Consider the following 572,514-nt stretch of genomic DNA (forward strand, 5'->3'; position numbering starts at 1 on the left):
AAAGAAAGAAAGCAAATCCAGCTTAGAAATGCACTCTGCCATGTTCCTTTTTTCATTTCTCACTCGTTTCAAAATCATTATCTTTCCTCTTGGCATAGTCGTCGAGTAGTGAACTTCTTGACCAGAATTGCTCGAGCGTTTTATACTTTCTCCATAAGTGACCTGCAGGTATAGCCAGTTTTTTAGTTCACCATCTTCACAGTGAGCAGAATTGAAGAGCAGTTATGATGATTGTTTAGTACCAATAGACCTAGACAATACGTAATGGGATTATCAGGGTAAAGCCCTTTGATGTATATATCTTAAATAATCTTTGGGTTATTCATCTTCTGATCGGGGATGTTTTTTTTTTCTCGAAGCACTAGAGAACCAAGCGAAAGCACAATGTACATGTACATGTAAGACAAAAAAATTAACAACTGCGTTTGATCTGCGCTCGTGTTTTTTTTCGGTTCAAATAAATAAAACTTCTTAACAAATACAAATATTTTATTCATCAAACTTTGAATGAGATACGCATAAAAGATTTCAAATAAGTGTTCTTCAGCCTTTAGAAATCTAGAGGTTGCAGGAGGTGTATTTTTCATCTCGAGTGATTGAACCCGGATATTGAACCAGATGTTTTCCACGCAGCGCAATAACTGTTACAGAAACACGATGTTCTTGCAGATAGTTGATTCGGTCGATTTACATTTGGTCTTTTGTTTACTGTTAGCGTGTTTGTGGTAGAGAGTGTATTTTTTTCTGAGAATTGATATTTCTTCAATTGGCGAGTTGTTTCAAAACATGGTTTAATTGACAAAACATGCCTGAAAGGTTCCCCGCGTGGTGATGACCAAAAAAGGTCAGGTTATTATGTGATTAGTAAAGGCTTGTAGGGGGCGATATTAAGAGGCGATATCAGGCCCTAAATAGAGCGGGCGGGTCCCAAGAGTCACCCAAAACATTGTTCTTCATGCAGATTTTGGCAGATTTTCTGACTGGCGGAGGACAACAGAGATGCTCTAAGTCTAACCCCTTCCGCCCCCAACCCAAAGTCCAGCTACGGGCCTGCAAGAGTTTTTCACCCAAGAGTTGACGTCATCACATGTACCTTAAAAAACATTTCTGCGATCCTGGCTTTTGGTTTAATATAGCGTGTTTCAGTTTGAAGATAAAAACCTGAACTGATCTTGCTCCCCTTGCATTTTATTTGCAGGTTGTTCTATCATCAGACATGGAAACTCCAAAATGAGGTAAAGATACTTTGTCCTTAAAGAACTACCAATTCCCATAACATAGGGTGTATGACCGGCGCAATTTGGCGTAACAAAACATAAAATGGTAAAAACCAACGGTTCAGTGTAGGCTGCTTTGTTTGCATGTCGGAAACCAACTAGTGCTACATGTAGTCACTTCAGAAGGATATTTTATTTTTTCAGTCAGATGTCATACTCGGCTGAAATAGTACGCCAGAGTATACGGTTTACCTTAAGGGTAGGTGATTTGGTGGATACTATTTATGGACGTGAAGGAAAAATAACCGGGGCAGTAATTAATAGCTCTGCACGCTGTCAGTAGGCTGAATCCGATACCGCCGATACACCAGCAACACAATACCCTTGTCTCTCGGAAGCTAGACTCGTACCTAGTGACAACCCATCCCTCGGGCGAGCCTCAGCAACACTGGTGACCATTGAGCCGCTACTCAAGCTCTGGCAAGTGGTCGACAGGCAATGTATATTCATGAGCAGAGGACCTCGTGGTGCCACTGGGGGACCTCGATACACTTGAAAGTACCGGTATATATGTCATGTTTACATGACCCGCCCGCGTTAAGTTACAGTGGCAAGCAAACAACACTAAAAGTTTTGTGTTCAGTATTTCAACGATGCGCAATTTGGTCCATGTGTCGGCCGGGGTAATATATTCTCCTCCCAGTCGTTCCCCTCACGACCTGTACAAGGCTGTCATCTAGTTACATGTTAAGGTTAAAAGGTGAAAATATTCAAAACCCTTTAGGGAATTGTCGATTTCTCGCTATTTCTCACGACGACTGACGGAAACAATCAACAAAACAAATGAAGCTGAAATGTGCGGAAACTTAACTCCGATTGACCCAAATTTATTCATGAATCAACTATCGGAACCCGCCGCCATTTGTATTATATGAAACTTGTGGCAGATTGCCGGGAGGCTGTGAAAGGAATTTTCAATGCCGACCTTATAAAAATGCTATAGGGGGTTTTCGTATAAATTCGATGTATGCACGACAGTCGCGGAACAAAAGACTTTACAAGGGAGACTGCATTATTGCGTGGACATTTGTGTGCAGTTGAAGGGAGGGTGCAAACTTGAACCCGTTTTGGGTGAGCGTACCGGGAGCAGACCGATGTCAGATCAGTTTCTAGTGGTTAGTACGACACTTTGACAGCCTTCCTCAGGTCGGATGAGAAGCAAGACGAATGTTCAATTAAGCCTTGAGGGTTGACCGTAGGCACCACTATTTTAGCTGAAACTTGATATCTTCAATCAAATTAAAACTCTTTCAAAACGAAGTGAATGCCAACTTCAAGGGCGGGAATCTGTTCTTTGTTTTCCAGAAGACAGCTTCCCATGTTTTAAATGGGCATTCAATTCATTTGGAAAATGTTCTAATTGCTTTAGGACTAAGTTCTAGCCAAAATTGTGATGCCGATGGTCAACCCATAAGTATCGCCTTCACTCTCGACTGTGATTATGAATCTAAGAAAGCACTACTTTCTCTGTCATATGCACCTCTAACGACTTAATAATTATGAACGCGTCTACGCAACTGTGTATTCCCGAGTGATTTCAATATCATGACCTTGGAACTCGTGTGTATCAATGTCACCTCGACTAACAAATTACATTCCAATCTTCCGATGTAAAGTGACATATTTCAGATAACATTTAAATCTGTTGGCAAGTTTCTTAACATTTGATTCCGGCCGTGACCTTTTTTTCGAAAACACCGACCTTGTTCTTGTCATCTATAATATTCAGACGATTTTGGGTAAATACGCGATGATTTCGTGATCAGCTTCTGGATAGCAAAACGGCGGACTCAAAGAATATCAGATGCAGTTTTATCACGCTGTATTTGTTCTTTCCTCTGAACGCTAATCAAAATCTCGAATTATCAAAACCCCTCGCCCGAAGATAGATTTCAAGGGTGGTATCGTATGGCAAGATTTGTTTTGAACGAGATTAATCACTTTTTCTTGGCGGGCTTTTCTTGCGGGAGTTGTGCATAGCTGAAGGGTTGAGAGGTTTCCGTGACTTCATCATTTACTAGGCTTTGGCGGTATCAGTGCATCGCTGCATGGCGGGAATATGTCCAATAGCGGTAGGCCTACCTGTATATTATATGTCACGTAATCTGAGAGACGAAAGCCCCGAAAAATAACCAACACTTGTAGATCACGTTGATGAGGAGGAGCACCTAATGGAAACTGAGGTTTACGCTGACTTATGAAAGGATACACTCTTAGAAATAAAGGTTTTTGAGCGTCTAACCGTCAATGGGGTTTATATCGGCAAAAACAAATATGCACGTTTTGGAGGTTTGTTGGTAAAATAAACAAAAACGGTTTTGAGATTGTAAAAAGCCTCTAAGGGATGCATAGTGTGGCAAGGCCAAAAAAACGTCATAGCCTTTATTTCTAAGAGTGTATGTTGCTTCATACAATTAACTTTTGATACATCATGCGAAATCGCTGCATCCTGTCTTCGCATCGGAAAGATCAAAAACATCTGAAACATGTGGAAAGGTTCACTAGGACTGAAATGCTGAAAAAAGAAATACCCTAGACATGCACGCGAACACTGAGAATGTTAATCTCGTTAATCGTTGGAAGACAATCGTCGTGTTTTAGTCAACACTGTTCAAAATTAATGTGTTTGTCATGCAGCCGCACTACTAATCAAGTCTCCCTTTCCTCAAAATTGCCCATGGCATATTTGTCGTGATACACAATTAAAATGATTTAAATCCTACTTTAGACTGCAATAGAAAAGACAAATTTCCAGGCAAGTCAATTCTGAATCTAGTTTTCCGTGGCACTTAACAGTCAGTTTAATGGCCGATTATTAAAAGAGCGCATACCAATATCAGTCGTGCAGGTTATGCAGTGCATTGACATTGGAAATATTTCTCCAAATCAAAGTTGCAAAACTGCCCAAACAAAATAGGTTAATTTTACATTATGGCCATTCTATCGCACACAATATTTAGAATGAACTTTCGTCACATCTTTACGACAAACTCAGTGTACCTACAAAGTTGATTCGGAAACATCAACCGATCTAACTGCTGCCGTTAGAAAAAACATGTCTATATGATTATTTTAATCGCTACACTTCATCACCGTCAACAAACGGAACACGTTTAGAAACAGCTTACGCAATATCTTCACAAGCTCTTGTACCAATAGTAGATTTGGAAAACATCAACTGTAGATCTACCAATGCCACGATTGACAGTAACTGCTCTGAAAGTCATTAAGTTAACTACTACACACTTCATTCTTGTCACCAATCTGATCATATCTGTCTGTAGAGAAATAACTGCCATCTTTCATCGCGGAGCGAGCTTCCATTCAAAGCGTTACTTTCTCCAAACTATCCATTTCCCCGGGTGCGAATTGATGGTATCGCGGCAAATTGGCACATAAAGACAGCCATTAGCGACGTTATTATGTCTGTATGTATTCACTTAACAGGCTAATCGTCTGTCAACTAGGGTTTATCGCCGGGGGAGACGTGATTTTTCTCGCCCTGAATTATTGCGCGAGAAACGAAGGTGATGGTTCGTATAAGGTAAGTTCCATTTTTAGCCCGGTGATAGACTTCTTTCGAAGGGTATAACTGAAGGGTCACACCGATGTAGAAGTAGAAAATGTCCCCATGGCTAAAGTGTTCAGCCCTATTCTGGCGAATTGTGATAATTATGGTTCTAAAGATGTCTTGTCCGTCAATATACCTCAGAGAATAAGCTCATAATGGAATCTTTTGTTACCCGGACATTCTATCATTAGGACATTTCAAACTTCTACACCGGGCAAGCACATAGGGTACTTTACTGAGTTCAGTTCAACGGACGGTTCTTGGATCGATCGAATTGATCTAAAGTACTACTGTGTATAAATGTGATATATCGTTTTAATGGATTATCAAATAGTATAAAATTCATATCGACACACAAATCATCAACGCAGGAAATTGATTATTGTTGTGGAAAACAACTTTTGTCACCAGCGTTAACTTAGCTTGGCGTTATCTCCTTCAGTTAACTCCTTTAGACTTAAAGCCAAGTAAAGTTAATGCCAGCGTTAGTGAAAAAAACTTGCTTTGAATAACTTGGCCCTGAGCCTTTAATCAGCGAAATGCGCCAGCTACAACGGGAGTTTTATCTATTTGCCATTACCCCAATATTGCCCTAGGCCAGTCTCGTATTCTTCTCATTAAATACCACTTAAATTGGAGATAACACTGAAAAATCGTTTAAAGTGATGTAAGCAGGGCTTTGATTTCAAACTGTTTGAAGAGCATTAAAACATTTTTTCCTTTTTGCATCAAAACTCGGGTTTCAAATGTTACTCGGCTCTCAGATCGAGTTGACAAGCACCATTCAGGAAACAGGGCGACAGGTTTCGAGAATAAGGAGGAGAACAAATGGATTTGAAAAATTGAAGAAGCATAGCACTTCATTTCAATATTAACAGCATACAAAATTTGTTGCAAGTTTGATTGACGTCACTCTGCAGTAAAATATGCTGTTTGTGTAAATATTGTTCTTTGAACCTGCTTCAGTTGCATTTTCAACTACATGTATAGGCATACTAATTTACATATTCTATGCTATAATAGCGTTACAGAGTAAGGGTGGAAAGAGACAAGAGAAAATGCTGACCTATGCATGAATTCGTACCAATTATTAAAAGGACCAAGGTAGAATTTCCAGATAAGATTCTTAGAAAAGATTCTTCAAGATTTTTGTAATATTGTCAGTTAAGAACTTAGCTAAGAATCTTACAGGAATCTCATATCGAACATGCGGAACTGAATAAGTCTTTAGTAAAGTATCCTATCGGGATATTGGAGCTGGTTGCGGAGAGAACAAAAGCCGGACGACAAACCAGGGGAGATTTCCCGGATCTGACAACGCTGGAGTGAGCTTAGGACTATACGGGGTTGATTTTCATGACAGGAACCAAAGCGATGGGATGTTGAGACCATGAGTTATTCTTGACAGTAACATGAGAAGGTTAACTATGCCGGACGTCGGAGGAGTACAGTTGCTCTCTGAGGAACGAAAGGAATCAGTTAAGCTAGACATGGACGTTGTTCATGGAGTCAATTATCAGTGTCCGTGTAACATGCCTACATCCCAACCTCCGACGCGACGAACACTAATAGAAAGTGCTTTTTCGACTAATCATCTTCTCTGGAGTGGTATTAATGATGATTGCCTGGGGTGGTTTTGCTAAAATTGATTGAGTTGATGTTTATTAATGGGGTTAAGTCTTCAATTCAAAGCTCAATGGAGAAGCCATTATGCAGATTCGAAACGCTGTCAGTTTATTGTAGAAATATGTCAAATACATCGGTCTTCATCCAACAATTGAATCGAATTCATCACATAAGCTTAACCCTTTCGCTTAACCCGCAGACATGGCAGAGCGACTTGCGAAGCATTTCGAAACGTTGCGACAGTGAAAAACTATCAGGAACTAAATCCATAAGAATCTACATGTACCATAAGATAAAGTGGACCAAACTTCCTTCTCATAGACACCGTGTCCGAATTTCTGACAAATCCCCTTTAGCCTGTGGGTTCAAAGGTATAATTTTCCGGTTTCCACATGATCGACTATATCAAGATCGAGTTGGGCTTCTTTGAAAGCTGTTCGATGTCACAGCGCTAAGGTAAACATGTTTATCCAAACGGCTTAGCTTCAAAGCCACCACAACTTTGAACTTGGGGATATAGATTTGCTCGGTTCGGCTTGGTTTACTGATGAGAAGACCGATGGTCGATAATTTCTCGATTGATATACGCAAAGCAGGTTGTCGGGCTCTCACACGAGGTTACTTGAGCAGTATGAATTGCTGGCCTGGAGAGAGGCCTTCGACGTGAAAACTGGTCAAAATGTCTGTGCTTGAAGCAGTACGCTGATTACCTCTGAATGTTTGAAGTTTTGACCTGGGCTGGGGGAGAGAAACCTTCGACCTGAAATTGTTTGACAAGGGCTGTGCTTTGAAGCAGTAGCTGGTTACCCCTGAATGGTTGAAGTTCTGGCCGGCAGACAATAGGCCTTTGACAAGGAACTGGTCATCGAGAAACAAGCTATGATTATCACTTCTCGAAAAGGGCGGTGCTTTGAAGTTATTATACCTCGTCATCAGAATGTTTGAAGATTTGACCTGAAGAGAGGCCTACCACTTGGCAGTGGCCCCGTAAAGCAAGTTCTCAATTCAATGTTGAAAACCATTTTATTCATTGCTATGAATCATTTCCTCCAACTCAGCGGAGATTTTTATGAATCTTTTGAATGCTGATTGAGCTATTCCTTTGAGGAAAACAATAATTAGTTGTAAATGTGAAAGTGATCAAAGCATCCGTGTCGGGACCAGTGAATATTTATACAAAAATGGCGGCACACATGTCTAAAAGTAGAATATTTCATCACAAAGCACCATTTCCTTTTTTTTAGCTCCGAAACCTAAAACAGTTGAATGTCAACTTAATTAATGTAAATAAGCCCATCACAAAAAGGCTTCTCCAAAAAAGAGAATCTTAGCAGTCTGAAGCTGCCTCTAGCTTTTCGAAAAACAGATCTTTAAAACAAGCACACCTGATGATTTTCTGACGAAAAGCTTTGTTTCGTTTCTTCCATCGTTTCATGCTTGAAAGGTATTTTCTGTTTCACAGAATTATCAGTTTTGCATGTTGATGGAAAGGAAGAAGAAGTCTTTATCAAGTATCTAACATCAAGTATAGTCCATATTTGGTAACAGTTAACAGGTAAGACTGTCTTGGCCTCATAGGAGAACAACTCATTTTTCTGTCTTTGTTAGCTTTTGTAGAGTGTACATATGTACATATAGGTAATGTTGAAGATTAAGATGAGCTGTCTACGGATTACGATTACTTAGCTCGATATACCTACTACACAATTCCCTATGTACCTCAAATTAGAAAAGAAATCACCTCAGTGCTCGTCTTTTGGCGTGTTTAATGGGGCCTTGTTGTTGCTGCTTATGTTCACGTGCCTTTTGTATTATATTCACAGCCCTTCTTGAAAAGGTCGTCAATGAAAAACCAATCAATAGGCAGCTTTAGAGCGGATCTTTCTCAAGCTAATCACTTTTGTCACTGGAATCCTTAAACTGCAATTTACAAGTATTCGTGGCCTTAAAATGTCATCCTGACTAAGATGAATTCGTTCACGCGACATTGAGAGTACTAAGTGCTGTTATTTGAAAATCATTAAAAACTACCTTTTAACAAATTATCGTGAACAGAAATGTCACTCTTCAATCACATGATGTTGAAGTCTACCTTCTTTCAGATCGTCAGTGAAAAGTTCCCTTCGAGACGTCCCAACAACACGCTATTTCCCATCATGGCGTCCCACAGGCACGCTATCATTCGACAGCTTGTCGATACAGGACCATTAACCTGTCCTAAAGTTTACTCAAATTCTTATTGATGATGCATTGTTCGAGTGAACTTTCATTTTGATTGTTATTTCACAAAACCGTTGTTATTGATCAAATACTGGCCTATACTGATCGCGACGAAGATTCACCTGGTCCCGCAGCCTTTCATTGAAAAGCTCCACTTGATTTGCCTATCGCTACATTTTGTACGTATGCACTGATGAGTAGTGAAGTGTCTATTCGACTTTCCTCAACATTACCTTATCTTGCCTCATTCGCGCAATTAAAAGATTTCAGGATGATACACGGTCTATTGTCTTTAAACAACACCCGCGCGCACCTAGGCCTAAATACGCGTTTTTACTGTCTTATCAAAGGGTTATCTGGGCAAGTCTTGATGATATCAACCCCCACGAAACACTTTTCATCGGGGTCTATAAGCGTAAATCGGCAGGGAAAATAAACTTAATCACATTTGGTATGTAAGTACCACGGGATCGGTTCCAATCGATGACCCTAGAATTGTGCTTTAAATTGCAATTTTTTTCATCTGGGCCGGAATAACCGATAAACAACCCGCATTCGACGTGGCTAATCAGCGAAATTGCACGGCATGATTCTTAAAAAAATTGTGGCGTGATTTGCCAGTTTTTCATCTGATCAGTCGCTGGTCATCTCTGATTATCGGTAACATGGGAAATGAAAAGGTGCATTGAACATCGCTGGTCGAAGCAAGGACTGACCTAGAACAGATTAGATCTTGCTGTTGAAGCATGCAGACATATGTGGTTTGTTTGGGCAAAAGCAAAAAAACCATGATAGATTTTCCGATGAGATATATTCGCTGCGATTGTTTCTGTCACTCAAAGCGCTTTATCTCATTGTCCCCAGCCATTGGCCACCACATTCATGACTCCAGCTCCGTTATCTGGGAGAACTGCAGATCCAAGCTGCAGCTACGGACCAATATTCGTATTTTTGCCATCCCTACCAGCTAGACCCCCTTTCATTTACGCCTGAATTGAGAAAATCAAGTCGAATTGAGTGCCTTTCTCAATAAGACAACGACACGGAAACAGCGGTGTTAGCAAAATTGCATGCATGATTACTGAACCACCGCAGTGTGTTTGTTGAACTGCATTTCTATTTTCCTGGACCACCAGTAATTACGAACGGCATACCCCTTTAACAACGCCGTTACGCTGGCTTGAGACAACACATCAATATACCTTACGATTTCGGTGCTATAGTTTATCACGTAGAAATAAATCAAATTCTACACAAACTTGCACATTTCTACTTTTTAGACATGATTAATGCATATTTCATAGCGGGTCAAATAACACCTGATTCAATTTGCGAACCTATGTTGACGTTAACTGAAAGAAGATTAACGAGAGTCAAATTGCCAGATGTTTGAGATGATCATGAATTGTGGACTAAAAGTGGTTCAATATGCATAATGACTGCATCAGGTATATAAGTAAGTTACGGGTGTGTGCGATGGACCTGTTAAGTGCTAATTTTCAAAACGCATCATTAAGTCAACCAGAAGTCACCATGCAACAGAGGTGAAACAAATGACATTTCGTAATACGTATGTACATAACGATACACTGCATTCTGCTAAATTGAATTATATCAATACATAACGTAGAATCCGATTTTAGAAGTCACCAATCCATTTGCATGCGTATTGTCGACCCGATCACCGCTGATCGTTTAGAAATGATGTTAAAGTATATCCCGCCCCTCTTTCACTCATTTGTCATAGTAGACGTACAGTCTTGACTGATAAATCGTTCTTGGTGAAATATATATTTGCTATAAACGTCATATCGGATCAACAAGCTTAGCCTGGCGCCATTGGGTGGGCATAAAACACAGACGGCAGTAAATCAGGAAGATGCACTCGAGCTGACGGTTATGGTTGGTGGTCACGTGATGTTAGTCATTGCGCCATTTGTCTGATTTTCCGTTTTTACACATTAGGGTGGATGAAAAATTGGTCCTCCGCCAATTAACTCTGGTCGGCATGACTGAGTTTCGCCTTTTTTGATCATTTGTATGGTGATCGCAGGCTTTGAACGGGAAAATTGCAATTATGCAGAGGCAGTCGCACTAAAAAGCCAGTAGCCTCGTTTTGTCTGTTTTTTAAATTCATTTTTTGGCACTGAACCGAATTATACACACTCAATGCAATTTTGCGGGACGTCCATTACATGTATATGTTTTTCCTGTCCATATCATTTCCAGTATCATTAGGACATCCATTGTCCAGGCTATACGTGTGGACTCGATGTCCAAATGAGAAACAAATATTCAGGCAGATTAACGTGAAATGGATGTCCCGCTCGGCACTACCAGAATGGTAAAGCATTTAAAGAGTTGACCTTCTCTTTTCACAGAACATTTTCTGTAGTAACTATCCTCGCTTAACCTTCAATCGTTACACTTTCAGCCAATGTATGTACTCATCGACTCGGGCTTGTTTGTTGAAAACAAATTTTGTCGGGCACTCTAAAGTTGACTAATTTGGCAGTATCTCCTTCAGTTAGGCTTTCAGACTTAACGCCGAGTTCCTCATCGTTAGTGTCAAAAGAAGTTTTGAACAACTGAGCGGAGATTTCATTAAGAGGCGATGCAGACGAGTTTTATGTAAGTCAGCTGCACTACAACACAGCAACTCTAGTTTCGGTCTTTAATCCCCGTCAAATCACCAATTATTTGGTGCTAACCTCTTACATGCTGAACAGGCTTTCACAAGTGCTAGAACTTCCAGTACAATTCGATCGTACCTCCGTCAAAACAGGCTTGAACGAGAACGATTTCTATATTGAATAGTAAACGCGATCTCTCGTCTGCCAAAGTAAATGTACTTTGCTAAGATGGGTTGAACGCGTGTTGGTCTACTTTGAACACTAGTCTTGCATGATGTGATGGATACCCCGTCATTGGCTGATTTTTTTTCTTATTATCTCGGAACTTTGTGTACAGTAATGAGAGTCAATAATATAATTTCATTGCTTCAGATTAGAATTCGGGTCAGAAAGTGGAGACAAGACTTATTTACCTATAAGCGTTTTAATACCGAGCCAGTGGTCCTTCGCTGTCTCATCAAAGCCGATCATAGACCGAAAATGCAGACCATAAGCAGAGACGCAAGCCAATGGGATAGGACGTAATCTAACCCAGTGGTCTTAATAAGTCATTCTCAAACACCTTGATGTTTAATGAACAGCAGTTTGAACAGTGTAAAATGCAAATGCAAATGCCTCTTTTTGAATTAAGCGGTTGTGGTTTGACAAATCAGGTTACCCCACTCGGGTGAAGCTGCCATTGGCCCTTAACCTGAAATGTTCTTTTTTTCAACGGTTTTAGCGAATCGCAATCAGAAAGTCAAATCTCGTGATCAACTTAAAGTGGTCACGGAACCGATATTTAAAACATGGCTGACATCTGTTTCAGACATTTGGGAGCAATAGGGATGACAGGTTTCTGGTGTCTGTCAAACAATTGAACAGGATCTGATGACAAGGCATCAATTGGATTCCGGCCTATCATAGACAGTTTTAAGTTTCTATACGAGGTCGGGTTTGCCATGAATACAGCGCAGACGTATAACGTGACTAGGAGTGAAAGTCTGAATCATGTAATTAGATCAATCATTTCAAGAGAAAAATAATTTCAATTTTCTGATCGTTTCTACGAATTTCCAACTTCAAACCCAAGGCTTGCATGATGTCACTGATGGATATACCTCGTACCGTAACAGTGCAGCCATGTTTTGGGGTTGTAAACACCCTCACAAACTACCCCGGGCAAGATCATATGATTGATACATTTAGGCCGTTTAGACTTGTACCCAAAAACCGCAATCAGATTCGATCGGATCCGCCCCGATTCCTAACTGGAGTTGGTCTCAATCTTGTGGGCCCGTTTACACCTCCAACAACGTTTTTTTCTCTCATTGACGGGGATGCGCGGTCGTGGGCATATTTTCCTCTGATCATTTCCACTACGGCACCCACTACACTCGCCGCAGGCCGCTAATGATCAGCAATATCCCTTTTAGATCAAAGCACACGGGGCATTTCTAATCCAATCGACCCAACCCAATCACATTGATCGCGACACCATTGCATGTTTACCTGTGCATTGAAAAAAATTCCTTTCATCATAAAAGAAGAAGCCTTTAATCTTGCTGATTGCGCTGTCAGTTGTTCTTTTCATCCTTAGCGAAATTTTCCTTGTCGTAAGCGGTTACTTGTGTGATATGAAATGCGAACTTGGGTGCAGCGAACGGAAAATTGTTTTGGTCGAAGTAACGATATGTTTATGTTTTTCTCTGTATCCGATATTATATCAAGAACTGTGGCAGTGTTTTCAATTGTTTGACAGACACCAGAAACCTGTCATCCCTGTTGCTCCCAATTGTCTGAAACAGATGTCAGCCATGTTTTAGATATCGGTTCCGTGACCACTTTGAGTTGATCACGAGATTTGACTTTATAATTGCAATTCGCTAAAACCGTTGAAAAAAAGAACATTTCAGGTTAAGGGCCAATGGCAGCTTCACCCGAGTGGGGTAACCTGATTTGCCAAACCACAACCGCTTACAAACCACAACCGCTTATCAAGAAGTTGACACTGCCGACTGTCTCATTATAAGGGTACATTACATTATACATATAACCATGATTATAAAATTGAAATTGGTTTCCCCTCCTCTTGAAATTATATTGTTCTAGCATCATTATTTGGACTTCCATTCCCAGTAGGTCTGCCCTGCATTCGTGGCACTGGCAACTTGGTAAAAACTAAAAAAGTTGTCCGTGATAAAGGCTAAATCCAATTGACTTCTGATCAGACTCTGGTAATTTTGTTGACAGCCGCCGGAGACCTGTGGGTCATGCCTGCTGCTTCCAAAATGTTTGAAACAGATGTCATCCATATTTGACATTGGTCTAGTGACCGCCCATTTTGACCCCAAAGGGTCTTGCATTCACTCTTCTTACGATCGCTTTGCCGATTCGGTCTGTTTTCGGTTCTTCCCGACAAGAGCAGAATCGGTCAACTCACCTGTAACAGAGACAAATAGCAACGAAACGATTGGTAGGTTTCTTTTTATTCGAACACGGATTTCGTGATTGAAATAAATTGCTTTATTTGCTGCGTGCAACAAAAAATAACGTTTCTACCTCCTCTTAATTAATCGCACTTTCCCTTTTTCTAAGGTTTCACTAGGACTGAACTGCGCTGCTGATCGAATTTCAAGGTGATGATGCGATTTTTCTTAACATTCAAAATTGCATTAATTGCGCTGACACCGCACTGAGACATTCGCGCAAAATTGATGTCCTTCTTTAGAGAAACCAATCGACAATACAGAGGCGATAAACAGTGAATTAAATTCAAGCTGTTTGTTTCTCAATTTATTCTGCGACTCTCATTTTTGTTTCTTCTTTATGCCTAAGTTGCAATTTGTATCTAAACAGAATGAATAAAACATCAAACAGTTTGGAATTAAGATATTTCAATTGTTTTATTAACGTTATCTTTACTTGTTTTCTATGTTGTCGATCTAAAGACAAATATGTCTGGTTCCGTTTACTGGGTTACTAGGGTTTTCTATCTTGTCGACCAAGAGACACACATTTCTGGTGCCTTTTACCGACAGTGAAGGCAGCCGTTTTGTATCTTAAATCAAGGTTGTGCCTAGGGTAGGCTTGCTGCTGGTAGCTATCTTGCGAAAGATTGAAGTGGAGTACTTCAGCGTTGGCATACTCCGTCAGTACCTCAAAACAACAACTGCACCGCTACCTAAACCCATTACACCCCCCCCCTCTCTTACCCCTCGGTGAGAATAATTTAGGCCTAGCTCAATACACGGTTTATTTTCTTTTAACAAACCCCGCTGGCACATGGGCCTTAAATTCAATTGTTCGACAGTCTTATCAAAAGGTTATCAGAGCAAATATTGTTAACATCGACCCCCACGAAACATGTTTAATGGTGATCGACAAGCCTAAGCTGACATGGGCAAATAAACGCAAGGTCATTGTCAAATGAAAAGGTCACAGACTCTCACTGCATAAAATCATCAAATTGAGAAATACTTTGTCAAATGTCCATGGTTTATGATATTGCTGAAAATCTAGTGGAATAGCACAATAATTCTGTAAAAATGACTCCTTCAGTAAATCAAATGAATTAGCTTAAAGAGCCTCCGGGCTATTGAAGTCATTATGATGAATGAAGTGTCTGCACCCTGGTTCATAAATCACGCAGATTACCACAGATTCTCGGTACAAGTTGCAATCGGGAATGCCACCCAGCAGTGAAATATTGCAGGATTTTCTCTGTTAAAGAAGTGTTTGTATTCTGCCGGATTTTTCCATTTTGCGTATTATTGTTTATGGCGGAAAGTCGTGAATGATGAGAGCAGTTTCAGTGGCAATTGAATGAGATTCCAGTCGATTAAGTCGTTAATTAAAAATGTAACGCGCAGTGTAATGTCGTGTGCATAATGTTGGCAATGGACATGCGGCATTGAGATAACGAGAGATTTTTATGCAATGTGACAACTACAGCCAGGTTTTAACATACTGACCATCATGAGCAGGGCTGCACAGGGCAAATCAAAGCTTGGTTTAAACGATTGTACAGAAATCATAAAAATGTTTGACAGACGCACAAAATTTACCTCTATTTGTTTTAAAATCAAACAAAGAATGTATGTTGAAGTACCATTCTGGATAAAATAATACAAAATAAATTGTGTACTTGCTGGCCTCTACCACAATGTCACTAACCTCAGATGCACTTCTCCTAATTCTTTGACGCCTAGCGCTCCAGGCCAAAATTAAAAACAATGTCACGCGACAAGGATTCCAAGGAGCTATCACTTTGATATCAAATAAATGTTCTTTCAAGATCAATTTATACCTGTAATTCGGGTTGCATGCACCGTCTCTTTAGGTTTAACTTACACAATTTGGTTGATCTGTTTCCATGGCAATTGCCTTTCCATATCGTCGAACACTTACACCGAAAATTGGATTTTTGCCATTTGTTTTCGTCCGTGGCATTGAGATGATTTTCAGTAACGTCAACTGAGAGAAACATGACCATTTTAATGTTTAAAAAATATCCCCGGGAACCGGGATTGAAACCCTAATCGACCACTAACTTAGTTACTGGCGAGATAGAATCATACACTTTTAGGAAACACCAGTATGAGATATAAGACCCTAAAAATCATATGTCACCGGAAAAGATCATCATATTTCACCTCCGAACCGTCCAATGCTGACTTTGACATCATCTGAACCATCGGTTTCGAATTGGAGAAGACAAAAGTTCCGGCTGCAGCACCGATCCAATGACCGACAAACCACATCCTGACGCCCAGAACATTCCTGAAAGAGGAGTTCTTTGGCTATATCCGGAACCAGCATCAGGGACCAGCTTCAAAGGTAAACAGGCCAAACTGATACAAACGCGAGCATTCGTTACCAGAAAAGGGCTGGCGATTTGAGATTGAGAATGCATAAATGTCACCTTGTTTTGCATTCACCTATCTGGATTAGATAGTCGTTAGCTAATTACTAATACGCTGAAAGAGAAATCAACAACACTTTATAGTGCATCATTTTAGTGCTCATTTGGAACTAATGCTTAATTTTGTACACAGAAAGAGAATCAAAAGTACTTAATGATAGAACGTTAAGTGTTCATTTAGAGCAAATGCCATCTTAATACGGGTCCAAAGGGTGCATATGTCACTCAATTTAATCAAGTAAGCATTGCATTGTCCTAATGCCCGGGATTACATAACCATTAGGATTCTACGAAACTTCTCATAAGATACAAATAACCAAGATTAATACAATATATAACTGGTGTGAAACCAACAGCCATCAATTTTGTTCTTAATCGACTGGCACCCGCTTCCAAACCGACACAATTGTCACTGCAAGAAGGCATATTCCCCATTAATGCAACAAAGTCGCACTAATACGCACTGACACTAATGTTATCCTCAGGTAATTCTTAGTCCATCCAACCTCTTTTGATTAAGTGCTGTGGACAGATAATGTGTGCTGTGCGTTATGTCACTGATGCGGCATGAAAGAAAAGAAATAATGAGCCAATCTCGGGCAATTTTTCACGAAATGGCAAGTGGATATACTCTGGTTTCACTTATCTAAGACCGGTTCGTTATATTCACTTCAAGCTTGTTATATACACATGATTGTTCAATGCCATTCAATTGTTCAGTTTGTAGATGATGGATCTAGCGGAATTTGTGCGGGAATTTATTTTTGGGGATTTCACCAATAACATGGTTCCGCAAAAAAAGAGTGAGAATTCTTTTTTCAAAGATTTAAAAATAAGAATTTTTTTCAGATTTTTTCGCCTATATATCATAAAAAAGCGCAATATTTGGCGGTTTACAATAATGTTTAAACTATGATTATCGTGTTTGAGTTGGGTTTTTTCCGTAATTCAAAGTTGAGCTAAATGCTTATTGTACAAATGAAACGTAAATTTATAAACATCTGCAATTTTGGCCATGCTTTTTTTCCAAAGCTTTTATTTTCCATATTCATCTCGATCCAACGTCCCATTTTCTACCAATTAATTTTTTGTCGCAGGCCACGCGCAAGAGCATCGCCCCGCAATATCGAAAACGGGTCACCAGCCTTTGAAATCTTGCATGAAATAGCCTGGGCAAATTACCCCTCGTCTTTCCACGCACAATCGCCCCCTTTGAGACCTTCTAAGATGAAAGGTCGGCTAATTCTGATATTTATTGGCCCTATCGCCACTACTACACGGTAGAGAAAAGTACAGCTGGTGGGCGAAACTGGGGAGAAAACAGATGATCATGTCTCCTAATTTGACCAAGGGCCTTGAACGGAGATCTGAGTTCATATTTTTGCTTGGGGTAGCGAGTGATCTACGGCAAAACAGGGAGAAAACAACAAATAATTGAGCCTCCTGAGAGGATTTGAACCTTTTACAGTGTTCGGGTTTCATCTGTTGTTTGGGGCTTGTTCTACATATATATCATTTACCACGGTGTCCGATTTAAGACAAAAAATTTTTGTTCGTAGGCGATATCGCTCAGGCATAACTTTCTTCAGTCTTCGTATTCGCTGTTCATTTGGCAAATGGAAGGGGTGACGGTTGTTACCCCTGCTGCCTGCCTGAACAACTGCAGAGGAAATCACCACGAATAGTTATGCATGAGCGAAATCACATATTATACGAATAAAATAATTTTGTCCTTTATTGGAGACCGTGTTTACTGGCTCTGCACCCGTGTCGTTTTCACAGCTGTCCACTCTTTCAAACAGTGGCTGTTAAATGTTTTGATTGGTCAATATTGCCATATACGTAATGCACTTTGATCCTACCTTCGTAATCCAAAAGTACAGTCTTAAAGTATTTGAACCTTCTCATGTGGAAAGTACACTGTTCTTTGTTCATCCCTTTTGTTCCAAGCAACGACAAAATGCGATGATACGAAATAGAAACTTCTCCTATGTAGCTGACGAATTTTTGTAACAGCCCACGGTTGGTAATGAAGGATAGAACATGTACTTGTACACATGTATATCGATGAAGACTTTATTGGTTAAATTTCCAGAAAGCACAGAATTGTACTCGACAGGCAAAAGTTTCCGTCAATGAAGCTGTGCCGAAAATGGATCATCGTAGATTTTACCATCGGTCATCAATGATTCAATGATGGAGACGTACAACGTCTATAGAGTACCGATACCACATTTACTGACCGGACATGTCGATAGGCCAATGCCCTGTGATTTCAAACTGCCCGATATAATATCCAACCATTTTCCTAAAAGTACACGCCTTACGACTAGTATCACAAGGTAATCAATTCGATAAATATCACTTTATGGGTTTCTTACAGATCGATGTGTGTGGCCATTCTCAAGGGGGCGATGTGGCTAACAACATAAAAGCCTTGGAGCTTGGGGACTCGCACATACAGGCTTACTCTAACCAAAGGCATAAACGAGCCGTTACTTTTGTCATAAGGTTTCTGGTCTGGATGCTCTATTGCCTTTTGTGATATGATTCTCATAATGGGGTAGTGGGGGCAGATGATACCGTAGATTCTATTCGCTCCAGATTAAATACACTGTCAACTTCATTTAATTCTTGTTTTCTTTTGCACTTTTACATGTGTTTATTAAGCCTCATACTACCAGGATTACAAGTTGTAATTCATGGCAACTAATATCAAAGCCCAAGGCCGTTCGTTAGAATTCTCGGCAAGCTTGGGAATTGATTGATTCTGCAATGTGACTGATGTTTATCGCCCAAGTGACACATAGAATACTGTCATCGCCTCCGAGATTAGGGGCACCATTCCTGGCCTCATTGTGTTCCCATTCCAAAGAATAAGACAACCTCGAAAAGGTCAGACATTGCCAAAGAGACAAGTTACAATATGTATATGATCTTAATATCGACATCAATGACTATAGGTTTCTGAATCAATCTCTAAGGCAACCTTTGTCTTTGATCATTGATGCAGCCTTGATACGGAAACTGGCAGGTTAAAAGCATATGTATCCAATAGCTCTCCTGAAGGATGAATAACGGTTGACTGTCTCAGCCAGGTTGAGGCAAAGAAACAAAAATGCTTTGTATTCTGAACATCGGCAAGCCCAGTTACAATGCTTTGTCATACAGCCCGACGAGAAAGTTTGTAAACAACGTGAAGAACTACGAGTTAAAAGGAACTCGTGCTCTTAAAGTACACTGCTAATGCTTTCAATCATGTTTTATTTTCAGATTGAACCAACATGGAAAACAGCCAAGTAAGTACACGCATTTTAACATCCAGTTTAATGTTCAGTAAGGTTGTGCATCCTTTACGACTCCACCTCCGACTTCAACTCTGAGAGTGAATGGCAACGTCGAATCAACTGAACTGACGAACGATTTCGCATTAGGGAGTTTTCGCAAGAACGTCCACGCGAACGTCTATCCCATTGTTCGACATCGTTATCGTGAGGTCGAACAATGAGATAGATGTTCGTGTTGGTGTTTCGGAGGCTTTCCGAAAACTCCCTACAGCAACTACGTGTACCAGCACTAAACTATTTCAAATTCCGAATCTGACCTGTGGATGAGGTGGAAATAATGAAGTATTTTTGCAAGTCCTGGTGATGGCTTACGACTTGGACGACGACTTCGTCATATCCATCCTATAGACGGATCCAATTTAGAATGTAAGTATTGTTGTAGATGCAGGTAAAATATCAAATTATAATAGGAAAACGTTGATCAAATAATTTACGATTATATATCACTTTAGATAACTGTCATTCTACCTCGGCGATAAAGTCGGAGTGGGAGTTCGGGGTCAGTGCAACCTCGCTAATCACAGTATTCGGGTGTCTTAATAATCAGCATTAAGATAAGTAACTAGCTCCATAAAAAATGTAGGACATAAGGTTTCATCTCAAGGGATTTCCTGAAGGTTTTCATACTCACCATAATGAGGCCGAAGAACATTACAACTAAAATCTTTCAGTCCCATGGGACTCCGTAGACTAATGCAATGGTTTCATCGAAGTGTAAATTGATGTCACCTAAGTATCGCGTAACGTCACAATTGCTATTTGACATGTTTGATTGTGTCGTATTCTTAGAGGACAGCTTTTGCTTGATTACGGTTTAACGTCAATTTTGGCTTAAAAGTTGTTTGGTGCATCTTATAGAGACATTCTGATAAGTATACCATCATGACCATACGAGGTCATCGACCCAATACTCGTCGAAATTTCTATTCCTTTCAGCAGATTATAACAATCTGACAGTGTTTGTCCTCGATATGCTTGTGGTTCTCAATCTGGAATTTGGATAGGCCTACGACAATCAGGACTGTCTGGCGAGAAATTATCATTTCGACCCATTTCCGCCAACTAGCATTGATTAGCAGCAAAATCTTTAAAAACACTCACTATTGCCAAGGTATAAACAGTATAACGAAGCCAATTGCGGTTTGATATGTCAATATCTTCTGATCGCGTCTCAAGTACAAATCATTTCAGCGAAATGTAAGTATACGACAGCGCTAAGTTGTTTCTGGACATTATTAGAATTGAAGCTGCTTTCACAAATCATGTTAATGGGTATTGAAACACTTCGCCATATGAGCATGTTTTGGTTGATGGAATAACTGTTGTAACTCCTTTTAGTGGTTGGTTCCGTAGACAGCTATGAGTTTCAAAGGAGTAAGCGGATCACTCACTCGGTAAAAAACTCGGGCAAACCTAATAAATCCGTCGCTTTTCAGATTTTCTATGCTACAGTTCGGAATGTGACTGGGCAGCCGACAACTTGACAGTGAAACAGAGGTTGCGCATCATCCACGACTCTCACTCTGACTTTAACTTTGAGAGTTAATTTCTGTGATTGTCTAATGGCAACTTCGACTCAACTAAACTGAGGAATGTTTACTCATCGATAAAGAACGTGTACCATTCAAGTTCCGGATTGGGCCTCTGCATAAAGTGGAAATAATGAAGTCGATTTGAATAACGATTTCGTTATTTCCGTTTGATGCACTGGTCAAATTTGGAATTTCAATTATTATTATTCAGCTGCAGGTGGTATATCAGTATAAAAACATTCACCATTTAAATTCAATATACTATCTCACCAGATAAACTGTTTTTCATATCGTTCTGGCCAAATGTACTTAGTTGAACTCAGGAATGTGACCAGATCGCATTTGCAAAAAGATAGTGGTATTGCACAGCACGTAGATTACTTTAGGGTAGGTCTAACCAATTATGCTCTTTCTCGGTGTCAAATAATCAACAGGCGGTTAGCTATATGTCACCGGCTGCCCAGTGCTGTGGAACATTACTTCTTCTGATCACGCGATCACCGTTTAGTGACAAGAGGTCAGCCAAGGACCCTAGCCAAATCTATCTCAAAAACACTATAATTCTCGGAGACGAAGTCGGGTGGCTGTTGGTGGGTGAATGACCCCAATAATACATTTAACGGCCCGCCTTCACAGTTCAGCGAACTGAGTAGAGGGAACACATTTCCGCCACTGCCTCGTCACTCGGATATCACGTCAATAAATCAAGGCAGTTATTTGAGTTAATTGCAAGTAACCCGGCGTCCTTCCTTCTCGAAAGCGATATATCCGTAACGAACACTTCCTTGTCGAAAGTGATACATCAGTAAAGGTCTTGTTGTGACTTTTATTATAATTCATTCAGCCGTACCACTTCAAAATTCCGGTGCACCTTTGTATTGATATGTCAATGTCCCGGCCCTTGACAACCCCCTAATTTTTGGTATATCATTTAAGGGACACTCTGAATTAATGTGTTTCAAAACGTTATTTTGGTCCAACATTGCAGTTAGAACTCAGGCCTAGCCCATCATACATAGTCTATTTTCTTTAGACAAGGCCTAATTGCACCAGCCTGGACCTAAAATTCTTTTGTTCTAAATTCTTCTTAAAAAGGGTAATCATGGCTTGTTTATGATAAAAAGTTATCAATTATTCATCAATTATCAAAGAATCAACTACCCTCATCCTTGAAAAAGGATATTTACCCGATATTATAATAACCAACTCCTATGCATATTCCGCAGCCGCTTTGTTATCATCCTCAGGCCACGTCATTCATTCCCTAATTGAAACTGACAAAAATTAAAAGGCGATCATAAAACGTCACGAAATGATGTTTTTCGGCACCAAATTAATCTTGGGGGAAAATGAATGTCATATTTCATTGGTGTTGTATTCGTGATGTAACGCTTAGCTTGACATCGCGTTTATTAATATTTAATCGAAATAATTAGATTTCACTCATGAATGTCGACATTTTTACATCAAAGCGTCTGGCGATTATTTATTTGTGGAATTTAATATAGGCGATTAGATTTTTGTCATTTTATGAAATGTTAATAGTGATTCCGCGCAGAATTTACTTCAAAGTGTATTAATCTAGTTTTTCGTATAACCCTCTCGTGTTGATATGAATACGACGTTTCACCTTTGACCGTTTGGGCCTATTGATCATCATAAGGCTGTTTCGTGATGGTCGCTGATATCAAGATTTTGCCAAGAAAACCATTAGCTATATGTTTTTGATTATCAATGGCTAAGGTTTATGCGCCTTGCTTTTGCCTATTGATCCGCATTAAAGTTATTATTATTATTATTAATTTTTATTATTATTAAAACAATTTATATAGCGCCTTTTGTAAAACACTTCAAGGCGCTTTACAAAAAAAAAAAATCAATGCATACAATAATTTTGCTGTAAAACAATAATAGATAAAACTGAGACCATAAGACATAGGTAAGTCAATTAGAGACAAGATGACTATAAAACATTCTAGAGTGCATTGTCACCGAAAAAGTGCTTCCTAAAAAGATATGTTTTTAAGTGTGACTTAAAAGTTTTGATGTTAGCTATGGATTTTAAAACATCTGGTAATTGGTTCCAAAGTTTTGGCCCCGCCACAGATAAGCCTGAAGATCCAATCGCCCTGCGAGTGCGGACCTCCCGGCATAGACTTTTATTATTCACGCAAGATTAGTAAAAAAAGGGTAACCAGTGGGGCCATCAGCGCATTATTCAAACTATTTTCTTACACCATTGTATTTGATCTGCACGTTGACAAAATGGTTTAAAGCAGGTAAGTAAAATAAATAGGTTTTCTGTAGTGTTTGTCCCGTCCATTTGCCTTAATCAAATACTATTCCAACCTTTATCGTCACTTATCGCAGTGTCTATGTATTCAGAGCTGTTGATGCTGATGGAGAGAATTTGATTAATCGAATAAGCTCGGCACATTTTTCATTTTTTGTTGGTTTAGCTGTGTTGATGTTCCACGTTAACTGATGTCCATTGATAAAAAGGCGTAGTCACAATCTATCTTGATTTAAAGAAGGTGAATTAAGAAGGATTATCCATTTCAGCTCTAAGTTACTATAACCACAAGCGATTAGTAGAAATTCTTTGTTGCCTAAGTGATTTTTTATATTAAATTTTTAATTTTACGTATTGGCGATTTGTATCTAAAAAATCACGCGATTCACCGCAATAAAGAGGAAAAAAGCCTTATTTCTGTAAACCATCAATATCGGGCCTTTCCTATTTTTTTACAATCTTTTTATTTGTCTGATTACGAAATTTCTTACACTTTTCCAATCACATTTTTTTTCTGCGATTTTATTTTTGGCGAATTGAGATGATTTGCAAAACGAAACGGCTGCGCAGATTTGGTGGTTCTACAGTATGAGACTTCACATGGTGACGCTATGTCTGTGAGCATAGATCATTTTCATAAATCTCTATTTACCATTTATGCCATCGTTACACTGATGTAAGTAATTACACCATGGAACTACATAAACCTTTTGGAGAAAAAGTAATAAAATGGCCGATAATTACCGCCTAATGGGTCCATTTACGTGTAGCTCGCAATGGACAAGTCTAAATCGGTAATTAAACCATGTCAGGCACATTCTCATCGGAAAGTTGTTTTTTCCTATGTTCAGTAATGGCTACCAACCCACGGTATTCACAGAGAATTTAGGACTTTCGCAGAATTTTCACGAAATTTGCGTGAATATGAACCATAAGTTGTCAACCGGACCTTGTCCAATCAAATCAGTACATGGCGATATGAGAGAATCTCAAAAACAAAATTTGTTTATGCTCAGTACAGGAGCTCGTCAGTGAAAAACTAGCTTTTCGTAATGAATTTTCGAATGGTCACATTTCCTGACGTGCCTGAAGATTACTCATTAACCATATGGAAGTCGACATCAGTGATATGAAATACATGAAGGAATATCACAGAATAACACTAAGTAGCTTTCTCTCAGATTCATTAGTAATCATGGTAATTGTCAGCTGACGAAATATTCTTGTTCACAACAGAGGCTTCCTGGACTTTGCGCAACGAAACGAAACGAGCGAAATGGGGGAGCGACCATTATGTTTTACCCCGGTACTCTAGCCTGAACATTTGTTCGGACCTCGATCGAAGAAGGTACGACAAAAAATTAATTAATCAAACCCTTATGAGGTTCATTCATTTGAAGTAGAGAGGGTAACGTACATTGTATACACAAATCAAACACACACGCAGTGCTTGCATGCATTGCAGAGAACGACTTTTGAGTGATGACCCACACCCACCCAGGCAGCTGAAACACATGTCTTGTTGGACATGCCTACCGATTTTTACTAAATAAAAGCATAACTTCATCACACTTTTCGGGGTTGAAAATGTACTCACGTAAATTACCAAAATTACATGCCAAATTCGCACATGACCTGTTATTTCTCAAAGCTTGGAAGCCCAAATGTCTGAATGTAATGTATGCGCGTAATGTATACTCTCAGCAAGCGAATAGTTGTGATCGTCGGTATTTGATACGAATCGCTTCCTGTATGGCCGTTACAAGCCGTTGTCTGAATATGGTGTGAACCTGTTTACCGTTCAATGCTGCTCCCTGTGACGCTGTACCCGCAAATGTTCAATGAAAAAAATGCTGGATAATGACTTACACGGCTTGTTCGCATCGTAAACATAGTGGTATTCGGGTAAACTGTCTTTGCGTTTGGCCTAATTTTACAACGATTACACCCGATGTTACCACGATCTAGGATGGACAGGCTGTGTATTATGAATAGGAAAAGTCACCTAGGGACCGTTGTGTAGAATACTTTTTTGGCGAAATATTGCGCAAAGTCCAGTAAGCCCACAACCGATGCCGACATTTCTGCCTAGGGACAACTTGGGCAGGAAATATGTTGGTTTTTCATACAAAAATGAATTCTAGCATGACAGTGATTTCTCCAAACAGCATATTTGAGGAATCGTTAAACGGCAATAAACAATGCACTGGAAAAGGAGATTACCATTGGCATGCATGAAAATCACATGCCCTGTCGAAGACTACCTCGCAATAGCATTCCGCGATAATGAGGTCACTGCAGCTGCTGCCCTCTATTTCCCCATCGCTGAATTACAGGCAATGTCGGACAAACATGCGGTTTCGTAATGGATTCAGGCTTTCTAACTAGGGCAGTTAGATTCAATCTGGCACATGTCCGAGTGTTGGAAATACTACATAATTGTTCTGAATATTTCTCTCTCTGACTCTATGGTATCATTCATGCTAAAAAAATGCAGGGTCAAAGATAATTGACTTTGAAATAAGCTCAAATGCGTAGAAATAAGTGTCGATGTCCGACTGTCACGTGACTAAAACGTCATCAATATCTTATTCAAATGACCTTGTGAGCTATAAATAGTAACGTCGCGGAATGCTATACTGGCAAAAATCATTGAGAGGTCAGCTTTAGTTGATACCACAAGCGGCGGCTCATGGTAGCATCCCAGTAACCAGGTAAATCCAATGCCCTATCCCTTTAGGAACAAATTACGACAATGTATATCACAAAGCCCACAGTGCATTTATAACTATTTATCATCCTAACATCCTTAATTGTTAGGCAACGTGTCATAAATCATGCCAGGGATTTAAAAATACTTGCACGGCATCGTCTGTGCTGCATATCGAAGATAGTCCCGTGCTTTGATCAATAATCATATTATGATACCCATCGATATTGTTGCCTTACAAATGACTCCAAAGACTAACTGATTGATATAGAGTGCATTGTGATTGCCAGTCCAGTCGTTCGATAGTAGCACGGTTGGAATCTCATTGTATTCTCGTCAGACATCTGTCACGCTCGATTTTTCTCTGCATATACATTAGGTGACCATACGAGCCGATGTGCATTTCAAACTGAGAGCTAGGTAGGCAAGATAAAGTTACACAAAGTCGCAAATAGAGGTCTCTCCAATCTCAAAATATTCAGCGAATAATCATTTTGGACTCTCGTATGTTGACATATCTGCAACACGAAACAATGGCCTCGCTGCCTATCATGACCTCGTCCGATCCCAGGGATAATGTGCTCACTCTTTAACTGGGGCAGAAGGTCTTTCGGATTTCCCATTTCACTAATCAGTTTTTGAGTTCTCACGTCTGAGGCAGATGTCAGCCAGGATACAGATCATGGCCACGCCCAATTTCCGATGTTAATGATTAATATCATTCCGCGACGTTACTATTTATAGCTCACAAGGTCATTTGCATAAGATATTGATGACGTTTTAGTCACGTGACAGTCGGACATCGACACTTATTTCTACGCATTTGAGCTTATTTCAAAGTCAATTATCTTTGATCCTGCATTGTTTTTAACATGAATGATACCATAGAGTCAGAGAGAGAAATATTCAGAACAATTATGTAGTATTTCGGACATGTGCCAGATTGAATCTTACTGCCCAAGTTAGAAAGCCTGAATCCATTACGAAACCGCATGTTTGTCTGACATTGCCTGTAATTCAGCGATGGGGAAATAGAGGGCAGCAGCTGCAGTGACGTCATCTTCGCGGAATGCTATTGTGTCAAGCCCCTATCAGGGAGACACGGTCACAATGTAAATGTGGCTTCAATGTTATCGCTGGTTCGACTTCCGGTCGAGTCACGGCTTGGTTCCCCTAGTGGTTGAGTTCAATAAGCACATTATGGTTGCCCCTGATTGATTTCAATGGAGTCTAGGGTAAAAATGTTACCCAAAAAGCGCTTTGAGCAGAGAAACCTGGAAAAACCCTCTTGTCAAAATATTAGGACTTAATATTGATACTATTATTAGTATAACTACTGATGGTTGTCTCATTTTTCATGATCAAATATTAAATTATATGACAATCAAAGTGTCCCCAACATCTGTGTGGGCTTGGTGATTGTGATGTGTTCCCTTTTTTGTACACTCGTTTGTCTGGCTTTGATATATGAAAGAAATGTTATTTGTGTTAGTGACACGTCTGAAAAGATAATAGACCCAATATCAATTTATGTACTAGTTTGCTACAGCTGGAATTACGTAGGCTTGAATTGTTTGTTAATTGATGTATCTGGGGCAAAGAATGTCAGAAAAAGTTGTGGATGATGAGATGTATGGTTTGTTTGTAATGTGCATTTGGTTCGATTCCGCAATTATGACACACTCGGCGACTTCCTGACCGTCTTGGGCATAAACAAGCAGTTCTATCATGTCGCACGTATCATCGACTGGTTTTGATGGTAAGTCTCCTCTTTTCCCATTTGTATCTTCAAATGCATACTTTTCTTCGCAGTGTGGTCCAGTTGAAAATAATGTCCAATCAGCTTGTGCTGTACTGATTTGGTTGGGCTGACTAGCTATGTATTTCATGCTGATATTTTGCCACCAGCAGTTGATCAGAGGTAGTATCAAAAATGTATAATAGCGTAGTATTCATGTGTCCCATAACCCGACACATCTGTGTGATCTTACCTGGTTCAAAATAAAAATAGATGCTACCTTGTTATGTAAGCAATGCCCTCCTATTAACTGATTCGGGTGGAAAAAAAGAATGTCTGATCAGGTAGACTTTCTGGTAATAGCAGAAGGTGTGGGGCAGACCAATATTTATTGCTTCTAATTAACTGTTGTGGCCACTAATAGCAACAGTTACGCACTCCTACACTCCGGCGGTCGTTTCTATTTCGAAATGTCTACTCATTGCGTTAGGTCCTGCTTTCCCATTGAAGTGTTGGGCTACGACACATTTAAACAGGCAGGAACGATCAATGGGACAAAGATGCACTTGAAACCAAACTCGAACAGGTGAAAATAGTTGAGGCAAATGATCGTTGAGGCATCCTGATTGTTAATGCCAACATTTACACCAACTAGATCTACATTGTACAAAGTTAGAGTTACTTTAATTATTAGGAGAGAAGAATACTGATTAAGAGAGTGAGAGCCCATGGATTTTTATCGTTCTAAACAAGACGAAACCTGCTGCGGATGTTCTAATACTGAGCCCATTAGCACGAAAATTAATATCAAATTCAAGGAAATATGAATCGCCTGGGTTTTGAAATCTTATAACCCATCCCGAAATTAATCATCGTGCAAATTAGTTACCATTAAGTGTAATTTAACAAATTGGACGTCAGTACACTCGACGTATTAATCAGTTTAATGATTCTGTTAGCTAATTATAGATAGGTTGATGTGGCGTAATTATAACCCCACTACAATTTCGCATTGATTTTTGAAGAAAAAAAATTGGGGGGGGGGCATCGTCCATGGATTTAAAGATCATTAAGTAATGTTACACAAGTAAATGTTTTATTTCCAAAGAAACATGTGATGAATGCAGTACGTGTACTAGTATTTGGTTGAGTTAAAGTTGTTTTGGTGAAGTTTTGTAATGTGGTGCGAGTTCTGTCAAAGTTTGTGCTCAATAGTCACCCTAAACTCTGAAATTTATCAATCATGATTACGAGTTGTATTTTTTTTCGGGAACAAAATGCTGAAGATTAATGAATCATCTATCATAATATTCATTATTTTTAGCACTGTTTTGTTAGAACTCTTTTATCATGTCGAACATTTTCAAGATTTGCTAATTGCATTGATCCGTAATTCCACTTAGTCGGGATTCCACTTTCTTTGCGAGAGTAACAGCGTGATTGATGGGTGGTTTTCAGACATTCAATTACTAACTATACTTAACTAGACCACTTTATGTAATTTCATCGAAAATGTTTGTAATGCAACATATCGAAAAAGTTGAATATAGTATTCAAGATTAATGTTTCGGCTTTATTATTTAAAGACTGCATATACCAATAAGAATAGACTAGAGGTAAGGTAAGGTGATACGAATCATAGCCCCGGTGTAGGGCAGAGACCTGTATTCATCCACGACCGGAAGTCACATAGAGCTTATCAAAATGTCAAGTTGTGGTAAATACATGGCTGGGATGGACCAAAGTGGAATTAATTCTCAATCTGTGGTTGATTCTTAATCTACAGAGTCAGGCCATCACAGAAATATGCTTTTTGATAATATATTTAAGAAAATGTGGTCTCACTGGTCAGTTTAGAACTTGTACTTTGACAGGGCCATATCAATGCGCCAGTGACGTTTTGATGGATATGGTGTACGGAAATCTCTTTTTCTCAGGCAATCGGTATTGGAATTTTTAAAAACTTTATTATGCTATTGGCAAAGGGTTCTTCTTGACACATATAAAATTTTGTGCAGATTGATTGGTCCAATGAGTACTTTTTTTACCAAAACCTATGCACAACAATGTACACGTAATGTACACATGTTTTAATAGAGGACTCTGGCCTAGTACTCATAGTCTCAATGTGCATTGATGGGTACTATCAGTTCTTTCAACACTGTAGGGGCTTTCTTTTTCGCCTTCAAAATCTGATATATAGTTGTCATAAGTAATTGATGTGAAACAACTATAGCTATTTAGGAATAGCTTCATGGACTACACCAATAGTAGATACTTGTCAAACAACGTGCCCAGCCCACGGGTGGTCCCATCATCCATCGGTGACTGCAATGATTTTTAATTGTATTGTCAATGGAATGTACACACATTTCATGCTTGTCAATGCATCTATTTACATGCTTTACTATTTCTCTGAATGCGTGGTATCCACACTACATTGGCTATCACACTTTTGTGTTGGCAAGAGTGACGCACAAAGGGATGGAAAGGCTGTCCGTGAGCGAGTTGGGATAAGTATTTTTGTTTGGAATTGAAATTACTCTAAATGTAGTTTCATCCATCCAAGACCGCTTCTGAATATTCAATTCAAGCTGAATAATAAGCACATTGTCGTCCAATGCCACTCAACATGTTTATTTTGGATAGGGTTGTTGGCGACGCCTAATAGTCCACTGGTCACGCCGTCATGTTCTGTCTATTGACCTTTTCTTTAGATTTTGTGGTAATAAATCAACCGGTCTTCTATCGGTGAAAGGAGCCGAGAATTCAGTCCGAAGAAAAAAATCCCATGACAGACGAACTAGTTCTGGTGTCCTTGTTCCAGGTAAGCGGGTCATTTCCTTCTCACTAAATCTTTTATACGCCCATGTCAATGTTTTTTCATTGTGAACATACTTATTATTTCAGTATATATTCTAGGTATCAAAAAGTTGTCATTCTGCCTGTGATTAGTTGTTTCATTCAAAGGAGGGAGAGCAGATAATTATAGTAAGGTATAGGCTCAACTGTTTAAGCAGTTTGAAAGATATGTAAAAAATCGCCTGAAATTACCTTAAAGGAAAAGAAGTAACCGTTCCTTGTCTTTTTTAGCAGCTAACAGTTTTTGCTAAAATAAACAAACTTCCGAAATAACACGAATATCTGGGCTCGTATTGATATAGGAGAGCGGCAATATATTAAAGAAAAAAACCCAGCTAAATCGCCAAAAGGAACACTTTTTGTGCCAAACACAATCCAGCACACACGCTCCGGTGGTGCTTTTAGGCAGCTGTTTTCGATGGGGGTATCTATCGATCGGCGCACACAGCAGATTGGTGAGTCCCGCCTGAAGCTGACCGAGCTCTTTTTCTGCATTCAAGTTTGGTATTTCCGTTTTCGCGTGCACTTTTGGTATATCATCAAGGGAAGCGACTTGAAGACATTCAAAAAGGTTTCGTATCTGTTGCAATTAGTGGTGGATTTGATAAGAATCTAACTAGATTGAAGCCAAACGTGTAAATGTCGTTCTGAGTAACGCCGAATGGCATTAAAGAAATGTTTTAATTGCAGATATGCAAAGAATATTGTGACGGAACTTGTCAGAACTTTATGATTTGGCTGATACCAGACACTCGTTTGACTTACCACATTTGACCATTTTGAACCTGAATGGACGTTCTGTGTTACCCGTACTCTACACTGCTGTCGTTTGGTATGAACATTGGTTCAAGCCTACCTAGACATTGAAGGGTGAAAGGGAAGGAAGAATTTGCTCGAGTTATTGACAAAATGTCTCACGGCAGACGGAAAGTCTTCAGGCCTTCATACTTGTATGAATAATTTATGAGAAATGTGGAGTAGATCGCTATCTAGTTGAAATAGTGTCAACGCCAGTTGTATGTAAGAGGTATGCACCATATACCGACCAGAGTTGATTAAAAACCTTGTCAGAAAAACTTTTGACCGCACGTTTCTCACTTCGCTTGGCTGGCGTGGTATGGAAATCGGTCACTGAATATCAAACCCAAAAAATCATCCAACAACAATTGACAAAATCAGAGTAGTGATAAGACACCGTGATGATATTGATGATGATGACTATTAACACTAGTAGGAGCTTTTTTCCGACTTATTAACGGTTTCTCAACTGTTCCCTGCTTGAACATGGAGGGGGCCAACCCATATGCATTCATGTGTGAGATGCATTCATGTGTGAGATGCATTCATGTGTGAAATGCATTCATGTGTGAGATGCATTCATGTGTGAAATGCATTCATGTGTGAAATGCATTCATGTGTGAGATGCATTCATGTGTGATATGCATTCATGTGTGAATGCACATGGTCCAAGGAGACGAGCTAATTAGCAATCACGCTTTGGGTCACTCAGAGCATCACACTTCATTAACCCCATTCATCTAAGGCCTTTGTCTTTAGTGGCCTATTTTGGGAAGCCCTAGTACTCTTCACAGGTTTTCGTGAAATCCCACTTTTTGAACAGAGTTGGAGAAAAGTCGGACAATGTCGGATGAATCAGGAAAAAGCTGGAGAAAGCGTTAGTAAGTCGGAAAGAGCCTCCTTCTAGTGTAAGAATGTCACGGGGACAAGTTTATCTGGTGATCTTTTGAGCAATGAAATGACAAGGTACAATTGCTTTCTGATGATTTTTTTTGGTGTCATTGACGATGCTCAACGATATTCTCTATGATATTCAGTTCAGCTTTCATGACCCACGTTACCCTTCTTCTTTTACTTTTGCAGATGAAGCGTAACAGATTCATGTCAAACCAGGGCATCTTGCATAGCCCTTCACACATCAAACGGGCGCTGGCACGCTTTTATTTAGAGAATGTCTACTTTCTATCAACAGAACATGATTTAAACCCATTACTGAGAAATTCCTTCGTAGGTGAAAAGTGTTAACCTTGAGTAACTTTCAACCAGATGTCTACAGGTTCTGCTGGATCGAACAGGTAAACAGGATCTTGTTAGCAAAGCACCATCGGTATCAAGTTCTTGGTCTGATGGAAACGAACAATTAACATGATCAAGTAGGCCTGAAGTTCAAGAGTAATTTAACAGAAGAATACCTTGCTGTAACAGGTCCTGGTAGTTCGAATCGAGTTGCTAATTGTTACTAATTGGCGTTAACTATATGGGTTTACCAAAAAGGCATCACCATTTTGGCTGATCATGAAATGCTAAAGCAATATTCGTTTCGAAGGAGTTTTAAATGTTTTAGGATTTCAAGTTCTTTCCGAAATGGCGGTACCCTATATTCCAGCAAAAGTGCGGTGAAAATAACATAATGAAATATTATGTAACAAATACTATAGAATGTTTAACGCCAACCGGGATCTTAATTGACGGTCTGCTTAGAATTGTTTGATACACAACGTTTTGAATAAAGGGAAATGGTTATGATGTTATTGGAATGATATAAAGTTGAGCACTGTGCCACACTCTGGTGTCTTCGAAACTGCTTAGATCAATGGACGAAAGGTTATAATTCCCACAGTAGGTTTTTACTGGGCCATCCAGAACTCCCCATTTGTATAACTGTTTCGCTGTAGGCTTCCTTTAACTTATAACTTACTTAAATTTGTCCATAAAAAATAACGAAAGGAAGTTTGTTGAAAACAAATAACATGAGATATTGATAACAAACATGAATGAAGTAAGCCAGCGCTCTTCAGCGGTACTATAAGATAATGAAGATACCAAATGTTATAGTTTTAATGGATTTTCGCACTTGTTGCTAAAAGTGTTAAGTGACTTTGGATCTTCTCGTGTTGACTCTCGGTTTTAAACACTTCATGATCACTCAGTCGAACCTACATGCCGATCCTCAAATTTATATGCATTCTTGATGGTTGACGTTATCACATGGGGTTTTATTCAACATATCATTTTAAGGAAAACTGCGGGGTCATTTGCAGTAGTATAGGGTGTTATTTCTACAATGTCGGCCTTGAAATATAGTGACCTTGCTTCCTTGTTGCTTTAAAACTATTGGTTTCGATAGTCATGGAAGCATTTATACTCATGTATGTACTTCAGCGATAAACTGCAAATTTTTTATCTGGGCCCGGTTTGTTCAAAACAAGTTAGTCATTAGCTCGTGTCTAAATGAATTGAGCAGAGGCGTAACTAGCCTTTTGTTTTGGTCGAGGGGATGGAGGACAGAAGGCTCTCGGAAAGGGGAGGACAAAATGACACTTATATAATTTTTGGGACCAAAATCATGGTCAAAATTTCACTTTCGAGGACTTGTTTGATGGATTCTCCCCCGCCCTGCTAACTACGCCCCTGCTGAAGAAGATAACGCCAGGTATGAGTTAACGTCAAGTTGGTGGCTTTTGATTCGGTCTTCCAGGTAAACATAATGACGAATAACGTTGCTACAGCTGAATACAAACCTTGACATGATAGTCTTTAAAATATTCATGAAAATTGCCCACTCCCTGTGCAGGAGGAGTTCGAGTGTTGACCGTGCATATTTCTATAATAATAGTAACAAAATTATTTATATAGCGCCGCTTTAAATCAAATTGTCAGCGCCGTTTTACAATACATACATAGATATAAAACAATTTAACCATAAAACACATTGAATAAAACACTATCTAGTGGAAATATAGGTTAAAAAGGTGCGTCTTAAAAGTTTTTTTAAAAGTTGCCATTGTTTTGGACAATCTAATTTTTTCTGGCAATTTGTGTGACACCAAATTTTTTTTACCAATTAAATTGGTGGGACGATTTGCCACCATCATAATGATTGTCACCGTGGTACCAGAGCATAGTAATGATACTAAGCGTATTTCGATCCCCGAGGCAAAGAATTTCGATCAGACCAGGAACAGTTATTTTGTATAGAACATGCACATTATGCATTGAATCAACTCTTTTCGGCTTACTAGGAACTAATTTTACTCTGATAAAAATAATTTTGGATGATGTTTACGATTGCAGATACACGTGCATGCAATGCAAAAACCTAAAACAATATTTTTCGAAAACCAACCATCCAAAATATGCAAGGTGGATAACCTTCTACAATGTTTAATCACAGACTGTAGCAGTAATCTTCTTTTAACAGTTTGTGGTTTAATGGAAACCAGTGCTTCAATGACTTCACCCGTACCTTGAAACTGAAAGCCACCCGCCAATGAAATTAAAATCGACCTCGGACGCCTTCGGGATAAGGGAACTCACAGTATGAAGACGATTTAAGTTTGACAGATTGCACACGGTACCTGTTTTCTTGTTCAATCGACTGTTTCGAGTTAGGGCAAGCGCGAAAGAAGTATGTGAACTCCTGATGAGAGCATTGTTTGAGGTAGACCATGCTCACGATACTTCTACGTGTGGGTTGAATGTTTTAAGAAAGACTTGGGGATAATTAGAGTGTACCTGGTACATACTCTTTTGGATGGTGTCTTGCGCGCTGATGGTGCACAAAAGTACAGGGAATAGTTATACGTGGCATCAGAATGACGTCGTCATGTAAACAAAGACGTTCACTAATTTACAAAGAAATCTGAAATCTTTATAAAGAAATCTGAATTATGTGTCATTGATAGAACCCTTCTGTAACATGATGTGTTCGCTAGTATTATATTTCAACTATTAGTCATCTTAACGAGTGAAATTTCTTAAAACGCTTTGAATCGATCAAACCGATGATTAAAATCTTCTGGTGGAACGAGCAAACCACAACTAAATAAATCACGAAGTGGCAATTGAAAAGGTTGATTTAAGACTTCGCAAGGCAGTCAATTTGGAGACAAGATGGATGCATTCACCTTAGCCAGGAACTGTTATCGATGGCACACATTTAAGTCGACCGTGGGTACGGAAAACGCGTTTATTCCAAGCAACCAAGCAAAGGCTAATATTCACAATATTTGCGCAGTGAAATGCACATGCATGGACTGGTGCATCAAGCATGCATCACAACATGGTTTGGGGTACTTCAATGTGGAGTTTGTTAACCTTGAAGTTAAGGGCATAATATTTAGTGCGCTAACATGCAGAAACATCTGAGAGAAAATAAAATGATAGCTGACACAGACAGAACGTGAAGTATCGGATATGTTGTATTGTCCCTGGTTTCATTTATTGATATAAGACAACAAATCAATATATTTTCGGTCAGTTGCCGATCTATAAGACGTCATGAATTGAAGTGTTTATTATTCTCCACAAACGGTACGAAATACAGCTTTTTCGAATGGCACTGAGATTCGAAAGCCTTAAAAGAGCCAGGCCCGTCCACCAGTTTAAAACAGTGAACTACCGATATTCTCCAATCGAATTGGGCTTAACTATCAGCAGATTACTTTTGCTAGATCTTGCGCGAGAAACAGGGAAACAATAAATATTTCACCAAATTTTCTAATTGGATGACCGTTTGTGGTTTGGTATGTCAGGTAATTTATGACAGTCTGTGCAGTATTTTACATTAAGCTGTCAGCACCGTGTGTTTTTACATGAAACGGAATGTCGAAATGGAAAACAGCTTCACAAGCACCTTGTATTTTCCGCTGACATGATGCGGCCATAGTTTGTCAAAACCATGCATTTCCCAGCCAAAATAATCATCATGACTGAAACGACCCCGTAACACGCCGTCAAAATAGCACAGGTGCCAGTGACATCTCGCATCACGACAAAGTATGCCTCCGCATTTGCTAAATATCGATAGATTACGAACTATTGGTATTTCTTACTTGACGGATCCAGATATTGTTGGATGTATAATTTGTTCAAACTCCACAGCGTGCGGAGCTTTCAGTAGCCATAGCAATCGCAGCTTGCATTGCAGTTGGTGCAGCGCGCAGCGTCAGATGCTTGTCCGGATCAGACGGAGAACACTGGCTGCTTTGAGCCGCATCGCCGTATCCAATCCCATTCCGTGTTTTTCCCTCGTGGCGGAAAGTTCGATGGAGGATCGTGGTTGGTGTGTTCGATACGGGATGGTGTTAGTATAATTGGTGAAACATTTGTTTGGTATCAGGATATTGTAATTCAAAGTTCGTAATTGGTGAGACTACCCTGTTTGGCATTAGGATATTCTGAATCAAAGTGTTTGGCTACGAATTTCTCTCCCATGGCCGAAGTTAGAATCCGGGATTCGCCGCAACAATACGAGTCTATAGAAACAGTCCAATGTTGACAAGCCAATTGGCCTCGTCAGATGAGATAGAGGGCCAATTAATTCTTTAGAACACCAGTTTGCATTTGTCGGCTGTCAAGTCGTTCATTTTGCGCTCAGGTGGTTGGACGGTACTAAAATACCATCTGCTTATACTCCGCAACATTGAACTTCACGCGTGTCATACGAATCGGAATAGTTTAACCTCTCTCCCCTTTCGAATTTTAACTTGTTGTGGAAGATATTTCTTGCTAATCGTTTCCGCCAGGGGACTGACGCCACTGACATCGCAATAGTTTACTTCAGAAGAGGCATCTGATCTACGGTACAGCGGGAAAGTTTCGAACTGGTAATAGTTATATCACTAATTTGCCCTGTTTGTAACTAGTCTGTAGCATTGGTTCTGGACGGACGAATCATCTTGTTATGTCCTTGTATTTCATGATATGGTGACATGCATATGAATATATTTTGAGATTCTCATGTTTACTTCGATAAAGTCTACTTAAGATTGTTGTGTTTCTATCCGAGGAACTTCCGCGACATACCATATGATAATCGGACACTGGGATATATTACTGATACACTTAAACCTTGGATAATTTTTTATCCTGGATGAATTGGAGTAAATTTTGCTGTTCGGATATTTGTACCATATCAAAGTCGAATGAAAATGTAAGTTGCATTACTTTAAAATTCGGGTTCAAGGATTTTTCTACTGACTGGGGCAAGTATCAATTAAGAAGTGTTAACATCACCTACATGTACATATCTTTTGAAGTAACTCACTGACATTCCCCTAGCTCCCAGTTTCTATATGATATACAGGTACGTAAGACTGTCAGTAATTAACAAAGGTAAAGAGAGAAAAACATGGTGCAGTTTCTTGAAAATATCTTCCCGATCTCTTTCTCGCGTCTGTTTGCACCTTGTGCGCTCTGGGCAGCGTGGCTGTCTAAATCAGAACGAGTCTTGGCCGGCGCCAGCGCATTCTATTTTTCCATTAAAGGATTTCACTTCCCTCACAAATAATTCATTTCTCCTTTCTGCATAATTGGTTTCAAGGTAATTTCTTAAACAAAACCTATACGTCAGTTTTCTTTATCTGGGATACGTTCGTCGATGATTTCACACACTGTGACCAGTCTGCAATTTTTCTGAAATTGAGATAACAGCGCCATCTGAGTTGTACTAGCCATGTCTACTTACATGTACACACCAATTATCATGGTGATATTCAAAGCCAATGTCAATTCTATAACGATTTACCATATTTTTATGCATTTCGTGCCGTTATACTGTTTCATATGTAATGCACAGAGTCATTCTCAAACCATACGGAATTTCCCGAATGAAAAATTTTCTGATTGGTCATTTTATGAAATCATCGACGCGTTATTCGGGATTGGCAAACAATCTAAGAAGAAAGAGCACGATAAATTCAATCACAAAATTTCTGATAAAAGGATTTAACTGTTAAACCGACTCTATTGAATACCAATCTCATTCCTTTTCCTGTTTATCCCAATGGTTTTGCGCCTTTCAAGTTTTTCGCAGTCAGGTTATTTAAAAGTAATCGGTCATGACAACTAATTTATCTGACTTCTTTGAAAATCCAATATAACCTGAAAAACTTTTAGCCGGATAAATATTTATCGACCTTGAGCATCCAGGTGACGAATCAACAACATCATCAAAGCGGTTGGAACGTGTCGCCATTTGTTTACAAACCACGGAAAACAGGTGTCAGCTCTCCTCCGCCTGACGTGTTCATCAAATTATTTGGACTATTGGATTACTTGGACCATTGTCCAGCTGCTAACTGACCGACTTCTCTGAAAACTCTACATAGCCTGTTGAACTTTACGCCAGCACTGATTTCATTTGTCAACCTTGTGAGCCGGCCAGGTGACGTATAAACAACACCACGGTCATAACAGCTGTCGTAGCCAGGGTTTGAAATCAAATCTGCAGGGCAGTGTGGGGATTCGGACAGTGTCAGCAAGGCACTGCACTGTCCACTATGGTTACCACAGCGCTAGCAGACGACAACAACATGCCGGTATTTGAAAACACAGGTAGATTCAGCAGCGAATTGCACTCGACGTGGATTCGCTGATTTGTATTTCTAGATGATAACTTGAACACATCTGAATAGGTTTCTGTAGCTGTCCTGAATAAGTAGAGAAGTCAGTGTTACTCCTCGACATCGTGTCTGCGGGCAAGAATCGCTGTCTATATCCTCTTTCATGAGACAAGACAGGCGTGTAGGACGTGCGCTGCTGTCTGGCCATTAGCCTATCTCAAAACTTTATATGATCAGTACTTAGTGATAACAGCCTGTTGCTTTTTTCTCATCCAAACAGACCGGCATTCAGCCCGGAGATGAAATAAGACCCTTACCCTACCGCTTTTATCATAACATTCACAATAGCAACAAAAAATAAACCTTTTTGCTAGGAGAGTAAGCTAATCTTGTAAGGTGGTAAGGCCGGCGAATGAAGAACAGTTTTTCATGTCGTGCTCTTGTCGAGGCAAACGAATTACACCGAAGACGCCTACTTGATGCGTGGGATGTGTTAGTGGAACTGGGCATTTGTTTCCAAACTTTTCATCCAAAGCCTTTGTTTGGTAGATTTACATTTCTGTCACATGATCGACATGATTATTTTGCCCTCCGAACACATTTTTTTTCAGCTATTATTGAAAACAAAGCAATGTGCTCTCGAGTAATCAGTTCCTTTCTAACATTTTTGATAGTTTTGCAATACGTTTTAACGATGAAATTCGGTGGTGTTATCAAGTCCTGCGGAAATTCATTCACGCGACGCCCCACAAATCGTTATTCTTTGTAGTTGCAGGAGGATTGAAATTGATGGAATTTTCAAAATATCGACAATAAAATTGCACGCATATGCTTCGTACTTCGCCGTTCGAAGATCAATTCCGTAAGGGCTTGCACAACTGCCAAGTGAGCGATGCAGCGGTTTATGGAACCTACCTCAGGTTGGAGTAACTTGAGGCAATATTCCAATTGGGGCCTAATCGTAGTGGCAGGTAAATACGTTCATCCTGCCTTGGAGGAGGAATACTCCCTGGAGAATAACATCTCCAGGTGCAGATCGAGTGCTAAAGAACAGAATAACTTTTAATGATAATTGTTTGAATTTGTCAAGTAGGAGTTGGCAATTAATTACTATTTGATTTCTCCACTTATGTTGTTTGAAATGGCCAGAAGATTCAAATAATTGCTGTTTACCGATACGAATTATTGAACGATGCAGTTTAAACCATATCACACTTACCATATGTATGAAGTATACTGGGAAAAACAAGATAGGTTTTATAGTGGTGATTATTGGAGAGTCGTGTTACCCGGGGCTGATGCAAATATTTGAACATGTGTTCAATGTATTTCTTCCATTTGACCAATGACATTAGAATACTCTAGTTTCACCTATCTAAGGTCATTTCTGAATAATGAAGAAACATGAGGTCTATCTTGATACTAGTATAATGCGCATTTTCAGTCGGACACTGGGTTGGCGTCCAGTTCGATATTTTTTTAGGCATCCCAAGTTACACAAAGTTAACAACTAATCCCAATGATCATCAGTGCAAGATTATGGTTACACCGACCCGCATTAAGGTCCATACATGCCTAAAGGGCAAACAAACGAAATATCGCAAGTAAAATGTATGAGGTTTTTTGGGACACTCGATATATATATGACTAATTCAGACACACCTTTTTCTCGACACGACCTCTGACACCAAATGAGCACACTACTTCAGCACTCCCATGCGAAATTAATGCAGAAACCCGTTACCATATAACTCATTATTGCAAGTCTGCCGAATGATTTCAAATTTTACATAAAAACTTCTTGATTTGTTGAATCATTCCAGCTGTAAGCTGTTGCGAGCTCTCAAATTTCAATGATATTCCAGGCGTTCGATTAATACATTATTCAAATATGTTCTTTCGGTTATTACACTTTCAAGAACTATTGACACAATTTACGAGAATAAATACAGTTGGCGTCGCCTTTCTATCTTCCGATCGATCTATAGGGTGGCCTTGAAACGAATTCTCAAAAGGGGCGATTTTTTATCTGGGAACGAGGTTGAGTGATATCGATTCCCCGTTCAAAATCTGGTTCCCAGGAGAGGACAAGGATGTTTTTGGACCACCCTGTATATTGCACAACGGATTAATGCTGAAATCACTCAATGTTTTTTTTACAAAACAATTACCTTTGTTTTACAAGCGTTCAGTTTACCTTGATTGCGAGAGATAGTAGATATTAGTTGACTACCTGTCCGTGATTTATACCGCTTCTTAAAGGGGTACGTCGTTCGTGTTTACTCGTTGTCCAGGAAAATAGAAATGCCATTATACACAATGCTGTAGTGCAGTTATTATGCATGCAAATTTGCTGAAACTTGTTGTTTCTGGTATTTATATATCTGCCTACACAACGGCTTTTTTAAAATCCATATTCAGGAAGTATTTACATAATTTAGAATTTTCAAATTCAATTACAAACTTCAAATATGTACCGAACGGCGTAGGCGAACTGTAACTCTTTATGGTATAATTAAAGGTCAAGAGTGCAATATCACTCTCCCATCAGCCTAATTGAATGATATATCGATATAGAGCTGACACTCCTCCAACGCACTGCAATAAGGCACAGGTATCGTGAGGTCGACCCAAGTTTGCCGATACCCGATCACGATGGCCCGTTCGTAGTTCCTTCTGCACCCGAGACAATACCACCAATGAATATTCATAGTCGAGGCCTATCAATAAGACGAGTGCATGTTTTTAACTCTCAAGTACATATTTGGAGAGGTATTGAAAAAATATTTGCTGTGGCAAGTCTACAGATATAAAGAAATTATTTGATGAAAAAATTAATTTCGAATTTTGCTAATTTGGTAATAGGGGGCGTGTTTTGAGATTTTTCTGCCAGTTGGCTGAAAAGAGTGGAAATATCAATATATATATATATATGTTTATTCGTACTGAGGAAATCTAGTACAATTTGAAACAGTAAGCAAGTTAAGAAGATACAGAAAAGAACATTACACTGAATACAGACAAAGCAATGTACAATATACTTAATTGGACATTCTACTAATGTCCCTGCATCTTTGAGTAATTAACATGACAGACTTTCTCAGTTGTCTGTCCAATTTGTCGATTATCAAAAAATTTCCGTGGTCAACTACCAGTTTACTTTTCACCATTTACTTGTCCGACTGTCCGGAATATCATATCAAAATTTCAGATTCACAACCCCACGCAGTATTTGATGCGTCGCGGTCAAACATTGTCAATTGAACTGCTAAAAGGCTTAAAAAACCAGTGGTGGTCTTGCCTCACCCTCGCGCAACCAGTGGTTTTCAATATACTCCACCTCGCAATAGGTTGTGTATGAGGTAGGAATGAAAAACCTGAATCTCAGCACGCAATTCCAAATCCATTAGTAGTCTTCCTTAAAAATAAATTACTTGAACAAATTGAAAGAAATTGAAACGAATTAACAAATTAAACTAAACAAATAGAAAACATGTGGAACATGTATCTTCTTTTCGAACACGTCGCTGGGTCTGAAGAGTATCAAAGGTACATGTAATAAATGAGTAGACTGAACGCCAACCGGACTGAATTCATCAGGAATCTCAATGATATATATGATCGAAATGCTGACAGAAAGTCACCAGTTGTGTTGTTGCGGGATAGAGAGGAAAACAGACCTTTGAATGCTGACCTGGGTATTATAACGCAGTCACTCACTATCACGATCGGTAATGTTCCGCTATTTTAAGAACGAAACAACGTAATTGTGGCCCAATTTCTAACTTCTGAGACGGTTCTCCCGCTTCAGAATATGTCAACAGGAAATTAAGAATTCAGCCGTAACTTCTGCAGGAAATACCTCACATTATTCTGAGCATTCTTTGCTCTATCTTTGCAGATTCTGCATGATGGAATAAGCGTGAAAGGAGTACTTTTGGTAAGTTTTGCTGTGTTTGTGCTTAGCGCAGTCGTCATCGAAAGTATAGGTATAGCGGAACAAAGACCATGGGCTCGTGTCATTTGTGGAGTTTCAACTCCGAGAATACAAATCCTAAACTATTCCAAGCAATACGAGGTTTGAAGCATCTCGGTGTTACATCCATATACACTAGTGTAATAGCATTCCGCGAAGTTACTATTTATAGCTCACAAGGTCATTTGCATAAGATATTGATGACGTTTTAGTCACGTGACAGTCGGACATCGACACTTATTTCTACGCATTTGAGCTTATTTCAAAGTCAATTATCTTTGACCCTGCATTGTTTTTAGCATGAATGATACCATAGAGTCAGAGAGAGAAATATTCAGAACAATTATGTGGTATTTCCAACACTCGGACATGTGCCAGATTGAATCTAACTGCCCTAGTTAGAAAGCCTGAATCCATTACGAAACCGCATGTTTGTCCGACATTGCCTGTAATTCAGCGATGAGGAAATAGAGGGCAGCAGCTGCAGTGACGTCATCTTCGCGGAATGCTATTCGAAATCAGTATGAACTATGTGTAATTATTGTGGTGAATAACATTTCTCTACATATGAGAGTACATGAATATTGCACCACGAGCAATGGAAAGTTCAATACTAGAAATTATTGTCAGGTAAAGAAATCTTTGCAAAATCCCCGTGTTATAATATTGTGCGATGGCCATTATGACGTCATGACGGTTGGAATAACGGGTAAATTCTTTCACGAGGCTTTCCCTTGCTTATTTCCAATGTTATATTGTACAATGGCACTTATGACGTCATCGTGGTTGGAATAACCGATTATTTCCTCAGAATTATAGCAGCACAAACTCAAGAAACGCGTGTTTGGCGTTTCCTTAAAAAGGAAGTATGATTACGAGGCAAAGGTCAGTACCTCGTTACGACAGATTCGAATTGAACGAGAAACAAAAAAACTATTAGCCATCAGCCATCAGCCGTCAGCTTAGCAATGGCATCAAAACTGCTCCCATACCTGCCAAAATGTCTCTCTCTCCCTCTTCTTGCATTATTTACCATGCTTGCTCTGCTCAACCCAATTAATAAACTGTCAACACGTGTCTGCAGAGTCAAAAAAGTAGAACGGATTCCGGACTGTGGTTTGTGTTCCATTCCAAACAGCGGACATCGCCTCAGAGAGTAAACATCCAGTCATGTTAGTTTGATTCATCTGCAAAGTTCCCATTCTCGCTGCGCAATACAGTAGAACTTCACATCAAAGACACTCTCGGGACAGACAAGTGCTGTCGAAAATAGAGAGGTGTTCTGATTAGAGAGGTCAAATTTAATGGAAACAACCAATCTGGGGCCTAAACTAGTGTCCTTTATAGAAAAGTTATCCATAACAGGGAGGTGTCCGCTAAGGGAGGTTCCACTGTTATCATACTCGAGATTTTATGGATTCATTAGTAGATTTTGTAAACTCAAGCACGGTGCTTTTGCATGTAGTTTGCAAAATAACGTTAAATGAAGAAAAATCTTTTTTGCAGAAATCTGAGGAAAAAAAATTGATTCGTCATTCTTTGATAAAAAATCTTTCCACTACAACGAATATAGAAATGAAAATCATCTTCAATCCGTAACTTCCTGCATTGATAATCAAATTAGCGATTTATATCAGTGAATGGTAAAGAAACGTAATCTTATTGCTCGGCATTTGAATTATTTGAGAGTGGTTAGTGTTTTACATGATTTCTTCAGATAACGATATGAAAGGACGTAACCATCGCTTTCTTTGATTCGAAATAAAAAGACGATGCTCTCTTGCTTTTTCGCTTTTTCGTTTAATTGGAAAGAAGGATTATTTTATGCAAAGGGCATTGTAGCCCGGGTTGCCTTCACGACTAAATCGCGAAAAGCTGGTTGTGGTTTTGAAAATGATGTGGTCATGGTTTGAGTCTGTGTGGTTTACTGGTTGCCGTAGTCGAGTCACGTGTTTCCGTTTACTACTTCCGTAGACGCAAAACATTATCTTCTGATTGAAGAGGGTATTTTCTCTGACTCGCTGTGCAAGAGCATTCAGAGCCCTCTTTGAAAAAATGCATTAGACAACGGCTTCGGTTGATGGCCATAAAGACATGACGTTAGGTTAAAGGTGCACAATCATGAAGATGAAATTCTTGTTCTGTTTGTATCATGAGCCCGTTTCCCGAGGGCAAGGATTTCTTTCTATGCCTGCATGAGAAAAGATTGACCAATCGAGTAGAGCTTAATGCCCCTCTTTCAATGAATTATCATCAAACCGACATACCTTTACCGGCCAATTCTCGAGAAAAAATGGATACGAAATTAGTCGCTGATGAAAACGTTATTAAATCCGTGATGGCATGGTCAAATATTATCCGCTCGAAAAATGTTGACTTAATTTCCGCATTTTTTCCTTGGTATGCTGCTGAGTTAGCAGGTTCCTTCAAGCCGCTAAAGCACTGATACACTTTGAAGCTTTGTGCATGCTGAAGCAGTTCTACTTGGAATTTATATGGGAATTCCTCGCGCCCAAAATAAAATAAATCACAACTGATATCATGAAATATTAGTTATTAGTCAAAGGCGACTTGGTTTAATTAACACTTAATGTGGATGGCCTGTCGACTATTTTCAAATTTATTTAATATCAATATGAAATTCATAACCTGATGATATAATTTTGGTCCATAACTTATCGGAATGTACTCCCTTCGTGCTCAATATTGACATGGTTGGGGCGAAGTAATTGAAAGTCTTAATCTGCAGGAGGCAAAGTTGGGTCGGTATCCGGCATTTTCAATAACGTCCAGAGAAAAAAAGTTTGAATTCTTAGAAGTTGTTTTTGATATTATTTCACCAAAGAATAATCGTGGATGTTACTGTTCTTGTAGTTATTTATCTATCTTTTCGTCTTTCTCTGCTATAAGCAAACTGGCATCATGAGGAAAAAAGGCCCTTTGGCAAATGAGATCGCCAACATCATTGAACTGATGTAGCCAAAACAGATTATTTGAAGTGAATGTTCGCAAATATCGAAACGAATATTGGTACCTCCAAACATATATTGATCATTGGTATTAGCCGTTAATTCTATGTTGGCTGATTCTTACGTTAAATAGCGCCACTCCAGACCCAGTAATCACTGCACTCAATAACGAAATGGGCGCAGCGGTCGGGCAGCATGACTCGTTTTCCTAAACGTCTCAACTTCGCTATCGTGACAGTTTGATTGCGCTCCAATTCTAATCAGCCTCTATTGTGACATGATGGCCTAATATCTGCTCGTTTGCATTGCTTCTCCTTTTTGCTTGATTACGGTTAACCCGTGCATGAACTGAAAGTCCAAAGGGCCGTTTTTTAACTTTTTGGTCCTGGAGGGGGAGTCAATAGGCTCACAGGGATGATGTCGGGGTGGAGAACACCACCTGCATGAAAAACACATTTTCGGAGACGCCCGGGGCAGTAGCCGGATCAGCCATATCATCAGCGTTATCCCAATCCACATCGTTGCACATTTTTATCCGCAAGACTTTGACATTGCTATAAACCGGGTGTCTATAAACCGAAGACCAAAGACCGAAGACCGAAGATCGAAGATGGAAGACCCCCCCAAAACTATAAAACGAAGATCCCCCCAACTATAAAAGGAAGACCCTGATGTCAACTATAAAACGAAGATCCCCCCAACTATAAAAGGAAGACCCTGATGTCAACTATAAAACGAAGATCCCCCCAACTATAAAAGGAAGACCCTAATGTCAACTATAAAACGAAGATCCCCCCAACTATAAAAGGAAGACCCTGATGTCAACTATAAAACGAAGATCCCCCCCAACTATAAAAGGAAGACCCTAATGTCAACTATAAAACGAAGATCCCCCCATCTATAAAAGGAAGACCCTGGTGGTTTTAGACCCTCAAGTTCAGTTACTGCAGACTTGCACGTCATAACACGTGACTGAGCATCTGTATTTCAACAAGCAAGCTAGCCTGAGTGCGGCGTAGTGACATAGGAGATCAGATCATACACACACATGCACATAGAAACAGCTTCTGGACGAAGCTGAGGGCTGGCTATGATGAGTACAGTGAGAAACTAGGTCATATTGGAGCACGGCTGCATGGTAACAGGTACGGGGCTCCCCGCCTTATGTAAACTGTGCCACTAAGCTGCTAAGGCTAGACACGACTGGTGTAGTACCCGGTACACTTACTTTCTCAAATCATTAATGTAGCATGGACCGAAAATGAAAACAAACTGTGCAGTAACTGAACATGAGAATGAAAACCATCAGGGTCTTCCTTTTATAGATGGGGGGATCTTCGTTTTATAGTTGACATTAGGGTCTTCCTTTTATAGTTGGGGGATCTTCGTTTTATAGTTGACATCAGGGTCTTCCTTTTATAGTTGGGGGGATCTTCGTTTTATAGTTTTGGGGGGTCTTCCATCTTCGATCTTCGGTCTTCGGTCTTTGGTCTTCGGTTTATAGACACCCCTATAAACCTTTAAATTTCCATCCTCGTATAACCAGGAGTTTTCAATACACCCCGACTTCAGATATTCTTTGCATATGACGGAGGAATTTAAAAACCTGAATCACACCGTGCACCTTGGGATTTTAAGACTATTTTTCCTCCCTTCTGATGCTTACCTTCACATCAACGGATAGAATGCCAATGGAACAAAGGATTGTATTATGCGCTTTAATCTCTAAGCTACTGACGGTCATTGGCTCTATTGAACCACATACCATAAGCCGTCGGAATACTATAGGGCCGGACGCTTTTTCCAGGGGACATTTTCTTCTCCTACACCGGCTTATTCAGCTACATAGAATTCGATCTGTAATCACTCTGACGCGTTCATTCTATCTCCTCGTCGCGAATTGTTAAAGTTTTCTTTTGCTCTAAACATCTCCTATAGGGAATACATCCATATAAAGAACCCTAAGTCATCGTTTGATCTTTGACTTTCGATTTTTCCTTACAGCTGAGCTTACAGGTGCATCTTCCTTCCGTATGTCAGTGTGACCTTGTGCAAATAATCGAAGGCAAACATGACATATGTTCTTACCGCTGGCCATGGACCCTTCAAATATCGGTATCTGGCTAATGCGTATTCCAAATAGGTTTCATTGTGACATCCTGGCCCTCGCCTGCTATCTGCCGCAACTTTGCATCTTCTATCGGTTTTTCCCCTCGGCTACGAAATAATTGCTTCCTTCTTCGATATACTGGTGAAAATTTATCACTTTTGCGGTGATATTTCCGCTTGAACACCTGTTGTGCTCGGTGAAGGTGGTACTGCATCGCTTTAGATCATCTCGACAAATGCTACAGGAGCAGCACACAGCAAAAGAAATTGAACAACGTTCATTGTTCAATGTTGTGATTTATAGCGAACATCGAACTCGTTGCTCAACAGGGAGTTTTCCTGCAATCATGTCTAATCAGCGTGTCTCGGTGTCGTATAATATACGCACAGTACCCGTCTCAGCTGCCTGCGATAATAATCGCTATTCTGTGCGACAAAAAGGTTTCCCGTCTGTGAGTAAAATAGGTCAACGCTGGGTTCACCGACTGGCGACGACAAACGCAAACGAGTTGCATTATTGTTGCAAACGTCGATTTAAATCGCAGGAATTTCGCAAAAGAGAAATTTAAAGCGCTGCTGTCTGCTATTCGATTCGCATGCGAAGATAACTGCTCTTTTGCGGTTGTTATCGAAGGTACAAGCAATAACGAATTAAATAGGCAATCAATGCGACTTGCGATCAACAATAAATCCACCGATCGCCGGATTTACCCCACAGTTTAGAGATCATTATCGCTTGTTTGCGCGGCGCTTGAAAAGCACATGTTCTTCCTTTTGAATAAGGGGGGTCTACTCCCTAATGTCTCGGAGAGCAATGTTAATTTTTATTGAAAGTTTGACCTCCAAACAACAAACTGCAGAACTGAACTCGTGACGTAATTAAGTCGTCTGTGACCCATGTAGGCCTATATGTAAGCGACCCGAACTCGGAACGCGCCAAGTCGCATGAGTGCGTTGTGTGTGACCTAAGCGGCCTGAGCTCAAATCGCGCAAAATACCACCTTTGCTTGCAAAACTTCTCGATAATGCTAACAACACAAATTGCATGCCATTAATTATTGCACAATTTATCTCCGTCTGGGTGATTTATTGCTGGTAGTTTATCAACTGACTGAGATTGATGCCATTCCTAGGATGCTAAGTGACGAACATTAGTTATAGCTTCCGACGCGGTTATCGAATATGGCAAATCCGTTTTATAATTTTTTATATATCAATATGACATATGATGCCATCAATAATCAAGATGTATGAGACATGAAAAAAACTGTTCAAAACAGTTTTCGTCAAAAAGTCATCACATGAACCGTTTCACTACCCGGCTGCAGCATTTTTGAAGTGTACTGTACCCTCGCCAGCACCCCGTATAAACCGGACTGCCTAGATCCCAACATGGCCTAGGAAAAGTGAATTCATTTCATGATTGTAGATAAACCAAATCGTAGGGACGTGGTATGAATTGTTTCCATCTGCAGGTGTATAACCAACCAAAGACTTTTAGGGAATGTCACTGAATGATAGAATAGAACTTGGGGAAAATTTAGTAGTACGGATTTACTGCGGGCCAGTTGTGCGCAGTATTCGGACCCGTATATACCGGTTGTGGTAGAAAAAGAGTTAACGACTATTTGACTTGCCGTGTCTTCTCACAATATAGTGGCATTAAGCATGATGAATGCGTTTTGCGCATGTCATTTTATCTATGCGCCGGTTTTCCGACAATATCGAGGTAAATCAAATTATGTCGGGAAAATATTTACTTGGTGTAAATCACCTCAAACCTGAAGAAAAATACCTCCATCTAATGTCGTTGGTCGGTGCAGCCATATACATCTCGTAAAAATGGTAAGTGCAAGATAGCACAGGACCAAAATTATCACCATTCTCGCTGAAGTTGATTTTCCCATTAACGTGCCCCACAAGGAAACAATGACTGACGGACCCCCAAAAATCGCTCTATTTGAGTCACCAAATCGTTAGGTCGCCATTATATTCGATTTGAAGTTCCCTAAATGGTTGGCAGACGGTTGAATTTGATTCGCCAAAGTGGTTGAGTCATCGCTTTGCGAAGTGTCGCAACGATACCCAGATGTGTAACTGCATGATTTGAAAGATTCATTCGGATCTCTCCTTCAAAAAAGAACAAGATTGATGATTCGGCAATTGAAACTAAATTGTATGACAGCTCTCTTGAGGCTCATTCATTTGATATCGCCTAATTAAATTGCGCATTGGTAATTAGTGCGTAATTAGCTTCTTCAAGTTCGCCGTAATTCATATGAAAAAGATCGAACAGATAAAGTATTGAAGATTGGGCTGCGTTAACCATTTGAGACTATTGGAAGAAACGCTTGCGCACGTACATACCTTGAAGTTGAAACCCTATTGCAAACGTTATACGTTCCTGTTAGTGCTGCGAAACCTCTTTATTTCATTTCTCGACGGGGGAATTCTGATCAGTTGATTTCGTGATTCAGTGTTATCGGGTGATCATATCGCGAATAAGATAGAGGCTTTTTCAAAAATGTTTACTCCCAGAACCGCAATACTCCTTGTCGGTTAATTGCGGCATACTTAAGACCACAAACTCGAGACGTTGTTTGTAAATGATTCTGACAGACCCACAGTTACCACGATATAACTATGTGGGTCAAACTTGAGAAACGTATGTTACTAGTGTATAGGGTGGTGGCAACTTTCGATTTTGTCCGCCAATGCGATTCTAGCGGAGAATGGCGAGGCTGTGGCATTTCGCGATCATCATGACTCTTGTGTTTAGACAATTCCTGGGGCGCAGTCTCATATCCGACTCCGAACTGGGCTCCGACTACGGGGAGCGATAACTAGACTTGGAAGTCAAGATGCGTTTTGACCCACTGTATCATGACGTTGCCAAATCAGTGGATGTCGTGTTTTCCACCAGGGCATTGTAAACAGTGCTAGTTGATAATTACACCAGAACATTGGAATAGCTTATCCGTCTGTGTAATTAGACACTCTAGGATAAGTAGGACATTTGCATTAGTTTCATTCTCTTTTGTTTGTCTCTAATTAGAGCAGACACATTTTATAACATACCTACTCTTTGCTGCCAAATGTTGGTTATTTTTGCAACAAGAAACAGTTCGTGAAAGTAACACATTAATGACCCGTTGCTCCTCAAACTTGCCCGCCCCGAGACCAAATGTATCGTATTGTTATTCCATCGCTGTGGCCCCAAACCACTTCCCTATCATATTCTGATTGATCGCCCCACTATTTATAAAGGTTTACTCTCTATCGGTGATAATGCGACCCGTGTTGGTTTCGTAATCGGCATCTCATAACATCCCGTGGCGTGTGATGTGCGCTTTGAATGACTTTCTCGGTGTCCCTATGTGATTTGTCACCCAAGGGAAATCAAACGGTCGAGCACTACTGGCCTACGCATAACAATTGGTATAATATCAGTAGCTCCCGCCACCCGGCGATCACGTTCGCTGGTTGCCCGTCGTGTTTCTTTGATCGCCTTTGGTCTTGTCTGGCGATCCCGTGGGCAAGTGAGGTACCATTTCATTTTACTATCTTGGCCTCATCGAATTGACGAGATGGAATGACCGGGAATTAATGGGATATGATTGAACGGGATATGACAGAATGGACGGGATATGATGGAGTGGGATAAAATCATGCTACCTTAATCATCGCCAAAATTTGAAGATGAGGCGGAAGATAATGCCGGACCGACAAAAATGATATATAGAGGTACTCTTTAGAGGACAGCTCTAGCATACACTTATCATGCGAACAAGAATTTACCAACACTTTGTGCCATTTAGGGATGTCTCTGGCGCCCTCTCCACATGAATACTTTATTATCCCCGCGCTCGTCCTCCCTTGAAGTCGAAAACATCATATTATGCGACAGTTTTAGGTATGATTTTATTATCCATCATATTCCATTCATACCGTCCGTTCCGTCAATTCGATGGGGCCTGCCTATATTGATATCACCATTGGTTTGGATGGCGTACTCCCTTCACCTGCCTCATACTTGTCAAATCTCTCTTTGCGAATCTACTGGTTACACGGTCAGTGTCAGCTTGAATTACCAACCATTCTATCATACGCCAATATCATTAGGATCTTCGCTGATCACGGATTCTCGATGCGTTTAGATGATTAATGTCGCAGGTTCATGATGTCGAAATGGTTTTATCACCTTGCGAGTTCATTTAGACAATCTTTGATTCGGGAAGCAATCTTTTTGACTGCTTATCCATTCCAGCTGTGCAGTTTGTATGGAGACCTGACCAGGGCCCATGCTGATACTGAATCGGCGTTAGAGACAATTGGCAGGGTTAGCTCAAACTATTGCATCAACGAACCGCTATCTCCTTCAGCCAATTTCATTTTCACTTTCTATACTTTTGATAAAAGGGCCTCAAGCGCTCGCTAGATCCATACCCTTTAGAAAAAAACATATTACTTCGTTTTTACCCTCAACCAAAACCTGTTTATAATCAGAATTCCTTTACAATGCATGTTGGTGTATATTGCGGGGATCCTCATCGGAATGAGATAACTTGATAGTGTATTATACTAATGTATACATGTAGTATCCTTCTTTCACGCACGGGCAGCACGCATCCACATTAAAGTCCTGTTGAGTCCTATACAGGCAACTGTGCCTATCTAACGACCATGTCATACTGCAACAGTGTACCGCTGCAAATACAATGTACAGCTCGCTCCTTGAACTTGTATTCACCTCTGGTTTATTTCGTAGATCCCCTAGTTAATTCATCAAACATGTCAGGTGGAGAAACCATTGATGATACACGGGTTGCTACTTAGAACTCTCTCACCATCTATCATCTTAATAAGTGTGATTCACCAGCTGTACGAGTATCAAGCATATCATAGATAAGCTCCTTCTCTGAGACGGGCTTGGCATCTTCTCTGACATATTTTGACAATGGATAACTCATCGTGATGAACTGACTTGATTACTATCAATTACACGTAAAAGTGGTGAAAGTAAGATATGGGGTTGCTCACGTAGTGGTTTTTCAAGACCTATAAACTTGGGCCTCCGTCACGGCCGCCGACTTCTCAGTGCATTCCTACATACATATTTCAGTATGAAATATCGTCTGGTGTTTGATGTTCCTCAGAATCAGTCAAAGCGAGTCAGCATGGGCAATGTTACTTTTACCCGGATAGAATTCAGATTGCTTTCAATCTGAATTCTATCCGGGTTGTCCGAAGAATTTCTTCTTAGTATTGGTAAGGACTTTCCTTAACCCCATGCGATATGGTTTTGTGAGGCAAATTTCACTTTCGAGGAGAATGGATTAGGCCTACTTCCACTCCCTCCGACCTATCCTTCGGCTTTGAGTGTCGTCGAGCGAAAAGCCTCGTGCCGGAAAGCTCATATCGAAAGGAGAAAGGTTCACTTCTGGCCACTCCTACCTAGCGACTTCGGGTGTAATCAACTCCGTAGCCTATCTGTATCATATATCACTGCAATCTTCATGCATAATCCAGTCCTTGACAAATGGAAAAAGTATCTTTAGAGTTGGCTGAATCTTCTTGGCTCTAGAGTGAAAGGGTTCAATGTGAGTTCAACGTCATCGAAGGCGGAATATTCGTCATATTAATTGCTGTCCATTAAATAGATCAGTTGCTGTGGTTAATCATGGTGCTATCAGCGGAAGCTCTAGCTCTATCATCAGATACTCCTCGGCCCTCTCGTATATGATGTAGCGGTATTACATTAGCGAAGGCGATGGAAAGTAATTTTAGGTAGTTGAGGCCAACTTTTCTTTCATTATCAGTGGTCGCCCACGGTATCCTTTACGGCACCAAATCTAATTAGGCAGGTTTCTTATCCTGTGCAAATCAAGTGACACTCGTAAATTATATACTTTTATAGTCTGTTTTTGGAGGAATCGGGCATATTTTCAAGAAAATCGACGATGAAGTACAAACGTAAACCTGCCCTCGTACTTAGTACGTAATGCGTCCGTAAGGTTTACCCACCCATTTTCCATGTCGTAAGCTAAGGCGCTCTTATAATCGTGTGGTTTCGCCGCTTTGCCAGAAGTCAGACACCCTTCATTGGCTCTCTATCAGCCCCCACCCTCCTGTTTGGCTATTTGATCAGATGATACCACCAGACGCAATGATAATTTGGCCAAACTAATCTAAAGCGTAGAAAGAATCGAATTCCCAATAAACCACCTTCCGGAAATCACAAATGTTTGCCGAAGTATGTCTCTGATCCGATCAAATTTGATTTCTGGACTGCTCCAGGAAGTACGCTCCTTCTGTCTCACCTTCGTCAACATGCTCCAGCGCCACGTAATGCGATTTACATTAAGCTAGAGATTTGTATTTGTCTTGTGGTCGGTTTTGAGATCTCTGTCAATACAACTTATCGTTGTCCGTTTGCAAAGTGGTTACTCTTGATTTGTGATGGTAGATCTGAAGGGTTTGCGGGGAGTTTGGCATAATTTCAGAGTCTGCTGGTGTGCTGCCGCTGTCGTTGAGTAATGGTGTGTACTCATTTACCCCCCAAACCCACCAACAACCTGTTCTGTTGGTCAAACACAGTTTGATGCATTAGCGAAACTTCTCAGACGAGCCTGGCTTTGCCGATGGAATTTTGAAGGAGATTTCGAGTGACCAGTTTGTCATTAATCATCAGTAGACTATCCAAGGTAAACAATACTTCAAGCTTTCCCGCCACATTAGGCAGGTTTCGCCTAATTATCTGGCCGAAAGGCAATGGACCAGTACGGTGTACAGGGGCGAAAGTTGTTCAAAATGCCTTAAAGACTTCACCTTGCCATTTCCTGCTTAAGCACCACAGGCAGAAGTTCTCATAGAGCATGTGCACGTCCAGAAAGTTACATGGACGAGTCATCTCGACAAACCCATCGGTTCAGATGCAGTCTTAAAATTTATTAGCAAAAAAGGAATCTTAATTTTGAGTAGTTACTGATATGTATTAATTGTAAGAGCGTACAGGTATTTAATAGATTATAAAAAAGATATCCCTTGATACAGATTGAATGACGTCAGAGAAATGAGAAAATGCAAGGTGGCTGGCCTGAATGACACATCATGATGGCTTGCAACTGATATCGTAACTAGGCCACCGCGACAAACAACAACATATCGTGTTCACCTCATTCCTGCTTCCAGTTGCTGTTCAGGAAACGTACGGGACAGATCTGGTACACGTATGTGGCTAGCCTTTCCTAATTCTTTTGTTTTAACGAAAGGTAGGTGTAGCTTTATCAGAATGCTTCTCTTCTCTCTGTGGTCATTCTGGTCGCGCAGATCAGCGTCGATCGTCACTATGTCTCCGTGATTGACCATATATACATACCGGGTCCTCCATGATTCGGAACTCCAAATTCTGAGGCCTATCCTATCCGTACTCGTACAACACGTGCATTAGGTTACTCGCCATCAGTCACCTTTGATAGCCCGCGATATGACCAATCGCGATCAAGCCATCTCCTTTCATAATCAAGTCATATGCTTTCGCGATCAAGCCATATGCTTTCGAGATCAAGCCATCTCCTTTCGCGATCAAGCCATCTCCTTTCATGATTAAGCCATATGCTTTTCGCGATCAAGCCATATGCTTTCCCGATCAAGCGATATTCTTTCCCGATCAAACCATATGCTTTTTTGCGATCGAACCATATCCTCTCACAATCTAGCCAGAACTGCTTTCGTTATTCAACGAACGATATGCCCCGTCTGCAAAGATATATCCATCTGTTTTCACCGTTTAACCAACATTCTTGCATAACCTTCAGCTTTGAGTCGTCGCCATCTAACTGCATGTATCACCCTTCGCCATATCTGCCGTCACTATCCATCTCCTCTTACCTAACATTTACTTTTGCCATCAGACAATTGCTTTTGCCATGTTTCTCATGACCTTTAACTAAAATTGCTCAAAAAGATATAATTGTAAGTTGCATTTGATTTGATGACTAGTGGGGTTTCGGAGCCAACTCGGGACGTGGCCCAGTAACCGAGTGAACTGTTATAATGACTAAACTTAATTTCCTGCCCGTTGCTTTCAATAGATTTCAAACAAAGCTTACTCGATGTGACTGAGCATTGTATGATAGGTGTAGGGCTTTGGACAATGCCGTGATCTGTGAGTGTTTCTGTTCGTGAGTTTTCCCCCCATATAGACGAGACCTTGAATGGATGTTGTTCGGATAGTAGTACCATTATCCGTGAATAGGAGAAAAATGGGAGAAACACTGAGAGATGTAACACCGCCACTTTCCAGTTGTTGTCAAATCGACGAAAGTTACCGCAAAACCACTCTGGGCAAGTAATGATACGCGGGGAAGGGGAACACATGCGGCGTGATTCCTTTCACTATTTTTCCACTTCTGCTTATCATTAACCCCTTCCATTTCAATGACAATGTGACCGATTTTTTTCCACAAAATATCGCCCTCACACGAATAGTTCTGATCCTCGCACATGTTGAAATGCTGACGTTCGAAAGAGCCAATCAGATTGCGCGGATGAAATTGGGTCATTGGGTTTGCTTCACACATTAAAATGCTTTGACCATGCCTACTGTGGGTAGAGTGTGTGGGACATTGAAGAAAAGCCGCAGGCCTAAATAGAGCGGTGATTTATGCCCGATAAGTTGAAAGGCCAACGCTGACCTAATTAGGAATTTTATGTTACCAGTGCAATTAAACCTGGATAACCAGCGGTCGTGATATGCAAGCGCTATTGATCTTATTGTTCAGCTGTCGCGATTTCAGTGTAGCTGCCAGATAATGTGGTATGTGTCTGACATTCAGAATAACAAATCAAAAAAGGGCAATTAAATCTGACAGACATTAATATTTTGGTGATAAAAAATGGGCCATGTTACTTGCAACGCCACAGGATACAAGGCTTGAATCATGTGAATAGATAATGTGCGTCAACACGACTGACAATATCTAACAATAAGGAATAAAAAGGCCTCGACGAGATTCGAACTCATGATCTCCTGTTTACTAGACAGGCACTTTAACCAACTAAGCCACGAGGCCAGTTGAAGATAACAGCTTTAAGGCCGTTCGAATTTAATGGAGCCTGGACTGGAATTTTTTTCTCCATTTTTGGTATTTGGGTTGATCCTGGATTTGCCAATCTCGTCCCCAGGTTAAGTATTAACCGATGGGAACCGGGTCGGAACAAATGCTACCATGATGATACGCAAATGATTCAATGCAGCCTTGAAAGAAGGCCGTATTATTCGTTCAAAATATCCATGGCGTCATTTTAGGTGATGCTGTACACAGTGTCTTTTTATGCAGCAAATAAATACATACCTAAGGTCTGTCTTGCACAACTCTTTACACAATTATATGTTTATGTGTGAGATTATTTTTTTCACGGAACGAGTAACTAACACAGTTCATAGCGGCTCTAAGGATAGATACCTCTATGGTATGCGAGGCTACAACAATACATTTAGTACTGTTTACAAGGAATACAGGTAAAACATTGTTTGGGTCATTATTCACTGAGCATATCTGTTCATCTGGTACAATTAGAAAACATTGCAATCATGATAGTTTCACCACATGATAACAAAATTCTACAAGATCTTCCAAAATACCTGGATTTAGAAATGAACCGCAATCTCCCGTGTAAATGCTCTACGCGCCAACGAAGCCACGGCTATAAAGGTTAGGCAACAAAAACCGATTGGGATGGTGCAAAATATGGAATTCAAAACGTATTTTAAACCACATCATTCGTCGTTTAACTTGAGATTGTGTTAAAACAGAAATTGATACCTCAATGTCGTCGGTATCGATTGTCTCACCAAAACTGCTCGGGTGAACTGAAATGCTGGCCAAAACCTCAGCTCCGTCTCGGTTTTGGTCCGCATTTTAGCTCCACCCTCGCGGTTTTAGTGAGACAACCAATACCTCCAGTTCGGTAGTCTGGTCACTACCCTCACAAAATACCTGATTTGATCCGACCGTTCCAAACTTGTGACCTGATGACTAATAGCCAAATAGTCGAATCTGCCATTGTCATCCAACCATTCTGAACTGCCACGACCCAGCATCCAAGCCTAATAGCCGGCAAGCGAACAGAGTGGAAAGGCCGTCAGAAATGATATCATTGTCCGAGAACGATGATCTCCTTGGTCAAGCAGGCCGTTCCGTGAGCCAGTAATGGTCATTCGATTGCCATTGTGGTAATGAAATGACCCTTATGCTAACCTATAAGGAGGTTTGAGTTGTGTTACGCGGCAATCCCGTAAGGAAGGGGTCCTGTGAACAAAGACCACGCAATCTGAAAAGACTGCTCGTTGCACTTGCAGGTTATGATTTCGATCAAATCTCGGTTCCTTTGCAAAAAAAATGTTGACAAAGTTCAACCCAGATTATTCTTTTGAGCAAAACACTAAGCAACCTATAAATGTTCTTAAGCCGGCCGGGAATACGCCATAAAACGTAAACTGGCATCAGGAAAAAGAGCTAGCAAGCGTAGTTTCTTTCACGCGTGCCCAGCTGAAGCTTTGAAATGGCTTCATTCGCGTCGTTTATTCACATATCTTTAAAAAGTGGTTTTCCACTTTACTACCATGTTCCTAGTGCGTTGAGTTGAACTGTCTGATAAACAGCCGGTAAACATAGGTTTTTTAGTTCTTTTGCGAGACTGAGGCTCTTTCTAAACTTATCTTATCAAAAATCTCTAGCTTATATTATTGAGGCATCAGGTTTTTACCTTGAACCTGACATCAACCACACATACAGTACGGCACATAACGTACATGTAGGGTATATACAATATAGTTGTTCCGGTGGTAGACCGAAGATTGACTGCATGACCTGGGCAAAGCCCGTAAAGCATTTTCCTATACCGATAGTACTAGATTCATTCTTAAACATCAAAAACGGTCCTCTGTACATGCTTGCATTGGAACTAATTGTTTTCCCCTTCTCCGTCATCAAAGGCATTCAAGTGTGTTGGTCAACCATGACTATCTCCTTTGTCCCTCCACCATAAGGCCTAGTTTCCCCTTATGACATCACTACTTCGGACACTCAGCGCCCCATTTCTGGAAAGGTGTATAAACTTTGCGGTATTTTCAATCATATTTATGGTATTCTCTCGTAATCATCATCTACATGCGTGAAAGGTATTGAATAATGGAGAGAAATCTATAAACCTTTTAAGAACGATACATATATGCAAATCAACTGACCTAGGGTCAGGGGCAATGTAGTCCGCTATTCAACATGGTCGCCACTGTCGCGCTTTTTGTGTACTTTGACAGGGGACCGGTATGGTATGGTTTAGAATTTTTTTCAAGTAATGGAGGTTTCTAGCGCTGTGACAAGGGATGCATTCACTCTCTAAGATGCAATGCATTCGTTTATTAAGCCGCGCCTTTGAGCAGTACGAAATCTAACTTAGTACGTGATCGATCATTTCACTACGCAGCTGCTGGATGAAGTCAGCATAAAATTGCAATCTATCCGCTGCATTATTTTTGTTAAACTACAATCTCTCTGTGTCACCTATCCATGTACACTCATGCAAAAGAGCAAATTTAAGTGAAACGTCCGCAAAATGATTTAATTTCGTAGCGTGAAAACCAATCTAGGCATTTTAAACGGTGGCATAGAGATTGAAAAAAAAATCAATTTGCTTCATCTCTCGAAAAGTGGATTTTATCGAATTTTAAAATGTGTGGGTTTGAACAATGTTGAATGTGACTTCGATATTGTTTTCAGTTCTGTCTTTTATAATGGAGGAAATATCGACTTTGAATACGCTATTAAAGCGTTGGTTAGACTATAATATTTACGTCAGATTGTACTGGGGTATATCGGGTTATTCAGTAAAAAGGCCTACCTGGCTTTAAAGTGGTATACATAGATGCACGAAAATTAGAAGAGAAGTTCAGGTCATCGAGAAAGTGTACAAAATAGAATGTGGACATTTTTCTTGGCTGTATGATCACTATGACATATATCAGAAATAAAATTCTAAGAATATATAGAACCACAACTTACCGTACAATATGTCTATACGTAACGATAATGCTCATTTATATATTCTCTTCTGATTTACGCATTTGGTAATTTTCAAATTTAGTATATGACAGATTTCTATTTAAGAAACGGCGTATGATATTTCAGTAAAATGCTTTGAAAATGGACATGATGCTTTATAGATAGGTTAATCCTTTTGTTTACTTCTATCTCTCAAAGTCTTGATTAAAATAGCCGCGCTGTATCGGAGGAAATGTCTCAACGTTCATCAAAATAGCAATAGCATATGCAGGATACATAAAGTCGACTTGCCTTTTTCGGTTTATAAAACCTGAAGTGATACCCGACGCCTATTAGGAGTGGGAAAATGGATGTAAAATCGATATACATATGGAATTCTATATTTGTTATCGAACTTTTGTACTTCTAACATAGTCTTGCGTCGCGCCCCTTTACCCGATAATCACATTGACATGTGATATCATTGCGCCGAGACAATGTCCATTATATCAGGTCGTTTTATAAGTTTACATGTAGGCCTACCTGCCGACATGGAAAGTGAAGCAGCAAGCTTCAATACCCAATATGAATATGAACTTAGAAGTATCGAATTCTGACTGTCTGTACTGACTGCCTCTACTGAATACCAATTTGACCCGTAGCCCCTCTCTTAAAGTCAAATTTATGTTCAAACTTTCACGAACTTTGGTCAACAAGTTTTGTGGAACCTATTGTTTGACCTTTCTCAAAGTCATGAAACGATAACAACACACTTTTATCGAGGCGTTCTTACTTTAGACGAAAACAGACTTCAAATTCCTTCTCATTGAAAGTAATTTCATACCTATACCACCTGGAGTGCAGAATTACTTCTTCATAATAACCATACTCTCGTAACAAGAAGACTAATGTGTCATTATTAGCTAATTATTAGGGTCTTTATTTCATCCTCTATGTGTAATGAGTATATCTTAAGTTACATTCACATCTTAGATGTCTTCTTGTTTCTGAGGCGCCCTGGTTTCCCGGGGCTAGCATTCACTTTCAACCCTCCATCAAGTGTCATTCAAATGACCATAATTATTGTTCCCCGTTATGAAATAGAAATCCAAATTCCATCCTGTACTGGTTGCAAACAGCGAATGACATGTCATTGCTGACATTAAACATGTTAATGTATATTAATGTAGCGTTAATGCATGAAGGGTTTGAATAGGCAGAATTGGGAACAACATTTCAAGATTTTGCATCCAATTATTACACATGTGCTTTGATAAGTAACCAAGGTTACCAAGCCGTAGCCCTGTCAATTTCACCTCTGCCATTAACGCTTTTTATCTCTTAATACCTCACAGTCAAAAGAATTCAGGCATAGCCCAATACACGGTCTATTGTCTTTAAACGAAGCTAACACGCACCAGGGCCTAAATTCCCATTGTTCTACAGTCTTATAAAGGTTCAAATCTTGATAACATCGACCCCCCTCGAAACAATTTCATGGGAGTCGATGGGACAATTATCAGCAAGGGCAGGTAATATTTTTTTTTGTTTCTCTTCGTTTTGTCTGCCAATGCTCATGACACATTCTTTCTGTATTTTCAGTAAGACGACACAACGATGTTGTTCATGCCGAAAATGTTAGAATCTTAGTCAAATCCTTCATACATATATCGGTGAGTGGAGAGATCCTGGAGTTTTTTGATTTTCATAAAAGATAAACTGAGGTAATGTGTATTTCATTAATGTCTGGGTTCAGAAAATTGTAGGGGGTTCATCAAGGTTGATGATAGTTTTGGCGCAATAAACAGTTATAGATTCGCCATGTCTCCTTCTTTCAAGCATAAGGGGCCTGGGCGTTTTCAAAAACCTTTTTGCGTATTCCTATCAGCAAACACAAATATGCACTCCGTTGCGAAAAATCTCGAAGTGTTTTTCATGACCCTGAAAATCCTCTGCAGGGTGCATTTGTGTTGAATTTTTGAGGTTTTTCAAAAGCTCAAAAACCTTTATTATTTGAAGAGGAACCTTATTGACCTACATTCCTACTTGGAGCGAAAGCTTTGTTGTAACTCGTTGTTTCAAGTCACATTGATAGAGAATGGCGTCTAGATATTCATTGAGCAAACCTCTCATAAAATGGAATATCATCCGCCGATAAAAGAACGTTTCTAATATGGAAGTGTGACAGCTAAATATATTGCAAAAAACTAGGCTTTGAACTTTCCAATAATATCATATATAAAAACCGACTACACGGGGTAATTTGATGCATGCACAGATTGCAAACATTAGTATCTTGAAAATACTCCAGTTCTATTGATCTAAAGACCGTTTCTGTATATCAAAGCCATGCCCAGAAATGAGTTTATGGTCTTTCGATGCCTTCCTTAACATACTAACGTTAGTATTCAATTTGGATAGACAATGGGTTGGAGACTTGACCAGTGGTTATGCAGACCTTCTGTTGAAAGGCGCGCATTTGCGCTTGCGCGCCTTTGCCACGGCCAAATTGTCATTTTGGCCACGCATGGAACTGCTCTTAAAAAAGTTTTAAAATTCGCGCACCTGGATATCCCGACTGCAGCGCCGCCGATAGGCATATTTTTGTAACTACATCACAGACTGTAACAGTGCAAGCCATTGGTCAATATCGGGGGTCACTCGGAAGGCCAACCAATGGAATCGCTCCTAGCATGGGAATCCGTGATCTCATTATTATCAATCATGGCCGCCGGGCACAAGTCGCAAACAGCGACTTTCAAGAATTACGCGCCTAGGCTATGAAAATAAAAGTTAGGCGAGTAAATATTTGCTCACCTAGGTATTTTTCAACAGAAGGTCTGAAGTTATGATCATTACGTCCTGCTTCGGTTTGGCAGTTGTGTCTTAATTTGTTGTGATTGATGAAGTAGTCTTAGATCAATGAAACTAATAAAAATACATCCTTCAAAATAACTCCATTTTGAACGTATCGAATTACAGAGTTTTGATGACAATTCGTTTATCCAATAATCCTCACGTGTATTACAAATGATAAAGAAAAGACGTCACACTTGTGCTTTTATGTAATGCGTCATAGAAGATGCATTCTACCTGAGCAAACGTGCCCCTATTGTTGACGGACGACGGACGGTCGGTTGGACGGACGGACAAGACTTGACGACATAAAGCTCAACCATGTGAGCTAAAAACTCCAATTTGAACGTAACGGATTACAGTTTTGATAACAATTTGTTCATCCAATAATCCTCACGTGTATTACAATGATAAAGAAGTGACGTCACACTTGTGCTTTTATTTAATGCGTCACTGAAGAAGCATTCTACTTGAGCAAACGTGCCTCTATTGTTGACGGACGACGGACGGACGGTTGGACGGACGGACAAGACTTGACGACATTAGCTCAACATGTGAGCTAAAAACTCCATTTTGAACGTAAAGGATTACAGTTTTGACAACAATTTGTTTATCCAATAATCCTCACGTGTATTACAAATGATAAAGAAGTGACGTCACACTTGTGCTTTTATGTAATGCGTCACTGAAGATGCATTCTACCTGAGCAAACGTGCCCCTATTTTGACGGACGACGGACCGACGGACGGACGGACAAGACTTGACGACATAAGCTCAACCATGTGAGCTAAAAACTCCATTTTGAACGTAACGGATCAGTTTTGATAACAATTCGTTTATCCAATAATCCTCACGTGTATTACAAATGATAAAGAAGTGACGTCACACTTGTGCTTTTAGGTAATGCGTCACTGAAGATGCATTCTACCTGAGCAAACGTGCCCCTATTTTGACGGACGACGGACCGACGGACGGACGGACAAGACTTGACGACATAAGCTCAACCATGCGAGCTAAAAACTCCATTTTGAACGTAACGGATCAGTTTTGATAACAATTCGTTTATCCAATAATCCTCACGTGTATTACAAATGATAAAGAAGTGACGTCACACTTGTGCTTTTATGTAATGCGTCACTGAAGATGCATTCTACCTGAGCAATCGTGCCCCTATTGTTGACGGACGACGGACGGACGGTTGGACGGACCGACAAGACTTGACGACATAAGCTCACCATGTGAGCTAAAAACTCCATTTTGAACGTAACGGATCAGTTTTGATAACAATTCGTTCATCCAATAATCCTCACGTGTATTACAAATGATAAAGAACATTTTGAATATGATATCAGAAATGTTTCCTTTATGCAAAAACAGCAACCATCTGCTCGAACACAGACAACAAAAGGCCAAATTTCCGTTTCATTTCTCGATGTTCCTGAGATATATTGCTACAAGGATGCATTCACGGACGATGATACTTCATATTCATATATGCATGCTTCAATCTGCGGGAGAAACATAAAATGGCAGATGGAAAATGTTTTAATTGTTTACTGGTGTCAGTATGCAAACGAGACAAATGCAAGTCTCGGTACATGTATGAAAGGAAAAACTTATTGATATTTGAAGCTTAATAAAATATTTTCATTTATCAGCAATGACCAAAGATATAGTTTGACACGTACATCATGAATATGTACAATGTACACTTTATGTCCGCGCCATGAATACTAACGGATTCCGTCAGTGATTCGAGCGAAAAACAAGAGTACAAGTGACGTCACACTTGTGCTTTTATTAATGCGTCACAGAAGATGCATTCTACTTTGTCTTCTGCATAGGCATTAGGCTCACCGGTTTGTCGATCAGAACTTTCTACATCACGTTAATTTCATTCTACCAGAGTCTCTAAGTTACAGGCGATCGTCCATTCCTGTAGTTTCATTTTAGCTTTTAACCGCAGCCAACCAGTCTACGATTTTTTGTTCGTTTTCCTTGAAGTAGACATACACATGTAGGTTGTTCATTTCTTCTAATCAAATACTGAGACTTTAGGTTGCATTGCAGAGAGTGATCAACGAGCTGAAGTAAACGGATTCCACCTATAATTCAATTTGTTTACAAACTTCAAGGGTAGAATTTCTCTCTGAGAAAGGCCAAGTAAAGCCCATGACATTGTGTTTTCGGCTCACTAACTTTTGATTAAAGTACCTGTATTGGCGTTCGATTCAGCCAAACATAAGGGACTATAAAATATGATGACTGTAATTTACTTACGATGATGAATCCGTCCCATGCTGCCACCTGTTCTTGGCTCCACGAACGTGCTGCAGACCTGACTGTCAAGTTTCCAACTTGTCTGAACAGCCACAGAATCAACACACGGCGAACTAATTTCATGCGGTCCAAATTAATAAAGACATTTATGAACGGCGAAATATTACGTACAATGTACGGTACTCACGTGATGCCCCGGGGCGCAAGGCGATCAAAATCAAGGGGTGCGAACACCATCGAAGACGCACGCGACACGACAATAAAAAGGCACGACACCACGGAATGATCATCTCCGAGTAAAGTCCATACCTTCATAAAATCATATTTCGAATTCCAGCGTCCGATGATACATTTGTCAGTGAACTATAGATAGAATTGCAAGAAGTCGGAAAATCGAAAACTTTCTCGATCGCATCCCATTGTCTGTGTGTCTCTTGACCCAATTCTTTGAGCCGCAGCCTCTGATTGGCTATTTAGACAGTACCCTTGTCAAATGGGCCTATTTTGGAATATGTAGTAGGCCGGTTGGACATCACGAAATGATAGCTGCTATTTGAGGGTCCGGTGCGAACACCATCGAAGACGCACGCGACACGACAATAAAAAGGCACGACACCACGGAATGATCATCTCCGAGTAAAGTCCATACCTTCATAAAATCATATTTCGAATTCCAGCGTCCGATGATACATTTGTCAGTGAACTATAGATAGAATTGCAAGAAGTCGGAAAATCGAAAACTTTCTCGATCGCATCCCATTGTCTGTGTGTCTCTTGACCCAATTCTTTGAGCCGCAGCCTCTGATTGGCTATTTAGACAGTACCCTTGTCAAATGGGCCTATTTTGGAATATGTAGTAGGCCGGTTGGACATCACGAAATGATAGCTGCTATTTGAGGGTCCGGTCAGGGTCAGGTCAAGTAATTACAGGCCAGAGATTAGGTATCGTAACCCTCATTCGATTCAAGGTATCAGGGGAATTGTGACCCTGTTTTTATCTATACTGTATGGGATTGAGGATTCTCAACTGAAACTGTATCTGATGTCAGTCTCTGATACGAGTAGGTTCATCAGTTTGCTGGTTACAAATAGTCCAAACGGGTTCTATTTTCAAAAGCAAAACTCAATGTTCTTAAAGTTTGCGTCGGTAGGCTACATTACGAGACTTCATCCTGCTGAAGCCATTTCCTGACGTACAGACGAGAATTTGAAGAACGTTGTTTTTCGAACTTTGCATGTGATAATAGAAGCTTGGGCCGCCCCTGATAAGCACAACAGCTATTTCTGTTGGCTTCATTCTGTATGTTCAAACATAATCCGTTGATTGATGTTGTTTATGTTTTCAAGAAAACATTTTCCTCATTCGCAGACGATGAGGCGTTTCTGAACTGTTCTGTTTTATTGGCACAGCTGTGCATCAAGTATGAAGGAAGCTCACGATTCCATAACACGAGAAAGTTTAATCTCTTCACGGGATTCGAATTTACTGAAGAACAATCTCCGGTATATTCGCGTGCAGTGATGGGAACAGATTGAATTTTCGAGTGTAAATGATAAATCGCCTGGATGACTTAAAGTGTACATCAGTATACATCTAAAGCATGAATAAAATTATGATTAGAACTGACTAGAAACATTGTGAACCCTTAAGCGCTATATGACTTTGAGAATATCACCGAACGAATCCCTCTGAACGATCGTAAGGGTAATTTTTCTCTCTATTTTTCTTAACTGAATACTTGAAATGTAATCAGCAGTGTGTGCGTGTGCGTGTGTGTGTGTGGGGGGGGGGGGGGGGGGGGCGAAGAATTATTGCGAGACAAAATGTACATGTATAATATTCTCACCGGCTTGATAAAAGCTTAGTGTATAATTGGAGCATGTCGATTCTCTGAACCACCATTTTTTGACAATGGTCATAATATTTTGAGGCCCATTGCCATAGAAGAGGAACACATGGCCACTTCATGTTTACTTCCCCTAAATGTAGCAAAAGTAATGGCTATCAAAAGGCCTCTGTTGATAACAAAGATCTACGGTTCTCAGCTACTTTTCATGTCTAGTCAGCAGGTATAAAATACCTGTTAGCAAGTCATAAATAATAATTGTCTCAATGGGCATTTGGTTTCTAACAGATTGGCCGCCATTTCTTCCGAGACGATAAGTACGCTTCCGTCAAGAGGGCCGGTGTTGTACCACGTGCAGCTGTTTCCCAAATGTTTTCCTAAACATAATAGCTATCAAACACGTGGAAGCATCAGTCATCTCCGAGCAGTCATCGCCCATGGTCAGCTCCTTCAGAAATGTAATTTTTACACGTAAGAAAGAATGCATAGGAAATGTGTTCTGGTGCCGACATCGCCATTTAAGTTTCCGCCGCTCCTGATGATAGGGTAGATAGGATGTCATTATTAGCAGCCCTGTGTGTGCAGTACCACACGCATCATGAGCATGGAGACCTTAGCAACATGATCAGGACTGTACTTTATGTACCTGAATTCGACAGTATGATGATACCTCAGGATTTGATCGAACGCTTGCAGCTGCTGTCCAAGGTCAAATAAGGACTTCTCTTCCTTCGAGGTTTTCGTCGACCCATTTTATATTTCAATCAAACTGTTTTAGGGAATTGTTAGGAGAACGATTTTTCAGATGACATGGACGGTATCCCTTTCTATTTTCTGTATTTTCTGTATTTCTAACACAATTCTACGTGTGTTTCAGATGCAACACAAAAGACATGGTATTGTACGGAGTGGAAAGCAAACTATCGAACTAAAGAAGTGAAGTGTTGGCGTTTAGGATTCTCATGCGAATTACGTGGCTTTTCAGATGGACTGATATATGCGAATATTCGCGTAACGCTTCTACTTCTTTGGACTTCTGTACCCGATGGTCCGTGACTTAGATCACGTGGTACTTAATATATCCAAGATGGCGGACACGGGAGCTGTGTTATACTCTCTAAACGAGATGGAGAACTCCACCATGTTCAAGACGAACAGCACTGGTGGAAACCCCTGTGGAAATATATTAGACACGGGCATCCAAAATACTATTATAGTAGAGGATTTTGTGGTTTACGGTATAATGATAACATTTTTCACACTCGTTGGTGTTCCACTCAACATATTGACAATCCTTGGTTTCTCAAGAGTCAAGAAGCTCTCTTCGCACACTTTCCTTCTGCAAACGTTAGCAGGGGCAGACACTTTCTTCATGCTGATGGTGTTCGTGGAATACTCGCTGCGGACGTGGTACGAAGTGTTCGGCGCGTCGCGCCAGTGGGATGTAATATTCTATCATAATTTTTTTGTGATTAAAAATTTTACGGGGATCGCATCTGATCTTGCAGTCTGGATGGTCGTGCTTGTCTCGGCTGATCGCTACATTGCTGTGTACCATCCGACACGTGCCATCAAATTCTGCCAAATCAAACCAGCCTTTATCGCAGTTGTCACTATGTTTCTATACGTCATGGCCTTCAATTTCCACAACTTCTTTATGTTCAGCATTGAGGTGATAGGCAACGAAACTTGTCACGATCACATAATTATACATAATACTAGTGGTGCGTATGATATGACTTATAATATGGCCGATAGCTTCATAAACGTCGTCTTGCCCATGCTGCTCGTCACGCTGATGGATACCCGGATGATAATCGCACTCAGGAGGTCAAAAAAGCGCATGGGCAAGCGGAAGGACGAAGCTTCGTCCACAGCAACTGTTGTCTTGGTGGTCCTGGCGACCACATTCGTTCTGTGCGAGATTCCCACCGCCGTGGAGATCTTCATGCGAGTTTTCGGGGAGACGTCGTACCATTATGAACTATCGCTCTCTTCAACTGTGTTCTCGGTCTTTAACTCCTTTATCAATTTCTTCATATATATTCTGATAGGAAAGACATTTAGAGACGCCCTAAAAGCAGCGTTATTCGAGTTCTTCTGCTGCGGTCGCAAGAAGAAAAATGCGTACTACAAAACTAATACGGCGACGACAAGTATGGCGTAGTGCTCCGTAGTGAACTTGTATAAGACTATGGCGTACTGACATGTGATTATTGAAAAGTTTCCGCTGGAACGTCTTCAGATTTTGTCTGTGTCAACCTCGATCCAGGGGCTATTTGTGTCCTCTCATCAATATGGATATTGAACGTATAGCCACCGGGAAGAAGCTTGGTTGATATGGAAACGTGGAGTCAGCTGCAAGCTCTTTGACTTCCACTCTTGTGAGTTCCATGAACTTTAGGCCTTCAACTAAGAAGGCTGCTGATGTTTGGAGCTGATGGCTAAATGTAGTGAAGGTACTACGAACCACAAAACTAACAAAATCAAACATGGCATCGAGCAGTCGGGCGAGCGGAATCAATTCCAATTTTTGCGGGACCCATGCTCCGTATCCTTCGTGACTGTTGTTGACAAATGCATGCTCAATATCTAACCACACAACAAGCAACGTTAAGTGCCTAATCAAATGCTTATGACTGATGCACGTACAGATGTACACCGCATGTGAAGAGGGTGCCGGAATCTCTCAGGATAAGTCTAGCTTCACCCCGCATGCGCACTTTGACGATGTTGCTTTTTTAAAAGGTCACTGGTGACTGATTTTTGATTACTTAAACGACACATGTACATGAACTGAGAAAACGTGTCTTCTTTGAAATACCTCAAGGTGGCTCTCTGATATTTGGTAATCGGAGCACAAAAAAGAAAAACGGAAGAACTACATTACGTTAGCTATATGCGCATTGATTTCTATATGGTAGGTGGCACCCAAGTATTTCATAGCTGGCACATTTTCTCTTCCACCACGTCATTTAAAGTGTAATTAGAATACTTAACTGTTATGATCATAATTTCATATAGCTCTTTTTTCTTTGAGACATTGTATATATATATATACATTATTGTACTCCACAATGATTGATTTGTCACATACCGTATACTCCTATATCTAAATGAAACAGATTTCTATGAGCAAAGAAGGCCCATATGTTTGATGGGAACACATATTGCTTGCCCATCTGCGGGCCACAGCCTTTGGTATGGCCACAGACGTATAGAAGTCCGTGGTATAGCTTTTGATTCAGGGTTGACTGTAAGTACCAGCATTTTGGCTAGAACTTAATCATAAAGCAATAAGTATTTCTTCAAAATGAGGTGAATGCCTATTTAAAACCTGGGAGGCTGTCTTCTGGAAAACAACGGACACTCCCGTCCTTGAAATTGGCATTCACTTCGTTTTGAAAGAGTTCTAATTGCTTTAGAATTTCAAGTTTTCGCCAAAATGGTGGTGCCTATTGCCGGTCAACCTTCAGGCCTGGCAGCACGGTCAGAATAGCCATAAGCCATCAATGCCTACCTGGAATACTAACGGTACTTTCGATGGGAATACGGAGTGTTCATGGTGATGAAATGCCCAACGTTGAACAATTTTTACACAGCTGGTGATTAAGCTACGCCATCTTGTCTTAGATCGCAGAAGTTGGGAATGTTAGAAGGTGGCTAAGCTGCTTGATGAGAGCACCCTGGTATTATCTGTTGATCACTTGATTGCAAAGAAAGATAATTTATTCTCCATGTAGCTTGCTGTGAAAGTAACTTTAGGTCCCCTGCTGAAATGTTATCCTACCATTTTTCGGTGATGGATAAATGCACGGCCTGACAGGAGATGCCACGACTTGATATATCCTTGTTGCCTCGACTTTCAACGAGGGGTCTAGCTTCCTTTCACACCGCGAGTCAAAAGCATTCGTGTAAATTGATTGTCAGCCTGATGCCGTTGTCCAGGGAAAATAGTGGACAAATCGAATGGGTGCAACTATGTTTGTTGCCGATTGTGTTGTATTAGGCGTGTAGTAGCGAATTTTACTAAAAATGCACAAGCGTACACAGCTATATTACAGAATGGTTGCGAAACCTTGCTATTATTGAACTGAACATATTTCGTTTGGTCGACATGCACGCTGGACGGAACTTCAATCGAGAGTGGAATGGCCCGCTCCGTAATATAGCCTTGTGCGGGTTTTTTTACAGCTGATGTGGCATTGCGTTTTGTATACCACAGTCATGCGGTAGTAATGTCTTTCTTGTGAGCATATGACTGGTTTCTAATCGTCCGAGATAAAATCAAGAAACCGAAAAGCCTGATAATACAATTGTTAAGGTTTTCTTGATCCGGTTCGATTTCGTTTTAGAGTGTGCATTTATATAATGTATATAGTCTTATCCTCATGAGATATATAACAAACTTTTTTTCAAATGATTTTTTTCTTTTTCTTTTTCCTGGTTCTTTTAATACCACATATTTCTTCTTTTTCTGGTAGTCGTGTTATTATTATCACATTATGTACAAGACACCGTACCTTTCAATCCCCAAACTGAATTAAGTGAATATACTCCTCGCAGTAACAGCAGTAAGTGTGTATCACTGCTTTGATTGGCCGCCACTGAATCTGAATGAGCTGAAATCGATCATTCCAGGAACTTTTGGACATTTTCTGCCTTTTTTATTCCAAAAGTTCAAAAAAGGTTGTCATATTGCATTTCGAGTCGACATTCGAAATATTTCCCCTGAAAATGAAGTGTTTATACGTTTTTTGTGGTTTTATGCGCACTATTTTCGTAGCGTATATGGACAATTGCTGTGTGATCACTGATCGATGAGTGGCAATTTTATGTGCAGACGATGATGTAAAGCGTGGTAATTTTGACCCTCGAGCAGTTTTAATCTGCTCAAAATAGGAGTAAATATTCACATTTTTTAATATCAAACAGGATTTACATTTCACATTACAGTTTACTCGAATATGTATAGTAAGTTGTCACATTTAGGCTGCGTACATTTGTGTATATCAAACGTGCAATACACGTGCAATGTTCGCCAATGTGGCAGAGTTGATATATTGTATTGTGTCGGTGAGGAGAAAGGGGATGAAACTCACTTCCTTACGGATTACAAACAGAAGATTCCCCTTCTGTCAGGAATTTCCATAATTATTCAGTGCTTTTATTGACTTCTAATCAACAAGCTGTTTAGTTAACGCATGGTCACGTGATAGATCTCCATATTGATCAATTTACTCGAGTAATTTGAGACCACTTCCCGAGAATATGAAATCAACATTGACTGATTTTTACAAAACAACGAAACGCGTAAGTGCTCTTAGAGAGCGCTAGGCAGTAAACGTTTTACACGAGTAACACAATACTATTGTTTTTGTAATTAGGTTTGTTGGCCATTTCGTTTTTATCGTTTTTCCGCCACGCACATTTTGAACTCGAGGTATCATTTACTTGATTGCAAATGTTTTAATGCTGTGCCCGATGATATGTGACCAATGGTACCAGCGGTAAAGTCGCGCTTACTTCTCAGTGGGCAGCATAAACATAATTTTAAAAAAATCAATTCTTAGGACTCAACCGGTCGGTTCTAGGCCGGAGAATAAATAGATAAAACTGCAAATCTGTTCAAAGAGCGTTATTTCGAAGTGCATTTATATTAGAAGAACAACATGTCCTCTGTAGGACTGAATTAGATTGAAGGGTATTTCTTAAAGGGGGCTATAGGACGCAGCGAAGTTGGCATTAGATTAATTTACACGAAATCGACCATAGAGGTCTCTCCTATAGCCCTATATTATGTACATTGAAACTAAACGCTTGCACCTGGAACATGTTTATCGCTGAACGAAACTAAACCCATTTCCTGACTCAAGAGAAAGGCGTCCTTTATAAGTGCCAGTGTGTGGGTGCGCGCGCGTGTATGTAGATAGCGGTGTGCGAGTGAGAAAGCAAGGATGGCCGAATTGCAGTTGTGCGTAACACGTGTGCGCGTGGATACATGTATGTCTGTCGGTTTGTTTGTGATGGAAGATGGTTGATTGTTTCTGTGCCGCGCCCACGAATACGGATGGAAACTTTCCCTGGATGTTGCCCATATGGATGGTGTTTTTTTGTAAATTTTCCGAGCAATACCATCAACGCGCGCTTTGGTTTGCTTGTCAGCCTCATCAACCGACTGTTAAACGACCAACGCACGGGACAAAAGACACAAAGCAACAATTATCGAAATTTTACACGAACTCCAGACGTGCGTCATGGTTGAAAGTGTTGATGCTCACCCATCGAATATATGCTGTTAAGAAATTAAAGAAATAAATATTCATAAAGCTTCAATTATTTTTTTAACCATTGGAGAGTTTCAACCCATATTTGGGACATCCGATGGGCGCGGTACAGTCCCCCACCCTCAGCTTGATTGCGAATGTACATTGTATTGGATGTTTGGCTGCTGTGAAGAGGCGACTGTGTCTAGTGTATGATGTATGTGTGATAAAGTAGTCCGGGTGATAGCACGAAAGAATCTGCTATGGTCACTGTAACCACATAGACTTGGTCAGGGCTTGGACAGTTTGACATTCACGAATTGATCTGCTCTTTTCGAGCTCAGCTCTCGCCGATTGTTTGAATTCGTCAATGAACCATCTTTATACAAGAATGTAACTTGAAGCTTCAAGATGGAGTCGCGACGTTTAAGGTGATGGTGAGAAGTCTAGCTATCAAATGGAGACGGCTCATGACGAGTTCAGATTCAGTTGTGACCATGTAGCCTGAAAGAAGATCGAGTGACTGCATGAATTTTGTGGTGTCCCATGAACTGAGTGTTTGCGACATGAGAATGAATCCACTCCACCCATACAGCCAACCCAATCTTTACAATGAAATATATTCTCCAGATTTGATATACCGCCAGCTAAGATTGTTTGAACAACGACTTCCGTTTGTTATGTTTTTAAATTTCAATGTTTTTCTTCACATTAATTATGAAGGCCTAATGCTTTATCAGTTTTGTAACGTTCATTGCCTTTAAATTTCACCTACTTATTGTACAGTCTAATATTGTATATCGTATGTAAAAAGTATATTTCGTTTCAATGAATGATGTCAAGTTGCAATAAATACATTTTGTCAATACCAATAAAGGAATAAAAAGATAATGTACATATCATTACATTACAAATGATATTTAGCTTCGTTATTTCGCTGATGAACATGACCGAGTCCAGAAGGATTCAGTGCAACACGTCATCTGATCATTGAGATGACAGAGCATGTGCCCCAGAACTGTGCGCCAACTCTGGGACACCGAGAGATTGGCCACATGGCGACACGGTGCATCAATGGGGACTAAGCGAGGAACAAGAGACGAGAGCCATGTTTATTTGAGACATAGGCCTGGTTCTGTAGTACAGCCATCACATGCAAATTGAACGCTAAGTGTAAGAAGAATATGCGGTTCCTTCAGCCGCAAGCTATCAGCCGATCATCCGAAGGCCGACCAGGGTACTCCAGGCTACATATCCCCCGACAGCTTGTAACCAACAAACATCCTGTCGAGGCGTCTGCAGGATATCCGTTTTATTCTTGACCGACCACAATCATCCTCACAGCTGGAGGGAAGATCATATCGCTACATATCTCTACTAAGCACATCCTTGCGACTGACAAGTGCTGTCCCTAATAAAGAGGTTTCCTGACTACTGAAGTCAAATCGTATAGAAAAGACCTATCTGGAACCAATAACTTTGTCCTTAACAAAGAGAAGTCGTCGTGCATAATACAGAGGTGTCCGCTATCGGAGGTTCCACTGAATATCTTTATTCACTCATAGTGATCTTCCTCATGATGTCGCCGTAAGTTCCTGTTGACCGGATGTTACAACCCGGGTAACAACCAGAGACCAATGACTAGAATAATGACGGATTTCATTGCGACTATAAAGACCATGGCCACAACCAGAGACAGACACTTAAGCCCCCTATTTGTAGCCAGGTTTGGTACAATGTACCGTACCGGAACCAAAAGAATAACCGGCTTTGTTTTGAGTGTCTTTAAGATTCCATTGAGACTGCTGCTTGGATCTTCAACCATTTCAAAGTTGCCTGGCCAGGGGTAGTATCAGGAGCCTTCCGCCTCTGGTAGAGCTTCTGTAGCACTTTACACTTGAAGAAAGGCCGCATTGCCCTACTGGGCAACTGTAGTTGACCAATTAAAGTAGCTCATGTACCTGAGGGACCTTACCTGGGACAACATCAGTGCCATCCTCTTGTAAACAGGGCCTACAACTCGACTTCTTCTTAATAATGTTTCCGTGGGAGTAAGTATGTATCGAGTGAAATGGCCTGATATTGTCAGAATGCATCAGTGCATGCCCTCAGCCACTGGCAGATAGTCAATTTCATTGAATACCCACTTGAACACAGGCCCAAGTAGCAACCCATGTAGCCTAAGTAGCTCGTGCACCTGAAGCTATGCACCTCCTGTACCCGGGACATCAGGACTTTCTTTCGCTGACGGAGCTGCTGTCTCTCTGCCCACGTAGCCTACTTGCCAACTCAAGCAGCCTGTCTACTTGAAGAAGCTTATAATGTACCCGAGGTAGCTAATTTACCTGAGCATCATCATGCACCTGATACAACATCAGGTTCTTCCGTCGAGAGGTTCCTTTTTAGTGTGTTCTTGGAGACAGGCCCAGGCACCCTACTTGACGACTCAAGCGGCCTTCTTGAAGTAGCTCATGTACCTGAGGTACCCCATGTATACCTGAGACAAACTTCCTATCTCATAGAAGCCTACACTTGAGGGCAGGCCCGAGTACCCGAGTACTTGACAACTGAAGTCTAGTCTTCTTGAAGCAGCTGAATGTGGTAAATCATGCGCCTGGAACAGCATCAGGACCCTTCTGCCACAGGCAGAGCTTCTGTCCACTCGTCGTCTACACTTCGCCAAAGTGCCCTAGTACTTGTCAACCCAAGTAGCGGAATCTGTACATGAACTTCTTGCTGGCCTGCACTTGAAGACAGGCCAGAGTACCCTTGAAAACTCAAGTAGCCTTCTTGAAGCAGCTGAATATACCCATGGAAGCTAAGCTACTTCAAGATAACCAGATATCTAGGCGTCGGGTTGAGAAGGGTAAAGATTGCGGGCTGTCTCTAAAACATCGCGACATGGCACCTCCAGTCTTCGGGGGAGGGGGGTGATGAAAGCATGGATAATAAAGATTAGGTTTTATCTATACATGTATTTCATAAAGGGTATCTTACAGGATCTCCATGCGGCTGCAGGCGGTACTCTGTTGTATGCAAACGGTCAATACGACGCAGTTTCCCCTTGGCGACAACTGGACTGGTGTAGTCATGAGGAGTTGCTCGAGACAGTTCAGGGACATGCTGCGACCAATTAGATCACCACCTGCAGACCATGTACGCAATAGATCGTATGTCAGAATGAAAGAGATCAATGAGGCGGGACAAGGATCTCATAGAGAGACCAAAACCAGTGACCATATAACACTGAGACGAGGCATGACAGTCACATCAAGATAGGTGAAATTGACGGGGTTGCATTGACAGACCATACATGCGATTGTCAGTATGTCACAACCTAAGAGACGAATCAGACGAAACGTCTTCATAGACTACGACCATGGTAAGACCTTCGAATCCATTGACAATGGCATTGAGATGACTGGGTTTCATTAGCAGACCATGCACCTGATTGTCAGTATGTCACAACCTAAGACACTAATCAGAAGAATCGTGTACATATACTAAGACCATGGTAAGACCTCGAATCCATTGACAATGGCATTGAGACAAGACACATCCAGATACAACTCCACAGAGAAGACACATCAACACGCCAGACACATCCAGAGACGACTTCAGTGGCCATATATGCAAGACTATTAGTCTTTATTCATCCTTGATGAAGCGTATCTTAGTAACATTATCTCCCTGTGATCCAGGACGGCTTTAGGTTGTAGCAAACGGTACGAGCTGGCATATGTATCACCAGGTGAGACATAGACTGTTTAGCCACACATTACTCAAGAAAATCGAGGGAATATATTGCGACCAAACACGTCGCACAGCCCATGTAAACAATTGATTGTGTGTCACAACCAAAGGATTCCCATGAGACGAGACGTGTTAATAGATACAACAAATTATATTTGGGTGAGACCTTCGAATCCAGTGACAATCATGACAATGAGGCGCATGAAGACACAATCAAGAGGTGACTTTGAGTTGTTTGCATTGCAGGACCGCGCAACAGCGATAAGTATGTCACATCCTCAGAGACCGACCAGATGAATGTGTCCATATTGACTACAAACTATGTTGTTGAGACGTTTAATCCAGTGGCCATGGCATTGAGACAAGACGCGCCATACACATTCAACTCCAAGTATGTCACAACCTAGGAAACTAATGAGACGGTTAGTGTCCATGGAGAAAACAAACCATGTTATTGATAACTTCCAAGTCCAGTGACAATCATGACATTGGGTGATATGAATAAAGACTAGCAAATGCTTTTATCTAAAACTCCATGTACATTTACACAAGGCCTTTCTGTACAAAATTGAAGTAAAAGCATTTGCTGGTCCTTATTCATATCACCCAATAGACATACCAGGAGACGATTTTAACCTGGTTGGATTGAGAGTCTCACACTGACGAGACGTGTCCATAAAGACTACAAACCAAGTTGTTGAGACCTTTAATCCGGTGAACATTGCATTAAAACAAGCCTCGCCAGACACCCAGCGACGATTTGAAAGACCATACAAGCAAGCCCGAGTATGTCGCAACCTATGCGACCGATGGGACGGTTGGTGAAACCATGGCGACCTCAAAGGCCAGTGACAATCATGATATTGAGGCGCATGGCACACACACCCGAAGACGACTTGACTTTGTCGCATCGATAGACCATACGAGTAATTGCAACTCTAACTTAACTTTAACTTTCGTGAGACTTTTAATTCAGTGACCATGATTGCACTGAGACAATACATGCAAGACACATCCAGAGACGACCTGAGAGACCATACAGACAATCCATGTATGTCACTACATATCAGGACAATGAGACGAGACGTGTGCACAGAGACAACAATCCATATTTTTGCGACCTTCAAGCCTACTAACAATCATGATATTGACGGGCATGATAGACACATCCGGAGACGACCACGCTTTCACAGCCGTAGAGGAGGATGGAACCATATTACCGAGACCTTGCCATCAGCATTTTCCTCTTATTGCAGCGGTTTAAAACAGGATCTGGTAAGCGCCCTACATGTACCTGTCCCACCCTGAACTCCAGCACAACACTACTCGGCACCAGTGACAAAGCTGGTGACGTGTGCGAGAGGAGGAGTATACGACCGATTCTGGTGTTCGAGGATGTTCCTGTTCCCGATTGTAAATTGGTTGTCATGCGACACAACCTGTTAAGAGACAGTCACAACCTTGGAGTTTTCCCTCGTCCTGTTTGGAGACAGTCGTCTCAAACTCAAGGACATGTTGTGCTAGTCACAACACGAGAGGACATATGGTGTATTGCTGGTCACAAGACTGGAGGAGACACCAAAACGTAGGTATTGCATCGGCACAATCAAATGCGACATTGGTCAGCTGGACAGATTCCCAAGTGTTTGGTTGTTTACAAGTGTCTGATGAGACATGTTCCGTTTGGTCGTCAGTACCTGCTTCCAATCTCTACCATCTATGCAACCTGCCTGCCCAATGGCATTTAGAGTTATTTGGGCTAGATGAGACACATCAAGAGAGACAATGTCACAACCAAAGGGACAATCAGGACTATATGCCATGCCATGTTCATAGAGACTATTATTGATACAATTTGCATCGCCATATAATCTCTTAGTATCGATCCACAGGTTACAAGAAAAAGGACAATAAAAGATTATACTACCAAGATTTTCTTTATTTGTACTAAAAAATAATACAAGTAAATTATTTTATTTTTGATATTTTCAGGGCTTCCGACAGGATACTCAACAAATTATACCTTGTCCGAGATTATAAATGCTATCATTTTCTTTCTACCCATATAGATTTTCTTTATTTGTACTAAAAAATGATACATGTAAATCATTTTACTTTTGATATTTTCATAGCTTCTGACAGGATACTCAACAAATTATACCCTGCCTGAGATTATAAATGCTATCATTTTCTTAATACCCATATAGGGCATATTGCCACAAATAAGAACAGAACAATTATAAATAATGATAATATTTACACCACATAAGATATCAGCACAGTTCAGGATTCAGTGATCAGGACACCCTTCTATTAGGGACAGTGATTTTGGCCCCGAATGGATAATTTTTGTACAATTTGACCTCTGTAATCAGGACACCTCTCTATCAAGGAGAGCATTTGCCAGTTCCATTTGTGTCCTTCATAGAAAGGTTCTAGTTTGTGTCCAAACAAGGGCCTTGGTTAGAGGTGGCCTTTAGTGTGAGGCTGGATGTGCTCAGAGAGGTGGCAATGACTCAGAAAGGCAGGAGATTTAAGGAGATTTAAGGAGAGATTGTTCCTGATTAAACAGGCTGTACATACAACTACTGAAGTCATCTACAGTCATTTCATCAAAATTAAACATTGATTAAATTCTAATAATAGTCCCACTCTCATGTTCAATCAATCAAATACTGCAAACTACTACAGGGTGAGTCAAGAATGATCCTGGACGTATCAACCTTTTACCTTAGGATACAATTTATTTTGGCTCACCCTGTATGACACTAGACTCACATGGAATGCTGCAAAAACATTGCTAACAAAATTCTATCGATAAACTTTCACCACAGGCCACTGAATCAAGTGTCAGTATAAGGGGTCAAAACATTGTAAAAGGATTCAGGCAGAGGAAGCGGCAAGAAATCCAAAGAGGTCTCGGAGAGACTGATAGGTAGCAAACTTCCACTTCCAAGTTCACCTCACCTTGAACATTTGTAGTGCATTGATGTACAGGGTGGCGAACTTGTGAGGTGATAAAAATTCTGAAGTTTTTTTTACCTTTCTGTCCCTTTTGATAACTCCGTCTTCTTCTACCAAACCCAACATGGACATTTTACAATCTTTTAACCCCTTACTTACCCTTGATTCATTGGGCTGTGCTTTGATATTATCACATCAGTAGCAGTAGACGCTTAGAATTTTCAACTTTCGCCCTTTCGCTAAATGCCAAAACACCCTATTGTTCACAAAACCCTCCCAAAAGAACTATCACAAGTAGCAATCGACCCTTCCAAGGGCTGACGACATCCCATTGTTCACCAACTCTCCCCAGGACACTATCACAGAAGTAGCGGTTGGCGTTCAGAATTGTCCCTTTTTTTCTCTTCTGCTTCTGCACGGGCTTCAGCCTCTTCTTCTTGGTTTCGTAACTCTAGCCGTCTCATGTGGCGGAACGATAACACGGTGAGCAGCTGAAATATCAAAAGGAATTGTGAGAACTTTGATGGCTTAGCGATACAACCAGATTTGTTCTCTTTCATTGTTTCACCTTTCGAAATCAGTAACGACATCTACGAGTATCTTCCACCTTGCCGAGTCATGGCCAGCCACCTCTACGAGCAAAGTCGGCCTCAGACTCTACACAAGGCCCTTCTATGGACCTTACATACAACTTAAAGCACTGCTACTGCCCTGCTAAGCACTCCTAAGGTCCAGGTTTAATCCCTGTGAGAACCGGCCCAGGAGTCTTGGTTCAAGCTTGATCTGATCCACACTTGTTTTCCACAGTTAAGCTGAAGCGATGTGCTTATGCAGATGAGGAGCCTATATACCCCGCTAAATTGTAGTGATGTCATGACACCAAAGACTTTCAAATAGATGTTGTATCTCGGTTTTTGTGTGTAAGAAAAGACGGAGATACTGCAATATCAGTTTGAAAGTAACAACGTCAATGTCAGTGATGAGGCGCTTTGAGATTTAAAGGGTAACTCGTGTCAAATTTCACCATATAATGTTTTAGATGTTTTTGACAAATGACTACATCACTTTCTCATAAATCGGTAAGGTTTTCGAATCGAAATGCACATTTTCTAGAAATTGATGGTTTCCCTCACCGAAAGGCAGTGCACTGAAAATGACTGCATCACACTGCTTTTGACTGAAACCCCCACTGCATATGACTGTCTTAGGCATATCATTTTTTCTTAATGTTTTAAAACCACTGATTTTGACTGAAAGACCACTGCAAAGCACTGCCACTTGCATATCATTATGAACGACGTATTTCAAAAACACTGCCTATGACTGAAAGACCACTGATTTCCACTTCTCCAACTCTGATCGAAACGCGTGGCATTTTCAACATGACTGAAAACCACTGCTTTATGACTGGTGAGATTAAGACTTGATGGCAGTGTAAAGCAGTGGTAATTGCAGTCAAATTCAGTGTTAAATATCACCCATAATGCAACCTGAGACAGGAAGCTAGTAAGTTTGAATTTGATAGTCAAACATTCAAGAAATCATGGTACCTCTTCATATTTCTCGATATTTACCCGAATTTCAACATGAGAAGAGGGGAGTTTTAGTCAGTTTGAATTGGAACACATAAGGAGCCAAATGAATGCAAAAAGGGTAATCTCGACAGACACTGAAGTTGTATTTTCAGCAAATCAAGAAGGCTGTATAGGCCCTATAGCATATAGGTGTTGTAATGCATGCATACACTGCAAGATATCTGCATGTATCTTCATGCATCTACTGTAGGCCCTATAGGTGTTAATTGTAATGTATGCATACACTGCAAATTATCTGCATGGGAGCTCAATACACATCAATCAGTAGATCATTATTCTACAGGCTGCGTGCAGTTACTTTATTTGGAGGTCAATTTGATCTAGCTTCAATCCCTGACATCACTGACAGTAGCTATGTGCCATGTGTCGTTTCAATTGTCTAGTAACCCCATCTGACCACTGTCATTATGACAAAGTTTACACTGACGTAGGTCAAGGACGTGAATTTGTCATCTTTTTACTGTGTCACGTCATCATACAATGGCGATGTCCTCTATTTGTGCAGATGACGTCATCACTGCCATATTGGACGCAAACACACCGTCTAAAATAGGACAGCAAAAGTAACAGTTCGCTAGAAGTTTTTGCTTTTTCGAACAATTTCTTTGGTTGTCATCAGCACAGGGGGGTCACGTCCCCCAAACCTTTCTCGGCATCCGTGCCTGCATGCCATTAAATAAATTATTCATATTAACACTGAAAATGACTGCTGCCTCCAAGAGGTTTTGGAAATGGCAGTCAAAATCAGTGGTGTTTCAGTGTGGATTCAGTGTGCTGCGAAATATTTAAATTAACACTGAACCCCACTGCCAGCCCTGTGCATGATGCATAGTGGGGAGTCATTTTCAGTGTCAAAAGCAGTGGAAATCAGTCAGCCTAAATATTTAAATGAGCACTGCTTTTGACTGCCTTACCACTGATTTTGACTGTCTTACCACTGCTTATGACTCCCTAACCTCTATTTTTGATTGCTGTATATCTGTATGCTTTGGTATTGCGTGACTGAAAAACACTCCCTATGACTGCTTTCCACTGATTTCAACACTGCCATAAAAATGTGAGGTAACACTGCAACCTGACTGAATCCTGACTGATATCACACTGCTTTTCGGTGAGGGTTAATCCTGCCCGGACGGCTCGCTTCGATGCCGTTTTCGTTGATGACGTCACAACATGAACATTTTCGCCGTCGCGGTGGTTTACATTCAGCGATTTTATAATAAATCTAATCAAAAATGGAAAATTTGAGCTTTACATTAGTGATCAACAATTAAAAACGGACGTATTTCCGCAAAGTTGTAAATCATATCCTAGTATCACTTTAAGGAACAATTCAAAAGTTTTCTTTTCTTACCAATGCAACCACCATGCAACCAAGAGTCCCACCCAAACAGAGGAACAAATTGTTGACAAGGGAACCACACCAAAGTGGCCCGGCTATCGTGGCAAGGCCTGTCACGCTGCGTCGCAAACCGTGGCTGAAACCTGAAGATGGAGAAAGTTAGGAATTCTGGTCAAGGTTTCCAAAGTACAAAATTTCATGGCCAAGTCATAGCTAGTCACTGAAACTTGGTATTTGTAGTCCAACTTTGTCAAGCTAATGCTTTATAATCCTTACCCTGTGTTTCCTTACTCGTGACCTTTGAGTACAGTGATATACTACAAGTGAAGATAAAGGGCAGACCAAAACAATCAAGGAACACACCAACGATAAATGGAGCCAAGTTACTCTGGGAGTCTGAAAATAAGAAAATGGGCAATTTTAAAGTCATGAGGGACAACTTTGCCACGGTTTCTAAATGCGGAAACCTACTACACAAACAGGCATTTGGATTATGGAAACATCTCTCATCCCGCCGAAAATTTCTTATCTAAATGTAAGTTGCTCTGAATGTTTATCAAAACAATGGCTGTAACTGACGAGTACGGTTGGAAGTTTGAGAAATGACCTGTTGTGCTTGCAACACATAAAAATGCACAGGCACTCTTATTTCGCCACGTCCTCAAATAGACATGCATGTCAATGTATTTCAAGTTTCTTAAGGTTTCTAAATTTAGTCACGCAGTCTGAATTCGGACAAAGAAAACTTCAAACAAAGACTTGCGGCACAAAACTGAAATGATGGTAATGATGGTGATGATGATGATGATGATGATGATGATGATGACTTACTCGGTTGAGCGTTCGGCATGAACCATAGCAGCCAGGACACAGCTACGACCTCTACGATAAATCCTCCGAGTATGAGAGTACAGTCCGTCAAACACTTACTCAGCCAGCGCACAATCAGGAACACCAAACACACCTGTAACATCCAAAAGAAGGAGGTCAGGGCCAGGGTGTTCAAAGCGAACTTTGTCACTGACAACGCTGGCGTAAAATAACATGTAACTTGGGACACGTGAAACAACTCTATATTCCCCCAATCGGCATACCTCAGCTCCTGCGATCAGGTACATCATACTATTCTCGAGCTCCTTCCAATTGAGGAATCGCTGTGTCAGTGGAGTCACCAATGCCTCTAAACCCGTCTGATTGAACAAGCTCGCAAACACCGCAAACAGGATCACAACTATTTCTTCTCTCATGTATTCTGAAATTAAAGCGATTCAAATTTAATTTGCATATTTTCCAACACCAAGATTTTTTTATCATTTGAAGGAGTATGACATTCGTAATAACTGGTCAAGGAAAATAGAAATGCAGTTATACAAAGTGCTGTAGTGCAGTTAAGCATGCGAATTTGCTGAAACTTAGTATTTGTACACAAGCAAAAGTGTCTATGCATGACCATTGATGGGCCTATGGGTGGATCTATGATGATTACACTGGGATCCCATCATAGATTCTATGATGGCCAATGGTAGATCCACTGATGGCCTGTGGATGTTCAAGAGATCGGAGTTCCGTCATAGGCCCATTGACAGTGGATCTGATAGAAATGAACGTATGCAGCAAAGTTCAAACCCATTTGAGTAACAGTCTTTAGAATTCTGATGTAAATTTTTTGATGGCCCGTCAATGAATTTATAGAATGGTCAGTAGCCTTACCATTAATATATTGACTGCATCTTCCCAATGGTTTTATAGTTTCCACACTATAAGTAGAGATCGCTGTATGCGAATGGCTATGAGGTCGTGACAATGGACTGTCAGTATTTTGTATAAGACCATTAGCACGGTTCGCGTCGCCTGTCGTGTTGACGGTCATATACCGTTCGGCCGTTTCAATCATGTCGTTCGTTTTTGACGCAGATCTACTAAGGTAGTCAGGATGACCGGAATCGGAATCCTCAAAACCGTCACCCACCACTTTTAATACTGGTGGATCTGTCTGTTGGAAAACTTCCCTGCCAACTTTGCAGTCAATCGTCTGAATAGCCCCCGATGAAACATCCCCTTGTTGCATATAATCCGATCCAATTTGCTGCCTGGTTGGCGAATCTAAAAAAGGCGGCGGTAAATTTCTGTCCCGATTTTGTAAATGAGCACCAGATATTGTTAAATTTGAGCGCGAGGAGTCACTATTTTCTCCAGTCGTTGTGACAGATTGTGATGGCGTGGCGCTTTGCCCTGCGATCGTCGAAAGTGAGGAATAGTCGCTGCCTAGGTTAGCGATTGTTGTATCGCTGTTGCTGTATTTTATATGAGTATTGATCTGTTCCTGCTCTTGTAGTTCTTTCAATTCGAAGTAGAGGCATATTACCATTATCTCGTGCAAGCCCCACAACATCGCCATGAAGAGCTGGAATGGGAAAGAATAGACATACAGTAGAACCTCTCTATTAAGGACGCCCTCGAGACAAGTGCTGACGCCTGACAAGTGCTGTCCTTAATCAAGAGGTGTCCTGATTAGAGAGGTATCCTGATTAGAGAGGTATCCTGATTAGAGAGGTCAAACCTGATGAGAGAGGTCAAACCTGGTTTTACAGACTTGGTTTAACGTCTCTTTCAAAAACGAGGCAAACTTTAGCACCAATGCCAACATGATCATGCACTGTAATTTTACTCACCCCGGGAACTGTATAGGCATCAACCACAAAGGATCCAATTTTAAAATCACAATACCGCAGAAAAAGGTTAAAAGCTGGACCTAAAAAGTACAAGAATCAAAATGAGACAAGTGCTTTACGTTTTACACTGATGAAATGGATGTATTGTAATTTGGGCAAGGACCAATTTTGGATGCCTTTTTTTGTTCCCAACACCCATCTGTTGGGAAGATTTCACCTGCACTCCTTAGATCGCTGCATGAAATAATATGAGGTGTATCTGGTACCAAAAAATGCAGAAGGAGTTGCAGCATAAGTAGACATGAAAAGACATTGTATTTATTGCAATACAAGAAAATAATGAGGCTTTTAAGGAGTGTAATTTTTTTACTCATTCTCATAGACAGAAATATGTGTAACACGTATAGTATTGGTATATCAGTGCCTGGGTGTAGACCTCTCGAGATGGTTTAGCCCTCATTATGAATAACATATTAAACTTACCAAAAAGCAGGCCAACTTGCCTACAAAGCATAAGGATAGATAAGACGCCCGTCCTCTCCTCAGGAGTGGTGGCCAGAGAAACCTGAGCGATTATGCTAGCACCAACACCAGTCCCCACACCTGAAAGTATTACGTATAATTTAAAATTTACAATCCCTGATCGGAAATTATGTCGTTTGATCGATTCAACTATAAATCCATTGAACAATGTCACTAATTTCGTCAATTGATGACCATTTTTTGCCTGATAACTGTGCTAAGGCATCATGCATTATAGCACTTCTACTTTCCTGAATCACCAGTAACACCAAACGGCGGACCTTTTTAAAACTTAAAAAAATTCAAATTCTCACCAGCTATTAGTCGACTACCCAAGATGAACCATTTGTTGAAACCCATCCAATACATGACATTCCCTCCGATCTCCCACAGGTTGGCAAAAAGGATGAGGTATTTAGTTTTTCCAGTCTTGTCCGACATCCTGAAACAAAATTGATTGATTTGTCTACATCCCTATTTTAGAGTGTAAAAACAGTGTATTTTTCCTCCAGGCCTACGCTGTTTGATTACTTTGGTGGTCGTTTCGTTTCAATGAAAATGACACAAGCCACTGCCCTGCCGGCACCAGAGAAAACTTTCCGTCTTTAGCAGACTTGCAATAATTAAAACAATTCACATTCCTTGTAATATTCTCATACGACAAACACAGCAGAGGACAGATAGCCTTAATCCAACATGTAGCGATCGAGAAACTGTTCCCACCATTGAACTTGGCATTCACTTCATTTCCCATGACGTCTTTGCTCAATTGCTTTAAGATTTCAAGTTTCAAGTAGCCAAAATGGTGGTGCCTATGGTAACTCGTGTCAAATTTCACCATATGTTTTAGCTGTTTTTGACAAATGACTACGTCACTTTCTCATAAATCGGTAAGGTTTTCGAATCGAAATGCACATTTTCTAGAAATTGATGGTATAATCCCGCCGGGACGATGCCGTTTTCGTTGATGACATCACAACATGAACATTTTCGTCGTCGCGGTGGTTCACATTCAGCGATTTTATAACAAATCTAATCAAAAATGGAAAATTTGAGCTTTACATTTGTGATCAACAATTAAAAACGGACGTATTTCCGCAAAGTTGTTAATCACATCATATTATAACTTTAAGTAAGTAAGTAACTCCAGCATTGATCCTGAGGAATGCACATTGTATGGAACTTGCCTCCCCATGATTGGTCCACTGAAAAGTCCCATGAAGCTGAATGCAGACATGACAATGCCAAGGAAGTATGGCTGGGCATCGAATCGCTCGCTCAGGTACAGCCAGAGTGTTGGCATGATGATGGCTGAAATCACGAGTTTGAAAATTTTACGTGTTACGTACTCTCAGAGAAGTTGAAAATTAAGAAAAAAAACAGAAGTTGGGGATACGTTTATGTACCCTCCAAAAATCATTAAGATTTTTTTACCATTTTATCAAATCATACCTACAATGTAGAATTGTGTATATACCGTTTCCATTTTATCAAAATCACAGACCTACATGCAGAATTGTGTTTACCATTTACGTCATTTGCACGTATCGATAAAAAAATCTTTAATAATTGTCATTTGTGATGAAAATGAACTGGAAAATGCCCGAGCTGGAAGGCCTATGCTGTTGTACACCCTTTACATCAGTCACTGGGAATACCCAGTGAGGAGCTTGACAGTGTGTAGCACTAGCAGTGCCAGTGTAATGCATACAGTGGGGACCTCTTACGTTCTTTTATAATTAACAGTTAACAGAACCACATGGCTATTCCTGATAAAAATGTACCAGTACTCACAACAGACCTTTAGACTGTCTCTGCAATTTAACCTATCAACCTACCATATTCTATTCCTCCAAGTAGGAAGAAAAAGGCTATTGTGATGTAGGTGGCTTGCTTCTTTCTTTTGGCGTTCATTTTGGCATTACAAATATGTGTCTTCGAATGGACGCGCGTCAGTTGAAAAATCTGAATGACACCAACATCTGTATTGATTATTATTACAGTTTTATGAATCAAGACAGAAGGCTTAAGTAAAAGCTTATGTAAAAGCTGATGATGCTCCAGGTACTTGTTACGATGTAATCAAACTGGCACTATATAAATGAGGTAGGCCTACCTAGTATCTAGCATAAATGTTCTAGTACCATGGAGCAACATTCAATCAATAGACCAAAGAAAATTATTTCATGTAGGACTAAGAGAGCCTTTATCAGAATTACGTCACACAGTAGGCTAATAATCATTCGACCAAAGATTAATCACTGTTAGGTGGTTGTGTCATGATCTGATTGATCAGAGGTGCCAATCAGCCAAGGCAAACAGTTTTTACTAGGCCTAGTATTTTTCTTGTAAAATCTTGTCCTTTGATCAGTACTTACTTGCACCAAAATGCAATATCATGCATTATATTTTTATAATATGATATTTTTTATGCTCCAATATTTTTTAGTCCAAATTGCAAGTTCCACAGAGAGTTGAAACATGTAGCAATTGGGAAAATTGATACACCAATAGCCTAAGCCTGGTGTGTGCATGTCATGTAGCATGCAGTGCAATTTGACCAACTTAACTATTGATGTTGCATGGTGCAAACTGGACCGTCACCTTGCATTTTGTTGAAGGCCTATATACTATATAATATAGGCCTATATAATATAGCATAGAAAGTGAGAAACGCGAAGATTCTTCAACAAAACACCCCTTTCAAACCGTCATGTTCCACATTTCCAACCACTGCCATTCCTCAAAACATCAATTTCTTTACAATCATTGGACCTATTAACTGATTATGGAGAGTTAACGCACCAGAGACGAAATATCAGACGTTTTGAGAGTAAAAAAATGCTTCTGCTATCAAATCGCCATATTGTTTACTTCCGTACAGTTGAATCAATTAAAGATAGGCGGCGCTCTCGTATAAACGCCAAATGAACTAGAGTGAACTCAGCCAAATCAGCCCGCGTGCGAAAAAATAGGTTTGGCCCAAAATCACCAGTGTGAAAATTACCAAAATGGTCGCATACATTTCTAAAACCAGAATTTGTGGAAGATAACGGCTAACATCCACCATAAACCAGATGAATACAGCCTCTAAATAACTGCTGGTATTTACTATATACTAAATGTTTATACAATAAATTATAATTTAATTAGCAATAATACAACAGTTTCGTAATGAACTTTTTCACCTCCTCGAATCGAGATGAAGAAAACAGGTTTTAGGCCTTAATGAGGCCAAGTGAAAGAAAACTCTGGGTTCTCAATGAAAACAGCATATGCGTTGTACGGTAATACATAACATAGATAACCCGGGTGTTTCTATTCAAGTGTGGCAACCCGCAGACAGGTAGCGCTCCATTACTCTCCAATTGTATTGTTCATTTATGCTATTCCTACGATCTGTCCATCATTGTCAATTGAAGAAAGTACCCGAGAGCTGCGCGGACACATTAGACTCCCGGGGCAGTCCATTGCATCATCCTAATTGGCTCTCCTTCTGAGGAACGAGACCGGTCCACTGCGTCTGGAGTGTAATTTTTATTGAATGCAACAGTCCTGGCCAAAACTGTGTGTCTGTTAGCGAAAGGATCAGGGGGCTCGGACTGCTGGTCCGTTAAATTCATAAAGAGCGCTTGCGGCCAGGCAGCGGGCGGAAAATTTCATTTGGCCTGAAAAGATTCTACTTCGCAGCTGCTTTTGATATTGGTAGCAGCAGGCCCAGGATGGACGGGCCGGTGGATTATCGAGACAAAGGTGATGGCCTTCCGAAGGGGCTTGACCAAGACAGTGGCATTGGCAGTGGGTGAGTCCGAGTTTTGTTCAGCATGCCCCGGCTGGGAGATGGACTCCAGCCCCGCGGACTTCGAAAGCTTTGATACTGGGCTTTTGTTGGCTCAGGCACGCAGCACCCGCGGCTGACTGGCGGAAATTGTTGCTGTCAGGCTTTTGTTTGTGATGTGTTGCTGTTGACTTTGTCAAGTTGATGCACAGAGCAACGTAACAATAATCGTTATTTCATCAGGGAATTAGGGCGACAGAAACCTATCGATATGACAGAGTAGACATTCAAGTCGGGCCTATGTAAACACTCCCTGAGGTACAAAGTCTTCAAGTAGCCTTAATGGATTTTAAGTGCCGAGACCAATGCGCATCATTTTGAACTCGGGCCTATGCTGTTTTGAAGTGACCAATTTATACACATCCTTTGAAGTCAAGCCCAAGTAATACTCCCTGAGATACGAAAGATCCATGTGGCTTTCTTGAGCTAATAAAGATTCAGGTCTTAATTGCTCTGAAGTGACTAATGCACATCCTTGGGGCACAGCCGATTTATGTGGTCTTTGAAGTGGTCAATGGTGAATGCACCTCCTTTGGAGCTTGTCCATGTAAACATTTCCGGGGGTAGAAGAGATTGCCTATATAACTACCACTGACACAATCCTTTGAAGTTGGGCCTACGTAAACTCTCTCAAAGTTTAGATGGCCATAATTGCTTGGAGTCAGAAGTGCATGATTGTACAGTATTACTCTTTTGACAAGTAAGGTATGTGTAAGCGAGGATGGAAAAGAAGGACCAATGGTAGTAGTCCCCATGGCCCAACTGGCCTGAGAATGAAATAGGGAGAGCTGTAACCGGGTCACATACAAAGCCTCACGTTAAAAGCTTAGAAAATTTATGTTATTTGTGAAGTTGGACACGATAGATTCCCAAGATCTGAAAAAAATCCACTGATCTCCAATAACCTTAATCTTTAAAGGCGTGTAAGAATGTTGACTGTTGGTGTTTAACAGACCAGGTACCCGAGCTATATCGAGTCTCCAGAGATTTCTCGCAGAGAGATCTCAAGAAGCTTCCCACGTTGTAATATACCTTCAATGCTCTTTTTCCACACTTTAAAACGTGTTATATTTTTTTGGTTTGTAGTCTGAAATGCAGAGCGGTAGAGCTAGCCCATGGTCTGTTGTCTTCAAACAAAGCCCGCTCGCACCTAGGCCCAAATTCCCATTGTTCTGCTGTCTTATCAAAGGGTTATCGGCGCAAACCTTCATAACATCGACCTCCACGAGACAGCTTTCAACGGGGTCGATTGGGCCCAAATCGGCAAACACAAATACATGTCGGTGATCATGCAGTCTCCGTTCGTAGTTGTGTATTGTCGATCACCAATTTCCATGAGAGCAAGAAGAGTTTCATGGAAGTTAATGGTTATGGCCTAATTGGATAGTTACTGGATACCAACATAATAGTATATTCCTCCACTGTATTTGTGGCACAAATAATCATAAATTGGTCGCTCGGTGTACGCAGTTTTGTGTCAGGCGCTATAAATTAACGGTATTTTTGGATTTAATAGGCCCTTTTGATTGCCGCACGGATACAAATTCAATAGAATTAGGCTAATGTGTAGATGGGCAACAATACTGGCAATTCTATAATGCATTAATAAATTGTAGTTGCGCTCATGATGTTGGGTATAATTATCAATTGATGCCTAGTCAAGGTCACTAGCTCATCCCTAATTCAGATGAAAAGCGCAAATTAGTGGTGAATCTGGTTTGCGGTACTTAATGTTTAGGACAAATGACATGGATTAGCATAGTATATATAGGCCTACATACGACACTTAAGGAGATTCCTCTTTTTCTTCTGCAAAGTGACATAAATAGTGTATAGGCTATATTACAAAAGCATTCCGCGACGTTACTATTTATAGCTCACAAGGTCATTTGAATAAGATATTGATGACGTTTTAGTCACGTGACAGTCGGACATCGACACTTATTTCTACGCATTTTAGCTTATTTCAAAGTCAATTATCTTTGACCCTGCATTGTTTTTAGCATGAATGATACCATAGAGTCAGAGAGAGAAATATTCAGAACAATAATGTAGTATTTCCAATACTCGGACATGTGCCAGATTGAATCTAACTGCCCTAGTTAGAAAGCCTGAATCCATTACGAAAGCGCATGTTTGTCCGACATTGCCTGTAATTCAGCGATGGGGAAATAGAGGGCAGCAGCTGCAGTGACCTCATTATCGCGGAATGCTATTCAAACAAATGACTTCTGCGATGCTGTTCGGAACTGCAAACGTAGCAAGGTGTGATCTAAACCTCTCCATTTACTGTCGAAGCCTCTCCATTTATTTTCCCAACGCTTTGTGATACTATATCCCGAGGTGAACGATGGAGGTCGATTCAATGTAAGTCGGCATTCTTAGGAATCATTAGACTATTGATGAACAATTCAAAATGCTCTGAGTGGCTTGTTTACATAGATTGTGTGTGTGATGTTATCTATTCCATAAAGAATTTTAGTTTTTTTCATTGTGCTATCGCATGCTTCTCTTCTTCTGGTAACCTGGTTAATATTTACACGCCAGCCTAGTATTGCGTGGTACCGGCAGTATATTACAGGCAGTATTCATCTGCCTATTTTAATTATTCATTAAAACCTCCCTTTCAGGAGAAAGAATATACATGTACATGCATGTAATAAATTTACCATGTTTACAGGACGGTAAATCAGACAACTGAAATGCTTTAACTAGCGTACCCCTTAAACGTTAGTTCGAACTATAACCAGATTACGCTCCGATTTCAGATACGACAAGGTGAAGAATGAGAAACGTTGTTGGAAACGACGGAGCAGTTTGGAAAAGAAGTTAATCGTATTCATCACATTGGCAGCCTTTCTCATACTCGTACTTATCATTGCAGTTATAGTTATAGGTAAGTTTGTCAGCGGTAAAAGGCACTCAATCACAAAAAATTGACAAATAATGTTTAAATTGCGATCAAATTTCAATAATTTTGGGGATAATGGATAGAAGATTACGTATTGGCCTATATAATGTATAAACACACGCTGCACGAAATTCCACTTGTTTTTTTTTCAATTGTGCTAACTACGTGTACGAATAAATAAATAAAATAAAAATAATGCAATGATATTTTTAGCTACACTTGGTTAGCAATCCAGCAAAGCTGTGAGGCAATCTGATATCATGTGTAACAACTGATTACTGGCAGACGCCACTGATTTTCAAGTCATATCACTGTTCATGGGATGGTCCTCAGCAAATTTTGCGCAAATAGACGGACATTCTTAACGGATTCACAGTGTATGCAATATCTAATTGAAGGACGTTTGAGTCGGTTTGCCAAACAATGTGTTTTGGCAGCTTTCTTGGAGCTGGTGTACTTGGTGACGGCCTTGGCGACGGCCTTGGTGACGCCTTGGCACCCTGCTGACGGCATGCTTATAGCGAGCTCTCCTGGCAAAACAAGACGGACAGCGAGCTTTTTCCGGCTGGTAATGGCCGGGTGGACTTCCTGTTGTAGTGAGTTAGGCGGGATGCCGCTGCTGCACTTCTCTCAAAGATGTCGTTCGCATAATTAGGCTGATCGCAATAAACTTGATGTGAGCAACACTGGTACTTGTGACACACAGATGTCGTGTGTTCCTCATGTATATCTGTCCTAATAACCCTGCATTACTGATAAAACCTTTCTTTTTCCCTCAGCATCAACAACAAACAGGCAAGGTGATATTTGTTATTCAGAGGGGTGTATAAATGCAGGTAGGGAGTGAAGTCTTAAGCTATCGAATTGTTTACAACGTCAGTGGCAAGCTAGCTATCACTCGTGCATTATTTCGGTAAACGGTGTCTCTGGTTCCATATTTATATGACGTCATTGATATCGCCTGCAGACCGATCCCAGGTCCTCCGAATCCACTGTTTCCCTGATTCCCCTGTTTCAATGTGGCCGAGAACGGGGCCTTCTGCACTCTCAGCACAGAAACTGCCACGAAGTCCTCAATATAAAGCAGATTGAAATGTAACTTTAAACTTAAATATTCGGTACATTGGTAAATCACTCATACGAAAGATTACGTATTGACCTATACTGTTGGTTCCAGCGTCAAGAATTATCAACGGTATCGATCGAGATGTATCACCATGCGACAACTTTTTTAAATTCGCGTGCGGCCAGTGGAATCGGAATCACCGAATACCTAGCGAAGATTCCCGAACGACCAGCTTCGGTGTTCTTCGGAAAGAGGTGAGAGCGATTGTTCGAGCGTCGTTGGAGGAACCCGTTTACGCAACAGATCCATTGGCGGTTGCGAAGGCAAAAGATCTTTACAAAGAATGCCTGAATGGAAGTAAGCAAATAAATTCAAGTTTAGAAATAGTTTCAACTGTTTTTGAATATCAAACTTTCTCGCCTCTCGTCTCCTCTGGCCAACACTCATGTATTACACTCGCAAGTTCGAATAGATTCTTGAAGAGACGTCCATCAAGTGCCCAAGCACCCTAAATCGTTTCCCTAGTATAGCCCCTCTAATATGACAATGTCATGCATTACATCATGCACTATATACCTGGAACTCCCCCGTCAGGTTTTATGATTGCAGTGTTTGAGAGATTTGCAAGTGACTTACGTGTATATAGCCCTGCCACACCAAAGATGAAAACTAGCCGTGGGGGAACATATCATGATAACACCCGATATGTAGTTTTCCCTTTGTCATGGCTCGTTGATATGATTGTCCGGCAAAATGATAGATGGGAGATCGAAAAGGTCGCTTGACTCCGGCATTTGATTCGATCAAAATAGAACACCTTTCGGCCGGAGGGGCCGTTTCTAAAACATCTGTTCCGAACATGGTTTTTTTATTTCAGCCCAAACGGAAGCCCGTGGAATAGCACCTCTGATGGATCACCTTTCCTACTTTGGTGGTTGGCCCGTTATCAACAAAACCTGGCGCGAGGAGGATTTTGACTTGGTGGACCTGATGATCAAGTCAAGGACACAAGGCGTTGATACCCTCTTCTGGACGCGGGTCAAACTTGATGAAAAGCAGTCCGACTCTCACATAAACACGGTAGGTGGGTTGGGTCTCGGTGCGGGAAAATCCAGAGAAGTTGCGGTTATTCTTCTGGCACTGACTTCAATTCTAACTTAAGGCTACATCAAAGGGGTTCGACACCTTTTGTATTTAGTGGTGGCTCTGGAAAATAGCAATGAAGTTATTATGCACGAGGCCATTTTTTTGCGTGCCACTACGGTTTATGCGCCATTTGCGTTTATTAGCCTGGTGACTCCGTCTTTGGCCATAGGACTGGTAGAGTCAACTCCAGCTTGTCATGTTGCTCATCTGGTAGCGTCTTTTGCTCGTCATTTGTCTTCTTTTTCGTAAGATAGGGGAGGCTGGCCTTGGCATGCCAAGCCGAGATTACTACCTCAATGGAAGAGACGACGCTTCTTTAAAGTCATATGAGAAGTATGCCACCGCCATGGCAATCTTGCTCGGGGCAGATCCAAGTCAAGCGAATGAGGAGATCGAGAAAATGGTGGACTTGGAGATTGAATTAGCAAAGGTAATTTAAGGAGCTAAGGAGTTAGTAGTGGCTCGGACTCTGAGTCGAGAGATCCCTCGTTCGATCCCCAATATCGGCGTGAGACTCTAGGCAGGTCGGTTTTATCTACAGGCTTTACTCCACCCTTTTGTATAAATCGGTACCGGTCAGAAATGCTCACTACAGATTCTTGCGCTGGTTGAGCTGCTCATTCGGGGTCATCTACTGAAAGGACAGAACGGGGTCAAAGACTGGTGTAAAGTTTGATGATAACCTATAATTATAGTATCGTTACGGTAGTTAATATCTATATATTCAACCTTTTTAAGACGAGCTTTGACTACTAGTTTGAACCATAATCGGACTGATGTGAGGAATACGTACATCGCTACCACAATCGGCCCTGCAAGTGTAACAGTCCTTCAGTTGTGAAAGCAATGGCATGACCTCGACTATATCATTGTTGTAAGTGTCTATCTCTTGTAGATAAACAAGATGCTGAAGTCTCATCAAAAATTTGAAAAGTGTGTTCTTGTGGTCTTATGTTAGCATTCTATATAAAAAAACACTTGTGTTACTTTTGTTTCAAAGATTAAAACCCGACAGGAAGACGAGAGGGACTTGGAGAAAATGTACAATAAAATGACAGTGAAAGAGCTCAGAGAAAAATACTCAGAGGTGCGTATGCTTGAAATCATCAATTGGTGGTGTAACTTTTATCAGGGCTTGTTGATCAATGATTGGTTTTATTTCCCCTAACATACGCATTATTACTTAACGAATTGACACCATACTAGCGTGTCTCTGTACCAAAATCAAAACCGGAGGGGGGGGGGCTAAAACCTGGGCCCAAACCTAAGGCCCTTTGACCTCTGATCTATTCTAGTTCAGAGATGATGTATTCTCAGTTCTGTTTATACATAGAAAATCAACAAATTGTCTGCACAAAGCATACTGAAACCTCTCTTCGGTCGTGGCCGAGTTCCATCAATTCCAACACGGTACGGTACTTTGGCGCGAATTAATGAGGTCCAGTTTACACACAACATTGCAATCAAGGTGTTTTAGAATGCCTCAATACCACATTATGTGTGAGTGCTGAGGGCTATATCGAAACTCGTCGTGTGCATGGATACGAATTATGTCTTGTTTTACTTTCAGTTTGATTGGGGAAGATACATGACGGGAGTATTCGCGTTTGCAAACATCACCTCGAATGACACAGACCTCGTTATAGTTAGGAAACCAGCATATCTCACAGCTATGTTCAAATTGATAAACTATACACCTAAAAGGTACATTGCATAAGTTTTAGGCCGGGTCTATTTGGCAAGCCGCTCGCCGAACAGGCATCTTTTTTTGTCCTGTTTGGAGAGCCGCATGCCAAACAGCACTAAAAAGCCACCCTGTTCGGCCAGCCGGGCTTGCCAAACAGGTAAAAAATCTACCCTGTTTGGCGAGCTGGAGACTTTACTTTAATATTAATGAGTTCGGCTCTCCATTCAGGACAAGAAAAAGTCGCTGTTTGGTAAGCCGGGCTTGCCAAATAGTCACTTCCTAAGTTTTACGGCCAAATTTCCTTTCATTCATCCATTTTCACTCGCGCTGTGCGGTCACTCGGCTCGATGGAAAGAGACCTTCTCATCAAGTTAAAAAATTCTAGATGCCATCATTTTTAGCGAGTCCTGTAATATTCCTCGCCATGACAAATATAACCACCTCTCGCCATAGAATAGGATGGCACCTACAGAGGGCCCTAGTGTTTGCCAGATGTAATTTTGGTAACATCAGAGCTGGTTGGTATGATTCCATATTCCGCCTTCTCCATACACGTTCTTCTTCCATTGCTCAATTGAAAACAATTGATTACCTGAGATGTAATAAAATCCTTTGAAGTTTTGCAGTCTGATCCGTTTCGAATATTTCTTCAACTTATCTCGTTCCTTTCTTGTTGGTTCGGCCTGCCTTTTTGCTAAACTTTCGATTTAGAAATTATCGCCGTGATGGCTCCCTTGGGGCGTTTTTCAAAAGTAGTCATCACCTCAATTTGGCCAAAGCTAATAAGCATTTAAATGCCAAGTTTGAAGAAATTTAACATTATTTTACGATGGTTAATGATAGAAAGCTGAGGTATCTATTCTTAACACCAAATTTATTTATCTGAGGGGGTGGTGGATTGCTCTTTGTGATCGAGAACTATTTTGGAAAGCCCTCGTATTTTTCACAGGTTTTCTAGAAATCTGACCTTTTAGGGAAAAGCGGACAATGTCGGACTCATGTCGGATAAACTAGGAAAAGTAGGAGAAACCATTAAGAAGTCGGAAAAAGCCTCCTACCAGTGTATGGTTATATACATGTAGGTGTTTGAACAAATTATTCACCTTGTTCACTGAAGTGGAAATATAAGTGTCTGAAGCCATTCACTTTTTGAAAATCGCTCCGTGACAGAGTCTGAAGGCACATTATGTCACGTCATATATTGTTTCTCCTTTCCAGAACTGTGGCAAATTACATTGTTTGGAGGCGAGTAAAGGGAAATATGGACCGACTGCCGAAAGAATACAAGAAGCCATTAAGTGCTTACAAGAAGGTAACAGGAGGCAAATATTGCAGTTTTGTAAACTTTCGCACTTGACGCTAGAGGCACTGATTTAGTTTCCTACAACGTGAACACTTCTAGTACTAGTAAGTTGCCACTATATTGAAAAGCATTACCGCGGATATAGAATAGGAAACAATTTTTCGATTTGCAAAGAGGCTATCGCATCACCAACGTGTTATTAAAGCAGGCGAAAATGAATGCTGCCCTACGCGACATTTATAGTTCTCCATAAAATCACCTTAAACACACCATAGAGTGTAAGAATTTATTTACAAAGATCATACTTTGTTAATTTGGTAAAATAAACCGTTTTATTCTAAAAGGCGGCACTTAATAGGCCTGAATAAGACTTACAGTTTGAACTGGTGATGCAGTAAATATGACGTAGGATTATCGAAACCCTGAATCTCAGGATGCCGATATCCAAGATGGCGGCACTAGTGAGTTACTGACTTTTTTTTAATTGCGTCACTTTGCGAGTGTGAAACTTTCAAAATAAACCTGTGCATGTATTTGGCAAAAATCTGTGGAGAAGTACTTTCTTTTTCTTTTAATTCTTTCATTCTTGCTTTTTTTGTTCAAAGGAAATTACTGGTTCTAGCGGAGAAAGGGCACGGTGGGAGGTTTGCGCCGGTTACACCGAAAAGTACCTGGGTGGTGCTGTTGGCCGGATATTCGTCCAGAAGAAATTTGATGAGAAGGCAAAAGGCCTTGTAAGTAACAAAAAATTCTGAAAGTCTCATATTATTTTGTAGGGGAATGCTGATTACAATTTCTTCCTCCTATTTGGTGTTGAATATGAGACGCCAGACACTTTAAAGCGAACGTCGTCGGAGCAATACAATGACCTCACGGGCGCCTCAGTCGGTATCAACGCTGTGGCAATTGGTGCATTATCAATTCATACGCGAGTTTTGTGAATGGAACCCCATTAGGCCCTATTGTCTACAATATGACATGTTCATCAGGCTGGCCGAGTCTAGCTTACTGATCGGCGCCAGACTTTTATACAGGAAATTAGAAGGTTCATTTTCACAGCCCGAGAAAATGTACAAAGTAGGCCGAAACGTTAGTCGTGAGAAATCTTCTTTGAGCCATCGATATATAATTCTTTTGATTATGGATGATAAATCAAGGATTTCCGAAAGCTGGGGAGATACCAGTGCCGATTCATTCAAAAGGGCTAAATTCGGCAGTCACCAGAAATTAACCAATTCTACACAGGACCATATATCTGGGAGACCCAGTTTCAGTCAGTTTTGCCTACGGGAATAGCATTCCGCGACGTTACTATTTATAGCTCACAAGGTCATTTGAATAAGATATTGATGACGTTTTAGTCACGTGACAGTCGGACATCGACACTTATTTCTACGCATTTTAGCTTATTTCAAAGTCAATTATCTTTGACCCTGCATTGTTTTTAGCATGAATGATACCATAGAGTCAGAGAGAGAAATATTCAGAACAATTATGTAGTATTTCCAACACTCGGACATGTGCCAGATTGAATCTAACTGCCCTAGTTAGAAAGCCTGAATCCATTACGAAAGCGCATGTTTGTCCGACATTGCCTGTAATTCAGCGATGGGGAAATAGAGGGCAGCAGCTGCAGTGACGTCATTATCGCGGAATGCTATTGGTGAATAGGATCTTGCAACAACAAACACTCAACATCCTTTCGACAGGCGAAATGAAAGGAAATCGATATCTAGCTCTTCACTGATGATTATGCATTTTTCTGCTCCTGTTTGGTTTTATTAGGCAGAAGAAATGATAGAAAACATCCGAGCGGCATTCAACGAATTTCTTGATGAAAATGATTGGATGGACGACGTCACTAAAAAGGCCGCGAAGGAAAAGGTTTAGTATTTTGACTACTATAGTCATGGGGGGGGGGGGGGGGGGCAGAGGAAATTTTACTCGTATTTATCAACTCGTCGTCGTAATGCAAGAGGGGGTAGAGAAAATAGAGAGGTCTTGCAGTGTTCATAAACGACCAAGTACGACGTATGTAAATGTCGACGACTTTTTTAAAATTCTCTGATTTCCTGTGCAACAGGTATATATATAAGATGAGTGTCGACTATGTGGCATAGCAAATCACTTGATGACACGTCGACATACTTGCCTCGTATTGTGTTTAAAGGAAGATGTATTTTTGTCTTACCTTTATAAATATTGGTGCCGTCAATTCAAAATGAAATTTCAAATTCATGATATTTTTGCATTATTTAATTTCAGGCAGCTGTCCTGTTGCCAAGGGTAGCCTACCCTGATTTCATTATGAATGATACGGCTCTGGATGAAAAATACGAAGATGTAGGTATTTTGCCATGTCGACTTAATACCGTTGGTGAACATCACCCCCGAGTCTCCTCCTTTCACTGCCGACCAAATAGGGCGGGAAATCCGTCAGACGCACATTCATAAACGGGTGACCAATGAAATCGCTCTATAGAAAGTAATTGAATGACGGCCTGAATTGTTATTGCCAACCTTGCTTTATGATCAGGTTACCCTTCTTCTCTACAACACGCACAGTGCATTCGTGTCGAATCAGCATTACATACATGGAAGTCGCAGTGAAAGTGCGGCGCTGTATTTTTTTCGTATCATTCCGCAGAATCGGTCTTTTTCAGATAGTGGTGATCACCAACAAATATTTCGAAACAAATATCGCTATCAAGAGTGTGTATGCAAAGAATAACATAGCAGAGATACAGGAAAAGGTGGACAAATCAGAGTAGGTTCTGAGGTATTTTCTCACCTTCCACTTTTTTGGTAAAAATCAAGGAATTTAATTAATCAAGATAGGTTGAGGCATTCTTAACTCCTTGTTGTAGGAATAAAATGTTGTTAGAGAACTCAATAAGCTATCGATCCTAAGCACGACTTTCTTCGACTTGCTTTTCGTTAAAGTACTTTAACATGTTTGACTCAGATCTTTGACCTCAAATCACTGTTTGTATGGGGAAACTCACACTTGCTATTTCTTCCGTTCGAAAAGATCACTTTAACAAATGTTAATTTGTTTTCTTCAGATGGCCTTTTGTTCATCCATCAGCAGTGAATGCATATTATTTTCCAAACTCAAATCAGATAAGTACGTTGTTGTTATGTTTCAGCAGTCATGCCATGGCCCGTTTTTTTGTTGTGAGGCCCAAATCCATTTTTGTAATCACTTTTGTTACGTTTTAAAAATTGTTTTCGAAGCAATAAAATGTTGATTTCTTTCTTCATTGACTGGTTTTACACAGAGGTAAACTAGTACCATAATTCAACGCCATAAGAAATAACGAACACCCCATTCATCCTTTTCAGTGTTTCCGGCTGGTATCCTCCAGCCACCATATTTTCATCTAGAATATCCCAAGTGAGTGTTCGTTCTACATGTATATTGTGCATATTTACAATGCTGCAGACATATCACGTACTGTACATTGAAGATATTGTGCATATTTACAATGCTGCAGACATATCACGTACTGTACATTGAAGATATTGTGCATATTTACAATGCTGCAGACATATCACGTACTGTACATTGAAGATATTGTGCATATTTACAATGCTGCAGACATATCACGTACTGTACATTGAAGATATTTACCTCTCGATCATTTCGTTTATTCAGGATATTTATCACAATGGAGTATGCAAGTATTTACGGTTAACTTTTGCTTGAGGGCATACTTCGATAAATGAGGAAAGTAGCCTCTTGTTCTAAAATAATTTCGTAAAATCTAAATATAAAGTTAAATCCCGCAAAACATGATTCCGAAACATTATGTTAGAAGCCTACTCTCTATTTCAGATACCTCAACTACGGTGGCGTGGGTTTAATGATGGGACATGAAATAACTCATGGATTTGACGATGAAGGTACGAGCTCGAATTCACGCCTCAGTTTGTACACATCGTCGATGTATTGTCGATTCGTCAAATTAAAATTTGTTCGTCAGTCGGCAGGTTTCGCAATCCGTGTGAACGATGAACTATGACGAAAGTCAAGACAGTCTGTTGTGTTTTCAAGTCCTGTTAGAATTCATTTCCCCGACACTCGTAAGTCATCGAACGAATAAAGGAAATTTCACGTTTTCACATAAAATTGTCGATAAGATATACATCTACATACTTCGTACTTCATCGTTCGTAAATGTGGTGCACCATCACCCGTTTCTCTACAACAGGTCGTCAAACAGATAAAGATGGTAATTTGGTTCCCTGGTGGACACCTTCGGCGGTTGAGAACTTCAAGAAGAAAGCCCAATGCATCATTGATCAGTATTCTAGTTATAAAGTAGAGGAGGTTAATATGACGGTGAGTTGATATTAAGAGTTACTTACTGAATGAATTTTTTTAACGAATGATGCCAAACTTGAGCTTAAGGTCCGTGTGACTCTAATTCCCATTTCTCATTTTAATGTCATTAGTTCCTCCTTTTCTTTCCGTAGCTTAATGGCATCAACACCCAGGGGGAGAATATCGCAGACAATGGCGGTCTAATGGAGGCTTTCAGGGTGAGTGAACGTGAGGGGCGTGTGTCATTTTCACGGAAACAACTACGAAGGTAAACAAACTGCGTAATCCTTTAAAATAATTTCGTCATCTTTCAGGCATACAGAAATTACGTGTCCTCGAGGGGTAGCGAGGAACCAAGATTACCCGGTGTCGACCTCTCAGGGAATCAATTATTTTTCGTCAACTTCGCCCAGGTAAGGTCATGAGCGAAAGCGGGTGGAAAGGAACATCCTGCCCGAAAACAATGGTGTGTACAAGAAAATATTCTTATTGAACACTTACTAAAACGATCGTCCTTGGTCACTTTCGTCCTGTACCTTAATCCATTACCTGAATGTGCCTGTGTAAGAAAAAGTGAAACTGTGGAAGCCTATTGTAACGGGCTACTCCTTGTAGCTCGGCCAATACCTTGTTCTACATATCCTTTTTGAACTCGGCTCCCGCCTGGAAAAGGGTTGTTCCCATCCACAGGTACCCCTGAGTCGTGTCCTAACGCGAATAATGCATATAGATATTGTAATCATGAACTACACACACACTACTAGTACATATTATTTAATTCCAGATAAGATGCAGCAAAGAACGTCCGGAATCCTTCTTGATGGCTATAACAAACTGGCGACATAGTCCTAATAGATACCGGTGAGCTATCAGAACTGATTTCAGCACCCCATCTGCTTTTAATTGCAATAAGGATTTCACCAGACAAAACCCTATGTCGCACATATTTCTCACGTCAAGAAAATTTTTCGGAGAGACCTACTCAAAAGCAGGTTAACTCTTACGTCATGACTAACAACTTAACGTACATGTACGTATGTATGTAGTATGTAGTATGCTATAGTAAAAAAAACACTATCACATTATCAAGTTTTGCAGAGAGTTGTTTTTCATTTTCATCATCAAATAAGCCCAAAATAGAGAACATTTGTATTTCCAGCGTTATTGGTACGGTATCCAACATGCCTGAATTTGCCGCAGCATTTAACTGCCCGGTTGGCTCACCAATGAACCCAGAGAAGAAGTGTCGAGTGTGGTGAGATGAAAACGCCACTTCGAGAAAGAATATTTCAGACTTCGCCAGGCGGTCACCAACCAGCTCAACTCGTACCGTACTGTACGTAATGAACAAGGATGTACTGATACCAACAAGCCCTCGGTACAGACGTTAGAAGATACACGCATTCGCCACTTTCCTCAAGCGGAAATTATGTAGGACTTGCTGTCAGTGACAGGTTTTGACCAATCAAAACCGCGTATGAGATAATGGCCGTGATGTCTGTGCCGAACAAGCATGACAGCTCTCTTTTAATTGGTCTATACCTGTCAAAAAGTCCCACATTGTTGCTTGAGGAAAGCGGCGAATTGGACTTTTATCACTCTAATTTGACTGTGCATCTCGCCAGTTGACAGAAGAGATGTATACGTAGCTAGATTAGCCCATTTCAAAGTCAGTTTTACCAATTACAGTGCCTTCTTCAAGCAGTTGATGGGTGTTTTAATTTTTTAATTTCCATGACAATTTTTTCAACTGTTCATCGAAACGGGACGTTGGTACATGTTATGTACATGTAATATAATGTATAAACAGCACAAAGTGTCCATAGGCTGAGCGTGCATATACAGTACATGTACGACAGTACAATATGCAAAGCATATATCTTTGCCGATCTTTTAAATTTCAATTTGATTCTCAAATAAGAGAGTGATCCCATGCATCGGAAATGATTGAATGGATTAATAATGTTATTGTTAAGACATGATAGACACCACAAAAACAGGACATGTATAGATTAATAATTGAATCATGAGAAAGCTTAAAAGGTTTCTCATTAATAGAATCGTTCAAAGCATTGTCCACACATGGTTTTTTTATATTGGTCAGTATAAGGGATGGCGGGGGTTGTCCGAAATAAACATTAACAAAATAAGGAATCACTCGTTTGTTTTTATTACTGGCTTTCATAAAAAATCTCCCCACCGATCCGAATTACTTGCTTACATCATATCGAGCACGCAATAGCATACATGTATCGATATGTATCAACAATTTATATGAAATTCCGTTTGACAAATTGGCGGGTGATAAGATTAAAGTTGCTTGTGGGTAAAGACGGCGATGCTGATATCAAAAATGTTGCACACCATCCCAATCTCAAACACGGGACCCTTAAAAGAGACAAGACCACAATTGATTTTTTAAGCCTTTTAGCAGTTAAATTGTCAATGTTTGACCGCGACGCATCAAAGAACGCGTCAAGTAGTGAAACTGAAATTCGGATATGATATACGGGTTAGTCTTGCGAGTAACTGGTGCGATGGAAATTGGTGATTGACCACGGAAATTTTTTTATAATCGACAAATTAGACAGACTTTGATATTTCCACTGTTTTCAGCCAACTGGCAGAAAAAACTCAAAACACGCCCCCTATTACCCAATTAGCAAAATTCGAAATTAATTTTTTCATCAAATAATTTCTTTATATCTGTAGACTTGCCACAGCAAATATTTTTTCAATACCTCTCCAAATATGTACTTGAGAGTAAAAAACATGCACTCGTCTAATTGATAGGCCTCGACCCTCCAACCTATGAATATTCATTAGTGGTCTTGTCTCAAAATGCCCGAAGTGGTGGTCAAAAAGTTCATGTGATCAAATCATGTCAACATCGGTAACAAAAATAAGGTCTAGCAGTCTGAGCACTATAGCATGGCATAGTTTTTTGCCCCCTTGACGAACCTCAGTACCATCCAGGGGACTGTCCAAAGGGACAAAACTGGTCATTTTCTGGCAACTTTTCCATGGCCAAAAATGTTCATAACAATATCAGCATCACTGTAATAAAAAAAAAAACAACCTCCAAGTCTTTCGATAATATCGCGGAATCCATTGAACCAAACATAATATTTGATGGATCTATCATCTCATACGCTATTAATTAAACATTGGCAATTAACTGAAATTATCCCAAAGATTAGTGTCGGTAGATAGGAACCACCATAGCTATCGATCAAATCGTGATTAGTCAGTTCGCCATTCCGACGGTCATGCAGCATATGGACTTCGATTGAACTGCTAAAATGGATGTTATTATTTGTGTCATGATTTTTGTATTTTGGATACAGTTTTCAGGTAAGATTTACTAATTCTCCATTGCACAGGACAGAAAGACAATGATCGGCTTCACCATGGCTTGCTACCATATTATACCTAAGCAAATGTCCGTGGCTTCACCCTATCCGCCAAGGCATGTCACCATATACCTAAACATAGGTCCGTGGCTTCACCCTATCCGCCAAGGCATGTCACCATATACATGTACCTAAAAATGGGTCCGTGGCTTCATCCTATCAGCCGATGTAGGCCTATCTCACCATACATGAACATATGTCCGTCGTGGGTTCAGCCTATCAGCCGAGGCATGACACCATACTGAAACATAGGTCCGTGGCTTTACCCTTTCAGCCGAGGTATCTCACCATACATGAACATATGTCCGTCGTGGGTTCAGCCTATCACCCGAGGCATGACACCATACTGAAACATAGGTCCGTGGCTTCACCCTATCCGCCAAGGCATGTCACCATATAACTAAACGTAAGAACGTGGTATCATCCTATCAGCCGAGCCAGGCATTTTTCAAAGGTTTTCATCACCAGCATTGGCTCATTAGACAATTAAATCTGCTATGTACATTCACAACACAACGAATTTGATTCTAATTTTGTTTAGCTTTTTAATGAGACACGTCAGAATTTGATGAGACAAGATACGCGGTCGATCGCGTTTACTGTTTGAATGTCTTTCCGCCCCTGTAAAATCTGGAAAAGGACAAATGTGACCCGCTCTACCAAAACTAGGCGCTTGTCGCATCTGAACTTGACAGGTTGATACGGACTTGTTGTTCATTTCCCTATTGTAGACCTTTTGTGAAATGTGACCAAATCAGTTTGTAATAGATTTCACAAAAGGTCTACAATAGGGAAATGAACAACAAGTCCGTATCAACCTGTCGAGTTCAGATGCGACAAGCGCCTAGTTTTGGTAGAGTGAGTCACAAATAAACTTGGCTTGTGATGACTGTGATCTATAAGCTCGAGTAGATCACTTTAATATCGTATAACTGGAAGTCGGTGAAGTTCGATCGAGCCGGTGTAGAAGTAGGAAATGTCACCTTGAAAAAAGTGTCCGGCCCTATTGTATTCTCACGGATGGTTCTAAATGCCATGACTGTCAATACCTTAGAGATTAAAAGCGCATGATAGAATACTTTGATTGTTCCCCGGATATTCTCTCCTAGAACATCTTGAAGTTCTACACCGGCGCATCGTGCTAAGGCCGCCAGGGAGGGAAGAGATTCGTTGATACTCTTGTTTGCAGATGGCGGTTCTGACGTACCCTTCCAATTCACAACTCGACCAAAGCCAGTAGATTGTTATGAATGCGCCTACGTATCTGTCATCAGGGACAACAAGCCCATCACAGGCCTCCAGATACCCTACATGAAGGTCACAGGCGCAGAGAAACTACCCCGGGTCGATATACCAGCTACGGTAAGGAATACGAAGTTCTGTTACGAACCGTTACGTCCTGAGAGCCAAAATGTGAGGACATGTACGTCACAGGACGGTGCATGCATGGTATGTATAAAGATGACACAACGTTTAGAAAGAGTAATCTCGTTCATTCGACATCCCCACCGAGCGCATGGAAAGTCGGCTTTAGGGGGAAAAGACCTGTCAACGTCTAGAACAATGTTTTTTTGTTCTTTAATCGAGAAGTTTAACATTGAGTAACTCCTCTGAAAATTGATGAGGCGATTAGTTGTCACTATAAGTAATGTAAGGAAAAAGAGGTGGTTTCCCATTGAAAACTGTCTATTACTTATTGAATTTTGCGTGTATTACTTTAGACAATGTAAACATTTAGGCTGGTCAATTTGACCAACGGTGGCGTTTTTTGTCAGGAAATCTTTGAATGAATGATTGATAAAATCGCTTCATATCCGCATGGTTTGTTTCAGAAAATCCTTATCAAGAAATTCGGTCTACAAGTTGCGCAGAGGACATGCGTTCCAGCCAACACGAGATGCCCGACCAACTCAAAAGAGCTGGAATGTCGGATATGTAACTCCCGAAAATGCAACAACGGAAATAACCTATATGGGCATGTGAAAATTATCGCAGTCATGATTGTCATGTTACAATTTTTAATAGGCGTTAATTAACTAGCACTGTATGCGGGAGCACATCTTTATCATAATAAAATCTAAGTCTGGCCTATTTATACATACTGTATATGACTGATATTGCCCAAGTGCAACGAACCCCAAATAATTTTTAAGGCCATCTTAAAGAACCATTGGTAGGCCTATTATTAAGGACAATATTACCCAAATGGGCTCGCGGCGTAAAATCCTCTTAATGCGAGGCAAACGGCAAAATGTGCTTCCCTCTGCTTTTTAGAAAGTGTACGAGTGTTATCTCTCTGTTGTCTATGTCACTTAGCCAATAAAGTACGGTACCACAAAATGATTTAGTTATTAGTTTGCCTGCGTTCAGCATCCAGCGACATCGTAAATTTTTCCGTGCTGATCAACCCATCATTTCAGCAGCATATTACGAATTGATGATGCAATCGGAATGGGCGTAGATTATTTATGATTTATCGTAGGCATTATACAGGACACACTATTGATATTGCTGTGCATGCGATTCCAAAGTAAGCATATGCCTTTATGGTATTGTCAATTGTTGATTTCGAACGTATGATAGTGAAGTGCTCTTGAGGGCACATGGTTGCATTCCGAATTTTAAACTAGTATATGTAATGCATTGTATACGCGAATATTTCTGCACTGCTGTATAGGGCCTTTGGAATTCGGCAATATACATGGCACATATGTGCAATAAATTCAAGTGTTAATTAGCCGGATCTTATGTCTAGTTATTTAGAAGGACGAGAAGAACGAACAAGGCATACCCATTTTCAGGCTATAGAATTATAGGACCAGCAGTTTTGGCATTCCCATGGATTAAAAGTGACTCAGGATTCTGAAGGAGAAAATGAATTTGTTTCGGCCATTTAGTTTAAATTATTTAGCCTAACGGATTCCTTGTAAACGAAAACTGTCGGATATACCCACTTTTGATTTGGGATATTTACCAAATACATGTATACGCAATGGCTCATCAAGGACATTATAAGGACAATCTCCTCATTATGACTTTTATTGCGCTATTTGCATTTATCAAAGGTAAGGAACAGATATGTATTGGAAATATCTAGCTGTATGTATGTATAGTCGCTGTCAGCATTAAATGGCCTCATCATTTTGGGCTTTTGAGCACAAACGACAATCCCGTCCACAATTTTTGATCAATGGCCCAAAGCGATGCGGACATGATGTTCTCAAGCTGACTAATGGTAGCGGCCCATGTCCATGACGCTGTCAAAATTTACCTCTTACAGCGACGGAAATCATGTGTCATGGTACATATAGTCTATACCTGTTGACCTTCGTCTCCTGAGGGCCGTAAATGAAGGGGAAGTGGGAAAATTGACCTTCCTCCAAAAAACAAAACCCTTAAAAAACGTGTTTTTACGTGCAGATGTGGCCGATTCTTGACTCACCAAGGCCAAGAGTTGATTTGCCCATGTGAACAAAATGCCAGCTACGACCGGGGCCTGCTCCTGCATTCGCCAATGGCCACAAGACAAGCATCTTCATAATTTGCTGTTTCAAAAAACAATCGCTATTCTCAGAAGCATTTGCTGTCATCCTTACCGCTTTATCGAACGGGAAACAATCAACCTCTGTTTTTTTCAGCCGAGTTGTCCGTCATTCCTCAATTCAAGTCTTACGAGTGTTATTCATGTAGCTATAACACATTTAGCATGGACGGTGACGTGTTGGAGGTGAATCTGCCGGGGGAAGTCGCCAGCATCAGCGTACAGACACTCTGCGCAGATCCATTCAGACATGAGCGAAAGACGCTGAAGGGTAACTGGGTCAAGTTTGAGGGATATCTACCGGTTGCTAAGTGCCCTACGAGCAAGTGTCAGGTGGGTATAGTTTTTCCCGGGCCTAAGACTCCTCTTGTCCATATCTGTAGTGGTGGAAAGCGGCGACATATGAGCCAAGTACTGGTAAAGCTGGTAAAGCTTGGAGCACAATACCATCACTTGACAGAGAGTCATTTTTTGCAAGTGAGAATAATCGACGAAACGTTAAACGGGTTTTTCACTGCAAAAATATCGCAGGTTTGAAAGCATATTTATACCACAGAGAAAGCTTTTATTCCCTCCCGGGAATTTCGTAAGTCTAATGATGATGTCATGACTGTTAACGTCGTGCATGCTATGTGTCATATTAACGTACAGTTTGAAAGGTCTCATTCCACTGTACTTACAGAAAATCAACGTCCAGACGAACAACAGGGGTGACTTCGTCGTCCGCAGATGTCTCCCGTCAGGTGCCAGCTGTCAGAAGAACAAAGTGTTCAAGGGCACGAACATCACCCAGACCGTCAACTGCTGCGATGGCCACATGTGCAACGGGGTTGACCGGCCTGCAACAGACTTCTGGTGGCTGCTTTCGACTGTTATTTTGTTGTTCGTCAGCCTTACATATTTAACGTAACTTGGTGCGTAGTAGCAATACGTTTAACTGACGGTTAAGGCCTATCGACCACCATGAGAACTGTTTCGTGCGAGTCGATGATATCAAGATTTGCCCTGATGATCCTTTGGTAAGACAATAGAACAGTTGGAATTTAGGCCCAAGAGTACGCGGGCTTAGTTTGAAGAAAAATACCGTACATTAGGTTTGGCTTGAATTCTTTTAACTTCAGGTAAGCAGCAAAATAACGCAATAAGTGTGGACAAATTGTGATGCTGAATGAACGTATCTCTGCATCCATGTAGTAAAACAGTGCAGTCTTTAATTTAATAGCCAACTATCAGGTTGCAGATGTCAAAACAATAAATAATTGATGATCGAGAGATCATTTTGTGCGAAAGCATTTGGCTGAAACTTTGCACCTTGTAACCTTATCATATATTTACTTCTAAGCTGTTTTTTTTTCTCTGTCAACATTTGCCTTTAAAATAATGTTCAATCATAGATACCAGAGTACGTTTAAGTTGTCAAGAAAAGCATTCCTCCAAGAATTAGTCTTAGTTCATGTGCCCCCTTTAATGATGTCTGTGTTAGGTGGATAATAGAGGTTTGAACCGTAGGTAGCCTTTATGCCTACAACTTATTCATTGGCAAACACAGCATTAAATTGACACACACAAAAATGATATCAAGAAGGATATTGGCTGAATGACACCAGATGAGTGTACGTGTAAACAAGATATCGTGCGTGCCTATACTTTGAACAAACAAAGGCGTGAACGCAGCCTTTATGGACGGCCTATAACATTCTCTCACCAAACATGGGCAAGCTCCGTAATTGTACCTGGTCAGATACTGGTTTCCTCGATCCCGGATCGAGGATAGGTAGTCTAAGTTCTCTCTGAAATTAAGATCCACAAAGTAAACGTGTGCAGAGCCTTCTGCACTAAACTGAAACTAGAGGACAATGTGTTCTGTCGCAAATAAATATTTTAAGTTCAAATGAACTGTGCTACAATACGAGAAATTACCAACCAGTGCTTGAACTCCTGTATACATGTATTTGTATTCTGCATGTTCGAATGTTGCATTATGACTAAAACCATCAATAAATCACTTGTTCAATCTTTATTCTCGATGATAGGCAAGTTTCGTTGTACCCTTGCGAACAACGAAGTACTGATACGAAAGGTTGTCATCAAGTCCAGTGCTAGTTCAACCAAGCGTTACTTGTGAATCATAGTCTGTGCGTAGTTGTACGAAGAATGGGGAAAATATACGACTATGAATACACCTACATACTTTGTAGTTCGTAGCCGTAGCTTTTTTAAGGCTTGTGAAACCAGACCCTGGTTGTTCAAGACAAATTTTGTCACTATCGTAGGCATTACCTCACCGTTCTCTCCCTCCGTTAAGCCTCTTCGACTCAAGCGTCAGTGACAAAACTTGTTTGAATAACCGGGCCTATCAATTCAGCCGTATGTCATTCAGTAGCACATTTGCTGAAGCAAATGCAGAAATCCATCCAGGCTTACTTTATTTTGACTGGAATCCTTCATTGCCATCTTCAGAGAAAAAGCGTAACTAGGAGTGATATAAACAGGTAACATCGGTGAGCCAAATTTCGTCATCTTTCAGCAAGGAGATATCAAATGTCGCAAGTTCTTGCATGTTTATGTAAACGTCCATCTATCTGATGATAATAGGCAGGTTTTGCAACCCTACGAACAACGTCAAGTCCTGTGCTATTTCAGTTATGCAACACTGGTAAATCATCTTCTGTACTATAGTTGTACGAAAAAAGCGCGGACATTTTTAGCAAAAGTCCTAGATAAAGTAAATACTGCTACTTCGTTGTGATTAGCGCCGCGTTTGGGTTTCAAATGAAGCAGATGGGATGTGAGAAAAGACTTGCGTTCAAACGCTGACATCGATTTGGCAAGTGTATGAAAAAAATTAGAAATTCATAGAACGGTTTGTTATTGAAAGGGCCGGGCTTGAACGATAATCAAATGAATGCGCACCCTTATTGGATTATGACCCAGCCATGACGATTCCCAACTCAGATCGGCCACAGCAGCCAAATGGTAAATCAGATTTGCAAACGTCTCTAACTTGGACGGGAATGTCGGCATTGACATGGCCCATTGTTGGTATGATATCTCGTTACCATATTTCCCAATGGTAGGAAGCGGCTGCAAGAACCATGCATCAGTTTCAGGACCATTCCAGGAGGCGACGTGATGACACAAGGTCACGTTAATTCAAGCCGTAATGTCAGTGATAACAGGCATGCCTGACGCTATCTTGCCATTGGGGGATACCGTTTGCGGTTCATTCTTTTTCCCTTTGCTTGCATGTTGCGATCAATTATGGAAGACCTCGAGTTCGCCACAAGCCAGTTAGTGATGCATAGAATGGATGAGCCCAGCCGCCCGGATTCGACGCTTGGTTACCTCTCTACCGCCGTATCTTCCTTAGTAGCTTCACACACGCGACTTACTATTCCTTGCCCGCTCGCCCGGAAAATGTCTTTGCAGAGTGAGGCTTCACCAATCTAAGGTGGCCTTTTTGCGCTCTTCGTATAAGCTCGCTCGATCTCAAGTGTATATACTTCCAGTCGGCGACAGGCTTCGGTCGAACATCTCGGAGGGCTTCGCGAGACCTACGACAGCGCTGGTTAAGGATTATCAGATTATTCAGTCGCATCGGAGCTCTATCCAGGCATGACGGTAAGACTTGGAAAGTCGTGAGGCGTGTATGACAACATTTACTGGCTACAAATCTGAATGGATATACACTCTAAAATGGAAATCGGGTAAGCGCACCATATTTTTTTTCTCAGGGATGCTAACATGTTGTTTAACACCCAAAGTTAGCATGTGTTTCTCTTTTTTCCGCAATAATTACATGATAAATCATGCTAATGCAACTGCCTTTGAAAGCAGCATGCTGTAAAATCACGCGTCTTTCGTTCCTTTGTCTTTGTTTCGTAAGCCGGAAAGTAATTTCATTTTGCGACACGCTCAAAGGAGAATAGGAGACCATCAGACCTTCAAGATGTTTGCATACAAATGGTTAGCTTATTCTTTAATTGAGTTACGAAACAAATACATCGAGAGTCGTCAAATATATAGAAAATCTATATCATTTCTTCGAAGCACGCATCGTAAAAGCTGACTGTAATACTGTCGACTGGCTGAAGCAGTTTAGCGATGCCGAAGTAGAATTAAAGCATTTCCGTCAAAGGTGTTCATTCATTAGAAAGGTCAGTGAGCTTTGAAAAACGTAACCCCGTACAGCAAAAGCATGCATCTTCCTCCACACCATAGAATGATAGCCAGGTTTCGCAGCAACAATTTCACGACGACACTACCTTCGCACGTCGTCGTTTGCAAGGGTTGCTAAACCTGCCTATTGCGAAAGAGGGGGTAGAGATACGATAAACAAGGGTAAAGCGATTGCAAGGTCAGCTACATCACAAATCAGATTCCAGCACCTCAAAATATAGCATGTTTTCCAGTGGTCGAAATGTTATCTCAAATTATGACTTGACCAAAACTTTGCATATCTCCTTTTGCTCTATATCAATGAGTATGACAATAAAACTGTCCAAGCTTCAAAGTAGTACACTACGCAGTTATCATCCAGCTCTGCGGCATGTCACAAAGCGTACCAACTAATAGACTTTTAAGTAATAAAATCGATATTATACTTTTAGTAGTCGGAAAATGACGCTGTTATCTTATCCGCTCATGTCCAACTTGTCCAAGGAAATATTACACGATAAAATGGAATGATAAAGTTCCGTAAGTGCGTACGAGCCAAAGGCCACACGCATTCACCTGTTAAATTACTGGTATTGTTGCTGATGAGTACTATCAGAAACAGATGGACTAGGGAAGCAATACCATTTCAACATGTCCTGTTTTTTCACTTATCGGCCATTTGGTTTGTGGGTCTACGTTTACCAACTCTTCATCAGTAAGATTCAGATGCGAAATCCCCTTAAATCAACCTAAGGTATTTTTGAGTAACCGCCCTTTTTTGCCTTTTGCAATAAAAGTGAGGTCTTATTAGTTAAGGTTCAATAGGATTATTATGCCGGTTTGCAATGAAAGGCTAGGTATTCCGATCCGGGGCACGACCGAAGACGGATGGCCTCTGCCCCCAGGCGTCTTATCGGAGACAAACACATTCAACGACATTCATTTACGCTTTTTGCCCTTGCCGGTCTTGCCTATAGATCCCATGTAGGCTGTTTCTTGGGGGTCGATGTTATCAAGACTTGCCCCGATAACCCTGTGATATGAGAGTAGAGTAATGGAAACTTAGGCCTGGGTGCGAACGGGCTTTGTTTTAAGACAACAGACAAGACAGACCGTGTTTTAGACGATGCTTGAGTTCTCTTGGGGGTAAAATAACGTATCGTTCAGCTCGAACTACTCGACAGAAGAAGACCCGGCCGAGTTTACAGTGCGTTTCATTTTACCCCAGTCGTATGTTTTATAGGCGAAATAAAAACGATCTATGGTGACACCAAACACAACTAGCTAATCATCCGACGGCTTCCCTTAGGAATCCGACTACTCGTCGCCTCACTGTCTTCTCATAATTACTGTCGTGAGATTATTGCTGGAAATTCGATCGCATAACATGATCTGTCACTGTGTAGCTGCCGACGAAAAGCTCGTTATAATCTTAGAGAAAAAAACTTTAAAAAGCGGACGCTGATATATCATGTAGTCGTACGGCGGCCCATACATGCTAATCCGGTATTTTTATGTACTTTACATATTTCGAAGAACAGGCGTTCACTTGAGTCTGGAATCAAAATGGTCTGCAGTGGAGTTGGCGACCTGTCTATCGATCTGCCGCCAATTCTTGACTTCGGTGACCGCTCACTGGGGATTTTTTCTGGCGTACAGGCAGTGGCGGCAAATAACTCCTGCGAAAGCCTTAGTTGGCGGTCCGTGGGTGTGTTGCAAACTTTAGAGAAAGAGACCGGCATATCAAATCTTACGCCGACTGTGGGGTTCGAACCAAGGACTTTATTGATAGTCAACGGGTCATGGCCAACCAGGTTTAAGTGTAATTGTTGGGACATTGATACATAAGGCTATTAAACTTATAAGGCTTTTTAAACTCAGATTGCAATCATCTTGTCACAGCACTAAATGTTATATCAGATCGAATAAAGTCGTGATTAACAGGCATGTTGGCACGATCAGGCCATTACGTATATATCGAGAAAATGAACTTTGCCACTAAAGATAAAAAAACGTTCAATGTATATGTATTGCTATTCACCACTTTGATTAAACTTCTAATATGGCACTCCGGCAAGCAGGCATTTTGTTACTGCTGTAGGGATCTAGGAAGAAGGCAGTTTGAAAGAGCATTGAACTTGTTTTGGGCTGCATATAGGGTCTGACCCTTTTAAGATATTGCATTCTTTCATTTCCTTTGTTAGTCGGGGTTATATGGAAATGATATTTTCGGCGTGGAAACGTTTTACGGGTGGACACTTTTCTCAACTGGTGGAAATTGAAGAAAAACGAAAATCTTAAACAAAAAATTAAAACAAAATATGTAAAGTGTGGGAAAATAATGCAAGTCATTCATGTAAGAGCCGCCGTAATACGATCATACATGTAACCAGCGTGTAGTTTAAAAAATGTATTCTCAGCACTGATGGCTACAGCGATTACACAATGTAGATCCCGGCACGTTTTTTTGCCCAGTTCTTGTATTTATATATTGAATATGCAAGATCAGGATATGCCCGAGGCATTGTGTCTCTCTTCGCCTCGGTAAATTGGGCTGATTTGGAGTATCAGATGGACATCATCGGGCTCAATATTGTATTTAACACATGGCCACATAGTGTAGGCAGTGCGTGACAGTTCTTCAGCAAGCACCCCGAACCTCAATGTTCCGGCTCTGTAAGACGAGACTACGGGCGTTGAAGACCTTGACGAAAACTAAGGCCAACACACAATTCCCGCATACATCAGTACAAGGTGGACGTGGATACGTTCGCCCGCTGATATCGCTCACGTTATGTGACGATCTCGGTGAGTGTGAGCATTCCTGTGTCGCTAAAACAACAACATTATTTTACAGTGATAACTTATGCACGGTAGTATCCGACGAAGATTACTAGGCTGATCATGAGTACAAGTAGTTGTTCTGGAATTTAGTAACTCTAGCATTGCTGCGCAAGGGAAAGAGAGGTCCTGATGACGTGATCCGCCGACATGATTTTCATCAATGTTGGGACGATAGCGTATACACATATAGTGGCCACCACGTTCGGCAGGATTAAGAAGAGGTATTTTCGAGTATAGTTGCGAATTCGTCAGTTAAGAATATCAGCGAGTGAAATTCTATTTCAGTAATAGTTTTTGTCTATTATCAGTGTCACGCCTATAAAAGGGCCAACCAGCTTTGGCTTATGAGACAGTCTATACTTCTAACTCCTATCTCTCATGCAAGGTGTTTGACGAGAAGGCAGTTTGTATCCTACATATGTCTAACTGTAGCTGGCGGCTGCATCGGAAAGAGGTTACAAGCGGGTCTCGAACCTTCGGCTTTCCGTTCACGAGGCGGACGCCTCGACAAGGTAACCGGAAAAACGCCGACCGAACGACCGACGGACTGACCGACTGAGCTGCCAACCTACCGTCATACGCAGTATCTCTTTCGCCTCTCTATAGCACATGTATCTGTGTAGTGCCCAGCGCAATGGACGTGATGGAGTCCGACGTGTCTGACAGCAGCATCTCCAGTCAATTATACCGGGAAAACGAGCCCACGCGGTAAGGAACTGATAACGATACTCTAAAGATATGCTTTGTCTACATGGTCGGTGGATATAAAATCATGATTTGGGCCTAATATATGCACTGTAGCCTAGTTTTTCTACTCGAGTGTCTCGACCGATGCAATGCATGAACTGCAACGCGCAACATGCATTTGTTGTCATTTGACCAGCGCACGTGCGCTTGTTTACAATTTCATTTCACATGACCTGCTATCGTGGATTAGATATATCACATTGACTTATGAGTAGGTTGGCGGGTCAGTCGGTCGGTTGGTCGGTCGGTCGGTCGGCGTTTTTCCGGTTACCCCTCGACAACTAGGTCACCGGGATCTGTAAAGTCGTTAAATTCAATGCCAATTGCAGACTGATGCCTGTCAGGTCGGAAACGAATCTGCTCTCGATAGACAATTCAGCTGCATTTGATTTTTGGAGAGTTGCGCCATCATTGAATGTCAACAATGTCGGCAGCAAAACTAAATCAGGTGGGGGCAAAAGGCTACGATTTGGAGGCTACCCAAGTTGCAACGGGAAAATGCGTTCACAGAGCAGTTTACGCGGACGTGTTTTACTTGTACATGTATGCCATAACTCCCGTAGCTTTCATCGGCATCGCCCTGAACATTATCAACCTGATCGTATTACGCATGCGTGACATGCGCAGTTCGTCTACATCTGTGTTCGTCCTGCGTATCATCGCCGGAAATGACATTTTCTTTCTGGTTATATGTGTCGTTTATTTTTTCATACGGCATATGTTGATCTATCTTACAAAACCTGATGTTATATTTGCCATTTGGGACTTCGACATCGGTCCAATGATACAGTATGTGTCGCTGCCATTTTACTTCAGCGCTTTGCAGACCAGAAACTGGTTGGTCGTCTTGATAGCGTTTGAAAGATTTTTGAATATATTGTTCCCTTTCTGGGCAAGGACCCATTGTTCTAAAGAAAACATAAGTAAGCTCGTAGCGGGTATTGTTGTAATTTCTATTTTCTGTTCCGTTCCACGGTATTGGTCGATTTATCTTTCTCCAGAAATCAACCATTGCACGGGATTGATCGAGCCCTTTATTCATCTTGCAGCCTGGTACAAGTCCCATGACATCATTCATTACACCGCCTTCGTAGCAGTCGGGCCTCTTCTTCTAATCTATATACTTAATATAGCATTGATCATCACTTTGAAAAGGGCGAGTCGAAACAGAGCTAAAATGGCGGCGGGGTCAAGCCAATCAAAAACCAAGGGAGCAGACAGCAGCCAATCACAAGCAACAGCCATGGTGCTATCAGTTGCTACATTGTTTACAATATGCGAGACCCCGGCCTGCCTTGACAGGCTGTCAGGAATAGCGGGCGTCCAGCTCTCTGCAGATGATCCCTTTTATAACTATGGCAGAAAAGTTGGTTTGTTGTTAATCGTTGTGGATTCGGCTGCGAATTTTGTTGCGTATTTCGTCTCCAATCGGAAGTTTCGCCGCAGTTTATCTAGGCTGTTTAAAATCTCTAAGTAAGCTCGTGCTTCCTGACACCATTTAGTAGAATTGAGAGGAGCTACTCCGCGCTAGATCATGAGCATTTCCGACCCCTCGCGCTCCGTTCAGGGAGATTCTCAAAGTTTTTGAGCATACACCTCCCTTCATAAATTCCTTCCTTAGAATTGAGAACCCATTGATTTAGAAGATAGTGTTGGTTGTTGATTCGAATTCCTAATACAAGCGGTAAAATACCGGTAGCTTTATATTTGGTTAATTCACGAAAAAGTCAGGTGAATTTAATGGGCCTGAAGCAACGTGTAAATTGGTGGTTGATACAAAGAAAGTACAAGAAATAAATTCTAAGCCACTTTTACTTGACATATATATGTAGGCTAGCATCATTGATTACCAACGTTTTTTCATCCTATCTTATCTTTAAACTTCATTTAAAGGGGTTGTAGACCATGTGGTTCAGGATTGTAGGCTAACGACGCCTTCGACTTTGTTGTATAGCCGTCGACGTTCATAGTCCGAAAGGTTTTATGATGATAAATTGAAAAAGAAGTTCAACAGAGAGGTAACGTTGGTAATCACAAGTACTAAAAAAACCCTAGTCTTTATCATCTTTTGGTAACATGTAAGGTTTGTTTAATATTTTTTATCCACGGGCCAGCCAGATTAGGTATCGCCTTTGTTAAAGAAAGCAGGACTTGATCGGACCTTTTCCAACTTTAGGCCGGTTAGCAACTTAGCATTTGTGTCTAAGCTTGTTGAGAGGGTAGTAGTTGACCAGCTAATGGTCCACAGTGATAACTCTGCCCCACTACCAGCAGTCCAGTCCGCATACCGCAAGAACCACTCGACAGAGACTGCTCTTCTGAAGGTTCAAAGTGACATTCTTATGAAAAGGGACAATCAGGAAGTCTGCTTGCTAGTCTTGCTAGATCTAAGTGCCGCGTTTGATACGGTTGATGTAGACATATTGCTTCAAACCATGGAGACAGATTTTGGCGTCACTGGCCTTTGCCTTGAGTGGCTGAAATCTTATCTCTCTAATAGAGAGCAGTGTGTCGTCATCAATGGTAGCAAATATAAGCATTTTTCACTCCATTGTGGTGTTCCACAGGGCAGTTGCCTTGGACCCATCCTCTTTTTGTTCTATTATGTCAAGGCTTTATCACATCATTTCACGTCACTTGCCAGATGCACATGGCTATTCAGACGACAATCAGCTCTATATGTCTTTCCGTCCTTTGGCATCGACTAACCAGCAGAGAGCTGTGTGCGAAACGGAAGCATGTGTAGCTGATGTCCGTGCGTGGATGATCGAGAACGAGCTCCTCATCAATGATCTTAAGACAGAGTTCATTTTTATCGGTTCTAGACCAATGCTCCAGAAGGTTTGCAATGAAAGGCTAGGTATTCCGATCCGGGGTACGACCGAAGACGAATGGCCTCTGCCCCCAGGCGTCTTATTGGAGACAAACGCATTCAACGACATTCATTTACGTTCATTTGTCCTTGCCGGTCTTGCCTATCGATCCCCATGTAGGCTATTTCTTGGGGGTCGATGTTATCAAGATTTGCCCCGAAAACCCTGTGATATGAGAGTAGAATAATGGAAACTTAGGCCTGGGTGCGAACGGGCTTTGTTTTAAGACAACAGACAATACAGACCGTGTATTGGACTATGCTTGAGTTCTGTTGGGGGTAAAATAACGCATCGTTCAGCTCGAACTACTCGACAGAAGAAGACCCGGCCGAGTTTACAGTGCGCATCATTTTACCCCAGTCGTATGTTTTATAGGCGAAATAAAAAACGGTCTATGGTGACACCAAACACAACTAGCTAATCATCCGATGGATTCCCTTAGGAATCCGACTACTCGTCGCCTCACTGTCTTCTCATAATTACTGTCGGGAGATTATTGCTTGAAATTCGATCGCATAATATGATCTGTCACTGTGTAGCTGCCGACGAAAAGCTCGTTATAATCTTAGAGAAAAAAAAACTTTAAAAAGCTGACGCTGATATATCGTGTACCCGTACGGCGGCCCATACATGCTAATCCGGTATTTTTATGTACTTTACATATTTCGAAGAACAGGCGTTCACTTGAGTCTGGAATCAAAATGGTCTGCAGTGGAGTTGGCGACCTGTCTATCGATCTGCCGCCAATTCTTGACTTCGGTGACCGCTCACTAGGATTTTTTTTGGCGTACAGGCAGTGGCGGCAAATAACTCCTGCGAAAGCCTTAGTTGGCGGTCAGTGGGTGTGTTGCAAACTTTAGAGAAAGAGACCGGCGTATCAAATCTTACGCCGGCTGTGGGGTTCGAACCAAGGACTTTATAGATAGTTAACGGGTCATGGCCAACCAGGTTTACGTGTAATTGTTGGGACATTGATACATAAGGCTATTAAACTTATAAGACTTTTTAAACTCAGATTGCAATCATCTTGTCACAGCACTAAATGTTATATCCTATTGAATAAAGTCGTGATTAACAGGCATGTTGGCATGATCAGGCCATTATGTATATATCGAGAAAATGAACTTTGTCACTAAAGATAAAAAAACGTTCAATGTATTGCTATTCACCACTTTGATTAAACTTCTAATATGGCACTCCGGCAAGCAGGCATTTTGTTACTGCTGTAGGGATCTAGGAAGAAGGCAGTTTGAAAGAGCATTGAACTTGTTTTGGGCTGCATATAGGGTCTGACCCTTTTAAGACATAGCATTCTTTCATTTCCTTTGTTAGTCGGGGTTATATGGAAATGATATTTTCGGCGTGGAAACGTTTTACGGGTGGACACTTTTCTCAACTGGTGGAAATTGAAGAAAAACGAAAATCTTAAACAAAAAATTTAAACAAAATATGTAAAGTGTGGAAAAATAATGCAAGTCATTCATGTAAGAGCCGCCGTAATACGATCATACATGTAACCAGCGTGTAGTTTAAAAAATGTATTCTCAGCACTGATGGCTATAGCGATTACACAATGTAGATCCCGGCACGTTTTTTTTGCCCAGTTCTTGTATTTATATATTGAATATGCAAGATCAGGATATGCCCGAGGCATTGTGTCTCTCTTCGCCTCGGTAAATTGGGCTGATTTGGAGTATCAGATGGACATCATCGGGCTCAATATTGTATTTAACACATGGCCACATAGTGTAGGCAGTGCGTGACAGTTCTTCAGCAAGCACCCCGAACCTCAATGTTCCGGCTCTGTAAGACGAGACTACGGGCGTTGAAGACCTTGACGAAAACTAAGGCCAACACACAATTCCCGCATACATCAGTACAAGGTGGACGTGGATACGTTCGCCCGCTGATATCGCTCACGTTATGTGACGATCTCGGTGAGTGTGAGCATTCCTGTGTCGCTAAAACAACAACATTATTTTACAGTGATAACTTATGCACGGCAGTATCCGACGAAGATTACTAGGCTGATCATGAGTACAAGTAGTTGTTCTGGAATTTAGTAACTCTAGCATTGCTGCGCAAGGGAAAGAGAGGTCCTGATGACGTGATCCGCCGACATGATTTTCATCAATGTTGGGACGATAGCGTATACACATATAGTGGCCACCACGTTCGGCAGGATTAAGAAGAGGTATTTTTCGAGTATGGTTGCGAATTCGTCAGTTAAGAATATCAGCGAGTGGAATTCTATTTCAGTAATAGTTTTTGTCTATTATCAGTGTCACGCCTATAAAAGGGCCAACCAGCTTTGGCTTATGAGACAGTCTATACTTCTAACTCCTATCTCTCATGCAAGGTGTTTGACGAGAAGGCAGTTTGTATCCTACATATGTCTAACTGTAGCTGGCGGCTGCATCGGAAAGAGGTTACAAGCGGGCCTCGAACCTTCGGCTTTCCGTTCACGAGGCGGACGCCTCGACAACTAGGTCACCGGGATCTGTAAAGTCGTTAAATTCAATGCCAATTGCAGACTGATCCCTGTCAGGTCGGAAACGAATCTGCTCTCGATAGACAATTCAGCTGCATTTGATTTTTGGAGAGTTGTGCCATCATTGAATGTCAACAATGTCGGCAGCAAAACTAAATCAGGTGGAGGCAAAAGGCTACAATTTGGAGGCTACCCAAGTTGCAACGGGAAAATGCGTTCACAGAGCAGTTTACGCGGACGTGTTTTACTTGTACATGTATGCCATAACTCCCGTAGCTTTCATCGGCATCGCCCTGAACATCATCAACCTGATCGTATTACGCATGCGTGACATGCGCAGTTCGTCTACATCAGTGTTTGTCCTGCGTATCATCGCCGGAAATGACATTTTCTTTCTGGTTATATGTGTCGTTTATTTTTTCATACGGCATATGTTGATTTATCTTACAAAACCTGATGTTATATTTGCCATTTGGGACTTCGACATCGGTCCAATGATACAGTATGTGTCGCAGCCATTTTACTTCAGCGCTTTGCAGACCAGAAACTGGTTGGTCGTCTTGATAGCGTTTGAAAGATTTTTGAATATATTGTTCCCTTTCTGGGCAAGGACCCATTGTTCTAAAGAAAACATAAGTAAGGTCGTAGCGGGTATTGTTGTAATTTCTATTTTCTGTTCCGTTCCACGGTATTGGTCGATTTATCTTTCTCCAGAAATCAACCATTGCACGGGATTGATCGAGCCCTTTATTCATCTTGCAGCCTGGTACAAGTCCCATGACATCATTCATTACACCGCCTTCGTAGCAGTCGGGCCTCTTCTTCTAATCTATATACTTAATATAGCATTGATCATCACTTTGAAAAGAGCGAGTCGAAACAGAGCTAAAATGGCGATGGGGTCAAGCCAATCAAAATCCAAGGGAGCAGACAGCAGCCAATTCCAAGCAACAGCCATGGTGCTATCAGTTGCTACATTGTTTACAATATGCGAGACCCCGGCCTGCCTTGACAGGCTGTCAGAAATAGCGGGCGTCAAGCTCTCTGCAGATGGTCCCTTTAAAAACTATGGCCGAAAAGTTGGTTTGTTGTTAATCGTTGTGGATTCGGCTGCAAATTTTGTTGCGTATTTCGTCTCCAATCGGAAGTTTTGCCGCAGTTTATCTAGGCTGTTTAAAATCTCTAAGTCAGCTCGTGCTTCCTGATTACCAACGTTTTTGCATCTTATCTTTAAACTTCATTTAAAGGGGGTTGTAGACCATGTGGTTCAGGATTGTAGGCTAACGACGCCTTCGACTTTGTTTTACAGCCGTCGACGTTCATAGTCCGAAAGGTTTTATGATGATAAATTGAAAAAGAAGTTCAACAGAGAGGTAACGTTGGTAATCACAAGTACTAAAAAAACCATAGTCTTTGTCATCTTTTGGTCTTATTTTATATCCACGGGCCAGCCAGATTAGGTCAGTCCAAAAGGTGACCTTGATAGAGAGGTTCTACTTTATTTCGCTATGAACGCGTCGAAGTGGTTCACTCATACCGGTTTGCAACAAGCTTCAGAATTTATAGCACAAAATTCTTCATCGATCTAACTCAACCTTCGTCGGAGTCTTTGCTGACTGTGAAAAAAGTTAATTGGGTAAAATGCTAATCCGTGAGATAAAGAATTCAATAACAGAAATTAGCTTCTTTTGATCACACCATTCCATTGTGACTCCTAGAAACCAATCATCATTTTTCCGTCAGTTACTGAAACTGCGTATCAGAATTCTCGTTTGCGCTTTTGTAAATGTTCGGTGAAGATATGGAAATTACCGAGTAGGGACTGAGGGTTACCCTCGTGAGTTTACCAAATGCTGTGAATAATGTATTGACATCATTGCATCCGACTGCGGCATTCGGCAATACAGCATGATTGCTCATCCGATTATGATCATTGGCTTACTCCAGCCAACTCCCAAGGTGTGACAGATCCTTCTACAAGGCGGCGCTACTCCTATGCAGTGGGCTGCCCACACACATTAGACTTGCGGAGTCAAAGGCAGCTTTTAGAACAATGCTAAAAGCACACCTTTTTCGAGTGTATTTCAAAGGCGCCTGAGAGTTGGTGAAATTTTTCACCAAATTTGGGCGCTTTAGAAATGTCATATTTGATTTGATTTGTGGAGCGATGTCCAAGCCAAAGGTGATACATGCACGTGATTTTTTTAAACTTGCATTGCGTTAATTTGCACTTGCCGGATGAGGCCTATTGAGCCCCGTGAAAGCTGTCTCGTCGGGGTCGATGATTTGCCCTGATAACCCTTTGATAAATAATTGGAATTCGCCCTGATAACCCTTTGAAAAGTCATCCGAAATTCCCATTATAATTTGAATTTAAGCCTAGGTACGAGCGGACTTCGTTTGAAGACAATACACCGTGTCGTATTGGGCTTGGCAAGAATTCTTTGAACTGCGAGGTTAGGGGCAAATAACGAAATGAGTCATAAACGGTTTTGTGCCATATACAAACTTCACCAGAAACCGATGAGGATGGAGCAATGTCAACGCCAAAGGTAGGCCTAAACCAGGATCAATTTGTTTTTTCGCCTCTTGCTCGGCAATCATCACCAACCATAAAATGTATGCCTTCTGCCAACGAAATCTGTTAAGTGTATGATTCACGAACATTGTGCATGTCCGTATCCTGAAACTGATATCATGGACCACACACTGTGTCACCAAATAATTTCGATGGTCCTTCTATTTCGGGCAAATCCCCTCCACTCCCCAGGCAACCGAAAAATGTGTTTTCAACTGATTTTAGCCAAAACAATTCAAAAAGTGTCATCCTCACAGAGGGCCTTCTGCCCCTGGCAAGCGATATATATAATTGAAAGTAGGCCTTGCCTTGACTCGACTGAACAAAAATGTCACTTCGGGTTAAACTTATCACCTGGTATCAGTCTCCTCGACAGGTAGGCCTATTGTCTTATCTTAATCAACATGTTTGGGCTGATAAGTTACCTAACTTTTGAATAATGAAAGTGGTCGATATTCATAACCATGTACACCTTGATAACCTGATCGTGCTCGCAATTATATCGATTGTTCTTTGGTCATATAAGAATAGAATAGGAGAGACGCATTTTATAAAGGTAAGCGCATTGTCTTATAATTTGACTTTAAAAGTATCACTCCCTTGACTTACATCGGGTCATCTTGACAAACAAGACTCCGAGATCATGCCTCTATAAAGAGTTTGCTATTATGGTGTGGATGGGACTTTTTGACATACCTGTAAAGGTGATATCAGGTAAGGATATTCAACCTTCGTTTTCTGGCTTTAGGGCATCGTGAATGTATAAATTACAGAACAAGATTAGATTAGATTGGCCGTTGAGACGTGTTTCAACTTTCGCTTATTCGTTTGGATCGCTTGCTCCTTCCGAATATCACAAAAAAACCACTGTTCATATTGCCATAATGCTGAATGCAGCTAAGTGCAATATCGTGTTGAATATGCATTGTTCTTTCGCCGATAATTTGCGATGGATTTTAAAAACGTAAGCTTAAAAGGAAGACACACATTCGCCAAAGAAATGTTCAAAATCGAGATATACCCGTAGGGCGGGTTCGATTAGGAAAAGCATTTTAAGGATGTGGTGTCACGAGACTTGCTGCGACAAGTGCACTGCTGTTTTTTTTTCCGACTGCCTCCCTTCTGTACTTTAGGCCGAGTGCATTAGAACACAGGAATGACATGCTCTCTCTGTTTCCCCTTTTGAAAACTCATGGTTTTTCTATTCAACCGCAAGAACTTTGAGAAATCTACATCCACTCATATGCGACTTCAGACCAATCCTGAGGATGCATAATAAAAGATGTCAAAGGTCACCGTCACGTCCTCCCCATTCTCTCTCAAACATTGTCTACAGCTTGACTATACCCTTACACTTGAACCGTAATCGCTCTGCGCCGGACTAACTCGGTGTTCATTGGTCATGATTCATTCCCGCCCAAGGACAATAAGACACTTGGGACTACTTTCTTCTCGCTGCCCTTATTTCCTCCTGAGCATCAGGTGCGATTGCTCCTTTATTGACTCAACAATTTGGTTACGAGTGACAGTTTTGAAGGCGAGTCGAAGTGATGGGTTCCAATCGTCTTTAAATGGCTGTCAATGGCCCATCATTATGCCATTAATTTCCTAAATGCTGATGATTCTCGATAGATCCTTGTCCGATATGGTTATTTCTTGACACTATAAAGGTCTGTCTAATATACTTTTTTTGCATACTTCGTACCACGTCGTTCTTCGCTCTTAATCGATCGTAAGGGTCGCGAAACTTGTCAAATAGAAAACGAAGTGCGCCCGAGAGGAGGTGGACGGGTTTAAATGTATCTTGACTTTCTGTCTTTTTCCAGTCCTCGCATGGGCCATTGCCGGCCTACAAATATGCTCTAGGAACACATCTTTTTATGCACATGGTGGTTTGATAACTCAACCAACGATATACGTACACAAACAATCGGACACCTGGATCTCGCCACATGAAGTTGATATACTCATAAAATATTCTCATAGTAGTTCATATCATGCCAGGTCTGGGTTCGATTAGTACAAATGAATGACAATGTGCGATCTCTTATCTATTATTGCCTCTGATTATTAAAAGAAATAAATAGGCGCTTTGGTTATCATCACGGCATTCCCGAACGATGATGTATACTATTTACCCTTTATTCTCAAGTGTTGCATTGTCATCCACTTTGCTAGGCTAAAGGGTCTTAGTCCCCAAATGAAATATTCCGCTGGTAAAAGTGTATTTTCCTTGGCTGTGAAAATGGAACCAACAACTTCCTGTTTCTTCAGCAATACATGTAGAGCTGAGCACAATGACCACTGCTGTGATGGAAAGACATGCCGATTCGTCCTTGTCATCACCGAAGTGGCACCGAAAGAGATTCCATTGTCTTTAATGATAATTTTCATTTGTCCCAAATTGGTCTTTAGAGGAAAAGTCAGAACCAAAAGGCAGGGGTAAGTTCCCTTTAAATGACCTTGGATTTTACCCTGGCAACTATCATGATGATGTCACCGCATGACACCTTAATGTACCTGACGTATTTTCTAATTATGTCAAAACCCCATTTCAGGTTGATCATGACCTAGTCAATAAGTCAACGCATCGATCCAAATACCATTATCTCATACGAGCCAATATAAAACTGTTCATTTGTGCAAGACCGTTGACGAGTTGTACGCTGATCGGCATCGCTGGTCTTGGGGTTGCTTGCGTGCCCTCAAATTGCCCAGAACGCTTAAAGTATCCTTGACTTTCCTGGAAGCGATCACCCCGACCTACCTAACCAGCGACATGGGAAGCGTCCGCGGGCTGTCCTCGTGTCATATGACTTGTCTTACCTGAAGGGCCTATTTTCACATTGTGTTTGAGAGGATTGACTGTAGGAAGTGTTGTTATTAGCAAGGAGTTTTGTGAAAAAAGCTGGATTATTGTACAATAACAGCATCATTTTCCGTATTAAGGATTAGAAACTTCTTTTAACTTGCTCGCGCCCGTTCATCGGTAAGTGTAAGATATCAGACAACCTATGCTTGGCTTACTGCTGTCCCCATCAAGAAAGATATCATCTTCGTTTTCAATCTTTCTTTGTCCGAGAATAGGTATAACGTACTCATTTCAAACTTTAAGCCCCTGCGTGCTTAGTTCACCACAATGCGGAATGACTCAACTATGGGGACAATCACTTATGTTACACTGAAGCCCGTTGCTTCGTGCTGTCGGTGACGGCGAATGAAACTGATGGCTGTACCATGATTCGAAATCCGTTGACATTTACGATGGTCAATTAAGAATTTATCTGTTATGTCTTAACGTAAACATCATATGAAACCGTTCTAACCAGGTTATATCGTATTAGGCGCCACAACATCGAGGAAAGAAATGCTGTCGACCCCATTCAAGAGTTGCAAATGTACGATTAGGCCTACTAGGAACTTTGAGATAATGGGTCGCTTTGATTAAAGCGTAAATTAATCATACCGAATCACATACACGGGTCGTACTTTATTCGGTGCATGGGAATCACATTGTTTTACTATTATACAGTAATCACGAGAACTAATAGTAAATGCAGATTCGGTAGTGCATTAACCTATAATGTATGCTAACCCTCTCCATTCGATGCGGAAGTATATTGATAGAGAGTGATTCCGAAAGGGCGTTTGAGAGGGCATCGGCCTTGAGGGCGGAAGAGCACTCCTGTAGCACCCAGCTGCTCTAACGGGTAATTTGAATTACCAAATACTCGCTGGAGCCAAGTGTAGCTTTGCCACGCATTGACTCTAGCGGGAAACCGATTTAGAGGAATCAGTCCTCATTACCAGACCTACTTGAGTAATACACATTACGTCACATGTATATTGCCCTAATACGTCGCAGTAAGATTTCAAAGTCCGCTCGCACCTACATGTTGGCTTAAAAACCATTGTTTTATTGTCTTATCAGAATGCTATCAGGGCGAATCTTGATAACTTCGACCCCATAAAACAGCTTTCATGGAGGTCGATAAGCCTCAATGGCAGCGGCAAAGAAACGTAATGCAATGAACAGGTTCAGTAGTCTTGCAGTAGAACACTTGGCTACACCTGTACCGCGAGGATAGGCCTTCCGGCGATCGTCACACACTTGGAGTTCTCGCATTCTCTTTGCCCTGTTTCATAACGGCAACAGCGAACACTTGATTAGGAGAGAAATGAGTTACTTGTATCAAAATAATATGACGTCAATCTGACATCTCTGTAGAAGATTGTCAATAATAATCTAGACAATGTCAAGTTGACCATTTTTTAAAATCAGCCTTTGACAATCATGGTTCATTCCAATGATAAGACCAACACATGGTAGGGGGTCGGGTCATACCAGATGACATTTCAGAAGAAGCCGATGCAAAGCTGATTATTATTTTTGAATATACTAATCAGGCCTTCTCGGTGACGCTTCAAATAACTCTCGGAAGGTGTCATCGCGTGATTAATCTAATAAAATGTCAATTGGCACCGATTTTATAAATAAGCCCTGGTCCCCTGCCAACTTCGCCACTGGGCTGTCTCTCAGTTTATCATTGAACCCGACCTCGATACGGTCTGTATAATATTTCCCCGTGCGAGATGATTTGTGGCGCGACGTCAGTTGACGGCTGGGCAATGTGACGCGTCCTTATAGCGATTCACAAGGTTCAAGGAAAGACCAGTCACAATACTGGACTTGCCAAACTCAGAAATGCAGCGCCACTCGCGGACAAAGAAAGAACAACTCGACATTTTTTTCACCGGTTTTCGCTGCGCATGCGTACCAGCCATCCGGAAACTAATAATGGCGGCAATCTGAACTTGTTTTGTGTAAGTTTTTGAGAGTTCAAAAAGTTCTTTAAGGCTCATGATTTAAGATAATTTAGCAATCTGATAACTATTACGTGTTAAGAAACAGACGTACCACAGTTATAACCAGTTTACCTGTGTGAATTTGCTTTCACTGCGTGTAGAACAGTTGTTTTTCTCGTCCGTCGCCGCGAAAGATGACGGCTGGTACGCATGCGCAGCGAAAACCGGTGAAAAAAATGTCGAGTTGTTCTATCTTTGTCCGCGAGTGGCGCTGCATTTCTGAGTTTGGCAAGTCAAGTATTGAAGCCGTTTAGATTAATATAAATTTGCTGGCGTTGTCACATCGCCACACATCCCGTGTTTCAGCAAATTCGAATGCACAATGACTTCACTACAACGTGGTGTATGACTGCGTTTCTATTTTTCTGAAACACCAGTACATGTAATTACGAACTGCCAATCCCTCTTGATATTATATAGATATATGAAAACGTTTTACAGGCATTCTGACAATGGAAAAAAAGCTAAACAAATTGATACATGATTTAAAATCATGGACCGAACATCCGGACGTGTTGCTTTTTTAAAAGTCGGTCCAGCTCATGCATCAGGTGCTAGTGCACTATAGGCCTACCTACTCTAATTGTCTCAATCAAACTAATGCGAAATCAATGTCACGTTCATGACTGAAACCGAATTAATTAATCACCAAGTTCAAGATAAGTTCACAAGTGCTGTTTTGCAAATTGTTGCACACGTACAGTTGACAGATCCAAACACAACTACAGTAGAACCTCACTATTAAGGACACCCTCGGGACTGTAAAGTGAAGTCCTTAATAGAGAGGTGTTCTGGTCAGAGAGGTCAAATTGAATGTAAACAAACCAATTTGGGACCAAAACTAGTGTCCTTTAAATAATAGGGAGGTTGTCCTTGATAGAGAGGTGTCCGCTAAGGGAGGTTCCACTGTAATTCAACGTTTTCCATTTTGTCATGACCTTCTTTAAAGATAGCGGTATCATCTCCCTACGCGTTTTCTATTATATGACGGTATACTTATGTATGCGTTTCACCATTATGGTGACATGAGCATGATGTTGATTTCACCAAATGTGGTTTTGTTGTATGTAAACATACCAGCGCCAGCATCCGAAAATGTCCTTAGAATGTCAAACAATCGTGTTTTGCGGAGGTCTGATACTTGCAAATTTGGTCAATATTTGGTTAACTTTCAAAAATACTTCAATGAAAAATTCAATAAGAGTTGTCTGGGTTTTTTAATCTCGTTTGATTTATTCCCAGGCTCTTGAAAAAAACTAAATACAGGTTAAGTCAATACTCATTTCTGGGAAGATTTCACGAAAAAGAGAAATCATGACGGAGAACCCGTTTTATCAAAAATTTAAACCCCAAGGCGTGTGTATGCGTAATGCCTATGGCATTCACACAGACTTTGTTTACTTGGTAAGGTGATTTAAAAAAAATATGTAAAAAAATATGTCTTGTCTAGCAGGAAATGTGAAACACAATATGTAAGATACATGTATTCAATATGGAAATACTGTCTATTCCAAGTCCATTCTGATCAAAGTTTGCTTGTCTGTTAAATTTGTTTAACACATTAATTTCCAAAACACACTCACGAACTTCATACTCTGCCTCATCAAAAAAATTCAAAAAATGATAAGTGAATTTTCTTGTGCAAGTAATAGAAAACCAATGCTTCCCAATTTTTTTCTCAAAAGTGTCGCGCCAAATGAACGCGAATCTGTTATCTTTCATAACACAACTCAAATTTGAGATCCGCCTGCTGTGATTATCAATTGTTTAAGAAATGTATGATTTATAATCAGTCTTTTGTTGCGGAAAGGAATGATGGGCCAACAGGGATTCCGTAGCAGGTTTCAAATTGTTAGCAATTAGGGATGCGCCTCCGCTTTCAGTAGAAATTAAAAAAACAGCAACAGAACATAAACAAGAATTCGATCTCCAGCGTACTCTGTTAGCTTCTTTTTCTCTTCGATGTAAGTTGTTGTTACGTTCCACTTCGATTGGGCGTCAATTACCTTATGACTACTGCATCAGAAAATATGGAGGACTCCATTGCCATACCTAGGTTAACGATCTCCCTACCATTGTTGAATAATCGTTTTATTCACACTACGTTTTGTTAACATTTGTTAATGAAAATCACGGACCAGATAAAGTTCTTTTAAAAGTCGAGATCTACCCAAATCCAACATTCCGTTCTTGACACTTTCCCAGATACCAGAGATAGCTAGACGGCTCTCAGCAAAAATAGTGACTTTCCCAGGCTAGTTCAAATATTCCGTCATTCTAGAAGACATCGGGGTTTTGATAGGATCGTCACTAATTAACCTAGTGTTTAGAGAGCACTCCAAAATCACGTCTTATTTTCTACCAATCAGTTGTTAAACATCTTTTATAGCATTCCTACTAGGCCAGAGCCGTCTATTAAAACCGGTGTACATTACGTGTAGATTGTTGTGCATAAGTTTTGGTAAAAAAAGTACGCCTTGGACCAATCAATCTGCACAAAATTTTATATGTGTCAAGAAGAACCCTTTGCCAATAGCACAATAAAGTTTAAAAACATTCCAATACCGATTGCCTGAGAAAAAAAGATTTCCGTACACCATATCCATCAAAACGTCACTGGCGCATTGATATGGCCCTGTCAAAATACAAGTTCTAAACTGACCAGTGAGACCACATTTTCTTAAATATATTTTCAAAAAGCATATTTTTGTGATGGCCTGACTCTGTAGATTAAGTATCAACCACAGATTGAGAATTAATTCCACTTTGTTCCATCCCAGCCATGTATTTACCACAACTTGACATTTTGATAAGCTCTATGTGACCAAACTTCCGGTCGTGGATGAATACATGTCTCTGCCCTACTCGTCCGCCTGTCCTTGTTTTACGCTAAGGGAATGAAGGATGTTTAGCGGTCACGAGGTCCCTTGTTCGACGCTCACTATCGGCGTGAGGCTCGCGGCAGGTCTCTTTGCAATTCGCACTTTTTTAAATTACTAAACCAGGTGTACATCAGGTTCAGAAAACAACTGCCGGTTCTTTTAAGTTGGTAGTGGATTCAGTCGCGTGTTCAGGGAAAGCGGTTGCTACTATGTTGATGAAATTCCTCGAATCGAATGCCAGCCATGCTCTGATAAGGCGCAAATCATTTGGCGCCATGTACACAATTAAGCCAATGAGAGGAAACGTCTCAGGAGTTTGTGTGTACGGGGCCGGAGAACCAAACCCCTGATTTCCTCAGGATGGTTGTGCAGTGGCGCACAGCCATGACAGCCAAGCTGACCAGAGCATGCAAAGTGCGAGCAAAACATGACCACTTAGCAATGAGTTTGGACCTGATGGTCTCATTAAGATAATTATCAAACGCTTAGACTAGTGTAGAGGTCTAAGTGGACACCTGCCGCATTCTTCTTTCATACCCCAAACTGAAGTAGTTTAGAAAACATGAAAATTACAAGAAGGAAAGTCTGAATTTCGTTCGGAGCACTTCACATATGCAGCCATTGAATGAAGGCTAATTTTACTCTTATTCTTTTCGTTTTAGGCAAGAACAAATTATATATGGAACTAACCTAAGTACTAAAAGCAGTTTGTAAAACTTGGAAATTATAGAGAAGCGTCCCGTAATGTGAAGTCACATCGTGTGAATAGGTTTCCTTTTCTCGCTTTAACCATTGGACTTTTTGTCCCGCTAAAGGGAAATTGGGTAGAACGAATGGGACATTATGAAAATCTTGAGGCACTTGAAGAAGATTATATCTTAAACGTGATCAAACTGCCATAATTATCAGGTTTTGTTGAGCCTTCGAACATTGACGTTTTAAGACTGACGTACTAAGTGGTCGAGTGGTAAATGAAAAAAAAAACCGGTCTAAATCTTTAGAGTAGCCAATAAAGACTGATGTGTACCAAAGTTGTGAGTAAGGGGTTCTTAACTAAACCAGAGAAGATTTCATTCTCTTACCGCTTAACATGTGCCCTTACAACTGTGGTTTTTTTAACAGTCTCAAGGTCCTTCTCAACAATGAGTAAGCTTACGTTATGGGTGGAGCATTTTGATCGAATATTTTTAGTAAATCCCAAGAGACTGTTTCAATTCGAAGGGTCTCATCATGTTCATTCAAGCTAACGTTATACAACCATTCTGTTTGTAAATAAAAGCCTCGTGGGCATTCTTGAACCCACACAATCCACTGGAGAATGCAATTGAAAGATTTGTGCCAGTTGAATACGGCATGAGAAGATGTTTCTCAATCAGGACTTAAAATTAACATAAAATCTAGGTAGTAAACTGGTTGATATGGATAAATGACAGGTGATTAAGTCAGTGTAAACCCAATTGGGCGTTGAGTGTTTTAAAACACCTGACGGAAGTCAGTAGTGCAGTCAAAGAATCCGGTTGTACTTTAGCAGGGTCGCAGGCCATTTTGAAGGTAAGCCAAATATTCTAACAATTAATGATATCAGGATATGTCAAAGATACATGTTCCTTTTTCGCCTTCTTTACACCACAATCTGTCCCATTCGGTCATTATCAAGTTGTCCCTTCAAACAGTCAGTGTCAACAGCGTTAGAGACACCGCCAGCTTGTCTACCGATTCACTAGGTACATTGTAAAGTGAAGTCAAACATGAACTCATAGAAAGTCAAGTCAAACGTATTATTCTTTTCGATATATTGGCGAGAGGATCAATGGAAGCGCCGCTGTTGCCTGGGCGCAAGGTATTCATATCAAAGGCGTCGGATTAGGACCCAGCGCCCGTGAATGCGATATTGTTAAATCTCTTTAAAATCGCTAGCTGTGTTTTAAATGGATTCATGTCGGATACAGACGGATGTAGTATAATACAAGGTTGTTCTATGAGGCAGGTTTCGAAACCCTTACGAAGATCACGAACGACGAATTACTGTGTAAACGTACATTATTGACGAGGTTTTTTATATCCCGGTTTCTTGCACAACGACATCAGGCCGGAAGCCCACGGAGATTAGTTTAGCACTGTGAGTATAATAGGTTTGCGGCTGGGAATATGCTAGGGAGATGGTGGGACCCACAATCAGCCATTCTTAAGTTCCATCTTATGTACATGTACCAATCCTGGGTGGGGCCACTCAAAGTATACAACGATTCAACCAGGACTGGTACAGAAGATGGAACTTAAGAATGATTGTTTGCGGGTCCCACATCCTCCCCATCATATTCCAAGCTTCAAATCTTTCGTACTCACACTGCTAAAAAATGTCCATTAAATTTTGGCTTCCGGCTCTTGGTTTACATGTAAGTATTGCTAAGTAATTACGAGTGTCACTTAATCAAATTAATTAGCACATGACATGTTGACACGACTTACCTTCGGAATTCGTACGGGTTGCGAAACCAGCGTATTGTGACTAAGACGACGATCGAACGTGACTTCCGAGAGTTCGTTATTTCAATTAGTGAACTTAACGTAGTGTCACAGTTGAAGGACGTCCGACTTGCGATCAGAAGGTGGAGGGTTCAAAGCTCGGTCAATACCACTTGATACTCTCATCTGCCTGTAGAGCGCTAAATGTACATCGCAGTATGTGCATTTCTTGGTTTCTACGAAGCAGTTTCTGGATTAGGCTGGGAATGAATGTAAAGCGCTTCGAGACAGTATATTGTACTGTACAAAGCCCTTTATAAGAACTTACATTTCATTTTCCTTTGATTGATGGAGACCTTTTTACTGCTACATCATTGCAATTACCAGGCAAATGCTGTAACAGGGATGGTCGGAATAACCATTGGGGTTGGGGTATTTACGTTGGTGGTCGTATGTAGTAGATTTAAAATACCACAAGACGGAACTGTATTACAAATGAAATTAGGCTCCAATCAACAATTTCTAAGGTTTATGACCATTTAATGACTTGGGAGAGAAAACTTCTTCTAAATTAGACCCAAAACGATAATGGGTTTTCTGCTTTCCAATTAAACTTTTCAAATCAATTTTTTCCTCTTATAGGATCTGACCTATGTAGACTGGCACACTTTGGTTACAACTAGATGAGCGGACTAAGACTTCGATCAAGATGGAGGGCAAATACAGGACGGAATTCGACAACGACACGAACAGTAGCACTGTAGAGATTGCAGGGTAAGCCGATATTTTGTAAACACTTGAACAAGAAATTTTATATACATAATATGTACATGTATACTGGGCATTTTTTGCAATCCGTACGAAGGTCTGTGGTGTTACCAAGTCATGTGCTAATTTATAAAGGCCACACTCTGATACCATTTTTTATATACAGTAGAATCTGTCTATTAGGGACACCCTCAGAAGTGACAAGCGCTGTCCTTCATAGAGAGGTGCCATGATTAGAGAGGTCAAATTGTCCTTAATAGAGAGGTGTCCGCCAAGGGATGTTCTACTGTACTTAGTCTTTGTAGGAAATAGGGAAATAGAAGTACATACTTCGAACTTTCTCGTTCGCACATAAGTCTTGCAAAACTTGACTTACATTGTAGTACTCTCCGTACAAATGACGAATTAAGAAGGTCATGGTGTCAAGACATGTGAAGCATGTGCCTATCAATTCTGTTATATGCATCATAAATGACTTCTCTGAGTGCCATTCTAGAAAGGAACCGATTCATTTCACCCTGTTTCATCAATATTGTTATACTGAACACTAGTCGCATTGCAAGAAGCACAATTTACGAATTGCAAGAAGCCATTCATCGTGAAAACAATATGTCATTATTGCACTTAGTATTTTGAGGCCAAATATTCGGCGACGATGTTTGTAGAGTATATGCATAACCCTATCATCAATTCTCCCCTACTTAATTCGCCTAAACAATTCCAAACCTACTAACATTGTTATAGCATCGCGTTCAAAAAGGTGAAGGTCATCGTCAAAGGTCAAGGTCAACGCAGGATTATCATGGGTTGTCACAAGGCCACTTACTCTCGAAAAGTTCGTTCGTTCTATCAGTGCCCACCTGCTGCAGAGTGCATGGCATCGCTGTTCCGAAAATTTGAAATATCAAAGTTATCTTTAAGAGCATGTCAACTATTTCCTGTGTGTGACTGCAACGGAAGTTGAACGCTTGTTTCTTGTATAGCCGGTGACCCAAAGTGGAAATTAAATTAAACCTGGGCCGTTCGTTTTGTAGTAATTGCTACGCATTATCCTGTTAATAACCTGATAGGCATTTTGATACTTAAGAGTACTCGCTGGCTATATTGCATCGTGTTGTACATTATAGATTCCTTGCATTGTGTAGGTACTGTATTTTATAATGAAAATGTGGGCGTGAAAGGAAATAAACGAACTACTGTAGTTTGGGGCCTCCCTCACAGAGCAGGAATTTCTCGGTACTAATTAATGGCAAAGTTTCTTTACTTTTAGTCTACCATCTCGGCATTTGTGCTATACATGTACCTTGACGAATTTCTCAGGCATTATCGGTCCGGTTTTACGTCCTATTTTCAGCCTTGACTGAAGAATCGTTCATTTTCACTGATCACCAACTCACCCTTTATCCCCAGCACAAATGCGAGCATAAATACTATGACACCAATTATGGAAAGGTATGTGATATCTTGAGTTGGAGTTTCGCCAATTTCCCGACCATAGCGATAGAGCGGAATCTGCGAAAACTGGGCAGAAACATCCCAAAAATGTATGAGAATAACTTTTTGATTCGCCCCAACATACATGAAAAAATTGCTTGCTGCATTTATCCAGGCTCGAACCATTCCTTGAAAGCGACAAAACGTGGCGAATATTACAAATATTTATAATTATCGATATTCTCATACTGTTTTCGTTCAATTCCCACAGTTTCCGCAGATTCCGCTCAATCGCCATGGCCCAAATTCCCGAATATCTGAACGCACCGACCAACGCACGTGTCAGCACCCTGTATATATGCCATATTTTGTAAATAATCCTCGTTTATTTTTGTTCAGGAAAAAAGGCCATAGGTATCAAGCTATCAGAAGGTGATGAATTGTACTTGGGTATAATTATTGTACCAATTCACCATACTTAACCTGTCACAGCTCTAAAAAGGCGCATCTAAAATGATACATGTTCACTGTGTGTAGTATGCGGACCACGAAAAAAAACTAACTGTTATTTTGTTGCTTACAACCTGAATGATTTCCTGTGTAATTGTTGGTGTAATCACTATCTAATACTATGAAATAATCGGTTTAGAGTAACTTTATTATATCCCGGTATATATAACCTACATAACAACTATCATAACAGACAAACTACAGCTTACTGGAATATATATATCAAACTTTGGGGTTGGTAACTCTTCATTAAAACGAAATAAATCAGATAGCGGAGGATATTTGTTAATGAAATAATGATAATTTCTTATAATAGAGCAGAATTCATTAGTTGATGTTCTGTGTGATGAACATTGCAATATCGTGATCTGCGGACGAGGTTTACTGCTAAGGTTGGTTTGTCCACATGATTGCGATAGTTTGCCCAAACAAGTTCTGCACAGTACACATGTGCATACCGCTGAGCCTGATCACAATGGCGTAGCGATATATTATATGATAGAACCCTCAAAGAGCGCATGAATGGGTATCTTTCGATACGTATAGAATCTCAACCACCCTAAGTCACGGAAACGGCATATTTGTGCGGTTCATGCAGCGATATATGCTTTTGGTTACCTCTGTCACACGGTGCCACTGATTTGAGTTCATTTGAAATTGGTCTGAGCTACATGTATAAGCGCAAAAATAGGCAAGAACTAATGCGCCGCTTTGAGAGTCGACGAGCAAGGCACTGGTATGAGACGAGGTACGATTTTAACTTTTAGACTGTAAACTGGAACACATCAATATCAACCTCTGCAGCACATTCACCAATAACCAAAACGACAGACGACACTGCAGTCTTGCTAAAGCATAATCAGAGTCAAATTCTTGCTTGACACTTTCACCTCCTTGAATAAACCAGTTTGTTGAGAGATGATTGCGCGCTAGTTTACCTTCGAATTATAGAAATCGAATTTACCAATGGCATTTACTCATGTACATGTACATGCTCGAGTGTACGTCAGTATTCCTTGCCCTGATTTTGTTTTGATTAGGGTTATTCAATTTGACATGATGATACCAGCGGAAGATCAGTGGCTATTTTTGGTCAAAAGTTTTCCTCCTTCAAATCAGTTGCGCCTTTCGATTATATCGGGTGAGCAAAAAAACTGTGTCGAACTTAAAGGAGCAATACGTCAAGCCGTCTTCAACTCAATGAATGACATTTTTGCACCGTGTCTGGTATCGATATCATATATTCATGTATGCAGTTTTCAAGAGTCTATCAGCTCTCATACCTTTCGTGGACAAAAGGAGCAAACACTCCAATCGAAAAATGGACTGCCGGAATAAAGGATTTTTTCTAACATCTGCAATAATAAAGATCGGGCAAATAGTGTTAACCCTATGACAAGGGACAGGGGTCATAAATAATGCTAAAGATTTTTGAAATAACCTTGCGATTAGACGCTAGGGTCTATATTCACAAATAGATAATATCAACAACAAATCATGCATTCATCTAATTATGTATGTGATTAATTTTCAAGTCAGCAGGTTTGTGTACTGACCTAATTCTAAAACTTTGATCTGCTTACGAATGCAAATCAAAGCGTGAGGTGATTTTCAATCCGCATGTCATTGTACGACAGTGGCGACGATTTTGAAATTTGTTCAAAAGATCGCATTGTAAGTGAATTTTCGAGGTGAAGGAACCCGCTGAATCGGCTATGTAAACAAGAATCCATTGATGGACGCCAATAAGTTAAAATAACTGTCGCGTTATAAAGTATCACTCACATCGATAGAAGTGTCCTCACGAAGACATCAAAACCTCTAAAACATTCTTGAAGGATCCTTTGAAATTATCACGTCTCGGGTTGTTGGTAGGGACTGAGTTATATCATGTATACAGGTTTTGCCTAAGTCCTGTTTTCGCGCATATCCAAAATGTCGTCCAGTGATAAGATTGAGTTCGCGTTCCCTGGGGATAGTACCTGTACCTTGACGTCGGGGTAAGTCTTTTAAACCTTTTTTTCGGTCCGTGATTGAACATTTTGATTGTTTCTAATGTGTTTTCATCTGTTTTCGGGCAGAATATGTGGTCAAAAGAGTTTGAATAGTACCAAAGTTTCGGGAAATACTAGGTCTTCTTGTGATAGTTGAAGACGAGACACTTGAACCCTCCTGCACATGTGCCGCGCCCATACGGACATGCGCCGATACGGACGAATTATTTCCCAATACGTATCGTGCCTTTATGCATGTTTGAATTTTTCAAGAACTTGGTTATTAGGTCTTGGCGGCACACACGCCTACTATAATTGGCGTTTCTCACAAGGAAACTATTTAAGAGTTCCGAGCAAAACACTCCGACAAGCAACGTGCACGCGGCTAGAGATACTTGCGGTTCCCCATCAGTCGCCAAGCAAGGGCGCGAATTCTGCCGAAGGCGCGACAACTCACCGATTAATAATATTTCCAAGGTGAGAGAACATAGCCGGTCAGAATAAACAACTCAAAATTCATCAGCCAGTCCAAACATTACCGTGCGAAGTATTATAATAAGGATGCGGCGTTCAACCGTGCGCATCACTGGCCACGGCAGTTCTCATATTGCCTCGCCGTTTGTGGCTTGAGATTGGTCTCAAGAGGTTTCCGCCTGGACGCCCCAGCCAGTGGCGATAAAAGGATGAGACGTATCTCTCCGGTGTCACAGGCGTTTATTAATCTATCTAGAAGAGACTTTGTGCGTTGATATCGCTATGTTTGTCCGCTGGTATGGTATCAACAGTATTTATTTTGTAAATGAGATTGTTTCGCTTGCCTTGCTACAGGCAAATTGTACGTGCATGTATACTGTCTTTACGCGCAGGTGTTTACAGGCATTAGAGTGCAGAGGGTTTGCTTACTCCACCGAGACTCTACTTGGTTATGACACATGTTACAGCATTTTGGGTGGTACATCCATAAATAGATCGAAATTTTTGAAGGCCAACCAAACCAAATGAGGAGTACAATTCAGGACCTGCTATATACATGTAAGTGATCGCCAATAAAAAAACAGCGTGCACTGGACAATATTTGCTTGAGTCGATTTTTTTGGTTGAGAAAAAGGACGGATTGGCACTTGGGACTCCAAGATTATTAGATTTGCAAGAGTCGATGATAAATGCAATATTTGCGCACCTTTATTGCCACTCCATATTCTTCATGACCTGGTTCACTGTTATCCTCTGAAAAAATCTGACCAACGTTTGTAGGCGGGGTACTTTTGTGATGTAAGACAAAGGTATGAGCCCTTTCCGCCATCTTCTCTTATTCTTGCATTACACCGCCATCACTGTCCATGACATCTTAACCGCAAAATAAATGAAGACTGCATGCTGAACACGAACTCTCATTATTCATATTAAAGTATGTCACGTAGCGCTGATGTGTCAAATCTATATCTATCATTTGTAACTGCCTTTCACCGAGTTCCTTTCGCCAGCCAAAAAGGATTTCGACGATACTATACTTTTGTGGGTTGTAATCGGTATACGAACATTTGTATTTGTATCACCATCGTGGAGCTGTGAGACCTATAGCCACACCACATACACTCCACGCCTCGCCATTGAAAGTAATTTCTAACTCCGTACAGTCTTCTGCGCCGGCGAGAATGCAGCCAGCATTCAGATCCAGCCTATCACTGACAGATGATCTCGCGAACAATTCATTGTTTTGGAACTGGCACGAGGCTCGTGGGAGTATCGGAATGTGCAGTGTAATTACCCCTGCAGCGAACAATCACTAATTATTATAATCATTCCGACATCAAAGGTTTCTTTGAGGCGAAAAAGCCCTCTTAGAAGATCGGAAATTGTATGCTTGTAATATTGCCAACAACGTAATTCTTTTTTATCTTGTAATGAGAGTTGACAGAAAAATTTTAGTAATCTGGTTTGAAAATAGTAAATATCATCACGTCTAATATTTCTGCTGGCTGACCTAGTTACTAGTTGTCCTAACTATATGATAATAGACCGACGACGTGACAGAAGCCACTTTTCAATATAAACACCACATCGTATTTATCAATCAAACATATCCGCTCCAATTCTATTTCGTCAATAGAATTCATTATAAAACCAGTGTTGATCCAAAAGACGTGGAGTTTGTTTACACAAGCACACGGTTATAGGTTGGCAGTAGGTACCACCATTTTGGCTAGAATCTGAAATCCAAAACCAATTAGAACTCCTTCTAAATAAAGTGAATACCGATTTTAAACCTGGGGGGCTGTTCTCGGAAAAACAAAGAACAGACTCCCACTCATGAAATTGGCATTCACTTCGTTTTGAAGGAATCATAATTGATTTTGGATTTCAGGTTGTAGCCGAAATGGTGGTACCTAGCACCTATCGCCAACCCTTAATGATTTGACGAATGCGCTATAGCGCTTGCTACTATTTGTGTTATTTGGTTATTTGCTCGAACACACCACATTGCTCTTCAGCTATTCTCATATACAATACAGAATACCACTTGATATCTCGAATGGGACTTTTGAATCACTGGACAATATTCGAATCTTTGGTATGATTTTTTTTCGGAAAATGGAAAGATGATTGAAAAATCTCATGTTTCAAGAGATATCCAGGCCTACAGAGTCAATTACCGATGCCCTGGCAGAAAATTGTATATTGTTCCGAGTGGTATGAGATTGAAACGGGCAGATTTATGGGGTTTGTTACTATATAGTATTCTCTAGTCCTGGTTAGTCTCATCCAACACCATTGTATACGTATGAGTCTACCAACATTTGTATGGGGAAATGTGATTGGCTTCATTGTATCGTCAGGTAATGTAGTTCACTTTTAAGGCTTCGATACCGATACTTACAATAATGCATATTGTCGGTCATTATTGAAGAAAAATGGTGATTTTTAAGAAACGTAAACTTTCATTTAGACAATTGGGCGCGAATGGATCATACCGATTTAATTGTCTCTGTTTGCTTTCAGAATTGCCCAGCGCGTACTTACCGTAACGTGTTTTCTTGTAAGACGTAACAGTTTATTTTTTGAAACATGTCGAGTATCTATGAGTTCGCCGGTTCTCAAGTTACGCCAAAACTCCGACACTTATCTCGTACAAACCGAACTCAAAGCGAACTAAATGTACATCTCACCTGGTGCACTTAGATAAAGTGGGTTTTTGCAGAGGCCTTTTTGCTACAGGCACCTTTGTAGCTTTTTCCTTGCTGAGAAAGCATTACCCTACCTCCATACACAAGAGGAGACGACGATAAACATCGTTGTAATTGACAGGCAACAAGTCTTTAAAAATCTGTTTAACTGCTGCCCAGGTCGTAAATCCCAATATAAAGACTAGTAAGATGTACTCAGTTTACTGCACATGCACAACGTTCAAATTCTTTAAAAATATATTTTAGTAGCTTCTTAGTTAAGATCTTAACAAGGAATCTTACACTAATCTTGTGAAAACTGTACACTTACGTAGTTACACGAAACTATGTTGGATCTTAACTAAGAATCTTATCATAATTATAAACTATAGTATATGGCGTTGCGTTAAAAATCAAATGCCCGTAATTTTTCTGGTATAACCACTGTAAAAATAGCACTACTTTACCTTGTATCAATAACTCAACTGGTTAACTACATAAACTACATTAACTACATGACTTTTAGCATTTGAGTCGTTTTAGTGATAATGAATAAGATAAGAGTGTTCGGATTGTTTATGGTCATGTAGTTCGGGTTTCGGTCAAGGGATCAACACTAAAAATAAGATTTAACGTAAAATAGTCAGTGTGGTATAAAGGAATTGCATGTACATGACAGGTCGCGTGTAAAAAATAGCCACATTCGTAATTAAATCATCATGTTTGCTTTGTTTTCGCTTAACACATGTCTAATAAAATTAACATTTTCTCAGACAGGATTTGGGAGCAATTAACCTATAATTAACACATCTTGCGTATTTCAATAAAAGCTGTACTGCAAAACTTCTTTTTCTCGCGGTTCTGTCAATGTGAATAGATGTGGGTACTATAATGTTATCATTCCAACACTATCATACTCGTACAACTTTAAGTAACACACGTACCAAGTACATTTTACACATTATCAATTCACCTCTCTCAATGCAGTTGAACTTGATGAATGGATCTTAGATAGTATATATTATCGTTGATCATGTTGACAAATAAGATTTTTATGTAAGTTTTTGAAATTTTACTGAATCCATTCATGTACATGTATGTCATTCCTGTGTCCTAATGCTAACCCTTAATGTGCTTTCAATCATGATTTCAAATCTTCCTTGTCAGCCAAAACTCACGGAAACGAGGATGGTTCAAGCGGCGGACTGGCCTAGAGCTGGGCTTGTTCGCCCTGTTTTTCTTGATGTTTGTGGTAGCCGTAGCCCTCCTGATTATACTGGTAACTCAAGACAAAGGCGGACAAGGCAAGTCAATTAAAATGACCTAAACAAACGATGACGTACCGCTTGAAAATCGGTGCCGTGAAATTAGGCCACGGACAAGTAATCGAATGATCTTTAACTTCGTTAGCTCATATTTTAGGTCATAGTACAACAATTGTCCATCATGTCTCCTTGGTGTTACATCTTTAACTTTTAAGAAATGTGTTAACACGACGTTAGATTGAGGTTAATATGTAATAGATTGGGATAATGATACAAAGTTGCGTACAGTTACAATGGAATGTCTTACATTCATTTTGGCCACTGAATTCGAAGGGAAAGGGCGCCTGCCGTACATCGCTTTTGGAGTACAAAAACCTGTGGTGCAATGGGCTTCGCATGTGACTTTCTGGTCAAGAAACATCTTTTCATGCTTCTTGTGTTCTCTAATGTAATTGTGTTATCACTTGGAAGTCCAATTCGGTGCATTGATGAAGGTTTGTATTTATATTAAGCCATGCTGTGGTGCTATGATGACGAGCAGTACTAGCATTAGGAAAACGCCGTGCACACGCTAGTACGCTTTGTGGCCTAAGGATCAAACCAGGATGAGTTTGGTGTCAATTTTATTGGCCATCCTTAGCCTCTAGGCCTGTAATCGCTATTTTTGCATGAAGAAGTCAATGGATTCGATCAAGATCAGAATAGAGTGTTTTAACGTGACGACATCACCGGCTATGTTGGAGGGACTGACAAAAGGAAGCAAGCCCAAAAGACCATGACAGCATTTGATTCAGTTAAGTCAGGCATGACATATCATTGTTCTGCCCTCCAACATGGCTGACCGTGAAAACACTCTTGGCGGCTTCCTTGTGTAACTTTGATGTTAACTTGTAATACCACTTACTATCATAAAACGTTGGATGATGCTTTTTAAAGTTTTGCTATTAAGAAATAAAGACTTGATTAAGTAGAACGTATGGTATTTGTCTTAGCAGGTCCCTCAGGAAGCCCCCAGAAGAATGGACAAGTGTGTTATTCTGCTGATTGTGTTGTTGCGTGTAAGTCAAACTAAATTACCATTGCAATCTTTCGGGTTTCAAACAATTTGGCTTCGAGTTGCTTTTATTTAAACTTGATTAGATTTATTTCAACAAATATGCAACACTTCTGGAGTATACACTCGCGCGGTAGTCGTATAACACTCACTGTTGGCAGGAGGACAGGAGGTGATCGTGCACCAAGATGGCGTCTAAAGAATCATGATAAATTTTCATTCCCGTTTGAAGAAAACAGTAGTTTTGGATAACATTACCAGTGGAGGCACTTATACCGTACCACATTGGTTATTTTGACCCCCACCCTAATTTAGGCGCCACCTGATTTGGGCAGACACGCCATCTAACGGTGTGTAACATTTTAAAGTGTAGCCAGAGTAACAGAGAGTATTTTGCTTGCTGAACTGTCAAAATCGTCTAAACTTTCAGCTGCCCGTCTCATGGAAGGGATGAACCGGAAGGCAGACCCCTGTGATGATTTCTACGAGTACGCCTGCGGTAACTGGATTAAGAAGAACATCATTCCCGAGGACCAGTACAGCATCAACACGTTCAGCGTCTTGCGGGACGAGCTGCAGGTTCAGATTAGGGGGCTCTTGGAGAAGCCCGTCAAGCCATCCCATCCCGCGTCGGTGGTCAAATCGAAGCATCTTTACACCTCGTGCGTAAATGAATGTAAGTTCTTCCTTAAAATGCACTATCATGTATTTTTTTAGATAGAAGCCTTTCATTATAACTGCTCTACAGGTTCTCTGCAAATAGTTGTTTTTTCTCTGATAGTTTGGCCCGGTTAGTCACAGTAAAGCAATCGTATGCTGAAACGTTAGGTGAAGTAGAAGTTACAGTATATAGAGCTAAGCGGTATAAAGGCATGTCGACGAACAAAGGTTTCATGGTCATGAGTTCTTGATGAAGCTATTGGATACTTTTGGTAAGTTTCAAATTCACGCCAGTGTTAAGTATCCTTATTGAATATACGTATATTGATAGGTGAAATGAAAATGATACTTCTAATCAAGTTACGTTTGCATGTAAATCATTGTCACTATCAAATATCACGCATGGGCGAGATTTCATGTGCAAGACGTGCAAATACCATACGTAACAGCGGTACGAATACGTGATACCGGCGTCTATTTTGAATTTACCGTATAGCTTTTTGTTACTGCTGCCTAATGCATCATCCACCTGAAACAATAATAAAACTCTGTCCCATTCAGCCTTGATAGACGAACGAGACCTGACTCCAATGTGGCCCTTGCTCAATGAGCTGGGTGGCTGGCCAGTGTTGAACAAGACCTGGGACGACTCCAAGTTCGACTTGGTTCAGATGTTGGTCAAGCTTCGTCTGTACAACAACAGGCTTCTGATTAATCATTTGGTGTCACCAGATGACAAACAGTCGGATAAATATATCAACCAGGTGAGACCACTCATCCATGTCTATCAATCAAATAAGACCATTGAAAAATAATTTCGAAAGTTCGATGCCATAGGCGGTTCAATTTCTGTTACACAATTACACACCTTAAATACTTTTGATCAACTGGTTTAGGGGTGATTATCGATCTCATAAAAAAATGGCATTTTAATGAGGATCAGAAAACTTGAGGTACGCAAGTAACCACTGTAATCATGCCCAAGCACGGCAAGTTAATAAAAGTAAGTTCTAACAGTTTTATAAATTGTTGCTTAAGTAAGCGGATAGTTGTTGGAACTTTGGACGTTTATTACTACATGTAAGAGCGTAGACTATAATATGGCAACATCGACTCCCCAAGAAGCAATATCAAAGAACATTGGTGACTGATAAAAAATACCCGATAACTCTTACTTTTCTCTTTGAAAAAAAATCAATAGTATTGCTAACGCGGACCGAAATACCAATGCCCCTTACGGCTGTTTGGTAGAATCAATAAATAGGTCTAAGTAATGACACCATTAATTATAGGGATAGTTACCCTAAAGAGCATTAGGGTGATGATGGTGAGGGGCTAATCGGGCATTATCCCCCTCACGCCAATCTGCAGAGTCAAGATAGCGATCCCGAGAGCATCGCCAGGAGGTACAGTCTCCTTCATCACTTGGGTGAGCCTGCGTGGTCCGGGCCGAAGGTCATTAACCTTTCAGTTGGATAGCATAGGTGAAAAAACAATTGCATGAGCCTAGACATTTTGCCAGTTGGGCGACTTGATGCGTCGCCAGTTGCATCCTTAAGCGGAAGACAGTACATGTATATCATGATTATAGTGACTGTGTTCCCATTCGTTCCTTTGTATTTCGCGGAAGTATTGACGACATCAGACCACCGAACTTTGTACTTCGTAAGCTTTGCGAAATCTGCCTTACGAAATATTCCGGCGTATCAATTTTGACCCTGGCGTTCATTGACCTTTGACCATTTTTTTGTCTCTCCCCAGAAATTCAGTCCAGGTACACAGGCAAAAGTCTCCGTCGTCCATGGATCTATGATGATCCATGGACGTTCCATCCACGGAGGTCAATGGATGGAACGTTGATGATTATCACAAACCACAATTTACAACTGGTCTTCCATCAGCTATCCACTGATGGGCCATGGTAGATCCATCCACGGAGATCCATCCACGGATAGGTGATGGATTACCTAACAACTTTGATGATCATAGATGCATGCATGGATACTTTGGCCTGTGTACTATTACCCTGAAAATTTGTTGAAAAACCGATACCTTCTTCATCCACAGCTCGACCAGGCATCGCTAGCTATGCCAAATAGGGACTATTACCTGAAAGGTAAAAATGACACGATGTTACAAGCATATCAGACTTTGGCCACAGGAGTGGCCATAGCTTTTGGAGCTGAGAAGGCGTTCGCCGAGCAGGAAATATCAAAGATGATCGACTTCGAAATAGAATTAGCAAATGTAGGTAAAATACTGCATGGTTATTTAGTTTTACAAGTACATGTACATGTACTTTGTACACTCTTAAAAATTAAAGGTTTATGAGCTTTTGAAAAAAACCGTTTGGGTTTTTTTCAGCCAACTCAAATTATGCACCACGTAAGCAGTGGTAATCAAAGTTTTTCATTGAAAAACAATAAAACGGTTTTGAGCTTGTTACAACGGTTTAAAGGGTTTGTCATTACCAATGTTTGTGTTGACTAAAAACCCTAAACGGTTCTCAATAATGCTCAAAAGTAAAGTCCTTTTTGCTCGGTTGTTCTCTATCTTAACTACATACAATGTAGTCACATATTTTTGCTTCCATGCAACAGCGGTCTATCGACATCTTTGTCTATCGGTTACATATATGGTCCTTGTAACACAGTGTATGTACAGTGATTTAATACGTAATCCTGTTCCTTTTCTTATCTTTGAAAACGTTATCCTATTCATTACCAAGTTTTGATACGTAATCCTGCTCATTTCCTATCTTTGAATACGTTGTCCTATTTATTTCCAAGTTTTGATACGTAATCCTGTTCATTTTCTATCTTTGAATACGTTGTCCTATTTATTACCAAGTTTTGATACGTAATCCTGCTCATTTGCTATCTTTGAATACGTTGTCCTATTTATTTCCAAGTTTTGATACGTAATCCTACTCATTTCCCAACTTTCAATACGTTATCTTATTCATTTTCCAACTTTATATACATATCGCTATTCATTTCTAACTCGTTTCAGATCACGATACCGGAAGACCAGCGACGCGATTCGGAGGCTAATTATCACAAGATGACTGTTCGCCAACTCTCACAAAATGTCTCAGGGGTAAGTCTGAGTGTAAACAATTAGAAGCTAGGGAACGCGACGATTCTAGACGAGTTCTTTCTGAGAAATTAAGGTTTTTGAGCTTTTGAAGAACCATGGGATTGGTTTTTCGGCCAACACATACATTCTGTAGAGGGTTTCGGTAAATTCACCCCCTCCTCGGGAGGCGGTAGGCGGTAAATTGTCCTACAAGACGTGTTTTTCGCAACAGAAGCCCAAACTTTACCATACAATTCATTTCCTTCCAGTTTGATTGGTTGCTCTACCTCAATAGCTTTTTCAAAGAGATCAACGTGACGTTGACTGCAGATGATCTACTGGTCGTCCACGCCCCGGCCTATCTGAAAAATCTAGTAGAACTTGTTCAAAAGACAAATAAAAGGTAATGCTCGATTGTGAATTTTATATGTTTATGAGGTCAGATACGTTACAGGCCCAGCACCCCCGTCCCAATATTGGTAAACACCACAGGTCCCGTCTGTTCGAGTATTCGAGAATCTACTTATCCTTATCCAGCGATAGCGCCGCCTTTCCTGAATTCCTCGATCCGCCACTGCTTACTGTCTATTGACTTTTGTTTCAGAACATTAGCAACATATCTTGTATGGAGAATCACCCAGTACAGAGTTAGTAACTTACCGTTGAAGTACAGGGAACTAACAAACCAATATAACAAGGTAAGTCCAAATAAAGTTAGTTTTTGTTAAACATTTGTTTACCAAAAAGGTGGCTCAAGCTCAGTTTTTGCACTGTGGGGTCATTAAAGTATAATAATAGGCTCGTCGGATCATTTCGGAACGGAGTTGGAATTTCACCTCGACTTGCTTGAATAACATCTCTCACACGGTTTACACCACTCTAAACATTTTTATATCAGACTCAAGACTGTGTTCCCTTTTTTCGTCATACCATTCAATCTATTCCTGCGAACAAACTGCGTGTGATCTGAATGTTTGAGGGTCTGCTGAATTTCAGACATTTTTGGACATGTTACAAGTTTGCCAATAGTTTACCTGTGTATCATGATTTTTGAATCTGCCATTCTTCCAAAGTTCCTAAAAGTTCTATTAATCTTCTTAACATATCGTTCTGTGTTCAGGTTATATTCGGTTCAGGGGTTGAGCGGCCACGATGGCGGACGTGCGTGTCCTACGTACAGGATCGACTGGGATGGTCAGTGGGGCGGCTGTTCGTTGAAGAATATTTTGACGACACGGCAAAATCCCATGTAAGCATCAATCAAATTCTCTAAGTAAAATCAAGTACATTTTCTTTCGGTACCAAAACAGCGGGCGTTTTGTGATCGTGATTTAACAAAAAAACACCCTAGTTTACTTGATTTCCTCTTTAACCCTTCAAAGCTCTGATCGGAGCCAACAAAGTTCTGCTTGATTGCTAATTAAATGTACAAAGAAAAAAACAAAAAACTATGTGACGATGTTCAATTTCATGTCAGTGCATCTGTTTAGTTTATTAAAAAAACATTGATATCCTCGACTAAAAAAATACTCTGTTTTACAGGCCGAAGATATGATCCACAACATCAGAAAAGCCTTCAATGACTTTCTCACTGTCAACACCTGGATGGATAACGTCACGAAAAGGGCAGCCAAGGAGAAGGCGGACGCCATTAGCGAGAAGATTGGTTACCCAGAGTTCATTCTGAACAATACAGCACTGGATGAGAAATATGAAGAGGTAAAGCTCCATGCATAAATCCCGATTGCTTGAAAAGTTGAAATCTTGTCTATATTAAGTACATGATGGTTTCTCTTATGGGTGTCTTTCGCGTTTTTCAACTATACGTTTTGCTAACTTGACTTAGCCTTAGCGCCTAAGTAACCCGGGATTTTTCAAAAGTCATACATGTATTTCTTTATTGCCGGCGTAGAAGTGGAAGATGTCCCCTGGAAAAGTGCCCGGCCCTCGAGGACGGATTATGGCACGCCGAATGTCAATACAGCTCGAAGATTATCAAAGTAGAATTCTTCGTTCCCGGTTATTCTATCCACGGACATTTCAAATTTTCAATTTCAATTTTCATTTTGCAGCTCACCTTCTACCCAAATCTCTATTTTGAAAATGTCCTGGAGAATTTAAAAGTTAGTGCCATCAAAAATCTGGAGCTGATAAAGGAAGATGTAGATAAGACTAAGTGGTCGTCATATCCTGCTGTGGTGAACGCATTTTACAGTTCATCTAGGAACCAAATCAGTAAGTTCGAAAATTAGATTCTACCAGATGTTCGTGTACCACCTTTATACCCACTCGAGCGATGTTTAGATATGTTCATCCGATTTGTTATAAAGTTCATGAGATACACAGCACTACCTCAATAGGACACCCGTATCAATGTTGAAGCCCTTAACGTGCAAAGTTACAAATGCCAATATTGATTCATTCATTCATTTGTACATTAGGCCTATATTATAGTCATTTGCACAAATCGACTCTGGCACTGTTTTAGTACAACGGGGTATCTGAAGGAGACCATTGGACATGTTGAACAGTTGGATGCTGCCAGTAGAGAGTATCGTGTAACAAAAGGGAAGTCGTACGCTTCTCGATCAGTTTTACCATAGAAAGCAGCTCGTTGGCGGAGTTTGGGTTAGATTGTACTGGAAAGTTGGTTCGGACAGTGCGAGGCTAAAGTGGGCCAGAGAACAATGCTGATTTGACGGACCATCGTGGACAGGCCGCTGCGGAGAGCGCCTGAAGGGTCTGAGGAGATGATAAGGCCACTCTACTAATGCTGATAGAGAGCAAAACACATATTTTAGGAGGGGTGGGCCCTCTATGCAGCATATATATTCTTAAATCATGTCTGTTTCAGTGTTCCCTGCAGGAATACTGCAGCCCCCATTCTTTAGTCCAACGAACCCAAAGTAAGTGATTTTTTTACCAGGGTCATGTTTTTGTCTTCTATACAGAATTGTTGACACTTGATACAATACAGTAGTTAAGATCTTAACTTTTCATCGGGATTTCGACGTGAATTGTTAATAGACATGTTATCTAGTGTACGTGTAGAAAATGATTTTCGCTGCAGCACATCAAATATTCTAAATTTACTAATTCAGGTTTTCCATGTATGCCATTTGTAACAAGCCATCGGCCCGGAATCAGCATCTTTAGAAGATTAAATGTGAAGTTATTTCATGTGCCACTGCATAAAACCTAAACATGAAAATATCAATTGATATATACTGATTCTTGGTTATTATACTGTGAAACCTAGTAACTTCACTTGCAAAATAAAGATTCCACTGATCAATTCGCATTGACAGTTAAATAATTCTGTAAATGGATAATAAAATTCTCTCGCCTGTTCGTTTCTGTACATCGCTAACATTTTAATGAAAATTATAATAATTGCAAAATAAAAACGGCTGGCAAAATTTTGTTTTTTACAATATGTAACAGCGGTTGTTGCCGTTTAAAACGCTAGAGTACATATAAAAAATGGCTAAGGTTATCGCATTTTGCATGATTTACACAGGTTTTTGAATTACGGTGGAATAGGAGTGGTAGTAGGCCATGAGATTACCCATGGCTTTGATGACGAAGGTTCGTAACGAGAGACTATGGGGAATTTACAAGAAAAACCTGGAGCAAAGTTATCAAGATGCGGACTTAGAAGAGAAATAGTATATTGTAAAAGAAAAAGAATGCCTATAATGAATAAATTTGAAACAATTATAACAGGAATGAACAACGCTTTATGAGCAATAACTGAACGATGGCAATTTGATTGTTTCCTTCAAAAAATAATGTTAATATTTTTTCATAACTAATCGCCGTCGTATACCAGTGTGAGAATTCCACGTGTATCTCTAGGGCAAATAAGATGTCCAAAGAGGACGACCTGGTAACAGAGGTAGGCTTTGCGAAGTACAATTGTATTTGAAAAAAGCTGCGCCTCTTGAAAAAAAAATCGCTATGATAATAGCTTTCGGTCGTCCATTCACAATACTGGGCAAAACGACCAAAAACAGAACTAAGGGATTCATCAATGAAATTGTTATACATTTTTGGACATTTTCATCCAAAGCCAGTAACATGATAAGTAGTTTACTAAACAAATTAATTTACCATAGCCCATGTACATATGTATATAATATTATAAATGATATACAGCACCAGCCAAAAGATCTTTCAAGAACAACGTTTTGACCAAATAGCTCCAACACTGCCAATACTGTCAATAGCCTTTGGCAGAATTGCGCACTCCAAAAAGAATTTGCTCCAGGTTTGATTTGTATGTTCTCAGCAACTTGGCTTATTTATCTATCCCTTTACTCTTGACTGTTAGATTAGAGGTGCACGTCATCTTTTATCCTAGCCGTCACACTCTTTACACTGCGACGACCGCTTGTCGGTTAGTTGTATAGCCACACCAAATATTAGCAGGAAAGCACCAAGAAAGACAATTTCAGCATTTTTCCAAAATATTACACCCAGTAGGTCACCTAGCTAGGGAGGGATTCGCACCTAAATTGAAAATACTTGACGAGCGAAATGAAAACAAACAGCAAAAATCAATTGCATCTGTTTCCTCTGGCTTTCATGAGAACCTTTGGTCTAAATGGTCCTTACTTAAGCGCAAGAAAAACAAATAAAAACATACGCTTGCTTACGTAAGTGCCGACCTTCTCTTGGTCAATATCGGAATCTTTATACATAAAATGTTATAAGAGTCTTCTTCATTTGAGAAAAATACATCTTCCTTGTGAAGACCGACTTCTTCATGCTGAAATCGTCTGCTTTCATTTCTTTTTCACCTTTGATTTTGAGGTACACTCTTAGAAAGAAAGGTGTTTGAGCTTTGGTAAAACCTGTGAAGATTTTTTCAGCCAACACAAATTTACACCCCTTAAAAGAGGCCTGAAGGGCAATGAAAGCCCTGTTTGGGTTTTTCACAAGCATAAAACATCAAGATGTATCTATCACTCTGAAAACCTCTAAGGGGTGCATATATTCTTGTTGGCCGAAAAACCCTAAAAGGAGTGTACAATCGGCCAACGGAACCCAACCTACCCAGCAGTGGCCATCATGACCAGTTGTTCGGAAATTAACGCCTAAAGTCTTTACATTTAGGAGTCTTAACTACGGAGGGATAGGTATGGTAATAGGCCATGAGATTACACATGGCTTCGATGATCAAGGTACATACACTGTCATAGATTTGCACGGCTTTAATCCAAATGTTTGACGTTCGCTTAGGTAAAGTTTCGTGGCAGCGGTGAAAATTCAGACCAATTACCCAATTCATCCGGAGCCCATTACGTTATCTCCCCATCACCTCGCAAGGGTTATCAGCCCAAATCTTGATTACATCTCCCCCCACGAAACTGCTTTCGTGGTGGTCGTTAGGCCTAAACAGATAAGGGCAAATAGACGTAGTCCGCACGGTAGATATCGGCCATGTGACAATATAATTGGCCAGTTGGTCGATACCTTCACCCGCAGAAACACATTGTGGTTATCCACTGATATCCATGTTTCTTTTTCGTTCTATAACAACCTGACAATATGTACTGGCTTATATGTCTACCGCATTTACCTAATTGCGTGGAGATCCGGGTACTTCAATCTGCATGGGTACTTCTCGAAATTATATTGTCGAACAAGGAAAACTGGTGAAAGGCCCTTGAAACCAAACCACGCCCGAATATAGCTGATCGTTTAAAAGGACATTGTTAAATGATGATGAATTCACTGATGCTGCCGATGAAACTTTGCCTAGTGGAGTATCTCGCCAGCTTTGTTCCTGCTAAAATTAACCAAGGGGATCAACGCTTTTCTAGTGTTGAATTATCTGGTCATCTTACATGTACAATGACGTCTTATATGTTGCTAACTTCATGTTCCCAACAGGTCAAAGTATTTAACAACAATTGCATCGTTCATTGTTGAAATCTTATGTCCAGCACACTGATTTTGAACGAGTTGGAAACAACCGAAATGTCGTTTGCATGGCATTGGTGTACCATTTGTTGTTATGCATGGCCCGCTGAGTATATGATAACAGAGCAGGTAGTGTGATAGTGGTATGCATGTTTCGACAAGATGTCTTAGGGTTGACCAGGCAACGTCATTTTGGCTAGAGCTTGAAATCTTCAAGCAATTAGAATTCCTTTATAAAGATGCGAATGCCAATTTCAAGAATGGGAGACTGTTCTCCGGAATAAAATGAAACTGACTCCAACCCTTGAATTCACGTCTTAGCATTCACGTCTTTTTGAGACTTCTGATTGCTCAGGATCTAGCCAAAATGGAGATGCCCATGGCCAACCCTTAAAGATATTCGCTGGCGTAACCTGTCCTTACTGGTCATTTTGCATAACCTTCCAGGACGGAAAAAAACTCTATTTCAGGGACTTTTTTAGTTCCTTGTATAGTCATTGTTATACAAAATTATTGTGAGATTCTGAGGATTCATATAGATTCTGATTTAGGATTTTATCAAAGAATACGATCTTAAGCAAAGAAATTTACAAGAATCTCAGCGGAATTTCGGCCCTGCCTGATGTGCTCTTTGGCAGCTGTAGTAAGAGCATATTAATTAGGGTGACGTGTAACCGATCGAATAGTTTGTAGAAAGTTGTAATAAATCATAGTGGTTGTTGATATTCATATATTTAGTGTCAGTGTGTATGCAATATTCATTTTAATATTGACATCGATTTAACTGCCACACCTGAGTTGTTGAATCGATACACAATGTTGCTGCGTGACAGAACCTTCCCAGCGATTCCTTACCATGCCTTTACCTATGTACATGTTTGATTTAACCTGACCCCCCCCCCCCCCTCCCCCAACACCCCCGCCCCCCTCCAACCAGGGTTTAGGGAACCTTCATTGCATCCCACTTAAACATGTTAGATTTCTATCCTAACGTTTCGAAGTTCTAACTTAACAAGAGGTATGTGCATCTCCGCTTTCATACTCTCGCTGACGGAATTGTTTGTAAGCCTATTACACGCTTGTTACTTTTTCTTCTTTGTCTATTCCAACAACGAGGCAATCGGTACCAAGTCGATTGGTTGTGGCTGATATCAAGATCATTAAGGCAGTGTACTAGCACTTGTTCTTGCAGATGTCGATTTGACTTTAGTTGAAATAGATGCAATGCATCATTTAGACCGAGGTTGATATTTATTAGTAAAGTAACGGCATTGTTATCTCCGATATTTTGGTTAATGTATGTTCTCATTTCACTGGCGTTATTTGCAAGTCATATCACTTCCTTTATGTTCGTTTACAGGGCGCCAGTTCGACAAAGATGGCAACCTTAAGCAGTGGTGGGGGTCAAGTGTCGTAGACGCCTTTAAAAACAAAGCACAGTGTATTATAGACCAGTATGGCAATTATACAGTAGCCGAGGTCAATATGAATGTAAGTTCAAAATGTCAATACTTCATACCCGGTGTAACATCTGTGGTTGTTTCCCATGTGTCAGTGTTTCCAAACAATAGGCAGCTAGAGAGACCACGACTTTTCAATAGGGGGGATACACAGAAATAATCGTCAATCTATTTTTGAGCGTTCCCAAACAATGAGGGGAAACACTCAAAAACAGAAACACTCAAAAACATTACACCGGTACGAAATTTCCACTTCTGTATTGAGCGACTTGGCTTTTGTTCAGAGTTCGGTCCCAGACCGGTGAAACTAGAGCATTTGCAAAATATTTGAAATGATTTGACCAACTCGAGATCAGATGGAGTTGTGTGATTGTTTCAAAGAGAAAGAGCCAGGCATTTCTCTTATGTTTTTGTTTTCTCTTGCAGTTAAATGGCGTTCAAACCCAAGGTGAAAATATAGCGGACAATGGTGGATTAAAGCAAGCCTATAAGGTATCCTAAGACATTTTTTCTATAGTGATTCGGTTAAAATAGACAATAATACCAGGTCTGGTTAAAGTGGAAAAGTGGAAAAAAGATGGTTCAATTTCCCCCACTTTGGGCCACTCAAACTAAACAGTAAGGTAAATGCATTTTTTCGACGATAACATTGAAAGTTTCGCCGATTCCGCGAAATATATGTACATACTGCACACAACTGCTGCAACCAGAATAAGCGGCAGTATGTGCATCTTCTTCCAAAATTGAAATATTTCTTTCCTTTTTTTCAGGCATATCGGGAGTGGGTGGTCTCCCAAGGCCACGAAGAGCCAAAATTACCGGGAATCAATTTAGAAAATAATCAGTTATTTTTCCTAAATTTCGCTCAGGTAAGATCAGTCGATTTTCCTCACATCTCTAGCTTATATGCAGATCATGATGAGCAAATATCAAGGGCGTCCCAGAAACGTTCATTTGAGAGAAAAAAAATGTGTTTTTGGTTAATTTTAAGGAACATGAACTAATTAAAATCTAGCAAATGTTTCTGAAGTAAATATTTATTATCGGCTAAAAAATAACTTACATTGTATAGCAAATTACGACAGAATTTGTTATGGTGATAAAAAATGCCCTTTCGACTTAGTTCAAGAATGATGGCCTGTAATATATATAACATTTTTGCATTGATTTCCTGTCCAGATCTGGTGTGGTGATAGACGTCCGGCCAGCGCAATGAACAAAATATTGACTGGCGTACACAGCATTAACCGATTTAGGTATCACGCCCGGTCACTGTTTCCAAATTTCCATCATTCCCACATTCCCACTTCGCCTCGATCCCTCAATAATGTTTGTGTCCGTGTTTGTCAACTGATTTGATACGGTGATGGGTAAGCCTTGGGTATGAAATAGGTAAATGCTCAAATCGGCCAACGCGTTTCAAACCTTATCATATGCCCTACTGTCAACCCATTCAACCTCTACTACCCTGTGATAACTTTTTGCATTGATTTCCTGTCCAGCTCTCGTGTGGTGATCGACGTCCGGCCAGCGCAATCATCAAAATATTGACTGGCGTCCACAGCATTAACCGATTTAGGTATCACGCCCGGTCACTGTTTCCAAATTTCCATCATATCCACATTCCCACATTCCCTCTTCGCTTCGATCCCTTTATCATGTTTGTGTCCGTGTCTGTCAACTCACTTGATACGGTGATAGTTTAAGCCTTGGGTATAAAATAGGTAAATGCACATTTCCAACCTTTTCAGATGCCTTACTCTCAACCCATTTATCCCCACCCCCCACCTGTACACGCCAACCCTTTTCAGAGAGTCATCGACTTGTAAGACAGTTAGCAAGAAGGAATCCCAGCTTCTCCGGTTCATATTCTATATTGGATTCCAACCCCAACCAACATTGTTAGTACAATCTATTTACACACGTCGTCATTTTTGTAAGGATTTCTGCTCGATTACAAGGCCCAAATCGATGATTGCAATGCTGAAAGGGGATAGGCACAGCCCCAGCATGCAGAGGTACACTATTCAAAAACACTCGGTCAATGTAGGTTAGGTTATAATGTAGCACACGTATACTTTTCTTTTCATTTTACGCTGCGTCTCGTGTTTGCTACAACAGTTTTAGTGTTACACCAATAACCGCTTCGGTTGAACTAAAATCTAGAAGCGGCCAAAAATCTGTTGAAGTCCAATTTCAGTGTTTAGCTGAGGTGTTTTAGAATAGAAATTAATACCTTATCGACCACCGTCGGTATTGGATTTTTCTCGGCAAACAGCGCTCGATCGAATATGCTAATTAGCCCAAAACCTCGGGGAGACTTCTCCATTTTGGCATCCTCTCCACCCGAGTGTCTTCTGAGAGAACCAATACTATTTATAGTTACCGTATGTAGGTATCAATACCTTTAGCAACAGAAGAAAAAAAACGTTTTTGCATAAGCTGCTTAGCGCCGTTACGAAGTGGCTTCTCCGTGTAGTGTCACTGTTAGTGAAATCTTTGCCTTTCCTGCGATCTGAGAAGTCAACCTACCTTTTATGGCGATATGTCTCGTCAAACAGCTATACATGAGTCGCCCACGTCGTTTAACTTCTTACTTTATAGAGCGCAACACTCTGAAGGCTAAAAAGGGAAACCTCATATTTTTTAAATAAAGTTTGATTACCAATTCCTTTTACAGTCATGTGTTTGATTAAATTCCAACTGAAAAGCTGGGAACAATGTGTGGAGAATGTCAAGGCTATACATCTTCCCAGGCAGAAGTCAACCTACCCCCCCCCCCCCCCCCCCCCATCCCGGCATCTCCACCTATACACTTGCACGTGCACGGAGCCACAACATATTCAAACCGTGCTAGCAAACAGTGCATTGCATGCAGACATATACCAGACCATACATCCCCATCCTCTGGCAATCATCTTTTCAGTTTAAAGAGTTTGATTTTTGAGTCATTATTAATAAAACCTTTGTCAACAACTCAATTTCATTTAGGTCTGGTGTGGATCACGACGGAAAGCAAGTTTTATTAATCGAATACGAACGGGCCGGCACAGCCCGGGGATGTTCAGGTATACTCAAGTTTTCGGAACATAAGCTGTGACATGCAAACTAACGTACAAAACATACGGCAACACACTTTTAGCGTATTCGATTACTGGCGCCGTGCTAGGGTAAGCACCGGATCCCGCTCCTCCAAATGCAGCCCCAGTATGAATTGACCCCGGCGAACGCTCTCGTGCGAGGGTCGCACTTGTAATCGAACACGCTATCTGTGGTCTTACTATCGTCATCGATCAATATTTGTTGGTTGAGAGGGGACCCGGGTTCTGCTGAATGCGTTGCATTATCGATATTCAGCGCTTCCTGGTTGTTGGGCCGATACCAAAATCGCGACTGGCGGTCGGCCACTTGGTCAACAATATCGACACGATGATTCTGTATATTTATACATTTTGACAGTTTTTATGCAAAATATGATATCATGCTTAGGTGCGGGATTGCCATTAACACTTAACCTGGCGAGTGTGCCACAACTCTCCAATAAGGATGGTGCCCATATGGATGGTGTGTATCGTCACGAATTTAAGTATTTATTTCCGAGCAATACCATCAAAATGCGCTTTGGTTTACTAGTCTGTCTTTATCAATAACCCAATCATTAGAAGACCAATGGACAAAAGGGACGTACACATGCATGATAGCCGCCACAAGGCACAATTACCGACATTTTGCAAGAACTTTCGACCCATGCAATATGGTTCACAGTGTAAATTCCATCAATGGATTATGCTGTTTTAAAAATGCGTGAAAGGATTTTGATATGACTTCAGTTGTTTTCAATACATTCATGATGATAGCGACTATCCTTATGGGCACCATCCACATGCAAGATTTTCGATCCATATTGCCGTTTATTCGAATGGGCGCGGTGAAAAAGCGAAAGAAGCGTAAAAAATTTATATTCTGTACGAATATACACGTTCAGACAATTTCAAATTCACATTGAATTTTCAAATTTTTCAGCGAACAGAGCATGCCTTTAAAGATGTATATTTCTTTTTCACGCTCATGTTATCATTAACCCTCTATTCACCAGATATGGTGCGGGCATCGTCGTCCGCCGAATTACGTGACCGTTATACGGACGGGCCGGCACAGTGTTGGTCGGTTTAGGTATAGATTAAAGTTGTCGAGGATGTTAAATGTTGTTTCCTACTAAAGCTTTTATTTTTATTTTTATTGTTATCATTTATTTACTATTTATTTATTGTGACGGAGTTGCTCTTCTCTGGCTAACAAACTGACCAAACAATATATAATTTGCATTTCAAGAACGTTAAGTTTAGTTATTCGTGTATGAGCATGACTGTTAGTAATATTTAGTTCAATTTTCACTGTTCCTTTACGTATCAATTGTGCTCACACGTGATTTGTCTGCCTGTAACACTTGAACTGGAAGTAGTTTTTCTAAAATGAGTAGTGAGAATGGAACATGTATGGAAAAGTAATGGTCCGGCGGAAATCGTGACTAGGGAAGGCGGTTCATAGCCTTGAATAATGGATAACACACGCAAAGCCGTTGTCAATCAATTTCATTTTCTGAATGCAGTAGGAAACAACTTAGAAGTTAGATACACTTTCTAAAAACAACAAAATGCCTATAGCTGGATACTGAATATGTAGTGTCTTGGCTCAACATAGAGCATGCAAAGAGTGAACTAGTCATCAGTTTCAACGCAAAATTAAAAATCATCAATAAATTGTTAGTAGCATGGTTGAAGGAACAGATAATCTCTTTACTATCATATTCGTTGTAATTGGTTAGAGTATATGTATAAGAATGATATACATGCACTTCTTTTTGTGAGAAGCCGATCTTGACAAACATAAAATCGCCTTCAGTAGCCTATAGTTAAATTTCCTCGTAACCATTTTATCTCGTTGGTTCTCGACATGCAAAGCCAACTCGTGTGATGCACGGCGAAAACCAACATGCCATTGTATATGTCTATCATCTTTTAGCTTCTCCATCATGCGTGGTTTTGTGTGACTGTGTGCTTTCATGTGCTTAAACGACAAGATCTATGAAAAACTAGAGCCACCTGGAAAAAGAAAGAAGTACAGTCATTATGCTTACAATGTTTCGCCCCCTGGTTTCGGTCATTTCGCTCCCTGGGACTTTGCTTATTTCAACCTCCCAAGTGTTACAAGAAACATATATATCTAGTTCAATATCTGTTTTGTAGGTGGCTTTACTGGTATTCATTGGTCTATTTATTGATCGTGCCCTTTAAGCGCATAGAGCCAGTTTTGATGTTACATTGCATGACTGTATCAAGCATAACTGCATGGGTTTGCTTCGTATCGTATTGGCAAGAATTAATAAAGTCACTTGATTAAATATACACCGGTACTTGAAAAGCAAATAATTCATCAATACATTTGTAAACGTTTTCTACGTCAGTGAGCATATCGTTATGATCGGCACTTTGTCGAAACTTCAATAAATACACAACAATGTGAAATTTCATTAATATTTTTAAAACTGGAATATAAAGAATACAGAAGTATTTTTCTTAAGTCTTTCATTAAAGAGTGTTTCTGTTCTTCCTTTGCTTATGAAATGATTCAACCTTTTTCAGAGTCATCGGCTCCGTTTCTAATTCGCAAGAGTTTGCCGAAGCCTACAAGTGCCCTGTCGGATCCAAGATGAACCCGAATAACAAGTGCGCAGTTTGGTGAGCAAGTTATTCGATGGATGGCTCTCGTTGCCTCACAAAGTGGCGGGACTCGAGTGGATACTGGAACCGTGTTGCTAGTAGAGCTACGAAAAGGAAAAGTGTAAAATGAAACAATTCTTATTTTTATACTGAATGGAATTTGTGGATATTGTGTGTCGCCAATGAAATCTAACAAAATAATGTTTTGTTGGAATTATACTTTTAGCATTGAAATTGATACGGGTAGCACTGGGACTGGCAATTTAATTCTAACGATATGATTTTTATGAAGCTATTCATGAAGCTGAACAGGGGTATTAAAAAAACTGGATCACTGGACTGCTCGATTGTGACTCATGGATCACCACCGCCTGGATTGCAGCTGGCACTTGCTTGCTGTAATTTAGGTTTATGCCTATTGTGCATGTTGCACTACTCAGCCTCATGATGTCATCATCACATCTGTCTAATCGACTGCCCCGATTCAAGTACATAATAATTCACGCAAACGGGAAACGTTAGCAATTTGGGAATTCGCCAATCCATCCAGGCAGTGGTGATCCGTGAATCACAATCCTGTAAATCCAAGAGTCCAGTGATCCAGCTTCTTCGAATACCCCCTATTAAAACAGACTGTCCACGACAGCACTGATGTCAAACAGTCAAATTGTTCGACGCATGGGGGTATTGGCCAACAATATAATGATGGCAAAGCTTGAGTGAGCAAAAAGGGACACTGCAAGGGCAGCCCACAGGAGATGTTTGTGCGCGGCGCTCCGCTTTTTTCGTCGATGATGTTGTTGTGTGGGTTGGTTTGATAGTTTGGTAAACTGCTACAAATGGCTGACATAAAAAAGCGCCCTGCCCCCTATCGTCAGCACCAGAATTGTCAAACATTTGGGAAAATAGTCGAAGTCAGACCAAACAATTAGTTGCAAGGGATCAAGATGATGATTGACCATATCAAAGGGGAGCGATGAAAATATATGTAATACATCCGACCTATATTGGCTTATTTATGTAGTACCGATTGGCTTGGCGTTATATTTAGTACCATTAATCTTGTAGACGTTTTCAATTTCAACGAGCGCTGCCCGCGCTCTTGTTTCAAGCATGGCGTCACATTATATTATATGATGTCGGGAACTTACTCGTTCTGACGTTTCGTGACGTCACTCAGAGTTTTGCAAGCCTTCCGAAAGCAACAAACGTCAAATACGAATTATGGAAATGTACTTTATTCACGATTTTTTAAAAGATGTTCCTGATTCCTCCTACAAACACGTGCACAGGATAATATACGAGTGTCGCATGACTTGGAACAGGACTTCATGACACCACAGACACTAGCACTTCGCAAGTTGTCGAAACTCGCCTTTTGCGAAACCTGCCTATTGTGAGAAATACGTTGGACAAACAGATAATAGATAACCAAGCTAACATAGCAGGAGTTTGACTAATCACCAGAGGGAAAAGCCTGATTCTTTTAGCTTCATTATCTATTTTAAAAAAACTTCATCAGCCAAAAAGTACGTTTTCTACCCGAGTATTGACTTGGCACGTAATTCGTGGCCTACATAATGAAAGAATAGTATAGATGACGTCGCCGTTTGCCTGATTATAACATTCCTGATCTAAAAAATACATGTAGGATATTGTGCTAAAAACGATCATAGATTTGGATTTTGATGTACTTACGCTTAATATATCGACATTTTGATACATTGAAGTATTCTATTGTTGTGTGTTGTCTTGTAAATGTAAACTTATGTAAATAGATATGTATGTTGTTGTACAATGCAGTCTAATAATCATAATGGTAGGACCTAGAAGAAAAGGGGGTGGGGCAAACGCATTGGCCATTTTGATGTTGTACTGGTCGGTCAGCTATAGGCCTACATTCTAGATAAGGGTTGACCACCGGCACAACCATTTTGGCTACACCTGGAAATCCTAAATCAGAACAGAACAGAACTCCTTGAGGTCTCTCATATACCCTCTAAATTTCACTTTGACACTAGTAACCAAGAGCGTGTAAGTAGTTCTTCATACCCTAATTATATCTGTTGACATATAATTATTTACTTTCTTGTAGTAAGAGTATAAGCTAGTTTTTAGCTCATCTGATTTTGGGAGAAAATGTTGAAGCTAATTTTGTAAGATGTCTGACCTAATTACCTTAGGCGTTATTCTTACATTTCAAGGAATAAAGACTGCCGATAAGTTGCGCGGGGGAGCATGCATATTTCAAATATATTGTGAAATTTTGATTTATTTGTAAATTATGTAAATAGGTATTTTGAAAACGGTGTAAAATATGTTTATTCGAAGGGAACATTGCTACCTTATCAAAATATCAATTTCATGTGTACTCATCGTGATTACGTAACATTAAAAGTAGGTGTATTGAATCCCACAGCGTTGTTAATTGTCTTATGTTCTTTCTATAAGACCCAGGAAATCAATTGCCCTGGGGAAAAAACTATTGGCTCCATGATTGAGGAATAAATAACATTTTGACAAACAATTAGTCACGTTAATTAGTAAGACTTTATTTATTTCATAATACAATGTACATTATTTGATAGTAGGGCGCACAGTGTCATATGTACCATGGAGCCTTGTGATACATCTTCTACAAAACAGAAGAACTCATAAGTTATGTAATTACAAGTACAGTCAAAAATGACTGAACCCCAAACTCTCTTCCACGGTCGTGAATCTTACTTCAGTGGTGTATTTCTTTTATAATGAAATGGCCAGGGCCATTGTGCTCACCTCGTGTGAAGGGAAGATGGATGAAGCATTAGCATAGTTTTAAATGTAAGAAAGAAATGACGTAATGTTTTACAATGAAATTACATGTGAGATAAAATAATGCGTAAGTTGAATTTAATTGAGGTGACTACAGGTATGACAAAGCAGAGTAGACAATTTTGTGATCTGACCAGTAATCGTTAAAACAGCAGCAGAACAAAAGCTTGAAGCAGCAAAACATGCAAGGCATGCCTACCAAAAGAACAAATAAGCAATTCCATGCAACAAGTCATCAGCATTAACACACCTTTTTAAAAAAAGTCCTTTGGTTTACAGATGACCCATTATGGAAATGCTTAGGAATAGGATAAGTATGTTGTTTGCTTGTGTCTAGTACAAGAAACAACCATCATCTGAAATTCCTAGGGCTCTGTAGAGGTTAATTAATCCTGCATTTGCCTAGGCTTAGACTATGACATCCCACTTAGCAGCATTTCAAGGCACCCTTAGGGGAGAGTCCACTATTAACATTTGGGGCCCTGCTGGCCAAACTGAGAATCAGAAAAAGACTGCAGTTTAGTCTAAGAGTAATGGGGTACATTCGTACCAAGTTAGGGATCTGTAGCTAAAGCAGTGACAAAACGTGCCGTCATTGTAAAATGGCGGGGCGATAGGAAAATGTTGACCTCTGTGACCTTGAAAAGTAGGTCAAATCAAAAACCCACATTTATGAAATGTATCCTTGCTAGGAGTACCTACCATAAAAATGTTATGAAAATCAGATCACTATTAAACGAGCAATCAAACATTTTAACTTTGGACATTAAATTTGGCCCCGGGTGGCCAAACTAAGAATTTTTCAAGATGCCCGCCTGGCACCCATATTGGCTATCACATTTAATAAAAAAAAAGGATTTAGTAGAGAGTACATAGATATACATCCAGATCAAATTTGGTTGCAATCCGATCATTAGTTTCGGAGTAATAGTACTGTGTTTATTTTTCAAGATGGCTGCCTGGCGGCCATATTTGATGTCCGAACGGCCGAAATTTTAGGGGTGGAATAGAGAATCCCCAGATACATGTCCACACTGGTTTAAAACCTTCTCGCTAAAATAGATAGGAAACATGCGCCGTTCAGTGAATCAGCAAACTTTGACCTCTGTGACCTTGAAAAGGAGGTCAAATCAAAAACCCGGAGGATATATGATGCACCTTTGCTAGAAGTACCTACCACATTTTTTTCAAAATTTCCCGACTACTATTAAGGGAGATATTGCATATTTTCCCTTTTAACGTTTGGCCCGCTGGTGGCCAAACCATGAAACGAATCGGACCGAAACTTGGTCTCCAAGGTGTCATTACATAAGGGTACATGTGTACCAAGTTTCAACTCAATAGCTCTAACAGTTACGAAACGTGCCCTGCTAACGGACGACGGACGACGACGACGGACGACGGACGCCACGGTATGGGATAAGCTCACCTCTGCTAAGAGGTGAGCTAAAAATGGAGTCACTGATGAAGAGTGACATTACTAAATCATGCACACTTTATACGGTACCATATATGTTGCTATTGCAGTGACATGCCGATCCACCGTCGTTGTGCGTATATCGGATATTCACCGCCAATAAGTCGGCACTGTTGCAGCGACGGCCTTTTGTAAGACAACTGCTATTCTTTGTGCTACCAAAATTGTCGAATGTCACTTCGAATTGTCGTGCTGCTACATATTTCTGATCAAGAAAAAATGAAGACCCAGCTACAAGTTCTGAGACGGCTATTGTTTTAGCAACCAAAATTGTCGAATGTCAGCTCGAATTGTCTTGCGACTTTATTTCAGATTAAGGGTCAAACTGATAAAACTGATCGTTGCCCCTTACAGGAAATTTTCCTAATCATCCAATTGTGCAACCTTTTCCTGGAGAACTGCTTATCAGGGCATTGATTCAAAAAGGTCGACTTGATCAAAAGCACCAGGCACCAAAGATCAGGGAGGCGTCGATCCGGGCTCACTTCTCAGATTCGAAACGGTGGTGAAATATCATGTAACAGGTCTCATCAATATATCCCTGACATTTCAGAATTGCATGTTCTATATACATTGTTAGCGTAAGACAGCCTGATCAGTGACGTTCTGGAATGTTTCCGCCTCTGCCTGCAACATTGCATCAACTCTTCAAGATTTTTGCGGAATTTCCTTCCAGAGAAAAAGTACAGGAAGAAATTTATTGAGGAGTTGATACACTGAAGCGCATGCGCGATCAAAAATAGTATGTGCGCAGTCCGCTTGTCCATTTCAATGCTGAACCACGAGTTTAGGATTATATACACTGACAGTATCAACATGGGACTTTCGCAGATTAAATAAGTTGTCGCCACTGCAATGAGGCGCGCAGTAATATCGCTGTGACTGGTGTCATGGAACTTCTTTTCTTTATGAGAATGATGGGAATGATGAGAATGATGGGACGACGTATCACTGAGTTTCTTAGTGTGACTCCGCACTTTCATGAATTGATTGCCGTTAATTGAACGATCTTCCGTCAACCTTGTCGTCAGGTTGATGTTCTCGTCACTGCTATTGCGCGATGTTGATTTATGTTTTATAGAAAACACTCTAGTCTCTTTGCGCCATCTATTGGCAATAATCAAAGAACGCCATATGCGGAAGTTTAAAATGAACACAACTAAAACTGGCGTCAAAGTGTTAAATGCATCCCAAGTCCAGAATATCCATATTATTCGTTTCTTGTTATAGATATCCAGAACAACATATTTACTAATACTATAAATAGTTGCGTAACTCACCACTGCGCATATTTCCAGCAGCACTGTCTTAATCCGGCAAAGCTTGGTTGCCTTTAAGGTGTAATAGATGGCAATGTACCGATCTAGCGTCACAACCCCGACCATCCATATTGCAACGATGCCAGTACTACGTAGAGGAATACGTAGGTATTGTAGATTTTGTGCCAGGAATCTGGTATAGGGACCAAACGTACAATCCTTATTGTTATATACTAAGAGAATGGGTAATGGGTAACGGAAGAAAATCATGATCAAATAAATGCTGTCAGCAATGGCTAGCGCTTGAAGCAGAAACACCGATGTCGTTTTTGTTGGCCTGTCTCGCGCAAAGACAGCAATGCTTACACAGTTTAGTACTATCCCCATGTAGGCAATGAACGTGAGACAAATTCCACACATGTAGTATTGCGTACTCCTGATGTCGTGGTGAGGGAATATCAACGCATCTTTTGTGAACATCGTCAGGGCGGTGTCGTTGAATGAACAGTTATCCATATTGAAGCTGAATTTGTAACTGGTTTTGAGGTTGTTGCATGTGATATTCCATTTAACCTCGCATCCAGTAGATCACTATATCGAGATGTATCCCTTACATGCGAATTGGCTTTATATTTATCCTTCATGAAATGTTGTCACTACTGATAATCCTTCAACACGCGTACCGGTACTTTATGATACTCACTATCCAACATGTGACATTACTCCGGATCAGATCAATCCTACTTGCTAGTGCAGTGCTTCGCGAAAGAAATCATTCTGTCGAACGTCGCTTTCGGACTAATTTGGCTGTGACAGGCGAACGTGATATGCCATTGTGTTTTCGTTTCAATCATAGTGTGTGTCGCACAATCAAGTTTTTAGAGCAGTATCATTGTTTTTCCTCCGTTCAAGAACAAAAAAATGGCAGTAATGTCGAAACAGCTTATAATTTCCTCGTAACTCAACTTAGCCAACACAGGAGATGATTCTTGGAAGTTTCTCATCAACCTGTTCGTTCTCTTGGAAATTGCAAGGCGTCTCTGCAGGCGTTGTCAGCGTTTTGAGTTCTGAAACGAGAAACGAGAGAGCAATGTCACGATTAATGTTCTTGGGTGGCCAGTGTCTACACAATATGATTGATAAACAACCTGTCCTTGGTCCCTGGTGACTCTGAAAATTAACCATTATTTGATGAAAGAAAAGCGACAATTTGACGGCATACCATTCTTATAAGAGTCTTAATTAACCTTATATATGTATTCATATTTATGCCTCAAATTAAAGCCTGACTACCCAACAACACGCATCAACCTTTGCCCTAACGTGACACCTCAGTATCGCCGGAGGCCCCATCCTAGCTCATTAGCTAGAATAAGAGTACTGATCTCAACTAGCACGTGACTAAATTAGCAATGTATTGAGCAAATATAGAAAACACAGCTTGGGGTTAAAGCAAATTACAAGAAATTGACATGACAAAGTGTCAATTTATGCCGCAGTTGTCTTCTGGCTTTTCTTTCATCAGAAGCAAATATATATTAGAAATAGACAAGGGCAATTATATGTATTGTTGTCAGCCTAATTTGGGAATGTCATCAAGGAACTCATTGGCACTGTATATAGGTTGTGGCTTCCCGATCTCCGAATTGTAATGTGACACTGTTTGATGTACATTGTTTATGTTCATATCGGTAAACGGTGGAACAACAACAAGAAAAACAACAACTGATATCGGATTCGGTGGTGACAACGACGACAACAACAACAATCGTAATAAAGTATCAAAAAGCAATACGAAAAAGACGGACACTCGAACATAAACATTGTCAGACAAACCATATCGAATTCACCCAAACCAGAAACAAATTGAATTCCGAGTCCAAAGTTCCATTTTGTTCGAGCAAATAGAATTTGTTGATGAGCTTGTTGCCATTTGTAACCTACTGCTCGGTTTTGAATGAGACTGATTGGAATGCAATTATCTACTCAGGTACGACTTCGGCGATTGAGTCCAATAAGAATCAGCGTTTGCTTCAGTTATCCTTGGCATCCTCTAAGCATGCTAAGTGGGTCACAGTGATCACCAAAGACATTAGCGCAACGAGAAAACCTCATTTCAATCTTCCTATCAACTTGTAACCAAACTTATTTAACTAAAGACGCAATCTCCCAATGAGAGGATACATGTACCCGGCATTTGCTGCGGAGCAAAAGTACGCTAGTAAACGGTGCAAATATCACTGAGCGACCATTACCGATGGCGAGGCCAGGAGATTGAAGACAATTGATATGTACAGTGACATACATTAATGAATGACATCTGAAATTTATACGCTCGTACGTCCAACATGTCCAACGGGATTGTTCGCTGAAATCGATCCCTCCTAACCGCTTCTTGACGAAACAAGCCGATTGCGTTATTTTGCTTCGGTTTACCTCCAGTTAAAAGAATTCAGGCCGAGCCCACTACAAGGTCTGTTGTCTTAAAGAAAAGCTCGCCAAAACCTGAGACCTAATCCCTTTATTCCACAGTCTTATCAAAGGGTTATCAGGGCAGATCATGATGACATCGACCCCCACGAAACAACTCCAGGGTGATCGATAGGCCTTACCGGCAAAGGCAGGTAATTTAAACGTGATGCCCGATACGTGTCTTATTATTTTATATCTGCCCAAAGATGAAATATTTTTTGATGATGTTGAGGTTGGTTCAATGAGCCCTAGCTGACTTGATGGTCTGTTAATCAATACAAATGCAGACATAAAACACTGAACGGCCTTTGCATTAGACAGCTTAACGGCACATAAAGTAAATGTTGTACTTGGGACCGATTACTGATTACGATCGGGTTAAAAACATCAGTCTCAGCTCGTCTCTTGGTAATAAAAATTGTTGATGCCCGTTTTAAAGGCAATTATTTGCATACGGGTGCCAGGAGCTACATACTTAATGAAGGGCTTCTCCTTATTCCGTCTTCTATCAATCATCTTTTTTTAGCAATGTTACATGCAGCCCTTGGGAAACAGCTTTGAAAACTGTTCTCCATAGAAAGTTCTGCGTTGGCAGGAGGAAATACCTAATAGGATCGGGAAACAAGGTACACAATTTAGTTTTGTAATTTTCTGATAACAAAGTGACAAGAGATGACATCCAAAGCTATCACTTTTTCTAAATTTATTAGTCATGGTTAACCAGTAAAAAATACCATTCCTTGATATCTAAGGAGGGAAATATCAACCCATCTTTTTTTCATATTTTGTTTATATTTGTAGACTTGCCACAGCAAACATCTTTTGAATACTGCTTTTAGTTAAGAATATACTCGTCCCTATTCTCCAAACTATGAATTATCAATGGTGGTCTTGTCTCCTAATGCTGATATGCAGTCCTTCGCCATCTGTTCAAGGAAAATTTAAATGCCACAAAAAACCTTGCCATGCATCTATTTGCTGGAAAATTAAGCAAGCTCCCTGAGGATGTCATGTACACACAAGTACCATGTCCAAATATCATGACCTTCATTTTACATAGTGGTGTAATTGATTTGCCTTGTAAAAGTCTCTGGCTTCCCGAGCTTCGGAGGATGAAAACAAACACAGACTGAGTCTAATCGATAGGTATGGTGCTGCTCCCCAATTTCGAGTCATCCCCAATTTCGCGAAAACCCGTTTTTTCCCGTTTTCTCGCGCGTCACTTCGTTTCCAGAGAAGAAATTTTCTGATTTTTGATTTTCATTTCGTTCCGCAAAGAAAGCGCCCAAAATGCATCCTAAACAGGCAAGCAATTCTCTAATTACGTTCAAAACACTGGGTCAATACCTAGGATCATGCACGACACAGAAACACAACAATCAGTCGCGCATGCGCAATACCCGCGAAAATGGGGGAGCCGCTTCGGATTTGTTTTGGTCTGCATCGATCTTTCAGTGAGCGATTTCAAGATTAATTCACGCTTAAAACATCCACGCAGCACCCCAGATATTTCGTTATTGATCTCAAATTTCGTAATAAATAAGCTTTTGCGTGTATGGAATCGCTGGAAGCTAGTAAATCTGCACTTAGTGATAAGACCCGCGAAAACTGGCTCCTACATGATACACGCAGAGCAAATCATAAGTAGTGTATCAAAGATAGAAAGATTGAAATGCCCCCTCCCCATGTGATGCCTTTTCTTCTGTCGGCAATTGCTATCGAGATGCGACCAGGCCAGCTGGAGTGCCTAACCATCCGCAAAAAACACAACAACCTTGCCTCTTAGATCTAAGATAAAAACACTTTTTTGCTAAGATTCAATTCAGCAAGTGAGTCTGATAGTACAAAAAAGCAAATGTATACTAGTATGTGCACATACATGTGCATTTGTACATAGATGAAGTGCTCATGTCGAAAGGATTCATCCCGAAACGGACAGGCGACGACAAACTTTGTCACCTGTTTCCTTCTCGCATCTTTTGATCCGTGCTTGCAAGGATATTCCGTTTTGATCTGATTAATTCATCGATTTACTAATGTACTCAATCACACGTTACACGAGTCCAAGGTCAATCGGCTCCTTATAGCTATCACCGATATGATATTTTACAATATGATCCCGCGTCCATGACACTCGATTGCCAAAAGCGTTGATTACATCTCTCTATGTATTCCTAGAAACAAGCATGGTCGATTCACTAACAAAGAAGTATCACAATAAATAGCCCCTGGCGTGCCTGAGAATAACCTTGGTCCTTACAGCCGCATCAACGCATATTGCATGTTCTCACGGATAGCAAGCCTCTTTCCGTGAGCAGCTCTTTGATTTAAGGAAAGTGCATGAGTGCCGCGCACATCAATAGTCGTCGGCACATTTGGAGAGGTTGGAGATTTCTTTGAGAGTTGGTTTGAGACACTACCACAAAATATTTTTTGTTGGAGAGGAAAAAGACCAAACTAGAACGAATTCGTGTACCTTTAATGCAGTTCTATACTTATCATCGAACCACAATACCATATCTGGTCCGAAAGCTGTTTACTTGTTCCGGAAAACATGATGTCGACTGATATTGTTCTCTTCAGTGTATTTTTGAGATGGAGGCGCTACTTCTTTGGAAATTTACTCTTGCAATTGCTTAATGTTGACCAAGGAATCCCGCGGCGGAGTCACAAAGTTGATTGTAACATCAAAGAGATGGTAAAGCTTGTAAAAAGGCTTTTCATGAAATCACTGTTTTTCGGTCAGGTTTCAGCGACATGGTTTATCAAAAGGAAGACAATATTTACTAAGTGAGACGCCCACCAATCAGTCTGATCCCATCTCGACTTTCCCATTTCTACCAAAACGCAACAAAGAAAGCCGTGGAAATGTCACAAATGGAAAAGACCAAAACTAATTTTAGTTTGAAATGTGAGAAATGTGGTCCAGTCAAACGTAGAAGGTACTAGAGGATTGACCGTGGGTTTGAAGTGTAGTGGGGGCAGAGCCGGCGATGACATTTTGTGTCAGGTTCTTTGAAACGGCGATAGGAGGCGCGATCTATCGTACCCGGTGTATGTTTTTTATGTACTTCCCTTTCCGAGTAATTGCCCATGTTGTTTGAAAACGCTCAAGGATAGAGTGACACGTTTTTCTATGCTCTTTTTTCATGGTAACTCCAGCTGTCTATTGTTGGGAAATACTGAAATATTGGAAACAACCAAACATGTTACACCACTATCATTATTTTTCAGTGAAGTGTATGGTATGGGCCGAGATAACAGTCGGTGATTTTGACTGACTCTTACCCAAACACATCCTGATTCTCGTGGTATATAAATGTACTCCCCTTAAATTTACAGTTTGAATAGCATTCCGCGAAGTTACTATTTATAGCTCACAAGGTCATTTGAATAAGATATTGATGACGTTTTAGTCACGTGACAGTCGGACATCGACACTTATTTCTACGCATTTGAGCTTATTTCAAAGTCAATTATCTTTGACCCTGCATTGTTTTTAGCATGAATGATACCATAGAGTCAGAGAGAGAAATATTCAGAACAATTATGTAGTATTTCCAACACTCGGACATGTGCCAGATTGAATCTAACTGCCCTAGTTAGAAAGCCTGAATCCATTACGAAAGCGCATGTTTGTCCGACATTGTCTGTAATTCAGCGATGGAGAAATAGAGGGCAGCAGCTGCAGTGACCTCATTATCGCGGAATGCTATTGACGAGCGACAAAAACCTACGAGGTCAAGCTCGTCACCAATAAATCGCAAAATCCCTTTTCTGCAGTGCAGCATGTGCATTGTACACCTTTGCATTCTGCACGAGCAAAAATTATGCACCTATATAATTCACCTGAACACAAATCGACACTTCTTATGCACTGCATAATATTGCCTCGACATTTCCTGAAGATGATCAGAACATTCTCCACCACCTCGACAATTCATTGCCAATTTCCGCCCTTTAGCCTACAGCTGATGCCCCCTTGCCTAATTGACAGTTCAGGAAGTTTGAGCTACGCAGGCCAAATACGAAATTTTCTGCTTCTCAACTCTCGTTAGGGTCAAATCCCCAATAATCACCAGAAAATGTGCTCTTTTTCAAATTCTGTTGTACATTAATCGCATCGCTGGGGGTCTACTTATAGGAAGAGAAACTTCGTGGCTGACACTCTAGGCCGGCGTAGTAGCAGATCGAAGCCTATTTTAATGGGCTACATACTGACACACTGGCTAAATTACATATAGCAGTAATGATAGCTTTTAGTGGTTGATATAGAGGTCCACCGTACCACTATCCAAAAAAACTACAATTCGATGTTGTGTACACAGTTATCCATGTTTGTCTGACACGATGTAGTTGGGGCTCTCATTCAGGCGCTGTTGATAAGATCCGTACCTAGGTAGTAAAGGGATTCCCAAACCAACCTTGCATCGATGCCCGGTCTGGTATTTTACGTTGAACAGTTGATTGGAACTTGGCATACCTCTTGGGTTTCTCTGAGAAAGTATCGAATTTTCTTAAAGATAAAAAAAACCCTTCTACTAACGTGTAAAAGGGGAAAGTTGTTTGTATTAAGCGGATTATGTGTGGTAAGCTTGTTCTTCTAAACAGCCATTGCCGTTGTACTTTTCGTGGAACCCACGTGCATTGTACAGGTTACCTGATATTCAAATGTTAAACTCAATTCCCATTTCGCCCAGCCTAGCTCTTACTAGCTGTCTGGTGATCAGGATTTAGCGAGTATTGACTTCCAAAAAGGTCTTTAGCAGGATGATTAGGCTTGATTTCGTTCCTTCTGTTGTCCCAAGCAGGTCTCCTCAAGATTCAACGAGTCCCTAATGTTTATCTCATGCAAACAAGTAACGGGAGCGACTCGGCTGATATAAGCCATTAGGACTATCGAATTCGATACAAGCCGCTCTCAGGAAGCAAATCCCTCTTGAATCATTAGAGACAATTCTGTTGATGTGTGATACAGCCGAGGAAAAGTGAGCCAATTGTCATGATTGAAGAAGAAATATTTCGGGCCGGGTGTATTCGGGATTCACAAAAACGGCGGTCAAAATCCTGAGACTGGATAAAAAAGCTTCCATGATAATAGTGTACAGGAAGCTTCAAGTTCACAACATGAAGTATGCGGGCATAATTGCTAACCGTATCAAGTTTTAGATTTCAGGCAATGAATTTCATGATCGGTTATCACAAAGCATATCATGATTATTGACCACGATCAGATGGCCCAACATGGACTTTTAACGCACTCAATAATTGGATCCCTTCAGATATAAAAATGACACGACAATCTCAATCCAGGATAGCTTTTATTAGCCAAGGGTTTGACTGATACATTTGTATATCAAATAGGTATGTAAGTATATTAAGTAAATGGACATATCCGATTATTGGAAGGTCGATTTCTGAGTATTCGTACCTAAAGTGTTAGATCTGATGCTCGGAAATGATGGGTCGTATAGAAGCTTAGCACTGGTGATAATGTTAACCTTAAATAGTCCCCTTGACGAATAAGTTCTACATCCTTTGTTTAAGGGCGTCTTAGGCTAAAGACCAACAATATCATAAGGCGACCTAGTCCTAATCGGTCGCACCCGGACGTACTAGGCATGTCTCACCCCACGCCGGACCACCTGGCTTTGTCTTCTTTAGCGCTCACACATTCAGTTGTAAGATGGAAAGTACGATACGAGATTGGGCAAGTTTTAGGCCGACCCGGATTACCTCACCAAAGCCTAATATTTATTACCTTACAGTTCTAAGTCACTTTCTTCGAATTTTCGCCCGTAATGTGAAGCCGGATTCGGAGAAAAAGTGGCATGCAGTGATCACTCTAATACCATTGTCTACTGCAACTAAATCTGTCAAGTCAATGACTGCGCAAGTCAGTGAGAAGGTCAGGGGAGTATGGGTATGCCTTTCTTTCCGTCCCGTCTTACTAACTCCATTAATTATTTGCATCATTTTGCACGGCGTCGCCATATTATTGTTAGGTTCACTGACATTTATACCAGTAATAAAAAGGGGGTTCACGACCAGCGATTCAGCGTACTTTTACATTTTCACCGCCCGAAAAAATGTTCCGTTTAAAAGTCCGCACATACCAGTTAGCTCGCCCAAAATAAGGTTTCTATCCTTTGAATAGAACCGAGCAATAACCAAGCAAACTTTTCAATAATATTTTCACATCTCGTAGACATGTCTTCGAGGTTTCCAGAGAAAGAGAGCAAAGTACCTTAAGCATGCAATAAAAACAATTACGGAACAATTCAACTGTTTCTCCTAAATGTCAACCATCTATATCGAGATAAAGCTATATATTACCACATTAGACGATTAGTTGGCTTAGTGACTAATACGGCTTTTGGCTTACTTAACATTTTTATGTATAAATCATCGGCCCAAGTCTAATAGCCTGCAGTGTGACTCTGCAATATGAAAGGGACGATAAATGTCAAAATCGGTTCGATTCATTCAGTGCAACAACCAGGAAATGTCGAAATACCATCTCTCTGACTTCCCTGACAACTCACAAATGACACAGTCACAATATTATTGTCTCATGTCTGAATACGATCTTTTATCGTCCTGTTTACAAACTGAACATCATAAAGTACAACGCAAAGGAAATAGTCTGTTTATCAGTTTGCCAGACCAACTTTTATAACAGTCGCCTACGTGTAAGCATCTTTCAAATACAAAGAGTATAAACATTAAAGAGTTTATAAAGAAGATTGGAACAGCACTGCTTTTTAACTGCAGCTGTACACTCTTAGAAATAAAAGTTGTTGAGCTCTTGAAAAACATTAGAAGGTTTTTCAGTCAACACAAATAAGCACCCCTGCCCGTGGAAGTTTGAAAAGGTTTGTCAGAGTTTGAAAAACCAATAGCTTGTCTAAATTTCACCGAAGAACCTCTACGTGCTGCACATTTCTGTTGATCGAAAAATGAGCCTTCACTGACATCAAAATTGGACGGAAATTCACTTTACCTCGACCCCCTGCGTGTTTGTCGCGATGTGAACGTGTGTGTTTGTGAAGGGGAGGGGGGGGGGATATAAGGTTGACCGCGACGTGACTCTGAAAGCGTCTCTAACACCAATCCAAGAAACGTGCCATGCCCTGAGGCGTGAGACGGTTACAGAAGATCACAGGCATAAGTTAAGCTGGTTATCGACAAAGCAAGTACCCATGAACGACAATCGTCGATAATCTACTTTGAGATGCGGGATAAGGATCTACGTCCGACTGGCTGGACCACTCACGGACGGGTAATCAATATCAGGACCCTTTTGATGAAGACTCGGCTGTCGGATGGCAATCGAACCAGTACAGAGAATAAACCTCGGGCAATGCCCAGTCGTGTTTGTTGATGGCAACATGAAGAAGCGTGCCATCGCGGGGTCAGCTTGTCGAAGAATCCTCGATCATCATCTTCGTTAGTTGACTTTGAAAATGAAGTAAACAATTAAAACATTAAAACATAACTCTGCATCATCAAAGTGAGTTTTCGCAAAGCGCCCGTATCGCCAACACCTATCCCATTGTACAAGCTTCTGATCATGATGTCGAACAGTGGGACTGGCGTTCGCGTTGGCGTTTCGGGGGCTTTGCGAAAACCCACTAAAAATGTGAAAACGCTAGTCAGATCAGTTCATTGAATGTCCTTAAAAAACAGTAATTTACTCCCAAGGTTGAAGTCGGAGTGGGAGTTGTAAATGATGTGTAACCTTTGTAAAAACCAATGAAGGCCCAGCAATCAATCATTTCTGTCATTACGGATCAGCTATAACCACTGCTTGGTATACGGCATCAAAGGTTTGACCAATAATATGACATGATGCGTTGCACTTATTTCTCCTTGAATCTCGCTAAGGAATCCAGAAGAATTCTTCATGTTTTTTTTATTATCCGGAGGCGAAATATCACGTATTATCACAGTCCAGATAGATTGTATCTGTTGATTTAGAAAGAACTTCCGCGAGGATGAGGAAAACAGGCTACTGTCCATTAGAACCAAATATCGCCTTTTCTGTTGAGACAGATAATAATCGAAAACCCAGCAATGCATTTCTGTCATTGCGGGGCTGATCAGTGTCCATATGCATTTCACATTATACCTGATAACATCTACGATTCAAAGTATCTAGAATAAGACATGACGAGTTGCACTCAACTGAATATGGAAAAATCCCTGACTTTCATAAATTACCCCGGAGACGAGATACAATTTGTCATGTTACCCGGTGATAAAGATGGGTGACGTTAACTTCGAGAAGCTTTCTGGTAGCTTCTACGCCCCTTGTGCATGTTGATATATTGACCACCGGGGCTATCAACATTGGACAGACCATATGGTCAATACTAACTACGTTCAAAGGCATTGCTATTCCGCTCGCCGACTCGTTGTTAGATTGCTGATCTATAAAGTCTGGGCTTTGCAGCAGCACAATTAGCTTTATCTTGTGTAACACGCCTGAGAAGGATGGATTGAGAGGGCGGGCAAATAACACTGGATTGTGATCAATGCTAAATAAGTCTTGGAACTTTTCGATGCTACTACGAAAGAGTAACACACACAAATCATTTCCAACTTTTATGATATCATCCCATGCCATTTCTTTGCCGGCTGTGAAAGTGGTATATTCCACTGATATCTTAACCTTGAAGAGAACTTCCATGATGTTGGTTTTTTGTATAAGTTCCTTTCAAATCAGTCATCACAATCAGCAACCCGGGATACAATCACTTTTATCAAAACCACTTGAATGAATTACTGGTTTTCATTGAAGTGATCGTGTGAGGTTACCACTGTTAATATTGTTCGTACAGTCAAAGATGAAACAATTTGATTGATTGATGGCAATTTCAAATCCCTAGGTTTTCCGTTCACGGCGAGTAATATTTCCCTTCGGATTAAAACATCAATTCAACTTGCCAATCAAAACATTGAACCATGAATTTCATTAACACCATCTTATGTTGGACTGATGAAGAATGTTTGCAATATAAGCGCCCGCAAATGGGCAAGTTTTATGGCTGCGACTTGCAACTATTAGATTATGTATGATAAAAGGATTTCTACCCTTGAGAGTTTTCTTTGGTGATTGGAATAATGATTATCCCAACATAAGCTTTAAAAGAAAATGTCTTGATATCACAGAAAAGCGCTCTGAAATTTGAATACGTATTATTTTACTATGATAGCATGGAGTTGTTTTGGCTAGCAGAAGTAGTTGGGCGCAGAATCTTTCAAAGCAGGCGGGAGAGGAACACTTTAAGGCATCGTTTGCCTCGGAGATACAGTGCAAATATTGGCAGGTGTTACCTGCGTGCATCGTGAAAAATAACACTTACGGAATTGGGTTGTTTAGTCGCAAATGGGTCCCCAGCTTCCGTTCATCTGTTCTAAGCCATCAATAAGATCGACTCAACATCAACAGTATCGGCAATCGAATAGTGCTGTATCTGCTAATCCACTGGCTTCCTTCCAAAGCGTCAAGCTATCAATTCGAACAAGGCTCGTCCTCTACAAATCCCCTAAGACCATGCCTTTATTACTTCTGAGTTTACCACATTCTCCAATACGCTGTTCGCCCATTGTCAGTAGGTATGGAAAGGCTGCTGCTGTCATTTGCAAGTGAATGATAGGGTGTCTACAAAACCAAGACCCAAGACCCAAGACCCAAGACCTACAAAACCAAGACCCCCATCTACAAAACCAAGACCTACAAAACCAAGACCCCCACCTACAAAACCAAGATCTACAAAACCAAGAACCATCAACAAACCTACTCCAAACTAGTACCTGGTACCATAGTACCTGCCCAAGAAGTAATTACATTGTTCTTTTTTTTCATTCACCCTAACCCTTTAGAAAGCTAGGCTATATTATCACGAATACCCTCGAGAGGACTATTTAAGGTATTTTAGCTTTTGTATTATATCCTTACCCCGAGATCCTTATTTTCTTGGAAAAGCTTAACCAGTGTTAAATGTTCAGAACAGAATCTGAGTACAAAGCATCAAAGAGCTTGTTTATATAGGAGCTTCTGTTTGATTGATAAATTGCAACTTCCTGCTGAAAAAAGGAGAGATGTAGATGGGGTCTTGGTTTTGTAGGTCTTGGTTTTGTAGATGGGGGTCTTGGTTTTGTAGGTCTTGGTTTTGTAGGTGGGGGTCTTGGTTTTGTAGGTCTTGGTTTTGTAGATGGGGGTCTTGGTTTTGTAGGTCTTGGGTCTTGGGTCTTGGGTCTTGGTTTTGTAGACACCCGTGAATGATATGTGTGCAAGTATTTATATCGAATTCCCACTGTCGACAAGAATCGAGACTTGATACATTGACAGGACAAGAATGTGGAATCAAGATACTACAGCATCTCTAGAACGAGAAGCCAAATTCTGACATGGTTATTCAGCCACCCATTCAATGGTAATGGCTACTATTAGCTGTATGAGACAACCTATTGTTGTCATAACAGCATTTTTGTCAAAATTCGACGGGGGACAGTGATCATGTCTGAGGGTTACCTAATCAAGGTCGACCTGCCTCACCTTCATCGTGTGAAATGATAAGCTTACGTTGGCCTTGTAATCAGATCGTTCTCGCAAGTCAAACAATCGACAGATTATGATCTTCCATCCTGTTTTATCTGCTGATCTAATAGTACTTAGTTACCGATATACTGATCATTACCCTTACGGCACAGCGGAAGGATTATTCCCATGGAGAGGCGATCCCAATCAAGACAACTGATCAAATCATTCTGCCTTGATGAACTATCCCCGCAATCACGACATGTTCATATTATTGGTCACTGGTGCTTACAACTGACGTCATGGATGCAGTATTGTCTCAGAGACCAAGCATATTCTATCATGATGAGATGGTAAAGTTACCACAGGGCCAAAGAAAAATCACAAAAATAAATTATTTCTTAATTCGCCAAAATAAAAGCCCGAAAATGTTAATTTTTAATATCTTAGACTTAGTTTTTTGCGATTTGCAATAATAAAAGTAAGTAATTAGTGGGTTAGGAGAAATCTTGACCTAGATGGTTTCGGGTTCTCATTCTGACGTGTTCCTCTTGAAAAGTGGCCCACATTCTCTGGTCAATCGTAACCCAACTAAATCCTCATATCCCTCGCCCTCGCCTCACCCACTTATTCTAATGTCAACGATATAATTCTGGACTCGTATATCGTCCGCGAATCAGCAATCTTCGGAGCGGTGACGAGTTGAACAATCTAGCAAGACCATCGAGGACAAAAAATTGGGCAATGTCCGTTCATCTGATCAATTACTGATAGGAAAAGGAAATGTGCGGTAGCACACGTACAATCAAGCGTTACTTGCGGTATTAGAAATCGTGCCTCAACTGACAAAACATAGGGCAAAGAAACAAACCATGCTGATTTAATCGGCTTTCTGCGTCAGCTCTTGGTCGAAAGTTGTTTTCTATCTTGGAGGAGATTTTAGGACTGGCGAAAAACGCATACAAATCGGCCTGAACTACTTTTTTATTTGCTCTTGCTGGTTTCGACCTATCAACCACCTTGAAAGCTGATTCGTGGGGTCGCTATTCTCAAGGTTTCCGCTGATAATTCTTTGATTAGACCGTTGAAAAATGGGAATTTAGGACGAGGCGCAAGCGAGCTTTTCGAAAGACACAATGGTTGTGTTTTGGGTTGGACCTGAATTCTTTCAATTGTGAGGAAATGGGGAAAACTCGTAATGTGATACGTTCGCAAATAGACCTCATTGTTATCATCAAGAACCGCACCAGAAATTCGATAGACATGAGTTAATATAATGTTCAAGTCTTACATAGCGCTAACTCAGTCACTGAGCTACTCTAGACACACCTAACGTGTCCAAGAAAATGTAATGTCTTCAAATCTGACACAAAGCTGTTCTTGTCCATGTCTTAAAAATATTCCGGAATCAAATTCCACAGCTTCGGCTGCGGTCCACATAGTTACTGGAATGTTCTACAAGTGAATTAAGACATTCTGCCCAACTTCGCTTCAAGTGTTACACTAGCAGCTGTAGATTAAGTACCGTGCTCTAGCAGCCGTTCGCGCTTAATTAACTTGGCGAAACATACTTTTAAGCAATTGGCTAACTCAAAGTGTACTTACCCGGTGCTATCATATCGGTTTTCTTTGAGGGAATATCTAGTAAAGATGGACCTAAAGTATCTTCAAGCTGATCGAACGTGAAGTAATCTAATTCCTGTGCGTGTGTTAGAAACGGGCAAAATTGCATATACCACTGGCATATCAGTTGCGTGTGATGCTGACTCAAACGAAATATGATGTTCGCAGGATTCATGGAAGTGAAACAAATCGCAAAATTAATACATTTGCATTTAACCACGTCTTCTTCAAGGAAAACACAATATATGACGTTTTTCTTTGTAACTTAACTTGATACAAGCAATATCCACCCTGATAACAGCCTTGAGACGTATCGAATAATTCAATATTCCTCGGAACAAGCGAAGACAATGGCGTAACAGACAATCAGAAACTCGAGCTGGCACCGCTATTTGAACATCCATGACATTATAGGGGAAGCATCCATTTTTAGCTGTGTGTATTTAGTCGGCGTTGTATTTAGAAAATATCCCTGAGATGGAGCACATCAGTCGATCTTTGTCTTGTTTTGCGACATTATTCACGCTATGCTCCATCAATGCGAATCCGCCTAAGCATTGAACGCATACGCATATAATGTGGAAAGCCATACGTGTGCACCACCTACAAGTCCGGTTAAACCCTTCAATGCTTAAAAAGTGAACAACATTCAAGTTATCGCATGGTTTCTCTTCTCCATGGTCAATCCCGCAAGAATGCTAGTTAATGCAAGGCAGTCTTGTCGATCTTTTAACAGTACAAAGCAGGTTTCAGGTTTCACCGCAGATTCCTCGAGTTGCATTTGTTTCACGCAACAAGATTGAACAGCATTCGAGTCATCACATGGCTTCTTCTCGACGCAATTGTTTTGGACCGATGCGTTACGTCAATTGTCAATCTAACAAGAATGCTATTTGATGCAATCTCTAGCACAGAGCACCTTTAAGGCTTCATCGCACAGTCCTCGAATTGCTTTGTCGCGCAAAACAAGAGGCAATAAAATCCGATTCAACTCGTTGATGTTAAAGTCAATCGCTTAGAATTTCCGCTCTATCCTTGAAGGTTTTTTTTACGAGAACGCCGCAACACCGCACTTATCAAAGTCGGCTTTAATCAAAAACGTATTAAAATCACATCATTGTGTGGCATAACAACGGTAATCTCTCGATAGAGAAAACAACTGAATAAACATAATATCATTACGGAACGGTACTTTGAAGGATAACTGAGCGGCGATTCGTCAACAGACCTTAGGCGTCCAATGCGGTGCAAATGTGATGTCTTATATTATACACAGTTATGCATTGTCAATTGCCACTAAGTTTATTTTTTAAGAGGGGGTGCTTTGAAATTCAAAGGCGTGAGTTTTAGAGAGCGATTTTAGATTAGATGGAATTGTTCAAATATTCTAACTTTGATATCACCATTGGGTTTTTGATTAGAATTGTTCAAACAAACTTTGATATCACCGTTGGGTATTGTGTCAGAAGATGTGTTTGCCGAACCTCACATCATCTGGGGTTTTTTGGTGAATGGCAAAAAAGAGAAGTCATCTTGTTTCACGATTTATGTGAAATGTTAACAAGATTGCGTTCGACGTGACACATTGTGTAGTCTGGAAATGGATCGTTCAAACCGTCTGTTCACGTATGAATCGTGAAACGTGATATGACAAATGACTTACATGTACATACCGGGTGATCAAATCAAAAAGAAATGTACGTCATTACCCGACTGTAAAGGAAACTTCGTTTAGGATTTAGAATAATGTTAAACTTAAGCGAGGGTGGTGGGACGAGAACCATGACGTCATCTCTCTGTGGCCTTATTGGATATCTCTTCACTATCGCGACCTTTGAGTCTACCACACGTACAGTCATCGCAACATGTGGTAACCGACTCGTAAATCATTAACTTAATCAACTATCCGTACGCCATACTTCACCTCGAACAAATGCTCTGCCTCTAAATGGAGAGAGTTTGGTAATTTTCCTAATTCGGTGCGTAACACTATTATCATGAGATAGAGTGCTAGGTTGAATTGACAAAATACGACTCGATCCGGAGTGATTCCACTCAGCATTCGCATAGCCTCTCAATAATTAAATCAAAAATACATATATTGGAGTTAAAGGATCGTTCGTATCTACTGGTGGTCCAGGAAAATAAAAATGCAGTTATACACAATGCCGTACATGTAGTGCATTTACTATGCATACGGACTTGCTGAAACTCGGTACATATAATGTATATATGTCAACACAACGGGATTGTCGAAATTTATATTTAGTGTGTATTTAAAATACTCAAATTAAATTACAAATTTATAAATATCTAACGAACAGCGTAGGCCTTTAACGGATATGACGTCGATAAATTATTTCCCTTTGGACTGGTGTCACTTCGATGAAACCAATTATCTGCGAAGAATTTCTAGGAAATGAATCAGAAATTAGTACAATGTAATCACCACTGTAGGGAATTCGAACGCCGGACCAGTTGATGAGGATGAGGATGATACCAGAGAATTTGTTTAAGATCATCACACTGGCGAAAATAAGCGGCATATGTAACATCACGGATCTATTATACAAAAGTACTGTATAAGATTGTACAAAGTCCAAAAATCAATATTTCACTCTTGCTTGGCTTTTCATCTCGGCTATTGAGACAAGAAATGAATTATACACTTCGCTGAGGGACAAGTTCAACCCCACTAGTAATTATCGTGGACACAACACATTATCGCAAGGGCGCCCAACACAACGTCGACGTATCATCAATGGGGCTGCAATCACAATCGGTCGATAAGCTCACTGTCGCGCTATCACAAGGACAAAGGAACAATCTATATGGTGTCCTCGCAATTATTTACTCTCTCCTTAAGTAAGGCAGACACAATATGACGACCGCAAGGACATCATGTAATCGAGATGGAGGCGTCGTATCAAAAGCCATCATTCAATTTGAGATCATGCGCTATAACGACAATAGAACAAGCTATGGCACGTCCTATGGCATGATATATGTTGCAATATTCAATAAAAATATTTTTCATGCAATATTGAGTTTTGTTCATTCATCGTTTCATTTTTGATGCAATGTTACACTTTATGCAATGTTAAAATTTCCATTCAATGTGTGTTTATATTTGATGCAATGTTTACTCGATAATTGTTCATTCAATGTTTCATATTTGATCCAATGTTTCACTTTTTTCATTCAATGTTCAAATTTTCATTTGATAATTGCCCGGATAATTGTTCATTCATCGTTTTATTTTTGATGCAATGTTACTTTTTTCATGTAGCCTAATGTTCAAATTTTCATTCGATAAAAATGCATTCAAAGTTTCATATTTGATGCAATGTTTTCAATTTTCTTCATGCAATTACAATTAAATTTTCATGCAATATTTGGCAATTATTCATTCAATGTTGGCGCAACCTTTTTCTTTCAATAATTTGTGAAAATCTGGCATCACAAAAACGTCATTGCTCTTCAACAAGGGCAGCCGCACCGCGCATCGGTGCCATCAACATTTCGGCTGACCCTTACAAACATCTCTTCCTGTCACGACAATCACAATTGTATGGTTTGGTCTCATTCATACCGCCATTGACAGCATGTACACAACAATGGAGCTTTTGGTACGTCTGTCTTATTCCCCGTCACGAGATTAGCCAATCAGCCTCCGCGTTTCTAATATTACCCACAATGCAGTTTTCGCATAAATATTTTCGCAAAATATTGAATGAAATGGTTTCCGCAAACATTGAATGAATAATTGCCAAATATTACATGATCATTTTATGAAATTTAGAAATCGTTATTGCATAAAAAAGTGAAACATTGAATCGAATACGAAACTTTGAATGATCAATTATCAGGGCAACTATCGAATGACAATTTGAACATTATTGCATGAAAAAAAAGTGAATTATTGCATAAAATACGAAATATTGAATGAACAATTATCGAGTAAACATTGCATAAAGAAATGTAACATTGCATCAAATATAAACACACATGACACATTGAATGGAAATTTCAACATTGCATAAAAAAGTGTAACATTGCATCAAAAATGAAACGATGAATGAACAAAAATCAATATTGCATGAAATATATTTTTATTGAATATTGCAACATATATCATGCCATAACGTCCTTGCAAAGCCCACACGACTTTTTACGCCCAGGTTGATATTTGACCGTGGGATTCGCTTTACTCATCCAGCGCATATGACAGTAAATGCTTGGTGATGTGTTATCCTGTTGTTGTTGGAATCGAATCCAAGCAAACCGATATGTATATAACACGAGTTGTGTCGATGGGTTGTTTCGAGGTAGGAAATTTATTGGCCCCAACAAGTAATTTAGACATAAAACACAGCAAAAGGCGTCAGCCACAATAGCAACGCAACATTGATCTGGGTCTACGCCAATATAACAAAACATCGATAGACAATTCTATAAAGTCCTTGCAAAGCCCCACAGGACCGTTGACGTAAGTGTGGTTTATATTGAATTTATATGAAATGATGACCGCAAATGCCATGGGATTAACTTCAATAAATTAATATAGACATGACCATCATTGCAGAGGAACATTGGAACGGAACACTGGAGTTATACTTAATCGCGAGGCACCCTTGAGAATTATTCTATCAAGGTGGTGCTTAAGCGTCGCGCAAACGAACGATTTTAATCGCTGCGACCGACGATTCTAATCGCTGTTAGTGCCACAAATTGATCGCTCGTTTGTGGGTAAAAGCTGTCCCTAGGTTTGATATTGATTGCCGGTCGCTGCGTCATCACCGATTTTTATCGCAGGTCTTACGATTACCATCACACATATCGATTTGTGTCGCGTGCACAACAACGATCGCAGGTGGCGCAGCGACTTAAACGTTGGTGTGTGGGGTGCATTTGATTAACTATAGTGCTCAAGTGTTGAAGGACGAAGTAGAATGATATTGGAAGAGTGCTTGATGTTTTAAAACAAGGAAAGTACAAAGTTGTGTTTAAGAGTTTTGTGTTTCATTGCCGGAGTCATCAACCAAACTCAACAAGAGATTACTTGATCAGAGTAATCATTAGTCTTGCCGTTTACTTGGGCAGCGGGCTTTGTAAACCGGAGTCGACGAATATAGGCTCGGTCGCCGCAGTTCCGATTTATACCACATGTGCTTTCAAGAGTCCCTGGTCCGAGACGCGGAAGTCTCTTGGCAGTCATCTTGACTCCACTGACTCAACTAAAGAACATTGGAGAGTGTTTGGTGAGCGAAGAGAGTGATGCTGCTATTTTTAGCCGGGGATGGTTACTTGTAGGATAAATATTGGATAAATACAGGAGGCCTAACTGTTCATGTACTGGTCTCATAATGACATTTCAGTAACCTGACCAGCAAAAGTGGTAGCATTTAACCTTTGCAGAATTTCTCAAATGGTATAATAGTACATTGTATCATCTGATGCTGACGACCGATTTCTAATGGCAAAGGTTAATATCCTGCGATGGTGAACCATTCATCCTTATTAGCAGAACCTAATAATTAGCAAATAGCATTCCGCGAAGTTACTATTTATAGCTCACAAGGTCATTTGCATAAGATATTGATGACGTTTTAGTCACGTGACAGTCGGACATCGACATTTATTTCTACGCAGTCATCTTGACTCCACTGACTCCACTAAAGTACATTGGAGAGTGTTTGGTGAGCGAAGAGAGTGATGCTGCTATTTTTAGCCGGGGATGGTTACTTGTAGGATAAATCTTGGATAAATACAAGTGGCCTAACAGGTCATGTACTGGTCTCATAATGACATTTCAGTAACCTGACCAGCAAAAGTGGTAGCATTTAACCTTTGCAGAATTTCTCAAATGGTATAATAGTACATTGTATCATCTGATGCTGACGACCGATTTCTAATGGCAAAGGTTAATATCCTGCGATGGTGAACCATTCATCCTTATTAGCAGAACCTAATAATTAGCAAATAGCATTCCGCGAAGTTACTATTTATAGCTCACAAGGTCATTTGCATAAGATATTGATGACGTTTTAGTCACGTGACAGTCGGACATCGACATTTATTTCTACGCATTTGAGCTTATTTCAAAGTCAATTATCTTTGACCCTGCATTGTTTTAGCATGAATGATACCATAGAGTCAGAGAAAGAAATATTCAGAACAATTATGTAGTATTTCCAACACTCGGACATGTGCCAGATTGAATCTAACTGCCCTAGTTAGAAAGCCTGAATCCATTACGAAACCGCATGTTTGTCCGACATTGCCTGTAATTCAGCGATGGGAAAATAGAGGGCAGCAGCTGCAGTGACGTCATCTTCGCGGAGTGCTATTGAAACAGCAGAACACCAAAGTGGCCGAGTAAAGCAGCAGCACCAGCTGTTTTTTAGTCACAGACAACACCGCGTTTCAATGAAACCAAATAAGCATTATTGATCGCGAAGACAGGGTTATTTAGCTAGTTCTTGCGAACAAATATTACGTATGTTCGGTGTTCGGTATCTTTAAACATGTTCATCACATACATTATCCCCTTTAAAGGGGGTCCATAGGAAAGAGCAGGGGGGGGGGGGGGTAAATTGGCCATCTTAAGGTGACTTATATGCGCAGTAACGGCACCTGGTCATGTTAGATTCGTCTTATTATAAACCGCCAGATGAGAAATCGCGAAATCGCGAGATGAATACTAATTATTTTCTGCCACAAGATTTTCTACTTCCCTGGACAATGACAATCAATCACCATTTCTGATGCTGCTGTCCACTTCTCCACTCAATGATACTAGGGCCTTAAGACAATACAAAGGCTACATGCAACTGCATGTTCATCTTGACCAAGATTTTTGCAATTTATCAAGATATACTGTGAGTATAATACCACAAGGTTCAGAATGCTGCGCGTATCAAGATTATTTTCCCGTTACGCCTGGCGGCACAGGTCACCATACACTTGATTGACCGATATTCTAAAAGGCCTTAGTCACAATATATCATTGTTTCTAATACAAAATACATTACGCCTCGTTTTGATCGGAGCGGTCTTGGTATCGTAACCAATGACCGCCTGGGTAGGTATACTATTTATAGCTCACAAGGTCATTTGCACAAGATATTGATGACGTTTTAGTCACGTGACAGTCGGACATCGACACTTATTTCTACGCATTTGAGTTTATTTCAAAGTCAATTATCTTTGACCCTGCATTGTTTTTAGCATGAATGATACCATAGAGTCAGAGAAAGAAATATTCAGAACAATTATGTAGTATTTCCAACACTCGGACATGTGCCAGATTGAATCTAACTGCCCTAGTTAGAAAGCCTGAATCCATTACGAAACCGCATGTTTGTCCGACATTGCCTGTAATTCAGCGATGGGGAAATAGAGGGCAGCAGCTGCAGTGACGTCATCTTCGCGGAATGCTATTAGGTTAAATTCCACACATCGCACAGCGGAGTCTATTTCAATGGGCCAATCAAAACAAGGATAGCTCCCTACTACATCCTCGGTCTCATGATTGTTCGCCTTTTCAGATTCCATATTTGCAATACATCATGTGGCGCATGGTACTCTCACCGAGGTTGGCATCTGGCGATTTCACATTCCGCATCTCGCGGTTTATAATAAGCCGTTAGTTTCAGCACTAAGTATATTCCTAGTGCAAGCGTGAATAGATTGAGGTCCTGTGAGATGGGAGAGACTCCTATTGGCGACTTGGTGTATCTTTATCTTGCCTTCCTAGCTTCTCCCTATAGCTATCATTCACCTTTCCTTTGAATAGTCGAAACGATACAAATCATCAGTATTACTATGACACTACGATCCTGCATTCAACGACATTACCTTATTATCGACCAACACTTTTCCAACCCTTATCGTTCATCTGAATGAAAGTCGATATTGCTAAATGAATTAATCAAATAAACCAGCTGCATGGTAAACGACTGTTTCATGTTAACATTGTCAATCAACTGATAATATTCGTTCAAATGGCGCGTGTTAAAAGTATATACACCCTGAGAACTGTCATAAATGTTGAGCCAAATTCCCTGTAGGACTGAATTAAGCAAGGTGATGTTCAGACTCAAATCATACTAATTTGCCAAGATACTAAAATATTGAGTCCATTACAAGTTCTAAATAATTCATAGGTGGTGACAGGTTCGTTTAATAGCCGCCAGTACACATTTATCTTCACTGTCACCAAAAGCTGATTGGTCGTACAGCTTGCAGCGATTTCAGTAAAGAGTGTTTTCACGGTCAGTCAAGTTTGAGGGCAGAATGTGAAGGCTTACTGGACTTTGCGCAATATTTCGCCAAAAAAGTATTCGGTCCCTAGGTGACTTTTCCTATTCATTATACACAACCTGTCCATCCTAGATCGTAGTTACACGGGGAGTAATCGTTGTAAAATTAGGCCAAACGCAAAGACAGTTAACCCGGGTACCACTATGTTTACGATGCGAACAAGCCGTGTAAGTCATTATCAGCATTTTTTTCATTGAACATTTGCGGGTACAGCGTCACAGGGAGCAGCATTGAACGGTAAACAGGTTCACATCATATTCAGACAACGGCTTGTAACGGCCATACAGGAAACGATTCGTATCAAAAACCGACGGTCACAACTATTCGCTTGCTGAGAATATACATTACGCGCATAGATTACATTCAGACATTTGAGCTTCCAAGCTTTGAGAAATAACAGTTCATGTGCGAATTTGGCATGTAATTTTGGTAATTTACGTGAGTACATTTTCAACCCCGAAAAGTGTGAAGTGAAGTTATGCTTTTATTTAGTAAAAATCGGTAGGCATGTTCAAGAAGACATGTGTCTCAGCTGCCTGGGTGGGTATGGGTCATCACTCAAAAGTCGTTCTCTGCAATGCATGCAAGCACTGCGTGTGTGTTTGATTTGTGTATACAATGTACGTTACCCTCTCTACTTCAAATGAATGAACCTCATAAGGGTTTGATTAATTAATTGTTTGTCGTACCTTCTTTGATCGAGGTCCGAACCAATTTTCAGGCTAGAGATCACCAACTTATGAAGCACTGCCCGGGGTAAAACATAATGGTCGCTCCCCCATTTCGCTCGTTTCGTTTCGTTGCGCAAAGTCCAGTAAGCCGAATGTGAATGGTATGATGTCATGGTCTTTTGTGATTGCGTTCTTTTTTCTGTTCATCCAGCATGGCTGAACAAAATTTCTTCTACAAGTATATTGCTCTCCTAAAAAGAAACTTCCTGAAAAAATCGACCTAATGAAAAATATGTGAATAAAAAATGACGCAACAATCCATGGCTCTGCAGACCCTACATGTATATATCTCCGTATTATCTTGCAAATAAAGTCTTTATGGAGAAAAAACCGGTCATATCGAAGTCATATTGCTGCGGAAGAACCTCTTGGGGATATCTGATAGCCCAGACTGGCCGCAATAAAGCCGATAGCTGGGCTACTCCGGTCATCGCGCTTTTTGCCACAGGCAGCCTGCATGTTGGTCACTCGGTTTTATACAGATGTCATATATTATTAGCAGCGACTTTTGTGGCCAGATATCAATATCAAATGCGATGAAAGTCAATTCGGTTATTTCTAAATGAGGTTTGTTTTTTATATGGCTGTGCATGGCTGAAGAATAAGGATCAGCATGGTTATCGTGTGGAATGTGGCATCGATAGGGTTTTAACATCGATCAACGCAAGTAATGCGTTTTTACAGAATGAAAAACTCAATGCCAATTAGTGATTGCACAAGCCTGCGCGATGAAATGTGGCATCGGTAGGGTTTTTAACATCCATCAAAAAAGTATACATGTATGTAGAACGTATATTTACAGAACTAGTACGTATTTATGAATATGGTTGAGAAAATTGAATTTCAAATTTCAAATTTTAAATTTCAAAAGGATGAACGTTGTCTTTAAAGCACACTGTCTAATTATCGTCGATTGCCATTAGACCGGAGGCAAATTTCACAAGTGATATGATCGAGAACCATCACAGCGAACGGCGAGTCCAATAATATTTTCACATCAGCCACTGACAATTTCCGCCTTTCACTCGCCTTGGGTTGGTTTTGGATTCGCTCGGGGTTGTTTATTTCACCGGAGAGCGTGAGATTGATAGCTTTCATTATTGAAGGCGGCAGCCTGAAGGTGCGAGTGTGCTGTTAGACTCAGATAGAATTCACAGGGAAACAACAGTAATTTCCTTAATAGCTACTTTGAAATGATTTTTCTCAATATTTTGTGTGATGTGTTTTTATCTTCACTTAAGGCAGGGTTTCGTTTGCGTGTCACTCGTAACGTATCGCTTTCAGAACGACCAGGCAATTTCCAAAGTGTGGCCTACGAAAAATTCACGACGTCATCTCATTTCTCATTTTCCGACCCACTCCACTCTTAAAATTTATAAGTAAAATAAATCTTGTAATTCCTATTGCACCAACTATGTGATGAGTAAAAAAGTTGCGAATTCATATGCCATTAATTAGTTGTTCTAGCTAAAAAAAAGTATTAAAAACCCACTAAAATGGTTAAGAATTACTATTTCGATACTGCAGTTAAAACAACTAATTTCATGGTCGCTGCAATTGGAACTACCAGTACGAGAGTAGTATGAAATTACGACAAAAACGTATCAATTTGAAGAGCGTCGTCCACACAGCGGAAAGTCACAATCCCACGCCGAGGAAGGACATGCATAGCTTTTTTGTCAATCGACTCATTTTCTTATTGCAACAAATCACAGTCAATCGAATAATATGATTACGGCGCTTTCGAAAGCAATATCCGCCTTCCAATTTAGCCGACAGCCGCATGTTGTTGTTTTTCGAAGACCAATCAGATGCAATGGGGGCTTTTTCTGCTCGTGGCCAACAGAGATACCGAGGGATCGTCGTTCTGGCATTTGTTTCGTTTCTTGTGTGTATTTTTTGCTTATGTTATTTGATTTACAGACACTGCCTACACTGCCTACACTTTTTGCCTTTATTGTTGGAATTATTACCTAAAAAGTGGGAATCATGATCCAACAAGCATTGAAGGCAAAGCTAGAACTGTAAGTTCATTTTCGTATCATCATATCACTACCGGCTTTGTCACGGGAACCCTATTGGATTTTTCCGGAGGTATGGAGTCCACAAAAGGCTACTGTCAACTTACTTGCCTTGGCGTAAACACTCGGGTACAAGGGATTACGGCTTCTCGTCCCATCCGACAGACTCTCGAGTATTACGTTGTGAAGAGCCAGGAATTGTAGTTCCTTAAAAGCCACGCCGGGACATCCAGGACTACAATCCTCGGTCTCCTCGGAATCGAACCCGGACCGTATAGCGTGGTAGCCAGCAGTGTTCCTGCAACGAGGATTCTATTCCGAAGTGTTTTGCAGGAGCTGTGTGTTATCCCATTTTACTTCCTCCCGCTACTTCACGTGAACTTTAAGAAATTTGATGCATTAAGTCAGACGCCCATTTAGATGCGCTCGTGAATTATACGCAATAGCTCTTACAATAGTAGATCCCGAAAGTGCCATTCACTCTCTACCCGAAAGTACTAATCGTGCGTTAACATCCAATTTATTAGTGCAATTCAGTTAGTTTTGGCAAAACGCCTTATCCTAGTCCCGGAGCGCTCGTTTCTTTTTGCGAGAATGCCAACGAATGCGGCCATCAGTCATTGTAGGCAACTCACGGCATTTGAGAATAAACACACGTTCACCTTTATATTGTGGCATTAAGGTTTAGGTCAGGAATGCATTCAGCATGGCCAGGGTCATTTCTGTAGCACAGTTGCCGTTTAAGGGGCGAAGTAGTGCGCTTGGTAGCTGGTTTGAAGAATCGCGGTTGAAAGAGTGCGATTTCTCGGGCACGCGATGCGCCAGCCGGCGTGTTCATGTAACCTTCCTGCCCTTAGGGAATCCTTTACCACCAATAATCAATTAATACCAGATTTCATGGAGAAGTCTTGTTTAGCATGTTTAGAGTCAAGTGCAGAATGGTCAGTGGGCGTGGAAATGGCATCCGGCAAAAATGTTGGGGAGATTGCAGTACCTGAATTGTATGTTGAACACATTTGCGTGACGATGTCCATACTATCAACACCGATGACCTCGCCCAAAACAGTCTCATTCAACAATGCTCTGCAAGGGATGAAATTACGTCCTCTTATTGGGGGAACCGCTTTTTTCCAGTACAGTGCCCCTGCGGATTTAAATGTATAGGGGCCAGATTGGACGCTGCGACCCCTATTCCGCATGCTGCACGCAACCTGTATCAAAATCAGCATTCCATCGATAATCGTATGATTAGCCTGGGTGTGTAATTATTGATCTTGTTTGAACAATTATCTCTTATATGTCATCGACGTACATCGTTCAATTTTATCAATAATTTGCATGATTTAACACGTAAGTGGACTATATTGACATAGAATTGGTGAAATATCACCCCATGCTGCATCACTCGTGACAAGAAACATTTTTAGGGGGTGGGTGTAGGGGCCTATATTCGTGTAGGGTGAAAAACCCTGAAAAAATCAGGAGCTGAAAAACCCGTTATTAGTGTAGCGTGCGGGATACAATCCTGAAAACAAAAATCAACGGCCTTTCTCTCAAAAACTACATGTAGCCACATACTGTAATGAATTCATATAAATTTTATCATGACATCTCATGTTTCGTTGGCCACAACCTTACACCAGGGAATTCGCATGGTTCACAATTAATACAATAAGGCCGCCGAGGGTCGGAAGCATTCCCTCGAATCGCGTGCGCTGGCTAACCTTTGAACTGTCGTGTATTATCGATGAAGGACATGCAATCTTAATAACATCACACCCGCATCACAATTGATACAATAATAACCAAGTCTACCAAGGGTCGGAAGCATTCTCTCAGATCGCGTGAGCTTGCTAACTTTGAACTGGCATGTCTTATTGATGAATAACGTGCAATATTAACAGCAACAAGGGTCGCATCACCCTCATCAGTAAGATTATTGTACAGCGTACAGACGACTTCTATCGGCAAAGCTGCGGGAGGAGGGAGCAGAAGTCACCCAAATAAACCTATTTTCGACCAGGCTTTTGGCCGAAAACAGCCATTCTGCCCCCCCCCTCCCACCTCCAAAAAGCTAGCTACACCCCGACATCAAATTATTTGGAGAACGTGGTTTTACGACATGTATGAGTGAGCAAGGCAGACGTACTTACTTAACATCCGCAATAGCATCATCGGCGGAGTCCTGTGTGAAACTGAACATTGACCGAAGCAAGTCGAGCAACTACTGTTCGCTGCATGCTGAAGAGTTTTGAGACAATCGCGTAAGAATTGTTTGTTCAACAAAAACAACACTCCGGAAAGATTGCCGATTTAAAAGAATGATCCAAGATTTACGTCACTTTAAATGGATACAGGACAAGCAGATCGGATCTTTTAAATGCAAGAAATGGGTGAATTGATGCAACTTTCGCATAAAGGTGATAAAAAATCGATGGTAATCGATGTGTTTCGTTGGATTAAAAGGGATCACAGAATGACTAGAATGCCAAATGCAAATGAGAACGAACTGACATGACTGAGCACTCTCGTAAAACATCCAAACGACCTTTTAAGGCTTTGCTCGTTAACAACAGCTAGCATCTATTAGGTGATGATGTTTCCCTACACCTCCGCGATACGTTCATCTGTCGTGCGAAGTCATTCGCCATCTTGGAAGTTCACTCTTAAGAATAAAGGTGTTTGAGCTTTAAAAAAAAGGGTTTTCCGCCAACACTAATACGCACCCCGTGGAGGTTTTTCAGTGAAATGGAAAACCCTTTTCGATTTTTCACATACTCCATGACATTTAGGGATTTGTTTGTGCTCTGAAAGACCTCTGGATAATGCTTTTTTGTGTTGCTTGATGCAAACCCCTAACAGTTTATTCACTCAGCAGCTCAAAAACCTCTTCGCTGACTCCCAATTAGTTACCGTAAGACTATACGTATTTTCAAGTGCATGACTACTTTTGGTATCAGATCGAAAAGATTTGAAACCTCGCATAATATTACCAGTATAAGGCCAAGTGGTCGTTTCCTCGAATGGGACCAGCGCAGGTAATTATTAATTCAAATAATGCCACGACTTCTCCAAGGCATTTAAATCAATAGGCAGAACGTTTGAACGAAATTGTATTCATCATATCATACGAGTATTGCTTATAAGTGTGATGTTTATTGCTATGGCTTTTGCTGTATAATCGACGGGATAGAATCAATCTCAACCACTTGTTATAAACGGTAAAGCTACATATACAACGCTATAAAAATATTATGATATAACGAAATTGATTTTGTAATTTGCAATTTGTAATGTCAATGACCTACATGTACCGGGCCAATACTCCTGACTTTAAAAGAGTGTATAGAAACCATTAAACTCGATATGGATGGCTGGTAAATTGTTATTTCAGCTACACTTTCCTGTCTACCTTTTTACAGCTGAATAATGGATGACATTTGATTGTGCAATGGTTGTGGACCAATCTACTTTATTGTTTTTAATCGTGTAATCGCTTTGGAGTCAATGCGATTTTGATAGAGACAAATGCCAAAATAGATCATGCCATGGTGATATTACGCGTTGCAGACACTCTATAGCGAGTATGTTATCGATGGATTGCTCAGTTTGAAGAAAAAAACAGAAAGGGATATTTCGCTATAGACAGAGTGAGAAAATCATCCAGGGCGATAAAAATTTCAATTCGAAACCTGACCTTTTGGTTAAAAGCTGAAACAGTTCTCGATTTGATACACTTTCCTGTCTCATAGTGAGTTGAAACGCGTTTCCAAACTGTCTCTCAAAATTGTCTTCTCATGCCTAGGCTATTTAAATCAGTCTTTGTGTCACTAAATGAAACAACGCCCGTCTTATAATGAATTCAAATGCATTTTCAAAATTAAGCATCATGCAATTAATCTCATTGTGAGATGATTTTTTTCTCTGTGATGAGACCTGAGGTAAAAATATGAAACGTACACCCAGCCAGCTGTATATTCAACAGGATGGCAGGGGTATAAAATGCACATAAAGATTGTTTCATCAGCCGTCGAGATCGCTTGGTAAAACAATTTATACAAAAGCCCCGAGTCACACGTCATACCTGATCGAATTGATGTTAACGTGGTTTTATCCAGGGTACTTTTAACTTCTGCCGCAGTTCAAATCAATCCGTCGATTACCTCGATTGGAAGTTTAGTCAAAACAGCTGAGAAGCTTTATTTGAATACACGCCATATAAGGGACAGCAGTGGTCGGTCCAATGGGTGTCCTTGATAAGAGACAAGTCAGGTAGCACTCACAACCTGTTCTCAATGTTATGGGATCTTTTCATGAACGAAATTAGAATGGTGTCAGCAGCTAGTAGCGTCGATAAAAATCAAACAGACTAAACATTGTCATTACCAGAAGTTCGGTATAAAATTTTTAGTCGAACTCAAAGTCCTTACATAGAGTTAGTCTCGGTTTATTTAGTTAATTTAGAATTTGAAGACCAAGTTTGGATGTGAAATATTCCTTTAGGCTGTTGAAGAAAGTTGTTTATCGATTTGAAAACGCTCTTCGGTTTAGAGATCAATCGAAGCTCTTGAACATGATGTCTGAGTGGGGTTCCTTAAGGGGTGCAACCTCTCTAATAGAGTCTGCAATTATAATGTCAAAGCTTTATGAGCACCAACGATCTGTTCGACCAACGACGTACCACACGAGACACAGAGGTGTAGATTACGGCTTTAGGAGCACAACTCCTTTGGTGGCGAAACGGTAAGCCTCTAAATTCAGAAGAAAAGGCTGTCTCGTCAATTTTGATTAGAATGAAATATTGTTAAGGCTCTCTGTAGAACGTTCAGTCCCTAAAAAGCGCGATAGAGCATTATTGATGTTGTTCGCTCTGAAACCGTAAACGAATATCGCACGCACGTCGTAGGCGTAGAGACACCGTGGCGTAGTGTACGAAATGGGAGATCAGTTTGTTGTAGAACTGGGGAACTATTTGCGGAACTACACGTACTTAGTCCTAGAGAAAAAAGTCCACTTCCATTTAATAGGAAGAATTATTGCTACAAAAGGCTCGCTCTGGAAAGGTCATTGAGAGCGGTGGTGAACTTCCACGCTCTGTGGAAAATCTCAGAACTGATTTTGGACTTCATTGACGCCAGGTGCTGGAGATTTCTATTGACCAATATTGCCAGGCAAATCATTTTAGTTAATAATGTCCTTTGGGTCCAATCACATGCTTTATGTCAACACGGCCTACTAGAGTATTCATTGCAACACGATATTGTCATGTATATTTGGTGATAAAACATAGAGACGACACCATGTGCAGTTGCATTGAACGATTAGTTCGTGGAAATGAATTTGCCAACCAGTGATCCATGTTGCGGCGGCGTAATCAACTGGTAAAGTTGGTAATGCTTGAATGCAGGGAATCGCGTGGAAAATGGCTCGCGGCCTGGCGACAATGACTGGACCTGAATATCAGGCTGTGCTCGAGCCTCCTTTTACGGCTGGCCCCCAGCCTTAACAAGAAGATTGTACAACACAGAATAAAAAAACGTGTCTGTAAACAATTATCCTCGTTGACAGGGGAGTTCTTTGCCAATGCCTCCAGGCGGCTGCAGATGTTCGTTGCGTTCGCTCCGCACATACATTTTCTTTAGTTCAAAGCGAATCTCGCACAATTTACCAGCATATACAATACCGCTACCGCACTTCAATCAATGCTAATTTCAAGGGCGGGAGTCAGATCTTTGTTTTCTAGAGAACACACTCCCACCCTTGAAGTTGGCATTCAAGTTCAAGTCAAAATAATGGTGCCTATCGTCTACCCTTGATCCGGTCTTTCTTTTTTCCGATTAAAATGCATAATGCGGCCTCCTTCCGCCTCGCGCCGTCAAATAAGGTCTTTGTTTAGACTGGGCTATATGACCTGGCAGACCAAGAGAGACCTGGCGGCGTTCCATGGCAAAGGAACTTCAAGAGAAGGGCCTAACGTGGGAGGCAGCCAGACAGCGAGCAGCCAACAGACTTGAGTGGAGGACCCTGGGGAACGCCCCATGTGCCACCTAGGGCACGAAGGGTCCCAAGAGAGAGAGAGATATAACCTGAACTGAATAATTGATCTCCCCAACAGCAGTATTCCACTAACCTTCAAAATACTACTTTTCCTATTTCACTTTAACCTTAATGGGCCGAATTCCCTAGACCCTAGCATGTCTTACCTAATTTAATAGTTAGCCGTGGCTCTTTATAGTAATATTGGCAGAATATAAAAGCAGCAGTTGCCTTGTAATTCACTTATCTACCATCAGTTTATTTTCTTTGACATCATCTTTATGATGAACAAAAAGGTTTGTATCCATCAGCGGTAATCCAGTTTGCGGGCCAATTTTCGGCTTGCCATTGGTTTTAGGTCAAAACAACCCGATTGTGACACTAAAACCATCCTATTGTAAGGCACTAACAATGGAAATTCGACAGCATGTCATTAACGGCAATATTTTCGTTGTGTATCAAAGTCATTCCATCCTTTCAAAGACACTTTAGTTAAATTTGACATGATATCAACCGCAATACTGTGTTTCTAATTGTCAATCATATATCCCACACAGAGAATGGCTTTCTTGAAGACGGTACACCGGTATTGCTAAACATTTCAAATCAATATGTATCAAACTCATTCCATCCTTTCGAAGGCAACATGGACATTCGACAGGATGTCAACCACGGTGTGAATTACTGCGTATCTTCCCCACGGAATCACTCTTTTGACGACGGTGCATATTTAGTAAATACTTGAGAGCTTTGCCAGACACCTTAAGTCATTGTGTATCAAAGCCATTCTATCCAATTTTGAAAATTTGCGAGATGGCATAGTCAACCACAGTATACTACGTTGAGAAGAGGAAAATGGAAAGCCAATTCAGCCCCAAAGCTGACTTCCCTTCCCATAGAGACATCACACCCTAAAATACGGAAGTCATTACCATAATTGCCGAAGAAGCCCTCACCTTCCACCGACCACACAATGAAAGCATGACATCACGTATCTCTTTCAAACAGCATCAATTCCCCATCAATAGAAATCACGCTTACCATTGAGATGTGCTTTGATCGAAATGATTAGCTCCGTGCCAAAGATAAGCTGAATTAAATCAACATACTAGTACCCCTGGGGCACATGTCCGTCATTGAATGAAATTCGATTGACGCCATTATGTTAATCGGTTTATCGGTGACAGCTACGTGTTGTGCGCAGTCTTTCATGCCGATTTCTTTTATTATTTTGAACTTTCTAATTAGTTGGTGCATGTTCTTTCAAAGTGTGTTTCTGGCTATATTCATCTTTTTATAGCCACTAACATACATGTGGAATACTTCTGATACATCTTATATCCCTCGGACTGAAACGTCATTTTCAATAGATGCACGTATCCACAATCTGTCAGTTTATACGCCATTCGTAAGAGCAATTAGAAAGGATATTGGATTTTAAAAACCCAATAAGTAGTTAATCTATTTTGCAGTCCTGAACACGGGAAATGGAGAAGAAAAATTAAATTATATACCGCACCATGCTTGATTTAACGTGGTTTCGGGAAATGTTTGCGCTATGGGCATTGATTTTGTTTGAGTGTTGTTTCGTGTGTAGTCATTACTGTTTTTCGAGGCGATGAATTATGATAGATCACGATTGACTTGATATTTGTAATTGCACACAGACAAGACGAAGCATCCTACTGGAGCAATGTGGCGGAATGAATATAGATATAAAGAATAGATGAACGATCGTAAATTCAGGATGAAAATAAATGAAAATAATAATCTAGTTTAAGTATGACATGACGGACATATTGACTACTGAAGTAAGTTCATCTTGGGTAAAATTGCACTCGACTTTGAAGCTGCTAAGAAAGTAACTGAAACAGCTCGGGAATTTTACTTAAGGTTTTGTGGTGGCCGTATATTTCCACTTTTATAGATGCCCAACAGGGTTTCAAAACATCACAGCTGTTGTGGGAAATGCCATATATTACGACTGATTTCCATTGAATTTACTCATCTTTCAAAATGCCAACTATATAGCACTTCAAAACAGTTTCCTGACATCCGATGTCATTAATTACTGTCAAACAACACTAACTGCATGCGTCACTGCACTAAACAACACTAATTGCATGCGTCACTGCACTAAACACAAGTGCCACATCGATACCCCCTTTCTCTTATGCAATCTCAATATTCTTTTTGAGTCAAATTAATGCAGTTTGTAAAAACGAATCTGTTGAAACTGCTTGATGACATGAGAAACTAAGTTTTGATCAACAACGCTTTTTTCATTTCTCATTGCTGAAAACATATCTTTGATTTTTTTACTTGTACCAGTGATGGCAGTGTGTTTTTTCCTTCTAATGACGTGAAATCTAAAGATATCGACGAAAAAGGAAAAACTGTAGTGATCGCGTTACATTCCGACTGGAATGAGACTGCACAGAGCAGAACATTTAAGCAATTTGACATCGGTATTCAATCGGATATACCGACGATTGACTGAGCTGAAAGATGGGAGATGGGATAATATTGAAATTAACTTTCAGTGCGGCTATCCGGCGGGGAAACATGGAAATACGATTCTCATGATACCCAGATTCGCTAGATTGCTGTCTGTAGCCAACTGGAACTTTGCCAAAAATGATTGGCACGGAATAGCATTCCGCGAAGATGACGTCACTGCAGCTCCTGCCCTCTATTTCCCCATCGCTGAATTACAGGTAATGTCGGACAAACATGCGCTTTCGTAATGGATTCAGGCTTTCTAACTAGGGCAGTTAGATTCAATCTGGCACATGTCCGAGTGTTGGAAATACTACATAATTGTTCTGAATATTTCTCTCTCTGACTCTATGGTATCATTCATGCTAAAAACAATGCAGGGTCAAAGATAATTGACTTTGAAATAAGCTCAAATGCGTAGAAATAAGTGTCGATGTCCGACTGTCACGTGACTAAAACGTCATCAATATCTTATTCAAATGACCTTGTGTGCTATACATAGTAACTTCGCGGAATGCTATAAGGCCGAAAGTCGTGTTAATGAAACACATTGGATATACCATTTCGTGTGGCACCTTCATTGGTAAAGGAACTAAATGAAACAAGCCAAACAGAACGAGCCAAATAAGCATTTTAAACCTGAAATGATATACAACCATGTCTTGCCCTGTGGCTGTAATCTGATAATCATGACATTAGGGAAAGTCAATTCTTGTCTCCGTTGCAAGACTTCGCCAGTGTCGTCTGCATGGTAAGACGACCTTTGGTAATGAAACCTGAGACCTTACTACCGCCAGTCTAGACGTGGGTGGATTTGGGCGAATTTGTTCAATTAACAAATAATTGGGTTTCTTGTTACCACCCAGTGGACTCAATTTTCTTGGCAAAAGCCGTATGTATATGGTATAAATTTCATGCCTGACAGACATCATTCAATAGATCAGTTGCAAAAATGGCCGTTACAAGCAAGTATCGTCTTTACTGCCTTTTTTACTGAAAAAGGAACGCCGGTGTGAAAGAAATACAAGTCATCCCGGAATCTAAGTCCGGTCCTTTTGTTAAAGTGAATAGAGTCGCCGAGTTCCTTTGTTGAAGATTATGTAGCTAACCCTAACCAAACCATTAACCAAATTCGTTGACAATCCACAGCTATTGTATGGGGTCCTGCATTCCTAGGATGTCTATACCTTTTACACTGGTCCTACATGTACATGTTCATGTAATTACTGGTGGTCAAGGAAAATAAAAATATTGTTACGCAATGTCGTAGTGCAGTTAATACGCATAGGAATTTACGTAAAACTCTGTAATTATGGTATTTGTATTATATACCCATTTCCACAACGGCATTGTCGACATTTATATTCTGTACGTATGCGTAACCGGATACAAAATCAGGAAATGGTTCCGATTTTTTCGCCAACCGTGGTGTTGATTCTAAAGGCCTCTAAAGGAATATAGCGAGATGCCGGAGTACATACGCCGGACACCCACCGTTCAGAAAAACAGCTTGGCGATCAAAGCGCGGAATGAGCAGAGATTTGCGCAATAAGTGACCATAATAGACGGGATGACCACACTGATGAGAGTTTATCTTGTCTTTGTCCATCAATAGTCCTTCAATCTGGCGATAATTTCCGCATCAGAACATGGTTAGGATAGGATAAAGAGATTACTGTCACGGAGGAAGCTACTGCCTGTCATCTGTGTTTTCTCCTCTCGTCGAAATGCATTTGTATGTATGTAGTTCACCTGAACCTACAGTGAATTTGGGTACAGACTGAGAGTTTGTTTACCCCCGTCTAGTAAAGTCTCATGCAAATGTTCGACGTGCAATGCTAAAAAGGCATTGGATTTTTTGTAGAAAGTGACTACTTGGCAAGCACGGCTTACTAAACAGCGACTTTTTCTTGTCCTGAATGGAGAGCCGAACTCATTAATATTAAAGTAAAGTCTCCAGCTTGCCAAACAGGGTAGATTTTTTACCTGTTTGGCAAGCCCGACTGGCCGAACAGGGTGGCTTTTTAGTGCTGTTTGGCAAGCGGCTCTCCAAACAGGACAAAAAAAGATGCGTGTTCGGCGAGCGGCTTGCCAAATAGACCCGGCCTTTTTTGTATTTGTTTGTAAGAAATCGTATGAAGTACAGTGTACAGGTATTGACATTGATATGAGCTAGACTGCGCAAGTACCAGATAGAAAAGAGCTCTCCAAGCAATAGAAACGGGAAAAAGGTTGTTGGTCAGCTAAGCTGTCAGCCGAAAATAATACATTGGGCTCGTTGGTTGGTTAACCAAGCAGACCAAAGGACAACCCAATGGAAGCAGGCGAAACCAATGAGTCGCACTGCCAATACCATGTAAGGCCCAATGACGTGTGATGATATCCTGATCAACGGGGTCCTGTTTGACCAGTAATAGAGGAGTGGTTCAGATTTTGATACGAAAACAAGGACGAGGACGAGGTGATTTCTTTTCTCTCGTTGACGTCAACAAGTTAAGCGTCATTGTTTTATACGTGTATTAAGAAACAATGAAATATGGGAAACCACCACAGGTGTCACACGCACGTGGCTTTCTGGGAAAGAATAAAATTCCTGGCTCTTCATGGTCCTTGGTTCTCCAGACATGTTTTTGGATAGGTTGGAATAAGTTTGCGATTGTAAAGCGCTTTGAGATAGTAGATAATACAGTGAAAAGCACTATAAGAACTCACTATTACCATTATTATTATTATTGTAAGTGCAAAACATGAGAAGCTTGTGTAGAAAAAGAGCCGTTGGTATTCTAGTTCCATCATTTCTATCCGCGATCATGACGAATAGGTAAACATATTCAATAACTTCGCGCTCGATCCATCCTTCGAGCCGTCAAGGGCCGTCAAACTCTCTGTACACAATAACTTGTATATTTCCCCGTGGTGTATTATGAAAGCTCACCCAAGAGGACGGAAAGGCTGATATTACCATCTTGACTAGTTGATTTGCAAACCGTGATATTATTGTCGCTGATTGATGATTCGATCTGCTCATGTATGAAATCAGGCCTCCTGTCCGTATATCACGTTTGATATTGCCATCACTGCTGCTTAATGCCAAATACCGTCTTTTTGATATTTGGATTGCCGAAGATTTCTGAAAAATATTTCACACAATTTTGTATTTTGGCTCATCACGAAATTTCTTTGGTTTCTCCAATCAAAGTATTCTTAGCGATTCTTCACACATATAAAACTGCCGTAAAACTGTTGTGGTTTACGGTCATAAATTGTATTTGTGTCGATCTTTATGGAAACTAATGGTGGAAATTAGGCAACCATCACTAATCTATACTGTTCAAACTAACATGCCCTTTATTCTACTGTCTTATCAACATGGGTTATCAGGGGAAATCTTGATTACGTCGACCTCCACGAGACAGCTTCCATGGGGTTGATACGGCCTTAACCGACAAGACGGAATTAACGTGTTGTGATTGAGTCATACGGCTGAAAAAAGCTCTCTCGAATACAAAGACCGATAAGAAAGCTTTGTTTACTTTTGAATCGGCATAAACAGCAATCATTGCATGTCATATAAAATCATCCCATCAAAATACTAACAGGCCGAATGGGGAATAAATGTGTTATACATCTTCCTTGTAGAATCGAATACAATCATTTAAATTACGGTATATAATTTTTGTCTGCAGTTGGTAACGCTTTTATGAGACTTTAGAGAACATTATTCATTGGGTGTATATAAATACTTGCTCTATCAAGCTTGGTGGATGGCAATATATGGAGATCAGATTAGCCGGAGTGATCAATAAAATTTCATTAAAACGAGATCGTAATTAAAGTTGAAATGACGTCTTCATCATTGCGCAATTAGCCCAGGGTCATTACTGCGCTAAGCTGGCTGTTCGACGCAACATAAATTTCCTATAATGTCGGATGTGTGAAATATTGAAATATTCACGTTGACTTACTTGAATCATATCCTGCTTTGCGTGAGTATCAGGATGTGTGTTTTTTCACCAGCATTAACTCAAACACGTTGCCTTGATGCGATACACAGTCATAGAGTGTGTCTTGAATTATAACGTCTCGTCACATCGTGATTCAAATTTTTATCAGTTCAGGTTTAGTTTGGTAGGTTGTGCAAGCCTTACGAAAAGCTAACGACGACGTACGGAGTTTATCCATTTCTTCCATCGATGACTGGTTTTGAAATTCTACCCGCTACAACTTAAAGATCATTTACGAGTGCCGTGTTATCATCAAAGGAGAGAATTGAATGACACAACAGACCTTCGTACAGTTTGCACTTCGTCGTTCGTGTGGATGCCAAAACCTACCTATCCTGCGGCAGTATAGCAGTCATTTAACTTATCAGCGTGGTGAAACTTTGCAGGGTTTTTTATATCGATGTACACAACAGCGTTGTCGAGGAGTATTCCGTTCGTTTAAATTTCTAGACAACATCTTTAAAGATTTGGAAAAAATGTACCAATTGCACTTTCTTATGTTTATTGTCAACTTTTCAACATAGGCCAATGCGCACCTGTCGTTTCAGCAGACAGAGCGCGTGACCAAATTACACCCCCATGTTTTCAACTGTCATTCAAAGCTACAGTTAGCAATATGGCAAACGGACCAGTGAGCTGCACTACGAGACATCTCGAAGGAATAATTGATATATACCAGATTGGCCATAATGACAGGTCAGGACAGCCATGGGTGGAACAACCTAATCAGACATGCTTCTGAAGACATCGATAAGTCTGTGTTTGGAGAAGTCGCGTAAACAAGCGCTTAAGGTGACGGGCTCATACGATAGTTCGTAGGAGCGAATGAATCACCAAAGGGACGGCAACCGCGCAGCATCGGGTATCTATATGTACCAACCAAATAACCGATGGAACTAATAAAGCGGAGTGTTAGTGCCGCGAGCGCTACCAAGTGGACCAATATTTAACAAATCATTTCCGACGAATGGCCAGTCCCCTTTCAACCCCATAACCAAGTTTTAATGTGAAGCCAGGCAAAATCCAAATTGGAAATACAACAATAATGTTCTGTTTGACTACTTTTGCTCTGCCGAAGACGGACGGATTAACTAGCCAAAGTCTGATCATAGAAAAAATGTCACTGTCCTCTTGGGTTATACTGAGCACAAACTAGTAAGATTACTTCAAAATTTGGTTCTTTCACATCAAACTTTGGGACCCAGCAAAGAAATACCAGTTGGCGTCCATGGTAGCATTGTACGCTCGCAAGAGCAAACGAGAAGGCGTCTAAATGGCCCACTAGAACATGTCACATATTCAGAAGGGGATGACTTTCCATCAGTGAAATTGCAAATACCGCTGAGTAAACGAACAAATAGGTAATTAGTACGTCACGTGATTTTGTCTAGTGTCCACATTGGCCGCGATTTGCTTCGATATCCAGGTCAAATTTCATGTATGGAAAGCGATCCCCTTCCAAATCATTGACGAATTGACCCTGTAGCTTCTGCCAATGCATCAAATATAAATGTAGAATCTACGTCAGATTAGCGATCATTCGGAATATACCGCTTCGTAGTTTATCGTAAGAAACCTTAGACGTCTTATTCATTCAAACAAGTCAAAAGAAAATGGCCGTAATTTCATCAAATCGAGATTGCGACAAATGAAGACCGATTAAGATGAACGATTTACTGGTTTTAGGAGCATCAAACATCATTAATAACAATAATTCGACAATTTGACACTTGTAAGCGTTTCAAATGAGCTCGTGTCAGCCTTAGTATCATACATTAAATAGAGAAGTCATCGTATCAGGTTTGTGCCATGTACGAAAATGATTGATGGTAACCTTCCTTGACTTCAATGAAGGCGTGTCATATTGCAATCAATGCATTAGAGAAGTAGTGTGTATATTTTGTTTCGCCTCGAGGTACTTTGGTATGAGCAGATTATTCTTGAAATGTAATAGGGTTCCGGAAAATTGGCAATATCAAATCGGAATATATATAACAGACCCTTGTGAACATGAAGCAGGTCCCCAGTCCTCGAATTAATCAAGGGTATGATCGCCCTTTATCATCAAGTTCAAGGCAACACCACGGCATGATGCACACGGTCTACTTTCATTAACGTGTCGCTCGATCAGGGGAGTGATGTTAAAGTTCGGATGATCTCATCATTTGGTTAATTTTGGATATCCTCCCTTGAGCTTTCGTCCGTTGGCTTTTGGATGAGCGAGGCACGGTATAGCAATCCCCCCATCAAAAATGGATCTGAATATACCCCACACCCTTAGAAAAAAGGGTTTTGAGGTTTTGAGGGTTTTGAGGTATTGGTAAGTCTAAAAGAATACGTGCTATGGAGTGGAAAGGACGAAACAAGTGGTCAATTCGAATACATGAATATTTGGTCGCCACCCAGATTTTACCTCGAATGCTAAGCCAATATGCCACATCGCCATATCAGTTAAGAAAAACGTGTGTTCCTTTCATCATTTTGTTGACATCAAATTCGAGATGCTTTCACTTTTAACCATTCTTTTCAGAAATACACGTCTCTAATTATCAATGCTTGGATGTGTGGGTGTTTTGAGACTGACTTTTCTTTTGGCAAGGTACATGCATTCTTCTTGTTGTAAACCATGAATAAACTATTATAAAACTAGATATCTAATGATCGTGGTTTTCCTTGAAAAGAACGCCACATATCATATATGATTAAATGGCAAGTAGTTCAAGTTACCGTTACAAGGGAAAAGCCATTATCACTAGATGCTATTTTGTTCGGTTTTTTCCCTTTAAGCAGATTATATAAAGATCGTGAACATGTAGTGGGAAACCTTTAAGCTGAGAAACTTACAGCATTTTTTGTGTTTCTAAGAAGATTAGCAATATGTTGGTTTCATTCATTTGACTATGATAACGGGTTGCAGCTACAAAAATCGTCTCTTTGCGAGGCGCTTTAGTATTCAGGCTATTCCTCGGCCTCTGTCCCGGCCTCTCCCCCCTCCGGCCCCCAAAAGTCGTCAAAGGGCTCCAATGAAAAATCCTTTACTCATTTGCAAATCTCCCACCTGGAAATTGTATTTGGTCCCAAATTAGGATCGAAGAAAAATCTAACTTTGAAGAAATTGACCCAGTAGTTTTTGCGCAGCAGTACCCAAAAAACACTTTTTCTGAACCAATACGCCTTTTTCCAGAAGATTGTGTTAAATAATTACTTCACCGGCCATATTCGCTGCAACATGGTCATTTGGTACATAATATCTTCGCGACCAGCTTTGGCTAATCGCCTTAGCCGATAAAAACCAAGGACACCATACTCGATTGCAAATAAGCCAGCAGAATATCAGGAGATTTTCCACAATCTTTCTCGACCACGGACTGAGGCGAGAGAAACGTTTTTATTGCACACTCTGCTGGTCTCCAACAGATAAATCTAAGGCCTTGGCGATTTAGCGAAATATGCGGAAACTTGGCGAAAATTTGGTGTTATCTCCTCCAGTTAAAACCTTTAGACTTAACGCCAAGTTATATAAGTTAACGCCAGCGTCAGTGACAAGACTTTCTGGAACAACCTGGCGCTGGAGGTAAGAAAGCTTGCGCCATTAAGGAATAAACAGACCGGCGTTAGACACAGGGATCATAAGTTTTTGAGGGAGATATAACATGGCTTTCAGCAAGTCCATGAGGGCTTTTCTTGTGGCTCTTTAAAAAACAACGGATGTAGAGCCGTAGAAAAACGTAATGCAACATTGGCTTATAGACACCCCCATATCACTTCATACCACAGTTCCAACATGATAAAAGGCAAACCTCTCTCATTTCCCCCCCGAGATATAACCACATGGCTACTTGTTGACGAGCTCCTGAATCTCAATAGGCATAATCAGGCACAGCAAACAATCACCAAATACGTTACTTTTTTTGCATTCCGGACAGATGAAGCTACGTAATTACTATTTGCTGGCCCGATACTATATTGGTTACGTGATGTTAAAAATGATTCAGCGGCGAACTCAAGGCGTGTCACACAGGGAAGCAATGCAGATAAAGGGAAAATACTGCATTAAGGGTCCATTTCTAGAACTTGCCTAAAGCAATTAGAGCTCCTTCAAAGCGTAGTTAATGCCAATTTCAAGGGTGGAAGTTTGTTCTCTGTTTTACAGAGAACAACAGGTTTTAAATTGGCACTCACTTCATTTTGAAGGAGTTCTTATTTCTTTAGAATTTGAAGTTCGAGCCAAAGTGATGGTACCTTTGGTAAACCTATAAGTTACAATTTTATATCAGTGCTTGATCGATTCGGGGTGTTGTTGCATTTTCAGGGCAGGCTGTAAGACAATCATGACGAACAAATGAGAAAAAAAAACATAGCCAATTACGAAAAGAAGACCATCGATGAAGCTTCATCTTATACTCATATCTCCCCTGTCAAGTCAACCAAAAACATTTTCAATTACGCTACATCCTTGTTTAAACCCGACGGATTTAGATAATCTGAGTTCTAAACGTGTTAGACACCATGCAAGGGGGATTTCTCGTCCGATTTTGACGGTCACCCCGAGAACAGATTTTTTATTTTTTGTTTCACATTTTGCCACCTGCATTACAATCAGACCCCGTCACGTTTCATTTTGAGAAAACGCCACTCAAAGATTTTGACAGTTCGAATGACTCTTTGCATTACATATGAAAGAGTATAATGACAAGAAATGCTTGAATAGATAGTAATTAAAGAGTTAATGATAATTGGTGTGTAAGTATAGACATGGCTATTAGAACTCAGATGGTGCTATTATCTTAATTTCAGAAAAAATGCAGACTGGTCACTTTGTTAAATCATCGAGACGATGTTTTGCGGTAGAGAGGGATCTGTCAGGGTTACTCGATCAATAGACAATTCAAACTTTTCCAAGAGTGGCTTTAAGTGAGAGTAAGCTGGGAAAAACGCCGAGGTGGCTCTTGATTTAATTGGAAAACGTAAGTGGCACTGGCTTGTCAATCATCCATCAACACAACATAGGGATTACGACGTCATTTCCGATTCGGTACATATCTTCATCTTCGGATTGATAAGGTATTAGCTGGCTTAAGTTTCGATTTTGTAAAACACAATTCGAGACTGAAAATCTCCAACTTTAAGTGGGCTGTTAAACGAATTGAAAACGTGATGACGGATGCGGACCATTAGTCGTTGCGAATCAAAGCCTTGAAGAGAGTAAGCTTACTATAGTTTTACATTAGTATGCTCTACGCTTAGGACTAACAACTTTCAACATTTGATTTTACCCATAAAATGGAGAAAGAAACAGTTTGTATCAAATTTCCGAAGTGAACAGCTCAACATTCTCCGGAACGCCTCGATTCTGCTGTAGTCCTTAACACACGACGTCATTATAACGCAGTCGATGGAGACTGGTGCAGTTTGTAATGCCCAATGATAGAATGTCCGAGAATAGAATATCACGGGAAGAAATGGTTCTGTCATGCACTTTAGTCTCTGAGGTATCGACGTTAATGGCCACTATAGAACCATTTACAAAAATCCGTCGAAAAACAATAGGCGCGGACACTTTGTCCGAGGGGACATTTTCTACTTCGGAATAAAGGTTTTTTGTTAAAGAGTTAACCAGTCCTGCAAAAGGTGTACACGGAATGCGCAAAGTCAATATGAAATTACCTCTCATCAAAGTTCGGATACATCTGTGACAGCCTCGACAATATCAAAAGATCATATAAATGCAAATTGATTATTTGAGCTTCGAGCGGTAAAAGACCCGACAAATTGACAGGTGACATATTTATAATGTGTAAGCTATACAAAATGTACTAACGAGAGTGTACATATACCGCGTGCGATGTTTATCAGGGTATTCATACACTCAGGACGCAGTGAATCGGCCTTGTCCTGTCGCTCATAGATGAAGGATGATCTGGTTGATGAAATGGAATTAATCGGAGTTAAGGTATGCATGACAGAAGGGGGCGATGGCAGGATTGGATGAAACCTGCGTAGGAACCGATAGTAGGATTGGATGAAACCTGCGTAGGAACCGATAGTAGGATTGGATGAAACCTGCGTAGGAACCGATAGTAGGATTGGATGAAACCTGCGTAGGAACCGATAGTAGGATTGGATGAAACCCGCATAGCAGGACCTGACAGTAGGATTGCCGGAAACCTGCGCCGTCGAAAGTGAAATATTCCGAGTACGAATGTTGGTACACCAGAAGGACCAACTCTTGGGCGACTGTTTCTGAGAGCTCTTAGACCATAACATACCTCCCTCAATTCAGGCCAAGCGCTGTTAATGGTGCTACGTAGCTTCGCCCTCGCCTGTTACGCCGCTCCTATCTTGACACCTTGACAGGCTGGATTTGGAAACGACGGACGTCCTCACGCCATAAAAAATGTCGGAGGGAAAAACCGTGCATTCTTTTATCAACGTTCATCTTCCTATCGCATGTAGCCAATCCGCCATCGAAAAATATGATAAGACACATTTTCCTGGGGACACTGATTACTGGTACACCAGCATTTCTTCATTTAACGATGCCAATTATGAAGTTCCTATCGATGGCGGTGTCGATTGTCAAGTTTTTCGGATTTGTCAGGCTCGACGCACTTTTCGTTGGGAAATTTGCCAGACTGTAAAATTCGCCACTGCTTCAAATAGCCCTTGGCTAGATTCCTTAATACAGCACTAAATAATTTATAAACTCTTCGACATATCACGGCGAAGAAACAAAGCCAAGGGGCGAGGAGTAGCTTGCTTAGACTACCAAATGAAGATCTCCATGTTTTATAGAAATGAACTTGGCAAATGTATGATTTTCTTAATCATGGATTTTCTATCATTACTGTACGACTGACTATACAACAGTTACTGTGATATACATTATTCTATATGGCAGTTACAAGATACAACAGCCCAATCAGGCCTAATTCACAGACAGTGATGCTGAGGAGAACAGAGTACATTTGTGATCCGCTCTACCAAAACTAGGCGCTTGTCGCATCTGAACTTGACAGGTTGATACGGACTTGTTGTTCATTTCCTTATTGTAGACCTTTTGTGAAATGTGACCAAATCAGTTTGTAATAGATTTCACAAAAGGTCTACAATAGGGAAATGAACAACAAGTCCGTATCAACCTGTCGAGTTCGCCGAAGGTGTTTTAAAGGCCAACACCGTTCGTTAAATATTTAAAAATTGTAATTGAATTTGAAAGATTCAAATTGTGTAAATACGGGCTGAATATAAATACCAACAACTGCCGTTGTGTAGACGGATATACAAATACTGCCAAGTTTCAGCAAATTCGTATGCATAATAACTGTACAACGGCATTGTAAAAGTGCTTTTTTATTTCCCAGGACCACCAATAAGTACGAAAGGCCTACCCCTAGTCATGGCATCAATGAATCCACGCCAAAATGGCCGATTTCATCAAGAAAGAAACATACATTTTTTTAAGGCAAACCCTTCAGTATTGTTGAAGAAAACTCTTGATATCAGTACATTCGGTTATGAAATATTCGTCTCTTGCTACAAGCCACTAACATTTGACTAACCAACCCGACCATTTATATTATAAATGAAACCTCACTAACGCCATCCAAAGAAAGGATGATGTTGTACGTCGAGGGTATTTTCTTGGCTTATTTCATTATCCCTGTTTGACTACAATACGTTTATAAACCCCTGCGGTCTAGGCCTATCGAACCCCCATGAAAGCTATTTCGCGGGATGGATGTTTTCAAGATTCGCCCTGATAGCCCTTTGACAAGACTGTAGAACAATGGGAATTTAGGCCGAGGTGTGAGCAGGCTTGGTTTTTAGACAATAGACCGTGCATTAGGCTCGGCCGAAATGCCTTTAACTGCGAGGCACAGGGGAAAACGCGTAAGGTATGAAATGTCACACAGAAGATCTAGACTATGAAACGACCATACCCTTAGGGATTTAAAATAATTGCTCTGACGTGAAATGTCAAATGTTGAAGTCGCCACCAGGCGGAAAGTCACAGTGCATTCGACCTGCAGCAAATTTCTTTCTTTTCGCATTTCTTTTAATCCACAGCGTGGTAGTACTGTTTACAAAGGTTGAGGAGGCTGACAGTTTAGCCTTAGTCGCCCTTTTGATCAGGCGTTCCGACGAGACACCAGGTACAGTGGAACTTAGTGACTTACTGCCGCAAAAAACGAGGCACAGTAGGTGCATAGTGCATTACACAGTGTAAAATATGGTCCATTGTAATCGAGATGTTTAAGAATTGAGAATATAAACTCCATTAATTCAACGTTATTAATCGGCATTGAATTATTGCGTTTTTACCACCTAGCCTTTGTCAGTAATTAAAACCTCAATCAACAGTTATGATTTAATTATCCACTTTCAGACATCAAAGAAACAGGCATGCGACGGAAGTAGAGTATTATTTTGATTTGTTTTTGATTGGCAGACTTTTTAATATCATTTCATCAACGCCCCGACAGTTTGAACAGGTCTTGCTATTTCCCTTAAAGACGTACGCCGTTCGACATTACTGCTGGTTCAGAAAAATATAAATACAGTTATATACAATGACGTAATGCAGTTATTATGAATACGGATTTGCTGAAACTTGGTATAACTGTCTACACAGCGCCAGTGTTGAAATTTATACTCAGTACTTATGAATACACAATTTCAAATTTTCAATTTCATCTACAAATTTCAAATACTTATCGAACGGCGTAGGTCTTTGTAGAGCGACACGTAAGCCTCGACGACTAGATTTGTACACTATTTGAAAATGTGATGACAAATACAAAATTGTTGGGAACTTTGAGCAAGCTTTCATATTCAAGTATATGTTATTCCTAGATGTATTACAATGTGCTGGTACCTGTATCAAAATGGAACATAGTGAAGGAAATGATTGCGGTTTTTCTTATTTAATGGGCGAAGCCCGTTTGCGGCAGTTTCCACGTTTCAGATGCCGACCCTCGCATCGCAAATCCCGTATTTGGGTCGGCTAAAGGAATCCCAGCATTTCATTAAATTGAGGCTGCCCTATTAGTAAAAGACAGGATAAAAGAAGGACCTACAACATTGCTTATTGCCATTAACCAAGATCGTTCAGTGTATCTTTCTGATGCCCTGCTCGTATAAAAGTGACCATCATGATGCAATTTGCGCTAATGGGGCTTTAAGGTATTGTGAACTAGGCGCCAGACTAGAGTCATCGATTCTCTCTTCTCCTCCTGATCATTACAACTATTGGTTCGCTCAATAATATATCAAGTCAGCGATAAGATAGTATCAGCTGACAGAAGTTGAACAAATATAAATATATGATACGGGCTTTACTTTATTCAATTGTGAGCTTTATCAAATCATTGCGGAGTGAACTAATACCATATCATGGTGACAATGTCCGTACATTTCACACATCGGTTGCTGGCGAGAAATTTGATCAACCACGGCCAAGAACTTGATAAAACGATTACCAATTCGTGACGGTCGCGATGAGAGATAATCATGCAGGAGATATTGATAAATTGAGGTTAACTTCTCAGTAACGCGGTGGGTAGGAAAACGCCTGCACTAACTTGAACTTTGCTGAACTAAACCATGATGTAGGTTAGCCTCTATCTGCAACGATGGCGCGACATCATCCCTGTAATTTTCCGCAGTACGTTCATTTTTACCAACCATAAATGTGGTCGTTTATCGTATAGGGAAAACATAGGATCCGGGGAACAAAGACAGCCATCCCCAATGTAGATTTGCAATTGCTGACGAAGTTATCAAATACACAAATGTAGAGCTGGCGCGACATAGACTTCCAACAGTCATCCGTCACTCAGTATCAATCTACGAACGATAGATCCCCCGGGACAAGCAACCACTGGCCGGAGAGGAGCCGTGTTTATAGATGTCGTGAGCAAATAAACCAACCAGGAGCGGAAAGTTTGTCGAAACTCCCATGTGATTCTAAGGAGCGCACCAGACGAATTCTAATCGTTTGGCAATATGTGTGCATAATGTAGACACAGGGAACAGGCATGCCTAGATTTTGAAAGAGAATCGATGTAAAAAGTATCACTATGGGGCCATTACCGCTGAACATTCAGGCGTTCTTTGCGATGAGTTGCCTTCCGTCCGAATAAAATATCTTCATTGCATACAAGTCCAGAGCTAGTTAATACCCGAGCGCTAGAGGTGTCGGGAGGGGGTACTTCTTGCACATAAAAAACTACATATTTCGCAAACAATGCTGCAGACAGGCAAGACACCAACCAAACATTTAGTCGGGGATAGATTCAAAACACGGCCAACTAGTCCGCTTCTTGCGCGCAGTCACACCTACCGAAGGTGGCCCGTCTTGGTGGTGTGAACTTGAATAGTTAACTGTTCGAGTCACATTTGGTTGGCAACGCCAAATTTGAAGACCTCTTTCTCTTAAACGAGACAAGATATTTCAAAGTAAAAATCACCGCCCTTATGTAGATCTTTGGGATTGGGCTTGTCGCGATACTTAACAACAGTTAAGTTTTGAGCTGCAGCCGTTTTACCGAATGATGTTCAAATCCAAGTTTTCGTCTATCACTCACTGGCAAATTGCCAGACTCTATAGATTCACTTAGTGACAGCATACACACACGTCTCGTTAAAACCCCTCACCTAAATCAAGTGAATGTATAATCCATTGATCCTTCCTCGTAAAAACTTTCAAAAGGGGTATTTTGCTCCTAAACGTAGATCTATCGTTCTACCATCAAAGGGTTCACGTTGAATTATCATTATTCATTCATGCTTAGTAAAGTACACTTCATAAACGTACTCCGTGTAGCCATATTTCACATCGTGCCCAGGGGCTATGTCTGTTAGAGGAAAAAGGAAGCCCCACGACTTACCCAGGAACTCAAGTTTTTACATTTATTCTTTGAAAACATACACCCCTACCCACGCGCCGTCTGAGAAGGGATATAAGATTATTACCCTACTATCAACCAACAAATAGAAGCCAATTGAAGCCGATGGCAAAGCAGTGGAATCTTTGTCGAATGGTTAGGGAGAATAGCGTCAGACTAAGTTAGAATTCGGATAATTGTCAATTCGGCTGATGCAAGTATGAGTAGAGCAATACATCGATTCCGAATACATTTTACCCCAATATGTCCAAGCCACATATTAAAGAGTCTTTGCTCCATCCCCCTTCACATTTTCCACAAAAGTACATTACGTTGGATGTGAAAATATATAGAACTGCTCCCAGGTACTTCAACAAAGCACTATAGCCATTGTTGTTGTATGGAAAGACATCACAATTAATCCTTATCTTGCCGATTTGCACTGAATGAGATTTGATGGTGCAATCATAACTCCATTTCTCCCAAATCGTTCAGTCTTTTCACCAAACACACATATGAATGCCATTACGTGTACTTGCCCTTGCCAGTTTTGACCTTTATCGACCATCATGAAAGTAGTTTCGAGGGGGTTGATTTTATCAAGATTTGCCCCGATAACCCTGTGATAAGAGATAAGAACAATGCGAATTTTGGCCTAGGTGCAAACGGGCTTTGTTTCAAGACAATAGACCGTGTCTAGGGCTTGGCCTGAATTCTTTTAACTGCAAAAAAATGGGTCCTAGGTGTGTAGCTGGATGGTTTAAGCATACTTAATATCCGATTTATACTTGCTGTCTCCCTTCTTCCAGCGGCACTCAGTTTTGCCCCCAACGAACCAGTGATACCAAGATTTGGATAAAAGACTACACTGGGTTTAGGTAGTTGGATATCTCCCATCCGATAATCGGATACACACATTAGTGATACCGTATACTTAGGGATTACAGCTCTACAACCTATTTTCGGACTGAGAAGCTTCTAAGATTTGCAGATGAGACCTTTGGCTTTAGATCTTTGTATGCCATTATCATAAGACCCTAAGTAATCGTCCAACGTTCTTGGAAGGACAAAGAAATGGGATAGTCGGTACTTCTGCAAACCAACACTGCCACTTACTCCACAAATCCTATACAAGAGTTTCAAGATGCAATTGTTGTCAAGCTAATCTTGGCATGTGCACGGGCGCCAATTTAATTGCATTATTGTTGTCCTTGCCACCTCAACTAGGCAAAAGTGCATTCTCTAATTACAGGCGGATTGCTATCTGCTTCTCAAATGTCTGCCTCCACCAAAGAGTACAATTTGCAAATAAAAGATCCGATAACAGTGGCGTGATGTAAGCAAACAACCGAATTCGCTGGTGTGGTAGACAATATGTGATCGTGTTTCGTTAAAATGGTGGTAGCAAGATCATACTGTCTAATTATATAAAAAACGGTCCACTCTTTACTCTGCAATAACTACAAAGATGCATAGTATCCTTTTCAATTGCTATCAATATCTTGCAGAATTATTGTTCAGACGTATCTCTTCCACCAGGAGTGGTTTCACCTGACGTCATCACCTACGCACCATGCTGGAGGGATAGACAAAGGAAAGGAAGTCCAAATGGCCGTGAAAGCATTTGATACAGCGAAGTCAGCCGTGAAAAATCAGTGTTCTGCCCTCAAACATGGCTGAAAACGATGTTGCGAATGATGGGGGGGGGGGGATTACTAGTAGTTGACATCATTGAAAAGAAGTCTTGTCTTGCATGCAAATTTTAGAGATTTGACCATCACTTTCCCAACCACAAACGAAGATAACATTCTTAGATAAATGCACTTAGCAGCGCCCGAGAGTCTTGCAGATTTCCCGGCGCTGTTAATCGGTCGCTTTAGTCTATCCTCCCAACACGGGAAAGACTTCCTGACAAGCGACCAAGCGCAGGTGCTCTCTCTGCGGCCCCAGTGCATTGCTATCATGAAGGATTCGCACGCCTTGCGAGAAGCGACGAAGAACGAAGTATGTACATAATCCATGTATGCAATGCCAGTGTGTGCACTTGAAGAACATGGCGGTGTAGGTAAGGGAATAGGGCAATCCATCCAGGCGGTGGTGATCCATGAGTCACAGTCCAGTCAATCCAGCAGTCCTGGACCAGTGATCCAGTTTTTTCGAACACTCGTATACGTACTTTATCGACCACTTCTTTCGAAAGTTCCCCCGATTCCTCATTCAACTATAAAGAGTAGAAGAATACTTTCGAGTGTCGTGTTATGAATTAGCACATAGCTGGATGACCTGACAGACCCTGTGTAGTCATCGGTCGTAGGGGTTGCGAAACCCGCCTTTCATCATGATGACACTAACGCATAGTGTCAACGACCCCGGAGCGCCGTAATCATCAGTTATGAAAAATTATAGTGATGAAATCAGCGGAAACGATAAAACAATTTTATTGCAAGACATTATGAACGAAACGTGGGGACGAAAAGGAAATACATGTACAAGGTATTTTTATCGCTGTCGTTAATCATAAATAGACAAATGTTCATTTCTTTTGAATTTTCCAATTTACGTCTGCGGCAAATGCTGGATTTGTTTTCTCAATTGCAGTGTCTACATTTGTGCGGACGGAGCAAACCGCTCTAAAATATTCATGGCACTGTGACGTAACGGCACGCACATCAGTTTATCATCCATGTTGATTTTGATAGCAATTCGCTTTATGAATAACCATAACTATTTTATCTGGCGGAGACACTCGTTATGAATGTTGGAACTTGTCAGATTGATTTATATATAAATGTTGGACCCAAAATTTAGAGTATGCAGTCAAATTGTAGCATTAAATCATGGATCAAAAATGATCTTAGGGCGTCTTTCGATTCGGAAAGCTGACTTGATCTATGCGGTTTACCAAGGATCAGAGCTTCGCTCGCGATGACGGAGTCATGACATCAATCACGGTTGCTTGGTGTCCGTTCAAGGATCGGCGACTGTGAAATGCTAGAGGTGTCTTTATCAAAGGGAGGCTTGTGGAAGAGGCAAGATTAAATTGAGAGTATGGGCCATAGCAGGTTGAGCAAGTTGGCCAATAGGTGGCTTTATGATGATCATATCTCAGCGTTTAGTATTGAAATCCTATTGTCACTCAGTCGAAACAAATCTTTTTCCCTAATTGCAAGTACTGGTCATCTGTAGATCACCAACCTGATGGTCTCCCTTTAAGATGTAAATAATATAAATATGCAATTCCAAGCAACCGTTCACAATAAAACCCTTTCAAAAACCAACAGCATTGCGGCTCATCTCTTCAGTGTAGCCTTGTCACAAACTGTTAATATTTAGCGACATTCTCGTATAGATGTACCAACGTAATTCTGGTAGCAATGCGAAGTAATTGCTTCAGGAGTTCAAGTTCTAGCCAAAACGGCGATGCCTTTGGCTCAGTCCTCAGAATCTGCTGTTTCCGCTTTTGCAACGAGGAGCCATTCGTCAGCTGACGGTTAAACAATAACAGAAGAAGTTGTGATAAACATGTAAGTGCCGAAATCAACAAATACCTTCATACTCTTAACCTGCATGCAATGGTAGAAAATATTGTCCAGACTTACCCTAATCCCACGGAGTTCTAGTTTACCACTTCGATCAAATCATTGTATCCAACCAGCGAGTCAAGAGGTTTTCTGCCAACGGCGAGAGCTATCCAAGAAATCAAATAAATATCCCTGTGATACACTTGTTTTGAGCGAGTGACAGGAGTCTGCCTGCCGATATATCGAGCGTACGTCCACAAATACTGCTTATTGCAATTTGTAAAAGTCTATCGCGGTTATGATCTCAACCAAAATTCTCATAAACTATCTGTAAGATTTTTTTTTCATTTAGCCTGATGCGAAACTTAGGTATCCAATGCGCTAATACTCCACCCACAAGATAACTTAACCAGTTAGTTGATAGGAAGGCCACTTTGCATTAAAAGCGAGCCGACCGACTGCCGTAGGGTGGAGCGACTCTGGTCCCGTCGAACGGAGCAGTCAAGCAGTTTGGCAAGGAATCAATATAGTTTTCCAAGCGAAAATCTTTCTGCGCGCCTCACTAGGACACCTTTTATTATAATGGTTCGCCGTGGCGATAAACTCACCAGGTAATTACCAGTTCTCTCAGCTACCATTAACAGGCTACCGGCTGCCAGAAGAAGTCATCAGTAATGGAAGGAGTCAAACCAATTTCGAGATTTAATTTTTTAACTAAAACGATAGTGGATGTGTCGACTCCGATCCGTCAATCACATAGCCTGTCTGGTACGAGACTCCAATATGTCAATCACTTTGCCTACATGTTACGAGACTCCAATCTGTCAATCACTTAGCCTTTCTGTCCCGAAACTATCCTCAGCGTATCACCAGAAAGTCAACCAGAACAATAAAAAGCTGCTCTCAAAAACCACTGAGAACTCATTAGCAGCACAAAAAGACCAAAGAGGCCCGAAAATGCTATAAACAGAATTATGTCCACTCGTAGCCAGTAAGCAATGGTTGGACTATGATTTTGAATTTAGCAAAATAGTTAGCCTTCAATATGCGAAACTTCACCTGATTATCTCATCCACCTCGAACTAAAATGCAACCGACGATGTTCGGCGTAAAATCCATCAGTCCGTACAAAGTATGATTCCCTCTTTCCTTGCACCTCAAGTTTACATTCCCCCAAAAAAGCTAGTATCAAAAATCTCATGAACGTAACATTTTACCCGATTGCGATATCCAAAGCAATTTCACAGCTATTAATCGCTTCGTCGATATCACCTTTTGCGGCGACGATCTCCAACTGAGCATGGTTGACTCGACGACTCACGCAGCGCTGACTTGAATGGTACGCAGCGGCGTGCGATGGAATCAAAGTTGGCCATTCTTTTTTGCTTTATCTCTCCATATCCTGTACAGTCTAAACGCGCAAATAGGCTTATGGTAAGGATAAGAGAACGTAACTCATTAACACGTAAGAAAATCATTACTTCCAGCATTAGGCAAGAGCATGGTTGCATGTACTAACCTTCTTTTTAAGTTGATTTTTTTATGAGGATTTTTTTTTTATCAGAAACACTGACCTGCTTCGCCTGCCGTAACTGAATATTTGCCATGCAGAAAGTTGCTGTATTGCTGCATTGCAGGTATAACGCCTTCCATCAAGTTACATCACAACTAAAGCAATCACTTCAAAGAGTACGCAAATAGAAGATGTAAAATTGAAACGAATATAAAACCATAAAATGGAATTGCCAGATTTAGAGACGTATTATCATGATGTGTTTCAATAGCGTCAACCAGGGCTGGATTCATCTCCATACTCCGATGACTGCTCCGATCTGCTCGGCGTTAATCCTCGTACGATTTCCCTCGAAGACCAGGAAGTTTTCAAAAATAACCTGCGTATACAAGTATTTATTGTCACAGGCAACAGCTCTTTCTCCTGTAGACCTGACATAAAGGACCCCTATGGTGGAAGTGCTGAAGTAGATTTAACAAACCACACAGTAGTCAATCAAACATCGAACTGAGGTAGCGCGGTAGGTTCACACAAACTGGACTGCAGGTGACCATGGAAGAGATGCGACTTTCAAGCCCAACCACCCTGCCACCAGAGAAACTATCCTCCCTGTTTCAAATCATAAGTCATTTGACAGAGTTTACCAACAAGTACATCATGGGTGTGGTCATCATCCTGGGCCTCGTTGGAAACACTCTGTCAATCGTTATTTTCTGGAGAATTCGCAGAAAGGATCAGGTTACGGTGAGTTATCTCGCCCCTCTGGCAGCCGCGGACTTGTCTACGTTAATCTACGGGACGTACTCATGGGTTGTCAGCGGCATACTCGGCATCAGCACCGGGAACTTCTTCTTCGAATCTCCATTTTCGATCGGAGCGCAAGCCGTGTGCAAGGTCTTCCGCTACCAATACCGCGTCAGCTCATGCACATCGTCTTACCTCATAGTATTGTTCTCCCTAGAAAGATGTCTCGGAGTGTGGTTCCCGCTCAATACACATATTCTCATGACGAAACGGAGACGTCGACTTGCAATTTGCTTGATGATGTTAACAATGCTTGTCGTGAACATCCCCATCTTAGCTTATTTTAAAGTTACCCATTTGTCTGGTACCGAGATCCTCTGGTGTTTCTTCGACATCCCAGAGTTCACAAACGTAGAGAGGTACCTACTGATTCAAGTCAATGAGCACATCGTTCCATTCATGTTTCCTTGCGTAGCGATACTTGTGCTGAACGTTCTAATAATCATAGGGGTGTGGTCTGCCCGTAGAGCATCGGCAAAGGCACTCGTGAATAAGGCTGACGCCAATAGTCTCATCAGCCTTCTTTTCGTGAGCTTACTGTACCTAATTACTACTCTACCTTATATAATCGCCTGGGGCATCGCCGATTATTTCAATTTCCTACTTGGCGTATATATCGGATGGACTTCCGAAGAGGTACAAGTTTTAGTTATGGTAGCATTGTTCTGCACGTCTTTTTCAATGATCAATTACTGTTTCAACTTTCTAATTTACGCAAGTTCGCTGAAGATATTTCGTGATGAATTAAAGCAGTTGCTTGGAGCACTTGTTTGTGCAAATAGGAGTTAAAAGGAGTAGATTCGCGGTTCACATTATAAACCCAAAATCTCGTATTTTTCTCGTACTTTGATCAGACCAATCTAAACCGATCCAGATCGATCCTGATCGCTTTAGATCGGTTGGGTCCCGTGAAAACGGCCCTATAGTCATCTAAATAAAGCCTGGGTCAGCACCATCCTGGGCTCCACATCCCGCCCCAGTATTTTGGATCGGATCCTTCTACCTCCGGGGGATCCATTGCCTCGGTCTCCGTCTCGGCCAACTTTTCATAGAAGGCTATCATCTGGGCCAACACGACTGTGAATTGTTGTGACAAATCGTGGTGTTCCGTTGGGTCATCTGGAAGAAAGTTAACCACAGTCATCATTATCATGAAAAGTATTTGAAACAAATCTCTAATCACTTTTGCCTATCACTATATATCAGATACTCTGGATCGGCAAATACAGTGCAACTGTATGATTACCACAACACTCGGCCGCTAGCTTTTTGGCAACTAGCCTTTTATCAAGTTGACTTGGTGTAACGCTTTAAAGAGTCATTGCATGAGAAAGTCAGGCAGTCAAAATTGTTGAACCCCATGAAATAGGCTAAAAGTTTTAGTGATGGTTGACTGCTGTATAACCCCCAAACCCGGTAATTCAGGATGGTTATCGATGCGTGAAATTGAGACGAAAATCTACACGATGACGTCACGCTGTTGGCGCTTGATTAGCCCGTAACTGCTACTACAATGGAAATGACATTGCGTCTTGATAGCGGGGTAAACTCGAACTCGGCGTGTACGCACGTGGCGGATAAGATTTTTCGCACCAGGAATTAATTGCGAATGCCAAAATTTACGAATGACAGGCTTTTCAACCGCCTAAAAACTAAAAATTTGAAAGACGTTAAAACTTTCAGAAAAAAAGTTTAATGAAACAGAAAAACAAGCATACTGAAGTGAAAACCCGCTCACTCTTTTTAAGTGCCAGATTTTGCCTGAATTTCTCATGTACTGACGCTTATTTTGGTTATTCGTATACATACCTCTGATGTTGTAGAGTTGATACTTTGGTATTTTCTTTGGCCGGGATTCCCTCCGAACACTTGATACTTTCATATGTTCGTCCATCATGTCCGTCATAATCCTGATTTCGTTTTCTTCGTAGGCTTCTCCCTCCGGGTCGAAGGGCTTATGTTCCGTGACTGCAGGTGGCGGGTACCACCCGTTATCGTTAGCGGCAGGCCCTGGGTCACCAACGAGAAGCTTCCAATCACCAACTCTGGAAAAAAAATTTATGATTAAGTGATCATGATTGACTATTTGAGGCGGTGTGAACCAGACTCTACTGTGTATTAAGTGACATGTGAGGCAACTGAGCAAGTATTCCTTTCACTTCTTCTGCATTCCTACTAAAGGATTGTAGTATTTGGTAGAAGACGGCGACTGTTGAAATCGGCAAACGCACTTAGCTCCCTTCTCAAACTCTCCTACACACCATGGCTATTCACACCCACGATAATCCAACTAAAATAGTTGCGTATCATGTTCATGCCGACATACCGGCGGTGAACATCAATCCCAAGTCCTCACAACGACGGTATATCGGCCTGTATCGTGTTATACTATGCATTCGTCTCCACAACGCAAGAAATTAATAGTTCACCAGCAAATCAACTGGTTTCCTTATATCCATCATTATTGCACTGTAGAACGTTTCAAATCAGAAAAATAGGCGTATTTTGTGTTTTTAATAGACAATGGGTTGCCTACACCAAGTTTTGCGACTATCATTTCATGGTTTGTCTTGGGCTTTGTGTCGTCTTCTTAGCAGCTAAGATCGGTGACACTCGAGTATGAACAGCGTGATGATCATACCTTATTCCCGCTTGCGCCTTGTCCCGCCCTTTAACATTCAAATTGTAAACAAATGAATTTCTCGGCGATGACTGGTTGGCATTCAACGCCTGCCATAAACTGGTCCCGTCGATGTCGTAATCGGGAAGCTTTGCCTTAGCTACTTCGACGATTGTTGGATACCAGTCCACTGCATGCATCATCCTAAAATGTATAAGTTGATGAACAATACAATGGCCTCCGTGGACTTTTCGCATTTCTTCAGACCATCAAAACCCCACTCTCTTTAAAAAACTTTGTTTTCCTCTATAATACTGTTGAAGCGACGCTGACTTTGATTTTAGTGACGCCCAACTGAGTGCTTAGATGTGTCTTGTCCAGTCTTTTGGCTGTGACTTTGTCGTCTGAAATTACTACACGGTATGCTTCTGAAGGCAACCCAGTGATCAAAAGAATGATCCGCCTTCCCATAACAGAATTTTTTACAGTTCGCTGACCGAGTCTGTTATTGAAGGACCAGGAGGTAGACCGTACCTTTTTACAACACTCAGGAAAAAATGTACCTTACTTCAAGGATTATATGAGCATAGTTTGTGGAGGGGGGGGGTGAGATTTAATCCCTTTAGGTCCTAACTGGCCGCAAACCTACCGCTGGACTTCGTCGATATATATAACTGGCCGCTAACCGCAAACCAGTGCGTACCTACCCATCACCATCACCATCTTTACTTAAGCAATGAAGCAAATGCCGGTTTTCGGTCGGTAAAGGATCCATTGATTTTTATTATGGATATTTAGTGTCTGGCTTCTACAGGGGTCCTTCTGGGGGTCCTTGTGAGTAAAAAATTATGAAATGGTCCTGTGATATACGGGGAAACACATAAAAATGCTCCAGGATTTAAAGGGAAGGGTTAGCCTACCTTGTACTGCATTTTGCATTCACAGCACACAGAGGTCAGACTGGGAAACACATCACACGGACGTGTCTAAAAAGGATGTGTCTGCAAGGGTGTGTCATTTTGATCACACTAATTATAACAAGAATATGGATAGACCTGGTTGATCAAGATCAATCTGGTTTTTATGACTTTTTCGTGCGTAAACCTACCCCGTATAAGTAAACCTTGATTTCTTCAACAGATTCCCGTAGACGAAAGCAGGGATTCGAGTTCCTCCTTCCCAGAGCGTACCCTTGTTCCCACGAAGAGGGAAGTTGTTGCCACCTCTTCGATACTGCCCTCCATTCTGAAGACAAGATTCACGAAATCTCCATGACTACAAAAATTGTAGATCTATAGCTGGTGAAAGCGAGACTAGGGATTTTAGACGTATAATTATTATGAATGGTAGGAAGTCCGGGATCTCCGGTTTCCGCCTACTTACACATGACTCACATTACAATCGCCCAATATTGTTATTTGTTGATAATTTCCTAGTTGACGCTAAGCTATAAATCACATATATGTTTTTACCAAAGATTAATCAAGCGTACTTTTCCAAGATTTGTATATAATGTTTCTTTAGCCACAAACCTTAATCCGTCCATGAGCCACAGGGCGGATTAATTCTAGGTACGGGAGCTGGGCACTTTCGTACTCTTTAATGATATTTTGCAGGACATCTTTAATATCGTATACCAGTACATGTAGGTGATTAGTAGGTTACTTATTAATCGAACTGGACACTCCTGTCCGAGTGCAGCGGAGTGATACGTTACTAGTACACGCAATTAGAACTAACATCAGAGGTGAAGATGACAAGCGTACTGTCCATCATGCCCCTGTCCTCCAAAGCCGCCATGACATACCCAACGGAGTCATCCATGCTGGTCACCATTCCTGCAGCAGAAGCAAAGGCAAATGAAATAGATGGCGGTGCGAAGCTCTCAATCATATATTACCAGTCTTTCGATAAAGAGTCAGGCAACGTAAAGTTTCAACACTAAAGCCACCGCCCTCTCGTGTCACGCTCTGATTCAGAGTCTTTCAATAAAGAGCCAGGCAACTAGGGAACGTATGGTTTCAACATCAAAGCCACCGCCCGCTTCAAAAGACGCGCATTGGGATGGAGCTCTCTCGGGTCACGCCTTGACTCAGAGTCTTTCAATAAAGTGCCAGGCAACTATGCGGTACGTATGGTTTCAACATCAAAGCCACCGCCCGTTTCGAAAGGCGCCGGTTGGGACAGAGCTCTCTCGGGTCACGCGGTGACCCAAGCCAACCTTCGACTTTTAACCGATATATAACTCACCTGAAAATATTCTTCTGTTGTCGTCTTTGATGTTTGCATACATTTCTTCATATTTCTTCGGAACTTCTAGGGGTTCATGGACACTTTGGTAAGGCAGATAAAGAAACAATGGCTGGCTAGTGTTGTGTTGACGGATGATCCGTTCAACTCTCTCTGTGTAAAGATACTGAAATAAAGAGAACGGACTGAGAAGAGTTAATACTAACGCGCAGTACTGTATGGCCCAGGATCGTGTGTGGCGTTAAATCTAACTAGCACTATCCACTAGCCGCCAACTTTGGTGACAAGAAGAGTTCAGGCGTTCAGGACTCTTGCGGCAAAAAAACGCCTGTGAACGCCGAAGTTGGCGGCTAGTGTGCTGCGGGCTTTAGTGAAAAAGTTTGTTTTGAACAAGCGGGCCTCAGGCCGTATTTCACTTTTTGGCGTCAGTGGAAGGGGGAGCTGTGGGCCACTATATATGTCCCAAAAATCGCCATCTATCTGCAAGAAAACCCCGCACCCCACGATAAAAGTTAAATTGAAAAATTGTTTTGACCTACCGTTGAATAAGATCCATTTTCGTTCTTCACTGGCAATTTGTCGTCTCGAAAGTCGGTACCCACAGTGGTGTGCGGAAGGGCTGAAGAGCGGAAAGATTGCTTGGTGCATTGTGTACATTGGGTACATTTTGTTTGTAGGATGAAACAAACCGGTCATCATTGTATCTTTTCACCTTTCACCTCTCAGTGCAGCGAAGTAATGGCTCCCATCGAGTTCTGACGGACTATACAATGTAGTATGTGACGCTGTGGAGACCATTGCCGTCAGTGATTAAAGAGGGTAAGAGAATCGTTTGTTCCCCGGACATTCTATATTAGGTCACTGCAAACTTCTTCATCGGCAACAAAAACACGTTACTTTAAGGGAAGATGCCGGAAGAGGAACAGGCCAACTTACGTTCCAGTGGGATAGAATGTTGATAGTAGTCCTCCGCCGCATTGTAATATCCATAAAAGGAGTCGAACCCGCGATAGGTGGGAGTGTAGGCCCAGCTACAGAATCCTTGGTGCCACTTTCCAACAATATGTGTTGCGTATCCAGCATCCTTCAGCAGTGAGGGCAAGGTGGTAAGATTCAGTGGAAGACCATACGGCTGTTTCGAATTGATGACACCGTACTGAAATTTGAGAGCAGTATGCGCGTTAGGGGTCCATTTGCTCAATCGGCGTTAGAAACAAACGCTTGCATTAAGCTAACCTAAGCGTTATCTCCATCAGTAAATTTCAATTAGAATAGTACTTCCCACGATGACTGAGCAACCGAACCCCAACTAAAATCCTATTCCGAGGAGATTAACATTTAAATGTTCAGATATGAATAGATGGATTCATTGGAGTTCATGATGTTGATAATTTCGTCAAATAATTTCAAAATAAAACTTAGACCAAACCACGGCAATTTGACGTTCAAGTCGCTCTCGTTCTCGTAAACTCCCTTAAAAGGAGACTTCAGGCAGCAGCCAGGTAGGCAATATAAAGTTACACAAAATCGCCAACAGGGGTGTCTCCTATCTAACAGTATATTGAAAGTAACGGCATCGCTAAATAAACCATAACTCAGTCCCATAACTGCGCATATTAGCCACATAAACACAAACAATTTGACAAGTATAGCTTCTGTCTGTCGTCCCCCCCCCCCCCCCCATTAACCTCCCTATTTTGTGATGTTTCACTAACCTGCATGCCCGTGTGGTACGGAAATCTTCCAGACATAAAACAGCTTCTCGATCTTAAACGTAACAAACATGAGAAATTATCCGTTGTCGAAATCGGCTGGCGTTCATCTTTTTAAAATCCTGTGTACGGTTGACTTTGTATACCGTAATAACCACGGTATATATCGAAGCCAGGCGAGAAGAAAATCTAAGTTGGGTGCTCTGTTGACTGCCATAAAACCTTTCATGACACGATAACGCGTTTGGTATCTCAACATATACGTTCTATCCCAAATGAACTGTTGGTTCTACATGTATACATGTAATAAACAATACATCACTTTTATTACATACTTACGGTGAACACACTGGCATGACATAACTCTGGTTGAGGATGATTCCCGCCCTGGCCATTCTCTCGAGATTCGGCGAGATGATGTCTGGGTTGGTCCAGCTAACATCATTCCAACCTATGAGGGTAAAACTCTATCAAAAAAATCAACAATGAACGGATGCTTATCCATTTTGATAAGTGTATGAATCAATTCCGGCCCTATTGTTCAATAATTGTTGATAGATTTAGCGGCCTACTATATACCAGTATCACCATCACAATTGAGATGTCAGCTGCCTCTGGAATGTTAGATCCCAGGCCAGGCGGTGTCCCTCGGTAAGAATGTATGTCGCACCGGCTCTCGACGTTTCGAAATTCCCTCATGGCGGAAATTCCACAGTGCATTTTGTCATACGGAATTTCTTTCACGGTGGAATTAAACCCTTCTGGAGACATAGGCATGCAATTTTCACAGATGTTTCAATGATTCATCAAACTACATTACGTACGAGGGTATTTTGGGAGCTGAAATCTAAACGCAGTAGAGGGTAGAGTGGTAAATATAGAGGTTACTTACCTAAATCATCAGCAACGATAAAAACGATGTTGGTCTGGGTGTTGTCTGCCCTGGTGAGAGAGACGAAGCTAAGAATGAGGAATGTCGGCAAGAACATTCTTGTCATCATGGCTTTTGTAGCTGTTCCTGGTGTCTAGGATGTCCTTTAAAACTGTGCTGTCCTTATATGTCGCAGGGCCCGCACTGGCGTAAAAGGACAAGTCAAAGTCGTTACCTAGTACCAGTACTTTAGATTGTGTGTGCGTTTGTAAAATGTATGTAAGGCAACATACATGGAATGATAAAGACTGCACTATCTTAATAAATCAAAACAAACTTCAGTATATTATAGCCTTATCTGACCTTCTGAAGTTAATATATACAAAAACCATGATGTGTGTATTCCTCATGCGTAAGAATAATTAGCCATGCGTTGATATATCATCAAGAATTATAGTCTTTATTATTCAACTCTTGATATTATGCAACGTTGATTGATTGCTTTGTAGTTCGAAGATTTCGTTCGTAATTCCAATATTACAGGCAATAAAATAATGGGCGGCCATTCTGTAGTTCAAAGTTGTACTAGCATCTATGTTGATATCTGCTGCCAACGGACAGCCATTCTGTATTCATCCAACTTGAATATTTGAAAGAAACTATGCATAGAACCAAAAATATATATATCGCTCGCCGTACCATATAGATATATGCATGTACTTCTATTTTCAGACACACTGGCATGCTAGCATGCTTGAGGTTTGCCATTCGCACCTATTCATATATTGCTCAAAGCGACAAGCATTCGCGTAAGCAACCTTACAATTGTTTTAATAATTTCAATACACAAATACGTTTCAAATACTCAACAGGTTTCATCGCTAAATGACACAGACTGTTTCATTTGATTTTCCTCAAATGAAACATGTCTCGCATTCAAAAGTCAGAAATATTTTCTCAGGATTAATTTTCAACAGGTCATATTTTGTAAACAGTCTCTGCAAAGGACCCCAATATGTTTTCATGTCAAACTCTTTTGCGAGTTCAGTCGCGTTACAGTCTGGAGCAAAGAACACAACAACAGGCGTCTCCTCAGGAAGAGCCTCTATAAGCTTCTTCAAAGGGGCCATTGCTGCGTTCGGCGAGTCACAATAAAGTAGTGCAATGCGGTAACCATGAATCGAAGGTTGGATGATTCCATAACCAATCACTCGACCGTTGTCCCGAGCAACGTAACACATCGTGCTTGGTTTCTCTAGGCACAACCTGATGAACCTCTCCCGAGATCCTACGGTGTTCAGCGCAGTGTCGTAATCGACAATATCTCGAAAAAAGGTTTCTTCATACGGGATAATGTCAAGTCCCTTGGATAACTATTTTGCCTTTATTTTAGAAGAGTCTATTTTTCCATCGTACACCACAAGCCTCCACTTGCCGATTTCCGTGAGGCCTAGCCTCTTGTATACTTCAACCATTTCCACCGGAGAAGATAATCCCGTGTTCCTGTTCCCCTTAAACGCCCAGCAGCGTTTAAATAGTGCGGAACCTAGGAAAGAAACGACAGATAATACACCAATTTGTTGCACAAGCCATGTCAACTTACACATCTATTATTATCAACGAGAGTATTATCATGGTGATATTCAAAGCCAATGTCAATTCTATAACGATTTACCATCTTTTTATGCATTTCGTGCCATTATATTCTTTCATATGTAATGCACAGAGTCATTCAAACTATACGGAATTTTTGAGTTGAGTTTTCTCAAAATGAAAAGTTTGCTGATTAACCACTTTGTGAAATCATCGACGAATTATGATATGGGTAACTCCAACAAAAATCTCTGTTGTGATGTGCTCAATTTACTCTCAGCGCTGAAAAGAAGAAGTTTTGACTCCATACCTATGCCCTGTCCCCTCAAGTACTTCCTCACCACGAACATCCCCAAAAATGCCTGCGTGTCGCCCCAGTTTACACACATGCAGAAACCTGAAAAGGATGCATTCCATCAAAACGGCGAATAGTCTTTTTATGCTCATGACCTCTAAAAGGATTATGGGGTACTTGTGTCTTGACCCTGGCCATCTATCTGTCAGGTGTCTGGCGACATGCTGAAAATGTGTGGTTCACACTAATTAACAAAATCCTTGAAATTTAAGGGTTATTACAGGCCGATCCAGAAGGGGCATTTTGGGGGTCGTGGGAAGGACCCTCATACCCCCTTTATAAACTTGCGTTTGCATGCATGATTTTAAAATTTCTAGTTATTTTGACCCGGCTCCATCAACTTTCAGTTTGTTCCTACACACCTGCTATATTCATGCATACATCATACTGCTCTGTTGAAATTTAACTGAGAGGTGTTTGTTGGGCAAAAAATTACGAGCGTCAAAAACTGCCAAAATTCCGTTAGTGTTGCTCTCGGTTTAATATGGATTTATTAATTTCGTACAAAAAGAACAGAAATTCGTGTGATACATGTGTTGTGCACTGTGCAGATGAACAACTTCACTGAACTAACCTTGTACAACCTAATTATACATGATATATTCTGCCGGTGTGGCGGGGATAGTAGTCCTAGGGCTGATAGTCCGTGTAACAATAGCCCGCATTGCTAAATGTTTTGGTTAGGGTTAGCGGTACAATAGATCATGCTGCTTAATTGGTCAAATACAATGCTACCGGACTATGACTCCAGGGGGACTATATCCGCTGTCACACCGGTACAATATTTTCACAAAGTTAGTTCTTGCAATCCGACTTATTTCCTCCTTCAACAGTACCTTTTGTCCAGACTCTCTCATAGCTATCTACTCTCTGATCTGTTGCTTCCGTGTTCGCATCCACTCTATTCACAATTAGACTACGAATATTTCAAACGGTTTTCGTCATAATTACAGAAACCGTATTTGCAACATATTCGGACTAGGTTTTTGCTCGGGTCAGACGCACTTCCAACTATTGACAAATTCGTACATGTTGTCAAATAAGTGTTTTTGGATTGGAACATACTTTCAATACGAAGATCCGACAACTGTGACCCTGATGAGAGACATGGCAAAATGTCGAACGGCTGGAGCGGGCAACATAGCGAATACCACACGGTCACGTAACGGGCATCAGCCAATCGTATTCATGGAATCTTACTTGAGGTATGAGACATCTCATTGTCCTTCTTTCTAATTGCATCTTCATGTTGATAATTCAGAGTCAGAATTCTATTTACCAATGTTTTCTCAATTGAGCTCTGCGATAAAGCATCCCTCAGGAGAAATCATGTACTGTGCAAGGACGTCGTGATATCGGATGTACCAGCCCTCTGCATCTCCAGTGTTGATCATATCTGGGACGTCATCTTCGGTCATTTGTCGCACAACAGCACCTGTTGGTAAAGCTGAAGCGAGGAAACGATCTCATAAACTGGGCGAATGGTCTTATTCATAGTGCTGAATGGGCTAAAAGTTACTGCCGTGTTTCAGGATAGACACCCTTGTTTTGCCTGGATTTGGTATGAACTTTAGACTGTTTTTGGATTAGACTAAATCTGCATCCACCGAACTGCTCTCCTCGGCATTCCTCAACTTGAATAACGACGCAGTGCACGTCAACCACAATTCCCTGAGAGTGGATGGAACAGGTCAGTAGGGACAGTGGGTCCGAGGTATATACTGTCTTTACCCAGTAAGACATCCTACAATGCCTCGACTGCACATGGGCAGTAGGCATTTTTTTAACCCGGTAAAAAGCTCAGTCAACAGACACCACTATACCACCTCACACTCAGAAACCACAAACGCCCAACCCTTCCTGCTATACTTCTGGATGGGAATTTCCTTGTCATACACAAACAGCAAATACTGAGAACAAGAGCGATAATTTCATATTCACCAATCATGTACTTCACATGAAACAAGTTATCAAAATTCTGATCGGACAAACGCTTCACTCAAGTCTCAGCCAGTTACATGAATCGGTACTATTGAGTTATCCTGGTACAATTTGCCCGACTCTATTTAAAAGACTCTGGGTACACTTACCTTTTTCTGCTGACATTTTTTTCACAGATAAGTGACTCTTGAGTACATAATAGAGCATAAAATGGTGGTGACTGCCCAAGACACTGTTAGCTGCGGTCCGAAAGACTGGCACCGCTCCCTGCAGTCAGTTAGATGAACAATGTTGTGTAAGATACCAAATGAGTAGTGGAACACACAATGTCAACGAACTCGGATGAGCCGATGCAACCAATCAAAATCAAAAGTTGATTGGTCTGCATGGTGCCGCGCCTACGCTGAGGTGATTGAAAATATACAAGGATGCGGCAGCTTTTGCTAGACGAGTTCCGGTGTTTATCCTGTTTGATATATATATCCATTCACACATCTGGTGGAGAACAGCCATTTTCACTCACTACCAAATTATCCATGAAGCGGGCATCCATGAAGCGGGCACCGGTTGAAATGGGATATATCGTGAATTGCATGGGAATAATGGAGTCTACCTTCCGCAATGGAGGGAAATTTGAATTAAGTTGCAAGAATTCTTTCTGAAAATGAAACGGCCAGGAGCCATCGTGCTTACCGTATAGATATTTGGTGGTAAGGAATTCTTCCTGGTTAAGAAACACTCTACAGGTGTAGTATATAGGTCAAACCAAAGTCGGTATGACATGTGATGTATCGTTGCTTGGAGAACCTACCATAAAAATATCATTGAAAACAAGTCACTAATAAGCGAGATATTGCACTTTTTACCTTTTTTAATGTTTGCCTCCTAATGTCCAAGTCAAGAATCAGATCAGATCGAAATTCGGTGTACGGGGTTACATGACATAGGGAGTCATGTGTACCAAATTTTAAGTTCATAGCTTCAGCGGTTAAGAAACGTGCCACAGTTACACTCAAACGGCCAATTCACACCGTTTGACCTCTGTGACCTTGAATATTAGGTCAAATCAAAAACCTCAGGGATTTTATATCTGTATGATATTTGATGTATCCTTACTAGGAGAACGTACCATAAAAATGTTATCGAAAACGAGTCACTCATAAGAGAGATATCACACTTTTTAGGTTTCCTGGCCCCCTGGTGGCCAAGTCATCAGATCGGACCGAAATTCATTGTCAGATGTCACAGTCCTGACCTGGGGTGTCCTGTGTACAAAGTTTCGAGTTCACAGCTCGGGCGGTTCGGAAACGTGTCACTGTTTTTAAAACAGGATACAGACGACGACGACGACGACGACGACGGACGATGGAGGGCAAAATACGTTTAGACTGACGGACACCCAAAAACCGCATTCGGATTCGATCGGTCCGCCCCGATTCCTAACCGACTGTGGTCTCTATCTCATGTACCCGCTTACACGTCCAACCACGATGGGGTCCAATCGAGTGTGTGCGTTTTTCTTAGTTCCTGCGACAATCCTTTAGATGTCGCGAATTTCAACCCTGATCAAGGCCCTACCTCGGGAAGCTCTTGTGATCATAGGAACGATCATCTCCGGTGGCGTTCAGTTTTAAAGCGATGTCGCTGCAAACAATATTCTTATGGTAGCTGGAATCCAGCTTCTTTTGTATATACTGACATACTGTAGCCGTTGATTTAGTGCCGTTTTTTCTGAAACCATGTTTTTTAGAATAAATGGTAAATAGACATGAATGATAAATGATCTTCATGACATAATTCACTATAATGAGAATTATATATTTTGGCTTAAAAAATGGGAACTCGTTATTACATCTTCCTATTCTGACAACACAACCCGAACAACAATCTCCACAACTTAGGCAATTATAGTAGAAATAAGCGCAAATTGTGCCATTAATTTGACATACATGTAGAACTCCAAAACAACTGATTTATCTATTGTTCAGGACAGCTTTATCATTATAAACCTATTACGTTGTATCAAGATATCTTCTAGAAATACCAACCAGCAAAGTATTTCAAAAGCATTTAAAAACTAAATTATTCGATTTTTAATTTGAAGTGTTGATACAGAACTTGAGGTATTGATTGTCTCACCCAAACCGCTACGCCTCGGTTGGGTATTAATAAACAGAGAAACAGAGAAACGAAGAAATCGAGAACAAACGATAATTATTATTACAGCTTAGATACAAGCTTTTTTGTGTTTCCATTGAGAACCAAAGAAAAAATTCTCAACTGGTTCTCTGTTTCCGCAAAATTCCATATAGGTACAATAATCAAAGAACTGTATACGTAATAACATGGCATGTAACAGCAAATACCCGCGCTCCACACGGAGCTGCGAAGAACTATTGGCCGTACAATTACTAGTCAATGGGCGATATGAATAAAGACTAGCAAATGCTTTTATCCAAGATTCTATGTACATTTACACAAGGCCTTTCTGTTGAAAACTGAAGTAAGAGCATTTGCTAGTCTTTATTCATATCACCCAATGTGTCATGGCCTGTGGTAGTGTGGTAGAATTGAAAATTGCAGTATTTCTTTGAAGACAGCGTTCGGAGTTACGTTTTTTTCCAATCGTTATCCGTGGCTGTTGTTGATGTCTACTTTGACGAAGATGTTAGGAATACTCTGGGTCGGGAAAAGGCAAACTGTACTCGGGTGAAAGACAAGGGATAAACTCATGGATTCAATCATATGACAGATGAAATCAACATACGACATGACCATGAAAGTCATGTACCTTTTGCTTTACTTCACAAATGTACCGACTGTTAGGCAAGGGTTTGTTTACAAAGGGAGTTTGTCATGGTTTTTTTACAATGTTTACCTCGTGTTTTTTCACTCCAGGTTGCCAGTGGGATCAATTAATCTAGGTCAACTAACTGATAATTCGGCTAGAGGCAACAGAATTGGTCCGCAGTGATGTGAAAAGTGCGCAAAATTCTCGTTGAACAACAAACGGGCAGGCCGCAACCGGAAGGTAGGCCTAGAACAGCATTTACACAGAGCCATCTTGAACCTCAAAGTATTAACATTGCTCATCTTTCAGAGAACGTGCGTAATACCGGACTGTTCGAGTTCCATTCCCTATTTCGAAAGCAGGTTGTTTCACACAACAGAACTATCCGGCAATTGACCCAGTTTTGCTGTCAAGTTCATGTTATCACAATATCATTGGATGATCGATATTGATACACTGAATAATGGGGTCATCTGAAGGCATAAAATGGGATTCCCCTGTAATGTATATTTAGAATGAAACTGACGTCATTTTGAAATAGCGATAAAAGGCAGTACCAAATTTGAAGTTTACATTACTCATGCGTTTGCTGACTAACTCAAGACGTATTCATTGTGGAGATTACATGTAGAATATTAACGTGCTATAGAACAATTTGTCAGATAATTTAGGATCTTTCGTGGCTCAACACAAGATTTTTTGAACTCTCGCTTTTTGGCTGCTTAAACGAACTCTTTTCTAAGATGACACAGAGATTGGTCTTCTCAATATTGGTGCTATCGTCCATATCGTTTGTAAGTATAATTTTTACCATTTTAATTCTCGCCCAGGCAGTGGATCGTAATTATGGGGGAGGAGGGGGGCAGTAGGTCCTTTTTCGGTAAGGTCTACCTTACTTTCCTCCTCATTTGGCGGCCACATCATAAAAGTGGATGGTTGGGAGGTTATTTTTAGAGCTTTGTTGTTATTTGCTATTCGTTGGCTGAAAGACTATCACTGATGCCTAGCGTGGGTCAGCCACAGCTTATAAGTGACAACAAACGCAACGACCCCACGGTCTATGAGCGTAATAGAACCTCGGATATGGAAAGAAATCGCCAACATTGGAATCTACCTTTATGTGGTCAATGATAATTATTGTTATTCAGCGACTGTATAAATTGAGCACGGCCCCATTATCTCTCAAATAAAATCGTGTCTCCTTCAGAGATAGCAACTTCGAGAGATTTAACACCTTGGCAATATGAAAGCAATGTTTAGCAACATTGAAAGAGTCATGCGAGAAATTATCACGACATGTATCATAGCCAAATGACCGTCTCGAGATTTCATAATATTGTTTTTTCACTTGACCTCCCCTCGTGATAACAATCATACTATTATTAGCAATTAGTATACAACTCGATATTAGGAGTGCATGAAGTCATTACATTGTATAAGTTCTTGGTAGGCCTAAGTTTTTCTCGTCGCCCATTGGCTACAAAATTGATGGAGCTGATATTTTTATTCTTACTTCCTATTTATCTTGCAATAATGTAAACACGTCATTATTTTGTTTAGATTTGATACTTTATGAAGAGCGTTATCGGTCTTATTACAGCAACTTAATTTCTTTCGCTGCATCAAAGTCTCTGCGGGGTTCCCAAAAATGATATTAGATGAATTATTTATACATTGAAAACAACAAAGAAAATATTGCTTGTATGTAAGTCTGACCAGTCAAGATTTTTTTTAAATATGGTCACCCATAAACGCCAAAAAGAAATGCAGTTATACACGATGCCTCGCTGAATCATTGTTTATATAGTATTTCCACGTCTGTTCTACACAATGGCATTGTTGAGGTGAGGTAGGCCTGCTTCACCAACACTGCACCAACACCAAAACTTGACACTTTCCAAACCCCGAGACTTGACCTGACCTATTGTTAAATTATATTTATAGTCAGTATGCAATTTCACAACTGGAAATTTTCAAATTTTGATTACAAAATTCATTTTTTTACAAACGGATTAGGTCGGCCTTTGATGATTAGTTGAAGAACACTGAATAACAAAACCCTAGATATAAACGTATTCTTGAAAATAACCGTCTATGCTTGGTCAGCATCCTGGATTATAATTGGCTTTATCCATGTACCTAGAATCATACGTTACAGTAACTTAGCGAGAAAGGGGAAATTACTATACGACTCTGACATTCGTTATACCAGGATGTCATCAATGTATCACAATGGCCAATGACCGATTTCGAAATAGGTAAGCCAATTTGGAATTAAAAGAAGTTTGTTTTGGTTTTGAAATCGGGCTAAGCCTTACTTTCAGGTTTTAATTTTTTATCGATTCCGATCAAGAGTTTCAAGACTTGAGAACACCTTCAGTTTCGACTCGCGTAAACTTTCAGTTCCAGATTTGGCAACAAAGAATGGCCTCGATTATAAGTACAAATCAATCATCAGTCAATGCACTCTGGGAAAGGCCAGTCAGAAATTCTCCACACTCAACCATACGACGTACATTTGCTATCTTAGTCGATGATCAAAACTTCAATTAAGGGTTGACCGTAGGAACTACCATTTTGGCGAGAACTTGAAATCCTATAGAAATCAGAGCACCTCCAAAGCGAATGTCCATTTAAAAAATGGGAGGCTCTTCTCTGGAAAACAAAGAACTGACTCCTACCCTTGAAATTGGCACTCATTTTCTTTTGAAAGAGTTTTAATTACTTTAGAGTTTCAAATTCAGGCCAAAATGGTGGGGCCAATGGTCAACCCTTAACCACAGATTTTAAAGAATTTCTATTACAACGAAGAATACGCACACCATATCACTCATTCAGGTCACGGATGTACATCCGTGTTCCGGTATATGCATGTTAATATCATGAACATGTGCTGAACGTCGATACACTATAAACATCATCAAAAAATGTAATTTTCAATATTGGCAACTTTAGTCTCATTGCGTTCAACCTTTCTTATACTTGCAGGCTTTTGCCACGACAGAGCCAAACAAGCCAGCAGACACCACGGAAGATCTCCTCAGCCAATTCGAATTCGACAGAAGACTGGACGAAGAATATGCTGGGCAGACGTACCCCCAGAGGGGCGATGTCGTGGTCGCACCGGACCTTTACGAACTTGGGCCGCAGAAGTTTGATTTCGAAACGACAATTGCCGATCTAGAAAACTCTAATTCCGAACAACACCCGACATTTTCCGAACGGGTTCCACTTGATACGGAGCCTGCTGAGGTTCGGACGTTTGCCGATAGGGTTTCGACTGGTACTGAACCAATTGCTAAGGTTTCTCAGTCGACTGTTGCATCAAAGGTCAAGGCCTCCGATTCTCTGCCGAAGAATCATGAAACTGGTACGAATGACGAACCTGCGCGAGCTGTACATACCGAATCAAAACTTAAGCCAAGCCCTGACGAGGACACCTATCACTTGTACAAGAAAATAAAAACAATATTGCGGCAACCTGACATTGACAGTCGGCTACATAATGATACATCGACGTCCGGAGACAATTTTGTCCCTACAATTGCGTCATTCCCTGGCAGAAACCCAAGCGAAGATGACGCCGGAAATGACATCATCATGACTGCTGTCTTGCCCGCCGCGATCGTCCTTGTCGCATGCCTCGTTATCGCATCACTTGCACTTATCTTGTACTGCACATTCCGAAAGCCGGCGAAGACCATTGGCGGAGAGCGAAGTGGAGCTGGTCGTGTTCAGCTAACTGGTGTCCACAACCGCTGGGAAGCTTTCGAAGATGCCCGTTCAAAGGGCCAGCCCCCAAACCAACGCTTCTGCTCAAAGGGTAACTTTTACGCGCCTAACATCGTCGATCAGATGCCAGAGAATTTGCTCAATGACAAGACTGTATACGTTGATTCAAAGTCGGACAAGCTCGTTGTACGAAGTGACGCTAGTTGTCACTCTCTCTCACCTATGATTCTCCAGAATGTGGAGCATGATGATTTTTACTCGAAACTTCTGGACAACGAAGCAGCACTGAAGACTCCAGCAGGACTTGGCGAGGACGCTGATAGTAAGAGTTTGTATTCCGACTCCAAACTTAGGTTTGTCACAGTACCATTGGAAGACGATGATACAGCGCCAACGCCGACAGGTGGCAAGAGGGTCGGTCACGTGACGCATGTATGCCATATTTGAACTTTAAGTCTTAGCTTCAGTGAAGATACGTGTTATTTTTCAAAGAATAGTGTAAGAACTTTACGCTGTGGTATTTTCAGCTCATAATTTCTCCAAGAAATACCACACGCACATGAAGATCAAACTTCAACCCAACTGTCGCGACAACACTCATGAAATAATCTCATAATACTATAATTTTGTGAGAGCTGTCAGTTCGGCTAGAATCTTGAATGAATGAATGACATTTACATTTATATACCGCAAAATCCAAATTTTGCTCTACTGCGGTGTTTCAAAATATCGTCTGAACAGATGGGTTTTAGCCCGCACCTGAAAATAGCAACATTAGCCTTTTTAATCTCAATGCTGAGCTCATTCCAAAGTCTGGCCGCCTGTACAAGGAAGCTCCTGCCACCGTACGTCTCCAGGCAATACCTGGGGATCCTCAGGAGACATTTGTCTTCGGACCTCAGGGATCGCCCGGAGTCACAGGATGGGAGGAGCTCGGATATGTGAGCAGGGGCAGGTCCGTTTCATCTTCATGTACCTATGGAAACACCCACGAAATGATGAGACTCCGTAGCATAGAGCATGGATCGCGGTATCATAGTTTTAATTAAGTTACTAAAAAGTTGTAATGAATTTTGGTCTCCATCAAAAGACATTCTCATGGACTCATTATTTTATAAAGCGCGAGTGTATTCGCTCTTAAAGCCTTTGTAACGTCATAGGGGGTTTTAGAGAAATAAAAACAAGGTCAATTCATTCTATGACAGCCATGTAACCACACATCTTGCTCGTCTTACACTGAAATGATTTGTTTATATATTTGCAACAAAAAGGAATTAATGACTAGTGTGCCGTTCGTTCCTTTCCTTTTGATTTCGTATTTCGTATTTCGTTTGCTTGTTACATATCGCATTATTATGAACATATACGTTCATAGATAGCACTGCCATTCAAGTACAGTATATATTTCATTCAATGCAAGTATTTCACACTCACTTAAAAATGATAGGTCCCACGATGAACTCAAACATTATTCTTGATATTAAGTAAATGTCATTAGAAAATATTTCTAATAACTCGTTACCACTGGATCGCAGGGACGAAATTACATATGAGCACATAATGTCGCTGCGACATGAAAAATTTCAAATCATGAAATCACATTTTACGCTGCACAACTATGCCACTGACGTAGGCAAAGATGGGGCCTACAATTTTTACAACAAAGTGCACCCTGTTCTAGCTTTAAATGACCATTGCAAGCTGTCGGCTGTCACCTTCAATTCCACACTGTCGCGCCAGTGAAATTTTCGCGCCAGGACTAGTGCCTACTAAAAAAACGAATAACGCATTTTACTGATATCTAAGAGCTGAAACAAAATTAGAATAGCATCAAACACGTTCAAAAATAGTTTACTGGTGAACCAGAAGAAGAATAAATTGCAGTAAAAAGCCGTCCATTTCTTTAACATTTGTCATGCTCGTCACCAGTATTAGTTTAGTATGCCATAAAATGTAAGCTTACCAGTCATTTTGTTCATTGTTAATAAATACAGCTTATTTTGATACCAGTTGTTGCTTGATGTGTTCCTCACTAGCGGTCGCTCGATACTATGCCAAGCAACTGAGAGGAACTATAGAAATGCTGCAAGTATTTTTACAGCCCGAAGGAATCCATAAAAATGAAATCCGACATATCTTATTTGAAAACGTGGTGTTGCCAACCCGAGAATAACAAGGGGCATTCCTCACCCACCCAACCACAACACACGACCACAACCCCAGTACTGATTTCGCGGGAATTATGTACTATAGCCCTGTCCGTGACCATGCGAGCAACATTTACCAGTTCATAAGTTTAAAGAAGAAAAAAATTACATGAATTAAGACTTTCGCCCGCCCCAAAATGTTCCTTTTGGGACGGAATATGTTGTTACAGTTGCTTTGAAGACGAACTATTTATTGGTTATCTTTCTCTCGCTAGATGTCGATACTATGACACCACAGAACAGGCATACTGACCCATTCATCAATCGATCTGCTCAATGAGCACATCAGATTTTGGTGAATGTTAAACCAAGAAGCTTCAAGATGACCAACAGGACGTCCCGCAACTACGATCGTCCTTCTGTTCCTAGCTCTGTATCCTAAGTCAAAGGAATCTGACAAATTTGACTTCATTGCGAGGTATTTCAACCTGAGAAGGACAAAAGACAAGCCCCTCCAATTGTATTCATTTTACACAATCAATATGCTATACGAACATCTGTCGGGGCAGTAAGGTGTGCTTGGAGTCCATAATGTATTTCTCAACCCGTGATTTGGGGATTTTTTCTGAAAATAAAATTTGGAAAATATATACTTAGCAACAGCAGCTTCCTTATATCGGTACCAGTTTCATTTCTATAATGTGGATGCTTGACCTCCCCCTGGTCCACTCACGATTGGAATTTCTGGGAGGGAAATTCGCCCGGGAAACACTTTAGTATTTCCATGAAATGCTAGACAGCGAGATCAATCTTGATGCATTCTAAAAGACCTGCCGACATTGCGTGGGTTTGAAATGGGGATTCCCGTTTCATCACGCACGCCTGGTAGAATGTTGTCTGGCATCGAGATGGTCTCAATGGAGAGTTTGCCAGTACACAAGCAAATCACTAGCGCGTGCATATATCACATTTGTATCAAAATAAATTGGTTTATTTCGCAGAGTGAAAAGTAGAATCAAAAGAGACGGTGATGGGCATAACGAGTTTGCCAAATATTATAGCATGGTTTCAATAGAGGACCGTGGGCACTGATCACATGACTGGTAGTGCATTTATTTTTGGTATATACTTTACAAATTGAATGAAGACAAACACATTGGGACCAAAACTAGTGTCAAGAGAGGCGTGCGCTAGGGAGGTTCCACTCTATCACTGTATAAGAGAAATAGTGTAATCATCTTGTTGCAGCAGCTCATGCAGGTACATAGTGGGGAAAGTCTTGGTGCTTCCGAGCAAAAGCAAAAAAAACGTTTTACATCTGAAAACATTGTACCGGGTTCCCATTGTTGACTTCTTGTCAAAAATGACTTTATATCTGGTATAGTCACAGAGAGTAGGCGAGGTCCGCGCGGCGCGCCTACTGCAGACCGTTCGTCCTGGTCACAGGGCATGATCAGGAAGCAACAAGTTTGGTCCCATAATTATACTCTTTCTGAGAAAGGGGAAGGATGCAATGAACAAAATCCACCGGCATGATTGTGTTATACACCCCTATGACGAAAAAAATCGCCGTAATCAGAAGCAAGTATAATAGACAGGTTTCGCAACCCTTACAAAGTTATTGCCATTAGTGTCATTAAGTCCTTTGCATGTGCATTAACGCGACACGAAGCGGCTTCAATACTTCGTACAAGGAATCTGGGAATACCTGAAAAACCGTAGTCGATTAAATATAAGTAGATATATTACATACTTCGTACTTCACCTGCCGGCCTTCATCCACCCCCCAAAAAAACAACAACAACAACAAACCTTTTGTGTGTTTTCTTTCATTTCATACCTGTTACGGGCCGCAACAAAAGGAGTACCTTTCAACCCACTTTGAAGGCCGTCCACCAAACATTTCGACGTTTCTATCGTGACTTCTTTCGGCGGCTCGTATAACAAATTAGCACCCCCCCCCCCCCCCCCCCCGAAACCGCCTATCATTCATCGGCATCGTGATCAGGAAGTTGAACAATGGGATCGGATAGGCGCTCACGTAGACGTTTCGGGGGCTTTGCGAACTCCCTAACAATTGTAAAACCTGAACATTATGGGTTGTCAGTGTTTCGATATACTCCGTAATCAAGAAACCTTCCTGATAAGGACAGCCTTTGTCAGTCTCAAAGGGTGTCTTCAATCCTGTCAAACGAGATGTTCTACTATTCTACAATTGGCCACTATTCATGATAAACGCAAAAAAGATAATAATTTGGTTTTTGCTATATATTATACAAGTATGATTCAGCAATGTTTACACAGTGCAGCCTGAATAAACTTCCCCGTTGCGGAATGAGAGGTGGCCCACTAACCTCTTAAGTGAGCACACGACGAAATCGAAATGTTGCAGTGTTCACAAAGTACATGTACATATGATGTTATGTGTGCATCGTTTGGGGCTCTGGAGGGCGAACTACTGATCGGATTTCTTTAAATCCTAAATATAATAGTTTCACCCGAAAGGCCGTTTCGGAATAATAAGTTAAAAAATAATAAGTAAAAAAATTGGATAAACGTTCTCGTCGGCTTTGCGAAAACTCCCTTCTGTGAACAGTTTGTATACACACGCCAGTACACAATCAAATTACTGGCGCATGTATACATCACATTTGTATCAAAATAAATTGGTTTATTACGCAGAGTGCAAATAGAATCCAAAGACCAATCGAGACGGTGATGGGCATAACGAGTTTGCCAAATATTATACAACCTTTCCAGAAATGGGGCGCTGAGTGTCCGAAATAGTGATGTCATAAGGGGAAACTAGGCCTTATGGTGGAGGGACAAAGGAGATAGTCATGGTTGACCAACACACCTGAATGCCTGTAATGACGGACAAGGGGGAAAAAGTTAGTTCCAATGCAAGCCACCAATTTCGGGAAGCATGTATAGCATGGTTTCAATAGAGGACCGTGGGCACTGACTCACATGACTGGTAGTGCATTTATTTGTGGTATATACTTTACAACTTTTCGAAGAGGTCTGTGATCATGCGTAGGCCTATGACTTGCATGTAAGAGAAAAATGGCGAAATGGGCAAGCATTTGATGCTGAAGGCAATTTCAAACCCTAAGCTACCGTCTAAATTACCCAAACATAAATTTCATAGAGTAAAGTACTATTTGTTAAGAGTTGAAAAATATGTAATACTGATCACAAAAAAACTGATTATGACTCGACTACATACTCTCGCTTGCACAGAAGGAAATCCTAACTCCATACCTGCTCATAAAGCAATCTGTTGGCCTAAATGTTCCTATCACATTTCATTATAATTCATCACCAAATCAAGCAGCGCGTATTTGGGGGAACCCCACTTTCATAATTGGGGGGTTCTGATTCATCAATTTGCAAGGTGTAGATAAGTACCGTAATGCATGTACATGTGTGCAATTTTGCAAAGGAGATGACGTCGAAGATGAATTTCATTTTTTAATTGTTTGCACACAGCACTCCGTCATTCGGGAAGCAATGTTTAAATATATTTCTACAGTTGATACAAGCTTTGTAAATCTACCCGACATCGACAAATTTAAATATCTCTTAACCTGTATTTCCACCCCTGCCTTTGTTCGCATTGCTGCTTATATTTATGATATGTACCCCTATTAATTTGTATATACCTTTCACTGCTTTGTATCATTGCATGTCTTCTATTCATATATATCTGTAACAGCCCCATGGGCATTAACAAGATGAAATAAATTGAATTGAATAAATTGAATTGTATATCTATAGCCTTTTTAAAACTGACGGCTAGCTACACTGGTTGTGATGCGAACAAGTTCACACAACCTGTTGAAACTTAGGCGTTCTGGGCCTTTCTGTCTCTTCTAAAACAAACTCAATCTTTGTGTGAGTATTGAGTATTCTTTGAAATGACTCTACGGCCCGCTCTGGGAGAATATTGTACTGTAAATTCCACTGGTAAAACTAATCGATATATTCCATCGCCGCAACAGCAGCACGATTTGGAGTTTCCCACTATTATTTCACAATAGGGAACGTTACTGTAGTAAATGTTGGATAGGGAGAGGTGTATTTCCATGTTGCAATATACCGTGCATGATACACTCCAGGTGCAGTGGACCGGCCTCGTCCCTCACCATAAGGAGATTCAATTAGGATGACGCAATGGACTGACCCGGGAGTCTCGGGAAATGGAGAAAAAATATAAATATGATCAATTAAAGGCTTCTATCCTGTCATTAGGCCTCTGTCCGTCAGATTACATTATTTTACATTTTACGTTGTTTATTTACCCAAAACTATTTCGGAAGAGTTACCAATCAGCGCCGCTCTTCGGTCTACAATGACGTCACGAGTGTCAACATCAAGTTTCAATATATAGCTAGAACAGATGGGCTTCCCCAGTCGGCGGATGATCACTGAAGTTTCACGAACGGGAAAGCCCAGCGCTTTAAAACCATGGCGTTCGAGTAGGGTCTCCAATCATATCGCAGATAAGTGTTGAGGGTGGTCGCCATCTAGCCGGTCGTTTCACTTCCAGAAACATTAACTGATCGAAACAAAAGGAGAACCAGGATATTTTATCTGACAAAGACCTAGGGCTGAGCGGATTTTTATCAAAATCATGTCGAGATTGGATTTATTGGTGCTTTTCGTAAGTACATTTTTATCGATTTGATGTGAGGGGTTTTCCAATGATCGATTAAAATCCAGGAAATAATCGACACTTGGGTTTGAAAACCTTCTTGTCAAATAAGACACTGTCTATTGAGTATTTTACTTTCTAATACGTTTTATTTCTTCAGAAGAGTTGCAATGGCCTTTGGGAGTAAATTTGACTTGTGGCATTAGGGATTGACCATTGCCATGACCATTTCGGCTAGAACTGAATCGTAAAGCGCAATTAGAACTTTTTCCAAAATGAAGTGAATGTCAGTTCTTGTTTTCCAGAAAACAGACATCCACCCTTGAAAAAGCTCGAATTGCTGTAGGATTTCAAGTTCTAGCCAAAATGGTGGTGCCTATGGTTTATCCTAAGGGGAACTACAAAAAGATATCTGGGCATTAGGTCATAGATTTTACGTGATCTATAAGTTTACTCCCCGGGATATTCTATTGAAATATATCATTTTGTGATATAGGTCAAACCTGCAAAACGAATTTCTCTGTTAGTTTGCCTATGCATAGCAGACCTAAAGAGCAACAATATTAGGCCTTGTGTGTGGATGTAGGCCTATGCGTGGTATTTTTAGCATGGTGGAAGAGATGGAATTGAGCCAAAAATACCGCGTAAAATATCACAACAACAGCGCAAAACATGACTGTGTGTGTGTGTGATCAGGAGTGAGCTGGGTTCATAAACCCAGCTATAAAAGGACGTTATGTCCGGCAGACTGGGGTTGTCTGAAGACTTAATTGATTAAAACGTTCTAGCTGGAAGCCATGGCGCCTTCGTCATCTGACAAAACAACCATGTATCAATCTGCCACAGCCGGAGGCTCGTTTTGAAAGAGCCTGTCATGTGCTTGGAGGTCAAGGTTACTAGTCTGTTTTATCTGGACCAAATCAATCAAAATATGCTATACAATGTGTAAATTCATTGAAACATTTACATTTTACAATGAATTTACATTGTATGTACACTTTCATCTTTTGGGAGAATTATTCTTTGTGAATGACATCTAAGTGATAAAAAATATATATTCATTTTGCCATTTTTGTGAGTCATATGTGACTACGGCCATAAAACATAATGTCATAAAGAAATATACGTATGGCTCCGCGTAAAAGTTGACGAAATGCTGCTTGAAAATATCTTTAAAACTTCAACGTGACCGTCTATAAAAGTGTCGTACAATGTCTTGGAAGCAGGCTTGGGCTAAATTTTTGTCCTGGTATTTTTAAAATTGACGAGTGCATTCTCTATCATATCGTCTATCTGCTGCCTTATCTCCTAAAAGATGTGAATTGATGTTAGACCTGATAGTATAGCCTATGTAAACCTTTACTCTAAGACATAAATCACTCATCCTGGCTTTTAGGCCAAAGCACACGGGTCACTGGCGGACCTCATCACATATCGATTCTCATATCGTGAGACAAAACCACAATTGATTTTTTAAGCCTTTTAGCAGTTAAATTGTCAATGTTTGACCGCGACGCATAAAAGAACGCGTGGTGTTGTGAATCTGAAATTTAGATTATGTTATTCCGGACAGTCGGGCAAGTAAATGGTGAAAAATAAAATGGTGATTGACCACGGAAATTTTTTGATAATCGACAAATTAGACAGACTTTGATATTTCCACTCTTTTCAGCCAACTGGCAGAAAAAACTCAAAACACGCCCCCTATCACCCAATTAGCAAAATTTGAAATTAATTTTTTCATCAAATAATTTCTTTATATCTGTAGACTTGCCACAACAAATATTTTTTCAATACCTCTCCAAATATGTACTTGAGAGTTAAAAACATGCACTCGTCTAATTGATAGGCCTCGACCCTCCAACCTATGAATATTCATTAGTGGTCTTGTCTCTCGTTGTCATTCCACTGCGGTCGTGGACATCTTGATATCAAAAGGTAAACATGGGGAAGTAGCCATCAGGGTGTTATAACGTTTTAATGGGTTTATGTGTGTTTTCCACAGGAACATGCCTACTACATGCATTTGCAACACGATTTAAGGTTTGAAGCAATCTTTATCAGTCCCCTTTATAGCCTAAATCTCCCTTAGCGAATTCTCACAAATGCACCCTTATTGATATTACCTAACTTTTCACAATTAGATTGAAATTATTTATAGAAAAAAATCATTGTGATTTTCCGTTAAGTTACATCTTAAAATACCCTTTTTGTGATTGTGATCTTTAGAACTGCTCGTGCACATAAGGGAGCATTTCTGAGGTTTAACTTTATCGAACTATCCACTTGATCACGGGATGCACTCAAGCATATTAGGACCGCCTCATCACCACGCTACTATCAATACGCCGGCGTATGCACGGGATGGAGGAAGGTGACTGGTTATAATCTTACTCTGGCGATCTCAGGGGCAGGTTGGTTACAACAACTTACACGCTGAACACGGATTTCGCGAAGAACTGAGATTCGCGAAAAGAAAATCAGAAGAAAAAATGGGTGGTAGGGAAAAACCGAGAATTATCGTGAAAGAACTTTTTTTATCGCCACAATAAAAAGTTGCAAAAAAGCAGTAGGCCCTACAGTATTTGAAGCGTTTATCATATTCATCCCAGTAATTGAAATGATTGATGACCAGAATAGTCGAGGGCATGCTGGTCTTTCGTATACCCTAGACAACACCTGAACTGTTATGTAAAGAAAGTGGGTCCAGGAATGAGACACTTATGTTTATAAAGGTGGCTCGCCTGGGGTAGGAGCTGCGTTTAGAAACCGACCTTCTGACCCTGATAAGTCGATGGACGACTTAAAGGATTTTTCCACGCAATGGGACAGAATTTTTATTCTCTGTTAGATTTTTTGTCTTATTCATAGTGCCATAAACGGCTTTCTTAAAGGAGTTAGTAATTACTGTATGGTTGTCCAGCAAAAAAGTAAAGCAGATATACACAGTGCTGTCGTGCAGTTATCAAGCATGGAAGGGTTTTGATTCGTTATTATGAGTTACTCTCGAGGTGTTTACCGAGCTGAGCTTTGAACTTATACCCGCTATTCCTGTAATGTGATTGAGGCATTTCGATTCAAAATAAGACCAACTGATCATATAAACAAAACATGGTTCTGAATCTAAAATAACCTATCACTAGGTGATGATAAGTTCATTTGTTGTGCTTTCGACATGTGAACTTTAAATCCCCTGCAATGACATACGTAAACAAAATGTTCAATTCAAACTATACAGGCTATTATTCATCTCACCTCAAGTTTAAACAATTAAAAAAGTCATATATTTTCCTTGTCCACTCATATTACGTACTGCAAATATTTAGAGAGTGCAACTTATACAATGTTCCTTCCAAATCGAATCATTTAACCCCATTTATGAAATCCTCCTTTATTTGCATGCTTTGATGATTTTGACTTCTGACCACTGATAAAGTTTAATTTGCACGGCAGTTGTGATCTTATAATAGGACGTTTATTTGCCATTTGGAGTCAGATTAGTATCTGTGGTTTAGGAATTTCGCAGCCAAATAAATATAATTTAGGGCCCCGCTAAATTGTCTCAAATGTGTTCAGATCGGACCGAAATTCATTGTCAGAGGTCAACTGACCTGGGGGGGGGGGGGGGGTGGTGGGGGGGGGGGGTCCTGTGTACAAAGTTTCAAGTTCATAGCTCTAGCGGTTAAGAAACGAGCCACTGTTTTTGAAACAGGATACAGACAACGACGACGACGATGGACGACGACGACGGACGACGGAGACAGCAGTGTTGTATAGACTCCCCTACGCTGAGCCAAAAAGTCACGAGATCAGTTCTTGGAAATATACGCCTCCACTTGAACGTGTCAACTGATAACTCGGCAAGGAATTGGTTCAACAAAACAATTCACGATTCCTTCGAAATGGAAAAAAATGCATTCATATGAACTTTATCTTTCTAGCACTAACATATTCTAGTCGATATTTGACATCCAAATACCGCCGGTGAACATTCAAAGGCGTACGCTGTTCGTAATTACTGTTGCTCCAGGAAAATAGAAATGCAGTTATACAAAATGCCGTAGTGCAGTTGTTATGCATACGAATACGCTGAAACTCTGTATATACTGTATAGTATGTGTACATCTGTCTACACTGCGGCAATCTCGAGATTTAAATTTAATTTGTATATACGAAATTCTTCAAATTCAATTACAAATTTGACGAACGGCGTCAGAATTCGGTCACATTCCTGTGCACGCAGCGAGGACAAAAACACGTAAACTGCAGTAACAGATAGACAAATCTCCATTGAGTATACGACTAATCTTAAATAAACAATTCGAGTTAAATAAAGTCGTCGAGTCTGCTACCTCGAGGCTTAAAAAAGTCTGAGAACCACAAATTATACATGTACTATTATTGAAATATTTGCAAAAGCTTGATCAAAATTCTTGTTGTATAAAATCGATCACGAAATGGATAAGAACTCTCAAAAACAGTGACTGCTAAGTTTTTATGGACTTGGCCGCTTGAAGTGGAATTTATTGCCATAATAAAATGTTATGTTTAGCCACTCAAGCCATTAATACCGTAACACATAAAATGGATGATTATACAAACCGTTAGAATTCAACAATAATTGGCAGGCAAACAGTGGTGAACTTACACAAACCCTGTCTGACTTTTAAAAAACAACATTTTGACAAGATAAAAGGACTACACATTTTTTATACAAGTATTTAAAGGGAAATTGCTATAAGATACATATAGAAGTACTAGGTGTCAAAATAATTATACTACACTTTTAAAATTAATTTGCATCAAAACTATCATTCAGATTCTCATCAAAAGAAGTTTAGTATTATCAATTTTAAACGTGAATCATGTTTTTTACGCCTATAGTTTGTAGCAGTCCTACTTAGTATATTTGACTGGAGTCATGCTATGGATAGCCACGACGGAATATGCTCCTCGAAAATGTTTTTGCAAAAAGAACCTTAAAGCAAATTATGGCATTACGTAATAGACGTCTAATTCTGATTTTGCATGGGGTCAAAAAGGCTATTTCCCTCTTCAAAAAATAATTCAGGGACCCTTAGTCTTTTTCCCTCCTGAAACTACTTATTTAGTTGAGGTCAAGTCTAGGGTTAAGCCCCCTTACCGTCGTGTTTCTACATAGGCCCACCTTTGAGACGGCGGGTTCTATCTGAAATAAGAAGTGATTTGTACTTCATGGTACTTTTTAAACCAAAGTTCAATAACGCTGTGTTATACTTCTCTTAACATTGTACGAAATGCTTTATACTTTATGTTTAAAAATATCTGAATGGCCGTTCGAACCAATGATACTCGAACCAAAGACTTCGAGGTTTTGCATTACAGATGTTGCACTTTCCACACATACTCCCAAATTCCTAGGAAGCACTAATTGTGTGTTTCCGGAAAATGTATTTTCCCAGCTGGATGCCCATTCTTTCTCGATCTCATTGAAGCATGGCTAATGTCCAAACATCTCACGGGCTAATGCAAGCTGGTGTTATTAAACGGAGGATGTGCCAACAACCTCGCCAAACGGACCACGAAACTGGTCTCTCTTGCATTGGATGCTGCATGTAAAGATACGAAATTCAAGGACCTGGAAACGATGTCGAGGTGAACCCTGGGTCACGTTAACAACCAAGGTATCATGAGCAATCACGTTTAAATCTTTCATGCACCTGGTGTCGGGCCTGGGTGGCAGAGGCACAAAAGCTGTTGTTTTGATATTGCCGGAATTTTAAGAGTGAACGCTCGAACCCTTGAACCGCCGTACTACATAGTCTGTTTAAACCGCGTGTCACCAGTCATTATAGTTACAGCTTAAACATACCTGTTATGAAACTAGTCGAAAAGAAGTTAGGCCATGGTAATTTGACTGCTCTGGTAGTTGCCATTGCACCGACTGTGAAATTAGTTGTTCTAACTATCAAATAAGTAATTTTTTATCAATTTGATGGTACTTTAGCCGGAACACCTAATTTATGGTTAGTTTTTAGTAATTTCACAGTTGGTTCAACAGCAATTACCAAATTATATGTAGTCGTTTTTTCTAATGAATTTTTAAGTGTGTGGAAGCAGAACTTGTTGAGGGCATCAGGGAATCAGTATAACCAATCCAATCATATCAACACCCGAGAACGTGTTCGCATCCTGGTGACCTTGGCATTCTTCATGCTAACTGTCAACCCATTAACTGGGAGAGAGATTGAATACAAAGTATTTTTGATGGACCCTCAAAAATCCTCCGTTTGTGATTGATGATTATCTTAGAATCATAATAAATCCCACCCACAAGATGACAGCATGTCACACAGCCAATCCCATCATCTCTGACAAAACCGCCACGAAAGATTAACCATCGTTTGACCAACGCTTCGAGTTTAAAGACACATTATAAATAGATTCTGAACGCTGGAATTAAACCCTTTTCATTATGAACTTGATGGGAAAACGATGTTATCCTGCGGACTCAAAAGTTTTGGGCTTCGCCAGGGTACCGAATCGCCGTCGTAGACATTTCGCACAGTTCGATAGCAAATCTCAGGTTGCTACGAATCTCTATCGTGTTTGCAGAGTTGGCAACAAAAGGCCCCATGAGTAAAATCACAGCGGAGCGTCACAGTGTATGTATCTATAGACGTCAGGTTTCTCCCAGCAAAATTAAAGATATTTGAAAACTGGATATATTCTACAATGCGGTTTTGTCCACTGATCAATTTTGGGATTCCATACCAGCATTGGCTTGTCTGATTGATGCCTGAAGACGTGTTCGTATCTAATTCAGGGTACGAGTGATTACTTCCCCATATACACCAACAAGGCCTTGCAAAATCGCTGCAAATTAGAGAAAACACACGATCTCCCCTGAAAATGAAATTAAGTCATGGCCCATGATATCCTTTGAATGCTGATTTGATATCAGCCAGAGAAATTTAGGTATACATGTATACATGTAAATGTAGACTTCTGGCAGCAGATTGGCACATCACCAAACCTGATAGACCTGGACATTATTTACTAGATAATGGCTTTTTATCCACCGCTATGTATTAAACCTTCACTGTACCAAATCTACACCAGTGTTGATAATAGCTGACGAATATTGATGAATCCAATTGCACATCATATGACTACATTCTATCAAATTATTGGCACAAAATAACTACAACAAAACAAGATACGTTTTCAGACAAAGCACTGCGATATACATGCGACCATAGGCACCACCATTTTGGCTAGAACTTGAAAGTCTAAAGTTATTAGAACTACTTCAAAACGAAGTGAATACTAATTAAAAGGATGGGAGTTAGTTCTTTGTTTTCCAGAGAAGAGACACCCACCCTTGAAATTTGCACTCACATCATTTTGAAGTTCTAGTTGCTTTTAGAGTTCAAGTTCTACCCAAAGTCGTGGTGACTTGTCAACGCTCAAGCTTTCCATTCCGACATATGTAGATATTTCTGATTTCAGCCACATTTTCGTCGAATGTCGTCCAATGAATATGACCTCATTATACTTCATATTTATCAGAAATTCTCTGCATCTTTTCAGATTTTTTCATGTTTAAACTGCCTGCCGTCTTCCCTATCGCAACACGCTGACATCGGTGCCGATAAAGCCGTCAAACCTCCCGCAAACGACACATCAGATTCAAATTATGATTATCCGAGTTCTGAATATTTCGAGGACGATTCGATCTTGATACCTGGCGATGCTAACACGTCCGGCATTGTACCCGGAAACCTGCCGAACAACATCGAAAATAATCCCTCAGTGGATTGTGTCGAGGTAAGTCTGATGTTTTACATAGGCAAATGTAGCTAAGCGTGTTACCTGGAATCGTCAGACATGCTATGGTTACATTTTACGCCTCTTACAATTGAAACTCTCTTTCTTGGTGCAGTCGGCACCGATGTTCAGGCCACCCGAGCCTTTCACGCAGCCATGGCACCCCTATCGCCACGTCATCTCGTGGAATTTGAACAAACTGAACTATTTCCCGTACAACCAAGTATGGATTTTGTACTTCGTACAACCAACAACGTCTTGGCGAGTACACTCCTTTTTCAAACGATTGAAAAAGGAAACACGCATATTCAACCTCGAAACCTAAAATTTCCAAGGCAGCTGCTTCGACCACATGTACGGGCTATCACTATCTACGTACGTCTGCCAGCTGGCTTTCGCGTCTTGCACACATCAGATTACTGGTCAGATACTGCTGCTGGTCATTTACAAACAAACTCTCAAGTGTCTAAATAAATAGATTAGTGGTTGGGTCTTGTTTACATCACGAATACCATCTATTCAATCGGGTTAAATCTGACAGAAATCATATTGAGATGTTACATCAATCTTCCGTCCTCCGATCGGCAGCAAAGTACTTTGACTGAACACTTATAGTCACTTATAAATTTCTCGTAACTCATAACTCGTTTCAAATGCATGTACATGTACAGAAGTGGTTGATAATGAAATATCCACTAAATGCATGTTTCTCATATGAAAATTTCCGCTGATCCTTATCTACACTTCAGACTTTTTCAATATCCTCCATTTTGTTTCCAGGACGAAGTTGCCTCAGCGGAGGGCAAGATCGCCGTGGACAATAATGATGCCATCGCCATCTCTAACGGTGGTGGTGCAAAACTAGACAAAAAGGTAAATACACACACATCTCCAAGCTTCGCCACTGGTAACAGTTGCCAAGACGATCCTAGCATGTTACAAGTCAAATTAAATGGTATTCGAAAAAAGGACGATGTTGTATTGCAATGTCAAACGCCTGTGCTCTCTGCATGGACTCACATTGCGATTCGTTTACAGGCCACAATCTTTGGGAATTAGCCACTACGCTGATGAATGCCGAAGGCAAACTATTTGTAAAGAGTGCATTTGGCTGAAATTAATCCATTGATCAGAAAAATGCATATGTATGGGCCACCGCATCTAGATTCAGCTTCAGCAAGACAAAGGGATGACAAAAGGGCACGAGGAACACTGTTAAATGGCTTGAATTCCAAATATCAGTGGAAATGCAACCCTATACTGGTTCTTCTGCTTGCTTGATAAAGGGAGTGACGAAATTAAGATACTAGCTGTTCGACTGTGTCACGGTAGTGAATGCCGAACTTCTGCGTTTAGCTGTTTTGTGGTCTTTTAAATACTCGGGTCAGAAGTTTTTAGAAACATTTAATGTATGAAACTCAATTTGTTTTCAGAATATCACGAAGGTATTGAAGAACAAGCGTCCCTGCAAGACAAGAAATGGAGCCGATTCTGATAAACAAGCGGGCAACCGAAATGACAGTGGTCAAAATAATGACACGTTACAAAACGACTCGAAGAACAACAGTCCTGGTGGGATAAATACGACAGGAAAAATAGTATTGGCTTCTATTATAATTCTTGTTCTCGTGACAATTGTCGCCGTTGTTGTGGCATGGTACAGATGTAAGATGACTAAAAAAGTGGCCGGTGATGTTGAAAGTGGCAATTGCACGGGGGATATATCAGCAACAAGTCAATCTCCGGATGAGAGCTCAGCGCAATTGCTTTCGAAGGAGATTACTGAGAATGCTAAGAATGATGAGGCGGCGAAGATTGCTGGGCCTGAAAGACAGTTTAGCACCGAATCTGACGAGTTTTTCGAATCGTCTGGACCTCAGAGTTTATTTAGCACCGTTTCTTTCAAGTCCGCTGCTGGACCCCAAAGACAATTTAGCAACGAATCTGACGAGTATTACGAACCGTCTGGACCTCAGAGTTTATTTAGCACCGTATCTTTCAAGTCCACTGCTGGACCACAACGACAATTTAGCAACACATCTTACATGACTGCTTGCGAAGCATCTGGCCCACAAAGCATATTAAGCAACTATTCTTTCAAGTCTACGTTCGAAATGATTCCACTAGATAGTGGTTCACTTGAAAGTTCGAATGACAAGGACGCTTGTGAAAACGAGGAAACAGGCGAAAAGGAAAACTTTACGTTAAGGATAGATGGTGATGCAGTCAGTGAAAAGTGGGAAAAACGTGTATCAGCGCCTCCTGTTGAGGAGGCGACAAACTCAGAAAAAACAGGATTTTTAGGTGTCTTTAAAAAGGTATTTCACTTGAAGTAATGTCACGACTATTTCAGAGTGTCCTCAGTCATATCGTTTCCGTCCTAAAAGTAGAATCTGGACTTGTTGTAGAATTTTGAAATGTACCAGGACAGAATGTCTATGGAACAAAAGGTTCTATCAGGGCTTTCTGAGCTATTGGCGGTCATGGCTATAGAACCATATACCATAATCCGTCAGCATACAATAGAACCAGACACTTTTTCCAGGGTGACATTTTCTACTTCTACACCCGCTGTTCAAACCAAGGTGGGTCAGTAGCTTGGCGTTAGCTGTAACTCGGCATTAAATACAAATTCTAACAGGCTTTACTGAAGAAGATGACTATAATGAATATTCACACTTGGATATGAAATGTCTATCAAATATCTTGAATGTGATAGCACCTATAGTTAAAGTTAACCCAAAGTTTGTGACTTCAAGGTTGACCAAAAGCATCACCATTTTGGCTAGAATTGGAAATCTGCGAGTCATCAGAACTCTTTCACAACACACTTCATGTCAGTTTGAACGATGGAAGCAAAAATGGTGGTGCCTATATGGTCAACTCTTAAGTGGTTTTTAACAAGCGGGTCCTTGCAAGTATTTTAAAAGTACAAAATTTAAGGTATATGTATTGCATTTCCTCTAGTATGTCTGAGAGGTGCTTGTCTGTAGTTCAGATGACAATCAAAAAAAACTTATACTGGATGTGTCAATGTGTACGCTTTTGATACCTCATAGCGCCAACGTTAAGGGTTGACCATTAGGCACCCTTGACCATAGGCACCCTTCCCTTCCCTTTGAAGGAGTTCTGATTGCTATATGATTTCAAGTTCTAGTCTAAGATGGTCTATGGTCAACCCTTAAAGGCACAATTTATGTTGAACTTTATTTAACGAAGTCGATAACGCCAAGATGCTTTACTCCAATTATAATCCTTATAATTAGATTGGAGGGCATTTTTGCATCATCCACCTGTGTATTTAATTGCTCATGGTTGTCGCGGCGGATCCAGTGAGAGGATTTCTTTAAAGTTTAGTTTTATTAATCTCGGGTTCGAAACCGAACACATTTTTTAAAATTTTACTAACCATGGCAACAAAAGATTTTTTTGTATCTATGTGTGCATATTGACGTAGTGCATTGGATATAGACATTTTCAGATTTGTACAAAGCCCCCCCCCCCCCGAACAATCTTATTCTTTGTGAACAATGGATAAGTGTTGGCGGGTGCATTTGGGTTTCGGGGCTTTGCCAACATAATCTTCAGGAACGAGGCATGAGCCACGACATCTACCGGCATATTAACCAGAATAGCTGCTGTTTCTCTTACCAGTTTTGCATTTTAACTCATGAATAACTGTACATAAATACAATATAAAATGTACATAGGCTGTACGTCTATGAACGCAATTATATTGATGATGTTTGTAGCGTACAAAAAAATGTATAAAGCTTTGCTCCACGACATCTATCTATTGTTCAGGTAAACTCACACAATAGATAAACGTCGTCGTAGGGCCTGAACGGGTGGTTGCGAAACCTCACTATTACAGTCGTACGGCTGAAATACGTGTATTTCACATTTATTAAAATTTGTATGATCGATCGCAGCGGATAAAATGTGCTGGACCATCTTTAAAACTCTCTCAAAACAAAGTGAACGCCAATTACAAGGGTGGTAGTCAGTTCGTTGTTTTCCTGAGAACAGCCTCCCATGTTTTAAATGGACATTCTCTTCATTTTAAAAGAGTTCTAAAGTCTAATTGCTTCAGGATTTCAAGTCCAAAATGATGGTGCCTATGGTCAGCCCTTTATCGGTCTGTCACCGGTTTTATATGTTGGTGGATTTCTGATAATGACAATACATGTACTTGATGATGGTACTCTTTGATGGCATTGTCATATTATTACGCACATGTATGTACATAGTGTAAATGTTATAATGCGTCAGTATATTGCTCTGTGCCTATTGAGATTTATTCATTAAACCATTATGTAAAAAAGTCGTTCGTTGTTCCATAACTTCTCTACCATAACAATCTCAGAGATGACGCGCCGAAAAAAACAAGGACGGCCATGGCTGTGAAGATGGATTTGGCTCGATTGGGCTAGTACCTACAGGAGGCTTCGGCTCAGTTTACATCGTTTATACGTCACTGGAATGTACAACTTCGAACAGGTCATTTCCAAAGAGTAGGCTACATAGGATTCACGGTGTCACTTTGCACCCTCTTGTCATGTCATGACATGTTTCAAAGCCTACATAGTCCATAATACATACTCATCCAGCTATACAGGAAGCAACAGGTGACGATCTATCGTCTACCAACAGCGGGCACATACCTTCAAAACAGAATAGGCTTAAGAAAATCCAGACCTGCCCCCTAATCGTGAATACTGGCAAGACCAGCTCTGGGGTTTTGCGGTGGCGAAACTCGAGGACAGCCAACTTCGTTGGCGAAAATGGACTGACTGTATAGCATGCATCAAATACATGTAAACGTGCAGTGCCAAATGTAACGTTAAATGAGGGCATCCCGATCTTCAACCGTAGCAAGTCGGCGCTACTCCACCGCCGAAGCGCCACCTTACGTCCAGATCAGATTGTCATTATCTTCCCAAGCACCATAATTGTATGAGTGAGATAAACCACTCACTCTGATTGTCTATCGAGTGCCATTCAACATGTAATGTTTTCAGCACAACATCTGGTGCCACGGCGCCCCGCGGTGGCACTGTCGTATTTTCTTCCATGGCTATCGCAATATATAGTCACAGTCTGCGCTGAGTTCTGCACTAACGCAAAAAGGTAGTCTGTCACAACGTACATAACAGATCGAGTATGGTCGTCGATTTTCGATCATGTTTTGTTTTTAAATTCAAACTGCAGTGCATAACAACGAACATGCAAATTGGTGTAATCTATAAATGGAACAGACAACTCCGGCAAAAAAAACTATCAGTTAAGACTTTTTCGCGTCGTTTAGAACCTGACATTCAAAACATATTCATTATTATTCTGAGGTGAATGGTACCAGGGCCAAATCTAATACTATAGAGACGCCGAGGATGGGGGGGGGGCAGTCCTTTAGCTATGGGGAATGCTGCAAAATCCACAGTACGGTTATATCAGCATCAGCCCGACGCCAAAACTGAATAATCACATTCATCATCATTCACTCCGAGGTAGACCAATCCCAAGAGAAATTAACCTTTCTATTATTTCTGAGCCGCCAATCCTGCACACACGATTTTTCTTATATGCACAACTTGTGTAGGAGTAGTATGGATTGTTCTTTAGTGCGATTAACGCTGGTGTCCCAGGTGCCGCAACAGATGCCTCTGAATGAAGTAATCCAGTGTAAAGTTGTGACAACCAACAGCCCAGCTACGATAATGCCAAGCTGTCTCTGTTTTAGTGTACATGTATATTATTGGCGGATTGACCACGCATGTTGGATGACAAGATAGCACAGTGGTGACAAACGGTTCTAAAGGAGAAAAAACGCCTGGGACAGAATATACAGTAGGCTGACACTGCACGTTACATGTATTTGATGCATGCTATACAGTCAGTCACTTTTCGGTAACGAAGTTGGCTGTCCTCGAGTTTCGCCACCGCAAAACCCCAGAGCTGGTCTTGCCAGTATTCACGATTAGGGGGCAGGTCTGGACTTTCTTAAGCCTATTCTGTTTTAAAGGTATGTGCCCGCTGTTGGTAGACGATAGATCGTCACCTGTTGCTCCTGTATAGCTGGATGAGTATGTATTATGGACTTAGTAGGAATTTGACGGGATTTTTCGGATAACGGAATTTGACGAAAAATCTCAGACGGTTATGACCGAATTATGGATCCAAATGAAATATGACGGACTTGACCCTGTACATGCTAACCTGGCCTCTCTTCTCAGTAACAAACGGCATTTACTTGTACATGTAAAGACGTTTGCATATGCGAAAGTGTTTGCTTATTCGTGATATTATTAACCCGACTAGACAGTCACGTAATTCTATTAACGGGACGTATACAGTTGTACCCAAATGACAAATGAAGCTTCAACATAATATTTGTTCAGCGCTGTCGATCGATACCATACATCTGAGAATTGAAATAATCAGAGGATGAGCGACTCCGGCGGACAGTTAAAGGATTGTGTCGATATACAGCGAGTCATTTTGGTCTTTTTAGAGGCGCATTTTGGTCTCAATATTTTACAAGCTGCAGTTTTTGACTCTTGGGATTTAATGTTACTGTACATGAATTACGTGTACAACAATAGATTCAGGAGTATTCCAAGTTTTAGGCAATGTACAATGTATGCTGGCTTTGAATCCAAATGGGTTCGTTTCCACCTGTGGCCGTGTCTAACTCTAAATGGTTGGAACTAAACTTGTACGAGTAGTAAGTTACCGAAACTGTTGGATTGTGTGGTTTGCAGTGTCAGTTTGTCATCTGTGTTAACCGAATCATCAAAAGCGATAAGGGCTGTTTCAACCGGACCCACGTGCGGAAAATTTGTCGTTTTCTTTGAGCTGGATGTCGAACTCTACCCAAGCACTTTCGGAGAATAACTCTTGAGAAATATTACAGTAAACAAAACGGATTTACTTTACAGTCACCGACGGATCTGCAGTCATCAGCCGCGTCAAGCAGTTAGTGAGTCAGTCGGGAAATTCCAGCAATCCCGCCCCCGCATGCTGCTTGGTCAAACCAAATAATTTCTTGCACTAGAACCACCAGCTGACGAGCTCAATCATTCATTCACCTACTCTGGCTGACCATTCTGCCCGTATACGGATCTAATTCCGTCAATGCCTGCGGCCCTAAGTTCGATAAAACCTCATACAAGTAATAGCCAATATCTCAAACCGAAATCAGATTTGCGGTCATTTTGATTGGCGCGAAGGCGACCTCCGACTGATAAGAACCACGCATGCGCGGGCCACTTATTTCGGCAATCATGTGTTACTAAATTCGTGTTGATAAGGTTCTGTTCTGATGTGTTGATATGATGGCATGATTATTGTCTGCTAGAATAGAATTACAATGAAACAATAGAGTCACGCTGGTACATATTCACTAAGGACTAAAACATTCTGATATATTGGATACAATACAAAAATGGTAAGTGCCGATGTTGCTGTTGATGCGTGTTGTACATTGGCGTATAGCCAGGAGGGGCGGGGGTGAGGCGACTGTTAGGCCTAGGTTAATAGTATTTGGCTCCGCCTGAATTTCTCTTAGGTGTGAGGTAAGGGGCAAACGAACGCAAATGTCGAGGAGAGAAGGGGGTCGCTCCACGCTATCTCTAACATGCCATCACTCCCGGTATAGCTAAGCCCGTGTGGTTATCTACAAACGGTTCCGGATTGTATGGGCCTGCTAAATACATGTATATACATGTCTAACGAGTGCCACCTTTTGGCGAGATAGTCCCTCATTCCTTATAGATATATGAATTAAATGATCACAGACTCCTTTAGTTTCTACAGTAGGAAAATGACCCTTCAAAATTAAACAACTGTAGCTCATTGTTTTGAGTTTAAAATACACAAGTCTGATAAGTTATTGAATATTGCATTACGAACACCCAAATTGACATCAGGTACATACACTGTATACTCACTACAGGACAAAAGAGGCGAATAGGCGCATTATCCTCCTTGTCACATAAATACCACAACCAATTTCTCCCACTAAATCACAGTGAGCTATATCAATACGATAAGCGAAGTATGCAGACTTGACTCCAAGAGAATCGACTCGAACTTCAGTGCAAATCCGCCATTGCTGACATCGTTGGTGCCACAAACTTTTTGTAAGTTTTCTAATAGCGTCAAGAGTGTGCCGAACTCTCCCATGGCAGCCACTACTATAGGACAGGACAGAAAAAGAGTCCCATCCTCGATCCTCCCTGTCAATCCATAACTGCCCAACAATATCATAATTGATGATTTTATTGATTTGAAAATTATAAGTAAAATTTATTGGCAGAAGTGCTTACAGATTCCTCACCTTTCTAAGCTGGCACAATGTAATTAAAACATAGATTCCATAAAAAAGAGTGAGAACCAACCAAGGCAACGGTTTTTTTTAAACAACTGTAATTTATTGCTGGCAGGTCCTCCATCAAAGTGACAGCCACACAAATTCTCAACGAATTCAACATCATGGCGATCTGAAGCTTGTATGAAATAAAAATGTAACTGAATGTAACTGTATACTTGTACATACACACGATATAGCTGCCCAGAACTTTTGTCATTGTAATCTGATTACACCATTGTAATGGGACAGTTAATAATGTTATGCGTTCACTATCAGAAAATTACTAGTATACTGTGTACTAATGGTCTCGTACGACCCAAATAACTGCATTATTGATCTTTTGACCACGAGCCTCTGTTTTGGACATTAACCGCAGTATCGAGTCCGGTGGTCAGATCATGGGCCCATTATACACTGTCCTCTTGGTCAGTGGCTAATGAAATAAAGCTGTCAGCTCACTTTTGAATGCTCAACTCGCATAATTTGAGCTTTCGCTAGTTATCTATTTGAATTGACCACGGTTGTTGGGGTTTTTTTGTACTTTTTCGTCAGATAAACTCCCCAGCGACAATGCAATACCTACCTTAAAAATCGGAAATAAAAAAAACTTGTAGATTCTTCGGTAAGAATATGTCGTCAGATCTCAAAGGCGACTCACACTGAGTCACTCAGAGTCGTAAAATTCATCTTTACCATGCACTCTTGATCATCGTCCTCTCGAATCCTACCTAGGCATATACTGCGAGTCGCATACTGGGGTCGGATACAATAGCACACTAATGACGTCATCAAGTGGCAATTGCTGGCGAAGAGAATCCCTATGTACGGCCCCCATATCGATTGCAGTGTTAATTTCGTTACATAAATATCACACATTCTTAGATGATATATTCTTAGAAAATATATTGTGAAAGCACTTCCGCGAAGAAACTCAAATCAACACAGTTTACCCGCCGCCACATTCTTAGAAATAAAGGTTTTTGTGCTTCTGAAAAGGTATTCCGGCTTAAAAGGTTGATGACTTTGCTAATATGTACCCCTTAGCGGTTTTTCAGGCAAGTAAAAAGCCCTGAGAGGATTTTTACAATCTGAAAACCATTTGGGGAATTTTTAATTTTACCAAGAAGCCTCTTTGGGGTGCATATTTGAGTTGGCCAAAAAACCGTTAAAGGTTGCTCAACACAGCTCAAAACTCGTGCAGAATAAGAAATGAAAAAAAAACGTTAAGGAATGAAAAGAATAATTTATTCTCTTATCAACTAACCAGGCAATACAGCCCATGAATGCTGCTACGAGAAGAAAACCGCTGGACATCTCAAGGAATCCCAAATGGCCCAAAACAATTCATGAATATATTCACACCAGAACCTTCCCTTGAGTGTTGTTGTCGGACGTCGCTCCGACTCCACGGTCCGCGAGGACCCCTCAACGTGACAAGCGTTGGATATGAAAAAGGCATGTGTATATTGGCGGCATGCCATTGACATTTCCGCGCATCTCGCAGGGCAAGGATGCGACCCAGAAATCAACTTAACCAGACGTCAGCGACGTGATGTGAATGCCGAATAGTTTGGGTTGAATACCGCGGGGTTAAATGAGGCCATTATTGGAAATACTTTTATATATGAGAAGTTGTGGCATTGTGATAAATATGTATACCGCAAATGGAAAATAGATAACTGTAATATATCAATTAGATATCTATTTTCGGACAGATGGCATGGTTATCGGAGAACGAATTCATCAACCTCTAATCTAGTCAACAGATGAGATCTCAGGCAATCCACTTCTTACCTTAGGTTTTATAACAATCTTGACAAAAGTGAAAAAGAATCTCTTTAGAAAACAAAACTAGCATAAAATATAAACAAGCATAAAATACACACTGCAATTACATGTAGTATAAAGTATCAGAGCATATTACAATATGCAAATAAAGCAACTGTTATTGTATGATTATTCAATCTGGATGAAAACAATAATGCAACCACTGTAAGTCCATTGGCGCAGTGGCCATAACCCAAACCGCAGACGCGGACTTAAACCAATGTTTTCTCATCACCGATTACCACTCATAATGTATTTTTTCGTACCAATCATTTAACCAAATCGAAACGAATTCTCATTGATTCTATTGATTTAGCTATTACCGCTCCGGGTGCCAGACCCCTTGAGTCTGGGTTACATCATCTATTGCTCACACGAAGTTTGCTTTGTGCGCATGCTGACACTGGCATTACGTCGATTGAGCAACTGGGCGCAATTGTTATCGAAACAGTTTCTGCCGGGTACTTCTAATGGCCGTTATCTCTCGTGAAGTCCCTTGTTTGCCCTGCTCTGTTCTTCAAAGGGGGTTTAAAACCATAAGAGCTAGATTAGGATAGTGAAACTGAGGGTTTGGGCTGCTGTAAACATACCCTCTCCCCCCCCCCCCCCGTGAACGTACGAAAGACTAAAATCATCTCGTAGAAGAATCTAAGAGAAAGGACTATGCGACTGCCACTTGTTCAACATTGTTTTTTTCACTTCCTGCTCCATTGCAATGCCCATTTCCGACAGGAATTCACCCATCTCTCGGCTGCCCATTCCCTGGACGTGATTATCTCTCCAGTAATTATATTTCTGCGGAACAAATCAATTCTGAAGTAATGACTGTCTCGGTGGTGGTCGCAGAGGATAGCTATAGTTACACGTGTTGAATTGGTCGATGTGAACAATTTGACCGAGGCGTCAAGGTTTTGTGTGGGCTGATCTGGGTTTTTTACTTGGTGCAACTTATGATACCCTGTCATCTTCCTAAGAGTCACGGCTTTTTTACTCCTACGTCCAGCCTGGTCCCAAGTCATTGTGCGCTCCGCTAATTCCTGACGTAAGGTCGGAACCAGAGCGACAATCCAAATATCACAAAACATCTCGGGAAGGCGCGTGGTTTTTTTAAGCAGGCTGTGGGTCATAATACGTCATATACAAAAAATGATTGTACGTTTAAAATATTGAGAGGCGGAGAATATTGAAGAACCCCCATACACGCGGGTACCCTGCCTTATGTATCCCGAGATTGACTTTCACTCCTGAAAATATCGATAGGCGGAGTATGTTGAAAACCACTGGTTACACCAGGGTGTGCCCTATGAGCATATGCAACTGGGTCTTGAATTACCGGATACTGAGATTAACTTAAAGCTTTATTTTGTTGATATCATACCATCAAATTCTATTTTCCTCAGTGAAATAGGTCCAGACTGTGTTTAAGTATTTTGACCTATACTTTTTCAACTCCATCATGGCCGTGACGCACTTCCGCCCTCCGGACCACCTAGCAATGGAGAAGTCGTTGAAGATTATGTTAATGGGCCTGAATGGACGATTGCTTTGAGTTGAACGCATGCGCTGTAGCCGATTCCACCCGCTCAAACTCTCATCGTCGCCCCTCCAATCCGCTCTACACCATTCGAGCGTAATTCCTATATCTCTCGTGAATGGATGAACTTGTCGATCGACTCTCACTGCATTGCATGGCTTCATGAAAACCTTCGCAAATTAAAAAGATCTCGATGTTGTGTACAATGAAACAGACATGTGGTCTCGCTGAAAATCAGCTGACGCTCCATTCACACACTCCTATCGCTGTGTCACTGTTATTAATGTTTATCGAACGCAGAATAGACAATGCTCCTCGAACGTCCCGATGTGTGTCCATTTTGCCGGAACGGTTGTTCTGTTTCCTTGAAGTGTGCTTATTTTGATCAACCTTGGCATGGAGGATAGCGGAACTGCCAATCTCCAAGCAGACATGATATTAATGCATATTATCTCTGCCACTATTAGCTTCCATGTTGTTCAGCCATTGTACCATATAAAATGCGTAATCGTGATTTTAATTGCACGGAAAGTAGCCACGGGCATGTGATTCGTCTTCTGGGCATAAAATTACAATGAAAAATGGCATATTTTAACAAAATTTTGGGCTGTTTTAATCTTGTAGCGAGGAGGAAATAAAGAAATATATGTGTCAAAAGGCCACGCGTGACTAGATGCACCTTGTATTAATAAATACCCGAATGTCCGCCATTTGAAGTAATAGCTTTGCCATTTGAAGCAATAGCTTCGCCACTGGAGGCAATGGCGGCCAACTCAAGCAGGGGCGGGACGACGTCATCAAGGGTTACAGTCATGCGCGAGGAGGATGCGGAATTCCAAAAGTTTGAGGTTCATCAGATTGTGATACATGTATTTCATACAATACTGTGGGCCAGCGACTCCATTTCGATGCGTTATTGAAGAGCCCATTATTTGATAGCCCTTTGCGCCAGCTCTGGGCCTTCATACGTTTATTCGGTAAAGGGACAAGGGGTTCAGAATATCAAACGAACAAAATGGCGAAGATTCTCAGCCCCAGTTCAAAATGTAAACGGGACAAGGACCGAAGCTGTTAGGTAATACATCTTGAACTGTGGCTGAGAATCTTCGCCATATTGTTCGTTTGATATTCTGAACCCCTTGGAGAGACTACACATCTCTGGCCCCTACCGATTCGCAAAATTATTGCCCAGCGCTTGAAGTTGCCTTGACCTCCTACTAAAACCAACCAAATATTTTTTCATCCTGTTTCTTCTTTTTCGCTTCTGCTGATGCATTCGCCTTCGTAGAAACACAGATCATCAACAATTCTAGTCAGAGCAATAAACTGAATAAAAAGTAACTGTATTCAGATTGAAATTTGCTTATCATGGGTCTGCAGAAAAACCGAGTGTAATTTGTGTTCAGTCATGTTCGTCATGCAATGCATAGCTTGAGAAATGATATGTATTATTCTACAGGGTTTGTCAGAAACATATCACTAAATAGCTGCATCATGTTGGGTTCAGAAGGTGCACAACCTCCCTCTATCATTTGCTCTCGAGTGATACTACGTGTTGTGATAAAAGTGAACAGTGATCTTTGCAGACCCAGTGACTAGTGTAAATCTCGTAAAATTCGTTTTCAGGACTTACTTCTTCCCAATGAGAGATAATAGGTATAAAGAAAAGACTTGAACATACTTGAATATACTTGAATATACATGTACTTTTTTATTTACCGATTATCACCTTCGTTTCGTTTCAGACGACTGCCATGTCAGTGGGCCGGAGGCTCCTCTCCGCCCTCGCGCTGCTCCTGGTCTTCGGCGCGGCAGTTGCCATTGGTTTCATGGTCAACTTTATCGTCCTTTCCACGAACACCATGTACTACCAGCACACTGACTTCGGTGCAATGATGGGGAAGCACTACACCATAAAGAAGGACAGGTCCGTGGACATCAAGAGCGCTAATGGAACAACGGTCGGCCACGGCCAACTGGGAATCGGCCTTCCAGTCACGGCAACATCAACGAAATGTCACAGCGGTCAGGATTCACATTGCATGTATTGGCCAAACAAGGCGAGGTTAAAGGTCACAGATTCTGCTGACGGGAACTGTTATACGATGTCGTGGTTAAGTTACGCGCGTGACGTCACGGAAATCCGCGATTGCTATTCGCTGAACGGTAGCCACTGGTATGGCGGGGCACAGATTAGGAAACAGTATTGGCCGATTGAGAAGTGGAATCATAAGTTGGAGATGTTTATAGCGGGAGATTCATTTAAAGATGATTATGGTGGCGTTTTGGAGCGATACTGGCTTTCCTCTGCTGGGTTTGCCATCGCATCTCCGGTGGATGTGCCGTTGTTTGTAAGCATTAACGCGAGCAATGACGGGCAGCTCTGCCTGGCGGGGAGATTCGAAGGATCTTTGTATAGAAACATCAACAACACATACCCATATCTAACTTACTCAATTTGTCACGGTGACGATCTTAAATCTTTGCATTTATATATGATAAACAATTTCTTTAAAAAACCAACCAATATTCCAGATACCCGGATGTTTACACATCCAATATGGTCGACTTGGGCACAGTTCAAAAAGAACATCAACCAATCAATGGTGTTGGAATTCGCCCGGAAAATTCGCGCGAATAATTTTACACACTCACAACTGGAGATCGATGATGATTGGACGCCACATTACGGTGATTGGCGCTTTAACCCGTCCAAATTTCCGGATGCAAAAGGAATGATCACGCAACTTAAATCCATGGGATTCCGAGTGACGGTTTGGGTGCACCCCTTCGCGAACCTCTTATCGGACGCGTTCATCCACGGTGTTGAGGAAGGTTACTGGGTGAAGAACGATTTAGGGGCACCTGGGTTGTCAGTGTGGTGGGACGGGATTGGTGGGCTTCTTGACGTCACGAATAAGAAGGCTGTTGATTGGTTCAGAGAAGATCTGCGTAATCTTACGTCAGATTATGGCGTCAATTCGTTCAAATTTGACGCTGGCGAAAGAAGTTGGTTGCCGTTTGGATTCAAATTTCAGAAGGAATACCTCAACCCAGACATCTATGCCACTTTGTACGCGGAACTCGCATACGACGCTGACCCGTCTGTGAGACACCAGGAAGTCAGGGTCGGCGCGCATTCTCAACATTTGCCAATATTCGTACGCATGATGGATAAAGATTCCAACTGGGGTTACGAAAATGGCTTGAAAACTATCATCCCTGATGCCCTGACCTTCGGCCTTTTAGGTTACCCTTTCGTTCTTCCTGACATGATTGGTGGAAACGCCTATGACTCGGGGTCTCTTTCTGGAAACGTATACCCGGACCGAGAACTGTACATTCGCTGGGTGGAATTGAACGCCTTTTTACCTTCATTGCAATTTTCTATCACGCCTTGGTTATACGATCAAGAGGTTATAAATATTTGTAAAAAGATGGTGGATTTGCATATAAAATATTCACCTACGATAATCTCGCTTGCGCAAGAAGCTACGAGAACTGGTGCACCAATCATTCGACCGCTTTGGTGGGTGGCACCAAACGACCAACTCGCGCAGACGATTGATTCTGAGTTTCTTTTGGGTGACGACATCTTGGTCGCGCCCATTCTCGACCAGGGGGCCACATCACGTGATATTCATCTTCCTAGTGGGTTATGGAGAGATGAACTGTACAGCCGCAATCTTGTCGGTGGAATGAACTACCCAGATTTTCAGGTAAAGTTACACCAACTTGCCTACTTTACGAGAATTAAAGATTAGAAGACTTTGTTTATATTTTACTTGACAATCAAACATATTCCAACTTGTACGCATCAATTGTATACAAGCAATGCACGAGTATGCATGCATGAAGCATGCATTATGATTGACTATTGGCGTCGCCTGGCGTTAGAAATATGAACCAGATTTAGTTGGACCAACAGTAAATATATGTGAACGAACGGCGCACCCCGTGTGATGACTGATATTCTAGAACAACAATAAGTCCGACAAACTACATGTACATGTACACGTACATGCGTACGCCAACATAATAATATGATGAAATTGCTGATTGAGGGGCCACTTTGCCTGTCTTGGCGACTTGCTAAAGAGACATATGGCTAGGAGGGAATTAATGGCCATCATTTGTCTAATCTTCGTATATATTATGACCAGGTTTTCCCAGGGGTGATCATTTTCTAAGAAGCGAAGGGTCGCTTTGGCCGCGTAGAATATTAGGCAGCCCTCACGAAGAGCTACGAACGACGCCTACGTAATGTACTTTTTCGACCACTTTTTGAAAAATGAATCGCATTCCTCGTTAAAAAAAAGATGATTTACGGGAGTCACGAACTGAAATGAATTAGCACATGACTTGGTGACAATACTGAACAGGCCTTCCTAGTTCGTCGTCACGCACCTGTAATAAAGTTTTAAACCGTTTTCAACATAAATCAGTACTACATGTATCTACATGCTTTTTCCGAGACACACCACGGGAAACGCTTTTCACAGCCAGATATACCTATCCTGGCCTGTCACACCCTGAAAAACATTTTCGTTGTACGCTGATAATTTCAGGGTTTGGGGGGTCTGAAGATAGAGGGGGGATTTTTTACGGCTTTTAACCCGCGAATTAGCTTTTTCAGCACGATGGGTAAATTTGAGCCCAAACCACAAGAGTAAGCCTGAAAAAGGACTGAAACGTCAAGGCTGTCTCATGGTTGTCAATGGTTGAGCATGCAGGGCGTGTCCAACTGCAGACCGATCCGGACAGCAGTTCTGACCTCACCGCTATCGCTGCGATTTTTACTGAATCTCGCCTGTGGTTCAGTATGGTGGTTATGTTTGCCACTTTCCTTACACTACCTTTATCTCGTCTTTTATATGTTTTTTTTCAGAATTTTGGCAGACAACAAGCCTGTAAATACAAATACGGGTAATAACAAATCATGTTCCAGTGTTTTACATAGATATAAATTACGGTATTAATATTGTAAATACATGTAATTTACTCAATAATTTTTACGATGCCTGGGACATTTTTAAATCCATTAAAGATACATGCATTGTAATCGCCTAAGTTTGCGTTGTTTTTATGATATTCCTTGCGTGTCAAAATGTAAATGATGACGGAGAAAGAAGAAATAAAAATTGTCAAATAATCTATTCTGAAACACCAGAGCGAGTCATGAAATTCCCACGATAAAGTCTAGCATCGCCATAACCAGTCATTGATGAAAGATTTTTAATTGAAGTACAATGTATGTTGAACAAGAGTCTTTCAATAAATGAAAGACTCTGATCGACCTGAAATCACTTCTATAATGTACGTAAGGTGTAATAGTTTGTGATCTAACTCCTCCGTCAGTTTAGATCGACAACAAAACTTCTCCTGAAAGACGAGATTAATTCAGAGTAGGCCTTTGTCTTTGCGGGCTTTAATTTTGGAATTCTGGAGCGATTATTGAGAAATTGCATTTTTTGTTGCTTCCATATAAGACCACGGTTATCATCATAAGGTAGATTGTCAAAAGTCAACAGGCATTCTCATTAGCATATGGGGGCATTTCATGAGTCAACAGTGCGGAAATATACCGAAATAAAACCAAATTGCGAAACAAATATCAGTGTAAATTGTTCAGGTAGCTACTCATGCTATTTATTCTCCCATTTCATGTTAATTTTAGTTGCTTTATTCATTTTTAACTGAGAGAAACAACGCCTCTGACCAGTTCATGCTTTGCATGTGACCATGTGATCCACCATCTTCACATATGCAAATATTTCTAAACACTTTGCACACAACAAGAGATCTACATGTATTGTGGCTTTGGCGCGAAGCATACATGTATAGCCTATAGACTAATCTATTTTGGGAGAGTCTTGGTACAGCAGATATCAGCGGGGGCCTGATGGGGTGAAAGTGCTCTCTCACAGCTGTAAGGCCCATCAAGGGGCTGCTCGCGCTTCTGAACCTAGTCAATGTACAATATGTAATTTATGAGCGGTCCCTTTGTCGGTCACGGATCAGCCAAATAACACGAGATTTCAATGCCATGCCATTCTACCTTTGCAAAATGAAAGGTTTTGTAACGTCCTGATAATTATTCATCTGGCATTTTGAAAAATAGGTATGAAGTATAGAAGGAGACCTGTTAAAAATATGCTCATCTATCAAGAGTTTCCAAGAGTGTCATTTTGTACAAAAGAACATGACTTGATGCCACGATGAGTTACGAATTTTTGTCTTTGGCGTTTACGTAAGGAATATTCATTGTCAATGAGTACCCAGTCGAATTTAGCGCCAGACTATGGAACACGAATGATAGCCAGCTCACCGAGGCAATGATCGGAAAACAGCTGAATGGACTTCGATACTAATAATTCGTTCCTAAAGTCGGTAGCTGAATGCTAGACCACGCAATTTTTGACAGGGACCAGCACCTATTGCCATCTCGATAATGGGTGATATGAATAAATACTAGCAAATGCTTTAACTTCAATTTTGTACAGAAAGGCCTAGTGTAAATGTACGTGGAGTTTTTGAAAAAAAGTATTCCCAGTCTTTATTTTATATCACCCGTTGAATGACATCTGACGACAATGCCCTTAATATCTGAGAAAAAAAATTCAAACAATTTTTTGACGTTAGAGAAATGACGATGAGATATGAATTCTTGTCCTGGACACGTTTACGAACTGAAAGTTCAATACCCTTTTTGAAAGGCAACCATCTTTTGAAATTTATGAGCAGTAGGCCTATTCGTTGATATCATTGAGACTACCTTTGGAACTCTGGAACGGATTTGGGTTTCGAAGTTTAAAAGAAATCAGATTCAGTGGAGAATGATGATGACTTCCTCAACTTTCCGACTCATTGCTCTTCTCGCGGCTCTGGCTGGCATAGAAGCGGGTAAGTGGTTGTATCCATTTCTGTAGCCGTTTCTTGTCATTTGCATATTTTATAAAAATTTCGATAAATGTTTGTGACTCGATGGAATTACAAAGTTTCCTGTGAAGCTTGGTGTAGTAGTCGAAAATGCCCCCACTGGAAAAGTATCCGGCCCGACTGTATTTTGGCTGATTATGGTACTGTGTATATGAATCTGTAGAGAAAACAACCGTCTATATCTCAGAGATTGAAAGCGCATCAAATCCTTTGTTCCCCGGACATATCCTGGGACATTTCATACATACATATACGCCGGTAACGTAACTGTCGCCTTGTCATTCATAACATTTGCGAGTCCTGTTTTCGCCAAGCCTTCAACAGATACAAAAAATCCACGAACGGCTGGCTTCCGGCCGATAAAGTTAACTTCCTTCAATTGACCCAATTAGTTTCAAATTTATTCAAAGATTCAGCAGCTCTTTCTGTGGTAAGTCACATTCCTTTTTATCGGGCTGCAAAGAGCTAACATGATTTTTGCTATCGTAGCTTACACTTTCCTGGACCACAGTTATCGGCACGGCGTTTACACCATACAAATTTGACTACCGACTGGCTGTGGTCGCCGAAATGACGTTGTCCGATTTTATTTTCAGGTGCATCCACCACACCAACCTTGGCTGCGACCGTACCTGCTGCATTGGCTGGATCGACAAGCAGTCTTCTCTATATACAAATAACAAGCACGGTGTCCTTCAGTTGCACAAATGCACCCGGTGTCGTGTCCATAGGATACAAATGGTTGAAAGACGGAGTCGTTTTGAATACAACCACGGCCAGTGAATTCAACAAGATATTCGCTTGGAGTGATAACGGATCATACACGTGTATAACAACGGAAGTCATGGCGGTAGACAGTATGCCCTCAAATCCTGTGGTCGTAAAAGCTGGGGGCAAGTATCAAAACAAATGTTTGCATTTGGTCCTGACGCCGACGCTAACTGGGTCGCATTGACCACCATATTGTTAAGCCATGTTATGTCATATAGCCACCCTGTTTTCTTGTAGCCCCCCCCCCCCCCGCAGCGCCATGTCATTTTTAGACGGAAAACCCCCATGCCAAGAGATATTTTGAGAATGGAACCCCTCCTCAACCACATGGGTGATATAAATACAAAATGCTCGATCACCTAATTTCCTCAGGGGATTAAATTCTTGATTTTCAAACAAGGATTTTCGAGGTCGGTCATTTGGCCTAACACGACCATCATGGCCGCGCCGGACTTCGCCTTCGCTTTTCTAATTTACGCCCAACATATCTTTTCAGGCCCAGTCCTTGGATCGGAACTCGAGATCAATCCCCTGGACATAACCAGCCGTGGGGCCACTATCACTTGGAAGAAACCCACAGAACCATCAGACAGCTTTGCCATTTACAAAGTCGTCTTAAAGCCAGACACAAAAGGGGCGATCATTATCGTTCCCACGAAGGATGCGACAAACCCATCCTGTGCTTTAACGAACCTTCAATCTCACACGGTGTACACAGTTACAGTATCCACTGAGACCGAAATCGGAAGTGTAAAGGTTGAGGGCTATTCAAAATCTGCGTTGTTTGTTACGCGGGCGGCTGCCATGTTGCACCTCCCCGTAACCATGAACATCTACATCACAAGTGCAGGTATGGTCGCCCTGTTTGCCTCGGTCGTCGCTGGCATTTGAATGGAGAATTTTAAAAGTAGGGCAAGTGGAACTGTAGCTGTGTGACACCTGTGTGTCCCACTCTGAGCACGAACGATTTATCACTGTGGGTAAAGGTATTGGTTTACCTTTGCAACACAATCGAAACAAGGCCCTCCCATTGGCACCCCCTAAAAGCGCTACCCACTGCCCACCCACTACCCGGCCAGTACCTCTCGTTCCGGGCCATATTCCGTGTTTTATTGCTACCCTTCTCGACTGGATGTTGCTGCCCGTCCCACTACTATACACTGTGCAACGGTCTACCCGGGTGTCTACCCGTGCAAACATTACTGATTTTTAGAAATCCACAGCACGATAACAACAAATAATGTAAGCGTAACTCTTTTTTATTGCAAACGTCCACCACCAATGTCCAAACACATAACAAATACATACTACACCAAACTCTGGACTCTGATACAGTCGTGGCGGTCATTGTTCCTTTGTCACGCTTTATCCTGACTGCTTATATCACATAAAAACATGATTGTGTAATTCACACAAAAACGTGATTGGCGAATCACTTAAAAGCAGGATTAATAGTACAATCACGGTTTAGCTTGAATGAACCAAATCACGTCGAAGTCTGATCAAATCACACCAAAACGGGATACTATCGGCATTTGGTTACCGATTTTTCGGGAGCAGAATTATTTCACACTGTAATACTGCAGACCTACCTAAAACCAGTAAACTTCTCATGTTATATTATGTGAATAGTCATCTAGTCATAGGCAGAGATAAGCCTAGAAACCTCTGAGGTAGGCTTAACATTTGGTCCAGCGGCGATTAACTACCGGTAAACAATGGAAGTAAAGGGGGCGAGTACAAGCAATCCCGAGATATGGGCTGCACAGTGATATGGCCCCAAAGGTACTGGGTAGTGGGTGTGTAGTGGGTAGTGCATGGGTAGTGGGTGGTGCTTTTAGGGGGTGCCTAGGGGGTGCCCCTCCCATTACAGTGTTGGAGGGGTACAATCGGATAAACATAATAAATGCGGTCCTTACGCCCCTCAAAATGGCTCGAACTAATCTTTTGTATGTTTCTTTTGTGTCGTCATTTCCTCTCCAGGTAAGCACGTATTTTATTAGGAAAACCGATACCTTTAGCCACCGTAATGATAGCGTGTACCATAAATATTAGCCAAAATGTTAGAATCACAGATCGTGGATAAATTGTACATTTTAACATGCATAAATGTTGCGGTATTCAAACGGCGATTCATCTTTGAATAAAATCTTCATGTGAGCTTTGTCGGACACGGATCGATGAACAATTAATGATATAAAATGTAAGTGGACCACGGCCTATTCGTCGTTTCTACTGCTTTAAAGGGACAACTTGGGCATGATATGTGTTGATGTTACATACAAAATTGGCTTCCGGCAGTACCGTGACTTCTCCAAACAGGATAATTGGAGAAAAAAATATTGAACTGCATTGAACAAAGATGCGCTAAAATGGGGTGGAACCATTGTCCTGCCTGAAATTCACACGTCCTGTCCAAACCTGCCTAGCAACACTGGCAAAAATCTTTATTATATACGTGACACTAGAAGTGACGGTACATGGTGGCCAGGTAAATACCACGCCCAAGTTGTCCCTTTATGGAAACCACCCGGACTATAACGCATAGAATATTGGAACATTTTGTAAATAGCACATGTCTAACAACACGATTGCGACCTTTTCACAATAGAATATTTTACTGCACATATCAATGTTTTGTGTCATTTCAAACGACAGTCTCTTTACAATATTCCACAAGCCTTTGGCTCAACTTGAACATGGACTATAGCCTTATTTGATTTACATCTTCATGAAGAGAGAATTCAAACGTCTTTATTGCAGACCAAAATGTGTCTTTTATGGCATTTACGCTGTACAGTAGAACCTCTCTATTAACGACACTCTTTGGACTGACAAATGCGTTCTCCATAGAGACAGAGAGGTCAAAATCAAGTTAGACAACCAACTTGGGACCAAAACAAGCATCTTTAATAAAATGGACATCCTTTTTAGCGAAGTGTCCGCTAAGGGAGGTTCCACTGTATATGGATCTCCAATTGGTATGTCTATTCTGACGACTCAAGAAGCGTCAGTGACGTGTCTGAATGAGACAAAATTTGGAACACAGAACAGGAACGAGTTTGCTTTATTCATGACAGATTCTGCCGCAAATGATATGGTGATGTCTACTATCTTCCACATTATTGCTCTTCTGACACTGGTTGACATCGAAGCGGGTAAGCTGTTGACCTGTGTGATACATATTGACACTCAAGCCTGTGATCCACTCCTACGACCCGGACTCCGTTACACTCTGATGGTTTAGAATGTATGTGATAGCCATTCCATAAATCTTTTTAGCTTTCGCATTTTACGAATTTCTGAAATCACGTGAGGTGGCCGTGTAATCAGGAGGACCTCTTTGACGCAGTGGCGGAGGAACTTCTTTCTAAACAGGGTGTACTATTCAGAGTAGCAGCGATAATATTCAAGCAGAGTAGGACGGCGCCTCATCACACTACTGTCACTGCGCATGGAGTATGGTTGTACGCGTGCAAATCATTCAAAGAATTAAAGGCATACGCCGTTCGTTAAAAATTTTGAATTTGTAACTGAATATTGGGGAATAAAAAATGTCCAATTGCAGAAATACGTAAAAAATATAAATTTCAACATTGCCATTGTGTAGACTGATATACAAATACTATGAATACCAAGTTTAAACAAATTCGTATGCATAATAACTGCAATACGGCATTGTGTATTAGTGGATTTCTATTTAAAACTGGACCACAAGTAATTACGAACGGTGTACCTCCTTTAAGAGTTGACCACAGGCACCACCATTTTGGCGAAAACTTGAAATCCTCCAACAATTGTGAGGTGAATGCCAATTTAAATGGTGAGAGTCAGTTCTCTGGAAAACAAAGAACCGACTCCCACCCTTGAAATTGGCATTCACATCGTTTTGAAAGGGTGAAACTACGATTCCATTGTTATTTCGCAGCTAAACTCGCTAAACCAACCTTGAGCACATCAGGATCTGGACTTGACGGATCAACAGGCAACTTTCTCTACTTACGAATGAGCGATTCAATGTCCTTCACGTGTGTACAGTCGGAAGCGGGTATAAAAGAATATCAATGGTTGAAAGATGGAGTCCTTCTCCAGACAACATCAACCAATTTACTCAAGAAATCGTTCGCTCACTGGACGGATAACGGGGTGTACACGTGTAAGGTAATAGCATCCTCTGGCGTGGCAGACAACAGTGACCTCTCCGAGCCCGTGGCCGTAAAAGCTGGGGGTAAGTATCTAATTACCGGATATTACATTCGAGACTCATTTTCATCCAGCAGTTTATGCGTCCCAAGCTCAATATGTGTCCCGGGGTTTGACCTCTGGACCCGGTTGTTCAAACCGTTGCTATCTGCTAACGGTGGCTTAGCGGCCGCTAAATCACCGTTATTTTACCTTAGCGTGCCACAAAGTTTACACCGTTAAGCTTAGCTGCCACAATACCACCACTAAATCAGTGAAATCACAATGACTCTAGTGCCCAGTGGGGTTTCGCCAAGTTTTAGCGGCACCCCTAGGGTTCCACTCAGTTAAGTAGCGGTCACTAAAATTTAGGAGTCGCCAAAGTAATCAGACTTTAAACAACCGGGCCCTGAACTACCAGAGGTATCCCGTTCGTCGGAGCGGCTTCGAAGAGTTCACGGCTTGAGGGTGAAGATGATAGGGTTTTAAGGTTGCCAACCATACCTAAAACTCGGACACATAGAACACATAGCTCTCGATCGGAGCGCATAGAGCCAACATACCCACCAGCAAGGGGGTCCGTGAGGAGGCTGTAGTGGCCGCATTTTCTCTTGACCATTAACACCCCTGGGATATACATAACTGAGCTCAGAGCGTTACGAAACAAGTCCATATGCTTGGATCGGGTGTTTGCGAGTCGACTGTACTAGATAACGATATTTTCCAAAGAATTGCCCAGGACGTGGCGGTCGTTCACATCCCGCGAAATCCTCCCGGCCCCGAGTACGCCCTAGCGCCTCTCAATTTCATCATGATATTTTCAGGCCCGCTCCTCGGCTCGAGAATAGTGATCGTGGCCTCGGATATAACAAGCAATGCCGCCACCATCACTTGGGCGAAACCCACAGAACCATCAGACAGCTTTACCTCCTACAAGGTCGTCATCTCGCCAGCCACGGAAGGTGCAACAGCTTCTGTTCCCTCGAAGGACGTGGCTAACCCGTCCAGTGTTTTAACTAGGTTACAACCTTACACAATATATACTGTCACCGTGTCCACGGTGACAGAATTTGGAAGCGTAAAGGTTGAGGGCTACACAAAAGTAGGACTATTTCTTACGAGATCGGCTGCTCTATTGCACGGGCCTGCAGCCATGAGCATCTATTTCACAGGTGCAACCATGGTCGCCCTTTTTGCCTCAGTGGTCACTGGTGTTTAAATGAAGAAGGTGTATCATGTACACTGTAGGTATGACACATGGATGTAGCTGTGTGCACCTTGACGAAATAGTACAGATCATTGCAACAAAACAGGAAAATCTTAAGACACAATACCAGTACCTGCTGGCAGTATCGATTTCACCGAGGGGCATCCAGATAAAAAAGTACTACAGTGGAATCTCCTTAAGCGTACACCTCTCTATTAAGGACACTTATTTTGGTCCCAAATTGGTTGTCTCTTCATTAATTCTGACATCCTCTATAATCAGCACACCTCCCTATCAAGGAAAGCCTTTGTCAGTCCAAAGTCCCAATAGAGAGGTTCTACTGCATTTGTCGGCATTGCAATTTTCAACTACTTGTAGTTCTGAAAGTTCAGGCCATCTTTTCGGATGAAACCAATGGCAACGCCAATAACGGGCAAAGTTATAACGTTAACATGCAAAGTCACCGACCTAGTGCACCCCCTCAGGCTTTATGTCGGGGAGAACTCCCTTTTATAGCTGATCTTAAATATTCCACCAACTACCATCCACCATGACTGCATGGGAATTACTGAACATTTATCGCACAAAAACTTATAGATAATAGGCACACGTACACGTAGTAACGATAGATATTGCTGTTTTTACTCATGTCATCATCCATTGATAGTTTTATACGTTATGCACATTTTCCCGCGTGAACCGACGCTTCTCTGCACCAACAGAACCATCTTCCTTCCGCAGGACCATATAAAATAATGACGACGTGGTTCTGTACCTGCTTGAATTGGCCGCCATTGCCTCCGAATGGCCACGACCACTTAAGTAGGCCATTTCATTATTTTAGGACGTTTAGGATCTCTAGTCACATGCAAGTTTGTGATATGGTTAAAATGATGCTTTAAAAACTTTTTGGTTGAAACATTTTAATTCTAAATGACATAGGTTTTTGTAATTTTACCCCTAAAGACAAGTGAGAACGAAACTATATGGCCCCGGCCATTTTGACTCCTATTACATTGAACAATCGCAGTGTATATCGCGCAGTGTATAATGCTCAGTGACTGATACAACATGGAGGCTAATGCTGGCAGAGAGAATATGCATGAATATTCTGTGTGCTTTGTTGTTTCTGTTGAATAAAAAGATACATGGAAGATTCAAACATGTTATTTCTTGATTTTTTAAGTTGTTTAAATATCATGACGCTGCCGGCAACACCAGAAGTTAGGCTGCAAACCTCCCGGTCTGCCAGAAGAGTAGGTACTAGTAGAATTAAGACAAATTAACTGAGTGTTGAGATTTCGCCATCTGGCGAAGGCGGTAGACTCTCTCCAACTTGTGATGCTTGAGACGCCCGAACAGGGGAGAATAACGTCGGTAAGTGAAAACTAGATAGTCTCCGGATCATGGAGAAAAAGCGCCTACCCGCGCTGGCGACTGTCGCCCGCACGCGTATGAAGCGCCACCGCCGGGTTGCGTCGTTGAGCAATTTTGTGCGTGAAATGGCTCGGAACCAGGTCCTGCGTGAAGGGCCCGGAGTGCTGGGCCCAGCGTGCTCGTGTCAAGTCCCTACACCGTCCGATGACTGTTTGTCCTTCTGGTTAGTTTTTGATTCTTTTGGTTGTTGTTGCCGGTTATCCATGGCTTCCATCGTGTCTCGGCGACCGATTAGGAAGTACCGCTCCACCTCTCCAATCCCCTGCGAGGAGGAACAACATATAATTAATCACTGTCTTTAAACGTAACTCAGTCAAAAGAATCAGATGGTTCATTCGCCACCGATGCCAGAAACATGTCGACTTACCTCCAATTGAATGACGTCACGCCTTTCTGTGATATACACGTGACCAGCCAACTTGTCGAGCCTTTCTTTACACGCTAAGGTGATTTGAATTTTCTGAGCTGCAAAGAATAGCGAACTCGTTATGGATGATGACAAAAAACCTTATTCTCATAATTAAGGGACAATTTGGGGTGGTAAATATTGTTTTTTCATACAAAAACGCCTACCAGCTGGGCCGCGACTACTCCGAACACGATCATCAAGTAAATAACTTGACTGCAATTAACAAGGCACAAGAACGGAATGCAACCGCAGATGTACCTGAAATTCGAATTCGAAACACAACTGTGGACATCGAACTACAAGGTGTCCTAGACGCTTCCTCTACCATGGCATCATACGCGTCGGTCACCCGTCCTATAGATGAGGTCCCGCGCTCAAAGTTGTCCCGGTTCTGGGGACATCGGGCCAACACCAGGCCATAAAGGAAATCCTCTTTGGCCGGCAGACATGTAATTAAAGGCACTGAATGACTATGAGCTTGATAACTAGCTTATTTGATATTCGGAACCGGTCTTATATCGGTGACATTAGAGTTCACTTTCCTAAATTTATTTCGGCAATCACATTAGGCCTACCACCAAAGTGATTTCGCTTGCCAGCGAGCGAGCCACCTACCTACGCCTGTCGACTCCATCTTGGAAGCAATTTGGACGGTATGGCCGAACAGACAGTACCGTGGCATCTTGTTGCCAACAACCCCAGCTACACAAGGTCCTGCAGTTAAAGTGAACAGATAGGCAGATGAGACAATCCGAAAAGCTGCACCAATTCTCTTTTTACCACATGGTTTTGAACTTTAATCATAGTTCGCGAGCAATGCACTCTCCAGTCCCCCAGATAAGTTGACGGAATGCTTTAAGTTCCTATTTATTATCGTTGTAAAATACGTTACACTTCTTCTGAATTAGCATTTTATGATTTTGAGCCCGGTTGTTCAAAGCTCGGCCATCTGCTAACGGTGGCTTGGCCGCTGCTTAACCACCGTTACATGTACATGTATCTTGCGTGCCGTATATAGCGTGCCGCCAAGTTTGTCCCGCTGTGCCACCACCTCAAGGGCTCTTCCATGGGGTTCCGCCAAGTTTAAGCGGCACCCCAAGGGTACCGCTGAGTTTTATTATCAGTCTCTAAACTAACAAGCTTTGAACAACCGGGTCTTGGTGTCTGCCTGATTTTTGTGATCGCCCAACAACAAATGGTCAGAATCCGTGCAGCCCTCAAGAGGCCTTTTCGAAGTCCACTTATTTATTCCGCAGGCAATATCATATAGGGTGTTCATGAAAACATGACACAGTTACAAGCTAGAATAGTTTTTATTTAGTACACATGTTAATACATGATGAGCAGTTGCATTGTGCACAGCGTGCCTGTAATAATTAGCCATAGAGGCAATATGTGGATCTTTTTTCCGGCATCGACCGTGGCGGCCATCTTGATTAAATCATATTGATCAGAACTGCCTCCGCACAAGATTGCGCATTGATAATGATCAGTTTCTGAAGAAGACTCGCTCTCTTCAGGTAGCACGGGGATTGAAATGGTCTTAAAGGGGTACGCCGTTCGTAATTACTGGTGGTCCCGTATGAGATGAACCCCCATCAGTAAACAGACGTCGGTTTATGAGATACGCGGGGGCAATGACCACCAGACCCTGCCACTGATGCAATGCCGAAGTGCAGTTACTATGCATACAAATTTGCTGAAACCTGATATTTATAGTATTTGTATATCGGTCTACACGACGGCAATGCTGAAAGTATTATTTGGTACGTATTAACGCATTTGGAAATTTTCACTTTCAATTACAAATTTCAAATAATTGACGAACGGTAGGCCTTTAAGGAATAGCCTTATTATTTCCTTTAATTTAGCGCAACAAGGTATTCATCACGACATACATGTAAGGTACTGGGCAGTAAATTGACGGGCATCCGGTCTCCCAGTCTATTGCATAAACCCGTGATAAATGCAGCTACGGAACACCCGCAGCCGCAATCAGTCCTTTGCGTTTGTCCTCGGCCACTTGACCTTATCAAGAGCGCGTTGCCGCAGGCAGTGGACGGGAGTAGTTTCTCCGTAGGGAATGGTCCGAGTCCGACCTGTTTTATAGAAGCTCAGTAGGTTTGCGCAGTGATGTCCTTGCCCGGGTTTGTAGGCATGAACTCATTCTTGAGACGATACCACCATTCAGTTAAAACATCTATGAATATGCATGGGGTTTGGTGGACCCAGCAATTTAGAGGAGAAATACATTTTTATGTAAGAGTATTTCATTTTGACTTGTAGTGAAAAAAATACAGTAAGTGCCGCCAATCGACTGTGCTGTCAAATCTACCGAGATATAAAGTTCAATGGAGACCGACTTCGCCAGTTCTTAACATGACCAGAGTCTTTCAATAAATATTTTACAGACGCTGACATGACATAACCCTGTCAGATTTGACTAAATAATTGTGTCCGCACTGAGAGGTATGTAAACGTATGATGGGATTGGGACGAGCATTTGGTACCATAGAACACCCACACCAAATTAATCGCCCAGGCAATAAATCACGCAATATTTGCGTCACCAGAGCAATATCCCGCCCATCCTTGAATCCGGTGATCGGAATGTTTGTCACGTTTCCATGACAACTCCATTCTGTCTGTTTACGATGCACATCAATGGATGCATCTGCATACCGATTGCATTAACGACCCTCTCGATCAACCGAATCGGTAGCAGGTACGGAATTATTTACCTTAACCAGGAACTCCTAGCAATTAAGAAAAGACGGCCGTGAATTAACCAAATGGTGGTTTTTGCGCAGCAGTTTATGGATAGAGTTTGCGTAGCGGTTTCACCTGTCTTTCAATTTCTTTGTCCTTTTTGTGGTTAATAGGCAGGTTCCGCCATCCGCACGAAATCCGAAGAACAAAATACGAGGGTCAGTGGTCATGAAGCCCTTTGAATTGGTAATTCATTTACGCGACACCATGCAGTAAATTATCTTTTATGCTTAGTTTGAGTATAGATTCCTGGGTAGTCCATTGCGTCATCCTCATGGGATCTCCTTATGGTGATGGACGAGGCCGGTCCACTGCGTCCGGAGTGTAAGTTTTAGGAGCAAATGGAAGTCTCGGAGATTTTGAGAAAATGGAAGTCACGGAGATTTTGAGAAAAAATCTTCGGTAAAAATTACATGTAATTTACATTCGTACTTTAATTGTAGCCACCCTGCATCATCCGCTTAGACTCCGATGCAGTCCATTTTGTCATCCTGATCGCCCGGGGCGACAAGACGAGGCCGGTCCACTACGTCCGGAGTGTACATGTACATTCGCTATGCGACCTTGCGAAACCGCCAGGCTTTCATCAAGAATGCATAGAAAGTGCAAGAGTGCATTGACCATAACTATATGTATGTCCCACAAAATTGCCGTTCTGAATATCATTCTGAATCAAGGCCACCGGGTATCGTTTGAGGTACGCACCTGCATGGGGATGGATCAGTTCTCGATATAAACGGCCCGGATAGCAAAAGCTCATATGGCAGGCAACTTACCAGAATGTAGTCCTATCCTCAACTGTAACTTATGCGTGACCATGTGCGGTATTTGCATTCTTTCTATGCCGTCCCTCAGATCCAGAGAGATGGAAGCTATTTCATTCGCATGCCGATCACCTGGAATAAAACGGTAAATAACAACTCGTCTTTAAAGGCCTGCTCCAATCGTGTTTATTATGTTTTCTTGTGGCTCAGGTCATCAGGAAAAAAACCGTAGTGCAGTTACTAATCACGCAAATTCGCTTAAACTTGTCATTTATAGTACTTGGTATACCCGTATACTCAACGGCATTTTTGAATGTATGTTCAGCATGTATTCACAATTTTCAAAAATTTGAACGAATGGAATAGGCCTTCAAAATACTGGCAGAGTCACCTATCAGAAACAGAAAAGAACTAACAAGTGTACATTATACATGTGGTATTTTAAGGCGAAATGATCATATCCTTCAAATTGGCAGTTTTTGCAAAGTCTCCGAAACCTCAACGTGAACACAAGCGCCTATATAATTGTTCGACCTCATGATAACTATGTCGATCAATAATGGGATAGGCGTTCACATTAACGTCTCGAGGGCTTCGCGAAACCTCCCTAATATCTCCGGATCCCGCCATGAAAACAAACTCACCATTTCTTCGCGGGACACCACTGGCCACCATATACGCGTCGCCTATTGTTTCTACTTTATAAACATCATATCGCTCTAAAACATTGTCGAAAAACTGATAGAGCTTGTTTAAAAAGTCTACCACCTGAAAAATAAACATTACGTCGAAGTTAGACATGAAATGTGGCTATGAGTGACACGCAACGTGAAAAGACAAGAGCGAGGTTTCGCAAATCTCACGAAAGAATTACGATTTACGAACTTTTAGTTCTGAAGTAACCCAGGTTCCATTTAGCAGTCAGTTGTATCCTCGGCTTCAGTCAAACTAGGTGGCGGACATGCATACTTATGTCCAGCTTTGCGCCTGTTGAAAATAACAGACGCTGCGACAGTGTAAACAAATTCGTAACGATACATGTAGGTGATTCGTCACCACGAATTCAGAATTCGCTGCGTCTAAGACATTTCATGGCTTGGTAAACTAATTTGACATTTCTGATGATCCTTCTAAGAGGAATCAGCTAGGAAAACAAAATGTGTATCGTTAATTTGTCAGATGAATAAAGATTTGCAATTCGTAATCTGCTGGGAATTCGTGAAATTTGCGAAACCTCGCTATTGTGGAATGAGACCTTTATGACGTACTTGCATGGGTGTACTTTGCGAAGAGATCGCAGTGAATCCGACCACGTCGCTGAAAAAGATGGTCACACCTTCGAACACTTCAGCATCCACGGTTTTCCGTTTCTTTAATTGCTTAGCAATCGTCTCGGGTAACATCCGGTGTAAGATGGCTTCCGTCTGCCTCTTCTCCTCTAGCAACTCTTCGCTATGGTGAATGAGATCCATGGAGAACTCAGTGATCGTCGCAACCATGCTGTAGGCAATCAGAGTCACGATCGGCAAGAGAATAACCACGAACGCCAAAACGCAACCTAAAGCGACGACTTCAGTATCGGAGTTTTTCAGCTCACTCGCGACCGCTGACAATGTTTCATTCTTTATGATGTCTGCAATAGAAACTAAAGTATCTCCAATATACCTTGTGATTACTTCCCATTCCTCGGCGATACCTTGGCCGGAAAATGACGTGTTTTTCAATAAAATCTGCTCGCTTATTTCGTCCACTCTGTCCGCGATTCCGCTAGTGTTCTTCAGGAACCCTTTATTGTAAAGCTTGTTGAACTCGTCGGAGTATCGCCTGGACAAGGTGACGTGCACACGCCATAACTCTTCGTACTCTATATACTCAATGTACTCCTCAAAATGAAACCTTGCATGTAACAAAATATCCCGCCCCAAGGTCTGCATCATGCTGACATCCTCAATCGCGCGCAAAATATAACTCCTAGAAACTAATTTCCGCCAAATATTTTCGTGGTGATTCTCAAGAGAAAGCCGTATAACCGTTTTACTAAAACTCGCACCAGCCGCGTGATAGAAATTGATAATTGTCAGTACATGATCCCCATACCTCCGTAACCACGTATCGGCGCGATACGTCCAAAGATAAACATGAAAATGTTCCTTGTCCGTGTACGTTTTGTTACCGTATGTGACCGGCTCCCATGGTTGGTTCGCTCGGGCCAAATCTTTATCCGTTTGGATGAAGTTTTCTGTCAACTGCGCCCTGTTCACTTTATTCGTCGTTAGATATAAAAGATTATCCATACGCTCCCGCGCAAAGCTCGAAGTCAACCGGTTATAGATGTCCGCCTCGTTCAGCTGATGTACGGCCAAGCCCAACTCCTCCTTGGCAAACACGACTCCGTAGATCGTAATCGCAGTCTGTATGACAAGGACAACCATTGGCAACAGAGGAACAGAAACAACCTTAGCTATCTGCAGCTTCCTCCCAATGCTCGACACGGGGTCTACATTACAAAATTTTTCGCGGATGATCTTGACTATCTTGTCATGGGTGAATAAGCTGTCGTCGGCAATGCTGGCAGTCCGGTTTGTGCATTCCGAGTTGGCGTCCGAATCTGTCCATTCGTCACTGCTTTCTTGACTGCTGTCGTGACTGCTATCGTCTTCGACTGGTGTGACTTTGTTGTTAGGCATTCTGAGGCTGTTGTTCTGGAAGAAAAAGAATTCATAGTAACCATGGTCACATAACAACACAGACTTGATAACTGATTGGCCTTCATACTTATACCAAAAAGAAATATCTATCTTTAAGCTTCCAAAAGATGGTGCATCCTTACCTACATCATACATGCGTTTGTGTCACCACTATCGGATCCACTGGGTGAGTGATTTAGCGATCTCAAGTAGTCCATCAGTGTGAAATCGTTCTTCAGATTAGTTCCATTGAAGGCGTCTCGAAATACTGCAGTTTCAGCGAATTTGCATGTATATTAAATGCACAGCGGCATTGAGTCTTTTAATTTTCCTGCGCCACTAGTAAATACAATGAACACGAACGGTTTTCCTCTTTAAAGGGACACTATAGGCAGCAGCTAGGTAGGCAAGTTAAAGGTATACAAAGTTACCACTAGGGGTCTCTCCAACCCCATAATACACAAGACAATTCCAAAGTGTACGAAGAATATATTTTCTGCCAAATCAAACATGACCCAGTGCCATTACTGTGCATATAAGCCACAAGAAGATGGTCAATTCAACCCCGCTGCACCTGCCTATAGTCCCCCTTTGATGTGTAGCAACATGAAGATAATATCAAATAACGATAAATATTTCGATCATATGCATAAGGGGTAACGAAATACATTACACCAATCCAAAAATCCATCCACAATGTGAGCTACTGATTTGAAAACAAAACATTCCTTTATACATGTAGATTTCGTTGTAGATTTTATAACTGCCAAACCTTAATCAAAAATATCTACCATATATTACGTATATTTTCTTAAAATTTATATAGCGGCGTAACTAATTATTGTACTATTGAAATGCGAGTTTCACCTAATAGGATCGATCGAATCCTTTCTCACTCATCTAATTAACGCAATGTAATTTACGAAACTACAACTCATATTACCAGCAAAGAATTCACTAGCTGCTATTGATTGCGGTCCGGCGTTCTCAGGAAGATGGGACGATTCTGTTACCTTAACCACCTACCGGCCAAGTGCACGTGGAAATGGTCAAAGTGTGTATTGTCCCATTCCGAGGGTCTTTGACACACAGCTATGTCTTTGACATCGCAAGACTGCTCGTCAAATCTTGTAAGTTATACTGGGATATATCCGTAATAATGAAAATAAAATACATTTACCATATAGCGATCTGTACATATTGATACGTACGTTACACAATTAGAAATGTTCAAATTCTAATTTTGTGAACGAACGGATAAGGCTAGCAACTATCAAGAACGATCGAACAACGCAAATATTTCTTTCTGGGCCCGTTTGTTCAAGACAGGTTTTGTCACTTACAATTGGTGATCCTAAGTCTAACATCCGATCGTGTCCAGGATTCTTAGCAAATGGAGGGGTTTAACTTCGCGCGTAAAACGTCAAAATCGTGAAGGGCAGGAGCGATCGCGAGGTGGTCTCGCCCTCACAATGTTGAAAAGGTTTTTTTAATCTGTATTTTTCCCAGTATTTCAGCCGTAAAATATCCGCACAAGCTTTACGCCTGGTAGAACATTGTCATGATGTCTCATTTGCAGGGGGATCAAACCCCTGTACACGCCCCCGACAAGAAAAAGAGAATTTGGAGACGTACCTTGACTTTCTTGTTGATAATCCACCTTCACTCACAGTAAGTGCAGGGCTCTTCCTGTATTTGAAATCTATCGGTAACCATGACAACAGTCGAACAAACACCTGGTGCAGATCTTTACCAAAGCGAGGCTATACAAATCGGCCTGGGTTCTTTCAGCTGAAATCTTCACCGTAACACTCATAATTGGCAGTAGTGGAGTCGGTGAAACGAAAGTTCTCCCGATATTAACCTAGACCGGACTGGCCCGTCCCACTACACAGCGGATCAGCAGACTATATATCATGGGCTACTGATAACACTACACTCCCGACGCAGTGGTATATATCGATCTTAATGCCAATATGAAATATATTGGGCCATGAAAATATGCATTTCAGAAGCCAGGTTGTTGATTGGACATGTTCTGGAACAGAGGACCTCAGGATATTTGACTGGTCATTTATTGCTCTGTTTGAAAACACAGCTACTATCCAGCCTTATAGCAGGACTTGGCAGAGCGCCCAAGACTTAGGACAACCCCTCAGCTCACCCAGCCTACAGATTGAGACCACAGTCTGTGACTGTAGGAAGTTGAATAAAAGACGGGATGGGCAATTATCCATCTGGGGCTATTGGGTAATGTCCCTTCCGGTTTAAAGGACCACTGTTTCAGCTGCCCGGGTGTACAAGGGTGTTTTCCTCCGTCCCTCCCTCCCTCCACCTCAAAGAATACCATGAAATGTAGATTAGATAACATGTGGAATTTAATTCATGCGCGTCAGGTTACCTTACAAACTCTGAGAGAAATAACAACACACATCAATGGAATACCCCAGCAAAAGAATAGCATGACGTGCAGATTTATTTTGATATGAGAAGACGACACCAACTTGACAAAATATGAATGAGGACTTTTGCCATCTACTTAATGTACTACATGTCGTATCACAAATCTTTCTGGCAGTGTAATTTTTCTTATAAACTTGTACTCCTAACAGGGATGGTCATACAGGCACCTATGAATGGGCACATGTATTTGTGTGACAGTGAAGACACCTATAAGCCTTTCGGAGAAACACAATCTCACTCAACCTGTACATGCATTCAGGACTTCATGGCGGAACAATGTCATGAAAGAGGTCTTGTCACGACAGAGCTGGGTTCCAGGTGGGAGAGATCTTTTTCATGACGTCAGATGGAGAACACACATCAAAAATAGCCACCCAGGTAAAAGATGCGAGGCAACATAAGATGGCAGTTGGCCTGAAGCCAGGTGAAAAAAACATGTACATGTATCAGGACCCGAGCCAGACTTTCTTACAGTTTCAAATGTAAGGGTCCTGGGCCAAGTTTATGCTTCAAAACACACTCTTTGGGGGTTATCTCCAGTCCTGATGTATAGTCCCCTTTAAAGCTAAGGTTGAACCCTTACAAACATCAAACATCACTCCAGAACTTCTTTCATCAACATTCAAACATTTTTAAAAAACAATTTATGCAATTTTATTGAGCCAATTTTTAATTCCTTCCAAGTCTTCTTCATTTTCGTCCTTCTGGCCTCGCCCGCTGCATTCAACAAACTCTACCTTGAAAGGCCGAAGGTCGCCAAATTCAAAATCTTTGTTGCGCTTTCCAAGGAAAGTGTTGTTGTTGCCAGTTCCTTCAGTGGACTCTAGTTGGGCTGATCTGGTCACACGGAGGGTGTTCCTGAAATGAATGAAGGGTAAACAGAGTTACACAAAGCATAGCATATGCTCCCAACCGAGTGTTGTCCGAGGGCAAATGAGCTGTCTCTGTTTTGCCATGGTAATTACTGACATGGTTAGCCCTTTTGCTACCACAGGTTCTGGCGGTGTATAGCTACCTATAGACAAGATGACCTGGAACCCAACTTGGCTCAGAAGTATTTCATTGAAAAATACCCAATCTAAATAACTTATGAAACACCTATGAATTGCCGTGTCTAAATAGACCCGTGTGTCAAATCCTTGTGTCTATTAGCCCCATCGAGCTCGATGGGGCTAATCGGGGGCTAATTTAGACCCGTGTTCAACACGGGTTTTTTGATAGGTGGAATCTGAATAGCCCCGGCAATTGCAAGTTCTAAGACTCGGCGACAGATGGCGCGGTGTAGTTGCCTCGGTATTGCGCACGCGAAATTCCCCTCCAACGGGAAAGAAACACAGGAGAGCTCCCTACCTACAGCGCACCTGTCGCCGGGGCTATTAACCATTATCTAACACCACTGATAGGTGTAAGTGCGCCCCGGGTTTTTTGACACACGGCGAAGACACGGGTCTTGAAAAAACACGGGGTTTTATGATAGGTGGAACTACGACTACAGTGAGAGTGGTGGTCTTACATTTCCTTTTCAAGTTGATCTTGGACGACTTTGGAACTCTTGGCAAATGTTTGGTCATGTTTGTTGCAGGCCACAAGCACTGGTGGAGCATTGTAGGAGAACACACCATCACTTAGGATGTTGTACAGAAATCTGAAATAGATACGTAAGCATTTGTTTTAAATTGTAGAATTTCAACATTCCAAGACGCTGTCCAACTTTAGAGTTCATGTTGAGAGAACATTTTTCAGGCAGATTTGGGCCCTTTTGGGATGAAAAGTGGTGCGCACCTCCCCCCTGCACCTCCCCCCCCCCGCATCAAAATGGTGAATAAGGCCCAGTACTGCCTGATAATTTACAAACCGTGTCGTTGCTCACATTTTACAAAACCTGATGAACCAAATTGATAAGCACCATCACACAATTTTGTTCGAGTGCATCTAGATGATGTCAATGTACTGCAACGGTGACATACACATAGATGAGATTACAATTTTAAACTTCATGATACTAATAATACCAGGAATCAATAAAGACTAGTCTTTAACAATTCATGCTAATTCTTACTCGGCTGCATCCTTGATTTCCTTCTGAATCGTCGTGCTGTCCACAACAAAAATGACTCCTCTGAAAAAATGAATTGGAAAGTTCTGGTAAAAGATGTTAATGGTCATTTGTATTTGTAATTTGCACTTAATGGTTATGAATAATAGATTAATCATTTTCAATTGTATGCCAAACGTTGCTCTGTGATTACAAAAGTTTAGAAACAACAAACTAACCTTGCATTATCTTTATAACTGTCAATGAATTTACTTCTCGTTCTCTCGTGTCCCGGGAGGTCGAAGAGCCTCAGTGTCTTTGAATGGTCAGGGATCTTGTAGATGCCACAGTTGTCTCTTATCGAAGTGTGGGAGTTGACGAATTTCTTATTGACAAGCTGAAAGGTAAGTCAGGGTGATTTCATTACATCATAATAACTGGAGCAATGAACAGGCCTTGTCACTCCCAGGCAAATTAGGCTGGGTTCCCCCCCCCAAAAAAAAACATGCTTGAAACAAGCGCTAAAAATAGCTATAAAGGCCTGTTTTACTTGCAATTGAGACCAACTCACCCTGCTCCAAAGTAGTGTTTTTCCCGAGTCACATAATCCAACAAGGAGAACACCGTTTCTTTTGTTCTTCCTTCCACATAGAAGGAAGTATACTGAAATGAGAAAGGATCATAATATGCATGACCTACGCGCCATGCCAATCACAGCACGCGCAACCTACGCGCTGGTTAACGCATCTGCAATGAAGCAGATGACGTGAAATTAAGGGATGTCAATTGTGATTGGGACTGTACACATGGAATGAAACAAGAACAACATAAATCGGTTTGATTTTGTACACATGACGTGTGTCTATACATGTACATTGTATCCGGCCTATACAATACACGCGTACACCGCGCATGTACACACTTTTTACCAAATGGGCAGAAATATAGTCAAATTCCCGAGATTTTCTGAGGTTAGATGCAATAAACTTTGCTTAAAACAAGAACAACATAAATCGGTTTGCTTTTGTACACATGACGTGTGTCTATACATGTACATTGTATCCGGTCTATACAATACACGCGTACACCGCGCATGTACACACTTTTTACCAAATGGGCAGAAATATAGTCAAATTCCCGAGATTTTCTGAGGTTAGATGCAATAAACTTTGCTTAAAACAAGAACAACATAAATCGGTTTGCTTTTGTACACATGACGTGTGTCTATACATGTACATTGTATCCATCCTATACAATACACGCGTACACCGCGCATGTACACACTTTTTACCATATGGGCAGAAATATAGTCAAATTCCCGAGATTTTCTGAGGTTAGGTGCAATAAACTTTGCTTACAAATTGTTATGATGACAACTGCCATTCCCACAAATACCCCAATTATTTGAGGATCGCCCGCTAAGAGGTCTTTATGGATCATTTTCAATATTTTGAACTGGTCTTCATATTCGGAAGCCATGTTGGCAATTTTGTCTTTTTGCAAGCAGACGAGAATATTCTATGCATTCTCGCGCAACACTCCCCTGGCACCTGCTTGAAACTGTCTTGTAAAACAATTTTGCTTTGCGCGCGACTGTACTAGTATTGTCTCGTTGTGCATTCCCTGGCCAAAGTTGTTACGGTGGCTGGGAAAGGACATCGAAAAAAAAAAAATTCTCGGCGGGACAACTTATTATCTCGGGGGCACGACTTATTATGTCGGGGGACGACTTATTAAGTCGGGGGGACGACTTATGAAAGCGAGGGCGAGGCCTGGCTGTGACTGTCTCATCTCTCTCACCATGTAGACAACTTGGCATAGCAGCCAGGACTGATTTGGCCTGGATGTGACTTCCTCATCGCTCTCACCATGTTGACAACTTCGCAGAGCAGCCAAGACTGATTTGGCCTGGCTGTGACTGTCTCATCTCTCTTACTATAATTATTGTCAACTACGTTGTAAACAAAAGGCAGTAGGGCAATATTATTATTAAGTTGTCAACATGGTGAGAGCGATGAGGAAGTCACAGCCAGGCCAAATCAGTCCTGGCTGCTCCACCGTGTTGACAACATGATGAGAGTGATGAGACAGTCACAGCCAGGCCAAATCAGTCTTGGCTGCTCTACCAAGTTGTCTACATGGTGAGAGAAATGAGACAGTCACAGCCAGGCCTCGCCCTCGCTTTCATAAGTCGTCCCCCCGACTTACTAAGTCGTCCTCCCGAGATAATAAGTCGTCCCCCCGAGATAATAAGTCGTCCCCCGAGATAAAAAGTCGTCCCCCCGACTTACTAAGTCGTCCCCCCGACATAATAAGTTGTCCCCCCGAAAGTCGTCCCGCCGAGAATTTTTTTTTTCGATGTCCTTTCCCAGCCACCGTCATACGAGTTGTAATTTGTTTTGGATGAAACGTTTTGTATGAAAAAGCGCGCAATTTGCAACGTGCATTTCATTCAGCGCGAACTATTTGTTTATGCATTGGCCTGTCTCCCTCTGTTTTGCGGAAGTTACTTGATAACATATGTATGTACATGTATATAATATTGCTAGGGAAGGAACCCCCCCCCCCCCACCCCGACACACCTGTCGATTCACTTGTCCCTGCAGGGACGGTAATCTCAAAATCGGCCAAGAAAAATTATGGTTTCAACATTGATGTCTTTATGACCGTAAAGGGGGACTGGTGGTCTTATCCTAAATTTCCCCCAGAAATTTTTCGATTAGTGTCTTCCAATCTTCTTGCATCCTCATTTTTGTTTTTAAAAACGCTTCTAAAATTTCGCGCTGACAGCTGCGGCTGTGGATGTTACTTCGATTATTTCCCGTCGTCGGGGTCGAAAGTGAAACGTAGACCTTACAGCATACACTCCGGACGCAGTGGACCGGCCTCGTCCTGTCGCCTGTATTGAGGAGTAACGATCAGGATGACTAAATGGACTGCATAGGAGTCTTATAGCACATAACAGCTGCTCATCTTCTCATAAGGTCACTGCTCTGGATAATTGTGTACGAGGGTTTAGATTCCGGCTGATTCAGCGGGTTAATTCATAGACGTAGACAATTAACTAAAATGCTTTTATACGGGCCGCATAGGCCTATCCGTCACCAAGGTAACCGCAGAAAAAGAACAGGTGCACTTATCTCTCGAACATGCCATCTGTGCGATAGCGCACGCATGCGCTTTGGCGACAAATTATGACAGATTATCGATCCGAATAAATTGTAATATTCATGGTGAATGGATGAATGTAAATTACTGCTCGGGTGCATGATGGTCGGGGACTCGCCGCAGCATTACGTGTACAAGATGGCGGCGTGGCCGGCTGTGCTTCTAGTCCTCAATGTTGTATTGTTACTTGCTGAATTTACGTTTTCCGAAAACATATTGGGAGTAGATGATGGTGAATTCGATTTTGACGGGCTTCCAGGCGCACAACATGAATTCAAAATTGAGATAGCTGCAGGCGGAGATCAGTGCTTCTACCAAAAAATTAAGAAGGGATCCGAATTGCATGTGTCTTTTGAGGTGAGTTATAGGCCTATAGATCCCTGACCATATGTTTGGCCGATATCAACATGATTAATTTCATGAATGAAAAGAATTAGCATAGCCTGGTTATGGGTAAACAGCAAAGTATTTAGCATTTTTATATTACGGCGGGTTGACGGCCCTGCTATATATCATGAGTGTCTGGCAGATATATACATCATGAGTGTAAGTTCAAAGAGGGTTGAAAAAGGCGGATAAGTTTCTGTTTAACAATATCATCTCCTTTTTAAAAACGACATGTTTTATACAAAATGTATAAATAAGTTGATGAAAATAGGTCAACGCGGAGTACAATTATCAAATTATTGGTGAATTCATTGGCATATTATGCCTGCTGCTGTGAGCTGTGGTAGATTGTTATTATGGTCTGCTATATCCATGGGCTGCCTGTATAAAATATACTGTGCCGACGCGTTTACGCCGATTTAGGTTCATCTGCAACACATAGGCCTTTTTACAGGTAAAATCAATCATAGTCAGGATGCAGGCGCCCTTCGACCGGCTTAGACATGTCGGCACAGTAAAAATTAAGGCCGGGTCTATTTGGCAAGCCGCTCGCCGAACAGGCATCTTTTTTTGTCCTGTTTGGAGAGCCGCTTGCCAAACAGCACTAAAAAGCCACCCTGTTCGGCCAGCCGGGCTTGCCAAACAGGTAAAAAATCTACCCTGTTTGGCGAGCTGGAGACTTTACTTTAATATTAATGAGTTCGGCTCTCCATTCAGGACAAGAAAAAGTCGCTGTTTGGTAAGCCGCCGGGCTTGCCAAGTATAGTCACTTCCAAAAATTAATTACTTGCCACAGGAATGTTTTCATCCCATTGAAGGAACCGAACGTGGGTTTATTGACGAGTCCACTATAATGACTGTGTTTGCTAATTGGAGACGAAATCATGATCCAATGTCAACACACTGACGATCACGCCGAACGATCTGATCAGCCACCATTGATTTTTCCATGGGTAATAATTCAATTAAATCTTGACAGCTGCGTGATAACATCATGCAGAAGCAAACAGGTCCAGTTGTCCCGGATACATGCATGCATGTGTTCAGGCCCGCATCAGTCTATTGATTCCCATTCTTCATATATATCTATTACCCTTTGGAATACAAGGTCTGCAGATGTATCCGATATACACTGAACCATGACAACATACATGTAATAGGGGTGTCTGAATCTACTCAATGAACCCAATGGCCAAGTGACAACTCCTGACCGAGTTTACAGTGTTATGTCTTTCAACTTTTGACGGTTGTTCTTTCAGGTACTCCGTGATGACTTAAACGTTGTATCAAGGATCCTTATAATCAAGTTAGAAAGAAACATAATGACTCCGCGCCGAGTTAACAGTGCATCATATCGTTTCTTACAAATTTAGTTGTTCGTGTTGCTCTTTCCAGGTCCTCCGTGGTGCTGACCGAAATGTCGACTGCATCATCAAGGATCCGAACGGCCTAGTGATAGAGAGCCATCAGTGGAAAAACGAGGGACAGTCGGAAAGAAACATAGATATAGAAGGTGGGTACTTTTATGATCATTAGTGAGGTTTAGCAAGTCCAACTTATACGTTATCATCCGATTATGCATGATTTAGCCCGTTTGCCGGTTCTGCAGTACCGATTGGTCAGTTATGCGCTAACCGTACATCGTCATATCCGGGACAAAAGTTCTGAAGTGTCCTATGACTGACAGAATTACTGTTTATATTTTACAGGTGTTTACGAATTCTGTATAGACAATAGTTTTAGCCGCTTCTCGACAAAGCTGGTCTATTTTTACTTGGTCACCTACTCCGTGAAGGATTGGGAAAAGTACGCCAAAGATGTGGAGAATCTGGAAATGCATATAGGAAATTTTTCTGTGAGTATATCCTTATATGGTTACGCTGTTTACTTAACTGGTGGTCGTTTCCATTGAAATGTCGCACTCCACCTCCTCACCGGAGAAAACTTGCTGTTTTGGCAGATTTGCGGTGGTTGAAACAATACACCTACCTTGTGGGTCTCGAGGGGCATTTTCAGGCTCTGTCGGACTTGAGACAAAAGATATATTTTTAAAAAAAGGCAACTCCGCTGATACTACATGACACCAAAACTAATTTGTGTATTATCCTCCTTCCAGGTTTCCATCCAAAAAGTTGACAAATCGATCAACAAGATGTTGCGCTACCAGGCAGGCAGCCGCAAGCACTTGGTCGCAGACTGGTACCTCGTCATCGGGAATAACAACTTCATCCAGTATTGGTCCATCCTGGCGTGTGTTGTAATCGCGTGTACATCTGGCTTCCAAGCATTTTTTGTCAGGAGGCTCTTCACGACAAAAAACGTCACGCCGACGGACAAGCCGAGGGCTTAATAGTGGTTCTTTACGTTGCTTTTGAGTTTTATATTTTGATTTTTATTAATAAAATCTTGGATGTGCCGAAGTGTGGTGTTTTTCTTTCATTTTTTTTGGCGGCAAATTCGCAAATTCCCCAAAACGCGAACGTGAATGCCTATCTCTCTGTTTGACCTCCTGATAACGAAGGTCAACGTATGGGAGAGGCGTTCACGAGGACGATGCGGGGCGCGCTGCGAAAACTCCCCAATATGCCGCCAATCCGAACGTTGATGAAGAAAGTGTCGCTGGAAAACAAAATTGGTAATTGGCCTCTGTAGCCATGCACCAATAAGAAATCTAACTCAGGCATCACATAAATTCCAAGGTGACTATGAATTTTGTCTCATGCGACTCAACCATTCTAGAATGATAGCATTTCCTAAACCAATTGTTTCGATTGGACATTGTGGTCAACGAAGTATACATTACACAATATCAATTTGCGACAAACGTATCAGATGGATATCATTCCAACAGCAGGTCAAGTTTACTTCCATGGACTGATTTCTTAACCTCCATGGCAACACCGCTGCTGTGTATGACATGATTTTGGCGCAGGTGACGATTGATGTCCCGGCTGTCCTCATTATTTTGCACATTATGTGCGCCACTACAGGCTGTGCCAGATATTTCCCCTCTAATCTGTTATTTTAGACTAACACTAGCAAACAGGGTCCCAAGTTACCTAAAACACGCCATCTGTGACAAAATTTATACTTACACCAAAGCACAATTCAACAAAACGCATGACGCTGATTTTCGATGAAACATGGCGACGTGGCGAACATCATGTATATGGTTCCTCTGGATATTTCTGGCGTTCGAAACTATGAGCTCCTCGAGTGTGTCTAATGATGACTGGTCAGACGATGGAGACGAATGGCAGTTCACCTTTGAGATCCCCGGCAGGAGGCAGGAGTGTTACTACCAGGACGTGAGGACTGGCGGGTCCATCTATGTCATGTATGAGGTAGGTTCGCCCCCATCCTGAGGAAATTATTGTCTGGTTTGCCTATAGAACTCCATGTAATTATAGAAACGATCAACATGACTTGATGACATCACCAGAGAAAAAATTACCTCGTTCTCTGTTCTCGAGCTTTGTAATCTTGACTCCATCACAGGTCGTCACCCAAACTGAAGTCGGTATAGAGCTGACGATCAGGGACGCTGAAGGGAAGCAAGTCCTCGCATCCCCGGACCCAGAAACCCTATACCCGAAGAGGAGTGAAGAAGAGATTATAGTCACGAAAAGATCAGGTACGCGGCCGTCGCCGAACTTACTTTTACCAATAGTCGATCAGGTTCGATACGGTCGAAATAGGGCTCGCGCGGCCAGGGATTTGGCTATGGAGGGAAGCGATCTGTCTAGTTCGGGAGAGGAAAGAGCAGTTGTGGATGTTTCGTTTTCGTCCTTAGCAAGAATGCCATACATTCAAAACCCATGTTGCAGGTGTTCACTCGCAAATTAAGTGAAGAATAGAGAGGCTGGCAAAAGGATAACAACCTGACCACAAAGCTCTAGGGCGAAACTCTCTATAAGACAGTCGACCTTTTGATAGAAAACGGACTGACTGTCTGGCTTGGGATCTCAAAATTGGCCCACGGCCTATTCAATCTAAACGTCTATAACTGTTGCAGGCGTTCATAGGATCTGCTTCAGCAACCGTCACAGCGTCTGGCAGAAGAAAGTGATTGCCCTGCTCTACATCGTCACCAACGCCAATAAGAAGTGGGAGGATAACGAGAAAGAGGACCGGGCGAAGATTGAGGAAGGAACTAAAAATATTAGTGTATGTATCAGTGGCTCTTTCTTACTGTCACCCGCTAAATTTTCGGGAGCGTTTTTATTTTCGCGGATTTTTTCTACGTATGCCAATTCCACTAGGGCCTTTTCCCTCGCGAGTATGCGCTCGGGAAAAACTCACGCTCGGCCCAAGATATTGTTAAATTACATGCAGGTGCGGTACTGATTGATAGTGTCTTTCGATGACACTTCCAATATCATGAACCAACCGCGATTTATCGAGTAATTTTGATAACCAAACCCCAGCCTCTGGGGCAGAGCGTACGTGTAGCTGTCCCGCTGTGGTGACTGACGGGAAAATGCGCTCATAGACTTCCCGCTGTTCACTTTTAGGTGTCCTTGTACAAAGTTGAAGACCATCTCCGAAAAATAACAAGGAATCGAATGAAGGGAAGAGTATACGAAATCACGGACTATAACAGAGCCAAAAAGATAAACGAAGCTGTAACTAATTGGTCTCTGGCGCTGTCTTTAGCAACGCTCGGCACCGCCGTTATGCAAGTTTACTTCATTAGGAAATTATTCGCGACGCAGAATGTGACGACGTCCAATAAAACGCCTGCATGATGGAGGTTTCTTAGTGATCAGCACGAATATATTTTGGGCAGTCTCCAAAGCAGACATGATATTCGAGGAGCGCTTCATTACATGTCGACTACTATCACTGCGGCGGAGTATGAATTTTAAGACGTGGGTGGGACGGGAAGTAATGCTTTTCTGATCGCATAAAATAAGGACCTCCTCTCTCCCACCTAATATGTAAAGTCAAGGACTTAGTGAGCCCCCCTTTAGGTCGGGGGAGCTCCCCCGAACCCCCCTACGAGCATATGTTAAGTGCAAGCTCTAACAACTACAGCTGTTACAATAGGGGGACACCCCCCAAACCCCCCTCCGTCGACATAGGTTTTTACCAGTGCGTTGGGGGGAAGCTCCCCCCAAACCCCCCCGGTGGACAGTCAACTAGCCCTTCTGTGTCATACTGCTGGAGGGGGGGGGGGGTGCGATGGGACCATCCATATAGTTCCTTCCGACACATTTTTGTTTTGGTAATGTAATACATTGTGATTGTCCTTATTCACGGGAATCGGGCGTTTCCAGTGATATACGACACAAATGGATTGTCCTCAGGCATTCACTTTGGAAACGCATTTTAAAATAGATGTTACGTCCTGTTAATGGGGCACGTCATCATCGCGTACATTTGGGAAAAACTCCCTAACGAGACCGGAGCAGACGGCTGAAAGTAGTTTAATTATTGGCCGCTAGGGTGCAGAATGTCGCTCACCCGAATTTTTCACGCAACTTTTGCTAAATAGAGCTAGTTCTAGTTTGTGATTCATTTTGATACTTCAGATTTGGGCAGAAGACCAATATAACTTAGTCGTCAGTGTGGTTTTAAGCTGGAAAAACGTATTTGTTTTTCTTAAAGTGCCTTTTTTGGACGGGTGTGTGCGATTGTTTTGTTTTTATGTCACGTGACCTCGATCATGTCGACACAAAATTGAAATAAACCACCCTTTTCTGTCATTATTTAGGACGGATATTTCTCTAATAAAAATATTAATATAATTGGCCAATTTCTTAGGCATATGATGTAGCGAATTCCCATGAAGATTTAAATTAATTTCAATTAATTTCAACAAATGGGATAGCAACCACCACCGGAAGATCGCGGAGAAATCGGTAAACTCAACGGAGTTAATTCAGAAAAATACCAAAAAAAATTGTTTGTAGGATATACAATATTTACTCTCTTTATTTCTCATCAAATCAGTATATACTCCCACACACACGTGTATCTTAAGAGCCCCTCCTAAAGGGGGGCTTACTAGTATCTACTCCAGGTTTGACCCCGGTAGTAGACTTTATATTGTTACTTTTGTCATGTATCCTTTGTATGTCTTATGTACTTTCAATCAAAATCATTGTATTTCTATTGTACCATGTGTACCTTTGCCCTCCGGGCCTCTTGATTAATAAACTAATTTGAATTTGAATTTGAATTTGTCCACCTACCGGTTGGTGTCACCACTGTGGAGAAGCATACTCATGAGTGTATGGAATCTTGGTGAATAAATGCAATAAGAAAGTAAAATTCAGTGTGATTTAAATGAATAATTTCATTCGTGTGATTTCTTTGCATATATATCCCGAGCTCATGCTGACGGGGCGGGGGGGGGGGGGGGGGGGGGGCACCGGTTAGCAGAGGGAAGTGAGTAACTGCTAGCCGGGCACCAGCTGGGACATTATGTCAGTTCGAAAAGTGACCGATACGCGGCTTCTACTTCTCACTGGGGCCGTGTGAAAATTTGGGAACCTATTTCAAGCGCGTATCATTCTTGTGTTTCAACGCGGGATTATTTCCTAGTTTCGTAAGGATTAGTCACGCTTTTCATAAGCATTACGCTTCATATAATATCACTTATTATTCAACACTGCCCTGAACATTTGAAATTTGGATCCCTAAATTCAACAATAGCCTAATAGATAACCCGTCAGGTGCTCATAAACACGTAGGTCACGCCATTTGAGATTTTACAACACCCCAAGATAATCTCAAAATCTATTTTGATTTCAACGAGGACGGACGCACAACAAACCAACATGTTGTTATTTGTTGCCATCGTAACAGTATTCCTATCATCTGCTAGCGGGTTTTCCACAAACTTCGCTGCAGTCAAACATGTCGGCGTCTTCAACGTGAGCAGGCCGAGCGTCTTCAGTGAGATATCGAAAGGGGACGTCCCGTATTGCACGGAATCCTCCCTACTTTTGACCAGTTTCCCCGATAGCATTCTCGGTCATGGGTCGGTTTATTGCCTCTATGACATAATGGGTAAAGCAAATTGGCAGTTTTTAGTGGAGAAGACAATTTGGCCGAACAATGTCAGCGTTGTACCAGGTAAGTGATACAATTGTAATCTAATTCAAAGTGTCGGCGCATGGTGACATGCAGAGGTATCATCTTCCTCGCCAGGTAAACCCAACACCGAATTTGTCCCTTTAACACTTTCAGCGCCGGTGTTACAACCCCCCCCCCCCCCCAAACACCCCCACTTCAGACCCCCAGAAAAAAAGTACAAGAAATAGCTGCATAAGGTCTTTTGCAGTATTTTCTCCCAAGACAAGGTCTTCTTGAATCAATACAGTTATGTTAGCTACACTCCTTTACTCTGTTTTATTGTTTTGTTGAAAAATGACCAAAAATGACCAAAATGACCCCCTATCCAATATTCCCTGACTCCCCAATGAAATTCCCGGGGTCTGCAAACAGCTTTATTTTGATATTTAGCGCTTTGGTCTTTTCAGTTCATCGGTAAAGTCCATTTGACTCCAATAATCAGCTCAAAGAGGGGGGATTTGGGCCGTGTGCCCCTAAATATGTTAAGAGGCCCACAAAGTTAATCAGATTTGGATTTCTCAAGTATAATGTGAGAGTTATCTCAGTTGCATATTTCGTTTCAGCAAGCGTGGCATCTCGCCCAACTCTTGCCGTAGCCAGTGGCTTCCTCGTTCCCCTCCACACGGACGGCGGAATCTTCCTCTACGACGCGGAGTCCGACCCTACGACAGAACCGTTGGTCCTCACCGCCCTGAGCACCGGAGGCCCCTGGTTCTATCACGAGATCATCTGGAAGGACATGAACTCGGATGGGAAGTTGGACGTCCTCACTGCGCGTGCCCAGATTAAAACTTGCAAGTAACTCGAACAGATACCATGCCACTGTGGAATACCATTTTGTCAAGAAGCTATAAGAACTCTTCCAAAACAAACTAATGCCAATTTCAAGAATGGGAGTCTATCTCAGTTTTCAAGAGAACATCCTCCCATTTTCAAGGCGTTCTAATTGCTTTAGTATTTCAAGTTCTAGCCAAAATGGTGGCTCCTGTGGTCAACGCTGAACCCATGTTAATGAATTACCAACTTTAATCTCTATTTGATGGTCTTCGCACTGTGACCTTTTTTGTTATGATCGCGTAAGTTCCATAGCCTACACCAGGAAAGCACATGCATTGGGAATGATATAGACAAGTTTAGAAACAAATAGGCAAAGTGAACGTGGATGTAGGAGCTTAGCCGCCAGCCTGGACCATCAATTTTGATTTACATGCGAACTCCTTTATAATATATTTTTCCTTAGTTGGAGGTTCAAGCAAGCAACTTGTCTGGTTCGAGGCGCCAAAGTGGCAGGAACACGTGATCAACAATGGTGGTGACGTTTTCATCCAAAATGAAAAGATCACGGTGAAGAATGTGACTTATGACGTCATTCTGGCTGCAGTGTTTTTCTCCAAGTCGATTGTGATTACTTGGACGGAGGGAGAGGACTGGTTGGACGCCACCAAGGTAGGTAATTAATTGAAGCGACAGGGTAGAGCATTCCGTTTTCCGACGCATGGTGGGAAGCAGGGTATTATCCTCCTTGCCAGATAAATCCCACGCCCAAGTTGTCCCTTTAAACTGTATTTACCATCTTATCAATGGCCAGAGGGAAATATCCGTGTGGGCAACATCCATATAACTGAGATAGTTCCATCCATGTTGGCACACATGCGGTTGGGCGCAGCACAAGACCAAGTCTTGACTGACACCCGCTTTATCTTACTCCAGATCCACTCCAGAGTGATAAGCGAAGAGACGACGAGTCCGTTCGCCCTGAAATACTTGGACGTCAACGGAGACGGCAGAAATGACGTATTGGTTTCCTTGAACGATGCGAAGAATGGCAGTGTCATTGTCTTTGAAATGCCACATGATTTTAGGTATGGATGACTTTCCATGTATCATAGATATCAAGGGTTCCTGAATTTATCGACATACATGTAGGGACTACATGTATTGTACTTCTTTGCAACAAAAGACAGCCCAACCTTGGAACAAAGTTTGTCGGGCGGGGACAGTATGCCTTGTCCACATGATGAAGTCACCTGCAATCTTTGCTGGGCAACATCAATTGTAGTTTGTGCAGTGTGTTCCGTACTGCTCTTGCCTATAGTCCCCCTTTTTAAGTACCGTGAGACATCTGCAAACAGATGTAACGTACAAAGGTATAACCATCCGCAGCCCTTGACAAAACGTGTCATCAGAAACGGAACATCTTCATCAAACCTTGTCATCATCGACTTCAGGAGTGGTGCATTCATACGACATGAGCTGTGTCATGGCTTCAAGGCCCAACCCGAAGTCATCCCGATGCCAGGTCGGGGTAGCCCCGGTTTCATCTACCCCTTGTCGATGAAGACCACAGCCAAGGTCCTCAAAAAATGGTGAGTCAGGAATCATTCAGGCCGATTGGGGAATTCTTCTTCTCCTTGCGTTCGACTGGTTACCAACATTTACACCGTTGGTCCTCAAGAACGTGGCAGTGAGACGAAAATCTACCTCTGTTCCCCATAGCTTTCCTTGGAGAGATGTGGATTTCGGCCAGGCCTCTCCTCGGTTGGTAATCAGAGGGCATTCCTCCAGGATGTGTTCTGGCGTTTGGGAGAAACCACATTCACAGATGCCAGCTTCACACAAGCAGGTCCAGTTTTCGTAGATGATTTTTGTGCGGTAGTTTCAGTCCTTAGACGGACATCTTGACCCGCAATGTTTTGAGATCGCTAAATCACTCTTGGACAACCTGACGAAATGGTTGCTCAAACATTTCTCAATAATTTCGTCTTTGATCTTATATTTCAGGTCCTATGATGCTTCAAACAAGATGTCCTTCCTGCTCTCTGGAGATGACGGTGGTTTCGTCTATATTCTCGTCCCACGAAGCAACGACTCGGCAGAATGGCATTACGACCCCATACCACTTTTCGAGGCCAAGACAACTGTTGGTGATCTTTACGTTAAGGACTTGGACGGTGATGGAAATGAAGACATTTTAGTTGCAGCTTATAATCTCAACCAAGTGCACATCTATTCATTCACGCCCTAGGGTTTCTGTGAGAGGACAGATTGGCCAACCCACCTGTCTTGCCTTGACAGCTGTTGATGGGAAGATCCCTTTTGTGAAAGGATCTGCACAGTGAAAGACGTTTTAGTTGATGCTTATAATCTCAACACATTCATTCATTTACCTTAGATTTCTGTGAGAAGAGGAGAGGGCTGCGTAACATCAGGCTATGAAAATTAAAGAAGACAGCTTGGTTTTCTGTCTTGTCCAACTTTGAAGCCAATATCGCTGTTGGTGGACTTTGACAGTTGTTTTAGTTGCTGCTTATAACCTCAACCACATGTATACATTCGCAACTTAAGTTTATATGAACCTTTGTAAACTTTGTGTTGAGGAGGTACATGAACTGTTAAGGAGGTACATGTACCTCTATACTGAGGAACCTCTCCCTTAAGGACACTAGTTCTGGTCCCAATTTGGTTGTTTTCATTCAATTTGACCTCTCTTATCAGGACACCTATCAATTTATTGAACTTGAAAACTTTCATATAAAACGTAAAACATATGTGAATTTATACTGCAGTGTTTATTGTTACATGTATATTTCAATCCTATGTACATGTATGTAATAAAATGTACACTTCATCCATCAACATCTCCTCTCTTCGTATAAAATAGCACTGTCTCTTTTTAACTGTTACAGAACCAAAAATTCTTAAATTCTTTATATTACTGAGGAAAACATGACGTCATTTAGGTTAGAGAATTTGTCCAGAAACAGTGCGTGGCCTGACTGTCTATTCGATGATCATTGATGATCATGTTTACCATTTTCCCTGACTGAAAACAAAAATGGGATACTCCAGACCAGTAGCTTCAAAATTTACTGTTGCATTACAGTCCTGGCCTCATTATAATGACACCACAGTTCTGAACCTGGGCAATGGCCTGGCAAAGATTTGAACCTAATACATCTACATCTCCCTTCCTCCAACATGCGACATAAATTAACTTCATGATTACATGTAGCTGTCCAACACAAAAATATATATTTATACATTCAATATATATATGCTGTATGTCTGAAAAGGACACTGCAGACTTCCACACTTACATGGAAGTTGCTCTGTACAAACTACATCCCAATGCAGACTTCCACACTTACATGGAAGTGGCTCTGTACAAACTTCATCCCAATGCAGACTTTCACACTTACATGGAAGTGGCTCTGTACAAACTACATCCCAATGCAGACTTTCACACTTACATGTAAGTGGCTCTGTACAAACTACATCCCAATGCAGACTTTCACACTTACATGTAAGTGGCTCTGTACAAACTACATCCCAATGCAGACTTTCACACTTACATGGAAGTGGCTCTGTACAAACTACATCCCAATGCAGACTTTCACACTTACATGGAAGTGGCTCTGTACAAACTACATCCCAATGCAGACTTTCACACTTACATGTAAGTGGCTCTGTACAAACTACATCCCAATGCAGACTTTCACACTTACATGTAAGTGGCTCTGTACAAACTACATCCCAATGCAGACTTTCACACTTACATGGTAGTGGCTCTGTACAAACTACATCCCAATGCAGACTTTCACACTTACATGTAAGTGGCTCTGTACAAACTACATCCAAATGCAGACTTTCACACTTACATTTAAGTGGCTCTGTACAAACTACATCCCAATGCAGACTCCAACATTTACATGTGCATGTAAGTGGCTCTGTACTAACTACATGTACTTCACAATGCAGACTTCGATACTTTAGATCAAGTCGCTCGATTGTGGTAACTACTTTCTAATCAAGACTCCCAAAGCTAAATAGAACAGCTTTATAATACTAGGTACCTATTGCAACAGCCATGTAACACCTCAGTTCTTGGACAAGTCACTTTATCACAATGTATATGCTCCAGATAATATTATCAAAACTGTTAGTCCTTTGCCTAAATGAGGTAATGATCTGGTGACACGAGGGTTAATACCCACCCTCATTCGATATCAAATCAATAGTCTGAAATATTTCCGAATTCTGCACCCTACAGCTCACTGTCTACACCATGGCATTGTTGAAATTTATTTACAGTGCGTATTTACACAGATCAATTTTCAAATTTGTGAACGAACAGAGTATCCTTCAAAGACCATTTCATAAACCAAACATCTGGCTTTTCAAAGCAGTTTTCCATGGGAAGCGCCGATATCAGTGTTCTCCACAAGGACTTTTGTGTAGGTAGAAGTAAACAAATGCAACGATCTCCAGTCTAAGTCTATTCAAGGACTCCACAAGGACTTTTGTCAGGGCAGTCCACCCTAACTTGGCAGCTTACCACCCTACAGTCCAAATCACAACTGACCTCCATCCTGCATCGCATCATAGACAGGCAACATACGCGCAAGTTACGTGCCAAGTTGCCCGCCAATGACACGCTTATCTCTCTATGTTTCGTGTAAATTACGAGCGACCACCACTCGACTTTTGCACGACCAACATGCTGGGTAGAGTGTCAATGAGGCGAATTTCGGGATGACAATTGTGATTTGGACTGTACCTTGCAATAGCCACCCTATCTCGCTCTAAAACTTTGTAAAGGGTTTCTAAAGGGCCACCCTACCTTAAATTGCAGACTACCCTACTGGCAAAACTCCTTGTATATCAATGGTACCACCCTGCCTTGAGAAAACCCTCTGGGGAACCCTGTGATATACATGTCGGACATTACTTTTGTATCATCAATACATGGTTCATTAATACATGCTTAACTTTCAGCATGTGCACAAAACTTGTTGACAAGCTCGATTGATATCATCGCCACAACATAAATGGAAGGCAACCGCATTGCAGCCTTAAAGTGCCACGCAGACTAGAGTTGTTTTGCTGCAACCTGCAATAATTATCACTGCACTGTGTGTCAAAAAGATGGCAATATGTCTGCGGGAAATAATGTCATTGCTGAGTTTAATATTCATTGTAAGTTGCAGCGACAACAATTTCTTTTTGGTTGCTACAAACAAGAGAATTTCGTATGTAGCTTGCGATAATTATTGCAGAGCACTGCAAAATAGATCTTTTGTTCACGAGAAGCTTTAGGGGATTGGCAACCCGCCCACAGCTAATGTACATTGTATGAGAACGCAATTCAGACCCTACCCATGTAGGATTTAACAAAATATCTTCGACTATTATACTATACAACAAATATACAAAACATTTATATCATTATTCATGTCACCCTTGACTATAAAACGTGGGACTGGATGGATTTTACAAAAAAATATCAAATAGCGCTCGGCACTCGGACTAAAAAAGCTCAGAAAGTCATCATGACAACAACAATGACGTCATGATATTGATAAATTTGACGTCACAACTCTATTGCCAAAAACATTGCTATCGCAAAATACAATGATGAATTTTCTCTGATATCCGGTTAACCGGTGATCGCTGTATCATAAGTGCAGAGCGCTACTCCTGAAATCCCCTCGATAAAAAAAGGATTTTAGTGAGAAAAGCAGAACTCATAAACACCGAAGGTTCTAGTTATTTGGTAGCGCTTTGACTTTCGGCTGGTTTCTGAATTAATAATCTCCAAACAAGTGTCTGAATAAGGCACTTCTAGTTGAACCAAATGAAGGAAAGACAATAATTTAATGTGCCATGGGGCACATCCAAAAATCTGTCTTTCGTGGTAACATTTCCAGGAGTGAGTGAAAATGGTTTTGTCATGATGAATGAGGTGATCACATCACATAATAAGAAAGTTACCACAAGAATAAGTGCACATAAACCAGATATACCGAATTTAATCACAAGAATAGCCCATACATTGTACCATGGAGGTTATTATACCTCCATGATTGTACAAACTCCAATTATTTTAGTTATATGACTGCCTCCTAGGTGGCCAAATTTGCACCATTCAGCGCTGCCACCAGGATATGATTGTGAACTAAAAATATTTCTTTCACTGAGCTCAATTGACAGGATTGTTTGGTTGGTAATGTCAATTTATCTGGTTTAGGAGTAAGAATTTTTGCGGGAACTTTTGTTTAATGTAAAATAAGCACCTTTGTACTTATCATGATAATAGGAACTTCAGGCTGCCCCCGAAATGTTGTCACAGATTTAAAAAGCCCCTTTTGGGATTTTGGCCACAGCCTATAACCCATGGTTTTTAAATCATTAGATACATTGTACATAATTGGCATAAATGCAGTGTAACCTCTAAAAATACCAATTAGCATATTATAATTTATGCAAATGAACAGACAGCAAATGCAATCATATTTCCTGAAGACCAGAACTTGGAAGGTGTTAAAATGGTTAACCCCGAGCATCACACACATCAAAAACACACTACTCAAAACGTAATGTGCAGATATATAGGGTGGCCCAGAATATCTTTCCCTCACACAATGGATACGCGATAGAATTTTATTGTGTGAGGGAAGTTTTCTGGGCCACCCTGTAGTATAGTGGCATCGACCCTTTATGAAACCACCAGGTCTGGCCTGGATAATGTGTGCTAGGAGTATTACATTTACAATGTCAGGACTAGTGAACATTTTAGTATGCCACTACATGTGGGCTCCGATTGGGTTTTGATCAGGTCAATTGTCTTCAGCCAGGCAGAGGATTTCCACCCCTCGTACCCATGGATGGGGTCTTCAGGTTGCCCTGGAGCTGGCAGCAGCTATGCCCTAAAGATACCTCGCTTTTATGCCACATTCAAAGATGAAGCAATGAAAGGACAGGTGACTTGCTCAAGGACTCCCGAGAAGAAAATGTGAGAACCTTCTGCGAGTTGAACTCAATGATCTCCTGATTATGACCCAGGGTTTTATATCCACTATGCCACCGATTTCCATATTTCTTAGTTCCATTAATCATGATTATGCAATGAAATATCAGTGTCAAGAATGCACTTGAAAAAGGGTCATCCTAAACAGTGTCCATCAGCTTCCGACAGGCTTAAAGTCATTGAAATGAAATCTCATGGTCATGAACAAAATAAGCATGACATTTATCAACATTTCCTGATCAATTCATAACATTTGCATATAAGATGAGGGAGCTGTTCCCCAAAATGTACAAGCTTCCACAAGCCTGCAGCCATCTTGGATTTACCTTTGAGGAAATGATAAGGTTCCCCAAGCGAATACTGGCCGAGATTTTAGACAACAACTCCTTTACCTTATAACTAATATCCTGAAATTTCAGGAAATACTTTAGATTATTGTATACTTTTTTGTTTATGACCACCGAATTTCACTTTGATGACTTTAAACCAGAGTTTAAACCAGGTAACCGTAGACGAACAATAAACGTATAACCAATTCACCAACTAAAAAATCTTTTGTCAATGCATGCAGTTCCGGGTTTATTTACATCACCAGTTAGGCTTTTCACAAATAGTTCAGTCTGACCACAAATGTATCGGGAGGTCATTTGTACAGCTCATACACGATGAAATCCAAATACTTCATTCCAAGTCACCTGGTAAAAAATGTCTTGACACCCAGTAAAGGCAATAGACAACAGTGGCAGTCAAAAGAAATTCGCATTAGAGTGATCAGTTCACTCCTGTGATAGCATTTTACGGGAGTGACACAACAGCAATTCAACTAGAAACAAGGATGATCACGAGAGTTGTCCAAAACATTGTTGGTGTAATCACTCCCGCATCACTCCCATCTTGTGGCTGCCACTGACATAATAAATAATCCCCTCAGCCCGCATTTACATAGTTGTTCAGCCTGCGTTTACATAGAGTAACACCTATGTAAATGCGAACTGGTAAATTACAATAAAATAGCTAATAAATGGCAACGGTTTTGTGAAGATGCCTTCTGAGATTAACTCTGGTTTTTAATGGTTAAGAAAGAAAGATTGAAAGAAAATCCGAAATTTTGACAAAAGTTATCGCAAATTGCAAAAACTTTGCAGCTTACAGCAAGACCTTTCCAAATATTCCTCTCGCGAATGCACTCCTGTTTTCAAATCTTAACGAATAAAACCCATCGTTTACCACAAAGTGGCAAGAAAAAGTTACTGTCAATGGCCCTCCATCTTCTTCGGCCGCGGAGGTGGCTTGAGAATTTCGATGTTTTCGTAAAGTTGCGGCTCGCGTTGCCCTGACAGAGAGGCAGTATGGTCATCAGGTAATCTGAAAAACAGATCATTGGAAGATTTCGTAAAATCGTAAACAACTGAAAAGACATCAACAAACTTTCCTTTCTAATTCTTCTTTTTCTTTTTCTTCAGTGTTAGCTCTGCACTTGGAGGTTTTTTTCTCCATCGAGTATTCCTACACCAAAGCAGGATGTGCCTCTTTCACGTGCCACATAACTTTCCTCACTCTCCCTTCAAAATACCGATGCGTCAAGCCAGGGCTTTGTTTACTTTTAATGAATTTTGACTAAAATAACCACTTACTTTGGAAGCTCTTTATGATGCGTTTTATGTCTCTGGCTAGCAGCAGATTGCGCCAGTGTTGGCGTTGACAATGTGGGTGCAGCAGCATTAGCGTTAGCGACGGACTTGAGAGCTCGGTGCAGTTCCCCGCCACCTAGCGCCTCGGAAGAATACTTAATATTCAGGTATTCTCGGCCAGTTTTTTGGTATTTCTGAAATTTAAGAAGTAAGGCCGATCTTAGAACATATATTTAAATCGAGGCAAAGAATAAGCTTGCTGTAACGAACACGGATCCACCAAGTCACAACAAGAATATAGGAAGAAGGTCACTTAAACGGTTGACCATAGGTACCACTGTTGACCTTAGGTACCACCATTTTGTTCCAATTGCTTTAGGATTTCAAGTTCTAGCCAAAATGATGGTGCTTATCCAATTGAGAAAGCCACCTATCTTCTCAGATTCACGCTCTATCAAATTTGACAAGGCAGATTCAATGAGGTCCAGTTAAAGGTTTTGAATTTGTTCAAGTTGAAAACCTACCTGTTCTTCAGCCATTCTCTTTGACACAGTATCAATGTAATGCTGGACAGCTTTATAAACAAATATATACTGTGTTTCTGTCTGAACCATCCCAGATCTCTGTGACCGGACCATTTGGATGGTTTTCTGTATGTCAATTTCACAGTCTAGACCTGTAACACAATATGTGAATAAGCAATAAATCACTTTCTTCTAATTCTTCCATTTACTAAACCTGAACTCGACCGTTTTTGGACTTTCTAGTTTATCACACAAAATGAATATTTTTTTATTGAATTCCTATGAAAGTACCGGTATCTTGTTACAGGTCAAAAGTCTCAAGATCAAGTCATTCAGAATCAGAGGCATTCTCAAGAGCTATTACAACTCGGCCACCTCGTGAAGCCAAATGAGGTCAGAGGTCACAAGATATGTCATTCTTGGAAACCCTGTGAACTCCATTGAGTGGTGTAACATTTTTAACGTTCCTCTTATTGTTGTGTTAGACTGACTAATAATAGGCAGAAGATGGAGAAATGAAACGACTAAGACATTACCAGGACTAAATACTAAGCCTTACCTAACTGTCTTATCGAATTTATAATCATATCTATCACAATAAAAGTTCCTGTACGTCCAATGCCGGCACTGCAGTGGACAATGACAGGGCCTGCACCGGGCATTGAGTCCTGCTTGACGTTGATTTCATGGAGGAAGTTTAGAACACAGCCAGGGTCTGATGGGACACCGTGGTCGGGCCACACGGTGAAGTGAAAGTGGAACACAGTTCTCGTCTCGGAAGTGTTGCCCTAGAAATGAATAGGAAATAGGTACTATTGGAAGAAACATAATGCTTCTATCCCCCTGGCACAGGTCGGGGGAAACCAAGGTCGGGTAGTAAGAATGGTAGCCACGTGTCCAGGTAATGTTTCTAGCTTGTATTCTGTATTATGTTTTCTGATTTTGCACATTTGTGACTCGCTCTACCAAAACTAGGCGCTTGTCGCATCTGAACTCGACAGGTTGATACGGACTTGTTGTTCATTTCCCTATTGTAGACCTTTTGTGAAATCGATTACCAACTGATTTGGTCACATTTCACAAAAGGTCTACAATAGGGAAATGAACAACAAGTCCGTATCAACCTATCAAGTTCAGATGCGACAAGCGCCTGGTTTTGGTAGAGCGGGTCACATTTGGCTTTGTGCAAGTACTTCAGCCAATGAAGAAAAATGTCTCAGCAGTTTGTGTGAGAGTTCTTCTCCTCGCCTACCAGGGCTAAAGGAGCCAGTCTCCCCCCTTCCCAGAATTCTGAATTCCTACCTCTCTTTTGGTGAGGTCAAACTCCCGGAGAGTGTAATCTGGTGTATGAGTTTCCTTTACTGACTTGACGATTAACTTGTATCCGTACGCCTCGTACTCTTTTGACTGTCGATCATCCGGCCAGTACCGAGCGCACTTATTCTGTAAGGAAATGAGCAGAGTTGTTCAAAGTTCTACAGAGACCCAAGGCCTAGATCCATTTCTTTGTCAGATTAAGCCATTTTCAGGTGAGGGAATAAACAGATTTTGTCAAAAAATCGGAAAACTCTCATCCCCGATTGTAATTTGACTTTAAACTCCGTCTGAAGAATGATATAATCAGCATCCAATGTCTTCACTTACCTTCCCTCTTTCCACTTCCTTAGTTGTCATGACTATCACTCTCGAATTCTCCTGCCAAATCATTCGCCAGAAATCACATACTGTTGAAGCGAGGCAGCCCTGCGTTGCTATGTACGTTTTCTTCGGGTCATTCAGCACATCTTCTTCGTGCTAAAAAGCAAAAATGAACTCGTTAAAAAAGTTGCTTTTTCTGTTTACTGTAATATAATTGCCATTCACGTAAACATCACCGCTTTGATCGCTGGTATACATGTACATTACCTTATACTGTAATATAATTGCCATTTTACATGTACTTACTGTAATATAATTGCCATTCACGTAAACATCACCGCTTTGATCGCTGGCATACATGTACATTACCTTATACTGTAATATAATTGCCATTTTACATGTACTTACTGTAATATAATTGCCATTTATGTAAACATCACCACTTTGGCCGCTGGCATACATGTACATTACTTTATACTGTAATATAATTGCCATTTTACATGTACTTACTGTAATATAATTGCCATTTATGTAATCAGCACCACTTTGATCATTGGCCGGCAGACCGTGATCTCTCAAAACAACACGCGTGTGATCAACTGGAATGAGAGGTAGAATCACTTTATGACCGAACGTCGAGGGGGGGAAATTCCATCATTCACTAAGTGATTAGTTACGAAATCAGTTGACATGTATTTGCTATCACCATAATGATGATAGTAACCAGATTACTGTTGCTATTTCTTCCTTTGATATACCGGGACGCGGTCATCATTCGATCATTATCCCCAGGGGCTATTCGACCAAGGAGGGGAAAGCCCATGCAAGCTACTCATGTTTCTCACTTGGGGGGTCTCTTACTTGCCCTGGCACAGACACCAGATACAAGGAACCTCGGTTTTAAGCCTCATTCGAAGGACTGTGAGCAGCCAGGAGTTTTAGTTCTAAATCCACGCCAGTTCATCCAGAATACAAATCCTGGGTTCTACCGGGATCAAACTCGAGCCCTATTGCGTGGTAGCCCGCAGTGGTAACCACTATAGGCTATGTTCTCTTTGCCAATCGTACTTACATGGAAGTATATTTTTATATCGATTTTTGTTTTTATTTTCAGGTTTTCGTCCCTCCTTCCGACTGTATAAATGTTTGCACTCTTGCGTTTGCAGTTGCTGTATGTGAAACGAAACAATTATTTGAATACAAATTACGACCTTGTACAGTAGAACCTCTCTATTATGGACACCCTTGGGACTGACAAGTGCTGTCCTTAATAGAGAGGTGTCCCAATTAGAGAGGTCCAATTGAATGAAAACAACCAATTTGGGACCAAAGCTAGTGTCCTTAATAGAGAGGTGGTCCTTGATAGAGAGGTGTCTGCTAAGAGAGGTTCTACTGTAATTGATTTAAACTCATTTGGAAATCAAAGCAGAGCGATTGATAATGACAACAGCCGTTCCTGAGAACATCTCCCTAGAATACTTTTGATATTGACCAAACTATTAGTCCTGTCGAGAATATATGAGCTCATAGAGTGTCTTCAAGGGTCCAACTAAAAGCCAGTGAAAGTACCTCAAATTCTTCCCAGAATCCAGCCTTCCCTGTGCTTGTGGCCGTCCCGTTTTCTTTCTGTAACTCCTTCACTCGGGAGTCTATGCCAGACGCGCTGATTCTCGTTGCATTGAATGGCGTCTTGAGATGAAGCACGATCCCGGATCGTTCAACCATGGGATTCTTCTTGTAATGTTCAACAAGGTCGGACAAAGTCTCAAACTGTTCGCCGCCCCCTATGTCATAGGAATTATCCTGAAATAACCAAATAGAGATTGCAGGACTTCTGATCAAAAGGTCGTTGGTTCAAATCCCTTGCAAAATAAGACTCTAAATCATGTATTAATGGTTATTTTTGTGAGATTTTGAAAATTCAAAGTCCCACAGAAAGCTGAGGGCCTGATCTTTCTAACTCTCTTGTCAACTAGGGAAATTACATAATGGCTATGCTGTCAAATTTAGGAGGGAAAATGCCAGAGTATTGGAAATGTCTCATAATATCTGCATTGTTGACCTATCACACAAAGCGACTCAAAACAGAGATATTTTGAGGCAGCAAAAATTCTTGAAATTGAAATTCCTTTGTTTTACACACCTCATATCTTATCATAACATGTGTGACCTTATCCTCACACCGTACGGATAACACAAAGTCCCCCGGCTTGCTCTGACTCTCCCGTACTAAGTAGCTACCATTTTTACCCTTCTCCATGAGATAACGCTCTGCCTCTTTCCCCGATATATGCCCATGAAACCATCTGAAAAGTAGAAATATATAATACGTCAGCCATGATTAATTAAGCAATGGCATCTGTGCAGGGCAGATGAGTCTGGGACAATTTGTATTAGCTGATACAAATTCCTTTTTTAATTTGATATTTTCATAAGCTGTTGGCATACACCCAGGATTTTGATGCCCAGGACCTCGGAGTCATATCCAAGGCATCACGACATTAGTAATCAATTTCATGCAACATCTAGGCTCAGCATTTTGAGTTCGATTTAAATTTCATGCCTGTATTTCACGCAGTATATATGCCGTCACCAAAACGGACAGGCAGATTGTGTTGTTAGCATTTTTCAATATGTATGTTTTCAATTCTAGTACTAACAATCTTCATGAATACCGTTAGCAGCGATTACAGACGTACTAACCTTTCCGTGGTTGGATCAGCAGAATTCAATGGGTACCGCAATTCGATGACCTCACCATTTTTCTCCCTCAACTGGCCTTGATTTTCTATATAAAATTGCACAAGCTCAGTCAACGTTGCAAACTTTTCTCCAGCGTACAGGTCATAACAGTCACCAGTATTCTGTATCTTGATGTGGGTCACTTCACCTTTGCGGCGGACCGATAGCGTGAAATCGCCGGGATTTGATCTGCTTCGACGGGCGAGAAAACTTCCATCGAAGCCCCGGTCCATGAGCAGACCCTCGGCCTCTGGGCCTGTGATGTTTGGATGAAACCATCTGAAAAACAAATGAATGTAAACCTCTCTATTAAGGACATCCTCGGGACTGACAAGTGCTGTCTTTAAAATACAGCACTGTAAGCTGATAGATACGTTATCAGTGTTTTAAATATCTGTTTCGACAAACAGTTAATAAACTTTTGTGGCCTTGTATTATGGTACTTATTGTATGCCATGATTAATGTTTGTTGTGCAACTAAACCTGATGGCCTTTCAGAACAACAGATATCGAGGCCTTCATAAATCACCAACCAGAATCATATCATTGTCATATCACTCACTATCAGCAAATTATTTGAAAAACAAAAACCTAATAGTAACACCAATGTCATAGACGCTGTATTGCATAAACAAGAGGACAAAAAGTATCAGATCACAATCTATCAAATTGATCTGACCCAAATCATGTTTACTTCCGTCACAATAGAATTTCCATGAATTTTTTTTCCAAATGCGTCAGCTTTTATTACTCAGAAATATGATTATGATAATATTGGCCTACTTTTTTTCTTCCCATAATTTTCATCGGAACAGGCCTGGGGATGAATTTTATAATAAGCAATGCTTGAGCATCAAACATTTACATGGCCGACCAGCTTTTGAATTACTATCTTTTGTTACGATGCCAATTTACGAAATAGGGTTTGAAATGCTACAAAAAAGTCCTGGAACATTGGTAACAAAGCAATTTTATGCTTTCCGCGGGAAGGACATTGAGCAGGGTCTTATCAAATGATCTTTTTTATTCATTTTAATCTCTTCAAGAAAGAATTCAGATGTTTGAGATGATTGGAATGTGTCTCAGTACTAATCAATCAAATTTTTCATCATCATCATTACCGGCATTATGTAATGGTATGGGGTCCGCTATTGACTACTTTCCACCTTTGTGGATTCTTGCCCTACTCAAGATACAAAGAACCAGGCCCAGGGTTTTCCATCTCATCCAACAGACCCTCATTTAAAAATTTATCTCATGACCCCACCCCCCATGTGGATATTGAATTAACCCTCCAACTTGCTGTGTGAAGACGATATATAAATGGTGATCTGATATACATGTATAGGCTAAGTTATAACGCAGAAGTGGCGATTAAAATGTGGCGATGCCGTCATTGCCGATAACGGATAATACACAGAAGACTCTGACATGGCGATGTTCTGCTATGTGCTCTGACGCTAACAGGAACAACAAAAGCAGGAAGAAGTAACCAAACAGGAATAAACCTTTTTGCCCTACAAAAGAAGGTTTAGGAGCGAAATGCTTGGAATGTAGTAAATACATCATACACTACGGTATTGTGTGCAAAATGTACACAAAAAATACGCAACCCAACTTTGCGGTCACAAAAATTGCACTTCTTCACAAGCAAAATACTCAGCGATCATAGGTCGTAATTGTACCAAACTTGGCAGGAGTAAAGGCCAACTATGCACCTTTTAAAAAATGGTAAATGTGAATGTGAAGTGTTTTTATTACCGTCTAGAACTCATGATCTTTTTGGGGTTTTCACAGCAACCAGGGTCACGAAAATTTGGCTTCCATCTTTTGGCCTCGTTCTGGCCTTGACTGGTGCGCGGTCCCTTAAAACGAATGTAATGTCAAGAGTATACACCGGCATCGTGGTACCAGTCAGAGTTAAAGTCCAGACAGATTTCAAGGAAAAGGTGAATAAAACACCGAAAAGCACTAAACTGGCCGCTTGGAAATTTGTAAGATGTTGATGGTCTTATGTAGTTTTGTCATCAGATTCTGAAAATGATGAATACATTAGTAAAATATGGCTAATTACTGTTTGTGCAGCAGTTGTTTGAAGGACAGATTTTTATAAGATTTTGTCTTGTCACAAATGCATGTAAAATGTACACACTTCCAATGAACCCAATCAGACATGGTTTCAATCAGTTAATCAGTCATGTCATTGTGAGAAATGGTCTAATTTGGGAAGCTGGAATAGCTCAAAAGTGACATTCAGGATAGAGAACAATCTCAAAAATGCCACGGTGTGAATAAAGGGTGTTTTTGGATGTCTTGTTTTTGCTCTCTCAGTCTCGCATAGGCCTATGCCATCTATGCCATGGTGAGTGGTGTGAATGAAGACGAAGAGTAAGACTTGTATAGCTATAGCATCTGCCTATACCTCCAGTTAATAGCCAGGTTACAAAATAAGCTGAGTTTTAAAAATAAACCGGGAACATGAGTATAGGCTAGCATACCCGAATTTCAGGATATCGGCCGCCTATTTGTGAAATTCTGGATATCAAGCATCTGCGAGACCTTAGAGAAAAGGGTCTAAATTAGAATTAGAATTAGAATCTAAAGTTTAGACTTATTTTACCACCCAGTATTGACCATTACAGAAACCATCAAGCAATGGCATCTAGGGGGAAGTCGGAGAATGACAAACTGCAACAGAACCTCGAAGAGCAGTTAGAGCGTCTTGTCAATCAGTTGCAAGATCTCGAGGAATGCAGGTGGGTCTAAATTTAGTACAATGTAGTTCCCAAATTGGTTGTTTCCATTCAATTTGACCTCTCTAATCAGGACACCTCTCTATTAAGGACACCACTTGTCAGTCCCGAGGGTGTCCTTGATAATAGAGAGGTTCTACTGTACTGACAACTCTCATACTTACACCTGTCCTGGGGCGTGGTTGCTGATCTGTTGCAACATCTGAAAAAAGAATTAAAATTCATTGTTTCCATTTCAGAGAAGAACTGGACGATGATGAGTATGAAGAAACCAAGAATGAAACTGTCGAACAGCTGAAGGAGTTTGACGAATCATTGAGTCGGATGCGGGGGGGAAATCTTAGTTTAGTTGATGAATTAAATGCCATGCAACTGGTAAGTGCGGGCTTAGTACCGAGTCTGATAATTTTGTTGGAGCCTGTTGCTGGCTGCTGTTGAAGGGGTTTCAGCCGGTCGTAGTACACAGGCTAAAGTGCCCGTGGATGGATCTATTGCGGCGATTTATCAGCGTACCATCCATGGATAGATGATGGAGAATCCCCATCATAGATCCATGATGGAAGCCATGGTCATATCTTCCATGGACCATCATTGATCAATTCATAGAATCCATTGTGATTTTTTGACGGGCCATCAAAGAATAAACATTGGAATTTGTCCGTGAGGTACGAGTCCCATCAGCAGTGAGCCATTGCCACCATCAGTTTCTGCGTACTATCTAACTCACGTCACATCATTCCTTGCAGGCCATTCAAGCTGCCATTAGTGACGCCTTTAAAACACCAGAAGTTATTCGACTGTTTGCCAAGAAACAACCAGGACAACTGAGACAAAGATTATCAGAGGTATGTCCGATGAAAAAATGCTTGTTTTTTACTGGAATCGGCCGAGAGTTGCTAAGAACGTGTGCTCCTTGGTGTCTTGGTGTCACAGCCCCATATTAAGTTTTGTGCTTCGGGCAAATATGTGACCCGCTCTACCAAAACTAGGCGCTTGTCGCATCTGAACTTGACAGGTTGATACGGACTTGTTGTTCATTTCCCTATTGTAGACCTTTTGTGAAATGTGACCAAATCAGTTTGTAATAGATTTCACAAAAGGTCTACAATAGGGAAATGAACAACAAGTCCGTATCAACCTGTCGAGTTCAGATGCGACAAGCGCCTAGTTTTGGTAGAGCGAGTCACATATATACTTCATTAAAAAACAATTTAGTGAATTCAACTTTTTCTATTATAAAACATTCCAATTGTTATTAAAATTTCAGATCGAAAGAGATGCAAAAATAGGGAAAATGCCGAAAGAAACCGCGACGCAACAAACAGTAGAGATCTTAACTGCCCTGAAGAAATTAGGGGAGGAGCTCACACCAACGGAGATAGCCTTCTTACAGAATAATTCCAGTGCCAGTCTCAAACAATTTGAAAAAGTTACAGGCGATTTAGGTAGGTTTCCTTTCCTATCTATGTTGATTTTTGTCACCTGAAAAGATTTTTCCCAATTTTTTTGTTTTTAATTCCTTGCTGGAAGAGCCTTTATACATTCTCTGGACGGGCTGAAGCACAAATTCTGGACACTCTACAGTTTAATCCAACAAAAGATAAGATGTCGTCCGCAGAAAATTCTCTCAATCTCTTTAAGGGGGACTAGAGGCAGGAGCGAGGTAGTCAAATTTGTATAGTATGCGCAGTTAGGGGCCAGGGTTGTGTTCGATTTAGCAATAATTATATTCCTCATTCTGCGTGAAAAGATTTGATGTAATGTGAGATAGGGGAGACTCCTATTGGCAACTTCATGTTACCTTGGCCCATGCTCATAGTCTCCCTTGAATAAACTACATCTGACCTTTGCCTAATATGGAATCTCTAATCTTTTTTTCAGGTTCTGGAGCTAAGGTTTTGGCAGTAGCTGGTTCACAAGTGAAACAAGCAAGCAAGTAGCTGTTGGAACAAGGACACTCAATTGAACTGCTCCAGTTAAAAGAAAACCTGAAGAATACTTCAACATTCAAAGATAGAGACTTTTTTGATGAGCCCCTTAAACAATGGATTCAAATCGTATAACTTGCGATCATGATTCCATGTAACAAAACTGCCTGTTTGCGATGGTCATCAGACTTCTGTTCGGAGAAAAAAAATGTGAGAAGAACCAATTTAAACTAGACAAGTGATGTGCCGAAATTCCGAAAGTACCTGTGTAACAAATATGTTAAACCTATACTGCTTTGCTCAAATATGTTGTAACAAGCATGACACAGCTACATGTAAATTTATTGCTTGGACATTCTTTTTTAATTTTTGTTGATTTTTAAAAAAAATTGACATCGCATAATGAATACATTTTTACGATTAGAATGGATTCTCAGGTTTATTTTTGGTCTTCTCTCTGTCCAGGTCACAATTCTTATTTGAGGTAAGATGCGTTTTTAAGTGCTACATGTATATTGTTAGATTATTTATGCTATTATGGTAAGGGTGCTTTTAATCTTGAGGCTTTAGAGAGTTATCTACAATGTAGTTGAAAAGGTCAGTAATGCATTCAAGCATTATCTAAGGATGGAAATCTCACGTTCCTTCCACATGGTGTCTGGAAAAGTTCAGTTTTTGAATTGTTTATGTTAAAAAGTATTCAAGTGGAACCTCTCACAGCAGGACACCTCTCTATCAAGAATAGCATTTGTCTGTCCTGAGGGTGTCCTTAAAGGGATATGCCGTTTGTTTTTCGGGAGTCTCAGGAAAATAGAAATGCATTTACACACAATGCTGAATAATAACTGAACTACGGCATTGTGTATAACTGCATTTCTATTTTCCTGGACCACCAGTACCGTAATTACTAACCACAAAATCTAACATCGCGTGGTCGATTCCACAATATAGCTATGTATGCTTGTCAACTGTCATGACAATTCAATATTCATTTCCTCAGGAAAATCATGCTGATAATTTTTTGTAATTTGTGTTATAAATTGCATTGTAAATATTCTGTTATCGAATGATATAAATAATAATTGTAAAGATTATCTCATCGCTAGAAAAAGTTGTTTTGTTCAATTTTTATGTCACATCAGAGGGGGGTTTTCCAGGAAGGTCAAGTTGATGTCATGGCCATGGCCCTTTTCTTGACAGGACTGTATGGTACCCATTTTACGTAATTGAAGCTAGTCACAATCCGAGGACAGAATCAACCTGCGTCTCATGTCCCTCAATCTCAGGATGTGTAATGGCAAGCAAACGACCCCATCGAGTGAGAAACATGAGTAGTTGGCATGGACTGTGTCACTAGGCCAATAAACCCAATTGGCACCTAACTGTAGAGGCACGTAAAAACTCTCATCCCGAGGATGAGTGCTCCTTGGTGAATAACACCTCCAACTGAAGAGCGAAGACTGATGAAGAAGACGGAATAATGAAAGAACACGATTTCTATTTAATAGCAGTATTATTGGTCTATTTCCTCTCCCGGAGTACATTTCATACAAGCAAAATTTATTTACATTACATGTTTATGCAAAAGATCACATGGGTGATATGCATAAAGACTAGCAAATGCTTTTACTTCAATTTTGCACAGAAAGGCCTAGTGTAAATGTACATGGAGTTTTAGATAAAAGCATTTGCTAGTCTTTATTCATATCACCCCATGTATGAACATGTACATGAGTATTAGTATGTGCAGCCTCTATACCAAATCAGATAACTAAACTTCATAATGAAATAATGGCGAAGGGGCAACTTGTATTCATCTGTGAATAGAAGATTCTAAACTTATTTTGATCACACAGATCTCTACATGTACAACAAGCCATAGTATACTGACCAGCAGTAATGTCTCTTGGTATACAGATAACAAAATATAACAGCAAAAAATATCAAACTGCTTGAAATCCGGCCATATCCGTAAATGTAGATCCGGCCATATCCGTAGTGTAAATGTCAAAGGCAGTATTGTCTGGAAAGGCAGATCCTGCCATATCCGTAAATGTCTATTAAGTTCAAAGGCAGTATCCTAGCCTGGCATTCTAAACTCTATTCTCAAGGTAGATCATGCCATATCCGTAGGTGTCTATAAAGTTCAAAGGCAGTACCCTAGCCTGGCATTCTAAACTCTACCCTCAAGGTAGATCATGCCATATCCGTAGGTGTCTATAAAGTTCAAAGGCAGTGTTGTCTGGGGCTGTTTGAAGCGGTTCCGTGAATTTAGGCAGGGAGTCGATGTTGTAGCTGCAGGTCTCGACCTGGAGGTCAGGGGTGAACAGATCCATGATGTTTGGTTCGGGGAAGCGAGAATCCTGGCAAATGAAGAAATAGAAGATAGAGGTGACTATATTTGTTGTCTTAATTGCTGTACCTAATAGAGATGTGCCCTGATTGCCGAGGTCAATTCCAATGGATGTGACCAATTAGGGACTAAATGCAGTGTCCTTAGTAGAGAGGGTGTCCTTATTAGAGAGGTGTCCGCTAAGGGAGGTTCCATTGTACATTGTATTTTTTAGTGGAAAACACTGAAATGGAATAGATTTCCTTACCTGTATCCTTGTGCTCTCCAAGTTGGGTCCCTTGATGAGATTTTTGCGTTGGATTTCGGCTTGTTTGATGATGTCAGCGACCCGCTCTACATCTGTACACTCCAGTGACTGGAACTGCGGCTTCACAGGGTTTACTCTTGCAGTGACCTAAAAGACGAATGAAATTTAAAATATTAATATATCTCGGAATTAACAAATGATATCAATCTTCTGATACTGGTCACTGCCCATAAAGCTTGATACTGAACCAACTCCAGCACTGCGGCTCAAAATTGACAAGTCGAAAGTGCTGTCCTGAGAGGTGTCGTGATAAGATAAGTCAAAAACAACATTTCATGACTCTTTATTTGGGGGATTACAAAGTTTCTTTCAGTTTTTCGAATCAAATAACATTATTTGGCAATCCACAATGATAAAACATGGAAATTTAGCAGTTTACACTGCTCTGACTGTGTAGCATGGACTTGTACTTAGCAAGTTCCTTTGGCAAGAAGGGATAACAACTCCAACTTACTTTCTCCTTGAACTGATTTCTTGTATTAGGCGACCCGTCCAACTTGTCCTCAACAGCTTTCACGACGTCCAGCGAGGCGACTTTCAACTGCCTCATCTCCTGGTTCACTTTTAGCGTACTGTGAAACTCCGGCCGCTGAAAGATATGCTCCTCCGCCGTCACAACTCCAGGCTGGGTGATCTTGGGCAACGGCCGCGGAAAATACACTTTGGCACTTTCTGGAGGTAATCGTTGCCTGGGGGCTGGAGGTTCCTCAAAATCACTCTGGAGAACTTTCGGAACAGTCGCAGCATTATTATTAGAGTCAATTTTTTTAGGCTTTAATTTCGCAAAAATATGCACGCTGTCTTTGTCTGTTTTCACAAAGTTTTCATTATTGTCGACGAGCTGCTTGAATTCTGGAATTTCCTTTGTTTTACTTTGGACATAGCGGTACACTTTGCTACCCTCATCTGGGTTCAAGTCTTCAGCTGAATTTTCTTTATTCTCGTCAGTATTATCTGATGATTCTGTTGCTACTGATGACACAGACATACCACTCTCTGAAGCGGGCACATCAAACCGCACATGTTTATTTTTCTCAACGCGGACAATGGGTTGCCGTTCCGGTTTGTCCGGTGTCAGGCAAAGATCGGGATCAGGGGTTAAAAGTGGTGGAGAAACTTTTGGAAAACTTGGTTGTGGGATCATCGAGACTGGGGAATCCTCCGACTCTGGCAATTTCTTGTGGCCATAGTCGGCTTCAAGGAAGGATTCCGTTGTGATGTCAAGGCTGAAGTCTGGCATCGGACTGAAACCTTCGCTAGGCGGAGAGTGTCCTGGGCCTTGTCCCATTGGGCAGGAGAGGAAGGAAGCCATATTTTAAGCTGCAAAGATAGATTAGTACGTGGATTACAGTAATCCAGTAATGGGTATACATTGAGTAATTCTCCTTGGACTAACACTAACAGACTAGCTAACGGTAACCTAACCAAGCTGCTGGCGGACAGACCATCTACTTTTAGAAATGAGCCAGCAAAATTTAATCTGTCACTGTTAACTGTGACTGAATTTACGTATGTTTGCGAAGCTTGTATTCTGGGCCACCCTGTAGAAATCACAGATGGCAGCACCTGACGGTGGATTTTTCACAAATATTTGCAGCAACTTCGAAGGTCATTTTCTCAGTAACGTTTAAAACATTATGGTTGATCTATACACAGTCATAATCTATGATTCATTACACGATTATAAGAGTGAAGCTGTCGTACCGCAAATCTCTGAAAAATCGAGAATCAAGGTGATAATTTCGGATAAATTTTGCGAAGATTCAATCGTCCCGCGCCATCTTTGCTCAACAGGCCCGCGCATGCGCGATCAGAAGTTTCAAGATGGCGAGCCCAGCAAGTTTGGTGAAGTTTTCTCCCGCAAAGAAGGCATTATTTATGCTTTCGCAGGTAAATATAGAAAGGTTGACATAGGTAGAATAAAATTCATGTTATGGTGTTTAGTTATAATACAACCACTAGTTGAGCATCTCCTGCGTTTTCGGAAAATCATTGATCGTACGTAAACTCTGTCAGTGCTGTGTTTATGTTCTGGCGTCCTCAAATTTGACCTTGCGTAATGTAATTTTTGTGGAGGAATGTCATCACTGTTATTTGGCAGGTTACTGGTCATGCGGTGCCAGAATATGGTAGGAAGACAGAAAATCAAACTGTCTTCAATGCTATACCCAAATTATTGCTTAAAACTTGTGAGATCATGCAATAAACCAGATTGTTTTATAACACTACTCTGACCGTGTGGTGCTGCCCTCTTTTGGGAGAGGGCTAAAGTTAAGTGACATTGAGGACTTTCTAAATGCTTTCACCTGTCTTGGATGACTGTTTGAAATTGTCAGTGCTAGATCCTACCCACCAGGATCATTGCTGGGATATCTCAAGCTTCGAGAAAGTAGTAGCTCACTGTACTTGGTGGAACTGGGAAGTATTAATGAATCTTCAACCCAGGCCCAGCCCCAGGCCAGGGCCTGACTAAAGCTAACCACAGAGTCTATATTGTGCAGACTGGGATCTATTCGAGGTGTCAATAGAAAATTGTATGATCTCCCTCATTTCAGGTGCGGGGGATGGCTGCCGCCGCTGCTGCTACACAAGTGCAGCCGAGAATGAAAAGTTTCAAAGTATACAGATTCGTAAGTGTGAATGTTGAAAGTAGTCTCCTATCTTAAGTAAAAACTTTGGTGAATTTTCTTATCAACCCTTGCCCTCTCACTGGTATTGAATATGTCTCATTCAGATTGAAAAAATTCTGTCAAACTGTTGTATTTAATTGTTTCTTCAGTTGTTTTGATCTCTTTACAGAATCCAGACAAGCCTGGTGACAAACCGCATATGGACACTTATCAAGTTGATCTCAACCAGTAAGTTGGAAAAGTTAATGATTTATCAATGAATACTATCATTGTAAGGTGACTCGACACAGCAAAACGAGGAAGAAGTTTATCTAAAACCCCTGCTTCCCGATTGTCATGATGGAATGTTTTCTCCTTCAGGTGTGGTCCAATGGTGTTGGATGCCCTCATCAAGATAAAGACAGAAATCGACCCGACCTTGACATTTCGACGATCATGTCGTGAAGGAATTTGCGGATCGTGCTCCATGAATATAAACGGCACCAACACCTTAGCTTGTCTTGCGTAAGTTTTCTCTCGGTTTTGTCACCATCGGCTAGGCTAACAACCAAAGGCCTTCTCAGTCATCATCATCATCATCATCATCATCAGGTTAATATCGTAGGACCTAGGGTCCTGTTGATATCTGTCAGTTTTACTCGCTGGTTTATGGTTCTCGCGCTCAGCACAGGTGTGGTTTGTGGTGTAAAAAGTTACAATAAAAGTTCTGCTTCCTCGATTCGCTGGAACTTAGGCCCTAAGCTTTCATCACGGTTTCCTTAAAAACACAAGCATGTCTATGTCCGAGATATTTGCGTATATACAATTACAACTAAACTAGTCTCTAATTATCTCCGTTATCCGATCCACAGTCGATAGAATATGTACAGTCAAAGTAAACTAATAAGTCACATACTTCCTGTCATAGGGAGAGTGAACTTATAAGTCACCATTGTGCTATTGTGAGGCCGTGATCTGTTTTTGAATTGAGCTTAAACCTTGGGTTAGGTTGCTCGAGGTGTCCTCCGCTTTTGCATTTTGAAGTTTTGAGATGCACGCTAGACAGTCAGTCCATTTCCAGTACAGAAGTTGGCTGTCCTAGAGATCGCCAACACAGAGCCCCTGCGCTTTGGAGCGACTGTCTACGTTCTGACCAGGTGAGATGATGATGATCTAAGAAGTGTGTGCAAATATTCTAAATAGAACTCTCGCTTTTTCAGTCCAATTGACGAGAACCTGGGCAAAACCTCCAAAGTCTACCCTCTACCGCACATGTATGTTATCAAAGATCTTGTCCCGGTAGGTTTCTGTACTGATTACTTGAAAGTCCTGGTACTTTACTTAGTGTCCATTTTTATTCGTTATCCAATGGCAATAGCTGTGAGAAGTAACATGTTAGCTATCGTTAGGAGCCAAATTTCTTACCACCAGTTCTTTCATGTTTTAGGACATGGCCAACTTCTATGCCCAGTACCGAGCCATTGAACCTTACCTGCGACGTAAAGACATGAAGGAGGAGGACTATGGCAAGGTTTCCCATCTACAGAGTCCTGAAGACAGGAAGAAATTAGTAAGTTCGGACCGAGATTCCAAAGGAGTTTTATAGCCAAGTAGTTCCGTTATCACTGCTGGCCTCCATGCAAAATGAGCCGGGTTCAATCTCGGGAACCCAGGATTGTATATCGGATGAACCGGCGTGGCTTTCAAGGAACTAAAATTCTTGGCTCTTCACAGTCCTTTGATTGAGACAAAAAAAAGGTTCCTTGCATCTGGTGTCTATGCCAGGTCAAGTAAAAGACCCCACCAAGTGAGAAACATTAGCAGCATTAAGACCCACCCAAATCAAGTGAGAATGTTTCTTGAAACTTAATTGTTAGCTTCTTCATTCAAGGACGGCCTCTACGAGTGCATCCTGTGCGCCTGCTGCAGCACGTCCTGCCCGAGCTACTGGTGGAGCGGCGACCGTTACATGGGTCCCGCCGTCCTGATGCAGGCCTACCGCTGGATGATCGACTCCCGAGATGAGACAACCAAGGAGAGACTGGAACAGATGGAGGATAAATTCTCTGTCTTTAGGTGTCACACTATCATGAACTGCACTAAAACGTGTCCGAAGGTACGTGGCGTTTTCTGCAGAATTTTTTCCTGTCTTGCTCTATTCTTTCCCGAGTGCCAAAACATGTTCAAATCATTTGAGAACTTCTCTCCTCCTCTTCTGTGAGGTGCAGTCTGTTTTTGGTAACAAAGTTAGCTGTAACAGTATTGAGTTGAGAGCTGAGTGTCAACTTGGACATTAGTAGCTCTGTAAACAATTTCGTGCGATTGTAATGTGAGTAGGAGGAAACCGGAGCCCCCTGAAAAAAGCTAGACTATCGAACAGGGTTGCTCTCTCTATCACATGAGTGTAACAGAACCGACCCGGAATTGAACCTCCGAGGTGACAGGCGCGGATGTTGCAACTTCACCACTCAGACAGCCCGAAGTTGGCTGTCCTCGATTGTGATCCACCCCGGTGAGGGTGATGGAGAACCCCTCTCTGTTTCTCTCCTTTGCTTCAGCTGATTTCGTCTTCTATTCTTCAGGGCCTGAATCCTGGCAAGGCTATTGGTGAAATCAAGAAATTGCTGTACACATTCAAAGGATAAATCAAACGGCACCCCCTAGCACCAGGCAAAGAAGACTTACATAGTCGTATTGAAGCTTTTTCGTACATGTGGTAATTTTAGAACATTGTCGTATTTTCGAACTCTAATGTAGGAGTTCTGCCTGTGTTAGTTACACAAAAGCCTGCGCATAGCAAATATTCTGGAACATATTATCAGTTTTGTAACTATTTGAGTGATAATGAAACTGAAAAGAATGGATGGTTTGTTAATTACTGTCTATTAATTAGATGCAAGAATAACGTGCCCAGCACATGGGAAATGTGGAAAGTTTTAAGTTTCATTTGCATTGTTTGTACGCCTAAAGCGATATTATGAAAATTAGCAGTAAAAACTAAAAAAACTTTGTAATCTGTTGATATATTGGCACTACAACTAGTCGAGCTCATTTCAAGATATTTGATGTTGTTTGGCTGAAAATTGGTTGAAACTAATTGAAGAGTGTGTTTTCTGGTGCTGGGAGTGATAACATTTGTGATACCATGGCGTTTGATTTCGGACACAAACCATCTTGTATATAACCATCCCTAGAGTAAACTATTCTTTTACTGTTTGCAATAGCCCTGGTCTCTGTCATTATAGCAGCTAATAATCCTGGAGGGAGGGAGGGAGGGGGGCACTTTGTGAAGTTCTTGTTAACACTAAAATACCCTCTTTTGATTCTAAATTATCTATGCTAAAATAATTGAACGGACGTACTTAAATGGTAGCATGGTAGGCCTCTTGTGAGGGGCTGTCATACCAATGTTTTTGGAATGAATTGAAAATGCTAAGAAGTTGTCTTTGGGATTACTAGAACGATAGTACAGGCTAATGGAACTGTTTGTTTGAGTCATTGTGCCATTGTCGGGGGAAAAAACGAATGTAACATTGAAGCTTGTAGATTAATCAAGAAAAGACTGTCACTTTTATCTGCTGTGTGATGTGGATAACGCTCAATTAATCTTCTCAAGTAAGAAAATTCTTCTGATCCTTTGTCTAGGTTCTCCATATGACATGACATACCTGCTATACTGGAGCACTGTCCCTGTTAAATAAACACTGCGTCAACTTTAAGGTGATGACTTCAAAATGTTTCTATGCAACAAGGTTTGACTTAGTCGTGTACACCAGTCATTCTATTAAGAAGGCTCTCGTAGGATTGGACGACAGTATGTACATGTAAAACCTCTTTGACCAGATACAGGCAACAAAATGGAGACTTAGTGATATTCATGAAGAAAGAGCAAAAACCATGTTATTTTTCAATCTCTTTGGGTTGACTCCAGTTTGAAGCTATGATAAATTGTTATGATTAGTGTGAAGAAGACTTGTATTTCATCATGAGTGTATTTATTTATAAAGTCATTGTCTTAGTGCAGTCAATAAATCTTTGTCACCCAATCTGTGATTTTGTCGTCTTTTTGTTGTATTTAAAAATTTCACGGAACCGCCAAACCACTAACCGCCTGTGACAGGAAATTTGAGATTGTGATGTTGAGATGCAGATATCTCTGTGCTGAACTCCTGAGGCAGACAATTCGCCTGCAGAGTAGAACCTCTAGAAAAGGATACCCTTGGGACTGACAAGTGCTCTCCTTAATATAGAGGTGTCCTGATTAGAGAGGTAAAATTGCAGGGAGACCACCAATTTGGGACCAAAACTAGTGTGTTTATTAGTAGGTGTCCGCTATGGGAGGGCCCACTGTACTTCAATTGCACAGTGTAGTAACTTATGGCATATCCATTTGTCACCTTTGAAAACTCATTCTAAAGGAACGACTATCAATCACCTCCTGTCTTTACCGCGCCGATTTTCGTCTCTCCGGCCCAGGCGGAATTGGTCAGTATCACACTCAACAGTCAGACAGTGTAAATATTGTGAAAAAAGGCTTGGCATTTTTACTCACAAATCACTCTCTTTCTCCTAATATTCACGGAGTGTTTGGCTACATTATCATATCAGGTAACTGTACAAGTATGTATGATTTCTTTTAGATGTTTTCTTAATAGTGATCCGTTATTAGGAAACCCGTAAGATGATAATTTCGAATGGAATTTTTTTCTTGTCGCAATTTACACTACGCCCAACTGCCACATTATAGGCATAGGGTGTCTCAGAAAAAAAGGTGCCATCGAGTTCTTGAAACTTTTATTTGACCGAGGACATCCTCGGTTTATATATTTGGCCTAACTGCAGAATAGCCGGGACAGTAGCAGCTCTGTAAATTATGTACACTCTGTCCCTCTGTACATTATGTACACATTCCTATCAATAGCAGTGTCCCGGGTATTCTGCAGTTGCTCCGTGAACAAAATTAACGATCCGCCAATGAAAAATTTGCATCACTGATCCTGCGTACAAAGGTTGGACTTGTGACGTTTCGCCGACAGGAAATCAAAGATGACGAAAGCGCTGATTGATTATGCTAATTTAAAGGCCAACTGATTATTGATTATGCATGATGTGGAGTGCAACACAGTGAGGGGATAGGCTTTATATATAATAGGTTAACAAATCTGTTACGCATGAGTTTTCTCAAACCGTACCATCGATCATCATATTTGCGACGGAAGTGTCGTAAATCCGACTACTGTCCTCGGTTCACACCATTTACAAACGCACATAAAATACACGTTGCAACTCAAGTCATACAGTCTTTCTCTACCTCCTCTGTGGGCCAGATTCTAGATTTTAAATGGCACCAATCCGTTCTTTTCAGATCATCCTAATTAAAAATGGCTGATCAACAACAACCTCCTGCCACTCAACAACCAGGACCTCAGGGTCCCCCTGGCTACCCTGGTTACAATCAACAGCCCCAGCCTGGTATGCAGGGCCAGCCTCAAGTTGGGTATGCGCAGCCGCAACCAGGGTATGGGCAGCCGCAGCAACCGTATGGGCAGCCGCAGTATGGGCAACCACAGTATGGGCAGCCTCCTCAAGGACAGTACGTACAGGGAGGACCAGGTGAGTCGTCTTTTTAAAATTCCATTCTTTTCAAAATTGAACAGCCCCAGGTATATAAAATGTCAGCTCCCTAAATTGACAACTAAAGTGCCTTCTTCTTAGTGTTTGCTTTTGAGTTTGGTTGCTTTGCACCATGGTTTGGTGCAGGAGTCCTGGCCCAGTGCATTGTCTTCAGCATGCTCTCTCAAAACCCATTTGGGGATGAATTGCAGAGTGCCAGGGCGTTTCCACACACCGCTGGACCTGCAGACTGCAACTCAAGGCAAGCCAGGATTCAAATCTGATCCGAAATCCCATCATTGTCTCAATCCATTTCTCTCTTTTCCGAAAACTGCTTTTTTCATGCATTATTTTTTTTCAAAAGGAACATTATGATGTAGAACATATCAAAGTTACAAGTGTTTTTAAGATTGCAGGTCCATTCTCCCAAGTGCATGAGAAACAAGTCAATTTCATCCATAGATGTTGCATATTGAATTGGAAGGCTTAATATAACTGCCACCTATTGGCAATAAAGTCCCTCATTCATTGCACCACCAAATTTTATTGCTTTGAAGATTCCGACAGCAACATGTACACATCCCTGTTCAGGTGTGCCGATGTCCCTATTCGGGTCGTGAGGGCCCCAGCTCATTTAGATAAATTTACAATCTACATAAATTGCTTGTGAACAATTGATTTTTCATGCGTTTTATCGTGTAGTCCAGTACAGCAGATACCAGCTGCAACTTTGGATCAATAAAATGATAAAAACTTGTAGTCAGCTGTACTAGCTGGACGTTCCATGCAAAGTTTTGTTCCTCGACCTCAATGAAAATGATGACTGTATGACCCAGTATTCAGCCAGATCAATCCTTTCCAATGCCTATTATATAAACTTCATACTTAGCTTAACTTAGCTCAGCTTAGCTTAGTAGGAAGGAGAGACGGTCTGCCTGGGTAATTGATATGATTGTAGGCCATTCAACTTGGCATTCAGGCCTCTCCCAATACACTATGTACACAAAACTTAGGGTGTGTTTGGCCAAACCTGAACTTCCTTTTCTAAAGGTCGATCTATACACCTTTCCAGAAATGGGGCACCTTTTCTTAAGGTCGATTTATACACCTTTCCAGAAATGGGGCGCTGAGTGTCCGAAATAGTGATGTCATAAGGAGAAACTAGGCCTTATGGTGGAGGGACAAAGGAGATAGTCATGGTTGACCCAACACACTTGAATGCCTTTTTAAATGACAGACAAGGGGGAAAAAGTTAGTTCCAATGCAAGCCACCAGTTTCGGAAAACATGTATTGTCAAGCACATTCAAAGCTACCCATCGGAGTGCAACATAATGAATCATAATTGCCTAGACTCTGCTTGCCGATTTTTGGCAGAGTTAGTGATCGAGGATCTTTTATTGATGCCGAACCGCAACCCTGAAATGTTATAGGCCTTGGTTTTCAATGGTCCGCTGATTTGCGCATGATATTTCAAAACGCACTCTGGTGGGCTCGTGTTGTAAAAATGTCAAATGGTTTTTGCGTGGGTATAGATGGACCTTAAACTTAGCCACAGTCAGCAGGCTATCATGGCGTCAGATGTGCTGAAATCTCTGATCTTCATGTTGGTAGAACATGTCAACTTATAAGGGCCTTAAATAACAGTTTTAAAGTGTAGTGCACTCCTAGTCTACAGGTCGTTTGTGAAGTATTTCATGATTGATATTGTTTTGTTTCAGGAATGCCCATGCAAGGTGCCCCAATGGGCATGCCACCCCAAGGTACATTTATCTCAGTTCTAAATGGTCGCAATGTCGTTGCTGCAGCTTAATGTTCCTTTGGCTTGCAGGAAGTTGTAGAAGTTGTGTCCTTCGTGTTGCGATAGATAGCATTTATAACGCAAACGCTATAATCTGCATAATGTAATGCAGGACTGGTCTGGTGGGCAGTTTCCCATCAGCGTCCAACCGTCCAATAATTGAATGAATAATATCTTTGCACAGACCTTGTGTTGGCAATCCAACAGTATCCTGTTTCATCATATCATCAGTTCATTCTCATACGCTTGTGCAATCCTGATGTAATATGCTGTTACATCAAATAGTTTAGCGTTGTCAATTCTGTGAAAGGATTCCCATGTGTATGGTGTAATTATTGATATAACTTTTACAGTCATTCCGCTAATTACTTGTACCGTTATGTATTTAACCCCTTGTTTTCACTAGCCTGATGGCTTATCTTTGCATGTCGGTACAATCACACATTTTAGCAGGGGAAAAAATGTTTTTTTCATATATGTGACCCATCACAGCAAAACTAGGTGCATGTCGCACAGAAGATGAGCCTAAATGACGCCAGGAGATAATGGAAGAAATTGATGTGCTCATATTTCACAAAAGGCAGAAAATAGAGAAATGAACAAACAGTCCGTCTCAACCTGCCAAGCTCAGAGCGACATGCGCCTGGTTTTGCTGTGACGGGTCACATATGTGACTCGCTCTACCAAAACTAGGCGCTTGTCGCATCTGAACTCGACAGGTTGATACGGACTTGTTGTTCATTTCCCTATTGTAGACCTTTTGTGAAATCTATTACAAACTGATTTGGTCACATTTCACAAAAGGTCTACAATAGGGAAATGAACAACAAGTCCGTATCAACCTGTCAAGTTCAGATGCGACAAGCGCCTAGTTTTGGTAGAGCGAGTCACATATCATCAATGTCAGTCCAGCATTATCCCTCACTACAACTCTCTCTAGTTTAAAATGTTTGTTTATAGTTTTATCACATTCTGTTCAGCCCGTCTATGCGATGAGGCAGAGTTGTTCCCTCAAACAAAAAATTGCAAACCCTGTTTCACTCCCTTGCAGGAATGGTTTACAATCAAGGTGGAATGCCACCTCAGCAACAAGGTAGAAATTCTTCAAGAATACATGTATTCTCAATGTTTTACTTTTATTGTTTATGTCATTATGATTTATTTTTAATTTCATTATGTTTATATCATTCATTGTGGTCACTCTTCACGGTGACTGGGAAAGGACATCACTAAATTTTACATGAAAACGAAATTTCCTGATATATATATCTCGATCGATGGACTTTAAGTGTCTCAGTGCATCGAAATATCATCTCGGGCGATCGACTTATCTATCTTTGGTGATAGAGATCAACAGTCCATCAATCGAGACATTTCAGGAATTAATTTTTTTCAGGTTAAAAAAATTACCATGTGAATGTGATGTCCTTTCCCAGCGACCGTACTTCTTGAATATTTTACTTGCAATTCATAACTAAAACCGTTACTTCTCGCGCAATCAAATGCACCTCTGTGAATTTTCAGAATTTCTTGGAAGTGTACTGACAAATTTCTGGTACAATTTTCAGGGCAAGCCTACCAGGTCCCCGGCCAAGGTAGTCTATTGTACTTGTAGGTCGTGATTTGCCTGTCACTAACAATTAATAAATCTTGCTGGTATATTTGTTCAGTCTGACTTAGCTCATTAGCTATACAAAACTGCAATGATGGATTACAAAAGTGCTATCTCTATATGGTCCATTGCGCTTCTGTAGTTCCTGATGTGACTGCGATGAGGTTTTCATGAATGTTGGCAATGTCAGCTTTATTGGAAAAAACAGAACAAATAAATCACTGCTTGTCTAACCAAACCAGCCAAACTGAAATAGATAATATTACAATGACTTTTTAGAATAACAATCTGTAATAGGTTATGGTTATAAAAAACGTCATGGAACTATTGGATACAGGATTGAGTACACTGATTGTTGTTCAAGTTACATGGTGTCGTCAACACAACATCATAGCACTGTAGTTGTACTGCCAGTTGTAAAAGATGAACGTCACATTTTAGGACTTGGGCTCATCCAACAGCAAGGAATCCAGCAGTAATGGTAACATTGTATAGCAAATATTAAACTTAGGTTATTAATAATAATTGTTTAAATTCTCATCGTATTTCAGCTTGTGGTTCAGTCATTAACATCATTTACAAGCTTTGTTTAACATTTTCAAGTAGCTATTTCTCACACTGTCTTTACCATATCTTCCTTGATATCCTGCGTTTTGTTCTTCATAATTTCCTGTTCGATTGGAATCTGAGTTGTGTATTTGCCTCTGTCAATTATCTTTGTGTCTATTTTTAAAGACCTGTGTCTTTGCCCTGTGTCAACAAACCAGTCCAGTGCTTCTGCCTATTCAAAATGACCTATTGTAGATTGAATTACAGCAGAACAGCTGAGCCACAAGCGTCTAGTCATCCCTCATGTCGGTACTCAGTAAGAGTTGCATAATTCGTGGTGCAAGCAACTGGACCCACCCAGAATATGGCTGTGCCAAATAAGGCTGGGCACTATTCCTCTGTGTGCGCCTAGCTTTAGTATGTATTGCTGTAACTAAGTAAGGAACAAAGTACTTAGAGAAATGATCAAGGCAACAAAAACCTTGAGGACACAAAGATCAGTCTAATCCGATTAGATCAGTCTAATCAGATTTCTTCATGCATACTTTCAGGAATGCCGATGCAAGGGGCCCCTCAGCAGCAGCAGTGGATGCAGAAGCCACAGTCCATTCCCGGCTGTCCCCCTGGACTCGAGTACCTCACGCAGGTTGATCAGTTGCTTGTCCATCAGCAGGTAGAGCTCTTGGAAGGTAAAATCTCCCCCAGACTGTGTCTGTTTGTTAGTGCAGTTATTGTTGAACCACAGCAATTATGGGTTCCCTTTGAACTCAATACCTCACATAGGTTGATCAGTGTTGGGGCCGTCAGCAGTTAGAGCTATTGGAAGGTAAAACAATGCCCCTTCCCTCTTCATCGATGACTGTAGCTACAGCAAATTTATCTTTGGTTGCCCGCTGCACTTGAATAACTCACATAGTGCATAGGTTGATCACTTCCCTGGCCATCAAAATGAAGATAATGCCCATTTCAAGGATGGTAATCGGTTTGCTGGAAAACAAAGAAATGGCTTGCACCCTTGACAGTGGTATTTACTTCGTTTTGAACGAGTTCGAATTGCTTCAGGATTTCAAGTTCTAGCCAAAACAGTGGAATTGTGCCTATGGTTAAGCCTTATAAAACACCCGCTTGAACTCAAATAGGCCCTACATTCATTATACAGTCAATAGTCATATACCTGATCACATTAATTGAATCAAACTTATAACTTTGGTCCCATAGGAGTTGTTAAAGTTCCAAAGGGTTGTGGAAAGTTTGTACGGCTTGACCCGGGTAATTAGAGCACTTCCTGCAAAACAGGGGCTCCGAAATTGCTTTAAATTTGTCTCTTTGGTGCAAAAGTGTGTCAAAATGCTGACCATTTTTTGACTGTGCATGTGTCAAATATGAGGCGCTGCATAGCCCAGTGGTTGTTGACACTGCTGGCTACCACAGAACGGTAAAGAAATGCTGTCGGTTCAGGATTAGTCCTTTAGATGGAGTTTGTGTAGTTTACATCATTTTGAAGAGATGATTGCCACAGTCGATGAGACCCTGTCTGGTGACTTATATCTACGTCATTGGCACAAAACGGTTGGGCTTTTATGACGTAGATCTACGTCATTGGGCACCCAAGGTTTTAATCATTTAATCATTTCATTTGTCAATCAATTTCAGCTATGACTGGTTGGGAAACGAAGAACAAATATCAAGTCAAAAATAGTTTGGGCCAGCAGGTGTATTTTGCTCAAGAGGGTATGTACGAGTACACTATCATGATTTATTGATCTAATGCCTACCTCATTGATTAATTCGTTTCTGCCATAACAGGTTGGGAAAGCAAGAATAAATATCAGATTAAGAATAGTATTTGTCAGCAGATATATTTTTCTGCTGAAGGTATGTTGTTGGTAGAATCAAAAGCTTGGGAATAAGGGAGAGGGAATAAGTAGCCAACTTCCCATATTGTTTTGTAGTATCAGCTATAGTAATAATCGCGATCTTGTCATCTCTTGCAGAGTCTGATGCCTGTATGCGTCAATGTTGCGGACCACAGAGAGGATTCACCATGCATATCACAGACAACATTGGAAATGTAAGGCCGCATACGTTTAATACTGTATGCTCCCATTTTCCGACACACACAGTGTTCACAAGGCTCGAAGGCCCGACCCATCATAATTAGATAAAATAATGAGAAATAAAAATAAAATCCACTGTATAGAGCAGCGTGATAACCAATGTTTGTGCACTTTCACAACTTATCAGCCATCTAGATGAGGGAAATAGCCCCAACTAAGACATTGCGCCTTGTTCTGAAAAAAAGTGAACTGTAATTCCAGCAGTATTTGGGTAATTTTATTTCTTCCGATCATATATAGCTATTTGGGTTATTTTTATTTTTAATTTTATTTCGATCACCCGACCATACATTTTTAAAAGCTCTTCCCGTAAACCAAGAAATAAAAAACATGTGGCCTAATCTTGCTTCAGAATGCTTGCTTCGGGGTGAAACACGGGCCGTGATGGTGTTAAGGAAGGTTAATTTAAAATTTTGATGATTTCAATTTGCAGGAGGTGATCAGTGTCCAGAGGGAGTTCAAATGCTGTGCTGGTGTTAATTGCTGCGCCGGTTCAGATTGCTGTGCGATGGAGGTTGAGGTCCAGGCACCCCAGGGTGAAACCGTTGGCTACATAAAACAACAGTAGGTAGTGTTGTACCTCGCTTAGCGGACACCTCTCTATTAAGAACACTAGTTTTGGTTCTGAATTAGTTATTTGGATTCATTTTGACCTCTCTATAAAGGACACCTCTCTATAAAGGACAGCACTTGTCAGTCCCGAAAATGTCCTGAGGTTATACTGTACAGGTAACTCATCCTCCTATAGCTGGCGTTGGATCATTTCTGAAATACGCTCACACAAATCCTGCTGAAGTTCAATCTCGCTTACAAGCTTGTGGCTGTCAGAAGTTATTGCCCAATGAGCATGTCATCACAATGTCATCAGCTAACATGCTTTCTAACAATCGGGCTTGGTATCAGAGTGTAATTCTGCTTGTCGATTGTCTGTCATCCGCTCTTAAGTTGTTGCTCTTTGTACCTTTTCAGACAGAGTTGCTTGGCTCCTTGCTACGTGGTTCAGAACACGAACAGAGATACTATACTAGAGATCACAGGGCCTGTGTGTATCATCCAGGGACCATGCTGTCAACAGGACCAGGACTTTGATGTAAGTACTTTGAGGCGTCGCAGCGGTGTAATGGCTTGGATCTCTTACTAACAGTCACGAGGTCCCCTGGTTCAATCTCCACTGTCCGGGTGAGACTCTTGGCTGGTCATTTGTCTTTAAATGGGTACCAGTTGGAAGTGCTCAGGTTGTTGCGCTGACTCATCTGACTGCTACTGAAAAGTTTCAGCTGAGACTGAGGATCAAATGTAAAGCATTTCTTTCATTCCAGGTGTCCACTGCCGACAACAAGGAAAATAAAGTGGGAAAGATCAGCAAGCAGTGGTCAGGTCTTGTCCGGGAATACTTCACTGATGCTGACAACTTTGGAGTTAACTGTAAGTTGATGGTGTCTCTGTAGTGTAACGATCTCGAGAGTGAAAGAGCAGTAACAGTACGCATTAGAGGCCTACTCCGTTCAATAATTAGTCTCCGCCACGGCACGTAGTGGCCGTGAGAGGAGACTCTTGGGTTAGCTAGGAAACTTTCTCGGCAAAATCAACCTCGGCCTAGGGCGCCGATGTGCCTATGCGTGTGTACACGTTGTAGTGCTTGTGGGTGGATTTCAATTGTCGCAATTTTGTCAAGATTTGACACGAAGTTTCGAGAAAACCGCACATTGATAAAATATTCTGCTCTTACGTACGGCGAGTTCATTTATTATTCCAAGTCCACGTCGGCAGTACGTCGTTATTCGAGCACTTTGAGCACGGAATACATTGTAGTTTCGTAGATTGTTTTTGCGGCAATGAGCACTCGGAACGTTACTCGCACGTCTTGGTTCCCTCGGCTGTTCCTAGAGGGCAGGAATAGCACGCCTCCTAGGAACAGCCGAGGGAACCAAGACGATGTTCGCACTGACTGCACATGCGCATTCAGAACGCCGTGGCGGAGACTTCAGAGTATGCCTGCAGACTCAACTGACAATTCTAGTTAGATTTCTGATGCGATCTCTTGGCAGGTCTCCTTGCCTAGCCCTTGTTGGCCTATCAAACCCCACCAAGGTGCATAATTGAGTGCTGGTCAGAAATACTCAGGTTGGAGGCCAGTTGGGAAGCTTATCCGAGTTCTACTGAAAGGTTTTAGCTTAGACTTGGGAATAAATGTAAAGCAGTTTGAAAATGTTGTACATTTTAGAGCCCTGTGTAGGATCTTACATTCATTTATTTATTCATTCGAAAGTTGTGTAGTATGATTGATTGATTTTTGATCAACAGTCCAAAGAAAAGCAGTGTCCCAGTTGACCTAGATGAAAGATTCCAGTTGTGATGTTTTGTTATAAATGGATGCCTTGTGATAGCATGGACCAGTCCCAGTACATTTTCAATCATCAAAGCCGAAATAATTTATGTGCTTCTTTTTGGTTTTTAGTCCCCATGGATCTTGATGTGAAAATGAAGGCCACACTGCTCGGGGCGGTGTTCTTGATTGTAAGTATTCAGTCTTGGATTGGTGAAAGATGTGTTGCGAGACTCGGCCATTTTCAACCACTTGAGGTAGATTGTAAATGAGCAGTGGTCTGTCCTAAGAGGAAAGATGGTTGTTGCCTCTTTTCTATCCATGTCTAGGAGAATGTCGGTTTTTAGACGCTTAAGTTAAACTCTTTAAAATATTTTTACCAAGTCAAGGTATCTTCAAGCTCAGCGCGGCCCACCCTGCCAATACCTTGGCATCTTACCACCTTACCTTGGAAGAGTCACCCTACCTTGCTCTAGAATTCTGTAAAGAGTTTCTTAAGGGACACCCTACCTTAAACGGTTGGCCGCCCTATCTTGTGTTACACTGGCAAAACTTCTTGAATATCAAGGGTACCACTGTATCTTGAGAAAACCCTGTGGAGAACGCTGAAGCTGTATCGCTGTCCTTGTTGTTTGTTTCGGGGTTTTTTTTAAAGCGAACTGGAACCGCCGAGCGATTTATTCAACTTTTCGACTTTCACCGCCCGAGAAAGTCAAACTTCCAACTTCCTATTCGAGTTCAGATTTGTAGCTCCGCCCAGTGCCCGAGCATGCGCAGTTCAATTTGTTATTATTGAGAATCATGTGAGAATCACGTGAGTCATGCGATCTTTCATTCATGAATTTTCGTAGTAAATTCCATAGTAGTGACGTCACTGATTGATTGACAGCTAGGCGCCATGTTTCCTTCATGCCTCGTTCTGATCACCCGATACGCGGGAAATGAAAACGAGGTCATACGAACTGGCTTGGCGGTTCCAGTTCGCTTTAACTAAAGCTTCCCCCATTTTTGTTATTTCAGGATTTTATGTTCTTTGAGCAGAAGCAGAACAACAACAACCGAAATTTTTAGACGGACAGGAAAGCCAAGATTTCAGAATGGACTTCATCAAGTTGGGACACGTGTCGAATTGTGTCAAATTTTCATCATCATCATCATAATAAATTATGTCCCTGATCTTCAAGACCTCCCCTTTTCACAGGTGACATATCCAAACCACCTGAACATTTTTTCGTCACAGTTGATATATAAGTGTCATGCGGTCGTATGAGTCCATTTGAATATCGCTTTCAAACTCGTACTCAAAATGACTTATTGATTCGAAAAATATCATGATGTAATAAATCAACCACAGTGTTGTTCGTGTAATATCTGTTTACTTGGCTGAAGGAATTCCTTTGACTTTGTAGACTAGAATGTAACCAAGGTTGTAATTTATTAGGTCCATACTGGACATTTTAGTATAATCTCTGTAAATATTATACGTCATTTTGCATGCATTGGGTGAAGATGGATTTGTTGGGGCTGTGTCGGCATAATGTTCAGTATGTTTGTAGAAAGAAGCTCGGACAGTGAGTTATGTTATTGCCAAAAAATGTGTTTTTATATAGATTGAACATAATGGTGTAAAATAGTTGAGGTGAAGGTCTTGTTTCCTGAAGAAATCTCCTGTGTATATAGGTTGCTGGAATGACATTTCCCTGCTGATTTGTAAATATTTATAAAAAATAGGGCCGCCTACCCTCGTCACTGATTCGAGCATCATGACATTTCCTTCTTCTGTCCATTTTTAGATATCTGTAGCTTCATTAGTGATATATTTTTCTATAATTTGTGCGTTTTATATTTGAAAGTGAATTTGCTTTAAAGAGAATTGTCAGCATTCAATTCTGCCCTGCTTAGACTGCTGTGTATTCTGATACTGTGTGGACGCTGTTAAGCTATATGAAGGCCACAAGGCCTATAATATGTGTAATAGGCCTAGTGGCGAAACAGATGCACCAAAACTGACTAGATAGCATCTACATGGTATAGAAAACGTTCATGTTCGGTTTCCAAAGACTGTGCGGTAACAAATTCATCAGAATTGAGCTACATGTATGGCTAAAACACGAAAGTCAGCAGACCAAGTAAAATAACTACTCAGAATAGTGTCTGTCCCTCAATCTGTCAAGATGGGGCATGTTTTGTAACTGTAAGACCTAGGCACTTCAAATTTCACTTGTATAATACTTCTTTTTTTCTGTTGTTTTGGCTGGTGGTTGAGGCTGAAAGAGACCTTCCAGGTACTTTCCATTTTTGTACATCTTACCTGTGTATTTCAGCTGAGTGCCAGGCCCTTGAGCCTCTTGTTTTTAAATGATATACGCGTAATGCTGTTGAAGCATACTTTAAGCCAGTTATTTGAAAAACAATTCTTGGACAGTGTTTTCAAACTTTTTTTTTGATTTGCACTGAAATTCAGCTAGCATTTTGTTTAAAAGTGTTGAAATCCTGTGAAAGTTATTATCATTTTATCAGAGGCTTTTACTGGAATCGCAGTCGGCACCACTTGAGGGCTATAATCTCACTCAGGTAGTAACCAGCGGCTACATCATGAAGCTTGGCTTCTTCCATCCCCAGGTTTGCTACCAGGGAACTATTTGAATGCTTTAAAATGTATGCAAGTTTTAAAAAACCACTCACCAAGGCCATTTGTCCGAACGTCCCAACCTACCTTGGCAACTCACCACCCTACCTTGCCAATTCCCAAGCTAATGTCGAGAACCAAGCAGGCCTTCCATCATGCCTTGATTTTCTTGTCTGTCTGCTCAATTTTTGAGGACTTCCGTTTGTTCCTCTCCTAAGAGGGGCGTAATTTGACAGCAGAAATCGAAATATCTATGCCTGAGCTCTACGTACAACTTCGAATTTTCAATATTTGAAAAATAATTGATTTTAGAGGCATACATTTTTTTGTATTTTGCAAGTTAGGGCAGGTCGAAGAAGAGTGTTTCCTCATGAAAATTGTTCTTCTGCCTTCTGGTCAATATTTTATCCCAGAGTCTGACATTGCCCCTGTGTGTTCATGACAAAAACAAACATTTCTTGGTCCGTCCTGTCATTGTTTGTGTATTCTATTTCTATGCAAAAGTTGTGTTTTTTTTATTTAGTCAATTAGTGGATGGTCCAACGGCCTAACATATTTATGACAAACAGTCTATATGAAATGTGTTTTAGGCTGTTTCACTTCAGAAAACTATGTGGTATATCCGTGGTGATGGGTTTTGTAGATATCTAGCAGGAATCATATTTAGAGGGCAACTCAGTTGGCTGGCAGGTATATTATAGAAGTTCGATCTTTTTTATATATAGTAGTGTTGGAGTAGTGTCTGTACATCCACAATGTAATCATGGAGTCACTATTAAACTTCCTTCAGATGTAACAAATCAAATCCAGTCTTTGACAGAGTCAATATCCATGATAAGAAGTTTTTGCGGTCCCCCAAATCACAATTGACATCCTTCCTGTTTCGCATCAGTTACGCGTCAGGTGCCCGCAAGTTTCAAGCCAATGAATGTTGCACCCATGACACGCTTATCTCTATGTTTTCACGTGCATTACGCGCAACATGCGCTGGGTAGCGCATCAATGATCGCCATTGACGTGAATTTAAGGATGTCAATTGTGATTTGGACTGTAGGCCTACCAGTTTATTGTTCATTTACAGTTGCAAGCTACCTCGAAAGTAAATAAAAACACCATCTCATCTTGTCTCATCGAACGGTGTCAACAGTTTCAGTGCTGAGGTTTCAGACCCCTTTTCAGACCCCTTGGAAAAAATCTATCGGACAGAGATAGGTCAATAAGGTTCTGCAATGGAGAGAAACCCGAAACAACTGTCTTCAAGGCATTAACAACACAAACGCCATCTTCAGGGTAATGAAGGAACTGACTCCGTTTAAACGGAGTCGCCATCTTCAGGGAGATGAAGGAATCGACGCCGTTTAATGGAGTCAGTTCCTTCATTACCCTGAAGGTGGCGTTTGTGTTGTTTTAATGTTGAAGCCTTTACTGAGAGATTTTTAGTGGAAGGGGTTGCCGAAAAAGTGACGTAGAAATACAGCGGATGGCGCTGAAAGTGTTGAGAGTCACGAATTGATATGTTCATTTATGACAAGAGGTGCGCGTGCCCCCCCCCCCCATCTGTGCACCTCTCCACAAGAAGCATCAGATACCTGAAAAACGCGTATTCTGGGAGAGGGCCACAGGACCCTCCCTCGGTCTGTGCTCCCTTGCTCAAATTTCTGGATCCGCAACTCTAATGAGCACATCATTTGAAATTTAACCGTTGAAGTTTCAAGATGAAATTTAACCCTTGAAGCTTCAAGATATCTCGCCATTTCTTTTTGATTCTAATACCAGTTCCCCGGTTCAAGGTTCAAGAATTTGGCTTGTAATTAGTTTAGTTATACATTTGTATTTGTCTATAAATGACGTGTAGATTAAAAAATCCTGTAGCTGGTTAAATTAAAGTCAACGTCTCATCAGGCGTATTTAGCTAGTGTTCTTCTGGTGATCCGCTTCAGTTGTATATCGCATGTAGATGTAGATCGTAACATGTAGATCGCAAAACCAAGACATTGGGTGTTTGGGTGAGCACTGGGGCGTAAAATAAAAAAGCCGAAAGACCCCTTGTGTCTGACGATATAGTCAAACGTACAGTAGTCCTCAATGAATTCTTTCTTCTAAATGAATTGTTGGTTTTATCTATCTAGGCCTATGGTCACGCTTGCGTAGTGAGAGCAGCGTTTCTTTTAATAGCAAGGCACAAACTGAGTTTGAACATGACACATTTAGACTCCCGAGGCAGTCCATTTCGTCATCCTGGTACATCATGTACATGGTCGTCTGGGCGAAAGGACGAAACTGGTCCACTGCGTCCAGAGTGTAGACAGGTTCTGTATGATGTATATGCCGCGGTCGGGATGGCATTCGGCTCCAAGGGATAATAAATTGCCCTTTTCCTAACAGACATCGATAAGACACTTTGTCTAATAGCCAAATCTGCATTGCCCTTGGGGATGGCACTCTAATAAACAAAATCCTTACGTCTTATACTTTCTACAGGGATCTGCGTGCATGAAACATGTGCCTCCACAATAACTCAAAATCGTTTCAAAAAGTGAAAAAGAGTACCACGGCGAAAGGCAAACTGGGAACCAGACTTCTGTATCTAAGAAATAGCACAAGAAATCGGAAATAAAATTTACATGGGGTCGTCTTTGATCTTCACAATCTTTACTTAAAAATAGAAATTTAATTTCACCTTTTGTGATTTTGTTAAACAAAAATATGGGACTTGGCTGTGGAGTCTATTAAGTTGGCGGTTTTTAGCTGGCTTTGAAAGAGAGTAGGCGTTTTGTTTCCTTCTCCCAATCTCTCGGTTATTATTTCTTTTGCAATTTTCCGAAAACTCATAAAAATCTGCGCAATTTCTGCCCGATGAGATTATTGCGCAATAACTATGTTTTGGCAGATACACTACTAAAGTCGTGTCGAGGGTGGTACAAGAGGGCGGCAGGGGCAAGATCAAAATAAAATGTGTTTTTGACCATGATTTGGCCGAAACACTTCTAAATGTGTTATGTTGCCCATACCCCCACAAATTTGATGATGTCAGTATATACATTGTACCAGCAGGGTTGTACATGTACACTAGAAAAAAAAGGGATTAAGGGCATCATACTATGTTTAGCACAGGGGTTAAACAGCTGTTTAGCGCGGGAGGCGATTGGCCGTAATCGCAAAGGCTGCTCTCAGCAGCTCGCGTGGCTTTCCAACTGGGCTTAGCGCGCTTATATCAACAGACCAGACCTGAAAGGTTATCTTCGAATGTGATGTAAACCCATCTTAATGGTCCAGCAGTAACTTTACCTGAGTTTCCGTACTTATAAATATCGAAATGACACAGCTCTGCAGTCTTTGGACGCCATCTTTGATCATGTGACTGTTCATTTCTGTACCTGTGTTTGCAGTGTGTTTGGTTTACTGAACATTTCGCGAAACAAACCTCAGTTTTGTTGAACATAGAGTGGGACAAACAAAGCCCATCAATAATGTATCAGCATTCCCAATTCTGACAACTCCAAACCAAATAAAGCACCGCACTATATCTGCTGCGCCGCTTCTAAAGTGGCAACGCAGTCGCTTCATTCGCCATTTAAGCAGAGGTTATAAATAATGGTGCTCAATGACTGCCGGAGAGCGCTGAGTGAACACTTGATGTGATCTGGCTTTCAACTCTGAATGCGATGAACGTCAGCGAATAAAGTTCTGCAGCAGACGCCCGAAGATCATAACTCAGTTACTTCGGATAAACAATTCTCTGATACATACTGGATCTGTTGGCTTTTATCGAACCTTCACTGGCTTTCGGTGAGTTTCATTGATTATTTCGTTCATTCCTTATCAATCATTAATCAACCAAAAGACATTCAACTTTCTTTAACCTAAAATTTAAAAACAAATAGGGTCTATTGCTGTCGGGAACTTTGACAAGCGCTTGATGAAACTTTATCGTGTCACTCAGAATTGGTTTATTCCATTCTTTGTACATACGTGTACTTATTCACTCGAATTAAAAATGACCACTGAAATATGAAAGAACGCTACTTAAAGGGATACGCCGTTCTTAATTACTAGACGTAGTGCATTGTGCATACGAATTCGCTGAAACTTTGCATATACAGGGTGGTCCAGAAAAAACGCAACCGGATACTTCGACTACCAGGGGGTTAAAGCCATTGATTATCAGTGGGAATCTTTCTAGAAGAAGATTGATACAAAGATCGACCGATTCCCTTCTGCAGTTTTTGTTGTAGAGAAGTTTTTGTGAATCAAGGTTGGAATCCCTTCGCCAGGTTTATGCTTACACGACCATTTAGCGGCGGATTTGTCGACGGTATGGTATACTTTTCGTGACTGACATCTTTAAAGTTCTAAGCTCGAGTGGGCACGGAACACAATTGATGATCTCGTGATCATTTCGATCATTCCGATCTCGTTTTATCTTGTTTTGACGAAGTTTGCATGATTTGAAAATGGATTCGAATGACATTTCGTTTCTTCGCAAATGTTGTACACATCTGTATCACAGTTTACAAAAACATTTTTCTAAAACATTTTCAAACGTTTCTGCTCTTATATGTATTTGTTGATTTGTATGTGTTATAAGTGGCACCTATACACTATAGTGAGCTTATGAAGGCTTATGAGACACAATTTACAAGTTACACCGGCATGCTTTATCAATCATTATATAAGTCGACTCAGTCCAAAATATATACACGTATCACGTGTCACCAAATTATATGATTCGCCAGCGTAAGGAGGCTTATGAGATAATGATAATTAATTCTCGGTTTGAATAAGATGGCCGTCAGTCTCAGGCACACGCAATTCGTGTGCCAAGGCCAGACGGCCCATCTTACCTTAGAGTACTCGAAGATTTTACTGATGGGAGCATATTAAAATGTGGAATTATTAGTATGGCACGGCGAGTTGAAGTATACCCGGCCAGCCGTCAAATTATTTTTTTAAATCATGTGATGTCCTTTGCCAGTCACCGTTGCTCACAAACAGAGCAGAAGGCGTTTGATTCTATACCCACATAAATTTTATAAATATGACGGTATGTATTTTTGAGTAATTCAAACCTGTCGCGGGGATAGGTCCATTTAATTCCAGTAATGTGGAAATAATTTTTTATTTCATCCCCATCAAATAAGTAGAGCAAAATCGCTAACAAGGGAAAGCCACAATTTACAAGACTTGTATGTCATCTGCTCAATGAATATAAAATGCGTCGTAAATGTCCGTTGAGTATATCGTCGCTCTGAATGACAGAATGAGCGATGACTAACTGGCAGAATATCACTGGGAGCCTATTTGGTTCACCAGTTACGAGCAGTTGCCGAGTTAAGTCTTAGTTAGCAAGCGCTTTTCCGTGGGCTGTTGCTTGTTAAAAATGCTTCAGCATCCCCATTCTGAGAAAATCGGGGGTTGATGTTCGAGAAAAAAAACATGCCCAGCTGTCGGAATGGAGCAGAGGCAACATCAGCGCCGGTCACCTCTGAGATCCCGGGTTCGATTCCCGGTCGGGTCGGTCCCGTTGCACGTGATAGAGAGGGTGACTGTCTTCGACAACATAGGTTTCTTCAGTCCTGGTTTCAGGCCCCCTGTCGTCAGAAACTAGAACTTTTCGATGGATTATCAAATATGCCTATAGTTGCATATTCTCAATCTAACGTATTCTTGATAAATCCAATATCATGCAACTTACCTGACGACCAATTAAATTGGCAGTTCATTTCAATGGGAGCCGATTTCTCTTTTTCATGCCCTCTACCGTCAACAAGTAGAACTATGTTCCGGATTATGAGATCAATACGTATAGTTGCATATTCTCACTCTTACTTATTCTTGGTAGATCCAATATCGCCGAGCTTACCGGTCAATTCAATATTTTCGTCCTGCTAATTCCTCAGTTCTTCGCGGTGACACGGGGTGTCTTAGCTTGATACCTGTCAACGGCCAAACTACTCAGAATCGTGCCTAATGATGTCCCATGTCATGAATTGACCATATTCTATGATATTCTACGATATTCTGTCAGCACGATGCCGGGCCATTCATAGTTGATGCAATTTATTAAGGAGGAAATGGCCGAGTCATGCTCGGAGGAATAAATGGAATTAAAATAGCTTGATCAATATGCATTATGTCAGATATCATACGTGTTGGGTCAATATTCACCAATCAAAGGTAGATCATATTGATAAGGTTCCATGGTCATACTTGATGCAAGAAGCAGCACGCACCACCTTCTTTTATTGACCCATATAATGGGTACTTTTGCTACTTACCGGTGTACCAATTTTACCTGCTTTTACCAGCCCCGGAAACGGCACGATATACCTTCGCTCAGACGAAATTGCGGCAATGAGGGTTCCGTAAACGAAAAAGTGGCCTCTTATGTAGAGCCTCGTTTTTTGCTAAAAGTTGGTGCATAGTCCGCATTTTTTGCCCGCGGTTTAGCATTAAAAGTGTAATACTATATAGTGGCGGCGTGTGGTGGGAAGGAGGGGTACTATCCTTCTGGCTTGGTAAATTCCACGGCCAAGTTGTCCCCTTAAATTAATCTGGCATGGACTGCAGATAGAATGACACTGTATTCTACCAAGACCACAACTCTGCTGGACACGGAAATTACCCCTGCCATTTTTCTATAAAACTTGCGTATTGATGCAATTTCTGTGCTCAGACTCATAGAACCAAATTGATTTTTCACGTTTGGCTATTTACCCATTAATTCAGATGATTTAGTGGTTATTTTTATTCTCCTCTGCTCATCAAGTGAGGCAGAATTATCGAAAGGACTATTATTTTTGAGAGAAAAAAATGTTGTTTAGTGCTTCGTGTATCAAAAGTCCAGTAACTGAGAGGAAATGCTTCATTTTTAGCTCACCTCTTAGCAGAGGTGAGCTTATCCCATACCGTGGCGTCCGTCGTCCGTCGTCGTCGTCGTCGTCGTCGTCGTCGTCGTCGTCGTCGTCGTCGTCGTCCGTCGTCCGTTAGCAGGGCACGTTTCGTAACTGTTAGAGCTATTGAGTTGAAACTTGGTACACATGTACCCTTATGTAATGACACCTTGGAGACCAAGTTTCGGTCCGATTCGTTTCATGGTTTGGCCACCAGGGGGCCAAACGTTAAAAGTAAAAATATGCAATATCTCCCTTAATAGTAGTCGGGAAATTTTGAAAAAAATATGGTAGGTACTTCTAGCAAAGGTGCATCATATATCCTCCGGGTTTTTGATTTGACCTCCTTTTCAAGGTCACAGAGGTCAAATGGTGTAAATTGGCCGTTAGGATGTAACGATGGCACGTTTCTAAACTGCAATGACTATTGATACCAAATTTGGTACACATTTACCCCTTAGTCAGGTGATCTCAGGGAACAAAGTTTGGTCCAATATGATTCACCACTTGACCACCAGGGGGCAAAATCCAAAAACCTTAAAAATGTGATTATTCCTTAACTTCTTGCCCGATTGCCACCAATTTGATATCATGGGTACATCTAACCACCATACAGTATATGTCACACAGGTTTTTAATTTGACCTTCTTGTCAAGGTCACAGAGGTCAAATGGCATAAATTCGCCGTCAGGCCGTAACTATGGCACGTTTCTTAACTGCAATGACTATTGATCACAAATTAAGTACACATGGACCCCTTGGTCAGGTGATCTCAGGTACCGAAGTTTGGTCCGATCTGATTTGCCGTTTGGCCTCCAGGGAGGGGGCCAAATCCTAAATTCTTCAAAATGCCATTATTCCTAGTAATGACTTGCCCGATTGGCACCAATTTTATATCATAGGTACATCTAATTCTAACAACCATTCAATGTGTCACCCGGGTCTTCTTTGATTTGACCTACTTTTCAAGGTCACAGAGGTCGAATGTACTGTAAATTGGCCATTTTGGGGAAATTGTAATTGCTTGGACCTACATCAAACCTAACACTACATGACACAATACCATGCTCTTTATCCATCTTTCCTCCACATGAGGTGAGCACAATGGCCCTGGCCATTTCATTTAAAACTTCGCGCAGGTTGTTCAATGCGATTGTACAATAACACAAGCACAGGGGTTTTATTGGCCAATTTCTCTGTCGGCCAATGTGCGTGCTTACGGCTGAGACCAGACAGGTCAATCTTCCATTGTCGTGATGTCGCCTTCGACCTCTCCACAACTTTGTCATAATGCGCGCTCGACCGCCGGTCTTGCCCGTCCCACTATACAGCGGATCGGACTCTATTTCAATTGAATAAATACGCACTAATCATTAAAAGCTCCACCGGAATGCAAATGGGCAATGCCCATTGTGATGGCCACATGGTAACCCCGATTACTGTTCTATCGCCAGGAAATGAATATGTTTGCAATTCATGCTACCCCAGCACCTCGCATGATCAACTTGATGTCAATGATGCCAATGTTGCTTGCGATGACATGGGAATTGCTGGAAACACGCGAGGACAATGATAGCTGACTTGATCAGTTATGACAGTCCCGCGGAGTTACAAGTGAACAGGATTGGGCAGGTATCGATCCGCTTCGGCCGGAGACCGATCAATGACCCCGCTTCTGTTAATACCCCGGACTAGGACAGGTGGGCAGGCTCACACCCCTGGGTCTCACTTGGTGTATCGATTTGGTCTCGTCGTCCACTTGTGCCTATATATATAGTCCAAACATCTCCAGGTTTTCGGAAAGCCTGGACGATGATGCTAAAGTCTTCCCGATCCGACTATGGCCGGTTCGATGACAGCAGCAGGGCCCTACCTAATCTCCCAATGAAAGGATAGCTAGCATTTGCTTTCAATTAATATTTGAAACCCTCTGGGTGCACCAACTCCAGAAAAGGATTAGAACAGACCAGGATTTGAAGGACACGACTGCCATGACACTGACATGTAAATATCGGTTGCTGAATCCATTGACGAGGATCCTTTTGTTGTGCTTTGGGAGCACAGCGCGTTGACTCCAGCAGCCACATGGCTTGCAACTTCATGAGATCAGGCAACGAACATCGGCATCGCCGTGATCAGATGGGCGAACAATCGATCTATTTCCGTCACGCCAACAAGTCATCGATCTCGCCTCATGATGAGAGGAGCCCCATCGATAAATAGTCCTTAACCCAAGACGACAACCCTTGTACCGATAATATCAGCTTCGGGCAAACTGCTGGAAGAATGACTTCAAACAACGCATTGATATCAGCTCATTAGGCTCAACTTCGTAAAGGAGGAGGCAAATCCCGGTATATAGAAGTATCGTCGCAGTGGCGAACTTAAGGTTGATCAGGGCCCGGTTCTCTCAAACAAGTTACTGATTCTCCTTTGGTTAAGCCATGGGTGTATAGCACTGCATCCGTGATCAAACGTTGGCTCATGAGAAAACGGCAGACCAAAACACACTTTAGGAAACATCGGACCAAGGAAACACGGGACGCAGGGAACATATAGAACCAGGGGAACTTACATGTAGATACGCACCCTTCTGCAGAGTTTTCTCTGAAGAGTGGGCAGCATCATAATAACGTGCTGTTCTGCAATTGAAGTCGCCGCTCGGAGATTGTGTCAATTTAGAGTCATTTATTTTGTACTTTTCATTCTTCCCATAAAACCAATCACCGCTCTCCCATATGTTGCCGCGCAATCGCTTAGTTCGAACGACCAGCGGTGAAGAATACCAGGAGAAGTGACAACTGCCCTTGTCAACCTTTACTAATAATTCATAATCTATGCGCGTGTAAAAGGTACATGTAAATCATATTGGTTTCTGTGGAATGTTATATGAAAAGAAATGGAGAGATAGATCGGGTTATATGGTAAATGTGCAATGGCATAGCATTTCACCAAACTCGAACAGAGGAGAATCACCAAACACGAACAAAGAATGTTCACCGAATCGAACTAGAGTGCAGGGGCAGAGGATAACAAACAATGTTTTGAAACTTAAATTTGGTATTAGGAAGAAGGGGGAAGCTGAAAACGACCACAAGGTAGGTGTACATCATGAGCCTACTCCACTAGCTGGCACTGCCACATTAATTTTCTCTTTTGCTATCGACCTCAAAACATTGAAATTATACCCAATATCAGCCCTGTCTGATAGACAAGCAAAAGCACCTGAAGAGGGACATCCTCGAAAACCAGAGTCAGTCATAGTCGCCCCCTCCTCTCGCACAAGCTCGGTGCCGAGTGTTGGCCTGAGGCTCAGGATTGAAGAGGGGTTGTTCCCGACAAGCCTATGAATTATCGAAATATCGTACACACACCAGCGCTTGCCCATGCAATATCACGCCAGCTTCATCTCATCTGAATAGCGTGGAAACTCGAAATTCATTCTCACATACACTGTCGCCATTAAATGAGTGTGTACTTAAACTATACTCGACTTTAGCTGCGTTATCATTTCGTGCACCAGTTCAATGGGGTAAGCAGTTCGTAACCACTGGTGGCTGGCCAAGGAAAATAGAAATGCAGTTATACACAATGCCGTAGTGCAGTTATATTTGCCGAAACTTGATATAAATAGTATTTGTATATCTGACTCCACAACGGCAATGCTGACATTTACATTTATTACGTGTTTATAAATTTTCAAATTTAATTACAAATTTAAAATTTTGAACGAAAGGGGTCGGCCTTTAAAAGCGTTGAATATTTCACTGGAGTTAATCGGTTTCAGTAGGCAGGTTTATCTATCTTGCAAAGTAATATGATTTGCTTCCAGATTGCTAATGGTCCAAATATAAATAATAAACAATTTGTTGCGGGGAAATGCTGTCGGTCCAAACTCAAGGTTCTGTAAAGGCTTGTAGTATATTCCCACAATGTGGTTTCATAGTCGTGCTGGCATCCCAAGGGAGCAAAAAATTTGAATGTGACACCGTCGTTGCCTCGAGACTGCCACTCCTAAATTGACAACTTGTGATGTTTTTGTTTTTGTATACAAAAATGGCTTCCAGCAGGACCACAACGTCACCAAACAGGATCATTGAAAAATCGTTGAACTGCAATAAACAGTGTAACCACGAGGACTGCCTGAAATTCACAAGCTATGTCCAAAACTGCCTCGTAACACTGGCGAAAATCGTTATTAGAGATCAGCATTGGTATACTACGAGTGGCGACGCATGGTGTCAAGGAGGGGAACTACCCTCCTGGTCAAGTAAATCCCACGCCTAAGTAGTCCCTTTAAAATTGATTCGCAAAAATAACTTTTTGGTAGTAATTTTTCACTACTTTGGTAGGTTCTTATCACAGCGACTGTAAAATTAGCTGTTTTAACAATATAAGTAGCAATTCTTACCCATTTTGATGGTTAGTTTTGACTAATAAATGGTTAGTTTTACTACTATTTTTACTAATTTCACAGTTGGTGCAAGCGGAACTACATGTACCAGTTTACATGTAAAATGATAAAATGTAGGTATAAACCACTACGGATGTGACACCGGCAGAGAAACAGAAAGCTCACTAACTGTTAACAGTAATTGTGATGCTCATGGTTGTGTATTTAGTTGAAAATAAACTATTGTTTGGTTCCCAGTATTAGGGGTTGTCATCAGCACAATGACAAGAAATGTTGCTTTTAGTATATTACTGATTGACATTTCAGTTGCCACGAAGTTTGCTCGCACCAAACATTATTTGTACACTAAAAAGGTCAATTCCTAGGCCAGAAGCTTATTCTCTCACGCATCATTCAGGCTTTGTCATCACGTTTTGATTAGTATCTTAGATAAAGGCATTGTATATCTTTCGTACAAACTATCCCATTGACAGTTAACAAGACAAATATGGTATCTTGAAGCTAAACATTAGCATGAAACCCACAAGCGGCATGGCGATTTAGCGGAATCTTCGGAAAAGGAGGAATCTGCAGAAAGTGAGGAATCTGCGGAAACTGCGCGGAAATCGTCTGAGAACTGTATGTGATGATAAATGTATGTAATTGTGTATTTGTGTATTTGTCCACATTAACATCGGAAGTGGTTTTCATTTTTTTAAACAGGGCGACATTTCTTGCCTCTAAGTCGCTGTACAAATATCAAAAGTATTTTCAATGAAATTTTATATTTCTTTCAATTCCTATCGTTCCAGAGATCGTTTTATAGAAGAATAGCAGTCTATTGAAAAGACGAGATGGCTGTACTAAAACGCTTGAAATCTACCTCAAAATACCTCGGATTCCTTGGGTGCGTGCTTTTCGGTCTGCGTATGTCCAGGATTCACCTCTCCGTCGCGCCAAGCGCGGGCCAGCAAATAACCATGGGCCAACTCTCCCGACAACGCTCCAGGGCAGCACAATCCACTCCAAGGTAAAATTGGGAAATTTAAGCTATTTTGCCCCCGACTTCCTGTCAAAAGAATTCAGGCCTTGCATAATTCCGTGAGGCGCTCGGAGGAGTCTTAAGAGTAACCGAAATGGCACAGCACTATGACAAGCATTGAACACCACGCACCAAGAAATCAGTGTCGTCAAAATTACAGACTGATGGGCAAGTGGGTCAGTAGGTTTAAAATCGGTGATTGCAGATCAGTAGTTCATCCATTAGTTTCTGATAAGGAATGTTGCCGAGGCTAATTGTACGCCAGTTCTCTAAAGAAAGAACCCATGGCAATCCAATCATACGCAAAGATCAAAAGGTTTCACATCAAAGTGTCATCTTTTTAAGTACCAATAACCTAACTGGGTATATTGATCCGATGATAGAGAAAGCTGTAGCTTTTTTTCAGAGGCTCTTAGATCAGGATATCACAAATCCACTCAATTATAACAGCTTTGTAAATCAAAGACATGGCCCTTTTTCAATGTGTTCGTCATTGACGCTTTTTGTTGCTCCCAAATGAACCCGAATTCCGCTTTCAACCCAAACCGCGATGGATGCTGCAGTATCTTTGGCAATTCCTGTCAACGTCGTGTTTTCTGAAGGGCTGAATTGGGAGGCCTGGGTTAAACTTTGCACACATCAGAATATATTGGTTGTAGGTAGCTCCTCAACTTGCTGGAGGGTAAAAAACCTAGAATCTAAACCCATTCCGAAACTTATTACGTTCCCGAGTTTAACCGTTTAGTGCAAGAAGGTAGATTTTCACTTTTGACAGAGTCAGCTTTGACAATCGACTGACAACTACATGTCGGCGTTCTGAATGCGATTCCGCACGAAACAAGCGCTTTTCAGTTTTTGGGAGAGGTGCTCTAACAACAAAAACCATACCAAAAGTTCAAAAAGCGACAAGGGGTTGTAATTCAAATAGACTTTAAATACTTTGAAAGGCATCTATCGATGCCCAGTGTCGTACGCATCCACCATCCCCGTTTGCGTTGCAGCTTTTGTTTCCCGCTAGCCAGGGGAATACTCAATACAGGCAATCAAGTCGATAACATCATTATAGAGTTTTCAAGCGCGTTCGCCATCTGAGCCCAGGTTAGCAACACTGCTGTTGTCGAAAAAATCAAATCAGCGGTCGATTATCAGATTGTAATTGTAACGAGTAGATGTTTTAAACCACTGAGGATTTAATTTAGATCATATTGTAACATGATACATATTATATAAATGCCGCTTTATACTTTCAGAGATACAAATCATTATGATATCGAAAATTGCCGGGGCCGCGTGAAGAATATCTACTTTCTGAAGACCCACAAGTGTGCCTCTACCACTGTCGCCACCCTCCTCACTCGTTATGCCGTCCAACATAGTCTTACCCTAGCTTTGCCCTCAGCTGGTCTCAAGGACAAGTATCACATCGGCTGGCCTGCACCTCTGAATCCGCGCCACGTGTTCAAATACAAAGATGGCCGAAAAATCAACATCATCGCGCTTCATACAACCTACAACAGGTCCGCAGTCAATGAAATAATGCCCAGACATACGTTGAAAATTGGAATTATTCGGGACCCTTTGACGCAATTCTGGTCTGCATTTGATTTTTTTCATTTAGGTAATCTGCCGAATTCGAAAGCAAACGTCACGATACTGACTTATCTCCAGGACCCTATGAAGTATGCGCGCCCTCTTTTGAGATTTCATGGAAACAGATATTTCAAAAACTTCCTTTTGACCGAATTTGGTTACCCTGATCATGACGTCACAGATATTGAGACTATCCGTCGATTTGCCAGTGATATATTCAAACAGTTTGATCTCATAATGACGTATGAAAATCTTTATGAATCCGTGGTTTTGATGAGGAGGCTGCTGTGTTGGGATTTCAAATCCATTCTCATGACACATTTTCACAAAAATAAAAATTTTCAACAACATCTCGCCGGTAACGAGAAACTACGAGAACTGCATAAATCTTGGAGTTCGGCAGATTATATATTTTATGAATATTTACAATCAAAATTCCTTGATTCAATCAAAGAACAAGATGACGATTTTGTTGATGAAGTCGAACATTTGAAAAATGTTGTCAAAAACTTGGAGTTATTTTGCCATAAGGAGGAAAGACAGAAGTTAGGATTGAAGAAATATATTGTGCCGAAATCCAAATGGAATAAAAAGATCGTTATAAGACCTGCAGACTGCCATTTGTATCATATAAAAATTTACGACTATCATAATATGTTGATAGAAACATATGTTGAAAAATATTGAATTGTAGTAGTACATACATGTACCTGTACACTGTAGGCCTACATGTAATATACATTCCATTGGTAAATCATGACTTATTTCTTCCTTTCGTTAGATTAAACTTCATGTACATAGAAGTGACACATGCTATCCTCAACTCATCTTCTCCTTTCATTCAGAAGTTGGTAGGAATCAACACGAGACAGTTAAAGGGAGATTCTAGGCAGCGGCAGGAGCTAGGTAGGCGAGATAGAGTTACATAACCTCGCCAATAGTTGTCTCTCCTATCTAACAGTGCTTCGAGATTATTCAGGCTAGTGCGAGGAAAACATTAATCACTGAATCAATCACAGCCAAGTTCCCGAACTGTGCAATATTCACATGAAGACCACCAATTTGACCACTAGCACTGCCTTGTATATTCTGCCTGTAAACTCCAAATTTTCGACGGCTCAGCCAGATTTTTAGCACTGAAAGTGTGCCATGTTTTGAAAAACACCCAGCACGAGCTCGGGAGCTCGGGAGCTCAATGATCAATTAAGCAGCAAGCAAAAGTTTCGCCCTGCGATCACTGCACCAATAATTTCCAATCAGGCTCTGCAAACAGCAATCATCGAAGGAGAGGAAATCTTTGGCAGTTCATATCGACAAGGTTTTAATAGTTATTTCCCGTGGTTATTTCCTTCTGGACCGGGGCACGGTGGAGCTGCGCCTGGCTTAATTATCCTGCTGATGAAGTATAAATGCTGGTTACGGTAGTGATAGACAGGGATATATATGGTCGCATGTTAGTCCAAGATGCCCCCTATAATCACCTCACACCAACCACGACCCCCCTGGATCTCGTTTTTCTCCGCAATGAACAAATAGGGCAACCTATAGTCTCGAGTAGCATTAAATTTGTAATCATGGCTTGTAATAGAGCGAAAAATCAATCGCAAGACTGGCTTGCCATTTAGTTCCATCTATGAAACCTTTGCCCAACCATTTACCACTGCCAATTCCATCGAGGATCGTCGACCGAACTTGATGGGAACCAGTGGTCTTCAATAGACTACGCCTGTCGATATGACGTTGGAGTAAAACAAGCCTGATCTCAGGAGGGATCGTAGCCGGTGTAATATTTTTTTTGGGGGGGGGTCCTTTTCTGAGTGTTTCCCCTCGTCATTGTTTGGGAACGCTGAGAGATAGACTGGCGTGTTTTTCTGTGTTCCATATTGAAAATTCATGATCTCTCTGGCTGTCTATTGTATAGAAACACTGAAATGTGGGGAACAACCACAGATTTTACACCGGCTTTTTGGGGCTGCTGAATTTTTCTACAACAAACATAGATGGCGGCGCAGTTACATCTCAAGCCAAGGTTTTGACAAACTCGCCTAGTTTTTCAATATTTTAGTACCATGGGAGTAGCTAGCGGGGAAGGGGGCAAATGCACCCCCAGTGGTCACCCAAGGATGTGTTTTCGACCCTTTGGCCGAAAAAATACGAAAAGTGTCATCCCCTCCGGAGAGTACGAAGACCAAAAAGCCAGATACGTTCTTGATATGATGAAGAATAGCCGTATTCTACTGACTTTCTGGGCCAGTATGCTTCCTTTGGCCCACGGTAAGAATACGGGAATAGTTAACTACTACGGAGCAAATGAGAAAACAATGAGACAAAGTCATTTTGTAATCACTTATTTCAATAAAAGGCAGCTAAAAGGCATATACATGTACTGGTTGTGAACTCTGAGGAATAGGAACTTAAGTGGTTATCTCCGTGTACAGCAATTCCCTTCTTCAACACCCAAATATGAAAACCAGTCAAACGCCGGCAGAAACTCATATCAGGCCTATGCAAGCCACAGCATGAAGCACCGTGCCTTGTTCTGTTGGCAGTGGTCATAGGCAACCATAACCGCTTTTGGTTGGTGTTCAAACCGAATTTCTGCATCACTCACGAAATATGATTTACGGAGATGAATCCTGTGTATTCTGTTCGTTTATAAAGAATTCGTAATTCGTTATCGTTGTTCGTGAGCGATGCGGAAACTCACTAGAAGCAGTTAGCAGGCAATGATCTGTGGAAAGAAGCGCTGAGGCCCTGGTCATACGCTTGAATCCAAATGACCATTTGGGAGTTCTGCCGTCGAAACTGATAGATTATTGTGGTTCTGACGGTTTAAACTGTTAACCGACAAGTGACTGTGGTTGCTGACATGGCTATGAACGGAAAGATTCCTGCTAAAAGCCGAAACAGACGACTTACTCCCCGAACTTCCGTCGGCGTTTTTAGGCGAAGGGAACATGACAGAATTTATAGAGGGACGGAAGCTGGAAGCCGAGGGAATGCCCGATACCCATCGCGATCTCTCTTCGTCTACACCACTTGGTCGTCTGCACCCAAATATATCTCTGTACGCCCTACGAAAACCTTCGTTTAAAGACACGTAAATCACTACATTTAACCACGAATTTGAAAAGGAAATTACACCAAAAACCTGACGTAAGACCAGATATCCTTCGAATGCTCCGCCTCCCGCGAAAACATAGATTTTCCAGACGTGAAGCGGGAACTGGCAAACGGCAAGCACCATAACTATACTTGCGAGCATGCGTACTACTCGCTTTCTCCGCTGATCATTTCCCTGCGCCGTTGTCCCAACACGCACGCGCGATAGGTAAAATGCCGAGAATATCTTCGAATACAACCCTGTGATAATTCCTAACGGAATAACATAAATCGTCAGAAAGTTGAACCATATCACAAATAAATACGTCTCTCCCTGATCCTCGGCGATTGTGCATTCGTGCCGCATTACCAGTTGCCCATGGTAGACGTGTTCTCTGACCTCTACACGGTAGAGGACGACAGCGCTCCATCCCTGTACGATGGAGACAAACCACACCAACAGGATGTTGACAATGCACTGACGGAAGCGAAGTTTTGGTAGAAACGGCTTGACTATGTTGCGATGTCTGCAAGAGAAATGGTTGAAATTGAAGAGACAAGTAACTTCAAAACAAGCCTCCATTAGGGGCCTTACGTACGTGAACAAACTCTGAAACCTCTCACGAGTACTTTCCGCCCCACTGTACCCCGAGGCGCAATAAACTCGCTGTACGCACTACTTCTCTGTTCATGCCGACTTACCGACGGTGAACGTCAATCCTAAAGTCTCTCTCATTTGAAGGATAAATTATATGCCGGAAGATCGACATGTCACTTTTTGACTTCGACATGATTTTGATATGTATGCTCCCTCACCTGTCTAGTGCTATTAGTATCAAGCAGTAAATATTGGCAGCAAGGGAAACGTGGACGAAGTACTGGAGTCCTTGGCACAAGGCACTTGACATGAATTCTTCATTGTAATAGGCAAGAATCTCCATAGGTACGGCAAAGATACCAACACATATATCTGAAAAAATATCACATGATTTTTTAAGTCATTCAAAGCAATAAAAAGGGAAATGTGGCAGCTCCAATCCATCTGATTGGCTGCCAAATAATTTGGCAAGTCGCACTTACTTTTATCTGATTGGCTGCTAAAGCTTTGACGTCACCCATGATGTCAAGGCTCAAGTGGTAAGACACTAAATCAAGGTGTATCAGAAACACTAATCAATATTCAAACCAAAGATCAGCATATTTGAACGAACGGCGTACCCCTTTAATGACATGTTCGCTAACTCGCCAATCGTCACGTTTAGTCTTCTCGCCGGCGCCGTATGACGAGTCAAACGGAACGGCGCACCTAAGGAATCAAATTTGACCGATTATATATGCATATTTCAGCTAGTTCTTCCCTCCAATTTATGATTTATGTTGTTATTTTGTATAATATAATGATCAAGATATTTTATGGTCGGGTTTGGGAAGGATTTGTGAGTTCCGCGGAAATCCGCGTTTTATAACGGCCGGCAAGAGCGAACCAATTGCAAAGTATGCAATCATGAACTGATTTTGTGCGTGCATGTTAGTGAACTACAGAAGAACTACACAGTGGATGAGGAAATGGACTGCATATGAGTCTACAGTGTAACTCGCTTGTCGATTAACCCAGAAATTTAGTGCATCACAAGAAATACGTTTTTGATATCATGTGATATTGTCCAAGTTGCCAGAAATAAACTCTCTCTTTGGCTGGGGTTTTGTGTTGCACACACTTTCCAAGGTACTATCGAGGGCAGACTGCTTGGTCAGCGGAAAAGCCTGGCCTTAAATACACGAGATACGATAGGCTTCTGGACGAGTTGGGGAACTCATTACCCAGGATGACATTGTAATTGTTGTTTTAATACTGACATCGGGTCATCATTTCTAAAAACGAACTCATAATTACTAACTTCGAAGACATACATCGTGCTTCGGTGCGAAAGAATTGGTAGTCCAAGCCACAATCTGAACCTCTCTATTATCTTACCTGACACACACAGAGACGCGATGTAGTAATTAGTGATCGTGTGAAGACGTCTCACCCTCACTAATATGAAGAAGACTGATCCATTCCCAACCAAGATCAGGGCCACGAAGAGAACATCCAAACCGATGAAGGTGGCCGCTAAATCCAACTCCTTTTCCCATTCCAGCTCGTAAAAATTGGTGGTCCAACTTTCGAGGGTCGAATTTTCTGGTGTGTCACTGTAAACTAAATTTCCCATATTTAATGTTTCCATGCCCTTGAAGCGGTCATCGGAGACGAACATTGTTCTGATATTTTTGCGTCAGAGTTGTATCCATTATCACTTGCCGAAGATGCCGCATCCAGTTTTGAATTCGTCGGCACGGTTCTATAACATTAGTTCGGCAAGTCTGGTCAAAAATATCTATGACATTTCTCTTTCTGAAAAAGAAGCAAACGACCATGTTATATTCTGCAGTCTTTATTTGAACCGTTCGGGGATATCCGGGAACATAACTTTGCACTCTGGCAGACGACATTGGAAAAGCTGAAAAGCAGTTGAACTCTCTGCAGAAACAGATGCAGATTTAGTGCGATGAAGCACTCGAATTTGTAGTGGCCCAACCCATTATCCGGTTCTGATCCATGCGCCACCCACCGCCACTTTTTTCGCGATAGCCGGTTCACGGTAGGTCACTCATCCACATTGACTAGTGCCGTCAACGCCAATTTTTTCAGAATAGGCTACTCATCCACTCTGTGCCGCCGTTCGTACGATACGCCACTCACTCAATTATAACTACCATGCTGCATCATCGATGAGGATTCTGGAAGATACTTGAATCACTAATAATCAATGTATAGATGTCTACCTGGGAGAATCACGATAATGCCTTGTAAGATAAGTGATCTACGACAGTATGATTCTAATTACTTGCAATGCCTTCTCGCCACTTTGTAAATGAATCATTAGAGAAAGTCAGTGTGAGGTGTGTGGAAGGCAGTGATTGGTTATAGGCAAGGATTCTCGAACGATGAGTTGTTGCCGAACCGAGCAGCGGCGCCCTTCACACCCGCAGATTCGACTACTGCCGAGTCTGGGGTCCTACAAGACTGTCCACTGCACCAGGATTTGTGTATATTTATTAGATTTTCCCGAGTCAATTCTGAAAGATGATGCCTAAAATTGATTACTCTTGAATGTTTACAGTTAGTCTGATATATATACACTATTTTGAATGAACATGATCATGCATTGATTTTACTTAGTTAATTTGAAGGTGACTTAGTCATTCTGTTATTTTCAGTTTGCTTCTTCGTGTTTATGCGCACACTATTGCATAGTCTGTGTCACTGGTAAACTCGAAACTTGTGTTTATAGTTCACCGTAATTACGTAGGCCAGAGGACGGACAACTATCAGAAGTTAGGGAGTTTTCCAAAAGCCCCCGAAACGCCCACGTGAACGCCTATCCCATTGTTCAACTTCCATGTCACGATGCCAAACAATGGGCCAGGCGTTCGCGTTGGCGTTTCGGGGGCTTTGCGAACCCGGTTGATCAGCAGCCGAGAACCTTCTTCACTCAATGACTGTCAGAAACTCCCTGACATTTGGTACATCCTGGCATTTATTTGATACATCCTGGCACTTGGTACATCCTGGAATTTCAACACTGCCCTTGTGCAGACAGATATACATAACACATACCGTACTATGAATACCTATAGTTTTAGCGAAATTGCAAGCCTGATGTGCTCTACGGCATTGTGGATAACTGCTTTTCTATTTTCCTGAACTACGATTTAATACAGAGGGCGTACCCTTTAAGTACCATCCTCATCTCAATTTATCAAACAGTTATTGAAAATTTTTCACGGAGTACACATATAAAGAAAGGTATACAAGTTACAAAGGGTGTAACTGAAAAGTATCAGGTGCAGGGTATAGCTGCGTTTGACTTGTTAAACTTTCGATCTTCTCGTGACAAAGGAGGATTGCGTCAAAGAGGAAGAAGATAAAAATCAGAAACAGTCAAGCTATATTGCTATCGTCTATCGACATTTTGTCAAACAGCAAACCAGGCAGCTAAAAGGCTAGTTCTAGTCTCCGTTTCCTTTGATTTCTCTGTCTCGACGTTGCCTTTGTTGTTGATGAAATTATTTTCGTCAATGTTCAAGACCATCATTTCGTCAAAGAGTCCAAACGGCCCTTACGGTTGATACAAAAACACGGACAGTACAGGTTACATGTTATCTCGTGTACGTGATGTAAGCAAATACGGTAGAAGACTAGATAGACAATGACGAAAATACTGTCTTTAATCTGCAATCAGAAGTAACCGAATAATTACTGAATATGCGAAAGATAACGACAATGGAGAAGTCCAGTAAACACACAAAGTGTGGTAATGCTATTTTTGTCCATGAAAATCTATTTTTGTATGTTGTTACGCCCAATATTGCTGAACGATTGATAGTTCAATATGTAATGAATACTGAACCGATTCAATAGATCTTTCATTCATGAAAGACTCATATTTGACTTTACTGGTTGCACAGGATAAAATTGCGGTACATATCAAGGCTTCATCATAGACATCGCCATTTTAGCTAGAAGTTTAGTTCGTAAACCAATCAGAACTCCTTCAAAACGCAGTGAATGTCATTTTCGGGGGTGGGAGTCTGTTCCCTTGGAAACAAAGAATTGACTCCCACCCTTGAAGTTGGCATTCACTTCATTTCCAATGAGTTCTGATTGCTTTAGGATTTCAGGTTCTAGCCAAGATGGTTGTACGCATGAGATTAGAATGACCCCAATACATCCTCCCCCAGCAGGACTTGGGAAGGATATTGAAAGGTAATGCGTCAAAAATACATAAGGTCCAGATTGCAGGCTAAACCGTCATCTGACTCGGGTCAGAATAAAAGACATTCCCCACGCAATACGGTTGTGTCAATACGGTCGTATCAATTGAACGCTCTGAAAATGGGCGAGAACGCGTGGAACAATTCCGCCTGCCGCGTCCCAGGCGAGCACCGACACGCTACACTTCAAAGCTTTGAAGGGCGTGTAATGATGCCGTAGCATTAAGGGGCAAAATTGATATGAGCTTTTATTTTAATCCGCACACGTTATAGATTTTCTATCAATTCAGTTTTATTGGATCAAAGCCGGATATTTAACGATTTTATTAAATTGCACGTAAATAGAAAACATAAATAAAAATAGTCACAAAAGCAATAGACCTTGCATATATTGGGCCAGGCCTGAATGTTTTAACAGCGGGACCAAAAAAATAATGTAAAACGTAATTTGATATCTATACGGAGTCGCCCATGTTGTGTTTTACCTCCAGGGTTTGAAATTGATTTCATTTTTAAAATGGCCATCGCCGTCATCCCACAAGGCTGATCAATGTCATTGTAAATATCAATTCGCAATATTGTTATATTTGAATAACATGACTATGCACATTTAATGCAGCTTGGTTTTTGACATTTGATTAGCAGACAGAGCAAAATAATGGTTGGTTTGTGACAGTTATTTCATCACAAGCCGAGGAAGTCTACCGTGTGTAAATACTAATCGATACAATGTACTTTTACAGACGCTGAGTGCCCGTAATTTAGGCTTGCCTCACCGACCAAATTCGTCATAACTGCGACTAAATCCACAGATCCCAGCAACCAAGGGAATCAACTGACATCATTTGGGAACCTATGTCTGGCATTGTATTGACGAAGTGCACCGAGCGTGGATGAAATATTTACATTTTCTCCTATGCGACTTGTTGGTACTCCGAGACAAGACCACTAATGAATATTCATAGGTTGGAGGGTCGAGGCCTATCAATTAGACGAGTGCATGTTTTTAACTCTCGAGTACATATTTGGAGAGGTATTGAAAAAATATATGTTGTGGCAAGTCTACAGATATTAAGAAATTATTTGATGAAAAAATTAATTCCGAATTTTGCTAATTTGGTAATAGGGGGCGTGTTTTGAGATTTTTCTGCCAGTTGGCTGAAAAGAGTGGCAATATAAATGTCTGTCTAATTTGTCGATTATCAAAAAATTTCCGTGGTCAACTACCAGTTTATTTTTTACCATTTACTTGCCCGACTGTCCTGAATATCATAACAAAATTTCAGATTCACAACCCCACGCAGTATTTAATGCGTCGCGGTCAAACATTGACAATTCAACTGCTAAAAGGCTTAAAAAATCAATTGTGGTCTTGTCTCCTCCACGATGCGAAATCAAAGATGGCCACTTACTTGGCAGCCATATTGAATATGTGATCAGGCCATGCGCCAAAATCGACAGGGCCCTAAAAAGATACCCGTCATGTATATCTGGAAGCCGTACTGTCTTTGTGCCAATAACATTTCACGAACTGTCTTCTTCTCTTACCAATTAATCACTGAAATTATTTTCTTCAACAGACCACACCCTTAAGACGATTATAGGGTTGGAATTAGTGACAAAAGAAAGAAAATGATGACACCTTCTTGCGTGTTCAATCGGACTTAATCCATTTTCTTATCGAACCAGATGTGATTTACACAATGCGATACATGTGTATAGACGTATACACGTCTGTGGTATCAGGTTGAGATTAGAGAAGAATGAACGAATAGATATGTACGATAATATGCATAACCGCATTTCTATTTTCCTGGACCACTGACAAGTAATGACGAACGGCGATCCCCTGTAATCGCAAGGCGCTCAGTTGCAATTGACCCATAAGCAATGTGGTTGTAGGCAAAACCAGTACAAACAAAATATTACCTTGGTCTTTTCTTACTTGCTATGACAACTGAGCTACTTCGAGTTTTGTAAAAGGAAAAAAAACTATGCAAATCAAAATACATTCTCATTTTTCTTAATTGGTCACGTCAGAGTTCTTCAATAAATGATTATTGAAAGACTGTGGTCACGCAGGGCACTGAAAGCCTTTTAATATTTTTCAAAAACTTTAATTGTTAATTAGCGTGATTAATTTTTGTTTGCGGGGAATATCTATTAAAAAGCCCCCTATATTCAGAATTAGAACTAAGTGATAGTCTATCTAAAACAGTAGCTAGTTAAATATTCTTCGTTAGCTCTCGGAACTTGTACCACTATTAACCATTTACCTTTGAAAACTTGGAATGCCTACCCCACTTTGAAATTTGAAACTTAATCTGAGATTTTTCAATTTTCCAATTGCACGTTTTAATCCGACGCTGCTGATGCGTACACTACTATAAAGTTATATTCGATAGTTCAATTTCATTACGTTGACATGTCTGGTTAACCTCAGCGGCAATGTTTGTTTCTATACTCTTGTGGCGTTCATGTGAGGCCTTTAAAGTGAATCTGTACGCTTGGAAGACAATGTAACCTCGAATGAAAATGAAAGTTTATGTATTTCGAAAAACCTCAAAACCAAAACCTCAACGGTGAGTCTCATTCGAATTCAAGAAATCAGTTTTATGAAATCCAAACTCCGTTATTTCCAGTGAATACAAACCCACTTTACTTACCTGGAGATCAAATTTAGTCTCGGCTGAAAGTTATTTATAAATCCTTACAGTCCTTGGTTAGAATGAAAGTGACTTCGACTCGCGTCCTTTGCGTGACTTTGCAACTGCTATAAAGCTTCATGTGGCGTTATCAAATGATAGTCGGCACGTATCTGCAGCCTCTCTCAATACTATAGTCCATTCGTAAATATTGTGTACGCATCGTTTTGGGGCTTTGGAGGGCGGACTACTGGTCGGATTTCTTTAAAGTTTGTTTTTTTATTGATTCTTTGCTCAAACCCAAACAGGGTTTTAGGGGTTCAGAATTTTCAGTTCAGAAATGAAAAAATTCTTCAGCGAAGTACAATGGTCATTTGGCGGATCCCCTAAATAGGCCATATTTTGTTTCTTGCTATTTCACATTCACTCTTGGCACATGAGTCGATTGACACAAAAAAATAATAATCTGAACATTTCCTCGAGATTGGTAAAGAAATAAACCGTACTGAGCGGAAAATGTCCGAATTCAACGCACTACGTCAATGTACACAAATGCATACACAAAACATTTATTTCGTTATCATGATTACTGAAATGAAAAGATCCTTTTTTGTTTTGAGGTGAAGACAAATAAATACCAATCTCTAAAGGAATCTGACCAGTAGCCGCCCTCCAGAACCCGAAACGACATAACATTTATATGAATGGACTATAGTAGGGAAATCAATAGCAGCACTAAGGCTGACTTTCTTGTCTGGTGTTGAGGCCTGGAGCTGTACATGTGCTATTAGTGAAAAAACTAGACATCAATAAATATGCAATGAATCATTTGAATATCCATTGAATAATACGGATAACCACTGGATGTCAAATTGACACGCATATTTCAGTGTAAGGAACGCATGCAATCGCGTAAAAGTGGTTTAAGGCGAATGATAGACCATTATTTAATACCTGAGTATAAACACTTACTTTGTAATATTATCATGGATACTTCAGGAGATATTGTAGAAAAACGGAAGTTCGGTGATGGCCGCATCTAATTTGCATATCTCAGTCTTATGCAATGCATATGATCGCAACAGCTATGGACTTATCTGAGAGCTAGACCATGATAACATATTTTGTAACATTAGCCAACATATCTCCGGAAAGTTTGCAAAAAAACATATTTTCGTTATGGTCGACCTAATCTGCCTAATTTGCATAAGTTCAACAGATTTGAATAAAACAACGATGGGCTCATAATGTTTGTACACCCTGATAACCTAGTTGAAGACACCACTTTTGTTTTGTTATGATGCATATTCATCGAGTTATAGCCAATTAAACGAATTTCAGTAATGGCGGCCTTAATTTGCATATTTTGAGAAATGCTCAAGGGATATCAGCGCCCCCCCCCCCCCCCCCGACTATTGAAAACAGCAAAGAAAAAACTTCATGCGGCTTTTCCAGGTGTGCTTTCTGGCGCGTAATCTACGTTCAGGTAGATCCGGTTTTGTTCTATAAAATCATTTCGCACCTTTTCTATTCTTAACCGGTTGTGACTAGAAACGATGTAGTAGAACAGAACCGGATCTACCAGAATGTGGGTTACGCGCTATTGTTCATAATTGAGACATACAGTGTGATAATTATGTACAGAACACAATGTATGTAAAAAGCTTTATATAATGCAGGAATCTAAATACATTGCTGATATTTTGATACAGCTATATAAAACATATAGTAAGATCAAAGGATGCACGCCTCGTGAGGTTCGAAGTAGGCTCGATTTAGCTCGTCCCCTCACTCGCCAGCTGCAACTAATGATAGTTATCAAAGACCGTCATGGTCAACATCCGCGATAGGCGATACATTAATGGTTCTTGGTGCCATGGTTTCAAAACATGACGGAATATCAAATCAATATGAAGATTCAGTTCCTTTTAAATGCCTTAAGGAATTTGTCGCCGCGAAGCTTGTTAATTTCATCGACGCAAGGCTTGTTTCAGTGTTTCTTTCAATCAACTGGCGGTCGGTACGAACAAGGATACGGCAGCGGGTTATGCACCTGTTTGCTATTTCCCTCAAGCCTCTCTTTAGGACTTCCTAGCAGGTATTGGCAAGTCAGGTGCCCTGTGTCCAATCACGGCCGTGTTTTCGGCGCCAAACAATTAGCATTCGGAATATACTATAATGATAGGTGCTTTCTGATTGGCCAATACCCAGCTGACTGGAAATCCGAAATTACGGGTTGAGGCAAGTGACGGATGGCCAGCAAATGTATCCATTTGTGATGCCCACGGTTGCCACGCCTTGGGCCGGACAAGCAAAATCCTTCTTTCCGATGGTGGCAATGACACTGGGTACATAAGCATCAGGGTGTTTTCGAAAATCCCCGAAACGCCAACGTGAACGCCTCTCCCATTGTTCGATCTCTTGATAACTATGTCGAACAAAGGGATATAGGCGTTCGCGACGACGTTGCTGAGGATTTGCGGAAACTCTCTATTGTGTCGGTGCAGATACGGCGCTCATCAGACGAATGCAGGAACGAATGCACTTTGCGGCATAGGTGCTTGTCTGTACAATTTTAAACACACACCGACCTACCGTCGTGAAGGTTGTCCTGTCTGCGAGCGGACTTTGTTTCTAACAGAAATCAAATCCAACGGTGTAAGAAAAGTTATATTTCTGATAGTCGTAAGGAAGTCACTCATTTCTTACTTAGAGAGCGCTTGTTAATTGTGTTTCCGATCAGATGCCAATCCTCTTTATTACGGAATGATGTGTACTTTATAACATTCTCGCATAGGACGCCATTTTGCTGAAGCAAGCGCAATGCAAAGCAATATTTCAGTAAAATATCTGGATCAGACCGCCGGAACGCCAGCAATAATTTTTCTGGTCACACTGGCAAAGATCGTGACCCGCTATATTTGGATGGTGCCGGTTTTGATTGGTGTTCCCGGGAATATCATATCCATCCTGGTGGCCAATAGGAAGCACAATAGGGCTCTGTCGCCGTGCATCTACATGAAGGCAATGGCAGTGGCGGACACTGTGGAACTCCTCTCACAAGCCGTTGGCCTTCCAATTATGTACTGGGAAGAAGGACAGAATGTCGTCCATATTAGAGATGTGTTCTTTAAGTAAGTATCGCAACTGACAAGGATGTGCTATGTTGAGCGTTTTAGCTAAAAGCCACTGCGGTCACGGTACACTCTAAAAGTAAGGGTTTTTGAGCTTCTGAAAAACCTTATAGCGGTTTTTCAGCCAACACAACTATGCACCCCGCAGCAGTTTTCAAGGAACTGAAAAGAATTCAGGGGTTTGTCATTTCTCTCAAAATCCTCTGGGGGCGCATATTTCATTTGACTGAAAAACTCAAAACGATTTTTCAGAGCCTCAAATTCTTTTATTTTCAAGACTAACTAAAGGGCTGTTTACACGGGACCAAATCAAACCCGACCAGACTAGACCAGATCAGATATCATTGCTCACGACGCCATAGACGTTATAGCCTCGTAGACGCTGGTAGTCCACCTCGCACATACGTTACATAAGCCCTTCGAAAATGCCGTTGCTACGCGCGCCGCTCCCGAACTTGCCTGTTGCCACATACCAGTTCCGGCAGTTCCAGTGGGGGCACCGCTTGTGCCCGGCCAATTATGAAATTTCCAATAACTACGTTTCCGTTTTCTTGCAGATATCATGTTTACATGATGTTGGCGAGTGCCATGCTATCGGGGATTTTCCTGGTCGAGATGAGCATTGACCGTCTGATTGCGGTGAGGTTCCCGATGGCTACCGCAAGGCTCTGTACCACCTCCAGGGCCGTAAAGACAGTGGCCATCACTACTGTCCTTGTGGTCATCTTTAACCTACAGCTCCCATTTGTACTGGTTTATGTCAGAGACCCTGCAACAGGTGATTTCATACTCATTTAAGCTTCTTTATGCCGCGCGATCGGCTAAAAATCAAAATGCGTTTAAGATTTTGTTACCGCTAGATTGACTCAAAATCTGCATTGAAAGAACTTTATTCAAATCACAAATAAAGACAAAATTCTGTTAACTTTTTCCGTCGATGGCGGCGATCATGGAATGATCATGGAGGGGAAAGAAACTACCTTTCGTAAATTCCAGATTTGGCAGGAAGACATCTTGTTCATTTCATCACAGCTATTTATTGCAGTTTTGATAATAATGTGCCATCTGACGTCCCTTTTTGATACAGAGAGGTAGGCCTACTGGTGATACTATACCTTAGATTGCATTGTCAATGGCCTAACTTGTCCGTGTTACACTCTTGAAATTAAAGGTTTTTGAGCTTCTGAATGACCTTTCAGGGTTTTTCAGCCAATACAATGCACTCCTTAGATATTTTTCAGGAAAATTTAATATCCTTTTAGATTTTTCACCGGGTACGAAACCTTAAAGGGTTTTCCATTTTCCTTAAAAACCTCTACCGGATACATACATGCATGTATTTGTGTTGGCTGAAAAACAATAAAAGGTTTCAAGCGCTCCAAAAAAACCTGAGTGTACATTGTATGCTCATATCCACGATGTCACCTGTCTTGTGTGATCTCCATAATGGTACTGTTATGCATTGGAGATATGAATGCATCAACGAGCCTGCATGTAGTTTAACCCGCAAGTGATAATCTCTTATCCTAGGAACCGAGCTTCTGATGTTTCACGTCCCGGCCCATCCCGCCTTGGAAATCTTCGCAACTTTGTCCCAACTGCTTCTGGGGACGGTAATTCCATTTTTCGTCATCTTGGGATGCAACATCGTCATCATCATCACCGTCAAAAGAGCATCAACGAAACGGACAAAGATGAACATCACAGGTCAAGGTCATGAGAACCGGAAGGACGAACAACACTTGACGCGCATGCTCGTATTCGTCAGTATGGCGTACATGGTGACGACATTGCCGTATCGGCTCTATCATCTTTTGATGGACATCCCAGCGATTGGTGAGGTTTACAAGATGGATGAAACCTATTGGAAACTTCGCTATCAGGTCGAATCTTTTTCCGTCATGATTATTTGGTTTTTTAATTATGCGATTAACTTTTATTTGTATTGTATCGGGGGAGGGAAGAAGTACCGGGAGGATGCGAAGGAAGTTTGTAGAGGGTTGATCTCGTGCTGTTTCTAAACAGTTAATATAAGCTTGTAGTCAATGTGAACCAGTGTCGCCGGTAGGCTTATTTTGTAACTCACTTAGTCCTCTTCATGCCAAGGCACATAAGGCTTCAATCTTCAGTCTCGACCCAGTTCGGTCGGCAGCCTGTCTGGTGATGTTTCCCCAGGTCAGACCAAGCTGCCATCTTGCCAATGTGAACAACTGTTATCGTCGCCGGCAGGCTTGTTTTGTAAAATAACGGCTTTTTGCCGACCACAAATCCGCCGGAGTACAACCAATTCAATATCACACTGTGTCGGGCGAGGAAACCAATATTTGCCGGGGGTGATCACAAATCGGTCTTATGAAGACAAAATCACAAGTAGAAGACCGGTAGATCTCTTTAACGAGTTTAAGGATGCAGAACAGACATTTGCCGCGTTTGAAACACAGTTACCTGATACCTACTTTAAAGACTGCATGAAGTGGTTGCACCAACATACATTCGCTTTATCAACATGCATACAAAGAGAAAAATAGGTAACGTTATTCCAGCCTGGAACACTACTCCTCTCAAAATTTCTGTTTTTTATCGGCATCTGCGATCACATTACACTATACGCCTTCTCATACAACAAGGAGCGGCCGCGGAAACGTTGAGCCGAAATCTGAGTTAATACTAAAGTTCATTCATGGCCGCTCGAGTGACGCTGTATTAGTTGCAGTAATTTGGACTCCATCCAGATTTCAAAGGTGAGAGAGGACTTCTACACGTCAACGCATGAATGCGTAGCCCAGAGATAAGGTAATTCTTCGTTCTCGGAACAGGATAGCGAAACCTCACTAATGCCATACGCAGGGTGATCCACCGACAACCAGTGCGTTCCCCTCGATCACTCTCCTCATACGTTCAAGCGAAAAGAGCACATCAACATTTTACGAGGACACACTTTCCATCTCGGCGCTTCCCCGTGAATATTGTTGCAGTGAGTTTTCGCGTTGATATTCCTGTATTCCGATTGGCTGATTTATGTGCTAGGCCATTGTTTCCTGGCCGATGATTGGTCGATTTACGGTTTAGACCGTTATTCCTGGCTAGTGATTGACTAAATTATGGTCTACGCCATAATTTCTGGCCTGGGATTGATTGATATACGGCCTAGTCCATAAATTGGCGTTGATTTACGGCCTAGACCATCGGCATTTATGTTCACTCCGGCCTATACCATGAAAATGACGGGCCAGCTTTATAAAGGTATTTTAAAGGCATCCGAAACTCGGTGGATCACCGTATTAAAATGTGTTTCAGACTTGCCCCGATGGAGAACGATTCGAGCTCAACATTCTCCGTGACACGCGCGGGTGACACGCCCAGCGAAACACCAGACTACCAATTTCTCATAACCTTCTTCGTTTTCCTGACGCAATATTTTTGGATCGTGCCAGTGGTGTTAGGCGTTCCCGGAAATGTTCTATCCATCTTCGTGGCAAATAGAAAGCACAACCGGGCGCTGTCCCCGTGCATCTACATGAAGGCAATGGCCGTGGCGGATATGCTCGTACTCATCCAGCAGGCTATCGGGCTTCCATTGCTATATACTGATATTGGTGCACAGATTGTCTACAGGAGGGATATCATTCATAAGCAAGTATATAATCTGTTGCAGGCCGAGGTATCAAGACAAGCAACAAACTTACAACCCAAGTATTGGCCGCCGTACACGCATGTACAAAGGCTAATACCATTAGCCGCCACGGGTGGCGCTGATCAGCCACTGCTGGGGCCATTCTCCAAAGCAGCGATAATATTCAAGCAAATTTGGAGGATACTGCCTCATCACACTACTATCACTGCGCAAGGAGGATGTGCTGGGGCATGTGTCGGCACGTGGCGGACTAACAATGTACGACGGCCATTACTTGGGGCGTACGTACGCGATGGAATCGTTGGTCCAACTTTCGAAACATGCACATTGCTTGGATCCGTTGTTCAAAAGCAATTCACGTAATCCCTAACGGTTACGTTAGGTATCCTAAAAAGCGTTATTTTCCCGTTAATCCTTTTAAAGAATTTCACGTTTTAATTTAACGACGTGGTTTTCAACAGCCTAGCGCTGATTCAGCCCGGAGTTGCGCGCCACTTACGCGAAGCAGGAGGGGTGTCAATTGTGACTTGGACTGTAGAAGCACTTACAATTACAAATAAGCCTAAAATCCAAATATCGTTTTCTTGTATTCTTTGCAGATGCCATGTGTACATTTATTTCACGTGTGCCATGCTCTCGGGGTTTTTCCTGGCTGAGATGAGCGTTGACCGTCTGATTGCGGTGAGGTTCCCAATGGCTGCCCCGCGAATCTGCACCACCTCCAGGGCCATCAAGACCGTCATCATCACTGCCATTTTCGGCATCATCTTTAACTTCCAGCTTCCTTTTGTGATGGTTTATGTTAAGGACCCCGTTTCAGGTAAAATCGTGGTATATTAGTGTTTTTCATATCGTTCTGGCCAAAGGTACTTAGTTAAACTCCGGAATGTGACCAGATGACATTTACCAGAAGATAGTGGTGTTGCTCAACACTAAATTATCCTTAGGGGAGGCCAAACAAATGCTCTTTAACGGTGTCAACTCAAGCCGATCAACTTACTATGCCGCCGGCTGCCCAACATTACAGCCGACTTCGAGACTGCCACAGCGTGCATCTCAAAAATTCCGAACGCAGAAGACGAAGAAGCTAGGTTTATTTTATCGCAGGTAGCAGCACTGACAGATTTTCGTTACAGGTACCTGCAATGGTCGCCGCAAATGAGAGGTTTTTGTTGCCAGCGTTGATGATCTTAATTCGCTGCAACAAAAACCGCTTGTCTGCAAGGCGTTTCAGTGACAACATTGCTGCTTGGCAGAAATAACCCAGGACCCCGTTGTTGAAAACAAGTTTTCGCTAACTTGGCGCTTTAGTGACAACACGGCCGCTAAGCGGAAATAACCCAGGACCTGTTGTTCAAAACAGGTTTTCACTTACTTTGCATTTAACTTTAACTTTAACTTAGCGTTAAATCTAATGGGCTTAACAGACTGGGACAACTTGGGCGTGTGATTTACCTGGCCAGGAGGATAATGTACCAATTTGACACCATGCGCCGCCACTAGTAGTATTACACTGATGCCGTTCTCGGATAACGATTATCACCAGTGTTGGAAGGCAGTTTTGGGCATGGCTTCTGAATTTCAGGCAGGCCTAAGGTTACACCCCGTTCTAGTGCATTTTTTATTGCAGTTTAACGAGTTTTCATTAATCGGTTTGGAGAAGTTGTGGTCCTGCTGGAAGCCGTTTTTGTACAAAAAAACCAACATATCTTATGTCCAAGTTGGCCCTTTAACGCTAAGTTTAATAATGACACATAACTTGCTTCAAGCAACCTGGCCCTGAGCAGTTTATCATAATAGTTTCCCTTTCAGGAGCTGAGGCATTATTATTCGACGTTCCAAATAATAAAGCAGTAGAAATCTTCGCCTCTTTATCACAAACACTTTTAGGGACAGTTTTCCCATTCATTATCATATTTGGGAGCAACGTTATCATCATAATTGCAGTCAAATCAGCTTCGGAGAAAAGAGCCAAGATGAGCGAAGGCCAAGGTCAAGGGAACCGGAAAGAGGAACAGCACTTAACGCGCATGCTCATTTTCGTCAGCTGCGCGTACGTCGTGTCGTCACTACCGTTTCGACTTTATATTTTATTGATAGACATACCGGAAATAGGTTGGATTTACAACATGGATGACACCTACTGGAATCTTCGTTATGCTGTACAAGGATTTTTCGTATTCGATGTTTGGTTATTTAATTATGCTATCAACTTTTATTTATACTGCATAGGGGGTGGTGTAAAATACAGACGAGATGCCAAGGACGTTTGCAAAGAGTTGGTTTCATGTTGATTTTGGCAAAACACAATGATCTGTTGATCGATGGGCTATTGCTGCAATCAATATTTGAACATTTCCGCCGAAAGGCTTGTTTAGTCGAAGAGTTACGTTATCAAAATTGATTCATATGCTGGCTATACAGGGGCAGTAATGAAAATGAAACCGAGACACTCAAAACAAACGCAATATGCATAATTATAATTCTTTATCAGTCGCTTTGTGAACCATCTCACCGAAAGGCTCGTTTAACTTCATGATTACGTAATCAAAGTTTATCGATTTAGACAGTCACTTTAGACCTCATCGGAGGCAGTATAAAATACAGGAGATACGCTGTGAGATTCTGTATTATATGGGATTGGTAATTCCTTTTTAATAAAAAAAAACATTATCTGCAGAAACTAATGGGCTGATTCAGTCAAGTTGTGAAGTCTGTTGCCCCAAACCTGTTTGGCATTTTCCGCAAAGCGCCCTTCAAACGTGCAATTTAATCGCTGCGACATGCGATTAAAATCAAATTCGTCGATAATCGCTCATTTGCAGTGAGACGAGAGATCCTTGAGTCGCACGTTGCAGTGATTATATATCGCGGGTACATCTACTCGGCCATCAGCTCTATAGTACTATGGTGTGATTTACAACTTTGCGGAAATATGTCCGTTTTTAATTGTTGATTACAAATGTAAAGCTCAAATTTTCCATTTTTGATTATATTTATTGTAAAATCGCTAAATGTAAACCACCGCGACCGCGAAAATGTTCTTGTCAACATTGTTGTGACGTCATCAACGAAAACGGCATCGAAGCGAGCCGTCCGGCGGGATTAAACCATCAATTTCTCGAAAATGTGCATTTCTATTCGAAAACCTTACCGATTTATGAGAAAGTGACGTAGTCATTTGTCAAAATCAGCTAAAACATTATATGGTGAAATTTGACACGAGTTATCCTTTAAACTACGGTTCAACTAAACTGTGGTCATTGGATCTGCCGTGATGAAGCAATCCGGGGGGGGGTGACATGAACAGCTCCCAGCTAAATTTACCGCGGATATAAAGGTTTAAAACCTTAAATTGAAATCGCGCGAAAAGCTTTTCTCCCGGCGACAGAATCTCATTACACTGGTGCCATCCAGAACTTCAGGTCAACACTTGGCACTAACGACCGAGCTCAGTAACATGTGCGAGGGGAGGAGCATACGACTGACCCTGGTTTTCGAGGATGCGCAGGTCTGCTCTTGGAGTGAACTACAAACCTGGCCGACACCATTGCCGATTAGTTGGACACTTTTAAGACAGAGGGCAGCACAATATGTTGCCGGACTGCCAGTAAATCTCATTGTCGCATTCGTATATCATTATCATATTCTAGTCCGTGTTACTTCCATTCCGAGACACATTTTTCGAGGACTATGATATGACTCATTCTTCAGTTGATACCATGGCATCATGCCACGGTCAGTGAATGATAGAATTCCAGGGAATTGACAACAATCAGAAGAGAGACAGTGTCAACCCGATTGTCACAACCTGTCCCGGCTATAGGGACACTCGATACGACAGTTGGTATGTGCAGTCACAGACGGACACGGCAGCCCGTGATTTACCCATACATGGGTAGGGATTGCGAGCCATGCTCCAAGCAGACATGATACTCAAGCATATCAACTATCGATGTTACAATGACAAGAGTTCCGATCATAAGCGGGGAGGGTGGTCGGGGGCTTGCCTAGCTTAAAGTACCAAGGGTGCAGATCGGGGACCAGCCCGGAGTGATGTACCCAGTGTCTGATCGGGTGCTTGCCCAGGATAATGTGTTCAAGGTTGCAGATCGGGAGCTTGCCCAGGATGATGTACCAAGGGTGCAGATTGGGATGTTGTCTAGGATAATGTGCCCTATGTACAGATCGGGGACATGCCCAAGATGATGTACCCAGGGTGCAGATTAAGAGCTTGCCCTGGATGATGTACCCTATGTACAGATCGGGGCATGCCCAAGATGGTGAACCCTAGTGGGTTACAGATAAAGGAATGACGCATTTCTCTTTAAATTCCTTTTCATGGTCGTCGTCTATTGACGAAAACACTAAGAGGAACATTAAAAATGTTACACCAGTGAGAGATGCCCTGTATATGACGTAACGTTTTATGTCACATTCAAGTGAACTCGAGACCCTGTCGAATAACGGCTCGTGGTGTCTTCAGCGTGGTAAAGGAAACAGTCTATCGTCTGGGACGGTGATGTACGTTGAGAAAACATAGCGGGAGCGTGCCCAGTTTGATGTGCCAGGGGTACAGATCGGGCATCTCCGGGCTTCTACTGGAAAAGACATATTTAAGATAAGTATATCTCCTCCTTCCGGCTTCACGGTCGAAAAAGGGTGGCTGTGAAGACGGTTGGGGAAAGACGGTTGTGAATGTGAACGAAACATGCAGAGATGAGATCAGATTGAGACGAAATAAGACTGTAGAAAGGAGATATGCCAGTGATGAGATGAGACGGAGACGGAAGAAGACTATCGTGAAGATGAGGGGAATGGATGCATGGGACAAAGGTAGCGCGAGAAGGATGGCTTTGAGGACAGGAGTAAAGACGAACGGAAGAAAGGTGGCTATGAATCCTAGATGAGAGATGTCCGAGGTGTGATGAGACGACGACGAGAGCATAGTTTCATGACGACGAGAGGAATGGGATGAGACGGCAGAGGACGGCTGAAAAGGTGGGAGGAGGAAATAATGGCTGTGAAGACGAGAAGAGTGATGGCTTAGATGAGATGAAATGCGGACGAAAGAAGACAGTCATGAAGACGAGAGGAATGGCAGGTATGCGGCACAGATGGAAGAGGTGGGCTTCGAAGACGGGAGGAGGAAGGATAGCTGTAAAAGCGAGAGGAGAGATGTATGAGATGGGTTGAGACGGAGACGAGAGAAGACTCTGATTTGATGCGAATGTGATGGGACCGTAATGCACGCGGTCGGATGCGAAGAAAGGAGGAAAGAATTGACATTGAATATGAGGTCTCCCACTGATGAGACGAAGACAAATGGGATGAAAGGGATGTGACGAGACAGAGATGACAGAGGACGGCTGTCGATACAGGAAGAGGAAAGATGGCTGTGAATATGAGAAGACAGTTGTCAGAAATAAGTTGAGACGGAGACGAAAGAAGACTGTCATGTTATGAGAATGCGACGAGACATATCACTGAGCACGAGGACGGATGCGAAGAAGGGAGGAAGAAAATGGCATTGAATATATAAGATCTCCCACGGGTGAGACGAAGACAAAGGGGGTGGGAGAGGTGTGACGAGTTAGTAGTATTGTGACGAGACAAAGACGACAGAGGACGGCTGTCAATGCAGCAGGAGGAAAGATGGGTGTGAATACTAGAGGAGAGATGTACGTTCGAGATTAGATGAGACGAAGGCGATGTTGAATACTAGAGGGACGTGACGATACCTAGACGGCAGCAGACGGCTTTGAAGCGAGAGGAGAAAAGACGAGTATACGAATGATGTTCGAAATGAAATGAGACGGAGACGAAAAAAAACTGTCTTAAATACGACTAGAATGGGATGCATGAGGCGGAGACAGTAGATGACGACTAGCTATAAATGTGGGAGGACGAAAGATAGCTGTGAATACTAGAGGAGATATGCTAGTGATGAGATAAGACAGAGAAGAAGGAAGATCATATTAAAGACGAGAGGAATAGCATGAGACAGTAAGATAACAAAGCAGGTGTTATACGGGAGGAGAAAAGATGGCTTCGAAGACGAGAAGAGAGATGTATGAGAGGAGAAGAGACGGAGACGACAGAAGCCTGTCATGACGACGAGAGGAAAGGGACAAATGTGGCCGAGATAGTAAAGGGGGAGGTGGCTGTGAAGACAGGGGAGATGGCTCTGAAAACGAGCGGACTGTTGTCCGAAATGAGATGAGACGGATACGAAAGAAGACGTATCTCCTGTCTTAATCACAGCCGTCATTCTTTCCACCACCTTCGAAACTGTCCTCTGTCGTCTTTGTCTCATGCATCCTATTTCTGTTGTATTCACGAGAGTCTTTTGTCCTTCGGCCTCCCGTCTTCACAGCCGTCCTCTGCCGTTTCTGCCACATACCTCCCATTCCTCTCTTCTTCAAGACAGTCTGAAGAGAGGCAAGAAAACACAAGATTATCATGACGACGAAAAGAATGGGAAGAGACAGAGATGACAACGAATGGCAGGGGGGAGAAAGGTGGATGTGAAATTGTGAGGAGGGATGTTGGAGATGAGATGATAGGTGACGACATAAGACTGTCAGGTGATTAAAATGTGATGAGGTAGAAAATAATGAGGCCGGCTGCTCGAACGACGGGGGGACAAGATGGTAATGAATATCAGAGGACAGATGTCCGAAATGAGTTGAAATGGAGACGAAAATAGGTTATCACAGATACAACAGGAATGGATGCATGACATGGAGACAGTAGAGTATGGGTGTGACGACGGAAGGAAGAAAGAACGATGGCTGTGAATATGAGAAGGGAGATGTCCGGGTTGAGATGAGACGGAGACGAAAGAGGATAATCATGAAGACGGAAGGAATGTGATGAGAAGGAGACGACAGGGACGGCTGTGAAGACGGGAGGAGTAAAGATGGCTTTAAATTCTATTAGAGAGAGATTTTGGAGACGACTTGTGACGGAGACGAAAGGAGCCTACCATGAAGACGAGAGGTATGGGATGACAGAGACGACAGAAGACCGCTCAACTCGGACATCTCTCCTTTCGTATTCAGAGCCATGTTTCCTCCCCCGTCTTCACAGCCGTCCTTAGCCGTCGCCGTGCATTACCTCTTGTCTTGTCCAATTTCTCTCGTCTACAAGATGGTCACTCGTAGAGCATCTCAACTCTGGCATCTGTCCTCATGTATTCACAACCATCGCTTTTCCCCCGTCTTCACAGCCGTCTTCTGTTGTCTTTGTCGCACCCAAATCCACTCGGTTTCAAGGTCTTCTTTCCTCTCTGTCTCATCTCAACTTGGACATGACGGTAGGAGGACAGACGGCTGGGAATTCAAGAGGAGAGATGTCCGAAATCATGTCTTTTTCACATCTCATTTCGGACATCTCTCCTCTCGACTTCTTAGCCGACTGTCCTCCTCTCGTTTTCACAGCGGTCCTCATCCGTCTCTGTTTAATCACATTCCTCTCGACTGAACGATGGTCTTCTGTATCTGTCTCATCTCAACACTGACATCTCTTCTCTCGGATTCTCAGCCGTCTGTCCTCCTACTGTCATGTGCGAGGTGAGATGAGACAGAGAGGAAAGAAGACCTTGTGGATTTGGATGCATACGACAGAGACAAAAGAAGACGATTGTGAAGACGGGAGGAAGAACGATTGTTGTGAATACATGGAGACAGATGCCAGAGTTGAGATGAAACTGCTATACGAATGACCATCCTCCACCACAAGAGAAATTGGCCAAGACAGTGGGGAAAGGTTGAATGCACGGTAACGGCAAAGGACGGCTGTGAAGACGGGAGGAGGAGACATCGATGAGTGGCATAGTGGTTAGAGCGCCTGGCTCATTACCTGGAGGTCTGGCCCTTTCCCAACAGTCACATCCCAACAGTTCCTAATGTCCTTGGTCTCTCGATACTAGATCCGACGAACACTCCTGTGAGGACAGTCTCATCCAAGTTGTGACTCCTTCAAAAAGACGCTGGTCCCCAATATGAGAGGTAACCGGGTCTCGGAGGGAATACAAGGACACCCATCCTTCAGACAACAGCATGGCCTTGGGATACAGTCCTGCCCCTTTGGTACGGACGGCACATGTCACAGGCGAGCAGATGCACATTCTTGAGAGAAAGATACGATCTATTCCCTTGGCATTCAGATCTATACTTAGCCTCCATCTCTACCCATACTTGGGTATGGATCCCTACCCAAGTATGGGAAGAGATAATATATATAACCCTGTTCCTTTAGTACTGGAACATTTTCTACTTCTACACCGGCATCTCTCCTCTCGTATTCACAGCCATCGCTCTGCCTCCCCTGTCCGCAGTTGTCTTCGTTCCTCAGTGTTTCGTCACATTCTCTTCACATGGAAGTCTTCCTGCGTCTCCAATTGAAGTCATCTCTGGCATCTCGATCCCCTACCATATTCACAACCATCGTTCCTCCACACCTCTTTAAAGCAGACCTCTGTCTTCTATGCCTCATCCCAATTCGCTCGTCTTCAAGAGTGTCTCTTACGTCTTTGTCTCATTTCATTTCGGATATCTCTCCTCTCGGATTCTTAGCCGCTTGTCCTCCTCCCGCCTTCACAGCCGTCCTCTGCCGTCTCTGTTTAATCACATTCCTCTCGACTAAACGATGGTCTTCTGTCTTTGTCTCATCTCAACACTGACATCTCTCCCTCGGATTCTCAGCCGTCTCTCCTCCTCTCGTCTTCACAGCCGTCCTCTGCCATCTCTGTTTGATCACCGTCATGTACGAGGTGAGATGAGACAGAGAGGAAAGAAGACCTTGTGGATTTGGATGCATACGACAGAGACAAAAGAAGACGGTTGTGAAGACGGGAGGAAGAACGATTGTTGTGAATACATGGAGACAGATGCCAGAGTTGAGATGAAACTGCTATACGAATGACCATCCTGTAGACAAGAGAAATTGGCCAAGACAGTGGGGAAAGGTTGAATGCACGGTAACGGCAAAGGACGGCTGTGAAGACGGGAGGAGGAGACATCGATGAGTGGCATAGTGGTTAGAGCGCCTGGCTCATTGCCTGGAGGTCTGGCCTTTTCACAACAGTCACATCCCAACAGTTCCTAATGTCCTTGGTCTCTCGATATCAGATCCGACGAACACTCCTGTGAGGACAGTCTCATCCAAGTTGTGACTCCTTCCAAAAGACGCTGGTCCCCAATATGAGAGGTGACCAGGTCTCCGAGCGAATACAAGGACACCCGTCCTTCAGACATCAGCACAGCATTGGGATACAGTCCTGTCCCTTTAGTACGGACGGCACATGTCACAGGTGAGCAGATGCACAATCTTGAGAGAAAGATACAAACTATTCCCTTGGCATTCAGATCCATAGTTAGCCTCCATCCCTACCCATACTTGGCGGACGGCTGTGAAGACGGGTAGAGAACAGACGGCTGAGAATCCGAGAGGAGATATGTCAGAGTTGACTTGAGACAGAGACAGAGAAAGGCACAAACCATTCCCTTGGCATTCAGATCTATAGTTAGCCTCCATCTCTACCCATACTTGGCGGACGGCTGTGAAGACGGGAGGAGGACAGACGGCTGAGAATACGAGAGCAGATATGTCAGAGTTGAGTTGAGACAGAGACAGCGAAAAGCTCAAACTATTCCCTTGGCATTCAGATCTATAGTTGGCCTCAATCTCTACCCATACTTGAGTAGGGATCCCTTCTTGCGTCTCCAACTGAAGTCGTCTCTGGCATCTCGATCCCCCCCCCCCCATATTCACAACCATCTGTCCTCCACACCTCTTTAACGCAGACCTCTGTCTTCTATGCCTCATCCCAATTCGCTCGTCTTCAAGAGTGTCTCTTACGTCTTTGTCTCATCTCATTTCGGACATCTCTCCTCTCAGATTCTTAGCCGTCTGTCCTGCTCCCTGTCTCTGTTTAATCTCATTCCTCTCGACTAAACGATGGTCTTATGTCTTTGTCTCATTTCAACTCTGACATCTCTCCTCTCGGATTCTCAGCCGTCTGTCCTTCTCTCGTCTTCTCAGCCGTCCTCTGCCTTCTCCGTTTAATCACATTCCTCTCGACTGAACGATGGTCTTCTGTCTTTGTCTCATTTCAACTCTGACATCTCTCCTCTCGGATTCTCAGCCGTCTGTCCTTCTCCGGTCTTCTCAGCCGTCCTCTACCTTCTCCGTTTAATCACATTCCTCTCGACTGAACGATGGTCTTCTGTCTTTGTCTCATTTCAACTCTGACATCTCTCCTCTCGGATTCTCAGCCGTCTGTCCTTCTCTCGTCTTCTCAGCCGTCTTCTGCCTTCTCCGTTTAATCACATTCCTCTCGACTGAACGATGGTCTTCTGTCTTTGTCTCATCTCAACTCTGACATCTCTTTTCTCGGGTTCTCAGCCGTCTGTCCTCCTCCCGTCTTCACAGCCGTCCTCTGCCGTTTCTGTTTAATCACATTCCTCTCGACTAAACGATGGTCTTCTGTCTCTGTATCATCTCAACTCAGACATCTCTCCTCTCGGATTCTCAGCCGTCTGTCCTCCTACTGTCTTCACGGCCGCCTGCCAAGTATGGGAAGAGAAGGCGGTTTACTATAGGGAATGGTTGGTATCTTTCTCTCAAGAATGTGCATCTGCTCGCCTGTGGCATGTGTCGTCCATTCTTAAGGGACAGGTCTGTATCTCTAGGCTGTGTTGTTGTCTGAAGGACGGGTGTCCTTGTATTCGCTCGGAGACCTGGTCACCTCTCATATTGGGGACCAGCGTCTTTTGGAAGGAGTCACAACTTGGATGAGACTGTCCTCACAAGAGTGTTCGTCGGATCTGATATCGAGAGACCAAGGACATTAGGAACTGTTGGGATGTGACTGTTGTGAAAGGGCCAGACCTCCAGGTAATGAGCCAGGCGCTCTAACCACTATGCCACTGATCTCCCGGGGGGGGCTATGGGGTTATGGGAACTTCATGGTATCACCTACTGTGTTTTCTATGGTAGAAGTCATGACATCTCCTGGTTGGTTTTACAGTGGGAACTTCATGGTATCAGTGGTGATTTCTCCTGAGGGGTTTAACAGTAGTAAGGCAGTACAGTGTAAATGACATGGTATCACCTACTGTGTTGTCTATAGTAGAAGTCATGACATCTCCTGGTGGGTTTTACAGTGGGAACTTCATGGTATCAGTGGTGATGTCTCCTGAGGGGTTTAACAGTAGCAAGGCAGCACAGTGTAGATGTTTGAACCTTCCAGTCACGAAACAGTCAGAATAGACCCCAGGACCACAAATGACTGAGAAAAACCCGACAGGAAAGGAGGACAGTTTTCCTTGGCTTAGCCACGTCTGTTTTGAATTGACCGAGGGGTTAACCCAGGGGAAGGGGGTCTGGGTTATAGTCCTCGATGGTTTTGTCATTCGAAAGAAAGCGAAATAAGAACAGAAATATGATATTCAATTTTAAATTATCTTGTTTATTTCATTTCAAACAAAGCTAAATTCGGAACTCAATTTTAGAAATGTCATATCTACAAGCCAGCAATACACAAACAAGACAGAACAGAAACACATATTTTGATTTTGAACAATTTCTATAAAAAATACTGGGATAATGCGACCCTTATCAGACAGAGAAAGGGATTAAACAATGCTATGTAGTTGGGATATAGACCCCAAAGTTCGATTGACAGAAGAAGAAAAGGTTTTGCTAGACATTATCAACAAAACATAACATCTGAGAGAAAAGGTGAAGGCTAATGACTGTAATTTGATTTCAAGTTTATCATGGCCATTTTAAAAAGATTCCCCCAGGAAGTGTACTTAGACTAGTCAAAATGAACCAAAAATCAAAAGTTTGCTTCCAACAGATTATTTTAACACAACGCAACACTTGTTTCGTGAAAAACACGTTCAAGGACTTTAAATCTTCGAGCAATCATTTCTTCAAGATCCCACTGCAAAATACGACCAATAAGTTTCATCAGATATATTTTTACTCCAATCGTCTGCTTTACAAGAATTTGGCGTCTGCTCGCATGGGAAAGAAACTTCAAAACAATCTCAAGAGAAACGTCTAACATTTCGGAAAAAAATCCCCAAAAGTCATCAACTTGACCCATGTCAAATTCAAAACTCTCTCAATTGTGGAGCATACAAACTGATCTTATCTCTCTGAGGTTTTGATAAGTCAGAGGTGCCTATTATTTATTGGGTCCAGGTTTAATTAACGGGAAGGCCCACGGGCCGTGACAAAATATTCGAAATAGGATAGGATCGCTATCTCTGGAGCCAATTGAATTTCAAATTCATCTTATTAGCATTTAATTTGATGCTGTCATGGTTTGCACACCTCCGGCCGTGGGGTCCGAGAGCTGTGTGGGAATTTCCGGTTAAGTGTCGGAATTGATGAGGCATAGAGCCCTATGATGATGATTCCATGGCCAATTTCACTCTAACTTGAATGAAGACTTGTGTGCTTTTGTGTGCAGTGATCTGCATGGAATGTATGGATAAGTCAAATTGAACCAAAATCAGGTCGGTTTCATAGAAACAGTACTCATCCTTTAAATTTAGTGCAAATATCTGCACAAAATGTACTCAAACTTAGCTTGAGCCAACTTAAGGATATACTTCATCTTAACTGTTGCAAAGTTGAGAGTGCATTCATACACAGTACCCATCAAAAATGCACACAGAATTCCGACAAAACAAATTTGGAACAGACTATGATTTATCTGTTTATATTCAGCCCATATTTTCTTAGATGCCCCACTAATAGCACAGAGGAAACTGCTATCAAAGGAGGCGTCGCCTACAAGAACTTCCAGGCCGGGCCAACCCACAAATTGTCATTGATGGACCCGCGACAAGTTAGAGAAGGGACGTTCACCTTTTAGAAAGGCATCCCTTAGAAAACAGACACATCAAGGCCAACCCCTGCGACAATTGAGGTCATTTTCTCAACCACAGGATGATAACTTTGGGGTGTAATTTTCAGAAATGGTTAATTGGTGTTCTCGAGAATGAGATCGTTCTTCCAAGTGTTCCCCCCAGAAACAGACGAAATGATTTCTCATAATTAATCAACGCCAAATACAAGAATATCCGAAATTTTAACATTGAAACATTTGGAGGTTTTTGAATTTGAAAACATACTCCATCAATTCATTTTATCAAGCTTGATGAAAGATTCAGATCTTTTCAGAAAATATCATGACTACTAGGTGTTTAAAAAAAAGACACCCACATCTGCAGAAATGTTAGACAATCAGATCTAGTTCAATTCAGTGTAAAAGAGTAAAGGAAGTAACTTTTGACAGGAAAATGCCCAAGGAATGTCGATCTTAAAAATTTGTGTTAGTTTTTTTAGACACTCTATAGTCAGATTCGTCAGATCTATTTTAACTTGACATGAGTAAATGTAGATACCCGTCAAAATTCCTTTCATCACATGCCAACGTACCTGATGCAATCTCATTATATCCCAATGCATCATGGGTACACTTTTTGTCACATGATTAAATAGAGTTTAAATGCGTAAAAGATAGTGATACACAGCATTTTCGGGAAAGGAATTTCGCAAAATATATGTGATTGAAAATATAACCTAATTTGAGATCGTCAGTTAAATGGCACATATCATTGGCAACGCTGCAAAGCCAATTTTTGGTTATTTCCCAATTTAGTTGTGCAGTCCGAAAAGCATTGGGTACAAAAGAAGCAAGTTAAGTAACTAAATAGAGGATAGTATCCTTCAGTATTAAGTAAGAGTTGATATAGATTTTAGGAGAATATTTCCATGGTTGATTTGGGCATAATGGGGTTAAAATTCAACAGGGGGAATGTCCCTGGTGTTATGGTTTTTATATTCTTGATGATAGGGAAAATACTTCCCATTGTTCAACGAATATGATTTTGGGTACGGAGCTGTGGAAAGCGATTCCAGGGTTAACTGTTTATAGGGCATGGACAATTATAGGACCCTGCCTTAAATTAGTCACATAAACTTAGGTACACCGCCTCCAATAAGTCAAATTAGGCATATTGCCTAAATAAACTTGAGGTAAACACTAAGGATGAATTTCCAGAGTTCAAATAAATGGTTTATATTTGGGTAAACAAGACCAGAGACATGTTCAGTAGTCAGGAAATCTTTCAGGAAAATATTCCTCTATACAATCGTTTCTTTTCATAAATAGCTACAAATGCAAATCTTACTACACTACAAATGCACATCATCACAGCAAACGGATTACATGTAAAATCAAGACTGGTTACGAGGCTGGTGAACTGAAAACACGGTTCCAAAAACCACTCAAACTTTTCCAAAGTGATGTTTACTTTACGAGAGAAACACTTTCGCTTGGTACAAAAACATCAGAAAATTTAAGAATTTCTCAATGTTTTGCAATTAGATGAGCAGGTAATTTTGTTACCTATGTTTTCAGACCACCTGGCCGGCGGACAACCCAGTCGCTTGCACTCCAAACCAGATATTACTGTCATAGACATAGTTATGTACAAGGAATAAACCGTACAGGAATTTTTTGTGTAACAATTTTGTGAAAATAACATAAATTCAAAAAATTCTCAGAAAAATATCTCGGAAATATTTTAACACCATTTCTAACCGAAACTAATATTTTGGGGGAGTTTTAACTGAAAATATTTTGAATGAATGGTTTTTCTGACTGTGCGTGTTGGACAATAGACCACTGGCTACAGAGAGTTTAGATTCATCCCAACTAGACAAAACATGTAATGCATCTACACAGGGTTTTTATAATGCATTATAAGTTTTGTCGAATCGGGTGAAACCGACAAACTTTGCAAATAAATAAGACAGATACTTGAGGTGGGCCGTTATGAGATTCTCAAAATATGAGCGTGGTGATAAATGCTGGAGCTATCTTATAAAAAATTAAAGCAGACGTCATTCCAAAATGAAGTGATATCCACTTTTTTGACACCCTGTATAATGAGATCATAGCTCTATTATTGTAGAATGACAAAATGCTAGAACTTTTAGAATTGGGAATCTGTGACAATAAAAGAGGATGTCGCCTGCTTCCTGCCAAATATACATAGTTTTATAGTCCGATGAACATCCAAAATACATAGCAACCTCAATTAAAGCAGGAAAAAGGTGACGTCTACTTTTATTTGAATGGCATTGTGTGTGATCCGAATTGCTGTTCATTTCATTTCTTATAGATGTGAAAAATATTGGGCCCACCAACGAAAATACATAGAAAATATAAATACGGTATAAACATGTGAATGGCCAGAACCTGACCGAGTATATCTACAGAAAAATAACTTAAAGCTCTATCAAAAATTAAATGAGTATGAGGTCAATACTGTTCCAGGCAGTATTTTTCAACGAGAAAGTATTATGACTTGAGTTCAGATCCTGAAGAAATTTGTCCAAAACATGATGACCTTTTAGATTATTGCCAAATACAAATGTAGTTTAACTTGACCTACTGAATACAAACTGTTTTAACTTATCAACCGTTTGTTTTCAATCTAGCTCACTCTTTCATTCCAGGAGTTGATTCGGGACTGTAAGGGACAATTTCTTCAAGATCTTTAATAGAGGCAGAGGTTCGGTGCTGCTTGCAACAACAGAAGACTTCTTGCAACAGAAGTAAAGAGAGTGTCGTTTAAAAGGCTGAGGATTGCACATTCTAAAGGAACTGAACATTGCAAGATAACCCATTGATAATCGAAGATGAAAATCGCAGTTCGAAACTTCAAATTTTCAACCTTCCTCAAGCTTGACCTTGACCTAACCTCAAAATACTGATACAAATGACTTTAGAACGAGACAGAACGAGAATTGGTCCAGAAAAACCACGTTAACCCTGTCCCTGTGTAAACATTTGGCTTGACTAGCGTGTTATTTTGATTTGTAAACTCCTGTACAAAATTCAGATCATTTTCTTCCAAATTATTGCAAAGTTGGCAGTGCCACCTTGAGGCAAACTCAATAACATAAATTTACAAAGCAAGTTCAATATCTGACACCCCTGGAATAATGGCTTACACCGTACATTTGACAGTTTCAGTTCCAGTGCAGTCCATTTTCATATTTTAGGGGTGCCAGGTTAATTTTTACATTGGGAAATGTAAATGCGAAGTGGCATTCGGTTAGAACAATGTGCATGAGTTGCTATCAGTGCGCAAACACCAGAGGTCAAAGGTTAAATCCTATGCCATCCTGATAACATACGTCTCGAATATTATATCTCAAAAAATACATTTTTGTATTCTTTCATTTTCATGCAAATTTACACTTTATGATACAGTGGTATTGGTGAATTTACAAATTCAGTAGCTAACTTGCTAAAATAATACATATATTAGACATTTTGCGCAACACTGTGACCATCATTCCATTTTTTATAAGTGTTCCAAAAACTCACAAAATCCACACAATTTTTACTATCTATTTATGCCGGGGTAATTCCAAATGCTAAATTCTACTTTCAAAACTAGACACACCAAAAATGTTGATTATTATAAGATTCAAAAACACTTTTTATATTAGCCTGCCGTCAAGGTACCAGAACAAACCTTCGGTTCATTACAAGGCACCGTAGAATTGACAAGTTCAAGCATGAAAATGCAACAACCTGGCAGATTTAAATATTTAAATTGTAAATCACGGAAATCAGCTTCACCTTTTTTTAGGATATTGTCGAACAGGATTAAAAAATTCACCAGCACACAACACATTGTCAGGAAAAATCTTCATACCACCCTTGAAACACTTAAAACAAAATCCAAACATCTCATGACACACAGAACTTGGATACTTCTTTCTACGTTGCCCTTACTGTCTCCCCTCTGCAACAAGAATGGAGAAGTCCACCATTGAGGAAATGAACTGGCCGACTTTGGCATTTTTGTGGCAAAGGGTAGACAGGTTACTCCCTCTGGCACACTGCTGTTCAAGTCATAGAAATAATAAGAGTCCAGTCCAATTTAACTTTGCCGAAAGTACTCGGTACATTTAGATGAAGTTGTACACAAAGTGTACTGAATCTTGCAGCAAATTCAAATCGATATGAACTTTGGCTATGCATAAATATTAGAATATTTACAGAGTCTGAGGTTCTCTAGGAGTTGCACGCAACTGGAGCTGAATCGTACGGAAGGAACGGTTTCTGATCATGTTCGCTATCATCATCATGGTAGCCATTAGATACGAGCGAATCGTTGTGATTGGATAATTTTTCTTCGTTGTTATTGTCTAGTTTTTGGCGTTTGACTAGTGGGAGAACGAGTTCGGCATCATCCACAATGTCATCATCAATGTCCTCTAACTCGTCAGATTTATCGCTTGCGGCGTCCATGACAGTCTCAATCCTTCCCGTCAGGGAAAAATTGGCGTCGATTTTCCCGTAATCTTTCGTCTCCTTGCTTTTATTATCGATGAAGTTGTGAATGTCGTCGTAGTAAGAGTCATCCTTGTCTTCGATTTCATTGGTCGGTGAGTCGATGACGTTTGGTCCGTCTGACTCGTGTTTCTTGAGATGGCGATCCAAGTTGGTCTGTTGGCCGAAGCAGCGATCGCATAGCGGGCATTTGAACGGCTTTTCTTTGTTGTGAATGTTTCGGACGTGACGCTGGAGGTTTGACGATATCGAGAATGAGCGTTCGCAGTATTTGCATTTGTAGGGTTGTTCGCCGGTGTGCGTGCGGAGGTGCCGCGTCAGGTTGGCCGAGCGCGGGAAGATCTTTCCGCAGAATTTGCAAGAGTAACGTTCCTTGAGTTTGTTGGCTTGGTTCGGAGAGAATCGGAATGGCTCCATGGGCTTGGCGAGTTTCATCATGGGCGAGAAACCTTTCTGCTGGGCGTCGGGCGACATCATGCCCATGTTCATGTTCACGCCGCCAAACGGGAATCCGGGCGTCGGCATATGGAAGCGTGGAAGTGACATCATCTGCTTGGCGGCATCCTGGAATGTCTGCTGCATCTTGGTCTTGTCCATCGCGCTGACACGGTACATCGGGTCAAGGGTCATCGGGCTTGGAATGGGGTAGGCGTAGTGTAGTTTCTCCTGCGGTGCTTTCTGTTGCTCTTCACCAAACACGTGAGTCTTGTGAGCCGCCTTTGTTTCAACTTTGTACTTGTGCGACAGATCTAGCGGTTCATCAGGACTCGGTGAGCTGGACTTGGAACTCGTTTTCGACAGATCGAACGGCATATCATCTTTAGACTTGCTGCTACTGCTCAGGTCAAACGGTTGGTCCCCGAATGACGAACCAGAAGAAGGCGTCTTCTGGACTGGAATCATGGACCCAATTGGTGTACTTGTGTTGATTTCACTCCTGAAGGCAGTGGTGGGTGTCTTCGGCTCGACTTTGAGTGGCAGGGGCATCTTCGGTGACAGACTAGCTGGTGCGTGCCTATCGTACTTGATTTCGGACTCGACATCAGAGAGGCCCTGCATCTCACCATCGGAATGACTTGAAATGGACGCTTCTGAGCTATCGCGTTCACTTTTTGACGGTGACATCCCAAGGATGTCAGGTGACTTCCCCTGGTGCGACGCATTCTGGAGAGCAGCCATTTGCATTGCAGCTAACGGATGACCAGGAGGGAATGATGGGTAGCCGGCCGCCATTGGAGGGTAGAATGGGAACGGCGGTCGAGCACGGTACAAGTTCATATAAGCTGCCGGCAATCCAGATCCTTGTGATGTCGGGGGTAGACCAGCGCTGACTGGAGGCCTCTGGGGGAGGCCTGGAATGGGGTAAGCAGGACGGGATCCATTCCTTAAGGCTCCTTCGCAGAATCGTTTATGCTTGCTCAGCGACGTCACAGTGGAGAACGCTTGCCCGCAATCCTTGCACTTGATCTGCTGGCGGCAATCAGCGTGCATTCGTTTATGGCGGCAGAGATTGGAGAATTGTGTATAGGCCTTTAGGCAGACTTCGCACTGGAATGGCTTGACGCTGCTATGGATGTGTTGGTGTTGTTTCAGGCCGCTAGAGGTCGCGAATGTCTTTCCGCAGTCGGCGCAGGCGTGCGATCGGGCGCCGATATGCTGGGCGCGTATGTGGCGCTGCAGATTGCTGGGGTCGGTGAAGACTTTATCACAGTTCTCGCAGGGGAAACGCCTGAATCCATCTGGACCCTGAAGAGAGAAAGCAGGTCGAAGACGTGAGAAACGGAAAAACTTCTTATAAGATTTTTTAGGAACATGAAAGTAAAGTCTATTTGTCTTATGACAATGATCTTGACCATCTAAGTCGATTTCTCTCTTCCTTGATTAGAGAGGTGTCCTGATAAGAGAGGTCAAATTGAATGGAAACAACAAATCTTGGACCAAACTCCATGATAGATAGAGTGTCCTTGATAGCATTGAGGTGAGGTTCCAAATTCTAATTGAGACACAATTCAATACTTACGATAGTTGAATTGCGCATAATACTAGCTTTCCAGGCGGCATCCTGGCTTATACTGCTGTCAGACATCGACCTGAATAAATAATAAATGAAAATTGTCCATTTTTTCTTTTTAATCTTTTGATAATATTACGACGTGAGAAATACTGTTTATTTGGATACGTTGTACAACAACTTTTTCTCAGTGCATTTACTTTACAGCCATGTAGCTCAAAACCTTAAAACTTTAATAGCCATTAGGAAAAGTTTGATGCATGAGCGTCAACTATCAAATTTATGCTGAGCCATCAGGTGTCCAAGCTAAACTTTTAGTTCCCAACAATAAGGACTGGTGTCACTAGTGTATGTAATCATTTTTAGTTTGTCGGTCGATGATTAATTGACAGATAGATTATTTGCTTATTTGATTGATTAATTGATTGACAAGACTGATTGGTTGATCATTTGATTGGTACCTACCCTTCATCTGTGATAGACTCCTTTACAGAGGTATTCATCTGATTTTCCAGCTGGTTATTTTCCTTGAATTCTCGGTTCAGTTTGGTGAAGATTGCATTACTGTTCTTGCAGACGTACGTCTCGTGTCGTCGGAGTGCCACCTTTGAGCGGAAGACCTCACCACAGTCACCGCAGGGATAGCGTTTCTCTTCTGGAGAGAGAAAAAAGGCAGAACGTCAATGACTTTGCCAAATGGAATAAGGACAATGTATGAAGATCTGCACCTAACTAGGCTGGGAACGAGTTTACAATCCCCGATCACACCCCAAAAAAAGGTCATCGGTTGACTAACCAAGCACCACTGTTCAATGGATTTATAGTTGAATGCGATCAAACTACGTCATTTCCGATCGGGGATTCTAAAGTTTAGCCGACAACTTGTATGGATATTTCTTCACTTTAGCCGAATTCATACCCAAACTTTCCATTCTGAAACTTGCCCAAATAGAGTAAGATCACAAACCCCACAGCCTGACAGAATTCCCTTGACTGACCGAACCTTCAACTGAAGTGTCACGTTGAGTCAGCTGATTTGTGTCCTGGGTTGGTCTTACTTTATACACCACAGTTGAATGATCAAAGGGTGGATCTCCAAAATGTTAATAGGACTTGTTGCACTTTATGCAATGAAATTGACAAGGTTAACAATAAGATAAGACCATGTATGTGTATTCTTCAGCCTGCACGACCAAACATTCTCCAGGTGGATCTTCACTAATCTTAATAGTATGTTTAGGATGAAATTGACAGTGGTCGGATGTCATCCAAAGACCTAGTAATCAATTACAAGTACATATTTCTGGTAAAGGACTACACGTCAAGTTCAATTCAAACACAAAGGGTCCTTAAATGCAAATTCTTTTTCTTTCTTTTATTGGTAACCCATAAGTAATTTGAGTAAATTTTATGTACCGAAAATTGAAATTTTAACAAGTGATGTGAGCCCAGTTTATGTCTTCTTATTTCTGTTGTTAAGTACTAAAATTCTGAGATGGGAGAAACCGGCTTCCTCTGAGCAAATTCACTTTCACGACATACTGTCAAAATTATTGTAAAATTTCTTGGTGGCGGAAAATTGCCTGTCCTGAAGCTTTTTTCAATCAAAACCACAAATCTTTCCAAGGTTGCTTCCCAGCAGTCATGGGCCCACGAAAGATGCGACGTTCTTCCCATCCTTGAGCATCTCCGCCCCCCAACCACAACATGATATCACATGGTTACCGAGATATTATGAGGGCTCATCTAACTTTACACAACAACGCACAAAAGCATATTTAAAATTGCGCCACAAGATGCACTTTTGAGAAACGCCCCGAAAATATTAACGTAATTTTTCTAACAATCGCAAAACGCCGACGCAAACAATTCTGAAATTTCTCTCCAGGTTCCACAGCTGTCTCGGTACCCCGAATCTTACGCGACAAACCCGGAAGAATGCCGCATTCCCCTATCTCAAGTATCGGCACCTTTGCTCCTGGCTCATCCCCGCGCCTCAACAGGCCAAAATCATGTCAATGCCCGACTCACTTCGTTTAAATAATGAGCGCTATTATCGTACCGCACTCCTGTGACATGTTTTAATCAAACCTGCCCGCGGGAACTCTCCGTAGATAGAGAAGACAAAGTTATTTGCGTCGGGATGCACGGTCCATCAACCATCGCGACATTGACAGTGACATTAGCATACAATGGTAAAGTGTTCTGATTCGAGTTCCCCACGTTTATGATTCTCGGCTATTTTCTTGTTGGCACCTTTGCCGCTTTGTGCGATGATTTAGTCAACGCAATTAAGATACTTGTGTCGTTGTTGTCGTTTGGTATCCCAACCGCGATTCCCACAATCGAAACCGATGAAAATAAACAGCCAAGTTGACGGGAGATAATTTCACTTTGGTGAGAATGTTCATTTTCCATATTTTATAATTCCGACGTTGTGAATCTGAGGCTAAACACTCGATTTTCAAAGCAAAAATAAAATAAAATTTGAGAATTGCCTCCGATTGAAATTTTGCGCCGTGAAGTTCTGATGACAAATATTTTTAAAGTTTTCTGCATTTGTAACAAATAGTAATAGACTTTAGAGTGATACATTAAAATACTGAAAGAAATAATTGGTCCCCCTGATCTTCGGTCGTTTTACAAATATTTTACCCAAAGTGTTCCAAATCTTCCAAACCTCAATGACATTCAAACGTAATTTATAGTTAACATTCCCGCCCTAATTATGGGTTGAAATTAAAAACATTTACCATCTAAAATAAACCGACAACCTACCCCCCTAACCAACGTCAGCAGCTGGTTCTCAAAATTGAACAAAGTCAAATAATTTATGAAAAATTTGATATTCAAAACGTAATTTGTATTTTGATAGCTTTAAGCCATCTTCCACACTGGGGTACAATTCCTCCTAGGGTCGTTTACTCAGTTAATGATAACAAAGCCAAGATACGGCCAGATTATCAAGATAAATAAAAGTTATGAATAAAGAATTTCTCAAGGAGTGATCAGAGTTAAGCGCTCGGTCCGAGGTATTGTGCAACGTGGCCTTGAAATGCGTCATTGTTTGCTATGTCGCTTCAAGCCTTTGTGCGCCCGATGCGACCTCAAATATACTTTTTGAACTTTCGGCAAGGTTGTGGCCTTTGCAAAAAATTGAGTTTTTTAAGTGTCAGTTTTTTCGAAAAAGTGCAGCAAACTTTTTTTACAGGGCCACGTTTCAAACAGGATTACGATTGTCAAAATTATCAATTGGTTTGAACTTTGACAAGGTCGCCCCTTGTCGGGTCAAGTTTTTTCAGAGACAGGGATTACCACCTCATAAAATGCCACCTTTTAAGACACTTTTTGCTTTTTTAGAAAATTGTTTTCTTGCTGAGATTTTAATCGTCAAGGTCGTGGCCTTGAGTTTTTTTGGCTGATCATCACTTTATCCAGATTATCATATCATTAATAATTCTCCAAAACTGTGGAAGTTTTTAAAATAGTTGAGAACTGAGAATTCTGCTTATCAAGATTCCCAAGGGATATCAAGAATCTTTGGATTACAAGAGGCCTCGTCCTGACAAATTGTCAAAACAATAAAATATGGAAATGAAATCAACAACTCACCATCGTCTAAGCCTTGCATTGCCTCCAATTCATTCTCGAGGTAGACCGCATCTTTGGCGTAAAGTAACATCTCGTCGCCAGGAGCGATGTCCTTTAAAGCTTTGTAATATACCTGGAACGAGGGGAGGGACAGAAAATGTAAGTTTCGGACAAAAAAATTCAAGTTTTGGACGAAATGTGATCGATTTGTGTTCTTGTGGGATTTCCCTCATGACAATATATGGAAGGGGGAACCAGTTCTCCAGCAACCATTCACTGAAATGCTGAAAAATAAAATGGAAGAGAATACTGTCCATGAGGTTTTCAAAATGGTAAGGTATGCAAAAGAGTCAGACTGCAGTGGTTTTGTCTTGTTTAGGAGTTTTTCAGCCAACACAAATATACACCCCAAGAACAAAACTGAATAGGGACAGTCAGGTATGGATATTGGGAAAAAATCAAATAGAAATAAAACTTACATTTTTGATAATGTCAGTGAGCCTAGCATCATTGTTCTCCATTGTGAAATCGTATCATAAATTCCAAGAAAAATCTACAAAAGTGTCTAAAAGACAAGAGTGAAGTCCAAAATATAGTTCCAAATGCAGATCACAACTTGTGTAGGGTCCAAAAACAGCAGATGTGCTGACACGAGATGAATTTTGACTTGACAGAGCAGGTCCCAAAGAGATTATGACAAAAAAAGCCAAGGATCTTGGTATAAATCCTTTCACAGCATGAGTACGTAATCACCCCTCAGCCAGTGGACAACAGTTAGGATAACGGAACTCTGGACAACACCCTAATTACTCAGGGGGTCTCTGAGACAACAAATTGGACGTGTTTACCACGAAAACAAATGGACGTGTTTACCACAAAAACAACACTGCAGTCTCTTGGAAATTGTACACAGATTTGTCTAGTTAAGGTGAGATGAAACAGTTACAGACCATTGATTGGACTTACAGTGCATTACTGTGTATATTGTGTGTAATTCTAGGCCTAGTTCGGGTGAACTAATTGACACCAATGGACCATGAAACGATTTTATCTCAGAAAAGATTTTTAGTGTCATTTGGGACACAGTAACAATTCATGAACAAAGGGAGTAGATTAAAGAGTGTGACTAATTGGAACAATGCTTAATTAGTGGAGATAATCTAATTAGCTAGACCAAAACTGTCACTTTTTGGTAATTAACTGGAGATTTAACTGGATTATCAATTAATGCTTTATGCTTTTTGAAGAAGAGGTATCAATGTTTGGACGACAATTGATTATGGTGCCAAACATATTTAGCCTGGAGACCCTTATGAGGACAGGCTTAGGGACAGTGGGGGACCCTCCAAAGTACTCTGTCTTTTTGGGAGTATTCTGTCCCCGTGATGCAAACAGCATAGAGACAATTCCCTGGGGGAGTGCTATCATCACAAGGGCCTCTTGAGTAGTTAAGACAATGAGGGGCAAAACAGGTGGAGGACATACCCCTACTGATGATTGTCTCTGGGTAACTGTTAAAACTGTAGTGGTTTATATTCAATGAAAAAAATCCAACAATCTCTTGAGAATTTCACCAACAATTCAACTGATTAACTTATGATTGTTTTGTGAAAAGCTAAAAAGCTTACATGTATTTCAAATAGAGGTGTGGCCCGATTTCCTTCTCGGACACCGGAGCAGAACAAGATGGAAACAGGGAGTCGTAATAAAGATTATAACTCCCAATTGGAAACAGTCACCAAACCAAGAAAGGGACCCCGGACAGGATAGAACCCTGGATACCACACTCTCGGAGATCGCTTTAATCACAACCACCGTGGTCATGAGAGGGTTAAAGACCGGCAACGGTGGCGTTGTGACCACTTGAAATCGTCTCTTATTATAGGAACAACAGATGTTCATGGAGACGGACACCGAATATTTCACCCATGATATGACAGAATTAAATCTAATTGTGATAAATATGGGGGTATTGTTGGACTGGTCATTAGAAGTTCTATAAAATTACATTTCAAATCTGAGGCTTATAAGTTAACACAGATTCAATAAAATTTTGCCGGTCATAAAGTTACAATCTTTACGCTATAGGTACGAGTGATTAATTGTGCTGTAGCATTGCACTTGACCCCACAGCAGGCCTGACACACCTTACTTAATCTAAAACCTTAAAGTGTCATCATTCACCTCTGCCTTTAGGCCTCTTAGGCCTCAGTACAGAACTCACTGTGATTTGGGCAACAAGTGGTTATGCAAGTATCAATTCGTGTCTTGTACCCCCCTCCTCAAGGGTACGACACCTTATCACCCTATAACGACATCTTAAGGCTCAAGCATCACCCTTTTTTCACCAATGCTACTTTTTCTTTCGTCAAGACATCACCATCAACAATATATCAGTTATCACCATCATATAAAGTAACCGGACTAATTTTACTGGGTAAGGCTGTATGTTCGACAAGACATCGACACATTAGCATCCTTATTCTTTCCAGCTTCGCCAAATTTTCACTAAAGGAAAAATAAATACTACTCAAGCATCGGCAAAGATTAGTGGTGATAGCTTAACTACCCTTGAGGAGGGGGGGTACAAGAAACGAATTGATACTTGCATTAATACCATGTAATAGCAAATTTAGCCTGAACTCAGAAATTCCTTGAAGATGAGACAATATTGTCTATGTTTCCTTACCAAAACAATCAAATCATCACTTTGCATTGACTAAGATAAGAAATTATCTCTCAATAATCTGTCTAGTACATCAACAGGTCAAACAACCCCTGAAGAATTCACCAGACCTGTTAAAGGCCTCCACTGTTCATTAGAAATTAAAAGTTTGTAATTGAATTTGAAAATTTCCAATTGTGTAAATACTGTGGGTCATATCAATGCTGCCGTTTTGTACACAGATACGCAAATACTATACATGCCAAGTTTCAGTGAAGTTGCATGCACGATAACTCCCCCATGACATTGTGTATAACTGCATATCTATTTTACTTTAATTTAATAAGAACGGCGTACGCCTTTAAGAGATACAATATCAGGGACCCATCCTTTTGCAAAATGTCAAATATGTCTGCGATGTTTTCATTAATATCTCCACACGTATCCTATCTTCTTATCTGCGGAGGAACTCCCAGCGTAACTTTATACAATAAAAACATCGCTAAGCGTGTCAACAGATCCTAAGATAACACGCGGCGTAATTTCGCAAATTCCGCCTCGGAGATGCGTACACAAAGATAGGATGACACCAACGATTGTCCTCGTAGCGATTGGATTATGACATTCCAGCAAATCGCGATAAATCTGAACGATACTTAAAGACCTGTGATCGGCGAAAATTACACGCCATTGTCGCAGAGTGTTTGCGTTTGAATCTCGCCAGCGGTTATAATTGGAGATAGCGTTGTCCGATGACACCACTGCGGTGTCATCCTGTATTTTCTGAAGTATTTTTGGCAGATAATGGTATTCAAATGCGGCTCATCTCTCGCGGGTGTAATCAGGGGTGTGACTTGGGTGTCGTGCTTTCACACGGCGGTGTTCGTCTCTTTTCCGCCGGATGAAAATAGATAGCGATTAAACATGAGTGATCGTCATGCTGGGATGGGCGGGGGACGAAGCCAGGTACAGGAAGTTTACGCCATTGTCGTCCGTGGCCAGCGCCACAAACGCCTTTGATCCGACTGGCAACAGTTTCTCGTGGTGTGGGAATAGCGTTATAAACCTTTCCACAGGAAATTGAATGGGACAGGCATTCCAAAAGTCGTGGGCGTGAGATACACCTTCGGTAACGTTGCGTAATGGCGTGATCTAAAGATGTCATCGTTTGTTGCAATAAAACGATCGCGATAATGCGCTAATAATAAACGATTGTAAGAGTTATCATCCTTTTGGTCGATTTTACAACTCCTGGTTGGCGATCTAAATCAGTTTCAAGGTTCCACGTTTGGTTTATTTTGAAAGTCGTTTGTGACATAACGTGAGATCTTCTTCATTTCTCATCCAAGCGGCGACTTCCTGTTGTTAACCCCTTGTAGCACAAAACTTAATATCGGCCTCAAAATTATATGGGAATGAAAGCAAATGTATTGGTGTCAAAGATGATTTTTGAATTCAAGAGGAGGTGGAATCATTTGGTAGGCCTACACCCACATTTTGGAGAATTTTTAATCCTGACAGGCACAACGAAATCGAAATCGACCACTTTCCAATTATGACGGGTAAGCCTTTGCTGACACAAGGGAAGGTATACCGCAAGAACACAAAGCCTACCGAGAATTTCCGCTTGACAACCTTTGCAATCAGAAGGCCTATGAGAAATTCAAAACTGACTTTGCGAAAACTAACTGATCAGATTAAGGCACATAATCCCCGGAAGACTAGAGGATCATGCGAAAACACCATCTCATAAGCCAGATTAGTGAGACCATATTGGATAAAAACATATTCAAAAACGATTTTATTTTCATAATGATTATCGTTCAAGAATATTTCTAGCATCGCCAATTGCTAAATTACACGCGTCATATTCAGATAATAAGAAAAAGCCATGTTAACTTGACTAAAGTTTTTCATAGTTACTGCACACGAGCCTATAGGTCTGGTTCTGTTCAATCGGGCTTGAAAGAAATTTTCAAATAATTTTCAGCATAACAAGAGCTTTAAAACATGAACTAACCCAAATAAACAATGCAACATTTTCAGGTCAACTTGGCCTGAAAATGTCTTTCAAAATATTGATGCTAATCCATTAGTACAAGAAGTCACAGGACTCGCTTTGACAAAATTTTCCAAAGAATAAAAAAGATTTGACAAGAAAAATAAAATGAAGCAAATGAGCTGCTTAAATATCCCCGAGGGCAGTTGGAATCCCCTGTTAATTGGGACGAAAACATGTTTAAAACTGTTTAAGAACAGGAGATTTTCTTTCATAATAAATACAAGTCAGTAATGAACTGTTATGATAATCTTTAAAATGTTGAACTTCGACCTAACAAGGCCAGGATTTGGTGTACAATGATGCATGTCACCCTGTACAAACTTCGCCTAAATTTTCCAAATCTTATTACCTATATTGCACTTGGTGACACCACAGGTTCAAAATATTAAGGGGCGGATTTGCCCCTCTTTGAGACAATCTCGGAGACAATGGTCAAAAACTTTAAATCCAGTTTCGTCTTTGACAAATCACTCCTACCCGATTTTATCTCTTGCTGTTTTTGTCTCAACCAACCAGGGCCTTAGATACCAGGACAGATCTGAAGATTAGCAGTAAAAAAATACCATAACCCCCTAAATAAACCCCTTATACTAGTAAATTCTATTGTCACACCAAGAAAGGGCTTGATTACTGTGTCCTTTTTTGTAACATCCCACAAAGTGACAATTCCCAAGAGGGGCTTTTAACAAGCATACAAAGATTTGCTGTGAACTATCAGGCAATTACAGCCAAAACATACAGTTGTCCTGTTCATGCCCATTGTGTTCCTATTCATTTGGCTTTAAGTGCTTTAGAAAAGGCAGATTATCGTAACTGTGCGTCACAGCATGGTGTCACCAAGCCAATTCAGGCAGGAGATTTCAGTTCTGATTCCTACGGACAGGTGACAGCACTGGTATTTGGCGGGCTTCACCCTGCCAAGTGTGCATAAATCAGGGGTAGATTTTTGATGATTTTGACCATTTTTAAACATATTCCTCACCAACAGTTTTAAACCGAATGAGAAACCTTGATTAGTTCTCCCAAAATCGTGTCTAAAATTGCCATAACAAGTAAATTTATAAAATTGTCTCACCAAATAGATATTATAAACCACGAAATGAGCAAATAACTGATTACACAAACAAAATATGATGGTATTTTTAAATATGTTAAAGTGGCCTTCATCAAGAATCAAATCCAACAGTAATATTACTGAATAATTCAGAATTGATGAACTTTTTGTTCTAACTGTGGACGAGGCTACCTTAACGTATCCATTCTCGATTAAAGATGGTACATTAATTATTCATCGAGGAGGGACAAGATAGTGGTTTTAGATTAGTGGGTGGATCAGTATTTTATCAATTCATACGTTGCAGCAATGAGGAGAGGTGGCGATAAGTAGGGAGCAATTTTTTGATAAAGTTTAGTAGCCTAAATATGTGTGCAGTTGAACCTCCCTGATAGCGGACACCTCTCCTCGCAGGACACCCTATCTATTAGGCACAGTGATTTTGGTCTGAAATTTGGTCATTTCTGTACAATTTTACCTCTGTAATTAGGACAACTCCCTTATAAGGACAGAATTTGTCCGTCCCTAGTATGTCCTAAGGCTGAATTTTTTAGGAAATAACTCACTTTGTGATAGAAAATTAGAGGATGAAACAAGACAAATGATTTAAGCTAATGCGGTCGGATACTCCAGACATTTCACTGAATATTATGATTGAAATAAGATACCGAAGGCCAACTACCATGGGCACTGAAGATATATATAACAATAAAATATTTTAAGGAAATTTACAGAAAAATTACGGATTGTCTTGAAACGCCATCAGGTATGTCAAAGTTTAAGACAGCTTGACCAGATTTTTGCAGCAGTTTGTGGCTCAAGGTGAATTCATATGTTGTCAGTAGCGTAAATGACAAACAAAATCCAAGAGTGAATGTTTTAATTTGAACTGAAATCAACAAGCCAGGTTGAAACAAGGCCTGAAGTGGTGAAATATCGTGTCTTGTTTTCTTAATTTTATCTTGTGTTCTTGAAGATCGAGAAAAACTTGTAATTATACTTACAAATATATATCTCTTATGATGAAATAAATAATCTGAACGGGTATCAGTAAATAAACACGCACTTCAATTGAAATGCAAGCAATGATGGCCCAGTTAGATTCAGTGAAGAGACTTAATTCAGATAAAACATCTCCTGAATTATCAACTCCGTTTCATAAATTGTAAATTATATTCTTTCTTATTCTTATCTCTAATGATGGAATTAGAAATATAAATTACATTTTGTTGATTTTCTTCAGACGGCACCATGTACTTGGAAACATGTAAGAAGGAAATGGGGCCTACATGTAATCCTAATTAACTAATTATTAAGCCTTTTTATAACATCAAAATTATTAGGATTAATTTTGGATCGAAGTACATTAAGTCTTCAATGATGTAATTACTTTCACCATCAATGATCAATGGAAAAAAGTGCCTAAGGAAGTTTAATGACAGTAGTCAACAGATAAGATACTTATTTAAAAGGTGATTCTAAATATGAATTTAGGCCTAATTGGATTCAGCAATTTACTTGTGACAGTAATGAATTGGCAAAGAGATCAGTGTAGAAAGCGTTATCACAAGAAATGCAAGCATGAAAACTTCAGAGCACTAGAATGCAAATAGTCAAACCCATTGCAATTGATATTGACTAAACCATAGCTTCATGTAGCCTTTTTATATAGCAAAACCTCGCGATAGATTTTATCAATCAAAATATAAAATGCAACAATATATTCAGGAATGTTTTCAGAAGACAGAGCAGATAAACTGATTTTTCAAAATTTGCAAAAATGCAGCTGAACAACCAATACCCATGCCCTCAGCTCCCCCCCCCCAACTAATCCCTTAACCAGGAAGCTTCTAATGATCATAATAACAACATAACCTACCTCTAACATTAATGATTTAATAAATTATCCAAATTTTACGGCAAAGAAACCCTCCAAATTTCAGTCCGTGTGTGAGCGGCGAATTTTACTATCCAAAAGTCAAATGAAAATCCGCATCGGAAAATTTCAACAAGTCCAATTAGAGATAATCCTTGATTCTACAATCTCAAACTGTCCTCGAGCCTCGCATCAACCTCTTCGGAACAGAACCACAATCAGACTAACCAACTATCTACCTGCACTCAAAAGTGGCACAATCTCAACCCGAGGCCGCTGTCAATCAAACGGTCACATGACCTCGCTGATTAGGTTAGGCAAACGTCACAGTGGTGGGTTGGTCTCTGAACAATGGTAGGAGACCTTCCAGTCGGGCTCTCTCAGAACGATTGAGCCAGCCATTGGGTACACTTGGCGTGCGCCATAGAAATAGCCACAGAAAACATAATCTGTGTTTACGTAACTGTACAATGTCTCTCAAATAATGTCATCTAGCTGGATACAATAGTTTCAGGGATTTTAATGTTGACATGAACTGTAGTTGGGCAAGTTGTATCAGGAATTGTGGCGATCTCTTGATATTTCTGTGCGAAATTTGCTGTGAGGATTTTTTAATCCGGCTTTTCGTAACTGTACAATATGTCAACTTGCTTTATTATGTTTTGAGGGGGATTTTAGTGCTCGCAGTAACTGGGGAAGTGGTATCGTGAATACAACTTTTTCAATTGCAGGATTAGCTTTTGATGATAATTGCGCAATATCTCCCTAACCAGAATTAAGCTTATGGCATGAGGACACAATATGCCATCCGGGGTACAAGTACATGTAACTGTGCTAGAGATGTCAAAAATAGACTTCAATTTGTTCAGTTTTTTATAGTTCTATCCCTCTTTCCCTAAAATGTCATCAGAGGGAGCTGGCAATAACTTACCTACACCAAGCACCAGCCTCCCTTCTGATTTATGAAAATCTTTGAATTTGACCATGAAACTATGTCAAAAATGTTAATGAGAAATGCAGTGCGAGCATCCTCTTTATCTGGATCCTGGATCCGCCCCTGTCTGGGGGGGGGGGGGTAGTTTTCCACCTGCACCCCTTGGCCTTATATGTCCCTGGACAGAGATAAGTGCGACTGAATAGCCACCCTCTTCAATGTGACTAATTGGGGACAAGATCATCTGGTAGAATAAGTAGATCCACTATCATTCTGCCCCATCCCTGTTATCACACAATAAGGGCAACAAAAAGGGGTTTAAATCTGACAATAAGGGCCGTAAAGATAGGAAAATCTGTGAAAATCTGGCTAATTGGTATTGTGCGATTAATTTCTAAGGGGACATGGACACACCTTTAGATCAGGGACATCCTCTCATTATGGGGTGTCATCCTTAAGGGTCTCAGGGGTTTAAGGGCCAAAAGATACATAGTATGATTAGGGGTCTTAGAGTGCGGTGCCTCACATCCTGCAAATTCGATGAATGGGAATTAGTTCTGAGGGTCAATGATAGCCAATTACCATAATGCGTCAATACATTCTTGAGAGGGCACATAATATTTCTGGCGGAAAAGAGCCAGATAGCCATTTTGAACCTTGCTCACGTAGCATTCTGACCAATTAGTGATGCATTGCAATTTTGAAATGCACCCAACAACTCAAAGGAGGGAAATTTAACAGGTGTAAAATCTAAAACATGGGAATCACTCGACCGAAAAATCAGGTTCCAGGGCAGGGGGCATACCTTCAATTAGTACATATCACCAGGGACAGCGGAAGGGGGTATGAAGGACAAGATACCCACATAGGTAACATTTTGATATTTGATTATATCTCCATAGATATCCGGTTTTTTACATAGAAACTCAGGAACCTGACAAATGCAATGGTGGATTGACCATCTGGTAAAACAGTTGCACTCCCATCACAAATAATGAATGAATACACCTGTTTTATTTTCGGTCAGGTGCACAGAATTCCAGGGGTGTTGTCCAGTGTCCCCTAAAGCCCCCCTAACAAAACATATCATACTCAGCATTGTGTAAGGACTGTTATTCCGTACCCCTCAATGAAGGGTCCACAATGCCCCCAGGGCCCAATACCTTTGATCCGAGACCCTTGCACCTGTTGACTTCCCTTCGTGAAAAGGGTACGAAAACATTCCCAATTTGCTTTGGCCCTCTTCCATAATAGTTGATGACTTGCTCGACCCTTTTTCATATTTATTCTCGATGTGTCTTTGTCACTTTGATCACCCTTTCTATAGATTGAAGTATTTTCATTTGCTTGGTTATTTTTCTGAAGGGTCTAATGTTTACTTTGGGATCATTGGATGATTTGTGCACTCGCTCTCTCCTGTGGGAATTATTTTATCTGTCCTTGTTTTTGAGGACATGTAAATCTTATTTGTGGTTCTACAAAAGTCTGGCTGTTGTGGGTTTAGTAGGCCTAGGTATCATACGGTGTTGTGAGGCCTGCACCGGTGTGTACTCGGCGTATTTGAACCCACCAAACCTAAACATTACGTCATGATTTGAATAAAAGAAGGGACTTTCTTGTGTATCATAATCATTTGTGTTGTCAATAACTCGGTGACCTAGTTGCCAAGCGTAAAAGTGAAAGCTTTTTATTTGGCTACTGTTTTTACTGCAATTTTGCTACTGTTCGATATGTTTAAGGTAATGAGTTGAAACATGAATTCAAGGCCTCTCACAGATACAATGAGCTAACACAATATTATGAACAAATCGTCAACCAACCCAATCCATCTAGACAAATGTCAGCAGCCCAAAAGAACATCTGACAGTTTTCTTTTTAGTATCCTATGTGTTACTTTAAAATGGCCTTAGAATTAATGGGTCTCTCATGACCTTGCAACTGACGCATTATGCCCTCTTCCTTTCTTCCATTCTAAAACACAATATCACCAAGTTGTGGTCTAGGTTCTTTCCTTCTCAAAATAGCATTCCCATGATAGCCAAAGGGACCTAAATTTCCCTCCCCTGAGAGCCCACTTTGGCATCCCTAATGCTCAAAAGACACCAATCTTGTTTTCATGTCATAAAAACCTGAAATTATCATCCTCTCGCTCAAAAGGAAGTTTCGACCTTGTAATAACAATGATAAAACTTCCACTATCAACCCTTAGAAATGACCCCCTAATGTAATATCCCTTCAGTGACAGTGACCTTCCACTTAACAACAAATTCAAAGACAACCCCATAACTCACCCTACAATACATCGCATTCAGTCCAGGTCTCATCTCCCATAAAATTCCTTTGTGGAGGGCCTGCAAAAGGTTTAGCTCACCCTTGGCAAGAAGATACACGCCTGTTCAAGTGTTTCAATCACAACGATCCAACAATTAGCTAACAAGAAAAGAGACAGGTTGCATACGGACTTGGTCAAGGCCTCCACTTTGATATCTGTTCAATGGTCCTATTTTCTCCCGAAATATGCGGATATCCCAACAATGGCACTTTTTATAATAATTGAGGGCGGCTCATTTTTTGAATTGTGAAAGGTGTCAATCGTAAGCTTAACTCGTGATTGACTTGGTTGGGTCTTTTGCTTGCCCAGGCATAGACACCTGATACGAGGAAGCTGTTTTATAACCACTTATTGGAAGGACTGTGAAGAGCAAGGAAGTTCAATTCCTTGAAAGAACTTCAGTTCGTTGAAAGCCATGACGACTAATCCAAAAATACATCCTAAGTATCAAATCCAGGCCTACTGTATGGTAGCCAGCAGTGTTTTCCACTATTCTATTAAAAAGGCTCCTGAATCATCAGAGATGAAACTACAAGGAGAACTGACTTATTCAAAAGGATTAGAAGTGAAAGAAATTCTGAAACACATTCCTCCAAAGGGAAACAGGAATGCTGAAAGAAGGTTGATGGTTACTGCTATTACCTAGTTCACCATCCTCATTGGAGATGGCACTATCCCGTCTTGTGGGAGGGGTTTAAATCTTCCCTATAACATTGATTAAAAGAAGATGCTTTCAAACAATACCTAATGTCTTTGGGTCGTCTTTTACTGTCCTTGAATTCAATAACCTCTTAATACGCCTGAAAATGAACCCACAGCAAGCGAACACAGAGGATGAGACACAATAACAAATATAATTGAAACTGAAATTTATCATTCCTTGACATTTATCTTGTCCTTGGGACAGAATTCATCTTCAGAAAGAAAACAGATTGACTGTTTGAACTACAGTCCTTGAATCAACCAGCGGTATCCTTTAAATGAACCCCTTACCCCTCACAAAGAAAGGGACACAGACACACAAGGCATCCTAATTCAAGGTTCCCGATTGAAGATGACATTATCTTGTCATGCTGGGAGGGGCTCGACCACTGTCTGTGATCAGACACAATGGAACAAGGGTCCTGTGTGTCCTTGATTTTAGCTATTTAGTCACACACACCCAAGACAATAAAACCAACAGCTATTAAAGACACCACAACATAAACCAAAGAATGGAGCTTGGCAGAAGACCATTATTGATGAAAGATAATGATATTATCTTGTCTCTTGTGGGTGGATCCCGATTAATTGTGCATAATTTATCCTGACAAACGGTGCAAGGGGTTTGCGGCCCTTTCCCACCCTCTTCATGACTGCCCCTTCCTCACATCCTTATTGGAGATGTCACACTCTATCTTGTCATGTGGGATTGACCCTTAGGTTGGAATATGGCTCCCTTATCAATTTGAAAGGGGTATGGGATGATAATGAAATGGTGTTTGGATTGATGATAAGGAAATTATATGTTTAGAGTTTATCAAAACAGATTTATTTGATTCATATCTTGTCCTTGAACTCATTTTTGACCTCACAACGGGATGATATTGACCTCATGAAGAGGTGGTATTGACCTTATGGATACACAAATACTATGAATACCAAGTTTAAGCAAATATGTATGGCTAATAACTGCACTACAGCATTGTGTATAACTGCATTTCTATTTTCCTGGACAACCAGTAATTACAAACGGTGTACGCCTTTACTACACCTGTCAACATCTTACCATCCCAAGCCAACGAACACACAAACCATAAACACCATGCCACCACAGCAGGGAAGCAGTAAATTGGCTCCTAGTTTTACCACTAAATCATCCAATCAAATCGCAGTAACGATACCGACCGCCATCTTTTTTCATCACCGCGATACAACAACGACAAAAGTGACATATACAATTGTCAAAATGTCATCAGTTGCGGAAGGAGATACGCTTCTTATAGAATCTGATAACGTCTCCTCGCAGAATCTTGACAACAGAAATTGACACAACAGGATGTGGAATCACAACGTGGGCATTGTCTTCCAAGATTTCGAAGGATAATACGTGTTTATATCATGTAATCCTCCGCTGATGACCCCTCTAGGGACCCCGCGTTAATAAGACGTTCCTTTCTCGGCGACGCCTGATGAACAATTTACGCGGTCCCAGGCGAGCATTTGAATATAACAACGTGTCATCAGTGGGAAGATGAGAGGTGATACAGCGCTCATCACTCAACGGAGATGGGGGCAATCGGAAGTTGGTGGATTAACCGATTGTTTAGAAATTCCACCGGCGACAATGGTGTGGCTGAGATAATAAGTTTTATGCACTAGTATGTTATAATGAGAACGCCGACAATGGTATTTGTCATTCTGGTGGTGTAGTGGAGTTAGGACAGGAATCAAGTGGTCATTATTTCAAACTGATATCAGATGTGAAAGAGAAGAAAAGTGCCGATTTTTCTCTGTCATTCAAATTATTGTAATATCAACTGTTTTTAATCTAGACTCTTGCCATTTTGTGACAGCACAGACACATGTCTGGTCTTCGAACATCATAAAAATCAAGTGAATGATATGTTCCATTGATCTTCTTCACACCTTAGAAGGAAGGGGGGGGGGCAATTTTACCACTAAAACGTATATCTTCGTCATATGGTCATGGAAAGGTTAGGCGGTGGCAATCTTGACCAAAAATAGCATCTCCACTTGTCGATGATGGACGCATAATTATGATCCCATAAAATTCCTCCATCACATCTGCTAAAGGACGCTGCGTGATGGTTGCGAATTTCTTCCCATAATGCCACAGCCATTGCAACTTCTCGTTAACTGTGACAACGTACAGTGTTGTCGTGTTATGATGATGATATTGGCGTATCCTATGAAGATTATTACGCTGTAACATCGTGGAGACTGTTACGGCCATGAATGCGATATTTTTGGCCATGAATGCGATGTTTTCGGCTATGAATGCGATGTTTTCGTCAGGTTGATTGATGAGTGGATTAACCTTCTAAGAGTGTATCTTCAGAAATGATAGAATAATCTGCTTGACAGACAAGACGAATACAGGGCCCGGTGGTGCAAGCAGGGGTAGCCATTGTTCCTCATTTGGTGGAGCGTTATGCTTGCCCTGGCATAGTCACAGACACCAGATACAAAGAATCTCATCTGTGAAGAGCCAGCCATTTCACTCCTTGAAGGCCATGCCGGTTCATCCAGAAATACAATCCTAGGTTCTCCCGAGGATTGAACATGGGCCCTATCGCGTGGTAGACAGAAGTGTTAACCAACAGGCTATGAGGCTCCTACTATTATCAACTAATACTGATAACTTTTTAGAACAACATCAAAACACAATATTAGTTGATCATTTCTAAATGTTGAGAGGACAAAGTTTTTATCATTATTATCAGTGATATGATGGTGACATAAGACCCATACCAATTGAACTATTACATATTTCAAAGCAGATAAGCTGTGCTTGATGGTTTTTAACTCTCAAAACTGAAAAAAGCATCTGTGGCCTAGGCCCTGAGAAGTGAGCCAACTGACAGGAAAGGCTTGGGAACCTGAAGGCCTGGGATAGTCAGGTTATTAACCTTTGTGAGAATATTGGGACATCTGTCATCCTAACACACATCATTTGATTATCATTAAACTAAGAGATAAATTCATTTAGATTTCCTTAACTACTATTAGTATTCCTGCCCAATGGCCAGGTGGGCGACATAGGGAAATCTGATAATGAAAACCTGGTATTCTGAGGAAAACAGTCCTTTTCCGGCCCCCCTCAAATGACTAGGAGTAAAAAATACACGAAAATTGTATTCAAGATTTGTAATCAATAACACCACTTGGTGGTCAGCCGTAGTGGCATGCAAGGAAATGCTCACAAGAAGACAAATCCAACACAGAAGAAAAAAAAGGGTTAATAGAATTGTAAACAAGTCATGTTATTTCACCACCCCCATCCATCTATCGTAAAACATCAACTACCCGCTACGCAAACATCGGATATTGCTCCGTGCATTATCTTATCTCTGGCTCGATGATTTCATTCCAAAGTTCCGGCCGATATTTCACATTTTCGATCCAGCCAATTAGCGCGTCCATAGATAACGCTGGTTTTCAATAAAATCTGGACATTATCTGAGATTTTTACGCTACGCGGTTCCAACTTCATGCACCGATGCCTTTTGCTCGATATCTGATTAATGTCGCTCGTTTATATCTCTCTCTGTGTTTCTGTTTGATCAATCTCAAGTTAACTTCGACAATCTGAAACGTTTCAACGCCAAAATATATGAAACTGTAAACCCTGAAATCAAGCTTTTATTTTCGCAATTTTTGCAAATGCACCATCAAACACGAACTTAAAATTTGGATCCACCAAATTACGTCGCTCTCGCCAATGCTTACTGTGGCCATCCCCCTAGAGCTCCCCCGGATATTATTGGAAAATGCATTTTTTTTACGCAGAGATCTGACTCCCTCCCCCCACAGATGGTATGTTTCCCCGTGGCACAGTACCTCTAACTCAAGTAATGCTCTCAATCTTTTTCATTACTCCTTCGACAAGGCACTTAACTAGAGTGGCAGGAGTTGCCAAACTTAAAAGGGTTAACTGAGACACAAGACAGTGGTTAATCCCCTCGACTGCGTAAAAGATAATCATTTTAGTCGAGGAAAGCTTTCCGAAAGATCATCACTTACGATCTGCTCCGACGAATTATCGTCAACGACTTTCGGCTGATCTCTAAAAGCCCTCATCTGATTGGTTAAAAGCCGCGGAATCACCCGAAGAAACTTTCGCAAACGACAAGTGGCTTTTAACGGAACGAGCACAGAATCGCTCCGAGCCAAGATCACTCTGACCGCAAATTGCATTTTTTTACACAAATCAAAAGATCACGGAGATAATTGAATTCCTAATGAAATTTCCTAATATGGTTAGGCTGTTCCAAGAAGTGACCTCACCTATAAGGTGCATTTAGAGGTAATTGACATTTAGTCTATCATTTTCTACATGTGTCTGTGCAAAGTGTGATGCAAGAGATGGGATACAATATATGGTGATTTCTTCCCTATCAGTTAAGACAAATTGAGGATGCTGCCTTGACAACAAGAAATTATAAAAATTTTACTCAGTCTGAACTTCAACCATGCCATTTACATCAAAAATTCACAAAAGTGCTCTTAATATTTTACTCGTACCCTTTCTTCTTGAAATTCTTGTCTCCCCCTGCTGATCTGGATACCTAGCATTGGCAATCCAAACAGCCACAAACCCTTTTTACATCACACAACCAGACCAAGGCAACGGATAACTCCGAAGATCAAAATTGCCCTATCATGTTGAAACAGATGGTATTGGCTGTGAAAAATATCGGGTGAGGACAAAAGTTAGCACAGCCTAGCATACGGAGATGTTAGCACAGTCTTAGCCACAGATACCCTAGCGATTAACGCAATGAATTGACGACCAAATTTGTTTTGACACTTTTATGGAGGCAGGAAAAATCAATTACGTCAGCCCGTGCAATGTGATGAAATTTATAAAACGTTCAAACATCGGTGATGTCTCCGTTAATATTGGATGGTAAGGAGGGGACCCGAGGTTAATAGCTAGTTAATACGCCCTTCTGGCATAGCTCGCTACACTTTAGATGGAAGTTTTTGCCACTGGAGGGAATTGCTAGCGGCTGATGTGATGGGTAGTGCTGCTACGGGAGAATGGTGACATCATGATTTTTCTCCTGTGCATGACCATTTGTGTCAGATACCATTTTGGGTAACAAATAGATTTTTCTGCGATATATCAAAAACGCCCCAAAATATCGACTTTGAAAATAGATCGTACCTGGTCTTCGACTTGTACAGCCATCATGTTTTGTTGCTGTCGTTCCTGGGTGCCGCGAACGTACTTGAGCCAGTTACCGCTGCCAGGTTCTCGTGCGTCAACCCAGCCCTTTACTCGTCCGCATTCATCGATCAGCTGAAGAGACAACGACAAATTTGGGCGTAAGTTTTGGTAAAATATTATCAAGAAGAACCGGTAATGTACTGAATTTTTACCGTGATCATGTCTGAAAATGTATTTTTACCAATAAGCTACAAGCACACCGCAGACAGAATGACGATGAAAAGGACATTCATCGATAAGCTGAAGAGAAGAAAACAAATTTGGGCGTAAGTTTTGGTAAAGTATTGTCAAGAAGAACCGGTAATGTACCAAATTTTCATCGGGATCATGTCCGAAAATGTATTTTTACCAATAAGCTACAAGCACACCGCAGACATTGAGCAAAGGACCTTGAAAAGGACATTCATCGATCAGCTTCAGGGTGGGTTCCCATGCATCAAAGTTGAAATCTGTCCCCTCACAACATAGAAAGGACAAGATCTTTTTTGATATTTGAGAAGTCCGTAGCCTGTGAAATCAGAGGTCAGAGATTCTAATCAAATTTCATTTGGCCCCCCTCTCACTGGTCCGAACAAGGCCACCAAAAAAGCGAAAGATGAAGACAATAGATCGAACCATCAAGAAAGTGAAAAGACAAAAACGTTTGGGCCACACCAGAAAGTGAAAGACAAAAAAACTTTCAAAAGTTCTTAATTTGGCCTCAGGGATACTCCTATCGTCATAGTTACATCTTCAATTAGGACCGCAGACTAAAAAAGACAAAACAAATTTAGATATTTTCGAGACCGTTTGACTGGAGGGCTGTTGCTTGTCTGCAGTGAATTCCTGGGAAACGATCAAACCTCGAGAGATCCTCAAAAACGACATTGGCAAGGTCACAGTGCATAACGCACAGAAAACAATCTCATTTCGCCTTGTCTCAAATTACGGAAAAGATCCCTCGAGTTTTTGGCAGATGACAATGGGAGCGCAATATGACTTAATGAAGAATTAGTGACTCTCGTGGCGATGAATGGAGGAGGCGAACCGAAGACGATAATCTAGGTCACCGTTGAATGCGACTTGCGATCATTGTCGACGCCAACAAAAAGACTAATCGGAAATGTCTGATTTTGTCTGTGTGAATATGCCTTGGTTGCAAGACCTGCAGCTGATATGACAAGATTGAGGGATGCGGCAGAGACTGGCCCTTGGGACGGCCAGGTGTCGGGAGGACGGAGGGTGTCAGCAAACACGCAGGGAGACAGATTAGATGCTCATTGGCATTGTCTGGTCCGAGATGATGTGCGTTCTCTTACGAAGTCAAGGTTGAATTCTCATCTGATGAGGGTAGATTTTGGCATCTTTCTGCTCGAACATGGTGGGCTTAACCAACAGTGAGCTGGTTCTGTATTCCTGTCTTATTCAGAAATGAGCAAATTGTATGTTTGGTCTGATAGGGGGACCCAATATTATCAGAAGATTATTATGATGAGAAGATTCAAAGTGAAATTCTCATCCAATGAAAGGAACGTTTACCTGTCCTGACACTGCAACTTTTCAAGATAGATCCTACAACTGTCTGACAATGATGACAATGCTGAAGAAGAATTCTTACATCTTCAAGGTTAAATTCTCACCCAATGACTGCAACACTTCCTTGCCCCATAACACAACGCATCACGCTTCAATGGCCCTGACAACACTGGGTAGGTTCCGGGTTCAGGCCACATTCAAAGATCCACAAATTGTACGTTAGGATTGATGGGGGAGGACCCGCTGCTGTCATCTAAGGCAATGATGAGCACTCTAAGAGAGTCAAGGTTAAATCTTCTTTGGTGAAGAAACATAATGGCGTCTCCATGCAAGGACCTCAAGAATTCTATTCAGATTTGTTTCAGAAACTTCAATACGTAATCACATGTTTACTTTGATAGGAGGTGGGGTATTGTCTGTTGAGAAACGATAAGAGCAATTTCTGAATCATTGTAAGTTTCTTCATCAGATGAGGAAGAATCAGGGGCAGGTAGAAGGAAACCTGGAGAGAGGCCATGAAAAAAGGAACTACCAGAGAATGATCTAACATGGGAGTCAGCCAGCTGGAATGCTGGTAGCAGACTGGAGTGGAGGACCCTGATGAAAGCCCCGCCATGTGCCGACTAAGTCACTGAGGGTCCTGAGCAAGGAAGGAAGAAGGGATCCATCTCTTGATATAATGCAGAGCAGACCCCAGGGGTTCCAACAAGTTTGTCACTAACACTGGCATAACTTAGTATTTTAAATCTTAGAGATAACGCCAAGGTAAGTTAACCCCAGTGTTTAGTGACGAAATTTGTTTTAAACAAACAAGCCCAGCTCTTCATTCTTTATTGGGATCCTTTTGGCCCACTTAACACAATAATCTTCAAAAGAGCTGACGCCTGACCACAGGAATCGAAAAGGAAGATTTGACAATAATGCCGAAAGCAAAAAAATCATCTTGAAAAACGAAGTCAGCATTAGCGCTTGTAACGTGTTGCCATCTTCCAGCGGTGCTGTCACCGCAGAATTGCCAAACCACTTCCTGCCGAATAGAGCATCGAGAAGTGCGAGGCGGCATCATTCATAAAGATGACATGGCGCGGCACGGATCACCGATTCAATTCAAATACAACTTCCGCATAGCCTGCGCTTTCTGTGAGAGTGTTGCGGCCATTCTATGCAAGTTGTGAAGTGGTCACACGGATGTCGGGACAAGATAGAAGATTTCACACCAGATAGAAGCGCCTGTTTGTCCACTTGCGATGCTACAATGTTTACATGACATTGAGTAATGTTTGACAAGGCCACTACACCAGGAGTTGAATGAAGCGATGCCCCCTTGGTGTTTGGGTCAACGGGCCGGTTTAACAGAACCAGTTTGTGACATCATCTAACGTTGGACGAGATGAATGGAAGCTTCTTCAAGGTGTCATCCTTAGATTCTACTCTTATCAGTTTCTCACATCTTATAATTGTAACAATGCCCAAGTAACGGAAGGTACGCAGCCATGGCCTGGTTTTCAGAACGTAAGTTTTCATTGCATCAGTGAATGTAAGACAAGATGAATGGGAGATTCTTCAAGGTGTCATTCTTAGGTTCTCCTCTTATCAGTTTCTCACATCTGATAATTGCAACAATGCTCAAGTGACGGGAGGAGAACAAGTCATCCATGTTACCTTTGATGTATTACTGCTGATGATGTTGCGTCAACAAGAACACCAAAGGGATTTTAGCAAAGAAGTGACAGTATTTTAACAGTCCTCATGCCTATAATGAGAGTCCCAACAATGGCCGGGTTCGATCTGGGGACAATACAGGATTGTATGTCCGCGATGAACCAGCATGGCTCTCAAGGAACTTAAATTCCAGGCTCTTCACAGCACAACATGAGAAGTCTGTTGAATAGGACTAAAAGCCGTGGTCCCTCGTACCTGAGTGTTTTTACCAGGGCAAGTAAATGCCGATATCACCTTAACCCAGAATGAAGGGAAGCAACATCTACCCAAAAGAAACATGACCTACTTTCTGCGGCCAAATACGGGTAAAACCAAATGGTCCCCACCATCAATTCGACCAAACCACACCTCCACAGACGAAACATGACACAGCATTCTCAACGATTCAGCCTCAAGTTCAGACTGATGGAAAACAAAATATCCCATTTCAAGACACAATGTCGCATCCTTGGTTCGAGAATATCAACTTGCAGGATACAATGTATCTTCGTCTCGACAAACCGCTACAAACGGCAGGGGCCGAATTTCAAACAAATGCAACAAGTGGCCCAAAGAGGGTCCAAGATTGTTCGTCACGGACAAGGGTCTCAAACCCCAAAGCTATACCCTCTTTAAACCCTTTATAATGATATCAAGATACGTCCTAAAGGGTTCTCTACGGGTCCTTAATATTGTGAATATCAGACTGAGCGCCTGACATATTTCTTCGGCCTTGGTGTGGAGAGCAAGCGAGGGTCTTTGGACCTCTTCGAGGGATTCTCGCGGTGCGCCTCATACCCTCGCACAAAAGGGCATCTGCCAAAGCAGCTGGAGAGAGGGGGCTAATTTCTCTAAATGAAGAGATCGGGATTTGATGGTCATAGTTGTCAGCGGGACAATCGCCGCCACGAGACATCGTCAAAACAGGTGACAAAGCAAACGAAACCTAATACGCAAAATCCACGAATTGAACATTCAAATTTGAAATATTTTGTTCGTCTTTTCTCGGTTTACGATTCATCTGTGGGTGGATTTGAGAAATGTCGTCATTGTGCTTGACTTCCAAATGTCATTTTTAATTCTGTGCACCGAGGCGTCTACCAGAGATTCATCTCTTTGCAAGCTTTGTCTGCATTGGTAGGAATTTGTTTTCTACCTCATTTAAATTTAGATATTCAAATTACAATTATTTAAATCACAATTTCTGCAAATTCAATTGAATTTTAATGAATTTCATTTAATGTCGTTTATTTTGATGTTTAACAAATTTCCTCAATTTTTAAAATTACATTAATTTCACTTGAATTGGATTCAAATTCACAGTAAGCATCATCAAGCTGTTTCATTAAATTGATATAATCTGAAGAAAATTATCATAGAATTAAATATTATTACAAATTCATTGGCACTCAAACCAATTAAGATTGAATAACTGTCATCAAACAAGTTAAAATTTGACAGAAAGAAGATTATCTTTAAGTTCATCATTCTTTGAATTTGATGAAAAGTACAAAAGCACAGTGGGGTGTTTTTCAAAAGTTTTCATCACCTAAATTTGGCCAACACAAATATTTTAGATTCACTTCTGAAACTTGCCCAGTACGCAGAGTCAATAATTGGTTGTATTCAGACTGTCCCAACAACCCCCTTGCTTCCGAAAATTTAAAATAACGGTCCTCAAATATGACGAGAGCAAAAAGATTCCCCGAAGGGTCGCGACAGACGACCCCAGCATCATCGAAATTTGAGTCAAGGTCACGTAGATAATGGCTTTCGACAATTTTGACAATCTTGACCTAAATCTTCAAAATGCGGTTGTCATCGTTGTCTGTGGCAAGAGTGAGGAACAAAGGCATACAACTCAACAGAGAGACTTTAAGCACCCTCATCTCAAAAATTTTCACAGAAGACAAAAAAAATTTACAACCTTCCAAACCGAAATAAATTAACTTTGAAGCACTTAAAACGATGTTTCCACTCTTCATAACAGGCAATTTGAATCCTTTTTTTTCAAATCACCATTTCAAAAAGGTTGACGTGTTATAGCTTTCTGTGGGGGTCTCCTCGAGGTGTATTGTCTCTTTATCTAAAATTCATTATTTGTGTCGGATGGGTAGTGATCCTTCTCAGAATCTTGCTCAATAAGGTTAAAGTGGCATCTTGAAGGACACACTCCGGAGTAAAAGTTTTTCGACTAGCGTAAACCTAGCAAGCAAACGGGCTACATTAAGCGAAATTTCAACCTCACAACATCGGGAAGGCGGAGTCCAATACTCAAGAAGGAAGTGAAAACGTCCCCTGTCCAGAGGGGCATTCCTGCATCGAACTCGACACCAGGGAATTCATAATTGATACGCGACAATTGGAACTTTAATTTGCCTATTAGTGGAGAATCAACGATATGATATCTCGGTAAAGGTTTCAAGTGTTCTATGGGAACCGAAAATGACAACAGTTGGACGACTTCCGAGGGTGAGATACTCAATATGCGGAGCTTCCGTCCAGGATTTCCCTCGTAAGTTACCAAGAAAGAAGCAGGAAAACTACCTGAACTGACAGGGAGCATTCTATCAACAGTTTCTCTTCAGATTACATCAAATTACAGCAGAACCTCTCTATTAAGGACACCCTTTGGACTGACAAATGCTGTCCTTCACAGAGAGGTTCCCTCATTGCAGTAGGACTGATTCGATTCCCTTTGAAATCTCTGGTCCATCCTGACCTAACAGTTAAACAGATTTTCTATCATTCGTGGTCAGGACTGATGGAAGTGACATCATCAATTTTTCCCACCGCATCCCAACGTTGGCAACAAAATCGTTCGACGCTCATTTGAACCCTGGGTAATCATCCAAACGGCAGCATCATTTGATCACCCGACAATCAAAAATATCGAGTAACCGTTTATTATTCTCGTGTAACTAGCTATCAGTTTGTGAATCAGAGATGCTTGGCGATGGTTTCACTTAACAATACGCCATGTGATAGTCGCCGATTCAAAATCGTTGGATGGAGTTACGGAAAGCGTCAGTTATTGTGCGTTATTGTGTCATGGTAAACAATGGGTAAGGCTGGAGTGCATTTCTAACTGCCTGTTGCTAAGAGTCAGGACAGTTTGATACGGAAGCGGAGTGTAAAAGATACAGTGATAGATTTCGATTAAACCAGAATGTCTTTTAAATTTGACAATTGATAATTTCGCCTGGTTGTTATTTTTTTGGGGGAAACAGAATGGTTCCAAATATCACTGCATGCAGGTAAACAGGCCTGCACTCTAACCCTCGACGACAGTAACTAAAACATCCCCTTGGCAACATTTAATTAGAGGTAGTATTCCTCACCCCATACATCCTTTTGAACACCAAGCTAACGGATTTGCCTGCTTCCCAACAAGTTCCAGATAAAAGTAAATGCTGGCTGATTATGTACAGAAGCACTGTAATGCATTAGCCATTAAATGTTGGCAGAAAATGCAATATTTAGTCATAGATTTGCCAAAATAGATTTGCCAAAATTTCATCTTTCTGATTCCTATGTCAAGTTTTCAAAGCAGGCCTTTGCTAAAAAATTACACTTTGAATGAAAAATTGTTGGAATTAAATATTTTAAAGTCTCAAAAAAAGTGTTTTGTAGAGCGCCATGTCAAACATTCGAGTTACTCAAAAAGGTGTCAAACTATGAATTAAATATCAAATTTTATATCACATTCACAAAACACCGGGCACAAAACATGATAAACCTGATCACGTCGAATCTTCTTTACTGATATCAAACACCCCTAACGAAAAATTGCGCCCTTTCACGCACTCACGTTCTCATTTTTACCCAGCCGCCCTTTGTTTTGAGCGCTATCTCTTAGATTTCAAAGTCGGGCTTGATAATAGGTTAAACTGTTTGATCTGGGGTTGATTTGAGAGTTGACAAAGGTGATGAGGGTTTGATTTGATTTTGATATCGAGTGGCTTCTGGCTGTTCTTTTTTTTTGCAAAATCCAGTTTCAGCTAACTTTGACTAACTTATTATGAATGTCGTGATGCCAGATGTACACCACTCTTTGCTGAAGTTAAGTTGGATTCAATTATAACATGATTGACAGTTGCGAACTACAGGACTATGATTTTTAAAAGTTTTTTTGACTGGATTTTGAAAAATCCAAGAGCAACATGCCCAGGTGGAAGAATAGTATATACCAAGAACCATTGATACTATACAACAAGTTTGACAGCTAGATTGACAGCTAGGTTAAGCGGAGGCCCCTAACTTAGCGGACTTGCCATTCCCCCAAGTAGGCCTATACCAAATTTTTCACAGAAAGCGGAACTTCTCAATTCTGCTTATTAAGTTTCAACAAAACTGTGAACTGTCAATAAAATCAGCATAAAGCTTTTAAGGAAATGTCAAGATCAGACTGACAGCAAGACAAGGTAAAAGGTCTAAATCTTGGGATTTTTTATCCGGTTCATTAGATGTCAAAAAACAAACTTTTCCAACAAATTTACCCCTGCGGGCAGAAAACTAAAAAAAAGGAAATTTCAAAGAATTATTCCACCAAATTTGATACTAACAACTTATAACTGTCAGTATGAAAGGCTGAAATTAATAAAACGGCTGAAAAAGAGACAAACCGGAGCACCACAATAAGGACACTTGAAAAGCAAAATGCCTAAACATCTTGAAATTTGCTTCACTACCTTAAACGTAAAATCCCTATCGTTGATATTCCGGTGAAAAAAGCCGAAGTTTCTGATCCAAAACATCTCATAAGTGAGCCTTCAGCGGAATAACTTGACCATTCCGATAACCGCAATATTTACGGCGTAAACAGGAAAGGCAAAGGAAACGCCGGAAATGCCAAATCACTCTTTGAGTTGCAAAACATACTTGAACCCAGGCGGTTTGAAGATTTACAATTTTCTAACCTCTATCTGCCAAAAATCCTCAAGTTCTTTACAGGATGTGCCAAAAAATTTCACTTGACTATTCTCACTTGGAGAACCAGTGGTTGGTTGCGGCCTACTTCTGCAGTGAGTGTGTTCCAAGTGTGCACCTCTGCCCCGTAATCTGGTGGGCTTTTGGCTATGTTTGATTCTCAAGGACAACCCTACCGTAATTTCAAAATTTTTGTGGTGTTTTGTTTTCTGGTGAAAAATGCAATATAGATAAAGTGTGTTGTCAAATGACTGAAGCAACAGGGCTTTCAATGTGTACTTCGACAATTTTAACCGCATTTCAAGAAAACTCGGTGCAGTAGCTTTTTATAAGATCCCTATATTGTTGTTATGTCAACAAAATCCAGGATATAGATGCATCTCGTGACTTGGTTTTCCAGCAATTCTTTATTAGATTGATAGGTTTGACCACTTCATATAAAGTTTGAAAACAGGTAAACAAACTGTTGCCAAGTTTCAGTGCGGAATTCTTCATATTCAGGATACTCCATTTTAACGCTAGAGTGTAGACCCACTATAGGATAATCTCAATAGCCAAATTTCTTTTAACTGGATGCAACACCCAGAATAGCCCATGCGCAAAGCAACACAGCATCATTTCCCATCCGTAATCACAATAAAACATCCTCTCCACTATTCTAGCAACTTCTAATTCCGTCATTATTTTTGCAATTCAAATTATGAAAGAAACTTCGGATGAAAACTGAGGGTCAAATTCGATGACAATCGGCACAAACGATTATGTTCTTTAGTTACGAGAGTCAAGAAAGGGATGAAAATCTCTAAGATGGAGGCTTACAATACAATGGATTTTTAAAACTTTTGTCGTCACCTTTAATTGCAGGTAATGTAAGATGATACTGCGCCTTTAAGAGAAAATACAAATGCAACAATGTCATAAGTGTTACAACGAACATCAACGCCTTAAAGATAAGATCCAACTTTTGTAATTTGACATGTAAATCGGGCGGAAAACTAAACTCGATTCTTAAGAGTATTGCGAAAAATAAAGCCAGTTTTCTTTTCGAGGCGATTATGCAGAGCTCTTTAGAGAATGGAGATAAGAATGAGGAAATGTGAAAGACGGAAGCTGCGTTGGAGGATAATACAGAACAACGCGGCACACTACCACCCACCACTGTATTCACCCGCATCAAATGATGTTATCCAACTGTTCATCATGGAAACTATTGGTGAACCCTTCACCATTATTCAAATGTGCAATCCCGTTGTGACCTTCGCGATTGGAGACCCCCTACCTAGCGTATAAGAATCGCAGAGGCGTACCAGCACCCAGATCTGTAGAGGAAATTACGAAAATCACTGGGTATCTTATCGAGTTTTTTAACCGAAGCACAAAAACGTATTCTTCATTGCTTAATTTTGTTGTAAAAGATTTAAGTGGGAATTGTCAATACAAAACGTTTTGAATGAAAACCTGTTGATTCAATTGAAAAATAACCATCGGTATAACTTTTTTTAACCAAAACACAATTAATTTTTTCCGAACATTTATCTGAATGGATTCAATTCATTTTGAATACAAAACGTGCAGATTTGAAGTTGAAGATGACCTTCATTAGCAAGGACCCCGACCATGCAATGCAGAGTTGTAGGTGAAGTAGGAATGTCCCGCACTGTTGAACAAGAGTCAATATCACAGGGTATCAATCTTTTTTATCCAGGTTGAATATCCTGATAAGACTCTTATAATATTCTTAGTTTATCTTATTCAGTTTCGTGTACATGTGCATGTACGTTTGTAATAAGATTCCAGTACAATTCTTAGTTAAGTTCATAATTATAACAGCGAACAATTTGATACTTATGGAATATTACAAATATTTATCATACATTTGACATCAATATATTCTCATACTGTTTTTCAGATGTTTCGTCTGAGTTTCCACAAATTCTTCAGATTCTACTGGATCACTTTGGCCCTATAGAATAGATACACAAACCAGCCAAGCCACACTGTCCAAATAACCCAATCTGCACAAAGGCAATCGATAAATGGCACAGAAATCCCTACCTGTTACACAAATCCAAGAGTTACAACTTTTATCCACTTTTTCAAAAGTCAATAATCCAAATGTCATCGGGCAAAAAGTCAACAAATCCGTCAAACTACTCGCAAAAAGAGTCACCACTTCCGTGTTATCTTTCCTCGTAATCGCGACCTCGCAGCCTCATTCTCAAGTAAACACCAAAAGCCACCGAGTACGGTAATCTTGCGCTAAAGATTATAATAACACAAACTTGTCAAAAGTCGCGATGACGCGCCATAAAGACAAGATGCGTCAGCCCCGTGCGCCGGGTGCACGCCAAACCAAAAACTCTTCTGATTGGCTATAATTGTTGCATTTAACCCACAGGCGTATTCCGCAATTGAAAACCACTGGCACGGCAAAAATTAGCTCCACGCATTCATCGTTTCGTTTATTATTAATAAAGTTTAGAATTTGCAAAAACCTCTTGTCCCGTCGCAGAAAGCCCTCAGAGTGTCTTCAGTCTATTGTCTTCGCGGAAGATTACAGAAATTTATGTGTCGTGTTACGCTATCTGCGACATCAAAGCCGTTTTTGTTCACTGGGCTGCACTCACACTATCGGAGTCTGGGACAATAGCTAGGGTACCATGACCCAAATTGAACTGAGGCTTCAAGAACGAGGAATCTTTCCATAGGGAAAGGGACAGAAGACTTTTTGTTGCAGATTTTCTTGATGGTGATGAAATTCTCCAGATGAGCAAACTCGGCAGTTGTAGAGAACTTTCAACAGATTCCATTCAGCAAGTTATTGCAATAGACTATAGATAGGTGACACCAATTTTCCTGGTGGTCATCACACCATGTTCCGGCATAACCTTAGTTTCAATTCCGTAAAAACTAATCAGTGTTAGATCGGTGAGACTACAGTAACATATGACTTCAGAGTCTGCGCAACACATGTACTTCTCCTTCAAAGGCACCAGAAGATGAAGATCAAATCCAAATCATCATTTGATTACTCATAAATCTTAACCAAACCAGCATCAGTCGAAACATTTAATCCAGCGGCAACGGTCACACAACAGCCTAATTGAGTCATTAACTGTCGAGAGGAACGTCCCCACATTTATTAGAACAGTTACGCTAGTATGCAAATGAGTGTCACCATACGCGAGATTGTCTTTGTGGCATCGTACAGGATGGAACCTGTGATTTATCACGGCGAGAAAGTCCATGACGTGCGCCAAAGATGAGATATTTTGTGCATCTCCATTTTCCGATTATTTTCAGTCCATTAGGTTTTTCCATTCCTTGTAGTGAAAGGGTACTTGGTGAAGAAAAGTCACTTCTATTTCACCCCAAGTTAACTTGATCCTGCAGTACATTGACGCACAATACTGCATATGATATGTACAGAAAGTTATAATCAACTTTTGATTGATACGAAACTGTTGACATCACACTGATTTGACCTTAGCTGGTGTACATCCTGCAATGTATTCAGGAGAACTTACATTGCGACACATGGCCAGTATGGGTGAAGCAGACCCAATCCAGGTGTCTGGAACCCAGGGATTAGGGACCTTAGGATGCGATTCAGCATCTTAAGAAGAACAATAGGTCCCTGTATCAATATTTCAAGAAACAAAACAGGGTAATTATTTGATTCCTTAAGATGTTCAGAAATGCGCGCCGATTGTCTCGGGGACGGATGTGGTTGTTAATGACGATGCGATTCGCACAAATTTAGACCGCAAGATGACAGGAGGGGTGACGGACTTGACACGACGCCAAAGCGATACAGGCCCACATCAAACGGGCAAAATTAGATATAATTCTGATGTTAAAGTGTCCCTCCAAGCTACGCGGATCCCCGGTCCTGCTCTAATTTCCGTCGTTTAATTTTCGCTACGTTCGCAGGAAATTAACGACGCCTAAAGAATACGCTGTGTTAAAAGCGTGAAAGGTGTTGCGAATTGTGATGACATGTCACGAGATAATGAAGACGTAATGATGGCCGTTTTTCAAGAGCGGAGATGCCACGATCTTCTTTATGCGCGAAGATGAGTTAATGACAGAATGATGACATCATGTTGCGATCTTTATCAAGTTGATACCACCAGCGATTGAAGATGAAATCGCGGCGATGGTGACGACAGCTGTTGGTAATGGAGTTTGGATTGGCTGGTAAATGATAATGGATTGCATCTCCGTTCATCACTCTGTCAAAAACCATTTAAAGTTGTATCAATTTTAACCCTTTCTCATCATCAAATCTGACCATCCATTAAGATCGAATTAGTCACAAAATCATATTGACAGACAATTTTGCACTGCTGACAATTTAATTAAAAGCTGAGCTATACATATTCTTTTATCATCATTATTATCCTTTTGCTGATAGAACAAATAACTTTTTGACTAAGACTGCCAAATGTGTCAAGACAAATTTTTATGTTTTCATACATCTTAACTGAGACTGCATACTCTAGTTTCATTCATTTAAGACGATATTTGAAGAGGTGCAGTCTTGTTTGGTAACACTGATGAATATTCATCACTTTATAATGTCTTGTTATCATTACATCAGAGCAACAAGCCAAATTCTCCTTTCTTCGCCATCTTAATGCCACCCCTCCTTGGGGGAGGCTCTCCTTTGTTACGATTAACCTTGAACCCCAATCACCATGCCACAACTCCTGAAATCGGCAAATGAAACCACTTCAGTCACTAAATCTGGCGGTACCCTATCACCAGTCGAATAATCACGGATGATTGGCTGCAAAATAAACTCGCAGAGAACCGAACCAAAACTACCATGAACAATAATTGTATTGCAGCATTATCTAAAACATCATCCTGGGAATTTCCGGGTTTGAAATCTTCGGTGATGTACACACAAAGACGAAGACGTTTTATCATTATTCTCCCACGAGCCGAATACTTTGCGATCGTACCCTAATGTTCAGCCATTGTTGGCGAAAAGCGTCTTGCAAAATCTTCGGTAATTCTTTTATCATTGCGCATTGTACGAGTGCCCGACTTCAGATTCTACACGTTTTTCAATAGAGCGCTATTATCAACCCCACAGTCAGTAAATCATCGCCGAATATTTGCGGTCCTTTTATTCCTGCTCTGTGAGTGAAAACGCAACAATGGGTAGATGCGTGGCGAAACCATCTATGACACTAAAATGCGGTGATTTTCTTCGGGTCCTGAGGCACGCAGGATCGGTCTATTGCGGGTGGGACAGCACGGAAGAAAGTTCACAAACTTCCCCAAACAATAGGGGCACATTATGAAACCAGTTAAGCTACGCTTCATTAAGTGCAAATAGAACCCCAGAGAGGAAATCACTGCCAAAAAATCCACAAACAATACGTAGCCAATTCCGACCAATCAGATCGCAGTTCACCCAAGTTGCGAGTTCACCATTCTTCAGCAACACCTGCAAGACGTTCGCAGCACATCAATCACAGGACCATCGCCCAATTTACGGCGACAAAAAAACATGGCAAGACACTTTCAGATTAAGAGATGTTGCAGACGCTCCGGAGTAGAACATACCCCTTCCTTCGACCCCCTCACCCACCCTGGGCAGTATTCACACCTGCCGCAGCGCATGATAAAGCCGCGATGTCATAAAATGGCGCACAATCATCAAATTACCCAAAATTACGCTTTATCTTCCTCTTTTTATTTCCTCGCGGCCATTTTACGGCGAAACCTTAACCATCATCACTTTTCTGACAAGCTGGCAACAAAAGGTGCACATTCGCTTTCCGGCGAAGAAAAGATAAGATAAACAAAGTGTTCGTTGGTAAGCATCCTTTCTTTGTGGGAAGGAATCTGTAGCGAAGAAAGCGGAAGCTGGCTCGTCAAGATGTCGTAATCTGGCCCATTTCGAGTGTCGACACTATTTTTTGCACAGATTTTGCAGTGAACTGTTTCCCCGGATTTGCTTTCGCAGGACAGCATTTTTTTAAGAATCCGTTGAGAGGAAGAAAGTGGAAATCTTGCAGGAGGTGAAAAGGATGATATTTGCTCCTAGTTCAAAGAACTTAGGAATATCACCAAGAATCTCTTTCTATCATTGGTGACGTGGCCGAAGAATTCGTTTAATTTTTTAAGTTTGTACATGTAATTAGAAAATTTCACATTGTGTAAATACACTTGTTAGGTAGAAATTTTGCTGACAGAGCAAATTTGTTGTTGACCAGCTTCACACAGGATGAAAGGTGACTCATCTAAAATAGGCCAGTGATACTAAAATCAGACGAATTCAAGCCACATTTTCTGATCCGAATTAACTTGTCAAGATTGTACAGTTGATCACAGCCACTGAGAAGTACTCTCTGACAACAAACAGCATCTTGGGTTTGTCTTCAACTTGGAATCCTCCGGGTGAGTTCAACAACTGGAATGGCGGCTAGAGCGCCTAATTTCCATGTCAATGGTGAGTCAAGACTGGGATTAACGATAAGAGATAAACTCAACCAACGGATGGGATGGTGTTTGAACGAGTTTATTAGGTAAAGTTAGCGGACTTCATCGGATTGGTTAGCGCTGATCACTTGGTGGTTAGCGTCTGTTTGCACTCGGGGAATTTTGTCATCTGTTGGTTGTTTTCATGTAATGAGTTTCCTGATTGTTAAGTGTGTTATCTTTTCTGGTTCTTAAAGGGGTACGCCGTTTGTAATTACTGGTGGTCCAGGAAAATACAAGTGCAGTTAAGTCGTAGTGCCGTTATTATGCATGCAACTTCACTGAAACTTGGCATGTATAATATTTGTATATCTGTCTACACAACGGTAATGTTGAAATTTATCAGCAGTACGTATTTATACGCAATTCAACATGCTTAATTCAATTACAAATTTCAAATCTTTTATGAAGAGCATAGGCTTTTAAAGCCAGTAAAGGTTGAAGAAACAACTCACCAAAGCGTTACAGGCCGACTACTTTTGCAATTATTACTCTAGACTAGTACTGCCATTGTCTACGACGTAATTACGCTAGATTATGATTGGTCGATAGCGCCGGTTAGCGCAGCGCACTCCATATACAATTTCAATCCAATAAAAATTGAAATTACTCAGATTGGTGAATGCGATTCGATTGCTTCATTAAGTATTGTGGCGATGTTATTGTTTTGATGCGATGCTTATTGTTAGTGTCGAGAGGGGCACTTCGACGGAGCACGACCTTTCAGGATTTGAAATTCATGAGATTCTTAGTAGCGTTTCATGAATGGGAGCTCTCAGTGGGGAGGCTGCAAATGAATAGTAGATGCTTAAACACCGGACCGTTTATATTTCATGATGACTGCGTCTAGTCAGATCCTTTGTTGCTGACACCAAATATGTTGTAGTAATCATAAAATGCATAGCTTTTTGGCAAGTGAATCAACACACTAATATTAGATTCAATAAAACTGTTGAATGTTAAATGCAAATAACCATCCTGAATTTTAGGAATTTTTTAATCCATGTTTTGCAAGCTCAATAGGCCTTCGCGAAAGACACTAAAATGTAACATTGTTTACTGTAACCAACTCTAACCAGTTTTGAATTTGTCATTAATGACTACATGATCCCTTAATTCTTTCATCTTGATCAGCTTGCGCGTATCAATTTGAAATTCTGTGAAAAATTAGACCTATGACCTATGACATCCTGAGTGTGGGCAGACGTTTCATTCAACCATTTCATTGACACTATAGCCATTTTGTTTTCACCCTCAAAGGAAAAACTATGCAGTTGTCCGTCTGACAAGATTTCTCTCTCAAAGGGAAGATTAGACCTGAGACCCGGCCATGAGATTAGACCTATGGCCTGTGATGTCCATCCTCAGGAGCAGACGACATCCGTATGCCAAGGTGGTTTCTTCCACTTCATTAAACGCGGCTTGGCGATCTGGATGACCACTGACAGCGGCCATCACAGACCTCTGGTCGTCATTGTTTAGCGATAATGACCCATTCTCCACGATTCATAGCGCAGAAGTTACAGAAATTCAAAAGCCGCACAACCGGACATTGGCTTCCCTTCACGGTTTTAGCGGTGTGCATGGCATTGTTTGCGACGAACATATTAAGACTAGTATGACGACAGCATAGTTCAGACGATCCAAGGAGCATATCCGCATCCTTTTGTAAACGAAATTTCAATATTCAAATGTGTCGAAACACGAGGCGTAAAAGATCCACAATATTCATTGATAATTTGCCAATCTCTGACCCTTTGTGTATCGCGACTTTAGAATCTTCATTCAGATTTTATACGAAGCCAACGAACGACAAAAGTCGCAACTTCATAATGGCGTATTCTCTTCCTTCCGTTAACACGACTAATGCATCTCGTCTGATCGACGACCAATCGCAATAAAACATCCGCCATTGTTTTGCATGTCTTTGCCATACTGATAAACTTATAGACGAATTCAGGCAATAAAGTCCGAAAGATGAAAATCTTGTTTTCCTGCCCGATTCTATTGCTGCGTGCAAAGGTTGAGTGGGTTTGAATAGCCAGGATGGCAGCCAGCGCTCGGAAGCCACGAGATTGAGCTGTCGTTTTATACGACGTTATGGATCATTACACATTGTCGTGCGCTGCTTTGAAGAGTTGTAAGCCATTTTGAACGATGTTAAAAGAACGCTGGACTCGAGATGTCATGGTGATAATCGCGGGGAGCACAGACAGGAAATCACCCAGTAATCAAAATCGTATTAATCGAATGTATATTTAGACGCCATTTTGGGTTCTGGAGGAAATTTGAGGTAAAATCACACCTACAGGAAATAGATAAAGAATCATGATGGTATAACCAACTATCAATTTCAGATCAAGTTTCATTCAAATCGGGTTATTGACCTGAGGCTAATGAATGGTAAAAAGGATATTTAATTTATTCAGGAAAGAAATAACGAAACCAGTCGATATTCTCAATCAAAATTTTTACAGGATCACGCATGTCCATAATAATCAGGTTTAAACCTTATCATTGCTGACCACAATTCACATTCATGATTCTCGCTGTGGGTAGATGCCACAAATTAAATCCTGCACTTAGAGCAGGCCCTATCATGCATTGTGTGTACCAAAACTAGTATAGGGCTATTGTTTTTTCATCCATTGATCAAAATAACTCAAATTATGAATTTTAACGACCTATAATGACTCTTCAAACAACCAGAGTTATTAAAGATGGTTTATGAGCAGTGTGCCATGACTTGTGTCTGACTAACCTATTTTCAACCATTCTCTCACAAAGCGTTAATAAAAGAGGCTACCATATAATGACATGCCGACATCGCAAAGATAATTCATTGAAAATCACCCATCATATTCTCAGGGGACAATCACGATAGAGACCTGGTATTATTAATTAATGACATTGTGATCTAATTAAGACGCTATCTTAATCCCATGGGTCGGTAAAGAGTTCTTGGATGCGTGTGTTCTTTGTAAATCTCGCTCAGTCTGAGTTATCGAAGTTTCACATTCTTAAGTTCACATGAAAAGATATCATATCATGGTAGTTTTGGGGTAAAATTATTGTTGTGTGATCAGTTATTTGTATGTTGATACTATCAGCGGTCATACACTGCTGATACTGTGATGCGCATACAGTATTTTCAACTTCGACCCAAGTTATTAGATTTACACCTACATGTGAGTCAGTGCACACGACTGTGCATCAAACTGTGTCAAAGTTAGGGTGAAATTATCTGATCTGCGTCGAATTCGATGGTGGGGTGATCTGATCAGTTGTTTGCGTGTCACCATATCATGCTCATCGGGCATTTCTTTGAGATGGCTCAATTATTATGATCTGTTGCTAGATCACTAGGATGGTGTGACAATTTGTGTTGAAGGCTTAAAGGGGTCTGCCACTTGTAATTATTGGTGGTTCTGGAAGATAGAAGTGCAGTTATACACAATGCCGTCGTGCAGTTATTATGCATACAAATTTGATGAAACTTGGTATTGATAGTATTTGTATATCTATCTACACAACACCAATGCTGAAATTTATATTTATTACTTATTAGCACAATTGTAGATTTTCAATTCAATTACAAATTTTATCAAAAGCGTTGGCCTTTAAATTGATTACTATGTACTTTTAACCCACAGAAGAAAATATGTTTCAAAGACATATATCTTGGGTTAAAACACAAAAGTTTTTATTAACCTTTTGTGAGATATTGGTTGAAAACAGGAAAGTCAACCACGAGTTAGAATTTCGCAAGACTTTGCTGGCACCGTCGTTGAACTGCTCATAAACCATCGATTATGAGTCGCATTGTTTGAAAGTCATCCGGTAATGAAACATAGAACACGAGACGACAGAAGCCAACGAAAGGCAACGCCGCAACTGTCTATAATGACACCAATCCAATCTCACCTTCCAAGCGATCGACCACAAATATGTCTTCGGAAGATTAACGCGCCAAAAATTAAGTTACCATCCCGTTTAGACGGGTATTCCTATCGACGCGGTGAAACATGATAAACGGGCCGTCCGTAGGGTTTCTCACAATAACGCTGGATTGATCGCGGACAGCGCGATGATTACGAGGACGGTGTTTCTGTTTGGTTAGTGATCAATTATAGAGTGAGTAGGTGGGGACTGTAAGATAATCAATCTAGCGTTGGTTGGCTTCTCAGCGACGTACCGTCATGGCAGCGGCAAGATGGCGACTTAAAGTCACAATCGGCAAAGTTTAGAATTTTAAGGAATTGAACATGAGAATAGGAAGTTGTCGTGTTGATGAACATGAGCCTGGCGAAAGACGGAGTCACAAGGCAAATACACCCAATTGGCACCTAACCGTAATGGCACGCAAAACCGCTAATTTTTCCTTGGAGGAGGAATACGCCCTGTAAATTAACATCTCCAGTGCAGAGTGAGCAATGAGGAAGACCAAGAATCGATTCATCATCTCACTTCAATACCTCGGTGTACCAATATTACAGACACAAGAAAGGATAAGTCATACTCTCCAACTGCTACCTGACTACGCACGGCCATAAATCGATTCAGAGATTACAATTTGATGTTTTACTCATCCAATAAAGACAAATAATGAGTAAGAAAACATTGCGGCTTTTACAATATTTGTTCATCTCACCGCTAAGAATATTTGGCTGTCGATCCTGCCGGCAATGACGTTAATCGAGATGCGCCACATCAGTCGTTATCTGTTTACATTCATCGCAAACCAACATGCAAGCGATTCCGAGATGTTTACATTGTCCTCAATGCTAATTAGTATCGGTGTCGATTTCAATCAAACTAAGACTAAAAGATCTCGTACATTTCGCACATGAAAACACAGGTAATACACAACGACTTAGATCAAACCGAGGTGGACATGACTTAAATTAGTGTTTGCGTTTGTTCCCAATCATTTGCATTTTCGATGAAACCATCAATATAATTTTAGGAGATAATCGCGTTTGCGGAGTGATATGTCACGGGCGATGAGTTATGGGTCTTCGCCTGCGATCTGGGAGTGGTGCGTATCTGACTGAACAAAGACGCTGACCGAATGTCTGTGATAAGCGTTGAAGGCAGAGGAAACCGACAATATTGATGGCCTAAATCATTAACAAGAGGAGCCGAGAGAAATTAAATCATTCTAAACACAGATTCTGTCACCAACAGCGATGAATTTGGTGGTCTCGTAAGTCGACCAAAACAAAAAGTTACAACACTGGTAAATTCTAACCACTGCTGCCACACAACTTTTACACTCCTCATTCTGACTTCCAGATTATTACTGGTCAGCAGCATTGGAGAGTTAAATGTGATATATACTCGCTATGGCCATATCAGTATCATTAGAGTATGATTTTAACTTTTCTGCTTGAGTATGATCTGATGCCGAACACAAGTTGTTCCAATTATATGACTTAACTCACTCTTTAAATCATGCTATCTACGATGATAAGATGATATAAGTTACTTCACAGTTTCATCACCAAAACCAGGAAGCCATTTGAAAAGAAATCAGCCAATGAAGATCCAAATGGTACCATACTCATGAAATCATTCAATGTCGGAACTGATCCACCCAGAATGATACCATCTTCAGCGAAAATGGCCACCGACGCTGCTTTTGGTCAAGGAATTACGACTGGCTGAGCAAATGTTTAACCATCATCAAGATCGCCGCAGCATGCCACCTGCTATTCATCACACAACAAACTTTCACACAGTTAGGAGGCGAATTGGCCAAACGTCATTGTCGAGGACAAATATCGCAGCTCGTAACCAGCCTGGAGGTTCCCACAGCCATCCACTTGAATTTGAGGGACCAATTTTCCACTTCGCTAGAATTGGAGATAAGAATCGTTGGACCCTTTGAACTGAACATTCTACTATTTGGACCATTAAGCGCAAGAACAAAAGCAGTCCTGTCAGTGTCAATTTCATCCTCGGACGTTGAACGAAAGTGGCATATCTCCTATTAAAACTCCAACAACTCTAAAAGCCATGCTTGCCTTGTGTCTACATTTGCTGATTTTGCTGGCCAGTCACATGTTCGAGCAACCATGCTCGCCAGAGACTCTATTCGTTTCTAAAAACTCAATGAAATGGCCAGGGCCATTGTGCTCACCTCATGTGGAGGAAAGATGGATAAAGAGCATGGTATTGTGTCATGTAATGTTAGGTTTGATGTAGGTCCAAGCAATTACAATTTCCCCAAAATGGCCAATTTACAGTACATTCGACCTCTGTGACCTTGAAAAGTAGGTCAAATCAAAGAAGACCCAGGTGACACATTGAATGGTTGTTAGAATTAGATCTACCTATGATATAAAATTGGTGCCAATCGGGCAAGTCATTACTAGGAATAATGGCATTTTGAAGAATTTAGGATTTGGCCCCCTCCCTGAAGGCCAAACGGCAAATCAGATCGCACCAAACTTCAGTACCTGAGATCACCTGACCAAGGGGTACATGTGTACTTAATTTGTGATCAATAGTCATTGCAGTTAAGAAACGTGCCATAGTTACGGCCTGACGGCGAATTTATGCCATTTGACCTCTGTGACCTTGACAAGAAGGTTAAATTGAAAACCTGTGTGACATATACTGTATGGTGGTTAGATGTACCCATGATATAAAATTGTTGGCAATCGGGCAAGAAGTTAAGGAATAATCACATTTTTAAGGTTTTTAGATTTTGCCCCCTGGTGGTCAAGTGGTGAATCATATTGGACCAAACTTTGGTCCCTGAGATCACCTGACTAAGGGGTAAATGTGTACCAAATTTGGTATCAATAGTCATTGCAGTTTAGAAATGTGCCATCGTTACATCCTAACGGCCAATTTACACCATTTGACCTCTGTGACCTTGAAAAGGAGGTCAAATCAAAAACCCGGAGGATATATGATGCACCTTTGCTAGAAGTACCTACCATATTTTTTTCAAAATTTCCCGACTACTATTAAGGGAGATATTGCATATTTTCACTTTTAACATTTGGCCCCCTGGAGGCCAAACCATGAAACGAATCGGACCGAAACTTGGTCTCCAAGGTGTCATTACATAAGGGTACATGTGTACCAAGTTTCAACTCAATAGCTCTAACAGTTACGAAACGTGCCCTGCTAACGGACGACGGACGACGACGACGACGACGACGACGACGACGGACGACGGACGCCACGGTATGGGATAAGCTCACCTCTGCTAAGAGGTGAGCTAAAAACCATACTCGGATTTGCCAACATTTGCCACTTTGAAATTAATTGATCAAAATGTCTTAGAAGGTCATGCAGCAACATTCAGTGGAGACATCGCACCCACTCATAATCTAGGCCATAATTGCGAGCTAATTTAGCTCCTGAGACACATGTTCTCGCAACCGCGTGACCCTCAGGTGTGTAGTCAGCATACATAATGAAGAAGATGGCAACGCGGAGGCAACTTCCGGCAAATATGGTCAGCCAGGTGGAAGCAAGATCAAAGCTCTGATGGAAGAGAATATTATATTGTTCATGGATTGTTGTGCCACAGGTGAAGGGCGAGGGCTTGAGGAGGGTGTCATAATGGACTTGAGTAGTCATTTTGTAACCGAGGAGCGAGAGCTGACGAAGAGAGAAATGCCAGAAATCGAAGCTCTGATGGAATACGCCAGGAAAGTTGTTCTTAAAGCTTAACTTCAAAATAATAATCGAGTACAGGCTCTCTTTCCCAAACGTGGTAAATTAGAACTGTCATAGACCGATATTGTTCAGGTGAGACACTCATCTTTATGGCGGAATACCTAACATCTTGATTGACCTAATCAGCCAGGTCATTATACTGATGTCGGGGCTTTTATAATGGCCCTGACATGAGCTGGGTGAAAAGGCAATCGAGTTATTAGCAAGCTTGGCAGTGTAAGACAGTATTAGCTAACGTTCCATTGCGTTCCATCACTAGCGGCACGAAGCAATTACCGCCCAAATGCCTCTGAAGAACGCAAGACCGATTGTTCAGATGTCATATCTAAATTATGGATTGGATGTTGTGGCGGCTCTTGGGAGGATGCAATCCCTGATGCCCCTAACTCTCCGCCAAACCAAAACTTTGGAGAATTAATCGCGATCTTTCTGATTTGCAGCAATTGTTGCATGTAAAAGATGGAATTGCCTTGGGCGCGATCGCGATGTGACTAGCGTTAATTCTCCCAACGCGGGACGAGGAATCAATCGGTCAAAACACGATCAGATAACTAACGTGGATCATAATCATTCCGACATTGTTTGCAAATCACAAAACGCCGCTGGGATGCAGAGCATCTACCACGGGGAAAGCTCCAAATGTCGGTTTTGTTCGAGTTTACTGATGTCTATTGATGAATGAATCAGGGGGGTGAGAAATCAGGACTGCGCTGCTCAGATTTGATCACCATAATTCGCGCCGTCCCTCGAAACTGACGTTAGATGAGGTCGTATTCCCTCGGCTAATTTACACCCGGTGTTCATCAGAGGTGACCAAGTTTGAATTGATGGATATACAAGGGCGGCATATTCCTTATCATCGGGCGAATGTTCATAAATCCCTTAACAATCTGCGTTATTGTTTGAGCGATGAGCGCGGAATCGCTAAATCAACGTACGATTCCCAGAAGTCTTTGCTTAAATCAATTACGGGGACTCACAAGGCAGTGCGAGACCAGTTGTCAGCAGTGCTCAAACATCAGCGCCTGTCACCTAGAGGTACGAGGTTTGATTCCCGGTCGGTCCTGACACACTCATGTGATAAAGAGGGCGACTCTCTTCGACAGCGTTGGTTTCTTCCGGGGTCTCCGGTTTCCTCCTACTTACATTACAATCGCCAATTTATCTACAGAGCTGATAATGTCCTCGTTGACGCTCAGCTCTCAACTCAATATGTTCACTGGTTGTCAGAGCGCTCAAACTGTCTCTGTAGCTTTTCAACTTGCTGTCTTCAGACTTAAAGACCCGTAACATTTCGGTCCAATGAGATAATAATTACAGACGATCACGATGAACGACATTGCAATGTAAATGAACATGGCGTCTAGTTAAAAGACGACTACGACGTTTTCCGAGTGACGCTACCGTAATTAGAGGCCATCATCGTGGAAGTTCGCGAGAAATTGCCTTATTCAAGAGATAGTTAAGACAATTCAGGAAGTAGTTTAAGGGATTCTGGTCTTTGATGCGATCGATCATGATTACCCATCAGCCACCTGGATAGGGCTAATCGAGACGCTGATGCGATGTCGTTAAAGCTACACTCACATTTAGACGTCAATAGGTTTCAGGTGACATCAGTGGCTATAGTAAGATGTTCTTGATAAAGACTTTCTTCACCAGCAGGAGTTGGGTGTTTTGTTATGAGACATTCCTGTGGCTATGTCCTTGATTATCCAGCTTGGTGCCAAAACCTCTAATTCTCACAACCTCTTCAAATTCTACACTGACTTATGCTTTTGATGAATTGCAAAACATTGGGGGAATGCTGCCCATGGCCAAAAAAATGCAAACATTTTCCATGTGAAAATACTGTCCATGAATGAAAGACAAAGGGAAGAGTTCAACTTTTTATATGATAGTATTTGCAAAAATATTTAAATATAAGCTCGCATGGTCAATTTGAATGTGAAAATGCAAATTTTTTTTTTTTTTGTTTCGACCAACTGTGCCAAGTTCTTGCCTTTGAGAGAAGGAAATTGTAGGTTAGATAGCAAAATCATTTTTTAACATCATGTCATGATAAATGCGATAAAAACAGCTGTCCCCGAAAGCATGTAGCCTGCTGCGGCATCCAGATATCGACCAATCATCATAAGCATAAAGTTCTTTTTTCAATTGAATGCAAAGAAATTAAGTCATCTAACATCAAATGGCTTTGGTTATCATTAACAACAATTGGCTTATAGACAGATGTGATGTTAAATGTGTCACCAAATACCTTTCATACATCCCAAACATAAACTGATATAAAAGATATGAAATTACAACTTACAAAGGAAAATACAGGTAGCATGAGGCTTTTCAGCATAGAATTCATTTCAACTGATAATTTTTTGCTGAAAACCACCAACACATGCAATTTGATATTCAGTAAGACAAATAGATTTATATGAGTCATTCGACTGTCCAGAGTTCTTGAAATGTGCTCATAATCAGGAGGTCATTGGTTCGCCTTATGGAACGAATCACCACTGCCTGATGAAAGTTGACGATGTAAACGTCATCTGCAACACTTGTCTCATACCCCAACACCTGCGACATTTCATTATCACCGTTTTGTGAATACATCGCACAGCTTTTGTCAAACATCACATCGCTATTGTGATCAATGCTTATCAAAAATCATTTTCCGACACATGCTCATATTTTATGTCTGTAGGAATGGATCAACCTTTTGAGGCTGGGATAATTCCGCAAATATATGTTCATTTTCCCATTAACTGTTATCGAGTTTTCTCACCAACTAGTTTGTCAATTACCGTGAGATTGTCCCTTTAACAAAAGGCTTGGCTGCGCTGGAATTCATGTGACAAGTTGAAAGGCATCATTATAGTCATGCGCCATCACAATAGTGGCTAAAAAAGAGCATATCAATCAATTTTATATGGACAAACATTTTTTTCAGTATTTTCACTTTTTTTAAAAGACCTGCCCGCTTTAATGAGAGCAGGTAGGAGTGAGCAGCCCTTTTGCAGCGGGGTCATATCGAGGATTCTTGACGAGGGAGGGGGGAAGGGAGAACCCCACCTTTTGAAATGGAGTTTTGATGTAGAAGGTTTGTCAAACCAGAAGAGAATAAGGCCATTGCATCTCTTGCTGATGAGGGGACTGGCTTCCTTTGCCTTGGCAGGCAATCGGTCTAGGAGTAGGAAACATTCTGCTATGAAACCTTGGCATTAAATGCCTGTAAAACGCCACCTGCATTACTTGCAATACCACTATTCCAGAATCATCTGCTGCCGAAAGGTGCCTATTCTAAGGACAAATGTAGTTGGACCGTCCCAGTCGAACTTCTAGTCCAAGGCCAATGCTGTTCACACAATCAAGTTATATTCTAAGCACAGTCTCAGTCAAAGCAAGCGAGTTTGGAATCAGACGTTTATTCTGAGCATAAACTTGAGCATCATCAGCAAGGCAATTGAGCGTGGACATTAAACTACAACTGGGAGACTCCATCTCTCCTCTTCGTGTTGATTTCTCTGCCAGCGTTATTTGGCGCAGGAACTCACGGGATCGCTCCATTAAGTTTGTGAATTATGACGGAGGGGCACATTAGGTTTGTCAGGTTTAGTATCATTTTCGACATTAGGCGAGGACTTGGGAAGCATCTGAAGTGGAGACATTGGTTGTCTTGAATGCCGCAGCAGTTACTAGGTTACTGTTAACTGTCCTATTTTCGCAGATTTCATTAATAATAATTGCTGGACCTACCTTCACAGAAGATGATAAACTTGAACTTACCTACAAAGACAATGAAAGAGAACAATTTTATCAAATTTAATTCCCCCTCCCCCTTTCTAACACCATAGGTCCGTCCCTTGGTGATTTACCGTTGATAACCACCAAAAAGAAGAGCACGAGGTACCTGTTGTCAAGTCCAATCAAATTGAGCCACCTTCTCCAATTCATAACGACTCTAACATTTTCACTTGCTACAATAAGACGCTTTCAATGGCCCGCACACTTCCCAGGAACTCTATAGTTTATTCAGATGGTCCAGTGACAGGCCACAGAATCCTCCCGCTGAGTCTCAATGTTGATTTCGCCATCCCAGAGAAAGAACTTTACCGAGGGACGTCACGACCTTTTGAACACCCTGAATGGCCGTCTCGTAATCAGGATATTCATCATTTATTCAAAAGCTCGAGAACTTACCCCATTCAACATTTATTCATAATGTTCTTACAATAATTCTATCGCTCTGCCCAGATACGCACGCACAACCCCCAAAGACAATGACAATGTTTTTGTTATATCTTAATCTGTGATAATTGCCTTTTGATGTTTACGAATCCTTGCTCACGAGAACCTCGCCCAAGTGAGTTCCGCTCGTTGGCTTTCTATCGCAAGAAAAACACGCTCTCAGAGGCTTTCAGATTTGAGGACAAGATTTCTTGTGAAAATAACAGGTTATTTGAGATATCAATAGCAATGATTCCACTTGACGTCAAATTCTGTTTTTGAATTTCGGTCATCAGTTCTGCACGTGTGATTTTCAATAAAATACGCCTGCAACTGTCATCAGTTTTGCTGAGTATTTTAAACAGAGAAGGATTAAAAACAATATTTTCGACAGGAGTGGATGTCGTGATTTTTTATACGGGATGAAATCATCATTCATCATGGAGGATCAGAAGTTCTTAAGTGAGGAAATATCCTGAGCTCAAATCCAAACACCATTTTATGAATTTTTCTCTTCAAAAGTTTGTTTTCATTTTTTGGATGAATTAATCAATTTAGCACTTTCTGAAACAAAAGGTAATTCTGCATGTCCAGTGGCACCCCAGCTTATCAGTATTCCCCAATTCCACGTCCAACACTGTGAACAAAAGGTGGCGTGTCTTCTTGCTGCGCTTCGGGCCTAAGCTGGGGTAAATCCGTAATGCTTAAATGTTGATTGATGCAAGGAGAGTCAGAAAAGTGAAATCAATAATATGAATTTATAAAATACGAAATTGACTACAACCAAGTGATGGACATCTAATGAGTTTGTAAAAACAAGGGAATCCAGCAAAGCAATCGATTGCAAGTAATGGGAAATAATCGGACTAGTAGAATATAGCTACACGATGAGAAAAGGTTAATGGGTCTGTATAAAACGAAGACTGCAGTTAAGATACTTGAAACAAATCACTCCCTGATTAACGATGATTTGGCCGGTACGATTTACGTTGCGAATTAGCCGAACCAATATACGAGATTGGTTGATGTGTCGTCATAATAGAGACAGACGTCAGTGTTTATTCGGGCTAATTACCATGTCTTACACATCTTAGCGTGGCAATTCGCGCTAACGTCCCGGTGAATTATGGGAGTTAGCTTAAGCATCTTGTATTGTTTCCGAGATAACGACCGGAAAAATTCTCGGTGTATATCTCTAAGATGGTTATTAATTGGTCGGTTTGAATTAGTACACGCACCACAAGAAGGAAGTCTGCGATTACGAGATAGAATGCTTGTTATACGCCGTATAAATATTTCACTATCCCATAATGATATTTGCCAAGCTTTCAAAAGATGATATTAGCAGAAGTCGACGCATTATTCTTGTCATTTTACGATGTTGTCTCCGGGTGTGGTTTCCCACGATTCGCTGACGTGCAATACCGACATCAGAACATCGCCGTATCAGTTTGAATTAATATCTTCGTTTGTTACCAAGACGACCGCAGTGTGAAGTGGCGAGCGGAAAGGAATTAATTGTTGCTTTAAGAGCGCGCGACGTCAGCTTTGTCTTCTGGGGAGAACGGCCAAGAGGACTACTTAGGGAACGCGAGGTGACGAGTGCGAGGCAGAGTGGTGCGCTCCATGAAAAGAATGCCCTGAGTTCACGATCATGACCTTTGTTATCATGAATCCTATTCAACTGGGGGCATTCGATAAAATCTCTAATGTCTCCCTCTGACTTAAAAAAATAGTGCCTTTGGTTTCCTAAATTTGCTCTGTGGTCTTCTTCAAGCTTTTTATTTGGTTGATCTAAAACCCAAATTATGTTCTTTATGTTCTCGCATAAATGCCCCAGGGTCGAAAAGAATATACCGACTTGATACCTTTTTATGATTTTTTCCCCTCGAGTAGATTTTTAATGACCAGTGTACCGGCGATCATCTTGAAATGTCACTTCTTCACCGGAGTGCAACCAAATTGGTCTTCTTCAATATCTTCAATTGTTGGATCAGGGAGTGGAACGTGACTTTTGACACGGTCTTATTCAAGTGATAGGAATTATCACTATCCCTTCAAGGTTTCAAAAGAATAATTATTTCAATAGAAAAAGAACTGATAGACTCAACAGCACTTCTGATCATCATAATTATTCGAGCTCAAATGAAGATTGATTATTTGAAAATACTGTGTACAGCAAGACACAACCCACTTCAAAATTTCATAAGTTAAACTGAAAAAAAATGACACAGAAACCCTCAACAAAGTTGAAATGGGCATAATAATGATTTCGAACAACTGATTTTGGGTCGGCGGAATACATTTCCCTCTATGAATCAAACATATTTTCAAACTCCGCCCTCAAATTTAGGAATAAATATTCTCACAGGAACAACAAAAATAGCAAAGAAATTTCCCAATCCATCAACCAACAGGTGGTTTTGAGACCATAAAAAACTTACTCAATGATATCAGTCTTTGAATCTATTTTTTTATCACGGTCAAAATCTGCCGTCACCATTCAGAAGTCAAAGATGGCTGCCATGCTGGCCATTTTGATCATTGAAATGCACCAATTATTAATCGAAAGGAACCTCGCCGTTATGACTCCCAACACAAAATAAATTGACGCGATCAGATTAAATGTTCTCCCTCGAATCTACAGAAACCAAATTTATTCACAAAAAAAATCTTCAAACTTTCATTATACACCCTGTACAACAGGGCTCTGTTGCAACACCCTGCAACAGGTCTCTAAAGTTTATCATTGAATTAGTCCATGGAACAACTTTCATTGACCTCTACAAAAATATTGAAGTCACTTTCATTGAAACGTTTTGTCTGGGTACAAAACGTTTTTCCTTTTTTAATCAGCTTTTTTCAAGAGTGCTGGTACCCGTATATTTTATGACAAAGATGACACCACAAAACAAACAAACAATAAATCATCATTCAAAATGCGAATCAGTAAAAATACTGGTATAACTCTGTTCTAGATGAATTCTTTGGAAACGTTTTGTTTGAAATCGAACAATTTTTTATTTGCAACACCTAATATTCCAGCTGTGGCATTTGCTCTTTTATTCACGCTCAAAGAATACAAATGACCGCATTGTTAATTTTGACCGACATCAGTAACTTCGGTACTGTAAACAGCCTAATATGTGCACCTATTTATTTTAGTGCTTCCTGAAAATTGCTTCAAAACAAATTTTCAGTTTAAATTTAAGCAAATTACAAACTTTTAATCGGTTTTCTTAGTGATATTTTTTGTGATTTTCATCTTTGTAAATCTAGGTTATTTGAAATCCGCGAAAATATAACACCTGCAAAATTATTGGTGTTTATAGTATCTGTTGTACTTTGGACAACATGCACGAGAACCATAATTCAAAATTTCAAAGAAATTATTTCAATTCTTCTCACCAAAAATTTCCCAAACTGCTAATACACTCCTTTGTCCATTAATGGCATAAATCTTCATCATTCAAAGGATCACTTGACTAAAAGTGCGCATCAGTACTATGCTCTGCGGCGTGAAATCATTTTTTAGAATGTACCAACATTTTTTAACAATGATCGACCCATAAAATGGAAAGGAAAAATCACTTTGAGTTTGTGCCAGAATAGTTCTCCAGAAGTCATCTGCTCATCAGTTCTGAGAAACGTCTCAATTCTCCAGTACTGTAGTATTATATTTTAACAGACAATGTCATAACGTCATTATAACACAGTCATTGGAGAGTTATGGCCCCTATAGTTCCCTGTGACCTGCAGGCTCTCCAGGTTTCTTCAAGCTGATTGGACCATGGCATGTCTGTTGGATTTAGCCCCTTACCCACAGTAAAAAGAATTCAGGCCAAGTCCAATACACAGTCTATTGTCTTCGAACAAAGCCCCTTCACATCTAGGCCTGAGTTTCCATAGTTCTACAGTCTTATCAAAGGGTAATCAGGGGAAATCTTGGTAACATCGACCCCCACGAAACAGCTTTCATAGGGGTCATTAGGCCTAAACTGGGAAGGGCAAATGAACATTGATGGTGTGTCGTAGTGCTAACCACAACCTTTAAGGCAAGAGAACCAGTGACACCAATAAACGTGCCTATCACCACAACGCTAGCCCTGGTCTTGACATGCCAGATCCAACAACGCCACACTTCACACACATCACTTTTAATTCCCCCACAGGTATCACTACAATACGATACATAAATTATACGCCAATAAGCATGCTAATACCATACTCTGCCACAATGAAAAATGGCCGACATCATGAATCGTAACCATCTTGCATACTTCACATTCAAATTCGCATCGCTGTTGACGTTTATTAAAGCGATTCAGCGTCTCAGAGATACTTTGGAACAGCCAATCAAAGGAGAAGACACGGTTGAAATGAAGCTCGCAATTGATAAAACGATACGCTTGCCTATCGCGATTGATGATGATTAATTTGTCTGTGTATTAAATACGAGTGAGACCGAAAAATAATGAATTTTAGCTATCAATAATGTCTCTATTCACCAAAGTCAGTTTCATGTGATAAGAACTGATATTACTGTACACGTCGTACAGAGAGTGTTTTTAAATTTATGTCAAAGTTAGCATGGATTCTACGTCATGATGAATACACGCCAATAAGCATCTTTGCCGCCGACCCAACAACTGACATCGCTATTCCATTTAAGATTCTTAATAAATTTAGATTCATCAGCGTAGAGTGGTGATTATCAGGTGAGCAGGTCACCGATTTCAAGAAAAGTTGACCAGGATCGATATGCCACTTATACAGGACGAGTAGGTGAACCTACAGGTTTTTGTAGCGTGGACTGATCAAGTAATATCTCGATCAGAAACGCATCAAGTTTGTCTAATGAGACAGGTCGAACCATTTTTGCATTTACCACATGCAGAGTATTGTGAGACTTTCGTTCTTGATGACTATGATTTCTATACGTGACACTTAGCATGAATGGCGCTAATGTTGGACAGCATGCCATGAAATCGCATCAAAAGTGAAATTCGAGATCGACATTGCGCGGTTTAATTCATCAAGTTGAATAATCTTGGATTGAATTCTGCACGCTGGTTGACGATTTGATAAAAACACAAGGAGAGAATTATTTTAGATAATTTATTGGAATCAAAATGTCTCTAATATCTTAAGCTCCCTACAGTTTGATGCTGAATTCAATGCAATTTAAAGCACTTCATTTATTACAAAATGGCAAATCCAAAAGTTTTAACTTCAATTTATGTCAATAACTTAATCTCTGGAATTTTCTCAGCCATTTTGACAGCTAGGAACCAATTTGACAGCTAGGAACCCATTTGAAAGCTAGGAACCCATTTGAAGCTAGGAACCCATTTGACAACTCAGAACCCATTTGACACCTAGGAACCCATCTTAACAGCTAGGAACCCACTGAAACAGCGAGGAACCCATTTAGTCATGTTGGAAGAGACAAACTAGGTCAAAGGTCTTGCACAGCAAAGAACAGTTGTGGCCCTTCCGAGAGTCAAAGCTATGACCCAGGCCTAACACATCAGTGACCATCTCCCTATGCCACTGATTAGTCCACTGTCTTCCTCATTGTTTGCACCCGAAACTAAGTTTACTTGATATTTGTTTTTTAAATTTGTATAAGCCAAGGAAGGGTTGAACAAAGAATCCTTCTTCCTTTCTAGCCGATGGCCCTCCCTCAAAAGCCTGAAGTCCATCCACAAGCAATCCTTTATCCAGTTTTTATTATCCAGTCCCAATTTAACACTCAGATTAATCAAATCTGAAACGATCCCGCAGATAATTGACACTAATTAAACTGCCCAATCTATCATCGAATTAAATTAGCATAATACAATTCAAAAAGACATAATTAGAAAATTTACTTAATTTATCTTATGAACAGCTTAAGTGAAACTTGGCAATTAGCTTTTAGAATATAATGTTAGGGTCAAATACTTTTTTATTTAATTAGTTTATGAAAAGATAATTGCATTAAAAAACTTCAGATGCCTCAGTCACTTAACACCAATAGTTGACTTTTTCCTGATGATATTCAAGAAGAGCCTCATAGGCAAATGGCTAACCCTGCTGGCTACCAAGCAATAGGGCCCGGGTTTGATCCCAGGATTATATTTCTGGATGAACCATAATTGCTTTTCTCTTCACAACAAATTTGAGACTCAATATGAGATCAAGTAATGAGGGTCTGTCGGATGAGAATAATGTCAGGGTCTCTTGCCACCTAGTGTCTATGCCAGGGTATGTAGGTGGACAGTGGCCTGTAGTGGACCCAAATCCAATAGGGTACGCGGATGCTGGTATACTGATTATAATACTTATGATTTTCAACAAAACTTTAGAATATTTTGCCCTCTTTATAACTTGGATGTAGGGTCTATCATCGGGTGTATCATCTCCAGTCCTGCAGGACTTACATTGACAGACATTTTCTACAATCATCCAGTGAACTCTCAACCCATCAAAAAGGATGGAAGCGTAAGGGAAGAAGATGAATAGCCAACTACAAAATTCAAAATCCAAACTCATCCAATAAAGATGTAAAAAAATCTTATAATCTTTTTTAGTTCAATCAATCAATCACAACCATTCCCACATCCTTCCTTAAAAAGAATCACCTACTCTGAGACACTAATTAAATATCAGACAAAGACAGTAAATTAACTCATGATACTCCCAAGATGCCATATAAGATTCAATACATTTTTACGGTAGGCCACAATTTCCTCGCAGGAACCTCCCATTTCCTTGACTGGTACCGGGATCCCTCACTGTGGCTGTTCATAGGACTTGGCCACATCCTTGGACAAGACACTTATCTGCTTTTCACGAGTCAGGAGAATAATAGACATTCTGATCGGCCCATCTCAACAGAACGGAGGAGCCTGCGATGGGATTATCATCCAGCGGACCGATTCTCAACTTATATCCCCGCATCATGAGGACCATCCGCGCAGAACTCGACCGACCATCTCATCTCGGTGTTGTAAATATTTTATGCGGCACTGGCGAATGCCGTCGGGGGCGTAAAAAATCATTGATATACTCTAATTCCAGCCCAATTCAATATTGGACGATTGTAATGCAAGTAGGAGGAAACTGGAGACCGGGAGAAAAACTTACGCTGTCGAAGAGCATTGCCCTCTCTATCACATGAGTGTACCGGGACTGACCCGGAATCGAACCTAGGACCTCAGAGATGACAGGCGGCGATATTTCCACTGTGCCACTCCGTTAGCCTTTTGAGGAAGTGCTTTCCCCGCTGCGCGCTGACATCGCTAATAGCTATGAAACACCATCATCTAGGACGTCAGACGAAACTGGCTGTCTGCTCTTTCGATTACTTCCCAGCCCTAATGTCCACTAAAGTGACTGAGACTGGGCCACCTGTCAGCAAGTAGCCATTACATCTTCCATATTGTTGACATCGCGGTGTTCTCGAAATGTCCCGCGATTATTACCCAGGGTCCTCGGCAATTATTACTTCGTGAAATGGAGGCGAGTAAATCACGAAACTGACCACTCGGTTTTTGGATTTTCTCCTCAAGTCAACAAGTTGACATGCGGAGGGGCCTCATCTTAGATCCAATCGACGCTGGGATCCCTACTTGTCGCGTTTAATATCTTATAAGAGCGCTCGGTACTTCAGTGCTCATTTTCCATCGTTGTTTGCACTAATCCTTGAAGGGGATCTTTATGGGAAATGAACAGGTTCGACGATCGTCACGGTAACTTAATACGCGGACGTCTCAATATTGCCCAATATGGCCGACATGCGATATTAAGATTTAATAAGACGATGACAAGCGGCTATTTCTCTAAATCACATGTCACTCTGCCAACGAGGGTAATCTATCTATTATAAACCACTTAAGCTGCGGGGTTGGATATCGGATCGGACGCGCTTTTAACGCCAAGGTTCGTCATCAGAGGTTGATAAAATATTTACGGAATTGAGATGAGAAGATTGTCTGAATTCAGCCCAGATGGTGCTCAAGACAAGATGCAGGAGTATGAGCATCAGCCGAGTAGCATAACCCTATTCAGTTAATAATAATTCAGAGGCAATGCTGTAAACCAAAAGCAATTTGCGCTTCTTCGGTATTGCGATTCACAAAAATTTCTGAAAAAATTGGATGACCAATTTGGGACCAATGAAGTGTCCTTAATACAGAGGGTGTCCTCGATAGAGCAGTGTCTGCTAAAGGAGGTTCCACTGTATTTAATAAGGAAATTCCATCAAGTCATATATAAACCAATCATTTCAATGAATAGGTCACTTTCAACCTGACAGTAATAAAATATATATTATTTTCTCGTGAAAGGACGCCATCTTCAATTCATTACAAGAAAGTTGTCCCGTCTTTAAGTTAAGATAATTCAGCTTGGATGCCTCTTATCTCATTCCGGTATTGAGTCTCACACACATGACATAGTCTCGCTCACATAACCAACTCCAGCGGTTGATTACGAAGACAATTTTCCCCATCGTCGCATCGACTCCTAGGTCCATTGGGACACATCAGTTCTAGATCGTAACAAAAGCCTTATTTTCCCTCTGAACCCTTTTGAGTAGGACCATATGGTTTTCGTTGTTAACTTGTCAGAAATTTCCAAATTCCAATCAAGAAATGTTCAAACATAATTAGGAAGAAACAATTACTTGTTTTCTGTTTCCTCATTCTTACTCTCATTAAGGCCAAGACAATTTTCTGGTTAGCAGTCCGTTAAATTTTGCTGCGTGTTGCTCCCATTAAAGCTGATGGGTCAAAATACTTTCCCCAGGGGGAGACTGGCCTTCTCAGCCCTGGTAGACAACCAGTTCTTGGAGAGAAAACTCTGAAATCAAATCGAGTAGTCTAGGCTCATCAGCCGGAAATGGCAATCAGACTAGAAGACAGAAACTCCAAAATACCTGACCGAAGACGGAGTGCACCGGTCATAATGGCGTCTACCGGGGTGCGCACGCAAACAACAAAGAAATGATGCCTAGGTAGGCTGAATGCAGCAGTTAAAGAAGAGGAAAATACTTTCCCGAGTAAGGCCAAAACTGACAGTTCTGTTGTCATAGATTACCAAGTCAATCTAAACAAAACAAAGATTTTTGCGAATCACAATCACCAAGTACAACAGACATCCTCTAATTTGATTGGTATTTTATGCACTGATTAAACGTCAAAATTAAACACTATCAAAACCACTTGACTTAATGTTGACCGCCCTCACACTCTACACCTGGTTGCACAACAAGAGAAACGCACTAAAAAAACTCAAATGGATTCTCACCTTCCTACCGAGTTAACAAATTTGACATTTCAATTGTTTCTTCAGCCTCCTAAATTATTTACACCATATGTCACGATATCGGTCTTAAAGTCTGTTCAATTGTCCGAGAATGAAACGCAAAAATCTTCATAGCGTAATTGTGAGGTTGTAACAAAAAAACTCATTATGAAGTTGTCCATAAATTCGCCTGCCCTGCTATCAGAGTTGCATTGAATGATTATGACTTTTTCGAAATGTATGAAAAATATCGGTCGCACGTGACGTTGAAAGGGTTCGTTGTAATTAACGGGCCCTCCGAGAAATTACGGAAGGTTGATTAAATAATTGCAATCACTGATATTGATATAAATGACCTTTTTTCATCGGAGTTCATCGAAAGCGATGCATAAAACAAATATCCGCAGGAAATAAGACGAAAATATTGAAACAGGAGTGAAATTGGTAAATTTGAGACAATGGATGATAAGGTCAAAACAATTTTATCGGATTCACGAATAAAAAATCACAAAAATATATTTTTTGATTTGAAAAACTAAGAGAAATTTTGTAACCACTTGCACTACAGAATAATATGGATGTTACTTTTCCTCAAGGTTTAGCGTATATATAATGTCATATTGCCCATGCTACCAGATGGACACAAGTTATTTCAGCCGTTATTTTGGCCGTTTTTCTTGTCATGCTAACAGTTTTCGAGGCACCATCCATGGCCAGCTGCTGGGTAAACTGGAAGCCTCCCTTGTAAAGTCAGGATTAAGATAAGATTCTTGGCAATCTGGGGAACTGATTCTCCAGGGTGAACAAGATCTCCACTCATATCCTCCACATCAACGTTCTTTCAAGGCTATCCTTTTTCATATTTCTCTCAGCATTACTACCCTCAAATACAATTTCTTTCACCTGATATTGCACGAGTCATTGACACACCACTTCAACCCCGAGATCAAGAAAAGGACATCTTCGATCATCATCAACACCGGGGCGACATCCCCTAAGACTTGAATTACAACCTAATATTCTCAAATCTGTCACCTTGGTAAACAAAGAGTGATCATTTTTCGAAAAAATCCAATAAACAGCGCAAGTGGAGGAAGTAAGGACTACTTGTGTCGCCGAGATCATCGCAGTAAATGCCCCGCCATCTTGGACAAGGTGCCGTCTTCCGGTAACATGACCCCGCGCCATGCCAATCAAAATTTGAAGTAATATTTGATTGTCAATATCCATCAATGTTTTCTTCCTAATAACGCATTGTGATATTCTTCCTAATATCGCATCGTGATATTAGAAGTTCAATAGGTACTTTACAGCATATCTCACAGAAATCTCACCATAAGGGAAGGGAATATACAGAAGAGTAGTAAGTCTTCTTTGAATAGTGTCTCGTAATCTTGGCCCGCATTCAACCGTACAACTCGAGATGACCTCGCGAGTCAGCCGTCAAACCCCAGTTCGACACAAGGTAACAAAGTTGCCATTATTATTGGTCATCCAGCTCATTTAAAGTTCATCAATGTCACCTAACTCATCTTTGCGCGTATTGGGTATACTGCGATATTGCATGTCGCCATTCATCGCGAGACCAAACGTCAAATTGATAAAGATTGGACATAAATTACCGCGCTAATTTTCTCGAGCGCCTTTCGTAAATTTCAGCGACTGTCGCTCATCACTTGATTAAGAGAGAGGATATGAAAAGTCGCGAATTCCCAACATGATGAATGTGATGGCGTCCATTATTTCTATTGCAAGTGATGAAAATCATAAAATTGCGGTGAATAGCGTCGCTGACAGCGTACCGCGTCGCAAATGTCCGCCAACAATGAGAGAAGATGAATGATATTTTCCGCGTTGATGAAAACACGCCAGGTATTGAGGCGGACGCATCTTGATTAGGAGTTGGTCCACGGTTGAATTATCTTACGGTTAGTCCATTAGGCGCTGATGGTTCAAGTCCCAATTTTATGCAGTCGATTATAACATTTCTCCATATGTTTGAGATATCTAATTAAGTCTTCATTTGCCAATATACATAATTAACTAGTTGATAGAGTTGAATAATTAACTAGTTGATAGAGTTGATAAAACTGAGAAATCTTTATAGTTAAAGATTTGCTTGCTTGATATATCTAATTAAGACTTCATTTGGCAATATACAAAGCACCTAGCCAAAAGTTTACTACAAAAACAAGAATATGCTGGTTTTTTATTGATTCCCAGGGGCAAATCAAAGACCCTGTGAAAAGAGGGCACCTGGCCCTCATTTTTCAAAACTTCGTGATTCAAATTTTCTTTGTAAAAGATGAAATTTCATGGTCAATTTCAAGGTTATTCTGGAAGTAGAGAGGTGGGCCAGGATTGCCCCCCCCCCCCCCCACCGGATACCAGCCTTGCTGACCCTTTTTTATAGCTGCTGAGAATTTTTACCAACTTTTGATTTCACTTTTCATTCCACCTTCTGCAATGAAGAGGCTTGCCTCCAGGGAATTTTGTCACAAACACTTTGTCTTCACCGACCACAGTTATAACCAAGGTTTAAAGAGTAATTATGCGAATTATCGCTATAATTGAGTGATGTTAAGATCGGCCGCGCCGTGTAATGGTGGCTACTCGACAGAACAAGGAGCACAGTTCATGGCAGGGAATGCCACAGCCACTGATCTGTCGTGACAAACTGGCATCATGGGTAAGGTAAGAGGCAGAGAGCTGGTAACCCTTTGAGTATGAGTCACAAAAACTGTTCAAGATGCCATTCCAACTTGCCCCAATACCAGGAGGTTTCAAAGATACAGGCACTTTTAAGGCTTTTACTACACGTGGTGATTTAGGTAGAAAATGTTTAAAATTCGGAAATATTATTGAAACCATGTCACACAGGTATTCATTTGAAAGCACTCGGTGAAAGCTCTCCAATGAATATCTTTGCAATAGAGTATAAGGTAACCCGTAGGAGTTTTTTTCACATTTTGAGTTTGTCAAATATGTCTTGGCAGTGAATGGGTTGATGCCAGAACAATTCTGGTTCACCAATGATGCTGAAGGAAGAGCCAAAGTTGCCAAGCATCTCATCAATCATATCCATTTCACATGACTTGTTTCTTAGTAAGGTTGGTGGAAATTTGTGACCCATTCCACTACTTCCATACAAATAGGTGAGTCAGCTCTACTTCAAGGTCCAAATAGCAAGGTCACTATTCTACATCATCAATGAATCAAACAATCTTCAATAACTTCTCCTGTATTGAAACAATAGCAAACCTTGCTATTAGAACTAATCAATATGTTTTCATGAAGAAACAACGGGTAGAGGGGTGGGAGTTATGATATTGCAAGTAAATATAACGTCAACTTGTCAATTGATCCCAACCAACTAGACACGAATTCAACCTTGTCCGCCCTAAGTCTACAATTTCATCTATATTCATGCACATCATCTACATTTTACATACACACCAAAGTCAGGTAAGCTCAACTTAAAACCTACACCAATTTCCATTCCTTCTAACCTGACCAAACATTCAGTACATTTATACTCAGTGCCCTGTACAATAACACAGCCAACTGAATTCCACTTCAGAATCAAAGTCATATTTGGCCAACAGATACTGAGTCCAGACAAGCGGATTTCAAGATAACCGTTTGCCGTCATCGATTTTCGAACATTTGTCACCCGCATGGACAAATTTGAGCAGCAACGGTCAGGTGAAAGTGACAGTTTTAATCAATGGCGGCTGGCAATATTCGTCCTCGAGCATCGCAGGTGAATCGCCCAAGTCAAGCGCCCTCGAGTCATCAAGATCTTTCACGAGGAAATTTCCCGTCCGTTGAACACCGATGACTTGAAAGCTTTAGAGTATCGATAAGTTTAACACCATTCTGAAAAACTATTGAAATCTTTAAACAAATTTTATTGACAAATTTTGACATGACACCTTCTGATGTTGTTTTACGTCGAAATTGAACTATCGATTCCAAAATGCCACCGCCAGTGTCAGTTGATGAATTTCTCAAATCACGAATTAAGATTTGCGTTTTCGGCCTTTCATGTGTGCAAACTCTCGCGATGATCACCATGTGACGCGTGATACCCCGATTGCTCAAAACTCCTTCGATAATGAACTGGAGAAAAACAAGTCAAACATTAAAGACACTTAAAATATTTGACTTTCGAGTGAATGATGTCAATGCCCGAGGACAAACTAAAAAAAAGATTTCTCAGAAAATTATTGACGATTTTTCTCATCTGGTTATGACTCCACCACCGACCCCAATGTCAAGCTAATTTCCTAAGGAGATGAATTTCTTTTTTCTTCCATTAAATTCAGCTTTAATTTAAACATATCTGGTAATTTTTTTACAAAACTTTGATAATTCTGATTTTGATCTTTTGACTGCTAGAGACATTAAAATCATATTGATTTCAATTCACAGCTTCTTGCAAGATGGAAAATTTGATTTTGGATAATTTGAATGTAGCTTCATCTTTGCTCCAGCGGTTCAATACTGAGCTTTTTGAGGTTGAAATTGACATGGGCTGGAGTTTAACTGCATTGGACTGGACCACTGCCATCTTTTGGTGATTAAGACCCCATTCATTTCAACTGATCTCTCACCGCCATTTTTCAGAAGACAAGTCCATGACTGGCAATATTGATCAAGTCAGTCTTTACACTTATCAACAAAACATAGTTAAGTTCTGGTTTCAGCAGTTGCCAAATTTTGTTAGTGTGTGAACTTCATATCTGGCAAACCTGTCCATTTTCAGGAGCAATGAATATCTGGAAAAGGGTGTGCACATCTCATTTTATTACAATTCAAATGGCCCTTCGCACTCTTGACAGAACAGTTACAGGTCACCCGGATCTCAGACGAAATTCTGCATTGTGTGACTTTCGTGACGTGACGTCAAATTTGTCTGAGTCAATTTTGTAGTCAAGACCTATTTTCTGAGCTACAGTGGAACCTCCCTTAACAAACACCTCTCTATCAAAAGATAGCCTCTCTATTAAGGGCAGCCTCTCTATTAAGGGCAGCCTCTCTATTAAGGGCAGCCTCTCTATTAAGGGCAGCCTCTCTATTAAGGGCAGCCTCTCTATTAAGGGCAGCCTCTCTATTAAGGGCAGCCAGCCACGAGGGTAACCTGTATTTTAAGCCTGAAACTAGAGCGCTATACTGATAACAAAACTCACATCAAGCAAACTTGATCTGATATGAGACCGTTTGATACACAGGTTAATCAAACCCTTTGTATCTGAGCTTGAAAGGTTACAGGTTGATGCAGGTTCGGATCAAATGTCAAAGAGGCTGGCTGTAGCATAGTAAAATATGAGATGCGGTGAATTTTAGGAACAATTGTTTAACCATTACGAGCCTAAGGGTTAAACTAGTTGATTGCTAAGGGACTTGGGCCCTTTAGCCAAAATATTATGAAACACAGCGTCTATAGATACTCTGCATACATATGAGCTGCTGAGCAATGAGCAATTATCTCGTAAAATCCTGTAGACCAAAAATATACTTCTCTTTAGGTAGGATTATGAAATAATGTCAGTGATTTTCACTTAATTATACTTTTCCTGAAGATTAACGATTATGACACCTTTAAAATAACTCCCTCGGTTTTTAAATAGGTGACAGCTAAACTGTCGCGCAAATGAGCGATTTAACTTGCTGGGGCCTGTGATTATAGTTTCTGTTATGTGCGAAAAAAGCTTCTGAGACTTGTACAATCATTTCTCTGAAGAAAACAAAATTTTGAGAAAAATTGTTATTTCTTCACTTTTCACCTTTTTTTTCATTTGCGACAAGCACCTACTTTTAGCAAAGAAGGTCACAAATATTCACAGACCATGCAAAAGGCTTCAGTACTCTATCACACAATATCATGCAAGCACCCGAAAATTAAAAAGCAATAAAACTTTTAAAGCAATAAAAAATTAAAAGCAATAAAAAATTTCTTGTACACATTATAATTACAAACTAAAGGTTAAATGAAAAAGACAAAAAAAATAAAATTATTTGAAATAAATGTTACTTACAGAATAGGGTGGTGGCGGTGGTGGGGCACATGGTGGAGGCAAATATGAAAACATTTCGCAATCGGATGATAGAGAACTAGTCAACAGTCCACCTGGTCCTTGTCGTGTTGAAACTCCGTAATTTGATTGTCTGTCAATTATTTAGAGGCCTGGCACGAAATGGTGAATATAGTCAGTTCCGCGTGAAGAAATATTGGCAACTTTACCAAAAGTGAAACGCTGAACGCCCAACAAACTTCCAAAACAGTATGAAAAAATTGAGAAGACTCCACTTGGGATCGACCATAGAACCAGTCACAATCACCTGGTCATCTGTCCGAATCCTATAACGTACTGTCACTTTAAAAGTCAAATCTTTTCAAAAGTGAGCAAATTCTTTCCGCTATTTTAGCAATTCTAAAAGCTCGCAAATCACACCAAAGGTTTGATAGCGCTATTTGTGAAGTTGTCAATGAAATTCTTCAAACATCTGTTAATTTGTCGCACCACAGATTAAATAAGGACGTAATGTGTTCTGTTATCAAATTTCTTAATAATTGAGCGATGGCCAATGAATGTATCGATGAAACTCCCGTGCTCTGAACGCCACGACTCAACGCTTTCACAAAACATACGCGAGTATATCGAAAGCCCTGAAGAAGTGAAATATACAACTGCAAGTGAAATCTACAACACGCTAATGAACCGTCGTCGGCAGCGATCATTTAGCCGTCGCACATTTAATGTTGATAATGTAACAGCGTAAGTTGACGGTGCTGACCACTTTACAAGGGGAGCGAGGTGTGTTTGAGCAGTTCAATGGGTTTCTAACACAAAGCAGTCATTATTGGTAAGACCGTTAGTGGTGCCTGTCAAGAGGTGAAATGACTGGTGTGTTCGAGTTGCAGGAAAATCCGAATTGGTACGTAGTCGATTGCAGATATTCTGAGACGGTGGCATATTGTTACAAGGTGATTAGATTACGCTAAAGGGGGTATGCCGTTCGTAATTACAAGTGGTCCATGAAAATAGAAATGCTGTTATACACAATGCCGTAGTGCAGTTATTTTGCATACAAATTTGCTGAAATCTGGTATTTTTAGTATATGATATCTTTCTACACAATGGCTATGATGAAATTTATACTTAATACATATTTATGCTATCATATTTTTTCAAATTCAATTACAAATTTCAGGGCGTAGGCCTTTACCTACAGTAGTAACTTCAGCCTCCATAAACAGGAGATGAGGCTCACTTTCCATCTGCAGCTTCCAAACTATCCCAGGCAGCTATAAATTACGAGTGTGTAACGACTATATCAATTAGATTAATTATTTCCCTGTGATTTGGTCTAATTATGTTTTCCGTATGTGAACCAAACTGCATCGCTTTTTGCAACGTCTGACCTCTGAAATCAAAATATCCAAAGCATAATCGAGCTATTTGCATAAACAAGCCAAACCGTATCCGACCATCTATGAATGGATTGTCCTGGGGCACTTCCTATTCAAGCAATCATAATTGTACCATAAAAAAACAATTGTTTATTACAGTGTCACCCCTACTGAAAGAGCCAGCCAGCTTTGGCTTATGCGACACTCTTCACTTTCAACCCTAAACTTCCATGAGGATACGTAAAAGAAACCCTGAAAAGAGCTAGTACACATCATTGCCAACAGAGGCTATAACTGTACCAGTTTACCTTATCATACAAATATTATTTAGTCCAAGCAAAGAATCGAACTACAACCAATACAACACAGTGCCAATCAGGAATAAGTGATCACGTCAAGAGAGACATATGAAGCCATCGGAATGACAATTGTCTTGTTTAATTAGCTCGTCATCGCTATAATCCCCCTCAGGATCTGCCAATAACACCATTACGACAACACTATTCTCAATAGCGCAATCGACAGACAAAATAGCGCAATCGACTCGCACTCATCCTTGAAAGATGAGCCAATGAGATAATAAGTACCGTTTGAGCGAGACTCGGCGCGATTGACGAGACTTTCTGACACCATAACGATCGCAATTACGCTAAAATCTACAACAATGTTGTGCGATATTGAGGGATACATGACAAGAAGTGATGCTATTTACAGCTAATTGTCACCTAACCATAGAACTACACCAATTAGCATCTCATCTTGATTTTTGTCTCGTTATGTTTACACTAACGATGCACTAATTATGACACTACAATCGTTAGAAAGACTCTTAGAGGCGCTGTGATTGTAGGATGAGCAATCGACTGCCCAACACCAACAGATTTATCATGCTTACTTGGCGAATTTGATGTATACGCATGAGTATAAATCTGCATGAAAAGAGATATTCATTTTGTTCAACAAATTTGGTCATTCAAACTCAATTTAAATTTTATGCCTATATACAGAGGAAAGTCAATCATTTTCACACAAGTTGAGGTAAAAAGGTTTAAACACTAGTTCAAATGTTTTACCAATATGGTGGTCTATCGCATCGCACAATTTAGTGACAATATTTCTGGTGGTATCATTATCAAATTTGCAACAATTAAGTTCAAATGACATAGTTATACCTTATTAATTGAATGATGCAGAAAGATTGCTTATTTCCTCTTCCAACTGCATCCTTCAATGGGAAGTGGGACAAATTCTGCATTTTGTCTCATGATCAGCCAGACTTGTACCCTCAATTCACAAAGGGTTAACAATGGACGATACGAAATCAGGTCAGGATTGTTACCCATCAAAATCACACCAGATGACGAGTCCATTACACTAATTTGAATATTAATAGGCATTATCGCTAATCATTTCATAAAAGTTGAAAGGGAAGGTGTTAGGAGATGGGGGAAGGGTGGCAAATCGGCCGTTTACGCGAATTATGACAATTTGTTTTGGATAGTGAGAAACTCAATATATTGCAATTAATTGGTGAGACTTGATTTGCGGCGTAATGGTGGGTGATTTTGCTTCCCATTGTGGGAAGGTGAACGGGGTTGGCTCTCACTGGAATTGACAAGGGTTTGGTGGTTTATTTGATCTCACAGACGTGAAGGAGGCTGGGGGAGGGGTCAGTGCCATCTAGATTGATTGACATTGTACTTGTTTGGCAATTGTCTGCTCGGGCCGGGTCTCGCACAAGTCAGATCCTCATAGATATCAATCCAATACCCAGGCGGCAATGCCAAATAATGTGGCGCACTCCATGAAGGCCTCCAAACCACCAATATCAGGCAGGCGTCATTACCCAAATCCAGACCATGCGCACAGACCATACTGGCTCAATCATGACTTCGGTTTGAAAATCGATAGTCTGCACTTCTTGATACAAGTCATAATGCCATCCTGTTCTATCTTGCTCCCTAAATGACCATCTCATCTGGCCAGCGGAGATCTAACCATCGTGGAGATATATTAGATGGACATTGCCCAATATACGATCTCCACCTGCAAATCTGGCTAAATGACCGTTATAAATCACGCAAGAGGTCAGAGGCGGTGACAGGATTCATCAGGGTCGGAGAATGGAGTGTCTCTTTAGAGGAGATTGGGCGAAGACCGCTGGGCCTCATGATCACCTTTAATGGCGGCCATCTGATCTATGACGACATCGCGCGTTGATTGCATCGGAACCAAACTGAGTTCCGGGTGGAAACATATCTCAAATGGACATATTGACGTTTTTTTTATTCAGTGAAGATTGGTGAATACTTTGTGACTGTCATGATTTCTGCTATTTGGCTATTGAGCTTGTTTCGAAGGGAACAGGACAAATTGGCTTTCTTTGAGCAGAACATATCTGGATGCTCATCAGACTCGCATATCAAATTATCTGTAGCCAACATATGCCCCGTTACAGCAAAACCAGGCATATGTCACGGAGAAGATGAGTCTAAATGACACCAGGAAATAAGGGAAGCAATTGATGTTATCAGATTTCACAAAAGGCAGACAAAAATGAAATGAACAACCAGTCTTTCTCAACCTGCCAAGCTCAGAGCCTGGTTTTGCTGGGTTTCATATACAGTGAATTGATGACCTTTTTTGGGCCATAGTCTAGGATTGTAAATATATTCCAGGGCTATAATTGCACCATCTTACCTTACCCCCTCCCCTTCCACAGATGTTTGAACACATCTCCCCAGCTACACCAATCCTATCAGCACCAAACACTGATTTGTCCCGCATCATTGCTGATGTTATAATCCCCTGAACACACGGGGCAAACTAAGCCATCAACGTCAAGTGTGAACTATCTTGAGACAGAGATATCTACACATCATTCCATTTGTCACAGTTTGGATTTGGCTGAGCGAGCCAAGTTGACCTGTCTGTCCATAATTGATAGCTTTCTGAACCAAAGATGCAAAAGATTTGAGCCCAGACCCCAACGGAGACCCTAGGGAAAACAGGTCTTCGAAGATGGGGATATTTGGCTCAATTCTATGGGGACAGGTGGCCCTTGGGACGGTGTTTCAGTTCTGGCTGAGTTGGTGTCGTGACATTGGCTCAGCGGCAAATGAAGATCAAAACGTCAGCCCAAACAGACAACACTCATACAAGAATAGAAGGTATTCCACTTCAATACATTCAAGTATTGACGTGGAATACCTTCTTTTCTGTGATTAGCAGTGTCAGTTGGGCTAACGTTTTTTATCTTCGTGCCCTGTGATGGGTTTGCAGCAAATGATGTGTCAGACCACCAGAACAATTTTCGGTGAAAGTATATTTTACACCCGAGAAAGAAATTCCTTTGTTTTCGTCACCAGCACATGACAGACAAAACGACACAAAACAACGTTTTTCCTCGTTTTGTCTGAGGTGTGTGCATTGCTTAAAAGTCCTCCACAAAAAAGACAAACTAATCTCGAGCATTGAATCAACTGTTTACGAGTTCACACATCTTGGGTAGCCAGCCTACTGTTTATAAACATTGGTTTTTACTTCATTTTTGATGGGAGGTCAATCTGTCTAGGTCATCACCGGTGACACGGGTGTAACAAATTATTCTATGTCTGTTCAACGTCAGAGATGTTGTACTTTTTTAAGTGACTCTGCCTGATATGAGCATTGTCACGCCAAAAAAAATCAGAATCTGATCACAAAAGCTGTACAGTTAGAAAATCCTCAACATTTTATATACAGATTAGTCTGGAAGCTTTCACTCAGTGCATGCACACTTAGAAAAGAAGGGTTTTTTGCTTTTGAAAAACCTTTTTAAAATTGCTTTTTTACACGCACAAATACAGACCTTATGGAGGTTTTTCAGCAAAGTAAATAACCCCTTTAGACGTTTTTCAGAATCTCCGAAAACCTTCTCACCCAAAAACACTCAAATGCAAGATCCAAATTTTTTTAGTAACATTTGGCATTGGAAGGAAATTGCATTATGATACCAATAATTTGACTTATAAAGTACCAGAAAGGAAAACGTTAAAATCCAAAATAATTGAAATTGACTCAAACCATCAGAAAAAGAAACTCTTGCCGAATTCTCAGAATTGAGTTGTTCAACCACAACAACTACCTGTTGGTGTAGAATGCTAGTCTAAACAATGCCAAGATAATCAGTTAGACTTCACCTTCAAATTTCCTAGGAACACCTTCCTCGATAAACGCACCACCTTCAAAGCTATTACGTGACACAGTCCACTTTGATCATTTCTTGGTTCAGTGATATTTGTGACAAGTCTGGTGCACTGAACCAAGGTGTGACTGGCTTTCGCTCACACCTCACACAAAATTGTGATTCCAAGTATTACATTTCAATTTAATTCCTACTGATAAGAGGTGATATTCAATGCCTTATAGTCATGGGTCAAAATGATGACAAGTAAAAGTTCTGAAATTCGGATTACATTACATCAGCTAGGTGTGATACTAGTCAATTCTCATTTGAGTAAAATGACAAAGACCAGCAGGCCTATGTCATGACACCTGCTTTGAACAGAGATGCCGAAAACTGAAGTTATTTTGATTTCCCAAAACCTTTCAGAAGACAAAGACCGAAGGCCTGGGTTGGGCCTCCATCATTATTATGACACCTGCTTTGAACAGAGATGGCCATAACCGAGGATATCTTCAAATTCCAAAACCTCTAAAAAACGAAGACCGGAGGCCTGCGTAGTGCCTACATCACGACACCTGCTTTGACAGTGAGCAAAAAACGAGGTTACCTTGACTTTCTTAAAACAAAATGCTCATCGCGTGCATTCAAAGACTAGAAACCAATGAAATCCTTATGCATTATGATGTAGGCAGATTTAGGACGCGGCCCGATGGGACGCGCATCCCCCCTTAAAACTTAAAAGTCAATTGTCGGGTTGGGTAGGCCCAAAGCTAAGGAAACATTTTGCAATCTCGACAACAACAAAAGCCCCCAGAAACAAGTATCAAAAGCTGACAAGAGCAAAAAAGTGTCATTACTTGGTCCAGTGGGCTGAGGAAAGGTTGGGTCATCATGCCAATTGAAGTTTCACCAACTTCCTATGTGATTTCCTTTCCATCACGGCAATATCATGCCAAAGAGAACCAATCTGATCTAAATTACAGGTAAATGAATTTAATTTCTTGGCTGAATGGGTTTGATGATAGCTCGGACATCTGAAACATTGTTGAATATCCTTTCTGATTTCCTCAGATACCTGAGAGGCCAAATTTGAATTCGAGAAAAAAACACTTAAGCAAATAGGGTTACTAATGACGATAGCTACAATTTCCTTTCCCCATTTCAGTGGAAGTTAATTGTTGGGAGCTTCTTAGAAGTAATTTCCCTTTCCATGTTGAAGATTGTCTGACTGTTTTTGTGTCCATTTTAGGGTTGACCATGGGCATCACCATTTTTGCTAGATGGTGAAATCCTACAGCAATCAGAACTCCTTCAAAACTAAGTGAATGCCAATTAAAAACCAGGAAGTCTGTTCTCTTGAAAACAAAGAACAGACTCCACCCTTGAAATTGGCATTCACTTCATTTTGATAGAGTTCTAATTGCTTTAGAATTTCAGGTTCTAGCCAAAATGGTGATATCGATGCTTAACCCTTAATTTCTTGCTTGGTCAGCCATGGACACTTCTAAGAGATTCCACAGATACCAGTTTCCAACATCATACCTGGTTCAAGAGTGCCAGCAGTCCTTACTTTAACATTGGTTACATAGGTTCATTACTTGGTTGGGCGCTCTTAAGTCAACTATTGGCCATTCAAATGTTGGTTAATTTCCTCTCCTTCTTAAGATACAAGTTTCAGATATGATAACTCACCTATGGATTTCATGTCGGCAACAACATCATACATAAAACTTCCTTTAGAGGTTGATTCTTATATCCAACTTTTACCTTACAACAATGGTCACTGTTAAAAATGTTGGCAACAATTTTGTTTATCGCTTTTTTTAAACTTTGTCGGATTCAACTCTGACAACATACACCAACAGCATGACACATCTTCTAACAAGAAAGTGGTGATTTATTCGACCTCGGACATTTTTACCTCCATACATTTCACCCCACATTTCAATGTTCAAACACGGACTTAACTTAATCAGACCTTGGACTTGATCTCCATCAAAAACAGAAAAGTACCCTCCCACACATTTGTACCACAAGCTTGTTGACAAACTAAATTACTTTGTTTTTCACCGGGCCATTCAAAACTCCCAATATTCAAAAGCATTTTGTGATAGGCTTCCTTTAAAGGGTTCACCCATCAAAAGTAGCAGACAATGACCTTAGCCTTATGTCAGACATCAAAGATACATAGTTGAAGAGACACCCCCACATCCGTACTCCAAAATAAACTATCTTATCGCAATATCAAAATAACTGGAGTAACTTAAGGCTGAATTCTTTCATTAACACAGTATTGATGTTGATGATAGAACTACATGTAGGACAGCAGAGGTTGTAGAACAGCAGAAGTTAAAGGGGTACACCGTTTGTATACTGGTGGTCCAGGAAAATAGAAATTCAGTTATACACAATGCTGTAGTGCAGTTATTATGCATGAAAATTTGCTGAAACTTGGCATCTATGGTATTTGTACATCTGTCTACACAACAGAATTGATGAAATTTATATATGAAATGTATTAACACAATTTGAAAGTTTCAAATTCAATTACAGATTCAAATATCTAACAAACGGCGTAAGCTTTTTAAAACCTCAGATCCATTCATACTTGTGTAACTGAATACCCATCTAACCCAAATACTATCTTTGTTCTTACAAATAGCTTGAATTTATGAATGGAATGTTTAAAAAAACCTTCCAATACACCATGATCAAATTATTTCATTAACTGATGCATCCTTGACTTAAGAAATCGACAACCACTCGTGTTGTGTAACCGTATATCCATCTAACCTAAAATACTATTTTCATACTTGAGAGATTCTAAATAGCTTGATCTTTATGAATGGAATGTTGAGATGACTATCTCAAAGAGGTCGATATCATAAAGAAAATCTACATAATATGACAGTATATTCACCAAGTTTCGTTATCCACATCATGTCAATTAAAAATCTTTAAGTCAAAGGAATTAGCTATCGAATGGCCTAACATTTTCCAACACTTTGGAACAGGCCAAGGTCTAATAGGTTCTAATTTAAATAGGTTTATTAATTAGCAAATTAGTCACCACTTTCAAAGGAAATTTGAATTCTGACCTCGCACTGATTTAAGCCATGTTAAAGTTTTACTTGATAGTATTTGATCTAGAACACTTGTCATCCATGGACAAGAAGTTTCTCTAGCTAATGAGGCCAGAATCCCCTGTACATTTTCAATGTTAACCGTAGACAAATGCACTACTAATATTGCCAAGTTAGAATGACACAGACCTATGTTACGATAAGTCTACCCACTTATTGTCAAATGTTATCATCAAGGGCAAACAATCTTACCACAAATGGCTATATTGGAGACACCCTCGTCTCAGAACGCCAGCCGAAACATGGCACCAGCAAAAAGCAACAATCAGTGGTAAAAAATGTATTGTAACTAATTAATGATTTTGGAAAGGTCATCAGTGATGTAAGACTGAAGGTGAAAAAGGTCCAAGAACTTGCACATTTAAACTTTTTCCGGAAATTAAAAAGCTTTGGCCTAGTTCAAGAGCCAAGTTGTATGTTTACAGTCTTGGGTTTGCAATACTGCACAGGCCTTATGAGTTAGCTTATCTTTAGGCTACCACTACCACAGGTAAATCCAGTTGTCAGATGAGGTACAACTGGGGTCAGTAACAATGTATACTGTGGGGTGCAGCTGAAACACCATTAAAATATTTTCAGCAGTTTAAAGACCTTTTCTTAGAGTGTACACTCAAGTATGTTAGAAGTGACTGCTTCAGGATCTATGCTAATATCTAGGAAGTATTCGTCTCAAAATGAGCTAGTTTGTCGGTCCCATTGAGTAAAACATTCCCAGCAAATACCTGTCGAACAGCCAGGATGTCTGTCAACATTTTGTTAAACATGTTAAAGAATGTCCCAAGCGATTGCTAATTACACCGTTCAGGACACCCCACCATTTCATACTCATTACAACAAGGAGATGAGTTAATTTGACCACTTCCCTCGTGGTCACCCAATCCGAGTGGGAAGTCTCTCCACTCCCAACGCGCCATCATTAACGTCCAAAGTCGCTGATGAAGACGCCAGTTGGTGTTTTTCCCATGAAAGCGAAGACTCGCAATGAAATTGAACACTTTCACAGACAATAGCGACAGAATGATAACAGGTCTTCAAACCATGGGTGGCGTTTGGTTTAGTTAATGGTTTGACTGACTAAATGTTATTCTTCAAAGTTGTTTTAACGTTTCTCAGTTATTGCTACCATGTTGCCATTCGCTTCTTTCTGAGATTCACAGGACAGCAGTTATAATGGTTATTTCACCAATTGGACAACACAAACTTTGGGTATAGCAGTATCTGGGATGAAATTGAACCCTTTCGCAGACAATAGCAATAGAATGATAACAGGTCTTCAAACCATGGGTGGCGTTTGGTTTAGTTAATGGTTTGTCGAAATGTTTTCTTCAATGTTGTTCTTACTTTTCTCAATAAATATGGTCACCATGCTTTGCTTCTTTCCGAAAATCTCAGGACAGCATGCAGTAAGGGCCCCGCCGTCAGTAATCATGATGTATTATGTCTTTCTCTTTACTTAGTATGACGTCACTGTTGCCAACATGGTCAACATCTTCATCTAAGAAACAAGTTCATCTTGAGCTTCAACAGAAATTTTGGATTTGTTCTTCCTTGAAATAGCTGCTGGTACATGAGCGGGTATGCAAGGGTAAACATTTCACCTGTTAGGTGTCTGTGACAGGGAATGTTTAACAATAATTAGCGACTATCAGATCGCCCAGGACAGGTTGATGAAATGCTGACGAAACCTAACAAAACAAAGGAAAGATCCAGTTCACTTGGAAGATTATTCTGACGAGGCGATTTCACCAGTCGAACATGCTCCCTCTCTTTCAAATGAACAGTTCAGGTGCAATTTTAAAGCCACTACATCCACTTCTGTTTTTTCGAGTAAATGCAACTTTTCTGCCGTGACTCTTACATCTGAACTCCTCAAACAGCTATGGTTTCGGGGAAGAGATTCTTCCCTCCGGGTGATTTTACATTAATTCCCAAAATCTGATGGTCAATTTGAAGGGATTTTTTTGATTAAGAGTGGGTTAGCCCAGCCTACCCCCCCCCCCTCCCCAGTTCATCATATATCTTTGAAATTGACCATGAATTTTGGAATACACCAGGAATTTGATGAGAAATGCAGTGCCCCTCTTTTTCGGGTTTGTGGGTCCTCCACTGCCGGAAAGTTACCACATCTCTGCACCAATCAAGTTGCTCCGATGAAGTTTTACCAGGGGGTGCCAGCACTTGCTAGCACAGCCCTAATTACCCGCCCGAGTAAGGCGATTCCCGCCATGACAGGTTCAACCAGGTAACATATCACCCTCCAGCCATCTGGAACTGACAATACGCTAATCACAAAGTAATTGGAGACAAAAACCTCCAATCATCTCATCAACTTAACTAATTACTGTTGTCAAAGACTTAATTTGAACAGGTTAAGATATTTCAATTACTGGAGATGGACTTTCATGGAATTCCTGCAGGTGAAACTTGGAAAATATCATGTGGTCATTAATTTTTTAAGAGTCATTTTACAATACTACTATGCTTGTACTCATTTCTGCAGGCCTACCTTCAGGCGTAGTACCAAGTAGGCCTACAATTAACTGGATAGTGCCAAATACTTTTGACAACAATACACCATCTGAAGATGAAAAACACCATCATTCCCATCTGATAAAATCTGCAATTAAAAATAGCAGCCAAGGATATTTTAGGACTATTTACAACTAACACATTCCCCAAATCAAATGTCACTGATTTGAGAGGGTCAAAATGGAGCTTCAAAAAGTTATATTTTTGCTTCCTTTGTGTCAAACTGACTTTAGCACAGATGGCTGAACCAATCAGCAAATGATATTTTGTCCTCTAATCAATAAAGTACGATACGGTTTTTTCTTCATCAAATAATATTCTATCATCAGCTGAGTAAAAGTGAAAAATATGTCTGAATTCTTTGTTTTGGGCAAACATAACTCTTATAGAAGACTTTTTGATGCATGATTAGTTATTAAGGTCAATCCCCATCAAATGTATTGTTTTCCTCTTTTTTCTAAAATCTGTACGATTAGGTAACACTTTTTTAATTACCTTTCTATACCAAGGACCTTCCTTGTTTAGATCAAAAGTGTGATATTGCATTTGGGACGTTTTGTTAACAAATTATGGTTTCATAGAATTTCGCCCAAAGGGAACCGCTACAATGGAAAACCTTCTCCTTTATAATTAGTTGATAATGCCTAATCAACAAGTTCTTAATTAAGGGTCCTTGGACTTCGACATAATCAGTGATATCAAATATGGTTTTTCTACCCAAAAAGGTCTGAATAAACACAAAAAATATGTCACCAAGTAACAAAATTCCACCATGGGATTTCATAACTTAAGACATTACTTAGAAATATTGACATTTTTCTTTGAAGGAGCAGAACCCCAAACAAAACCTCTAATTAGTTTCTCATTAAAACATTGATATTTCTTTAACCAACGTCTTAAAGACGATATGTACAATATTGCTTACACAACACCGCAGGGATTCTTGGACCTTACAAAATGCCCGGCGGACCTCTTTTGTTAACCAAGTCAAACTGGTCCGATAACGGCTATTAACAGAAAAGAATATATCTAAAAAATAGTGATTTTCTTCCTCCCTGCTGTGATGTAATGGGTACCCATGACATTAACCATTCGTATGACCATCTGCAGCCTATACTCCTTCACCAAACACCAGCTGTTGCTTAGAGAAGTAACCGCACTTGCAAAACCCATTTTGACCCCAATTATCTGAGAAATGCATTTTCCAAATATTCTAAATTCTAAATTATCTGAAGTGAGAGATTTACAAATAATTATAGCCAATTTTGACCATAGCTTTTGAAAATTATTTCCACTGCGCTACCGCTGCCCCAGATTGAAATGCTTTACCTTACTGGTGAAGAACCCTGATACCAATTTATGATACCCCATCCCACCCACCTGTATACCAAGATTGAAAGCATGAAACATGAAAAAAGAAACATTACCCATTATTTTCAAAGGGCTAATTAACCTTGGATCGCAAAGCAATCTTGGGTCATCTAATCTAATCAGCAAGTGGCCAACCAGATATAAGGGCCATTTACACGGCAAGAAAAAGACCCGATGAGATCCAATCGAATCTGAATGCAGTCTCTGTTTTCTCGTGTAAACGGAAACTGATTAATATTCATGTACATTTTTTCCATGGATCTATACAGTATTGGACAACAGTAACAGCCAAATACTTGTCGGTGAAAAGACAAAGAAAGAGAAATGAATTTAAAAGGGACTTTTGCACGACCAGCGGATTGAATGTGCAAACTTCCCTTTAAGTACAAAAACAAGAAAATCTGCACAAAAATACCAAAATCAGGAAACATGATTACCTGTGCCACAAGACGGTATCCTATCCCCTCAGAAGCCACTGATGCAATAAGACACTGACGATTGGCCACTTAACGCCAATAACCAACCAAGCCATCCTGACTCAAACCTGTCGACGGACAATCTTCAGAGGCACTAACCTAAGACAAATGGCCGAATTTCGCATTCCGGCCGCACGCTCATTGCTTAGGAGTAATTCGGAATAATCAGTCGTTCTCATGCATCGCCATCAAAACAACGCCCGCTGCCCGCAGGTTCCATATTTTCTATGCACCCATCAGAATCAAATGATCGCGAATGTCTTCCACCAGTTCCAGTGAAACAAGACAGAAAATCTCAATGCACTGACAGTGCCTGTCATCTGCAACTGTACAGGACGTTATTTCAAGTTGGAGTGAAACAGTCGCGAGGATCCGTCATAAAGTCTTAATAACTGAACAAAACGAAACGATGCGAAAGTGTGATGAGCGTTCGGCGATGTCCCTTCATTTCCCAAGGGGGCTATTCCCGCCGATTGTACGATACATGGATCACTGGATCTTATCACCACGTTGTGATCTGGTCTTATCATCTGGCTACCCTATTAGGCCATCCTGGGCTAATTCAGTGTTTGAAACATGTGATTTTATTCCATCCTGTAGGAACTGTACTGGTAAGAGCTCATCATATCATCGCACTGTGATCTGGTCCTATCATATGGCTACCGTATTAGGCCATCCTTGGCTAATTCAGTGTTTGAAACGAATGTGCTTTCTATCCTGTAGTAATTGCACTGAGAAAAGCTCATTGCTCAATATCATGGTCTCATATATACACAAAGATGACAGGATCTTTTCATTGCGCTGTAATCTCGTCTTATCATCTGAGTACCAAGACCATATTTGGTTAATTCAGTGTTTGTACTCGGCCTTGATTAACACGTCAAGCATCTCTAGTGAAAGAATGTAACCAATGCACTTGACACGGCCTGACAAATAAAAAGATATTCCGTGGGCCTTGGGCTGAAGAAGCACAATCAACAAGGGGTAGAAAATGTTGTTTTTCAGGTAGCCAATTATCTGAATCAAACAGTACACTCTCATTTTCCAGTATTTGGCCAGGCAAACCGAAAAATACACACTGTAGCCAAAACACCAACAAGTTAAAGATTTGCCCTGCGGCTGAAAAGGTGCAATCGACCAAGAAAAACATCATTTCTTTCCTGTGGCCTTATCTCATCTGGGTAGCCTATTATCTGAAACAATCAGTCCTATCATTAGGAGATAATAGATGGGGCAATCAACGATCATCACCTGTAGTCCGCCGAGAGACGGATTGATCGTAGATTTCCCGCCTGTCGTGCAAGAAATTGGGCGACGGTGATATCGCTACAAATGGATATCGTCCTGTCTCATGCATTCGAACTGGAGCATCTGCAAGATTAGATGGTCTTTGGGGACGATGGCCAACCTCAGCCAAATGGGTTTTGTGCTCAGAGACAATTCTGGAAAACTGGCCAGTGAGGCAAACGGGCCAGTGTGCCACAAGTAAAACGAACGGGTAACCCCTTTAAGTATCTTTTCCTGGACAGGTGTTTTGACTCATCCTTTAAGAAACAGCAATTAAAGGTGAAAGAAGACAGATACCTGTTAACTAGATAAGGCATTAGGCAATCACAAGGATATTCTTGGAGAAATCTGATGAGTTTCAAGATCAACCTATCATCACGATACTTAAAGGGATGAGAGATGGGGACCATCTTGTGTCTGAGGCAGGAAGCAGCTGGATAAGCTCCTGCTGAAACAGACATAAGGAGAAGTGCATTGAGTAATCAGGGTATATTTTTGGAGAGAGATATCTCAATAAAGTGTATTTTAGGGTCTGTCATTAACTGATGGAAGTTTCTAAGTGTCTGGTGTCCATGATCTGCACAGGACATCTTGCCTCTGAAGAGGGTCAAAAATACAGATTTGACATCTCTGAGAAGATATGCCAATCTTTAAAAGATTTTGAACAGCCAGCAGGTATTTTAGGATACAGCCTTACATAAGACTTTCTGATGAAAGACAAGAGCAACCGTCTCTCATGGTTCTTGTGAAATAGTAATGACTTATGTAACAATTATCAGCAAACCTAACCTTCAATTTCAAGTTGAGAGAAATACTCTAGCCAGGCCACAGATATCTGGGAGTCAAAGGGATTGAAAGTGGCCTGTCTCGGTAGTTATAGGGTGCATTACAGAAATACCAAATGCAATACTAAAAGCAAACCTCACATTCCAAACAAATCATGCCAAAAAACACCAACAATGGGTTAAATAAGAAATAGAAATAGATAAGATTGGAAGATTATCACTGATGAATCTTGCTCGCTGCCCGCTGTTGTCATGTGACATGGCATCAGTATCAATGGTCCGCGACAATGTCTCATGATAGATGTGCCGGCATCCAACTGATTTTTATTCCATCGCCACAGCTGGGAGTTAAGCATCTTTTAGCCGGGAGATGATAGGAGGTCAGGGGATGGTTTATCTGTGCGGAGATTGGTTAAGATGATGGTTCTTACGCGCAGATAATAAAAGGCCAGTGGATGCTCTTTCTTAGTAGAGATTTATCACCATGTTCTTTTTGAATGACGAAATTTTAATTTTGTGTCCCACAGATATGGCGTCAATTGGGTTTATCAGCCTTACACTGACGCCGTCTTCTGCCAGTGAGTGCAGCTATCTCAAGGGAAGCGCGGAGGCACAACATTTGTATCAATACCTTCATCAGCGCGAATGAATGTCCTCAACTTATCCTATCAGGGGGTAGACGTAACCGCCACTCCTCGCCACAACAGCTTGACCTCGAGCCTGATGAGACAGATCTATCGTCACTATCATCAATTGCGTTTACACTTGCCAAACGAAACAACGCTCGTATCAATATCCTGATCAGCGCGAATGACCGTCCTCAACTAATACTATCAGGATAGTAGACGCATATTATCCTCTTAAGACAATACAATCATCATTGGTTATTTAGCCACCACAATCAATGCGCTTCTCGAAGGCGCTAACAGTGTTAGATGTCTTCAGAGTAATCAGGCCCAATACGACTTTGGCACATGTTCGGAATACGGCACCCGCCAATTAGCCCGCGGAAGTCATCAGGGGTTTCTGTCATCACGGCTTGCCAAATTAAAAAATTTGTCTATATCAACGCTTACTTAAGGAAGGAATTGTCTGGGACAAGGCATTTGTTCTTGTCCACATTCTGGGATAGTTTAAACTTTGTTGATATCCGACACCCAACAAAATCGGCCCATTCGTCTAATCAAATGAAATTGGCTTCGCGGCATGTGTGGAATCCGACAGTGGTCAATTAGGGAGCAGAATTCATTGAGGATTCTTTTCTATTATCTTGGCCATAAATTACCAAATCTGAAATCTGTCTGGGTCATTTGAACCAACTGTCCTAGAAATTGATGTGTTTGAAACTTTCTGTCAAACTTTGTAGACTCCTGTCCTCCTGTCCACTTTTCTCTTGTCTTACACCTTTAAGGTCACATAAAGCTTCGTTTCCATCTTTGCAAGTGGGCCTGATGACTTGCTCAAGTTGTAAGCGAACCATCCCATAAAGGAACTGAACCAATGACCCACCAAATCTCTGAAATCATCAAATCTCTGAAATCCGAGGCAAATCTGATGGGAAAACAAGTCAGCCCCAGTTGTTAAGAAAACACTGACGTTAAGGGTTGACCATAGGCACCAAGATTTTGGCTAGAACTTGAAATCCTAAAGCAATTAGGACTCTTTCAAAACAAAGTGAATGTGAATTTCAAGGGTGGGAGTCAGTTCTTTGTTTTCAGACAACTAACTCCCACCCTTGAAATTGGCATTCACTCATTTTGAAGGAGTTCTAATTACTTTAGGATTTCAAGTTCTAGTCAAAATGGTGGTGCCTTTGGTCAACTCTTAACGCCAACTTTAGTGACAACATTTGTTTCGAACAATTGGGCCCAGAACTGTAGGACAACGCTCTGCATATTCTCATAGTAGGCCTACTGTGCCATTTGAAACAGTCATCAAATGACAATCTATAATCACACGTCAATTACAATAGATCAGACAATAAGAGATAGTTAATTGAAAAATAATACGGTGTCATCCAAAATACAAAATACACACAGACAACTAATTGAAAGATGGTGATTTTAATATGGTGTCATCACTTTCCCAGGACCTATGGCGGTCAACGGTAACCTCTCAATCGCGATGACAATGACGAGACAGCAATTTGGAGTAAAAATAATCAATTGGTACATTTTTTAAATCTCGGCAATGACAGTTGCCTTAACGACAGATAGTTATAATAATACAGTCTCATCACTTTCCCAGGACCCATGATGGCTCTGTGGCCACCTAGTTTTTTTATGGCATATTGACAAACACAAAAATACTCCAGTTTCACCTATTTAAGACCGGTTGATTGATTGATACGTAATCGCCACAGAGGGCAAGCTGGAACATGACGTCATGAACATCATTTAAGTTGGTTTCACAAACATGTTTTCAGCAAAGTTGAACACGATGAAAGGAATCAAACGACTATTTGAAAAATATCTAGCTTAAATTAGGCCACATGGCCATATGGTGTAGCTCTGGAATCAAGGGAGGAACAAGAAATGACGGCCAGGTTTATTAGAGACATAGGCCTGGTTCTGTAGTATAGCATTTAAAGAAAATAGACCGCTAAGAAGAAGATCTAGCTTATATTGATTATCAGGTATTGGTCTTGGATCGGTGAGACTAGAGTACATGTTTTATGTAAACAACAAATTGGCAGGATTTTTTAGAATCAGCCAATCGAACGAGTAGCAAAAAAAGAGAAAGTTACTATTTTTATGATAATAGGGTGTCATCGCGTTCCCAGGACCTATGATGATACACTGGTCACCTTCGACTTGATGGCATTCGAACATAGTGACTTTTGAGTGTGATGACAGTCATTTCAGAGATTTTTTTGGAGAGCATCGTACACATTATACAAAATGAAAGCTGTCTAATTCGAGATGATAATATGGTGTGGTCCCATTCCCAGGACCTTTAATGGCACGCAAATTTGTGACAAAGTTTGCTGTTGTTGCACAATATCTCAATCCTCACCAGCGATAGATGGTTATCTGATGACGTCACAAACATTCGCCGTTGCATTGCGCGCATTCTCCAAGGAATCTTCAAGCAAAATCGTATTCAGGTTCATAAAATATCCTGCAAAGTCATGAAATAGGCAAGAAAAACTCCTTGTATCCAAGTGAATCTAGAATTGATCAATGTTTGATACAGTTAATATTGTAGGGGTGCTAGTCAGGGTAGCCCAAAACTACCATTCATGATTGACACTGAAATGAAACGGCCAGGGGCCATTGTGCTCACCGTATAGATATTTGGTGCTTTGTAATTCATCCAGATTAAGAAACATTGTACATGTATAGTATATAGGTTAAACCAAAGTCGGTATGACATGTGATGTATCGTTGCTTGGAGTAAGTACCATAAGAATATCATCAAAAACAAGTCAATAATAAACGAGATATTGCACTTTTTACCTATTTTAGTTTTGGCCTCCTGGTGGCCGAGTTGAGTACCAGATCAGATCGAAATTCGGTGTCCGAGGTTACATGACGTAGGGAGTCATGTGTATCAAATTTCAAGTTCAAAGCTTTAGTGGTTAAGAAACGTGCCATAGTTACAATCAAACGACAAATTTACGCCATTTGACCTCTGTGACCTTGAAAAGCAGGTCAGATCAAAAACTCATATGATATGTGATGTATCCTTGCTAGGAGAACCTACCATAAAAATGTTATTGAAAACGAATCACTAAAAATAAGCAAGATATTGCACTTCTTACTTTTTCCATTATGGCCCCCTGGTGGCCGAATAAAGAATCAGATCGAGCCAAAATTTGGCATCAGAGGTTATCTGATGTAGGGGGTTATATGCACCAAGTTTCAAGTTCATAGCTTTACTGGTTAAGAAACGTGCCATAGTTTACACTCTAACGGCCAATTTACGCCATATGACCTCTGTGACCTTGAAAAGTAGGTCAAATTGAAAACCCGTAAGATATGTGATGTATTCTTCCTAAGGGTACCTACCATAAAAATTTAATCGAAAACAAGTCACTTATAAGCGAGATATCACACTTTTTAGATTTCCACTTTTGGCCCCCTGGTGGCAAAGTTGAGAATCAGATCAAACTGAAATTCAACACCAGAGGCTATGTGATATAGGGGGTTATATGTACCAAGTTTCAAGTTCATAGCTTTAGTGGTTAAGAAACGTGCCATAGTTTACACTCTAACGGCCAATTTACGCCATATGACCTCTGTGACCTTGAAAAGTAGGTCAAATTGAAAACCCGTAAGATATGTGATGTATTCTTCCTAAGGGTACCTACCATAAAAATTTTATCGAAAACAAGTCACTTATAAGCGAGATATCACACTTTTTAGATTTCCACTTTTGGCCCCCTGGTGGCAAAGTTGAGAATCAGATCAAACTGAAATTCAGCACCAGAGGCTATGTGATATAGGGGGTTATATGTACCAAGTTTCAAGTTCATAGCTTTAGTGGTTAAGAAACGTGCCATAGTTTACACTCTAACGGCCAATTTACGCCATATGACCTCTGTGACCTTGAAAAGTAGGTCAAATTAAAAACCCGTATGATATAAGATGTATATTTACTATGAGTACCTACAACAAAAGTTTCATCGAAAACAAGTCACTAATAAGCGAGATATCACAGTTTTTAGATATCCACATTTGGCCCCCTGGTGGCCAAGTAGAGAATCAGATCGGACAGAAATTTAGTGTCACGGGTCATCTGACCTAGGGGGTCATGTGTACAAAGTTTTAAGTTCATAGGCCTAGTGGTTAAGAAACGTGCCACTGTTTTTGAACTAGGATACGACGGACGACGACGACGACGACGACGACGACGACGACGACGACGACGACGACGACGACGACGACGACGACGACGACGACGGACGACGACGGACGACGGACACTGCGGTATTGTATAGACTCCCCTACGGTGAGCCAAAAAGAGCTACCGCAATTCTGCTTACAGATGTAGTATCTTGCAGAGAATATTGACTGGCCAGTGAGCAAAATCTTAAGACAATTCAAATACGGGTGGAGGAATTCTAAAAGATGGTCACAAAGTAAAGCTAGGGGCCCAAACTTATGCGTGGCCTCAAAAACTGAATATTTTTGACCTAGATCAAAGTTGGACTTTGCTCGGAACTCAATTCAGCACTATCATGACTTTTTTAACTTTTTCAATTGGTGTCATCAACAGTCAGTTATCTATTTTGATGGCCATCGTTTCCCAGGACCTCATTTATTTTCGCAATCAACCCAAACAGTGACCATAATTACATTAAACTTTAACCTCTTTCGCACCCAAAAGCGATTATAACGACTATCATATTTATTTCTAATAAACTCATGATAGCTTAATTATTAAAGTAATTTTTGACGGTAATTATAAGAAGGCAATAGATGATGAAGATGATGACGATGATGATGATGATAATGATGATGATGATGATGAAATGTGAGTGATATATAACATGAGTGACATCTAGATTTACTTTACTTAACTGCAACATGGTTTAGCCCATCAAAAGTGCAAGGGTTCTCATTTCTGTAACTTTGTATAGCAACCTGCAACAAGATTCAGCGATCGCTGCGGCCTGAAATCAATAACAAACCTAGCGTTTACCAGTTTTACTCACACACAAGAGATCTTTCGTCGCACACAGCAGCGATTATGACTACAGGTCAAATCGATTTAAATCGCTTGTTTGCGCTTTTTGCTTTAGACAAGTTTATCTCCAAATTATCACGACTTCCATCAAAAGCCAAGAAAAATGAAGAGCATAATCAGCACCAATACAAAAGTATCTCTCCATGTTTGCACAATCTGACATGTTTGGTGATAACTAGCTAATGACAACAAACAATATGACAATTTTCCGAAAATCACATCAAGTTTTGCCGACTTTCATTTATTTGCCCGAAATAAATGACAGATAATAAAGCTCATCAAAACAATCATGACATTTTGAGCACCATCGAGCAAAATGTTCCCAAACTATATCACGCTCCGCCTCAGTGTATCGAAAACCAAAACTTCTATACTTTCACTACAAGGTTTTTCAGATGTTTCTTGGCTCAAGTAACATGAAATGAACCCTGTCCTCTCTGTATATCCATCTCAAAATTGATTGGAAAAAACGTGCCAGATATTTTTGAAGGAGCATGGCTTTGAATTAATGCAATCTGTGTATCATTCTGTGTTTGTCAAGTGGTCAATTTGGTAATCTGTTGTCTATCAAATCTATTCTAGTGTCATCTGAGGATAGCTGTCATATTGATGGAAACCAAAGCAAAATTTTCTATAGTTTATGCAGCATCATGCTCTCTGATGAGTCTCCAAATGATGACATCAAAATTATGGGGAGTTTAGCCGAATTACAATTGCCTGGGGACTATCAGTATCTACTAACTACGAAACATCCACTTATAATAGCAACCGGACATTTCATCAGAATTTTCCATCAAAACCATCCCAAATATTTGCTCAATAGAAGGGCTTTCGCTTTCCATAGGACAAACCAGCAGTGCATTTTTCTCTATATTATTTGATGCAAATCATGCTTGAAGAACCTTATCACCAGATGAACAAAACAATATTTCATTGGAAGACCCCAACATCACAGTTTTTCGAACTTACATGTAATTGAATAGACTTTCCCAGGACAGGCATGCTCGGCAAACTGGAAGGCCTGATAAGATTCTCGGCAATCTGGGGAATTGATTCTCCAGGGTGACTAACGAGCCAACATCTCATCACAATTATTTGCTCCTGAAACTGACCCCAAATATCTGATCTGATCAAGAGTGCGGGTTCCTCAGGGGAGCCGCAATGATGATTGGACCACACCAATCAGCCTATTTGTCTGACCAGATTAATTGCCGGGAACCCTCTTTGCATAAGGGTTCCAGTTAGGGTCCAGGGTCTACAGAGATGAGCATACTAATAGATTGTGTTCGCAACTACAATCAATTCTTATCATGCTTTGGACTGGACCATAAAAGTCATGACCATACTTGCATCACTGACAACAAAGATGTTGCCCAAATGTCCTAATTCGAAACTTAGCGGAAAGTTCTTTGATTCAGCATGTTCAGCTACCATTCAATTCTTATTATGATTACTACATAACATTCTTGACCATACTAATTGCATTACTGACAACAAGATGTTGCCCCAACTGTCCTCATATGAAACTTGGCTGGGAGCTTTTTGATTAAGCTGCGGTTCAATTCTTATCATGCTAAAGATTACACCATACCCTTCATGACCGTATTTCCAATTCACTGACAACATGAATGTTGCCCAAGTGTCCTCATTTGAAACTTGGCTGAAAGCTTTTTGAAAGAGCTATTCTAAAGCATGGCTTAACCTCTACGTTAAAAGTTAAAGTCTGCTGGGCTATAGCCTGAGCCACGAACAGCTCATCAGACTTGAGATTATCCCAATCCCGGTTCTCCCGGGATCGAATCCGGGCCCTTTTGCGTGACAGCAAGCAGTGTTAACCACTAGGCTATGACGCTCCTCACAGAAAACCATACAAGACACTTCAAAACGGCTCTTACCTCTTAACTCATATTCAACGGTTATCAGAGTAAATCTGCAGAACGACCACAGATATTTCAAAAATATATCCTTGCAGGAAAATGTGAAAAAGATGTCCGCACACATTCGAATATCATCCTATTATGAATGAGATGGTAGAAATTCTTTACGAATCCAGAGTCTGGTGATAGCAGAGGCATCTCTAATTGCAATAGATACGGGACAATATGCGCTATTTATAGAAATGAACCTCCCGTCGAGAATATATAGATCAGTCTTACTATGTTAATTTTAAGCAAACACAGACCACTTGTTCTATAGAACCTCTCTATCAAGGACACCCTCGGGACTGACAAGTCCTTAATAGAGAGGTGTCCTGAATAGAGTGGTCAAAATGACTTGAAACAACCAATGGATCAAAACTAATGTCCTTATTAGAGAGGGTGTCCTTAGAGAGGTGTCTGCGTAAGAAGGCTCGACTGTGTAAAGACCTTTTCAAACTAAATGAAGCCGGCGTGTAAGATGCACACTTTGGACAAATCATGTAAGCTTATCAGGAAGCAGACTACAGAACGATGTCAGCAATGGCCGAAGAAACAGTGGCCGGTAACACGATGCAAGATGGCTACAAGAAAGCATTCAAAGCAGTGCGGCCCCATTAGTTTGGCTTTTGAAATGTATGTCCCCCTTTTAACAGAGGGAGTGCGTTTAAGATCAGAACAGCTGCTGAAAGGAATGGTCATAAGAGCAACAAACACGCAAGCCCTACAAGGGGTGTAAACCGATCATTATAAGGGCATCAATCGTGAGACATCATTATCTAATCAAGCTGGCAGGACAAACAAAGATTGAACACAGCATCGAAACTCTGATATTGCCATTTCATCAAGGGACGGGTGTGTCCGAAATTAGAACAGCTTTTCAGGGGGTGTAAACCGATCATTGTAAGGGCACCAATCAATCTAATCAAGCAAGAATGGCAAGCAAAGATGACATACAGTAACAACACCATTTCATCAATTGTGGCCGCCCTGTACGGCTTCAAAACAATCATGACAATTCAGGAGTCTTGCCGCAAATAGATGACATTCTTTAAATGCGTCGCTGGCGATAAGATGCTGAGCATTCCTACGGTTTCTTGCCGGTTAAGATAATCAACTCTTGGTTTAGTTGGTCATCTTTTGTAGTATCGGGTGGGAAATGAACAGTCGCAATTAATGACACCAAGGGGCGATCTCCGGAGTTTGACGTCACTCATCTACGATATCTCACAGACAGCCAAACATTAGTTTCACCACCAGCAGTTGGATGCAACCTCCAGAAACGTTGCCAATCTACTCCGGGCATGCACACTGGCTGGTTGGAAGAGAATGAACTCCAAAAAATTTAACTTCTTACCTGAAACGAGAAAAAAATGTCGACATTTTTAGACCATGTTGACAGCTTTAGAAAAAATTTTAACCAGTATTATATGGAAATTATGATGTCTGAAACCTTTGAATGGTATGTACTATATCATAAATTAGCATAATACTCCGAATAATAAATAAAAGGTGTCTGTTAAGAATGAGAAATGGGGCCCAGAGCATCTAGAGAAATTCAAAGATCCTGCCATTCCACTGGCGCCACCAATGGCAGAAACTGAAGCTAATCCCAATAGATATTACTCAAACGATTGGTCTGTTTCTGGGTGACAATCCAGGACCAGACCTCTCACTGAGGAAGTTTATAAACCAGTTCCTGTATTCCTAGCAACAGCGATTACAATATTCATAATATCTAATTTGTTTGAGATGGGGGTCCAATGTCAGACCCCCACCTAGTGTATGTCATTGAGTTCCGGGATTCTCCTGAAAAAGACAACAATCATACGAAACGTAATTTGAGATATGAATATTTTGTTGATGCTGATAAGCATGTTCCTGTAGTACATCCTAGTAGAGGATATTAAGATTGACACTTTAAGATTAACCTTGAATCTAAGAAGGCTGTATCCTGCATCATTTGATGGGCTACTGTTCAGAGGCATAGTCTTGCCATTCTCATCATAATCATCATCAAGTAAGGTCTCCGAGCTGGAGCCAGGCAACACAAGGCAAACCACACTATCATAATCCTAGCAACAGAGGGTTACTACAATGCTGCTTGTGCCATCTTCCTAGTTCGTCCAGGTTTATGATACTTGCCTGTCTGTGAGGTCAGGCCATGCACCTCAGGCCAACTGAGCAAAACAACCCCTGAAGTGGTCCAGCAGTGCTTGTGTCGGTCCAAGTGTCCACAGATAGCATATATGATAGCCACCCCCTGCTCCCACCCCAAGTTCATGCCACCCGCATGCCCCGATCCCGAGGTCAGGCTACCTTATAGCCAACCCAGCCAAACAACTCCTGGAGTGGCCCAGATTGTGTCAGTCCAAGTGTCCACAGATAGCATATATGATAGCCACCCCCTGCTCCCACCCCAAGTTCATGCCACCCGCATGCCCCGATCCCGAGGTCAGGCTACCTTATAGCCAACCCAGCCAAACAACTCCTGGAGTGGCCCAGATTGTGTCAGTCCAAGTGTCCACAGATAGCATATATGATAGCCTCCCCTGCTCCCACCCCAAGTTCATGCCACCCGCATGCCCCGATCCCGAGGTCAGGCTACCTTAGCCAACCCAGCCAAACAACTCCTGGAGTGGCCCAGATTGTGTCAGTCCAAGTGTCCACAGATAGCATATATGATAGCCACCCCCTGCTCCCACCCTAAGTTCATGCCACCCGCATGCCCCGATCCCGAGGTCAGGCTACATTAGCCAACCCAGCCAACCCAGCCAAACAACTCCTGGAGTGGCCCAGAGGTGCTTGTGTCAGTCCAAGTGTCTACAGATGACACAGATAAGATCACAAAAGGCCAATTGTCTTGTCAACTGTCATCGTTAATATGTTCAAAATATCGTCAAAATGTAATGTCAACACGTTACCACCCTGGAGTGAAGGGGTGGGTCATTTGAAAGTGGAGTTGGCTATCATTCTGGGCAGTTTGAATTGTTGGAATGAACGAGGGAATATGCAGAAACTAATTGTTGTACGAATGCATTCCTTTCTCATCATAGGATAAGAAGGCATTGGGTACATTTACATTAACAGGGCCATCCCACAGATATTCGAACAGGTTAATAACGAATTTTATCAGCATTCTATTTCATTTGCCCGTCTTTGACGAACTCGGTGACTACCATATCTGATTGTGAGTCAATTTATGTTATACTTGCTGCTGGGATGGGGGCATTGTTCGTCCAAATTCAAAAACAGGATGCTGATATCGCAGTGTGTTTATCATATCTGTGAATGATGATCATTCGGGCTTCCAAACCCACACTTTAATTGTTTTCGAGAACTTCAGAAAGATATCGTTTGCCCATGGTCTCAGCAATAACTACATGTACACTTACAGATTAATAGGCGAAAAGAACATCAATTGAATGTATCTTACCGGGTCTCTATAGCATCTTTACAACCCCCTCCCCCCACCATCCCCCACTGCAGCAATAGTCAAACAAGCAATAAAAGTCCTGGCAGGCATCTTGTGAATGCCGAAGGGTTGCTGCTCGTGTCTCAAATGAGAGGGCCTGGGGATGTACCACTGCCAGCCTGGGGGCCACTGCTGGCATTATCAAGAGGATGCCTTCATTTTCAAGAGGCTTTCATTATTTTAATCGACCACAGTAATCATCATCGACTGTAGACTCTTTATTTTGCAATGAGAGATATTTCCGCCAAGGGCAGCCTATCCGACGTGCTAAAGTAGAGATTGTGTTAGCCCGGGGGTGGACTCCTGGCTAGCAAAAATGCCGAGATGCTCTCATTTTCAAGAGGCTTTTATTATTTTAGTCCATATTGTCTTGAGAGAGGTGCAATATTCAGAGGTAGGTTTGGTCGTTTGTCAAGAATTTCTTTAGTCGCATGCAGTCATTGTCTTCTTGGAGACTGCCCTTAGGCCTGCTACTGGTTTAAAACAAGATGATCGAGAGTTCCATCTTTTTCAACAAGCATTGAGGTCTGTTGAGATGAACTCCCTGTTAGGGATATCGCTTATAAATTTTGGTTGTTAAGTTGATATGAATTACAAAACTGTTGTCAATCCATTTTACCCTTTGTTCTTGCTTTCAAATCTTCTTGGCCCTTTTGCAAAATTCAAACCTGGACATCCATCATATCACATCTTGTCCTCACATTAATTCAAGATTCCACCTCATATTTTATCCAATCAGAGCAGAATATCATCTTTTCTGCTGACTTATCCTGCATCTGCTCTCCATGTAACCATATGGCCTCAAAGTGATACAGATGGTCCACTTTTGCTATCTCCATGCCGTCCTCCAAAATTAATTTTTCGTTTCCACTTTGTTGACAGATTTATCTAGGAGTGATGTTTTGGAGTGGTGCTCCTCTCCAAGATGTCGTAGAGGTTGTAGGGCTCGACAACAACCTCACTTACTCCTCCCATCCACGAGTGCATAGAAAGCTAGATAGCGTTGTCAAGTCCATATCATGTGACTTTTCTAGCCTGACAGATGCCCCGAGATGTTGTCCGAAGGAGGTCATGAGTGGTGTGTGATTGGAGATAGAACAAATGTGTTTCATTCATCAAGTGCACATGAAACAGTCTTATCTCCAGTGAGCTTTTAAACATACATTCAATGTAGCCTATTTAAATGATACGATTGGCTTTGCCCCTTTTACTTTGTCTTTCTATTTTTCCAATAAGAATACTCATACTGTAAAACCCAGAGGTATTTGCGTGCCTTTTATATCCACGTCTCTTGCGATTACTGTTTATTTCTAGGAGTTCATGTTCTAAATTTCTCATGCTATTCACCATGACAGTTCGTTGCGTGTTCTTCAAAAAACGCAAACCATGAACGAGCTGTTGTCTGCCCAGCCACAAGCCAGACCCAGCTCAATTCTTCCTTGGGCAAGTTCTGACGGATCCTTGACAGAGGTTACCATCTTGTCTGCCTTACTACTCCCCAATTGACATCTCTGCTGGGGCATACTTGAAACTGTCAGTACTGGTAAATATTTGATGACTCCAACAAGAGTTTAGTTGGAAGTTTCGTCTCTTTTTACCGGAAATTTGCCAGTAGAAAGTTACTTCTGGCAAGATAGACAGTTCAACTTCTGTGATGAAGTTCGTCCTCTATCAGTGTTGATCCTGGTCACCAAATAGATCCTTTGATCCTAAATAGTACATTAGAATGGCTTGAATTCCTCCTTAAGAGCTGTAAGGCCGAGGCCGATTGCCAGGATGCGTTTTTTAATAATCTTGATGTTGATGTGAATGGTTCTCTTCTGTGAAAGTGCAACAAAACTGAATTGCCTGATATCTGAAACCGATTTGAGAAAAAATCTTTTTTTGCATTATCTGTGAGAAACGATAGCTTCCAAATTCTGCCTTTTGAAATTGCTTGAGTATCTGATAACATTTCTTAACAGTACTTGAGCTACTACGGAGGTCAAGCGGCAATGACCTTGGATGTTTGAAGGTCATATCCTTCCATCAGTTTCAGCCACTTCATGTAACCAAGTTTGTCAAAAATCTTCTTCAAGTGTTATTCTAAATTCCCTTCAAAGGTCTTCAAAAACACGTACGCCGTATAAAACAGAATGCACCATTTTGGACACAATTCCTCTGAAATGTGAGATGAAATTATCAAGGACCTTCACCTTGGACGAGTATATAAAAATAGATCTAAATGTTCAAAATTGCCATAACATGTAATTGATATTCAAACATTGTTATAAGTATTTTGACATTTGTGTACCCTCAGAGCCATCCTCGTGGTATCTGTTCAAGCTGTAATAGTTATGTTAAGGGTCCTTCAAGGCTTATTGACAAACCTTTGGCCTCACATGTCCGTGTCGGTGACAGCAATGATTCACAATCGTCGGTGTGAGAGAATTTGTGATGATGACTCTCAGCGAAAAGACATTGTTGACCCAATGTAGATGACGAATGGAAACTTAATCTAAGTTTCAATAAATATATACATTTTGGTAATGTTTGTTGATGGGTGTTGTTGACCTGGTTGGTTTGAGGGTTGGGGTGGGATATCCTCTCACCTATGTGAAGGAATGCTACTAGAATAAGTTAGGAAACAGCACCAAAAGCATGGGCCTTTATGTAAACAAAATTTGTATAACTGGGCAGTTAATGCAGAACTTATGAAAATAAAACTTGGGTAGTCATCCTCTTCAAGATAATACCTTTACAATGTTCTATAAATCTGACTTTCTTGCAACAGAACTTTAAGGAGTCCAGAGTTTGCATTTTGCTTCCAAAATTAAAATCTGTAAATCTCTAATGTCTCTCTTTGTAAGTGGAAATGTGAAGGAGATAGTTCACCCTCTTCACTTAGTCCTCCACCCAATGTGTCTAAGGGAGCTGTGTCAAGCATCCTTGGGGCCATCTTCATAACAGAAATACCAGGTTCGTATGAATAGCCCTTGAAGCGGTTCATCGACCACGATCCTTAAACTGACATAGATGTAAATAAACTCCTTTTTTAACAGTACTTGTCAGACAATGTGGTCTTACAGTACATCCACAAAACCACAAGTTTTATTCAGGAGTGGAGTTTGAATGTGATATGTTGGGAAGGTGGCCTAAAAACGAGTAAATCTTTTGGAAGATGGTTCGTTTCGAGGATCTCGTTGTGAATTTTAATACCATTTTGAAGTCCTTGAAATTGGATGTGGCGCTTAGGTATTCTGTAACCAGAAGTCTGATTCACCCCTGGTGACTAAAATTCAGCATATATTTACTTGAAGACAGAGTACATTGCGTGTATGGTTGATATTGGCATTGACATTGGACTAGATGTAAGATTTAGTTTGGTCCCAGCAACTACCGCTTCTGCGATGCGGCACATTTTCCCATAGATATCTGACAACTCCTTATTATTTTATCAATAACATTTATGTGTTATTCAACAATTTTCAAATCTCGCACCATTGTTATTTCCACAGTGCTTGAGCATTTAAGTTTTAGTAACTTAAAAAGAAACATCTGAGAAAGTGTCGACTTAGAAGTGAGTGCCTGAGGAAGAGGGGGGGGGTCTGGACTTAACCTTGAGAGCAGCATTAGGCAAATGTTTCCAAACTAACCACACATCAGCATCTTCCTGAGCCAAATACCATCCACTTGCAAAATATTAAAATCGTTCTATAACCCATTAGCCAGAGTGGAAAAAACACCACAAAAATGATTTGCAACTGCAGACAAGTATCTCAAGATGTAAAAATTAACCTAACAGATGGAATCAACAAACATCGCAATAAAACGTCATCTTCAGGCAGAGATGTGTCCATGTAGGTATACAAAAATCACCTGAGCGTATAAACAGGTATGTGCACGAAAGTGTAAAGGTATTTCGGCCAGCTTGGGTTGGAGCAAACTCTTAAGAGATATCATCTCGTCCTCTTCATAGTGTCTCTGCGGACAAAGCCTCGATTCAGGGAAGCAGCGGCATCATCCAGGTTCGAGCGCTGCCTCCTCATATCAGCCAGACTGATTGGAATCACTCGAGATTAAAGAAGACTTACTCGACTCTTCTATCAATTAGTAAAGGGGCCATCTCGAAAATCACGCTAAATGTGTAGCTTCTCAAAACGTCTGTATTTCTTCAATATGTGAATACCCAAGAGCACTACATAGGATTTAACACTTGGGAAAAACGCCCTATATATGTCTCCTTTATCTTTGGGAGCTAAAGGAGGTATCATTTTGTTTGTCCTAATTATATTTTTCCATTATAACAATGAAATAAGACTGAGTTCCGTAACTGCCCTTCTAACTAAAGAATTTTTTTGACCAGTCTGAAATTTCAAATTCTTAGTCTTAATTATTCTCGGTACCACATGTACCATTGCTATGATGAAATGTACAAACTGAAATCTGAGATGGCCCCAGTGAAGAGCTCTCACTGTGTTTAATGTTATCTACAAACACAGGTTTTTCACCCATTAGACGAGTGACAACGCACTTGGAATGAGTTGATATGAGAAAAATGAGCATCTGTCAACAGACGGTAAAATGGCTGAAAGAACCCTTTCATAGCTACGCCACAAACTGTTACGATTCGCTCTTGGTGTTTACGAGGCAGAAGTTACAGATTGAGTATGTCTGATTATTCCACTTGGGATGTTTGGCTAGATTCTTCTGATGTTCTAGATGTTTATGCCTGATCCTTGGTTGGAAGCTGATGAACAGGATATTCTATGAAAAGGTGGAAAAACAACATATTTTTCATGACATATCTAATGTATCAGAGAGATGATGCCTATACTCCATTTCACGAAAAAATGGCACTGCATGCGAAACAAGCTGAAAATGGCTGGGAAAATTTATCAATTTTGCCATTTTGTAAAACTCAGGATATCGAGTATCTACTAGACTTGTTTAGGAGAGTTCTGAGTAACCAGGAAAAATGGTACCAAAAATAACCAAAAAAAAATTTCAGTACACTTACTTATGTGGTTGAAACGCAAGAGGTTTTAAACTTGGAGGGGGGGCCCTGACTGTCTGAATAACTACAGTGTTACATCGGATGTGAGCCATGCAACTGTACAGGGTTACATCGGATGTAAGCACTTTGAAAATATAATATTCATTGACAATGAATAAGTGAAAATGAGTTGTTAGTGTAATCATTGACGGCATGAAGTGCTGATTCTAAACACTGATAGCAAAACATTTTCACCTGGAGTACCGTGACAACGTATTGAAATTTCAAACGGAAATACATTTTAAACTGTCGGGAATGTGTTGTGCAGTCGAGTGTTATTCGCGTCGGTAAATTGCAGGAAACTCATCTTTGGTCCCAGGCACTCCCAGCGCAATTGATAAACATAAGTGCGTTTCTCTGACGACTGTACGAGGGAAGACCAAAGACCAAATTGCTACGAGCCCTTTTAGTATGAAGTGGCAATTAGATATATCAATAAGCATCACCGGATGTTAACTTTCCAACTGGAAACCAGCACTTTTTTAGTTTTTCACATTATTTTCGCTTTGATTTCACCACTTTCACCATCCTTCACATAACCACAAGTGGTTTAAATGACAACTGAAATAGCGTGGACCAAAGACTATTTTGCGATGAGCCCTTTTAACACTAGGCTGCTATTTAATATGTCGATATATATCACGGAGGATAACTTTTTTCTACTTGTTTTAATTGTATATTTTGTTCTCCCGGATGTTAACCTAACAAATTGAAATCAGATCAACATGTACTTCATAACTATGTTTAATGGCATCACTGAATGTAGCAGATTCATAAACTCTTTTGTTTTGCACCAAAATCGATGTCAGAGGACTTTCAACGTCAAAGCCTCACTGTTCACACTCCTGCACCAATTAAGGCCTAAGCTGTTTGTTAAAAATTTGAGATCTGTAATATACTAAGTTTAAACTTAGGGTGGTTACACTGTATATACCATCTGTAGGCCTACATAGCTAGATTTTTCTGATACAGACAGTTCAAAACATCCGGGAGGCAATGCCATCAAGATGAACTTGGAAATACCATCAGGCAAATCATATCCTATAACCTGAGTTCAATAATGCCGATGCAACCTTAAAGTAGATTTCGCACCACCAGCGATTCAGCCTACTTTTTCCATTTTCTCGGGCCGTGAAAAAGTACATTCTCATTTCCTGTTCAAAAGTCTGGCACAGATCAGTTAGCAAGATTTGGCCTGATGAAAATGCAAACAATATGGCCCGAAATAGGGTTTCATTCAGAAACTTGCGCATGACTTGATAATGAAGTATAATTGCTCTGATATATACTGACTGATGTGCAGGAAGGGCATTGTATAGCTTGTAGGAATTCGCTTAACACTGTCCTTGCAGCCTTTTGTTTAAAACAAGTTGAGGTCTGTCGTAAATGGAAATTCTCGGCAGACAGCCAGTGGGTGACTTTTTACTTGTTTTAAAGATACCAGTGGAAAGGTCTCATATTCAATTTTTTACCCGATGATTTCTCCAGTATCTGCTATGATAATTGATAATTGATAGTTCAAAATGTTACGTACCCTGAACGATCTGGGTCAAACGACCACACAAAAAATTGCACCAATTCCACAAATCGAATATGTCGCTACATGTCATTCAAATGACAATTAATTGACACTTAATTGCAAACAATTAATTAGGTTAATTGGCTATGTACCATGTGACATCAATCAGGCCATCCTCACTGTCGCCAAGGGCCGATTGTGACCACGCTTCGCCGCCACAAGGTACGGTGGGCAAATTCACATCCGACAGAAAATAAACATTACAGAATCATTTTTTTGCCCATTGTCTCTAATTTATTTCTTGGTAATTCGTCATAAATCGACAAATGACCAGAGTCTAGTCTGACTGGGGACAAGAAGGTTGGCTACTGTTTTAATCTTTAGCATCAGTCTCGATTTTTTTATATCATAATTTCCCAATGATGCTGGCAAATTCAGAGAGAACTGCACTCACGAGACCCTCTCACTGTATGCTCCCCAAAGAGTTGGAGGAATTCCTTTGTTTTTTGCATACCAAGACGGTTGGGTACCATTTAGGGTCAATGGTCTGATCTACATTGACTTTGATAACAACTGTGGCAAACAAAATAAGGTCAAAAGCGAAAGAGACCCAGGAACAGTTCACTGGACCAACATCTTAAACTCCAAACAACCCATGAAATAGGAACCACATTTTCCTTTGGACATGTTTGAGATATCCTACTAAATAAAACAGAAATATGATTGGTCTACATCCCTTGGTAAACGCAGACTACAGCTCTCTCAACTACAACGAAATAAGACTGTACACCAATACAGCAATTCTATAGATATTTTAGCCCATCTCATTCAAAAGACAATTAATTGAAACTTAATTGCAAACAATTAATTAGGTTAATTGGCTCTCTATCATGTGACATCAATCGGGTCATCCAATCTGTCGCCAAGGGCCGATTTTGACCACGCTTCGCCGCCACATTCAAATCCGACAGAAAATAAACGTTACAGAATTATCTTTTTGCTGATTGTCTCTTATTAATTTGTTGGTAATTAGTCATAAATCAACAAATGACCAGAGTCTAGTCTGACTGGGGACAAGAAGGTTGGCTACTGCTTAAATCTATCTGTACTGATTTGAATATTATTTCCCAATTGCGTCGACGAATTCTATAAGAACTGCCCTCAATAGACCCTGTCTCTATAAATGTGCTTCCATTTGTCTAACACCCGTGTTTTTGTTTTTTAAAATTCTATCAATTGATTGCCTTGTCTACAGCATGTCTAAATCGTCCTTGGGAGGAGGCAACAATAATGTGACTTGCCTAAGGTCAGAAGTATAAATTAATACCCAAGAACAGTTCATTGGACCAACATCTTAAACTCCAAACAACCCATGAAATAGGAATAACATTTTCCTTCGGACATGTTTGAGATATCCTACTAAACAAAACAGAAATATGGTTGGTCTACACCCCTTGGTAAATGCAGACCATAGGTCTCTCCACTACAATGAAATAGACTGTACACCAGTACAGCAATTCTACAGATATTTTAGCCCAAGTAAGATTGAAAATCAGACTCCTAATCCGCTGTTTTCATATTTGCCTATGGAGTTCCGCAAGCATCTTAAAGATGGAAGACAATCCATCAGTATTTGTGTCAAAGACATTTTTTTCTGAAATATTGCAGGATAAGTCGATGATTGCTAAAGGCAACATGGTGATAAAAGATTGATAACGAAAGACAGGCAGTTTTTTCTTTATCCACAGTTTGTCCTATAAAAAATGCAGCAAATGACCGCGGCAAGAAAGACTAGTCTTTGTTAATTCTTGGTGTAAGCTTATGATAGTGAGTGTTAACTGGGACTCCATTATAGCTCTTTTAGCAATATTTGGTATTCTGTTGAAAGAGAAAAGTGGAGCCAACCCCCCCCCCCTCAATGACACATTTGTTTATTCACATTTGCTCCTTAAGCAACAATCTTTTGAAATCCAGGAAAACAAAATTGCACATAAATTCAAATGAATTACACTCAAAGCCATGATAAAATGAAAAATTTGTGATCAGGTCTTTGACCGTTTGATTGAAATTGGATCCAATTTGATTAAATGTCCTCAAAACACAAAATAAGCTCCTGCATCAATTCCAGCACATCGTTTTAATTCATCATCGATGACTCAAAGCAAAAGAGCATAATATCGTAATATGGCATGCCGTTGCATGTTGATCTATCTCCCCTCAAAGTTATAAAATACACCTGACTTTTATATACAGATATCTCATTAACGCGCTCTTGAAATTCAAATTAATCAGCGACCAGTAGACATCCCTGGGGTTTAGGGGAATCTTAATACAAATGCATTGCGATATTTATGCCATCATAATGCAGGATTAGTCTCGTAAAATTCTAACGAGCACCATGATATTGTGGTCAGACAATGCGAAAAATGGCTTCGTGATCTTAATACATCATTCTGCAGTTGGCCGCGCAATTAAAAATTAATTATCATGCTGGAATATGGACAATTAGAATTGTGATTATACGCTATGATACAGACCAAGATGCATTAGGCTGCGGAGGACCGTACCGCAGCACGAACCGTACACGTAAACTCATCATTAGCAAGACGAATCGCATTTGCGAGCTGATATTAATGATGTACGCTGCGTCGTATCTCAGGTACTACGCATCGACTGGCGAAGATTTTGTCATCAATCATGCCCTCCGATTGCTAACCTCATCGACAAACACGCAAGAAAAACAAGAGGTTATTACTGCAAGTTGGTGCGATGGATAAAACTGGATGAAACAGGATAAGACGCCAACTCAGACATACTCTCCTACAATCAGTCAACTCGAATCTGACGTCGGATCAAACCTTGAGGCCGGGAAGCTGTATTTGAATGCGATTCTGCCATGACAAATCCATGTTGAGGTTTAATCAAGATTCTCATTACAATACTGATGTCATGTAAGAGCAATCAGCCTGAGGTTTGTCACTGATGTCCGGGAGATTGTGAAATATTCAAATTCAAATACCATTGTTTTGTCTTAAACAATAGTTAAAAGTACAGTAACCTCTCCATTAAGGACACTCTTCCAACTGAAAAGTGCTGTCCTTAATTGAGAGGTATCCTAAACAAAGAGGTCAAATCAAAGAAAAGGCCACCTCCGGTCAAAACCAGTGTCCTTAGAACAGAGGTTCTTACAGAAGTGCCGACTAAGGGATGTTCCAATGTATATCTAAATCACACTTCAATACTTTTCAACCATGTTTTTATTTTGTATGTTTCTATCACAAATGAAAAGTGAACTAATGCACAGAGGTTCCTATAGATGCACTATATGTACACGTGCAGAAAAGCTGGTAAAATGTTTTGGCCCATTTAATACTGTGCATTGGTCACAGCTACCGCTGAAGAACATGAAATTATAACAGCCAAACATTTTCGACACCGTGTGAATCTATCACATTATGTCATTGACAAGAATGAGACAAAACACACGGTGGCAGTCCTGGAGAGTTGGAGCAGTCGCTAAAGGCTATGCCCGGAGGGGCGAAGGCAGCAAACTAGGTGCGTCTTTCACGCTTGCTAATTGAGTCATAACAATTTACTCAGAGAATGAGGATTAGTTCGTTTGTGAGGACGTGTCGTAGGACGCCTTGGCACACGTCGGCCAATCTCGAGTGCGTCGACCGATTCTTCTTTCATTTCACAATGGTGGAATAGCGGATGATAACCGTCCAAACGAGAATTAACAATTCATCGCAGACACTTGATATTGTTGAATTATCTGTCGGAGTGGCTGTTGCCCATGCATCTTCACGCAGCATCCGTTAGCGAGGAATCGTCACGGCATCATGGTCCTTATCTTCCAATCGTATTGTTTAATTATTAAAATCACGAGAAAACAGCGGGACTCCGCTTTTGCTGCTGTCAATTTGAATAGCCGCGTCTCTTTTGTGATTCGTCACGGCATCGATCTTTGGATGACAAGAGTCCGATGCTGACATGCTCAGCGGTCGAGCATTGATTCCCGTCAATTCATTGACAGTTTCTGATGTGATTTCTGAACTGGTTTCAATACAAAACGCCAAAACTATACAGAGAAACGCCCAAAACTACACAAACAAATCTACAGAAATTGTAGTGAGCTTGTTATGAAACCAACTTCAACCTTGTTTCAACAAAACTTTGCTAAATCGAGCACACAAACTGTACAGGAGACTGTACATTTTTACACCGGAAGTTTCAGTACGCTTGGAACGACACAGACTCCATATTTCTCCATCTTGTTTGTCACATAATCCGGTATTACATGTCTTCATCTAGTCTTCAAACAAAAGATCAGGCAGGGGGTGTCTTATCTGGACGGAAACAGCCGGACTTAACCCCTTCATAGAATTTGTGACTCAATTACACAGATTTATAACTCAATTAAAATCAGAAATTCTTCAAATTCTGCGATTCGTTTCTTAGGATTATGTTTATGAGATGATATGCCATCGAAACTTCGGTTTGATGATGAAGACAGTCTTCGTGATGGTGCAGTCCTTATCATCAGGGGACAGGACCACCAGATGATCAGACCCTTATTGGGGCAGATTAAAGTTCAAAATTGAAATTCAGGGAATTACCTTGCCAGACAAGATTCCGACCTTGATTTGACAATGTCATTTTGCAGATGATGCAGAAAGCTAGCTTTGATGAGTAATATTTTCTGGTGATGGTAGGCCCCTTATCACTTTAAGACAGAAATATATGGTGAACTTCAAATTAAGATTTTAAGTTGATGTGGCAGTGGCAGTGTGAGGCTTTTTGATGATGACACTGCAACAACTTTTAATGAATAGACTATCTTCCCTATTGATGGGAGAGCCCTTATCAATGAAGAGCAGGAGAGTGGATTGAAATAGGAAGTTGAAATTCCATGAAACAAGTTTCGCTTCATAACCGAAAAGGATGAGGTGAAACTTTGTGATATTTTTTTGACAGTTTCTATCTAGTCTTCAAGGAAGGGAAGTGTTGTATCTTTGGAAAACAGTTTGATGATTCCTATTATAAATTGATAGGTAAGCTTATTCAAAAGAATTTGATGTGGTTAGAAATAAATTCAAGTTGCAGGAAGCTTGTGATAAGAAGTTTGTGGGTAAGAGGCTCAGCCTGAGACACTCCATACCTTCAACTGCCCTAGCCAAGTGTGGTGTGGAATGTGCTCTTTTTGGTTTCTTCAGAAAGGTTTCTGGATACGAGGCTTGGAAATAAATTTAAAGCGCTTTGAGATACCACAGTAGTTGTGCTATATAGAAGCACTTCATAAAAACTTGCATTTCATTCTCTCTGCAGTATACAATTACACCATATCAACGATGATATGAAAATTGAACCAGTAATCAAAACAAGTTTTGTAGCAGATCAAAAACGTTCCTCTTCAAATCAAAGAAATACGTTTGGTTTCTAAGACTTGGATTATTTGTTTGGGGAATACACAGCAACCAATCACAAATCTCACCATTTCTCAAAACCTCCATCATTTCATTCCCCTTCCAACAAACAATCATTGCCACTTCACTCAGGCAAGATCAGAGCAGTCACTCACTGCATCCTAATCCAGCATCCGCAGTCTCCCCAGGGCCTCGATATCCCCCTAGCAAACTTCTAATAAAGATGTTTTCCACAGATCAGCGCACATAAAGACGTCAGCGCGCAGTTATCATTCGTTTCCATCCGTGACCTGTCCATTAAGAAATCACGTCTACTGAATGCGTCCAATGACGATTGCTTTCTTCCTGATACGAATAACGCGAATATCGCGGCCCCTAATTGACTTGAGACACCCCTTCGCAATAAAACTGACAACTGCGACCAATGAAGTGTTAGCTCAGCGGTCTCCGAGGACCAAATCACATCACGAGGGATCACAGTATTTATCAGTCACATTCAATTGAGATGTGAAAAATCTGGCGCGGTGAATATCCAATTCTGCGCGTAGTCTCGCTTAGCTGAGGCGTTATAGTCGTCGTAAAGTGTTATGAACTCGTGATTAAGAATCTGTTTGATTTCTCTGTCCATTTAATCGCGCCGAATGTCAAAGTTGTCACCACGAATCAGCGCACTCACGTTTGATAGAAGTAATCACTATGGAGGACAATTGTGAAATCTCGACGCACTGACAGTTACTCGCGCTCCATTTGCTAGATAGTCGTTCAGGGGCTTTAACAATTGCAAAAATCTTATTAGTTCTCGGCTCAATATGGTGAGCTGTCGATTTCATCATTCTTTTTGGTGGCAGCGATGACTTTTAACGGTCTTGTGTGACTAGATTACTGACGACATAGAGTTGTGATGAGGGATATTGGAAGGATTTGTGAGCGTGGATGGCCGGGCCGGTGGCAACAGCTGAGGGCTTGGTGGGTTGGCATGGTCTAGTTGGCTTGGGGTGCAGATCTGAAACCTGAAGGTTAGTCGGTTCAGCAGGTCTTGAGGAGGGGCAACAGAAAAAGATTGAACTTTTGAACAAGGAAAATTGTGGATCGGTCCTGGAAGGCTCTCTGCCTCTCGGATTACTGCCATCTTTGTATAACCAACAAAAAATATCGATATGCTTTTTATCTATCTTGTTGATCAGCTTCTGACAAGTGAAAAACTTATTAATAGCTAGATTCATGCTCAGGGTACGCGTTATGACGACCACAATGGAACCAAACCATTATCTCTCCCGAGCCAACGGGAAATGCTAACCGATCATGTCCATGAATATGCTAAGAAAATGTCAAGCTAATCATCACGAAGAGGAAAAAAATCGTTGACAAAAGAGTCCATGTGTCACAAAAAACCAAAGATCATTAGAAATGATTGACCAAAAAATGCCATGGGCGAAAAGTATCTCTGCGTTAAAATTCAAACGTGTGATGACGGACAATAAGGTTGCCTAACAGTTCGCGTGACGAGAGCCGTGCCGCAAAACGCCCGAGACGATTTGCATTTCGTCCCGAGAAAACTTGAATGGGATCTTAAATGAGATGACTTACAACCGTTACGTCAATAGCTGTCACAAGGCGCGTGAGACAAATGGACCAGTGTAATTCGGTGGATCCAGGAAATGCTCTTAGATACAAGTCTTCAGGCCCCGCTGGGTAAAATACGAAATTTCGTGACCTTTTGACGCGATCCCTGGAGGATGCCTCCAGCAGATAAGACAAATGGAGTGGCGTAACGTTGCAGCATCAATCGGAGTATTGTCCTCCAGCTCACTCCCGACAGTAAATTGAGCCGCTTCAGAAGTTTTCAAAAGATTCCCTTAGGTTGTGTAAAGGACTACTAACATGACTAAGGGGGAAATGACACCAAGTAAAGAATATGTTCCCCGAGTGGTGTTTCCATGTAATGTCTATGGGAGAAGTGGAGATATGTTCTAGACGATTTTAGGGTTTGAATTTGAAGGTGTTGAAAAAGTATGAAGGATTATCTTAGTAAATCTTTTATTTTTTTTAAAAGTTGCATAACTCAAGCAGGATATTTCAGCCTATAACTATGAAAATATAAGCTTACATTTTGCCACAGTGCCATAATCAGAGAAAATTATGACAATAAGCTTATCCAAACAAAGATAATTTCAATTAGATTATTTGGTCAATTTTCAAATCTAAACAAAAGATGACTTCAACTTGAGTCTAATCCTAAATCTGATCCATTGCTAATGCCCTTTCAAGGTTTCTCCAACTCAAGGAAAGCCGTGGGTCATGAATTTCACATGCCCGTGTTTGTCCATTCACCGTCCAAAATTGCAGATGTTTTTGTCAAATTGCCTTGAGTCTTATGTCAGCTTCGACTGGCTGGTTATCACACTCGAAGCCATTGTTTGTGTGCGGATAGCTCACAAAGCAAGACCGCAGGCTAGTCTTGCCTTGGACGCCCTTCTGCAGGGATGCAAATGAGCTGAAGCAAGAAGTATGGAAAAAAAATTATCATAAAAATCTTTCCCTTTGATCACGCTTGTGAATGAAATGCCTCTCAAATACTTATTTCTTGGCCAATTTTGAAAATTCAAAGATCCTTACAAAGGTGAGACGCAGCTCTTTCCATCGCACCTGTCAAATTGACCATTAGATTCAGGAAGAGGAAATGTCTGAAATTGGCCTTAAATCTGAAATTTTGCGTTCCTGCTAATGATTCGGTAGCTGATCAGAACAAAGCATCCTGACTGCCCATTTGTGGTAGTGAAGTGCCTGATCTCCAGTTCCTTCCGATACATTCGTCAAAGTCCTACCTACAGAGGTCGCACTCTCATGATGGATATCCGTTAGAGCCTCAGTCATAGCCTAGTGGTTAAAACTGCTGGCTAACATGCAATAGGGCCCAGATTCCACCCCAGGGATAACCCGTGATTGTATTTCTGGATGAATAGAACTGGTGCAAAAACGCTCAACCTGCCTTTGAGGAGGCATACTTTGTCAATTTAACACCTCCAAGTGCAGAGCAAACCCTGTAGAAGATGAAGAATTATCTAATGTTCATGTCCATGCTGTACTTGGATGGCCGCACACCGTTGCATGCAAAATGTGATTTCACCAATAAAGTGACACTGTTTTGAACGCTAATGAAAATCTTCCATGAAACTCCGGAAAGCCGATCAGTGATGATCTGTCAGTTCAACGCAAAGATGACAACCTAATTGAAAAGGAGGCTGCGATGAGCTGACGAATCGCTAATCTGTATTCGTGTTCATCAGCCGCAATATTTCTGGACAAAAGTGAAATCGGACAATTTCCAATCAAAATGTTTGTCCATGGGAAACCGACCGTCACGCTAATTCTTCTTTCAAACTAGGCGCCTGTGGGCCGCCTGGGTGATATGGACACGCATCCGACAGACCAGACAGTGTGATGCGTTGCATCGCTGAGCCTTGCTTAGAAATCTTTTTGCGCACTATTGGAGAAATGATTAAGACTAGATCAGTTAATGAGTCTATTGAAAGGAATTTGTAACTCTTTATAATAATGACGTGATGGGAAATGTTACCCGATTAAATAGCACGTAAATGGCAGTGGTTCGATTTTAAGATTTTCTGTACAGCTGCGAGAAGGACAAGTGCTCAAGATGTATGGCTATCCTGTGCGAGTCCCCTTTGTCCATCGCCAAAATATTCATAAAAAGACATTGAAATAATTATAGAATTTTCCTCAAGCGAAAAAAACCTCCAACGAGACAAAAAGCTTTGAATGAAATTATGACATGTCCCGAGGATGATTAAAGAAAGTCGCCATTGTGGTCGACAGCATACCTGCCGTTTATTACGACCAATTACATCATTTTCCAGCGCTCTCACGCCATCGTCGCCAGCATCTAAGATACTCCACATCAGGCGAGGATCCAGCCGCGCTATCACCATGTCGAACAAGTTTCCATCCTTGCTCTTTTCATCCGCGACTAGCCGTACCTGTTATTTTCGTGTCCGCGCACGTATTTACTCGGACAACCCGCGGAGAATCGCATCTTGATCTTGGCAGTGATGACGCGCTAGGATATGTCGCTGATCTTGTTAGCGCTTCATCAATAGCGCGTCAGTTCTTCGCTACCTTGGTAATATCCTGTCGACGCAGTTATCGCATCCTTTCTCGGGTCGAAAAATCGCGTTCATTAACAAGTGCGGTGTATAAGAGGTTTCCCCGGCAGGATTCGCGAGACACTGCCTGAAGGCACTGTCTTTATCTAATGATCTAGCGATCAATGCACGAGAGTTTATCGTTTCAAGTCCGTGACTTATTGAACCTATTACAATAGCAAATATCTAAAAGAATACAAATGCTTCAATGATGATGATGATAATGATGCAGCGTGAAGTGTGTGAACGCCAAAATATCTGAAGTAGGCCATATTATTATTTTTTCTAACTTGCTAGAACCAGTATTTTAAACTGTTATTTCCCCCTCCACACTTTTGGAGAAATTTCTAGATGAATTTGAAAACTTTCATTTTTGACTTTAACAAAACTTTGCCACACAGCCGTAGAAATCAGCAACACCGACAATAATAACTGGTTAACGGCTGTTCTTAAAGCATATTACGTTCAACCCTTTACGGAGCAAAGCATATTATTCATGTGTTGCCATAAGTGACAACCACAATACTATTAACTGGAACGTCCATGGTTCAAAATATCCAGATCCATATTCATTTCCTCAGTGCTGAAATATTGAATTTTCTGACTTCATCATCTGGCAACAACAATTGAAGAGTCGTTTATCACATTGTCTGATAATATTTGCTAGGGCCAGACTTTCAGCATATGTCTTTGAGAAGTCTGTTGACAAAATCTGTGTCGATATTTACACCCGCACGAAAGAGTCCTGCAGACTATTGGTTAATATGTCTTGAATGAAGTGGATGATATTTGATTTTAATTGTGTACCCTTTTCATTAGTCGACGAATCAGAGCTCAATATTTAAAGATGAACTGACATTTTCAACCTTTTGTATTAGATATCATATCAAAGGCCTACGCTGTTCGTTAAATATCTGAAATTTGTAATTGAATTTGAAAATTTCAAAAAATGTAAATATGGTGATATGTAATAAATATAAATTTCGGCATTGCCGTTGTTTAGACAGATACTAGATACGTCACGCCCGGCGGCTTGAATGAATTAAAGGTGGATTCATTACACAACATTTGCTTACAACTTTAGGTGGATACTGTCATCGCCACCTATAGATGAAGTCACAAACTACGATATTCTCTCCTCAATGTAGGAAAAAGGACCCTCTAAACTTTGAGTATTCAGACCACATCATCTGGCCAGACAATGAAGAGTTTTTCATCATACTGTTTGACAAAGCCGAATAGACTTGAAAATATGAACATGTGTTCATGAGGGTGTTTTCAAAATCAATGCCAATTTGAGTGTCATCCACGTCACTGACAAAGCCAAACCGTACAGATTTCAGCATCACTTTTGGTGACATATGGGCTTCAGGATGTACTTAGAGGCCTGTGCCATCCAGAAAAGAAAAACAATTTGCAGTCAAATTTGAAACTTTCCCATAGCGTAAATATGAAATATAAATCTAAGCATTGCTGTTGTGCAGACAGAAATACTTTAAATACCAAGTTTCATCTAATTTGTATGCATAACTGCACTTAAGCATTGTGTAACTGCCTTTCTATTTTCCTCGACCTCCAGTAATAACGAACGGCACACCCCTTTAAAATGATGAAAGACATTGACCAAGCCATGTGTTTGTGAGAGAAACATCTGAGTAACTCTGTTCCAAAATTAATGATTGGTTTTGTTCATCCATTCAATTTGTTGATACTGCTTGAAGTATTGCTGATGTACTCAACCATATCAACATGTGTCTTGAAGATTAGAAACTAGGGTATTTTCACAATGAATTTCAATTTGAGTGTCATCAACTGACAAAACCAAAACATACTCAGATTTCTGTGTCACCTCTGGCAAGGTGCAGGCTATGGAACTGACTTCTAATATCTGACCGTTATACTTGAAATATTGAAGAATTTAATCAAGCCATGTGTCATCGCATGAGATGTATGATACCACTTGAAATATTACTGATGAACTTGATGAGGGCAACATGTGGTCTGAAGAATGAAATCAATGCTGATGTCTGAGCTGGCCTGGCTTGGGTAGAGGAGATTGTAGCATTTCTGATGAAGTTGTTTTTTTCTAACATTTACAATGACTACAAATCAACCACTCGCTAACCAGTGACAAGAATAAGGAAAAGCCCAATAACTGAAGAATGATAGTATGACAAATGCCATGATAAAACTGTACATTTAGCTGACAGTAAAGCCATCCTGTAAGAGCTGAGTAAATATCGTGCTGTCAGCCAAATGGACGGTGCGATGTGGACATCCTATTCGGAGTGACCATCCCACAGAAGTGGGTACAGGAATAGTTACCAATATGATGGGAATGTCAGGAACTTGGTTAAAGGCATTCTGACCACCATAGTTTATTCTTGCTTTTTGTGTCTCAAGAGTTGATAAAACACTTGATAGTGAGTGTGGGTTGTTGTCACAAATTATGTTCAAACTGGGTTGAAGAACGAGCAGAGAGGCTTGGTCTCCTTCGATTTGGTTATCAACAACAACAATACAGGAGCTATGTGATGATCAACCAGGCAGTTGAAAAAAGTAACGCTGTGTATTCATCATTCTCAACCATGTTCAAGGCATCAACTCTCTCAAGAAGATACGAGAAGCTGGCGTAGAACCTGCTTGTCTTGACAAGGAACTTTGACTGCTTCAGTATTGCCCTAGATGGGTCAAGAATGGTGTTAGAAGCTCTACCTCCTCATAAACATGGCAGGTTAGTCGCAGATAATAGCTAGAGTGCGCCCAGCACTGGTTCAGGATGCTGGTCGTCTCGTCCACGAGATTTGGAGTGGCCATTTACCGCTCATACTTGTCTTATGCGGCCATTTTGATAGATGCCTTGAAAGGCGAAGATGGAATAGCTTCCTGTCCATCATACTTCAGTCCATCATCACGAATCCTTTTGCTGATTTTTCAACCTGATTTTGGCAGAGACTATCCAGAACCTTTCTCGTTAACAGTGCTCGAGTACATCACACTGTGTTCCTCCATCCTGCACTTGCAATATTTTGCCTCATATTTCGCACAAGGGACCCTTCTGAAGACATCACTTTCCTGTCTGTTTCGCCTCTCAAGAAAACCATCAACCACAAACCAACCAGGACCAACCAATGAACTTTTACATGGAAAGTTCTCTATGGATTTTTTGTCTCGTATCACACATGTCAAAGTGTTATTAAAACGTATCATCTGTCTCATCAGTTTGATGTACAGATTCAATGAAACACACCACAAACAAGAGATAAATGAATGAGCAACCTACTCACCTAATTAAAAACTAAAATACTTCTTGCTCTGTTTACTAAACATGACAAATTGGCTAATTTACCTCTTTGGGGGACCGAAATGGGCAACTCTGACAGGGCTAAATGAAGTCAAGTCCGCCTGAGTGCTCAGTCGCACAAATGGCCAATATGTGATATTCGAATGACAATAGAATGATACTCTCTCAAATTAGTAAATGTGACCTACCATGATTTTAACAATTTACAAACTCAATGGTACTTCTTCAGCAAACCAGACATATTAAACACAATGTCGTAGATTCTCGTTAAATAGGTCAAAAGTTGCGAATCATGCAATGTCGGGTCGGGATGGAAGCAAAAAGCATCAGATGACATAATGGGTGCATATAATTGGTGGAATCTCATTGTGTCATGACATCAAGTGCCATCCACGTTTCCGGTATGATCTTCACGATTTTTTGTGACCTCGTAACTTCATTCATGATACGAATTTACAATATCAATTTACAAATTGGTTAACTGGAATTCATTGTCTTTTGATATGAGCTGTTCCAGAATAAATGAATGCAATATGCATTACACTTGGAAACAATGAAATGTACTTTTAATTGTTTTCAAGTTGAATGGCACTGCTACATACAGGATATTCATTTTTTATCTGATTCACTACTAGGCACAGTTGATTTCGTACTACCACAGTCCTACTTCTAACATTTTCACCAGCCAAGAATATTTCCCTCCTCTTTTCATGTTTAAGAGTTCGTCGCAGATTAGTTAACTAGAATTGCCTGATATCAGCTATGATAAAGGTGGCCATCCGAAGTCACACTTTAACCCCAGTCTACCCTGAAACCTGCAGCAGAGCGCATACTCAGCCAATACAATTAGAGCGTTTCTGACCAGTATCCAATTATACCCAAGGGTGGAGTCATCATCATCATCGTCAGTCGTCAAGCTTCCTCAGGCTAACCCGATCCTCGGCCAGGACCTCAGTTGGGCCTTGCCGTCTCCTGCCATGCGTTGGCTAGTACTGGGCATACGATTCAACTGGTGGACTAAGGCAAGTAAGGCACGTAAGACAAAGAGATCTGCCTCGGTCTCATGCCAACTGTGGTGGCTGAATTAGGGATCTCTTAACTGTAGCCAAGACTCGAGCTGCTAGTCTACAGCAGCTCCGATATCAGTCCTTGAAGATTTAAATTTTATCTTGAATTTTTGAATGAACTTGAAATGACATGAAATCTTTTTCATCTGATCTCTAATAAACCCTTTAGGCAATTCTAAAACTTTATCAGGACATAATTGCTTGATGAATAGGTGAATTTCGTGTTCATCATTTTACATCTTTCATTTGATATCTTTTACATATTGTTTCAATCATGCAAATTTGTTTATCTCAATATCATAAAATCTCATTCAATAGGATATAATATATCACGTAAACGATAAAGGATTACATTTTAATACGAGCTTAAAGCTTTGTTTTAGTTCATAACACGCAACGGTATCAATTTTACATATTCTTATCACTTTTTTCAAGTAGCATTTTGCGAGTCTGTGAGTAATAATGTTTGTCACAACCTGTATGTGTTGATGTTAAAGGTGATTTCGCACCAGCGATTCAGCCTTTACATTTCCTTGGACGGTGAAAAAGTACCTTGTCATTTCCTGTTTAAAAGTCTGGCACAGAGCAGTAAGCTAGATTCGGCCTGATGAACATCTAGACAATAGTGCCTGTAATAGGGTTCCATTCAGAAACTCACATACGACTTGATGATCAACAATTGCTTTGATACCGTCTGAGAAGGCGCGGGCAAGGTCATTGTATTGCTCCTACAAAATTCGCTTTTATCAAAACATCATCAGTTACAGCAGGACTCCCAGCTTCTTTGCCTGGAGTATAATTCTCATACTCAAATCTCATTCATAAAATAATGGCAGGCATAATTGACAATGAGACCTACGGACCAATTTACCTCGTAATTTCCTCGATGTATGTCACAATCATACCATCAGAACCACGATCATCAAATTAACCTAATAGCGTTTTCAAAATTTGAATCTTGTTAACCCCTTAATATGTTCTTTGGATCAATTGTCACCAAAAACTATTTGGTTGAGAGTCATTTCTCGAAAAAACGTCTCTCAAAATCTCAGGACTAAAGAAGCAGAGTTGATGTGACTTTGAGTTCCAACACCTTGGGCTACAAATACCTGAAAACTGTGGACATGTTCAAGAAAGTGCGCTTTCGTAACATGAAGTTACGAGCAAGATTATATTGATGAGGTGAGGGAATAAACCTGGGTTGACTTTCTCTGTCGATTTCGTGACACCGGAGTCAAAAGTTTCGAATATCGAAAACACCGCCCGTCAATCAGACCTGACATGCGTTTTTTTCTGCACACAACCTCTGTCCCGCACAAATGACTTTGCATCAGATCAATACCTAGGCAATCATCGGCCAAATAATAGTCCAATCAAAATTCAACATATACGCTCATTAGCATAAATACGACAAAAGTAAATTTACTTTGATGGACCGGGACATGTATTTGGGGCGACACAATTTGATCCCGGCAATCACCGATGCCCTGCGCACTGATTAGTTGAAAGATTTTCCCGCAAATTGGACGATTTTCCTGAAATAATTAGATCAGTATAACTGATAATGACAGATAATAATTGCGGACACTCGGAACGATTTTGGCAAATGACGGCGGAGATTCGACGTCATGCAGGAAGTTCTCGATGGCCGCCCTAATTATCATATTATCCCGTTTAATAAATTGTCCTATTATGGTTCAATATTGTTTTTATTTCCATTACTAGTAAATCAACTTGCTGAGACAAAAAAGTGTGAAAATGGCCCGAGATGATTGTTTGCGGGAACATGTCAGTCAGTGGTAATTTTCGCAATTTGTGTCAATTAGTTCGTCTATCTAAAACGCGGGTAACAAATGGATAGCAATATCCGCGTATTCTTTATAAGGCCTTTCGAATCAGAGGTCATCTGCAGTTTGCAGAAAATTCCCCGTGCTAATTCGATTAATGATTATGCGAGTAAGTTTGTGAATAAACTTGTTATTATTCTACGCATTATGTTTAACCTCGCAGACACCTAGATCAAACTCCGACACAAATAATAAACACTTCCTTGCTTAATCATCATTGATTAGACAAGATTGCTCATTTCATTAACCCTCCGATGTGATTGCGATCAAAATAAAATCAAAAGTTTTCAAATCCATCTTATACCCATAAAACTGGCAGTGGTGTCATTCAGGATCACTCTCCAAAACTCATGGTCAATTTGAACGATGTTATGCAAATAAAGTAGGAGGGGCACATGAGAAAAGTAGTTTTTTCCTAAATGGTTGTCCTTTTTACCAGTTGCCTTTTTACTGAGATGGCTGTCTTTCTTCCATTGAATTTTTTACCTGATTTTGCCTGGATGGTGCTGCCTTTTTTACCTGTTGTCTATTCACCTGTTACCTTTTACCTGTTGTTTTCCTTACCAAGCCTTTTTAACCGCTGTGTTTTCACCATTGCCTTTTTTTACCTAGAGTCATGCAACCCAACATTTATCACAACACGAACCATCAGAATATTTCTAACACTTCACATTGGACGCATTCATCACAACATATTCGTTTTGTCCCAATCACAATAGCGTCATATGTTTTAGTACCCGACTGCAAATCTCTGCAATTGTCAACGAGGGGACCGTCCCATTGAAATCAGGCCACTTGAAAGGAAACATCACATATGCCACTGTCTAAGGGGGTCTGAATAGTAAGTAACCAAAACCTATTCAATGATGCTTTCCATATCCAAATTAGCGATTCGCCTCCCATCTGTTGAATATATACTTGACAGTGAGAAGAGGGCACAAGTTCGATCAGATTTTCATGAAGACGTGACACAGAAGTCGATAATTTTGAATCAAGAGTGAAAACCATTGTTCAATATCAACCCGAAGTGTTCGTGGCATGTTTTCGCGATGTGATTCACCCCCTGTGAAATGCCCGCTGCTCACAAAATGTATTTGTTCTCGTTTACTTTCAAAACGGCCTAATTTTGAACCATGTTGGTACATTTTGATGACAATTCAAGGGTAATTTTGACCTTGTGGGAAAAATATGACGCACCCTTTACTATGTGAGTGTCATCCGTCAGATATGTATGTGTGCCTGGCATTGCGCGTCTGCTCGGTGATCAAATTCTAACATTGGATATTTTTTCAAATCAGTAGGACTGAAACCTTGATGTTTGTTAGCAAATAGTAACAATAGAGACTGAAGAACACTTCGACTATTTATCAACCACTAAATTGCAGAAATATACCTCAGTATTGCATCCATTTCATCTGATTTGTTCAGATGGAGAATTAAATCAATGGACGGGAGAAGGTGGAAAATGATAATTACTAACTTATATCGTTGGAGAGGGGATTTCAGCTACAAAATATACTTTCGAACCAAGATATATTTGTTCACATTGCAAATTAAATAATGCCATTAATATTTAACAAGACAAATGATGATATTGGACGCAGACAAGTGGATGTTATTATCATATTTGAGATGTCACCACGAACCACAACAACTCAAGTGTACTTTGGTTCCGCACTTCTTCTTAAACAAATTCATCAGTGTGAGGACAGCGTGTGCTTTCCTAACAGCTGGGTACACCTCATTAAATCAGTACGGTACAATAAAATGGGGTGAAAGTGGCCCAAAGTGGGGTGAAGTTGCCCCATACATTTTCCATCCAACAGCTTGACCCATACATGGTTAATGTTCAATTTCAACTGAATCCTTGTCCAAAAGATGGTAAAGATAACTTATAATAGTATGGCCAAGATTTTTGGCTGTGCAGCAATTTTCAACTCAGGACCATTTTTCACACCACTTCAGAGTAGGTCTGCGTTCTTCTACAATATGATAATTTTCCTCCCAGGCATGGTACTGCTCAAAAGTATTTTGAGAAATAAGTATGACACCAAGATCGAGACTATTATGATGAACAGGATGACCATCACCCACACCAATCAAAATTATATTAGACCCGCATGATGGGAAGAAATTGGGCTTGGTGACATGATAGTGACAGCAAGGGGCCAGGATGCTGGACATTATGAGCATAATGATCATTCGGATGTCATGGGAATCACTTGAAATGTTAACCCCTGCTATGGGGGACATGGACATTAACTCCTGCACAATTCTACAGTGACACCAACTTCAGCTTCTGAATTTCTGTCAAGTCAGGAAGTCTGCATATTTTTTCGACTGAGATGTAACTGCAGTGATGATAAACCTGCAGACTTTGTTTGTCAGTCATCCTTCTCCCAATCCTCCCCTCGCAAAGCAACACAAACAGTGGTAAAGGCGGCAATTCCCGCCTGTTTGCCACAGCGATTATTGCTACGGAATACAGCCAAATAAATATGTCGGATAAACACCACGCAGATCAGATAGATCCTCATAATTAGCCGTCAAGATCTGTGTACAAATCATATTAAGAATTCCCCAGCTGCCAAATACAGGCGGTATTCCGCGCAAAGTTTGCTAATATTGGTTACAAAATACATCGGAGAAATTAAATTTGCGCCAGCCAATTAGTGTTAAAGATATTTGATGAAGATAATTTCTTATCAAGTTTATACAGTGACAATGACAGAACCTCAGGGTAAATTAACTGCGGGACAGTTCTAGCCATGTGACATGTTCAAATGACAGTTGACAGTGGGATTTACTCAACGCGTGTACGCCAAGGCAATCATGATTAGAACGCGGCGCTGATTGGGTATTTTTCAGACCGATTCCGTGAATTTGAAACAGAGAAATAACTCTTTCTGACATGCGTAAATTACTATTCCCTTAAATTTGTAAGTTCGACATAAACATGGGTACAAAAATTCTCTGTTGTCAAATAAGAATGTTTGGAATGGCCATGGGATTGAACCATTTAATATATTCCAAGACTCATTACAAGTCGATAACCAACTCTTCCCAAAGTTTTGATAACTTGTGTCCACAACTTGAAGCGATCGAAAGAAGCTAATATCCTCCCGGACAGACAACTGTTATTCTTACTGGGTGTACTTGGTAAATTTATCGGTTATTTCCTCCATGGTCCTATACATTATTAACTCACTTAATTTCACATTTGCTCATATAATGACGAGGGGGCTACACATCTAATGACCGCTCGCAAACCTAGAACAAATTTTGAGACAATCGTAAGTATTTGTCTTCGTTGATGGAGGATTTTGAGTAGTAATTATAAAGCATGATGTCTCTCTCTGTCAATAATCTAAAGTATTGCCATGCGTACCCTATGGGAGGTCCCTGATGACGGTCTGTGCCATCAGTATTACCAAGTGATATTTCATGCTTTTGCTTGCAGCGTTGAGAAAGCGGACACCCATTAACACTGCTTCAGTTGTGTCCTTAAAACTGTATCGAGTTATAAATGAGAACTTATCCATGTTCGGTTTTTGCCGAGCTGTTCAAAACTCCCCATATTTCATACACAATTCTTGGTGCATTTCCTTTAACATGCTTAAAAGCATGATAACCATGTTTCATCTCACCCTAAGCCTACCACATTCACGCATACATTTATTGCATATGACAGTACATTAGCAATACCGACTCCGCCCAAGTAGATGTGGTCTCAACCAAACAAACAAATGCCAAGGATCATCGAATTAAACCTGCATTCGATTCTATGAAATGAAACAAAAATGTCATCGAGATAATAGGTTCATCTCATGAAGGATACTCGAGACTAGATGAAGTGCTTGAGATTCGTGGTGAAGATGCACGGACTGTCATCGACGGATGATGCGCCTTGACGTAAAGTGTCATCAACATATCTGATGATTATTTACCGTGCGGGATTTATGAACCGATCAGGCTGGAGAGCTTTGCTGGGAGGACTTGGCATTCCCACGTTTTATATCAAATTCATTTTCAACCGAATTATGGAACTGAGAAATTCATTCATTAGAATTCTCAACATCAATTTTCCAATACAAGAAAGCTATTTTTGAAAAGCAGAGTGCAACGCTCTTACTCTTATCAATTGAAAAGGAACAGAAACAACTTTTCAACAACGTATAGCCTTGAAAATATACTAATTGCGTCCCTAAGCTGATGTCCGGGTCTTACTCCTCTTGAGCATTTGGTGCTCCCAGAATCCCCTCAACGATTTCAGAACATCATCCATGCTAGTACCTTTCGGACAGGTTTGGGTTGCTCAACAAGCTTTCATTTCTGCATTTATTGCATCACAAAACTGATCAAGCTATTGATGAACCCTCAATATGATAGTCGTCACCAACATCTCATGGGTGCAATCGATGAATGTAACAGCCATATCCATTCCAAGAACGGATCTTCAAATGACGGTGAATATTGTCAAAGTTAAATAAAAGACAGGCAGCAGGGTTGTATGAGATGAGGTTAGTACTCATCAGCAAACTAGTTCAAGCTGTTCCAATCTTACAGAACATGGATTAGATAAACATGTCATTTTAGAGTAGATTAACTCTTTGTGATTACTGTTGAATATAGCAATTGCGAATCAGCTAGTATTTGAAACAAACATTTAAAGTAACAGATATAAATGTATCCAAGAATGTACCAAACTAGAGGTTTTGATTTTCTTCAAAAGCTGCGAAGATGAATCTAAAATGCAATTTAACACCTTGATTACAAGGACACACAGTGTACAATCCGCTATGTGCTGCCATTTTGCCAAAATCTTGGCAGTCGCCATGGTTTTGGCGGACAATTTGGCTCCATCCAAGCAGTGTTTGGTGAGATGACAAATTTTTGCCACTTGGTATCAATTCCTTAAGCAAAAAGCCATGGAGCCAGTTCCTCATCTGTTTCCACTCAATGAGGTTTTGACTTCACTGATATGCCCTTTCATCCGAGGCATTCAAAACCTGCTTCAACCATCTTTGATATTCACTGAAATCTGCATCTGTTAATCTCATTTACATCCATCAGCACTATCACGTGACAAAGTACCACAACCTATCGAAAACCTGCAGCATTTCTGTTGGTCAAGAAACGATCTGCGTCCAAATAAGACACTTCCTCGCGTCTGCTTCCCAAAGACGTCTGCCATATTGACACAGAAAGAAGGCAATTTACTGAAGAGGCCACCATCTGTATCCTACGATGACATAAACGACATGTTGCTCGGCCCGCAGAGGAAACAACGTCCTTACGTTATTTAGACAAGAAGAGACATGATCGCTAATTTACGCTGAGTCAACAGTGATAACGATCCCACAGAATAGCCTAGCGCCCTTGAGTGGTTTTTTAATCAAACGATACTCGGGCTACGGTTCTGAGCGGGGATGTTCTACGCATATTTCCTGCCTGTCTTAGGACCTACGCGTTGGTTTGAAGATTTCCTACACTGAGGCCACGGTCAATAAGCTTGATATTTAATAACCATGTTATTCAGCAATTTCCTTATTTTGTTTGGGAGCGGTTCTCCATATTTACCATGTGTCAGTCAAATTGGAAGCTAATTCTGGCCGAGAATATGCTTGAATATCTCTGCTTTGGAAAATGTCACATCCCATGACCAGACAGAAATTGTCAGACCTTGGTCAGTTCATCGAAGGGAAAAACTAAGCAAGCTACCAGACAGGTGCCATCTTGATTGCCCTATTCACATCAAATAGCCACAAGAGAATGAACTAATCACATAAATTATCTATAAATTTGGCAAAGATAGGACATAACAAATGGATTTATCTGTTGGGAGTGATTTCATTATGGCAGACATCGGTTAGATCCATGTCTTGGCAATCTGTTAGAAATGGTGTTTCATTGGATTATAGTGATCAATTGTTGATGCCCAATTGAGTCATCATGAATACTTTTTCATCTCTCTATGATGTGAGTCTTAAAATCATCTGTATTGTCTTCTAATTGGATCATTGGTGTATTGTCTTCGAATTGGATTACTGGTATATTGTCTTCAAGTTGGATCATTTGTGTCTAGGGTTATCAATTGCATAAACAATGATATAGAGTCCAAACATCAAAAGACAGTTTGTCAGTTTTATGGATCATTACCAATATGGTCAGTCTGGTATAGACATAGCATTTCATTGGATTTCGGCGGTCAATGGTTCATGATCTATTGTCCTTATCAAAGCAGCTTTCCCCTCTTTTTTGATGCTTGGGTTAATTATCTATGTATTGTCTTCAAATTGGATCACATTCCTTAGCAATCAGTGTAGTACCAACAACCTGAGTGCAAGTAATAAGTTTTTGTCATACCCTGCGGCCACTGCAACTGAAAGCAGTTATCATCCCACAGCTCAACTGAGGAACCAATTTTACAATATTAGTCAAAATGAAAGGAAGTGCCAGTCATCATTCAATGAGGTGTAATTTTCATCAACAAAAACTCAGTCATGAGGTGCAGTTTCTTTCAGAAAGTTAAATACTAAAGTCAATACTGGGTGAAGTTACCTATCTGACTATCCTTTTCATGACTACCCTTTTCATGTTGTCTTTGATGAGAAAAAACCCTCATTTGAATAGAACTCTCATTATCTCGCTTTGTCAAAACAGTTACAAAGTGCACTTGACCAATCTAATAAGTTCAGATGACCAGTTAATTGTCCTATTTAAGATTGGATTATCTCCAGTACACTTCACATAAAACCCTAGATTATCTATTTCTAGAAGGAAAACCTCACCCAATGTTTTTAAACATCAATGTCAACACAGAGTGCGGAATGTCAACCAATTTATGTCTAATTGTTGTTTCAAATTACCCTTTACTGTCCTCGGGTTCCTTAAAGGATTTCCTTTTAAGAGAACTTTCTCACAAACATCCATTATCTGATCCACTGGCTGGCAACAAACCCGTTACCCAATTTTTCAACAAATTAAACCTAAATGCTCAACACTGATCTGTCTTATTGTTATCTAAAATACCGTTACACAATGCTTTATTGCAGCTGCAAGGTGCAGAGACTTTTGCTTCAGGAATATCTCAACAATTATCTGAGAGAGAGTCATTTTTTATACAGGGCAAGGCTACTGGATTATCAATAAATAGCACACTTAAATCTTTTTAATTGTTGTCAGAATTGTCCAGTGTCATTTTTCCAGGATTTCCAGTAAGCCATAGTCAAAACATCCAGTCCAGTATTTGTGTCCTGTTAATTAGCTTTTCTCTTCTTTTGTAAGGTGAAGGATATAACCCTGAATGAGAGTTGATTAGGCGAGCATCTGTTGACTGAGGGAACGTTCCCTTCGGGGTGCTGGGGGCAGTCATGGCCCCAACCGTGAGAGAGACAGGGGTAGGGTCCCCTCAACGGGTCAGGAAGGACAGTTACCCAATGAAGCTTTGACAGAGAAACAGGTGGTCAACAAAAGATGATGATTGACCGTTGCATCACCAGAACACAGGATTACGAAAAAGGGGGCAACTTTCGAATTGTCCTTTCACAACAGGGCAATCAGACAATTTGCGGACAATGACAACCACACTTGACAAAGTGAGAGACCGGATAAAGCCCTTATCTTTCTCAAAGAAGGGAAAGGGTTTAATTGGTGACAAAGGCTTGCAGGGCATTTGTGTGATTCCTGAATGTTTCAAAACAAATTCTGCACCAATGATTTGAGGATTTTCTTTCTTTTTTTGAGGAGATCCAATTGTCCTGGTGTCTAGAAATCAGGGTCACTACGGACAGGACACATGGGGATAACATTAATGAAAAAATTGGCCCCCTGGGAACAATCTCTTCTCTCCAGATGATTGTGGCAGTGAACCATTGGGTCAATAAGGACAGTAACAGTGCTTTTTGAGTCTTAATGAAATGATCGACCCCCTGCGCTGAAACGCACGTCTGGGTTTAGGATCATCCTTCGTGGCAGTGTTTAGAATCCTTTGCGGCAACAAATCAATGAAAGGTACTGCAGGGTTCTTGAACACGTTGAAGATACTCGGCACACCAAGGTCACTTTTTGCTTATTTGAAGAATTTTATCAATATCGACAGGAACTTTTTTTAACAAATTTAAGGGTTGACCATAGGCACCACTATTTCGGCTAGAACCTGTAATCCTAGAGCAATCAGAACTCCGTCAAAATGAGTGAATGCCACTTTCAAGAGTCAGAGGATGTTCTCTGGAAAACAAAGACTGACTCCAACCCTTGAAATTGGCATTCGCTTCGTTTTGAAAGAGTCCTTACTGTTTAGATTTCAAGTTCTAGCCAAAATCTTCGTGCCTGTGGTTAAATGAGCAGTCCCCCCTGAAGATAAGTTCCTGTACAGTTATCAAAGGACCGGCTGACAGGAACGGCAAAAATAGAAAGAAATTGTGGACTAAGTTGCTAAACTCAAAATTCTTAGGATGAGTAGGTCAACAAGGACAGGAAGATTGAAGTACCTTTTTAAAGTTGACCATAAACATGCTCCCCTGTGAAGAAGACTTTGATTATGTTTTCTATCGGTTTATTATTGTTTTGTGAAGAACCAAACGCGAGTGTGTAGGATCAGTAAGGATGAACAAGTCACCTCTTTGGATCACTTTAAATGAGCTATTGTGTTCCAGAAAGGGATGTGCTTTTTCTAGGGGCATGCCTCTTTAAAGCCCCTCCTGGAAAGCAAGAGAAAGGAACCACAGGGAAAAGCAAGTATGATGCGTTGACTGCATTCAGAAAGAGATGTCCTTTGGGGTCATGCACCAAGCACCATGCCCCTTGGAATCCTGCCATTATGATATGAACAGCAGGGGAAGCCTTTAAGAAGCCAATAGTTCAAAGGTACCGAAAGGCAAGTGTAATCACATTAAGTCCCATTCAGTTTCGTTGATGAGCAATTGTAGTTTCGAAAGGGATGCAACAGGTTTTAGTCATGAACAAATCTTTATTCGATACATTCAGACACCCTCCAAAGTCCACGTTTTCACAGATAGTTGCTGACTGTTGCTGGTATTGTCGAAAGATTATGGCTTTATTCAACAGTTTTTAATCTCGTAGGACCCCTAGGTGCAGATTAGTTAATGCTATTTTTCATCATGGACATATCAATGGTACAAGTATTCAATACTTTTAAGGATGCACGGAGGATTTTGGGGACATGCACGAAAGACGGTGCCTTGTTAGGACCCCACGCTAGGCATTTCTTGTGCACCTTCATCACAAGATGCAGATTGCATAATGCTATACAGTAGGCCATATTTTTAAGGAAGTGCTGAGGATTTTGGGGTCACATGAGAAAGACTGTACCCTTTTGTTAGGACCCCATACTGGGCACCTCTTGTCCATCTCTGTCACTCCTTGGGAGCTAAAAAAGTGATTACGCACGGTCACCAGGCAATGTGCAGTATTTGGGTCCAAAATGAAAATGAAAGGGAAAAAATTACAAAAAAACACCTGGGTCCAACCAGGGTGTATTAGGAGTTAATTCGGTGAATCAAAAAGTGCTCTATCTTTGGGTTAAAACAGGCCAAGGCTAAGCTGAGGAAGAGGCTGCTTTGTAAATTTAGGGAGTTCCCTTTGTGGATAAAAAACATGCGGAAATTTCCCTCGAATGAAAATTGCTGGTTAACGTAGCGTGAGCGTCAAATCTGTCAAGTTCGACTAAGAGGTCAGGGATGATAGCTGATCTCCGCCCTAGAGCGCCCCACAGAAATTGAAAGGGAACAACGACAAAAAAGTTGCGGGCAGCGCTCAAAAAAATAATGGCAGGTAATGAAGCGGAAGTGATCAGTGATATCTGGGAAGGAAGGGATGGAATATGGTCGTCCCTGCGTCTTTTCAGAATCCGAGGGTAGGGATCGCAAAAAATTGGGTACAGCACAAAAAATATAATTGAGGGGTAATGTGGTGTAAAAAATGGGAGTTATCGCCTGCGCCCAGTTCGGAATTATATACTATCAGATTTGAACTTTTTGTATCTTTTTCCTCGTGCCAGATGTAATTTCCTTGAAATTGTTACAGCGGGGAATTTGTCAACATGATTTGTTTGTTCTGGGATGGGGTTGTGATGAACATGTTTAGCCTCTCTTCATTGTGGAAAATACTAAATGGTGATAAAGATGTCAGAAGTTGGATGCAAATTGGATAACACCCCCATGAAATGCGGCTACCATCCCTGCTACGCTTGTCCCTACTGACCCTGGATTCCTTGGATATGGCTGTCCCTTTGCATGGTCTAGAGGATTTGGGTCCAATCTGGATAGGGACTTAATGTACAGTTGTTAGTTAGTATCGGCAGGGTGCATAACTTGCTCGTCATCTGTCATTGGTCCTTGAGATAATCTGGAAGCCAACTGAAGCCTGCCTTGCTTTTGAGAGTTACATCTGGCCCGCATTATTGAGAGGCCACTACCCATCATAGAGTGAGGCAATCATCCTTACACTAAAATTGTCTAAGGGAATCTGACTGTGGTAAAGTGTAAAGGGTAAATGGTAAATGGTCTTGGGGAGGGCTAATTATCCAGGCTAAATGGTCCTGATAATGTTGTCCCATATAGTAGTCATGAGTAAAGTTACTACGGTAATTGTCTATCACCCCAGCACTCAATCGAGAAGGGTTAAAGCAGGTACACATGCTGCCCCCTGGCCAATTTCTTCCCAACCACAAAGAGAACGGACATACAAATACTGTTATATTCTTCACAAAGAACACACAATAAACCGCAGGGTCAATACTATTACCAAGGGGGTGTCAACGCTTCATGTAACAGTGTCAACGAACTCTCATAAGGACTTGCCTCGCATTGCAGATTATAGGATAAACAGCCTTTTTGAATAACTGTAGAACAATATTGATATAAGCCTCTTTGCAGGTTGTGAGAGTAGTATTTGGACACACTGTATGTCCTTGTTACTTATATATGTCGTCACAGACTTGGTTTTAGTGTTATCATTTAGTCCGTACTTGAATTAGCTTCACATATTTAATTTTTTCCCAGTATTGGTATTATTACTCATCAATAATTTTCTAATGAGCTTGTATGTTGTAGACATCAGAAAGTTAAGCAATGGTCACCGATTGCCATCATCTTGAGGAAAAACCCCTGCAGCTGAACTCTGAAGTACACATTGACTCCAAAGGCAGAGGTGGGCCAGTCCAGGGATGGTATGAATCAGTCGCCGGAATTTTTCAAGGCTAGTTTACCTGGGAACGCATAGGCCTACCGCAAATATTCTCCTACAGAGATGCTTTAAATTCATTTTATTCATTATGTGAACGAAATGCCTTGCAGTAATTGCAGACAAGACAAGGCCTAACTCCACAGAAGAGTTGAGGTCACTAAAACCTGATACGAAGTCATGATAACAAGACGATTGTGATTGGAAAGCAGCCGCTCTAAATTGGTTAAATTGAGTACAAGCATCATGTTGTCATGGCTACCGCACAGGTCAGGGTAAAAAATTGCTCATTTTTGGAGTGCTGCGTCATTCTAAACTTTCCAAGGTCCTATACCAAATGAAAATCTGTATGAAAAGGCAGAATATACAGAAGGGTCATTATCGCGTCCTAAAACATCACTCTCCAGTCAAAGGAGGTGGAAAATGTTATCAATTTTATCGCATCCCTCCACCCGTCAGTCGGAGACCTTGAGGTGACGGGTGCCATTGTGATCCGTCCTCGCTGTCACCTGGGACGGATTACCAAAGATTGCATCATTGTCGTCACATCTGCCGCCATCTTGAACTCTGCGACGGGTACATGACGGGAAAGTTAATAAGATCTAAACCCATTTATTTACATATTCAACATCTTTTAGAGATTGTGACATAACGCTATTCAAATGACAAAATTGAAGAAGTTATACGCAGAACTGAAACCTTCTAGATTATGATACTGTCGACTGCACTTTCTGTTGAAGGGCAAAATATCAAAATCTATGTATTTTGGGAACCCAACCTTTCTAATCCTTCATCATTATGGTGGCAACATTAGATGATTTACACATTTTGGGATCATTAAGTTTGGACTGGAACATGGAATCAGGCCCACTGCCAATCATCTTACGATTATTGGGGGGGGGCAAAATGATGTTTATAACTTAAGAGCAAATTTTATTACAAAAATCTGCAATTCAGAATTAGAACTAAGTGCTATCCTAGTCTTTCTAAACAATAGCTAGTATAAAACACATTCTTCTCTTAGGCCTATTTACTTTGTTGTTACCCATGATGATTCTTTGTACTAATGCTAACTAGATTAGCTATGACACCATAGTCCAAGAGGGCTACAAGTCTTTGTCCCTTAGCATAATCCTGTTAAAGGGTTATTGATAATGCAACTTGGGACAGGTGGAAAATGACCCAACAATTTAATGAATAAACAATAAGCAACATTCAGAGGAGAATTAGCTGTAAATAGGTCCTTAATGACACAAGAGAGTATGATTTTGTTGTTTTTAGCCCCTTAGGGGCCCTTGGGGAGATAAAGAAGGGAGTACTGCAAGCTGTGAGGTATTGGGGGGCTCAGGGGTAAGCCTGTTGGCATGGGTGGGAGAAGACAGATGTTTTGGGAAACGGTATATTATTAAAGACATGTCACTTTGTTGCATAATGAATGGAAATGTTGGGCAGGTCAGCTGAAATAGGGGACAGCATAGTATGATCCTAATTTGTAGTGTAAACACAATTAAGGGCCAATAACTCATTGGCAACAACCTGAAGTTAACCATGAGGAATGGTGATACTCCCAACCCCATCTTGCTAATCCAATCACACTGGGAGCTACGTGGGAGAATACACCGTGATCTCGTGATTAATTGTTGTATATCAAAGTTCTCCAACCCATAACATTTTGGTTTTGACCGCAGTACATGCAGTATGAGCAAATATGGATTAAAGAATCTCTAATCTATAATTTGGTACGAGCAATACAATGCTCTTCCCGTGCCTCAGTCTGTATTGAATCATCAAGTCATAAGCGAGTTTCTGAATAAAAGTCTATTCAGGACCTACTGTCTCAACTACCCTAATTACATAACAAGATTTGTGGTGGTCACCAAGTGCTGAGCCACCCTTCCGGGTGCAATAGAATATTCTACTCACCTGATCATTAATTGATTAATAATAACAATTGATTAATATCATTGTTGTGCAATATTGATATAAACACAAGTGCATGTTGTGACAATGTCTCACGTTGTGACAATGTCTTACGTTGTGACAATGTCTTACGTTGTGACAATGTCTCACATTGTGTCAAATGTCCCTGGAACAAGAGACAATGCACTTGTGAATGTGCACTTGCATAGAGTTTATCAATTTGTTCCTTTCTTTAATCCAGGTCAACTCTCAACATAAACATAATCAAGTATGGATTGTATTAATTAACAATGAATTAATGTCCTTTTCTCTTATTGATCAGGTGTTTTCGAGGGCCAAGGCCAGGGCCAAGGGATGATGTCAACCATGACTTAGCTTCTGCTCAAATTTCACAATATATGTCCTTATTCTGTCTTGCCATAGGCAGGCCAACACTCATGGTTTTCATTGAGTTGCATCCATACAGACAGTTCGTAAAAGTCATCAGAAACTTTCCATTTGTTTTTCAACTCCAGGATAGACAATATTGTCTCTGTAAATTGAAATCGACATCATTTTAACAAACCTAATAGAGGACTTCCTGCAGTCTTCATCACGATAACCCTATTGCTTGATGTCCCAGCTGGCTAGATAACTAAGTTCCCTCAGGGATGACCCAAAAAATGAACGCTCATTCTAGGATACAATCTAAAATGACTTTTACACGTCATTGACAAGTTCACAAATGACAATATGTTGATCACCCCCTTGATATCACTGCATTGCTTTCAAACAGACTATAGACTCCTTATTTGAGGCCAGTCCACAGATAGCGATATCAGTTGCTGATACGGTAGTCCATTATAACAGTAGATGGACAGTCAACAACATGTTTGCAAAGGACCATAGTGTAGATCTCCCCCTCAATATCACATCAAACCACCACTACATTGCTTTCAAACAGCCCATAGGCTCCTTATTCCAAGTCAGTCCACAGATAGCCACATTAGTTGCTGAAACGGAAGTCCATTATGACAGTTGATGGACAGTCCTGTGATAACATATTTGGAGGAGACCATTAACACCAGTCAAAGACAATCACAAGAGATGAACAACATAGAGAAACGAGATACTCATAATTATTCATATCTGTTAATTTGCTGTGGCCAAGTTTTGTTTGGTTAGGCTAGGGGTTTTAAATTCTTTGGCAACATGAGGAGCCAAGTGGTTAACACTGCTGGCCACCTAGGATTGTATTTCTAGATGAACTGGCGTGACTACGACGGACCTAAAATTCCGGGCTCTTCACAACAAGTTTGAGGCTCAAGTAAAACCAAGCACCAGTAAAACCAAAAACCAATATCCATCCTGCTCTTAAATGGAACGACCAAGTCGCTCGGAGGGGCTTGAGCCTACTAACTCTAAATCAAAAGCCTCACACTCTAACCACTACACCAACACAGCGTCACTGCCCGCGAAACAACACATTTTTGGCATGTAGGATTTGCTTGAACCAACTAACTCTCAGTCAAAGTCTCGCCCTCTATTATCAACCACTACACCAACAACAGTGTCACTGCCCAAGAAACAACAAATTTACAATTTTGCCTTGGCATTTATCGCAAGCGTAAGTGCATTTTTGTGCAGATAGCACGGAAGCCCATTTAGACGCTACTTAATTGACATGATATCAGATATGTATACATCCTCTTCTCATGATGATACGGCCATTAAGGGAGGATGTCCCCCTCTGTCACTTGACTATACTCCGTTATGACAACATCGCAACAAAATTATCGTGACTTTGCAGATCAAGAGTTAACAGTTCTGGCACTGTTCATGGCAAATATATATAGTTGTGATCTGTTTGAGGAATACTTTTGTATGAATTAATGGGAGGAGGCACCTATTCTGTAAAAATAACTTTCCATTACAGAATGACAAAATGTTAATTCTAACTTTCAAGCAAAGGCAGCTCCTGATCAAGGTTACAGTAAATTAAACAACAGATAGGCCTTGCTCATTGAACTTGTGATGAATATTCAGCAACAAATGGGGTCTTATTGCGACAGTGGAGGCTCTCTATCAAGGACACCCATGGGACTGACACAAGCTGTCCTTAATAAAGAGGTGTCATGAGTACAGAGGTCAATTTGAATGGAAATGACAAGTTTGGGACCAAAACTAGTGTCCATAATAGAGAGGGTGTCCTGCTAAGACAGGCTCCACTGCATTTAGTAAATTAAGGGTGCAAGATGCAAAATATAGGCCACAACCCACATCAGTAGAATTAGAACAATCCAACACATTTTATTCTCTTTCATCATTGGGTGCGTGCAATAGTGGAAACAGCGAACCCATCTCTGGGAGTGCTCAACTCCCAGGACAGCCAATCAAGTGTCAGAGATGATTCAGTGTCAATTATCTCTTGTCATTAATTGATTGTGTTATCATATCATCATTGTTGCATCACAAATATCGCATTCACCGCGGTCGTCCAACCCCTCTCGTGGGATTCACCACTTCAATCAAGACGCTTTATTAACGATTATTCCCGTGTCTATTAGTGCTATCTTAGCGACAATGGTGCCGTGATTTCATCGCTCTTGGCACGTAGGGATAGCCCGGTGGACCCTGTTAATGTCTTCATGAGGGGGGTCAGTGAGTTCAGGTGTGCTGTAGCAGCTAGATTTGTTGATCTGTCTTGAGGAATATTGGTCATTTATAGACAAAGATGCAATGGCAGGCAAGGTTTTTAGGAGCCGGAGTTGTCTCTGACCTAGTCATTGATCGAAAGCCTGACTGCCCCCTGATCTCAGAAATTTTGCAAATGCTCAACATGCGTTGGGTGAAAATCGAAAAATATCAGAAATAGCAATTTGTATTATTACGTAACCACAGAAAATTTCACGCAAAACTAAGTACTGGTTAATTTTTGGGGCATGCTGTAAGATTATGGTTACTTCAAATTCGAAACCAAAATAAGGATGCAAATCCTGTAATATATTAAAACAAAAGAACCATAGTTCTGAGAACAATGCCGGGACTCACTAGTGTTGTTGTGTTAAGCCCTTTGGCTGTCATGGTTGTCAAAGACCTAGTGATTGACCCAGGGCCTGACCTTACTGAACCTTGTCAGCCAGAACCTGAGTTGGGTTACCCAATCCAGGAAACTGGCTGACGAGGCTGAGTGAGGAAAGGTGCAAAAATTGATCTGAACAATTTTGTTCAGATCAATTTTTAATTTGAATACAAAAAATAGTGAAAATGTGCTTTAGCACCGTACCACCATGCTTACCTGCACAGAGCGGACATCTGTTCAGCCCTGTGAGCTTGGAAAGTAGGTCATGGCCATTGAAGCACAATGTTTAGCCTTTTTAGATGAATCTATTGCATAGGCTAAGATGAAAATTTAAAAAATTTAAAAAATGAGAGGGCCAAGTTGGAAATAGTCAGGTGCCTTTTTTTGGGCATTTCTCCTGTCTACAGATAATTGTGAGAATGTATGGTGTGAAAAAGAAAATCCAATTATATAATGAGCGTGAATATTTCTGGGTTTACAGCAAATGATACGTATCTTATGTATTTTATCGTCAAGTACTTCCACTGATGAACCTTATTGTTTTATTGAAGGCCTAACCACTGCACCCAAGGCATTCATTCTTTTTTTTACAACACAATGTATTTTCTCATATTTGGTTACCATACAGATAGGATGCAAAATGCTTCAATATTTCTTTCAAAAATTCCAATCTCCTCATCCCATTCACCTGACGATATTGTTACCCAACAATGCCGAAGGGACTCTGGTACTTCCCCTGTAAAGGTGATAATGATCTATTTTTCATAATCTATTTGTACTTTTAACACCGAAGACACAAAGCCAGAGCCACCTTTTCAAAAAGACGACATTTTGTCACTGGAGATATCTTCCACAGCAACAATGAAACACTGGTGACATCATCAGTCTCGTTCTTTATAGGTGTCATTTACTCGGGGAGGAAACTCCTCCCGATAAAATTAATAGAGTGAACCAAGATTCGTGCCCTTTTGATGGGGTGTCTAGTTCAACCCTTTCATTGTAATATTAGATAATCCGCCCGCCCGCAATTCCGGGCACCATAAGATCACCCCAGATGCGACATGGTGTCAGATTCGCTCGAAAAATTCCGCATTAAAAAACAACTTTCAAGCCGCCTTTAGGCGTTCTGGATCTCAATACGGGTGCCATCAGTCATCAACTCAAAACTTGTAACAAAGTCACTGACCCTCTTTTGAACCCTTCGGAGCAAAACTACTTAAACGGAGCAATTTGTTATTTGTAATTTTTGTTACTTGGATAGGAAAAAGGGCAATCAGGGGGCAAAAGGGCCAAACTGATTTACATAGATATTTAGCAACAGGAAGATGAATTGAGGTCATTGAAATTGCTTCAATAGAATAGGAAGAATTTCTTATGTTATTAAGTCCCATTATGATACTTTTTGAGGGTTTATGTAAGGGAAAGGGCCACAGGAAAGGGTATCAGGGGCAAGCAGATGATATGGGATTATGAGAGCAGAAAGGGTAGCGAAATGTTTGATGTTCACCATTGTGTAATATGTGATTCATTGTGAGGTTTTCTCCTCACTTGCTCATAAATCAATGCATGATTCGCTCCAGTTAGTAAACGCCATTTGAACCCAATGCGCCTCATATTTTTCATGTTTTGGGGTAAGGTTATGTCGCATTAGCAGCTGTATCTTGAAGAAGTGAAAGGTAACTGACCAATTTGAACTAATTCAAAAGAATTTTAACTAGTTTTTTACATTAGACATGATAGTGATTGACAGGCCAATATAGATTGTTTGGAGCCAAACACGGCACATGTCGCTCTGAGCTTTGCTGGTTGAGATGAACTGGTTCTTCATTTCACTGTTCCACTGCCTTTTGTAAAATATGAGTACATCGATTCTCCATTATTTCCTGGTTTCATTTAGGCTCATCTTCTGTGCGACATGCGCCTGGTTTTGCTGTGACGGGTCAAATATATATGACGATACAATACATCTTTAACAATGCTTAATATTCATGCTATTTATGGGATAAAAATGACATTAAGAGCTGGTTCGGTGTCCTGAAGCCTTGTCAAACAAAGATAAAGCAGTTGACAGCGATTTTGACCAATCTCAAAACAGTTCGCCTGTCCCGAATTCAGGCCGCAAAAACAGACATTACAAAACTCAGAAGGCATCAGCACTTTGCTCATCGTGAGAATGTTTGCTCCTTTGATGTGAATAGGTCGGAAAAATTCCACGAGGAGCATATATATATGAGTACTCTCGATGGTCTCAAAATGCTTAAGATTCACACCTCTTATGGTTTAGCATATTCAGATTTAGAAGATGTCATTTTAACAATGCTAAGTGATGGATTCACTGTCTGCATGTGCTGTTAACCCAAATTCATTATTGAAATGAACCATTGAAATATGGTGACATAGACTTTTAAGTTGACCTGTAGTCTTGGTTGTCCTGGAAAAGTTCCCACATCATCTTACACCTCCAAAACGAAATTCACCAAAGAAATGTTATCAGCCCCGCCAATTTTCTGCTTATTCATGCCAACCACAAAGAAGGGCTAGTGCAGGGATGCCAATGAGCTGAAGCAAAAAGTCTGATATTTATTTTTGGTTCAATTCTTCCCCTTTGATCAGCACTGACTAGGTGCCTCTAAAATACTCATTTTTGGTCTGATTTTGAAAATTCGAAGATCTACAGAAAAACCAGAAAGAGATCTTCCCATACCAGCTGTCAAATTGAGCATTTCGTAACAGTAAAAAGTCGGAAATCCACCAAAAATTGGAATTGAAATCCCTACTGGTGTCTGCAAATCAGGTTATAAATGGTGTGTAGGTTTCCAATGAGGACAAGAAAGTACTGAAGAAGTCTCCTTCATGACTACGTTCCCAGTGATGCCCCCTGTTAACCCAGTTCCTACATCTCCTTGGGCATATTTTTAAATAATTATCTCACGGCACAACCGTGATCTGTCGAGCCTCTCAAGTGGTAAACAAATACTCAAGATGGCCCAGAATGGATCTGATTCACGTTGGGAATCATGCGATTTGAGTGTTCACTGTCAGTCCTTTGAATGAGACTTAAAACCGAGGTTTCTTGTATCTGGTATCTATGCCAAGGCAGGTTAAAGACCCCACCTATTGAGAAACATGAGTAGCTTGCGTGGACCCAAACTCTGGCCGAAGACGGAGTCACTGCCATGGAGGAATCGAGTCGAGAATTAGATCGGACCGAAAGTCGGTGTCAGAGGTCACCTGACCTGGGGGGTCAGGTGCACAAAGTTCATAGCCCTTGTGGTTAAGAAACATGCCACTGTTTTTGAAACAGGATATGGACGACCACGGACGACGGACGGCGGACCACAGACGACGACCACGGACGACAAAAGACTGACGATGACGACGACGAACGCTGGACACTGCAGTATTGTATAGACTCCCCTACGGTGAGCCAAAAAGGATGTATTTCTTTACTCTTCATACACGTAGCTTCCTGTTTTTAGACGCACCATCAGGTACGTTTTTATTTGTGCCATATTTTAGCACAACCACAAGAAGATGAGTGCTTGTTGTCAGGATGGTAACAAGGGTACAATTTTCAAATTCATTGCCCTAGCAGTAAGAAACGTGCCACTGTTTTTGAAACAGAATACGGACAACGGATGATGGATGACGACGAACGCTGGACAATGCAGTATTGTACAGACTCCCCTACGGCGAGCCAAAAAGGATGTATTTCTTTACTCTTCATGCACGTAGCTTCCTGTTTTTAGACGCACCATCAGGTACGTTTTTTGTTTGTGCCATATTTTAGCACAACCACAAGAAGATGAGTGCTTGTTGTCAGGATGGTAACAAGGATACAATTAGATACTTCAACAACTCATTACAGACTCTCGTTAACATTTTAATAACTTAACAATTTTCAAAATCAGCAAACGACCTCATATGTTGTGGGTATACACTCAATATATTGACAATAACATTATTTCTAAAGAAGAATATGTTTTAAAAAGAAACTCATTCAAAAATTCATCAACAAAGTAATTTAGATGACTTTCTGTACCCAGTAAATTGCACCAAGAAAATTAAATTTCGTGAGATCACTAACCAAACACTACAAAGCTACTTGCCCCCCCCCCCCCCAACTAATGACAATACTCTACCTAATTATTTCAAGGAGCCATAGATTTCAACGCTTAAGCTTACCTGAAACGAAAAGAAGAACATACAAATTATGATGAATGAATGTTGAACACATATTCAGAACAGAAATTTCAAATTATACACTCTACCACTCAATTAATTCTTGGGCCTTTTTCAAAGGGAAGGAAAAAAAGACAGGCACTGGGATGACTGAATGGCACTTCAATTACCAACGGCATACTCCTTTGTAGGGACAGTGGCATCTCAAAGCCGTGTGTCAAGATGACTTGACATAGATCCTAATCACTTTAATTCCCATCCCAAAAAGATATGACCATTTCTCAATGGGATCACAAGGACCCAACTGCATCATCCAACTGACAAGTTGAGTTGAGCAAGCAGTAACCTTTTCATTTCTGGCGGTGAAATGACACTTGGGTTGGATACCGCACCCATCACCTAGCTGCAATTGGGGCAGGATGGTTTGAAGTGTCCAGGGATTGCCCTTTTATCAGCTTTATGTTGCGTGGTCATATGAGTTAGCCAACATATTTGTCATCAGAATTTTACGGCACGTAAGTTGTATCAAACACATGTAACTTCAAATTTGAAGTAATACATTTTTGGTTGTTTCTACGTGGGAGGCCATTGTAAAATTCTGTTTCATGTCAGTCAATCAGCTCCATCATCAAGTGGAAGCAAGTCTTATCTCATTTTCCTTCCACCAAATGCAGGGCCTTTTGGGGACAGTAGGCTCCTGGGAGAGGGGGCAGAACACTACATTTTGTCCCAAATGGGCCCAAATCTGTATGAGAAACATGGAGACCCTTAATGTGGCCCTCCCCTCTTAACACACCCTGTGATACATAGAAGAGACAAGGGCGTAGCCTTACTTGCATCAAGTAAATCGCTCTAAGATAATTTCAATAGGAAATCGCCCAAGGTGGCATTGAGGCCTTTCAACTAGGGTGTGGGAGAGGCCATCTGTAATGAGACATCCAACCAGATAAGGCAACTTTGACAGATCAAAACACAGATAGCTATACGTTTTTTCGGTATTTTTTTGCTCTTCACTGACAACTTCCAAACCTATCAAGTTTTGATTTCTTTGACACTTTTTTAAAAGATAGACTTCAACTCGGCTTTCGGACCTCTGGTTTTCATCTTTGTATAGGATCAGATACCACCAATGTTGGATAAAGCTTTTACTAGGTGGGATTGTGACCCATTGGAACTTCAATAACAATTTAAACGTAGCTTTAAGACAAGAGGTCAGAGACACCAATTTGATATGCCACCTTTATTCTGATAACAGGATAAGCAGTACTTTGATACTCCGAAGTAAAGATAGCAAATACGCTTTTTCCCATTTAGGTGTCAAGTTAGATGTTTACACTGTTTTATTTGTTTTACCACTTGAGATATGTCAGAAGTTTTGCCTTTTTTGGTGTGAAAATGGCTCTCTGTTAAAGGGGCAAGAGGGGAATGAGAAATTTTGGTTTTTCATGCAAAAATGTCTTCCTACAGGGCCGTGTCTTCTCGAAACAGGATTTTTGACAAATTCAAATTTGCAAAAACACTTTAGTACAAAGGATTGTAACCATCGGTCTCCCTGACATTTGCAAGACATGTCCAAAACCTGCTCCTGACCCAAAAGTTAAAACTTGAGATCATAGTCTGATCAACTGCAGTAGAGGTGTCTATCCTAGAACTCAGATGAGCAGCTTATTCAGGGCTGCAATCTGAGCATTTCTGACCAAACTTTATTTCTCAGTGCGTATAAACTCTTCACAGAACCTTACGCATTTGAGATGCGGTTCACTTTATACTGTACCAAAATATATCGGAGAGTACAATATCATTAAATGGATATTAAGGCCTCTGTTTATTATCATTGCGGTTAAGTGACGCATCCTGGACAGACTCTGTTATCTTTACCAACTTGATGCCACCCTCTGTCTTGTTGATTTGATCATAAAGAGCTTGAACTCGGCTTTTTTACTTCATTCTCAACATCACAACTTAGTTTGTTAAAAAGACAGATAATGGACATATGATGAGGAGTCATGCATATAACACGTGGAGAACTCATCACAGAATTACTTTCAAGTGGTCCTCATCAAAATTATCAGAATGCAGCACCCCAACTCAAGTTACGCACTCGGTTCCCCTCCTTCCCACAGAACAATGGCTGCCCAGGATCGTAACCCATCGTGAATGATTATTTACAAACGGAAAGAGAGAAAGATAAACCAAGTCTGTTGTAATTATAAGTTGTCTTTCAAACTTTTTTGTAGATCATAAGTAGGGAAATGCAGGAGATAGTTGTGAAATGCAGGAAATGCCATAGAAATTTTCTCAAAATTTCAAATATTTACTAGAAAAAAATGAGATACAACAGAAAATAGCAGACATCCACATCATCATTGTAACTAAGTAAATAACTAACTATTATATTAAAGACAGAAACAACACATGACAACAGACAAATGAAGCTGACGTTCTCACAGCCTCTTCTGCTACAGATAATCAGCGCAGACAAAACCAAATTATGAAATGATGCCAGCACCAAAGTGGCCAATTAACTCTCGCAGGGAAGACAGAAATATGAGGAAATGAACAACAGCGAGAGACATCAAGCTCGTTGTCAGGGGACACTTGATGGCAAGCCCCATCCTGTCTCTCGAACCATCTGTAGTAGCAGAAAAAGTAGCACGCTTGAATAGGCTACAGTTAAAGGGGGCCTATAGGCAGCAGCTAGGGGATAAAAGTCAGTCTCTTTTACATCAGATAACGCATGCGAAACTCATGTTGGCAACACTTGCATTATACAAGTATGTTTTCTTATTATATAAATCATGGCTTGGGGGTTTCCTTTATTCTAGTGTGTTTTGCCAGGGGGACATATGTCCTCAGATCATGGTACACACACATTTCCCCTTGGTGTCAACTCCGATATCTACCGTAAAAAAACATTCAAAATAAAAAGTGCCCCTCCGCCATGATTTCATGAAGGGTTCAGACGGAAAACAACTTTTTAATTTCTTTAATGCAAGACAAGACACAGGAACCGTAATATTTTTCAAGTTCTCAAATCAACCTTCCCTGGAGCCAAGGTTCCTGGCGTGATGATACAGCCCTGACCAGAAAAACGTTGATGAACACCAGACTGTTGACACTGAGATACAGCGATCTGTCATGGGAATCTTCCCCGCATCATCAGGGGGTCATGTCACTAGTTCACCACACTTTCTTATTGTTATTTTTCAATCACTTTCAGAAAGTGAACCACAAAATTGGAGTTATCCCAAATCTTATCTCAGTGAGAAGTTAAAGTCTGCGCTACTCATGTCTGGGGCAGTGATCTGCTGAGGGATCTTCACAAGTGGCGAGTTATGTTCAGCCAGCCTGTTACTGAGACAAGTGACCTGTCATGGAATCTTTAAAAGATCGTTGGGGGGGGGGGGGGGGGTAGGTGGGTAGTTCATGAACCAGTATTGTAGGGTTAGTACCGTAAATAACCAAATTTGCACATGCATTTTAATTTCGCACATTCTGCAAATAACTAAGAATAAGGACGAATAAGAACCATGCTGCTTTTTATCTTAACTAAAAAAAAGACAAATCTTCATCTGATATTCCTCAGATCCTTTTTTCTATATAAGGGGGGTAGTGCCTTGTATTCTCTACCCTAAGATCCTATAAAGAGTCAACAAGGAAGTCTCTTTAAGACATCAACTTCTGACTTCATCCCCAAGAAACAACAGACATTCAGCAAAGCAAAAACTGTCTTTTTTCCCCAGAGGTCACATGACATGAGATTCTTACCAGATGCAAGACAAGATCGCTATTAATTTCGTGTAATGGGAATCATCCGAGGGCACGGAGGTCACTGGCGACCTGTTGATTCTGAGACAATGTGGTGTTTTGCCTTGGTAACAGACCAAGTAGTGTCCCACGACTTTTTAGGCTTCTGTATATTATCTTTCCTCAGATACTTTTTCTGATAAGATAAGATGCTTACCTATGTACTTTTGATGCCACAGAACAGTCTGTTCTGTGCTTCTCTGGACAGGGGGATGCACCCCCCTCCTTATTCATGAAAATATTTAAATTTTACCACGGAAATTTTGGAACGCACCAGAAATTCACCCGTGCAATTCAGTAATTTTCCGTCAGACCAACAAGGTTCCAATGAGTTAACAACACAACCACTTGTTTGTTCCCAGACTCCAATTTCAAGGAAAAAAACTGTGGAAAAAGATGATTCTTATCTTCCCATGGTTGTTGACAAATGAAAAACAGCCAGGAATTTAGAGACAGTTACACGACTGAGTATTAACACAGATGTAACCCATCAGGGGGGCTTTCAGGATCTCTGAAACGAATGTAACCCACTGGGGTGCAGACACCTGGGAACATCAGCTGCACAGTTTTTCTGTGCGAGATGCAACCCATTGGCATCTGTGGTAAGATTTCTGATCACAAGTTCCAGTTGTCCATAAGATACAGGGGGGGGGGGGGACTTTCAGTAGTCCAGATACATTTTCTCAAAGAGAACTAGATGTAACCCATTGGGGTCCAGATACTACTTTTTCATAGCTTTGTCGCAAGCTCCTATTATGGAACGAAGAAAGTTACATACAATTTTAAGACTAAAGCATAGTCTCACCTTTTTGTCAAAGACATCCTTGTCTTGAGTCGACAATTCTTTATTCATGGGAAGCATTTGTTATTTCAACCAAGTTCTTTTCAATCAAAATCCTTACACCGTACAACATTACACCAGGGATGAGAGATAAACTTTGTCTTCTAAGACACCCTCTCTCTTGCTATTATCCTCAATCTTGTATAAAACTCCTTTTGATATGAAAAGTTTGCAAACTTCATCAAGAAATTCATAAGGAGAATAGACATTGTTAACAATATCAATGAGATTAGGGTGCTGATCAATTTCGTTTGTGAATACGCCCCTTTGAGTCTTCTACAATAAACGACCTAAGAAAATGATTAAGAAAACATACACAGTCCCAGTCACAATTGACATATCCTCTGCGTTAGCCGTCCACAACAGAGACATGAGCTCCATGCATGCATTTCGCCATGAAGGTATGCTACTGTGCAAAAGGCGCATGTAGGTTCAAGGTTACGTCAATTCACACAGGTTACATGTATATTGTGCATAACATGAGCGAATTTTGGAATGTCAATACTTGACTTGCCAAACTCAGCTCGACGCCGAACTGCAGCGCCACTCGCGGACAAAGATAGAACAACTCGACATTTTTTTCACCGGTTTTCTCGCTGCGCATGCGTACCAGCGGAAATCAACAAAAGATGACGCTGGTACGCATGTGCAGCAAGAAAACCGGTGAAAAAAATGTCGAGTTGTTCTATCTTTGTCCGCGAGTGGCGCTGCAGTTCGGCGTCGAGCTGAGATTGGCAAGTCAAGTATTGTGATAGGGGCTGTATGAATCAAAACACCTCCTCTATTGTCATCCACGACTCTTTATATCATGAGAGACTTTCAAAATTCATCGATAAAATTATCAGTAAAATATGATTCAACAAGATTAACTGATGATAAATCTTGGCTTTGATGACACCTTCTTTGTACCCTGACACAAAACGCTGCATAATCACCATCTTTTCGAAAAGTTACCATCAATCTCAAAAGCTTCAATCACAGCTTATCAAACATGGAAGACATTTCATAGAAACATTACATCAGCTTAACAAGAACGTAAATGGAAGTGTAATATGTGCAGAAACGATCTTTAATTTTTGTTGAAATATTAGTGAAATTGGCAACCTCATTATCAAAATCTCTAGCGAGATTATGTCTTCTTCTTATGAAGAATTTAAGCACGGTTGACCTTTTGAAGTGAACATATCCATTCTTATGTTCAGGAAATTATAAGGGCAAGCGTTCTATTCAAACTGACACTTTCGCTCCGAGCTCTGTGATGAACTAGTCCCAGGTGGCGCCACAGAAAGTCCCAGGCGGCACCACAAAGTGATGCTTGATGTTCATCGGTGAATACTGATGAGGAACAGATACCGGATTAAATATAACAACCGTGTTTTTAGCGACGTTGAACAAATGCGTCGGCCCCTCCGGGGATGAGACATTTATAAAATGGAAACTGATGAACTTTGAATACAAATTGTGAGAAAGTTACCTTCTTTATAATTTGACTTAATCTGTCTTCAATATTTTTTGATGCTTCAAGAAAACTTTTCGTTTTGAAAGATCTTGCTTTGCGAAAAGATGCTGGATAAGGAACTTGATTACGAAGTTATAGAGAACCGTCATCTTTGCAACCTCTGAGTTCCGTTTGATGCAAAGTGCAGAGGTTTCTTTGACCGTTTTTGTATTCATATTCATTCATATTCATCCCCCCCTCCTCCAAAGACAGATTGAGGAATGTTTAGTCATTAGCTGTGGAAGGATACCAAAGAAAAGCCAGCGCTGCCGCTGCCGTCAAACAGTGGCAATTCATCCCTCTGCTAAACCTCTCCTGTTTTTTATGGTAAACACAAAACATAAACATGAACAGAGCATCCTGATGAAGTTCTGAATATATCTCTATCCTAATTATCCCCATTTTTGTTCTCTTTCATTATCACCGACATCTGCCTCTACACATTTCATGAATCCACACTCCATCCCAAAGCACCCTCCACACACCCCCAAACAAAAGACCCCTCGACAAGAAATCGGTAGACTGACACCGGGCGTCATGATATGAACACACCAACATAAAAGTGGCCATCAAGACATTGTTACCAGCGTGTTATCGAAGATCTGTGTCCATCCAACAATCAGATTTCTGGTATAAAACGCCAAGATGGACACTCGAGGCAACCTAATCTCTGTCGCCATGACACTTGAACTGGTATTGATACAGCATCAAAAGTTGCTCTTTTTCTTCGAACAAAAGATGGAGGGAAAACGATGAAATATTAATCGCCTCGGACACCTGAATTGTCATCGAAAACACCCGGTGAATCGTCTGTACCAATAATCTTTGCTGCCCTTTCGATTTTTTGGCCTCAAGTATGAAAATTCTGCATACACATCCGTAACACGTAACCGGATCCAATTTTCAAGCATTCATCTTTTCTGAAGAGGAGACTTTTTTTGCGCGGTGTACAAGAGTAAAAATCTTAATATCTGTGGATTAATTATTCATGGGGAGTGTCTTTGGCAAATATCGTGGCCATGTCACTCTGCTGGAAGCAAACGACATCTGAATATGATACCTGTAATTTTCGACAACAACCAAAAGGCCATCTGCACGTTCCCAAGTGCATATTATAAGAATATACAATCAGAGTCACAATTGACATCCTTTCTGCTTGGCGTCAGTTATGGGCAACCTCTGACACGAATCAAGGGATGTCAAGTGTGATTTAGACTGTAAGTTGTTCATTCTCTTTATGAAACATTCTGAGGTAAAAAATAACGTTTAGAAAGTGTCGTAAAATTAACTTTATGTTGAAGAGACCCGAGATATGTTGGTAATATTAAAAGGCCCTCAGAAGTTAAATGTGTACACTCCTAGAAATGAAGGTTTTCAGCTTCTGAAAACCCATTAAAGGTTTTTTTACCAACACAAATATGCACCCGATAACAACTAAAACACAGCACAACAAAAAAATCAAATTCTTCCACGTTTGTTTACCTCCCAAGCACTAGTCGGATCAGAAACTTCACTTCTGAAAGCTCCCACAAACGGTCCAAATTTCATCCCTGCAGAGACAGCGACACGCGACCACACACCAAGGCCATTATAAACCTGCGACTCTCGCAACTCAAAGTCTTTCGGGACGGGAATGTCTTCGGGAATGTACACAGGTGGTTGGCTCTCCTGATTTTGCGGAATATCCGGCGATATTTCATGTTCTGACGCGTCGAATACTGGCGACTCATGATTGACTTCAAAATGGTCGCCAATATCGATGGTCAGCTGACCAGAGTGGCTGAAATCATCGCCATCTGACTCCGATTCTGAAAAGACAAAGGGAAGAAATATAAGCTGGGTTAGACAAGAAACTGTGTTTTTGTGGCTATCAACTTCATGCTGGTTGCCAGTGTCACAAATGCTATCATCTGACTATGATTTTGTTGCATCCCACTAGCTGAGGTTATGATGGTTACTTAAAATCTAAATGCAGAAGATATATCTGCATTTTCTTGTTTTTCTTGAAGCAAAATTCAGAAATTCGTCTTCCTGGCAAGTTTTTCCCCATTCTTACGAAATTATTCATCTGAAATCTGCACATTTGTTTTTGAAATAAAAACAAAACACAGTTATACATTATTCAAGTTGGCATCAGCCCATCAACCGGTTGCTACATTGTAAAACACAATTATTCAAATTAAAACATAAGCAACATAAGATGGGAAACTCAACTCCTTTGAATACAAATGTTAAAATTTTAACGTATGAATTCACAATTAAAGAAAACTGAAGAGGATTTCTAAATAACTTTTGCAGCTTTATCCAATTGTAGATGAAAAGAACGGATGTCAGCTGAAAATTAAAGTAAAAACTCGGATGTTTTAACGAACGGTGTGATAACTTTACACTCTCCGTCAATTGGCCATTCAGAAGTCTGCACACTTTTAAAACCTCTCAAGAGGTGAAAAGTGTGGACTATCAGGTATGACGGAAGTGTTTAAAACGCGTCTTGAAGCATCCAGCGTAACTTCGCAAAGTGTTTGAATTAAAATTTAAACAATGGGCAAATCAAAATGAAGTGTCGTCGAGACTTAAAAGAATACTTCTGAGCCAATCTTGATGAACTCGGCAGAGTTTTAGAGATTTCCAGTACCAACTTCCACCAGGCCTTTAGATGAATTTTTGATGACCCGTTCGCACGGAACGTGTCCACTAAGGAAGGACCCTTGAACTACCTATATGAGGGTGTAAAATACACCTCTTCTGATGACAAGTCCCATTACAAGAATCAAGCAAGTGTCTTGACAGGTTGATACTGTTTGAAATTTTCTCATGGAGAAAAGTTGGACGTTTTCAAGTTAATTTGTAACTTATTGTTCATGGTAGCTACACGTGATGTAATTTAGCTGATAAATGAACGAATACATTCTAGGACTTTATTTCTTCTACTCCAGACTGGATCCATCCTGAACTTCTGAGCCTTTCACTCAGCACCTCCGACCAAGCTCATGCCCTGAATAAATCCAGGGTTCCAGGAATTAGTGCTATTGGTGTGTTCAAAGCTGTTTAGTCAAAGCAAGTTTGAATACGATGAGACCAAATTTGGATATCATTCGAGTTTTTTTCAAGCAAGTACACCAAATGAACACACACAAATACAGTACAATTACACTGATGTCTAAAGTCAGTTATGTTGGAATATATTCAATATTGCTAATTGCACATCTCAACAATAACAAACATTCGTAAATATCATTGAAAAAGATCCAGATATCGTTCAATGACCACAAGTGCTTTCTGGATGTACCATCTCCCCAATTAGGGTACCCCAACCTATCGTTCTCTGACAAGTGCTGCCAAGTTCGCCAAATTAGTCTAAATTGTATTCTTGTCATTCTGAATATGATTTGGGAGAAAATTTGGAAATCTCACAAAGGGATTGATTTCAGAGTCGAGCTCCTCTTCGCCGAGTTATACCAGGAATCGGGATCTCTCAACGAGATGCGGTGAATACGCGCTGTCAATTAATTTACCGTTGCTTTCAGTTTCCGAATCGTTTTTGAGTCGTCAGATCATTGGAGTGGATTTGAGTGGTCTCAATCTGGTTTTACCCATGACAGACCGCAGCAATTAATCGCCGGTTAATTATCCGAATCATAGAAATTTAATCAAGAAGATATATCTAGGTTAACCGTATACATCCGAGATAATGGATGACCTCTTTGTAACATGATGTTCGAGGATTGTTAACTTCACCGACATGATTTGGATTGTCGACCCGTCTGTTCATAGTGATATTTTGATGGCATACGAAACTCCAAAATGTGTTTTTGACAGTATCAAAGGCCTACAATGTCCCTTAAATTAGGAAATTTATAATTGAATTTGAAATTGTGTAAATACATACTGGATATAAAATTTCAACAAAGCAATTGTGTAGTCAGATTTACAAATACTCACTATTAAGGACAGCACGTATCAGTCCTGAGGTCGGCCTTAATAGAGAGGTTCTACTGTAACATGAATGTAATGAATCATGTAATGAATTAGACCCTGAACAAACCCAACACACCCTCTAGTGGCCAAATCAAATACAATAAATGAATTTAATCCACGCATCATGCAGCGCCACCCCATTCATTAGCCCTATCTGTAACAGTCTTCATTAATTCTTGATAATAGACAATATGACGCAGATATGTTTCATATTTTATGAATGGCTCCTTATCTTTCCTCGGCCATCCATCTTAGACCCCGACATCGTACAATTTGAAAATACGCCGTAACCAAGCATCGTCCTGTCGCCATCTGTCAACTATGTACTCCACAACCGACAAATTTATCTAATATTTTCCCTCCCTCCATTGTCCCTTATCTCGTGCTATCCATCTTACGCTCGCATCTAATGACACCAGAATCATAAATTTCGGTTATTTGATGAAGAAAATTAATTTCTGTGTTTGAGCTTTTAATAATTGATGTTAGCGACCGTATTGATGGAACATGGCCGCGGTAATGTTTACAGAATCTGTTGCAAGTCGCACTATCATCTTTGCAGTGTTTGCGTCTGTTTGTCCTCTGGGCAATAATACAGAGTTTTACGATGCTGGGTAATCATCGATGGCTGTAGATGGCAGCGTATCAATCGTTAGATGGACGTCCGCCATATTTGGTTAGCGCGACGGCACTTCATCGACCAGCATCACACGGGACAGCCATGTTTGTTCTTTACCAGTTCGTTGGTGGTGGGGGATGACAAAGCTGTCGTAAGTTAACCCTTTAGGACCTGGTTGTCTAAAACAGGTTAACTTTTTTCAGGAATTTCAGGAATATAACATCGATTCAACAAAAAATTTGGATTTTTTAAAGAAATTTGCAATCCCCAAAATATAAAGCAGTGCAAAAATCTAGCAGTTAACAGTACCAGTTTGTAACTTTGCAGGATTTTGAAGTATAGTGGCGACCCTCTCTATTAAGGACAATGGTCTGTCAGTCCCAAGGGTGTCTTTAATAGAGAGGATCTACTGTAGGTTGGCCTTTCATAAAACTCTTGATCCAAGTTATGCAACTTTTGCTCTGCCCAAGAGGCATTCAATTGATCACTTGGAAAATAGTCAGGTGACAAAATAACTCCAACTTGTGTTTTATTTGGATATCATTCCTGAATAGATAATGACACAACTGAGTTGGACAAACCTTCCCAAACTTATGTAAGTTTTCGAGATAGTGTTTATAATTCATGGAATACTGTCAGGTGTCAAAATATTCCCCCTTGTGTTTTATTTTCATATTTTGCCTGAATAGATAATGACATAGCTGGCCTTTGTAGACTAGCACACCCATGTCAACTTATGTAACGGTTGCATTGCCGAAAGGTTTTCTAGAGTTGATAACTTTGATAATATTTATGGGGATATGTCAGGTGGGTAGATAAAGGAATCACACATAGTCTTTCCTCATTCAAATGATATTGTCAACTGGTGTGATTATCGCATTTTCTATGAAAACGAAACAACTGGCAAATACGAGAAATTTGGTGACATGAAATGACACACTTTCAGTTTTGACATGAAGGGTTCCAGCATTCCCAGCAATGATGCCCCAACCTACAGGGCCATCCATAAGAGTCATGAAGTTACCACAAAAATAGTTGCAAGCTGATTTTAATCACTGCAATATCGGATACTAAGAATACTTAAAGTTAGTTCATCATTTCACTCCTAGGAGGCTGAACCTGTTTCCTTCAGCCTTGCCACCTAGGAGGCAACTAACGAACTAAAAGCATTTCTTCTTCAGTATGCAGATCATGATAAGAGCATTTTTACTCTTCCCCCTGAACGTTGTCAGAAATCAAAAACTAAGCAACTTTTTGGATTTAGCCTACGGTCTTAGTGTAACACTTATGTGACTGACAATTGAACACACTCACCAACTCTTTGGCCAGCAATATCATTATCTATTCAGGCAAATGAGAAAACAAAACACCAGAGTGAGCAATGTCATACCGCTCTAGATCCACCTGCTTCATTCCGAACATTTGAAAGGGCAATGCAGAAGTTACATAACGTGCATAGATTCAGACATTTCTATTATCTGGTGCGCAAATAGCGCTGGAAAAACATCACGGTCCCAATGTCAATATTCTTTGGTCTTACGCAATGAAATATGACAACATGGAGTTTACCTGAACCCAAGACTCGCTAATTAGACGCGTATTGATTGATTATAGGTGAATCATGGAGCAGAATGAAAATATTGGTGGATGGAGTGCGCTGGTACGGACATGACGACGTACGATCGGCGTTTATTGAGATACGGCTCGGACAAATCTGAGTAATCGATGGTGGGACACTGAAAAGGGAAGAAATAAGTTGCCCTCAAAAACGTACAAAAGTCCTATCTTAAAGGGTTACTTCGTTTGTATTTGATGAGGGTTAAGTTACATAGGTCTACACATCATATTGTGTGTATCAGTATTGGTATTGGCAATAGCTTTCTAAGAAATCAACACATTTTCTTGAGACGCTCAGTATATTTTACAAAAATTCCGCAAATATTGAAGCAACCAACAGACTAGACACACAATTTCTAAACCATTTACGCTATTTTATAGAATTGCGCAAATTGTGTTAATCTTTTCTTCAAGCGTGAGGGTCTAACAGACAAAGTCAATATTTCCCAATGCTTTTTGGTCAAACAATAGTTTTTCCTGGGAAGATTTACCCCAAGGTTGTGCGTTGAGCTGATAGGAAAACAGCCGAGGTAATGATCTAAGAAAGATGTCCTTTAAACAACTTTACTGTGACAAGTCCATGTCATGTTATGTACTCAAACTGGGTGGTCTTCATAATATTTCACCAAGCAGATCCAAGGATATTCTCTCTGTCACTTCCATTACACCAATAAGGGGCAGATCCAAGAGGGGGCCAACCCTGCTGGCCACTCATACTTTCTGCCAATTTGAAAAAAAATTGACGTTATTCTCAAGATTATTTCTCCAAGTCCTCCATGAACCTTCTAACGCACTATTTTCCTCGTGAGATTACAGACTTTTTTAAATTGAATGACCCTCAGAGGCGCTGAAATTGCATGTGTGGGTTTAATTTTTCAAGGAAAATCAATTTGTCTTCAAATTTCTCAGCAAATTCTTCCTTTCCTCATCGCTTTTTAACATTGAAAGTGAAATTTTGAGAACTCGCACAAAAGGCAGAAATACAGTGGAACCTCCCTTAGCGGACACCTCTCTATTAAGGACAACCTCTCTATTGAGGACACTAGTTTTGGTCCCAAATTGGTATTTTCTATTCAATTTGACCTCTCTAATCAGGACACCTCTCTATTAAGGACAGCACTTGTCAGTCCCGAAGGTGTCCTTAATAGAGAGGTTCTACTGTACAGTCATTTCCTCCTTTTGTGAAAAAGAAGGAAAAAATTTCCAGACAATGCATTTTTTCTCTGCCTGACAAATGACGAATAGAAGACATATTTATTTGCTCATTTCTCACAAAAAAACACTTCCAGACAATGTGTTCCTTCCTCTGTCTATTTTTTCAACAAAATCGCAAAAGTGATACTCTTGACGGCAGCAACGATGAAACTTATCCCTCTCTACTTGTTGGATAATTACTGTCTTGTCCGAGACTTTCCCAAGCACTTTTGTGCCGCGTGACGTCGCGCATAGAAATCACGGCAACGAAAAAATAAGTGCGAGTGGTAAGAGAACAACAGTTTGTCCTACGCCATTCTTCGCGAGATTCTCAGATATTTGCCAAAGCATTCACGTGTGAAATTCGATGTTGGCCATTGAAGATCGCATTTACAAAACATGCACCTGGCTGTCGTGTGCCGCGATATTTTACAACGCTCGTTTAATTCAACAGAATTAAATTGGATACGTTTTAAATGTAAATTACGCTAGCAATACGTTATTGGTTATCGTAGAGTTAATTTATGGATCGGGTAGTCTATTAGCGCGTTAGCGAATTCACCGCATATTCTAATTATTGCGTCTTCGGAGATTTTTATGCAAATTTTTCGGCACGGGTGAAGACGTGAGATTATCGGTGCAACTCACGCCGACCGCAGCATCTTTAAAGGCGCATTGTCCGTCTTCAATTGGCAATTAACGTTAATGTGTAGAAGCTCAAATTTACGTTTCGAATCCGTTGTTGGGACATACGTAATTTATTCGCCCAGGTCACATGACCACAAAAGGATGTCGTTAGAGATGACCTTGGGAAAACATTGCGACTCTTGTTACACCATTTGTCGTCATTCAACATGTTCAACTCAGTGATTCATTTCAAAAAATTTAGTTTGAAATTTAAATTTTGTGAGATTGTTTTTTCTTTCGGGCAGTTGGAGAACCAGACGTCTTTGTTAGCAGGTTTCAAGCGCCACTTGTCCCTGACGATGATTTATCTCTGACTTGAGCAAACGCTTGGATGCTGATTTGAACAAAAGGACTTCAGATACTGAGGGACTGCTGACAAGAAATCTCAGCACATTTAGACTTTATCAAAATATGAAAGAATTCTTGAATCATTGTTTTTCGGGGGGGGGGGAGTTTTTTATACTGAAAAATAACATCGGTAATAAGGACACCGCAATATAAGGCCGATGAAATTTCATATTATGGTTCTCGACAGCCACTTTTAGGAAAGAGGCAAGGGTTTTCCTTCCAGTGGTCTAAAGGTCAGGCAACAAGTCCCAAGAAACAATTATTAAAAATTGTTTGATCAAACCTGCAAATTTAGAGCCACAATTGTCAAGATCACGCAAATTTATTCAAAGATTCCAAGGAAAAAACCTCTTAGCGCCCAGGCTATTGCTTCCTGTTGCCTTCCAAACACAACAAAAACAAAGACCCTCACAAAATATTTTGATCAAATTGACAAAATTAGCGTGACTCCTCCACTTTTACCAAAACAAATATTACGAGCGCTTTTTCAAAGATTCCACACACAGAAGGTGCCGAAAACCCTTGGGCTTGTAATCAGTGTCTTCCTGTAAAACAAACAAAACAATGACCCAGCAAACATTGCTAAACCACCGTCAAAACTATCTGCTTGGAGAGATAACACTCATTGGGGACAATGTCCACCCTAAGCTAACTATAGATACGTATAGGGGGAATTAATGTACTTGCATTTTCATTCAACTTGAAGTGGATATATTTCAACCACTTGTCAGGGCGGGTCGAGAAGGGTCACAAAAAGGAGACAAATACCGACAAGTGTGGACAGAGAGGGAAGGTCCACAGGGCCCAAGGACCCTTAAATGAAGACAAACAGACACCAAGCATTTGGCTGAAGTGAAATCAAAACATAAGCTGCCGGCTGTCTGTGAGGTCAGTGAGGGCACAGTTTGGGGACAAAAGTTATCATCCCCTCCACAAAACTGAAATCACCAATGTTTCTTCCAGAATGCACACACCATTGTCAGATGAAAATGATATATTAATTTAGGTTGAGGGCCATGCAAAGTATGCATGCAAATTTGCTTAAACTTGGCTTTATATAATGGTATAATGTTCATATTCTGTTCATATTTAAGCAATGGAAATTTTCAACTTTGATAACAAATTTCAAATTTTTAAAGAACGGCGTAGCCCTTTTACCTTTCCATAGCCGAGGTACTCTTTTCCTTCTCCTCATGCTAGTGGCTCCCTCTGCTAACGGCAACAATACTCAGTATTCAAGACATTCTGTAGTACGCCACGATTTCACATGAACTCAAAGTACAAAGTACTGAACCACAGGTTACAAGTTCATAACACCACCAGTGGTGAAACTTCAAAACACCATAATTATCAGCATGGGTCCTCAGTGAAAAAAAATTGAAATTGAATCTTAAAACGTAACCTCTATCATTTGATTTGACACCAAAATCAATCGATTACAGCGAAGCCACCTCTTTATAAACTGGAAACCAATTGATGTTTTGTACCATTTGCCTTTGTTGATAGCAGGTGACACAAAGCAATATGGTTAAAAGAGAAGCGATGGAGGTCAGAGTCAAAGTTTGTTTGCTTTTGATGAGGAAGGCAAATGAATAGAAGTATGGATTTTTGAAACCTTTTGTTCATTTTAACACATTTTAATCTAGTTGATCAAGAATTGATAAAGAGCAGTTTTTACTAATTCTTGAGTTGAACGGCAAATTTACATCATTGACCAACATTGTGGAGAACTTTGTCTTAGGTGCAGTAATGATACCAGAAAAGTGTGGTTAAGTCAACTATGACTTTATTCTTACGTGCACACTTCTCTGGCGATGTCAGCAGTGTCAAGGTCACCGATTGACGTCACAAGCTGCAATTGGAGACAACGTGATCATCAGATGCAGAATTGTGATATCTGATTTCTCATCCCGCCCTTCCCAAATGAATAATATTTGAGTTCTAATTCATCATTTCAACCAGCTGGACGTGACACCAGAACGTAAAATAAACAAAACGGCCAAAACGTGTGAATCTTACATCTAATCCCTCTCAATTGCCATCTGTTTTACCCAGGATGCATTACCAGTTACGCCAAAGTACGATGATTTCCACGACGAGCGATGGTGATTTCGATGCTTCATTTGTCGATGTCATCTTTGATCAATTACTAGCAAATACGGCGAACGGTTTGTGTTTACATGGCATTTGTCTCATACGGACAAGATTTTAGTTGAATCAACATCTGCGCATCCGTTTGTTTGTACGAGATTATTTAACGTGTTATTGCACATGCAAATGAGCACGGTGTTAAAGGCAGCTAGCTTCCTCCGACACAATTTTACCTATAAACATGTCTCAAAACTCCTTTGAAATTGGATGATCGGTCAATGTCCAAAATTGAGGACTTAATTTTGTGTTGACATCACAGAATCTGACATCAGGGGAGCATTAGCTCAACGTTTTCTCTTTAAATTTCAATTTCAAACTAATTTTAACAGTAACACTAAAAAACTCACATGCAGAAAAATCTCAATTGGCATTTTAAAATTTACCAACTTGGGAATTGTAATACAATTACCTTTGTACATGTACAATTCATAAGTAAATACTATCAGATGCGACTGTAAAATCGATGATTTCGCCAATAAATTTGTGTATATTGTACGAGATATGCAAACATGAGAAGCAAACGAAGGGTCAAATCACACACAGATATTTATCTTCGAGGTGTCTCCTGTCACGTCGCAACTCAATATCATCTGCCGTCATCTGGCATCATGGGAGTAAAAAGTACGATCTTCGATTATCATCTACCACAACTGTCATGTCACATGATTTATTGATGCGGCAAAAGATGGATCGGCTTGGGAGTAAACAAATATTGGCAGACGTTTTACGGAGAAAGCATCTGGAGGGAAGGGTGGGTATAGGGGTCAGCACTGGCCTGGTAGGGTATTCTTTAGAGGGGCGTCAAGTTGGAAACATCAAAGAATGCTGTCAGAGCGAAAGGAAATTTTTATATCAACGCTGGTTTGGCAGTAATTCTTCAAAATATCCCGAAAACGATATTCCCTCTCCTTCAACTAGACTTTGATGTTTTCACCCCAAATCTTGGTTCAGTACTCAGACTGGCATTGTCTTTCGTGTCATCAAGAAAATTTTCAAAAAATGTTGATATTTTGAGAACATGTCTAAGTTGTCATTTCGTGATATTTAGACGAATAAATGGTTAATTAGCGTTGATATCGATAATTCGCTTTAGCATCAATCGAATTATTAGCTCACCTCTGGGGAGCTTATACAATACCGTGGCCAGGCGGTCATCTTGAAAATTAAACAAAGTCCTATTACTCCAAAACTAATGATCAGATTGCAACCAAACTTAATGTGATTATGTATCTATGTACTCTTATCAATAAGAGTTTTTCTGCCAAATTTATGGTCACACACAATAGCACTTCTAACTTCACAAATGCCATATTCAGGCAAACTAAAGCTTTTCAACTCAAATCTTGCTCAAGTGTTTACATTTCGATAGGTTTGGTATGGATCTCACCCCAAACAGGTGATCAAACGATGAACCATTGTCAGAAATTTGACAAAAAATGGCCCTCGTTATTATTTTGACGCATTGTTCGAGTGACCTCTTGTCACTGATGAAAAATTAAGTTTTATATCAGTTTTTAGACTGTGTGAAGCGCCTTTGTTTGGTTAGGTCATTAGTTTTGAATCAGTTTTGCAGATTTGCTGTGCACATAACGCAAAGCTTCTTCTAAATATGTGACCCGTCAGAGCAAAATCAGGCGCATGTCGCTCTGAGCTTGGCTGGGTGAGACGGACTGGTTGTTCACTTCACTGTTGTCTGCCTTAAGTTAAATCTGAGCACATCAATTTCTTACATTATCTCCTGGTGTCATTTAGCGTCATCTTCTGTGCGACATGTGCCTGGCTTTGCTGTGACACATCACATGTATTGCTCCGAGATGCACACTGAACAGTTACCACCCAACACTGATGGCACTTCCACCAATTTTCTCCCAAGAAATTATGCAACAGTATCTCAGCTTACATAATTTTCACAACGTAAGTGTCCCCTTGGCTATTTTTTACCGAATCCCCTTCAAGGTCCCCTAGATGAAAGTCCAACCCTCGGGCTGGTAGCCCAACTAATTATATCATAGTGAAGTCCCTTGGGGGCTTGCTTAAAGTAACCAGGAGCATGGTTTGGGGCAAATTTGACTGTTGATCATAAAATAAAGTTAATTTAAGTAATTTTTATAGTGAAAAGTCAAGGTTATCCTAAATTAATAACAGCAGAACCTCTCTAATAAGGGCACTCTCGTTATCGGGACCAGATTATGGCCTTTTTTATAATGGGACTTTGGGACAGGAATCCCCAATATCCCCTCCATCAAGGGGATGCAGCCACCAGACAGAATGTCCAGAACTTGGATGCCCAAAAACAACAACCAGTCTTTCCTTAGAATATTATAGCGTTGCTCCATGAATATTTTATCAGCATCTCGATGAATGTTGTCATTCTCTCTTGTTTTTACAATGCCCTTGCACCTGGATCTGGGTTGCTTGGTCCCTTGTCCCGTTATACATTATGCAGTGATATTTGAAGGGATTAGTAAATAGAAGTGCCAAAAGACAGGTGTATGGTGCTTTATCCAAAGATCCTCAAAGAGTTAGAAATTGTACCAGAACTCCCTTGTGATTAATAGAGAAAAATACTGACCAAAGGACACCACCCTGACCCTGAAGTTCTGGGGCTCATTTTAGTGGAACTCTCTTGGACAGCCGACCTTGTTACCGAAATCGGACTGACTGTCTGGCGTGCATCTCAACAATATTCCAAATGCAGACTAAGAAGAAGAAGAAATATGAGGTCATACATGTAAGACCACACTTCTGAGGCATATTCGCACCCCAATATCTACAACTTTCTTGATTTTCTTGACCCTTGAGAGACATCTGGCCCTGCCTCTGCCCTTTCTAGCTACCACCCTGGAGCATTGTGGCCTGAACCCATCCAGGAAACAGAATCGTCTCTGGTAGAGTACCTCTGGGTGAAAAATAGCCTAGGAAGCAACCAACGCTCACCACCGGCTTCCTTCCCTTCGTTTTTCAGGAAAGCATCCCTACAGAACACAACACCAGAACAGACATCGCTCATCTGCCCGGATACCTGCCTGGTGATTCTCTGATAACATAATCCACTCTCTCACCGCCGATATGACACCAATCATTGCCTAGATCACACCGATTCCTGGATGTGGTCAGATTATTACTTATTCCTGCGTGTGGTCAGATTATTAATTTTTTCACAAGAATCTTATCCACGGGTACCATCCTGGACATCTCTACGCAAAAACAAGTTTCAACGGATGCGCTACCTAGGAAATAATAACACTTCCCGGGATTCTCTTATTGAGATAATTAGAAAAATACATCCGCGGTCACCGTGGCGATCTATCTCCTTGACCACGTGGTTGCCTTGGCGATTGCAAACAGATAACCGCACCAAATAACCCCTAGTGCCAATTGACTGATGATTCGTCGGCGGTTTTACCCTGGTGAGATCTTCCTCGGATCGCTTTTGAAACTTGTGACGTGAAAAAAATTGAGTTGAGAGCTGAGCATCAACTCGGACATAATATGCTCTATATACAACATTGGGCAGGCAGTTGTAATGAAAGTAGGAGAAAAACAGGGACCCAGGAGGAAACCTACACTGTCAAAGTCAGTGTACCGGAACTGACCAGGAATCAAATCGAGGTGACGGGCGCACCACTCCAACAGCCCATGGCACATAACAGAACAGACAAGACAACATTCTAGTTGAAGCCATGCAAAACAACAACATGCACGCATTTATTTCGACATACATTTTCACCAATGAAAATCCCAAGAACTACAAAATCAGTTGCCCCCAATCTTGTGTGTGGCACAAAAGTAACATTCAACATAAACTGGCTCAATTTACTCAATGATATAAACAAACAAGCAGCGAAGGTTTCATCAACATAGCTGCTAATATAAAGATGCGCCCTTGGCTTACGAACATGCGGTGATTAGGGGGCATGCCGAGAATGCACTTACTGACCTTAAGGTCTCACTTAGCTGGTGAAACCGAGCGAAACATTGTGAAAATTGGATTCTGTGGAAAGAAGAAATGTAATTAATGTATATGTAAGCACTCAAAAGGCATTCAAAATCACATTTCAGTATCTAATTTGAGGTGTTCTAGAATAGAAATTGATATGTCACTGTCGGAATTGGGTTCTCACGAAACACACCTTGGGTGCAGCTGTCATTATGCCAAAACCTCGCCTGCTGCTTGGGTTTTGGCTGCATTCTAGCTCCACCGTCCTGGTGATTGGTGAGACAACCATTCAGCCAAAACGCAAAGGGTTAATTAGCTAATTAGCCTGGAAGTTTCAAAACAAGATGAGTGCGCCTGTCACTTCGGAAAGAAAACATAACACTGTTGCATTCAACTCGTCCACGTAACGTATTCAAATATTCATGATTTGAAAACTTTTCACAGGATGCTGTGTCATCTAACACTCGCCCGCCAAATGTCAGACATTCAGAGGATTCAGAAGTGTGCGATGCCTCATTACCGACCGTCCAATTGAAAATATTCCGTCGCTGAATAATTTATATTCCGTTCTAATTGGGACGATCTTCAGAGGGAAGAGGAGATACGATGCTGAATAGATGATGCGACAACTCGATGATGTTTCAATGATGTTTCACCTCATTATTGTTATAATAATACGCCATAACAATCGTCGCTCCAACGCAATCATCGGACAATGAATTCGGTAAAGATTTTGTTGACGGAGTCCGTTCATATGTCGTATCCACGATGGATCTTTTCTGCGAACACGCGGGGGATTCCCACAGGTTGAGGAACTCTCTCATCACTTTTCGTATCGGTTATCTAGAACATCCGCGTCTAATTGTGTACCTGTCAAATTGCTTATAGATTCCTGTCTCCCGGTTCATGTATTATTGAAGGACGGACAATCCAACTGGAAATGAGATTTCTTGATGTGTCTCTCGTTGAGTTGGGAAAGCTATGAAGTCTGTATGGAACAAATGTCAAGGGCCCCAATAACACACCACAAGGAGGGCTCAAGGCCAGATTATCTAACTGAAAAGAGTTTTCTAAGGTGTCACTCATTGACCGGGGAAAGTTATGAAGTCTTTATGTTGCCAATATCAAGAATTCATAAAGACTAAGAAATTGTAACTTCAGATATAAGAAATCTTATGTTTTTGTTCAAAAGGGTCTCACCACATACCACAAGGGTGGAGCTAAAAGGTACAAGCCAAGGTGCAGCTGAAGGTATTGGACCACATCAATTGGTTCACTTGGAGATCTTTGAGGTCATTTGGAGATATGTTTGGATGTTTGGAGTCACTTGGAGATGTTTTGGGTCATTTGGAGATGTTTGGGGTCACTTGGAGATGTTTGGGGTCACTTGGAGATGGTTGGGGCCACTTGAAGATGTCTGGGGCCACTTGGAGATGTCTGGGGTCACTTTAAGATGTTTGAGGTCACTTAGAGATGTTTGGGGTCACTTTGAGATGTTTGGGGTCACTTGGAGATGTTTGGGGTCACTTGGAGATGTCTGGGGTCACTTAGAGATGTTTGGCGTCACTTGGAGATGTTTGGGGTCACTTGGAGATGTTTGGGGTCACTTGGAGATGTTTGGGGTCACTTGGAGATGTTTGGGGTCACTTGGAGATGTTTGGGGTCACTTGGAGATGTTTGGGGTCAATTGGAGATGTTTGGGGTCACTTGGAGATGTTTGGGGTCACTTGGAGATGTTTTGAGTCACTTGGAGATGTTTGGGGTCACTTGGAGATGTTTAGGGTCAGTGGAGATGTTTGGGGTCACTTGGAGATGTTTGGGGTCACTTGGAGATGTTTAGGGTCACTTGGAGATGTTTGGGGTCACTTGGAGATGTTTGGGATCACTTGGAGATGTTTGGGGTCACTTGGAGATGTTTGGGGTCACTTGGAGATGTTTGGGGTCACTTGGAGATGTTTGGGGTCACTTGGAGATATTTGGGGTCACTTGTAGTTGTTAGGGGTCACTTCGAGATATGGCTTGTGCCGAGTGCTCTCATTCATTGAGACAAGACCACACTCACATTGAGCATAGCTGAGGTCGTCTCTAGATCTGGTCCGAAAGGGTAACCCCCACCTGAGCTAAGAGCAGAGAGCAGGCACGCAGATCAAAATCACGTTTGGGGTCACATAGAGACAAAGTTAGTACGCGTGGTGAGCAAGGAGGGGTGAGGTTTTCCAACAGACAATAGAGCGTCTCCCCTTTGATGAATCTCATCTTTGCCAGACCTACGTTGTATCACAACTCATTAGGTGAGCAAGAGTCATGAGGCGTACGACCCAGAGTACGCCGCCGCGGCCTTGCGTTACGCACAATAACTAGTTGCCTATCAAAAATCACGGGGACCCTGCGGTGTTCAGTCCCTCCCATCGCATTCCAGATGTCCAGAGCATTGGAGCTCAGTCGAGCGTAAGGTGCACGCACAAAAGTCTCAAACGACAGGACTTGGGACTGTCTTCTTCGAGATTCGCTGATGCAAACGTGCGTAATCCGCAAATTTTCATTATCAACCCTGAAAAGGAGATGATCGGGACACAAAGCATCTCGGGTAAATCACGTTGTTCTTTCGTAACTTCGGAAGAGGCAACGGAACTTTGACAAAAGATCACCAAATAGGGGAGGATCTGAGAATATTTTTGCCCGACTCGCAGGGGAGCGCGATCTTTTTGTCCTCACGGAAAGCCTTCGGGGGCCTCGACTGATGATAGGATGGAGCTGATTAGAGAGCTAATGAGATGCAACAGAGAGAAGATGAAGCGCAGCAGACGTACTTTGAACCTGAGCAGAAGACACTTTGAAATCAGCAGACGACACTCAGACATCACTTTTCTGGGATCATAGGGTTTCTTTCTTGAAAATGAAAAGACTTTTTTCTCATTGTCATTGCTTGTGACAAGGTGATTGAAACGAGATGCAAAACTCAGCACAAGATGCCATCCAACGGATTTTTTCATACAAAGAGGGTCGGGTATTTCCTAACATATTCAATAAGTATTTCAGAATGGCATTTTGCCACCAAATCTTTCAATGTTTTACTAGTGCTCACAGCAACATTTCATCAATCAGTTGACACTCTGGCCAAAGAAGGCCTCACTAAGCCAATACATCCATTGGTGCCTGACCGTGATGGCACTTAAAAAACTCTCATCCCACCTTGGAGGAGGAATACCCCTGGAGAATTTACACCTCCAAGTGCAGAGAGAGGTCTGAAGAAGGAACAGTTGACACTGAAACTCGCCAAAGAAAAGAACGATTACTTCTGAGGGTCATCTTCTAAAATACATCTGACACAACCTCTCTGCACAATGTGAATGAAAATCTTCAGATGTAGTTGCCAATCCAAGTGTACGTAATCTTGAAACCGGACCGAACTCAAATTGGCCGAAATCATATTCCTTGAGAACAAAAGGAGAGGATTGTCATGTCCAGGGAAGGATTGTTGTCAATTGATAATTGTCAATGTAACTTGAAGGCAAAGGACATATCCCACAGCGAGGGAGGGGTCATTGAAAGACCAACTCTGGCCATCCTTTTAAATCACAATCTTGATTTACCCTAACAAGGTTCAAAAGATCATCAAGAACTTATTATCTCATAATTAAAGGCTACCGGGTTGGAAAACAGGTGACGGGTGTTGAAATCGGACACGATAGAAGCTGCCTGGATCGTTTTTTAGGGAGGCCGCGCTGGGTCACTTTGAGGGCGGTAGGTGGGGCCGCAAAAAGTGCACTCCTCAGACTAAAGAAACAATGTTGATGCCATGAAGTGAGCCCTTGGTGTAATTTTCATCCAAAAAAGGCCAAAATAATAACATGGTATCTGCGGGTATTAACTGATCATTTATGTGAAAAGACGGAGAAATTATGGGGTAATCAGACACTGATAGTATCCTACTGTGAGATGTCTAGCAGATGAAACGCGCGCGGAAAGATCACCAGAAAAAAAGATTCATATGAAAAGATGAAGCGAATTCACCGAAACAAGACATCACTAATTAAGTTATCGTTGTTTGCCTTGTCATCAGCAGAATCTTGGATGGCCCAATTTTCCGGCATATTCTCCCTTTGTCCGACCTCAGCTCTTCAAAAGACGCAAACAGACATCTATTGTCCGTCGAATCACACAAATTTCATCTTTGATATTTTTCTTGATGGAGGAGCAAGCGTCTTTGTGAATCTACTATCTTTGTTCGATAAATTATCACATTGTCACAATTAAACATTACTGATGTGAATGAGGACTGCTTTGCTCTCATCTTTAAGGCCAAGCAAACATCCCTTTTAGTTTCAAATTATAAGCATAACTTGGGTTAAGTGACAGCCCCACCCAAGTGGTGTTTGGTGAAACAACCTATACAGTGGAACCTCCCTTAGTGGACACATCTCTAATAAAGACAACCTCTCTTTTAAGGACACAACGTTGGTCAGAAAAGAGAGCATGTTTAGAAGAGAGCATTGCCATTTGCAAATTCCAATTTAAAGCGAGATTGCTTTGGGCAAACACTTTTATCAAGAAGTTAGAAAGGGGACATTAATTTGATGAGGGAGTCGCAAAATCATCTTTATAAGGTGTGGAATCATCAAAAGAAATCTATCCAAACCCATCAATTCATTATCGCAATTCGACAATGAAATCCGATCAAAATAACCCCATTTCCGGTGACTCTGACAATCGCTATCAAAACTAATAAAGACATCCCATTTAGCTTGCTGTATTTAGAAAGTAAGATTCTGACAAATTTGATGGACCAGCCTCTTCAGGGGTTGACGGAGCATCTTGAAGACTTCCCGGGCCTCAGGGGGTCTCGGTGGGAACGCTAGGACTCTGATGGACGCACATCCCGGAAGGGGGAGGCGTCTGAACATTGTGGTTTCATTTGATGAAATTATTGTCTGAAGGGCAGAAAATCAGTTTTAGGGTGTTTATGATTAACCCACATCGAAAGGATCAACATTCGCTATTGCCGACTAGTTTCAGAAAAATTGGTGAAATAAAAGTAGAAATTTATTTTGAAAAGATTCTTAAAGTGGCCAAAAACTGGCTGCCCTATTTTATTCAAACAGCCTTTAGTCATCTAAACCATTCCGACTCTGATAGCAATGGCAATTATAGTGAAAAAGATAATAATAAAGATAGTGACAATAGATACAACTCTTCTCCAAATGATGACACGCCAACTCATCAACTAATTCATCTGTTGAACAAAAACTCTAATTACACATCGTTAAATATCTGTCAATTAAATACTCTGTAAAGTCCTGTCCTATATTCTTTTCACTTAATTAGTGCAGATTTCATAAGTGGTCAATTGACAAACCGATGAGTAGCATTGTCTCTCATTCAAAACATCGGATGTCATTGAGATGCGTTCCGCTCCTCGAATTACGACAGTTTTGAGTGAAAAAAACAAACAGGATCTTCACTCAAAGTTGTGTCATTAGGTTTCCTTCAGGCAATACACTAGAAATTAACTGTTTCACAAGCCTTCTGAATTACCAAACTGATTAACTGGATTCATCATTTCTAAACAGACATTTTTAATATTCAAGCCGTCCCAAAATAAGCGCATAGTCGTCGGATGCCATTCAATGTGTAAAATTTGGATAGACAATAGTCTGATGACATCAACTTGTCCAGTGGTCATGCGTCATGCTTCTGCTTGGCTTTTGTTGCATTTTTAAGAAATTAATCAACCGGTCTTAGATAGGTGAAACTTGAGTAAATCCTTTCATAAAATATGTTTCACACAAATCAAGGATGACTATTTTGCCGAAAAACGTTTCCATGGAAACTGCCCCAAGCGGTTGGCAAATGTTGACATTTTTTATACAGCCAAACAAATCTGACCCCAGGAGCCCTAAAATCAGCTGCTTTTACCAATTTATCAAAATTACAAATAGCAAACCCATTCAAACACTAAAACCACCCTTTGTTACTAAATTTGTCAAATCTCGTCCAATCAGGGTCAGTTTACCCTTGAGTGGTCCATCGTCCAATGAGATATCAACTCTTATCTAATGTTTCTGGTAGAAGCAGCTGGTCGAAGTTTGCGTAGGACCAAAACTTAATTATGGGTAATTTGTAACTGTTAAATCGAAAATTGGCATGGACGGCATTGATTCTCGACGTTTCAATCACGTCCACCTGGTGCATGATGGGTAATGATCATTACCGAACTGCACGATAATAACGCCGCATTCTTCTGCGACAATGGTGGTGATATTTGGATCTTTATCGAGGGGGCCATTGCAGATTAGACCACTGGTTGACTGCAATCTCGAGGGGGTCGCATGACTGCAAGACGTTAGAATCCAAAAGGGAAGCAGAGATGGATATTTTACGAGGAGTGCAGCCTGATCCACAGAGACCACACAGCTCTAGAATCCAGAATAGCAAAGGGTTAAAATTAGTCTATCATGAGTAATAAATATGATTTCTCACCAGGCCAAAAGGTTAATCGTCTCGAGTTCTTAGCGTAAATGACGAAACATCTCCGAAGACAAAAAGTCTCAATCATCATTTATCGTCAATAAGCAGATCATGACAGTGACAATACGACTCATCCCTCTTATCTCCAGCATCCTAACCATCGCCGTGGGCAACCAATTAGACAATTGCTTGCCTCGTTAACCGCTAATCTAGACAACTGACAGATCAATGATGTGATGCTACTCTTGTCCGCGCTCTTGTCACAGCGGTTTTGAACCGTCGTTTGATGATCACGTCTTCGGTAGCATGATCACGCAATCTGGTGATTGTAACGGTTTGGAGCTCAAGTTCAAAAGTGACTTATCTTAGAGGTTGTGGGGCGGATGAGGATAGGAAGGATACAATTGTACCATGGATCAATGATATGATGCTACTCTTGTCAATGAGGTCTTGAATCGTCACATCATGAGTCCAGCTCTTTAGTATCATCATCATGCGATATGAAAGATGATAACTGCTTGTGGAAGCAAGCCAGGGATGAGATGATGTTGTTGCAGGGGAGGGGAACATAAGAAGCAAATACAGGGTTGAGCTCACTCATGCTTCTCCTCCATTATGTAATCATTACTCCATTGGAAGCCTGCTATCCCAACAATAGCAGCCTCTCACATAAGAGTACATTTCCATTGTTAAATTTCATTTTGGCTTTGCAACAAAGGCATATTAGGCACCGGTATACTTTTTGAAAGGTATCAATTATTCTAATTCCTAACAATACTAATGAAAGTTACCATTATGCAACATCACAATGAAAACCCCAACCCACCGATGGCAACATCTGAAGACAAATGACTTTCACTGAGCTCTAGGACTATGTGCAAAACCCCAGCTGGGTTGGGAAGACCAGGAAAGGCCTCCGGTCCACGAAAATGAGAACAACACTGAAATTGATTGCAGATAGGGATGTCCGCAATCGACGATATTGTTCACGATTTTCTCCCGGACCATTTCACCTATTTTATTGCGAAATGCTACCAGAGAGAAGAACGGGTAAACACCACGAGTCACATGAAGGAGTCTCTTAATCGCACACTCCAAACGCGCCACGTTAAACACGCAAAATGGTGATGTCACAAACTACCGCATCTTTTGTTAATCGTCTGCTAATGGACAAGACAGGAATCGACGTCCGCCAAATGAAACGGAAATTCTCGAGGAGACGTTTGCGCGGGTGCGTTAACGTTGATGAGAACTTTTGTAGCTATGCCCGCTCTTAATATAGACAGTTTGTCATCGTAATTTAGCGACGGTTTGTGATAATTAAACGGTGGATGGTCACGCAGGTGGCATCCCTGGTAACAACTGCGTAATAGTGATATTGCTTTCGTTTTATATCGGCAGTGACGAAGGCTCCTATAGTTGAAGAGGATGACATTGGTTCTAACCAGCTTCTTTTCTTTTGAGTTACAAAGCTTCAGAAAAGGTTAAGTACACGTACATGTATATGTACCAAACTAATTTGACAAAAAGAGGAGGAAAACATACCTTTCACTTTTCAGAATCACCGGGAAAGTGAAAGCTTTCTCCACTTAACACATTACTGTAAACCACTGAATTTCATTTTCGTGGACTAATAACCCAGATTTGCAGCGATGAATGTTTGTTGATACAAAATATAGATCTTTACTTAAACATTACTGGCCTACCAGTTTCATTAAATTCGGACAGATCCAACGGGTGAAACTTAAGGCCTAAAGTACCTAGAAATGCATTGAAAATATTAATGTTCACATTTTGACCCTCATTCTGACTTAAGAAAAAAATATTAGGCTTTTGAAAATAAAGAGTTCACAGTAGTGTAGCCTCATTAAATTGGGAAGCCAAAATGTTGCCCCAAACTCCCATCTATCATATCTAACGACTAAATTAATGAAGTTACGAGATTCTAATTGATGACCATGCAGCGCACTTCGTTCTCAAACATTCTGCAACAAACAAAACAAATCGAAACGTTACGCTGACGAATATTTACGACTTTGATTCCGCAGATAATTGAGTAGCGATTCGATGACATCTTGTTTTGTTGTCGGATACCACGGCAACAGAATGCGCTGCCATTGACGCTAAAAAAGTTTGCGTACAACGCTTCGACATCCGTTGGAAGATAGATGGGCTATCCCAGGGGGGCGCATTAACGCTGTGGTTTATCTGAGCTTTCAAATAGCGGGAGTTCATAGGACACGAAATCCTGTGTGATAAATTGAAGAAGATGTGGAAAAGATGATAAATTATCGTCGACAGTGCAGAATTTGATAAATCTCAAACGTATCTGGGTTTCCCCGTATCTAATGGATGAGAATTAACGCGGGGGTTGAATCGTTGCACTACGGAACTGATAACCGAGCGTGTGATCAACGATGCATGCTGGGATTGATTGACGAGGATTTTTGTTGCCGCATCATGGCGTATCTTCCGTATCTCCATATTGTAGTGAGCAGTCACCAATCAAGTTGAGCGAATGGAGAAATGTTATGTTCTAGCGAAAAATGCTGAACCGTTGCAAAAAATATCAAACAGGTATTTGGTTTCAAATCAATAGGTATGATGAAGTTTTACGATAAGGAGGAAATTTTCAGGAAAAATCAGGAATTTCAATTAAGCCAGAGAACCCAAAATCGTATCTGGACTTGATTCCAAAGCAAATCACTATGTATCATTCAGGAATACTTTTTACTTTAAGGATGAGGAAATCTTAATCGCAACCGACAATCACTAAAAAATACTGACATCCGTCATACGATCGTCATGGACACTTAAAATCCAATTAAATGCAACATGGCATCATTTAATTAACCAGTTAACTCGTTGAACTTGCGCAATGATTTGGTGCTTGGATAGTGATACTGAAGGCATCCGCGTCTCAATGGGGGCAATCCCACTAACCCCAACAATTTTCAGATGAAATTTGAGATTAACAATCTTTTTAGATACTTTGGATTTTTCAGTATCCGTCTTTTCTTCCTGTTGTATGAATTCCATTTCAGCTAACGCTACCAAGAACACCCGTATATCCCTGACGAGAAACCATACGGGATTTCATATGCTAAGGGTGAAGTGAAAATTGCTTATCCAGACATCGTTGGCCGCGTGGTTAGAAGGAAGTTTCTACTTGTAAAACTGTCTCCTAAAGTGGTTGTCGGGATCAGATGACCGAGGACAAAGTTGGCGGATGCCCTCAATCAAGCGCCATTAATTGTAGTAACAGATCGTATTCATTCATAAACTGATTCAGATATTGTTTTACTTGAATGAGCTTCGTCATGTGATCGTGTGACATTTTTAAAGAGAGACAGAAATCTCGAAGGAAACGGGATGAAGAAGAAGATAGTTTGTGCTGCCACCTGTTGATAAGGCACTGCACTATTGCCAAAATTTTTCAAGTGATCTCTGAGCTCTTTCCCATGTCGGCTTGTACCCCTTTGGCCAGAGTTATTCTTTTACAGGATTCATGTTATCAACTGTCATGTTTTTCTAATCACAAGTTAACTGACTTAGGCTTGAAAACAGGACAGGTGAAAGATGACATTCTTAATCATATGTAGCTGGGTCTTTTGGAATGACCTGTTCATTCTTCATGTCACACGATATTTGAGGACTTAGAAATTAGTGCCTAGCTAACAGACAATTCACGACAAATGCAAACAAGAGCCAATAAACTCCCCCAGTTACATAGAACAAACACTATCACAATATTTTGAAAGGTGTCGTGGCCGAAATGACTGAACTAATTTACTGAAACATCGGGGACAATTGCTCAAATAGGGCCGGGATAGCTCTCTGTCCCTTCTTGTGTATCTAAGGACTGTTTTACTAGCTAAGTCTACATACCATATTGCATAAGTTTTTCCCAATGTTTTTCTAGGTTTTGTCTGTTGGGCCATTGTCAATGGGACAGTTAGTATCATGAGTGTGTGGTGATTTTTATATGCGGGTATGAATTAGGTAAGACGGACAGGCCATGTTTGGACAGGGCTGTGACATTGGTCCTCGCCCTAGCCTGTCTGGCGAGACTTAATGCTACAAGTCATCTTGAGGTCTCATCAAAGTTTTTATTGCGCTTTTGTGACTTCTTAAAATTGGTTCAATCACTTCAAATTGTCATCAATAAAGTCATCAGACAAGTGAGGCCTTTGTTTTGTTTCTTGTCCGAAATATCACAGAATAGGTGCAGTTGATTTGTTTTGCAATTCTCACCCTTGGATCCGTGCCTGTAGAGGGATTTCCATAAGCAAGAAAGTGGAGTTTAACTTAAAAGTCTGGAGGACTGTTCAATCAAAAGTACCCAATTTTACATCCTAAAGAAATGAGCAAACGAGAGGGCTTTATCATGGGGTAAGTCCCCCTGATCATCATGGTCTTATACTCTTTAACTGTGGCCAGGGTATATGTGACTCGCTCTACCAAAACTAGGCGCTTGTCGCATCTGAACTTGACAGGTTGATACGGACTTGTTGTTCATTTCCCTATTGTAGACCTTTGGTGAAATGTAACCAAATCAGTTTGTAATAGATTTCACAAAAGGTCTACAATAGGGAAATGAACAACAAGTCCGTATCAACCTGTCAAGTTCAGATGCGACAAGCGCCTAGTTTTGGTTGAGCGAGTCACATATTTTGTATCTTCATAAGGTGCAAAAACCTTGGTGGTCAAGCTGGGGGGCTAGTTTGCTGTCAGAAGCGAGTGAATGGGATCAGAATCACAACAACCAACATTTCGACTGGAATGGCCTAAAATTGCCAAATCTTCAAATTCTTATGGTTGTTTTTGGCTTTGTTTACATTGATTCCACTTAGTAAAACAACATTGGCCCTCAATTTTGTTCAATTTTCTCCCCCAATTGGCTTGTTAAGTCAAGTGATTCTACTTCTAAAGCAAACACTGTCCTATCTTCAGGGCTATAATATCTGTCTGTCCAAACTTGTAAAAGGGAAAGTTTTTTATATCCAGGGCTAATTCACTTTCATAGCTTTTTGTATTTTTGATACATACCATAAATTACTTGTGGGCATGTGTCACCTGGAGCGCGTTTAAAAATGGCATGTTCAAAATGGAAAATTTTGCTACAAATTGACATTTTGCAGACAACATCCATGAATGGCATTAAAAGCTCAGTCAACAACCGTATGGAAATATGTCCAGATTAGGGCCTAAAATCTTTGTAAAAATGGAATTAAACACGTCCCAGATTGAAAAGCCGAGCAAAAAAAACATTCCTAGTCATTTCGATTCTATGCTGGACGCTTCATTACATCGCCAGAAAAACTCATAATCAATCACATGCACTGGGCAACCCCTCAAGACATATACACGGATATAACGGCAACATTTTTATTTTATGAAAAGACGTAATGCACGTTTGCGATGACTTTCTAGGCCTAAGCCCTCGACCTACATGACAACTTATATTTATACAAGTCAGGACAGTCCAAACCACAATTATAATGGTGAGGGTCTTAGAGGGCACAAAAATATCTCTTAATCAATGTGTTAGAAGGATTAACTGTATTTTCTTAGGCCCTTTCTTGTCACGGACTAATCTATGAACCCTTTTGGGGACTTAATTGATACTGTTTAACAAAAGGGATTAAACATTCATGAGACAATGAACTCACCACCTGAGAATATTCTACCTAAGTCAATCACCTCTCTTTCTTTTCAAAATTTTATAACATTTTAAATTTTGACAAAACGTCGGTGATATTCAAGAACAGTAGTACTTTAAACCGCAACATTTTCACACCTCTTTTTAGTTTTGTGATTTGCGGAAATTTCAGAAAAAAAATTGTTCATTTCGGCGGATTCCAAAATTCAGTTAGTCCAATGGCAGCTTACAGTTATCATTCCTAATACAAACTGCCGCCAGGAGACTAATCAAAGTCCCCATTTTGTCCTTTGCCAAGATACATGAATATGTTCTCCCTGCCTTTCTTCAGAGCACTTATCCTACCCTATTTCTCAGTTCACCCTGCCCTTTTCATTGCTAACTTCCAAACTCCCTGGACCCTGCCCTTCCATATATTCAGGAAGAAACCCTGACTAGATTAAAGTGTGATAACCCCCGCCTTCCTTAGACACGGTAGCCCTACACAGGATCAACAACATCTCGCCAGCTCATCAATGAATAGACAAGTTTATGTCAAGTTCTTTCTGACATCACAAGGGCATTTTGTCAGTTTTGTCGAAACTGTGACAGGGCACTGTGATAACCAAAGTACATCTCTTATTTCTCAAAGTTGTCTTCTCAAAAGTGTGACCCACATTCATTTTCGTAAGTGTCTTGTTGAGGGTGTAATAAACAAAATAGCTGCACAGGATATTCACGGCTGATGCCCTTGAAAAGTTGTCAATGTGATGGATATAGATATAGGAAAGAAACCTGCCAAACTCAACTTTAAGCAAAAGACCATGCCGCCTTACTGGCAGTGTATTAAAGTCAATCCTCAAGTCTCCTCCCTACAGAAGGAGGCACACACTCTTAAGATTTATTATTAAAAACGGTATTTTATCTGGAAATTAACTTTTTCCCACTACACCAAAAAAACACACCCACTCTTCAATGTAAAGACTGTCCCTTTTCTGCGATCACCAAGATGGCCGCTAAATCCCCAAAATACATTCGAGCAATTTATATTGCAAATACAAGCACATAACAGTCATAACGTCAAAAAAATTCTCATAGGCCCGGGTTTACATCATATCTATCAATGGTCATAGACTCTATTCTTCTGGACTTTTCACCGATTGTCTTGATTCCTGTCCAAGCACTCTGCGCTAATGCTCCAATGGGCCAATAATCCGAATTGACTCAAAGCAAAAGACTTGGATTAACGGTACTAAGTCGCTATATGTCTTTAGGCCTAAGTAACTGTCATGATACCCTGGGTAGGGAAAGTGCCTATAGTGCATGCCCATTATGGTGTCTCTGGCTTAACCTATGCAGTGAATTCACATACTGGTGTCTCTCAAAGAGCTATTTGTCTTCTCAATACATTTTGACGGTGGTTTCTTTGGCCACTGATTTAGGTAAAATCAATAGACAAGGGTCATCGAGTACATTAAGTCACCCATACCCCTTCTGATCCCCAGAGCCAAAGATTCCTTGTCAGAAAACCCCAATTTCAATTTCAATCTCAATATCTGTAATCACTATGACATCGAATACCAACAACTTAAAGTACAGATTGAATCCCCCCCCAAAACAAATCCAAAATCTGGGTTGCTACAGAGAACAATAGCATGTTCACCTCTAAACCTCTCATAAGCATTCATTGCATTTTTAAACAAGTCTTGTTGATATCAACATCTCAGAGAAACTTAAAGCAAAATACAACACCTGCATTAAAATCTCTCGAAATTTCAAAGCGTTTTTAGACAGAATCTAAACCCTTCAGATTAATTATTCAGACCTTAAGTACACCTTAGTGATACAAGTGACAATTAGAGGCGAACTGTCTAAAGTTTGACCATTGGAAGCAATGAGTAAGGCGCAAACTTCAATTTCTGTTTTAGCATCACTTGAAATTACAAAAGCATCATATTCGAACATTTAAAAGCTCTGGATAAATTATTGATAGCAGGAGCACACTTTGTCTTGCTTTATGACACCTCCTACAGATTTCAAAATATCATGAAGAATTTTGAAAATTTTAAAGTACATCCTCCACGTCACTCAAAGGTGAAGCATTCAACATCTAAATTGCACCTTGATTTTCTATGAATTAAGGTGATGATAAGAGCAATAGAGGTTTTAAGGCCCAGTTCCAAAGAGGGAGTGAAACCAATTAATGAATTTCCCAATCAATGAAATACAGATACAGCTGCACACAAAAACATGTGTCCAGATATTGAACCATCAAGTTCTGTAGATCCTGTAGTTACATAACAAGTAATGCGAAAAGAAACCACCATTTTGACAAAGTAATGACATATCGTAAAACTTGTACAGTAGAACCTCTCTATTAAGGTGACCCATGGGACTGACAAGAGCTGTCCTTGATAGAGATGTGTCCTGACTGGAGAGGTCAAATTGAATGGAAGCAACCAATTTCGGACCAAAACAAGTGTCCTTAATAGAGAGGTTGTCCTTAATAGAGAGGTGTCCGCTAAGGGAGGTTCATTGCAGGTCGCAGCTGAGCAGGTCAATATGAACCCCAGCGATTACCAGTTTTACCTGCAGACATGAGATCCTTTGTCGCACACAGCAACAGTTAATCACAAATTCTCTTTTTATTCATATTTTTATTCATAATGGATAAAAAATAAATCAAAAACATTTTCACCAAAAATTACAATGTCTTTCACCCGGATACCGCCCAGCTTCCAAAATATAGGCCTATATTTGCCATGTCATCAACTTTATCATTCACACTGCATGTGTGAAGTGGACACAGTTCTGATTTTCGATATAATTTATCGAACGACTCAAATTCCCGACTGATGTCGGAGGCGTCCGCACAAAGCATTGTCACATGACGTGGCCATCTCATCAGGAGCTCCCCGCCAACAGGTGCCCGATGGGCCAACATATGGTCCACGAATACACCATATCAAATCACAGTTTGAAGTTCATCAATGCATGCTGCGAATCACCAGCACCTACACATCAACAACAAATCACTGTTTGATACAAAGTTGCTGGGACAAACTTTTCAGCAAACTGTCCATTATCCACATAGAGTAGAACCTCTCCAGGAAGGACTGGGGACTGTCCTCAATAGCGAGGTGTCCTGATTACATAGGTCATACGTATTGAAATGACCAATAGGGGACCAAAATCACTGTACGTAATAGAGGGGTTGTCCTGCTAACAGAGGTTTTACTATTGGACATCCTATCTTTCACTGGGGGGGGGGGGGGGGGGGGGGGGGGTATTTCAGTGCCAAAGATACTGAGAAAAAAAATGCTATGACAAAATGATTATAAAATATTTGAAATATTAATAAACTTTCTGAAATTATCAACAATACACATAACAGTGGTACATCTCTATTAAGGACACCCTTGAGACTGACAAATACTGTCCTTAATTGAGAGGTTTTCTGATTGTCCTGAGGTCAAATTGGGGACTGACAAGAGCTCCCCTAAATAGAGAGGTGTCCTGATTAGAGAGGTCAAATTGAATGGAAACAACCAATTTGGGACAAAACAAGTGTCCTTAATAGAGAGGTTGTCCTTAATAGAGAGGTGTCCGCTAAGGGAGGTTCCACTGTACTCAAATTTTCTTGCATAAATTTTAAAAAATCGAGATAAATTTCTACAGAACTAGCTTTAGAATGTTTGGGGAGGAACAGGGGCTACTAAACCTGCTACAAGAACAATTATTTTAGACACATACATGTATACAGAACCTCTCCAAATACTGTCCTTGATAGAGAGGTGTCCTGATTAGGGAGGTAAAATTGAATGGAAACAACCAATTTGGGACCAAAACAAGTGTCCTTAATAGAGAGGTTGTCCTCAATAGAGAGGTTGTCCTTAATAGAGAGGTGTCCGCTATGGGAGGTTCCACTGTACTCATATTTTCTTGGGAAAAAACCCAATTTTTCCATAAGAACCAATACTGTCCTTGACAGAGAGGTGTCCTGATTAGGAAGTAAAATTGAATGGAAACAACCAATTGTGGTCCAAAACTACTGTCCTCAATAGAGAGGGTGTCCTTAATAGAGAGGTGCCACTAAGGGAGGTTTCACTATATTTTCAGACCACTAACTCACTCACTCCTGCAACTTGAAATTTCTAGGTCAACTGTGCCACTTTCAGACCAAAAAGGGCCTGAATTGCAAAAGGGAATACCTATCACCTTAATCTGAAATAAGTTTTCTTTCCTGAAAAAGTTATTATATGTCCAAGCAAGCTAGCCTAGCAAATTAACAGTAATTTTCCGATAGGCCCTCAATAACAGTGCTTTTCCGATAGGCTCTCCCCTGGCCTTGGCACATGTCTAAACCATGTATAGCCGTCTACCTAGTATCAAAAGTGTATCGTATATACTGATATAAGGGGTCTCATTCCCTATCCCGTTATGTTTTCTGTAGTATTTTGCTTAACATTGCAGCAAGCAAATACTGTACACTTACATCGTACACTCAAATATAGATAAGTATTCTCGAAATACTTGAACTTTTTAGGAATATGGGGCAAGATTTTCACTTTCGAAGCATATGACTATGAGATAGATGGCAACTAATGGACACGCGCTGCTGAAGCAATAGTTGGGGCACTAAACCTTTCACGTCGATTTCTTGCTTCAAAAGTGACAATTTCTGTAAAGGAACATCGCAAAAGTTGACAGATTTTTCACACAAGAAGTTATCTTAGTCCTCCTACCTTGGGTCACTTTTCTAGCCTTTTGTTTAGAGCGCATCTTTGTGAGGAAAATTGACTAGAGTTCCAGGTAGTCGGACCTCTGGCACATAAAATTAGTTGTGTCAACATGCATACCTGAATTGGCTAGTGCGCATGCGTTCTGTTGCAAACGAATTTGGCGCAACACTACAAAACTTAAATTGGCATTTGATCCATTTTATTCTTTTTCTAACCATATAATTTGATATTTCGGTGGTCCTATTTCTGTTTTTGATACCTATGATAACATATCACAATATTCTCTTGGAATTTGTTACATTTTATTGAGAGCTTTTTCATTTTTGCCCAGTTTTGCATAATGTCGTCTGCTTGGAGAATCAATATTGTTGGTCAATACGGATGACGTAACAATGATGCAATGAGCTTAGAGATCTCAAATAAAGCAGGCAAACACCTGACTCTGGTACATGGGACAAAGACCTGTGTGAAAACTATCGGGTGCTTTATTATGCGACGGGTGCGTCCAAATTGGTATTGTCATAAAACTCTCATTCTACCAGACAGGTGAATAAGCCCCTAAAAAAGCAGTTGGGGCGGGGGGGAGGGGGCTGGGAGGTGCTTCAGATAGAGAATGTCTCCATCATCTGAATACAAGATACTGAATGTTACATTCGGTTATTAGATTGTATTGGCATTCTGCATTGATACGGTTTTCCCGTTGCAATAGAGAGGTTTAGTCTCAGAATTTCTAATCCAAACGTGTTGATCAATAATCTTGCTTCTTCAGGACCATATTATGTGCATTCATAACGCAATTATAACCTCATCTGAAAAAGCGCTCAATCATAAGTTCATCTGAAGAAGCGCTCAATCACAACTTCTTCTGTAGACGTACCCCAATCACAACTTCATCCGAAGAATCGCTCAATTGTAACTTCATCTGAAAAAGCGCTCAATTATAACCAAATCATAACTTTGAATATCTTCGGCGACCACCCTTAGCGTTATAGGTTGAGATGATGAGTATGGTGCATCGGAGACTTTTTCGAACCCCCGCTTTAAACGCATATAGGCTCCCCACTCAGATCAGCCCCCCCCCCCCCCCATCCGCAGTCCGCCTCGTAAAACCTCGGGGAAATACCTAAATGGTAAATTAGCAGACAAAGGCCCTCATAATCATAGGATTAAAAATAATATCTTTTGCACCTCTCCAATCAAGGGGACAATAAAACATTTGACAACAATACCACAACAAAGGGGGCAACAACCACAACAAAAGAAAGAAACTGTTATTATTGCCAGACACGCGTGCCCCGCGACACCGACAGTCAACAATGCATGACCCTTTTTGTCCCTTTTCGGTCACCAATGGTCCTAATTAACAAACAATGCGTTAAATTAGGCGAGAGTCCTTGATGACCGGCGCTGGGCAGCTGCTTTCAGGAATTGAAGTGGTATAACTGTAAGTGTTACCACAATGATTGTTTGATTAGTAATGGTCATAAGTAATTTCCCTTTCATCATGCATGAACGAAAGGTCGAGGCATGGGAGGTCGTGGAAGATGGTCACGGAAATCCATTGGGTTGGGCGGTAAACTAATTGGCACAACTCTACAGCGATTTCGGCGTTATTCTCAAGCCTCCGGAAATTCCCGAACATTTCCGAAAATACGGTGATGATGACACGCCAAATGCAGTGGGTGTGCCTGCGAAGATATTGTGACATCTTCGTTTAAAACAGGAAACCTCCTTCCATATCATGCTGAAGTGATTCTGACTTGGGAAGGCAACATGCAGTAGAATTCGTCACAAGTCGAAGCCACCTAATGTTATAACACTGAAGGTGCGTTCCTACATACGTTATTGCATCTTAACCTCGCTAATACATTCAAAACTCTACCCTCCTTTTTTGACAACCATCTACCAAAGTAGATGACATGCGCATCTGTCTACATGTGATGAGCACTGACTTACATCCGAGTGATGAGCAACCAAAATAGGCAGACGATTTAATTGTCAACAAGGACGCTCACGTGACACCATAAAATCCATGCGACGCGCGTCCGATGTTAGTTTATTCAATTCTGCGGCATGTGATCAAATATTGGAACAGAATGACGGACAGATAACAGGCTGTTCAAATGATCATTTTCAAGATGATTCGCGTGCCATCTCAATTTTTGTTATAAATCTGTATTGATATTTATTGTCCGACCCGTGTATCCTGCAGCTTATCCAATAGGCGATGGTTGTGCAAATTCACGGAAAGACCGTTATATTACTTTCAGTAAAGTTGAAACAGCTACATGTAGTTTGTTTCGGAGAACGCGTTGACCCTTGCTGTCTTGTCATGCATGTCTGTCTCCAAGGGACTCAAGACACGTCTCCGAGTGTCTCAACATTGCGTCCCAACAGCTCACTCGCAAACACCGCTGATCCTCTTCCATTAACCACTCCATTCAAAAATGTTTAAAATTCCGTTTTGAAGAGAAAGGACTACGTAAGATAGGATAATCTTCACTTCTCGGAGCTGATCCTTCGCTATGGGAAGCTAAGCGGTGCCTTTTTGAATAATCTAACTGTCCTGGTGACAATTTCCCGCAAGTTCTCTGTGGGGGTAGCCCGACATGCCTGGACACTAGATCGTTATAAATAAACTTCCAAACTTGTTTGACGAGGGTTGAACGGGTGCATCAATACTTATACAAAGAGCAGACGACTCGACAACAACTAGACACTTTGGACGCAGTGGCTTCAGTGGGCCTCGAAGAGGCTCGACTCTCGCGGCAGTCCATTTCGTCATTCTATTCATACTGTCTCATAGACTTTGGAGTGAGAGACGAAGCCGGTCCACATCGGCGTCCGGAGTGTATGAAGCGGCACGCTCATCGGAATCAACCCAAAAGTTGCCATCCGTTCTCTAGAGTACATGTACTGTATGAGTTTTCGTCATCGATCGCACGCGCAGACGCCGCATAAAATTGCGGATTATAGTATCATCCATTAGGAATGTGACGTCTGCGTGACGACTGTCCCGCAGCAAAGATACTAACGCAGGGTCATGAATGCTAATCAGGGGCTTTTCTGTTCGCACAGATCCTCCCCTCAAATGGTGGGACATACCATCGGAATTGATCCCGGTCAGATGATATTCCAATTGGCAATTACGAGATAAAACGGAAACCGGCGACTTTTAACCCATCCATTGGAAATCCGAATCGATGGTTACGAATCACGGACAAACCCCTGACTGTCGTCTGATGACAATGCTGGCCATTGTTGTGCAAGGAACTACTTTTTCGTTGCCGGCAAATAAAATCCGATAAAAGCATGAATTGCTCTCCTCATCCTGATTTGCGTTGTCCCGGTCCCCAGCCGTTCGACCCAAATCGGATTGCCAAATGGCATCTCTTCCGGCGCCAAACTTCACTTCACGTGCCAAAAAGGAGAAGTGGTAACAAAAGGAATTTTTTTCGTAGAAGATAGCGTTTAATATCACTAGTTTCCCAACATGTGACAGTAAATGATAATTTTTTATGGTTAACTTGAAATCCTGAAGATATAAGAACTCTTTCAAAATGAAGTGAATGCCAATTTCAAGGGTCAGAGTCAGTTCTTTGTTTTCCAGAGAACAGACTCACAGGTGTTATAAGGGCATTCACTTCGTTTGGAAGGAGTTCCCATTGCTATAGGATATCAAGTTCTAGCCAAATGGTGGTGCTGTGGTCAACCCTTAGACAAAAAAAACATGAAAATCAGCTTTTACTTTTGTGAGAGGTCAATAATCTGTCTAATCTCGGCACTTGGGCTGCTGCCACTCAGTGGTTAAAACATGTAATAGTCTTTGATAAATCAATCGAAAGAACTGAATAATCCTCTCAGGGAAGAACATGATTAAGTGTCAATTCGTGCCATGAACTGTCCTCTCAGAGCTATCAGTGAGTCAGTTAGCCACAGAGGACACTCGATCCACCTTGGCGAAATAAAACTGACTCGCCGCTTCTTGGACTCGATCCACACTGTTGAGTCAGCGCCATTCTGTTTGTCAAATTGGCATCATTGGCCTTGGCTGATCACCAGATCTTTTTTGCTTCTTTGCGCACTTCCAACACAAATGAAAAACAACCGCGATATGTTCGACGACGTACAGGCCTACGGCGCAGGAGCCCCCATCCAGACGGAACCTCATTGCTTCTCCACGTTGTATATCAACTTTACGGCTTTTATACAACATTTTATGGTTTCAAATTATTGTGTTGGTTCTTATCTAAAAGAAAAATGTTCACTTTCCTCTGAAATCATTTCAATTAGATGCCCAGCGCGATTTGAAGACGCTATACGTTTTAGCAAAATGTTGAAGTTTCAGTCCAATTATCATGCATAACGTTTCATGGTTTGACAGGCTACGATAGGTATATTTGGCTGTGAAAGCGTCGCTCCCTCGGTACGGAAAAAGTTATGAGCATGTAGATAGTACCATTTTTAAGGAAAAACAGGTTACACTTTATTTCAACTGCGTGACCGTATGTAACGCCGCAAACGGCTATGTGGAGATAGGGCTGAATGCACTGCAGGCTGAATGCGAGCAGAAGCCGATTGCTGATTGCGCGCGGAGATAAAAAGCACATTTTCTTCTACTCATCGCCGCCGCATATAACACAGTGACAGCAAGTCCTCTTAGGGCATTGCCGCTCTATTAGCCAAGATAAGCGAGGAAAGTGATGCACTAACAGACAAGATAAAACGAATCTCATCTTGACAACACTTTTATTGACATCAATATGGAATTGATGAGGACAGATGTCGGTCTCTAATCGCGCCAATTGCCTTGATAGATTTTGCTGACGCAGTCACAATTGATCGGAGTGACTTGATACCATGTAACTTGATTTGCGGGGTCTTTTGCTGACAAGATACGCGGATCAATGCTGGAGGATGAGTGATAGAGGACATCACTTAATAGCTTTTTATGACATTTCTATGTTAAATCAGACATCGCGACTTGACCTGGGTGGAAGTGATGGGTATGGCGGTATTTATGGATTAGTACATAAACGAATACTGAGACATTAGTAAGGTTTAGCGTCTCCAATTTTGGTGTATATTTTGTCTAATCTCTCTATTCCGACATCTTCGGCAAGCCGATGAATCAATAGAATGCTGATCAAATGCTCTGTCACATTTCCAAGAAGACACAGGCGACACGATTACGGCATTGTCAGCCTTCAGCCTCATCAAGGGACACCTAAGATACTGTTTACGACCAGGGTGCGTTCCTTACGTTCCGCGGATCATCTTCGTGCAGTAACTCTGCCCCATTACCCCTTGATTACCCCCGTTAGGATTATCTCAGCGCTGGGGATAAGACACCAGCGCTAATAGCCTTTCTTATGGTCAATAACTTGCCAGGACGAGAGATCGTTACTCAACATCGCTGGGAATCCAATCGTCAGTTAAAGGGACAACTTGGACATAAGATATGTTGTTGCAGGACCGTAACTTCTCTAAACAGGGAAATTGAAAAATCATTGAACTGCAATAAACAATGCACTAAACTAGGAAGAAGTGTAACCATGGCCTGTCTGAAATTCACAAGCTATGTCCAAAACTGCCTCGCAACACTCGCGGAAATCATATTAGAGATCAGCATTAGTGTTATACGGCAAGTGGCGGCGCATGGTGCTAGCAGCGTCATGAACCTCCTGATACCACGCCAAAGTTGTCCCTTTAATAACCGAATCCGTGAGCGCGGCCCGGTTTAACTTGACACAGACCTATCATACATCCTAGTAGAAGACTGAATAATTGGTTGACACGGACGTCAATTTCGTGTCAGGTTACGTTGATCAAATTAACCAATACATTTTACGAGAAAGCTTAATAACGATGTACAAGTGGAACCGACAAGGGTAAGTCGGCAGACAACGCTATTTCACTTATGATGAATCCGACTGTGATCGTCTGCTTCTAAAGTATCAGTTTATTGATAAGAAGAAGAATCACGTCGGCGGGTTCATTGGCGCGTAAAATTCAATCAATGGCAATTTTTACTAATTTATATCTCTGCCTCGGCACTTTACGGCGAATCGTTCCAATTTAGTCTCAATCTGCCAGGTTTTATTCTCGGTTAAATCGTCTGGAACGCGCTGCGAAGGCCATGAATCAACTGCTAGCTGTCATCTGAGGATGTGCGCAGAGACTGAATGAGATGGTACACCCACCTCGGCCCCATAGTCAATAAAGTGCGCTTGATATGTCGATACGTACTACTGAATGATACATCATACTTTTGGGGACGGGGCTACTACTCTCAAGGCAAGCGTCAGGACGTCATATGGACAAGGTGGTCCGGATGTGCTCGGGGTTTTGAGATTGATGAGACTCCTCTACCAAAGGCATCATCCATCCAAACTCGCACAGAATGACAAACTCAGCAAAATGAGCAGATCCGACTGTTGTTTTACCGCCGTGTTGAAGAGCGCTGGGCTTTGGTTCCGCCCACCAGCAATCAACGATGATGAGCCGAATATGATATCCAAGTCAGGTCCCAGCATTCTGATCTGCTTCTATCATCCATGATACATTTGGAGTTGGGTTTTACGAGTTGAAGGGAGAAATGGCGCAATTTGTCATCTAATTCAATGACCCAAATCTAAGGATCGACGCGAAATCACAAGCTATCAGAAACACATCCAGGGACCGTACTCTCTTTTACGACAGAAGCGAGGCTGGGAAGAGAATACTGAGTGAACTAAATGGGTCTTTTGTGAATGTCGGCAAATATCTTAGATATGTTCCAAAAACTGGTTTAACCTATACTCAAGGGGGAAAAGGGCATTGGTCAATAGAATACACTGATAGCTTTGGAACACCAACCGTAGTTCGGGTCTGTCGCGAGTTTTCGCTTGCGTATTAGACGTACCCGGGTGGCGCGTAGACCACCCTGCGACAAGTAAAATTGGCGTGACCAGCGGATCGTGCGATAACTAAATACAAAGCAAGACGGCTTTATACGCCAGAATTTCAGTGGCGAAATGCAAGACAAGACGTCTTTATCCGTCCACCCGACTTTGAATTTTCTTTTCAACCGTTGAAAAATTAAAGCTTGGTTTTTATGTTTTTGTTTTGTCCTAGGGCCGACTTCGTTTGTATGACAACATTGCCTGTCATGGGACAACTTCTCCATCAAACCTAACAATGACATTACGCCAAGATCCACACAACAGCAATCATGAGTCAACTTGGGTGACAACCCATCTCCATACCGAACCAACCAAACCACCTTCATGGCACGACCGTATCAATAAAACGACCACGACGGTCATGCATCAAAATCGCAATATCATCCAATAAACGTGGAACGTAAACAAAACCTGACAAGAGCGTGTCTTCTCGGCTCCCGAACACGGAAATCTACTCAGTCTGCTGTCAATTGGAGACGCTCTCACGCAATTTAGACGCATCGCGCTCTTCATCTTTTGGTCACGTGACCAGGGTACATGTCGTCTGCTGTCGGAACTGACGGAAGTTCGTGGTGACTTATAATATTGTGATAAATTCATTGTCCGCCGCATCGAGCCCACTCATTTGGAGCGTGGTGGTTGTCTTTTGATATAATACAAGTTCGCATGCGATTTATATCGACTAAGGATGCTTGTTGTCACACAGACTCCCGGGGCAGTCCAATTCGCCATCCTACTCATACTGTCGCATAGGGGAGGGAGGAGGCCGGTCTACTGCGTCCAGAGTGTAGTTGTCACAATGTGCAGCCTTTGTGACTTAATTTCAAATTCTGATTATTGTATACGTTTAGACTGAGGTGGCTGTTAATCGTTTCTCTTAATGTTCCCTAACAGCTTCAGCTTGCTCGTATCTAAGCCTCTCTAATGACCGTGAGGACGTTTCGTTCATTGTCTTGACCTCTCCACGGCGTTCAAACGCAAGTCTTTGCCATTGTAACCGCTGCGAATGAGTGTACTCAGATAAGACTCGGGGACGCTTCGTTCGGAGTTCCTAAACCTCTCTAGTGAAACCTTTTTACTTGTTGCGTTTTCAGCCTGGACCTGCTTATTCAAGTTCAACATTTCTTCTGATGAATATGACCTCCTGAACCAGGGTAAAACGCGTTGTCTTAGTGTCTCTAAACCTCTCCAGAATGCATCCAGCTGAATGGATCAAGGCAGCACCTGACGGCCCAAAGCATGTCTGCCTCGCTTCTTGGTCCGAACACAAGCCGGCAGCACATGCCGGTCCCTCACGAATGGCGCATATATAACCAGCTGGATGAGGTGAGGCGTTTTTCTCTGCCGGCTGGATGTTCCATACCACTGTCCTTTGGTTGTGACTATTGCGGAATGGTTGTGAGATACTTCCGATTTGTATTGACAGATCCAGGCTTCTAAGAACAACAGGGGAACCTTGGTGGTTGTTATGAATTACTTCTTCTTGAACATTCACTCTTCACTGGGTGTTATTCTCCAGGGAGTATGCCTCCTCAAAGGGGACGAGCATTTTTACAGCTGGGGACCAGTTGGGTTTATTGGCCTGGTGATTTAGTCATCGGCTAGAGGAAGAGTCATCACAAGCTACTCATGTTTCTCA

The 572,514-nt window shown here is 40.9% G+C and overlaps 24 protein-coding genes, 1 long non-coding RNA gene and 1 other non-coding gene across 58 annotated transcripts; 16 read left to right on the top strand and 10 right to left on the bottom strand.

Moving 5' to 3' along the window:
- The first annotated feature begins 1,196 nt into the window (after nucleotides 1-1,196).
- On the top strand, nucleotides 1,197-74,307 carry LOC135496472 (FMRFamide receptor-like). 3 transcript variants are annotated; one of them, XM_064785809.1, is made up of 5 exons: nucleotides 1,197-1,235; nucleotides 19,504-19,529; nucleotides 42,977-43,015; nucleotides 61,776-61,897; nucleotides 68,034-74,307. In XM_064785809.1, exon 5 carries the CDS (start codon nucleotides 68,202-68,204, stop codon nucleotides 69,321-69,323), a length of 1,122 nt encoding a protein of 373 aa, XP_064641879.1. In that variant the 5' UTR covers nucleotides 1,197-1,235; nucleotides 19,504-19,529; nucleotides 42,977-43,015; nucleotides 61,776-61,897; nucleotides 68,034-68,201; the 3' UTR covers nucleotides 69,324-74,307. The 3 variants fall into 3 exon arrangements, with proteins under 3 accessions (XP_064641879.1, XP_064641878.1, XP_064641881.1); XM_064785808.1 differs by having other exon boundaries at nucleotides 61,776-61,846; XM_064785811.1 differs by lacking the exons at nucleotides 1,197-1,235; nucleotides 19,504-19,529; nucleotides 61,776-61,897 and adding an exon at nucleotides 37,789-37,817.
- Trnat-agu (transfer RNA threonine (anticodon AGU)) lies at nucleotides 57,130-57,203 on the bottom strand. Its single transcript has one exon. It is a non-coding gene; the product is annotated as a tRNA-Thr (tRNA).
- Nucleotides 74,308-79,128: 4,821 nt separating the features above from the next.
- LOC135496678 (uncharacterized) lies at nucleotides 79,129-89,149 on the bottom strand. 2 transcript variants are annotated; one of them, XM_064786136.1, is made up of 12 exons: nucleotides 89,076-89,149; nucleotides 88,109-88,235; nucleotides 87,458-87,581; nucleotides 86,585-86,712; nucleotides 86,232-86,351; nucleotides 85,749-85,828; nucleotides 84,787-85,480; nucleotides 84,171-84,328; nucleotides 83,908-84,040; nucleotides 83,353-83,472; nucleotides 83,089-83,219; nucleotides 79,129-80,630 (listed from the first exon to the last, which is right to left on the bottom strand). In XM_064786136.1, exons 2-12 carry the CDS (start codon nucleotides 88,182-88,184, stop codon nucleotides 80,499-80,501), a joined length of 1,896 nt encoding a protein of 631 aa, XP_064642206.1. In that variant the 5' UTR covers nucleotides 88,185-88,235; nucleotides 89,076-89,149; the 3' UTR covers nucleotides 79,129-80,498. The 2 variants fall into 2 exon arrangements, with proteins under 2 accessions (XP_064642206.1, XP_064642207.1); XM_064786137.1 differs by lacking the exon at nucleotides 88,109-88,235 and having other exon boundaries at nucleotides 89,076-89,140.
- A 546-nt stretch (nucleotides 89,150-89,695) lies between these two features.
- On the top strand, nucleotides 89,696-104,702 carry LOC135496676 (neprilysin-1-like). Its single transcript, XM_064786135.1, has 21 exons — nucleotides 89,696-90,072; nucleotides 92,877-93,004; nucleotides 93,799-93,855; nucleotides 94,197-94,442; nucleotides 94,963-95,165; nucleotides 95,482-95,661; nucleotides 96,232-96,318; nucleotides 96,802-96,935; nucleotides 98,137-98,230; nucleotides 98,827-98,955; nucleotides 100,007-100,105; nucleotides 100,487-100,564; nucleotides 100,885-100,988; nucleotides 101,287-101,348; nucleotides 101,567-101,618; nucleotides 102,060-102,127; nucleotides 102,436-102,566; nucleotides 102,701-102,766; nucleotides 102,863-102,961; nucleotides 103,333-103,409; nucleotides 103,708-104,702. The coding sequence occupies exons 1-21, from the start codon at nucleotides 89,993-89,995 to the stop codon at nucleotides 103,805-103,807; spliced, it is 2,274 nt and encodes a 757-aa protein (XP_064642205.1). The 5' UTR covers nucleotides 89,696-89,992; the 3' UTR covers nucleotides 103,808-104,702.
- A 3,515-nt stretch (nucleotides 104,703-108,217) lies between these two features.
- On the top strand, nucleotides 108,218-111,437 carry LOC135496929 (uncharacterized). Its single transcript, XM_064786526.1, has 3 exons — nucleotides 108,218-109,026; nucleotides 109,600-109,835; nucleotides 110,185-111,437. Exons 1-3 carry the CDS (start codon nucleotides 108,954-108,956, stop codon nucleotides 110,410-110,412), a joined length of 537 nt encoding a protein of 178 aa, XP_064642596.1. The 5' UTR covers nucleotides 108,218-108,953; the 3' UTR covers nucleotides 110,413-111,437.
- Nucleotides 111,438-112,874: 1,437 nt separating this feature from the next.
- On the top strand, nucleotides 112,875-164,858 carry LOC135497015 (neprilysin-1-like). Of its 13 annotated transcripts, none has more exons than XM_064786652.1 (21): nucleotides 112,875-113,209; nucleotides 136,050-136,181; nucleotides 137,586-137,627; nucleotides 144,445-144,581; nucleotides 145,535-145,600; nucleotides 146,027-146,272; nucleotides 146,818-147,020; nucleotides 148,324-148,503; nucleotides 149,269-149,355; nucleotides 149,604-149,737; nucleotides 149,939-150,032; nucleotides 150,455-150,583; nucleotides 150,877-151,053; nucleotides 151,407-151,569; nucleotides 152,189-152,240; nucleotides 154,453-154,520; nucleotides 156,623-156,753; nucleotides 157,149-157,214; nucleotides 157,493-157,591; nucleotides 157,902-157,978; nucleotides 162,365-164,858. In XM_064786652.1, exons 2-21 carry the CDS (start codon nucleotides 136,117-136,119, stop codon nucleotides 162,462-162,464), a joined length of 2,316 nt encoding a protein of 771 aa, XP_064642722.1. In that variant the 5' UTR covers nucleotides 112,875-113,209; nucleotides 136,050-136,116; the 3' UTR covers nucleotides 162,465-164,858. The 13 variants fall into 13 exon arrangements, with proteins under 13 accessions (XP_064642722.1, XP_064642723.1, XP_064642721.1 ...); XM_064786653.1 differs by lacking the exon at nucleotides 157,902-157,978 and adding an exon at nucleotides 158,664-158,740; XM_064786651.1 differs by lacking the exons at nucleotides 154,453-154,520; nucleotides 157,902-157,978 and adding exons at nucleotides 152,855-152,922; nucleotides 159,714-159,790 and having other exon boundaries at nucleotides 112,876-113,209.
- A 1,181-nt stretch (nucleotides 164,859-166,039) lies between these two features.
- On the bottom strand, nucleotides 166,040-230,622 carry LOC135497016 (arylsulfatase B-like). Its single transcript, XM_064786660.1, has 12 exons — nucleotides 230,451-230,622; nucleotides 229,898-230,009; nucleotides 229,562-229,613; nucleotides 228,783-229,002; nucleotides 228,386-228,465; nucleotides 227,847-228,012; nucleotides 227,337-227,434; nucleotides 226,705-226,841; nucleotides 225,618-225,800; nucleotides 224,786-225,021; nucleotides 220,738-224,095; nucleotides 166,040-169,059 (listed from the first exon to the last, which is right to left on the bottom strand). The coding sequence occupies exons 1-11, from the start codon at nucleotides 230,557-230,559 to the stop codon at nucleotides 223,923-223,925; spliced, it is 1,566 nt and encodes a 521-aa protein (XP_064642730.1). The 5' UTR covers nucleotides 230,560-230,622; the 3' UTR covers nucleotides 166,040-169,059; nucleotides 220,738-223,922.
- A 175-nt stretch (nucleotides 230,623-230,797) lies between these two features.
- On the bottom strand, nucleotides 230,798-234,684 carry LOC135496987 (uncharacterized). Its single transcript, XR_010448749.1, has 4 exons — nucleotides 234,468-234,684; nucleotides 233,657-233,824; nucleotides 232,333-232,419; nucleotides 230,798-231,975 (listed from the first exon to the last, which is right to left on the bottom strand). It is a non-coding gene; the product is annotated as an uncharacterized LOC135496987 (long non-coding RNA).
- Nucleotides 234,685-237,706: 3,022 nt separating this feature from the next.
- LOC135496674 (uncharacterized) lies at nucleotides 237,707-242,926 on the top strand. Its single transcript, XM_064786127.1, has 2 exons — nucleotides 237,707-237,903; nucleotides 240,098-242,926. Exons 1-2 carry the CDS (start codon nucleotides 237,853-237,855, stop codon nucleotides 241,286-241,288), a joined length of 1,242 nt encoding a protein of 413 aa, XP_064642197.1. The 5' UTR covers nucleotides 237,707-237,852; the 3' UTR covers nucleotides 241,289-242,926.
- Nucleotides 242,927-247,401: 4,475 nt separating this feature from the next.
- On the top strand, nucleotides 247,402-259,757 carry LOC135497285 (uncharacterized). The gene is made up of 4 exons (XM_064787055.1): nucleotides 247,402-247,654; nucleotides 255,218-255,454; nucleotides 256,235-256,327; nucleotides 256,888-259,757. The coding sequence occupies exons 1-4, from the start codon at nucleotides 247,625-247,627 to the stop codon at nucleotides 257,788-257,790; spliced, it is 1,263 nt and encodes a 420-aa protein (XP_064643125.1). The 5' UTR covers nucleotides 247,402-247,624; the 3' UTR covers nucleotides 257,791-259,757.
- Nucleotides 259,758-262,674: 2,917 nt separating this feature from the next.
- LOC135496754 (myogenesis-regulating glycosidase-like) lies at nucleotides 262,675-272,664 on the top strand. Its single transcript, XM_064786238.1, has 2 exons — nucleotides 262,675-262,901; nucleotides 268,932-272,664. Exons 1-2 carry the CDS (start codon nucleotides 262,899-262,901, stop codon nucleotides 270,948-270,950), a joined length of 2,022 nt encoding a protein of 673 aa, XP_064642308.1. The 5' UTR covers nucleotides 262,675-262,898; the 3' UTR covers nucleotides 270,951-272,664.
- A 1,131-nt stretch (nucleotides 272,665-273,795) lies between these two features.
- Nucleotides 273,796-280,939, top strand: LOC135496791 (sialoadhesin-like). The gene is made up of 5 exons (XM_064786304.1): nucleotides 273,796-274,089; nucleotides 274,722-275,018; nucleotides 275,393-278,054; nucleotides 278,825-279,124; nucleotides 279,903-280,939. Exons 3-5 carry the CDS (start codon nucleotides 277,814-277,816, stop codon nucleotides 280,295-280,297), a joined length of 936 nt encoding a protein of 311 aa, XP_064642374.1. The 5' UTR covers nucleotides 273,796-274,089; nucleotides 274,722-275,018; nucleotides 275,393-277,813; the 3' UTR covers nucleotides 280,298-280,939.
- A 447-nt stretch (nucleotides 280,940-281,386) lies between these two features.
- On the bottom strand, nucleotides 281,387-290,198 carry LOC135496790 (uncharacterized). The gene is made up of 7 exons (XM_064786303.1): nucleotides 289,987-290,198; nucleotides 286,933-288,366; nucleotides 286,309-286,432; nucleotides 285,677-285,796; nucleotides 282,747-282,845; nucleotides 282,090-282,187; nucleotides 281,387-281,984 (listed from the first exon to the last, which is right to left on the bottom strand). Exons 2-7 carry the CDS (start codon nucleotides 288,349-288,351, stop codon nucleotides 281,847-281,849), a joined length of 1,998 nt encoding a protein of 665 aa, XP_064642373.1. The 5' UTR covers nucleotides 288,352-288,366; nucleotides 289,987-290,198; the 3' UTR covers nucleotides 281,387-281,846.
- Nucleotides 290,199-290,809: 611 nt separating this feature from the next.
- Nucleotides 290,810-294,341, bottom strand: LOC135496768 (signal recognition particle receptor subunit beta-like). Of its 2 annotated transcripts, XM_064786258.1 has the most exons (6): nucleotides 294,208-294,341; nucleotides 293,421-293,512; nucleotides 293,089-293,246; nucleotides 292,874-292,933; nucleotides 292,328-292,459; nucleotides 290,810-291,672 (listed from the first exon to the last, which is right to left on the bottom strand). In XM_064786258.1, the coding sequence occupies exons 1-6, from the start codon at nucleotides 294,326-294,328 to the stop codon at nucleotides 291,459-291,461; spliced, it is 777 nt and encodes a 258-aa protein (XP_064642328.1). In that variant the 5' UTR covers nucleotides 294,329-294,341; the 3' UTR covers nucleotides 290,810-291,458. The 2 variants fall into 2 exon arrangements, with proteins under 2 accessions (XP_064642328.1, XP_064642329.1); XM_064786259.1 differs by lacking the exon at nucleotides 292,874-292,933.
- A 1,758-nt stretch (nucleotides 294,342-296,099) lies between these two features.
- On the top strand, nucleotides 296,100-298,824 carry LOC135497018 (transmembrane emp24 domain-containing protein 5-like). Its single transcript, XM_064786662.1, has 4 exons — nucleotides 296,100-296,374; nucleotides 297,800-297,917; nucleotides 298,114-298,259; nucleotides 298,521-298,824. Exons 1-4 carry the CDS (start codon nucleotides 296,117-296,119, stop codon nucleotides 298,752-298,754), a joined length of 756 nt encoding a protein of 251 aa, XP_064642732.1. The 5' UTR covers nucleotides 296,100-296,116; the 3' UTR covers nucleotides 298,755-298,824.
- A 723-nt stretch (nucleotides 298,825-299,547) lies between these two features.
- Nucleotides 299,548-301,152, top strand: LOC135496548 (transmembrane emp24 domain-containing protein 7-like). Its single transcript, XM_064785911.1, has 4 exons — nucleotides 299,548-299,748; nucleotides 299,903-300,038; nucleotides 300,420-300,571; nucleotides 300,919-301,152. The coding sequence occupies exons 1-4, from the start codon at nucleotides 299,548-299,550 to the stop codon at nucleotides 301,150-301,152; spliced, it is 723 nt and encodes a 240-aa protein (XP_064641981.1).
- A 2,978-nt stretch (nucleotides 301,153-304,130) lies between these two features.
- On the top strand, nucleotides 304,131-306,775 carry LOC135496549 (uncharacterized; the record flags this gene model as incomplete). The annotated part of the gene is made up of 5 exons (XM_064785912.1): nucleotides 304,131-304,281; nucleotides 304,728-304,933; nucleotides 305,198-305,349; nucleotides 305,716-305,853; nucleotides 306,269-306,775. Coding segments are annotated over 5 exons (891 nt in total), but the record flags the coding sequence as incomplete, so codon positions are not given.
- Nucleotides 306,776-307,037: 262 nt separating this feature from the next.
- On the bottom strand, nucleotides 307,038-319,687 carry LOC135497405 (tyrosine-protein phosphatase non-receptor type 11-like). Its single transcript, XM_064787291.1, has 12 exons — nucleotides 319,591-319,687; nucleotides 317,791-318,108; nucleotides 317,231-317,393; nucleotides 316,657-316,890; nucleotides 316,160-316,256; nucleotides 315,598-315,686; nucleotides 315,094-315,243; nucleotides 314,752-314,892; nucleotides 314,009-314,237; nucleotides 313,450-313,601; nucleotides 312,929-313,119; nucleotides 307,038-312,659 (listed from the first exon to the last, which is right to left on the bottom strand). Exons 1-12 carry the CDS (start codon nucleotides 319,602-319,604, stop codon nucleotides 312,548-312,550), a joined length of 1,890 nt encoding a protein of 629 aa, XP_064643361.1. The 5' UTR covers nucleotides 319,605-319,687; the 3' UTR covers nucleotides 307,038-312,547.
- A 55-nt stretch (nucleotides 319,688-319,742) lies between these two features.
- LOC135497406 (protein LZIC-like) lies at nucleotides 319,743-323,621 on the top strand. Of its 3 annotated transcripts, none has more exons than XM_064787292.1 (6): nucleotides 319,743-319,823; nucleotides 320,472-320,585; nucleotides 320,822-320,957; nucleotides 321,329-321,427; nucleotides 321,850-322,027; nucleotides 322,464-323,621. In XM_064787292.1, the coding sequence occupies exons 2-6, from the start codon at nucleotides 320,485-320,487 to the stop codon at nucleotides 322,520-322,522; spliced, it is 573 nt and encodes a 190-aa protein (XP_064643362.1). In that variant the 5' UTR covers nucleotides 319,743-319,823; nucleotides 320,472-320,484; the 3' UTR covers nucleotides 322,523-323,621. The 3 variants fall into 3 exon arrangements, with proteins under 3 accessions (XP_064643362.1, XP_064643363.1, XP_064643364.1); XM_064787293.1 differs by having other exon boundaries at nucleotides 319,745-319,778; XM_064787294.1 differs by lacking the exon at nucleotides 319,743-319,823 and adding an exon at nucleotides 319,835-320,191.
- A 405-nt stretch (nucleotides 323,622-324,026) lies between these two features.
- LOC135496992 (uncharacterized) lies at nucleotides 324,027-326,959 on the bottom strand. The gene is made up of 4 exons (XM_064786611.1): nucleotides 326,875-326,959; nucleotides 325,625-326,490; nucleotides 325,111-325,257; nucleotides 324,027-324,873 (listed from the first exon to the last, which is right to left on the bottom strand). The coding sequence occupies exons 2-4, from the start codon at nucleotides 326,480-326,482 to the stop codon at nucleotides 324,697-324,699; spliced, it is 1,182 nt and encodes a 393-aa protein (XP_064642681.1). The 5' UTR covers nucleotides 326,483-326,490; nucleotides 326,875-326,959; the 3' UTR covers nucleotides 324,027-324,696.
- Nucleotides 326,960-326,994: 35 nt separating this feature from the next.
- On the top strand, nucleotides 326,995-331,832 carry LOC135496907 (succinate dehydrogenase [ubiquinone] iron-sulfur subunit, mitochondrial-like). The gene is made up of 8 exons (XM_064786478.1): nucleotides 326,995-327,060; nucleotides 327,726-327,800; nucleotides 327,970-328,028; nucleotides 328,161-328,304; nucleotides 329,000-329,078; nucleotides 329,227-329,349; nucleotides 329,671-329,895; nucleotides 330,362-331,832. Exons 1-8 carry the CDS (start codon nucleotides 326,995-326,997, stop codon nucleotides 330,422-330,424), a joined length of 834 nt encoding a protein of 277 aa, XP_064642548.1. The 3' UTR covers nucleotides 330,425-331,832.
- Nucleotides 331,833-332,277: 445 nt separating this feature from the next.
- On the top strand, nucleotides 332,278-345,229 carry LOC135496588 (phospholipid scramblase 2-like). 7 transcript variants are annotated; one of them, XM_064785959.1, is made up of 13 exons: nucleotides 332,278-332,387; nucleotides 333,145-333,392; nucleotides 335,112-335,153; nucleotides 336,243-336,284; nucleotides 336,760-336,786; nucleotides 337,904-338,041; nucleotides 339,006-339,083; nucleotides 339,347-339,423; nucleotides 339,903-340,033; nucleotides 340,439-340,559; nucleotides 340,789-340,894; nucleotides 341,928-341,986; nucleotides 342,816-345,229. In XM_064785959.1, the coding sequence occupies exons 2-13, from the start codon at nucleotides 333,161-333,163 to the stop codon at nucleotides 342,864-342,866; spliced, it is 1,104 nt and encodes a 367-aa protein (XP_064642029.1). In that variant the 5' UTR covers nucleotides 332,278-332,387; nucleotides 333,145-333,160; the 3' UTR covers nucleotides 342,867-345,229. The 7 variants fall into 7 exon arrangements, with proteins under 7 accessions (XP_064642029.1, XP_064642028.1, XP_064642030.1 ...); XM_064785958.1 differs by having other exon boundaries at nucleotides 332,290-332,399; XM_064785960.1 differs by lacking the exon at nucleotides 336,760-336,786 and having other exon boundaries at nucleotides 332,290-332,399.
- A 2,826-nt stretch (nucleotides 345,230-348,055) lies between these two features.
- Nucleotides 348,056-359,135, top strand: LOC135497085 (galactose-3-O-sulfotransferase 2-like). The gene is made up of 3 exons (XM_064786793.1): nucleotides 348,056-348,213; nucleotides 356,523-356,740; nucleotides 358,003-359,135. The coding sequence occupies exons 2-3, from the start codon at nucleotides 356,565-356,567 to the stop codon at nucleotides 359,027-359,029; spliced, it is 1,203 nt and encodes a 400-aa protein (XP_064642863.1). The 5' UTR covers nucleotides 348,056-348,213; nucleotides 356,523-356,564; the 3' UTR covers nucleotides 359,030-359,135.
- A 1,574-nt stretch (nucleotides 359,136-360,709) lies between these two features.
- On the bottom strand, nucleotides 360,710-369,038 carry LOC135497144 (neuropeptide Y receptor type 2-like). Of its 2 annotated transcripts, none has more exons than XM_064786881.1 (4): nucleotides 368,929-369,038; nucleotides 363,475-363,839; nucleotides 362,261-362,414; nucleotides 360,710-361,971 (listed from the first exon to the last, which is right to left on the bottom strand). In XM_064786881.1, the coding sequence occupies exons 2-4, from the start codon at nucleotides 363,578-363,580 to the stop codon at nucleotides 361,101-361,103; spliced, it is 1,131 nt and encodes a 376-aa protein (XP_064642951.1). In that variant the 5' UTR covers nucleotides 363,581-363,839; nucleotides 368,929-369,038; the 3' UTR covers nucleotides 360,710-361,100. The 2 variants fall into 2 exon arrangements, with proteins under 2 accessions (XP_064642951.1, XP_064642950.1); XM_064786880.1 differs by having other exon boundaries at nucleotides 363,420-363,839.
- Nucleotides 369,039-374,339: 5,301 nt separating this feature from the next.
- LOC135496999 (thyrotropin-releasing hormone receptor-like) lies at nucleotides 374,340-380,165 on the top strand. Of its 4 annotated transcripts, none has more exons than XM_064786618.1 (4): nucleotides 374,340-374,834; nucleotides 375,339-375,674; nucleotides 376,275-376,495; nucleotides 377,488-380,165. In XM_064786618.1, exons 1-4 carry the CDS (start codon nucleotides 374,815-374,817, stop codon nucleotides 377,967-377,969), a joined length of 1,059 nt encoding a protein of 352 aa, XP_064642688.1. In that variant the 5' UTR covers nucleotides 374,340-374,814; the 3' UTR covers nucleotides 377,970-380,165. The 4 variants fall into 4 exon arrangements, 3 of the variants coding, with proteins under 3 accessions (XP_064642688.1, XP_064642690.1, XP_064642689.1); XM_064786620.1 differs by having other exon boundaries at nucleotides 377,623-380,165; XM_064786619.1 differs by having other exon boundaries at nucleotides 374,340-374,782.
- Nucleotides 380,166-387,130: 6,965 nt separating this feature from the next.
- LOC135496683 (histone-lysine N-methyltransferase MECOM-like) lies at nucleotides 387,131-534,094 on the bottom strand. Of its 5 annotated transcripts, none has more exons than XM_064786144.1 (6): nucleotides 534,029-534,094; nucleotides 415,498-415,632; nucleotides 398,703-398,814; nucleotides 395,556-395,745; nucleotides 395,100-395,169; nucleotides 387,131-394,825 (listed from the first exon to the last, which is right to left on the bottom strand). In XM_064786144.1, the coding sequence occupies exons 1-6, from the start codon at nucleotides 534,092-534,094 to the stop codon at nucleotides 392,801-392,803; spliced, it is 2,598 nt and encodes an 865-aa protein (XP_064642214.1). In that variant the 3' UTR covers nucleotides 387,131-392,800. The 5 variants fall into 5 exon arrangements, with proteins under 5 accessions (XP_064642214.1, XP_064642216.1, XP_064642215.1 ...); XM_064786146.1 differs by lacking the exon at nucleotides 534,029-534,094 and adding an exon at nucleotides 480,179-480,192; XM_064786145.1 differs by lacking the exon at nucleotides 534,029-534,094 and adding an exon at nucleotides 457,458-457,564.
- Between the last annotated feature and the right edge of the window lie 38,420 nt (nucleotides 534,095-572,514).

This window comes from Lineus longissimus, chromosome 12 (genome assembly GCF_910592395.1).
Source record: "Lineus longissimus chromosome 12, tnLinLong1.2, whole genome shotgun sequence".
Classification (NCBI taxonomy): Eukaryota; Metazoa; Nemertea; class Pilidiophora; order Heteronemertea; family Lineidae; genus Lineus; species Lineus longissimus.

What these genes read in the sequence shown, in the direction of transcription:
- LOC135497018 (XM_064786662.1), top strand. Translation starts at nt 296,117, where the DNA reads ATGATGGTCGGGGACTCGCCGCAGCATTACGTGTACAAGATGGCGGCG. An exon ending in AAGAAACATAGATATAGAAG is followed by an intron (nt 297,918 to 298,113) that starts GTGGGTACTTTT and finishes TATATTTTACAG; the next exon opens with GTGTTTACGAATTCTGTATA. An exon ending in TGCATATAGGAAATTTTTCT is followed by an intron (nt 298,260 to 298,520) that starts GTGAGTATATCC and finishes TCCTCCTTCCAG; the next exon opens with GTTTCCATCCAAAAAGTTGA.
- LOC135497085 (XM_064786793.1), top strand. Translation starts at nt 356,565, where the DNA reads ATGGCTGTACTAAAACGCTTGAAATCTACCTCAAAATACCTCGGATTC. An exon ending in GCAGCACAATCCACTCCAAG is followed by an intron (nt 356,741 to 358,002) that starts GTAAAATTGGGA and finishes TTATACTTTCAG; the next exon opens with AGATACAAATCATTATGATA.
- LOC135496678 (XM_064786136.1), bottom strand. Translation starts at nt 88,184, where the DNA reads ATGAACGCCAAAAGAAAGAAGCAAGCCACCTACATCACAATAGCCTTT. An exon ending in ATGCCTATACAGTTCCCGGG is followed by an intron (nt 85,481 to 85,748) that starts GTGAGTAAAATT and finishes TTCCCATTCCAG; the next exon opens with CTCTTCATGGCGATGTTGTG. An exon ending in ACCTGATCGCAGGAGCTGAG is followed by an intron (nt 84,041 to 84,170) that starts GTATGCCGATTG and finishes TGGATGTTACAG; the next exon opens with GTGTGTTTGGTGTTCCTGAT.
- LOC135496907 (XM_064786478.1), top strand. Translation starts at nt 326,995, where the DNA reads ATGGCGAGCCCAGCAAGTTTGGTGAAGTTTTCTCCCGCAAAGAAGGCA. An exon ending in GTTTCAAAGTATACAGATTC is followed by an intron (nt 327,801 to 327,969) that starts GTAAGTGTGAAT and finishes ATCTCTTTACAG; the next exon opens with AATCCAGACAAGCCTGGTGA. An exon ending in TTATCAAAGATCTTGTCCCG is followed by an intron (nt 329,079 to 329,226) that starts GTAGGTTTCTGT and finishes TTCATGTTTTAG; the next exon opens with GACATGGCCAACTTCTATGC.
- LOC135496676 (XM_064786135.1), top strand. Translation starts at nt 89,993, where the DNA reads ATGGACGGGCCGGTGGATTATCGAGACAAAGGTGATGGCCTTCCGAAG. An exon ending in TGGAGATTGAATTAGCAAAG is followed by an intron (nt 95,662 to 96,231) that starts GTAATTTAAGGA and finishes TTTGTTTCAAAG; the next exon opens with ATTAAAACCCGACAGGAAGA. An exon ending in CATAGTCCTAATAGATACCG is followed by an intron (nt 103,410 to 103,707) that starts GTGAGCTATCAG and finishes TTGTATTTCCAG; the next exon opens with CGTTATTGGTACGGTATCCA.
- LOC135496472 (XM_064785809.1), top strand. Translation starts at nt 68,202, where the DNA reads ATGGTCCGTGACTTAGATCACGTGGTACTTAATATATCCAAGATGGCG.
- LOC135496588 (XM_064785959.1), top strand. Translation starts at nt 333,161, where the DNA reads ATGGCTGATCAACAACAACCTCCTGCCACTCAACAACCAGGACCTCAG. An exon ending in TCACAGACAACATTGGAAAT is followed by an intron (nt 339,424 to 339,902) that starts GTAAGGCCGCAT and finishes TTCAATTTGCAG; the next exon opens with GAGGTGATCAGTGTCCAGAG. An exon ending in AACAGGACCAGGACTTTGAT is followed by an intron (nt 340,560 to 340,788) that starts GTAAGTACTTTG and finishes CTTTCATTCCAG; the next exon opens with GTGTCCACTGCCGACAACAA.
- LOC135496992 (XM_064786611.1), bottom strand. Translation starts at nt 326,482, where the DNA reads ATGGCTTCCTTCCTCTCCTGCCCAATGGGACAAGGCCCAGGACACTCT. An exon ending in GAAATCAGTTCAAGGAGAAA is followed by an intron (nt 325,258 to 325,624) that starts GTAAGTTGGAGT and finishes TTCGTCTTTTAG; the next exon opens with GTCACTGCAAGAGTAAACCC. An exon ending in TGGAGAGCACAAGGATACAG is followed by an intron (nt 324,874 to 325,110) that starts GTAAGGAAATCT and finishes TTCATTTGCCAG; the next exon opens with GATTCTCGCTTCCCCGAACC.
- LOC135497406 (XM_064787292.1), top strand. Translation starts at nt 320,485, where the DNA reads ATGGCATCTAGGGGGAAGTCGGAGAATGACAAACTGCAACAGAACCTC. An exon ending in CAAGATCTCGAGGAATGCAG is followed by an intron (nt 320,586 to 320,821) that starts GTGGGTCTAAAT and finishes TTTCCATTTCAG; the next exon opens with AGAAGAACTGGACGATGATG. An exon ending in AAAAGTTACAGGCGATTTAG is followed by an intron (nt 322,028 to 322,463) that starts GTAGGTTTCCTT and finishes TCTTTTTTTCAG; the next exon opens with GTTCTGGAGCTAAGGTTTTG.
- LOC135497285 (XM_064787055.1), top strand. Translation starts at nt 247,625, where the DNA reads ATGTCGAGATTGGATTTATTGGTGCTTTTC. An exon ending in TGGATTTATTGGTGCTTTTC is followed by an intron (nt 247,655 to 255,217) that starts GTAAGTACATTT and finishes GCATCTTTTCAG; the next exon opens with ATTTTTTCATGTTTAAACTG. An exon ending in CCTCAGTGGATTGTGTCGAG is followed by an intron (nt 255,455 to 256,234) that starts GTAAGTCTGATG and finishes TTTTGTTTCCAG; the next exon opens with GACGAAGTTGCCTCAGCGGA.
- LOC135497405 (XM_064787291.1), bottom strand. An exon ending in GATTCTGGGAAGAATTTGAG is followed by an intron (nt 316,257 to 316,656) that starts GTACTTTCACTG and finishes TTTCACATACAG; the next exon opens with CAACTGCAAACGCAAGAGTG. An exon ending in AGAGAATGGCTGAAGAACAG is followed by an intron (nt 313,120 to 313,449) that starts GTAGGTTTTCAA and finishes CTTAAATTTCAG; the next exon opens with AAATACCAAAAAACTGGCCG.
- LOC135497144 (XM_064786880.1), bottom strand. Translation starts at nt 363,702, where the DNA reads ATGTTCGTCTCCGATGACCGCTTCAAGGGCATGGAAACATTAAATATG. An exon ending in CGCGTCTCTGTGTGTGTCAG is followed by an intron (nt 362,415 to 363,419) that starts GTAAGATAATAG and finishes ATATTTTTTCAG; the next exon opens with ATATATGTGTTGGTATCTTT. An exon ending in ATACTAATAGCACTAGACAG is followed by an intron (nt 361,972 to 362,260) that starts GTGAGGGAGCAT and finishes TTTCTCTTGCAG; the next exon opens with ACATCGCAACATAGTCAAGC.
- LOC135497016 (XM_064786660.1), bottom strand. Translation starts at nt 230,559, where the DNA reads ATGATGACAAGAATGTTCTTGCCGACATTCCTCATTCTTAGCTTCGTC. An exon ending in TCAAGGTTTACTTATACGGG is followed by an intron (nt 225,801 to 226,704) that starts GTAGGTTTACGC and finishes TATACATTTTAG; the next exon opens with GATGATGCATGCAGTGGACT. An exon ending in TCAACTCTACAACATCAGAG is followed by an intron (nt 224,096 to 224,785) that starts GTATGTATACGA and finishes ACTTTCTTCCAG; the next exon opens with ATGACCCAACGGAACACCAC.
- LOC135496674 (XM_064786127.1), top strand. Translation starts at nt 237,853, where the DNA reads ATGACACAGAGATTGGTCTTCTCAATATTGGTGCTATCGTCCATATCG. An exon ending in TGCTATCGTCCATATCGTTT is followed by an intron (nt 237,904 to 240,097) that starts GTAAGTATAATT and finishes TTATACTTGCAG; the next exon opens with GCTTTTGCCACGACAGAGCC.
- LOC135497015 (XM_064786652.1), top strand. Translation starts at nt 136,117, where the DNA reads ATGGAGGGCAAATACAGGACGGAATTCGACAACGACACGAACAGTAGC. An exon ending in TCGAAATAGAATTAGCAAAT is followed by an intron (nt 148,504 to 149,268) that starts GTAGGTAAAATA and finishes AACTCGTTTCAG; the next exon opens with ATCACGATACCGGAAGACCA. An exon ending in TTTTCCTAAATTTCGCTCAG is followed by an intron (nt 157,592 to 157,901) that starts GTAAGATCAGTC and finishes TTTCCTGTCCAG; the next exon opens with ATCTGGTGTGGTGATAGACG.
- LOC135496790 (XM_064786303.1), bottom strand. Translation starts at nt 288,351, where the DNA reads ATGCCTAACAACAAAGTCACACCAGTCGAAGACGATAGCAGTCACGAC. An exon ending in CGCAAAGTACACCCATGCAA is followed by an intron (nt 286,433 to 286,932) that starts GTACGTCATAAA and finishes TTTATTTTTCAG; the next exon opens with GTGGTAGACTTTTTAAACAA. An exon ending in GAGGATAGGACTACATTCTG is followed by an intron (nt 282,846 to 285,676) that starts GTAAGTTGCCTG and finishes CTTTAACTGCAG; the next exon opens with GACCTTGTGTAGCTGGGGTT.
- LOC135496768 (XM_064786258.1), bottom strand. Translation starts at nt 294,328, where the DNA reads ATGGCTTCCGAATATGAAGACCAGTTCAAAATATTGAAAATGATCCAT. An exon ending in AGTTATAAAGATAATGCAAG is followed by an intron (nt 292,934 to 293,088) that starts GTTAGTTTGTTG and finishes TCATTTTTTCAG; the next exon opens with AGGAGTCATTTTTGTTGTGG. An exon ending in GATCAACTTGAAAAGGAAAT is followed by an intron (nt 291,673 to 292,327) that starts GTAAGACCACCA and finishes CATTCATTTCAG; the next exon opens with GAACACCCTCCGTGTGACCA.
- LOC135496548 (XM_064785911.1), top strand. Translation starts at nt 299,548, where the DNA reads ATGGCGACGTGGCGAACATCATGTATATGGTTCCTCTGGATATTTCTG. An exon ending in TATAGTCACGAAAAGATCAG is followed by an intron (nt 300,039 to 300,419) that starts GTACGCGGCCGT and finishes TAACTGTTGCAG; the next exon opens with GCGTTCATAGGATCTGCTTC. An exon ending in AAGGAACTAAAAATATTAGT is followed by an intron (nt 300,572 to 300,918) that starts GTATGTATCAGT and finishes GTTCACTTTTAG; the next exon opens with GTGTCCTTGTACAAAGTTGA.
- LOC135496791 (XM_064786304.1), top strand. Translation starts at nt 277,814, where the DNA reads ATGGACATCCTTTTTAGCGAAGTGTCCGCTAAGGGAGGTTCCACTGTA. An exon ending in ACTGGTTGACATCGAAGCGG is followed by an intron (nt 278,055 to 278,824) that starts GTAAGCTGTTGA and finishes GTTATTTCGCAG; the next exon opens with CTAAACTCGCTAAACCAACC. An exon ending in CGTGGCCGTAAAAGCTGGGG is followed by an intron (nt 279,125 to 279,902) that starts GTAAGTATCTAA and finishes TGATATTTTCAG; the next exon opens with GCCCGCTCCTCGGCTCGAGA.
- LOC135496999 (XM_064786618.1), top strand. Translation starts at nt 374,815, where the DNA reads ATGCGTAGCCCAGAGATAAG. An exon ending in AGGAGGGATATCATTCATAA is followed by an intron (nt 375,675 to 376,274) that starts GCAAGTATATAA and finishes TATTCTTTGCAG; the next exon opens with ATGCCATGTGTACATTTATT. An exon ending in TGTTAAGGACCCCGTTTCAG is followed by an intron (nt 376,496 to 377,487) that starts GTAAAATCGTGG and finishes TTTCCCTTTCAG; the next exon opens with GAGCTGAGGCATTATTATTC.
- LOC135496683 (XM_064786144.1), bottom strand. Translation starts at nt 534,094, where the DNA reads ATGAAATTTGGACCGTTTGTGGGAGCTTTCAGAAGTGAAGTTTCTGAT. An exon ending in ATCCGACTAGTGCTTGGGAG is followed by an intron (nt 415,633 to 534,028) that starts GTAAACAAACGT and finishes TTGTCTCTTCAG; the next exon opens with CTGATCGATGAATGCGGACG. An exon ending in TTATGCGCAATTCAACTATC is followed by an intron (nt 394,826 to 395,099) that starts GTAAGTATTGAA and finishes TTCTCTCTTCAG; the next exon opens with GGTCCAGATGGATTCAGGCG.
- LOC135496929 (XM_064786526.1), top strand. Translation starts at nt 108,954, where the DNA reads ATGGCTCATCAAGGACATTATAAGGACAATCTCCTCATTATGACTTTT. An exon ending in GCTATTTGCATTTATCAAAG is followed by an intron (nt 109,027 to 109,599) that starts GTAAGGAACAGA and finishes TGTTTTTTTCAG; the next exon opens with CCGAGTTGTCCGTCATTCCT. An exon ending in GCCCTACGAGCAAGTGTCAG is followed by an intron (nt 109,836 to 110,184) that starts GTGGGTATAGTT and finishes CTGTACTTACAG; the next exon opens with AAAATCAACGTCCAGACGAA.